Below are 471719 nucleotides of genomic sequence, written 5' to 3'. Positions count from 1 at the left end.
CAATTCATAGAGGGGGATTATTAGGAGGCCATGATTGGTGAGGGCCTATGGGAAATTTGTCCAGGACACTGGGGGTAACACCCCTACTCTTTTCGAGAAGCGCCCTGGGATTTTTAATGACCACAGAGTCAGGACCTCAGTTTATCCAAAGGACGGCACCTGTTTACAGAATAGTGTCCCCGTCACTATATTGGGGCATTAGAACCCACACAGACTGCAGGGTGAGCGCCCCCTGCTGGCCCCACTAACACGTCTTCCAGCAGCAGCCTTAGTTTTTCCCAGGAGGTCTCCCATCCCGGTACTGACCAGGCTCACACCTGCTGAGCTCCAGTGGGCTGCCAGCTGGGAGTTGCAGGGTGATATGGCTGCTGGCCGTATGTATTACCAAACTACTCTCCAAGCGATGGCCTGTGAAACATTCAATTCCTGACAGAGCGCTCCTACCTCAGCACTGTCGACACAGAACGCTGGCGAGAGCTACACGCGCCCCTGGGCGGGCAGTTCAGCGGTTGCCCCGCGCCTGTCCAGGACGGAGCCAGGCCCAGGCACCGGGGCAGGGAGCTCGGCCGAGGAGCCCAACGTGCGAAGCTGCCACCTGTCATCTGCCCCATGACGACCGAGCGCCTCCAAGTCAGACTCCGGTGCCCAAGCTCGGGTGAGCTCTGGGCCAGCCATTGCTTTTTAAAGGGATGGTTCCAGGGGTCTGCGGGTGTCCTACCCCGCTGTGTAGTGAGGACCGCCCGCCGGGACAGGAGTGCAGCCAGGTCAGCAGAGCTGCGCTCTCATTACCGAGAAGGAAAGAGTGACTCTCCTGTGCCCGTGGTATGACAGACCCGTACACACACACACACACACATTCCCAGAGCCTCCAATTCCTGCCCACTTACCTTTTATATTTCCACACCCAGGGCGGTAATTCTGCCTATTTAACCGCTGCATTAATTAGTCTTCACCTTGCAACACAGGTGTGAAAACTAGATTTACTCAGCTGCTATCCCAGGTTCCAGTTTAAGGAGCGGCTTCCAATACGGTGTCGCTCAGGAGAAATGACACAAGAGTTGCACTTAAAACGGGGTCTGGTGCCAGGAAACCTGGAGTGTGGAGAGTGCGATATCCCTGCAGCTTTGTGCTGAAGTCCTTCGACAGGTTCTTTCAGATAAGTTCCCCATAACCCTCACAGCAGCGGACCAGAGCCTGACCGCCATGAATGTGCCCCACAAGGGAATGATTTAAGAGGATTCAGGGCTCAGGGGGTGAAGTACAAACTGGTCTCGGGGTATCAGAACCTCAGTGTGGTGGAAGAAACCCACCCTCCGCACACTGAACCTCAGTCACTTCCCTGTATAAGCTGGGCAGCACTGGCGCTTCCTAACTGGGAGGAAAAAACACAGAAATGGGGCTGTGGGATGACGGAGTTCATACTTTATTAATCGGGATGAATTCATTAGCTGTTATTTGGGGCACAATGCCAGGGGCGACGCCAAAGCTGGGGGAGGGGGTAGCAAACGCCTCAGTAAAAGCCCACAAACAGAACCAGAACCCAGACAAGAACAGTGTCCCTGATCCACCCAGAGGTCCAACACATCCCTGCCCCTGCAGAAACAGCCGAGGACCCACAGCGGTGTTCTTCTCTTAAGTCATTTTTAATAACAATAATATTTTTCATACAGGTGCACTTTTTATTTTTTGTCATTTCTTTGCAAAAAAATCATTTTCAAACTCACATATTTACTTGTCTATTTTCATTTCACCTTTTGTTTTTCTTACCCCCCCAAGCTCAAAAATAGACGGGCTGCAAACCCAGGACAGAAGGCTGGAACCTAGTGACTCGCGCTGCTTCTCTGGAAACCCCCCGAGGAGGAGCCGCCGATCGAAATTCTTCATCATCTTCGTCTTCTTCATACCAGCGCACGAAGTACTCGCACCCCCGCGCCATATTCCCACCCTCCCCACCCGGCAAACAAAAAAAAATCTAATCAAAAGGGTTGAACTTCTTTTCTTAGTTTTGCCCTTTCAGTTGCTCAAGACACGTCAGCTAGGAAAAGTCTCTCTCCAGGCACAAAGCATCCCCATTAACATCCGGTAAAACCACAGGAAATAAAGTCTCGTTCCTCGTTATCCTCTGCGTCGCAGTCTCTCGATCTCTTCCTCTCTCGCCACCCCTCTCCGTCCCAGGCCGTGCAGAGAGAGAGAGAGAGGCTCTGCTGGGGTAGGGTGTCTGTGCACTCGTCCTTCTCGCCTGTCCATCAATGTCTCTGCCTGCTCGCCTGTCTGTCTTTCTGTCCACGTCGGTCGGTCTAGGCCAGTCCGAAGCCCTCGGAGCACTCCTGGATGGCCAGCAGCAGCATGTGTCTCAGTTTCTCGTAGCTCTCGTAAGCAGGCAGGTCCAGCTGGTTAAAACTGCAGATGGAGCCGGAAACAAAGAATCAGTACTGGAGTAAGAAGACGCAACCCAGCAAATATTTCAGTTCGCTACAGTTAAACTCATGGAGGTACACTGCGTAAACAGAGTGCATACAGGTGTGTCTGTCAGTGGAGTAGAGGGTATATACTGCTCAGGTCAGTGTATATTACCAGGTGTGTGCAGAAGGCAGTCTGTCAGTGGAGTAGAGGGTATATACTGCTCAGGTCAGTGTATATTACCAGGTGTGTGCATACAGGTGTGTCTTGTCAGTGGAGTAGAGGGTATATACTGCTCAGGTCAGTGTATATTACCAGGTGTGTGCAGAAGGCAGTCTGTCAGTGGAGTAGAGGGTATATACTGCTCAGGTCGGTGTATATTACCAGGTGTGTGCATACAGGTGTGTCTTGTCAGTGGAGTAGAGGGTATATACTGCTCAGGTCAGTGTATATTACCAGGTGTGTGCAGAAGGCAGTCTGTCAGTGGAGTAGAGGGTATATACTGCTCAGGTCGGTGTATATTACCAGGTGTGTGCAGAAGGCAGTCTGTCAGTGGAGCGGTCATCACGGTGGATCTGAAATTTCTGGATTCCGTTCATGCCTTCCAAGGCGGCAAAGCCCTGGAGCGGGACCTTAGAAGTGCCTGTAACAAACTGGAGGAACTTGGCCCGGTCCGCCTGGTCAAAAGAGCGCAGGGCCCTCCAGAACCACTGGATCTGAGCAAGAGAGAGACGGTATTAATGAATGCACTGTGCCGTATTCATAGAGGAGGGATGCACACAGCAAGCCAGGGTACCTGTATGGAGCTGGACTGGTACTTGTGGTACTCCGTGTTGGCCTTGAGGTCGTCGATGTCGATGGTGGGCAAGCCGGATATGAGCAGCTCCAGCTCCTGCTCCGTGAAGATCGAGATCAGGCGCTTCGGGATGATCTCGTAGAAACCTTCCAGGAACGCCGCCAGCTGCTTCCGGATAGCTCCTGCACAGAACAGAGGTGGGGAATGGGGGTGGGGGTGGAGAAAGGCATGTTCAGCCAGGCCAGAGTCAGCACAGGTGAAAGGTCAAAGGCCATGCTCCCCTCCCAAAAACACATCTAATCACCATTCCTTCAGTTTCCTCACTTTTTTGCACATCAAGTTTTCCAACCCTTCCCAAAGCACAGATAGCCATTTTGTAAAAATGGACGTCCATTTTTAACTCCACTACACAGGAAGTGCGCGTGCGCCTTTCCCTCACCTGTCATCTTCATCTGGCAGACCAGGTGGACGTACTCCTTCTTGTTCTCCTCCGTCACCAAGATATTGGCTCCGTTGGGCTTTAGATCCCTCACCTCGCACACGCCGAACTCCTGGACCTGAAGCAGGGACAGAACGGAGACTGAATAAGCACTGCCCTACACACACGAGGCGCTGAGAGAGGGCTGTGGGCGGCGCCTGGTACCTCAGTGCTGAAGGTGAGCTCGTAGCCCAGTGTGGACACGTCGTTCTCCAGCAGGTATACCAGGCCCTGGTAAAAATGGTAATCTTCACTCTCCATGTCCGTGTACCTGTCAGAGAGACAAGCATGGAGCCAAGAGCGACACACAAGTAGAGACAAGGCGGAAGATCTTGGAAGTCTAGCCTTAACTGTGTACAAACATTTTCTGGCATATTAGCCATGGATGACAGATTAGAAAGGCACCTCCTTCACTCTTTTAAGGGTCCTCTGGTTTCGGAAGAGTGTAGGGTGCCGTGTGGTTCAGGAGAGCCCGAGGGGTGTGCTCCAGGTACTGTACCTGACACTCTTGCCCAGGATGTGCTTGTAGAAGCTCCGGGTGAAGTAGCACTCCAGCAGGCGGTTGTCATACACGGCCTTGGCGACGACGCGGCCCACGAACTTGAAGTAGCTGAGGTGGTTGGGGTTGCAGTGCGAGGAGGGGTTGATGGTGTAGGTGACACGGTCTCCGGGAGACGTGCGGAACAGCGCGTACATGGGGTTGAACATCTCCCGGGAGATTATCATGTACCACTCCCGCAACAGGCCCCCCGCGTCCTGACCTTCTTCACCCTCGAACACGATGTAGCTGAGACGGGGAGAGAAATGAGGGCTGATTACAGTTACACCAACACAGGAATGGGCAAACAGGTACACCGAGTGTGTACAGCATGTTTATCTGCATTGTAGCATCTCAGTATTCTAGTGTTGCAGTGTCTCAGGGTGGGGAGACTCACAGCCTGTTCTTCATCTCTTCAGGGCTCTTGCGGTGCAGCTCACGGTACGAGTCCTCGAAGACATGGTCCCTGCGCACGTGTACCGCCATGTCCTCCTTCCTCAGCCCCTCGTCCAGGCGCTCCAGCTCTTGGCGGAAATACCTGGATGAAGAAAGGACGGGAGAAGGAGGGAAGAGTGTTCAGATCCGGCTGCCACACGGGCCGAGCCCTGAAGCTGACAAGCGAGGAGACGCGCAGGAACGGCCTGGGGGGGAAAGAGCGGGGAAAAAAAACAGGCAGAAAACATAAAAGGAGGTGTTCAGAAAAAGCAGAGAGCGAACTCAGCCCTACTTGCGCTTGACGTCGAAGTCGAGGATGCGGATGTAGTCGACCAGCACGGCGAAGGGGCCGTCGGCCAGGTGAGTGGTGGACTGGCGCAGGATCTGGTTCAGAACGGTCCGGTGGGTCTCTGCAGACAGAGGAGGAGGAGGAGGAGGAGGGCAGGGGAGTCAACAGATGTACTGCGTTGAGACTGGTGTAGAACGTAAGTCACTATCCCTGCAGCAGGGTCTCAGTGTTTCAGGATCTGGATGTGTGCACCGGTCTCAGTGCGTCTGCCTGCAGAATTCTTCCCACTATTCCCCGAGGTATTGGCCCCAGTTTTTGTCCCTTTAACTGCCCTGATTTCTGTCTGGCACGTGTGGCCAAATGCGCGTGCGCTCACCGGCGAAGCGGAGGAACTTCTGGGTGTCGGGCGGGAGGTTGGCCGAGATGTGCATGGAGGAGGGCTCCCGGGAGAAGAAGGGGTCGAGCGAGGAAGGCGTGGCAGGGGTGAGGGGCGCGGGCGACAGCGGGGGCGGCTCGTCCTTGATGTGCGCCAGCTGGCTCTCCCGCGTGTCGCGCACAGGCGGCTTGCTCTCCCGCTCCGTGGCGTGGACCAGGAAGAAGGCCTCCACGGCTGGCTGGAGGACTGAGGTCGCGGGAGGGAGGCGAGCAGAGAAAAAGACAGGTTAACACGCACATAGAAGTCGGTTAAGTTATCACGCACTTCAACAGAACCAAGTGTGATGGGAAAAAAAAGTGCATGATGTGCAGTATGCACAGCGTGTGCGCGTGTCTCACCCAGTACAGCATGCTGGTCATGTGACTCCTCCAGCTCCTTCAGACACTCTCCCAGCATGTCCCACAGCTCGTCCAATAGGAGCTGCTCACTCAGGAGGGGCAGGTCAGGCAGCTTCTCCTCGCGCTCCGATTGGGCACTGTTCTCTCCACCTACACGGCAACATCATCAACAACACAACCGTAAGGCACCGAAGATCACCACCCACACTGCAGTCTCAAAATACACTGGCATCTGTCCCAGCCACCTACACAACAACGCAAGAACTTGAGATATCTGGGTTTTCTAACCTAGACTGGAGGACTCCTGGCCCAGGGGGGACGGCTGGTCCACATCCATTGGCGAGTCATCTCTCTGGGCAGGAGGGGGCTCCGAGACGGCAGCCTCCGACTGGGAGAGAGAGAGAGTGGGAGGAGGCAGGAACAGGCAGTAAGGATGATTGGAAAAGCATTGGGAGAGAGAGACAGGGAAACAGGTTAATACAGAAAACCACATTCAGCCAGCTTGCAAATCTGCAACCAGTGACTGACTGCCATGCACAGCCACACAACAACAGACAGCCTGAGAACAATGTGCAGAGAAAGGAATCCACAAAGAGACAGATGAACAGATAGAGAGACACATGAAAAATGAGTATTCAAGGAAAAAGAATAGAGACAAGAGCAAGAGACAGGGGGACAGGAGGCAGTACTGCTTTGTTTGCGAGAAGGAAAATCAGGCTACGAATCACACTGTTCAGCCATTCAGTGAGCATGCGTCAGTCAGTGTGCAATCCCAGCCAGGGTCCGTCAGTGGTCATCTCGGGCAGCCAGTGCGTCAGTCGGTCAAGTCCGCCAGCACGTCAAGAAACGAGTGTGTATGCAGGTGTCTGCATGTCTTGCTTCTCTATCAAGATGAACTGAACGGAATATTTCCGTTTCACATGTGGTGCACAGGGTATGTGGACGTTCCAGTATTAATTTCTAACTCACTCCACTGTAAATCAAAGAGAAACTGACAAAAACTTAAATTAAGTCAAACCAAACAAGTCCCCGCTCAAGTTCAATCATAAACAGCTCCTCCCTTTCATAATGATGGCTCAGCCCAATGAGAACAGCCTCTCATAATTCGCCCGAGAGGGGCGTGCTGTGACAACACGAAGGGCCACTCGCACGGCCGTATTTATGGACGTCACTCCAGACTTCACCACTGGCCCTGCCCTGACAGCTGCATTCAGGCAAACACCTCACATTCCTGGAGGAAAGCAGACTGATCTAAACAGTGGCTCAACCACAGCGCGGAGGTCGCAGCTCACATACAAATTCTGGCACAGATTCAGTCATTTTCCACATTCTCAGACCTTGGTTCCCTGTTTGACAGGTGGTACAAGCGTTTTGGGGGTATCTGGCCCAAAACTATTATTGCAACACTCCTTTATTTTTACAGCCTTCCTGAAACCCTTGTCCGTCATCCCATGGTAGAGGATGAGTAGTAAATAACAGGCAGAGCCTATCGATAGAGCCTGCCTCATGTTTGTCCTTGACCTCTCCCTTCTGCTCGGGGACAGTAACCCTCGGGCAGCCCTCAGGGTCCTCTCACACGGGACCATTCAGCCACTCGGGACAGGCTGGCGACCTAGCCCTCCCCAAACCAGACTTGTGTTGGTGTAGCTTCCCCCTAGCCTCTCAAACGGTCACTTTGGCCTCAGAGGTCAACGGCGCGACCCAGGAGCCCGAGGGCCCGTCGAGAGGGCCAGCAGCGGCGGCGGCGATGGTGGTGGAGGCGTCGGCGGCGGAGGGAAGGGCTGGGGGGGGGCGCGGCTCATGCTAACCGTAGCGGAGCTGGCCGTGCCAGGGAGGGCGACGCTCGGAGCGCCGGCAGCGGCGGCGGCGGCAGCAGCAGCGGGGGGCGTGGAGCCCGCGGGGGAGGCAGCCGCGGGGGCCGTGCTGGGAGCGGTCGTGCCGGCAGGGGCGGGGCCCTGCTGCAGGCGGCGGGCACGCTGCCCTTCCCTCACCATCTGGATGATGGCGTCAGCCTCCGCTTCCAGCTGCCGGACCGCCGCCTGGATACTGCTGGCAGAGCCCAGGCTGGAGGAGCCTGACGGGGAGGAAGAGAGAGAGTTTATTATCCCCAGGGGAAAATTATAACGGATACACACTGTTCCTGAACATCTGAATACAAGACGGAGACATCACATCTACTGTACATGCATAACTCATTACAGGAAAGAAAACAAGTCATGACATTTTACACATCGTTTAACAGTCACAGCATAAATGGCTTATACTGACCCCCTGCCATGGACCCTTGCCATTTAACTGCTTTAATAGATAAGGGAACAGATGAATATTTGTATGGCTCTGATCTACGACAGAGGGAGTGAGTGAGCATGTAGGAAGGGGAAGGAAGCAAACGAAGGCTATTAATAAACTGTGGTTGGTGTGCGCAGAGAGGCAGGGACAGCTCCTAACAAGTTAGCATTGTCAGGAGTGCTTTCTCGCCAAATGAGTACAGAGTGCAATCAGCCTGGCCTGGCTGCGTGCGTCCCGCCAGCAGCACCGGGTCGACGAGGCAGGGTCGTGCCGCGGTAACGGAGGGGAAACCTCAGGAGAGCATCTTCTCAAGCCACAGGGAAACCTCAGAGAATGAGGGTGTTAGGTTCTGTTTTTATTTTTATTCCCTTCCTGTGCGAGGTGGGTGTGTCCCTAAACTGGGTCTCTTCTCTGGATTGGCTGAACAGAGCGGTCCGGTACGGGACATCCGGAGGGTGTGTGTGTGTGGAAGAGAGGCGGGAGAAGAAACAGCGAACACGCCAGGCGTATCGGATATGTTTTCTTAGCAGCGGCGTAGGGCTGGGATTGTTGTGGTATCCGCGTTTTTTTTACGTTTTCCGTTATAGCTTAGTTTAGATAGAGTAGAGAGCTTGCGCAAGACTTTGCTTTGGCTTTGCCACCCCTTTCTTGGGAGTCAGGTTTAGAGGGTATTGGGTTGTAGAACAGTGTAATTAGTGTTTTTTTGTTTGTGCATTTCCGTCCGTTAAACCCTGGCGCATATGTTAGTCCCCATTCGCCCCTAGACTGAGCTATGCTGGGGACGTAACGAGGGCAAAGCTGGTCTTCATAAAATCAGGCCCAACAATGACCCCCTGCCCCCCTTCTGATAAGACCAGCAAACTTTCACTTCTTGAAGAAAAACCCAGGCTACACAAACCCCATCGTACAACAACTTGGTCACGCGGGAATGTTCATTCAGCCTGACGCCTCTCAGGTGTGGGAGAGGGGAGCCTTCGCCCCCGAGACAGGAAATCTAGTGAAGCCGTAAAAGTCACTACACAAGAGTAACTGGACCGGGGCTCCGCAGGACCGGGCCTGGAGACCCCTGCTCTACAGGACCCCAGGGTTCCCCAAGCGGGACAGGCAGTGTAGTTACCCAGTCTGCCGGTCTGCTTGGCCTTCTTGTTGGCTCTGCGCGTGTCCTCCCTCAGTTGGATGATGACCTGCAGGACCCTCAGGAAGAACTTCTGCGTGGAGGTCTTGGAGGTCAGCGAGCTCATGGAGGGCAGCTGCAGCTCACGGCCGCCCAGCGTGCGCTTCTGCGTCGCCACGATCACCACGTTCTCCGCCGTGTCGAACCTACGCCCCCGCCCGCGCGCGCACACACAAACACACAGGTTAACACCACGGAGATGATAAAACAGCCATTACAGAACACTGCATGCGTCCAGGTTCCTATATGTGCAGTGTTAAGCAGCGTCTGAGTTTGTCTTGATCAATATCTCCGCGCATTGGTACTAGTGACTCTGCGGTTGTCTCTCTCTCAGTGTGCCAGTACTCGCTGTTTGTATCTCTCTTGGCGTGTCTGTATCCACACCTCTTTCTATATCAAGGCCTCTCTGGGTCAGTATAAATCTCTGTGTGTCCGTATCAGCTCCTGTGTTAGGATCTCTCTCCATGTGTCCGGATCAGAGCTTATCCTGTCGGCAGCCGCCTCCTTTTCTCCGTCTCGCTCTGAAGTCTTTCCCACTAGACCCATCCTCACCTGCTGGTCATCTTGCCCTTCAAAGGTGTGCTGTGTGGAGCGTCGTTTGGTGTGCCATCAGGGGAGTGGGCATCTGCCTGTGCTCTCCTCTGCTGCTCCAGGTTGTACTCTCTCAACTCTGCCAGGAGAGTGCCTGAGGAAGAGCAACAGGGAAGCATTACTCCAGGTAACCTGCTGTACGGCAGCACTGAAAAGGTGAACGAACGACCGCCGGGTTCACTGTGCCCGGGCACATCAGCAGTACGGACCGATCTGTTTACAGAGGGTGTAGCCCAGCTGTCGGGCTCCGCTGAGCAGCAGCCTCAACACCGTGTCTCGGGTCGCTGCGTCGCCCCGCGACAGCTGCAGCAGGATGTTGGCTGCATCCTCCAGACCCTCCTCTGAGCAGGAGTGTGACGTCAGGACCTGCACACACACAAAGCAACACTATAAGCACAGGAACCGAATCGGACACACGGCAACGATCTTTTGCTGCTGGAAGAGGTGTTAGTGGGGCCAGCAGGGGTCACTCACCCTGCGGTCCATGTGGGTCCTAATGCCCCAGTGTAGCGATGGGGACACTATACTGTAAACAGGCTCCGTCCTTCGGATGAGACGTAAAACCAAGGTCCTGACTCTCTGTGGTCATTAAAAATCCCAGGGTGCTTCTCGAAAAGAGTGTCCTGGCCAAAATTTCCCATTGGCCCTTACCAATCATGGCCTCCTAATAATCCCCCTCTATGAACTGGCTACATTACTCTGCTCTCCTCCCCACTGACAGCTGATGTGTGGGGAGCGTTCTGGCGCACTATGGCTGCCGTCGCATCATCCAGGTGGGGCTGCACATTGGTGGTGGTGGAGGGGATCCCCATTACCTGTAAAGCGCTTTGAGTGGAGTGTCCAGAAAAAGCGCTATATAAGTGTAAGCAATTATTATTATTATTATGAACAGAAAATCCTTAGTCACCCATCACCTCAAGATTCAGCAGAAATATTTTCATTAGCATAAATATATCTGAATACATGAATACATGAAAACTGGCTCTCCTGCAACAAGTCACTGTCCATGCAGATGTACTCCATCCACAATAAAATATCCAAGTCCTGCTCACAACAGCCTGCAGCTCACGATAATTCCCCAAACCGCAGTGAAACGGGTGTCTGATCGCCATGGCAGCGGGATGCATTTGCCCCCCGTCCTTGTGCATCATCGCCCACCTCGGGGTCCAACTGCCTCTCACCTCCACAGAGAGCTGGAGCTGCTTCTCCGTCAGCCCCGTGGAGGCCATCTTGCTGTCGCCCACGGGGTCCGAACTGCGCACTGGGGACCGAGACTTGACACCTGAGAGACAGAACAGGGCGAGCACGACAACATGAGGAGGACCACGGGCAAGAGGCGGCTTGTCGTTCGAGTCGCGAGCATCTAATCCCTGCGTGTCCTGGAGAGAAGCCAGGGTATATCGGCTTCAGCAGCGACACACGAAGGTCGGATAAAGACGTGGAAAAGAGAGGGAGACAAAAGGGCTAAAGAGAGGTACAGAGGAAGACCCGATATTAAGATGCCAATTATTAACAATGATACACACCGGACATTTAGCAAATCAATACACACTGACACCAACTGGGCATCGCTATGCACAATAAAGCTGGCATGAAATGCTGACACAAAAATCATACACAACCTAATCCGACCGTTTCCATTAGTCTACGTGCATCTCAGTGGCGCAGGACAGCAACAGATGCGCTAGAACGTTTGGCACAGAAAGCCCCGGCTGGGGCGCGCGTGACGTCAAGATACCGGTACCCACTGAGTGGCCTGCCACGGCAGTTTCTTACCAACAGGTGTCGCTGTAGCAGCAGGGGCGGCGGCGGCGGAGGGCGGCTGCGTGGGCGCGACGGCAGCAGCGGGCTGTGATGGAGCCAGGGGGACGGCGGCCGGTCCGGGGGCTCCAGCGGCCGCGGCGGGCGCCCCGGCGGCCGGGGTGGGGGCAGCAGCAGGAGTGGACGGGGCAGGGGCAGAGGCCGCGGGGGCCGCGGGGTGCCCAGGCCCGGGTGGCACTTCGGTGGCTTTGTTGTCAGGCAGAGCTATGGAAATGAGCGACAGCAGGCGCAGGAGTTTCTCGGTGAGCAGCGAGCTCCGGCGAATCACCGGATGGGAGAGCATGTTCATCAGCTGGCCCAGAGGGGAGGCCTCAAGACTGCCCTGCGCGCCTTCCGACTCCCCGGCGCCCCCCAGCGGCAGGGTCTTCATGGACGCCTTGCCCTTGCGGCTCACGTTCATGTTGTCAAGTTTGACCAGGAGATCCCAAAAGTCCGTGGAGATCCCGAGGGCCTGTAGGGTGCCGCCACAAGTCAGGGAGGTGGGCTGGGGGGAGGTAGGGGTGGGCGCGGGCGTGGCTGAGGACGGGGTCTGCAGAGGGGTGGGGAGGGAGCTGGGCTGGCAGGGGGCTCGACCACCCCCTCCCCCGCCCCCTCCTCCTCCTCCTCCTCCACCCCCACCGCACAGGCGATCCCGGGGGTCGGGGTCACAGGTCGAGGGCAGGTCTTTACAGCGCTGCTGGGTGAAGTGGCTGGGGAACACCTGGTGAGAGAGAGATCGAGAAACTGCTGAGGGGAGGCATCAGGTGTTTTCAGAGAGACAGAACTAAAAGACAAGACAGGAAAGTGAGCAAGAGAGAGAAAACTTGCTCAGAGACTTAGTCAAAAAGTAAGACTGGGCGTGATACAGTCAGAATCTTACAGTCAAAAAAAAAAGACTTTTCTAAGGAAACAGTTATTTCAAGGTAGACGGAACCATCCTAACAGTATTTGACTGAAAGTGTATTAACATGCTGTCTCACTCACGGTTTGGTAACATCAGGATTTTAATAGGCTGGAAAAACTAGTCAAATGAAGCAGCAAACCAAATCGCCTTTCATGTTCTCTACAAACGGGGGGTGGCAAAGAAAGCAATGTGTATTATGGATCGTCTCTCTCTGCCCCTCCGCTGCGAGTTCATACTCCTCCCCCTTCAGGAGACGCCTCTGCGTCCCCAGGTCTAATACTAACAGACCCAGAAAATCTTTCATCCCCACTGCAAACTCTTTTTCAAACAGTGGATCGTAACCCTCTTCTCCCTTATCTTACTGTAACGCTGTTTCACTGACTTCCTGGCTGGTGAGATTTTGTCTCTCGTTGCGTAGCGGTGTTGGGAGTATCACCCCAACGGGGCAATAAATCTTGAACCGAACCGAATGACAGCATGGCGGCGGGCAGGAACGGCGCTCACCTTGGCGAGCTGTATGAGCGTGTCGAGCACGTGCCGGCAGACCACGGGCGCCGCCTGCGGGTGGATGTGCACGGTGGACCCGCCCCCGGCGTGGCGCTCCGTGTGCTTGCGCCCGCCCGCCACCGAGCGCTGGATCTGGAAGATGTTCGTCCGGCAGCCCAGCGCCGCGTCCATGGAAACGGAGAGCCAGGAGAGCTGGCTGGAGCTGCGGGACTCCACGCGGTTCAGGAGGTCCAGAGAGGACGGCGCGGGCCCGGGGGCGGCGGCGGCGGACGATGAAGAGGAGGAAGAGGGCGGGTGGAGGCCGGCTGGGGCGGAGGATGCCGCCACCAGTTTCCCAGAAGCCCCCGTCAAACCCCTCTTGCCCCGCTCGTCCTGGGAGGAGGAAGGGGCGGGCAGGGTCGGCCGGGGCGTCTCGATGCACAGCTCGCTCTCGCTGCTGCGCTGCAGGATGGACAGCAGGCTGCGGATGACCCAGCCGCGCGTCTGCGAGTGGTAGCAGAGGTTGCGCAGGACGCGGTGCAGGCGGCTGGTGTTGAGCTTGGGCTCGTCCACGAAGAGCAGCACCAGCAGGCAGGACAGGGCCTCGTGGTCCAGGAGCAGCCGGCCGCGCAAACGGAGGAGGGAGTCCACACTGGAGCTGGAGGGGCTGGGGGTCAGAGAGAGAGAGAGAGAGGGACAAATACTCTGGGATTAGAGAAACATTCTTCCCCAGATTTACAAATGAATCCCGGAATTCCCACACCTGCCAGCATCACAACTCCCAATCCGACTGGGAGACGGAGGAGGGAACTCAGTTGAACTGGCAGCCCAGTATGTGATCTCCTGTCACAGCCTGAGGAACAGTGAGCATGTCTCCCAGTAATGCTCCATATGTTTATATGGAAATATTTTATGATGTCTCTGTATTACACATGTAGTTAAATGTCGATTTTTGTATTTGTTTTGCTTTGGCAACACTGATTTTACTCATTGGTCATGCCAGTAAAGCACCTTGAATTGAACTGAACTGAGAGGGAGGCAGAGAGAGAGAGGGAGAAATGGAAAGAAAAGCAGGGTTTGCAATTTCCTCAGAAACTACTGCAGGTGACACCCAGGTGAAAACAGTAACAGAAACAATGAAGACAAGCTCAACACTGCTCTGGCCACTACAGGGGAGAAAAGACGTGTCCAAGGCGTTACAGAGTGGAGGAAACAGCCGGGGGGCACGAGCGCAGGCACGTTTCCTTTCTCACCGCGTGTGGGTGCCCGAGCCGCCCATCTGGAAGGCGCCGCCCCTCTGCACGGCGAGCCGGGTGTACTGCACGCCGCGGTTGCCCCCGAGGCGGCTGGTGAAGGCGGGCGAGCGCAGGATGGCGGACAGCGCCGAGGAGCTGCTGTGGCCGAAGAGCCGCTCGTGCATGAGCTGCCGCTGCCGCGCCTCCTGCTCGCGCCGCAGGGCCTGGGCCTCGGCGGCGATGTCGGGCGGCATCACGGCCAGCACGCTGTCCTCCATGTCCTCCAGCACGCTCCGCCGCAGCTCCGACGGCAGGGTCTGGATGAAGGTGACGGGGTCCATGTGCTGGTCGCCGCCGGCGGGCGCCTGCGAGAGCTCCCGCCGCTGCTGCTCCGCCCGCTGCTGCGCCAGGACCTGGGGGGGGGGGGGGGGGGGAGGGAGAGGGGCGTCAGCGCACCGCGGAGAGAGGGAAGTCCCAAAATCCAGAGACGGGGAGGAAGAAGAAAGCGGGAAGGTGGTGTAAAAAAAAAAAAAGAGAGGGCTTGCGAGTGGGAAACGAGGGCAGGACTGACCTCTTCCTGGATGGCGGGAGGCAGGGCGGCCAGGAACTCGGGGCTGACCTCTGTCACCCCTGCACTTCCCACCAGCGGGGGTGTGGGAGTGGGCAGGGTTGTCGTAGCGACGGGGCGGGCAGGCGGCCGGATGCCCAGCTGGTTCTGCAGAACCTCTCGCCGGATATCCTCCGGGAGGGCTGCCAGGAAAGAGGGATCGACGCCCTCTGGGAGATTAATCCCTGGGACAGAGCGAGGAGCAGTGGGGTTAATGCAGAAGGGTTTACACTACTGAGACGGCAGCTCACAGCCCCAGGTCTGGGGTCTGCGCTTTCTTTTAGACTCCCGGTTTTACTGTTTCGGCCCTCAGTCCTGGGACTTCAAAGCCCTTTGTTTCCAACACCAGCACACAGGACGGTAACCAGCCTCTGCCTTCATCTGCCTGCTCCTCCCCGTCTATGACTCGGCAGCTCCTCACAGACGAAGAGTTTGATAAACTCTGGCAGGTGGGAAGAGAACCTATTGCATCAAACGTGCCCACCAGGAAATTTATTTCCTCCTCCACAGGCCCTGCAGGCTATTTCGGGCAACATGCCTGAATGGGGGCAGTTCTGAGAGCCGAACATTACAAATCCCAATCAGCTAAACGAGAGCCAAAAGCATTTTTAAAAAAGAGGCTGCAGATAGAAAACTGAAATCAATAAGCCTGTGAAGAAGAACTCGGCTAAAGCACAAATCAATAGACAAAGGGCTTAACACAGAAGCTGGGAAGGAAACCATTGTATAGTCAGAGAGTTTACAACTGATGGAAATAACCACTGTGACAACAGCAACAGGAAAGGAATAATTTGGACGGGAACAGTTTAATGCCCATCACATTGATGCTGTCTAAGTGTGCTCACCTGCCAGCGGGTCTTCATCCTCATTGCTGGTGGAGGGCAGGGGCTCTTCCTGGATGGCCTGTGATTGGCTGTCAACGGTCTCACCCTGAGGCAGGGTCTCTCCAGGGGAGGAGACAGGGGCGGAGCTGCAGGAAGGAGGGAGGAGAATGCAGGACAAGTTGCCTAAATGCATACATCATCTCGTATGGCAAAATTAGGCACTGCCACCTTTTTGTGTGTGCGTTTCAGGGTGAATCTGAGCACTGACCTAACGTCTCCCTCTCTCTGGCTGTCGGGCTCCACGCCTGCCCCACCCCCCGGCAGCTCCCTGGCTCCCTCATTGGCTGTTGCCGTGGCGGCAGGCTCCTCCAGGGTCCCGGCAGAGGCGGGGCTGCTGGTGTCCATCGGAGACCCTTCAAGCTGAGAACTGACGGCAGTCAGCGCGTCCGAGCCCTCGACGCGCTCCGGACTGAGAGAGGCTGGGAGAGAGAGACAGGGGGAGAAAGTCTCAGCTGACGACGGTCATTCAAAATCAGCAACGTTGTGTCTCAGCTCTTCAAGTGGCTCTCAAAACGGCACACTGTCGTCGGGCAGTCCGAGTAAGCCGGTCCCGCTCACCGATGGTGGGGGCGGGGGACATTTCCATCTGCGTCGCCTCGGCCTCGCTGCTTGGCCTATCAGACGCCGGCAGCTCTGGGAGCTCCGCCCCCGACAGAGCCGCCAGCGCATCGGATCGTGTCTCGGACAGCAGCCCTCCCTGCAGGAGCTCCGCGATGGGCTGGTGCTGCTGGGCGACTGCGGTCTCCAGGGTAACCAGGGCATCGGGGGCGGTGGGCGTGCCCTCGCCCGAGGGCGGCGCGGTCAAGAATCCCTCAGATCCCCTGGGGGCGTCGAGGCAGGACGACACACACTGGGCCTGGTCACCCTCTTAAAAGGCAGAGGGAGGAGGGAACAGAATGGGAAGGGAGGAATGGGAAAGAGAAATAGTAGTGAGGGAAACGGCAGAAACCGCAATAAAAGCAACATCTGGCAACGTCAGCATCTGAGTCTGAACGATTATTACCCCAGTTCCCAGTATCTCATCTCCTCCGTGTTCCTGTGGGATTTTGGGTGGGGGGGATGTGTGGAGCTGCTCCACTGGGGAAGGCAGTAAGTTGTATAGTTATCTCCGCAAGGGGGCACGCATCCCAAACCCCAACAACAACACAACTTACTACCTCACCCCAGCAGAGCCCTGGTCCTCCTCTCAAGAGCTACACCCAAAGGGGGGGGGGGGGGGAGAACAACAAAGACGCACAGACAGCGTACAACATGTGCGTAAACGAACCACACAACCATACAGAAAAAACAGACGCATTGTCATATACTGTAGCTGATATCAGGCCAGAGCTAGTATCTGGCGAGGCCACTGCTGTACACTCTCCATGCAGAGCTGATCTCAAGTTCTGACTGGATAGTAGTGATCGATCTTCTCCGCGATTGACTGTGGGGCTCTTTCCTTCTTTTACTCCTCCTGCCAGAAGCGATCTGCTGCTCTGCGGGTCGCCGTGGGAAAGACAGTAGGCTGTATAGTTATCTCCGAGATCGGGTATGATCCTAAAACTATACAAACTACTACCTCAGCCCACAGCGCCCAGACTGTCCGTCCCTCGGGTGTCTCCGCACTCCGTTTATTTTCCTGTAAACCTGCTCAGTTAAAAGCTTGCCAAGTCCCGTCACCCACTGTGGAAAGCCTGCAAAAGTGATGCACATGTTGCTTGCAAAAAGGAGAGAGACAAGTGTGTGAAATGCGAAGGCACGTACCAGCAGAGTTCTGTCCTGTAGCACCGACGGCACGCATGCCCGAGCCCTGTTGAGTTAAAAGGGCAGAGGTGAGACAGACTCAGGGCATTGCTGTGCAAACCCTTAACTAAAGCCCACACACAAAGAAACGGGTTTTGACTGGAAAACAGGGTGAAATGCGGGTGATCGTATGCAATCGCTTCTGCAAAGAAGCAAGGGTGCCAACTTGAACAGGAGGCTCGTAGGAATCTTGTCCTTTCTTCGCTAACCTGTAGGCTCTGCTCCCGCCCTTCCTCTCCTCCGCTGGGCGCTTTCTCGCTCTGCTTGGCCTCCTCCTCCTCGGCCAGCTGCCTCCTCCTCTTCTCCCTCCTCTCCTCCAGCTCCTCGTCCCTCAGGCTCTCCAGGTGCTGCATGATGGGCACCTTCACCACTGAGAGGGTAGTAGACGAGGAGAAAAAGGCACAGGGAGGGAGGAGAGGGACACAGAGGGGGATATAATAAGAAAGAGACCAGCCACAGAGAAAGAAGCGGTTATTCAAGAGTTTGAGGCTGCACTGTGAACACTGTAGTGGGAATTCTGAATGTTCAAGACTGTGTTCTCAAGAATCTAGTGGGCATATGGGTTATTAGAAAACTATTAGACAAAACAGATTCAGGGAACCATCTTCAGGGAAGTCGCCTACGATGGACAACAAGGCGAGTGTCCTACCTGCCACACAGTCGTGCATGCTTTCAGCATCCAGCACTTTGCACTCATCGGTCCAGCGGGTCAAGGCCGTGGGGATGCTGGACAGCGTGCCTGACAAGACAGACGGTATGAAAGATAAGACACAGACAAGGGAGCCATAGGAACACAGAGCTGTCCCTCCGAGCTGCTTCATAGTCTCGGCCTGATTCCTTGTCCGATTGTGGCTCTTCTCCCAACAAACACCCCCCACCCCCTCCACCAAATCCTCCCTCGTTATTCCATCCTCCCCCCCCCCCCCTTCCGCTCTCCCCACCCGCCTCACCAGCCTGTCCGCCGGTGCTGCTCTGCTCGTGGAAGAAGTCGTCCAGCAGCTCGTCGTCGGAACGGGCGATGATGTGCACGTCGTCGTTGCCGACCAGGAGCCGCGCCCTGCCCCGGGACTGCAGGGGCAGGCTGCTGGACAGCTGTAGGATGTCGGCCGCGGCGCTGGGGCCCAATAACCTGGGGGGCCGGCAGAGAGTGAGAGAGGTGCAGCAGAGCAGGTGGGGAGAGAGGAGGGACAGAGAGGGAAAAGGGGACCAGGCAGAGGAGGAGGCAGCAGAGGTTAGAGAAAAGGGAGGAAAAAAGAGGGGAGGGCAGGAACAGAGAGAAGGAAAAGGGAAACAGAAGAGAGCAGGTAAAAAGTTAACAAGACTGTACAGAAAGAAAACTGCAGAACACAAACACATGCACACCATATGGAGATATGGGGGGAGCAGGGTGCTCAGTAATTGCAGCCAAGTGACAAATACACCCCGACTGGGAGGGGTACCTCTGCAGGATGAGGGGGGGGTTGGGCTGTCGGTTGCCAGGGTAATGCACGTGGATGGTGTGCCCGGTGTTGGCGGTCAGCTGGCGTAGCGTGCGCTGGCTGCGGCCAATGCCCTGGGCCAGCCGACCTCCTCCGGCGCCGCCCCCGAGAGTCAGGGTGCTGTGGTCGGCGTGTCGCACCATCAGAGGATGGGTGCTCGGGATATTGCCGGGAGAGGGAGGGATGTCAGCTGGAGAGAGAGATAACAGAGACTATTTTTAAGCCAAATTAAATATACCAGATCTCTGCTCCAATCACATCATTATCAGTATCTACACTACTTTTCACCAAAACAGTTTTACATACAGCGTTATCTTTTACTGGTGGGGAAACTGCTATCCTTGCGATCCTGATGATTTCCGTGCAGTGTATCAGCAGCGGAAGGCAGTGCCATTATCAGGGAGTACTTCCCTGTGTTATAAACTTCGCTGCCGGTCAGGTAGCGCATTCTCACCTGTGGTGGAGAACATGTTGTCAAACTCGATGATGAGGTCGTCGTCGCGGTCGAACCTCTCGAACCGGATGTGCGGCGCAGTGTTGATGTCGGGATAGTCTTCATCCAGCTCCATCTCTGAGCCGTCGTCGTCATCATCCTCATCTCCCTCCTCGTCATCCTGGGAGGGAGGGGGGAAGAAGATAGAAAAATAAGGGGTTATGACACATTATAGCCATAGCCTGTATGATACAGAGAGAATTCTCTCCAGGGGCTGTCCGTTTTCCACCCTCAGTTTGCAATCTGTGTACAGGGGCTGACCTGGTCATCCTCCTCCTCTTCCTCCTCCTCCTCTTCTTCCTCATCCTGGCTGTCCTCGTCCTCATTGCTGCCGCTGCTGTCCTCCTCCTGTGTATGCTCCTCGTCCTCTGGCTCCAGGATGTTCATGGAGTCTGAGAGTCAGAGTGCGGACAACAGTGCTGTTACTGCAGTACTACAGCAAGGAATCAGCCTGAACACTGTAGAGGAGTCCTGCCGTAGCAGGTAATAAAGCCACCACATACAGAACAGAGGTGTTGTCATGTTGTACTTGTACAACCACTATATTACTTTTTGTTGCAATGCAACTCCAACAGGAGGAAGTGAGACTATTGGGCGACACTGGATTTTAAAGGGTCTATTACATTGTAATTACACTGGACATTCCAACACAACAAACAGATGACCCGGTAATTTCAGAGTTAGTACAGCGCTGCTGCACTGTGTTATGTTATTTCAGTTGGTGTTACGACGTGTTATCATACAGTCATTACCCTCTCGGTTGGCCTGCAGCGTGGAGGCCTGGCTCAGGTTGGAGGGAGCTTCATCCATCAGAACGTCCTCCTGAGACTCGTCCTCGCCGCTGCGGCCCACTGCGTGACAGGTCCAAGAGCCCATCAGTTAAGCTGCTCTTTTCAGATTCTCAAATGATGCACACATGCTCTCTCCTGTCCATCCTGCCCCCCCCCCTTCTCTCCCTCTCATTTTCGGCCTCAGTTGACAACAGTTCATTCTCCCTCGCCCCTTCGCACTCCTCTCCCTTGTCGACCTGCTTTCCTGCTCTCGGCAATAATACCATCACCGGATCTCTCCATTTTCCTTTTTTTCCTCCTCCCCAAATCCATCCCCTCCCTTCCCCACCCCTCTCCCTGCTTCTCACCAATGATTGCACTGTTCACAGTCCCAGCGTCTCTCTCCAACAGCTCGTCGATCAGGTCCACCAGCTCGTTCTCCACCTGGAGCACACGGAGTTTAGACTTGAAGCCGCGGGTTCCGTATTGTGTAGAAAAGCGAGTGCGGTGTTACGCACAGAGGTGTGGGCGTGTGGTGTGCAGGGCTGCACGGTGTTACACACTACACATTGTACGGTTGCGTGCCGGGCTGTTGTGTAATTTGCCGGGTGGGGCATAGCCTGCTGTGTACTGACCTGCATCTCCTGCGTGTTGAGGACCTCAGGCTGTCCGGCAATCACCACGGTGTCCCCCTCCGCCTCCCCATCCATGAGGTCGTTGTCCGTCCCCGCTGCCGGGGTGCTGTCCTCCTGCGGCTCAGCCTCTCCGGGTTCTCCTGAGACAGAAGGAGGAAGGAGAGGTAAGGAGTCTTTTAAATGTTCAGCAGTCTGAAATATCAACGACGTGAGACCTCGTGAACTCGGCTGGGTTAATTTAACCCTCCTGATCGGGGTTTTGGGTCAGTGCGCGTGACCCGTTGACAAGCGTGGTAGAGGTCAGTGTGGCCCGGCGTACGTTACCTGTGTCCTGCGTGTTGCTGTTGCTGTCCCTGGCCGTTCCGGCGGTGTCCTGCTCAGTCTTGCTCTTGCTGGAGGTGCTCTTGCTCCCAAACAGGCTGCTGGGCTGGTTCACGATCCGAGAGAGCGTCTCCAGAGGCTTTAGGGCCGCGTTCACTGTGTTGGCCATGTTAGGACTGAGGGAGAGACAGACAGGCAGGTGCTGTCAATGAACACATTAGCTGCATAACGCTGCTGACACTCACACCATCAATTAACAGCAAGGTACACACCAGAAAGGACAAGAGGCAGTCACACTGAGCACATATGCACCCAGTTCATGCAGAGATTACCATTGGCCCAATTCATCTCTCCGGTGACCTGCACAAAATTCCAATTGCTTTCGACAAATGACTGACTACTTCCTTCCCTGGAGGATGTTACCCTCGCAACTGTGCTTCAACGTCAACGTTAGCCTCTAGGACCAAGAATAAGGCAATCATCCCATCCATTACATTTTTAATGAGGTAAGGAATCAACCCCGAATTCCTTGAGGAGGTCTCCCGAAATCTACACAGAGACAGTGTGGAGCACGCCGTTTGCCGTGCGCGCCGGCGCCTGTACCTGGACAGGTCAAGGCTGTGGGGCACCCGGGCCAGGTCATTGACCAGCCCCTTCTTCAGGAACAGGCGGATGATGTTGTTCATGCCGTTGTGCTGGGTCTTGGCGGCGGCCGTGCTGTAGAAGCTGGAGGTGGAGGGGCAGGACTCCATGATGGTGCTGATAATGCACATCACCGCTTGCAGCCTGCGGCGAGGAGGAGGGGGAGATAGGATTAATATGATTAAGGGGAGGAGAGCGTGGAGAGAACAAACACACAAGAAGACAAGCAAGAGGAAGACGTGGGGGTGCGAAGCGCGCCGCTTACCGCGCGTGTTTCTCCGTGCTCTCGGCCATGGCGAGTGCGCGGCTCAGAGCCGCCTTCACCTCATTCACCAGGGCGACTTGGGCGTCCGTGCCGGTGCCCGCGGCTGCCAGGCTGGCCAGGAACAGCCGCGCCAGGGCGGGCGTGTCTTTGTCCTCCGAGTTCTGAGTGTGGGGGAGCAGGTGGTCCAGCACAAACGCCAGCACGCTGCAGTCCTGGAGGAAGAAAGGATGAGAGTGAGAGGTCGAGACGCTAGCAGACAACAGACAAACAAAAGGACAACAAAGAGGGAGGGAAAGCTGGAAACGGAGAGGGAGAAGGAAGGGACAGGAGCGGGAGAAACCCTGACCTCCTTGATGAGCTCGCTCTGGCCGGCCGTGTAGCAGTAGGAGGCGATGAGCGTGGCGATGCCCACATAGGAGCGCACCAGCTCGGCCAGCAGTCGCAGAATGGTGGAGGTGGGCATCAGCGGCTTGCTGGCCTTGGCCTTGACTCGGGGGTCCTCTGCTGCCCGCTCCCCCTCCCGGTCCTTCTTCCCATCGCGGGCCTCCTCCGGAGTGGAGGCTGCAGGAGCGAGGCGGACACAGAGGGGTGAGTAACATGTGAACATGTGCTCCCCACACGGTAACACGGCACTGAGAGAAGGCGCGCACGAGCGACGGCGCGGGGGCGTGACCCAGCATGGAGAGCGGGCGCAAGAGAGAGCCGCACAAAGAAACCCAGCTCTTACCACGCTGGGCGGGCCTCCCCATCCCAGCGTTTCGGCAACACCTGGGTACACGAAGCACAACAGAGTACTTTCAGAGCAGAGAGGGAGAGATGCTTCAAGCTGTCGCGGCAGTAAAGCCCGTGACAAACTGGAGAAGGGGCAGAAGGACGAGAACATACAGAGGGTACAGTGCCAACAGGGCCAGCAGACAGGCTTACCCTCTCCCTGTGGGGTGCCGGACTGGGAAGACTCCGCTGCACTGCTGTCAGCTGCAAACACCTGGGCCTGGAGAGACAGGGAAATATAAATTAGTCTTCGGAAAGACCGGCAACCGTACAGACACGCACTGTGAACCTCCCCAACCCCACCAAAACACTTAAGGCACTGTTCAAACACTCGCGTTGCGCGCGCACACACACACTGGACTCCCTCAGCACCACTACCCCCTAAATCTTCCCCTGCACCACTCCACAGGCAGAGGGTGGCTCTGTGGCTAAGGATCTGCGCCTGTGGCTGGAAGGTTGCCGGTTCAAATCCCGCAGCTGGCAGAGGAATCGTATTCCGTTGGGCCCCTGAGCAAGGCCCTTCACCCCAACTGCTCCAGGGGCGCCGTACAATGGCTGACCCTGCGCTCTGACCCCAGGCTCTCTCCCTGTCTGTGTGTCTGTGTATCTCATGGAGAGCAAGCTGGGGTATGCAAAAAGATAATTCTTAATGCAAGAAATTGTAAAGGGTTAATAAAGCGATGATATTATTATATTATTCCCCTCCCTCACTCCTCAATGCTCTCAGACCGACTGGGGGACGGCCACACACAGACCAACCCAAGGCGCACTCCACGTGAGAGAGAGACTGACATGCACACCACATGCGTGCACTCACACAGACAAATAGGAAAATGGGGCGGGGTGGGGGCGGGGTGCACAAAGGCAGACTGACATTGATATTGAAGGCCGTCTGTGCGTCGTAGTCGCTGCCCTGGCGGGTCAGTCTGTACTGCTGATAGACGTCATCTCCCACATCCTGCAGCATCTGACACAACTCCTGGCTGCCCGACGCTGCCACTCCTCGGGGCTCCCCGCGCTCCGCTGAGGGGGAGACGGGCACAGGGGGGGGAGGAGGAAGACAGAAAGCAGAGACGAGAGAGAGAGAGAGAGAAAGAGAAAGAGCATGGGAAAGACATGTTAATGCACATCTGCCACAGCAGGAAGACAGATTTCTGTACTTTTACAATCCGACAAGACGCCCGCCCCCTCCCCGCCTCTCTCACCCTCCTCCGGGGCGTGGTACGCGGCCAGGGCGTTGAGCATGTCGTAGATGACCTCTTTGATGGGCTCGGGGATGGGCGGCAGTGGGGACAGCTTGAGAGGCGTGGTCTTCACCAGCTGCACTGCATTGGGGCCCTTAATGCGCAGGTTCTCGAACTCGTCGTCGGAGGCTGGGGGGGGGGGCAGAGGGAGAGAGGGAGGGAGGGAGGAAAAACAAGAGAAGGAAAGATGAGGGAGCGATGGAGGGGAAGCAGAAAGAGGAGTGGGAAAGCGGTCTCGGCACAAACTGCCCGGGAAGGCCTGACCCACCTATGCAGTTATAATGAACACATCCGGGTCAATGCATTGCTGTATTTTGAACCCCGTCATTAACTCGCAGCAGACCAGCATGTTTGTTTACAGCTTTTTTTATAACGCCATTAGGTATTTTTTTTGTGTACGTCACACACTCCTGTCACCTTCGTCCACTCTCCCTTTACCCCCTCTGATTTTCTCTACCCTGCAAGAACTTTCCCTTTCCCCTTCGTCTTCCAGAACCCCTCTCCCCCCATTTCACTGCACACCGCAGCGCGCCAGCCTCTCGGCTCGCCCGGGGGGGGGGGCGTGTGAGGTGTCTCGGGCCGTCTTCCCTCTCACCCCTCTCACCGGTCCCTGTTCCTCGGGGTGCAGGCAGGGCAATGCGGATGCAGTTGGTGGCCACTTCGGTGAAGCACTCGGGGTTGCGGCAGGCGGCGGGCCCCAGCACCCGCAGAATGTAGTTGATCTCCCGAGAGCCGAGGCTCCCCGAAACCACGCCGGACGTGGTGCTGCCCGCCCCGCTCGTCACCGCTGACCGCACCACCTGCACGGGCACAGACCAGGCGGGGGAGGTTAATGATATGAAACTAGGTAGGCCCCAGGGAGTCAGGTGGGATGTTCTACCTCCACAGCCTAAATAAATCCCGTCCCTAAACCAAGGCTGCCTTTTTTTTATAGTATTTTCACTCCTTTTGGGTGAACAAATGAGGTGCAAATCTAAATAATTGGCTTTTTTCAAAGCTTAAAGGTTTTGGCCAATTTCTTAACTTGAAGAGCAGGAGATTAACTGCTTACATCCCAAGTCCATCCCACAAAAACCTTTTCCCCCCCTCATTCTCCCGACTGTACCCTACCACCCTGCCACTTTCTCCACAGTGTTCCCGAGCATGGCGGGGGTCCTCGACGATGTGCCAACTTAAAACATTGTTCAGAGGAACAAGAGGGGGAGGTCCTGTTAGAAATCTGCCTCTGGCCTGGCTTGAGTGCACTGTAGCCTCAGTTTAAGCCCTGAACCAGGCCTCTGCTGTCTATATTTACAAAGTCATGACAACACGGGTAAGGAAACTACCTCTGGAGGTCTGTGGCACACAGGAGAACTCAAAGGTTAAAACAGACACCTGCTGCATGCAACTGTGTCAGAAATAACTGGTGTACGCGTCACCTCAGGAGTAACTGAAAGGCAGGGATGACGTTATCGGGAATAGCCACTGGGCCATAAGTGGAGGTGTTTTCTATGATTCCAATACGATTGGCAATGGTCACTCTTAAACCCCACCGACAGGTGTCAGTCTGTACCCCCACCACCCTGCCAGTGCACCCCCCCCGGAGGCAGTACCTTCTCCATGGTGTGCTTGAGCGTGGCGGGGTCCTCGATGATGTGCCGGAACAGCAGGGTGACCAGCGGGGTGAAGCCGTTGAAGCCCGAGCTCTGCGTGAGGCCGAGGATCATGCGCGTGCTCTTCAGCTCGGCGAACATCATGGCGAAGTGGTGCGTGCGCGTCAGCCGCAGGCACAGCCGCAGCGTGGCGTGGAGCGTGTCCGGGTCCACCGGCACGCTGATCATACTGACGCACGCGCGGATCAGGACCGTGGTCATGTCCTCGGAGAGGCCCTGGATCACCACGCCCGCCTGGGCCGGTTCCGGGGGGCTCTCCTGGGCAGGGGCCGAGGAACCGGGAGCAGGACCGGCGGGCCCGAGCTGCACCGGGGCTGGCGTGGGCGTGGCTGCTGGTGCCGAGGGTGGGAGCAAGCTGGCGGTGGTGTCTTTCTCCTGCTGCTGCTCCTTCTCTTTGGTGGCAGGGGTCATCTCTACTGCTGCAGGGGGCGGCACTAGTACAGAGAGAGAGGAGGAGTGAAGGAGACACATGGACAGGGCGGCCAGTGGGTCCACCTGTACTGAAAGTCCAGTGTCAGTACACGACCTTGGCCAGCTACCCTCTCTGCCTCCACCTCCGAAGTTCAGCTTATAAGTTTCTTCCATCGCGTCGCTAACTTTTAAGGTAACACTTTTCAACGTGCAATGACATTCTCCGTCACTAGAGATTGTAATAAAATCCTGACCCTTTATTCTAGTTTTGTTACTGCGATATTCAGATAAAATGTAGTTTGTTCGTGCACTGCAGAACATTAGTGAGAGATAATAAGGGGTCAGGAACATGTCCGTTTACATTTTACCCTTATAAAATAACAAGAGCTGCACACCCCGTGGGGAAAAAAAAAAAGATTCTGAACAGGTCCCTCTCTGGATTGCAATCGGAGGGACACCTGCTTGAGCCTGTGCCAGCCTTACCCGTGTCAGAGTGTGGGTTCTCAGCCTTGGCTCTCTCTCCAGCCTCCTTGCTCTCCTCCACTGCCCTCTCCAGCTCCTGCCCGTTGCCATTCTTGGAGGCCTTCCCGATGCGCGGCACACGCTGCACGGTCAGCATCACCGGCCGCCGGTTCCCCGTCTCCTCGTTCACCTGACGAGCGCAGGAGCGGGAACAGAGGGGAAAAGATTCTTTCAGCCATCTCGGCACTCATCACGCTCAAAAACAACAGGCCAGGATGTTAAGACCTCTGTTTTGACATGTACATCATACAGAACAAGAGCACAGGACTGAACAGCTTAACCTGAAGTCCAGTGCAGCACTGTGAATCCTGACATGGTGCATCAACACAACTTGGACATCATACCTTGTATGACAGGTAGCAGACAGCTTCATCTGGTGTAGCACTAATCTCACAGCAGCTTATAACAGTAAGCACAGCCATGTACAGCAACAACAGCATATAGCAGGTAGCAGACGGTTTTGTCTGGTGTAGCACTGGCCTATAGCATGCTACTGAAGTATGCATCACTGTGAATTCTGAGTACAATGTGCAGCACAGCAGCTTACAATAATATATTGCTGGTAATACATGGTTTTGTCTGGTGTAGCACTGGCCTATAGCATGGTACTGAAGTATGCATCACTGTGAATTCTGAGTACAATGTGCAGCACAGCAGCTTACAATAATATACTGCTGGTAATACATGGTTTTGTCTGGTGTAGCACTGGCCTATAGCATGCTACTGAAGTATGCATCACTGTGAATTCTGAGTACAATGTGCAGCACAGCAGCTTACAATAATATACTGCTGGTAATACATGGTTTTGTCTGGTGTAGCACTGGCCTATAGCATGCTACTGAAGTATGCATCACTGTGAATTGAGTACAACATGTAGCACAGCAGCTTACAGTAATGCCCAGCAGGCAGCAGACGGTTTTGTCTGGTGTAGCACTGACCTGCACCATGGTGTTGAACTGCACAGTATAGCGCCTCCTGCCTGCAGTGAAGCGCACGCTGCTCTCGCCTCCCCGCCAGGCAGTGTCGATCGTGCTGTTGTTGCTGGCGCTGTAGCTGCACCAGCGGCCCGACCGGTCGTCAAACCAGCGCCAGTTATTACCGTTGGGCTGCAGGTACTGGTGGCGCAGCAGGGCGGGGGTGGTGGGGGGAGAAAGGGATGTCAGATCGAGCGGCGCCAACGTTATCGCCCTCATCGGCATACCCGGGGTCATGATCGCAGTCTGCCTTCACTGTCTAGCTGTCCTCTCATTACTTAATCTGAATGCTTCTGCATCCATTTTCAGCTCTCCTGTGCCTTGAGATGGCCAAGTCACTCATCTTTTATTTCACTAATTTTCAGTTTCTGGAATAAAGCTCTTATAAAGCAAATTATTAGAATGCTCCTGTTCCAAAGACTAGCGGAGCCCTGGTCTTTTAACACCCTTATAAACCCAGGGTTCAGCCTCAGTATCCTCCCTTCTCCTGCACACACCTGCTCTGGAAGGACACCTCCACAGGAGATATCAAACCTGGAAATGAGCCTCTGTTTTTGACTAAAAGTCTCTTTTGCTGTCTATCAGTAAAAGTTAAAAATGTAACAAAGAAAAATTAACATAACCCATCAAACAAAGCATGGTTTAGGAAGAATAGAATACGCAGGACTCAAAGTTCTTCCAGTTGTTCACAACAATTTCTTTGTTTCCAGCCTTTCAGATTTTCTTTTTACAATTATGTTACCATGACACAAAGCCCTGAGCAAACTCTCAAAAACGCAAATTATTGCTGAATTTGCATAGATAAAGCAACTTCAATTAGAGTCTGCACTTCACGATGCGATTATACTCTCGCCTCGTTACACCTGTGCCAGGCAGCTGTGTTTCTCCGCTTTGCCCACCTTATTCATCTGAGCCCTGCGCTTGGAGGACACGGCTGTCTTCTCGTAGAAATCGATCAGCAGCAACACTGGGGTGATCCACCTGGGTGAGGGCAACAAGAGACGGGACACTTTAAAATCTGCAAAGGTATTGAAGGCAATGAAACACCGTGGCACGAGCCTACAGAGTTTCCTTTCTCTTTAGGGATCAGGGAAAACGGTGATGCCCTCCCTCTAGGACCGGACTGTCCAGGCAGCTGTGTCGTCACTAGACATCCACGGAAACAAACCGATGGCCTGCACGAGAGCTGAAACACACCGCAGACTAAGATACGTTGCCGAGCGCAGAGAGGAACCACGTCTCCACTTGGATTAACCCTGCCACAGCGGGACACAGCAAAACCACCTGCCACATGCACTTGCCTGTCCAGGTCAATCCCCAGACATCAGATGGAGTGGTCTGTTTGTGTGGATGTTGTGGGTTGCATATGCATGGATACCATTCAGTGAACACACTGGCAATGCCTGGACAGCATGCTCAGTGCAGGGTTCCCACCCGCCCACAAATCTATGTCTGTAAATAAAGGTGAGTGTTTACATTTATAAAAAAGGGTTTAGTGGTGTTAAGTCCATTAAAAAATAAATTGCAAGGCTGTCCGTCTTACTTGGGTGTCTGAACCTCCTTCTGCTCCTTGGCGGCCTGAAGGCAGGGCTGCACCACCTCCAGAAGCTTAATCAGGACATTGAGGATCCCACTGGTTTCCACCACCCGCGCACATGACAGCTTCAGCTCCTACACCGAGAGAGGGAGGGAGAGGGAGTCAGCCCACAGTGCCGGACAGACAGCGGGAGAGGGAGGGAGAGGGAGTCAGCCCACAGTGCCGGACAGACAGCGGGAGAGGGAGGGAGAGGGAGTCAGCCCACAGTGCCGGACAGACAGCGGGAGAGGGAGGGAGAGGGAGTCAGCCCACAGTGCCGGACAGACAGCGGGAGAGGGAGGGAGAGGGAGTCAGCCCACAGTGCCGGACAGACAGCGGGAGAGGGAGGGAGAGGGAGTCAGCCCACAGTGCCGGACAGACAGCGGGAGAGGGAGGGAGAGGGAGTCAGCCCACAGTGCCGGACAGACAGCGGGAGAGGGAGGGAGAGGGAGTCAGCCCACAGTGCCGGACAGACAGCGGGAGAGGGAGGGAGAGGGAGTCAGCCCACAGTGCCGGACAGACAGCGGGAGAGGGAGGGAGAGGGAGTCAGCCCACAGTGCCGGACAGACAGCGGGAGAGGGAGGGAGAGGGAGTCAGCCCACAGTGCCGGACAGACAGCGGGAGAGGGAGTCAGCCCACAGTGCCGGACAGACAGCGGCAGAGGGAATAAGCGCACAGTGCCGGACACCGGGAGAGGGAGCAGGTGTTAGTGTACAGTGCCGGACACCGAGGGAGAAACAGAAATGGGCAAGACGAGGATATCACTGGACACAGATGCTGCACTGAGACTTGAAAAAGCAAAAGAGTTAGGCTGATTCTCCACTGGACACCGACACTGCAGACATACGAACAGAGAAATAATTAAATACATGCTGTTGGGCACAAGCACTGAACTTGGGGAGGAAAACGGTGTGTGTGTGTGTGTCTCTCGGTACCTCAAAGAGCAGAGTGAGCAGCAGGATGCGCGTGGCCAGGTTAGAGGCCTGTGGCAGAGTCGCCATTTGGCTGGTCCACTCCGATACGGTCTTGGTGTCGCTGGTGGTAAGCGGAAGGGCTGCTTTGATCAGCACATCGGCAGCCTCCCACACCTGCAGAGAGCAGGAGACACAGGGTGAGCAGTCCTCGCAGACAGGAGCACATAACACTTGCATATTATGGGTTACAATTACCACAAGGCAAATCGTAGCCGTCTCAAACCGTATTAGTCAACACACAGCGTGAAGGTGAAAAGTCGGTGTATAACACAAATACAAATATACCAGTTTTATACCTGAACACTGTGTAAAACAAGTAATAGGTTTATTCCATGCTGGAATAAACCTTGAATTCTGGAATATTCCATATTCAGCATGGAATAAACCTATTACTTGTTCCTTTGCAGCCTACACATGCTGACGCAGCTGCCCACCTGAACTACTACTGTGTAAAACAGGCACACGTCAGACACTTTTAAAGCGTTTCATCGCACTTGTGCACAAGACAAATACGCTGAACAACTAGAGCGTTGCGGTTAGGATGCGTGTATCACAGGTGCACCCCCGTGGCCTCACCTGGTTGACCACCTGGCGCAGGATCATGTCGCGGTACTCGGGCCCGTTCCTCTTGATGGCGGTCATGATGAGGTCGCACACGCGGTACACCGTGTCCGGCAGCTCGTCCAGCAGGTGGAAGCAGCCGGGCAGCATGGTGTCGGTGAAGTTGTGGAGCTCCGTGGAGTCCAGCGGCTCGGCCTCCAGGAAGCGCTCCAGGCACCGCCCCTCTTCCTCCTCCGCCCGCTCCCGCGCTCGCCGCTCCTCCTCCTCGCGGCGACGGGCCGCCTCCTGGCGGGGGGGGGGGGAGCGGGAGCGATGCGCCGTGGAGAGACAGGCAAGCAAGGGCAGAGAGGAAACGTTATTGGAGAAATATTGAGAGAGAGAAGGGAAAGGGGAAGGCGAGAAAGAAGAAGATGGAGGAGAAGAGAAGGAGAGTCAAAAGAGTAACAGACAAGGGACAACAGAGAGAGGGGGAAAAAGGTTTATTGACAAACGCATGCAATAGGCGCCGGTGTGTGTGGTAGTGTGCGACCACGTGCAGCTGACCCTGTGTGTGGCCCTGTCTGTGGGTGTGCGTAGCAGGTGCCGGCGAGTGTGGCCCTGCGCGTGCGGTGTGTGTGCGGGTGCGTGTGGCCCTGCGCGTGCGGTGTGTGTGCGGGTGCGTGCGGCCCTGCGCGTGCGGTGTGTGTGCGGGTGCGTGCGGCCCTGCGCGTGCGGTGTGTGTGCGGGTGCGTGCGGCCCTGCGCGTGCGGTGTGTGTGGCCCTGTGTGTGCGGTGTGTGTGGCCCTGTGTGCGGCTGTGTGTGGCCCTGAGTGTGCGGTAGGTGCCGGTGCGTGGCCCTGAGTGTGTGGTAGGTGCCGGTGCGTGGCCCTGTGTGTGCGGCTGTGTGTGGCCCTGTGTGTGCGGTGTGTGTGGCCCTGTGTGTGCGGCTGTGCGTGGCCCTGTGTGTGCGGCTGTGCGTGGCCCTGAGTGTGTGGTAGGTGCCGGTGCGTGGCCCTGTGTGTGCGGCTGTGTGTGGCCCTGTGTGTGCGGTGTGTGTGGCCCTGTGTGTGCGGTGTGTGTGGCCCTGTGTGTGCGGCTGTGTGTGGCCCTGTGTGTGCGGTAGGTGCCGGTGCGTGGCCCTGAGTGTGTGGTAGGTGCCGGTGCGTGGCCCTGTGTGTGCGGTGTGTGTGGCCCTGTGTGTGCGGCTGTGTGTGGCCCTGTGTGTGCGGTGTGTGTGGCCCTGTGTGTGCGGTAGGTGCCGGTGCGTGGCCTGGCCCTGTGTGTGCGGTAGGTGCCGGTGCGTGGCCCTGTGTGTGCGGTGTGCGTGGCCCTGTGTGTGCGGTGTGTGTGGCCCTGTGTGTGCGGTGTGCGTGGCCCTGTGTGTGCGGTGTGTGTGGCCCTGTGTGTGCGGTAGGTGCCGGTGCGTGGCCTGGCCCTGTGTGTGCGGTAGGTGCCGGTGCGTGGCCCTGTGTGTGCGGTGTGCGTGGCCCTGTGTGTGCGGTAGGTGCCGGTGCGTGGCCCTGTGTGTGCGGTGTGCGTGGCCCTGTGTGTGCGGTAGGTGCCGGTGCGTGGCCTGGCCCTGTGTGTGCGGTAGGTGCCGGTGCGTGGCCTGGCCCTGTGTGTGCGGTAGGTGCCGGTGCGTGGCCCTGTGTGTGCGGTGTGTGTGGCCCTGTGTGTGCGGCTGTGTGTGGCCCTGTGTGTGCGGTAGGTGCCGGTGCGTGGCCCTGTGTGTGCGGTGTGCGTGGCCCTGTGTGTGCGGTGTGCGTGGCCCTGTGTGTGCGGTAGGTGCCGGTGCGTGGCCTGGCCCTGTGTGTGCGGTAGGTGCCGGTGCGTGGCCTGGCCCTGTGTGTGCGGTAGGTGCCGGTGCGTGGCCTGGCCCTGTGTGTGCGGTGTGCGTGGCCTGGCCCTGTGTGTGCGGTGTGCGTGGCCCTGTGTGTGCGGTGTGCGTGGCCCTGTGTGTGCGGTGTGCGTGGCCCTGAGTGTGCGGTAGGTGCCGGTGCGTGGCCTGGCCCTGTGTGTGCGGTGTGCGTGGCCTGGCCCTGTGTGTGCGGTGTGCGTGGCCCTGAGTGTGCGGTAGGTGCCGGTGCGTGGCCTGGCCCTGTGTGTGCGGTAGGTGCCGGTGCGTGGCCTGGCCCTGAGTGTGTGGTAGGTGCCGGTGCGTGGCCCTGTGTGTGCGGTGTGCGTGGCCCTGTGTGTGCGGTGTGCGTGGCCCTGTGTGTGCGGTGTGCGTGGCCCTGAGTGTGCGGTAGGTGCCGGTGCGTGGCCCTGTGTGTGCGGTAGGTGCCGGTGCGTGGCCCTGAGTGTGCGGTGTGTGTGGCCCTGTGTGCGGCTGTGTGTGGCCCTGAGTGTGCGGTAGGTGCCGGTGCGTGGCCCTGAGTGTGTGGTAGGTGCCGGTGCGTGGCCCTGTGTGTGCGGCTGTGTGTGGCCCTGTGTGTGCGGTGTGTGTGGCCCTGTGTGTGCGGTGTGTGTGGCCCTGTGTGTGCGGCTGTGTGTGGCCCTGTGTGTGCGGTAGGTGCCGGTGCGTGGCCCTGAGTGTGTGGTAGGTGCCGGTGCGTGGCCCTGTGTGTGCGGTGTGTGTGGCCCTGTGTGTGCGGCTGTGTGTGGCCCTGTGTGTGCGGTGTGTGTGGCCCTGTGTGTGCGGTAGGTGCCGGTGCGTGGCCTGGCCCTGTGTGTGCGGTAGGTGCCGGTGCGTGGCCCTGTGTGTGCGGTGTGTGTGGCCCTGTGTGTGCGGCTGTGTGTGGCCCTGTGTGTGCAGTAGGTGCCGGTGCGTGGCCCTGTGTGTGCGGCTGTGTGTGGCCCTGTGTGTGCGGCTGTGTGTGGCCCTGTGTGTGCGGTAGGTGCCGGTGCGTGGGGATGTATTACCTCTGGAGAGTCGGAGCGCTGCTCCATGGAGACCTCCTGGCCCAGAGACATGGCAATGGCCCTCATCATCTGGTCTTCCTCTGACATGCTCAAGTCCTGCGCAACACATGCACACACATCGCAATCACCACACAGCACATGCGAGACACCACAGCATGTGTGTACAGTGACGGTGGGTGAGTGTGCATGTGTGTATGGTGTCTGCAGATAAACGTTATATATACTGTCGATGTATGTAAATACATGTGCACAGCCTTCACAAAGACGCATGTAATGCCAAAAATGAGGTGTTTCTGCGCAGGTCAGATGCAGGCTTTGTATTATATTCCCTGTATGCAAAAATGTTTTAATGAAGCTCTTCATATTGTGTCAGTCCAACCCCTTCAGTTGAAGATCTGTTCATCCCAGCAAGCGGTCAAGTGAAACACAGGGTGAAGATACAACTCACTACGTTGTATGTAGCATCTGCAGCATCTCATCGATTCTTCAGGTGTGAATAACAGCGTGTATACAACATGCCCTGGCACGGTGTGAAACAGCGTACCGCAATGCAGTGCGTGACAATATTGTTGTGGTAGTGTGCAGGTGTGGGTGTGAATGGCAGGTGTCTTACCCTGACCACCCCTCCAAGCAGTGGGGGAGGGTGTGTTAGCAGGTACTCGGTGGCCTGCTCCATGGTGCTGGTGTTGAGGAGGGCCTCCATCGCATGCTCCCGGGTAAATCCCATATCCATCAGCTGAGAGAAGGGAAAAGGGGAAGGGATGGAAAAGAAACTCAATCACTGTAACAAACCACCCACCCTTACCCCCTTGCAACCTAAACACTCCAAAACCGCAGGCTGTCATAGCAACGCCCCCTCCCGCCCTCCCCTCTTGCCTCGTACCTGCTGCAGCTGTTGCTGGTTGACCTGGGGCTCCCTCCTTGGGGCGCTGCCCTCTTCGGGTGGGGCGCTGCCCTCCTCCTCAGCGGCGCGGCCCCCCTCCCTCTCCTTGGCCAGCCTCTCGCGGATCGCCGGCTCCCCCCGCAGGATGTGACACAGGATGGCCAGCATGGACTCCGCCATGCGCCCGCCATACACCTTCAGGGGCTTCCTGTTCCACAGGCTCTGGATGCAGCTGAAGGCCGCCTGGAGAGAGGGAGAGAAGCGAAGGAGGTCATGGAAAGAGGTCACACAAAGCGGCACTTCAGCATCACAGTGAGAACACAGTCCCTTGGGGTGCACAGTAATAGGACTGCGCTCTCAGTCAGAGGACCAGACAGACGTGGGTAATTATTCTCTTGTTTAACACCTCCACACACGCACGCACACACTGACCTTCTGGGTGACGATGAGGAAGCGGAGCGCGCTGAACTGTGGCGTGTTGGGGGCGGCCCCGGGCAGTTTGGCGGGCAGCGCGTGGGGCGAGTCCAGCACCGTCGTGGGGTTCACCATCTTCTCCACCAGCATCAGCCAGGCGTCCAGGAACTCGCCCGTCCCGTCCGGCAGCTCGGTGTGCTCCAGGCCTTCCGATATCGGGACCTTGCCGCCCATAGAGAGCGCCCAATTAAAGGTCCTGCACGGAAATGACGGAGGGGGTTTGGGGAGAGAGAAATATACAAAGAGGTTAGGGAACGCGGCTCTGGCTCATTCCATTGTTGGAAACTAAGGAATTTCCAGAATCCAGTCAGAAGTCACATCCCTCCCAGGATTCAGCACCAACACAATGGCTAGGCAGTATGTTTCACACATCCCCAGCACCTCTGAGCTCAGCTGCACTGAATTTCCATCACTGACGTAATGTGCCAAGAGGCTGACGCGCTCGATCAAAGCGGTCCTACGCCGTGGCGCCCTTGCAGGGTGAGACGAGAGCGAGGGCCTAGTGTGCCTTCATGAACAGGAGCATGATGGGAAAGCGGGAATGAGGACAGGAGTGGGGGAATGGCAAGGCACAATGTCTCAGTGTCTCAATGGCGGGGAGAAACCAAGAGATGCACGCTTTCTGCTGCACTGTGAGAAATACTCTGGGATGAGGATTGTGAATTTGGGGATGAATTTTTGCCTAATCCTAGAATTCCCACACCTGCCAGAACCAGAACAGCTTCCAGTCCTACTGGGGGAGGAAACTCAATAGAGCTTCAACGCAGTGTGTGACAACCTGTCCCAACCTGCAATTCAGCCAATAAAGTTCCAGCTGTCAATACAGTCAAAGGAGTGCTCACTCGAACAGCGCGTCGTGTCCCCCGGAGCAGAAGAACTTCTGCAGCATGAGGTGATAGGGGTACTTCCTCTCGTCAAACAACATGGGGGACGTGAACCCCACTGAGCAGATAAAGAACGTCAATCTGAAACGAGGGGGTGAAACAAAGCAGGACAGGGAGATGGGGAAAAAAACTTAAGCTTTTTTTTTTTAAATCAAGACATTTTAACTTGTTACATTGAATGTGTTCTCTCCCTAGTACCAACACTACCAACATAGAAGCACCACTTCTTCAAGTAAATAAGCCAGAAACACCTAAACAGCCCACCCTTTAAGTCTTCCAGTTTAACAGCAACATCAAATGATAAATTTAGATTTAATGCTGCAGTAATGCTGGCCTTGCTAATCAGCTGAAGAGAGTGTACCCATCTACGTAAAAAGGGCTGATCTCCGAACCAGTGCACTGGAAACAGTACTGTTATAGGTCCTTAATCCTGGCTTTCAGGGTCTTCATCTCAAAGCTGGGGTACACAAACTCTATATGTGGCATCTGAGGGTACCCCTTTCGCTCGCTTCCTCGGCTTGTCTGCACTCAGAGCCTCTGTCCCCCTGGCTCTGGCGCTTTTGTCACGCAGGGGCCCCAGACTGGCCCCCCTTCCTCCTCACCTGAAGCGCGGGGTGGGGGTGTAAGGCGGCGGCTGCCAGGACAGGCCCTTGGTGAGCAGCCGGGTGAGGGAGGAGGCGGTGGCCCGGGCGGCGGGCGTGGGCGCCGTGCTGGCGCTGGCGGCGTGGTGACTGCGGCGCTGCCTCACGGGGGAGCCCACGCACAGCTTCACCAGCAGCCCAAACAGCTCCGCCAAGGCCCGGCCCAGGCGGGAGGAGGCTGGAGGAAAACAGACCAAGACAGCAGGGAGGGGTAAAGGGCTTCGTCCGGACTCTGGTACTCCGCCACGGTGTTGAAACAGAGAGAGGAAAGTCTCTACGCTAAGTGCGCTCAGATGGGAGTGGAGAGAGAAAAGGTGAGACGGAGACCCTCAGAGAGCCAGAGAGAGAGAAGCAGGGAGACAGAAAAAGAGGGGTGGCTGGAAAAGAAAGAAGGGGGGGGCAGAGAGTCTTACCAGAGAGCAGGGGCTTAATCTGTTTGATGCGGGCGGCCATGGCAGGGGTCAGTTTGGACTTGCCCTTGGCATCGGCCACACTGGGCTCGTCCGTCTCCATGGGGGCCAGGGCATCGCCGTCCAGGCCCATCCCCTCCAGCAGGCCCTGCGCTGAGGGGTCCGCGGTGCCCACTGCCGCTCCTGGCTCGGGGTCCCCTTCTGCCGAGAGAGAACGTGGGGGGGGGGGGGGGGGGGGAGATTAATATCCACACTTCTTTACCACATCTACACCATGATCACTCAATAAGAGTGAAGAGAGAAAGACAATGAAAGACAGGGGAGAAGCTGAATGGAGTGACAGAGATGGAAAGAGGGATCGTGCGGCTCTCAGAACAGCTCCTGGGTGCCTTGGGTGTCCACTCGCGTGTTGTGGGTACCCGTGCCAGCTCCTCCTCACCTGTCCTCCGTGCCCCAGCGGTAGTCGTGGTGGCGGTCCCCGGCGCCCGGTCCTCTTTGGGAACCAGCTTCTGCATGTCCGCCTGGCCAAACTCGCAGCCCGGGGGCAGGCTGGGGGAGACAGTATGGAGGAACAGTATGGGAGAGTGAGAAAGAGTCAGGACTGTATCCTCCACCCCCCTGAAATGCCACACTCTGAACTTCATGGAAAAGGAAGAAAGTGAAACATCTTGTTTGAGTTGCAGCAAAATGCATCTCCTTCAGCTTTGCAAGGACAGTTGTACCAGAGATGGGAGTACAGGTTTAAGGACAGACAACAGCAGCTACAGACGCTGCCCTCACCTGTTGGGCGTGCAGAGGGACAGCAGCACAGTGCTCTCCCACACCAGGGAGCAGTAGAGCTGGCTCAGCTTGTTGAGCACACTGAGGCCCAGCTGGGAGCCCCACTGGTTCACCGAGATAGCCCTGATCTCACTCTGCAGGGGAGGGAGAGAGAGAGGGGAGACGGTCACATACTGCGCAAAGGCAAAGAGAAAGATGGGGGTAATATTGTCCAGAAAAGGGGTTTTAGAAACACAGCAAAGAAAACTTGTCAGGAATGCTACAGTATATTTACACACAAACTGAGGTCTTAATAACCGTTTGTCTCTCTGACCCCCCCCGAGTCAAACGCCATGCGTCACCATAACCCATGGCCTCCTGCTCACCTGGCCGACGCGGCAGGTGTGGACGAACATCATGATGTAGGCGTGCGCGGCCGTGAGCGCGTGCAGCAGCGGCGTGGCGTGGGCGGAGAGCGTGGGGTCGGGCAGCGGCGCCGCGGCCGCCAGCTCCCGCAGCAGGACGGAGCCCCCGGGGGACTCGATGGGCCGGTGCAGGGGCTCCAGGGACGACAGGATCCCCTCCAGCTGGCACAGCCCCTCCTGCAGCACCTTCGGCTCGTGGGACAGGGTCTGGGCAGGGAGGCGAGAGCGGAAAATTAAAAAACGGGAGCAAGGAGAGGCAGAACAACAGAGGGGAGGATGGGGGTGAAGGAGAAGAGAGGGAGTCCCGATTACATAACCCCCAGTGCCTCGCTCCCCGTCTATCCCCACCGCGCCCCAGTCTCTCACCAGTATGCTCTTGCAAACTCCAGCCACAGCCTGGCAGGCGGCGGAGGTGGGGAAGTCAATTGGCAGGTTGGGAAGGCCCAGGATGGACACCAGCGGCAGGAGCCCCTTCTGGCTTACAAACTCCTGGCAGTGATCGTCCGTCGTGTTGTTGCTCAGGATCGACTCCACAAACTTCATCTGTCGGGGGAGAGCAGCCATGCACACAGAGGGGTATTACTGCTCTGGCACTACTGCAGAGAATCGTTTCCACACACAGCACACACACAAGCTGCTTCTTCACCTCACCAAACACATACACACCAGCCAGGAGGCTAAAAAGACAGCACTTCCTATCAATGGGCTCGTTCTGGGATATTACATTTCCATCTCCCTGGAAGATAGCGATCTAGCAGGATGTCTGTTAATTAATCCCTATATGTGTGAGAACGCCTGGAACAACAGCCCTGCGTTTACAGGAACTCACAACACCGGCATGCTTTAGGGGAGAGTGTAGATGAGGAGTGACCCCACAAGCACCACACACAGAGACAGATCTGTCTCCCCGCTGACGCAGTGTCAGCGTGCTCAGTGATGCCTTTCCACTTACCACGTTCAGGATGTAGTCCATTAGTGGGATGGGTATCCGCTCCTCTGTGCCCACGACCCTACAACAACACAGTTTAGTCTGTTAAAGGCAAACCCCACGTAGAGACTGAACCTCATGGTCACAATCAGTCTGTTGAAGATCTGCCACCCGTTCTGCTCTCTCTCTTTTCCTTGTCTTCTTTCTCTCCTTCTTCGTGCTCAGTCTTATGCGTTTGGTCCTCTGTTCTCTCTCATCAGTTAAGACTTCAGGTTTCACAGGTTTACATCGACACTGAAGTCTTGTAACGTCTTTTTACATTATTCAGGTTCTCTGTTCTTTTTGGCCATTCATTCATTCCCCTGCTCTGCTCTGTGGATACTGCATTTACCTCTATACTGTCTATTATACCAGAAAACAAAAAACCCTTTGGTGGAATAAGGAGTTCTGACCTTTCTCCTGTGTGCTTAATCTCCTTCCCTCTTATTTGCCATTGCTCTCAACATCATACTCCTCCACAGTCAGAAAACTAATTCTCTTCTACCTTCTTGTTTCTCTCCTCTCTCCCCATGTTGTGTGAAAGTAAACTGTTCCTCTTTTTCTCTCTCTCAGGTTAGCCTTACTGGCGCAGCAGAGGAGTACTCTGCTGACCTGGCAACCGTTTTACCAAGACGTATGAACACAATGACCTCCCACTCTCTCTCGTCTCTCTCTCTCTTACTGTCGGCTGCTCTCCGTCTCCCCGGGCTGGGCGAAGGTGTGCAGCTGCTCCTCCTCTTCCTCATCCTCGCTGGACGCCTCCTCCGCGGCGTGGCTGGAGCGTGGGGGCGGGGCCGACACCGACCCATCGGCTTTCTGGATGGACGGCTTCTGGCAGATGTACTCCGGGGCGCGACCCAGGTTACAGATCTCTTCCAGGAGCTAAGACGCATGAAGAGAGAAAGCAACATAAGCCCCATGGGCTAAAAGTGACCGATCTCTACCGCCAATTTCTTTCCTCACTTCCCCCTTGTTTCCATGTAGCGCATAAGATTTTTGCCATCTGTGTGCACAGCATCCTGCGGCACAGTTCCCTCAACATGTCAGTACTGATACCCAAGAACCCCCGCACCTGGGAATTGCACTCCAGGACAATTCCAGGTCTTTTTCCTCCCACTCTCCCACCCTCCGCCCTCTCCATCTTGCTCCAACCTTGATGATTGCAGTGGTGGCGTCAGTCTTAAGCGTGGGCTGGTGTCTCATCAGCTCGTCTACAGCGCTGCCAAGGTTGGACGCCGTGTCTCCTGGACGAGACGGAGCAAGAGAGTCAGACAGACGGAGGGAGGGAGGCGAGATAGGAGATGGAGAGAGAGTGGCAGAGGGGTGAGAGGGAGGAAAAGGGGATGGCCGGCACACGGCTGTGCACTAACACGGAGAGAGAGAGGGAGAGCAGCTGGCAGAGCCACGGCTGGCAAGGAGGGCTCACCCAGGGGGTCGGAGCTGCGCCGCCGGCGCATGGCAGGCAGGTAGTCGGGCGACAGCAGCACCTTGAAGAGCCGCTCGAAGGGCTGGCACTGCACGAAGGACTGCAGCCCTCGCGCGTTCAGGCACAGCGCGCTGAACACGTTGGGCAGGGAGCCCAGCACCTCCCGTGTCGCCGGCACCTGCCGAGACAGAGACTGTGAGAGACAGGGAGAGAGGGAAACGGAGTGAAGGGGGAGGGGGGGGGGGGGGGAGGGAAGGGAAGGGAGGGGAGGGAGCAGGGAAAGGGAAGAGTGAGCGAGACAGACGAGGCGAGAGGGGAGAGGGAAGGGGAAAGAGAAAGGGACAGAGGGAGCAAGGGAGGGGAGTCTGCGCCTGTGTGGACTCACGTCTTTGATGAGCAGTGCGTGCAGCATGACGTCGGTCAGCCCGTTGTCCTGCAGGGAGGACAGGAGAGAGGGCTCCTGGAACACAAATACCGTCACCACCTCCGTCGCTGGGAGAGAGAGAGAGAAAGAATGGGAGGGACATTTACAGACCGACAACTGCTTTTTAATTCAGGTTTTAAGACCGTGACTGTTTGAGAGTGAAACCGTGAATCTTCCATCACTGCGCAATCCCCTGCTCAGAGTCAGCACTCACCCAGAAGGAAGAGAGAGGGGCCGTAGTACTCCGCATTGCTGATGATGTGTTTCAGTGAGGTAGGCAGGGACCCATCCATTACTGCACAGACAGGGAGAGAAGGGGGATGATGAGAGTGATAAGACCAGGGTAGTAACTCACCAGGGTAAACTTCTTAATTAGAACTATCTTGCCCGCAGGCATCCAACAGAGAGGAACACAGTACCGTGCCGGATCCCATCGGAGAAGGCGGGGTCCTGGATGGCTTTCTTCAGGAAATTCAACATGGACTTAAGCAGGGCAGCTCTCTGAGGGATACACTGTACACCTGGGGAGGACACACAAGCCATGTACAGATCGCTGTTGATTATGCACGTGACAGACAGGTGAGAGGCAGCTGTACTCTTGGGTTACATCTGCACAACTGATTTAGGTGTTGCTGCCACAGTAATCCTGCTCAGCACGAGAGGAATCACAGGTTCGGAAATTTGTTGATGGCGCTTGGCTGAGGAGCCAAAGGTGCAGAACAACCAGCTGAGGGATCATGACTGAATGCCCACAGGTCAGAATACCCCTTAAAAGGGCAAGAGCTAACCTAGCCATTGCCACAGAAGTTCAGTGCACTGCTGTAGCCCGGGCGAACGAAGCACTTCAGTACAGAGCATCACGCATCATTATTTTCTTTAGGAACACGAGAAGCGTTTGGCCAGATGTAAGAGGCACAATATAATCGTAAAACAAAAGATGAAAGCAGTAAATTATTTTCTTTGTATACGTTGTATTTTTGAATCCTTTCATCATTAAATAAGCTATAAAAAAATCAAAAGACAATTCTACACTCACGACAGCAAAATGTGCTAATGCAACGAACTGAAATGGGCAGCACAGCTCAGTGGAGAGCAAGAAGCCCACAGTAGTAAGTGAAGCAAGTCCGCCCGCCACAGGCACCTGTGTTAAGCATGAGTTGGTGGCGTGCTTACCTGCTCTGGGCGTGTAGGCAGTGCTGCTCTGAGCTCGGGCCTCGGTCTCGGCTCTCTGCTCCACAGAGGTGGAGGGTCCAGGGGAGCTACTCTCCATTGCTACATCAGCAACTGGGGAAAAAAAACAGCAAGGCAAGAAAGAGTGAGAGAGAGGAGGAGAAGAGGAGGTGGAGTGAGAGGGGAAAGCAGAGCCAGAAACATGGAGAGGGATGGGAGAGGTTAGGACAGGAAGAGACGGGTGTAAGAACCAAAGAAGGCAGGCAGGCAGTAAGAGCTGCAAGATGGAAAGACTAAAAGGAGGAGGAGGCAGGACTAGAAAGATAGAAAGATGGGAGAATGGGGCACACTGAGTGATGAAGACCTCAAAGAAGAGAGCAGGAAGGCAAAGAGAAAGGGGCACTGAGAAGAACAGGAAGGAGGAGGAGGAGGACAGACCAAGTGGGTTGGCAGAAAGAGACTGACCTTCCATATCGGTCTCCATCTCCTCTGTCTCCGTGGCCGTGCTGGGCCGCTGGATCTTTGGCTTAATGACGAAAGGACACTCCTTCCGGCACAGGTCCACCTCATGCTATTGGGCATCAGAGGACACGGTCAGACATGCTCCCAGCACTGTTCAGACACACCCCACAGCACAGAGGGAGCCACACACAGCTATGTGCAGGTCAGGCCTGCATCTCATCCGACCACATACAGGAGACTGAAGGAACCTATATATATATCTCATGAGTTAGCAACTAAGCCCTCAAGAACTGCTTAACCACTTTGTGCATTCCGAGCAGACCTACGTTTCTTCCTGGTGGTGTAACGTGGCTTAGCAACATGAAAGGGAACAGGGGTCTTAGCTAATTGCACAAAGGGTGACCCCACCCCCTAACCCTCTGACCTTGTTCCCACCTTATATGGTAACAACCCGCTATGTTTTTGAAATGGCAATTTTGCACATCTTCAAGAATAAAAGCCTGTCGACATCATTAGGAAAGGGGGAGAGAGAGACCAGGTTGACCTATTAATGTTGTCTGTCCTCCTTTCTGTATTACAATAAAGAAGTCTCCAGGCTGATTAACCAGTGTTGTGCGGTTCCCGAGGAAAAGTGTCTAACAAGATGCAGTGCAAACTGAAGCTCACGGTTGAAAACGTTGCAGGCCATCTGCCGGGGACAGTGAACAAATGAACTAACAGACCCGGGGCGCGAGGCTGGACGGACACTGACCTCCAGCCTGCAGATGAAGATGGACAGCCCGCTGTGGGACTGGAAGGCCGCCATGTCCAGGTTGGTGATGAGGTCCACCACCCTGACCGCCCGCGTCACGAAGGTGATCTGGTCCTGCTCGTCCCCCAGGAACTTTATCACCTGGAACAGACGGGGAGATGCCGAGACACTGAGAGGCGGACACACCAAGCCGGAGAGGCACCGACGAGCACCAGGACGCCGAGGCGGGACACAGAAAAAACCGAGAGGGGTGCTCGTTTGCTGACCTTCAGCAGGGCCTCCATCATGCCGCAGGAGACCAGTGCCTCCCCCCCAGCATCGTAGCTGGCCAGGTGGTACAGGAAGGAGAAAAGGGCCGTGGCAAACTGATGAGGATAGGGTTCCATCATGGGGTCTGGGCAAGAGAGAGAGAGGGAGAAGGCCACATGATTGGAACAGGCCAGGACCCGACTGATCCATCAGCTAGCTCCAGCTCCTCCAGTTAAACCCCATTCTCGGTAACCAGGGTTCTGCACCTGTACGGTAAACCTACCAATCATGGCCTGTATGCAGTTCCTGACCAGCACGGGCAGGAACCCGTGGTAGGAGGCCGTTCCTGTGCAGTCGATGATGTTGCTGAGTTTGGGCGTCCTTTCCAGATGCACGATGGACGTCAGGGTGCGCAGCGAGGCCGCCTTGATGTCCTGGAAACACGGGCGGGCAGGTGAGGAGAAAATAACTCAAGACACACAGAGAAGGACAGGCAGAGATTCGTAGAGGAGGCAGAAACACAAAGCCCAGGACGAGAGAGACGCGGGTCTACTCAATGCAGAAAGGTTGCCAAGCGAGAGGAGGCCCGAGACCAAGAAAAGGAAAGAAGGCTCTTCTCACCACCAGCTGCTTGTCTGTGATCTGCAGGACGTCCACCAGCTCCTCAATCAGCCCGTTGTACAGGATACTGTTGGCGGACTCCTGCAGAGCGTTGGAGTATACTGCAACACACACACACAAAAGGTATGACTGAAGCGGAATCAAACACTTTTAAAAAAAATCACAACTTATCACTACTATGGTGAAGGCAAAGTTTGTGGGCGACGGGGCCTTCTCTCGCTACGCCCCCAAAACTCTGGAATTCCATCCCCAAGGATCAGAGACTAACCTTCCCTCAAATCTGACAAATCTCAACTCAAAACCTTCCCTTTCAGTGGGGCTTTTATTTAATTGATTTGCATCTTGCACCACACCCAAAACCCTTGTTTTCTTTATCGCCCATCATTGTTTTTGTCATGGAGTACAGCGCTTTAAGAGGCTACATTAAAAGGCGCTATCTAAAATAAAGTTTCTCTCTAGTACAGTTGTAGATTGGTTGCAGCTGTGAGCACCACAGGCAGAATCCGAATCACAGCTCATGACACTGAACAGTATTTAACACCACAGCTCGCGTCCGTGCCTCACCCAGTATGGAGATGGCATGCAGCCTCGCTTGCACTGCCTGCAGCCTCTTCTTATGGTTGGAGAAGCCATGAGCCAGTCTAATGTGTGTGAAGAGCAGGATCTGAGAGAGAGAGAGGGGGTGGCAGGGTTAGTGCACCTGACACTTCTGTTTTTGCACCGAAGCAGCTGCGCGGGTGAGAGTCTCTGGCCCGGCCCACCTGTTTGTCCTTGGGGATGCTGTACATCATGGTCAGGGACTCCATGATTTCCGAAGGGCTCTCCGAAATCTGGAACGGGCAGAATAGCCGGGGTCAATGAGAAACGTGGGTAGAAACGAAGCACAACAATAATGACCACACCTATGAGGTGGCCTTACCTTGTCCAGCTGTTCAATGTGAATGTAGTGTAGTGTGTTACTGGTTGACTGGGGGAGAGAGAACAACAGAGGACACAGGGTTAATGCGGGTGTCTGGCAAGCTGACAAACGGTCACTCACTCATTCTTACTCCTCCACCTTTTGATCATCCCCTCCCTCCGGCCTCTGCCACCCTGCCTCTGACTTCTCCTCTCTCCTCCTTCCTCCCCTGTCTCCTCCTCCTCCCACTTCTCCTTTCCCAACACTCTCCTCTCCCACATCTCTCTCTCCCCAACACTCATCTGCCTACCTTCCTGTCCACCTTGACCTCTGTGCTGGGCTCGGCATAGAACTCGAAGTGGAGCGTCGTCGCGCTGGGCGGGTACTTCTGTTAACACAGAGAACGAAAGGGAGAGATTAGCAGCATCACACGACAAGAGAAGCCTCGTTTCTCCCTCGCGAGCGGTTTACCACACATGGACCCCATGTTTGACCGCTGGACACTCCCATCCATATGAACAGTCTTTACAAGCTGTCTTTGCACACCGGCCTTCTGTGCCACACCCCTACGCAACTGTCTCAATACAAACCTCGCAACAGCCCTACCCACATTCTCCCCAAACTTCCTGCGTTTTCATTTCCCTCTCTTTTAACTTTTCCTCTCTGCACACCTCAGCCTTTTCAGGCCTGGGAACGTGGTTTTTCCCCAGAGGTAGGGGAAGGCTGCGGGAAGACCCTGCAGGAACTCACCGACATAGGCAGGTCCCGGCAGCATTCCGCCAGGCCGAATCCGTTCTCCTTGCCTCCCCAGCTCTGTGGACAGACACACAGGTGTGTGTGTGTGTGTGTGGGGGGGGGGGGGGGGGGAGAGGGTTTGAAGAGAGAGAGAAAACAGGATAAGAAAAGCAGCAGGCTGACGAGCACACCCGAACCCAGGCAGAAAGTCACGCACACTAACCTCGGCGAGGTGCTGCAGTCTGGCCAGTAGAGGCGCCCTCTTGTCCGAGCCAAGCCGGGTGATGTAGTTGGACCTCTTGCTGAAGACGTACAGCAGGTTGAGCACAGCCAGCACCACCTGCATGTCACACGACGCCAGGAGGGTGGTCAGGTGCTGCAGAGGCCCATGGGAAAGAGGGGGTGGCAGCAGAAAAGAAAGGAAAAGGGAGAGGTAACAGGATAGAGACGAGAATGAGAAAGGAGAGAGAGAAAAAAACGTCAGTTTATTTCACAGTATTACAGCGTATTAAAAGTGTGTGAACAACACCTCTACAAAAATGTTGGACATTCTCTAAGACACTAATAGCAGCAACTCCCACGCAGCACCAGAACTAACGAAAATACAATCACAATGTGATAGTCTAAGACCTGGATAGGCAACTCCATGACTGTCTTTGTTGCCAGTTAGAGAACAAGAATCATTACATACAAGAAGATGCCATTTGGCTCATCTAGCCCGTTCTGTGGTTAGCAGCTCTGAACAACTCAGCTGGCTATTTCCTGAATAATATCATGGCTGGGGAGCTTCTTCCAAACCGTCCGCCAAACACCTGGTTTTCATTCCATCTCATACCTTAATGACTTCTCCGAATTAAGTGAACAAATTAGTTGACTAAACCACAAGTAAAACTGGCTGCTTGATCAAGGCCTTAATCAAGCTCTACATGAGAGGAACGTCTAGACCAGAGGGCCACGGTTTCGGGCTCCCTTTCGTTTCGAGCCCTTAGCCTCAATGGACAAGTGGAAGCCTTCTTTTGCTCCCAATAAATAAGCTGGAGGTTTAAAGAGACCTATTAAAATCTCTTCCGCGCAGCAGCCACTGAGGACCAGAGCTGGACACCCCTGCTCTAAAGGAAGGGGCGCAGCACTCAAGGCCTGGAGGTTCCTACATCAATGGAGGACCCCTGTGAGATAACAGTGGAATTCAATCCCCCCGTGCCGACGGCGCAGTACCTCTATGGAGCTGTAGAGGTGGCGGGAGAAGCTGTACTCGATGAGCAGCGCGGTGAAGTTGAGCACACCCAGCAGCAGGCTCTTGAGCTGGCCGTTCTCCGGCCGGTCGCACACCAGCATCCAGGACATGTTCTCCACCGTCTGCCCCGCGTCGCACAGGATTCCATCGAACCGGTCCAGCAAGTCCACCCAGTGGTACAGCTCACACTGGAGAGGGGCGGGGGGGGATGGACAGAGGATGGGCAGAGGGAGGGGGGGATAAGGAGCAGGAGGAGGGGGACGGAGGCAGAGAGGAAGGGAGAGGATGACACAGCGAGAGCAGGGAGGAGGAGACCAGGAGAGATGGAGAGAGAAGGAACAAACCACAACAAGAGAACAGGTCAGAGGGAGGGAGATCGGAGAGGAGATTGGGACAGAGGAGAAAAGACCAAGGAGTAAGTGAGGAGTTTGCTTGGGCTGCAAGTACTTGAGCTTTCAAAGTCGTCTCAGTCTCCTACCTTTCCAATGTTCCATGTCTTTATCTGTTGCAGTTCCAGCAGAAGCTGCTCGTCGCTGCATGCTTTCAGCTTGTCTATCAGCGTCCTGCAGTCCGCAGGCTGCGGGCAAACAGACAGGGCAGGTCACTCGCATCACATTGATCATCCCGAGCCCGTGTCAACACTAAATTAACACAGCTAGGGGCGCCCAGCTCCTCAGAAGTCTCAAATAAATCAAACCACCTTTGATTCCGAGAGAGAAAGCGAACTGGACGGAGACAAAGAGCGAGGGACAGTAAAAGGGGCTGTAGAAGAGGTGGAGAGAAAGAGGTGCAAAGGGAAAGTGAAAGACATCAAAGACTCACCGCCTCTGTGGGGGTCTTCTTTAACTTGCTTCTGTCTACTTTCATTGTCACTAGTTTCTACTTTCTGCTCCTGCGGGGGAGAAGAGAAGGAGTTGAGAGGGCCAGAGAAACTCTCCATGCTGCTGCCCCTGTGAGAGGGCTCCCTCCTGCCAGCCTCAGTATTTCAGCCCCAAACAGCAATCCTCTAGAACTCCACCCAGGGGAAGGAATAATACAGGGACAGCTGTGCTGCTTTCTCTCACCCCCAACATTTGATGTAGTAAAAAAAAAAAATCTCAAATATCCCTGTTATTTAGCTGATGGGAGTCACCACCGCAGATTCTGGCCCCCATTAAAAACTGACAGCTGACATTATCTCCAAGCAGCCCCTGTGAGCCTGATTTATGAACTACATTATGAACAGGAAGTCCCTCAGCACATCAATATTGCTACTTGCTCCACAGCACGCAGCCCAGGTCCAAGAACCCTATTCCAGCAGGTCACGCGCTTAAATCGGGCATTTCTAAAGGTTCGGAGCAACCAGGCTAATTAATTTAGCAAGCTCACTCCAGTCAAGGGAGTCCAGGTTTCCAGGACGTGCAGGTTTTTAATTACACAACCTCTAAATGGCTGCACTGAACATTAACCACTTAAGTCACCACAGTGCAGCTGTTCGGTCTCCAGAAGTCGTCAATTTAAAGGTGACCTGTGAACCCAGCTGGATTGGGCCTCTCCAGGACCAGGACTAGCCACCACTGAAACAGAGCCTCGGTCTGTGCCACCGTCTCTCCAATCACTCGAAACAACCGAGCAAACGGATGCTGGTACTCGCAGTTAGCAGGTGCCATCTCATTCCCAGTCTCCCAGCGACAGAGGACTCATTCAGCCCTTTCGGTTCATCACCAGTGCTCACATTTATCGTGGGTCTGCAATATGACAAACGGCCCAAGCAGAAACAGCCACGCGGAAACATGCGGTAGACTCAGAGACACGCTGACGTACACAGACAGCCCCGGACCCAGCGGGACAGCGCAGCACCACACAGATCTGCAGAGCGCAGCCACTTAATGAAATTAAACTGCCGGCACTGAGAGGAGATTGATGGGAGGAGAGCACCCTGCCAGATCAATACAGCCGGCCCTGCCAGGAGCGGCACCCCGCCCCCCCATCTCGATCTGCCTCGTTCACCCTCCCTCTTCCTCTCCTTAACTCTTCCTTCCTCGCCTTTTTGCTGAAGCTGCCTCTCCTACCTTCTCTGTCTCGGCCTTGCTCCCCCTCCCCAACACTGTTTCAGTCCTTCCTTTGCCCTGCAACAGACGGGCTGTCCTGCAAACCTCGACAAAATGCATGCAAAATATCCAAAAACCATAGGTGCCGAGATGAACGTGCTGTAGGGTGTGGTAGCACAGTACAGCACCCTTCACTCTTAAGATGTGCTGCTCAGTGCTGCAATGTACCGCAAGAAGAAATCTACTTTGCTGCTTGCAGGTTCCAGCATTGATCTGTAGACATCATACTCTGAACACGGTACTGCTCCAGCATTACTCCGCTGTCTTCATTACTGTTACACACTCTATTGCTTTATAGCACTGTACAGACAACACTGTACTGTACTGGACTCGACCAATGCGTTCCAGACAGCACCGAACTTTATTTGCACTGTACTGAAGCATGCTACTTTACTGTAGCGTACTGCGCCGATTTCCACTGCACGGACAGTGTGCAGATACGTGAATTTATCATGGGTTGCCACGAATGATTCACCAATCTTTTATGAAACACGAGGCGATACGACCCAATGACGGCTGCCAAACCCCCAGGAGCACCACGACAGCGAGACCAGCCGGCCGCCAATGAATCAGGAGGCCAGCTTCCGCTGCCACAGTGCACTGTGGGAAGACGCGGCTGCCACAAGTTTAACACCATCGGCGGTTCAGAAACAAGAGACGACAACCAACTCAAGGAACCAATTATTAAAAGGGAACCGAGGGAATTTCAGTTAAAGGCTAAGGCCAGTGGGCAGTTATCCAGTTTCCTGCCCACTAAAGTGAGTGGTGCCACACGAGGAAAACAGACCAGACTCCCACTGCACAGCAGCTTGGACTGGTTTTGCGTTTATTTATGGGTTGAAGACCCCTCTATATATAAGACAACAGCAGTTACACATTTCATGAAAATTACCTAAATTTAAGTAAATCTGTATGGACAGACACGTAGAGTTACTTTTCTTCTTCATTCAACACAGAACCAGAACCAGAGCCTGTACCTCCTACGAAAGCTGGAAATGAACCCACCTGCTACGTAAAGGGAACCCGAAAGCCAAGGACAGTCAGTGATAGAGGACGAGGACAAACGTGCGTGAATTAAGCGCCGGGCAGCTCGTGAAGTTCATTTAAATAGACTGCTTCATCAGGCACGTCATCAGCATGCACAAGATCCTACGGCTCGCCGGAAGACCCGGAATGGATCACGACAGAGTGAACAGAAAGCGAGCTCAGTTCGTTGCGAACTGTGGTCATCGAGCAGGGGAGGAACCTTCTTTAGACTAGGCTCACTAGATTCGGCACTGACAACTTATTTTTTTACACAGAGAAGATCATGACAGCATGGAAATAAACTGATGCACCCAGGCTGTCAGAATACAGAGCAGGAGAGCTCCACTTGGCCGAAAGAGTCCGCGCCTACTGTGAAATTCGCCCTGTATTCTCAGAAACCGGGCTCCCATAGGGCAACTCTCCCTGACAAGCTCCCAGTCTGGGCTCCACTGGTGGCGCAGTGGTCAGCACTGCTACTTTGCAGCGCTGGGGCTGGAGCTGGGGTGTTATCCGTGTGGAGTCCGCACGTTCTCTCTGGGCTCACATACGTTTCCTCCCACAGTCCAAACACATAACGAGGGGATATGAACTGGCTTCTGATAAAACCGGCCCTGGTGTGAGCGTGTGCCCTGCGATGGACTGGCGTCCCGTCTCGGGCGTACCCAGCCCTGCTCCTGTTGCCTGCTGGCCCCGGCTCCCCTTTGACCCAGCACTGGAAGAAGCTGCTAGAAAATGGATGGGGAGATGGAAGTTCCTCTTAAAGATGAAACTGCCACCTCACTGCTCTTCATCAACAGGCGTCACTCATCAAGCTGAAGGTCCGAGTGCTTCGGCCCTCCCTCTGGCCCTCGGGCTCAACACCCCGAGACACCGAGCGGAGCACCGGAGATGTGCGGAAGAGGACGGGCAGCTCGGACGGCGAAGCCAGTAACCCGCCGTCCGCTCCTCGCGGACACGCTCGGCAGCGGCGAGCGACCCGAACGCGCGCGGAGCGCACACACGGACACGCCGCTACACCCACCGCGCCGGCGGACAAGACGGAGCAGCTGTGGCAGCAGCCCGCAAAAAAAAAAAAAACAAGGAAAGAATCTCTCCCGCAGCACCCCGAAACCAAAAACGTTAATCACCCCCAGAAAGAAGACCGAGATGAAAATGGGGCCGACAATCAGGATTCCAGGTTCCGCTGGTCCAGCCGGGACCCCAAGGGCACAGGAAGGGGCGCTGCGTTTCCTGCTGCACGTGTGCCCTAGGAAACCGGCTTCTTCGGGGACTGCCCACGGCTTTGACCTCGATACCCTCAGAGGTCCCGTCTGCCTTCGGATTCCATCCAAAATGTCCAATTCTGAGCCCGTTTGGTGGCCGGAGCGGTCCGGTCCAGCTCCATTTGGGCGCGCCCTCCTGGTGGCGTCTCCAGAAGAACATGCCAGCAGCCATATCACCCTGCAACTCACAACTGGCAACCCACTGAAGCTAAGCAGGTGTGAGCCTGGTCAGTACTTGGATGGGAGACCTCCTGGGAAAAACTAAGGTTGCTGCTGGAAGAGGTGTTAGTGGGGCCAGCAGGGGGCGCTCACCCTGTGGTCCATGTGGGTCCTAATGCCCCAGTATAGTGATGGGGACACTATACTGTAAACAGGCGCCGTCCTTCGGATGAGACGTAAAACCGAGGTCCTGACTCTCTGAGAGGTCATTAAAAATCCCAGGGTGCTTCTCGAAAAGAGTAGGGGTGTAACCCCGGTGTCCTGGCCAAATTTCCACTTGGCCCTTACCAATCATGGCCTCCTAATAATCCCCTTCTATGAATTGGCTACATTACTCTGCTGTCCTCCCCACTGATAGCTGATGTGTGGTGAGCGTTCTGGCGCACTATGGCTGCCGTCGCATCATCCAGGTGGATGCTGCACATTGGTGGTGGTGGAGGGGAGTCCCCATTACCTGTAAAGCGCTTTGAGTGGAGTGTCCAGAAAAGCGCTATATAAGTGTAAGCAATTAATTATTATTATTATTAACACACAAACTCCACACGGACAGAACCCAGGGCCCCCGCGCCACCGTCCAGCACGACAGCAGGAAACAAATCCTTGGAAACGAGTGCCCCCACACACCTTCCAGCGAAGGGCCCGTTCCAGCGGCGTCACCGAAAGCCTTACGGGTTCGAGAGGGGGGGGGGGGCGTTCAAGCGACAGTCCAGCACTCGGACACGTGCAGACACGCCAAAGGCCGACTGTGCTCGTTCAGGTCAGGAAGACACTGCCGCGGCTCCACACACAGCGTTTGGAAAGCGCAGCTGCCGTCTGGACACCCAGAGCACCAGCACAACACCGGGGAACATCCAGCCACTTTCAAAACGTTTCCTCCTACGCGGGGGAGCCAGAGCCTGTCCCAGCAAGCAACGGGCGCAAGCCAGGGCACACCCCTGGACGGGACGCCAGTCCATCGCAGGGCGCACACACTGACACACACCCTCACACCAGGGCCAGTTTTCACAGTTATCACACCAGTATGTTTTCGGACTTTCAGAGGAAACCAGAGCATCCGGAGAAAACCGAAGAACCCGTGAACCCAGGGGGAACATGCAAACTCCACATAGAGAGCCCCCCACGTACAGAAATGAACCCAAGGCCACAGTAGCAATTCTGATGACTCGGCCATTGTGCCAGACAACACCAAGAAACGCATCTTTCCAAGCTGGACACGCAGCAGAGAGAGAGACACACGGACAGACAGTCACAGCCTTGCCGTTTTTAAAAGGAACGGCACTGATACGTCCACCGGAGGCCAAATGGATCAGACTCTGGCAGAGCTGCGGGGCTGGCCAGCTGCAGGCCGCTGTACATCAACCAGCGCCAGGAAACGCGCCACCCCTGCCAACCTTCCTACGAGCGAACCCGAGCCGACGCCACTGCACGTACTGTTACACGCGTCTGGGACGCCCTGCTTCTTCGGTCCGATCCGTACCAAGACAGGAAGAGCTTGACCGGCTGTCCAACGAGTGGCCGGTCAGCCTCAGCCTGGAGCATGGAGCATCAAAACACTGACAGTCACAACAGCAACACGCCCAGCACAGCTCAGCCTCACACACCGCGCAGGGCCTGACTCAGACGCTCGCGTACGAGCTGGAGAAGCTGGGTCCAGCTGCTCAGCCACACAACACGCAGAGCAGGCGATAGGGCCCGCGATGATCAGACTACACTGCGAGCAAGGTATTACTGCGCTCAGACACTCTTCAGCAGCAGCAGCAGCAGCAGCAAGTGTGTATAGCGAGATTTTCAGCCTTCTTTTGAGACCAACGTGTATATATTATTCGTTGCCATAGTGATCGGTGAGCACAGGCACATACAACACAAGCGGACTAAAAGGGTTAAAAATACAGCTGCGGACCGGGCTTCTATCCTTTATGGCTGCTTATTCCTATTCAGGGACGTCTCCAGCCCGGCGCTGCAACGGTCTGGGCTTTTGGCGGCGCGGCTTTGTAACCCGATAGCCGCCTGTGTTTTCCCCGCACTCAACAGAAATCAAGCGCCCGGCTCCGACTGAGGCCTACGGGGAAGCTGGTTTCCCACAGCCGGGTCCCCGTTTCACGCACCTCGCCCGGCCTCTGCGTGCACACACACACGCGCGTACCCACGAACCGAGCCGCGCTAGCTCTCCAGGTCCCCCCACCACCACCCCGGGGCTGGGGCACAGCCGCCGTGCGGGCGGCGTTAGGCCCCGGGCTGCGGTGCTGCAGGCAGACCGCTGAATCATCGCGCACACGGGCCTGCGGAGAGCGCCTGTGCGGTCAGGGCGGTCGAGCTGCGCTGGTCAGCAGCGCTCCGGGGGGGACTTCCTGCAGCGGGGCCCCGCTCCGCTACTCGTCTTGCGTTTAACAAATAAATAAAAAAAAAAAACCGATCAGGGTGCCGCACCGCTCGTCTCTTCTCTCTCTGTGGCTCAGCCCGTGTGAGGAGCCGCCAGCGGCGACTGAAGACCATGTCTGCGCCCTCAGTGCGGTATTTAACTAGCACACTGCCCCTGACACCGACACTCAGCTGCGCGTTTTACTGGAGCAAGGAAGCGCCCGGCTCAGGGGCGCAACGGGCTGTGCCACACCTGGGATTTGAACCCGCAACCCTCCAGGTGCCAGTCCCGAAACCCCCGACCCCCCCTGCTCCACGCCGCTGCCCGGCTCTCCCTGTGGACTCCACCACCCCGCGCCGGGCCCGGAGCCACGCTCTTTCACACAGAACCAGGCCGTTTCAGCACCGAAACGGTTTCGGCGCCCCACTCGCGCCAGGCAAACCACGACTTCACCGCCCTGCCCGGCTCTCAAACAGCAGCGCTCCTGTCAGAGTAACTCTGGGGATGGCTGAGGGTTCAAACAGCCAAACAGAACCATAGGGCTCCAGGACAGGGACCCCCAGAGTCCTGCTGCTGCGGGCTTCCATCCCAGATGGAAACTGAAGCTCGTTTGCTTCATCGAATCAAATAAAAAATAGTTGCTCGACCTGCACACCTGCGAGATGCATTTTCTGCTCGGGAGTCTAGAATTGTGCATCACTCACGAAACGCAACAGTTAAAACATCCAACGACCAGCCTGCTTAAGAGCTGAAAACAATCACGCAAAACACAGCAAATCCACCTCACAAAAATGGCACAAATTCAAATCAACCCTGACGTTTCGGGTTCAGCTGTGGAACAGATCTCGGCTGTTTGGGATCCCCTGAAGAACGCCCCAGATCCACACACCCAAGCCAAGGCCCGCAACTAAAAATTAAAACACCAAGACCGGACCAGTCTTGACTCTCCCCGTCGGCGTCTCCGAAGGCCGGCAACAGCAACACAGCTTCATCATCATCATCACTGCACCGTTGATGAAACAGCTGATCTAGAGCCGTTTCTGAAAGGAGGAAGGCGAGGAGACTCTTCACAGACGCTGCGCTACCCGCGCAAAACAGGGCTTCCTGTCACAACAGGAAAATTGTGAAACTGACTATCGGAAACATTTTCTGGCCCAGCGACGCTAGGCTGGGAGAAGCGCTGGGCCAGACGAGGTCACGGCAGCCCTTGATGTTAACCAAAACAAGAGAGATCCTGGGACGGAGAGAGAGCAGGATGCTTTAAGGGCAGGAGAGCCTCACAGAGGGCAGAAACCGCCCGCCCAGTGCTTTGGAAATAAACACACACTGGCATTTATGCCACTCCTGCTTCTTCTTTTCAAGCCGGGAGCCTTGTTCGCATCCGAAAACCGGCCGTCAGCAACCGGACAGAACTCTCCTGTCCACCACAGCTGACACGGCCGTCCGTGGAGCAGGTCCCCGGAGGATCGCACCCGTCTCCACGCTGCGACTCCAGCTCACACAACACACACGCTTGAAGGACAGGTGTCAGCGCGTCGCAACATGTCGCACCAGCGAAAAGGGGGGCGGGGAAGGCTGGTCCGTTACACCAGCCGGCCTCCCTGTAGGTATATATATATATTTATTTTTTTTTTATCAAACGCCTCTTTCCCAGAGCCATGACGAGCCCTGTCGGCAGAAGACGCCGGCGAAGGAGCCGGAGCCGCTGCTGCAGCTCAGCTCAGCTCGGTTCGGTTCGACCCGGCCCGGCCCGGCCCGGCGCGAGGGGGCTCGCCCCCCCACCCCCCCGCCGTACTGCAGCAGCTCGAGCCCTCCCCCGGCACACGCGCGCGCTCCCCTCGCGGGCGGCGAGGCCCCCCAAGCCGGCGGCTCTCGCGCGCGCGGCCCCGTGCCCCCCTCGCTCCGCTCCGCCGACGAACGACGAACCGTCCGGCCTTCCCGCCGCCCCCCCCTCCTCACCAACCCCTCTCTCTCTCTCTCCCCCCCGACAGCACACCGTCACCGCCGGTACCGTATCTGAGTCACGGCGGCCCGGGCCGGGCCAGTCCTGTCCAGTCCGCCACTGAAAACACGGCCGGCCGCAGCGCAGAAACACATTCAAAAACAAAAAAAAAAAATCAACAACAACAAAAATGTCGCCTCGGCCGGGCTCGAAACGGGAGAAGCCGGCGCACCGGCCGGCCGATGACTGGCCGGTTTGCGCCCGGTGTGGAGAGGACAGGTACTTGGGATTTTTTTTTTCTGTTCTAAAAAAAAAACACATGAAACAGCGTGCGGACAGACGCCAGAGCTCAACCCAACACGGCCCACCGAAACCTCACCTCCTCCTCCCCCTCTCTCCTCGTCTTTTCTCCTAGGTGTGACTCCCCAATATTTTAATCTCTCCTGTACCCCTCCTCCTCCTCCTCCTCTTCCTCCACCGCCATTCGCACTCGCAGCAGCGTCCCGACCTGAAGGGGTACCCCCTCTCTCTCCTCCTGTACCCCCCAAACCCGCCGCCCCCCTGCGCTGCTGCCATTGTCACTGACCTGTCATCCTCCTCGCACACCCGCAATCTCTCCCTCTGCCGCTGCCTCTCCCCGGTCCCCCGGCTCGGCCCTCCGGTATAACCCCGTTTAACCCTAACACCCCCCCACACACACACATACACACACAGCGCTCGACCCAACCTCCCCCCTCCGCCTCCTCAGCCCCCCTCCGATTCTAAACTACTTTTCACTCAGAGATTGCAAATTAAAAATGGCGGTTCACACAGCAGTCTGCCCGGACCCAGAGAGGGAAAAACCTCTGCTTTCCGCGGTCACCGTCCAACACAGACCCCCGGCGCCCCTCACCCTGCGTTCCCGGGATTTCTGGGTCCCACTTCCCCCGCTCCCGAAACCTTCAGCCCCCCGTCCGCCGACACAAGAGCAAATCTAATCGGTTACCTGGGGCTGCGGCTTAATTCGCCTCCGCCATCTTACACCAGCGAGCAGGAGAGACACAGGGCTCGCGAGAGTGCGCGGGGCTTCCTAAACTGTCAGCGGGGCGCTCCCACAACGCCCGCCATCTTGAAATCAGAACGAGGCTCCGCCAGCACGCCTATCTGGCCGCCATGAAGCAGCTGAAATCCTTTTCCCCCCTACACGCCTGCGTTGTCTGAAGACGCTATTATGTTATAGCACGGAACAATGCAGCCTTTCTCCTGCTTCGGTACTGAGGAATGTATATATCTACGCCTATACCCTGAACTGTACATACACAAGGTAAAAACAGTGGGTCTCTGAGGAACTTAATGTTGTCAGTGTTCTTGTCCAGCGAAGTCCCACTCTTTGCAAACAGTGACCCCGTAACTGCAGTTTGTCAGCTGAGACAGAGACATGAAGAGGCCGTAAAGACTGATGTCTGTGATGTCTGCTTTCAGACACCACAGGAAGAGCGAGGAATGTTTAATAGAATATGAACTATTATTAACTTCTTCAGCTGATACTTTTGCCCACTTTTGTATTGAGACAGAGGAGGTGGGGCAGTGAGAGTGAATGACATTGTACATCGTGATAAAGAAGAAGACATAAATACAATACATTCACTTCCAAATGAGAACAACCAGGATGAACTGTAGGGCAATCAGACATAGGCCCCCAGCAGAAAGGCGGTGTGGTGGGTCTATGGCTCAGGATCTGCGCCTGTGGCTGGAAGGTTGCCGGTTCAAATCCCGCAGTCGGCAGAAGAATCCTACACCGTTGGGCCCCTGAGCAAAGCCCTTAACCCCAACTGCTCCCGGGGTGCTGTATAAATGGCTGACCCTGCGCCCTGACCCCCAGGCTTCTCTCCTTGTCTGTCTCATGGAGAGCAAGCTGGGGTCTGCGAAAAGACAAATTCCTAATGCAAGAAATTATATAGGGCTACTAAAGTGAAGTGATGTGATGTGTGAAAGGTGAGCTTTGATTTCTGATTTGAAGTGCGCTGGGGGAAGGGGTTGTATTGTAAGTAGTGTTGGTGGCCAGTAGGTGGCGCTTCTCCTCCTGGGGACCATAGTTTCAAAACCAGTGGCGACCACACGCACCGTGCTGCAGGAGGTGCTGTATCTTCTGAAGAGATTTTAAAATGAGGTTCTGGCTGCTCCGTAGGTCAATTCAACTCTGGGTTTTTACCATCAGGCCTCTCTCAAGTTCTCCTTGATTCAACCAGGAAGCAGTTCCTCTCTCCTTCCCGACATGCTGGGGCAGAATGGCCGCTGTGTGTCTCTCAGGTGGGGGGTAGTCTTTGAGACTGAAATAAACAGGTCCCATTGGGATCCTCTGGGATGACAGATGCTATCCAGAAGGATTCCTTATCAGAATTCATTATCTGTGGGTCAGAGTCACAGGAGAGACAATCTGTGGGTCAGACTCACAGGAGAGTCAGTTAGTGTGTCAGATTCACGGGAGAGTCTGTGGGTCAGACTCACAGGAGAGACAGTCAGTCCGTGTGTCAGTCACAGGACAGTCAGTGGGTCAGACTCACAGGAGAGACAGTCAGTGGGTCAGAGTCACAGGAGAGACAGTCTGTGGGAGAGTCTGTGTGTCAGAGTCATGGGAGAAACAGTCAGTCCGTGTGTCAGTCACAGGAGAGGCAGTCTGTGGGTCAGAGTCAAAGGAGAGACAGTCAATCTGTGTGTCAGACTCACAGGAGAGACAGTCTGTGTGTCAGACTCACAGGAGAGACAGTCTGTGGGTCAGTCACGGGAGAGACAGTCTGTGGGTCAGACTCACGGGAGAAACAGTCAGTCCGTGTGTCAGTCACAGGCGTTAGTCAGATCATCAGACAGTGCCTGACTTTATCAGTGTGCCAGTCCGTTTATCCAGCTGAGTCTCATTCACTCACTACTGTGCGTCTGTCAACATGATGTCATTTTCACAGTGCGTCGGCTGGTCTGTGGATCAGTCCTACCAGAGGACAGTAACACAGAAACCACACAAGAGCTCAGGACTCAAACACACACAGCACTGAGACTCACACCAAGCACCTGGTTTTAAAAATATTCTTTAATTAACTAAGAGTCCATTCAGTTTGTATGAAAAGCAGGTCTAGCAGGGGTGGAGTACAAGGCTGGGTCCAGTACACAGCTAGAAACCCTTTTTGGTACTTCATCATTCTGATTCTGATTTTTAAAGGAAGGTTTAAGAGTTATTACAGCAACACTCATGTGCTGGAGATAACAGAATTGTGGCAGACACCGGACAAGAATGGACTTTTCTAGACAGATGACCAGACGTGTGGAATAAAGGAAAGGATTAAGTGAAGGAGGTAGTTCAAGAGAGAACAAGAGAAACAGGTGTCTGAGAAAATGAAGGAAAAAGAGACACAGGGACAGAGGCAGGAGTTTCTGCAGAGACACAGGGACAGTGGTAGGAGTTTCTGCAGAGACACAGGGACAGTGGCAGGAGTTTGTACAGAGACACACACAGGGACAGTGGCAGGAGTTTCTGCAGAGAGACACGGGGACAGTGACGGGAGTTTCTGCAGAGAGACACAGGGACAGTGGCAGAAGTTTGTACAGAGAGAGAGACACGGAGACAGTGGCAGGAGTTTGTACAGAGAGACAGACACAGGGACAGTGACAGGAGTTTGTACAGAGAGACAGACACAAGGACAGTGGCAGGTGTTTGTGTAGATTGGAGTCTGGACTGAGGAGTTATGCTGTGACTCCTTTAACTCCTTACTGCTGTCAGCACACTACCATGGCCGTGCTTCACAGCGGGGTAAAAATGAGCTCACTCTTATCTAAACAAAGACAGGCCTTCTCTCCAAAAGATGAGCGCTTTAGAAAAATAATAATTTCCCTCTTTAACCACTGCTATGTCTCTCACACGATGACAATATATTTTTTAAGAAACGTGAAGGAAACAGAACAGCCCCTTGGGCTTAGCCCCAGCATATCCCTCCCTCTCCGGGCTTAGCCCCAGCATATCCCTCCCTCTCCGATCGGATCTCCTGTGCTGCCCAGCCAGGACAGGGAAGCCCAATCTCAGTGGCGCAGGAGGAACAGGCCTGAGACTGTCACCAGACTGAAACAGCAGCCTGCGTGGAGTGATACTGAGCTCCACTCAAAAAAGAAAACTTTCCCTATACATCTGCATCCTTGTAAGACACGACTTTAGCACTGGATGGTGGTGAGACTCAAGTCTCGCTCTCCACTGTGCACAGTGTGTGTACAGCGAGTGGGGTCCTCAGTCTCCACCCATGAGCTCGGCTGAGCACTGTGATTGGCTGAGCCCGGCTCCAGCTGTCCGTGTACTGAGCTTGTGCAGGCACTGGGGTCCTCAGACTCCAACCCATGAGCTTGCCTGAGCACTGTGATTGGCTGAGCGTGTGCAGGCAGTGGGGTCCTCAGGCTCCACCCATGAGCTTGGCTGAGCACTGTGATTGGCTGAGCCCGGCTCCAGCTGTCTGTGTATTGAGCATGTGCAGCAGTGGGGTCCTCAGTCTTCAGTCTCATGAGAGTTTTCAGCAACCAGTCCACTTCTCAGCTGCACCTCCAGACACGATCAATTTTTATCCTGCACTAAAAATTATTTTTATCTGAAATTCCCATGAGTCCGTGCTTTATTCAATGAGTAAGGCACACATTGAACTCTATAATCCAGAGTTCATATCTGGATTACATCCCTAGATGACTGAAATGGGAATTTCCTAGGCAGTGGTGCACAACTGGCTCAACGCCACCAGGAATCTCTCAGCTCTCAGCAACACAGTGACCCCTGTGGTCTCCCTGGTGCCTGCAGGCACGTGGTACATTCAGTGATAGAGGCAGCTCTCCTCCTATCACAGCTGATTCTCAATTAGGGAGGGGGTGCTGTCAGTGAGATACGCCGGTCTCCTCCAATCAGAGATGATTCTCCATTAGGAAGGCAGTAGAGGGGCGGAGTTGCCAGTGTGGGACGCTCCTCTTCTGCAATCAGAGCTGATGCTACAGGAGAGGGGCGGGGCTGTAAGTTAGTAACAAGCCTCTCCTCCAATCAGAGCTGACCGTCCAGTAGGGGGCGGGGCTGTCTGTGACATGCTGAAAGATAAGTGGCCAGAAGGTGGGCAGGTCCAAGGAGTCTGCCCTCATTTCCTCACTCTCCTCTGTGATAGCCTATTTTGTTTTTAAAGCTGAACTGGGGCAACGTGGGCAAAATACAGGAGCCTGCCAGCACTTTCTCATCCCCATGGTGCAGTGCGCATCGTGGGGATATCATGACAACTATTTACCAGTTCTAATACTTAAAAATATATTGTTGTTTTTTTTTTTCAAATGCACTATTTGACCCAGATCTCTCAGCTCGGGGAGCTCTGGCTCTGACTCCTAGCACGCAGGCATCTGATGGCTGGAGACTGGACCAGCCCAGAGACCTTGGTAGGCAGCACTGTACACGCACACACAAACACATCAATAAATGTATGACCAACAGTTCCAATCGACGCTGAAGGAGCTGCCATGCACAGAGTAAGAGAGACAGAAGGGGAAAGTGGGAGAAACATGTAAGGCGATCTGCCCAGGCCTCTCTCTTCCCAGCGTCCTCGTCTCCCCCCCGCCCCGCGTCCTCAGCTAGTGCACTTCCGGACGTTCAACGTTTCAAGAACCGGATCATTGACTTAAAAAAGGAGCAAGCAGAGTTTTAAACTAGTAACCGAGTTATTAATCATCATAATGACAGCAATTAAACCAACACACACAACAGAGATGTATAGAGGTATGGAGAGGGTGATGCTAAGGTAAGGAGCACAGAAGGATCAGCTTCGTGGTGGAAGCAGCCCCCCAGACCAGGGAGTGCCAGGCTGCACACAGCTTCTCACAGTGTGTGGGAAAACGCAGGACCGGAGCAAACTCCTTTCTTTGCCTAAATTTAGAGTAGTCAGTTACATTTGTTGTGTCCACCCGAACTGGAAACTCTACCCGTGTGCTGTTCGTGGCTGGACTCTCAGCCACGACCCCTGTGACCTCACGCAGGGGAGAACGAGGAAGCCCGACTCCTCCCACTCTCCCACCGTCCGGCCAATCGTCTGTTAACATGTCACAGGAAACACGCCCCCCCCGGCTGGACCATCAGCTCTGATTGGTTGAGAGGAGTGTCTGCCACTAATAGCTCCGCCCACATGGAGGCCCCAGGGGTCGCAGTGTCACTGAGAGAGGCATGCCGATCAATCCCACCCCGCCCTCTGACTGAGCGCCTCTGCTCGGAGAGCCCTGGTCAGACACTCGAACCCGTGACCTGTGTGGTGGGCACTGCAGCGTGGCACTGGGTATCTCGCCACTGGTACAGCTGGGCTACCGAACCCTGGCTCTGAGGGCCCGCTGAGCCTGCAGGTTTAACTCCAGCTCAGCTCCTCTAATTACACTCTACTCTGCTCAGGAGCGAACGTCAGAAGACAGGTCCCCACTTTTCTATTAAACCAACAGGACAGCGAGACTAGAGGTGAAAATGCTGTTTTTCTGACGCACAAGGCTGGCCTCTCCTTTAAGGCAAGGGGGGTGCCCTGTGGTCACAGGAAATGACCAGCCCCTGTCCCCAGCTGTGCCAGTTTTAACGGACCGCAGGCTTTAACGAGGCAAAAAGCTCCAGGATTTCGGCAGTAACGCACAGCTGGTCTGGACGGGCAGTCTGGACCAGGGCTCTGGAGGTTGTAGGTGCTGGTGATCCGAAGAGCCAACTAAAAACCTTCAGAACCATTGCTGACAGGACAGCAATGCCCACTCATAGTGCACCAGCTACAGTCCAGTCTTCCCACACACTACAACAGCAATGACTGCAAAATGAACGACAGAACCAGTCTTAACAGCATTAACAATTTCCTCACATCATACCGAAAGAAAAACAAAACACTTTTCACATCTACAGGCTGCTTGCTGCTTCTAGAATCAGCTCTGATCATTTATAGATTTCATTTTTTTGTTAGTTTATTCCTATACTTAACTTTTTAACTTATTTTTTTCATTATTCTGTAAAAAATAGGTAACTAATTAAAACAAAAACAACAAAAAACATTTTTTTAACTTGTTTTCTTAAACCTATCAAAAGAAATTACACAAAACTATATACAAGCCTCCCTACCCCCCACCCCCCCCCCCAAACTAAACTCTCCCTCTCCCCTCACCCAAAGCAATACTGGGAAATGACCGGCCACTGTCCCCAGTGTTGGGAAACGACCGGCCACTGTCCCCAGCTGTGAACTGCAGCTCCCCGCAGTGTGAGGAGACTCGGGACTGGCCCTCCATCACTGTACACTAACACTGTCCCCCCCCGCAGCCTGAATCAGCAACGATCACTCTCTCTCTCTCTCACATCGTTCGCACCCCATTCACACACCTCACAAGATCGCGTGGAGGTTATAAAAGTTATCCGATAAAAACTTAAACCAGTAAAAAACAAAACTATATATATAAATACATATATAACAGACTGTGACAGACGTACAGTACAATGCAATATATGTACTGCAGGTACACAATCTAAAATGCATGAAAGCAATCAGAGCAGACGAGAGAAACTGTGCAAGATATGAAGAAAGTGCCTTCACTCGTGTGTCCAGAGCCCAGAGAGGTACAGAGAGAGCTGGGGGGGAGAGGGGAGAGAGAAGGGGTGCGTCAGTGTGCCGCACTCCACCTTTAAGAACATGGCTGCACATGCACTGGTCCTGCCTTAACAGTGTCTACAGAGCATGGACCATGTGTCATTTTCTACTGGGCCATGTCCTGTTAGCTAAAAACCAGCTGTGTGTATACTGGGGCTCCAGTAAGAGTCTGTACTCCAGGTGTGTGTGTGTATACTGGGGCTCCAGTAAGAGTCTGTACTCCAGGTGTGTGTGTGTATACTGGGGCTCCAGTAAGAGTCTGTACTCCAGGTGTGTGTGTGTACAGTGACTCCAGTAAGGGTCTGTACTCCAGGTGTGTGTGTGTACAGTGACTCCAGTAAGAGTCTGTACTCCAGGTGTGTGTGTGTATACTGGGGCTCCAGTAAGTGTCTGTACTCCAGGTGTGTGTGTGTACAGTGACTCCAGTAAGAGTCTGTACTCCAGGTGTGTGTGTGTACAGTAACTCCAGTAAGGGTCTGTACTCCAGGTGTGTGTGTGTACAGTGACTCCAGTAAGGGTCTGTACTCCAGGTGTGTGTGTGTACAGTGACTCCAGTAAGAGTCTGTACTCCAGGTGTGTGTGTGTATACTGGGGCTCCAGTAAGAGTCTGTACTCCAGGTGCGTGTGTGTATACTGGGGCTCCAGTAAGAGTCTGTACTCCAGGTGTGTGTGTGTACAGTGACTCCAGTAAGAGTCTGTACTCCAGGTGTGTGTGTACAGTGACTCCAGTAAGGGTCTGTACTCCAGGTGTGTGTGTGTACAGTGACTCCAGTAAGAGTCTGTACTCCAGGTGTGTGTGTGTATACTGGGGCTCCAGTAAGAGTCTGTACTCCAGGTGTGTGTGTGTACAGTGACTCCAGTAAGGGTCTGTACTCCAGGTGTGTGTGTGTACAGTGACTCCAGTAAGAGTCTGTACTCCAGGTGTGTGTGTGTACAGTGACTCCAGTAAGGGTCTGTACTCCAGGTGTGTGTGTGTACAGTGACTCCAGTAAGAGTCTGTACTCCAGGTGTGTGTGTGTATACTGGGGCTCCAGTAAGTGTCTGTACTCCAGGTGTGTGTGTGTACAGTGACTCCAGTAAGAGTCTGTACTCCAGGTGTGTGTGTGTACAGTGACTCCAGTAAGAGTCTGTACTCCAGGTGTGTGTGTGTACAGTGACTCCAGTAAGGGTCTGTACTCCAGGTGTGTGTGTGTATACTGGGGCTCCAGTAAGTGTCTGTACTCCAGGTGTGTGTGTGTACAGTGACTCCAGTAAGAGTCTGTACTCCAGGTGTGTGTGTGTACAGTGACTCCAGTAAGAGTCTGTACTCCAGGTGTGTGTGTGTACAGTGACTCCAGTAAGAGTCTGTACTCCAGGTGTGTGTGTGTGTACAGTGACTCCAGTAAGAGTCTGTACTCCAGGTGGGTAAATATTTTTTACATGAATATGTCAAAATATTTTTAAAAGGACTATTCTCTTCCCTTTCCTCTCTTTAATTTCCTCTCTGTTTTCATCATAATTTCCTTCATTGTTTGCTTCAATCTTAGCATCCCTCTCCCCCCCTCAGCTCTCCTGTCCCATCAGCCTCTTGCCTTCTTGTGCAGTTTCTCTCCCCCCTCCCTCTCTCACAGAAGCAGTTTTCCGTTCCGATGGATTTTCAGGATCTTTCCCAGTCTCTGCTTAGCTGTTGCCAGGCCTTTTTTTGGACGTTTTCCTGCCAGAGACAGAGAGGCAGAGAAGGAGATGCATCAGAACCAAACTGTCCTGTAACAGTGTAAGGAGAAGAGGAAAGAGGAAGCAGACTACAGTAGGGAGAACAAGAATTTAATCACAGCAAACCAACTGGCTAAAAAAGTCTGCTCGCTAATGAGCAGGTCAACCAGCTAAAGAACTAGTCTATTCACTAACAAGCAGGTCAACCAGCTAAAGAACTAGTCCACTTGTTAACAAGCAAAGCTAAGGAACTAGTCTATTCACTAACGAGCAGGTCAACCAGCTACCAAACGACTTTGCTTGCTAATGATTGTGTAAACCAGCTAAAGAACTAGTCTGTTTGCTAACGACCATGTCAACCAGATAAAGAATTAGTTAATTAATTAACAAGCAGGTCAACCAGGCAAATACCTAGTCCACTTGTTTAGAAGCAAGACCAACAGCTAAATAACTAGTCTATTCACTAATGAGTAGGTCAACCAGCTAAAGAACTAGTCCATTCACTAACGAAAACGTCAGTCCATTGCTAAAGAAAGCATCAACCAGCAAAAGAACTAGTCCACTTGCTAACGAGCAATTAGTAAGAACTAGTTCACTCACTAAAGAACGGGTTACCCAAGAACTAGTCCACTCACTAACTAAGTCAACCAGCTAAAGGAATAGTCCATCGCTAAAGAAAGCATCAACCAGCTTAGGAACTAGTCCACTTGTTAACAAGTGGGTCAAGCAGCTAAAAAACTAGCCTGCTCCCTAACGAGGGGGTCAACTAAGAACTAATCCACCAGCTAAGGAACTAGTATGTTCCAGCTAAAGAATTAGCTCACTCGTTAATGAGCAATTAACAGATGAAACAGCCAACAGAGAATACAGTAAAACCACAGGTCAAAACTCCTGCGGCTTTTTGGCACAGTAATGCAGTGACAGAGACAGGGAGCAAAAGAGAGAGACAATGGCACATCGAGACAGGGAGACAGGAAGCAAGAGAGAAGGACGATGGCACATTGAGAAAGGGAGACAGACGACGGCACAGTAAGACAGGGAGACAGGGAGAAGGGTAGTGAGACAGTCAGATGATGGTTCAGGGAGATGGAGAGTTAGTTAGACCACGGCACAGTCAGATATGGAGACAAGGAGAGAAGAAGACCACGACCAGCGAGCCTGTTACCCTGGGCGGAACTGGCGGGGGCAGGCGTGGGGGTGCTGCTGCTGCTCTGGGGGGACAGCGAGGGCCGACGCGGCGTCAGGAACACTCCGGGGGCCATGGCAGCTGTCCCCCTGGAGCCCCCTGGGCTGAAGGGTCCCGGGCCGGCCGTGTACTCGTGGTCCAGGAGACTGGCGGGGTACATCTCCACCCTGCGCCCCTCTGCAATCTCCCCCAGCCCCCCGGCTTCCACAGCGCTCTCTGCTGCTGGGGGCAGGGAACTGGCCGGCGGAGACGAGGGGGCTGCAGGGTCCCGGCTAGCCTGGGGGGGGCGTTTTTTCACGTACTTCCTCTTGGTTGATTTCTGCTGTTCCTGAGAGGCCGAGAGGGAGAGAGGGATAAGAGAGGGGTGGCATAAATATAATGTATGCATTTACCTGATTTATCAGTGCAGACCCCTCTCTCTGTGACCCCCAGTTAAACCCCATCACCCCACTCTCTCTCTGTGACCCCCAGTCAAACCCCCTAACCCCACTCTCTCTCTGTGAGACTGACAGCTGTGTGTGAATGTGTGCGTGTCCGTGTGTGTAGGTGTGTGTGTGTGAATGTGTGCGTGTCCGTGTGTGTAGGTGTGTGTATGAATGTGTGCGTGTCCGTGTGTGTAGGTGTGTGTGTGAATGTGTGCGTGTCCGTGTGTGTAGGTGTGTGTGTGTGAATGTGTGCGTGTCCGTGTGTGTAGGTGTGTGTGTGTGAATGTGTGCGTGTCCGTGTGTGTAGGTGTGTGTGTAAATGTGTGCGTGTCCGTGTGTGTAGGTGTGTGTGTGAATGTGTGTGTGTCCGTGTGTGTAGGTGTGTGTGTGAATGTGTGCGTGTCCGTGTGTGTAGGTATAAAGTGCTACAGTGCTACACCCCTCCCCTCACCACTGTGGTACCTGCTGTGCTAGTTTGGCGGCGGCGGCGGCCAGCCCGGTCTCCACTGAGGCCACCCGTGCCCCCTCCCTCACTGGGCGCTCCTGTCGGGGCAGCGTGGGGGTCACCCGGGCTGGGGGGACAGGAGACAGCGGCGCCATGGAGACGTTACACAAGGTTAAACACTTCACTTTTGTGAGAAGAATGATCCTGACATCTGCCAGCTTGGATGGCAACATGTCAGTCAGAGAGGGGGTCAGTCACACAGAGGGCCAGTCAGAGAGGGGGTCAGTCACACAGAGGGCCAGTCAGAGAGGGGGTCAGTCACACAGAGGGCCAGTCAGTAAGGCAGTGTGTCAGTCAGACAGAGGGTCAGTCGGAAAGGCAGTGTGTCAGTCAGACAGGGGGTCAGTCATCAAGGCAGTGTGTCAGTCACACAGGGGGTCAGTCATCAAGGCAGTGTGTCAGTCAGACAGGGGGTCAGTCATCAAGGCAGTGTGTCAGTCACACAGGGGGTCAGTCATCAAGGCAGTGTGTCAGTCAGACAGGGGGTCAGTCGGAAAGGCAGTGTGTCAGTCAGACAGGGGGTCAGTCGGAAAGGCAGTGTGTCAGTCACACAGGGGGTCAATCAGTAAGGCAGTGTGTCAGTCAGACAGGGGGTCAGTCATCAAGGCAGTGTGTCAGTCAGACAGAGGGTCAGTCGGAAAGGCAGTGTGTCAGTCAGACAGAGGGTCAGTCGGAAAGGCAGTGTGTCAGTCAGACAGGGGGTCAGTCGGAAAGGCAGTGTGTCAGTCAGACAGAGGGTCAGTCATCAAGGCAGTGTGTCAGTCACACAGGGGGTCAGTCATGAAGGCAGTGTGTCAGTCAGACAGGGGGTCAGTCGGAAAGGCAGTGTGTCAGTCAGACAGGGGGTCAGTCGGAAAGGCAGTGTGTCAGTCAGACAGGGGGTCAGTCAGTAAGGCAGTGTGTCAGTCAGACAGGGGGTCAGTCGGAAAGGCAGTGTGTCAGTCAGACAGGGGTCAGTCAGTAAGGCAGTGTGTCAGTCAGACAGGGGGTCAGTCCATCAGCATGCCAGGGGTCCAAAACCACCTCACATGACTTCACAACAGAAGCTGGTTTTAGACTGTCACTCCAATACCTTTGGGGTTCCAGGGTGTGTCATCTGAGTTCTTCTTCCTCTTGGCCTTCGATTTGAGAGCGTGGTCTTCCTCATCAGACTCCAGAGAGGGGTAGACTATGGGAGGGACACAGGCGCTTAACGTATTCAGACAAGTCGACGGGGAACAAACTCTTGTTTACAGCATGGAACCGGAGAGCTTCCCAATAATGCCGAGGCTCCTGCTGGAGACCGGACCCCAGACCACAGAGCCCTGACCACTGCTCCACTCGGCTGCCCACAAAGTCATCACCTCATCAGCCCTGCGTCTGGGACAGTCAGGAAACGGGATGCCACCCCCTGCTGCCAACCTCCTCCTGCCCGTGAAGCCTTAAAGAGGGTTTCTGCTGTCTCCTCAAAAGCCTACTGCATCCCATGCACACCGAGAAGCCGGGCTCGTCACCGCGGACTTACTGTACTCCGAGTCCTTGAAACACGTGCCCAGCGTCTCCTGCTCGTCCAGGCTCTCCTCCGCGTCGCTCTGGTGGCGAGCCGGCCGCTTGATTGGCCGCTTCCCAGGCCTCTGGACGAGCCCCGCCTTCGGCTGGGAGGAGCCCGGGCCGGCGGCCCCGCCCCGCTCCCCGCCGCCCCCCCACCAGGCGGTCCCACCCCCCGAGGAGGAGGAGGAGGAGGGGGGGTTGGCCATGGACAGCATGCCCTGGATGGCGTCGCGCGTGCTGGGGGAGGCCGGGGCCTCCTCGCTGGGGGGCGCGCGGGGGGAGGGGGGAGGAGCGGGGAGGGAGAGAAGCAGAACGAGAGGTCAGAGGTTAAGACACACTGGACCTCCATGCAGCACCAGGACTGGAGGTTCGGTTTTATTCTTTTTTCCCCAGAAATGTTTTTTGCTTTTCCTTCGGCTTGCCCGGCTGTCGGGAGGGGTACGGACACACTGGGGACTTTCACTCGAACGACAGCTCAAGTGGAAATGAAGTGTGGGAGCATTCTTAACCACAGTAATAAGCCTTACACTTCTCTGGACACTCCGCTCACAGCGCTTCTACAGGTCATGGGGGTCCCCTCCACCCCCACCAGTGTGCAGCCCCTCCTGGATGATGCACCAGTCCTCTCCCCACACAGCAGCTCTCAGTGGGGAGGAGAGCAGAGTGATGAAGCCAGTTCAGAGAGGGGGGTTATTAGGAAGGCTTGATTGGTAAAGGCCAGGGGGGGGAATTTGGCCAGGACACCGGGTTAACACCCCCTACTCTTTTCGAGTAACACCCTGGGATTTTTAAGGACCACGGAGATTCAGGACCTCTGTTTCATGGCTCATCCGAAGGACAGGACAAACGGGAGACTTGTCGGTGCATCAGAAAAAACGGAGGATAGAGAGGATCTGGAACGCCCTCCCTCCCTTTGAAGGAAAGGCCTAACGGGATTTTTGGATGAATAATTATCGATTATTAAGGAACGGGCAAGGCGGGCCGTGGGTCAGGGGTCACAGAGGGGGCGGGTCCGGGGGGCCATCCACCCTGCAGTACCTCAGAGCCGCGCAGTCCAGGCCCGCCACCTGCTTGCTGGCCTTCAGCAGGTCCAGGATACCCCCGGCGCCCCCAGCCTTCACGTCCTCCAGCGTCAGGGCCTCTTCGTCGGTGGTGTAGTCCTCCTGAGGACAGGAACGCAAACGTCAGGCATCGCAGAGGGCTGAGGGACAGAGCCAGGGCGCGTACCGAGTGCAGAGGTCCTGCACTTCCAACCACTGTCTGAACTCTGTTACAGAGGAATCAACCTACTGAGAATCCAAAACCTTATTCAGCTCTCTACATAGTGTCCCTGTGCTGCCCTCTGGTGGCTCTGTGGCTAAGGATCTGTGGCTGGAAGGTTGCTGGTTCGAATCCCGCGGCCAGCAGAGGAATCCTACTCCGTTGGGCCCCTGAGCAAGGCCCTTCACCCCGACTGCTCCAGGGGCACCGTATAAATGGCTGACCCTGCGCTCTGACCCACAGCTTCTCTCCCTGTCTGTGTGTCTCCTGGAGAGCAAGCTGGGGTCTGTGAAAAGACAAATTCCTAATGCAAGAAACTGTATAGGGCCAATAAAGTGATCTGATCTTAAACCAGTCTTAACACTTCAGACCCAAGCTGGTGGGAGAATAAGCACAACACCAAATACTGTTAAGTAAGCAGAGAGAATGTAAAAACTAGGTAAGGGAGACTCCGGAACTGGCTTCCAGGAAAATGGGCCCTGGTGTGGACGTGTTTCTCTGTCTCTCTCCGTCCTGTGCCTGTCTCTCTCCCTCCTGCCTTGCGCCTGTTGTTTGTTGGGATAGGCTCAGGTGACCCTGTCACCCTGAACTGGACAAAGCAGTTAGAAAACCGATGCGTGGATGCGTGGATGGGCGGACTATGAGCAATAGCAGCAAATAAACAGAGAGGAAGTGAGAACGTTTCTGACCTCGATGTCGAAGTCCACCTCGCCCGGCTCTCTCACTCTGTTGGGGTCGGAGCAGGGCTTGGCCCGTGGCAGCTTCCTGGGCAGACCTGCAGGGGGCGAACAGACATGTTGAGCCTGGCGGCGCAGGGAGGATCCATACAGTGAATCGGCATTAACCTAGGACTTCCTGCTGACTCATCGCTTTGCTTAACTGAACAACTGCGGGGAAAGAATGAAAGAGGTCGTAACAGGACCAGGGAAGGCTAGAGAAGGTCTGTGCTGCCTATGGAGGAGCACAAGAACAACAATCTCAGAAATATCACTCTCAGGTGGACCAGGAGAACTGAATCTTTTTATTCTGGATCCTGGGAGATGACATGAGGACATGGTTATCAGGCATTCAAAATCCAAGGTTCCAGGAAGCCTGGAACCTAAGTTCCCAAATCACACGGACGAAGCTCACGCCTCTGGGAAAAGGACAGGGTGAATTCTTGCATCACTGGGATACGAGACAGGACGTGGGCATGGAGCTCAGGTGTAACCTTTCTCCTGTCCTTTTGACCACTGTGCGCAGTGAATCTTAACCAGAGGACACAAGGGGAAAGTAAGGGACGGTGCACTTAAAAGCGAGAACAGGAGGCATTTCTTTACACAAAGGGTTGCGGGGGTCTGGGACAAGCATGTGGTTGAAACCAGCCGATTCTGGTTAACATGAACTGCTTCACTTTCTCTACAGGGAATAGGACCTCTCCAGCGAAGCGCAGTGTTCAGTCTAAAGTCAGCTTACCGCATTCACAACACACAATCAGATGGCTTCCCTCAGTGGTTATCTCAACTCCCTAGCCCTAAAAACCAATCAAATTCATGGTGGGTCTCTTAACGTTAAACCGCAGTGGAATCAGTCCTGCCTCCTCTCCCTGCGGCAGTGTAGCAGGAGGGCAGAAAAACTCTCACTGCAGCCCACTGAAACCCACGGGCACTGCCTGCCGCAGGCGACGTGACCTGTCACCTGGCGACAGCAGATCGGACCACTTACTGTGCAGGTCTGCCTGATTCAGGCTGAATGAGGGAGCAGTCAAGCACGGTTTCTGCATGCAGCACTTGGCTTGCAGTCTGGACTCTGGTGAAGTTTGTGGGTGTGTCTGCTAGCTAATATTTAGAGAATTCAAGAAGCCAGTTTAGGGCCGAGACAGATCTAGTCTTTTATTTTTTAACTTTTCTGTGGCCACTCATTTCTAAATGTAGAGTGTAAATAAACACTATATTTTGCTGTCTGTGTGTGCCTGTTCACCAGGCACTGTGTCCCGACACCACACTGTCCCATCTGGGAAGGGTTATATGGTGGAGAATGCGAGCAGTGGGCTGTTCGCTGCTGGGAAACAGCACACCCTGCTGGGAAAAGGAGGCAGGTGCACTTGACACCTGAATCACCTGATTCCCAGCCTTGTCGCGCTCTCTCCATCTCTCATCCATGGGTTGCACCAGTTAAGGGTCTGGTCATGCAGCTGACTGCTGAAGCTGCCTGGAACCCTTTACTCTCTGGCCTGACCAACAACTGCCCTGATCCTATGATAGAACGCAGCTGGTCATCCTTACAGACGTCTGGGGGATGTAGTGGGAGCAAAATCTGTCCTCTTGCTCCCCTCCTGCTGCACAGCTAGATCATTATTTGAAAGCAATGAATTGGTCTGTGCAAGGCAGTTTGCTGATGGATCATTCTGAATCAGCGTAACTTGGGGATGCTGGATGTTACTATCTGTTTTATTTTCTGTCAGTGCAGTGTCAATGTGTAACAGTCAGCACTCTGTCTCAGTGCAGTGTGTGTGTACAGCAGTGTGTGTATTAACCCCTCTGTCTCAGTGCAGTGTGTGTGTACAGCAGTGTGTGTATTAACCCCTCTGTCTCAGTGCAGTGTGTGTGTACAGCAGTGTGTGTATTAACCCCTCTGTCTCAGTGCAGTGTGTGTGTTAACCCCTCTGTCTCAGTGCAGTGTGTGTGTACAGCAGTGTGTGTATTAACCCCCTCTGTCTCAGTGCAGTGTGTGTGTACAGCAGTGTGTGTATTAACCCCTCTGTCTCAGTGCAGTGTGTGTGTACAGCAGTGTGTGTATTAACCCCTCTGTCTCAGTGCAGTGTGTGTGTACAGCAGTGTGTGTATTAACCCCTCTGTCTCAGTGCAGTGTGTGTACAGCAGTGTGTGTATTAACCCCTCTGTCTCAGTGCAGTGTGTGTGTACAGCAGTGTGTGTATTAACCCCTCTGTCTCAGTGCAGTGTGTGTGTACAGCAGTGTGTGTATTAACCCCTCTGTCTCAGTGCAGTGTGTGTGTACAGCAGTGTGTGTATTAACCCCTCTGTCTCAGTGTGTGTGTGTACAGCAGTGTGTGTATTAACCCCTCTGTCTCAGTGCAGGGTCAGTGTATTAACCCCTCTGTCTCAGTGCAGGGTCAGTGTATTAACCCCTCTGTCTCAGTGCAGGGTCAGTGTATTAACCCCTCTGTCTCAGTGCAGGGTCAGTGTATTAACCCCTCTGTCTCAGTGCAGGGTCAGTGTATTAACCCCACCACCCTGCTTGTTACCTGCCAGTTTCCTCTTTGTCAGGGTGGGGGCACGCTGCCTTCGAGGGGGGGTCTCATCAATCTGAAGCTCATCCTCTGAGTCGCTCGCTCCTCCCCCCACATCCTCCAGCTGGCCAATGAGGGGCTGAAACTTGGCTGGGCTCATGCCTGACCGCGCCCCCTTCTTTCTGCGAGATGGAGGAGGAAAATATATCATAGAAAAAAAGCTTTTAAAAACCTTATATATATATACTCTGTGAGCAACAGAACTTTATAATATGAATGGAATGAGCGAGGCCTCAGGGTGCCCGTCTGCTGTGTGCCATGGAGACCTGTGGTGTGGCGACACCATGCCCAGTTTCTGCAGTTTCAGGCCGTCCAAGGAGGCGAGGAGATTAACCATGAACTCGAAAATCGGGAGGACACAGCGCTTCGCAGCTGTAACGCACACTGATGGCTTCGGGCCTCATTCACAGCCCAATAACACGCAAGACCCTGCCAGAGGTCGAAGACGTCGATTCCGCTCGTGCGCTGCCCTGAGCAGGGCAGAGCAGGGCTGCTGTGACAGCAGGCAGGACAGGAGAATGGCTGGCTGTACTGCAACAGGGGATCCTGCACTAGCGGGGCTATATCCCTGCCTCCCCACAGCCCCTCTCTCACCCCACGATCTTGCCGTTGGTCAGAACCAGGTGCAGTTTGCTTTTGTTCAGCTTCCCTTCCAGGTCATCCAGACAGGCGGCCGGGATCTCCAGCTGAGAAAGAGAGGGAGAGAGGAAGGGAGAGGAGGAGAGCTTTCATGAGGCTTTTCTGATGCTATTGCACTCCGTATCAAACCATTTTTTCAATTTCTCTTTTTTTGGGGTAGTTTTTTTAATTTGGCTCGTTTTAGCTTTGACTTTGATGCTAGTTTGTGAAATAGGAGATGTAGTTTTTATGTGGCCAAATTTCTGCCTGTTTTGTTGGTTTGATATAGGGAGTTTAGGAATGTGTTCAATAGTGTCTGAATTTGTTCACCACCCAGTGCAGTGTTGTGCAGTTTGTGTTGCAGCACAGTGAACGCTATGTAGTTTGGCACCGGGTCCTGTCCATGGTCACAGTTGTGTTGTGCAGTTTGTGTTACCTTGCCCTTGGTCTTCTTCAGTGTGTGCTTGGTGTGGATCTCCAACAGGTCCAGCTCTCCAGCGCCCCCTACAGTCCCGGCAGCTGCCTGGCTCTCCTTGCTCTTGCGGCCCCTCTTTTTCCCCGTGGCCCCTGGGGGCGCCCCCTCTTTTGGCTTGGGTCCCCTCTTCCTGCCAGGGGGGCGGCTTGGCGGGGCAGGTGGGGGGTGCTGGGCGGGCAAAGCCCTTGGTGCCCCGAAGGGGGCGCCGGTCTTCCCCAGGTTCTGCTGGAAGATGTCCTGAGGAGGAGGGATGAGAGACGAGCACAGGCAGACGCAGAGTCAGACACGCGTGCAGGTGTGCACCCCCCCCCCAACCTTGCAAAGTCACTCACGTCAAGTGCTACTAAATTATTCAATCCCACAGTGCCTCACAGCAGAGAACCGCCACAAACAGACAAATTCACACATAATCAACTCCACCCCTGTACTCTCACACGAATCCCTCCAGTGTATATGGTTATGTGACCTTCCCATATATGATAATGAATGCAGTAATGTATCAGCTTTAAAGGGGAACTCCAACTCTATTTCGGGGTTAGAAAGAATTGGTACTGATGCCTGCATTTCGAATGATGATGAAAGCAAAATCTACAAGTTCCAGGTCTGCGCAGCGCCACACTGCAGTCATTGTCTGCGATTCAGAACGAGGCCACAAAACTTCTGGCGACGCGAAGCTGCTCTGTTTCATTGTAAGAAGATGCCTGTAAATACAGTACTGTATATCTCTTTTAATCAAATAGAAATACTGCTCTCGACTTCGAGACGGTTTCGCTGACAAATACTGCTGACTTGTCAACGCTGCCTGCAGATCACGCTGGAACATTTCTGCGGCGAGATGCCTGCTGCACAACCTGAACTTATTCGCTCGTCCGTCACATCACATCAGACGTTACGGTGCCTAGTGAGCAGGAAGGGCCCCTTCGCGTCACGATTCGTGGGAATTCTTGCTCTCACCCGTGAGGAGACCAGGGGGTTTGCGCCAGTATCGCGACTTTCACAAAGTTCCCGATTCTGTGCTTGATTCAGAACGTGTCAAAATGTTCCATACCGCGAAGCGCGAACAGGCCAACTCGCCAGTGTTAAATCTGCAGGTGTCGAGACCCTGCTGGCGTCAGACCGCAGACGAAACGTCTCATCACGCCAGAAAGTATTGTAAGAAATTATCCTGAACTAGATCACAGATTTGAAAGGCCTTTTCCTGGTCTGCACGTGTGTCAGGCGCTATTTTGCGGCTTAGTGTTCCTCCGCGCATATCCCTTCGCACCTCCACCAGCCGGATCTCCTTGGCCAGGTCCTTGACCAGCTGCTGGGTCTTGATGGTCTCGGGAATCTCCTCCTCGTGCTCTGGGAGGGCCTGGGAGGGTCACAGGGTCGCAGATACAGGGGGTCACAACACAGCGCAGGCCACCAGGCAACACACTGCTGTGGAGCTTGTGTTGCTGTGCAGTGGGCAGATACAGAGTGTTGTGTAGATTATTTTGCTGTGTAGTGAACAGTTACAGTGTGTTGTGCAGTTTGTGTTACAGTACAGGGGGAGCTGTGTAGCTGGTGTTGCAGTGCTGTAGGTAGATATACTGTGTTGTGCAGTTTGTGTTGTGTAGCTGGTGTTACTGTGCAGCAGGTAGATACACTGTGTTGTGCAGTTTGTGTTACAGTACAGGGGGAGCTGTGTAGCTGGTGTTGCTGTGCAGTAGATAGATACACTGTGTTGTGCAGTTTGTGTTGTGTAGCTGGTGTTGCTGTGCAGCAGGTAGATACACTTGTGTTGTGCAGTTTGTGTTACAGTACAGGGGGAGCTGTGTAGCTGGTGTTGCAGTGCAGTAGGTAGATACACTGTAATGTGCAGTTTGTGTTGTGTAGCTGGTGTGGCTGTGCAGCAGGTAGATACACTTGTGTTGTGCAGTTTGTGTTACAATACAGGGGGAGCTGTGTAGCTGTTATTGCAGTGCTGTAGGTAGATATACTGTGTTGTGCAGTTTGTGTTGTGTAGCTGGTGTTACTGTGCAGCAGGTAGATACACTGTGTTGTGCAGTTTGTGTTACAGTACAGGGGGAGCTGTGTAGCTGGTGTTGCTGTGCAGTAGATAGATACACTGTGTTGTGCAGTTTGTGTTGTGTAGCTGGTGTTGCTGTGCAGCAGGTAGATACACTTGTGTTGTGCAGTTTGTGTTACAGTACAGGGGGAGCTGTGTAGCTGGTGTTGCAGTGCAGTAGGTAGATACACTGTAATGTGCAGTTTGTGTTGTGTAGCTGGTGTGGCTGTGCAGCAGGTAGATACACTTGTGTTGTGCAGTTTGTGTTACAATACAGGGGGAGCTGTGTAGCTGTTATTGCAGTGCTGTAGGTAGATATACTGTGTTGTGCAGTTTGTGTTGTGTAGCTGGTGTTACTGTGCAGCAGGTAGATACACTGTGTTGTGCAGTTTGTGTTACAATACAGGGGGAGCGGTGTAGCTGTTGTTGCAGTGCAGCAGGTAGATACACTGTGTTGTGCAGTTTGTGTTGTGTAGCTGGTGTTGCTGTGCAGTAGATAGATACACTGTGTTGTGTAGCTGGTGTGGCTGTGCGGCGGGCGCGGTCACCTCTTTGCGCGTCCAGCCGCGGAAGGCGTTGTTCAGGGCCTTGGCTCCGTGCACCAGGTAGGCAGCAGGGTGCCTGCGGTTCTCCCTGAGACCTGCAGGGGGCGACAGAGAGGGAGAGAGTCAACGTTACTTTCCTGTAAAAGACGTTCACCTTCTTCCTCTGCTTCAGCATTAGTCTGCCAGCTGCACGGCGGGCTATTTTTACCGGTGCGTCTCTGTACGCCCATTACATGACCACGAGTCCACATCACACCGTGCACCAATGTGACAGCTGCTAAATCGCACGACCGCAGTGCCCCCAGCAGACGAGGGCACCTCCGCCTCTCTCACCTCTGAACGTGTCCAGCAGGTGCTTGCCCACGTACCAGCACACGGTCTCGAAGTTGGGGAACTTGAACAGATCGGCGGTGCTCAAGCGCTTCTCAATCTCATACGCCCTGGGAGGAGGAGAGAGCAGGAGGGAGGCCAGATTAAAAAGAGACGGCAGACCATTCCGCGTTTCCAGATCTCACACGGACTTGGCTGATGTGTTTATCCAAGGCAACTCACAGTGGGATTGGACCCCACGATTTCCGAGCTGGGCCACACTGCTGCCCTCCAGATGACACAGGGTAGGATTCTGGCTGGACAGTGGCCATGGCCTAGCTCAGGGCTCCTTGATGAGCCTGTACAGAGGCAGGCACTAGGTACGGCAGGACCACCCTGCAGCTGAAGCAAGGTGTTCCCCTCATCCGTTAATCGCCGATTCTTACTCTTTTGCCCCCACTGAGTCCACAGCACACTTCCTCGAACCCGGCAAGAGGCGGGAAGATACAGGGAGCCAGAGAGCCTCACCTGAGCTGCATGTCGATGTTCAGGCTGTGCAGGAAGTTCCCGCCGAACGCCAGGCAGTCCACTGGAGTCAGGACAGCGTGGATCCAACCTGAGAGAGAGAGAGACGGAGGGACAGGAGGGGAAAGAAGAAGAGAGGAATACGAAGAAGGAGAGAGACGGGAGAGAGGGGGGACAGAGAGACAGGAGAGAGGGGGGACAGAGAGACAGGAGAGAGGAGGATCGGGGAGACAGGAAGAGAGGAGGATCAGAGAGATGAAGGGAGAGAGCACAAGAGTTAGAAAATGGAGAGAAAAAAAGATTGAGCAGTAAGAGCGAGAGGGTGAGGGACAAAGAGGAAAAAACAAAAGAAAAGAAGAGAGAGATGAGCACAAAACCTGACCGTTACAATTCCTCTTTAAAGTTAGTTACACTCTTCTTAACAAGTCAGTTAAAGTTACACTCCCGCCCCAGATCCACACCCTGCTGCTCAGGGCATTACCTGTGGGGATGAAGAGGGTGTTGCCCTGCTTCACTGCACACCTGTAGCACCGATCCACCTGGTCACCGAAGAACAGCTCGTTCTGACTGGAGGAGGAGCTCCAGCGCTCGAACAGCGCCAGGTTGGCAGGGGTGGGCTGGATCAGGTAGAAGATCTTCTCTCCCTGGAGCCCCGAAACACAATCCCAAGAGTAAGCGTGTGTGAGATACCGCACGCGCAAGACAACACGCAGGACCGAGCGAGGCACAGCACACGCGAGACAACACGCAGGACCGCACACGCAAGACAGCAGGTGGCAACACACAATCCTGATGTAGCAGCCTCACGGACAACAACACGCAAACCTGACTCAGGTGCTACACAGGACGAAACAAGACTGCGGACGTGACAGTGCGGAGTGGGAGGCGGGCGCCGGTAAAAAGTCAACGTCCAGGGCGAGGGGACAGACGCACCGGTGCGAGGTGGCACGGACCAAAAATAATACAAACAAACAAAGCAAAAAGAAAGTGCAGCGCTGTGCCCCCTGACCTCCAGGCTGGGCTTACCCTGTATAACGGGGTCCAGCCTGGGAAAAAGAGAACCGCTAGCCCAGCGGTGACCGGACTGGACTGACCCGGTCTAGCGGGGTCCAGTCTGGGAGAGCCGGGCGCGCCAGGCCACAACAGAACCAGCACTCAGTGTGTGACACAGGTGTGCCTGCCCCGCTGCGGACACGTGATGGGACAGGCCCAAGAGGAAAAGACCGCCTCTCGCGGGCGCAGTCCTCTCTGCGGCTGTGGGTGTCAAACCCCCCCTTCCGGGGGTGTCCCTGCTCGTCCCCTCGGGGGGTGGCCAGTGTGCCTCTACAGGACCTGCCCAGCTGGGACTCATCAACTGGGACTACGAAGGAGAGGCTCCGCCCTTCTACCAGGGCTCCGCCTCCACAGTGGGCACGCCCCCCCCCGCACAATACCACAATTACAATAAATTGGCACAACAGCGTCAGCGACGACACAAAAACACAAACCAGTGCCCCCCCCCCCCCCCCCCGTCTTCCACAGCCCCGCCCCCTCTCGTACCTTGAGCACGTGGTACCAGACGGAGGTGCCCCCGAAGTCGATGTGGAAGTCCGTGTAGCTGTCCTTCACCCCCATCAGGCAGTACTTCTGCACGTTGGGCCTCTCAAACACAGACTCCTCCGGCCACAGGTTCTCCACCCAGGACAACTTCCGCACAATCTTCGGAGTCTCCACCAGGTTTGAAAGCCTGAAGGGCGAGCAGGAGAGAGGGAAAGAGAAGGAGGTGGGATTAATACACACACTGCTGTACACACACTGCACTGAGACAGAGGGGTTAATACACACACTGCTGTACACACACACACTGCACTGAGACAGAGGGGTTTACACACACACTGCACTGAGACAGAGGGGTTAACACACACACTGCTGTACACACACACTGCACTGAGACAGAGGGGTTAATACACACACTGCTGTACACACACACACTGCACTGAGACAGAGGGGTTTACACACACACTGCACTGAGACAGAGGGGTTAACACACACACTGCTGTACACACACACTGCACTGAGACAGAGGGGTTAATACACACACTGCTGTACACACACACTGCACTGAGACAGAGGGGTTAATACACACTGCTGTACACACACACTGCACTGAGACAGAGGGGTTAATACACACACTGCTGTACACACACACTGCACTGAGACAGAGGGGTTAACACACACACTGCACTGAGACAGAGGGGTTAATACACACACTGCACTGAGACAGAGGGGTTAACACACACACTGCACTGAGACAGAGGGGTTAACACACACACTGCACTGAGACAGAGGGGTTAACACACACATGAGAAAGAACATGACAGAGATTGAGTGCCCAAAAGAACAAGTCCAACATTCCCAAAGGAAGCAGAGTCCAGTTAGAGCCCTGTATAATCTCATCAACCCAATGTAACACACCGCAGCCCAGTCCACCCCCAGTTCAACACAATCCATCCCACACAGTCTAGATCGATCAAATTTGTCCAGTCTTGTCCAACAGAGGTGTACCAGAGGCCAGTGCAGGCCGAGTGATACCTGGTCTCGGAGAACTCCAGGCTGATGACGTTCAGGACGCGGTCCCGGTTGGGGCTGTTGTAGTACTGGACAAATTCCCCCAGTCGCATTTTCAGATCCGCCTGCCGGCCCACATCGATCACGTCAATCTCCTTGTCAGATCCTGCAGTGGCGCCAGCACACAGAGTCAGTTAGTACACTGTCAAGTGAGCACACAGGGTCAACACAGCACAGTGACCACAGCACAACCTCAACACTACAGCACACACAGGGTCAACACAGCACAGTGACCACAGCACAACCTCAACACTACAGCACACACAGGGTCAACACAGCACAGTGACCACAGCACAACCTCAACACTACAGCACACACAGGGTCAACACAGCACAGTGACCACAGCACAACCTCAACACTACAGCACACACAGGTTCAATATAGCACAGTGCCCACAGCACAATCTCAACACTACAGCACACACAGGGTCAACACAGCACAGTGACCACAGCACAACCTCAACACTACAGCACACACAGGGTCAACACAGCACAGAGTGACCACAGCGCACACTCAACAACACACAGAGAGGAAACACACACTATCCCTATGGCAAACAGATCCAGGCCACACAAACTGTTGGCAACAGTGCCATCACAACAACAGTAAATTATCCCAGTGCTGCAGGTAAACGGTTATATCCTGTGTTCATAAGACACTGGAATTTCTAACTGTAAACCCGGTTAAGCTGCCTTTGATAATGATATCAACATACACTAGACTAATCCTAGCAATATGCGCCGGGCACTGCACACAGACTTTCTCCCACAACACAGCACACACTCTGAGCTGCGCGGGGACACACACACTACCACACACGCGCGGGTGCTGACCGATGTAGTGCTCGACGTCGCCGACGGTGAAGCTCGGCGGCGGCAGGCTCATGCCCAGCCCGTCCTTCCTCAGCACCAGCACCGGCACGCTGAACGAGCGCTCCTCCAGGAACTCCACCGTCAGCTGGGCCCCCGTGGGCTTCAGCAGCACCTCGTCCGCGCTGGGGGAGAGAGGGAGGTCAACACAGCCTGCCTCAGGGCCTGTACAGCACAGGGTCAGTAAGGCACACAGCCTCTGCACTGAGACTGACAGGGCCAGGACAGCACAGGGTCAGTAAGGCACACAGTCTCTGCACTGAGACTGACAGGGCCAGGACAGCACAGGGTCAGTAAGGCACAGTCTCAGCAGTGAGACTGCACAGCACAGGGTCAGTAAGGCACACAGTCTCTGCACTGAGACTGCACAGCACAGGGTCAGTAAGGCACACAGTCTCTGCACTGAGACTGCACAGCACAGGGTCAGTAAGGCACACAGTCTCTGCACTGAGACTGACAGGGCCAGGACAGCACAGGGTCAGTAAGGCACACAGTCTCTGCACTGAGACTGCACAGCACAGGGTCAGTAAGGCACACAGTCTCTGCACTGAGACTGCACAGCACAGGGTCAGTAAGGCACACAGTCTCTGCACTGAGACTGCACAGCACAGGGTCAGTAAGGCACACAGTCTCTGCACTGAGACTGCACAGCACAGGGTCAGTAAGGCACACTGTCTCTGCACTGAGACTGCACAGCACAGGGTCAGTAAGGCACACAGTCTCTGCACTGAGACTGCACAGCACAGGGTCAGTAAGGCACACAGTCTCTGCACTGAGACTGCACAGCACAGGGTCAGTAAGGCACACAGTCTCTGCACTGAGACTGCACAGCACAGGGTCAGTAAGGCACACAGTCTCTGCACTGAGACTGCACAGCACAGGGTCAGTAAGGCACACAGTCTCTGCACTGAGACTGCACAGCACAGGGTCAGTAAGGCACACAGTCTCTGCACTGAGACTGCACAGCACAGGGTCAGTAAGGCACACAGTCTCTGCACTGAGACTGACAGGGCCAGGACAGCACAGGGTCAGTAAGGCACACAGTCTCTGCACTGAGACTGCACAGCACAGGGTCAGTAAGGCACACAGTCTCTGCACTGAGACTGCACAGCACAGGGTCAGTAAGGCACACAGTCTCTGCACTGAGACTGCACAGCACAGGGTCAGTAAGGCACACAGTCTCTGCACTGAGACTGCACAGCACAGGGTCAGTAAGGCACAGTCTCAGCAGTGAGACTGCACAGCACAGGGTCAGTAAGGCACAGTCTCAGCAGTGAGACAAGCCATGATTTAGCATGAAGCTGTCTTACCTGGGAAAGGTCCGGCCCCGGAGCTCCCGGATAAACTGTGGACTGCCTGTCTTCACAGGCCGACCTGGATCTCTCACTCCACCCACAGGCTCCTGTTTGTGAGATCCCCGGCGCTTCCTCACTGAAACACACAGAGGGGTTAATACACACACTGCTGTACGCACACACTGCACTGAGACAGAGGGGTTAATACACACACTGCACTGAGACAGAGGGGTTAATACACACACTGCTGTACACACACACTGCACTGAGACAGAGGGGTTAATACACACACTGCTGCACACACACACTGCACTGAGACAGAGGGGTTAATACACACACTGCTGTACACACACACTGCACTGAGACAGAGGGGTTAATACACACACTGCACTGAGACAGAGGGGTTAAGACACACACTGCTGTACACACTGCACTGAGACAGAGGGGTTAATACACACACTGCACTGAGACAGAGGGGTTAATACACACCGCACTGAGACAGAGGGGTTAATACACACACTGCTGTACACACACACTTCACTGAGACAGAGGGGTTAGTACACACACTGCACCGAGACAGAGGGGTTAATACACACACTGCTGTACACAGCACTGCACTGAGACAGAGGGGTTAATACACACACTGCACTGAGACAGAGGGGTTAATACACACACTGCTGTACACACACACTGCACTGAGACAGAGGGGTTAATACACACACACTACACTGAGACAGAGGGGTTAATACACACACACTGCACTGAGACAGAGGGGTTAATACACACACACTGCACTGAGACAGAGGGGTTAATAGACACACTGCACTGAGACAGAGGGGTTAATACACACACACACTGCACTGAGACAGAGAGACTGGGAGAGAGAAGCTCTAAACAGAGCACTCACTGACGGAGGGTCCGTGTGTGACCTGGCAGTTGGGACAGTGGTAGAGGTCAATCTCTGTGGCTTTCTCCTCCTCCACCCCGACACAGCTGCACACACAAGAACAGCAACACCGCCGTTACAGGGAGTCGCGCCGCCCCCGCTGGCACCCAGCCCGCGATCTGAGCGCCGGCCCGCTTCACGGTTCGACCCAGGGGCACGCTCGTGAACTCTGGAAAAGTTCTAGAAACACCCGTTCCAGAAAGGAGCACCCCACTGCAAACCAGCAGACACTGCATGAATCTCCCCATGAGGGCCACTGACCGTGCAGGAGGAGGGTTCCGCCCCAGTAACACGGCCTGCTCTCTCAGAGGGGTACTGTGGTATTGTGGGACGTGTATCCCTGTCCTTACAGGGGCACGCTTTCCTAGTATTTTCCGTAAATGAGGAAACCGTGAAGAAGTCTATCCATGCAGTCTAAGACAACGAAATGAAGCGCAGACTAATCTCACTGCTTCTGGGCTCTGCTGGGCTGGGCTGTACGCTCGTGCTGCGACTCTCTTGGATTGGCTCTGGACACTTCTTTCCATCGCCTTTTGTGTGTTTTCTTTTTTTTTGGGGGGGGGGGGTGTTTGTATTTGTTGCCTGACCCCCCTACCTCCATCTTTAATGGCGCATGAAGCGCATCACCCCAGCACACTGTACGCAGCGGAGGCATGGCGCTGTGTTAGCGAAGCGACTGTGCCGGCGGCGAGTGCAGGCGGCGTGGCGGCGTGGCGGCGTGTTTGCGCGCGGCCTGCGGGCCGTGGATACCCGCCGCAGCGTCACGGCGGAGACCGCGGCCCACCTCGCCCCCTTACCTGCCGTGAAACCAGTCCTGGCAGACGTCGCACTCGATCATGAAGCGCGTGACGTCGTACGGCAGCCGGCACAGGCAGTACACTGGCACCGACGCCATGGCGACAGGGCCGGGCGGGACCGAGGGAGAGGAGTGCTGGGCGTGAGGACTGGCTGTCTGGCTCAGGCAGCGCCGTCAGACACACACTGTCTGGGCCATGACTGGACACCTGGAGGAGACACAGAGACGGGAGAGAGAGAGAGTGAGACAGGAGAGAGAGAGAGCAAGAGGGAGGGGGCAAGAGGGAGAGACAGGGGAGCGAGAGACAGACAGGAGAAAGAGAGGGAGAGAGTGACAGGGGTGAGAGAGAGACAGGAGAGTGAGAGAGTGAGACGGTGAAAGAGAGTGACAGGAGAGCAGGAGAGTGACAGGGGGTGAGAGAGAGAAAGGAGAGTGACAGGGGGCGAGAGAGAGAAAGGAGAGTGACAGGGGGCGAGAGAGAGACAGGAGAGTGACAGGGGGCGAGAGAGAGAAAGGAGAGTGACAGGGGGCGAGAGAGAGACAGGAGAGTGACAGGGGGCGAGAGAGAGACAGGAGAGTGAGAGAGTGAGGCAGAGAGAGACAGCAGAGCAAGAGAAACAAATCCAGTGCTACAGGGGGAGGAAACTCAACAGAGCTGCAGCGCAGTGGGTGATCTCCTGTCAGCCTGAGGGAGGGGGAGAGAGCCTCTCAAATAATAATGTTGTACATTTCTTGCCGATTGTTTTTGCTTTGGCGAGACTAATTCATCTGTCTCGCCAATAAAGCTATTTGAATTAAAGTAAATTAACTTCCACATTAAGCTAATTAACGAATAAATTAAGTCCCATTTACTTAAATCGGGCTGGCTGGCATTCTCGAACCGGGTTCCCTCCGTGAAAACGAAACCCCAAATTCATCATTTTATAGTGACTGTAGTAAATTACAATAACGGTAACAGTAAATAAACTCGAAAACAAAAAAAAAAGGAGGGAAAGAAAAAGCTGTATTACAGTAACAACTTCGAAAATAACGGAGTTTTATTATTTTAAAATTACTTTAACCACAGCAGGCTCATCAACAAGTCCGCAACAGCACTGTCGGGTAAGTTAGTGACTGTCCCGATGCGACCCCGGCTCGCAGCGCTACATTAACAGAGTCCTCGCCGATAATTAACAATTAACAGCCGCTCTGTCCACCGGCTCTGGTTGTGTTTTTTTTCCCCTAATAATTAAACGCTGACGAGCCGCCCGCAACGAGTCCCCAACGAGTCCCCAGCTTCCCCAGCTTGCGTCGGAGCGCGTCTCTCCGGGCTCAGGAAGCGGTTCGCGGAAAACAACACCTAAATAACTCGGTCTTCACCCCTAGAGGGAACCTGGATAACATACACATGTGTGCGAAAAGATATCAGCCCCTTCGAAAAGAAGAAAAAAACTATTTTATTTAATGTTTTCATCTCTTACCCCCTCTACATCGGAGATCCCAGATCTATTGTTGGGAGCTGGTAGTGGGCACAATGGAAAACACTTTTTTTTAATTACTCGTGTAATTAAATTTGTTTTATGCGTCTATGTACAACTTAACAGCTTCCTCTCGGAGTTTTTCATCTGCATGGTTGGCTCAAACAGCACTGGCACGGCCAGTGAGCTACTTACATACATCAAAACCAGCCGGCTCCCGAGTAGTCCCCCGCGGCGGGGCGCCCAGCACTCGAAGTCGGACTGACTTCCAACTAGGTGCCGAGGACTCACCGCGGCCCAGCCTGCGAAGGGCAATTTATTCCACAAAGACGCCGAGGAGGTCTTTTCTGACCACTGGTGCCGTTTAAGGGGGTCGAGAAGCTGCCGAGTCGGCGGGTCCCGGGGCCGGAGGCCAAGAAAGTCCGCTTATCAGGCACGAACAATCGGAACAATTTTGAACAACTGCGAGAATCGCGCTAAAGCGACGCCATTGCTCCTCCGAGCGGGCCTGCTGTAACCCCGTCTGTCCGCTGGGGGGCGGAACGAAGAAGTTCGAGCGAGAGGAATTGGGGTCGTGGCCGCTTACCCTGGAACAGAAGGTGTCTATGTTCTGGCTGAGCCGTGCCGCAGAGCAGACCGGGCAGGGGGCAGTTCTAGTGTCTCTGTCAGGAGCGGAGTGGCTGGACAGGCTTACTGTAAGAGTCACTGCAGACCGGACATCTTTGTAGACACCCTCATGGGCATGCTGATGAAGAACAGACACTTTGCTGCAAGCCAAGGATATCGGTGGGGGTGGAAATGTGGACAGAGATCCGAGTGGCTCTCTGCTCGTTTGTGTAAGGTTGCGTGCTTGAACGCTGTAGCCCCGTCGAGTGTTGTTAATATGGGCAGCCAGACATTATAGAGCGAGATTTACTGGCATGGTCAATGGGTTCGAGTGTTTCAGCAAAACGACCAATCAGCAGCAATTTGCGGTCAAGCACCAATATATTTAGGACGATAAATATTATTTTAATTTATAAAAATGATTAAAATATAAATAACTTATTTTTTTCCTAAGGAGAAGGTTGAGTCCCTGTGCCTCAGGCTGTGACAGGAGATCACCCGCTGGGCTGCAGCTCTTTTGAGTTTCCTCTCGCAGTAGGATCAGTAACTGTTTTGATTCAGGCAGGTTTGGAAATTCTGGGATTCAATTGCTCATTTTAGGAAAGAATGTTCGTCTAATCTCAGAATGGTTCAAACAGTGCAGCAGAAAGTGTGTCTCTGTCTCTTCTTCTTCCTTGCTGGCAGTGGGGGGGCACAGCCTGTCCTCTCCGGACAGCCAGGGCTGCCTGTGTCCAGCCTCTATGGCCAGGTGTGGTCACTGAGCCTGTCCTCTCTGGACAGCCAGGGCTGCCTGTGTCCAGCCTCTATGGCCAGGTGTGGTCACTGAGTCTGTCCTCTCTGGACAGCCAGGGCTGCCTGTGTCCAGCCTCTATGGCCAGGTGTGGTCACTGAGCCTGTCCTCTCTGGACAGCCAGGGCTGCCTGTGTCCAGCCTCTATGGCCAGGTGTGGTCACTGAGTCTGTCCTCTCTGGACAGGTAGGGCTGCCTGTGTCCAGTCTCTACGGCCAGGCTGTGGTCACTGAGTCTGTCCTCTCTGGACAGGCAGGGCTGCCTGTGTCCAGTCTCTATGGCCAGGCTGTGGTCACTGAGCCTGAGCTGCATCAGGGTCTGTTTCCTCTTGCTTTCTGACACTGGTCAGATACTTGTTCAGAGTTTGTCTCCTTATTGGTCACAGTTAGAAAACACCCGCCAGCATTCAACGGACACGAGCAGTCCTGAGCAACGGGTCAGCCTGGCCTTGTGCCCCCTGTGGAGTCAGGCTGGCCTCTGTCACCAAGGAGATGGACAATGTCTTCAGAAAGCCTTCCCAGTATCCTTAGAGGTGTGCTCATTTTATAGTGGCAGTCCATAGTACATCAATATAAAAGTATCTGCCTATAGCATTAAAGACCAAAATAATAAAACTTTATGTAGATGGATATGCAGTATATGTGGACACATGAGACAGACCACCAAGAGCTTTTGAAAAGTGCTGGTGCACAAACAGCGCCTCTAGCTGGGCTGCCCTGCTTCCCAGCATCTTGTGGCCTCTGGTTTCCCCATCTGCAGAGCTCTCGGTTCATCAGTCGGGGAATCATGAATGAAAGACATGAAGTTTTAATAGTTCAGGTGGGCAGCTGTGGCAGCACGCGCAGGCTGCAAAGGAACAAGTCAAAGTTTTTTCCAGGCTGAAAAGAGAAGAGAGGAAACACAACATTTTGGCCGTGGAGCCTTCTTCAGGTGTGAGAAAGACAGGACAGTAAGCAAAGGGAATGTGGCAGGAGAACAAAGGCTGGAGAGAGGAGGAGCGAGAGGCGGGAGCAGGGGACAGACAGGCCAATCACGATAGGTTTAGAGAGGTGTGAAATGAAACCTTCAATGAGCAGAGAATCTAGAAGAAAAGTAGTCTGTCGTTAAGAGAAGGGGGAAGGTGTGATCCTAGCTGCAGGATAATTTTGGTTTCTGTAGTCTCCGGGACTCGGAGACCGCTTCAGAGAACGTCAGGGCTGTGCAGATTAAAGATCTCTCCAAGCCCACTGTTTCTCATTTCACCTCTCTGATTAGACGGCCACGACCACTCTAATCTCTCCGTCTGTGTTCTCAAGGACGGTTTTCCGAACTCATACATCAGAAAGACTACCGAAACCAAACTTATCCTGCAACTAGGATCACACCTTCCCCCTTCTCTTAACGACAGACTACTCTTTTAAATAATTTTCTCCATTCATTGGAAGTTTCATTTCACACCTCTCTACACCTCTCCTGACTTCACACCTCTTGATTTCTGTCCCCTGCTCCCGCCCCTCGCTCCTCCTCTCTCCCAGCCTTTAGTCTCCCGCTACATTAACTTTGCTTACTGCCTTGTCTCTCTCACACCCGAAGAAGGCTCCACGGCTGAAACGTTGTTTTTCTTCTTTTTTCAGCCTGGAATAAACCTATTACTTGTTCCATTAATGAAAGACATTAACCACGTACAGTATACTGCACTTGTGGCGGCTGACGTTCCTCTAGGAACTTTTCACAGTCTATAGGGGGAAAGTTGAAGTCTCCCAGAAACACTATCATGGTTTCGGAATGTTTTGCGACCAGCCAGATCCATACAGATTCAAAGACGCGACTCCTCCAGCTTTATTTCCGGAGCCCGAGTACCCTTTTGGATGTGTAGCTGTGCACCTCCTCCTCTTCTGTATTTTCTGTGTCTCGGGAGCACCGTTTTCACCAGCATTCATCTCCATCATTTACAGCAGTGGTTCCCCAGTCCCGGTCCCCATGCCCCCCCACACCTGCGCCCCCTAGTGGGGGAATCGGGAGGACCCTCCTCTTCCAGGCACTTGTGGACAGCAGGGTTCTGGTACCGAACCGCCCGCGGGGCTCTGGGGAGCATGTCTCTGTAGGCGCCATTACCCACCAGGGGGCGCGGTCTTGGCAAGGGCACCGGAGACTTCCCACCCCAGGAGTGAGCCTTGAGCAGCGTGTCCTGTGCCGCTGCTGTCCGGTGGGGACGTTCTTGTCTGCGTGTGAACGGCGCTGTTCTGCGTCGCGCAGATAATACCCCTGTTTAAGCAGCGAGAGCCCTCTCACTCTATAAACATCCCAGAGTACAGCAGCACAAGAAAGGCGAATTAGATGGGCCAGTGGGGTCAGTGTGCAGAGCAGGCACGGCCTGTCTGATCTTTCCCATGATCCCAAGCAGCACGATGTCCTCGATCTGAGCAGCTGGCTTCCGGTGGGGTAAAACCGAGCGCAAGAGCTCAGACTGACCCCACAGCCCTACCCCCTGGACCAATGATGGAGGTCCAGTGGGAACCTGCCATCTCTGGGACCAGGGTCCCCCCCCCCATAAACCATCAAAGAGCTGCAGTTCACAGAGAGGCCAGAGAAAGACGATAATGGGTAGAGAGCAAGAGACAGACAGCGCGTTCAGCCTCTGGATACAGAGAGAGAGAGACAGACAGCGCGTTCAGCCTCTGGATACAGAGAGAGAGAGACAGCGCGTTCAGTCTCTGGCTACAGAGAGAGAGAGACAGACAGCTCATTCAGTCTTTGGCTACAGACGGGCACAGAGAGAGAGACAGGGAGAGAAAGACAGACACAGAGCAGCCCAGCCTGCTCCTGCAGAACCACAGTCCAGCAGGTCAGCCGCCGATTCCATCACACTGAGTCACATAAGTCAGGAACAGCCAGCCATTGTACTAGAGCTCAAGAGCACCAGGATTCCAATTCCAGGAACCCCTCACCTCGCCACTCCATCACACACATGACCTCCTAGCGGGGTCAAGACAAAACCTCTTCTCAGAGATGCGTCAAGGGTGATCTGTAAGACCCGCTGGACTGCGGATCTCCTGGCCATACTGGATGGACACTAACAGCGAAAGAAGAGCACAGGTGGGAACTCCAGTCCTGGAGCACCACAATCCAGTCCCGGTTTTCCAGGTCTCTTTAGATCACCATCACCTGGAAGCCCTTGAAAAGTGTTAAATGGGTCCAGTGAAGTCGGAGCAAGAGAGAGCAAAAACCTGGAGACAGAGCAGCCCCCCAGGACTGGAGCTGTGTCCCCCTAATGCAGACAGGGACAGAAAGAGAGAAACATGGGTTTTACTAAAAGAATAGATTTTATTTTAAGCACTGTAAGTTACTTTCCAACAGTAGAAACAAAACGGCAAAACTCTGGCTTTGTTTTAAAATCTTGGGTTTTTTTTTCCATTTTTTGTTCCAATAAAACAGACAAATAAAACCATTCTTTAGACAATCCGATTCCCTCCTTTTTTTTTTTAAGAACAATAAAATAAGAAATAAAACTAATTCCAGAATACAATCGATCACATCTCTTTATTCACCAAGAGACACACAAGAAAAACAAGAATTGTTTTTCCCAAAAAACCTTTCCAAACTTACATCGATAAAAGGTCTAGATGGAGTCTGTGCTGATGCTGTGATTGTGTGTTTAGGTAGAAGGATTTTTGCCAGGGGAAACGAGCCTGGAATAGTTTTTATACCACTATAGGGAGGGGAAAGTTACTGACGGCATTAAACAAGGGCAACCATTATAATAACACGACCAAGAACTTCAGAGAAACTTGTCAATGGATATATACTTAATTTTTTTGTCTTTACTATATATATATACTTCTGTGGATTACAAGCAGGGCTCAATTCTAAGCTACAGTTCAAAAACTTATTGTTTCAGATAAAACTGTGAAAAATTAGTAGTAGTAGCAGAAGTAGCAACAATTTAAAAAATTAAAACGCGGCTTGTGTCAAGATAGTAATTGAAACTAAAGTTTCCGATTTTATTCATTACTGTCTTTTCATTAACCTCACTAGGAAATACCTGACAGCTAAACGGATTAATAAAAGAGTTAGCTTAAAAATATCATCATCAATATGGTTTGAGGAGAGGCGCTGGTTGGGAAGAGTCGGGGATCTAGGAAGGACGAACTGGGGAAAGAGGAAACGGGGTGTCGGTAAGATTATTCGAAAATATTACAAACTTGTTTTTAATTTTTATTTTATTTTATTTTTTGCGACGTCTTTTTGTTAAACTGGATTCCTACGATCACAAAACAACGTGAACAAAAAGCGAAAAACACTGATAAACGGGAAAGCGGCGCAGAGTGAGAGTGGAGGTGGGGAGAGGGACGCGTCTCTGGAGGGAACGGCGAGTGATTCAGGGGGGCAGGGCGGAAATCGGGGCTCTTCCGACCGGCTTCCAGCAGGTGAGACGGCCAGAAGATGCGTTCGGAAAGAGCGAAGGAGAAAAACGGGAAGAAGACATTTAAAATCGTTTTACGACGACTTGGGGGGGAGTATGAGTTGAAAAATGGAAATGTCCCTAAAGAACACCAGGGGGTGCTGAGCGTGTTGCTCCGTGTGGGACAGCTGGAGACGGTCTGTGAGTCAGTCTTCCAGGGAATTGGTGAGTCAGTGAGTCAATCGGCTAACGAGCGTGTGTGTGTGTGTGTCAGTCTGTAAGTGTGTCTATCAGTCCGAATGTGAGTCAACCTGTCACAGTGTCAATCAGCTTACGAGTCTGTCACGGTGTCTGTCAGTCCGAGTGTGAGTCAGCCTGTCACAGTGTCGACCAGTTTACGAGTGTGTGTGTCAGTCTGTTACAGTGCGTCAGTTTACGATTGTGTCCATTAATTCTGAGTGTGTGTGTGTGTCAGTCTGTTACAGTCAGTCGGAATGAGCGTGCGTCACTGTCATGGTGGCAGTCCATGAGTGTGAATCAGGTTGTCCGTGAACGTGTCCGCATGCTAGTGTCAGTCTACGAGTGTGTCACTGAGTGTGAGCCCTCGGACCCGGGGCCAGCAGCCGGGAGGCCTGTGTGGAGACGGGGGACAGGAGGAGAGATGACAGGCATGCTCACGTGGAGCAGAAGCGTCCTCTGTGTGCATGACGTGCCAGGCGCACACAGAGACAAGAGAGGTCTTCCCAGGCGCCCTGGCGCTGTCCCGTGCGAGTGCTGGGGAGCCGGGGGCCGCAGGCGGGGGGGCCGCGGCTGTGCCCGCCCGGCAGGTGCGGCCGCGTTCACATCACGGGAACGGTGCAGCGGACATCAAACTACCTCTATACAGTGTGCCTGCGGTAAGACGTTCACTACAACGCAAAAACAAATATACATTACATACGACTCCGTGCTGGCGGTAACGCCGCAGGAGTCTTCACAATGCGAAGGATCTACACGTTGTGCCTGGCGACACCAGTAGACGGGTCATGTGGAACAACATGAAGGCTGGCTTACTGCCACCTCCTTCCTGCTGGGAAACCCCATACCAGCTCCCAGAGAGCACCTCAGGGATTTGCATAACCCCACCCCCACTCTGCATGCAGCCACAGCCTCTTGGAGGACAGCTGCCATCTTGATTGAAGTAATGGTGCCAAACATTAAGACACCATTTTTCAAGCCAAACTATAACATCGTGGCACCTAAAGTCCGATTCGGATGCCATCCTGCCCCTTGGTACCACATCACATTTGGGCCTTTCCTTGTGAATGAAGTATCTATTCAGCCGATGCTCTCCAGGAACTGGCATGTGTTGGAAAGAGCTAGCTTGTGTCCATTAACCGTTCTGGAAAAAAAAAAAAAAATCCATGATAAAAAATAATCAACCAATCTGATCGGCTGACCATGCAACAAATCTCTAATCGAGTTCGCCCGTCCGGAGAGTCGGGCGGGGGGAGCCAGGAGAAGAATCCGATTGGCTCTCGCCCGATCGGTCAAAGGTCACGCAGCTGTTGCGTCCGGGCAGCGACAGCTGTTCTGTTTCGGTCGCTGGAGAATCAAGTCTCTTCTTCGCGAGCGCGGTAGGATAGAGAGCCAGCGCAGCAGTCTCGTCAATGCAGGATAAAGGTTTGGCTATGGTCACGGTTCGGGTCAAACGCGTGCCGGAGGGCTTACAGGAGCTACAGGTCTGTGAATTTGGCGACGTGATCAAAAATCGCACAATTAAACCTGGGCCAGGATAAAAAGGAAAATATTAAAATATTAACATACGCATACAAAGGATTCGGACTAAATTTTATAAAGATCATCTGGCACGTAAATTCATATATATTTTTAAATAATATATTTTATCTGAACATCTCAGGACATTCGAATAAGGTGCTTGGAAAAAGGGTGAATTTTCTAAACTTTTTTTTTTTGTTTCCCCCTCTGCTCATTAGTATCCCGGGTGCGGATCGCTCCAGGGAGGGAAGCGCAGGGAGAGTGGGATCTCCCCGTCGGAGAGGGACAGGGACAGGGACAGGGGAGGAGGGGACCGAGGCCGAGGGAGAGTGGGATCTCCCCGTCGGAGAGGGACAGGGACAGGGGAGGAGGGGACCGAGGCCGAGGGAGAGTGGGATCTCCCCGTCGGACAGGGACGGGGACAGGGACGGGGGAGGAGGGGACCGAGGCCGAGGGAGAGTGGGATCTCCCCGTCGGACAGGGACGGGGACGGGGACAGGGGAGGAGGGGACCGAGGCCGAGGGAGAGTGGGATCTCCCCGTCGGAGAGGGACGGGGACAGGGACAGGGGAGGAGGGGACCGAGGCCGAGGCAGAGTGTGATGGAAGGCGTCCGAAACGCAGCGAGAGCTGGATGAAGGCCCGAGCTGGACCCTCGGCCAGCCCCACCCCAGACTCCGTGGCGGATTTCTGATGCGCGGTGGGGGAGGGCCACCTCACCCCGAGGGTGTAAGAGGAGATTACTCATTTAGTCCCAATTCCCTGTCATGGCCTGGCCAGAGGATCCCTGGATGATCACCCCGACAGGGGGCAGGACTCGCCTTTCAACCCAGACACTGCTCGTATCTCTCCAGGCGTACCAGTTCAGCTGCGCGCTGTGGAGCCGCGGCGCTCTGCTCCCACAAGGGAGGAGCCATGCTCAACAGGGGGCGCCATCGTCCCTGCTGCCCTCCAGGAGGCGCGCGCGGCCTCGGAGAGTCTCCGAGACCCAGAGGGCCAGTCCTGCCGCAGCACAGCGCAACAGCCCTCTGGCAGCCGGTCCCGCCCTCTCTCCGTGAGGATGACCTCACTTCCTGTACGTACCGCCGGTGCGCACACTGGTCAGGCCGAGCCGAAGCGGCGCCTCCTACTGGGCACCAGTGACGTTGGCGACAGGAAAATGATACAAATGGTCCCACTTAAGATACCTCACAAAATTCACTGCTCCACGAAGCACAGTTTGAACGGTACACCCGGATAATTAGAAGCAACCAGTACACCCCTATTTCACTGGGACGGCCTGAGCCTTAGTTCTGCTATTTTGCTTGTGCGTGTGTTGCCACAGTTTTTATTCTGACTGGTTCACTGTGTTTCGTACCGCATCTAGTCTGTAGAAACATGGACGCAACTTTCAAGACGCTTCAAATCTGCTGCACTGCTGAGTGGGGAGGGAGCCTGCATTTCCATTTTCCCAGCTGAAGTGGGAATGATTACAGACTCTTGCTAAACTCTAACCGGATCCCTTTTGCGAAAAAATATTCCCGGTCGAGACATGCACGTCCAGATACATCCTCCCCCTCTTCAGCAGTGCCTAGAGAACGAGTCTCTTTCTTTTTGCTCTCAAAAAGTTGAATGAAGGATAAAAATGAAGTGTTCTCTCCAATTTTTCAGAGGAGGGAACTGCGTGTTGGAAACGGTGGCGTTTCGAATCTAAAATTGTCGTGCGCCTCTGCACACATTACGTCGTCTCGGTGAAACGGGGATTTTGCCATGCGCTGCAGGAGCTGTCCTCAGCCACCAGGGCGGCGCTATAGTCACTGCGCAGTCAGCTGCGACACATGACTGTCTGATTGTCAGTCCTTTCTATATACGGAAAGGTCAGGGTGCACCCATGTGGGCAGAACCGTGCTGAAGCACTGGGAAACAGCTGACCAGAGGCTCTTCAGGGAGGGGAGGCATAGCGGTCTGTGCTACAGCCCACCTGATCTAACGCGGGCTGGACCCCCTCTGCTGCTGGTGTGACTGCCCAGCCAGGGTAACAGGTCACCCTTAAATCAGACGCTTGTGACGATTCAACAGTATTCCCCAATTCGGGACCATCCCGTCGGGAATGCCCTGCCCTGGCCCTGGAAGTCAGCAGGGAGGGACTTTGCTATGCACATCCGCTTGAGGGATGCATGTGGAGGAGCGCCACCTAGTGGCACAGCAGAGTTAGTCCTCCACCCTGCACACTGAACTCCTCTCTTCAAGAAGAAGTATCGGAGACAGTGTGAATAACAGCAGTTGTAGAAAGACCTGGTTTGAGGGTGACCTGTACAACCACTGACTGGAGAGAGGGTCTCTGGGACTGACCCCTGCCCCCACGAGCAGGAAGCTGGGGCCCAGACGAACCCGAGGGGCACACCAGTCCCTTGAGGTTGCTTCTGCTCAACCGATCTCGCTGCCGGATGACCTGGACCAGTGGCTGCTGGTTCTCGGGGGGGCTGGTGATTTAGGGAGGCCTGCTGGGAGGCTGTAGGGCTGTGGGTGACCCATTACCCCAGGCCGGGCAGTCACACCACACTCCGACTGCCCCCGGGAGGCCTCCCTTGGTCTCTATTCCACTGGCCAGTCCCCACAGATCTGTGCGTTTTTGGCCTTTACCCCTGACCCAACGGCCCCACTTAGTGTATCTGAAACTCAACAGCGCTACGCCCCCCCTTCCCCAATACCACCAACCACTCCGTCCAGAATCCACTCCCAAGCGACCCAGGATCACTAACCGTTTGCTGGCTGCTCTGGGTTTTGTTTTCTAGCGTCACGTTAAAAAGAGCCCAGCACAGCGCTCTCGGCCGGTGCAGGGAGGGAAAACGCACAGATCGAAGGAGACTGCCTACTCTCATCGTGACCCCTAATCGCCACAAGCAGACTGGGGGGAGGAACAGCAACCTCAGCTCCCATAAGGCTATGCAGCGTGCCCCGGAAGTGAATGACATGGCGCCCAGGAAGAAGGGGAGGCAGGGGGGTGCAGGACAGCCCCCGTCAGGGCTGCCCACCGAACACTCGCCCACACCGACCAGCTCGCTTCTTGGCAGAAACACGCCGGGAGGCGGCGCGACGCGGCACAGAGCGATCCCAGGGTGCACTGCTGTAGTGTCGCCCACAAAGACACAGACAGATGGGAGATCTACAAGGACGAGTGCAACCTGGACTTCGACACCGCGGCTCAGCGGGCAGAAAGCAAAGCCATCGCTCCCGAGTGGAACGGGGTTCGATTTTCACGCGCGCTGCGGTCGCAAACCACAATTCTGGCAGGGCGGGTGCGTTACAGTGAAGCCTCCTCCATTCTGTGTGAACACGCACGCGTACACAAGTCCGTACCCACACAGCTGAAAACAACTCCTCTGAACACGCCCGCGGACAGCTGAGGTGTTTCAGTATTGAGTCTCCCAAAATCAGAAATACTTACAGAGCCCTGCCATGCCAAACTAAGCGATCTTGCCCTTTCTGCGAACACCTCACCCAGCTTTCCTGCACAAACACGTGCGTGACAGACAAATCGGCACTAAGCACAAGAGCATCTGCAACAGACTCTACATGGAGCACAAGGTCTAGGTGTACCAGATTCGGTACTGCTGTGTTAGGGTGTGCTCTGTTTTGAGCTGGGCATTGTGTTGCCACTGCACTGTCTTTGTCTCAGGTGTTGCTCACTTCAGTATGGCTGGGCTCTGCAGTAAGCAGTAGGACACTGGATAGCGTTAGGTCCTCCATAAAACATATCTAAGGATTTTCTAACTGTTGTACAAAAACACAGTTCTGAAATAGAATAAAAGTTCCTTCTCTATAAAAAGCAGAAATCCTCTTTGCTTTCCACCCCAAGCTTGAGGAGAGAGAACTGAAGCAGAGGAGGGGGGTTTAAGCTGAGCTGATGTGCTTGGTCAGAGATGCTGGACTGAGATGAACAAAGGGGACTTCAGCTCTTCGAGGTCTAGAAAAAGAGAGAGCCAAGATTTGAGAAAAGTCCCCTCCTATTTGAATGATCAATCCACTCATCAGTGATCTGTTCTGTCTTTAAAAAAAGCCATGGGTGATTTACCACTCTGTTAAGGAACTAGTCGCTTTCAGATAACACGGGTGCTTGTCTTTTTCAAGGCCTTTAGTCCGTTTCTTCTGTGCGTGCGACCCTAGAGCCTGGAGAAGACTGGAACGGGGGACGCTGTGCGTGTGTGTGTCTGGTGTCTTCTGGGGGCAGGGGAGGGTCTGTGCGTCTGTCTACCACAGCAACGTCTCCACTGTCCACCCAGCTAGTGCTTGTGTGTGGGCCTGTCTGTGCTGGGGGGGAGGGGTGAACAGGGAGTCAGTGGTGGGTCTCTGGTGTTGGGGTTCACATTCTGGGTCAGTCTGCTCCATTCAGCCTCTTCAACAGGGGGGAGTGAAAGCGAGAGGGAGAGAGAGAGAGAGGAGGGGGGGGGGAAGGCAGAGACAGAAAGCGCTCAGCTACTGGGGTCCAGCACTGTGCTGTGGGTCAGGAAGAGCGAGGACAGGGGAAACCAGGAGAGAAACTCCTTCCCCTGTCTCCCCTCTGACAGCCTGCTCACCTCCCAGCTCTGCGTCTTCTCAGTAATACATCATCCCTGTTGCCCTTGCTCCTCCCATCTCTCGCCTCCCTCTGCCCCCACCCATCACACCCTCTACCCCCCCCCCAGTGCAATGTGGGATGGTTACTCCTCTTTCTGCAGAGCAGCCGCGGCTCCGTCCGTGCAGTCGTCAGGGCAACAGGGGTCGTCGGCTTCACTACCGGAGGGGACCCTGGCCCCCGACTGGCTGTCTCTGCTGGGTAAGGCACACTGGACAGGCTGGGCCTGAGTGGGGGCAGGCTGCGGATCCGGCGCCTGGCCGCTAGCGGGAGCCGGGGAGCTGCCATTCAGGTGTGGGGCGCCCCCCCCGATGAGGGCCCGCACCTTGGAATCTTCAGCCTGCTTGGGGGCTCCGTTGGAGGAGGGGCTTGTGGAACCCACCTGGGGGGGGGGAGAGGTGTGAGATTCATTACATTATGAGATGCCGCACCCATGAAGGAATGAAAGTTCTCGTCTATTTTCAACTTCAGCTGTGATCTGAGATGTTACTTAAGTCCCACATCTCCTCCGAGTGAGCAGCACACAGACCCAAGAAAGGGGTACAGAGTCCAGTCCATTACAATCTTCTCCTACCCTGAGCAATACTGACCAGGCCAATCTACTCTAACCCTGAGCAGGACTGACCAGTCCAGTCCATTACAATCTACTCTAACGCTGAGCAGGACTGACCAGTCCAGTCCATTACAATCTACTCTAACCCTGATCAGGACTGACCAGTCCAGTCCATTACAATCTACTCCTACCCTGATCAGGACTGACCAGTCCAGTCCATTACAATCTACTCCTACCCTGATCAGGACTGACCAGTCCAGTCCATTACAATCTTCTCCTACCCTGATCAGGACTGACCAGTCCAGTCCATTACAATCTACTCCTACCCTGAGCAGGACTGACCAGTCCAGTCCATTACAATCTTCTCCTACCCTGATCAGGACTGACCAGTCCAGTCCATTACAATCTACTCTAACCCTGAGCAGGACTGACCAGTCCAGTCCATTACAATCTACTCCTACCCTGATCAGGACTGACCAGTCCAGTCCATTACAATCTACTCCTACCCTGAGCAGGACTGACCAGTCCAGTCCATTACAATCTTCTACCCTGAGCAGGACTGACCAGTCCAGTCCATTACAATCTACTCCTACCCTGAGCAGAACTGACCAGTCCAGTCCATTACAATCTTCTACCCTTATCAGGACTGACCAGTCCAGTCCATTACAATCTACTCCTACCCTGATCAGAACTGACCAGTCCAGTCCATTACAATCTACTCCTACCCTGATCAGGACTGACCAGTCCAGTCCATTACAATCTACTCCTACCCTGATCAGAACTGACCAGTCCAGTCCATTACAATCTACTCTAACGCTGAGCAGGACTGATCAGTCCAGTCCATTACAATCTACCCCTACCCTGATCAGAACTGACCAGTCCAATCTACTCTAACCCTGAGCAGGACTGACCAGTCCAGTCCAACGTACTCTAACCCTGAGCAGGACTGACCAGTCCAGTCCATTACAATCTACTCATACCCTGAGCAGGACGGGCCAGTAGCCCAGTAGTTCAAACCACTCAAATCCATTCCTTAACGGCCTGTTCCAGATTAACATAACTGAAGCCCGGTCCCCTGACAACAATAAATCAATACCTGCGGTCTGCTTGTCATCGGTTTTTTTCCTCCTCTTCCTCTTATCGACAGATCTCTCCCCCTCCTGTGAAACGCACAAGGACAGAGAGAGGGAGAGGGAGGTAGGAGGCAGAGGAGAAAGAGAGGAAGAATGACTCAAGGATTTGTAAACAGATCAGACAACAGCAGAGTAAACTGCACCAACGGATGTGCAACACAGACACGTGGAGCTCCCACTGGAAAGTCTCGTGTCATCCTAAAATCACCACACACTCTCTCCCACCATCTTCTCTGACCGCCTCTTCCAATTCGGGGTCGCCAAGCAGTAGGAGCCTATCCCAGCAAGCAATGGGCTGAAGGCAGGGTACGTCCTGGACGGGACGCCAGCCCATCACAGGACACACACACACACACTCCCACTTGGCCTGATTTTTCCTGAAGCCAATTCACCTACAAGTATGTAGGGGGGGGTTGAACATGCAAACTCCACACAGACAGCACCCCAGGTCCGGAATCGAACCCGGGGTCGCTGTGCCGCCCCGCTCCAGAAGAAAACTTGACGGGATGGTCGGTGCCCCGCGGCGCAAGAGAGCCTTTCCGACGGCGGCATCTACGTCAGGCCCTGCGCGATGCCTACCCTCTTCCTCCGCCGCCCACCGACACCACCTGCACGTTGAAGCCCCCCCGGCCGCGGACCGGCTTGTTCCCGGCCCACTGGCCCACCACCATGCCCGCGATCTCCAGCTTCCCTCCGTGGGACGGGATGGCCTGGATTCCTGAGAGAGAGAGAGAGAGAGACACACCCCGTGAGTCCCCGGACTTCCCTGCTGCCTCCCGAGGCTCCGTCCTCTCGCCGTGCGGCTGTGGCTCACCTGGGAAGGCCCGAGCCCGGTGCTGGCCGTGGGGGGGCAGGGCCCCCAGGGGGCGCGGGTACAGGGGCACCGGGTAAAAGGGAGGCACCATGGGGGGCATGAAGGGTGGGGGGGGCAGCGGGGGCGGAGGAGGGGGTTGGCGGTTCAGGCTGATGCCCTCCAGGATGGCCTGTCTCATCTTCTCCACACGGGACACCTGCTCCTCCTGTGGACAGAGGGAGTTCACCTGTTACACCTGTCTGACAGGCTTCTTTAACCCTCTTTAACCTGTCCAGCTGGGTTACCTGTCCAGCACTCTCTCTCACCTGTCCAGCACAGATCCCCTTTCTCTAATCCTCTCTCCCACACCTGTCTAGCAAGGATCTCCTCACACATGTCCAGCAGGGCTCCCCTCTCTCTCACCTGCCCCTCACACCTGTCCAGGAGGGCTCCCCTCTCTCACCTGCCCTTCACACCTGTCCAGGAGGGCTCCCCTCTCTCACCTGCCCCTCACACATGTCCAGGAGGGCTCCCCTCTCTCACCTGCCCTTCACACCTGTCCAGGAGGGCTCCCCTCTCTCACCTGCCCCTAACACATGTCCAGGAGGGCTCCCCTCTCTCACCTGCCCTTCACACCTGTCCAGGAGGGCTCCCCTCTCTCTCACCTGCCCCTCACACATGTCCAGGAGGGCTCCCCTCTCTCTCACCTGCCCTTCACACATGTCCAGGAGTGTTCCCCTCTCTCACCTGCCCCTAACACATGTCCAGGAGTGTTCCCCTCTCTCACCTGCCCCTCACACATGTCCAGGAGTGTTCCCCTCTCTCACCTGCCCCTAACATGTCCAGGAGTGTTCCCCTCTCTCACCTGCCCCTAACACATGTCCAGGAGTGTTCCCCTCTCTCACCTGCCCCTAACATGTCCAGGAGTGTTCCCCTCTCTCACCTGCCCCTAACACATGTCCAGGAGTGTTCCCCTCTCTCACCTGCCCCTAACATGTCCAGGAGTGTTCCCCTCTCTCACCTGCCCCTCACACATGTCCAGGAGTGTTCCCCTCTCTCACCTGCCCCTAACATGTCCAGGAGTGTTCCCCTCTCTCACCTGCCCCTAACACATGTCCAGGAGTGTTCCCCTCTCTCACCTGCCCCTCACACATGTCCAGGAGGGCTCCTCTCTCCCTGGTTGCCCGGGCCAGCTTGCTCTGGAAGAGCTTGCCATCGAAGTAGCCCCAGGGGCAGCAGTGGTCCCAGGGGATGGGCTGTCCGCAGGCGTCATTCACAAACAGCGCCGTGTCCACCCCACACATGAACAGAGCAGCCAGCTGGATGCCGCGGGAGTCCAGCTTGTCCACCTGAGGAAGACGGACAGTTGGTACTCAGTGCCGTGGGCTCACCACAGAGCTAGCGAGCGAGAGGCATGGGCGAGGAGGAGAGTCTTTCCTCCCTGACCTTGAGCTCCTGCAGCTGGTCGGGCTCGTACAGCTGACTGGACACAGATTGGGCCAGGAAGGCATCCAGCTCGTGGCGCTGCAGAATGCGGCCGCCCGGCCACTGCATCATATACCTGCACACAGACACGCAGCCGGCTCAGACAGCAATCCACCTGTCCCTGCTCTATCTCCTGTCTGAAACGCCCCCCTCACATGCCCCTCTCCCCTCTGATATACCCCTGCTCCCCCCCCCCACACACAGCCCTGCTCTCTCCTCCCCCCACATACCACTAGTCCCCCCCGATACCCCCACATACCATTGCTTTCTCCTTCTAACTTCCCCCCCATATACCCCTCACCCCCCCAATATACCCCTGCTCCCTACCCCTCATCTCCCCCCCACATACCCCTGCTCCCTCCCCCCACATACCCCTCATCTCCCCCCCCCCACATACCCCTGATCCCCCCAATATACCCCTGCTCCCTACCCCTCATCTCCCCCCCACATACCCCTGCTCCCTCCCCCCACATACCCCTCATCTCCCCCCCCCCACATACCCCTGATCCCCCCAATATACCCCTGCTCCCTACCCCTCATCTCCCCCCCACATACCCCTGCTCCCTCCCCCCACCACATACCCCTCATCTCCCCCCCACATACCCCTCACCCCCCCAATATACCCCTGCTCCCTACCCCTCATCTCCCCCCCACATACCCCTGCTCCCTCCCCCCACCACATACCCCTCATCTCCCCCCCACATACCCCTCACCCCCCCAATATACCCCTGCTCCCTACCCCTCATCTCCCCCCCACATACCCCTGCTCCCTCCCCCCACCACATACCCCTCATCTCCCCCCCACATACCCCTGATCCCCCCAATATACCCCTGCTCCCTACCCCTCATCTCCCCCCCACATACCCCTCACCCCCCCAATATACCCCTCATCTCCCCCCCCACATACCCCTGCTCCCTCCCCCCACATACCCGATTCCCCCGCACACACATCCCCCTCATCTCCCTCCCTCCACCCCCCCCGCTGTACCTCAGCACGCAGCACATCAGCAGCAGGTGGGTGGGCACGTTGGCTGGGTTCAGCATGCCGGGGGTGTCGGAGCGCATGCAGGCCAGGAAGGCCCGCATGCGCCGGTTCTTGTCCTCCACGGCGCGGCCCAGCCACAGGCGGCGCAGGTTGGGGCAGGTCCACTCCCGGAACGCCAGCGCCGGAACCAGCTCTGGGGTCAGGGCCGACTTCACCTTACTAGCAGACCACTCCTTCACAATCACAGGGGGCACTGAGGGGCAGAGACAGAGAGAGACAGGGGTCATCACACTGCACAGAGACAGAGAGAGACAGGGGTCATCACACTGCACAGAGAGAGTGAGACAGGGGTCATCACACTGCACAGAGAGAGTGAGACAGGGGTCATCACACTGCACAGAGAGAGTGAGACAGGGGTCATCACACTGCACAGAGAGAGTGAGACAGGGGTCATCACACTGCACAGAGAGAGTGAGACAGGGGTCATCACACTGCACAGAGAGAGTGAGACAGGGGTCATCACACTGCACAGAGAGAGTGAGACGGGGGTCATCACACTGCACAGAGAGAGAGACGGGGGTCATCACACTGCACAGAGAGAGTGAGACAGGGGTCATCACACTGCACAGAGAGAGTGAGACAGGGGTCATCACACTGCACAGAGAGAGTGAGACAGGGGTCATCACACTGCACAGAGAGAGTGAGACAGGGGTCATCACACTGCACAGAGAGAGTGAGACAGGGGTCATCACACTGCACAGAGAGAGTGAGACAGGGGTCATCACACTGCACAGAGAGAGTGAGACAGGGGTCATCACACTGCACAGAGAGAGAGACAGGGGTCATCACACTGCACAGAGAGAGAGACGAGGGTCATCACACTGCACAGAGAGAGTGAGACAGGGGTCATCACACTGCACAGAGAGAGTGAGACAGGGGTCATCACACTGCACAGAGAGAGTGAGACAGGGGTCATCACACTGCACAGAGAGAGAGACAGGGGTCATCACACTGCACAGAGAGAGTGAGACAGGGGTCATCACACTGCACAGAGAGAGTGAGACAGGGGTCATCACACTGCACAGAGAGAGTGAGACAGGGGTCATCACACTGCACAGAGAGAGTGAGACAGGGGTCATCACAATGCACAGAGAGAGAGACAGGGGTAATCACACTGCACAGAGAGAGAGACAGGGGTAATCACACTGCACAGAGAGAGAGACAGGGGTAATCAAACTGCACAGAGAGAGTGAGACAGGGGTCATCACACTGCACAGAGAGTGAGACAGGGGTCATCACACTGCACAGAGAGTGAGACAGGGGTCATCACACTGCACAGAGAGAGTGAGACAGGGGTCATCACACTGCACAGAGAGAGTGAGACAGGGGTCATCACACTGCACAGAGAGAGAGACGGGGGTCATCACACTGCACAGAGAGAGAGACGGGGGTCATCACACTGCACAGAGAGAGAGACGGGGGTCATCACACTGCACAGAGAGAGACGGGGGTCATCACACTGCACAGAGAGAGAGACAGGGGTAATCACACTGCACAGAGAGAGAGAGACAGGGGTAATCACACTGCTCAGAGAGAGAGACAGGGGTAATCACACTGCACAGAGAGAGAGACAGGGGTAATCACACTGCACAGAGAGAGTGAGACAGGGGTCATCACACTGCACAGAGAGAGTGAGACAGGGGTCATCACACTGCACAGAGAGTGAGACAGGGGTAATCACACTGCACAGAGAGAGTGAGACAGGGGTCATCACACTGCACAGAGAGTGAGACAGGGGTAATCACACTGCACAGAGACAGAGAGAGACAGGGGTCATCACACTGCACAAAGAGAGAGACAGGGGTAATCACACTGCACAGAGAGAGAGACAGGGGTAATCACACTGCTCAGAGAGAGAGACAGGGGTAATCACACTGCTCAGAGAGAGAGACAGGGGTAATCACACTGCACAGAGAGAGAGACAGGGGTAATCACACTGCACAGAGAGAGTGAGACAGGGGTAATCACACTGCACAGAGACAGAGAGAGACAGGGGTCATCACACTGCACAAAGAGAGAGACAGGGGTAATCACACTGCACAGAGAGAGAGACAGGGGTAATCACACTGCTCAGAGAGAGAGACAGGGGTAATCACACTGCTCAGAGAGAGAGACAGGGGTAATCACACTGCACAGAGAGAGAGACAGGGGTAATCACACTGCACAGAGTGAGTGAGACAGGGGTCATCACACTGCACAAAGAGAGAGACAGGGGTAATCACACTGCACAGAGAGAGAGACAGGGGTAATCACACTGCTCAGAGAGAGAGACAGGGGTAATCACACTGCTCAGAGAGAGAGACAGGGGTAATCACACTGCACAGAGAGAGAGACAGGGGTAATCACACTGCACAGAGTGAGTGAGACAGGGGTCATCACACTGCACAGAGAGAGTGAGACAGGGGTCATCACACTGCACAGAGAGAGTGAGACAGGGGTCATCACACTGCACAGAGAGAGAGAGACGGGGGTAATCACACTGCACAGAGAGAGAGAGACGGGGGTAATCACACTGCACAGAGACAGAGAGACGGGGGTAATCACACTGCACAGAGAGAGAGACGGGGGTAATCACACTGCACAGAGAGAGAGACGGGGGTAATCACACTGGACAGAGAGAGAGACGGGGGTAATCACACTGCACAGAGAGAGAGACGGGGGTCATCACACTGCACAGAGAGAGTGAGACGGGGGTCATCACACTGCACAGAGAGAGTGAGACGGGGGTCATCACACTGCACAGAGAGAGACAGGGGTCATCACACTGCACAGAGAGAGTGAGACAGGGGTCATCACACTGCACAGAGAGAGTGAGACAGGGGTCATCACACTGCACAGAGAGAGTGAGACAGGGGTCATCACACTGCACAGAGAGAGAGACAGGGGTCATCACACTGCACAGAGAGAGAGACAGGGGTCATCACACTGCACAGAGAGAGTGAGACAGGGGTCATCACACTGCACAGAGAGAGTGAGACAGGGGTCATCACACTGCACAGAGAGAGTGAGACAGGGGTCATCACACTGCACAGAGAGTGAGACAGGGGTCATCACACTGCACAGAGAGAGTGAGACAGGGGTCATCACACTGCACAGAGAGAGTGAGACAGGGGTCATCACACTGCACAGAGAGAGAGACGGGGGTAATCACACTGCACAGAGAGAGTGAGACAGGGGTAATCACACTGCACAGAGAGAGAGAGACGGGGGTCATCACACTGCACAGAGAGAGTGAGACAGGGGTCATCACACTGCACAGAGAGAGAGAGACGGGGGTAATCACACTGCACAGAGACAGAGAGAGACGGGGGTAATCACACTGCACAGAGAGAGAGACAGGGGTAATCACACTGCACAGAGAGAGAGACGGGGGTAATCACACTGGACAGAGAGAGAGACAGGGGTCATCACACTGCACAGAGAGAGTGAGACAGGGGTCATCACACTGCACAGAGAGAGTGAGACAGGGGTCATCACACTGCACAGAGAGAGTGAGACAGGGGTCATCACACTGCACAGAGAGAGTGAGACAGGGGTCATCACACTGCACAGAGAGAGTGAGACAGGGGTCATCACACTGCACAGAGAGAGTGAGACAGGGGTCATCACACTGCACAGAGAGAGACAGGGGTAATCACACTGCACAGAGAGAGACAGGGGTAATCACACTGCACAGAGAGAGAGACAGGGGTAATCACACTGCACAGAGAGAGTGAGACAGGGGTCATCACACTGCACAGAGAGAGTGAGACAGGGGTCATCACACTGCACAGAGAGAGAGAGACGGGGGTCATCACACTGCACAGAGAGAGAGAGACGGGGGTAATCACACTGCACAGAGAGAGACGAGGGTAATCACACTGCTCAGAGACAGAGAGAGACAGGGGTCATCACACTGCACAGAGAGAGAGACAGGGGTAATCACACTGCACAGAGAGAGTGAGACAGGGGTAATCACACTGCACAGAGAGAGTGAGACAGGGGTAATCACACTGCACAGAGAGAGAGACAGGGGTAATCACACTGCACAGAGAGAGAGACGGGGGTAATCACACTGCACAGAGAGAGAGACGAGGGTAATCACACTGCACAGAGAGAGACGAGGGTAATCACACTGCACAGAGAGAGACGAGGGTAATCACACTGCACAGAGAGAGTGAGACAGGGGTAATCACACTGCACAGAGAGAGAGACGGGGGTAATCACACTGCACAGAGAGAGAGACGAGGGTAATCACACTGCACAGAGAGAGAGACGAGGGTAATCACACTGCACAGAGAGAGTGAGACAGGGGTAATCACATTGCACAGAGAGAGAGACGGGGGTAATCACACTGCACAGAGAGAGTGAGACAGGGGTAATCACACTGCACAGAGAGAGTGAGACAGGGGTAATCACACTGCACAGAGAGAGACGCAGGTAATCACACTGGACAGAGAGAGTTATCATTACTTTCATTTGCTTTGGCAACACTGATTGTACCCATCGGTCATGATAATAAAGCACCTTGAACTGAATTGAGAGAGAGAGGGGGGTAATCACACCTTGCACAGAAACAGGGGGAGGGTGGGGTAATCACACCGTGCACAGAAACAGGGGGAGGGTGGGGTAATCACACCGTGCACAGAAACAGGGGGAGGGTGGGGTAATCAATTCAATTCAATTAATCAATTCAAGGTGCTTTATTAGCATGACCGATGGGTACGATGTGTGCAGGGCGGACCGTACCCTCCAGGGGGACCCTCTTCCGCAGGGCCAGCCTCTCCAGCCGGCGCTGGGTCTCGGCCAGACTGAAGAGCACGCCGTAGGCGTACTGGCGCGCCGAGCGGAACAGCAGTGCGGCGGGCGGCAGGTCGGGGTTGCACTCGTCCTCGATGCACACCGGGATCTTCATCTCCCCCTGAGAGAGGCAGAGGGCAGGGGCGCGGGGCGTCACTGGAGCACGGGCACACCTCAGGGCGTCTCAGCGATTCGGGAGGACTTGGGGTACAGTCAGTCCCCGGGTCAGTGTGGGGTAGACGTAGGGGTACAGTCAGTCGCTGGGTCAGTGTGGGGTAGACGTAGGGGTACAGTCAGTCGCTGGGTCAGTGTGTGGTAGATGTAGGGGTACAGTACCTTGGTCAGTATGTGGTAGATGTAGGGGTACAGTCAGTCGCTGGGTCAGTGTGTGGTAGATGTAGGGGTACAGTACCTTGGTCAGTATGTGGTAGATGTAGGGGTACAGTCACTCACTGGGTCAGTGTGTGGTAGATGTAGGGGTACAGTACCTTGGTCAGTGTGTGGTAGATGTAGGGGTACAGTACCTTGGTCAGTGTGTGGTAGATGTAGGGGTACAGTCACTCACTGGGTCAGTGTGTGGTAGATGTTGGGGTACAGTACCTTGGTCAGTGTGTGGTAGATGTAGGGGTACAGTCGCTGGGTCAGTGTGTGGTAGATGTAGGGGTACAGTCGCTGGGTCAGTGTGTGGTAGATGTAGGGGTACAGTCGCTGGGTCAGTATGTGGTAGATGTAGGGGTACAGTCGCTGGGTCAGTGTGTGGTAGATGTAGGGGTACAGTACCTTGGTCAGTGTGTGGTAGATGTAGGGGTACAGTCAGTCGCTGGGTCAGTGTGTGGTAGATGTAGGGGTACAGTACCTTGGTCAGTATGTGGTAGATGTAGGGGTACAGTCACTCACTGGGTCAGTGTGTGGTAGATGTAGGGGTACAGTACCTTGGTCAGTGTGTGGTAGATGTAGGGGTACAGTCAGTCGCTGGGTCAGTGTGTGGTAGATGTAGGGTACAGTACCTTGGTCAGTATGTGGTAGGTGTAGGGGTACAGTCAGTCGCTGGGTCAGTGTGTGGTAGATGTAGGGGTACAGTACCTTGGTCAGTATGTGGTAGATGTAGGGGTACAGTCGCTGGGTCAGTGTGTGGTAGATGTAGGGGTACAGTACCTTGGTCAGTGTGTGGTAGATGTAGGGGTACAGTCAGTCCCCGGGTCAATATGTGGTAGATGTAGGGGTACAGTACCTTGGTCAGTGTGTGGTAGATGTAGGGGTACAGTACCTTGGTCAGTGTGTGGTAGATGTAGGGGTACAGTACCTTGGTCAGTGTGTGGTAGATGTAGGGGTACAGTACCTTGGTCAGTATGTGGTAGATGTAGGGGTACATCAGACCCCGGCGGTGTCGGTGTTCTGCAACCCGAAGCACCTCAGCGACAACCTGGGGCAGAGGGGGCGTGGTGATGTCCATGTGAGTCCGCGTTGCCATGGAGAGGAGGGACGGGATATGTGAGCTTCCGTTTCCCTGGAGACCGTCGCCAACTCCGCCCCCTCCTCCGTCCCCTTTCCCCCCCTCCTCCCATCCTCCCTTGGGGCGCGACTTGTCCGGAACGTGGCTGAGAGAGGGAAACGGGAAAACGGGAGACCACAGGTCAGCGGTGCGGCTCGGCCACGGCGGTCCCGCGGTCCGGGAAGGAAGGAGACGGGAGAAGGGAGGACTCTTACTTGGCGCTGGCTTCGTTCTGCTCCTCCCCGTCGGAGGAGGAGGAGGGAGAGGAGCCGGGGGCAGAGGGGGGGCCGGGAGGAGCCGGCACGTGGTGGTTGGGATGTCGGGGGCCGTGGCCCTGGGGGCCGCCCCCGGAGGAGCCGTCGTAGGGAGCTGACCAATCGGAGAAGGCGGCCTTCGCCAGCGAGTCGTTGCAGTCCTGCATGGGGGGCGGGGCCTGGAACAGGAGGGCGGGGCCGGGGCCGGAGCCGCCAGGGTAAGAGCCGCTGGGATAGGCTGGCTTCCCTGTCACCTGAGGGGGATACTGAGGGGAAGGGACGGACAACAGAGAGCAGCCAGGAAGAGATGGAGAGACATTAACACATTTTAAATATGCACAGCACACTACAATACTTCTGAGCCCCTTACTGTAACAGACTGTTCTACTGTACTGGGACTGTAGCTCCTACTGTAACAGAACTGTTCTACTGTACTGGGACTGTAGCCCCTATTGTAACAGGACTGGTCTACTGTACTGGGACTGTAGCCCCTATTGTAACAGGACTGTTCCACTGTACTGGGACTGTAGCTCCTATTGTAACAGACTGTTCTACTGTACTGGGACTGTAGCTCCTGTTGTAACAGGACTGTTCTACTGTACTGGGACTGTAGCCCCTATTGTAACAGACTGTTCTACTGTACTGGGACTGTAGCTCCTATTGTAACAGACTGTTCTACTGTACTGGGACTGTAGCTCCTATTGTAACAGACTGTTCTACTGTACTGGGACTGTAGCTCCTATTGTAACAGACTGTTCTACTGTACTGGGACTGTAGCTCCTATTGTAACAGACTGTTCTACTGTACTGGGACTGTAGCTCCTGTTGTAACAGGACTGTTCTACTGTACTGGGACTGTAGCCCCTATTGTAACAGACTGTTCTACTGTACTGGGACTGTAGCTCCTATTGTAACAGACTGTTCTACTGTACTGGGACTGTAGTTCCTATTGTAACAGGACTGTTCTACTGTACTGGGACTGTAGTCTCTGTTGTAACAGGCCTATGTGATTATGTGGACTTACCAGTGGTTTGCCTGGCTGCAGCGCCCCCATGTGGCTGTGTGGGCCTGGAGGACCTCCATACTGCCCTGGCCCAAAGCTTGGAACTGGAGGGAGATAGGCAAGGGGAGGCAGGTGATATTTCACCAGTGTATAACGAGGTCCTCTCCAGAGAAAGAAATAGGGAGAATGAGGGAGGAGAGAGAGAGAAAGGAGGGGGAGTGAGAGGAGAGAGATGAGGAAGGAGGGAGGAGTGAGGAAGAAGGGGGAGTGAGAGGAGAGAGATGAGGAAGGAGGGAGGAGAGAGATGAGGAAGGAGGGAGGAGAGAGATGAGGAAGGAGGGAGGAGAGAGAGGAGAGAGAAGAGGAACGAAGGAGGAGAGAGAAGAGGAACGAGGGAGGAGAGAGAGAGAAAGGAGGGAGGAGAGAGAGAAGAGGAAGGAGGGAGGAGAGAGAGAAAGGAGGGGGAGTGAGAGGAGAGAGAAGAGGAAGGAGGGAGGAGAGAGAGAAAGGAGGGGGAGTGAGAGGAGAGAGAAGAGGAAGGAGGGAGGAGAGAGAGAGAGAGATCAGAGGACTGCTGCTGCACTCACTGAGATAGGGCGACGGTCCCATGGCCAGGGCTCGGGGCTTACTGGCTGCGGAGAAATACTCCACTGCTTTCTTGAAGCGCTCCACCTTGTCCTCCATCCGAGACTGCGAGAGAGAGAGCGAGGGGTTAATACAGCCGACACCCCGCAGGTCAGGGGGTCGAACCGGCGGCCCCAGACCGCCACACCCCGCGGCCCCGCCGGTGACACCGGCTCGCTCCTCCGAACTCACCAGGCACAGGCACCCGGGCTCTCGGCAGCCCGTTAGGAAGAGTTTCATTCATCTGTGCCAGCGCTGTGCTGAAACTCGCGTGTCATCGCAGCCCCCATCTACCCCCCCAGCGTCCTTGGGTAAAAACCCCTTCAGGCCCTGTAGCTCATGGGGCAGCTGGACCCCCCCCGGAGAGACAGGAGGACAAAAGACACTGCGATCTGCACGATCTGGGAGACGTCACCTGCGACTGCTTGAAGACGTCTCTAGCCACAGCGTCCAGGTTGCTGAGGTCCTTGATGGAGCTGACGTACTCGGACACGGCCTTGATGACCACCTCGCAGGGGGGCAGCACCAGCTGGTGAGCGCGCACCTGGGGGGCAGGGAGAACCGCTCGGGTTTATTCCTGGAGGTTACAGCACACTGGAGCCTCCCCAGCCTTCCCGGCGCGCGCGGCACAACGACCGGGTCTAAAACAAACAGCACAAACTCCGCGCAGAACACCGCTTGTTGTCAAGCAGAACGCAGAGGGCCTCTTCAACCACTTCCCCTCCTTGACTGGGAATTCAATGTGAAACCGAGGCTCGTCTGCTCAGACAGAACCGTTTGATATCTGGTGGAACGCTGCGAGGAGCTCCAGAAGACTCCGGAGCCACGGTGCTCAAACACGACCTGCCCCAATTCCCGCCGCAAGCAGAGCTGATCTCCCTACTGCCAGAGGGGAGACGCAGAGACAGAGGTGCACCTTCTGCTGCTCTGGAACACATACTCTGGGATTAGACCAGCAGTTCCTAACTTGGGGTGCGAGACATAAGCCAGACGTTTTGAACAGCTGAAACACTGAGAACACAGACTAAGCATGTGCATGTGAGTACAACTACTTTGGGTCATCAGACTTTGTTGTTTTAAGCTACACATCAAAAATGAAGTATTTTTTCACGTGTTCTTAATTTTACCGTGAAATGCTAATAAATAATTCTCTCTCTCTCATTCTAAAGTTATGATGTGTCTTAGGTTTAGGTTTCATCAACGGGTCTTGATAAGACGTCTGAGAAGACATTTTCAGACCCAAAGGGGTGCAGCTGCTGTACAGGTTAAGAACCCCTGGATTAGACAAACTTCCCTAAAATAACACATCTTAATTCCAGAATTCCCACACCTGCCAGAATCAGAGCTGCTCCCAATCCTAATGGGGGAGGAAAGAAGGGGAGAGAGCAGAGAGGCACCGGGACCCAGAATTGACGAGCCTGAGGCAGCGCACACGCCTGCTCGAGGCAGGATTCCCCACATGGCAGCGTGTGATTGGCTGAGTGCGCCTTGGTGGCAGCAGTGGGATCATTCCGGGCCAATGAGAGATGCGAGCCGCGACTTGTCGGGAGACTTCAAGTATGCAGTGACGTCAGCGGAGCGGCCGTGAGAGAGGGGGGGGCGCAGGTCCGTACCTTGAGGGAGGCCAGTGGGTGCTCTGGGCCCAGCAGGCTCCAGTGAAAGGCAGCCAGGTCCTCGTCAGGCAGAATGTGGTTCCCTGACAGACAGGAAGGCACCGCAGGGAGACAGAAGCACAGTCAGGTGTGTGTGAGACTCATCCCTGTCTCCCACTCGCCACTATCCCCTACCATCCTCCACCTTCCCGCTGCTCGTACCCGCATCACGATTTCTCCAGCCCTGCCTGCCCCCACCTTGCTACTCCTTCACCTCTCCCAACCCCTGCCCACACCCCCTCCACCCCCACCTACCACCTGCTCAAAATACACCCCCCACACCACCTGCTCAAAATACACCCCCCCACCTACCACCTGCTCAAAATACACCCCCCACCAACCACCTGCTCAAAATACACCCCCCCACCTATCACCTGCTCAAAATACACCCCCCACCTATCACCTGCTCAAAATACACCCCCCACCTACCACCTGCTCAAAATACACCCCCCACCTACCACCTGCTCAAAATACACCCCCCCACCTATCACCTGCTCAAAATACACCCCCCACCTACCACCTGCTCAAAATACACCCCCCCACCTACCACCTGCTCAAAATACACCCCCCCACCTACCACCTGCTCAAAATACACCCCCCACCTACCACCTGCTCAAAATACACCCCCCCACCTACCACCTGCTCAAAATACACCCCCCCACCTACCACCTGCTCAAAATACACCCCCCACCTACCACCTGCTCAAAATACACCCCCCCACCTACCACCTGCTCAAAATACACCCCCCCACCTACCACCTGCTCAAAATACACCCCCCCACCTACCACCTGCTCAAAATACACCCCCCACCTACCACCTGCTCAAAATACACCCCCCCACCTACCACCTGCTCAAAATACACCCCCCACACCTATCACCTGCTCAAAATACACCCCCCCACCTATCACCTGCTCAAAATACACCCCCCACCTACCACCTGCTCAAAATACACCCCCCCACCTACCACCTGCTCAAAATACACCCCCCACCAACCACCTGCTCAAAATACACCCCCCACACCTATCACCTGCTCAAAATACAGCCCCCACCTACCACCTGCTCAAAATACACCCCCCCACCTATCACCTGCTCAAAATACACCCCCCCCACCTATCACCTGCTCAAAATACACCCCCCACCTACCACCTGCTCAAAATACACCCCCCACCTATCACCTGCTCAAAATACACCCCCCACACCTATCACCTGCTGAAAATACACCCCCCCACACCTATCACCTGCTGAAAATACACCCCCCCACCTATCACCTGCTCAAAATACACCCCCCCACACACACCCCCACCTGTCACCTCATCAAAACAGCCCCCCCGCCTCACACGCCCCCCCTCACCCAGCAGGGCGGCGAAGGCAGGGAAGTGCACGGGCTTCAGGCCCAGCTGCCGGGCCACCTCGGGCAGCAGGTACTGGTTAGTGGTCAGGTTCTTGCCATTCCAGCTGAGCTTGAGGGCGTGGGAGCTGAAGTAGGCCGGGATGTTGCAGAGGGCGTACTCCGAGTCGTGGGCAATCAGGCCCTGGAAGCCGCAGTCGCGGTACAGGCTGATCACCTCCTGGTGGTGATCCTCCAGTGTCTGCACCACCTGGGAACAACAGGGTGGGAGAGAGAACGGCCCTGTTACAGTAGGGGCTACAGTCCCAGTACAGTGGAACAGTCCTGTTACAATAGGGGCTACAGTCCCAGTACAGTAGAACAGTCCTGTTACAATAGGGGCTACAGTCCCAGTACAGTAGAACATCCTGTTACAATAGGGGCTACAGTCCCAGTACAGTAGAACAGTCCCGTTACAATAGGGGCTACAGTCCCAGTACAGTAGAACAGTCCCGTTACAATAGGAGCTACAGTCCCAGTACAGTAGAACAGTCCCGTTACACTAGGAGCTACAGTCCCAGTACAGTAGAACAGTCCCGTTACACTAGGAGCTACAGTCCCAGTACAGTAGAACAGTCCCGTTACAATAGGAGCTACAGTCCCAGTACAGTAGAACAGTCCCGTTACAATAGGAGCTACAGTCCCAGTACAGTAGAACAGTCCTGTTACAGTAGGAGCTACAGTCCCAGTACAGTACAACAGTCCTGTTACAATAGGAGCTACAGTCCCAGTACAGTAGAACAGTCCTGTTACAATAGGGGCTACAGTCCCAGTACAGTAGAACAGTCTGTTACAATAGGAGCTACAGTCCCAGTACAGTAGAACAGTCCTGTTACAGTAGGAGCTACAGTCCCAGTACAGTAGAACAGTCTGTTACAATAGGAGCTACAGTCCCAGTACAGTAGAACAGTCCTGTTACAGTAGGAGCAAGAGTCAGAGTATTATAATATATTATTAATAAAGCACCGTTTCAAACCCTAGGATGCCAAAAATAAAGAAGAAATGAAACATACAAAACAATAAATAAAGCTAAAACATGGACATAAAGGACAAACTGCAGGGCAAAGAGAAATAAACCCTAGTAAAAAGTTAAGTTTACAGAAGAGTCAAAGAACTCTGGTCTTGAGAAGTTGGAGAAAGGGGCGTTTCACAACGCAGGAGCAGGGAGGCCACCGGTCGTCCGAGATTTAGCCCCGGGTACGATGCGCAGACGCCAACCTCGGCTGACCAGCGCCTCCAGGGCAGACTGTAAACACGCAGGAGCCCAGAGCTGTGTGACAAAGCCCAATCTACTCAAAGAGTCTTCAAAGTCAGGGACAGGATCTTGTATGGAGTACGTGACTCCACAGGCAAGCAGTGAAGACGTTCGAGTGCAGGGGTGATAGGCAGCCGGGGTCTGGCGTGACCCAGCAGTCTGGCTGCAGAGTTTCAGACATATAGCAACTTCTGGAGGAGGGTTTTGAGGAGCCCATAGAGCTCAGAGCTGCAGAAACCAAGCCATGGTGATCCTGATGTCATAAATGCACGAGTCGGGCACTCAGCGTCGGACATTGGAGGAAACCGCCTCATGCGGGCGACATTTCCACAGCGGGGAAAAAAAAAAACCCCAACACGTCTCAGTCGCATTTTTCCACCTGGGGCTCAGAGGACGGGACGGATCAAGTGTGGCTCCCAGATCCCTCGGTGTGAAGCTCCCCGTTACAGGCAGGGCTGGGGGGAGCTGTACGATTACCCCCCGAGCCGATCAACTACCCCTCCAGCACAGAAACCCGCCCCGCCAGACGCTCCTCGGACTTGCTCTCGTCCACTCCTGACGACCGACACGGATAAAACCGCGCAGCCGCTCGACAGCTCCTCCCACCGCAAGCAAACCCGAGGCCGAATATGGGAGGAGGAGGAGGAGGAGGGAGCGAACCGACTAATCGATTCATCGACCGGTCGATTATCGGGAGGGCGGGTGTCGACTGCTTTTAAAAGCCCATTACCGCGACCCCCGACTCGGGCGGTCCACACCTGAATCTGTCGGGCCGGGCCGGTTCGGTTCGTAACAACAAAAACGGGAAACCCGAGTGGATCCAAAGCAGCAAAGTCGGGCACCGTGTCGGGTGCGAGTCCCTCCTACGGAACAGATGCCATTAACGCCACCGGCGATGTCACTCGCTTAACGACACGAATTACCTCCCGCGCCCCCCCCAGCCAAGAGACGATCGCCAACGCCCCCCCCCCCAAGAACCAGCACGACTGTCGGGACTCCCGGGGCCGCCAGCAGGCCGGTCCCCTCCCGCCGCTCCTCCCGGTACCGTCACGCCGGCGTCAGTCCGACCCCGCGGCCCGGCCCGGCCCGGCCCCGGCACTCACCCGCACTCGGTAGCGCAGCATGGCCAGGCGGATGCAGTGGCTGAGGCAGGCCGGCGGCAGGAACCAGGCGCGGGGCGGCGGGGTTCCCTTGCTGGCGACGTGGTTGACGATGAGCTGGGCGGTCTGGCGCTGCCCCTGGGCCCGGCGCGCCCACTCCGGCCAGCGGTCCTTGCCCAGGGTGCCGTTGAAGATGACCACCAGCTCCAGGCCGCCCTGGTAGAGGCAGGCCTGGGACAGGGCCGCCAGGTAGCCCAGCATGGCGTTCCACTCGCCGCCGCACACCCAGTCCGTCTGGTAGCCGCCGTACAGGCGCTGAAGCCCGGAGTCCGCGTCGATCAGGATGCGGGCCGGCGGAGGCGGGTGAGCGGCCGGCGCGCCCAGCGAGGCCGGGTGCGGGTAGTGTAGGGGCTGCTGCCGGGCGGCGGTGCGGGCGAGTTTCAGCAAATCCACGGGCACCGCCGCCCCCGGGCACCTCTTCTCCAAGTACTCCTGAAACCCCTGGACTCCCATCGCGGTCGTGGAGCCGCCGGATCTGCCCCCCTCCCTCGCCCCCGTGCCCCCCTCCTTCCTCGCCCGGGACGTCGACGCTACAACCAGGCGCTGCTCCCCCCGACCAGCGGCCGGCGTCAACCCTCGGGTCCCGGAGACGAGAAGACCCCGCTGCCCAAGTCCTCGGTCCTCAAATAAAAGTCCGCGTTTCAGACGTGCACATGAGAGGAAAAAAGACAGTTAACCGTCGTGGCTGTTGTTTTCGTGGAAAAATTACAGTTAAAACCCTTGTTTGGCTTGATCCAGCTGTCCATTTAGTTGTTGTTTTTTTCTTCAATGCAGGACTAGTTAGGGGCTTTGCTAAATATTTTTTAAACCAACCCCCCCACCCCCCCCAAAAAAAAAACCCAGCGATCCTGTCGATAACGACGGTGTGATTAATATTGGTAACTGGGTCAGCGCCGGAGATACGCGGTCGGAGAGGAGTACAGGATCTGGAATGAATGGTTCCCCCCCTTCCCACCCCCGGGAAAAAAAATAAAAATAAAAAATAAACAAAATAAAATAAAAAACGGCTTCTTCCCCCCCCCTCTTTTCTCCCCCTTTCAGAAATTCATGTTGTTAAATTCTTCATGCAACGTCCGCCATGTTGTGGTTCCCAGGCGCTAGGGGGAGGGGAAGGGACTTCCGCTCTGGGCCTGCTGGGAAATGGAGTTCTTTCGCACCGCGCCGCTCTGCTCTGGAAGCATTGCTGCTCACGGGGAAAAAACGACATATCCCAAAGACACGTAAGGCGCATCTGCGCTTAAAACCAAAAAGAATCCCCCCAACACGCACGCACAGTTTCTTTTTCATTACGGTGTGACTTCGACTGGGGGGGCTGTTTCTTTTTAGAGACACGGATGTTATAAAAAGGACATACCCAAGGTTATTTTTTTTTAAAGGCATTCATTTTTTAAGCTTTTTAAGTTTTATAGTTGGTAAACTACATATACCATAATCCCCTACTTCTGCTTAGCTGATCAAATGATCCGAGTCACAATAAAAAAAAACATTACGCAAAACGGAAAATATATCATTTAAACGCATAAATATGATTTATTAAATTTATGTACTGATGCACCGGGCTAACATACTAATCTTAAAGTGAAACTGCTAACTTGTGATACAGTCACAAAAACAGCTACTCCCCTGCTGTAGTGGAGGTTTTGGTACGATCCTTGGAGATTAAAGTTCAATTATTTTATTCCACGTGATTCGTAGAACAATATAGATTTACATGGACACGTCTGCACGAAGCAATGTGTTATAGGTTCTGCAGAACTTGTACTGGTAGCTGGACAATTCTGCTGTACCTTTACTGTAGCCCCTATTGTAACAGGACTGTTGTACTGTACTGGGACTGTAGCTCCTAGTGTAACAGGACTGTTCTACTGTACTGGGACTGTAGCCCCTATTGTAACAGGACTGTTGTACTGTACTGGGACTGTAGCTCCTAGTGTAACAGGATTGTTCTACTGTACTGGGACTGTAGCCCCTATTGTAACAGGACTGTTGTACTGTACTGGGACTGTAGCTCCTAGTGTAACAGGACTGTTCTACTGTACTGGGACTGTAGCCCCTATTGTAACAGGACTGTTGTACTGTACTGGGACTGTAGCTCCTATTGTAACAGGACTGTTCTACTGTACTGGGACTGTAGCTCCTATTGTTACAGGACTGTTCTACTGTACTGGGACTGTAGCTCCTATTGTAACAGACTGTTCTACTGTACTGGGACTGTAGCCCCTATTGTAACAGGACTGTTCTACTGCACTGGGACTGTAGCCCCTATTGTAACAGGACTGTTGTACTGTACTGGGACTGTAGCTCCTATTGAAACAGGACTGTTCTACTGTACTGGGACTGTAGCCCCTATTGTAACAGGACTGTTCTACTGTACTGGGACTGTAGCCCCTATTGTAACAGGACTGTTCTACTGCACTGGGACTGTAGCCCCTATTGTAACAGGATGTTCTACTGTACTGGGACTGTAGCTCCTATTGTAACAGGACTGTTCCACTGTACTGGGACTGTAGCTCCTACTGTAACAGGATGTTCTACTGTACTGGGACTGTAGCCCCTATTATAACAGGACTGTTCTACTGTACTGGGACTGTAGCCCCTATTGTAACAGGACTGTTCTACTGTACTGGGACTGTAGCTCCTATTGTAACAGGACTGTTCTACTGTACTGGGACTGCAGAACCTGTTGTAACAGGACTGTTCTACTGTACTAGGACTGTAGCCCCTGTTGTAATAACACTGGTATTGTGTACTTGTAGCACTTTCTTTGCTGATCAGGTATTAGCATTGTGAGCCACAATCCCACTTTCCTAAAACACTTCTTGCCATTGAGTTCAGAGGCCTTTAAAAAGGATTTTAAAAATCTGTCAAGACCGAGCAGCACCTGGAAACTTGCTGAGCAACGGGAAAGATTGTCTCAAGGTATGTTGTAAAGAGTTGTACTCCACCAGCTCAGCCCTCCAATACTATGACCATTTCCAAGACCCCACTGGCTGCCCACCCATCACTGACCCTGGGGCTGTGGGAGACGGGCTGGGGACCGGAAGGCACTGCTTGAGAAGATGATGGATCAACACAGGATGCAGAGGATATAACTGCCGGAGATCCAGTTCTCTTGAAGGAGTCCCGAGGACGCAGATGGTTTTAAGACGGTCCTCTTTCCACAGAACTTGTGTAAATTGGAAAACGAAAAAGTCTGGATCTGCTGTTGAAGACAGCTGTTGAAATGTTAAACACTGATTTTTTGTGTGAAAACAAGAAAGCTACTGTAATTAAATAAGATGACTGTGAAGTTGTTTGCCACCTGGAACCTTTTTTTTCCCCAAAAAAACCCGATACCTATTTTGTCGTTTGGTGAAACGCCACTGCTCTGTGGCAGCAGCCTGTATGCAGCAGGCAGGTAATGTCTAATACTATACCTCTCAAGTCTGTCTCTACAATTAGACAGCTCTACAACCAAGAGCTTGTAATCCAGCTGTGGCCAGTCGATCCTTCTGTTCAGCCCTTCTACAGATGCAAGGTGCTGTCCTGTAGAACCAGCTGTTAACCTGAAACCCAGGATAGCGAAGCCTGGTTGGCACTAGGACAACTTTCCACAGGCCAGAAGACTTGTCATACAGTACATCTCAGAGCAGAGCAGAGACAAGCGGACTGCCCTCTACACTGCGATTGGAGAGACGCATATTGTCGTCCAGAACGTCAAAATCCAGCCTTTGTGGCTGTAGATCCGACTGGAGGCCGGTCTTCCCAGATAATTCCCAGTCTGCCTTACAGTTAACCAGGCCTCTTGCCCCCTTCAGAAGCTTCTTCCTCTCGTCAGTGGAGGGGAGGACAGAAAGAGGCAAGAGGACCCCACCTTCAAACACCAAGCCTACTCACCCCTGTGAAACTCATACAGACTTCAAGTCCAGGAAAGGAGAAGAAATGCAACACACACAGCATCCGAAACCCTACGCAGCAGAGAACAGTTTTGTAATGGTAATCGAAATAGGAATTTTCAGATACTAAGATTTCATACTTTAGCACTTTTTGTGTTTAAACACCCAAATTCTCTTCATAGTGCGCCTCCTCACCTTCTGCCTCTTGTAAACGTCCTCTAAGCTTACTGAACTTGCCAGCCATTTTGAGAAGGACACTTTGACCCACTCCCAGCAGTTAAGGGCATAGTTTCTGATATTTACTGAACGTCATTTTGAGAGAGCCAAGCAAAACCTTTTGTTAACATTTCTAGGGTGGCATATCCAGGCAGACATGGCTTCCCTATCATTTATCCTCCCTCAGGAGTCCAGGATAAGACATGATGAAAACAGCAGCCATGTTGTGAAGGTCAGATGAGCAGACTGCCTTACTGCACTTGCGATGATGTCATGCGCACCCTTACGATATCTTTACAGGTCAAAGTGAGAATCGTGTCTCTGATTGCAAACCCCTCCGCTCTTCCAGCAGTGCCCCACTCTTGCCCTCTCTGTGAAGTTTTAGGGGTACCCCTAAATCCTAGTAGAGCACCACCACCTTACAACACGATGCGTGTCCCACAATGCCCACACTTGAGACACAGATGAGGCTGGCTGCAAGGCGAGGGCTGACGTCCACTGTGCTGAACCTCGACAGGTGTCTCACAGAGAGCTGCTGTCCGTGGACGAGAGCTCACTCTGGGCAAGGAGGAAGGGCGAGGAGGACTACACAGGAAGCAGAGATAGGATGCAGCAGCATTCGATTACAGTCGGCTTCAGAGCAATTCAGCCAGTCAAAGCACAACACAGCTCAAGAGAACGTGACAACACTGGCTTCTTTTAAACATTATATCCATGAAACCCCAGAGCGGCGCAAGATCATCAAAAATAACAAACAGCACATATGAAATTCACATTTTTACTGCCTTAGGGTGCCATTTTAGTCTGTTACAAAAAAATAAAATAAATTACAATACAGTGGTTATTAAAAACACCTGTGAAATCTTTTAATTCTCAAAATGATTTTTAAACCCTCTAAAAACCCACCACTCGTATGCTGAATTAATTCACAAGTTTTTCTGGTGTCCAAAAGAAGGTTTAACGAAACGTTAAACTTCCCCTCTGGCTCATTCGGGTCCCTCGCTCTCCCTTCTTCACTCCCGTCTGCCCTTCAGTTTCCTCCTCGCGCTCCGGCGACGCAGGCCCGAGTTCGCCCCCCACACTCGCGATCGAGCGTCCGGGGAAAAAACATCTGCCGGCACAAGGTGTCGGGGTCGGTCTGGTTCTCTTCTCCTCCTTGTAAATGTCTCATCGGAAAACGACACCCGGAGCGTGTCGGGACTATACACGTTATTAAAGTGGAAATGTAGGAACCGTGCAAAGCCTCGGGAGCTGGACTAGAGCAGTGCAAGCTCACATGCTCGGCCTGAAGAAAAACGCTGCCGCGTAGCCCTGCCGGCACAGCAGGAAGCAACTCCCGGCCAAAGCTGTGTTTTCTGCACAGACTGTTTCACCGTCACATTGCACAAACGAGGCAGGCAACTCCAGTCACACGCCCCCACTGCACAGCAAAGCACCCTATGTCCCAAATGCTGGCTCGATTCGTGAATCACCAGTACCGGGGTCTGTGGCAATACTGCATCGTAATGAGTCTCCCAGTCTTTCAGCTCCATCGCGTGTGGAGTGGGGTTTGGCAGAAGCTGTGCTTGAACAGACTCTCACATCCTCAGCAGGGCGCCCCTCCTGGGGCCCAGGTAATCACAGTGCAGCAGAAACAGACTGGAGTTACAGCAGCTAGCAGAGTCCCGGGTGTGAAAAGCCAAGAACTGTAATCTCTCCTTGCTGAGCAGAAAGATTATCCAAATGTGCAGAGAGACTCAGAGATGCTCTCAGGTCTTCCAAGGGCTTAATTGCGAAGCAAATCCTACTACAAAAGTAAATTATTAATTATTATTATTATTATTATTAAATACACGCAGGGATAAAAAGCGTTACTATATGTCTTCTGTTGGTGTTTAGCGCCACCATTTTTAATCTGTTTCATGAAGATTCCCTACAGATAAAAGCTTTATACACAGAAAACATGGGACATGTTACACAGCTTTAATACTGATCGAATACGGATCACACTGTATTTATTAATTCCCTAAGTAACTGCATTCTTAATAATAATAATGATAATAATAAATTCTCTTTTCCTTCATGTCTCTGTTTTAAGAGGTCAGGCGGAGTCTTTTAATTCTCATGAATACTGACATGGCTTAGCATTTTCACAAACCCATCCTCACACACACTGACAATCACTGTGGCTGCAGAAATAAACCATTTCATTCCATAACTAGCAAAGAAAACAGGAAAACTGAAAGTGTGGGCATGCCCCGTCTCTCTCTTTTGCTCTACCTTCTCTTCCCTACCTGTCCGCGTGCCTGTATATCTGACCGAGACTGTCTGTCTGTGTGCCTGTATGTCTCAGCCTGCCTGTCTGTGTGCCTGTATATCTGACCGAGTCTGCCTATGTGCCTGTCTATCTCAGTCTGTCTGTCCATGTGCCTGTATATCTGACTGAGTCTGCCTATCTATCTCAGCCTGCCTGTCTGTGTGCCTGTATATCTGAACGAGTCTATGTGCCTGTATGTCTCAGTCTGCCTGTCTGTGTGCCTGTATGTCTCAGTCTGCCTGTCTGTGTGCCTGTATATCTGAACGAGTCTGCCTGTCTATCTCAGTCTGTCTGTCCATGTGCCTGTATCTCTGAACGAATCTATGTGCCTGTATGTCTCAGTCAGCCTGTCCATGTGCCTGTATATCTGACCGAGTCTGCCTGTCTGTGGACCTGTCTATCTGACCGAGTCTGCCTGTCTATGTGCCTGTATGTCTCAGTCTGCCTGTGTGTGGACTTGTTTATCTGAGTGAGTCTGACTGTCTGTGTGCCTGTATATCGCTCTGTCTATGTGTCTATTTCAGTCTGCCCAAGTCTGTCTGTGTGCCCATAAATCTGACTGATTCTGTATTTCTGTGTCTGTTGTGTCTCTCTGTGTCTTCTACGTCTAACTGGTGCCCGATTCCCTTGTCTCTCTGTATTTTGCCTTGCGTAAGCAGTTCAGGGGAAACAATCCAGTGAGAATAGAGGGGTACTGAGGGGTTGGCATAGCACTTTGCTCCAGTGTCCTTTACAATCTGCAGGTTTCAAGGGTGTATTTTATAAGTAGCTACTGGATCAAACCTGAGAGATTCTTTTTTGACCCATTAACAAGACTCCCATTATAATGCAGTTTTATGCATTATGTGCTTTAGGAGCTGCAGTCTCCAACGAAGTACCAACGAAGCAGAAAAGCACACATATACATGTATACACGCATACATATACACACACAAGTATATCGAAATACTGTAACTTCACAGGTAACTCCAGGCGAATTTACTTTAAATAAGGGAAAAAGCAGAACATATCCAGCATCTGATGTTAGCTCACACACGAGAGCCTGCAGCCCGGACTTCCAATGGAAATGCATCAAACTGTAGTGCAATGGGAGCGAAGCCGGGAAAGGACCAAGTCATTGAAAATCAGGTTGGGATGAAATGCAGATGTGGCTCCAGCCCATCAGGCTTAGATGGACCCTTCCTGCACAAACACACGCCCACTCTCATTCGCTTTCTCTGTCTGCCAAAGTCCTGAAATATTTACTGTCACACTAAGCTTACACAGGGTTTTTTTTTTAAAACAGGATAACAACGCAGTGAACTTGGAAACCATCAGTAATGCATTCAGAATTTAGAAGCCCCCACTCCAGGAGTTTGTTTTTCTTTATTTTTTTGTACAAGTGCAGTAAAATAAGGCTGCAGACGTTTCATGAATATGGCCCTCTTTCCCTCGGTGTCTCTCATTCCCTCTCTCACTCTTTCATTCCCTCTCACTCTCTCGCTCGCTCTCTCCCTCACACACTACTGGGGTCCCAGGGGTACAGCAGCGGCTTTGTGGAGGCCAGCGGACGGGGAAATGCTAGCGGGCAAATTCACGGAGGCAGCCAGAGACGAAGAACACGAAGAAGAGGAGGAGGAGGAGGAGGAGGAGGAGGAAGAGCAGGACGAGGGGGAGCAGGAGCGGGGCGCCCCCACGATCAGGCTGGGGGCGCCGACGGCCCCCGGCGGGGCAGGCACGGGGCCCATGACGGGCTGGATGCCGTTTCCCGGCGGGATGAAGGGGGGGAGGGTCTGGGGCGGGGGGACAGGCGCGGCCTGATGCGGCGCATGCACGGCCTGCGTCTGCGCGGGCGGCGGCGTCGGGGCCACCAGTCCGGTCCACTGCATCGCGTAGGCCGCCCCCCCGCCGCCCCCGCCGAACTGGCACAGGTGTGCGGGGGGGGGCCCGAACCCAGGGGCTGCCGGGAAGGGGGCGGCCAGAGGGGGCAACGGCGTCACGGCAGGAGGAACAGGCGCTGCTGGGATACCCATGCCGCAGCTGTGACCCGCGGGCCCAGCGGGGAACCACCCGGAACCAGAACTCTGAAACACGGAGGGCAAATCAGGTGTCAGGGACCGAAGCAGAATGAGGAAGAGAAAAGCAACATCAGGGCTCCCCGCCAGTAATTGTGCTTTTAAATTTAATTTTAATTCTCTCAAGCCGAGGTATCTGAAGATACCAGAGCCTGGGCTGAGATTTATTTTAAACAGCTTTTAAACAGTGTCATGCAAAGCTGTATGTCTGTAATTTTGCATATTTACAAAATTAGTACCACGTGTAAATGCACATAGATAGTGTTAATATTTTTCGTACTTTTAAAAATTATGAAAAATAAAGGGTAAGAGGAAGACACTGTTGTATTGTGATGTGCTGTACCAAATGTTTAATTGCATTAGGAGGCCTTCTGTACGATGTATCATCACCTAATCTGTGAATCTGTGTGCGAGTGCAGTATTGCAGTATTGGACAGGACCCGAGGCTGTGTACTGTACCTCAGACGGCTGGTTCCAGACACCAATCTCCTGCTTCTGCTGGATCTGTTTGATCTGATTGAGGCTGGGCTTTGTGAGGGCGTTGCCCACAGTCTCTTTCGTCCAATCATCCACCAGCTTGTGCAGCTCATCTGTGAACATGCCTTTCTTATTGGCTGATGCAGCGGGGAGGGCGTGGGCATTGGAGCAGGTCAAAGGTCCTTCACAGAAAACACATGAGCAGTTTACAGTAGGTGCTGAGGCAGAGAGCTCTTAAAAATACAGGAGCCACAGACTTCCGGACACACTGATGTCTATTCAGTACCTCAGAAGAAGCCCCACTAAGGAAGCAGTACAGTACTAAGTATGGTAGTGTCATATCAGTAAAACAAATGTGTGTATCGATATTTCAGCATTGGATAAGTAGAGTAAGGATGTAAACAGAGATGTTACGCAAGAGGAAGAAAGACGCCCTTGTGACGTTCCTCATTTGCTCTTCGAAAAACAGAAGGGGGTGAGAAGTTACACTGCATATTGACTGACTACAGCACCAGCAAGAACGGGAGCTTCAGTCAATCAGGTCCACGGCTCCTATCGAGCCTTCGGCCACTTCTGCTCCAGTCTCCTCTTTCAGGAGGCCCACTGGGACACTCTCTCACAAAGCCAGTCCCTCTGAGACACTGGCACTTCTAAAAACAATCATTCCCAAAACCACACTGGGACCCAGTGACAGGTTTATAAGATAAGATCACTTTATTGGCCATATACAATTTCTTGCATTAGGAATTTGTCTTTTCACAGACCCCAGCTTGTTCTCCAGGAGACACACAGACAGGGAGAGAAGCTGGGGGTCAGAGCGCAGGGTCGGCCATTTATACGGCGCCCCTGGAGCAGCTGGGGTGAAGGGCCTTGCTCAGGGGCCCAGCAGAGTAGGATTCCTCTGCCGGCCACAGGATACGAACCGGCAACCTTCCAGCCACAGGCACAGATCCTTAGCCACAGTGCCACCACTCCGCCCTTTTTTAAAAAGTTTATACTAAACTGTATACATCTGTAGGGCCTTTCAGAACACAAGAATATAAAAACATAAAGGTTTTCAGCAAGAAGAGGCCATTTGGCCCATCTGGTGCCTGTGTAGTTTGTAGTTACCAGTGTACTGGCTTCAAAACATGGCTGGGTGGCTCCTCCAGACTTACACAGCCATTTGAGTAAAAATGCACCTCCTGTTCTCGATTGTAAATGCAAATTTCACATATTTAGGAGATGTATACTCTCAGCCCAGGGACATTTGAAAACAGTGATGTGTCTCACCGTGCTGGGAGAAGCCCTGGGGGCAGCTGTGGCTGTGCAGGCCGCCCAGCGCCCCCACATGGCCATCCACCTCCGAGGGGGTGGGGTTCGAGAGACGGCACTCCTCCCCAGAGAGACAGCAGGATGGCTGGACTCCTGTGGACAAACGGACAGGCAGAAGTAGAGTCAGCTCATTGTGCTACGATTGCATGGCACTCACTTGAGGCCACAGCCCGTGCAAAAGGTCATCACTTTTTGGTCCTTTGCCCAGCATGAGGTGCATCCAACATCCTGGGATGACAAATGAAAATATTCAAATGATGACCCGTGGACCTGGGTAAGTTTACCCCATTATTAATATAATATAGATTATTAATATAATATAGACCTGTTTTATTGAAACAGCAGCTCCTGCTCACGACAGTATGAAAGGCTGGTCCGCCAGTCATGATGCACAACCACAACCACGTGCAAGGAGTCCTCTCAAGTTTACTGTCGCTTCACAACACGGTCACTTCATCTCATGAAAAACGTTCTCAGACATAAAGTCAGTCCTCGGATGAAGCTGCACCCATGTAAATTCTCCTGCAAACCCGCGGTTCCTTGGACCTGTGCGCAAGAACCGGAGTGAAGGCTACAAGGGATTAGAGCTGGGGCTGAGCGAGTGTCAGGTTACAATACGAGTCGCAGCTGCAGGTAGAGAGAGGAGGGCTTTCCGAACAGGCGGATGTACACAAAGCCCACTTCTCATCCTCCTTACCCAGGTGCGCCAGCCCGTTGTCCGTCTGCGAAAACGACTGCGGGCGGCTGCGCAGCTTGGCTTTGGCAGAGCGCGGTCGCCGCGGAGACAGGCACTGCGAGGGGGGGGGAGTGGAGGGGGCGTTTTTGTGTTCCTTCAGCAGACGCAGCTGGCGGTACAGCTCCTGCAGCTCCTGGTTCTGCTGCGCCTGGAGGGACACCACCTCCTGGATGTGCCTGCAGACAGAGAGGCAGACGGGGTGAGTACACAGAGAGTCAGGTAGGCAGAGGGAGAGGCAGATGGGTATGGCAGACAGAGTCAGATGAACAGAAACAGACAGACAGGGCAGGCAGAAAGAGTCAGGGGAACAAAGATACAGTCAGCTGAACAGAGACAGACAGGCAACACAGGCAGATACACAAGTATCATATCTATTAGTACACATATGTACCTGTGCACAAACAGGTGCCATAGCTACAGGTACATAAAAACACCTGTACACACGCAGGTGCCATAAGTACAGGTATTCATGTACACCTGTACACATGCAGGTGACATAGCTACAGGTACACATACAGTACACATCTGTACACGCAGGTGTTTTTTCTACAGGTATACACATACACCTGTTCACACAAAGGTGCCACAGCTACAGGTACATATATACACCTGTACACACACAAGTGCCATGGCTACAGGTACACATATACACCTGTATACACAGGTGTCATATCTACAGGCACACATATACTGTACACCTTTACACACAGGTGCCATAGCTACAGGAACACACTCTCACAATCCTCCTCCTCCCTTCTCTCACTTCTCCCGAAGTTTCTGCAGCTCCTTCCTCAAGTCCTCGTCCTCCAGCTCCGACTCCTCGTCATCGCTGCTCATGGGGGGCGAGGGGGAGTACCCTCGGGGAGGGCAGGCAGGTGCGCACTCGTCTTCCTCCAAATCCTCCTCCTCCTCCTCCTCCTCCTCCTCCCCCTCAGCCTTGCCCCCCGGCTCTGCACGGGGCCTGTGCCCCCGGGACGCCGGGGCGCCAGCCTGGAGGGGGGTGCCTCCTCCAGCAGGGCTTCCAGACTGGCCGCCACTGCTGCTGCTGCCCCCAGCCTCACGCTCGGGGGTGAGAGGCGAGCTGTCCGCGTCCCACGTCTGCGCCCGCATCACGGAGAAGCGCCCCACTGTCTTGTGGGTGTCCGCCAGGTTTGGATGGGGTGGGCGCTGGGGCTCGGCTGTCCGCTGAGAGGAAGCTCTGGGGCGCCCACTCCCCTTCGTCTCCTTCTCTTCCTCCAGTTGGTCCGGGGGCGTCAGGGGGACCGTGGTGACCTGGAAAAGAAAACACACGGTGCATTGTCACCCTCGATCCTCGATGAACAGCACACCTGTGTCTACCTGTGCGGGCAGCGGTTCGGACAACTCAACACGGGCCTGATGGGGCTTGGCTACAGGTGCCGGGTTTGCGCCGGGTCAGGTGTGATTTGCAATACTTAAGAAAAGCTGGGGTTTAGTTTTATTTTGGAAAAAATATTTTGTTTCTTTCTTTTGGCGTGCACACGTTCCATTTCCTTAAAATCATCCCGCGAGAGTGAAGCGCTGGTCACTGAAACCCCGAGGTGGACAAGGCTCAAGATCCTCTCGCTGAAGCTGAGAAACTGTTGCTGGAGAATGAGATCGGGTATCATTCTCATCGTTATGGGAGAACATTGCAGCTGTGGTAAAACAGGTCTTTATTTCATTTTCATTATTACAATAGAAGCATCATATTTCATTTTCACATGAGGAAGTACTGCTTGGATTTTATTAAATTAGCATGTTAATTGCTGTTAAAGGTCCTTCTCTATCAGTGTCTGTCTAAAGGTTCTTCTCTATCTGTCCAACAGTCCGTCTGTCCAAAGGTCCTTCTCAATCTGTCTGTCTAACAGTCGTGGTCTCGCTGTCCGTCTGTCCAAAGGTCCTTCTCAATCTATCTGCCCAACAGTCCTTGTCTACCTGTCTATCCGTCCAAAGGTTCTTCTCTATCAGTCCAACAGTCCTTGTCTTCCTGTCCGTCTTATGGTTCTTGCCTAGTCTGTGTACCAGTCTGCATATTTGTCCCTTTCCCCCTTTATCTGTGTACCTCTCTCTGTCTGCAATACAGTACCTGGAACCGGCCGGTGGTGAGGGACTGGGAGCGGAGGCGGGGCTCTCCCTGCTCTGACAAACACAGACGCTGTGCGCAGGAGTCTAAGACACACAGACAGAGAGGCTGTTAACACAGGACAGGGCACCTACATCGCTCAGAGCACACAGCAACACACTGTCATCGAGGGGAAGCACATCAGGCACCAGCCATACAGCAGTCTGATCCATTTCAGGTTTAACCAGCTACAGGCTGAACGGTATTTTTAATATGATTAAAATCCATGTTTCTCTATTACCCCAAGCAAGGCCAAAAGCCTTAACATTTTTCTGTCTTTCCGCACGTCAACAGACTCCTTACTCAAGGGGTGGGAAGGCTGGAAGGACTTCACTGCACGTCTTCTGTTTTCTCATGTGGTTACAGAGGCGTCCAAGTGAGACAAGACACACGCACAATTGGGCGATAAATATCCAGATTGGGTGGGGATATAACAACACAACCAGTGATTCTCAATTTACATGAAAGAAGAGAACAGTGTTCAGAACAAAACCTGGCCTGGATTAAACCGCAATGCACAGCCAGTCCGATCTGCTTCCCTCTATTATTGCTAATGATGCTGATGTACTGGAAGAGATGTCAGTTCTTCTGCGTCACATTTCTCAAAGGTTTTTACTGCATGTTGGTTTTGTTTCATTACAATTTTGCACAATGTATTTAATAGATATCTCGATACATATTTGACATTTTCTGTGGTGTCTTGCTAGGTTTGTAAAACTTGATTTTGACAACTTTGTTTTTGGGAGAGAAAAAAAAACTGAAAATCATCCGGCTACTATCATAATCATTATTGTTCCTGTCACCACCAGCAGTATTGCTAACAGAATGGCTTTAATGCTAAACTGTTCTTAGTGCAACTCACTGACATCAACCAATACATCATAAAGATCACACTCAAAACAACAACAAAAAAACTAAAAAACAATAAGAAAGAAATGCAGACAAGCCATGAACTAAAACTATGGAAGGCAGTGTCAATCACTTTTTTCAAGTAAAAAATTAAGGAACAAAAACTGTAGGAAAAAAAGAGAACTGCCTACATTCAGTATAACTATCTGTATCCAGGAACATAGGAGCAGAAACTGCTGACAGCTGTAGAGAAACTGAGAGAGCTCGGTCTCGGTGGTACAGAGTGAGTTGAAGATTGCCAAATAAAAAACAGGCTGTACAATTTTTACATCAGATATAAGATATGAGGGGGCCGTGTGCAAAGGATTTTAAAAACACTGCACGATGCTGGGTTCAGTAAGAAACAGGAAGTATATCTTCCAGTTAGTTCCAACTTCATCTGACCACAAACACATATACAGTACATATAAAACACCCCCCTCCCTCATGCAGTGAGAGAGTCAATGTCAGAACAACGTCTCAGTCTCCCCCAGTGTTTTTCCTTTGACATCTCAAGGCTGTCCAGGTGCCAGATTGAACGGAAACCTGCCCCATGCAACCCCCCCCAGCAGTGGATTCTGGATCTGCCGGACCTGGCCAGAGTGGCCAGAGGCAGGTGAGACAGGTGAGGCAGGTGAGGCAGGTGACAAGCAGCCTTCCGCGGTCGGGCACCAGGAGTTTACAGTTGAGGGATCACCGGCTTGGACCACACTGGCTCAGAGCCATGGTGAAATGTTCAGTGGGCAGGATGCCTTACTGCACTGGCACCCACTCCCCTTAGAAAGGCTCAACGGACCGCTCACATACAGTACACACCACCCGGGTGAATGTCAGTTTCTTGTTTCCTGGCTACGGGTGTACTACGAAACTACAAAACAAAGTCATCTCGGAAAACAGGAATTGATAAAAATGTTATTTAGGTTTGGCACAAATTTTGAAATGATGCACAAGGCTCATTCTATTTAATTTCCTGCTTTGAAGCAGTCAGGGCAAGCAGTGAGTATCCTGTGAATACTGCCACCTGCCACTGGGTGGCCACCAGGTTTCACAGCTCATTAGATCACCAGTTTTTAAACACCTGGAACAATTTCTTTTTCACCAGCTAGGAGGAAAATAAATGAGGAGTTCAGAGTTCAGATTTGTTGCACAATAGACCAATATATCACTGGTTTTGAAAATCTATAGAAGCAGGTGACTGTGAGTGACCTACTGTATAAAAATAACTGGATCAGGGCAGGAGACCCCTGGACTAAACCAGGACCAGGACCACGTGGCCTATCGGCATCATGTCCATTACTTTAAAAGCATTGGGGTTGTTTTCAAAAACATATAATGTATGTAACTTATACTACACAACACACCTAATGGCTGTACAGTACACAAGGTATTAAGTATTTGACAATGCTCGAACTAAACAAATTCCTGTATTTATATACTGGGATTCAGAATTTTTCGATACATATCCTCTCCTACAGCACAAAGTTATTAAATAAATGCACCACTCTTTCTTAGTTTGTAGTGCTTTGTCTATGGCCTTTGTCTCCTCGTGTCTACTGCTGGCCCGACTGAAGAGGTGTCCCGAGATGCACTGCTTCTCTCCCTCTGTAGAGGGCGCTAGCTCTCCAGCGAGGTGTGCTGGCAGCGTCTGCTCATGGCATGCTCAGACTCCAACAATTACCATATTGATTAAATAGGAGGAGATACAACAAAATAGCTATTTTCGTTACCTCTGACACTTAAGAAAACCCTTCCTCCGCATCCCAAGTGCTGGCCTGCATGAAGAGGTGTACTGCAACCTCATGCGGAGCTACTGTTCTACACAGCAGGCAGTCTAAGCCGTGAGGGGAGTTGTAGTAATCCACCTGTCTCGTCACGCCTCACTCTAATAAAGAACTAACACTTGAAAGACAGGAGTTGGCTCGACGTCAATTATCACTTGTCTAGCTCACTCCCATTTCCAAGAGGAGACATGGACAGAGACGGTAATGACCAATACACAGGACCCTCCACATTAAATCATAACCCCCCATGAATGAGGAATAAAAACATCACATAGCAGAAGAAGTTATGCACTGGATAGAGTGCCTGGATTATTTTCTTTACGTGTCATTCTGCAATTCTAATAGCATCGCACAGAGGCAATTCATATTTGTCAGCAAAAATGAATGGATATCCAGAAATCACAAGGGTCACTGTCATTTACCCCTCTACGCATTCCTTTGAATAAAATCCCAAACAAATCTACAACAACACTGTGCTCTTTCAAGTGCAATGGAAGCCTATATAGAGGAATTCCTGCGCAAGGTGCCTTGTTTCTGTTAAACCCTGCCTGAGGAGGATCTACAAAATATTAACTAAAGGAGTGGAAATACATGTAACCCTCATGCTTTCTGGATTTTAGTTGTTCGTTTACGATAAATAAGGATTTGCTATGCTTAATGCTCTTTATTATTATTACTGGGACTTTTATGCACGATGTATTATCCAATCCATCGATCTGTTGTCTGGGGTGTCGCGTTCCTATTTTGCTGGGGGTACGAATAAATCTGGAGGGCACTGCACAGAGAGGAACATGCAGCTCTGCACCTCGACTGCAGCATCGACAGAGCTCAGCGGCAGGTTTTGTTTGAGCTCGTCCCCGATGAAAGGTTACAGCGGTAACTTCGGACGCTTTGCTATTTTTCCGTGGCTGTACCTGGTTCTGCTGTGGGTTCCCTAGTATGTCACACGGATCGTCAGATGTCTCTGCTTTGCAGTCTAACTGTGCTACTGCACTGCACTGATCAGGGTATGTGGCAGTAAGCTTTTTAAATTGGTTTAAAACAATTCATATTACAAGGCCTTAAAATAACCTCCTTTTAGCTGTTATCTTCGGTTCAAGGCACAACCCCATAGTTTCAAGTTCAATTTTTTACGGAGCGTGGTGCAGGTTGCGAAGTGTGTCCTGATCTCACCTCCTCCTCTGCACACCCGAGGGGTATACAGGTGTATACAGTATATGTATGTGCCTCCGTACAGCACAGGTGCCACACTGGGAGAGCTGAGGCGACGCCACCTTCACCGACTCCCTCCGAGAGAGCTGTAACACAGTCGCCCTTCACAACTAGAGCTCACGGCATTTCCACAGCACTGCGCTGTCACATAATCGATCAGCCGTCGGAGAATCAATAACAAGCTGGCAGCACACCCCCTCGGTCCAAGCGGCCCAAGAATGAACGAAGCAAGTGTAGAGATATGTCCAACTCAAATTAAAGTACTGCATGAATGCATTTAGCAAAAAATCAGGAGCTAATGCTGAAACTGTATAATGTTCTGGGAGGGTCTAGGACACAACTGTACTGCGGGGGATTTCATTAAGGTGTTCAAAAGCTGGTTTAAAATGTTGCAGAAAACCCAGATGCTAAAATCAAACTCTTTAAGCATTCGTCTGGCCACCTCGTCTCCCGGTGAGGCTGTGGAACGAGGCTCACTTCAGTTGTGAAGGTCAATCTCCCATGTCACAGAATAAAATAAAAAGAAAAACCGTTAAGCCGGTCATCTAGAGACAAATCTGTCATGCTCGCCACCACGGATGAGCGGTGGGGCTGAGCTAGTACAAACGCAGTAGCCAGCCCCACCTAACACCTCCCGTCATTCAGAGCTGGTTACTGTGGTAATTACCGTGGTAATTAAGGGCCGTGAATGACAGGACAATTTAGGTGTGGCCGGCTACTGCATAGATACAAGCTCGCCCCTTTGCCACTCACCTGCAGCGACGCGCAAGGCAAAATCATCGCCGTCATCACCATCACCACCATCACCACAACAGTTACACCAACGACAGAAATGAGCTAAAACAAAGGAAGAGATCAACGGGGACTCCAGAGGGACAGACGGACAGAGGGGAGGGGGTTAACGCAGCCGAAACAAAAAATAAAAGCACACAACAGGGATGTGCAAGGAACAGCAGGATGGGTGTGATGCTCAAGATATATATACTCAAAAAGGGTATATTTCATATGATCGTATTTCATATTATCATTGAAATATATATATACAGTACACAGTACGTATATATATATTTTTTTCTAGGAGCAGCTAGAGGCGGCTGGAAAGCAGAAAGAAAGAAGAGACAACGTGATCCAGTGACGCAGCACCTTCAGGTGCCTCATAGGAAAAAATGAGCCTGAAAAAATGCCCTTTTCTTCTTTCTTTTTGCTCTTCAGCGTGGAATTAACCTCCACCTGCTCCTGGTCTGTTCCCCACTCTCACCTATATATTGCGTTTCGTATTCTCAGAGGTAAATATTGGCACCCTGCGTCAGGCACGTCACTTGTTACGATGAATGGTTAGTAAAAAAAAAACTTAGAGCCAGTGTTGGGAGTTCAAAATACAATATTCATTCTAATCAATAAATTAGTGAATAATATTGTTTCAGGTACATTGTTGCCAATACTTGCATCTGCAAATACACATGTACCCTCTCAAAACCAGGCTCTATAGAGTGAATTATCAAAATTATACTACTGATCTTGGCAAGAAGCTCTGAACTACAGTATTAACAAAGCCCGAGTCGACTTTTCATTCCACTGTTACTTATGCAGAAACAGCACTATAAACTCAAAATATCCAACACGCAACTTTAAGAATTCAGCTCCAAGAGCACAGGTTTGAGATCAGGTCACATCTATGCATTTATAAAATAAATACTAAGAGAATTGAAAGAAGATTTTTGTCTCATAGGCCTCCATATACACAGTACATATTGCCCTGAAGTGTTTTCTAATTCAGATATTTACTGAACGTGTATATATATCCTAAACGTTTAAAAAAGGGGGTGAAAAATCAATAAGCTGACAAAATGCATTAAAAAAAGTTAAAAGGGGGATAATCAACATAATAAATGTAGCCTACATCTACACATGCAAAAACATGGGAAAAATTAAAAAGCTAAATAAAAGGGAAAGGTGTTGCAGAGCCCTAATGCTGTGGACGCTACCTTGCTGGACTCTTGTTCTCTTGAATAAGCTGGTAGAGTGCCGGAGCTTGTGAGCCCAGCTTTTCAATTTGCGAGTCCAGGATTTCTTGCTAACAGGGTTTTTGAGACTAGGACAAGTAAAGGTTAGGCCAAAATATCCACCTCCTGCCTGCAGCTTCTGTGCTCCGGCTCTGAGGGTGGGTGGCGCGCTGTCTCCCGGGGAAGAGGCTTCGGAGCAAGGGGGGATCGCCTGGGGAGGAACCACACAGTTACACACACCTGCACGCAGACAGAGACACCGAGAGGGCGACACACTCATGACGCCACACTGCACACAGGCAGAGACCCTGAGAGAGCAACACAGACTGAGGCACAGTCACGACACCACACTGCACACAGGCAGAGACCCTGAGAGAGCAACACAGACTGAGGCACAGTCACGACACCACACTGCACACAGGCAGAGACCCTGAGAGAGCAACACAGACTGAGGCACAGTCACGACACCCCACTGCACACAGGCAGAGACCCTGAGAGAGCAACACAGACTGAGGCACAGTCACAACACCCCACTGCACACAGGCAGAGGTACAGTCATGACACCACACTGCACACACGAACACTGAGAGAGCGACACAAACTGAGGTACAGTCATGAAACCACACTGCACACAGACACTGAGAGAGCGACACAAACTGAGGTACAGTCATGAAACCACACTGCACACAGAGACACTGCGAAAGTTGAAGAGTGCAATAGGCAGCAGAGAAGATGACAGAGTCTGACGAACACACAGTAATTTATTCCATGCTGAACAGCCGAAACGTGTTTTTCTTCTCTTTTCAGCCTTTACTTGTTCCTTTGCAGCCTGTGCCTGCTGACATATCTCCCTTCTTGAACTACTTCAAACACAGTAATGGCAAAGTGATACATAAACAGGTAAGTGAGTTTCCCATGATGCTATGACACTTACATCTTAAATTTGCCTTACCATGGGTTATCGTATTTAGGCTGGTGCTTTACAAGACCTTTCTGAGCTTTCACCATGATTCAAATTCACTTTTCTACACTCTGAATCCACAATCATTCTGCTGTCTTATACCCTCACTCCTCAGAGATACCAACTGTCTGCAAGTTTGGCTTGTCACCGCAACCCCTGTCGCAGGGGACTGGGGAGAATGAGGCCCTGTGATTGCACCTTTCTGCACTGCCCAGCGCCTGTGCACTGGACCCCTTTTGAGTGTGACTGGTGCAGCTCTGCTCTGCCCCTGCCTGATGTGATCGGTGGCTCGCAGGTCCAAAGTGACCACAGTGCTGCTCTGCAGACTGAGGCGAGCTCCACTCTGCCACAGGACAAGGGTTCCTGCTGTGGGAGCACTCTTCACTGTGTCCACTGTCTGGGGGTGACAGCACTTCTGCGACGGGCTCAGTGTCACCTGTCACCCTGTGTGTGACAGGTGCAACTCTGCTATACCCCGTTGCAATTTAATTATGATCGCTTTTGGGCTAAGAGGGACCACAGCAGTGTTCCCCAGAAACTGGAGAACTCCACTATGCCAGGGGACCAGGTTTCCCTCTGCAGAAGCATTCCATACCGTTTAGGCAAGTTACATGTAACATGAGCCTGAGCCCTATTACTGGAGCTGCACTGTGCCTCACAGTGTATTGAGAACCACCTGAAGGAGCAGCACTTCTCACACAGAGAGCGCTGCTTGCTCATTGCACCAGGTCTCCTGGCTGACACTAAGCCATCCAGCGCAAGCAGTGCTCAGACACTTGAAGAATTGCAGCCACACCAGCTAACAACACACCCCAGGCCTGAATCAGTGACATCTGGAGTACAGGGCTCAAGTCTGTGGTTTGAGTCAGTGTCATTCTTGGTCACGCCACTCTGAAACTCCATCTTTTGCTTTAACAACACAGCATATGGACAGAAAGAGACCCAAGTGTGAGATACAAACACACACACCAAGTGTTGATACACACTGAGACAAAACACAGGGAGGGGGACACCCAGAAACATCCACGTTGAGAGTGACAGAGAACGGCGCTGACAGTCACTGACTTAACACTCATACTACAAGATGAGATCAGCGACACAGATCGAGACAAACTGACGAAGCTCCACACAGCAACAGTGATGCAGACCGATGATGCACACGGGGAGAATTTTTGGAAGACACAACAAGAAGGCACAACGACAATGTACCCAGGGGACACTTACAAACACAGCCGGCTCGATGGGCAGGGGGTCAGTGCCTTTGTGAGCTGGGGGAGGCGGGTGGACAGTTGGGGAGGGGGAAGAGGAAGGGGACGAGGAAGAGGGGGCTGGCTGGCGCTGCACAGCCCCAGCGTCTGAGGAGGGTGGAGCTGGGGGGGCAAGGGGGGGCACCTCGGCGTCCAGGACCTTCCCCACCGTGGCTTCGGATCCCTCCATGACCCCAGCGAGGTCAGGGCAGGATGAGGAACGAGAGCAGGAAGTAGAGGAGGAAGTGGAAGATGTAGACGAGTGGGGAGATGTGTCAGAGGAGGAAGGGGTGGGAAGGGCAGCAGGGGTGGGAGGCGGAGGCAGGGCGTCCTCCCCTGCAGGGGCAGCAGCAGCAGAGGCTGTCGTCACTCCGGCAGTCACAGAGGTGGAGGAGTGAGGGGGGGAGGTAGAAAAGGTGGGAGGGGTAGCTGCTGGGGAGGTCCCAGAGGCACTGTACTCCTGGTACAGCAGCGTCCTCAGTTTCTCATCCAGGGTCTTCATGCGGTTGTCTACAAACTCCACCTTGGGCGGCCCCTCGCTGTCGGACTCAGCCACGGACGATGGCTGGGCAGGACTGGGTATGGAAGCAGGCGTCAGGCCTGACTGGCTGCCTTGGGGCAGCACGCCCCCCAGTGGCTCCACAGGGGACATGGCAACTGGAGCACCAGGGAGGCCAGGAAGGAGGCCCTGTAGGGGTGGCAGAAAGGGCTCTGAGGCACGAAGTTTCTCCTGAGCCAGTATGGACCCACTGTCCTCGCGGTCTGCGTCCCCCGATGCACATACTGACTCCTGGCGGGGCAGCTGCTGGGGCAGGAGGTCACAAGGCTTTTGCTGTAGCGACTGCAGCTCCCCTGGCTGCTGCTGGGGTTGTGTCTGCTGCGGCTGCTGGATTCCCAGCCTCTGCCGTAGCTCCAGTTCCTGCTGCTGCTGCTGAAACTGATGCTGCAGCTGCAGCTGCCCTTGTCCTTGTTCTTGTTGTTGCAGAGGCGGCTCTGGGTGCACTTGCTGCTGTAGCTGAAGTGGCGGCCGATGCTCCAGAGGCTGTGGATTCAGTAGCTGTTGCTCTATTAGGTGCCGCTGCTGTGTTTGCAGCTCTGCTTGTTGTTGCTGAGCCTGTTGCGCACAATGCTGCTGTTGCAGCTGTAATTCCTGTGCCTGCGCCTCTGCTTGTTGTTGCTGAGACTGCAGCGTAAGCAGCTGCAGTGGTTGTTGCTGCTGCAGCTCTACCTGTTGCTGAGGCTGTGTCACTTGCTGCAGCTGTTCTAAATGTAGCTGAAGCTGCTGTTGCTGCAGTGGCGATGATTGCTGCTGAAGTAACTGCTCTGGCCGTGATAACTGCGGCTGCTGGGTTTGCTGTGCCAACTGCTCTTGTTGTGCTTGCTGTTGCAGCTCTAGCTGTTGTTGATTCTGTAATTTTTGTTGTTGGTCTAGTTGTAGTTGCTGCTCAATGTGTTGCTGTTGTAATTGCTGAAGCTCTATATGTTGAAATTTCTTTAGCTGTTCTACTTGAAACTGCTGCTGCAGCTCTGCTTGCAGCTGTCCAGGTGTCTGTGTCTGTTGTAGCTGTCTAAGAGGCTGGGTCTGCTGCAGCTGTGCAGGAGGCTGCGTCTGCTGCAGCTGTCCGGGTGTCTGCGTCTGCTGCAGCTGTCCGGGTGTCTGCGTCTGCTGCAGCTGTCCGGGTGTCTGCGTCTGCTGCAGCTGTCCGGGTGTCTGCGTCTGCTGCAGCTGTCCGGGTGTCTGCGTCTGCTGCAGCTGTCCGGGTGTCTGCGTCTGCTGCAGCTGTCCGGGTGTCTGCGTCTGCTGCAGCTGTGCAGGAGGCTGGGTCTGCTGCAGCTGTGCAGGAGGCTGGGTCTGCTGCAGCTGTGCAGGAGGCTGAGTCTGCTGCAGCTGTGCAGGAGGCTGAGTCTGCTGCAGCTGTGCAGGAGGCTGGGTCTGCTGCAGTTGTCCAGGTTGCTGTGTCTGTTGCAGCTGTTCAAGAGGCGTGGTCTGTTGCAGCTGTCCAATAGGCTGTGTCTGTTGCAGCTGTCCAATAGGCTGCGTCTGCTGCAGTTGTCCAGGTGTCTGCGTCTGCGTCTGTGTCTGTGTCTGCTGCAGCTGTCCAATAGGCTGTGTCTGTTGTAGCTGTCTAGGAGGCTGTATCTGCTGCAGCTGTCCAAGAGGCTGTGTCTGCTGCAGTTGTCCAGGTGTCTGCGTCTGCGTCTGTGTCTGCTGCAGCTGTCCAAGAGGCTGTGTCTGCTGCAGCTGTCCAGGTGCCTGCGTCTGCTGCAGCTGTCCAGGTGCCTGCGTCTGCTGCAGCTGTCCAGGTGCCTGCGTCTGCTGCAGCTGTCCAGGTGCCTGCGTCTGCTGCAGCTGTCCAGGTGCCTGCGTCTGCTGCAGCTGTCCAGGTGCCTGCGTCTGCTGCAGCTGTCCAATAGGCTGGGTCTGTTGTAGCTGTCCAATAGGCTGGGTCTGCTGCAGCTGCCCAAGAGGCTGGGTCTGCTGTAGCTGTCCAGGTGTCTGTGTCTGCTGCAGCTGCCCAAGAGGCTGTGTCTGCTGCAGCTGTCCAATAGGCTGGGTCTGTTGTAGCTGTCCAATAGGCTGGGTCTGTTGTAGCTGTCCAATAGGCTGGGTCTGCTGCAGCTGCCCAGGTGCCTGCGTCTGCTGCAGCTGTCCAATAGGCTGGGTCTGTTGTAGCTGTCCAATAGGCTGGGTCTGTTGTAGCTGTCCAATAGGCTGGGTCTGCTGCAGCTGCCCAAGAGGCTGGGTCTGCTGTAGCTGTCCAGGTGTCTGTGTCTGCTGCAGCTGCCCAAGAGGCTGTGTCTGCTGCAGCTGTCCAATAGGCTGGGTCTGTTGTAGCTGTCCAATAGGCTGGGTCTGTTGTAGCTGTCCAATAGGCTGGGTCTGCTGCAGCTGCCCAGGTGCCTGCGTCTGCTGCAGCTGTCCAATAGGCTGGGTCTGTTGTAGCTGTCCAATAGGCTGGGTCTGTTGTAGCTGTCCAATAGGCTGGGTCTGCTGCAGCTGCCCAAGAGGCTGGGTCTGCTGTAGCTGTCCAGGTGTCTGTGTCTGCTGCAGCTGCCCAAGAGGCTGTGTCTGCTGTAGCTGTCCAATAGGCTGTGTCTGCTGCAGCTGTCCAGGTGTCTGTGCCTGTTGTTGCTGTCCAAGAGGCTGTGTCTGCTGCAGCTGTCCAATAGGCTGTGTCTGCTGCAGCTGTCCAGGTGTCTGTGTCTGCTGCAGCTGCCCAATAGGCTGTGTCTGCTGCAGCTGCCCAATAGGCTGTGTCTGCTGCAGCTGCCCAATAGGCTGTGTCTGCTGCAGCTGCCCAATAGGCTGTGTCTGTGTCTGCTGCAGCTGCCCAATAGGCTGTGTCTGTGTCTGCTGCAGCTGTCCAAGAGGCTGTGTCTGCTGCAGCTGTCCAAGAGGCTGTGTCTGTGTCTGCTCCAGCTGTCCAAGATATTGCGTCTGTTGTAGCTGTCCAAGATATTGCGTCTGTTGTAGCTGTCCAATAGGCTGTGTCTGCTGCAGCTGTCCAGGAGGCTGTGTCTGCTGCAGCTGTCCAAGAGGCTGTGTCTGCTGCAGCTGTCCAGGAGGCTGTGTCTGTGTCTGCTGCAGCTGTCCAAGATATTGTGTCTGTTGTAGCTGTCCAATAGGCTGTGTCTGTTGTAGCTGTCCAATAGGCTGTGTCTGTTGTAGCTGTTCAAGAGGCTGCGTCTGCTGCAGCTGTCCAAGAGGCTGCGTCTGCTGCAGCTGTGCAGGAGGCTGTGTCTGCTGCAGCTGTCCAATAGGCTGTGTCTGCTGCAGCTGTGCAGGAGGCTGTGTCTGTTGTAGCTGTTCAAGAGGCTGTGTCTGCTGCAGCTGTCCAAGAGGCTGCGTCTGCTGCAGCTGTCCAAGAGGCTGCGTCTGCTGCAGCTGTCCAAGAGGCTGCGTCTGCTGCAGCTGTGCAGGAGGCTGGGTCTGCTGCAGCTGTGCAGGAGGCTGGGTCTGCTGCAGCTGTGCAGGAGGCTGGGTCTGCTGCAGCTGTGCAGGAGGCTGGGTCTGCTGCAGCTGTCCAAGAGGCTGCGTCTGCTGCAGCTGTCCAATAGGCTGTGTCTGCTGCAGCTGTCCAGGAGGCTGTGCCTGTCCAGGCAGCTGTAGATCCTGTTGTAGCTCAATTTGTTGCTGTTGCTGTGGCTGCAGCTGGTCCTCAGATGAAGGGTGAGGTATCAACTCTCCTGCTACTCCAGCGCCTCCCTCTTCTGAACCCAGATCCACAGTGGATGCAGGAGCACAGGGGAATGTGGGCAAGGCTGCAGCAGAGGCAGACAGGGAGGCCGGAGCAGAGGCTGAAAGTGAGGGCAAGAGGGAGGCACCTGTCCCAGCTGCACTGAAAGACCCTGACCGCTGACTTCCCTCACCATCTGGGAGAGAACAAAATATTATTATGGTAGTACTTAGAATTAATATTCTCATTACATTTAAGCAAACTACTCACTGATCGCTCACCCACTATAACGTGAAATAACCCATAAAAACATTAATGACATTGTGTTTTTAAACTCTTATGTTTTCAGGTTAAATAAAAAATAAAAAAAAGTAAGAAGGAAATTTTCCTCTGGCTGCGCACTTGTACTGGATAACAAAGGAATGGGAGGTTGAGTCAATCAAAGCAAACCTGGAAAATCTGCATCTTTCAATTCTGACTGCTCTGGGAATAGCCACAGATTTCTGAAATCCTGGTCTTCCAGATGGCAGCTGTGCTCTAAGTTACCCTAGCCCCTTTTGTTATTAACAAATAAACCATCATAATTATTATTCACAGACAACACCCATTCTTCCCTCCAATACGATTTGAAAACAATGGGAGAAAAAGCACAGCAGTGAAGTATTACAGACGGTGGCACGAGGCACCTCACACATCCCAGCTTTGCTTACCGTTTCTCCTCAAATCCGATACCACCTGGCAGCTCTGGGCACTGCTGAGGATTCGCAGGTGAAAACGATTTTCTCTGCTCAGAAATGACACTTTTTGTGGCTCACATTGCAGCCAACGGGAAAGATCAGCCCACGCCTTTTAAGGGATACCGTGAAGCTATGGGAGCTGTGGGTATTCTGGGAGAAAACACGACCTCTCCAAGGGAAGGGCCAGGCGAGACGGTCGTTAACTTGAGCTGACCGTGACGTTTTGAGAGCAGGGCTGAAAACGCACGTGGAAACGGCAGCGGAGTTGCCTTACCTTTGTCCGTTGCCGTGGTTCCGGGAGCATCTTGCCCCGCTGGCTGTGACGTTGCGGAGGAACCAGCAGGGGGCGTGGGGGCACCCTGGGCCGACTGGGAGTCTCTGTGTTTAATCGTCTGGTTGATGAAGAACCTCCACCGGCCGACGGGAGAGGACTGAGGGGCAGCGTCCACTGAGAGGGAGTGGGCGGGGAGAGCGAGGGTGGTCGGGGGCAGAGAGGAAAGGGGAGAGATAAAAGGGGGCAAAAGGAGATGGTGAGAACAGGAAAAAGTGTTCAAGAGAGAAAGAGAAGCAGAGACAAGTGAAGAGGGACAGTGGGAACAGAGAGAGGAGAGACAATCCGCCTACTGAGCGTCTTTTAACAAACGGGTATCTCTCAACATTCTTCGTGAGTAACAAAAGGCTTCCCTCTCCATGTTCCTCACGCTCTCTTGTGACCTGAAAGGAAATGCTGATAGCGCAGTGCACAGCTCACTCACCACTGGGCGGGGCAGGTGGGTTGATGTGGAGCTGCTCCATCGATCCAGTCTGCAAGGCAAAGGAAGATGGAAAGGTCAGGCTGCTTATGTCTACAAGAATGGTCCTTTCTGCATGAGAGGTTTCGTCAGACAAACAAGAGCTCTGTTCAGCTCCCAAAAGTGGTCCAGCAGCAGATGAACTCCAGGACGTTACCTCACCGCCCCCCGTAGGATCTAGGACCCAGAGGATCAGTTTCAGCAATAGCACTGGGTGTTTTGCTCCAGACACCCACAGCTCTTTGTGTAAATGATCACCTCCTAACATCAAACAACCACCTGCTCCTGATCCCCTAGTAATGTGTAGTAAGCGTTGTGTAGGAATTCTAGTAAGCGGTGCTGACAGTGTTTGGGGAAAAAAGCTTAGATGTAAATGTCTTTAGATGACTGTTTTAAGCTTGAATGATGGGTTACGTGACAGGACTCCTCTGCTTTAGAACAACAGTCTACCCCTGTTTTGAAAATTATTTTTCTTGTTGTCTTTAGGTTAAAACAACAGTGAATTCTGCTACACATGCGAGTTGAGTACATTTAAATATCAGGGAAGCTGCTGCTGAGCTGACAGTACACAAATGCTGCCTTCTAGACTCTACTTCTACCACTTTTAACAATTACAGTATTAACAAGCAGACAGAATCTCCTCAACCACACAGCTCCTTCGAATAAGAGTGGTAAAATATAAGTAAATAGATGTAACGAAATCCATCTATCCCTCATCAGAAAGCCACTTCTTTCTGGTACGGGTCATGGAAACCTGTAGCTGAGCCTGGACACACAGGGCAACCACATCACTGCAGGGCACACTCCCTGGCACTGGGGCAACTTAGAGACACCAATTAGCCATAGAGCATCAGTGAGGAACAAAACTGTCCACCTGGAAGAAACCAATGTGAACATGGGGAACATGCAAACTCCACACAGAAGGATCCAGTTCCAGATTCAAACCCTGGACCCAGGAGCTGTGAGTCAACAGCACTAACTGCCTCATGCCAATGGGTTTCCTTAAATAGAAAACACTTTCATTATCAGCTACACAGCTTTTCATTATCTCAACACATATGTAATAAAGGCCACTGCCAGTGAAGATCTGTTTTTCTTGTGAGAGTTTCCGACTAACAAGAGTGCACACTCTGGTGAGGTGTGGGTGGTGTTCAATGCCTTCTCCCTTCGGTCTAACCTGGCTGCTGCTGTCCCCCTCTCCCACCAGAGGGCAGCGTGAGCGCAGGATCTCCAGTGCTTTGCTCACAATGGCCCTGAGCTCCTCCACAAACTTCTCCCTCTCCAGGTCCAGCACAAAGTCTTCCTCCACCTGGAAACACAGCACTCAGCATTGATAACACATATGCACCGACATGCTGTATACTGTTACTTCAAGCGGAGTCTACATGAATGAATAACATACAGAGAAGCATAGACAGAATAGAGAGCAGTCAACAAACCCTTTTCCTCTAGAGGGATTTAAAATCTGAAGTAAAATATATCGTATGGCATACAGGACACATACGGTGCAAAAGACATGAGGCAAGATTTTTCAGCAGCAAAGAGATGTGTTCTTGATTTAGTGTGGGTTTATTCTGAAAAGTGTGTCACCAACTGTAGTTTTGGTAGGGCTGGTTCAAGCAGCACACTAAAAACAAATCACAATACTAACTTCTCCACATGTTAATGGTATAGCTAAAAGTTGTGACTGAAGCCTGATCTTCTCCTTAATCTTGGGTGTGAATTTGGCAGGGCTCAGATTGGGGCGAGCCATCGATGCAATGACAAATCAAGCAAGGAGCAGGCACCCTCAGCACCCTCTGCTGGTAAGAGGTGGGAACACACAGTAAACAGAACCTATAATGCAGTACTGTCCTCGAACACCAGCACAGAGCTTAATAATAATAATAATTGCTTACACTTATATAGCGCTTTTCTGGACACTCCACTCAAAGCGCTTTACAGGTAATGGGGATCCCCTCCACCACCACCAATGAGCTTAGTTGACGCACAAATCGAGCTACTCTTAAAAACATATTTGCGGTGTTTAATCAAAGATGGAATACCCTAAAAGTGAAAGAAGCTGAATCAACTCAAAACTGTGCCCTTTAGCATCATTAAATTAGAATTCAAAGGCACAATTTCATATCTTGAAAGTCAGAAGAAGTCAGGAAAAGAAACACTAATCCCATCTCATTCACACCTGCCATATTGATGAGAACCTGCCTGGAAATCCCTGACAAATTTCTGCAGCAAGCAAGCACCCTGTGAATCATGCACAGCTCATTAAGAGGCCAATCTTCAGATGCTCTGATAAGACTGCGCTCCGCCGTGTGGCGGCCGTCCGCGCTGCCCCTCACCATGTAGTCTGCGATGTCTTCAGGCGCATCGCCCTCTGTGTCAAACTTGAACGTCACCATCTTGTTGTTGTGAGTCTCCAGCTGACACTCCACCATGTTGTCTCCACTGGAGGACACCTGAGAGTGAGAGTGTGTGGTCCAGTGAGAGGGAGGAGCAGATACAGAGAGAACGGGGTACAGAGAGAGGAACAGATACAGAGAGAACGGGGTACAGAGAGAGGAACAGATACAGAGACAGGGGTCCAGAGAGAGGGAGGAGGAGATACAGAGAACAGAGATACAGTGAGAGGAACAGATACAGAGAGAAAGTGGTACAGAGACAATGGGGTACAGGGAGGGAGTTGATATAGAGATACAAAATGTGGGCAGAGAGGAAGAGAGAGAGAGGAAAAGGGAGAGATATTGTTGAAACACCACTCTTGTTGCCAGGTGTTGTCGGTCTTGGCGATTTAATTTCAGCCTTCGAGAAGGCAGTAGGTTTGAAGCCTTGTAGCATACACACCCTGCTTTGTGTCTTTTCAGTGAAAGCACAGAACAAGCCTTAACACAATACACACGCATCCGCCCAGGAGGCCGAAAACACTACGAATCCAGGCAACGCCAAGGACAAAGCTGGGGCCGGGCCTGGAGAGCCGCGGGGGCCTGACCTGCAGCATGAACAGCTGGAAGCGGGTGGCTTTTTCTGTCCGCTGGCAGGACGAGCGTCGCTGGGATTTCAGTTTCTCAAGCTTCCCATTGGTTGCCAAGCTCCCCTCCTCCCCATTTCCTGGAGCAGCACTGGGACACACAGAAAGAGGAATCGGAACTGGGCTGCTATTCGTCCACTCTCCCCCCCCCAGCATAAAAAATGGAGGTGCAGGCAGGACCACCACTGTTCTTTACGGCTTTGCACCTGTGTGCTACAACCTGAGATTAAACAATTTCAATACTTAACAAAATGGGTTTCACAGTTTTCCACTACCCATCTAACTCATTTACTCGGATTCGGATTAAGATTCTGAGATATTTCATTCCAATTCCGGCTGTGGCCACACATCCTCCCTGCCCGGACCAGTGGTGGTACAGCCAAGCAGGTTCTGCCCCTGGGGTCTGAGAGGAAGGTGCTTCCTTTGTGCTTTGTGCTTTACTCTTACAGTTTTACAGTGACTCCCTTGCTCTTTCACTCCAACAGGGCTGTGTGACAACAATAGTTCTACACCACCTCTCGTCTACGGACTGTGGTGTGCTCATGAAGGCTACGGAAGAGCTCATCGGCCAACGACATCAGCAGTTTTTTTTGCTAACGTGGATGAAACAACAGTACAGGCAAGGCCTCCCGTTCACGGTCCAAAACTTTTCATTTGCTCAAACAACACATTTGCAAAACTACAATTTAGTCAAATCGAAACATGTTTCATGTTAAACCTGCTTAATAGCTCATTGATTTTTTTTCCTTTGCTTTTGAAAGAGAACACACTATGTTAAAAAACCTCAAAAGACAGAAACCTCAGAATCGCCTCCTCCCTGGGCATGGGGTTTTGCAGTCCCCGTAAACTCTCAAGTCTCTATGTTGCTTTAGGCATTCGGTCGGTCTTTATTTCAGCTTTGCAGAGCACATGTAAAACCAACTCCTAGTTATGTTTCTTTACCTCTCTTTTCGGAGTGAGTGGTACCCTCAGGAGGTTAAAGGATAGTAGAAGGCGTTAAGTTACCTGGGCGTGGTCTCTGGTTTCACTGGCTGGGCTGGCTGGACCGGCTCACCACCCAGGATGCCAGGGGCGTCCTGCTGGCCCTACAGGACCAACACAAACAGAAATCAGCGCCGGAATACAGCAGAGGTCTTCAGGGTTTTTAAAGACACTGCAGTCTAGTGTTCTCCTGTTACCCCATGCAATCCCTAAGGTGTACTGAAAGGTGTTGCCCCCTCCCACACTAAAAACACCCCGACAGGGAAGGCGTTTATTCGACACTTGTCTATCTCCTGTTTCTGACATGCTGATGTGACTGAGAGTGCAGAGCCACCGTGTCAGAAGGGGGGGAGGGCTTGTCCCTTCCTGCCCCGTTCTGTGCGTGCGTGCCTGACCGACCAGGGGTCGCGTGCGCTGTACCTGGGGCGGGATCAGTGGGTCAGCGGCCGGCGCTGGGGGAGGGAGCGGCGGCTGGCTGTTAGCAGTCGAAGCAGGGTGAGGCGCTGAGCACTGGGGCAGGGTCTCTGCGGCGGCTGCATTCTCCGCGGGCACCGGCTCCGCGGCGGCGGCCTGAGCAGGAGCACCCGGGGAATGCCCAGGGGCCGGCAGGAGGACGCTGCCCCCTACAGGCTGCAGGAGGCCGGAGGAGGAAGAGGAGGAGGGAGGGTAGCTGGGGTAGGACTGCGAGGGGCCGGGAGGTGGCTTTTGGTGACTGAGGAGAGCAGGCTGCGGCTGCGGAGGCCCGCCAGTCGTTGCTCCCTGGGTCTCGGGGAGGTGGTGCTGGTCTAGGGACGCCCAGGCGGCCGGGCCCGAGGTCTGAGCCACGGCCTGGGCCTGGGCTTGTGCTGGCAGACCAGGCTGCTGGTGCTGAAAGTCTAAGAAACCGTGCGACTGCTGCAGTGAAGATGGGGGAGGGGCTGCCAACACCTGGCTGTACAGTAAAGGCGGCACGGCCTGCTGCTGCACCGGGGCCTGCTGCTGGGGTATCTGAGCTTGCGGTGCTTGCAGGGTGGATGCTTGAGGCTGCTTCACTATTTGACTGTGCTCTTGGGGGGTCAGTCCCACCTGTGGAGGTATCTGAGTGTGCTGCACAGCCGCTTGGCCCTGTAGATGGTGCTGCTGAGCAAGGAGCTCCTGTTGTCTTAACAAGTCCAGTTTCTGTTGGTGCTGCTGTAGCTGCGAGAGCTCGTGTTGCTGTGGGAGGTGACATACTGCCTCTGGCGGAGCTGACTGCTGTTGTGGTGGTTGCCATAGATGCTGTACGGACTGCTGCTGCTGCTGCTGCTGCTGCTGCAACAGCTGCTGCTGGGCTAGCTGCTGCATTGGCTGCGCTAACTGCTGGGTGGCTTGTTGCTGCTGTGGAACCTGTTGTTCCTGGGCAACAGGTTGATGTTGCTGGGCAAAAGGCTGATGCTGCTGTGCTGCTGGCGGTGGTCCCTGCTGCTCTGGAATGTGCGGTTGTGCAGGTTGTCGCGGCTGTAAGGCCTCTGGCTTGTTGAAAGCCGCCTGGGGGTGTGGCAGCTGTGGCTCACTCTGGATCTGGGAGTGCTGCTGGAACGGCGCAGCTGGGTGAGCATGGGGTTCAGCTATGCATGGGGCGTGGGGTGCCGGCTGCGCAACGTGGGCAAGAGGCTGAGATGGTCGTCTCTGTTGTTGCAAGTGCGCCTGAGCCTGCGCGGCAATTTGGCCTGACTGTACAACTGGCGGGGGTGGCGTTTCGTGTTGCGTCGCCACCTGGGTTCCAGCCGGGGCTTGGGGGAGCCTCTGTGGCAGCTGGGGCAGAGGCTGTGCTTGCTGGACCGCCGCCTGCACGTGTCCTTGTGTCTGAACCCCTGCCAGCTGCTGCTGCGCCTGCGCCTGCGCCTGCCCCAGCAGTGTCGCCCCCTGCTGCCCGGGCTGCACCCCTGGGGCCGGGGACGGGGGGGGCTGCACCCCCTGTTGGACCTGCCCCTGCAGTAAAGCCTGCTGCTGCATCTGCATCTGAACCTGGAGAGGCGGCTGCTGCTGCTGCGATGCCTGGGGCGCCGGGCCCTGCGTCTGAATCTGGTAGTGCTGGGCCAGCTGCTGATGTTGCGAGACAGCCTGCGAAGGCTCGGGTGGCGCCTTCTGCGGTGGCAACTGGACTGGCTGCGGCCCTGGATGAGCCACGCCGGGGGGCTGAGATTGCTGCTGAGGGACGGGGGGGGGATACACCGTCTGTTGGCCCTGCAGCTGCGGACAGAGCTGGGGCGGCTGGGGTTGCGCCGAGGGGGCCAGGGAAGGGGGCAGGTAGAACTGCTGCTGCAAAGCCTGCTGGCTGGCCTGTGCCGGGTGAGAGGGGGCCGGCTGCTGCTCAGGCAGCTGCAGGGGGAGCTGCGGCTGCTGGGGCTGAGGCTGGAAGGCGAGCTGCTGGTTCTGCTGCTGGATAAGATAGAGCTGCTCCGACCGGAACTGGGCCTGCATCTGAGCCTGGGCCTGGGGCTGAAGCTGCGGGTACTGAGCGTCCACACCGGAAGGCGCCGGAAACGCTCTCTGCTGCTGCAGCAGAGCCTGCTGCTGCAGGAAGGCGTCCTGGAGGGAGCGCCCCTGCGTCTCGGTGGAGCCCTGGGCCTGAAGGGAGGCCCGGTGCTTCTCCGCCTGGAGGGCCGGAGCCCGGGGCTCGGCCGGCGCGTGGGTCTGCAGCAGGGCCTGGGGAGCCGGCGGCGCGGCGAGCTGCGGGTGCTGCCCCAGGAAGGCCCCGGGCTGCTGCTCCGCCTGCGCGGGCTGCTGCTCGTGGAGTAAACCTGCCTGCTGCTGCTCCATGAAGAACTGGCCCTGCGCCGGTGGAGGGCGCGGCTGCGTGTGTCCAGGATCCGGCACAACGGACAGAGACTCCGCGGCAGCCACCGCTACCCCTCCCCGGCCCTGCAGGGGGAGCTGCTGCGCTGGCTGGGAAAGAAACGCTGGGTGGACGACCGAGGAAGGCGGGGGCTGGGATTCGGACAGGCCCGCCTGCGCCGGAGGGGGCTGGGGGGGAGGGAAGGCCTGGGCTGGCCTCAGCGCGGCCTGCTGGGGCTGCGGAGGGTGTTGGTGCAGCGAGTCTTGCTTCTGCAAGGGGGCGGCGGTGAGCTGGGGCGGGACCTGGGGCTGCGGCAGGGAGGATAGCACCTGCTGGCCGACCCCGCCTCCTCCTACCCCCCCAGCCTGGGGCAGGTAGGGCCCCCCGGGGTGGGAGTCTCGGGGCTCGCCCACTGAGAGCGGCGCGGCCAGGGGGGCGTTTGGGGCAGAAGCCTGCGGCGACACCGGGGGCTGGAAAGGCTGGGCGACAGGGAGGGACAGAGAGGGGGCAGTGGAGGTAGAGGCAGAGGAAGAGGAGGAGGAGGAGGATGAGGAGGAGGAGGGAGGGAGCGAGGCAACGATGCATGACTCCGAGACGCTTGACCCCCCTCCCACTGGCAGCTGGGTCAGGAGCTGTCCCTCTGCGCCATGAGACGGCCGCGTGGCATCGAGCTGCTGGAGGGGCTGATTAGAGAGGAGCGGATGGAGGGAGGGAGACAAGGAGCGGAAGAGAAAGAAAGAGCGAAGCATTGTTAGCGTGGGAGGAGTAGACTGAGTTGCCAGAGAGCGTCTGTGACAGTACAGGATGAATCATTCGCAAAACTAACATTCGTTTAGCCGAAATGAAAGGATTGACTTTCAACAGCTTTTTACACGAGCAAAACACCCTCAGTCCTCATTTTATGGCCATCGCTACAGACATTTAAAAATAATTTAAAATATAATGTTTTAAATAACGTTTACACCCCCCTATGTCCATTGTGCATAACTCAGACAGTCATCCTTTCCCAAGTATGAAATCTCACTGTTCCTGCTCATTAATATTTACATTTAGGCTTACCATATTCCCCCACTTAAACTTAATTTGGTTCATTCATTTATTTTATGTATTCTGCCACATATTAAATTCCTATTACCTGCATTTTAATGGTGTGGAGGAAATAATATGTAATATTCTTTTCAGTGAGTTTCAGACTTCTAATGCATGAGTCAGACTAATGTATTAGTCTGACAGACTGGACCTCAGCATCAGCTGGACAGACAGACAACTTCAGACGCACATAAGCAGTAGGCAAAACAGGCACAGAAACCCCGATACTTAAGACACTTTCAATAAAACAAACATACAGACAGAGAAGACACAGACAGGGACAGAGAGTGAGTCGTTGTTTGTTTTGCTATTGATAATTTTATTGCGTTTTACACCGATCTACAAACATGGAAAACAACGGACAGGATGAAACATAATACAAGGACAAAAGCAGAGAAACAACAACGTAACCGCACACTTAAACAATTATCCCCTACTTCAGGGGTAACGTGACAAGACTGTGCTCCAGGAGCTGTCAGACTGAGCGACAGGGAGAGACAGGTGTTGAAGAAGCAGAGAGAGACACAGCGGCAGACAGCAGTGGACTTTCAGACACACAGGAAAAGAGACCAGAAGATGAACAGTTTTGGAGAAAGGCAATCGGTGAGATGGAGTAAAGAGGTACAGAGATTCAGAGAGGTAAAGACAGGGAAAAGGCAGGCAGGGAAAGAGGAAGAGGGAGCCATCAGTGAAGGGGTTTACCTGTGAGAAGTGCTGCCCAGCTCCAGCTGAAACCTGGGGTCCTGCGACAGCCGGCTGAGGCAAACTCTGCACGGGGACAACCGTGGGCATCGCGCTCGGCACAGTGGGCATGCTCTGCACGGCCGGGCTCTGACCCGCTGGCAGACCCACAGCTGGGCTCTGACCCGCCGGCAGCATCTGAGGGTGGGACATGCCTCCTGTTCTCTGTAAAGCCCAGGAGGACAGGAACATCAGAGAGGGCGCAGAGAGGAAGGGCTGTGTCACATTGCCCGGTCGTGACGGGTTGATGCTAACATGACATTACTGTTGCTAAACAGATCGCAGGCAGGTACCTGAAGTGGCAGCTTGATTGAAACTCCTGAATTCCCCTCACAAATCTGGAGACAAGCTGCATTTACCTGTCATTCTCCTCATCTTTTTACAATTGGGAGTTAGCCCTTATGAGGAACGGGACACTTCTGGGCCATGTGGCGAACCATATCTCCATGAGCAACTGTTATCTCCTCCCGAGCCCACCCAGCAGGCCAGCAGAAACGCGCGATGACACTGTCATGACAACTGAAGATCTGCGATGACGCGCGTCAAAAGCTGTCACACCTCCTCGCGTTAAGCTCAAATGAGCTCTTCTGCTAATGGGAAATACCCATCGGAGTCTCTGACCGGGCAGAGCCCTGCCAACTTCATTCACCAGTAAAACAACCACAGAAGTGACACTGACAGGGAGTTTCACTGTCACTGTAAAATTTAAAAAAGTGTTTCTTTCCAGATTCATACTTTAAGAGTTTGAAGGAAACACCCAGGGTTCCCCAAGAGCCGAAATGCAAAGGCTTCCCGTTATCCTGTCATGCTGTTCTCACTGCTGGAGTGTGTCCCTGCCTGCTGCCCAGGAGGATGAGGGCCGTACCTGTGGCTGGGCTCCGGCCTGTATGGGCTGGTAGGACTGGGCAGGGAGCTGGGCTGCCAGTGGTGAAGCACTGGGCAAGGACTGCTGCTGAGGATGGTGCTGGGGGTATACTGGTCCAGGGGGGATCTGAGTAAAAAGGGACAGGAGAGACAGGGATGAGCCAGGGTACTCCTCAAGAACACTGGGACGAGCAGCACTTACCCACATTATCCTCCTGGGACCAGGCTGGTTAAGATTAGGGGTTAACCCATAGGAGACGCAGGATGCCTCTGAGTTACGTGCAGAAGACACTGCAGCAGCACAGCTGGTTTCAGGACCAGCTGGGGAGGATGTGCACGTTTAAATAGCCCCCGCACATGCCTGCCATCTGTGTCTCCAGCTAACAGGGAGGGAGTGACAGAGCTGCGTACAGCGCCTTCCCCACCGGACATAATACACAACTAACAAAGCGCAGCCCAGAAGCATCCTGGAGCCTGGACATGGTTAAACCTCAGTAGGACACAATACAACAGTTTGTGGGACAGGCTACATGTATGAACACGTAACATGTAACTTCATATATGAACATGTAACAGTGTGGTACATACAGAGGGCAGTTACTAAACAGAAAACTTGGAAGACACCAGAGAGCTCCCCAGCGGACAGGAGCACTGGGAAAGGCCAAGACCAGCTATTCACATACGAAAGGAATGAAGGGGGGCACCACGTCTGAAAGCAACCACCACTGAAGAATGAGTTCTTTTCATACAAACACCTGAAAAATAGACTGAAGACTAGATTTTGTTTGGGGGACTATTCTGAGCTGGGCTTTGGGCCACATCCAGCGACAAGGCTAATTTGACATAACTGGAGCCCTTTGTGTTATTTTGAGTGCATTAAAAAGGAATTAACCCTCACAATGAAGAGCGAACCAAGTGCCTGGTGTAGCACTGCTCCAAAGTACTGTGCCTGAACTCAGTGCAAGCCTTGTTTGTTCTCCATTAAGCATTTTCTAGCATTGCTTAAATGTTTTTTCTTTCCCCTCATGTATTTTTAATTCAGTGGGACAGAGAGGCTCCAGCCCAGTTCCATTAATGTGGCATTGTTCTCTACCTAAGAGTCTGACAAAACCCCGAGATTAAAACAAGAACCCGCGCCACCAACCCAACAGGAGGCTGTCCAGGTTTGTGCCTACCACACTTCCAGCACTCTGCGACGCCTGTGTGCCTGCATTTTTACAGCCTGGTTCGGTGGTGCACAAACCTATCCAGACACGGGACTGCTACGTTTTTTTGCATCCACATTGCTTTGCATCTGGTGCTGTTTTGGAAGACTAGGGTGAAGAGGCAAGAGACGAGCCAACTGAGGTCTGTCAGGCTAAAAGCCAAGTTAAGGAACTTGCTGAGGCGCAGTGCAATTGGGATAAAAGCATGGCAGCGTGTTGGGAGGCATCGTGAACTGTGAGACAACGGCAAAGCGAACTCATGGTTCAGGCATTATTAACTGCAGAAAAACCTTGCATACTGACAGTGGTTACACTCTGTAAGAAGGAGCCTGCTGGTTTTAACAAGGCAGAGCTCTGTATCTTGTCCCCGCTGAGCTCATCTCTGATTCATGGCTCCTTATCCGTCGTCTTTTGCCTGATTCAGACGCTGTCAGCAGCGTAGGCAGCGGTAACAAACATTGCACGCACTTGAGTGCTCTTTATGTACAAAAAAGTGGTAAAACTGAAAAAATGCATGAGAAAAAATAATAAAGGCAAGACCAGGTACACACATGTACAGTCTGCCCTTTGCTTTCCTTATCAGTGTAAATAATGGCTTTTCTCACACGCCATGAATTAAAAAGTGCAAAGCAAACAGCGGCTTGGTCTCCTCACAGTCAATGCGATGTACACTTTCTCATCAAATACCTTTGTATATGGGTTATTAGTTTCTTATTTAAACAAAATAATAATAGTTAAATAAATATGGAAATATACCTGTGCAAATATATATCAGGCTACTATCAGTTCAATATTACCTAATGCAGATGTCTGATATCTGAACAGAGAAGGTGGAAGGCAGAGGGTAGGCAGACAGCTGTGGAGAAGACTGGGAAGGTACAGAGGCAAATAGTGAGAGAGAGGAAAGCAGAGGTGCAGAGACAGCTCAAGAGCCTTGAGATGTACATAGAGGTACAAAGTAACACAGCTATAGGGAGCTTTACCTGAGGCCTGCAAAGGTACAAGCAGTATGGTATAGAAATGTATTGGGAACTACAGAAGTACAGAAAGATAGAGAGATTCCCTGCTGAGGTGTCTGGGACCTTGGCGTCCACAGGTTGCAGCTGATCTATCAGTAAATTTAAACAAGCCATTACCTGAAGAAATAATTTGCAAGTTTAACCTAATCAACTGTCTTCATTGTTGAGAGGAGAGGCTAGGAGGTTATAATAATAATTCCTTACACTTATATAGCGTTTTCTGGACACTCCACTCAAAGCGTTTTACAGTAATGGGGATCCCCTCCACCCCCACCACCATGTGTGCAACATCCATCCACCTGATGACAAAATCTTTACTGGAGCTCTGGAAGCTTGTCGGAGAGAGTCTAATAGGTCAGTGTCTCCTGAGCTTCAGACAGTTAATGGCTCAGTAACGTAACAGCTCAGAGAAAGCCAACTGCAAGACACGTGGCTCCTGGGGAGCAGGGCAGGAGGAGAGGCACGAGGGATGTAGTGTGCGACAAAGAAGGAGGGCTGACTCACGGAGGTGGCGTTCTGGTAGGCTGCAGCGTGCGCCTGCTGGTACTGCAGGTGCTGTTGGTGCAGTCCAGACTCCCCCTGCGACGGGGGCACTTGGTGCTGTCCACTGACCAGCGGTTCAGAACTCACGGCATAGCTCCTAGCCAGGGGGTCAGAGGTCGCGGCGGCTCCCCCACAGCTCTCCCCCGGTATCCCCTCCCCTAGGAAGCAAAAAAACACCAAGGCCTTTGTTTACACTGCAGGTTATTTATTACTCTCCCAAGTGTGGCGAAAGGTCATTTCCGAGGCCAGATGAAGACATCATGGAAAGAGAAGCTAATGTCCCCGTATCGTATCCCCATTCCCGATCGGGCCTGCTCTCAGTTCAGTATCCTAAAGGATAAGAAGGCATTGTCCTACAGAACTCTTTTATGCTGTTTTTTTAGAGAGTACAGTCAATGACACATATGACCTGAACTGCTTCGATTTATCAGTGCTTTCATTGCTTCTGTGTTATTTTGTTATGTCTTTTATTTTCTCCCTCTTCTTTTTGTTCAGTTCACTTATTTTTTCGGGTTTGAGATCTTTTTCCATGTGGCTGGCCGAACTTTGCTTTGACTGAACCTTCTGTGAAAGATGCTATAGAAAAATATTGATTGATAACTCAGTGCAACTCAGAAGCGATAAGCATGACTATTTGGCGGTGCGGTGGCTCTGTGGCTATGGATCTGTGGCTGGGAGGTTGCCGGTTCGTATAACGCGGCCGGCAGAGGAATCCTACTCTGTTGGGCCCCCGAGCAAGGCTCTTAACCCCAACTGCTCCAGGGGCGCCGTATAAACGGCTGACCCTGCACTCTGACCCCCAGCTTCTCTCCCTGTCTGTGTGTCTCCTGGAGAGCAAGCTGGGGTCTGTGAAAAGACATATTCGTAATACAAGAAATTGTATATGGCCAATAAAGTGATCTTATTATTCTATATTCATAATAGTTTGATTCTCTGTGGTGAATAAGGTGGCGAAAAGACTGGAGATTATATTAATAAAATAGCACTTTTCACTGGTGGGTTGTCACACATTTTCTCTGACTGAACATGCCACCTTATTTTGGGAGGGCATCTCCATTGTTAGCTATGTCTGTCGGCCTCCAGGCTGCAGCACAATTAGATTTAGCCTGAAATGGCTGAAAATCATTCAGACACAACCCGGGACTCTGCTTTAAACCAGTACTGGTAGTGCAACATTACAGACGAGAACAGGGAAGAGTCTGATTACATCACCACTTTGACGTAAGTGAATTCATGCAGCTTCCTTTGTCTCCAAATTACTTTAACATTCTTAGTATTTTATAGCTTTGCATTTCACAGATGCGAAATTTAAATTAAAAAGCAAACCAACACGTAATAAGAAAACAAACACGACAAACACCATAGATTGGCGCACACAAAGTTACATTGGACTTTGCAACTACGTTTGCACATCTCCCTGGCAACAGAAGAGCTCAGCCTGCCTGGGTTTACTGCAGAGCAGAGGGACAGCATAATTAGAGCAATTTTGATGTCGCAAACAATGACATCATTGTGGACTTTAGCTCCAGTGGAGACTGTTGCCCTCGCTTTCCGAATGGAAAGTACATGCTTCAGTCACCTCTCACACACTAAGTAAAAGGATCTTTTTAACTACAGCTCTGCGCAGCGCACACACTGACTTTTATTCCCACTTCCCTTTTGATCTTTCCAGGAGTTTTTACAGTTTCCGAGTACATCTGGGAGACGATGCCAAGACCCTCGCGATTATCCTAGAGAACCGGCCCGCCGATTTTTTAAAAGCCTTTGCTCCACAGAACAGTCTGCTCCGGGGGCTGCTTGCAAGCGTTAACACTGCTGCCAAAAACAGTTTATGTTTGACTAGGAATGGGCACTGCACTGTAACTAGGCAGTGTTTCAAACAAACACCCCATCGGTAAAGTAGCTGTAGGACCTTTAAGGCAGTGCAGGCCAGCAGGGTGCCCTCGCGGCGGTGCTGTTTGTGGGCTGTACCTGCAGGGGGAGCTGCGGCTGGTAGGGAGGCCTGCTGGAGCTGCAGCTGGAGTTGCTGCAGCCTGACGTGCTGGTCCACCTCCGGCAGCTCCTCGGGCTCGGGGCCGCCCGGCACCCCTGCCAGCAGGCCGGCGGAGGAGAGGCCGCCGGGCTGGGAGGAGGAGGAGGAGGGCACGGCGCCCCCCAGGGACAGGGGCTGGGAGTCGCGCCTCTCCTCGTAGCCCCGCAGCAGCTGCCGCCGCTCGCGGGACTTCTTGATGAGCGTGACCCGGTCGCGGATGGACTTGCCCACCACCTTGGCGTCGCTCTCGTGAAAGAAGCCTGACTTCACCTGCCGGGAGAGAGAGAGAGAGAGAAGAACGTTTGAGTTAAAACCCAACAGCATTACAGCGCTGCTCTTACTGCTGCTACTAATAATAATTACTCATTTATTCCTTTTTCCCTTATTCATTTGTTCTTTTTTTTAATTGTATAATGTTAGCTAGAGTGTTTTTATTCCTCCTTACTTCTGGTCTTTTCTGTTCTGTATTCACAACATGTATGGTCACTTGCTTTGTTAAGCGCCTATATAAAAATGAACTGAATTGAATAATGATGCAGTGGTTGCAGTTGTTGTGATCTCTGTTATTGGCACTGTTACACAGCTATTAAAGGACACGGCACTGCTGCTGCTATCAACACCACTACCACAGCTTTTACTTCTGCCCCCTTCAAACCTCCCCACAGGGTGCATTAACCCCATTCTCTCTCTCTCTCTCATCTGCTCTTTCTCTCACCCCACCCATCCATCCCTTTCCTAACCCGCTTGTCCAGCCCAGAGCGGAGGGGCAGCCAGAGCCTTTCCTGGCAAGCAACCGGCTTACTGGTCGGGACGCCAGTCCATCACAGGGAACACCCAGACACACACGCTCACACCAGAGCCACTTTTCCCAGAAGCCATCAAGTATGTCTGTGGACTGTGGGACGAAACCTCTCAGAGCGTTCCCAGAGGAAGCCCACGCTAACACGGGAAGAACATACGATCTCCACACGGGGAGCACCACAGCAATCGAACCCAGGGCCCCCAGCACTGCGAGGAAGCGATGCGCCGCCCTTCTCTCGCTCCGTCAGTCACAGTGAGGTACAGCACTGTTCACTCCCTCTCTCACCATCTCCAGGGCCACCTCCTCAGCCACGTCGTTCTCCAGGTCGTAGCTGAACTCAATGGCCTCGTTGTCCTTGTGCTTGCCCTTCAGTTTCTTGGGGTCCTCCACCCAGATCCTGAGGGCCAGGGACTCCTTCACCCCGTCGTCGTCCTCCGCCAGCTCCACCCGCACGCCCGTGTCCTCCCCAAAGAAGGCATGGGTCAGCAGGTCCTTTATAGACAGCCTGAGAGGAAAAGAGGCCGGGAGCGAGATGACTTCCCCAGAATAACAAATCAAATCCATCCCAGAATTCCTACACCTGCCCCAACCAGAACAGCTTCAGGTTATTCTGGGGGGAGGAAAACGCAACAGAGCTGTAGCCCCTGTATGTGATCTCCTGCCACGGCCTGAGGGACAGAGATCTCAGATGACAACAACTATAAGAGGAATGTTTTTGTTGTAATAGTCTGTACTTGCCCTGTAACTGCTATTGCTCAGGCAACACTCGTCATTAGCCACAGCAATGAAGCTCATTGGATTTGAGTTTGAGAGACAGAGAGGTAGAAATGGTGATAAGCAAGGCGAGAAAGAGAAAGAGGAACTTTGTTGTTATTCACATCAACTTTATTTGGTATTTAATGAAAATGCTTAGGGACTGGATTTAAGGGGGGTGAAAGAGTGGAACCGTAGACAGAGGAGACACTAATCACAGGAGCTGGAGAAGAGGGAAGAGTGAGAGAGAGGAGACATTTAACACAGTTACACAGAGAGGGAGACAGTAAGATAAACAGAGGAAGGGTTGCTGGGATTGTGGGGGAGTTATTAGCAGATGTCCTGTAGGTAACGTGGTGAAACTGAGCACAAGCGAGGGGGAGGAAGGAGAACCAGAGACTCAGAAGAGAAATAGAAAGAAAGTGAAGAGAAGAAGCAGCAGAAGGGAGAGGAATATATACGAGGGACAGAAACGGAGCAAGAGGCCCTGCATCGCAGCCTCTCTGTCTCTGAGACACACCCACCTCTGGCTCTTGTTCTGGCGGATGCAGCCCTCGATGATCTCCTTGATCTCGGGGTCGCTCACCTTGTCAAAGCTGGCGGGCTTAATGCCCTGAAGAGGCAGGAAGGGCGAGAGAAGGAGTGAGTGGGGAAAATCACACAACCAACCCCCACCGCCACCAAAAAAAACCCCAAAAAACAGCAGTGATTTACAAACTAATGTTGGGACGATGGCTTTTCACTATGCAGAAATCAAACACTTGAATCTGTACCTTTCATCATGACCCCCTTACTGTGAAACTCACATACTCCTTAAGTGTAGAAACTATATTAACCAACACGGCAGTTAAGATCTTCCATCAATTTGTTTTCTATCCGCCTCATCCAATTCAGGGCGGCAGGGGAGACAGAGCTTATCCCAGAAAGGAAAGGGCGCAAGGGAGGGTACACCCCTGGACAAGACGCCAGTCCGTCACAGGGCTGACAGACACAGACACACACACACTCATGCCAGGGTCAATTTTCCCAGAAGCCAATTAACCCACCAGCATGTCTTTGGACTGTGGGAGGACACCAGAGCACCCGGAGGAAACCCACACGAGCTTGGGGAGAACATGCAATCTCCACATAGACAGCACCCCAGGTCCGGAATTGAACCCGGGACCCCAGCGCTGCAAGGTGGCAATGCTGATCACGCCTCCAGTTTGGTCTTTTTGCAGGTAAAAGATGATCAATACATGTACATGTAAGGACGGAGCGGTGGCTCTGTGGCTCAGGATCTGTGCCTGTGACTGGAAGGTTGCCGGTTCAAATCCTGCGGCCGGCAGAGGAATCCTACTCTGCTGGGCCCCTGAGCAAGGCCCTTCACCCCAACTGCTCCAGGGGCACCATACAATGGCAGACCCTGCGCTCTGACCCCAAGCTTCTCTCCCTGTCTGTGTGTCTGTGTCTCCATGGAGAAAAAGCTGGGGTATGCGAAAAGATGAATTCCTAATGCAAGAAATTGTACAGGGCTAATAAAGAAACCTTATTATTATTACATTACATGAACAAAATCCGTGCCTGCAGATTCATGATCTTTATACTTTGTGAGGGGAGAGGAAGTGGGGAAACGCAGGGAAAGAGAGACTCACGCTAGTGACTTTGCGGTAGATCTGAGCGGCGTTCTGGCACTCGGAGTAGGGATACTCTGACGTGGCCATCTCCAGCATGCACATCCCAAACGCATAAACATCCACAGACTCATCATAGTGCTCCTCGTACATCTCCGGGGCCATGAACTCTGGGGTACCTGAGAGAGACAGGGGAGAGAATGCTGCACTGTGAGAAATACTCTGGGATTAGACAATCACTGTTCCCTAAAATAGCAAATCGAATCCCAGAATTCCCACCCCTGACAGAATCAGAACAGCTCCCGCTCCTACTGGGGGAGGAAACTCAATAGAGCTGCAGCCCAGTATATCACCTCCTGTCACAGCCCGAGGGACCCTGAGCCTGTCTCCCAGTGATGATTTATGTGATGTATAAAAATGTCCAATAATATGTCTGCAATGTAACAGTCAGTATTAATTGTACCTGCGTGGGAAAGAAGGGAAAGAAGAGAAGGAAGCTTGAGAAGGAGGGGTCAGAGGCAGAACAAAAGCCGAAATAATGGAGCCATAAAACAGGAGGGACAAGGAGGGACAAGGGGGAACAAGGGGGGACAAGGTGTTCAGAGGGGCAGGGGGCACAGAGAAGAAGACTGTCCAGAGAGAAAGTGGGGTACCCAGGAATGCAGACAAACATAGAAGAGAGGGGATACCAGTGGCAGGAGACAGAGACAGAGGCAGAGAAGAAAAAAATGTCTATGTGATTACTTAATTCACGTATATTAATTATTAATAACATTAATACTGTCCTCATCATGAGTAATACATTTCTTTATTACTCTGTGCAATTTATAGTTATTGTTGGACATGACTGTATGACTGCTTCTGCGTCAGAGCAATATAAATCCTTTCACTACAAAGGGCAAAGGGTGAAACAGCCACTTCACTATTCTCTTTCATACTCTGCAGACACCGATGACATTCACTCAGTTTGATACTGCTGGTTTCAGGCAATTCGGGGTAATGCCTGCAAAGTGTCTCATAAACACGTTCGCCCAAGAGCTCAGATTAAAAAAGACGCCCAAAGGTGTATCAGAAGGGAATGCAATCTTCCGGCACGTGATATCACTCCCTGCATGTGATATTGTTACTCGTGTGTGACATCACTGCGCGCGTGTGACATCATCGACTGCAGTGCCGGTGTCCGCTGCTGCTCTGACGGTGGCCATACCGATGACGCTCTTGGCGAAGGAGGTGCGCATGAGCGTGGCAAGGCCGAGGTCGCCGATCTTCACCGAGCCCGTGGGGCCCGTGATGAAGATGTTGTCGCACTTCAGGTCGCGGTGGATGATGGGAGGGGTCCTGGTGTGCAGGAAGTGGAGGCCCTTCAGGATCTGACGGCACCAGCTGCGCAGCACCTTGGGCTTCATCACCTTGAAGCGCTTCAGGTACCTGGACAGGCAGGGGGAAGGGCTGGTTCGGTCAGCCAGCCGGGCACTGACCCCCCTACAGTCCCACACACGCGCACACAGGTCCCACTCCAGTCCAGCACGGCTCCCTCAGGACAGGGACAGACACCTTCCGCTGCTGTGTCATCGCAAGCGCGCGGGCAACAGCACGGCCCCCTGCAGCTGTCAAAGCCACCTGCTTCCTTTCTTTCATACCGCACACTTCCTACCAAACTCTCACCGCCGACAAAGTTCCCATCCTGTGAGATACAGGATTTAATGGTCATGTTTAAATATGAAAACCTGCAGCTCATGGTTCCGCCTGAGGCACGCTGACAGAGCAGTGCAGACAATGCAGATAAGGCAGCAGAGACAATGTTAGGGTCAAACATGGAGTCCCCATTACTTGTAAAGCACTTTGAGTGGAGTGTCCAGAAAAGCGCTATATAAGTGTAAGAAGTTATTATTAATAATAATAATAATAATAATATTATTATTATTATTATTATTATTATTATTATTAAATCCTTCATCCACATGAGAGCCAAACCACACCAACAGCTAATTCAGGGAAAAATGTTCTTATTTCATACTTGGGATTCTACATGGGACTGGGTCCAGGGATGCGGACCACCGCCATTGCAGATATTTAAACTGAGAAAACACTGCAGTAAACAGCTGAGAAGAGCTACTTTCCCATTGCGTTGAGAGATGATTTCACTTGTCAAAGGCAGAGACATGGATTTCACACATGCACCCTTCCCTAAACTTTGACTTTCACGTGCGCAGTGCTTGCAAGACAGCCTTGCTCATTTGCGTAACACTGCGCGTGTTCAGCCTGTGTTTGCCACTGGCCGATGCTGAAAGGTTAGTTCATGCACTCGTCACCTTCAGACTAGATTAGTAGAATGCAGTACCTTGCAGCCTGCCCAGCAGCACTTTAAGAAGGCACCAAAGCATTCAGGGTGCAGTCCTTTGTGTTTAAGAATAAAAATCTTGCTCTCACATTTCAGCCATATTATCCTGGCTATTTATACAATTTCGAGGCAACTTTACAATTGTATAACTCACTTAAAGGAACATTAAGGGTCACGTCTCATTAAATTACTGACATGCTGAAGTAACCCACCAAACTCCACCCTGCGAACTCACGAATACACCCAGCTAGACTTTAAAATTCCCTGCCAAAATGCTATTGCAAATTATAGGCCACTGGAGATGCTCAAACTCTCTTTAAAAACACCATTTTCCCCCTACATAGTCTTGTATTTTTATCAATTAGTAAGATCAAGTCGGTTAAACTTGGTTTGGTGTTTTGTTGTTTTTTAAATTTGCTGGTGAGAGGTGTTATATAAATAAAAGATGTTGAGGTGCTATTAAGACTACTGCACAAACGGCCAATTCCACGGACAGTGTGACTGCTGGGTGAGTTCACGGTGACAGAGGGGAGCACTGACGTTTTGAGGGTGCCAGAGGTCATGAGTTCGGTGACAAGGACAATGCACTTCTTGCCCTTGAGTGCGGACTCCCAGGAGTCGTAGAAGCGCACGATGTTGGGGTGCTGCAGCCCCTTCAGCATCTCCGCCTCCTCCTTAAACCGCTGCTGCTCTGCCTTGGTCAGCTTCCGGTCCTGAGGGGGGAAGAGAGAAAGAGAGAGAACGCTGAATCTACACTGGGAATGTGCTCCACAGAGTCTCCACAGAGAAACACAGGACACTGAATCTACACTGGGAATGTGCTCCACAGAGTCTCCACAGACACTGACACTGAATCGACCCTGTGAATGTGCTCCACAGAGAGACACAGGACACTGAATCGACACTGGGAATGTGCTCCACAGAGTCTCCACAGAGAGACACAGGACACTGAATCTACACTGGGAATGTGGTCCACAGAGTCTCCACAGAGAGACACAGGACACTGAATCTACACTGGGAATGTGCTCCACAGAGAGACACAGGACACTGAATCTACACTGGGAATGTGCTCCACAGAGTCTCCACAGAGAGACACAGGACACTGAATCTACACTGGGAATGTGCTCCACAGAGTCTCCACAGAGAGACACAGGACACTGAATCTACACTGGGAATGTGCTCCACAGAGAGACACAGGACACTGAATCTACACTGGGAATGTGCTCCACAGAGTCTCCACAGAGAGACACAGGACACTGAATCTACACTGTGAATGTGCTCCACAGAGTCTCCACAGACACAGGACACTGAATCTACACTGGGAATGTGCTCCACAGAGAGACACAGGACACTGAATCTACACTGGGAATGTGCTCCACAGAGTCTCCACAGACACTGACACTGAATCTACACTGGGAATGTGCTCCACAGAGAGACACAGGACACTGAATCTACACTGGGAATGTGCTCCACAGAGAGACACAGGACACTGAATCTACACTGGGAATGTGCTCCACAGAGTCTCCACAGAGAGACACAGGACACTGAATCTACACTGTGAATGTGCTCCACAGAGAGACACAGGACACTGAATCTACACTGGGAATGTGCTCCACAGAGTCTCCACAGAGAGACACAGGACACTGAATCTACACTGGGAATGTGCTCCACAGAGAGACACAGGACACTGAATCTACACTGGGAATGTGCTCCACAGAGAGACACAGGACACTGAATCTACACTGGGAATGTGCTCCACAGAGTCTCCACAGAGAGACACAGGACACTGAATCTACACTGTGAATGTGCTCCACAGAGAAACACAGGAGACTGAATCTACACTGGGAATGTGCTCCACAGAGTCTCCACAGAGAGACACAGGACACTGAATCTACACTGTGAATGTGCTCCACAGAGAGACACAGGACACTGAATCTACACTGTGAATTGCTCCACAGAGTCTCCACAGAGAGACACAGGACACTGAATCTACACCATCACTGGGCTGCGCAGATTCTTCACAGACAAACACAGAACACTGAATCTACTCTGTCTCTGTATCATTGTCACTGCGCTATACACACCATACATGCCGAAGAAATACAGCACTGAATATAAACTGCCACAGGCATAAATAGGGGTGAGTTTGCCCTGACCTGACACTAAGTGGTTTAGAAATTGCCAAGTGATCAGAAGTGATGTTCATGCTCACACTCAGTAATGTGTCTAATTGTGTGTCTGTCATGCTGCAGTGAGGACTCAGGAACTGCACTTTGGGAATGAATGACCTTCACCACTGTTTCCACTTTTCCTAAATAAATGTCTAATGGAATAGATCGCTGAGATTATGGGATTGTAGTCTTACTTTTACAGTCCGAATTTTTTTAATTCTATGGATATGGATATGGATCTACAAATCGCTCCTTTTCATCTCGGCTCACGCCAGCGGCTCTCACGAGGAGGGGCACACTGGGTGCCCTGACCTGCGCTCCCGTTGAGCCACGTGTGTTTTCACTCGCTGAAAGATCTGCGGGAACGTCCAGGACGGCGGTTGCTGACCGGAGGGAAGGCTCATCCCTGGTTTACATAGTACATCACTGCAAGTCCGGAGGCTCCCAGGAAGTTGAGAGAGGGAGCTGGGAACGCCTTGGTGAAGGGATACCAGCCCCACCCTCGGTGAAGCCTGGGGCACCCCAGTCACGGTCAGCTCATCACGTGACTCAGGGTCAATTTCGCAAGCTCTTCCTTTGCTCTTGCGAACAGCTTTACTCACGGAGTCAACCGCAGGCCAGTTTCTCCTGGTCACACAGCGTATGACAGTTGTTGTGCTCAAGCCCTGCCATTTTGAAATTAACTACCTCCCTACAACGCCACCATAAAAACACAGGAACTGTACAGTGTTTCCCCACAAGTCTGCACCACAAAGTATGATAAGAGCGCATGTCCTGCATGACGCTCAGGAGCAAGCTGTGTTAGTCTGCTTTGTTCAGTGAGGACTCCAGGCAAAAAAATACCCAGGGCCTTTACGGATGCTCGAAAACAAAAACAAAAAAATGAAACTTTTTTTTTGTTTTGACCTTCTTCCAAAATTCCATTTCGTATATTGCATCTGGTCTTTTTAATTTCAGGGTTTTTCCTGAAAAGCAGGAACTGAAACAATCTAGCTCTGCAAGCACAGTGGAATAATGAAACGTCAGCCACTTCTCTCTCGAAAGAACTCCAGCCCGAGCCTGAACTCCCCTCCTCATGCAGACAGTGGAGCTCTGCTGCAGAACACTGAATCTACTGGGCTCCAGCCCCCTCTGGCTCTCACTTTCCCTGTCTCGTCTCTCTTTGCTCTTTCTGAACATCTTAGAGCCCACGCAGGCCTGACCCTATCTGTCAGATTGCCATCGGAGCTGTGTCTCGGTGTCAACTCCAGGGCAAGAGGCTCGCCGAGGAGCAGTTGCATGTGCAGACTGACACACACTAGCTGTCTCCCAGCATTAAATTTACAAAAGGTGTTAAGTTCAGGGGTTTTGTAGAACAATTCTGAGTGCCAAATTAATGAATGACGACGGTTAAAACAACAACAGCAGAGTTCACAGGGATAAACAGTAATAGCAACTGTACAGCAATATGGTCATTGCTCGCTCTCTCTTCAGCAGCCCTGACGCCTGCTGCCTGACTCCCAGGCACCGTCTCTTCACCGAACTGCTCCACACTAACTCTCTGCCTCCACATGGGTTTGATTTCTACAGACAGAAAACTCCTGGGCAAGCTCCTAAACCCCAAACTGCAACACAAACACTGAAAACTGAAGCTGAACCAACAACACAAGAGGGGGTGGTAGTGCAATACTCCTACATTATACAAGAATCATTTTTATAAATAAAGGGGGAAAAATAGTCTACATTGGGTAATCATTTGCATATCTATCTCGCACTTCTCTGCCGAAACAAAAGCAATGCTCTCTACAGTCCTAATAACTGCGTGCCATGACACCGATTTCGAGTGGATATTTCTCCTGACTGACGCGCTTTGCAGGTTTTAAATTACTGCCGCAGTTTTACAGCTATGACTCACATTATCAAGCACAGCAACACATGTACACCATAAAAAAAAAACAAAAAAACTTTGGCCTGTATTCTGAAAGACAAACACAAACATTTTGATGATTTCTAATCCACCACATCTGAGGATGCAGATTCTGTTTCAACTGTTTCAACGGAGGTAGGAGGAGCAAGAATTTAGTCGAGCTAAACAAAAAAAGAACCACAATCAAAATGCCCTAGCTTTGATTCGAACTAGGCACCCTGTGGCCTGTAAAGACAAGATGAGATGGTCTCTTGTCAGCCTACCAAGAGAAGGCTAATCAATGGTTACATAACTGTGCAGCCACGAAAACAATGATAAAGCTGGCTAGCTCAGACTGCCTTCAGAGGAACCGTTACATATATTTGGGAACAAAAAGATGTGTCTGACAAGGTTTAGGGAATCAAGAAGGACAAAAGCATCCAGGAAAGAATGAATTTGACATCTGTAACCGTGGCAACGCTATGGTAACAGCAACATAGGAGCTCCAGCTGGTGGCACACAGTACAAATATGGGCGTCCTTTCTTTCCTGTGAAAAGGACATAGTCCTTCCCCTGCTGAACCTCATCCAATTTATTTCAGGTTTGGCACTGTAGCAGAGATACTCGAGACAGGGATGGAGGGCCCACTCCTGGCTCCTACAGCGACACACAGTTCAGGCAACCAGCCTACCGGTGTGTGTTTGAGAGACGGGAGGAAAACTAAAGAACCCAGAGAGAACCCACTGACACAGGAGCTCCACACAGAAAGGTGCCACATCCCAGAAAAGGATCCCAGGTCACCAGAGCTGCGAGGCACCAGCACTAACAGTCGCGATGCCACGCAGCCCTGTATGAAACATACTGCAACCAACTCCTCGCTGCATGGAGGGCAACTTCCTTTACCCCTTCTCTGCAGCTGGGTGGTCACCAACAGTGCCGTTTCGCCTGCTGTTGACACCGAGAAGTACCATCCTGTAGGGTTTCTACTCCTGCAAATACTGTAATAACTTGAATGAGTCCTCTCTGTAGAAATCTGACCCCTGGCCTGGGGTCTTTACTCCTGACCCGGCTTGTGTGAGTTTTAAACAGACACCCGGTGCTGTACGTGACCCCTCAGGAACAGCTGAAAGGATCAGGAATAGCCCTGGGGCAGAAGTGGAAGCACTGTGGTAATGGTCACTCCAACACCCATTCATGGTCAGAACGTAGGGTGACCAGAGCCGAACTCGGACTATAAAACACTCTGTAATATTTGTTTTTCAGTGCACAGGGAGAGATACACCTTGTGTGCTTCTCCTTCTGCGTTCTCTGGAAATGGCCATTTTCGTCACAATTAAACTCATCTCAAACCTTCACAGAACTGCGCCGTGTCTCCTTTTATCCTTACACCTCCATAAGGGCAGTTACTGAACACAACACCGCATTGAAATGAAGAAAATGCAACCAACCTGCAAAGTTGTATTACTCAGAACTTTCAAGCGATAAATTCATTATACTGGGAACAGAAAGGAAAACAAGGCACTGTGAGAGTCACAGCTGTAATCCTTTGCTCCCCTGCATACCTGCTAACGCACGATGCAAACAGCACAGCTGCCTGACACGGTCTGCTGTGTCTGCTCTGTTTTGTGCCCGGTGCTATGTCTCAGCATTACGGCTGAACGTTTTGATGTGATGGTGTTATGTAACAACAGCAATTACTTTATAACAATGGGAAGGAGAAATAAATTATATTTTCATGCTTATGCAGTAATCTTCGCTTGAGAGCTCTAGGCCGAGACTCCAGTTGAAACTTCATACGACCTTATTATTCAAACAGACACTTCCTGTCTGATGCTACCTCATGTATTTCGATTTCCTGTCTGCAAGCGAGTCACGATAACAAAAAGAAAGCTGCCTCAGATGAAAAACCTGTTTCAAACCTCTTACAAGAGGGGGGAAACCCTTTGTTTCCTCCTGAAAGTCGTGTTCGCAGCCGCCTCTCCAGTCTCTAATTGACTGGACTGAAGGTCTCAATTTGACATGTGTAAGTTTTCTGTGATGAGTGTACAACTGTGCTTCTCATTTTGATGCTGGAGAAGAAGATTTTAAATGAAGACAGTTTTCATACTGTACAATTAAGAGTCTGTTGTGTTAATATAGTATCTATCCTGTGGAATCCCATTCACCACACACTGAATGTTAGTGAGTTCATTCATTAGACTAGTAGTTCTGGTGCCTGTAGCAGTTCGGCATTTTGTTTCAAAAAGATTTAATTCATATTTAAATCTAGATTGCTTTCCACTGAAGTCTACAAAATACATATTTGTGTTTTACTGTTTAAATTTGCAGTTACCGTGTCCAAGTAAAGATGACTGTTATTTTTCCAAAAGGTTCAGAGAACCTTGGCAACACCACATACAGTACCTGCAGAAACCCCGACTTGGACTGTAAGGAGAACAGAAAGTTCATGGGGCTCTTTTAAAAATCCCCCTCCAGCTTGGAGCAAGTAAATGTCAGGGTGTATGAGACCTGACCCGTGTCACATGTTGCGTGGGATCTACAGTGGAGTCACATGGAGGAGGCAGGCAGGCTCAACCATCTGTCCCACACAGCTGGGGTCTCTGCAGTTTGCTACACTGTTATTAAGGACAATTAAAAATGCACAGAACACAGAAGAGAGCAGAAGCTGTACTGAAGCTTTACTACAGGTGTATCTGTTATGAAACACCAAGGAACTGGTGCTGACACCTGCTGAGAAAAAAGACTGAGGTGGAAAAGTGTGGTCCTTTTGACTGAGTCTATTTTGCTTCACCATATTAAGCTCAGGATGGACACCTGACTTCAAGGGCAGAAAAATAAGACTTTTCATAAGTATACTATTCACAAACATATAAGACAATGCAAATGTGTGGTATGAATATATAGGATATGCGCATATTTATGCATGCCCTCAGTATGAAGAATGCAAAACTCAATCCTGAACATTCTTTCCATTTCTTCCAAAGGTCATCAAAAGTTTATATCTTCCAGGACAGAAAACTCTCCCTGACCTTCAGCCTGCTGCAGATTAATTTCAAGTTCAAACACCGCCTTGGGAAGAAAATACAGAACAGCAAAGGTATTTCTTGGAAACAAAAGTGCAATAAATTAATAGGAAGAATTTCTTGTCCTTAAAAGCTGTTCATGTTTAGACACTGCAGCTCAAGGACACGACTTTATGCTGTAGGTTAACAATGGCTGTCCAGCAGCAAAAAAAAAAAACTTCTGTGGTCTTTTATTTCACCTCCCAAGTGCACTTTTACATTCAAGCACTGCTTGCAAAACAGCCTGTTCTAATGGAAACTTTGAAGGCTTTATAGATATGCAAATGCCCATATCTTGAGAAGCACAGGCCTCACTGAGTGCTTTGCTTATCTGCTGCAGGAGGTCAGAGGCAGGGGGCTGGAGGGACAGCAGTGACCGCCAGTTCCTCTGCACCGAAATACTTCTCTGTGCGTTTGCCTCTAAACCATTTCTTCTTGCACCAGTTAGCGATAACGGGTTTTTTTTACATTTAAGCCATTTCTGCAGACAGCTGACCAATGCCAGGTCAGATGGGGTCCGACGTGCACGTGCTGTGAGGTGGGAGACAGGGAAGTTCTCAAAGGGAATTTCACAGGCCACCGAAATTCTGCCCCCTTGTATCTTAAGAAAGTGAGTGAAAAACTTTCAAGGCTAGAAATCCAGAGAGAGAATGTAGGATTCGGGGAAAAAAGGGAATGACTTTTGTTCAGTACAATAACTGTTTTGTACAGTAGCAATGATTTGCTTATCTTACATCCTCTATGTACCTCCAATCAGGGGAAAACATAACTGATGACCACGAAATTCCTAGTCATTCAAGCATGTACCTGCAAGAAACCTTTGCCTTGCTCCTTGGGAGCAATGAGAATGCAGATCTTTCTTTCTCTGTGAGACTGTAGGAGTGCCTGTTGTGGTTGTGTCTGTGAACTTAAAGAGGCAAAACTCTAGCTCAACTGTTGTTCCATAGAGCATGTGTAACTCACTCCCGATCAGCTGGCATGCTTTTATTTAATCTTGGCTTCACTCAATTCACTCTCCCCAGAGTCTCCCTCTACAGCCCAACACCGACGCTCTCACAGAGGCAGCAGGGAGCACTTAACAGTGCTCACTGCAACCCCTAATTTAATAATCCACCAGCATCGATCATGCACAAAGAGGGGAGGGAGTTGGGTTGTAATGAACTAGACAATGTAAGGAATCATTTCATTTCAGAAGGGGAGGGAGGGAGCAAGGGAAAAGGGAGAAAGGGGGTATTTGCTTTGATTTGTTCTGCAAAACAAGACCACAATTGGTTTTCAAAGCATTTTCCTCCAGAGGAAAATTAGCGCCCCATTTGCTGAAAATTACTCTCAGGATGAAAGGTGTAATTTCAGCTGCAATGTTCCACAGACGATTCTAGAAGATTCTATAAGATCATTAAGCACAGAGCCCTGCTCCAGGAAAATACAAACATCCCTCATTATAGTGTAAATGTCCTGTTTTGTACAGCCCATCTGTCCACAGCCAATGGCTTGACTGTCAGACTTGTATATGAATGCCTGTCAGGCCCTCCATGATATACAAAGTCAAGCTGTTCCAGATACTGCACCACTGTGTGCATGTGTGCTCTGGTTTGTGCTCCAGGTCAGTATAATATAAATCACCTCGGTGCAGGGTGATGTTGCAATGAAAGTCTCAGCAGCCAAAACATGTTTCTTCTTTCACCATTCTAGAACAAAATTAAGCTTTACTTGCTCCGTTGCAGCCAAAATACGGTGAGACAGCTCTCCACTCAAACAAAACATGCTCTTCTTATAGCAGCGTCGATAGGATATATGTATAGTATTACATCTATAAATATAGGACAGATTATAAATATTATATATACTTTCATTTTCTTTATGTTAGTTTACCCCAATACTTTTTTCTCATCTGAAGTGGTGAAATTGAACTCAGAAAGTTCTATAAGTACAACATATAAGCACAGAAATACCCAGAAATAAAAGATGACACTCTATGGTACTGCCTCAAATTCATCTTTTCATCACAAATCCTATCTGCTTGATTAAAAAGCAAAAATAGCAATTGTGACTTCACTGTCCTAATACTTATGGAGGACACTTTAAATGTCTATGGGATTCATACTCATATCCACCCCCGAGCTCACAGGAGTTTGACAACAGGTCGCCATAGTGCAACATGCTGAAGACAGACCATCTTTTCCAACCATTTTTAGCAGTTCTGGGTCACCACTGGACCACTAGTGTTTATCACCACTAGAAGAACCCTGGTCAAAAACAAACTCACAACATCTGGATCACAGGGCTCAACCTGAACTGCAAGTAAGTGCTTCTAGTAGGTGAGTCACACTGGAGTGCAGCGGCGTCAACGTTAGTTACTCTGCAAGTCGCTGGTCGGGTGAAGAGCTTACTCTAATCTAATGAGCTCAAAGTAACGAGATGTAGGCAATGCTGCAAAAGGGCATCCCAGTCGACCAGTCTCCTAAATACCCTTCTTAACCAACTGTTGGCACAGCATTCGGCAAAAGCAGCAACAGCGATGAAACGGGAGTCGGCTTTCAGGCAAGAATGGGAGAGCATGAATGAGAGGTTGGGAGAAGATAAGGCAGCTGGAGAACTGAGAGAGAGCAGGCAAGTGAGAGACAAGATGAGAAAAGAAGAGAGGGGGTGATAGGGGGAGTAAATAATGAACTGCTGAAACTCGTCACCTAGATGGGGGGTTACCAATTTACCCGTGCCAAAACCTGCAGAACAGAACTGTCCGTTTTTTCACAAAACATTTCTTCCCGCAGTGGTATAAATGTCAGCTTTCTGCACGAGAACCTGCAACCAACCCTACTGTATAAAGCCACACTACAACACATATACTGTAGCAATATTGGTCACTGTTCTGTGCTTGATGTTGTCACATAGATATTATCTCAATTTCAATGGGCAAGACCTCTACACGGACTAAAGTACAGTCTCAACAATCTAAAATTCACATGAACACCTCACTGGGCACATGCATAATTTGATGTCCATTTTAAATAGAGAGCAGATTGGTTTGTTGTTTCTAATGTATCGTTCCACGGGATAACAAAATATAAAGCTCAACTTGTGCAATTCCCCCAAAACGCCAGATGCTCAGTGCCTGTTCCAAGAGCGGAGTTAAAACAGCCAAAATGAGCTGACTTATTAAGATTAAGTCTTTATTATTAACCATTCAGAAGGAGAAATGCCATGAACAGGAGACAACTTCTGACCATGTGGCTGGAGCAGCACAGGAAGTATCAGAACATCCCACAACAGGATATCCAAAACCTGGAGAGGTTAATGCTGACTGGAGTGTTTATAGAAAGGATTTAAAGAGAAAATGTCTAGTCAGAGCTGAAAAGGAGAGGTAGGTTTTGTTTTGTTTTTTTTGTGATTTTGGATTATTTCTCGTACAGTGCAAATAAAAGAGCACTATCTTTCTACCTGGCGGCTGCATCTGGGAGTCTGATTCTCGAGACCCGCCTAATAAAAGATCCCTGCAACGGCACCCAGCCCCTGGGGGTGTCACAGTGACTATTCCTCCTGGACCATCATGTCCAAACCAAAGCCCCAGTCTGGTGACTGTGGACACTGGGCTACACAGGAGGTGCCATTATTCAAATAAGACATGAAACCAATGTCCTGATTTTGGTTACTAATGATCCTTTGGCACAGTTCAAAACCGGGGTTAACCTCAGGGCCCCAGCTTTATTAATGCTGGCCAAACTCCAATCCTCCAGTTCGGCTGTTGCTCTTACTCCTCGCCCTGACCTACTGTGCGATGGCTGTGCTTTGTCACCACGGAGTTGCTGAATGTCAGTGGTGCACTGAACCCTCTGTAGGTAACTGTAAAGCTCTTTGGCATCCTTTGGGATATAATTTCTCCCGTTTATCTCATCCGAAGGACAGAGCACAAGAAGGTAAACTAATTTCCTGAGGGTAGTGAGTGACTGGAACAACTGGGACTCCCATTAATCACTGAGAGCTGTTTCCTAAAAACAGGATGCTAGAGAGCAGGCTCAAGCAGCATGTTCTGGGATGAATCGGCAAAGCCGTCGTCCAAGTCAACTCTGCTGCCCTATAGAGGGCAGGAAAAAAACAAATCAAGGCAAACTAAAAGCTAAGAACATATGTGGGGTTTATTTTTCCAAAAACTTAACACAAACTTAAACCGGACCAATCATTTCGGATACATCCGACCTTTCCCAACCCAAGGAAGGTGCCGCAACTTGGCTTTTTGTACATTAATGAATGTGTTGCTCAGGAAACCCCTCGGCTGTCGTCTTCAGACCAGGGACAGGAATTTGGCTCGGTCCACGGTGCATAATCCACCCAGTAATAAACAAAGCCCTCTTTTATGTGTTGTGTGCCGCGTGAGTGTGTGTGAACAGTGGGCAGGGGACGTCTGGCCCATCAGCACACTGGAACTGTGTTCTGTGGTCCAGCCCCGGGATCGCAATGCCGATATGCTTCAGTACCCCGGGAACATGTTCCCAAGTGAGTGCGTGAGTTTGTGTCAGGAGACTGCGGAATCCCCCCCCCCACTCTTTGGTTTTCCGTGCTCACCCCTGATTTGTCAACGGATACAGGATGCCTGAAATGATAAATGTCACTTTGTTTCCAAGAATGGAAAAATATGCAAAAGTGCTTAAGCAACATGCCATCTGATAAAGCAGGATACCGCACTTCCTGCATGCAGGCCATGTCCCAGAAGACACAGCAGAGCGAACACGGGGACATGGGGCTCGTGCAATTTCCTGAAACATGCCAGCGAACGTGAAGACAGCACTCCGGTTTCCAGGGTAACAGGAGTGACAGCTATACCAACAGTAAGAAAGAGAGGCATGGCCGATTTCTTTCACCTCTTCGCAGCAACAGTGGGCACTTCAAAACCAACACTAACATGAGTATTTCAGGGGGGTTGGGGTTCGTATACATCATGGAGCCCTGCCTGGATTATTGCCGGAGAGTTATAATTCAGTTTATCCAATGCATCCTTTAATCTGAAATCTCTGATTGCATGTCCTTGTGTGCACATGAAACCCTGCTCAACACATATGGGATGTCAGGTTTGTGCACACATCTACTGATCGACCAGATTGTGCCTTCTATATGTTAGGGAGGCCTCTCCTGAAACATGAGCCGCTGTGAAAATGCCTTGAGACGGAGATCTCTGCCCTTAAAAGGCCTCTGTATGGAAAAGTGTCTGAATTACAGCCTCAAAATTTCCCAGGAAAAATAACACCGCCCCTGTGGTAACGGCACCTCACCTGCCTGCCTCAGCAGAGAAAGACATCTGCACGAAGCGACTGCAGCATTACCCAGAATAATCGGGCTTTCTGAGAAGGTGCAGGATGACCGCGACAGAAGCAATTCACCCTTAAAAATGACGTACTGTACCAGGGTGCCATGGTGGCCCACTGCTGAGCAGTGCAGCCTCGCAGGGCAGGGGCTCTGGGTTCAGTTCTGGAACTGGGGTGCTATCTGTGTGGGCCTGGGGCGCTCAGGGGTCCTCCCACAGTCCAAAGACATGCTGTGAGGTTCACTGACTTCTGGGAAAATCGGCCCTGGCGTGCGCGTGCGCGTCTGTACCTGCCCTGCGATGGCCTTGTGTCCGTCCAGGGTGCAAGAACGTATCCGACATCTTTTTAAAAGTTAAACAATTGAATTTAAAACAACTGCAGGGTTTTTTTATTGTTTAATCTGCACTCTGAGGAGAGAAGTTAAAACTGATTCACCTAGAGAGGAAAATAAAGTAGTGACTTGTCAATCTCTTATAAAAAACATAGAAATGTGCTACCCTTAGATGGAACTATACTATTAATTCACAGACACTTACACTATACCTTATAAAACCTGCTTGACTAGCCCCCTGGTTTCCCAGGGGTGTGATTGTGAGGTCCGCTGTGCCCTTTATGTTGTAGTGTGTAAAATAAATAATAAAAATAAATGCCAGAAAAAAGAAAAAGTCGTATGTTGAAAAATATTACAAATTCACAGAACAGTCAGTCTAGGATTCTAATATTGCATATATTACATATACCTGATCATAGTACACTGGAAAGTTAGCACACTTCAAGTTACAAAACTCTGTCCTTTTTTCACCCTGCCTTTCAACCTGTAGAGTCTGCACTTATAAAAGTGGCACACCCTTCAATTTGATTTCGTTCTGCATCTAAAACATTAGTCAATTTAAATGTGAACCTATTGTGTTTTATCACTGAAGCTCCAGACTACTTATGTGATAACAACACTACATGTTGAAACAGCTAGACATTACAGCATTTGCATAAGCTACAATTATACAGTAGGTTTGCAACAAAAAAAACGCAGTATTTGCCTATTTTTGACATCTACCTTTAATATCAATGTGAACAGATTTAGGGCCGTTTTACACCACGGTGTTGCGGCAGCGCCTGTGGTCTCACTGTGTCCGCTGACTCTTATTGGGCAAATCGAAACGGATCCGTTCAATAGTAATGTATTGTACAGAAAGGTATCAGGGTTTCCATACTGCTGAAGTTAAATATGATGCGAACATATCTAAAAAATTGCTTTTAAATTTTAAATATATCATTTCTTATTTAAGAAATTACTTAAATAAAATGACACCTTGTAAACATAACCATATTCCAGCTGCTCACAGGTGGACACGTTCATAGCTCGAAGGTAAACAAAACTTATGCAAACTCACCATTTCACATTTTTACATTAACGTGTAAAGACAGATGCCAGAACTTAAGGCAAAATTGTGTGTTTCTTTGTCGTCTGCAGTCAGGCTTGTAGCCAGGTTTTTGAATAACTTCTCGAATGTTAACTTAAAGAAAGAAACACGAGCTAAAATTTTTACTTCACTTGCACGGTACGGTACTTGTTTTTACAGTCGCAAAACCCCCCCCCCACAAAACGCGATGGAAACAACTGTCCAGAGCCACATCTAAGAGAGTCGCACCACAGGACAGCACAGCAGAGCCCACAAACAGGAAGATTAGCCCGTGCATTATTCCTTTTTCTTATAGAGCACGAATAGATGTCCTAAGAGCTATTTTCTTTCAAGTGGGGCGCTGTCACTGTGTTACAGAACATAATGGGTGTTTCTCTCTTGTGAGGAGGCTGTAGTGCGTAGAAACAGAACTGAGTGAGCCTCTCGTACATCACCCCTGGACCCCACTCGTGCACACTAGCCCTTATGGGGAAATGTCCTTGTACACAAGGCCTCACGTGACTTGTACACAGGAAGGAAGAGCAGGTCTGGGGCTGCTTTTATGCTGAACAACAGTGTTGTTGTTTCACAACTGCCTCTCTCAGGTCTGCTGCCGCGGGGACGCTGACCCGCGGTGTAACCCACAGCCTGCTGTTGGCCCCAGCTGGTCGATACCGGAGGCGCTGTCATACAGTGCAGCGCAAGTCTAACTTCGATGGTCGCTGTGCATGTGCAGGAAACATGAAGCCAATGTTACTGGAAAATCTTGGAAAACTGACAGAATAAACCCATGTGGCTGACCTTCGTGCACTTCCAAGAAATTTCAGATTGCTGGTTATATTCATGGGACACGTGTGTCTGCAAAACACAAATCTGCAGTAGATCAGCAAAGGGCAAATCTTTGAGGTATTCTGAAAAACGCACTCCAGGGTAAAGACCAGAACAACAGGCAAGAACCTCTGTAAATAGAGAAGTAGAGAAGTATTTTCTTTTTAGCGCATTTTTTAATTTTATTTACAGAGAGCTAAAACACTGGGACCACTCAGGGAGCATTTAAGCTCTGTCCTGAGTGCACTGACACATGATATTGCAAAGGCTACAGGAGGAAGAAGGACATGTCATCCATACTGCAGACCTGTGTGCTGATATCTTACTCTCCTTCAGCACAATTTAGTCTTCTCTGAGCGTTCTGCAGACTGCTCGAGGTGGCCAAGTGGTTAAGGCACAGTTCGCACTCTGTGGCCTACCCACTTTCTCGCTGCATGAAGACAGCTTTCAGATGCGAAGCAAGTGAGAGGTCCTGCTGTCAATTTAACCTGAAGTGGCTGATGCCACAGTTAAGCTCCTGAATATCTATAAGAGACTCCAAATAAAAGCGTTAGATGATGAACATACCCTGAAATGGCTTGGGTCTGGAAGCAGCAAATTGTTTTAGAAAGAAGTGGGGTGGGCAGGGGCAGCATTGCTCACTTCCCTCCACTCAAACCCCTGGCTCTTACCAAGTATCAGAGCCGGATCTCTCTCAGGAAAAAACACCTCATTTGTGAAGGTACCTGGGAAAGTAATGATGAAGCCACCAATTCTACTGGGACTGGAGCCTCCATTTTGTTACAGGTTTGTTCTACTGTACTGGGACTGTAGCTCCTACTGTAACAGGACTGTTCTACTGTACTGGGACTGTAGCTCCTGTTGTAACAGGACTGTTCTACTGTACTGGGACTGTAGCTCCTACTGTAACAGGACTGTTCTACTGTACTGGGACTGTAGCTCCTATTGTAACAGGACTGTTCTACTGTACTGGGACTGAAGCTCCTATTGTAACAGGACTGTTCAACTGTACTGGGACTGAAGCTCCTACTGTAACAGGACTGTTCTACTGTACTGGGAATGTAGCCCCTGTTGTAACAGGACTGGTCTGCTGTACTGGGACTGTACCCCCTATTGTAACAGGACTGTTCTACTGTACTGGGACTGCAGACCCTATTGTAACAGGACTGTTCTACTGTACTGGGACTGTAGCTCCTATTGTAACAGGACTGTTCTACTGTACTGGGACTGTAGCCCCTGTTGTAACGGGACTGTTCTACTGTACTGGGACTGTACCCCCTACTGTAACAGGACTGTTCTACTGTACTGGGACTGTAGCTCCTATTGTAACAGGACTGTTCTACTGTACTGGGACTGTAGCCCCTGTTGTAACAGGCCTGTTCTACTGTACTGGGACTATAGTCCTTACTGTCACAGAACTGTTCTAATGTAGTGTTCCTGCAGACACATGTGACACATCCTAAGAGTGTAGTACACCCAAATATGTGTTAGTCACGTAAAAATCAAAACAAACTTATTGATTGTTTATCACTTAGAACATTAACAACATCATAAATTGTGCATTTAGATGTCTGTAGAATCCGGGCAATTCTTGTACTTAGTGGTAAATTGAGAAATGGTGATGAATACAAACGTAATCAGTAATACACTAACTGACTGAAAGACAGTTCTACAGTACAGTGGTGTAAAATGGTGTGTGGGTATTTACTATCTCCAGATACCAAAGAGTGAGCAGCATTAACAAAGAGCCACTCTCAAAAGACTTTAGCTTCTCTGGAGGTATTCAATGCCAAATAAAAGCAGCATCTCTTTTCTCTATACATGATAGTCTTGATGGGTTTTCAATGTAGAACGTCTACAAATGGCGGAGAAAATTTTGCATACAAGCAACAATCTCAGGCAGAGCATTCAGGCAGAACTGCCTCTGGTTCCCATTCGCTGAGGCTTCACTAATCTCATTAATCTTGTCCCTTTTGTCTCCCTCACTTCTGTCTGTCTGTCATTCTGACAATCAGACCGCAAATGTATTAAACAGTGCCCCGGCTGACAGACTGAGCACAACCCTTGCTTCCAAATTGGCTGAAATGCCACACTTTTTTTTTTATTTAAGCCATAACAGTAGCTCTGGAGAGTAATATTTTTGTTTTTTACACTGAGACTGTGGATCAGGAGCCTTCCTGGAGCAAAAACAGCTTTCTGTGCTGTTCTGTCGCCGCTAAGACGTGGGCCTGTGAACCCCACTATTCTGTTACGCTCCTGGGGGACCTCAATGTTATTACTTCAGGGAACAGGCTACCCAGGGGACTCCTCCCTCTGGGGCTTCTCGCCACACACTTCAAACATCACAGCAATCACTCTGTCTGACAACAATACAGAAGAGAAAAAAACTGGGGGGAAAAAGACGACAGCTCCACGGATTTTCACGTTACATTTCTCCAGCTAAGCCGACTTGCTTAAGCCCGGCATTCAGGAGTAAGACCGTGGCACACCTCATTTCATGGGTCTGTGTTCAGCGACTGTCCCGTTCCCCAGGCTGATGCCAGTGGGTCTGCCTGGCGGATTCACAAGCCCTGATCCAGTCATGTGACCTGCCACATTTCCCAGCTTGCTTTGTTTGAGCGCTTGTGTTCGTCAAGGAGCCCCGCGCCAACCCGGCCACCTTCTCAAACACCCCCGGATAATCCATTCCCCCGCTGCGTGGAGCGGTGCCTGACCCCATCGTCGTCCCCGCACGCACATCCCAGCGCCAGGCGATTTAGGATGGCACGAGTCCCGGCCAGCACGCCCATGAAAGGGCGAGCTGTAAACACACTCGCTCTCTCACATGCCGGGACTCACAGACAGCAGCCCGACTCAGCATTTGTTTAAATCTGCTGAGAGCATTTTTTTCTCACCCTTCAACCTCTCCCTCTGCCCTTTCATTCCATTGTGCTCAACAGGCTGATTAAATCAGCGGGTGACAGTGTAAAAACATTCAGCACTGCCCACTGACAAGAGGGAATGAGCCTGTGAGCAAGTGTGTGTGAGTGTGTGTGAGAGAGAGACAGAGAGAAAATAGGTACATTTGCTTTCATGCTTCGGACAGATTTGTGTTTCAACTGCTCTCAACAATCACCTTAACGGGAAAACCTTTGAGTCTCCTTCACTGCAAACTCCAAAGTCAAGAGTCACCATAATGTCTCTTACATAGAAATTATCTGTAGAAAATTCAGATATTGGCAAAACCAAAATAGCTCAACTGCACTGGAATAATGAAAAGTTCAAACACACAGTAACATTTGCTTTCGTGTGGCTTTTATAAGATATGCAGAACGTTACAAGAAAATCTGCATGAGTTGGGGCTTCTGCATTCTCAACAATCCCGAAAACCCGAGCAATTAAAAGACAAGCAGTTCCAATTATTGAACGGGAATGGATAAGTGGGAAGAAATCAATTCTTCGGGCAGGAAGCTGAGTCAGCATGTGTTGGCTGCAAAGAAATGAACCTTCACCTGTTCCTTAGAAATCTGTTCTTTTTTAATACTCTCACTAATCGACAGAATATTCACCCACAAGCCCATGTTTATTCCAAGGCCATTTGTAACTCATGTAAAGTTTTACGCCTGAATACCCCGTCCTTTGAACCAGAAGCTGTGCACAAAGAGGACCATGTAGCCTGACAGCACACACTGTGGAGGCCAAATCACTGCCATTCCTAAAGAAGCAGCCTGCTGAGCTTCTGACCATTCGATCAAGCACAGGTGTGCCTAAAGGGATCGACTTCCAACCACCTCTGACTATCCTGCAGCAGGGTTGAAGCTGCAGTCCAAGACACGTCAACGTTGCTTTCACCTACAATCCATCATAAAGCATAAAAAATGACTAAATGCATTCCTTCCCAGGAATTCCTCTGAACAGTTTCTGAACCTTTCAGATATCAGGGATTGGCTGTCTTGTCTTCCTAAACTGCTGCGGAACGTGAAGTCCAAGCCATTTTCACCGGTCTTTAAAGGTTTGCAGGGGTTTTTGCACATACTGTAGGCCTCACCTACATGCTCATGTCCACAAAATGAAAGCGCACACTCTGGAGCACCAGAACAAACAAAGCAGAACAGACGGTCCTGCTTTGGACGGATGAGGTCTGGTGACCCAGGTGGCTTGTAGGCAGAGCTCAGAACAGTCTCAGGAGTGCAGGACACACAAAAAACTCTCTCGTTTTACAAACCGGATCATTTCATGGACTAAAAATGTTAAAAACTGTTTGACAATTGTAGTACACAAACGTAATAGGCACGTAATAGGCACGCCGTCGCACGCTGCAATGGGAACTAAGGGAATCACTAATGTATGTTGGAAAAAAATAATTATGTTATGGAAACATAACAGAATAAAAAAAACAGAGGCGTAAACTGTCGCTCTACAGACACACTATGCTTGTTCAGCGACAAGAACTTGAGATATACGGAAAACAACCGGACTGTGGTGGTCTGAAATGCCTTTTCTTATTCGATGTGGCTCTTTAAATAAAATGTATCTATAACAGGGTCATGGGACTGAATGTTTGACAGTGGTGGCTGAGTAGGGATAACAGTAAGGACTGCAAGAAATGGTGACAAAGCAGTTTTTTCCCTTCATTTTTCTCCAATTTCATGTACAGAATCGCAGGCACCGTCACGAATACCAATGACAACAAGATGAGACAACACAGTTCATAGCTGCTGCCTCTGGGCAACAGCTCTGTCACTGACAGTTCAGGTCCTCTTGTACATATTTATAAGACCCACATTGTCATAATAAGGCAGACCTGATACAGTGATGAAGCAATTAACACATAAGAACGCAGGAAAGGCAAATAGGAGGAGGGCGATTGGACTACCTAGGCTGTTAGATACAGTAGTTAGCAGTTAACTGTCCCCAGGATCCAGGTGGTCATCCTGCCATTTCTTGAAAGAAACCATGGGCTTCAACACCACGTCTGGGCAGCTTGTTCTCCACTCCCACCACCCTCAATTACAAAGTACTGCACTACCGAGCAAAACAGTTTTCATTGAATGAGCATTCATTTTAATGTGGCAGATCACTGTCCATTTATTACTTGTGAAAGATGTAGGATTAAAACACAGACAGAATCCTGAAGCTTTGCATCCACCAACAAAATAAAGTTAAACAAAGGCAAAGGAATCTCTGTGTACCTATTTATCAACTTACCTAGATATTGTAAGCATAACTGTATTTACTGTTTATCTCTGATTTCTCATTGTATCATTGTATCTGCCTGACACATTAAGGGCCTATCAAGCTGTCTATCTATGACCCGTGGAGATACAGCAGAGGAAATTAGATTTCTCTTTCTGCAGCAGAGATATACTGTATGAACACCATTGCTATGAACTGACTGGTCAGCTGCACCCATCACTCGAAACTGAAAGTTACAAACATGCTGCAGTGACAGAAAAAGGGACAGCAAAGCTTAAATCGAGATACTGTTTTGCTATGAGGTCCAGTAAAGTTTGCAACATTTTTATTTAAGGTGTGTTGTACAACCAAAACTTATATATTTCAAACAGAAGATGAAAAAAAATTGTATATCTTTATTTAAATTATATTGTTACATCCTTAGGTGACTGAGAAGCTCTCTATTTTAGATAACATTTGTGACACTTAGTAGAGATGTTTGAAGTTAATGTTTGCCGAGATCTGGGGGGTCCCTTGAGCAGAAGCAATTGTAAAGTTTACTTTAGTATACCTAGTTAAGTTGTGGATTAATGATTGTCAAGGAGCAGTACACACACACAGACAAAATAAGATCATCTTAAGAGCACAGAAAAAAAGGAAGAAACAAGCAGCAGGGAAGAAGCAGAGAAGAGGAAGGAGTCCGGAGGAGTTGGGACTTGAAGCTTGCGCCAGGCGAGAGCCCCGACTTCATGATCATGCAAATCAAAACCTGACTGGAGCTGAGTATCTGAACCTTGTTTGAGAGAGCGTGCTTGTCTGCGTTTTTAGTTTCCTGGATAAAAGATACCTCAGTTAGAAATGTCTTTCTTGCTTTTTTATGGATAGGGATATAGGCTCCCATTTATTTTGTGGCATCCAGGGTGCATAGAGAGGGATTTAACTGCAGGCTGCTTTGCATTTAGTTAGAAGGCAGCTCATCTCTTATGTGGCCTCGGTAGGTATTATGAGTTTAATGCTTAGTAGTAGTCTAGGGTTCTCTGGAAGACCAGAATGTTGGGCCTCCGAAACACCTTGTTTGTAAATACTGTATATTGAGTAACAACTTGTGTGTTGTACGTGTTGTCATCGTAATAAATATTTGTTTAACCAAGTGTGCCTGGATTATTACTCCTCTCAACAAAGCTGTGCCAGAGAGCAAAGAATTAATGTGCCTCTAATTATACCAGCCACTCGGGTGTTTTGCTAGAAATCACTTACAAGCTGATAATAATTATTTCACTTATTGCCTAAACTGCTCGGCGAATTCCTGATTTTCTTAACCCCCCATTGGTAACAATATGTAAATTGCCCCGGCACCATTCCTACCATTCTGACAGGTGTCCCAGCTCGGATCAGACCGGGAAGAGGCTTGATTCACGCAGGTCACAAAAAATGACAGCCCCAAAAACCACGCCATTTTTTGACTGGGGTGAAAGCTCCATCTTTCGCATTACGCATTTCGCATTTCTAAATGGCTAATTATTAGGCGTTCACTAAGACAGAAGTCAATGACATCCCCCAGGCTGTGGCACAACGCAGCTCATTATTAAACAGTATTGGCACAGAAGAAGCAGGACTTGATGGTATCTTGCCAATTTGCACTAATCTGTTATAATTCTTTGAACAAAAACCAACAGTAATCTCACACAGATCAATATGTAGAGCACAAATAACTGAGATATTTAGAATTCCTTTGAAGAAGTTTCTCAAAAAAGATCAAGTCTCATATTTCAGGAGGTCAACATCTTGGGAAATGTTTGAACTGAGAACTGATTAATAGACAGGAAACAAAGCCCAGATAAGGGATGAATACTGAGATTGGGGTGAGAGCACCACGGGAATCTCTGCTGGGACCACAGCTGTTTCGAACCTAGATCAACAATTTAGATTCAAGTACAGCTGAAACAGTAGTCAGGCTTGCAGATAACACCAAACTAGGAGGATTAGAAAAAAAACTATAGAAACAGCAAATCAAATTTTAAAAGATTTAGATAAATTCATGACTAGGAGTAGACAACTGCAGACAACTGCATGCAGGTAGCAAAACCAAACTGTAGATATATAGCTGCTACTTATGAAAAAGACTTAAGTGTTTATGTTGCCACATCATTTATATCTTCTAATTAATGTGGGGAAGCCATTAAAAGGCAAACAAAATACTAGGATATAGGGTTACAGGTGTAATATTTAAATCCAGGGATGTTAAAATTGTACAAGGCACTAATAAGAGCTCATTGAGAATATTTTATATATAATTCTGGTCACAACATTATAATATCTATATTTCATCCAGAGAAGGACAACGAGGTACTTCTGGGAGTTAAAGAGAATTTCTTACACAGTCTTGGAACAGGGAAGAATACGAGTAGACCTGATCCAAGTATTCAAAATCCTCAAAGCCATCCACAGAGTCGGCTCTGTGGACTTCTTCAGAGCGAAGAGTCTAAAGAGAAGCGTTTTTAAAGCCTAGAGCTGGAGTCTCTTCTCTACCCAAAGGACTGTGGGAGTCTGGAACGAGCGGCCCAGCCTTGTCACTAACGCCGATACCCTGGCCTCTTTCACTACGCATGCGGATGAGACCCACAAAACAATTAGCAACTAAATACCAGAAGGGCCAGATGAGTTTGATGGCCGCCTCTCGTTTTTAACCCTTCTCAGTTTCGTTCACCAAGTGCCATTATCAGTGGGGAGTTTGGCTAGCTAGAGCACAGAGGAAGAAGCCAAGACCAATGGCATTCCTGTATCCGTGAACCTCTTCACGACTCACGACCCACTCAGAACTAAATCCCTGCAGCAGTGAAGAGAACAGCTAGTCATCATCAGACGTCAGAGCAACGTCTGATCCTTAACCTCACCTGGACCAGAGCCAAGGGTTATATTACAATATCACGGCCTTAGTATTTCACCTAGAGCAGCAACTTGGAGTTCATACAAGTCAATACAGGCTGCCGCCACAGGACTGTTTGTTTTCTCGTGAACACTGACACAAGACAGCCACAGAGCCTGAAATCCACACAGCTGTGCCACAGACAAGCAGACCGACACACAGACTGAAGTAAACAAGGCGGACAGACAGAAAGACGAGCAGGCAGAGGAAGACGGACCAGGATGGCCACGGGGGAGAAGAGCAAGTCAAGGAGAGAAACGGTCAGAGGCAGGTGGTCAAGAGCTCGGTCAACAAAGAGAGAAAGACGAGGACAGAGGGGCAGGCGAATACAGACAGAACCGCACGAAGAGAGACAGGAAAAAGGACGAGAGAGACACGCACACAGGCTGGCGGGCCCCCTCCCCCCTCAGCCCCCTTCCCCGTCTCACCTGCAGCTCACACCAGGCCACTTCCACCCAGGTCTCGGTGTCCAGGCCCTTGTAGACGGTCTTGAAGGCCCCCCGGCCCAGCTCGATGTCGAACTTGAGGAACCGCCCGCCGGGGGAGGTCGCCACGGCCTTCATTTCCGCCTCCTCCTCCTGCTCCTTCTCCGTGCGCCCTCTGGGGGGGGCAGCCGGGGCCGGGGGGGTCTCCCTCCCGCCGGGGGCCGGGGAGGCGGAGGAGGGGTCGGCGGCGGGGCCGGCGGTGGAGGGGGCCGCGCCGGCGAGGGGGGCGGCGGGGGGGGCGGCGTCGGTGGAGAAGACGCTGTCCGAGTCCTGGCCCTGCGGGGCCGTGCCGTTCGCCCCAGCGGCGCCCCCTTCCCCGCCCCCCTTGGGAGACGGCCTCTGCCCGGCCAGCTCCTCCTCGTCCTCTTCCTCGCAGATCTCCACGCTCTTCCGGAAGAAGCGCTTGTTCTCCCTCCTGCCACCGGAGGGGTTGGCCGGAGGGGAGGAGGAGGAAGCCCCTCCCACCCCTCCGCTCTGCATCCCGCCTTGGCCGGGCGTCTCAGCGGAGGCGGGAGGAAGAGCAGGCGCGCGACGGGCCGCCACGCCCCTCTCCGGGTCCGCCTCTCTCCCCCGGTCCCTTTCTTTCTCTGCTCCGCTCACTCCATCGGGCTTCTCGGAGGAGTCCTCCGTGCCCGTGGGCTCTCCGGGGTCGGTGGCCATGGATGATGTCGTGGGAGTGTGGACCCCCCCCTCCCCCCTCCTCCTCCTCTCTCCTCCCGGACTGCCTCCGTCCTCCCTCGCGGTCCCGCGCTCCCCGTCCTGTCGGCGGCTCCCGTCGGGAAACGTCCGCTGCGCCGACCCGGCCCTCTCGGTCTCCCCTTCCTAGCGGCCTTCCCTCGCCCGCTGTGGCACCATCCCGTCCCAGAATCCGATCCGGAAAAGCCTTCTCCACGCAGTACCCCGCAGCCTCGGGCCGGAAGACGGGGAGCAGGGGAGGGATTTTAAGAATGGAAAATCCGGAACGATGACATAAACGAGCCAAAGCAGGCAGAGCGGTTGGTGGTCAGGTCAGGATTTTTTTTCGGTGTGTGTTGTGACGATCCACAGGAGAATAGTGGGGTATCTTCAAGCGTACCCTAAAATAAAAAAGAATAAAGAAAGGGTTGATTAGCACTTTGCAATATCCTGGATTGTTATTATTTTGCGCTGAGCTTCACTGCTTTCCTGCATCACTGTACGTGGCAATATTTTAACTCCCTGTAATTAGGCAGCAACGTTTCATGACTCATGTTTCACACAGGTCGGAGACATTCCTGGGATGAACAGGAGCTTAAATTAAACTCGCCCAAGGCAGCAGCCAAGCAGCTTTCCCAACTGTGCAGGCCAAGAGCAAGCATTCAAAACAAAAAATGCAACGTAATTGACAGCCTGGGTAGGGAGACCAAAGATTTCAACATTTATCAAACACCAGAAATGACTTCCTTGAGTTTTATTGGGAATCTGAGCAAATTATGCACCGTAAAGTAAAAAGCTTTGAAGGATGTCTCTGTACATTTTCTGCTATTAAACCGTAGTTCTGTAGGGCCACAGAGATTCTGATCCTTTTTTCAGCTGGAATAGAAACCTACTGTACGTAAATTATTATTAATTTATTTGCTCTGTCCAGATCAACTTACATTCACACAGCCAGGTATTTCACCAGAGCTGTGTGGGTGAGGTGCTTCACTCAGGCCACAACAGCAGTGTCTCTCTTGGGATTCAAACCTTGTAACCTTCCAGTTACAAGACCAGAACCCTTGAATACTGTGCCACACTGCTCCCTATGATGGAACAGGGAGTTAAAGCCAAACCCATAATTCTGTGTTTTTAATCCCTTTTGTCTGATACCACTGTATGAATGCGTTAAAGTTATTATAAAATGACTTCATAAAAAGTCTTCTTATAAATTGCTGGGAGAGGTCCTGTTTAAAAAGGTTTTATTTTTAATATGTTTACATATGAAACTCCCTGATGGATTGTGACCTGCTCTACCAAAACCAGGCTTCTCACAGATAATTCTCCAAGTTCTGTAATTAAGTTTACTCACAAACTCAAAGAAGATGAGCTTTCAAGAAGTCAGGGACAATACTTTTTACTGCCCTTATCATTTCAGGCCAGTTTCCAAGAACAAACTTGTCAGAGCCCCTAGCTTCAGCCTGACAGCCCTCCCTGAAGACCCCGGATCTGACAGCGCTGATCTTAACGTTTGGCTTTGTTCCTGAAAACCAGCGGCACCGGCACCGCAGGGCAAGGAGCTCAGAGCGAACCTACGAAACAGGCTTTTGACACGCCTTCCTAGAAAAGCATCCCCTCGCCCCCAGGACAGCAAACAGCAAAACTTGTTTCTCCACAATCTCCGAGAGGGGAAGCAGAGCTGCTGAGCCCCGGCCAGGATTATAACAGCGCCTCCGCAGTGAGGAACCAGCAGCCGACACCCCCACTGCCGAACAGGAAACATTCCAAATCAGCAAGTCAGCAGGGCCTGGCCGACACCAAAGGTCATGTCGTTTGACAGGACTTGAGGAACTTCCCCGGCTAGGAGCCTCTCACGTGACCGAACAGTTTCAGAAAGTGAGATCTGAAAGGGTCTACAGACTGGTCTGCCCGCCAGGGGAGACAAGGGTCGCCCCGGACTCCATGAACTCATCATCCAATCCTTCTTTTTCTGGAGCCTGCGGACCCAGGACCTCTCCAGCTCTCCAGCTACCCAGCGCCACGTGAGTCACAGCTGCAGACTGGGCCTGGGAGGCGTTTGGGATTCATTAGCTTCCAGTTTTCCATCCGTCCTGCCATCTTTTGAATTGGCTACACTACTCTGCTCTCCTCCCCACTGATATCTGATGTGTGGTGAGCGTTCTGGCGCACTATGGCTGCCGTCGCATCATCCAGGTGGGGCTGCACATTGGTGGGTGTGGAGGGGATCCCCATTACCTGAAAAGCGCTTTGAGTGGAGTGTCCAGAAAAGCGCTATATAAGTGTAAGCAATTATTATTATTATTATCATCTTTTAACCACTTCTTCCAGTTCGGGGTAGTGGGGCAGCCGGAGCCTACCCCTGCAAGCAACGGGGCGCCAGGCAGGGTAGAACATGGACAGGACACCATTGCTTCACAGGGCAAGACACACAGACACGCACAAGACCATCAGGCCAGGGCCACTTTTCCCAGTAGCCAATTAACATATTAGTATGCTTTTGCACTGTTAGAGGAAACCAGAGCACCCAGAGGACACCCACAGAAACGCGGGGAGAACATGCAATCTCCACACAGACAGCACCCCAGGGCTCCAGAACTGCCAGACAGCAATGCTAACCACTGCGCTATCACGGCCCCTGCTTAACACTTTCCAATTGTCCATGTCTCAAAGAAGGAGGCAGCGATTCCTACAGAACTCTACCTTTTCACAGCAGTTAAAGTATGGAGCTGCGTCAGCATGCGTGGGCTGCAAAGGAAAGGTTAATTCGATGCTGAAAAGAGGAAGAAAAGAAACACAACCTGGAAAAATGGAAGAAGGCTGTGGAGCCTTCGAGTCTCCCGGAGAAGTCTCCACACAAACGTCTTCTCTTTTCAGCCTGGAATCAACCTTTACTAGTTCCTTTAATAACAGGCACTCAAAAACGCTTTCACCTTGGACAAGATGGACCTGGCTTGAAGACAGGTACCTCCAAAAGACAGGTTACTGATCTGTCAAAGACCAGGGCTAAAAAAATAAAGATAAAGGCACAATAGTACTGTGCTAATTATATTATTTGTATTGCTTGGCAGGAGCTGAAATGACCTGGAATGATCTAGTGATCAGCACTTACAATTAAGGAGCTGCTATCACACTGTACAAGGTAGTGATAATCGAGAGGAAACGAAATCAGACGATTTCAGATTTTCAGCCTCATGCATGGTTAAAAACTTGTTGGCCCAAATCAAAGAAATATAGGAATTACATTAATTAAAACGTATCGTCTTCACTGGATGGTTAAACTGGAATAAACTGACAATACACTGTGAAAATGATGCACAAACACTCCACCACAGAGACTTATGTTGTAACTCCACCCGGTAAATTCGATTTTGAAATACTGAAAACCCATTTCATGAACTGTAGCTCCAGTGAACTGACAGATCACTTTCAGAGTCTCTCACTCTCAAAACATAATGTAACTCACTGGCTTAGTGAGCTAGTGAGCTGTCCACACAGATTATTACAAACACAAGCCCCTCAGAAGTCACCCCCCATGTGGAATATGACTCAGACTCCAAATGTGTCTCTGCTTCAGACGAAACCTCTGAAATATTGATATGAAAGAGTCTGAAAATTCACATCATAGAATCTAGCAACAACCATGTCTAATGTCACCCTCTGTCTTGCTGCCTGGGATCACACCATCCTAGAATCACATTTACAAAACAAAAATGATGTACGGTGTGCATATATGAAAAAATACACTAAAAGTAAAGAAATTACAGTAAACCCTCAGTTTAATGGATAAATATGAGAGAAGGGCTGACATTTACTGCCAAATGTTTGTGAAATCACGAATGACATTCTCAGCTCCAAAGTATAAATAATGTATATACTTATATACTGTATATATTTCAAATGCATCTGCATGTATACATATGCTTCCTGGATATTCTGACTTATCTTTTAACAATTAAATTATAAGAAACACAAACAACACCCATCTTAAGCAATCGGCCTAACTATATATTGGGTACCACTGATATTTGTGAATTTTAAACTTAAGTAGTATTTATTTTTACCTTATTTTATTGTTTGTGCATTTCCTGGTTATTGCTGGGAAAGATACGGTAGATATTTCTGATTTTACAAAGTTCCTGTTAAATCCAATGTTCGGTAAAGGAAAGTCAGTTAAAATAGGGTTTTACTGCCCAGCAGTTAAAACTGCGAGCACACTGGGAATATCTTCTATTTTATTGTGGAGACTGGGGTGTTTTCTCTGTTTCTCTGTCGTGAATCTCCACAATACTTTGCTTTTCGGAAAAAAAAGTAGTAAGTGTGTCACCTTACATTTTCCGTCTTTGGAGACAAGGGGAGAGGAAGAGCAAAAGAAAGCTGGTGAATCCTGACATTCACGTTTGCCGACATTTCTTCCAGAGGTACAGTACAGTACCCCTGGCCTGAGCTCAGCTGCAAGACAACATCCTGGATTCTGGGAGAAAGTGCAGACGGTTACTCTCGGGCCAGATGGAGCACACACAGGCGGACTGCACTAACAAACTAACAAATTACAGGGGAAAAAAAAAACAACTTAAAAAGGTTCAGCCGCTAACCGGAAGATTCTGAATCTGTGTGAAGAGATCTCGCTGAGCAGAGAGATATCGGCATGGGTTAAAAACGGACTGTCCTGAACACGAAAAACAAATATTGCAATAACAGATGACTATGTGTGGGGAAACAAAGACCTTCTGTACAGACTCCGCTGCTCATCATTCTAGAAGAGCACCTTCTAACAGCTTTGGCCATACCAGAACCCAATTAACAGACGCACAATAATACACTGCTCGCCCAGCAATGCACCAGCAGCAGAACAGGTTACACTCTGTAAATAACACAGCCCTCATACCGCTGGTCTGACGTTGAGCTCAGGGTTATGTCTAGATGCGTTTCATAATCACGTTAAGCTAAAAATTGTCAGCTTCAGCCACTTAAGCGCAAACAGCTTTCGCCACATTACAGATACGATCGGCCTGCCTTCGAAGTCAGCAGTCTTGCGTTCGGGAGCTGAAGCGGTGCGGAAGGGCAGGGACTCTGGCCGAGAGGGGAGCGCCACAGACGCGCTGTGCAAACGCACTCTCACAGGGTACAAGAGTGAAGCTCTGAAACAGGCAGAAACCATTCAAACCTGAACGCGCGAATCCAGCTAAACGACAGCCCTAGAAACATGCTACACAGACCTCCTGCCCTCCGCGGTGTTTAAATATAGCCCAGTCGATGGATACTGCCGGCGTCTGTAATGGCGTGAGCTACAGTAAGTGACGATGAAGACACAGGCGCACTCCAGAGCAAAACACATGGAGGCTCTTCTATGAAGTGTGTATTTTACTCCCCTCTTTCTGAATTTCCAAAACAGAAAGCTTTGACAGCTTTTTAGACCAAACTCCAGACAAGTTTTTAAATCACTCTATGTAAACAAGTCTCCTCCTCAGCTATGTGGCGTCCTGCGGGATAGCGAGCAGAGCGGGCCCTGGAGAACGTCACCTCGTCGGGACATCGGGAGAATAAAGGCGGGCGTGCACGCCATGAAAGTCTCCATCAAAATGTCTTTTTTTCCGCAGCATCATAAAGGTCTTAGGCCATTGTTATTTATTTTTTAACCTATTTATTACATAAGAACGTAAGGAGGGTTAAAAAACAAGAGGAAGCCAGTTGGCCCGTGTTAGCTTGTCATAGCTAATCGATCCACGGGCCTCATGCACTGGTTTCATGAAGGCAGCCAGGGTTATCAGTTTCAACCACATTGGCCAGGCAGCTTGTTCCACACCCCCACTACCCTTTGAGTAAAGAGGTGCCCCCTGCCGTGCCTTGAGGATCTCATCCACCGGTTTCCTGAAGGAAGCCAGGGTATCGGCTCCAACCACTTGGCTGGGCCACTTGTTCCACACCCCCACAATACTTTGTGTAAAGGATCGCCTTCTTGGTTTTGAAGGCATTTGCACGTAGTTTCCACGTGTTGAGTGGCACATTTCAACAAGTTTAAATTAGAAGTGACTGACTGGTACTGATTTACCTTCCCCCTGCGTTTTCCAACAGGTCTGCAGCGGGATGTTTACGTTGGCGCGGCCGGTTCACGAGCACTCGGTGAACACACACGTGTTCGTGATCACACGCCCAGCCCTCCAGCCGAGCAGCGTTTGGGGGGACAAGCGGATATCAAGTCTGACTTGAGCTCCGAGGAAGAGGACAGACGGAAAGCCTCCACGCGCGGGACTCCCTGCAGGGCTGCTGCAGGACACGGACCCAGGCCAGGCTCGCGGGAGCAGGCGGGATGAGAGCAGCGACTGATGCCGTGAGGAGAACCCGAGAGCAGGGGCGAGGGAAACAGGCTGGCGCGGCGACGACAAGCAGGCAAATGGAGTCGAGCGCAAAAGAAAGGCATCCGAAAGGCGAGCTCAGCGCGAAGCAAGAGTCGAGCATCCAGGAGGCACAGAAAAGCAGGGAATGCAGGGCTGGAGACAGCCAGTCTGAGGGCTCGAATACAACTATACAACAGAGCCCAGAGTACTGCCAAGGTAACCAGGAATAGTCTGTTTCTTAGCGAGACAGGCCTGGTCGATAATTAAGTACAGGTGGAACAGACTTCCTGCCTGGGAGCGTAGTCATGACAACCGGCTGAAAGACAGGTGAGGAGCAGCTTCACCGGTTGCCGTGGTGATGATAGAATATTCTACAGAGCTCCAGCGGGGGCAAGCTTGCAAAACTATATATTTTGTCATCATTATACGTGTTTCGAAATAACATGCATACGCAGACTGTAAGGGAAGTGTCACCCCTCCGCTGATCTAAATGACTTAATGATGGTGATTATTTGGATAAAATTCAAATCCTTTGTTTTTTTTTGTCTTAATCGGATGCTGTTTGAAACCTCTTTGTAAATCCTGCAGGGCTACAGGAGTTTCCAATTATCAACAGACAGACACATATTCCCAGTGTTCATCAGCTCTGATTCTCCAAGGCCACAATCCAGCAGGTTTTATACTTTTCTCTTTCACCCAATGAGTGCTTCAGACCTACGGGAAGGGTTAGGTTGGTCCAACTCATCTCAATCAGTTAGTCAGTAATGACTAATTAAGCATTCAGGCATTAAGAAAAGGATTAAATGGGCCACTTTCACCATCCTCCACCGACTTCAAGCTCCTGCGTTTTGTATGCTGCATCAAGCCTGCTGGATTGTGATCAGGACTCACAAGGGCCAATTTTTTTCAGAGCACTCAGTGATGTAAATTACATGCAACGATACCATAAGATTAAAAAATAAAGAGGGTAATTTTAACGCATTCTTAAAAAAAGAGGGTTTGTGATGTCAGCAATGGGGAGTAATTGGTGTTTCTGACCAGGCGTGTCCTCTGTTCAGGCCTGCTGTCTGTGCACAGACGGCAGAGACTCCTCAGCACAGTCTGCAGTTTAACCATCAGCCGCCTCTGTTGGGCTGCTCTCAGGCCAGTGGGTCACTCTTTCACCCTTTCAACGTCCTTAAGAAATAAACACTGACTGCAGAGGAGCTCGGTGGAAAAGAAGAGGTCACGGTATCAAATTATTTTCGCAGTTGCGTCTGAAGACAACGCAGGCGTTGCTGGCTGTGCCTCTCAGCTGTCAGTTCGTGTCTTTAAAAGGGAAGGTCTGAGGCTTGAACTCGTTCCCTCCATTAGCATGGCACACCTCAAGGTGAGTCAGGCTCAAGAGGGGCCTTTTAGCTCAACTGTAATTCAAATTTAAGGCAAAGCACCGCAGTCTGAGGTCTGAACACAGGAAACAGACAGGCCCACAGCACTGAGTTCCCGCCGTGAAATTAAATGATTGGCCGAACCCTCAGAAATAATTGTTTTTGTATTTGTTTTGTTGCAGCTTGTTTTATGGACTCGTCCTGGATATCTGGTTTGATCATCTCAAGTAGGGCATGAATTAAATATGAAGAAATACCCCCAATCTGCTTTATAAATTGTTTATAATGCATTCCTGAAGACTGTAGTGCACTGCTGTAATGTTGATTCCACATGAGCACTGACAGAGTGGAATAATTGACTGCTTTTAAACTCTCACATCTGATTTCCACTGACTAGGTATTTAGGGGGGGACTGGCAGTAAATGTCAGGGGTAACGGATAACACCCCGACGTTATCAATAATCGTTTAATCTTCTTTATTTAGTGCCTTCTCATGGAGATCCACCTCCCCGAGTGCTTTGATGGCTCTGGTCACGATGGGGTACGGTACAGGGAAAGAGGAAAGCACAGCTGGTCCACAGACGAAAAGAAAATTAAAAACAGTGTCTGCAATGAGGATGAGAGCATTGGCCAAAGACAAAAGCATAAAAATATCTTACATTTTCCAACACAATCATCGTTACGATTGGAAACCAAAAATGAAAGTTCAAGCATACTGAGAAAACATCCCAGTTGTAGAGGTTAGGTAATTAAAAACTCAGATAAGTGATTAGACATAATTAATAGATGAATTTCAAAGTAATGAAAATACAAGGCCTGTTGTACGTGCTGTGGTTGGTTCTCTATTTCTCCTTCAGTAGAAGAATATACACCTTACAGGTTTAAGACCAGTGACAAATAAGCCCAATAGCACCCTAAACCACACTGATCGTTGAGTAGGACAATTTTTAAATAAGGGAAAAAAAAAAAACATTCAACTTACAATAGACAGTACAATATGAATGATCAGTTTACATATTAGAACACACTGTGCATAAACAAAAACAAAAATGAAAATGCAGTGGGGTGCGTCTGCTTTAAAGAGTAACTCCAAAAATGGCTATCAATAAACTGGAACACAGGAGACTGCAAAAGGAAAAATTGGGCCAACGTCTTTAGCTCGGAGAAGGAAAGTCCTGAATTCCCCCCTTGGCTCTATCCCTAACTCTCCACACGCTCACTGGCCCTCCTCTCTCTCTCTTAATTCAATTCAAATCAATTCAAGGTGCTTTATTGGCATGACCGATGAGAACAATCAGTGTCGCCAAAGCAAAACAAATGCAATTAACATTAAACAAAAGAAAATCTACAGACATTTACAATAAAGACACATCATAAAATAGACAGATGGAGCATTATTGGGAGACAGGCTCACTGTTCCTCAGGTTGTGACAGGAGATCACATACTGGGCTGCCAGTTCAACTGAGTTCCCTCCTCCCTCTCCCAGTAGGACTGGGACCTGTTGTGATTCTAGCAGGTGTGGGAACTCTGGGACTAGATTTCTGAATTTAGGGAAGAATGTTTCTCTAATCCCAGAGTATTTCTCACAGTGCAGTAGGAAGTGCACCTCTGTCTCTATTTCTCCCTGCTGGCAGTGGGGGCACAGCCTGTCCTCGCTGGGCAGCCAGGTCTGCCTGTGTCACCCAGTTTCTATGGTAAGGCTGTGGTCACTGAGCCTGTACTTCGTCAGGATCTTTTTCTGTATGCTGTTATTTAGCTTGGTTAGATATTCGGCTAGTGTGTATTGTCTGTTTAGGGTTCGGTAGCATTCCAGTTTGTGTTGTGTGTGTGTCCCAGTGTGTGAGATATTGCTGTTTGATCTGTGCTCTCTCTCACTCCCTCGCGCCTTCTCTCTCCTTCGCTCGCTCGCCCTGCCTGCGTGTCTCTCTCAGGCAGTGACAGGGGAGCAACTGACGCCCCCCACCCAGATGGTCTCAGAATCACGAACCCCCTCTTCCTCCCTCCGCCCTCCAGGGGGAGGCCCCGCCCAGCTCTACAACTCCAAAGAACATCCAGCGAATTCCCCAGACCCGCGTCTCCACGCCGGAACCACAACAACCTCCTCACCCCCTCCTCTCTACACGCGTTGTTGCTAATGCTCCTCACTTCACTTGCACAACGTCTAGAGCAGGCCGCTCTCCGGCTGCAGCCAGCACTTGAAGAAGGAGAACTGAGGTTCATTCTCTCACCGTGTACAGAGAAGCACTTCGAGATACACGCCGATACGGAGAATATTAAAATTCCACGTCGCTAAAAAAAAAAAAAAAAAAAAAAAAAACGAGATGCTTTCAGAAAACAGCAAGAGATCACAGATCTCAGAGCACAGATCACAGATCACAGATCTCAGATCACAGAGCGCTCTCTCACTCTTCTTTTAACGAGAATGTCTCTGCATGCTCTTCCATAAAAGCATTCATCTCATCAGTGGTCTCCCGCCGTACCTGACAAAGAAGAAGTTAATGTTGCCTTGTCTCAAAACCGCCTGACGTCCATCAGCCGTCAGACTGTCCCTTCCAATAGGAATAAAATCCCTTTTCCCCAGGCAGGGACATGCTGAGCAAGATGAAGATGTGTCTGAAAACCATGACACTGCATACCACAGCTATTGCATGATGCACATACTGTACAGCATGTATCCATAACGTACGCAATAGCAGGCCCAACTACTGCATACATCTGTTCTCCCCATCTATCTGATCACCACAGTGGGCACATCGGAGAAACGGGGCGACCGAGCCCTAAGTCTAACAAACCTTCCGGACACAAAGCCCATTGTGTAGCGTCTCAGTGCATTCGCACGTGTGAGTTAGTGTGTCGATGCACCTCCATCACTCCAGCATGTCTCAGTGCCCCATACCGGAACAGGAATAAAAGCGGTTTCTCCAGAGTATCGGTTCTAACAGCATGGCCAGGCAACTCAGACCCTCACAACCCTTGGTGCCAGCTGTCGGCTTTAAATACATTTCCACGCCGTTTTCAACTGTGCACTGACTTTGCCAGCGGCCTTAAGGATTCTGAACGGTTGAATCAGGTTTCCCCCCGAGTCTTCTCCGATGAAGACTAAAAAGGCTGTGTTCTGTCAGGCTGGCAGTGGATGCGGGACGTTCCTCCAAGTCCTGGAATGCAACTGGTTTCTCATCTCTGAGCTATCAGGCATTCATCTGTATAAGGTTGACAGATTTCCTTTGAATATAATAATGAAAATGAAAAAAAAAACTCATACCTCATAGCCCTTACTTGTGTAACACTAAATTCTATTGTATTTTTACAAATTATTCACCGCATGACCCTAAACGGGCTCACTTAGTATTTTGTGAAAGACAAAACAACAAGGGTCATCCTCTAATAATTGTGATGTCATTCAATATACAAATATACTGTAACTCCTGCACCAGCGACTTTAATGTACAAGTTATTTTCCCACCCTGGCATTAATATACGCAGGCCTATACATAGCAAATAAAAGGTGAACAAAGAGAAAATCCCGAGTGTTACGTTTGGCTAACTTTCGTTTTCAGCAATCTAAAAACTGGATAAATGTAATGAATATGAACGCAACTTCCAGAAGTGGTAAAGGAATGCTGCTGGTTGATGGAGCCGGCACCCTGCAGTCTTTCAGGAAACAGCCTGACGAAAACCTACCTCCAGTCAGGACAGGAGGCAAGTAGACAGAGGGGTGTGAACGTGTTTGAAGCTGATATCCTGGATTCTTTCAAGAGAGGTGTGAGCGAGATTCTGGGGTCAACTGACTACTAACAAACAGGAACAAGTAATAGGTTTATTCCCTGCTGAAAAAAAAAGAAAGAAAGCACAACGTTTTGGCCGTGGAGCTTTCTTGACACCTGAAGAAGGCTCCACGGCCGAAAAGTTGTTTTCTTTCTTCTTTTCTTACAGCATGGAATAAACCTATTACTTGTTCCTTTGCAGCCGACGCCTGCTGACGCAGCTCCCTACCTGAACTACTAACAAACAGGTCAGACAGGCCAAAAGGCCCCCTCTTGCTTTTAATTTTACTATCTGTTTTGTCCCGCTTATCCTGAAAAGAAGCGTCTCAAACACGTGTGCCTAGAAACAGACTTTCCCGTGTGGCGCGAGGCCCCAGCCAAAACGGGCGATATAAATTTAGCTGTTGCTTTCTAGGCCGGCGCTCGACAGTGGCAACTTGATTAATTCACCCGCAGCCCACTCTCTCCTCCCCGGCACATACTTCACAAGGGACAGCCCCCTGCTCCCATTGTCTGCCTCTCGGCATCTAGAGGGCCCATGTGAGAGTGGAGGATTAATCTGTGGATGGACGGCTATCTGGGCATGAAAGAACCCAGAGCCATGATTTCAGCAGCGTGCCGAAGGGGGTTTTTATATCGTAAAGTCTGGGAGAACAATGGGCAGCGGCCGGCGGACAGGAATCTCTCTCACGGCCGCAAAACAACAACAACAACAACGTCCAAACAAACACAAACGAGCGCCAACAGCTGCGATTGTTTGGAGGCCCGAGAGGCCTCAGACAGAAAACATGACCGGGGTGGGGGTGGTGGGGGGGGGGGAGGGGGGTTGCAGAACAAACACTATAATTTGCTTGCAAGTCTGTTTTCGTTTTGTTTTGTTTCTCCCCTCCCTTCCCATTCCTCCCGTATAGGAAGCACATCAGGCCAGTGGCGGGGGGGTCGACGTGACTTTTAAAACTAACCTTTAACCTTGCGCTCTGCCCTGTCTTTCCAGATAACGCAAACGCTCGCCATGTGTCGCGCAGTTCAGATATTTCTGGCTACCCAGGCGACAACGGACAGATGCAGCGGACAGTGACATAAACGTAGAGTGAAATAAAAGCAGTGCAGTTCAGGAAGGAACCCACAGACGCTCACAGTGAGGACTGGGTAGGCTGTAGTAAACATGAAACTGGCCCTTGTGATCTGTCATGTGAGCGAGCACTTTGAGTTCCGAGTCAAACTTTGACAAGACTGCCTGTTCAACAATTAGCCCTGTAAGGCACCCAAGCCAGCTTCAGCCACCAAGCTGAAGTTCCGTACGCTGGCTGAAATACCCCTGACCCTGAGACAGAGAGATACTTTATTGTCCACTGCGGTGGAAATTTGTCTTCGGCTTCCCCCACACGAGTACAAAACACACAAGGAAAAGACACGTGACATGAGAGACACCTAAAATCACAACAACAGTATGTGATACATAAATAGGTGAATAAATAAATAGGAAGAGGGGGGAATTCCTTCACATACCTTCTTTGAGTAGTTTTATTGCAGAGGGGACAAAGGACTTCTTCTAAATGTGTGTATTTGAATTTGGTACCCTGTACCGTCTCCCAGATGGGAGTGTTATGAATTGAGAATGAAGTGGGTGTGTGGTGATGTTCCTTGCCACTCTGAGAACTGTTTAATGATGTACGCTATACACTTTAAGAATTACACTTGAGGTTATTTAACTTAATAGGGTTAAAATAAACTATTTAGGATGAGATCTTTCACCTTTTATAATGGGCAGCTCACCCACAACGTCAGCTCTTCAGCCTCCAAAAAAACGTACCAGTTATTTCCTGAGGGCTGAAGAAAATACATCTTAAATAACTAAAAATAACACTTTGGTGTAAAAAACCATCCCTTTCTTTGTTCTGTTTACAATGTAAAGCTATAAACTGGGTAATTATTCAAACACATGCATACCCCCAGGAACTCAACTCTCCTTTGTAAAATAAAATTCAGATTGTAAAGCTCAAACTAGCCTCAATTTCAACAGGGAATGTTAAGTTCAGTCTTACAGTTAGTGAATAACTAAGGTTACATTTTAATCAATGACGTGGGATCTGCACTGATCCTCATGCATTGTGGTGGCAGATCCATCCACTCAGAAACTTTCCGACTGCCCTGTCCAATTCACGGTCACAGGGGAGACGGAGCCGGTCACGGCTACCCACCTGCACAAGGTGGGGTACAGCAGTTTGGGGGTGCAGCGTTACCTCAGAACAGCTCAGATCCGCACACAAAAATGAGCAAGATCAATGCAGCAATACATTCTGGTCCACTGCTGTATCATAACCCCCAAGCAGGGCTGCACAGCCTTGCACCCAACGTTTCAATACCTCCTAAAACCTCTACAGCCAACTCAAAACACTCACTGGACTGTACTGGTGTTTAACTCCAGGATCTGCACATCTATGGGGTAGGGCTGCTTCCCTGTGTGGAATTGAACTGGAAATGTAATGCACTCCACTGTCTTCATGTAATCCTTCTGTGCATCAGTCAAGCACACAATAATACTATGGGAAAAGCTTATCTGATGCGGGACTTTTCATCACAGTGGCTGTCATGTCCTCGGGATTATTGTCAAGATTAAAGTGTCGCGCGTTGCCCTTTGTTTTATGAGAGAGAAAGAAAAACAGCCCCATCTACCAAATGTTTTGTGTCTTACTGGCAGGGAAGAGCTGAAGAACAGGGGTTTCAGGAAAAACAAAACAAACACTGACAGCAGTGCTGCCTGGACACCAAGAGAAAGGACCAGAGGAGACAGTTTTTGTCCTCACTCGAGTAGTCAATTAAACAACTAACCTAATTATCTTCTACATCTGAGATATATATATATATTTACAGTAGTAATTTTAAGGTATATTACAGTTGGTGACACAAGACAGCCACTTCATTAAAGGAGCAGTTATCCATAAATCACCTCAGTGCCTGGTTAGAATAATTCACAATTACGCAGCTAATTAAATAATTAGACCGACTGTGTAATGAAGAACGTGGGTGGAAGAGTAACGAGAAGACGCCAGGCCCTTTAGGAGCTGGGCCTGAGATCCCTCGTGTACAAGAGGGATTCAGAGAGCAGAACTCAGCCCTGGTACAGGCTGAACACTCTCTTCCACCTGCTGCTACAACCCTTTAATGTACTGCTTTCTGCACTCAGTCCTGGGCATTATATACACTGCCTGAAAACGTTAGGGTATAGTCACCAGGAATGTAGGAAAAAGCTGTCTGTTCAGCTTGCTTACGACATTTATTGTGTTAGCAGGCGATCCTCTTTAGATGTGTTGATGCTGCTGGGAATTGTCCCGGTCAAATTTCCTCATGGCCACCCAATAATCCCCGTCTTTAAACTGGCTTCATCACTCTGCCCTCCTCCCCACTTCAGTGGTGTGTGGGGGAGAGTACTGGTGCACTCTGGCTGCTGTCGCATCATCCAGGTGGGGCTGCACACTGGTGGTGGTGGTGGAGGGGATCCCCATTACCTGTAAAGCGCTGTGAGTGGAGTGTCCAGAAAAGCGCTATATAAGTGTAGGGAATTATTATTATTATTAATTATCATCATCCAGGTGAGGGTTACACATGAGTAGTGGTGGAGGGGAGCCAACATTGTCCGTAAAGTGCTTTGCATCGAGTGTCCAGAAGTGTGTTGTTCCGCCATGAATCCAGAGAAGATCAAGATGGTTCTGAATCCTAGAAACTGCTACAAAGCTGATCTGAGAACTTAGAAAGGTTCAGTTCGGCTGGCAGGTTTAATGAGACTAAGTTGTGTGGAATCCATCCCTCCATTAACTTTTTAACTGCTTTTTTTACAAGTCAGGGTCACAGGAGAGCTGGCACCTATCTCTGCAAGCAACAGGCTCAAGGCAGGGTACACCCTGGACGGGACACCAGTCTTTCGCAGGACACACACAGACACAGACAATCAGCACACACTCACGCCAGGGCCGGTCTTCCCAGAAGCCACTGAAACCAGCCCTGTGGGAGGAAACCAGAGCACCCGGGGGGAACCCACACAAACACAGGGAGAACGTGCAAACTCCACACGGACGGCACCCCTGGTCCAGAACTGAACCCAGGGCCCCAGTGCTGCGAGGCACCAATGCTGGCCCTCGCACCACCCTGCCACCCTTGTTCAGGATCTATTAATCAAAATATTTTATTTTAAAATATTCTAACCCTGAATTAAGCCCGTGAACTCAACCCAGACCCTGAAACTAGCTGTGCTCTTACACACCAAAGTACCTAACCGGATACTACAATTCTGTTTCATGTGGGCACAACAGCCACTATTACTCATTGTGAAGCACACAGAACAACACTTCCTTCAAACTAGGCCAAGCATGAGGAAGGTATGGTAGCTGGAAAGCCCGAGATGTGTTTGTCAGAGGAAACCTGAGCCCACAGGACCTCACTGCACTTCTTAACTACTGAGAGAGCTCACAGCTACGAGGAAACAATGCCAAATTCACTGAAAAAGCCAAACTGCTGGCGGGGTAGGACAAACCACATCACCTTTCAGAATGCAGCCCGATTCGGTCACAGAAGCACGTAGCGACTGAGTGAATGGCTTCTCGTCTCCTGGCAGAAGTAAGGTGTGTTATGAAACATATTTCCAGAGTTCCACAGGATAAGGCCTCTCATACTGGGAATAATACCAGTCCTATACAATCCTACCGCCTGGAGATGATGCAAAAGAAGAATTCCTGTTATGTTTGGAATTGAAATCGCAGCAGCCCTCACCAGGAAGAGTAGACCGAAAATGGATGGATAACCTTTGACACCCAGTTCCAGATCTGCCTGGTGCTTTCTATTTGTACCAGCAGTGTCCAGCGCAGGTCCTGGACAGCCTAGAGTCTTCCAGCTTGTGTTGCCACCTGAGCTGTCAATTGAACAATTAACCTCTTTACTTTATTCAATTTGTAGGAGTTTTCATAAGATTGTTTACACATGACTGCTCAAATTATTGAGTATGAGACCGCTGGACTGGGGATCCCTGGGACCAGGGCTGGTGACCCCTGGACAGACTGGACTGGGGCTCCCCTGGGACCAGGGCTGGTGACCCTTGGACTGACTGGACTGGGGCTCCCCGGGACCAGGGCTGGTGACCCCTGGACTGACTGGACTGGGGCTCCCTGGGACCAGGGCTGGTGACCCCTGGACTGACTGGACTGGGGCTCCCCAGGACCAGGGCTGGTGACCCCTGGACTGACTGGACTGGGGCTCTCTGTGAACTGACTCTGAGGCCCCCTGTTTTACACAAAACAAAAACTAGCAGTGAAAGTCCAGTTTATTGCTAAATCTTGTTGTTTCTTTGACCAGAATCTCATTCAAGATCCCTATCCATCCGTTTAAATCATACTTGTTCGCAGACACACGGAGGAAAACAGAGGCAGACACATAGACGTCTATCCACTTACTTGTAGTGTAACTGTTTTAAAGCAAATCCGGTCAGGGATAAACCAATTATATCTACACACATACAAACATAACCGAGCCCGGTTCTCAGCAGTTAAGACGCGACAGTAGTGAAACCTCATTTTAACCTCGAATGATGCTGAGTTTTGACAGATTATCGTACCATATCGCAGCTACTGTTCCTGTTGCTCAGTTCCTGTTTCAGCCGAGTGACAGGTAACGACCTGAAGCGACAGACATCCGTCAAGCGCGTCCATTCCCTCCCCTTATCAAACAGGCGAAATCACCCCGTTTGAAGTCGGCTGCGCGGAGTACTTCCGGGGTGCACGATAAAACAATGCGATCACAGCCTGCAGCCCCTTTCAAAGAACACGCGTCTCCCGACGTACACACATGCATGTACACATACACAAACACATGCTCTGCTCGGCTCCTCAACAACCACCGCCTCGCCGAGGGCGTCCTGCGGACCCGCAAGGCGGCCGCGGCGAATACAGCCGTGTGAGAGATCGTATCCTGCGGATCGCGAAGCTGATGAACTCCCCCATTGACAGGCAGGATAAGGGGGAGAAAAAAAAGAAGCTCTGTACATTGGCATTCACCACCGCGAACACGCCAGCACACACACACACAGCCCACATCGCGCAAACACACACACACGCACCGAGTTAAGACGGCGTATGATTCATAGTAATCTCATGTCGGCTTTTCGGACTTAAAACCTACCGCCGTGCAAGTGCCTAAACCACCCCGACAGCGGTTGGGGCGCCGAGCCCCTCTTCGCCAGCCCCACCACGACTCGCATTTTCCACAGCAATGCCGCAGTCGCCTCAGCCCGCCGCCGCGTCTGAAATGCACTGGGCGCACACACACCAACACAACACACACGGCCCCCGCCGCCCGTCCGCCTCCGTGGACGCAGGAAGCGGAGCCCCGGGTCCACCTGCTCCCGCCAGCCCCGGCTCTCCGTGACGGGGGACCGAGCGCTCCGGTCGGCACCCCCAGAACGGCACTCCTGGCTCCCCGCAGAGGGAGGTTATTATCCGAAAGGGACTCAAAAGGCGGACGGAGCCGTGTAATTACCTCTGTACCGCAGCGGTCTGCCGCTCGCTGCCGCCGCTCTCAGATACCGGAGTACAAACGGTCCATCTCTCTTTTCTTCACACCGTCTAGAGAAAGCGTACGTCTCTTAAATCCGAAGCCGGCGCTTTTGATCCGAAGAAGCATCTCTCGGAGCGGGGAAGTGGGGGAGGCTGGTGTGTACTTTCCGCTGTACCCGATATTTACATTAAAAAAAAAACTCGATATTTCGGACAGAACCGCGTCCGTATTGTTGGCCCGGAGCTGCAGCTCGAGCGCCCCTCGCTCTCTCAGTGACAGCGGGCGACCAGGCGGCTCGCGCAGCTCAGCCTCGAGCTCCCTCCCCGACCGCGCGCTCCACCTGCTTCGCCATTCAACGTCACTGACTCCCCCCCCTTCCTCCCCCCGCAGCGGCGGCGCGCACGCAACCTCCTCCCCTGCGCCCTGTCGCTGCGTGTGCATCGCTGAGCACAGGCGCCCTGATACAGGTGCTTCACTGCAGTCCCTGGGTAGGAGGCAGCGTCCCTGTAGCGGCTCCGGGATCTGGGAGGGGCGGTGTGTGTCAGTCATGCTCACTCCCTGACTCCCAGCAGGGCTTTGGGCAGGGGGGGGCACCTCAAATTCTCCAACAGCAACACAGGAGTGACCCCCTGCGCTGGCCTCACGGGACGGGGCAGGCTCTAGGAGTAATAATAATAATAATAATAATAATAATAATAATAATTGCTAACACTTATATAGCGCTTTTCTGGACACTCCACTCAAAGCGCTGTACAGGTAATGGGGACTCCCCTCCACCACCACCAGTGTGCAGCCCCACCTGGATGATGGGACGGCAGCCATAGTGCGCCAGAACGCTCCCCACACATCAGCTCTCAGTGGGGAGGAGAGCAGAGTGATGAAGCCAGTTCAGAGAGGGGGGGTATTAGGAGGCCATGATTAGTAAGGGCCAATTGGAAATTTGGCCAGGACGCCGGGGTTACACCCCTACTCTTTTCGAGAAACACCCTGGGATTTTTAATGACCACAGAGAGTCAGGACCTCGGTTTTACATCTTATCCGAAGGAGGCGCCTGTTTACAGTATAGTCTCCCCGTCACTACACTGGGGCATTAGCACCCACGTGGACCACAGGGTGAGCGCCCCCTACTGGCCCCACTAACACCTCTTCCAGCAGCAGCCTTAGTTTTTCCCAGGAGTCTCCCATCCAGGTACTGACCAGGCTCCCACCTGCTGAGCTCCAGTGGGCGGCCAGCTGTGAGTTGCAAGGTGATCTGGCTGCCGGCTGGAGTGAGCTGGAGCGTCCCACAAGCTGGGGCCTCGACATCGATCGGGCCCCGAATGTCAACACGACAGGGGAGATCCCCGTGGCCGGCAGGTCACCCCCGGGGAGTCAGCTCCGTAGACAGCGGCCCCACTAGGCCTCACTGTGTGGGCCGGCAGTGCCACCGGGCGTGACAGAGGATCATGGGATGTGATTGCCCACCGGTCAGTGAGATCCACACCATCCGCTGTCGCACTGAAGCCCCATCCCTCATTCAGGATCCCAGCCGTCCCGGACACTCGCTGTTCTCCCCCTGCGCTCCGGCACCATGAGAGCACAGAGCACCAGGCTTGAGGGCAGCCCCCCCTGCGCTCCTGACACCAGCTACCACCTGTTTCCCGCTCTGGTTGGGCGCTGACTGGAGCCCCCTGCTGTAACGGACTGTCCACTCCGTGTGCTGCTGTCTGTCGGGCTGTGTCCTCTGCGGTCCTCTGCTGTCCTGAGAGACGGTCGCGGACGGGAAGTCCAGCGCACACGCACATGTTCAGCTCCTCTGCTAACCCAGCACCGGGGGGGCTCTGTGGAAAGAGACCGGGAGCCGGAGCAATTCGCCCGCAGGAGGACCGGGAATGGGAGGGGCTGTGCTCCTGGTGGAACAGCGGTCTCTGTGGGATCATCCCGGAGCCCGGCGGGGTCGCGCACATCCCTCAGGTACAGAGAGGGGGCGCCCAGACACGCGTGTGTGGAGCTGACACCCGGGCCTCACACTGGAGTTTATGGCTCGCTGGTGGGCGTTCACTCCCCCCCCCCCCCCAGCTGAAATACCGCGCGGCTACTCCGTGTGCGGAAACAACAAGCGCGTGTGCCCGCGCACAGTACAGCGCGCGTCTCTCCTCTCTGGACGCGCGGCGCGCTCCCGTTTCTCTTTCTCCTTCCGTGCGGACGAGCCGGATCGCGTCGCTCGACGCCGAGAAAATGGTCACCGCGCGTTACCGACGGCGTCGACCGGCCTAAAACCGTCCTGGACGACCCCCCAAGAAAACAAAAAACGACCCAACCGTTTTTCAGGTCACCGCCGAAGGAAGGAGCGGCTGGGGTTAAAAGAGACTTCTTCTGCAGTGCAGGGGTGAAACCTGACGCATCTCAAAGCGCTTTGCAGTGCGCCGCGTCCAAACAGGGCTGCGATTCGCCCGGGGAAGAGTGACGAGAGGCACAGGAGGCAAAACCGGTCGGCAGGCACATGCAGAAGCGCTGCAAGGCGTGAGTCGGTGCTCGATACGTGTCAAGTCTGTGAGCTAGCGAGCACCCAGGAGATCTACTCAGCTCGATGCCTGAAGAAGGCCAGGTCCATTCTCAAGGACCCCAGTCATCCCAGTCACAAACTGTGTTCTCTCCTACCGCCCGGTGAACGGTACCGAAGCGTTCGGTCCAAGTCCAACAGATCACGGAACAGCTTCCACCTCCAGGCTATAAGACTGCTAAACAGCCAACCTGCAGCTCCTTCAGCAGATCACCTGTAATGGCTACACGGACACACAGCTGTCACTGTGTTGGGCACACTGCACCGCCTGGACAGAATGTACTGCACACACCCTGGACACATCGCAGCTCGGTTGATATTGAGCTCCGCCCGAGTTTATTTTGTTCAATTCCTATTGCACTCTTATCTATAATTATCTCACCTTATGTTGTAACTTTAATTTTGTGATTTTTATCCCCCGTAGAAAAGACAGTTCACTGCCAGCAACTGCTGCTGCACGCGGTATCGTCGTGCATTTGATCAATAAACTTTGATTGATTGATTGAAGACAGCTCAAACGTGTCAGAGCCGTCATCCTTTACACGTTACACGATAGTAAACCCCTCCTGATCGCGGTCACTGCGCCGCACTGCGAGGGGGCAAGTGATTTAAACACGACATTAAAACGACACAGGAGCGAGTAAGAGGTTTATTCCGTGCTGAAAAAGAGAAGAAAAACACAACGTTTCGGCTGTGGAGCCTTCTTCGGGTGCACCCTTCTTCTTCTTCGGCACACCCGAAACGTTGTGTTTTCTTCCTTCTCTTTTCAGCCTGGAATAAACCTTTACTTGTTCCTTTGCAGCCTCCTGACGCAGTTGTCCACCTGGGCGATTATAATAGAAGTTCAGGTGGGGAGCTGCGTCAGCAGGCGTAGGCTGCAAAGGAACAAGTAAAGGTTTATTCCAGGCTGAAAAAAAACAACAAAAAGAAAACACAACGTTTCGGCCGGTGGGGCCTTCTTCAGGTGGTGTGAGACGTCTCAAACACGCGGTGTCGATCGGTGCGCTCGCTTGCGCTGGAGATCAACCGGGCGTCAGGCTCCCCCTGGCGGCCGCGCTGCGGAACTACAACCCGCAGCACCGCCCGGTGCCGTCCTGCAGGCGGCGCGTTGGGAACTCGCACAGCCTGAAGCAGAGCAGAGCACCGACCGGCACAAACAGAATATGACCAGGAAGGCCCGTCACCGTGATTTCCGTGCCAGCGCGGCGATACGAACGAGGACCGGCTGAGAGGCAGCGTCACCGCGAGATGGGCGGTAAATGAACAAGTGACGCGTCAATTCCACGCTGAGAGCGGAGAAAAAAGAGAGAGAAAGAGACAGACTCTTTATTATCCCCAAGGGGGCAATGTGTTTCACAGCAGACCAGTCCAGAGAGAGCTCCAGGTGTGATGGACACCAGTGAGACTGACAGAACAGGACACTGGGCACAGCAGCCCAGTCCAGAGGGAGCTCCAGCTGTGGTGGACACCAGTGAGACTGACAGAACAGGACACTGGGGACAGCAGCCCAGTCCAGAGGGAGCTCCAGGTGTGGTGGACAGGCAGCAGTTGCTGGTGGCTACAGATCTCTACCTGTAGGGACTGATGGGGTCCTTAGTGCTGGTGCTGCAGTGCTCAGGGACTGTGGGCTCCTCCTGCCCGTCCGCTCTGCTGCAGGACCACACTCATCCTCGTGCCCCTCGAGCAGCAGCAGCAGCTGTCCCAGCGGGCGACAGTGTGCTCTCAGGGCACATACCCAGCAAAAACATGCAGAACGCAGGGCCTGACACAGACGCTCCAGCAGAAGCCAGGGTTCCACGACTAGGATTCTGTACCAGATTCTGTACCAGGAGCCCTGGCGCTGTTCGAAAAAAAGCAGCAGACACATTTTAAATAGTTACCTTCGCCGAACACGAAGAGCAGGTTTAAAAACGGAATGTGCCTGGTAATCATTTTAAAAAATAAAGCGACCAGCAATGCACATGACGCACAGAGGCGCCGGGCACACAGCATCCCAAAGAACAAATGTGCTGAAGTCGTTGATCTAGAACTCCCCGCGCCTGTGCTGCTCTGCACCTGTCCATGGTGTCCCGAGACCCACATGCAGCTCTCCGTCCCCAACACCAGGGGGCAGTGTGCACGCCGGCTGCGGTACTGTATCTCAGTCACATGCAGCTCTCCGTCCCCGACACCAGGGGGCAGTGTGTACGCCGGCTGCGGTACTGTATCTCAGTCACATGCAGCTCTCCGTCCCCGACACCAGGGGGCAGTGTGCACGCCGGCTGCGGTACTGTATCTCAGTCACATGCAGACCCCAAGTTAGAGCGCCACACGAAATCCTGCTTCCGTGAAAATGACTACTCGGAACACACTACGGTTTTTTTTTTAAAAAAAAGTTTTATTTAGAATAATTGTGTGGAAGAGTGAAACATTTCCAGCTGGACTTGCATGTAAACGGAATGACTTTCAGACAGGGGTAGTGTGGAAACTGTGCAAATTCACAACTCTCCCAGTCACATTTCTTAGAAGCTGGTTATGATCTGACAGGGCAGGGTGCTAATTGAGGTATGAAGGTCCTGGACTAATACGCAAGGCGTTCAAACCTCCAGACTTTCCTGCTTTTACAGCTCTGTAAGTACTGGGCTCTGTGAATACTCTGGGGTATCGCGGTGTGGAGGGATTCAGGAAACACGCCAACGCGTCCGGAGCAACAACCGTGCCGCTACGGGCTCATGGGAGACCCCCAGCAGAACTCCCAGAATGCCCTGCGCCTTGGCCTGCAGCGTCTGCGTAGGGCCCCTCAGTTGTGTGCACTCGCAGCGCTAGCCAGAGAGGAAGAGACTTGATCACATTCCCGGACAACATCCGCACGTCCAGAAACTCCCTGCTAAGCACTCCATGGCAAATAAGACGCATCTGACAGTCACGAACGCCAAGAGCAGGTATCCCATCAGCCCGGGCCCCGGCCCACTGAGCAGGCGTAGTGCCGGCTGCAGCACACCCCCAGTATCCCATCACCCTCCTGTCAGGCCCCTCGGAGAGAGAGGGAGAGGGTCGCCGGGCAGGCGATGAGGTCGGGCCGGAAGAGAGGTCAGGGGGTCAGCTGCGCGGGTTACGGTGCCGTTCAAGGCTGTCCTGCCCCGCTGCGCCTCGGTACGCGGCGGTACTGTGGCGGGGAGGGCGGTGGCCGGGGGTTCTAATATTTTGGCCTCCGTGTGTGACAGCGGGTGTGGAAATAGGCACTGAAGCCCTTCGAGGGCTCCTTTGTGTAGTGTGGGGGGGTGGTGACGTCTTAAGTGGATCGAGAACAGAAAGATGACATCGCCCGAGTTAAATGTCTGCCCTGTTTCTCCAAGTCATGCCAGGAGCTCGGGGGGAGCAAACCCTCAGCCCCAGAGACGAGGCGGGTGGGCGGGCGAAGGGGAAATTCACCCGGAGGGAGGAACAAGGGAGAGCAGAGCCCTTCCTCCACATTATTCAGAGAGCTGCAGGCCGGGGGAGAAGCTGTCCAAGACGAGCGCGGTTTAACGAGCACGTCACCTGCAGGACCGACGGGCAGTGCCTGCCATTCACCTTCAAGACCGGGCTTTATCGAGCTCAGGAACGCATTCCGCGAAAGCTTAGGAACCGGTATCGCACCAGCTCCTGGCCGCCTTCGCTCTCGCGCACAAACACACACAGAACGGCCTTTCTGCTTCATCGCCGGCGGGAGCCGTGCCAGTCTCTGCCTCCAGCTCACAGTAAAACATGAGGTGGATCACACTGCTAGGCCAACAGGACTCGGACTGCCCTCCAGCAGCACTGTAACCCAGGGGTCCCCGAACCCGGTCCAGCAGCGCCCCAGTTCAGCCAGGGTACTGCCCGAGATAGTGCAACGGAAACAAACGCCTTCATTTCGAGACGGAACAAAGCCGGGGTCTCCCAGCTCCCGGGGGGTCTTTTCCACACCTAAGGTACCATCTCCGTGCTTCCGATTCAGTCAAAGACTAACGGACAAACGGAATACAAACAAGTATTACATTCTGACCACCACAAAACCCCACAATCATGAGATCAAGGAAACCCCCAAGGCAAGTTCTGGAAAGTCACTTAGGATCCAGCGCACTGTGATTCTACCGTACTCGAGACTGTTTTGAGCTAAAAAAAAATATTTTACTGTCTAAAAGCTACAAGCAACACAGTTTATTAGATGTGTTGAACTATAATATCACGACTGTCCTGTTTCTCCTGCCGCCTTTAAAATGCAAACCAAGCTACTGAAAGACCTTCATTTGAGCAGACGGACTGCACTACAATAAATAATGGCATTCCACTGAGGTTTCCTCAACCTCAACAACCTCAACAGAGAACAGGGGTCTCGCCGAGAGGCTCAGTCACAGACGGGGGGCTCAGTCACAGACAGGGGGGCTCAGTCACAGACAGGGGGGCTCAGTCACAGACAGGGGGGCAACACTAGCAGGGGGGCTCAGTCAAGACAGGGGGCGACACTCACAGGGGGCTCAGTCACAGACAGGGGGCGACACTCACAGGGGGCTCAGTCACAGACAGGGGGCGGCACCGGCAGGGGGGCTCAGGCACAGACAGGGGGCGACACACGAGAGACACTGTACCACCTGAGCTTCTCTTTAAGAGTTACTGCAGCAAAGTTGTGCGTAGTGAAAAACAACACCCCAGTAGGGGGCAGTGTACCCAACTCGTCGCCTCAACCCAGGAGACACGACCAGCGAGAGGTCCGTTTAAAAACGATCCCTTAGTCCCGGAGCCGAAAACGTCCGTTTTCCCCACAGTCTTAATATCTCTGGATATTTCTCCTCTGCAAGAATACGTGACTGCCCGAGCACCGTGACCAGCTCATGAAAGTGTCCGAAGCCCGGAGACGGGTCAGAGACCAGCGGGGGGGGGGGGGAGGTCAGTCCCCCTCTCCTGCCTCGGCCCGTCTCAACAACCTGTGCCCCCCCAGCAGGGTCTTTCATCTTCCACGGCCTTTTAGTTAGGGGCTGCGAACATCCCCGGCGCTCGGAGACGCCCCCCCCCCCCCCGCGGTCTCCCCCAGGACGAGCAGTGGGCAGGGAGAGGAGAGCTGGCGCTGCCCGGGGGGGCTCTGCTTCAGGTCAAGGCCACCCGAGCAGACTGTGACAGCGCCCCCCGCAGGAACCCGGTGGCAGTGCGGTCTGCACGCGCTGCACCACCCCAGACGGGGTGAAAGACACAGCACAGGCTGCAGGCAGGCTCCGGCGGAGAGCGCAGTCCGGGGGCCGAGGCCCCGAAACGAGGATTTTAGACAACCAGGGGGGCCCAGGTGCCACCACCCCACCCCACCGCTGTGAACCACCACCTCCAGCATTCTGATCGTTAAAGTGTGAATATGGATTTTAAAAAGGAAACTCCAGTTTGTGCTGGTGTCGCAGTCCTCCTCTCGATCGCGTGTGTGTGTGTGTGTGTGTGTGTGTGTGTGTGTGTGTGTGTGTGTGTGTGAAACACGACAGCCGGGCCTCCCCGCTGGCGCTCAGGGTCAGAACCGTCACACAGACCGCCTGCTCCCTGTCGGCGTGTCCGGCAGTCCCCCTGTCCACCGCCGGGCAGCAGTCTGGGGGGCAGGGGGGTCCGGTGACCAGTCCCAGCCCGGTCTGGAGTCCGTCAATAACATCGCCGGGGCGGTCACCAGCCGGAGAGGCAGACCGGCAAGCCGCACGGCTGCTAGTGTTGTCCAGAGGTCAGGCCGGGGTCGGGGGTCGGGGGTCGAGGGTCAAGGGCTCTAGTGGTCCTCAGTGGGGCGCTGAGGTATGCAGCCCTCCATCTCCAGCGCCTCGGGCCAGCCCTCGTACTTGTTGCTGTTCTTGTTGTTCTTCATGCGCTGGGGGCCAGAGAGAGCCGAGTGAGTGAGCGGGTCAGGGGGCGACACAGCGCACCTCGCCCCGCTGCTGCCCAGCTGCCGGTCAGTCAAAGCCACTGCACAAATGGCCAGGCCTCAGGGCTGCCAGGCGTGTCTGTGAAATATCATGGGGTGCGTGCGTGCGTGCGTGCGTGCGTGCGTGCGTGCGTGCGTGCGTGCTGTACCTCTCCACCTGCGTGCGTGCGTGTGTGCAGGTGTGTGCTGTAGCTGTCTGCCTGTGTGTGTGCGTGTGTGTGTGTGTGCTGTAGCTCACCGCCTGCGTGTGTGTGTGCACGCGCATGTGCTGTAGCTCTCTGCCTGTGTGCGTGCGTGTGCTGTAGCTCTTTGCCTGTATGTGTGTGTGTGTGTGTGTTCACGCGCGTGTGCTGTAGCTCTCTGCCTGTGTGTGTGTGTGTGTGTGTGTGTGTGTGTGTGTGTGTGTGTGTGTGTGTGTGTGTGTGTGTGTGTTCACGCGCGTGTGCTGTAGCTCTCTGCCTGTGTGTGTGCGCGTGTGCGTGTGCGTGTGCGCGTGTGCGTGTGCGTGTGCGCGTGTGTGCGTGTGCGCGTGCGTGCGTGTGCGTGTGCGCTGGAGCCCTCCGCCTGCGTGTGCACACGGTCTGCTCCGTACGAATGCCCACCTGTTCAAAGGGACTCTTGTTCTCGATGCCCTTGGCCCCCACAAACACCCAGCTGTCCCGGAACCCCACCTCCTTCACCACACTGCTGCCCAGCTCCTCGAAGATCTTCCGCGCCTCGCCGTTCATCCTGAGAGAGGGCAGCACGGGGAGAGAGGGGGAGACAGGTGAAGAGGGGTACCTGCTGGCAGCGATGTGAGGGAGAGAGAGAGGCTAGCAGGGGCGCAGGCAGAGGGAGAGCTCACTCAGCAGGGCTGCTGTAGGCGAGGCGAGGGGGACAGGAAAGACGAGAGGAGCTGAGAGGGATGGAGGGGATGGAGAGTGTGAAGCAGGCAGAGCTTGGGTGAAAGGATCTTTGCTGTTAGTTCTTTAGCTCACTACCAAACAGGCTAGGATGCCTGCTTGAAGCTTTTCTTATGTGCCTATTTGTGTAACAAAGACCGTGATAGGGAGAGCTCTCACTTAGTAGCCGGATCATCATAAGATGCCACAAACACCAATGTCCCTTCATGCAGTGGCCTCAGGTACTTCAGCAGATCATTGACATCTAAGAGACAGAGGGAGAGAGGGGTTAATACACACACTGCACTGAGACAGAGGGGTTAATACACACACTGCACTGAGACAGAGGGGTTAGTACACACACTGCTGTACACACACACTGCACTGAGACAGAGGGGTTAATACACACACTGCTGCACACACACACTGCACTGAGACAGAGGGGTTAGTACACACACTGCACTGAGACAGAGGGGTTAGTACACACACTGCACTGAGACAGAGGGGTTAGTACACACACTGCTGTACACACACACACTGCACTGAGACAGAGGGGTTAATACACACACTGCACTGAGACAGAGGGGTTAATACACACACTGCACTGAGACAGAGGGGTTAACACACACACTGCTGTACACACACACTGCACTGAGACAGAGGGGTTAATACACACACTGCTGTACACACACACTGTATTGAGACAGAGGGGTTAATACACACACTGCTGTACACACACACACTGCACTGAGACAGAGGGGTTAACACACACACTGCACTGAGACGGAGGGGTTAATACACACACTACACTGAGACAGAGGGGTTAATACACACACTACACTGAGACAGAGGGGTTAATACACACACTGCTGTACATACACACTGCACTGAGACAGAGGGGTTAATACACACACTGCTGTACACACACACTGCACTGAGACAGAGGGGTTAATACACACACTGCTGTACACACACACTGCACTGAGACAGAGGGGTTAATACACACACTGCACTGAGTGCCCTGAGAAAAATCAGTGGCAGAAAATGTAAACAGGAAAAAGAAGACAAGCAGCAAAATCATTTGATTCAATACTATTAATGACATTTAAATACTCCAAAGCAAACTTCACTGACGGACCCTACTGCCAATCCTCTCACCTCCAGCCCACATGTCAAAAGCTTTTGCATCCAGCAACTCCCCGGTCACACCTAATAAAGAAGAGAGGTAGTTGGGTTACACTGCAAACAGACGCACCCCAAGACTGCATCAACACCTTGCATAAAGACACACCCACACACTGCACCCCCACTGCACACAGACACACCCCCACTCTGTGCACACACACCTCCAGACTCCAACCCCACTGTACACAGACACACCCCCACTCTGCACCCCCACTCCACACAGACACACCCCCACTCCGCACACACACACCTCCAGACTCCAACCCCACTGTACACAGACACACACCCCACTCCGCACACAGACACACCCCCACTCCGCACACAAACCCCCACTCTGCACACAGACACACCCCCACACTGCACACAGACACACCCCCACACTGCACACAGACTGACTGACACCCCCCGGACTGCAGACACTGCACACTGTATCCCAGGAAGCACTGCAGCGCACACTCTGTTCCGACACGGGCATGCAGTCCTCACCGTTGACCAGCGCGATGTTCAGCCCCCTGCCGACATTGTTCTTCACACTGCTGACCAGACTGGTGGAGAGAGACAGACGGGTTCATGACACATACTGGTTCCATACCAGGTCCGAAAAGAGACAGACGAGATAGAGAAAGAAAAAACCAAAGGCTCACATTTTGTCCTCTAGACAGATTTTGGGCCCGATGACATTCGCCGCCCCACTGACAATTCGGAAGGCAAAATGTCGATCAGGACAGGGTGAGGGCAGACCACACTTATACCTGCGTGGCCTGGGCTCTGAGAATAGAGACAGAGGGGTTAATACACACACTGCACTGAGACAGAGGGGTAAGTACACACACACTGCACTGAGACAGAGGGGTTAATACACACACACTGCACTGAGACAGAGGGGTTAATACACACACACTGCACTGAGACAGAGGGGTTAATACACACACACTGCACTGAGACAGAGGGGTTAATACACACACACTGCACTGAGACAGAGGGGTTAATACACACACACTGCACTGAGACAGAGGGGTTAATACACACACACTGCACTGAGACAGAGGGGTTAATACACACACACTGCACTGAGACAGAGGGGTTAATACACACACTGCACTGAGACAGAGGGGTTAATACAGACACTGCACTGAGACAGGGGGGTTAATACACACGCTGCACTGAGACAGGGGGGTTAGACACCATCACCACCCCGAGACATGAGGACAAACTTTGAATCTGAGCTCTGAGATGTTTAAAGCAGCAAAGCGAGACCACCCCTGGCAAACTGGTCCTGTGCAACAGTGTAGGGGGGCGAGAGAGACGCCCAGAGCCAATGCGAAATGTGACCGAAACCTGGGTGAGTTCTCATTACAACTGACAGTTACAGCTACACAGCGGGGGAGAGTCGAACCCAAGTCCTGCGTGCTGTCAGGACCAGCGGGTCTCTCTCATGCAGGCCCTGGAGGAATTCTGCAGAACCAGTAATGAAATCAGTTACACTGATGTGCAGAAATCTGCCTCTGGCCTGGCTCGAGTGCACTGTAGCCTCAGTTTAAGCCCTGAACCAGGCCTCTGCTGTCTATATTTACAAAGTCATGACAACACGGGTAAGGAAACTGCCTCTGGAGGTCTGTGACACAGAGGAGAACTCAAAGGTTAAACGGCCACCTGCTGCATGCAACTGTGTCAGAAATAACCAGTGGACGTGACGCCTCAGGAGTAACTGAAAGGCAGGGATAACGCTTTCAGGAATAGCCACTGGGCTATAAGTGGAATGGTCACTCCTAAACACCTATTTATGGTAATAAAATTGGGCGACCATGCCTGGACTCTGACTATAATACCCTCTGTAACACTGCTCGACTTTAGGACACTGTAGGAGATCCACTGTGGGTGTTTTTTCTTCCAGTGTTCCCTGGAAATGACTGTTTCTGTCACAAATCAAACTCGTCTCAAACCTTCACAGGGCTGTGCTATGACTCTGTGCATCCCTACATGTGAGATGTGACAAGCCCCACTTGCACCACACCTCTCTAGGAGCCCCTCTGGACCAGACCACCATCACAGATAGGAGTGCGACCCTTACCTGGAGTGATCACCTCGCTGGGAGCTGGGCCACAGGGGAGGAGGGAAGGTCAAAGAGAGAGAAGGAGAGAGAGTGCAAAATTAAAGCCAGCCAGGACAACCCCAGTCATGAAGAACCAGCACCCTGACCAAGCTACAGACAGGCCAGAAAGATCCAGTTCCAGAAACCAAACACATGCACCCTCAGTATCCGAGAGACCCCTTAAAGGACAAACCGGGACTCCCAGGCCAGAATTACTTGATCTATCGCGGGTTTTACCAGCTTCAGGGCCTTGACACCAACTGCACTGCAAGGCTATATAACTGGACACTGGACCAGAGTCAACAAACACTGACTACCCTGGCAGGTGGTGTGTAATACTGTAGCCCATGGGTCAGGAAACCTCTCGTCGTCTTCCCTGACACTGAAACAGCAGTGATCCCCTTGCGTCTGTATGGAACAAGCTGTCTTGATCGCTTCTGGCAAATCAGTAACTCACAAGGCACTCAACAATGGACTGTCCAGACCCCACTAACGCACAGACTGGGATCACAGTTATATTTTTTTACTGATCTTCTTCGTGGTGAGAAGGTATGGCCAAATCCCGACTGCATGATCATGTGACCCCGACCGTGTGACCACGAGAGGTGGAGAGGCAGTGCTCTGGCTACCAGCACAAGCTGACTGACCAGGGAGTCACACCTCCTCCTCACCCGCCTCTACCTCCACCAGGGAGTCACACCTCCTCCTCGCCAGCCTCTACCTCCACCAGGGAGTCACACCTCCTCCTCGCCCGCCTCTACCTCCACCAGGGAGTCACACCTCCTCAGCACCAGCCTCTACCTCCACCAGGGAGTCACACCTCCTCCTCACCCGCCTCTACCTCCACCAGGGAGTCACACCTCCTCCTCGCCAGCCTCTACCTCCACCAGGGAGTCACACCTCCTCCTCGCCAGCCTCTACCTCCACCAGGGAGTCACACCTCCTCCTCACCCGCCTCTACCTCCACCAGGGAGTCACACCTCCTCCTCACCAGCCTCTGCCTCCACCAGGGAGTCACACCTCCTCCTCGCCAGCCTCTACCTCCACCAGGGAGTCACACCTCCTCAGCACCAGCCTCTACCTCCACCAGGGAGTCACACCTCCTCCTCACCCGCCTCTACCTCCACCAGGGAGTCACACCTCCTCCTCACCAGCCTCTGCCTCCACCAGGGAGTCACACCTCCTCCTCGCCAGCCTCTACCTCCACCAGGGAGTCACACCTCCTCAGCACCAGCCTCTACCTCCACCAGGGAGACACACCTCCTCCTCACCCGCCTCTACCTCCACCAGGGAGTCACACCTCCTCCTCGCCAGCCTCTACCTCCACCAGGGAGTCACACCTCCTCCTCGCCAGCCTCTACCTCCACCAGGGAGTCACACCTCCTCCTCACCCGCCTCTACCTCCACCAGGGAGTCACACCTCCTCAGCACCAGGCTCTACCTCCACCAGGAAGTCACACCTCCGCAGCACCAGGCTCTATCTCCACCAGAGAGTCACACCTCCTCAGCACCAGCCTCTAACTCCACCAGGGAGTCACACCTCCTCCTCACCCGCCTCTACCTCCACCAGGGAGTCACACCTCCTCAGCACCAGCCTCTACCTCCACCAGGGAGTCACACCTCCTCACCGCCAGCCTCTACCACACACAATTCCCTGGAGCCCCCAGCACAAACCCCCCTCAGTCCCAGCTGAGGACAAGCAGCTACGATCCGTCCCGTCCCAAACGCTCCCCTCTGATTTCCCTCATCACACCGTGCAAAAAGCGCCATCGAGAATTTCCTGCTTCCGGAGGGGGGAGGGTGTGTGGGGGGGGGTTCTCCACCACACAACCAGGAGCCGCTGGATCAAGGGGGGGCCATTCACAAAACAGCACCCCCTGCAGCCCCGCGGGCACGTCAGCCAGAGATGCACCTCTCCTAAATTAAGGCAAAAGCATTTAAACAGAAAAAGAAACTGCAGATTCCCACAATCGGAAACGCTCGTCAAATCACCAAGGCAGAGCAGAGCTCCAGCGCAGAGTGTAGTGGCGGGAGACGCAGGCAACCCACAATGCACAGGTTAGTCTCAACTCTTACGTCAGGGGGGCTTGAAAAGCAGGGTCAAGCTGAAAGAGGTTATGGCCGCCCACCACTGACAGGGAGACCCCACGCACACACTCTGCGCTGACCGGGGTCAGTCATGCCTGCCCCTGTTAGTGCAGACAAGCAGAGGCAGGGCAAGGCCGAGGGGCGAGAGTGGTTTGAACGCCCTCTCCGCCCGGCCAGCGTCGCCATGCTGGCACCGCGCTCCGGACAGGGGAGAGGGAGGGGGTGGGGGGTGGGAAAGGGCAGGGGCCATGCTGACCGCCACCATACGGAACGCCGTGGTGCATCCATACTGTGCCGAGAGCGAGGGAGGAGCGGGGGGGGAGTCCCGCTGCTGCCGGAAATCTGCGCTGGGCTCTCGGTCCCGGCCGCAGCCCCCCGCGGGCCCTGGCGCGACGGGCCCCGCTGGATCAGGAACAGAATCGACAGGGGTGGCTCAGGGAGCTTGACCCGCGCTCCTGGGGGAGGGAGAGGGAGCGAGAGAGATCCCAGCGGCTCCGATCCTCACCGCTCAGCAGCTGGCGGACCAGGATGATCCCCCTGTCCGGCCCGAAGATGGCGCTACCCAGGATCCAGGTCATACCCACGGTCAGTACAACCACCAGGGCACGCAGAGGCCCTGCAGGGAGACAGGGAGACAGGGCATGGGCGAGGGGGTCAGGACGGCCAAGAGACAGAGGAAGGGGAGCTTAATACACTCTCACTGCACTGAGACTGAGGAAGGGGGGTTAGTATACTCTCTCACTGCACTGAGACTGAGGAAGGGGGGTTAGTATACTCTCACACTGCACTGAGACTGAGGAAGGGGAGGTTAGTATACTCTCACACTGCACTGAGACTGAGGAAGGGGGGTTAGTATACTCTCACTGCACTGAGACTGAGGAAGGGGGATTAGTATACTCTCACACTGCACTGAGACTGAGGAAGGGGAGGTTAGTATACTCTCACACTGCACTGAGGCTGAGGAAGGGGAGGTTAGTATACTCTCACACTGCACTGAGACTGAGGAAGGGGAGGTTAGTATACTCTCACACTGCACTGAGACTGAGGAAGGGGGGTTAGTATACTCTCACACTGCACTGAGGCTGAGGAAGGGGAGGTTAGTATACTCTCACACTGCACTGAGGCTGAGGAAGGGGAGGTTAGTATACTCTCACACTGCACTGAGGCTGAGGAAGGGGGGTTAGTATACTCTCACACTGCACCGAGACTGAGGAAGGGGAGGTAAGTATACTCTCACACTGCACTGAGACTGAGGAAGGGGAGGTAAGTATACTCTCACACTGCACTGAGACTGAGGAAGGGGGGTTAGTATACTCTCACACTGCACTGAGGCTGAGGAAGGGGAGGTTAGTATACTCTCAAACTGCACTGAGGCTGAGGAAGGGGAGGTTAGTATACTCTCACACTGCACTGAGGCTGAGGAAGGGGGGTTAGTATACTCTCACACTGCACTGAGACTGAGGAAGGGGAGGTTAGTATACTCTCACACTGCACTGAGACTGAGGAAGGGGAGGTTAGTATACTCTCACACTGCACTGAGACTGAGGAAGGGGAGGTTAGTATACTCTCACACCGCACTGAGGCTGAGGAAGGGGAGGTTAGTATACTCTCACACTGCACTGAGGCTGAGGAAGGGGAGGTTAGTATACTCTCACACTGCACTGAGGCTGAGGAAGGGGAGGTTAGTATACTCTCACACTGCACTGAGGCTGAGGAAGGGGAGGTTAGTATACTCTCACACTGCACTGAGGCTGAGGAAGGGGGGTTAGTATACTCTCACACTGCACCGAGACTGAGGAAGGGGAGGTAAGTATACTCTCACACTGCACTGAGACTGAGGAAGGGGGATTAGTATACTCTCACACTGCACTGAGACTGAGGAAGGGGAGGTTAGTATACTCTCACACTGCACTGAGACTGAGGAAGGGGAGGTTAGTATACTCTCACTGCACTGAGACTGAGGAAGGGGGATTAGTATACTCTCACTGCACTGAGACTGAGGAAGGGGGGTTAGTATACTCTCACACTGCACTGAGACTGAGGAAGGGGGATTAGTATACTCTCACACTGCACTGAGACTGAGGAAGGGGGATTAGTATACTCTCACACTGCACTGAGACTGAGGAAGGGGGATTAGTATACTCTCACACTGCACTGAGACTGAGGAAGGGGGATTAGTATACTCTCACACTGCACCGAGACTGAGGAGGGGGGGTTAGTATACTCTCACACTGCACTGAGACTGAGGAAGGGAGGTTAGTATACTCTCACACTGCACTGAGACTGAGGAAGGGAGCAGGACAGGAGTATGAGAGGCAGCTCAGCCATACTGCAGTGGCCTGCCTGGGGTGGGCAGGACACCAGGAGTACCCAAAAGCTGCCCCCAGCCCCCAAGTACTTCGGTGGTCCCACGCATACCAGCCAGCCTCATCTTGGGTCCTCGGTGCACCGGGATGCGCTGGACTCCGGACAGGCAGACAGCTCCTACGGACGGACACACACAGGGGTCAGGCCGCAGGCCACCATGACAGCCTGGAGTCCTGTCCCTCACCGGTTTGTTCTTCTCTCTGGACACAGTGCGGCCGGCCACCAAGAAGACCCTCAGAAGCTCCTTTCACCCCCTCGCTAAAGGGCAACTGCACCACCATTTTCATCTCTTTTGAGTCTTTCCGGGGGTTGGAAAGACTCGGCATCAGCGAGTGTATTTCCAGACCACAATAAAAATGACATGTGCACGGTAACTTAACCTAAAAACCTAAATGTCCAGGTCTGCAGAGTGCCATGTTCTGAGTTTCAGAACGAGGCAAGAAAATGTCCGACGAGGTGCGGTGACCCTATTACACTGCAAACCAGCAGGCTTGCCAAAACAGCTCTTTTAATCCAGTAGAAACATTTTCTGTCAATTTTGAGACTTTTGCCGACAAATGCTACTTACTTATTAACCCTGCCTACAGATCACGTTCGAACGTTTCTGCAGTGAAACGTCTGCTGCACAACCTGTCCTTAATCCCCATTGTCCAAATTTCCCATTGGCCCTTACCCATCATGCCATCCTAATAACCCCCCTCTCTGAACTGGCTTCATCACTCTGCTCTCCTCCCCACTGAGAGCTGGTGTGTGGGGAGAGGACTGGAGCATCATCCAGGTGGGGGTGGAACGATTATTCACCTCTCGGGACCGAGCTGTCCGAGGGTCAGAGGGACAAAGACTTCAAAGCCACAACAAGAGATACCGGACTCCGTTTCGATTGATCTGCTCTTTGTGCGGGCCATGATAAAAGAAACTGGTCACCTGTCAGGAGGGAGAGGAGGGGCCATCGGCACCGAGCTTTCACAAAAGCCATCAGCTAAAAAAAAAAAAAACTCCCTTTCAACTGGAATTTTAATCCGCACTTGATCACAAGAAAGTGAAGGGAAGGCCTGCTGGGCCCTTCTCCCCACTGAAACCTGGTGCCACTGTAGCTACAAATTTAGAGACAGAAAAAAAAACAGACAAATGACATCCATCCATTCTCTGACCTCTTACCACGTCATCCAATTCAGGGTAACGGGGGCAAGGCAGGATACACCCTGGACGGGACACCACAGCCTTCTCGAATTTGAATGCAAAGGCTCAAGATTACCATGAGCCTCGTTTTCATCCAGACCAACGGACACAAATGCCCTATTTACATAACACGGGCATTTTACTGGAGGACTCTCGTTTTGTACCTTGCTCAAAGGTACAACAGCAGTACCCCCCCGGATTTGAACCCAGAGCCCTGACCGTCTAAATAATTATTATTCGTGTTTTTTTTTCCCAGACAACTCACAAGCGCCGCACAACAGCGCATGCGCGATACACAAAGCGATACATAGCGCTGAACAGACCTCCCGACTCTCCTTAAGAAAAAACAAAACAACTAAATCAAAGGTTAGAAGTTGCAGGTAAAATTCGGATCTATACAAGCGAGTCATCTAGTGAGTCTCAACGAGAAGCGGTTCAGTTTCTTAAAGATTAATGCCATCACCATTTAGAGGAACATCGACACCTTAAGACTGACATAAAAAGAAGTGTAAATTGTGAACTAGATCGCTTCCTAATTTTTAAACACACACGTCCGTCATTTGAGCATCATGCTTCCAACTAAAGCCTCCGTGTTAGTTATGACAATAAAGCAATTCTGAAATTGAGTTCGCCATGAACTCGTGTGCTCAGACGTTTCATTTACAGAAACCTCAATTAACCCGTTCAACATCTGCAAGCATTTTCTAAAGAGGATGATTCATACCGCATCTCCACAGACTTCTTTTTTTTTTCCACCGGTCGGCACTTTCGGCCTTTACAGTTCCCGCATCCCCGAGTTTTCCTGTCGACTCACTGCCTTCTCACACCCCCTCGAAGCTCGGGCCGAGACTCGGGACCTAACCGCTAAGACAAACCAACCACCGGGGGGGGACAACCAGCCAACAAATTAACGATATTAAAAAGATAAAACCTGAATTCTCGATACCAACCCTTTTTCAGCTCACTGAGGTAGGTTTGGAGAATTATACAGACTTTTAAGCTCCAGAACTACACGGGTCAGCCAGTTTCGGATCTTGTCAAACGCATACTCGCAGGTATGGGGGCAAAATGCGAAATTCAGGTTTTAACCAAATGCCTGTCTGTCCCAGGGAACTAAGAGTCCTTACTTAAATCGAAGAAGGACGACCGAGTCGTGACTGTTAAAGTCGCAAACTCTGATCAGAATATTGCAACATTTGCACACAGTATGAAGTTCTGCATGTTATCAGCGTAGTAATTTAGAAAGCCCGTGTGCGATACTTAAGATACAGCTATCTAAATGCCTGAAGAATTTAATATTTGCTCATGTTTATACCTGAACTGATGTAATTGTGCAAATATGGTGGCGTTTACCTTTTATTTGCAGCCGCTCTGCGATCTTAAATCCACATCAGCTTTTCTTAAAGTAATGGCACCGAAAACCGAGGCGTGCGCCCTCGCCTGGCTACCTGCCGCTGAATTTTCCCCGTCCTCGGCCACAGACGGGATTTACTGTACTGAAAACCTGGATGAAACTACGACATGAGCGCATACTCCGATTAACGGTCTTGTCACCAAAATTATGCTGCTCCGTTGGGCCCCTGAGCAAGGCCCTTCACCCCAACTGCTCCAGGGGCGCCGTATAAATGGGTGACCCTGCGCTCTGACCCCCAGGCCTCTCTCCCTGTCTGTGTGTTTCCTGGAGAGCAAGCTGGGGTCTGTGAAAAGACAAATTCCTAATGCAAGAAATTGTATATGGCTAATTAAGTGATCTGATCTATCTTATTTGAACTTATAAAGTTAAACAGCGTGTCATGAAGACAGTATAACGTCGAAATCATTTTTAACTTCTAGCTATCTGAAAATGAATACAGACCCAATCTCATGAGCTAAAAGAAAACAGATATTTAAAACACTTATTTCTATTTTATTTTTACCCTTTTACTAGTAGTAATGATTTAAATCAAACCATGGTTAAATCTGGTACAGATTTTCTATGCTTCCTTCACTTGACTGTAATAGCTTAATGCTATTATATTGTTCTCACTGATCAGCACACACTTTTCTCCTGTAACACACTGATCAGCACACACACCTCCTGTAACACTGTAGTACAGTAAGACACTGATCAGCACACATAACGGTGTGATCAACACGCACACGTGTTACACAACACATGTAACGCTGTACTGTGTCAGGAGCCGAAGTAACACCGGGATTCGGCCATTTCCGCCACAGAGGATGCGGCACACAACACAAACCATCATCCTGGTAATCCAGCCCGAAACTGCGTCCTGTCTGCTACCGGCGCCTGCTTTACATTTCTCTCACCTTTTCGATCTCCTCTGTCCCCCGTCTTCGTTAAATTCCGCGATGATCTCTAAGCGAAAAATACTTTAAAAAAAAAACTGATGATGGCGATAGGCGTGGCGGAATATTGTGACTGACGTTAACCGCACTCGGGAGTAACGTTTCCCGAGCGAAATCACTAGTTGTATTTAGTGCACTTGTCCAACCGTTTTACTAATTAATAAAATCTTAACTCTTTACCGAATTCACACGGTAAACCGTGGGCAACGGGAGAACTGTAACCAGGCAGCGTCCGCAAACACAGCGGCCCCGACTGCTCAGGGCGTCCCTACCTGTGGCCCCCGGTGGGCGTGACGCGGCGTGACGTGCACCTCGCACCTGCCCAGGTGAGATCCGGGAGCTACGGGCGAGGCATGCTGGTTCTCTTCACCCCTCCCCTCCCTACCTGTTGCGCTGCCCTCCGCGCGATTTGTCGCGTTGAACGTTGAGGCGAATGTGAAGAAAGTTAAGAAGGTGAAGTTTTTTTTTTGGTCTTTTTTCTTCACGCCGAGGAGAGCTCAGTCGTGGTGCTTTGAATCGCGGCGTGAGATTTTCTTTCGCCCTGCAGCTACTAGAGAGCAGGTGAATATGATCATCATAATAATAATCCTTACACTTTCTGGACACTCCACTCAAAGCGCTGTACAGGTAATGGGGATCCCCTCCACCCCCACCAGTGTGACGCCCCACCTGGATAACACATGATACACATTGCCCCCTCAGGGATAATATAGACTCTCTCTCTCAGTGCTCAGTTTTGTTGAGGTCCTGGGAAGAGCTCACCATGAGCGAGAACTCTGTGGCTCTTGAACCCAGATGTTGTGCCAGGACTTCCAGATGTGAACCCTCCTGCGTCTCGCCCTCCTGAGGAGTTCCACTGGGCGCCTGCCCTGGGTCTGCCCGCAGAGGGCACTGCTGGGGCGATTTAGTCTGGTTCGGATCCCGATTTACTGTGTTTCGCTTAACCTGTACCATGCTTTTACCCCCAGTTAGGTCCATGAGGGTGCTCACAATGCCAAGTCCGATGTGATGTGCTGGAAGAGCTCCGTCCTTTGGATGAGACGTAAAACCGGGGTCCTGACTCTCTGTGGTCCTTAAAAATCCCAGGGCGTTTCTTGAAAAGAGTAGGGGTGTCACCCCAGTGTCCTGGCCAAATTCCCATTGGCCCTTACCAATCATGGCCTCCTACTAACCCCCCTCTCTGAACTGGCTTCATCACTCTGCTCTCCTCCCCACTGAGAGCTGGTGTGTGGGGAGAGGACTGGAGCATCATCCAGGTGGGGCTGCACACTGGTGGTGCTGGAGGGGATCCCCATTACCCGTACAGCGCTTTGAGTGGAGTGTCCAGAAAAGCGCTATATAGGTGTAAGGAATTATTAATTAGAATTATAATTGAACGCGTTGTCTCTCCGTTTTCCCCTTCAGCGTGCCTGACTGCAACCACAGCGCAGAGAAACTGGGCTCCAGCGGTTTTAGAAAACAGCTTGTTTATTGTTTTAAAACATTTCCTAGGACCAGAACAATCAACTGTCAACGTTACAATGAACAAACAGGAATGCATTTTATTTATTTTTGTTCTTTTTTTTTAAATATCTTATCCCCCAATCTAAAACAAACAAGAAAATGACCGGGACACAGAAACACCTAGAAAGTTCACAAAACACTTGGCCGCGCGCCGCACAGTTGGCGGCAGTTCACGAGGATTTTTTTCACCTTTTTTTTTTTTGTTCTTTATATAATTCATAACTGTTTGACACCATGCAATGAATTTACAAAAGAAATGGCAGCCTTTCAAGACGCAGTCTTCCAGGAAACCAGCGGATCAGTCGGTGAAAAGGAATCGATAAAGTATGACGGCCGGACAGAGCCAGCAGAGAAGTGAAACAGATCGGCGTCTGTTCGTCCTGCACCTCTCTAGAGAGGCGAGCGGTCCTGCAGCAAATGAGAATGTACTGTGTCTGGTCATCCTGAAACCATGTGCTCTGTCCTAACCCCCCCTCTCCTACCCTGCTGTGCTTGTCTCTAATGTGTGTGTACTGCCCTCCTGTGCTTGCAAAGAACATGTGCAATGAGGAAAAAGATTTCGTCCATGTTTAGATCTTTTGCCAGCAGACTGCACCCCCCAGTCTCTGCAGAGTTTGAGGGGAACCTGACTGGTCACACTCTCTCCACACATGCAGACCCACGTATACACAGACCGCCTGCTCGCTACCCCCCCCTTTTTTTAATACAAAAAGCAAACAGTTCATTTTGGTAAACATCTTTGTGCCCACGCTCTCTAACCCCACACCCCTGCAGCAAACAACTGGGCCTTTTAGATCAACGTGTGCTGTCCTTTCCGTTTCTTTTTGTATGTGAAAACAAAAATGTCCTCTTATAGAACAGTGTTGGCACTACAGTCGGTACGAGCCTCCCTCGGGAGTCTCGCTGCAGTGTTGCTCGGCCTGCTGTTTGTGCTCTCGCAGTATTTACGGACCTGTCAAAGCGCAGATCCTCAGCATGCTTGCAGGCCTCTCTGTGGGGGCTGCACCTGACGCAATGCTGATGATCTCTGCTGGGCTTGTGAGCTCTCTACAGGGCTGATGCACAAAGTCGGTGCTCAGCAAAGGCAGGTATACAATGTCCCAGTGCTCATGACGTCTGTGTTCTTCAATGTCAGGGCGATTTGAACTTTAGCGACAGGTTTTGTCTACACTGTTTGATGTCACAGACGCGCGCTCATGCGTCACCTGCGATTTTCTTCAAGCCTCGGAACAAGGTCTGCCAGCCCACCACTTGCAGAAGTCACTGCAATATCCAGTCCTCCCTGGAGAAGCAGCAGCAGAAGATTGTGTCGCCTGGAAACGCCGGGGCATCCTTCCTGCCTGGCGTGCTCCCTGCTTGCCCTGTTTCCAGGAATGTCAATGGCTTCGTTCCCAAGGAGTATCAGGCAATCATCCCCCTAAAACGGGACGTATCGAGATAGCTGCGCAACGTCTCCTATCACCCAGGCGCGTCTGTGTTGGCGCAGAAGTGCCCCTGGGGTCCGGCGGAGGGACAGGAGAGCTCTCCGTGAAGCCCGTGTCCGTCCCTGGAGAGCTGGACGCAGGGAGAGGGCTCCCCCTGCAGGCTGGGTCAGGGAAGGGACACCTGACCCCTCTGGCAAGGCCCGCAAGGATGAGAGGGGAGGGAGAGAAGAGGGGGTCGGGTGAAAGAGAGGGAGCCGCGCCCTTCCCTCAGAAACCAGGGCAGCGTTTCTAACAGCGCCAGCCCTCGTCGGAGCCAGCCACTCTGCTGCCTTGGTCTGGCTGTGCCGCTAGCCCTCTGCGTGGGAGAGTAGGAGTGCCAGGCACGGCTCACTAGGCACTGGCCGGAGACACAGGCGGTGGCAGCTACCTGCGAGGAACAGAGACGCCACCCGGAGAGATCGAGGAGCAGAAAGGTCAGACGAGGCCCGTGTTGGGCCGTCCTGGCTGGCTCGATCCACCCGTAGCGTACAGGTGCCAGAGCAGCGTCAGGGTCCCAGGACTCGATCCCTGAACGGGCCTCCCCTGGGCCCGCGCCAGCCTCTCCCTCCCTCCCCCACGGACCACTCCAGGCTTCTGGGCGGGCAGTCCCAATCCCCAGTCAGCATCCTCTCCGAAGATTTCCAAAATCCGAATCGCAGCGCGCCGTCCCACAGTTTATATGTTACAGTTTATAAATGCACGTTGTAGAAAGGCAAGGAAATTATTTAAGGAAATAGTCAGCTAAAAAAGTTGGCAGTGGGATCGAATCCCTGACGCACCAGCGGGTCCAAGAGCGTCTGCGAGGGTGGGGGTCAGTAAAGAGGGGCCAGTGTCCTGGTGAGGTCAGTCTGTCAGCGTCCAGCCTCCTATGCCCAGCGGGTGTCCAGAGCAGGGCTGCAGGGCAGGAGGGCAGGAGCGGGCAGTCAGTTCCTTGTGCTCCTGGTGAAAGTGACCAACGCCTCTGCCCCCACAGCAGCACGTCCTGCTGGGCGTGAGGTGACCAGTTCCTGCTGGGACAAAGCTGAACTCCCCATTGTACCCCCCACGCTTGATCTCTTCCTCCTCTGTAAATTCCCTTTATTCCTCTTCCTCCCCCCCCCCCCACTCCACTCCACTCCACTCCAGTCTCCTCAATCCACTCCAATACACCCCCCCAGTCCACACCACTCCACTCCAGTCTCCTCAATCCACTCCAATACACCCCCCCAGTCCACTACAGTCTCCTCAATCCACTCCAATACACCCCCCCACTCCACTCCACTACAGTCTCCTCAATCCACTCCAATACACCCCCCCAGTCCACTACAGTCTCCTCAATCCACTCCAATACACCCCCCCACTCCACTCCACTACAGTCTCCTCAATCCACTCCAATACACCCCCCCAGTCCACTCCACTCCACTACAGTCTCCTCAATCCACTCCAATACACCCCCCCACTCCACTCCACTACAGTCTCCTCAATCCACTCCAATACACCCCCCCACTCCACACCACTCCACTACAGTCTCCTCAATCCACTCCAATACACCCCCCCACTCCACACCACTCCACTACTGTCTCCTCAATCCACTCCAATACACCCCCCCAGTCCACTCCACTACAGTCTCCTCAATCCACTCCAATACACCCCCCCAGTCCACTCCACTACAGTCTCCTCAATCCACTCCAATACACCCCCCCACTCCACACCACTCCACTACAGTCTCCTCAATCCACTCCAATACACCCCCCCACTCCACACCACTCCACTACTGTCTCCTCAATCCACTCCAGTCCACTCCACTCCAGTCTCCTCAATCCACTCCAATACACCCCCCCACTCCACACCACTACAGTCTCCTCAATCCACTCCAATACACCCCCCCAGTCCACTACAGTCTCCTCAATCCACTCCAATACACCCCCCCACTCCACTCCACTACAGTCTCCTCAATCCACTCCAATACACCCCCCCAGTCCACTCCACTCCACTACAGTCTCCTCAATCCACTCCAATACACCCCCCCACTCCACTCCACTACAGTCTCCTCAATCCACTCCAATACACCCCCCCACTCCACACCACTCCACTACAGTCTCCTCAATCCACTCCAATACACCCCCCCACTCCACACCACTCCACTACTGTCTCCTCAATCCACTCCAATACACCCCCCCAGTCCACTCCACTACAGTCTCCTCAATCCACTCCAATACACCCCCCCAGTCCACTCCACTACAGTCTCCTCAATCCACTCCAATACACCCCCCCACTCCACACCACTCCACTACAGTCTCCTCAATCCACTCCAATACACCCCCCCACTCCACACCACTCCACTACTGTCTCCTCAATCCACTCCAGTCCACTCCACTCCAGTCTCCTCAATCCACTCCAATACACCCCCCCACTCCACACCACTACAGTCTCCTCAATCCACTCCAATACACCCCCCCAGTCCACTACAGTCTCCTCAATCCACTCCAATACACCCCCCCACTCCACTCCACTACAGTCTCCTCAATCCACTCCAATACACCCCCCCAGTCCACTCCACTCCACTACAGTCTCCTCAATCCACTCCAATACACCCCCCCACTCCACTCCACTACAGTCTCCTCAATCCACTCCAATACACCCCCCCACTCCACACCACTCCACTACTGTCTCCTCAATCCACTCCAGTCCACTCCACTCCAGTCTCCTCAATCCACTCCAATACACCCCCCCACTCCACACCACTACAGTCTCCTCAATCCACTCCAATACACCCCCCCAGTCCACTACAGTCTCCTCAATCCACTCCAATACACCCCCCCACTCCACTCCACTACAGTCTCCTCAATCCACTCCAATACACCCCCCCAGTCCACTCCACTCCACTACAGTCTCCTCAATCCACTCCAATACACCCCCCCACTCCACTCCACTACAGTCTCCTCAATCCACTCCAATACACCCCCCCACTCCACACCACTCCACTACAGTCTCCTCAATCCACTCCAATACACCCCCCCACTCCACACCACTCCACTACTGTCTCCTCAATCCACTCCAATACACCCCCCCAGTCCACTCCACTACAGTCTCCTCAATCCACTCCAATACACCCCCCCAGTCCACTCCACTACAGTCTCCTCAATCCACTCCAATACACCCCCCCACTCCACACCACTCCACTACAGTCTCCTCAATCCACTCCAATACACCCCCCCACTCCACACCACTCCACTACAGTCTCCTCAATCCACTCCAATACACCCCCCCACTCCACACCACTCCACTACAGTCTCCTCAATCCACTCCACTCCCCCTCACTCCACTCCGCTCCACCCTGCCCTCTCTGGCCCGGGCCCTCAGACGGTGGTGACGGACAGCAGGGGGTTGTAGACCCTCTTGCCGTCGGCGGAGCGGGTGCCGTGGGCCAGCATCTCCTGGATGGTGATCCAGTTGTCCAGGATGCGCCGGTTCCTCTTCTTCATGGTCTTGCGGTGGCTGAGCTCCAGGATGCTGGCCTCGGCGCGGCCCCCCTCGGCCCCGGGCCCCGCGCCGGCGCCCTGCTGCTGCTGCTGCTGCTGCTCGCGCAGGCAGTCCAGCCGGCTCTGCATCATGAGCTCGCGGCGCCGGCGCTGCTCCCGGGCCCGCATCAGCTGCTGCTTGCGCTCCTCCTTGCTCCAGTAGCGGCCCATCTTCATCTCGCTCACGGCGTCGTCGTCCGTCGTCATACCGCTGCGCTCCTCGCGGATCTTCAGCGCCCGCGCCTTCAGCAGCCGGTCCCTCACGGGCCGCTTGGCCACGTACCGCGAGCCGTCGCTGCGCACCTTCACCTTCCACTCCATGCGCGGGGCCTGGGGGGCGGACAGGGGCAGGGGCAGGGGCAGGGGGCCGTGGGGGGGGGGCGAGGGCAAGGCCGGGGGCTCCTCGGGCGCCGGGGGGTCCTTGCAGGCGCCGGCCAGGCTCGAGGGGCTGAGCCGGCCGCCGTCCCCCGCCCCCGCGGACTCGTCCGCCGGCCCGCGCAGCTGCATGCAGCTCTGGTAGCGCTCGGGCAGCCGGGCCCCGCGCTGGCGGCGGGAGAAGTAGGGGCTGTTCTCGGCGCTGCGCCCCCCGGCGCGGTCCAGCGTGCCGCCCCCGCCCGCCCGGGGGCCGCGCCGGGCCCGCTCGCCCTCCGCCGACCCCCTCCTCCCGCCGTCCCGGGACAGCGAGCGGAACTTGGCCGGGCCGGGCCCTCCCTCCGGGGCCCGGTTGAGGTTGTGGGCCGGCCGCTCGCGGGGCGGGGCCGCGGGCCGGGGCAGCGGGGAGGGCGGCCCCCCCTCCTCCTCCTCGGCGGCGGGCGGCAGCTCCGACGCCAGCGGCGTGCTGCGGCAGCTCTCCCCGCCCGTGTTGTAGGCGCTGGTGCTGTCCTTGTCGGAGCGCTCGGGCAGCTCGTTGATGTCCGAGAGCTCGTGCGGGGGCAGGTCGCCGTGGGCCGCCTCCTCCAGCAGCCAGGCCTTCATGCAGCGCTCCCGCAGCTGCTGCATCTTCTGCGCCCGCAGGATGTTGCGGCACTTGAACTCCAGGTGGCGCAGCTCCTCCTCCAGCAGCGCCATCTCGTGCTGCAGCAGGCTCTCGTTGCGGTTGACGTCCAGGGGCGCCGCCCGCCCCCCCAGCGGCAGCGCGGCCAGGCCGTTGCCGTTCTTCTCGTAGTGGCACCTGATCTCCAGCAGCTCGCGGTAGCGCTCGCACTCCTCCTCCGTCAGGCCGGGCATCATGGCGCCCGCGGGGTCGCCGCCGCCGTGCTCCAGGCCCAGCAGGGAGTCGGAGCTCAGGTGCAGCTCGCGGCCGTGCAGCAGGGGCGGCGTGTCGCCGCGGGCGCAGCGGAACTTGCGCAGGCTGCCCGGCGTGTTGGTGGCGCTGGTCTGCTCGTCGCCCAGCAGGTCGTGCTCCGAGGACTCCTCGTTGCGCGTGCTCTCGTCCGTGCGCCCCACGCCGCTGTCCAGGTCCTGGCTGTTGCTCAGCACCGTGGGGCGCAGGCCGGCGCCGGGGCGGCCCCCCGCGACCCCGACCCCGCCCCGGCCGGCCCCGCGGTGCTCGGGCGGCAGGTGGGCGGCGTTGTCCAGGGAGTCCACGCCCAGCCCGGCCAGGTCGGCGTCCAGGTCGGCGGCGTCCAGTTGGTTGTCGTTCTGGGGGGGGGCGGCGTGCCGGTCCGGCGGTTTTATGGGTGCAGGCCACGAAGGGGCACGGGGAGGAGGAAGAGGAAGGCGTGTCAGAGGCGTGTGTGACTGCAGGTGTGCCTGTCCGTGTGTCTGTGCACGTCTCTGAAACGCGTTGCGAACGAGAGAGCTCGGCAACAGCCAGATCACATTAGTAAGTGACCCATCTATCTATTCTGAGGCTTCACATGAAAAACAGTGCAATTTTAAGCCTCTTTGCATCATAACATTTCCCTCCACTTTTCCAAAAGTGAACCAGGTTTAGTCAATTAGACACAGTGAACACTAGGTGGCAGTGCGACTCCACGTAAGTACGTACGTTTGCAGCTTTAAGGCAAACGCGAAAGGATAGAATGTAAATATGCACACATACATTTACTGTTCAAGTACAGTTTGCTTCCTATGGGCCCCCCATCACACCGGGTGTGTCAGTGACCTGGGCTGGCGGCTGCAGCCCTGGCCCCAGCGTGGCGATCGCACACAGCCCACAGCCGAGACCAGGGAGTGTCGGAGGACTGCAGGAGCTCCCACAGGAGGGGCAGACTCGGGACAGACCTCTGGGCAGGGCTCTGAGCCCAGGCCCACCCCTGCAGCTCTCAGTGAACACAGAGGGACAGGAGAGACACTGCACACAGTGTCTGTACAGTGATCACCACTGGCCACCCGCAGAGCAGGTTTCACAGAGCTATAGAGCTGCACTCTGTCTCAGTCCTAATTTCATTAAGACTGCTATCGATTGCACACTAATTGGAATAATTCCCCAGTTTACAGGGCATACTGATTGCCCTTTTTTATCTCTAGCTGATTTTGAAGGCTCGGTTTTTCTCTCTTGATGGTTTTACAGCTCTAAATCTGCCTTCTCTTTCCTCCCAGTGCTGGTGTGTGTGGAGTGTATGGTGCAGGAGACACAGTGCTGGTGTGTGTGGAGTGTATGGTGCAGGAGACACAGTGCTGGTGTGTGTGGAGTGTATGGTGCAGGAGACACAGTGCTGGTGTGTGTGGAGTGTATGGTGTAGGAGACACAGTGTTGGTGTGTGTGGAGTGTATGGTGCAGGAGACACAGTGCTGGTGTGTGTGGAGTGTATGGTGCAGGAGACACAGTGCTGGTGTGTGTGGAGTGTGTTGTGTAGGAGACACAGTGTTGGTGTGTGTGGAGTGTATGGTGCAGGAGACACAGTGCTGGTGTGTGTGGAGTGTATGGTGCAGGAGACACAGTGTTGGTGTGTGTGGAGTGTATGGTGCAGGAGACACAGTGCTGGTGTGTGTGGAGTGTATGGTGCAGGAGACACAGTGTTGGTGTGTGTGGAGTGTATGGTGCAGGAGACACAGTGTTGGTGTGTGTGGAGTGTGTTGTGTAGGAGACACAGTGCTGGTGTGTGTGGAGTGTATGGTGCAGGAGACACAGTGCTGGTGTGTGTGGAGTGTATGGTGTAGGAGACACAGTGTTGGTGTGTGTGGAGTGTATGGTGCAGGAGACACAGTGCTGGTGTGTGTGGAGTGTATGGTGCAGGAGACACAGTGTTGGTGTGTGTGGAGTGTATGGTGCAGGAGACACAGTGTTGGTGTGTGGAGTGTGTTGTGTAGGAGACACAGTGCTGGTGTGTGTGGAGTGTATGGTGCAGGAGACACAGTGCTGGTGTGTGTGGAGTGTATGGTGCAGGAGACACAGTGTTGGTGTGTGTGGAGTGTATGGTGTAGGAGACACAGTGCTGGTGTGTGTGGAGTGTATGGTGCAGGAGACACAGTGTTGGTGTGTGTGGAGTGTATGGTGCAGGAGACACAGTGTTGGTGTGTGTGGAGTGTGTTGTGTAGGAGACACAGTGCTGGTGTGTGTGGAGTGTATGGTGCAGGAGACACAGTGCTGGTGTGTGTGGAGTGTATGGTGTAGGAGACACAGTGTTGGTGTGTGTGGAGTGTATGGTGCAGGAGACACAGTGCTGGTGTGTGTGGAGTGTATGGTGCAGGAGACACAGTGTTGGTGTGTGTGGAGTGTATGGTGCAGGAGACAGTGTTGGTGTGTGGAGTGTGTTGTGTAGGAGACACAGTGCTGGTGTGTGTGGAGTGTATGGTGCAGGAGACACAGTGCTGGTGTGTGTGGAGTGTATGGTGCAGGAGACACAGTGTTGGTGTGTGTGGAGTGTATGGTGCAGGAGACACAGTGCTGGTGTGTGTGGAGTGTGTTGTGTAGGAGACACAGTGCTGGTGTGTGTGGAGTGTATGGTGCAGGAGACACAGTGCTGGTGTGTGTGGAGTGTATGGTGTAGGAGACACAGTGCTGGTGTGTGTGGAGTGTATGGTGCAGGAGACACAGTGTTGGTGTGTGTGGAGTGTATGGTGTAGGAGACACAGTGTTGGTGTGTGTGGAGTGTATGGTGCAGGAGACACAGTGTTGGTGTGTGTGGAGTGTATGGTGCAGGAGACACAGTGCTTGTGTGTGTGGAGTGTATGGTGCAGGAGACACAGTGCTGGTGTGTGTGGAGTGTATGGTGTAGGAGACACAGTGCTGGTGTGTGTGGAGTGTATGGTGCAGGAGACACAGTGTTGGTGTGTGTGGAGTGTATGGTGTAGGAGACACAGTGTTTGTGTGTGTGGTGTGTATGGTGCAGGAGACACAGTGTTGGTGTGTGTGGAGTGTGTTGTGTAGGAGACACAGTGCTGGTGTGTGTGGAGTGTATGGTGCAGGAGACACAGTGTTGGTGTGTGTGGAGTGTATGGTGCAGGAGACACAGTGTTGGTGTGTGTGGAGTGTATGGTGTAGGAGACACAGTGTTGGTGTGTGTGCAGTGTGTTTTGTAGGAGACAGTGTACAGTAGGTGTGTGGAGTGTGTTGTGGAGTGTGTTGTGGAGTAGGTGTGTGTGGAGTGTGTTGTGCAGTAGGTGTGTGGAGTGTGTTGTGGAGTGTGTTGTGCAGTAGGTGTGTGTGGAGTGTGTTGTGCAGTAGGTGTGTGGAGTGTGTTGTGCAGTAGGTGTGTGTGGAGTGTGTTGTGCAGTAGGTGTGTGTGGAGTGTGTTGTACAGTAGGTGTGTGGAGTGTGTTGTGGAGTGTGTTGTGCAGTAGGTGTGTGTGGAGTGTGTTGTGGAGTGTGTTGTGCAGTAGGTGTGTTGTGTGGAGTGTTGTGCAGTAGGTGTGTGTGGAGTGTGTTGTGCAGTAGGTGTGTGGAGTGTGTTGTGCAGTAGGTGTGTGTGGAGTGTGTTGTGGAGTGTTGTGCAGTAGGTGTGTGGAGTGTGTTGTGCAGTAGGTGTGTGTGGAGTGTGTTGTGGAGTGTGTTGTGCAGTAGGTGTGTGTGGAGTGTGTTGTGCAGTAGGTGTGTGTGGAGTGTGTTGTCCAGTAGGTGTGTGGAGTGTGTTGTGCAGTAGGTGTGTTGTGGAGTGTGTTGTGCAGTAGGTGTGTTGTGGAGTGTGTTGTGCAGTAGGTGTGTGTGGAGTGTGTTGTGTGGAGTGTGTTGTGCAGTAGGTGTGTGGAGTGTGTGTGGAGTGTGTTGTGCAGTAGGTGTGTGTGGAGTGTGTTGTGCAGTAGGTGTGTGTGGAGTGTGTTGTGGAGTGTGTTGTGCAGTAGGTGTGTGTGGAGTGTGTTGTGCAGTAGGTATGTGTTGTGTGGAGTGTTGTGCAGTAGGTGTGTTGTGTGGAGTGTTGTGCAGTAGGTGTGTGGAGTGTGTTGTGCAGTAGGTGTGTGTGGAGTGTGTTGTGGAGTGTGTTGTGCAGTAGGTGTGTTGTGGAGTGTGTTGTGCAGTAGGTGTGTGTGGAGTGTTGTGCAGTAGGTGTGTGTGGAGTGTTGTGCAGTAGGTGTGTTGTGGAGTGTTGTGCAGTAGGTGTGTGTGGAGTGTTGTGCAGTAGGTGTGTTGTGGAGTGTTGTGCAGTAGGTGTGTGTGGAGTGTGTTGTGCAGTAGGTGTGTGTGGAGTGTGTGTGGAGTGTGTTGTGCAGTAGGTGTGTGGAGTGTGTTGTGCAGTAGGTGTGTTGTGGAGTGTGTTGTGCAGTAGGTGTGTGTGGAGTGTGTTGTGCAGTAGGTGTGTGTGGAGTGTGTTGTGGAGTGTGTTGTGCAGTAGGTGTGTGTGGAGTGTGTGTGGAGTGTGTTGTGCAGTAGGTGTGTGGAGTGTGTTGTGCAGTAGGTGTGTGGAGTGTGTGTGGAGTGTGTTGTGCAGTAGGTGTGTGTGGAGTGTGTTGTGCAGTAGGTGTGTGTTGTGCAGTAGGTGTGTGTGGAGTGTGTTGTGCAGTAGGTGTGTGGAGTGTGTTGTGCAGTAGGTGTGTGTGGAGTGTGTTGTGCAGTAGGTGTGTGTGGAGTGTGTGTGGAGTGTGTTGTGCAGTAGGTGTGTGTGGAGTGTGTTGTGCAGTAGGTGTGTGGAGTGTGTTGTGCAGTAGGTGTGTGTGGAGTGTGTTGTGCAGTAGGTGTGTGGAGTGTGTTGTGCAGTAGGTGTGTGTGGAGTGTGTTGTGGAGTGTGTTGTGCAGTAGGTGTGTGTGGAGTGTGTTGTGGAGTGTGTTGTGCAGTAGGTGTGTGGAGTGTGTTGTGCAGTAGGTGTGTGTGGAGTGTGTGTGGAGTGTGTTGTGCAGTAGGTGTGTGTGGAGTGTGTTGTGCAGTAGGTGTGTGTGGAGTGTGTGTGGAGTGTGTTGTGCAGTAGGTGTGTGTGGAGTGTGTTGTGCAGTAGGTGTGTGTGGAGTGTGTGTGGAGTGTGTTGTGCAGTAGGTGTGTGTGGAGTGTGTTGTGCAGTAGGTGTGTGTGGAGTGTGGTGGAGTGTGTTGTGCAGTAGGTGTGTGTGGAGTGTGTTGTGCAGTAGGTGTGTGTGGAGTGTGTTGTGGAGTGTGTTGTGCAGTAGGTGTGTGTGGAGTGTGTTGTGCAGTAGGTGTGTGTGGAGTGTGTTGTGGAGTGTGTTGTGCAGTAGGTGTGTGTGGAGTGTGTGTGGAGTGTGTTGTGCAGTAGGTGTGTGTGGAGTGTGTTGTGGAGTGTGTTGTGGAGTGTGTTGTGCAGTAGGTGTGTGTGGAGTGTGTGTGGAGTGTTGTGCAGTAGGTGTGTGGAGTGTGTTGTGCAGTAGGTGTGTGGAGTGTGTTGTGCAGTAGGTGTGTGTGGAGTGTGTTGAGCAGTAGGTGTGTGGAGTGTGTTGTGGAGTGTGTTGTGGAGTGTGTTGTGCAGTAGGTGTGTGTGGAGTGTGTTGTGGAGTGTGTTGTGCAGTAGGTGTGTGGAGTGTGTTGTGCAGTAGGTGTGTGTGGAGTGTGTGTGGAGTGTGTTGTGCAGTAGGTGTGTGTGGAGTGTGTTGTGGAGTGTGTTGTGCAGTAGGTGTGTGTGGAGTGTGTTGTGCAGTAGGTGTGTTGTGGAGTGTTGTGTAGTAGGTGTGTGGAGTGTGTTGTGCAGTAGGTGTGTGTGGAGTGTGTTGTGGAGTGTTGTGCAGTAGGTGTGTGGAGTGTGTTGTGGAGTGTTGTGCAGTAGGTGTGTGTGGAGTGTTGTGCAGTAGGTGTGTGTGGAGTGTGTTGTGCAGTAGGTGTGTGTGGAGTGTGTTGTGGAGTGTGTTGTGCAGTAGGTGTGTGTGGAGTGTGTGTGGAGTGTGTTGTACAGTAGGTGTGTGTGGAGTGTTGTGCAGTAGGTGTATGTTTACCTGCGCTGGTCTCTTGTGCAGTAGGTGTGTGGAGTGTTGTGCAGTAGGTGTGTGTGGAGTGTGTTGTGCAGTAGGTATGTGGAGTGTGTTGTGCAGTAGGTGTGTGTGGAGTGTGTTGTGGAGTGTTGTGCAGTAGGTGTGTGGAGTGTGTTGTGCAGTAGGTGTGTGTGGAGTGTGTTGTGCAGTAGGTGTGTGTGGAGTGTGTTGTGGAGTGTGTTGTGCAGTAGGTGTGTGTGGAGTGTGTTGTGGAGTGTGTTGTGCAGTAGGTGTGTGGAGTGTGTTGTGCAGTAGGTGTGTGTGGAGTGTGTTGTGGAGTGTGTTGTGGAGTGTGTTGTGCAGTAGGTGTGTGGAGTGGGTTGTGCAGTAGGTGTGTGTGGAGTGTGTGTGGAGTGTGTTGTGCAGTAGGTGTGTGTGGAGTGTGTTGTGCAGTAGGTGTGTGTGGAGTGTGTGTGGAGTGTGTTGTGCAGTAGGTGTGTGTGGAGTGTGTTGTGCAGTAGGTGTGTGTGGAGTGTGTGTGGAGTGTGTTGTGCAGTAGGTGTGTGGAGTGTGTTGTGCAGTAGGTGTGTGTGGAGTGTGTTGTGGAGTGTGTTGTGCAGTAGGTGTGTGTGGAGTGTGTTGTGGAGTGTGTTGTGCAGTAGGTGTGTGGAGTGTGTTGTGCAGTAGGTGTGTGTGGAGTGTGTTGTGCAGTAGGTGTGTGTGGAGTGTGTGTGGAGTGTGTTGTGCAGTAGGTGTGTGTGGAGTGTGTTGTGGAGTGTGTTGTGCAGTAGGTGTGTGTGGAGTGTGTTGTGCAGTAGGTGTGTTGTGGAGTGTTGTGTAGTAGGTGTGTGGAGTGTGTTGTGCAGTAGGTGTGTGTGGAGTGTGTTGTGGAGTGTTGTGCAGTAGGTGTGTGGAGTGTGTTGTACAGTAGGTGTGTGTGGAGTGTGTTGTGGAGTGTTGTGCAGTAGGTGTGTTGTGCAGTAGGTGTGTGTGGAGTGTTGTGCAGTAGGTGTGTGTGGAGTGTGTTGTGCAGTAGGTGTGTGTGGAGTGTGTTGTGGAGTGTGTTGTGCAGTAGGTGTGTGTGGAGTGTGTGTGGAGTGTGTTGTGCAGTAGGTGTGTGTGGAGTGTGTGTGGAGTGTGTTGTACAGTAGGTGTGTGTGGAGTGTTGTGCAGTAGGTGTATGTTTACCTGCGCTGGTCTCTTGCTGTCAGTGTCAGAGCCAGGCTCGTCCAGCAGTGGAGTGTTGTGCAGTAGGTGTGTGTGGAGTGTTGTGCAGTAGGTGTGTGTGGAGTGTTGTGCAGTAGGTGTGTTGTGTGGAGTGTGTTGTGCAGTAGGTGTGTGTTTACCTGCGCTGGTCTCTTGCTGTCAGTGTCAGAGCCAGGCTCGTCCAGCAGTGGAGTGTTGTGCAGTAGGTGTGTGTGGAGTGTTGCGCAGTAGGTGTGTGTGGAGTGTTGTGCAGTAGGTGTGTTGTGTGGAGTGTTGTGCAGTAGGTGTGTTGTGTGGAGTGTGTTGTGCAGTAGGTGTGTGTGGAGTGTGTTGTGGAGTGTGTTGTGCAGTAGGTGTGTGTGGAGTGTTGTGCAGTAGGTGTGTGGAGTGTGTTGTGCAGTAGGTGTGTTGTGGAGTGTGTTGTGCAGTAGGTGTGTGTGGAGTGTTGTGCAGTAGGTGTGTGTTTACCTGCGCTGGTCTCTTGCTGTCAGTGTCAGAGCCAGGCTCGTCCAGCAGGTCATCGCGGTCACTGTCCTGCCAGCGCCTCCCCAGCTGAAACACACACAGCATCACTGCCTGTGTGTGCGCGTGTGATTGTCTGTGCGTGTGTCTCTGTGTAGTGTGTTTGTGTGTGTCTGTGTAGTGTGTTTGTGCCTGTGATTGTCTGTGCGTGTGTCTCTGTATAGTGTGTTTGTGTGTGTCTGTGTAGTGTGTTTGTGCCTGTGATTGTGCGTTTGTCTCTGTGTAGTGTGTTTGTGTGTGTGTCTCTGTGTAGTGTGTTTGTGCCTGTGATTGTCTGTGCGTGTGTCTCTGTGTAGTGTGTTTGTGTGTGTGATTGTCTGTGTGTGACACGCCTCTGTGTGCGAGTGTGTGTTTGTGCCTGTGATTGTCCATGTGTGTGTGCATCTGTGTGTATGTATTTGTGAGTCTGTGTGTGTGTGTGTGTGTGTGTGTGTGTGTGTAATTGTGTGTAATTGTGTGTGTGATTCAGGACATGCCTCTGTCTGAGAGCAGTAGCCCTGAGGCAACCTAAACAACACCAGACCTCTCCCTCCCTCTCCACTGCAGAGATAAAACTGTCAGCTTCTCTCTCAGAAAGCATGTTCTCTTGACGGTCGACCCTAATCCCACATTAGGCCCCCATACAGGCCATCGCAGTGTTGACCCGTTCAAGCAAGGCTTATAGAAATGAGCTACCAGCAGGCTCTGCTGGTGATGTAGGTAAGACACTTGTTCCAGTAACTCAGGGATCATGCACATCATGAAACCCTCAATGGCCAGTCTACAGCCTACCAGGACCACAGCAATGAACAGAGGCTCTGTCCATTCTGCATGGCTGGACAGAAACTCACACACAACCAACAATTCTAGATCCTGTTTTTAAGCGGGCTGCAAGAATCACATTGAATTCCGGTAAAGATCTACAGCACTGCACTCCCTCAGACTTCAAGGGAGTGTCCAGGTAACAGGAATTGAGTACCGCCACCAGCTGCCCAGATGTCCAAGGCAGTAGGAACTCAGAAGGGCTGGCACAGGACAGGCATGATTCTGTCCCAGTGATTGATTACTGATTATTGATTAGTGCTGCTGTCTACAACATACCGATAGCTGAAATAGTGTCCACTCCATCATGCTGCCTCACCTCTGAACTTCTCAAAGAGAGTTTCTTTGTTTCTTACAGTACCTTGTTGTAAGTATTATAGTGTATTGTTACTATAGATCCTTATTGTTACGTAGCTATTATTGTACTTATAATACTGTTATTCTCTTATACAGTATATAATAATACAATTCTACTGTACTGGGACTGTAGCCCCTATTGTAACAGGACTGTTCTCCTGTACTGGGACTGTAGCCCCTATTGTAACAGGACTGTTCTCCTGTACTGGGACTGTAGCCCCTATTGTAACAGGACTGTTCTACTGTACTGGGACTGTAGCTCCTATTGTAACAGGACTGTTCTACTGTACTGGGACTGTAGCTCCTATTGTAACAGGACTGTTCTACTGTACTGGGACTGTAGCTCCTATTGTAACAGGACTGTTCTACTGTACTGGGACTGTAGCCCCTATTGTAACAGGACTGTTCTACTGCACTGGGACTGTAGCTCCTATTGTAACAGGACTGTTCTACTGTACTGGGACTGTAGCTCCTATTGTAACAGGACTGTTCTACTGTACTGGGACTGTAGCTCCTACTGTAACAGGACTGTTCTACTGTACTGGGACTGTAGCTCCTACTGTAACAGGACTGTTCTACTGTACTGGGACTGTAGCCCCTATTGTAACAGGACTGTTCTATAGCCTGTTGGAAAATGACTCTTGGGGAGCTGCTTTAATATGAGTGCTCCTCCAGGAAAACGTGTTTCCATGAAATATAATCAGAATCCCTGAGAGAGTGATTGATTGATAGATTGATAGATCTGGGCAGACAGGGAGCGTGTGCATTACAATATGGTAATTGCCAGTGTCAAAACACACAACACAAACAGCAAGGGATGTGGGTGAGAGACAGGGAGGCTCACTGTCACGGGGCTGCTAACTGCTGGCTGGGGCTGTCTGAGGGGGATGCCTGCAGGGTAAGAGAGCTGAGACACACACTCGGGGGTAATGATGTGTGTCTGTGTGTGTGCCGCGCGTCTGTGTGTATATTTGTATGTGTGAGTGTGTCTCCCCACTAAGCTATGCTGTCAATGTCAGTTTACGGCATTAATTAACATAATCAGACAATTTCCCTATAAATTAGATTTAATTAACATTAATAACTCTCTAATTCTTTGCGGATGCCTCTTCACCTCCAAAACACTTGGGAGCACACTTGGGAGAATTTTTTAAAGGCAAGAACTCAGGGCTGCGCACTGCAGGGGGCTCCTCAGCCATTCAGAAAGAAACACAGACACACAGGCGAGGTCAGGTGAGAACAGGTGAGGTCAGGTGAGGTCAGATGAGGTCAGGCGAGGTCAGGTGAGAACAGGCAAGGTCAGGTGAGGTCAGATGAGGTCAGGCGAGGACAGGTGAGGTCTGGTGAGGCCAGGTGAGGTCAGGTGAGGTCAGGAGAGGTCGAGTGAGGCCAGGTGAGGTCACTTGTGTCTCCCAGGTGGGGCTGCTGGTGCAGAATGAACACTGTGTGTCTCCCAGGTGGGGCTGGTAGTGGAGTATGGCTGCTAGATGTCAAACCAGGTGGGGGCAATAATTTAGGACTGGGGTGAAGTGGGTCCCCTCTTACATGGGACGTACTTTGGAATCCTGTAGAATTAACCATCTACTGCCATTCCTCCAGTGCTGTATGGAACTCTTGCCCTGCAGTGCAACATATTGTATGAATTTGTGAATGTTTTTGTGTTATTTAACTTTTTGCCCTTGTGAGTACAGCAGTCCTGAACTAATTAATTAAAATAAGAATGTTGTAATGTATTTTAATAAGAATGTGAATGAGAATGAATAAAATAAGAATGCTGTAATGTATCTAAGCCACAGAGAATCAGAGACGCGAACAGACAGAGACACACTACGTGTGCAGAGGGCTGACCTCGATGTCCGGCCGGGCCAGCAGGAGGGAGATGTTCGTGCTGTCTTCTCTGGTCAGGATGGCCACAGCCTCCTCCCGATTCTGGACATCCATGCCATTGATCTGAGAGAGAGGACAGTGCTGAATATTTCCACGGCGTGAGCAGGCCCGATAGCACAGCTCTGTCACCCTGCGGCTCCCAGCTGGCAGCCCACTGAAACTCAGCAGGAGTGAGCCTGGCCAGTACCTGGATGGGAGACCTCCTGGGAGAAACTAAGACTGATGCTGGAACCAGTAGGGGGTGCTCACCTTCTTTGGGTAGATCTTGATGCCACAGTACAGGGATGGGGCTTTTTTTTTACTGGAAAAAAAGACACTGTCCTTTGGATGAGACGGAAAACAGAAGTCCCAACTCTCCTTTGTCATTAATAATCAAGGGCCGTTTCTCAGAAAGAGCATGGGCAATAATGAAGGCCAGGGGGAAATCTGGCCACAGTCGATCAAGCGGTACCTGCAGTATCCTGTCACCCTCTCGGATTCGCCCGTCTTTGGCCGCGATGCTGTTGGGGTTCACCTGGGGAGAGGCGCAGGAGAGAGTGTCAGGCCACCGAGCACACTGCCGCGGCCGTCTCTCCTCCACTAGGGGGCGCTCCTACCTTTTTCGCTGTGTCCCTGCCATTATTAGTTTCACCTGAATCGTATTCCCTTTTAACTATTTAAGCCCGGTGCCTCCGCAGCTCAGGGCTCAGCACTGGGAGCAGCAGGAGTGGCCCGAGGGCACAGGCTTCGTCACGGCGTCCTGACCCCTGTGCCCGGGGCTCGGAGCGCCTGGCTCCGTGATGGTTTTAACCCTCTACGTTTCTGGATTCCTGTTCCCTGTGTTCGCCTGGATGGATCTCCCGGTACCGGGACCCCGGGCTGCGCCTGATCTCCCCCCTTTCGGACTTCCCCTTCTGGACTAGTTCGCTCTCGTTTCCCCCCGCGCACCGGATCACTGTCTATAACCGTCCCCTGTCCGTGTCTCCCCCATGGTCCTTCTCCAGTCCCTTCCGGATCATACCGCCACGCACGGGGTCTTTGCTACGCACTACCTGGGGGTCAGGAGCGGTTCCCGTGACAACGCTGGACATGCGAGAGGAAAACAGAGGGAAGATTTGAAGTGGGGATCAGCCCATCTGGCCCGTTTGGTAGCCGGTGGTGTAGCTCGTTCCACACCCCCACAGCCTGTCACGATTGTCATCCCTCCTCCAGAGGGCGCTCCGACCCTTTTGTGTTTGAGTTTCAGCATCACGTTCACCTGTCCCCCTGTCCCGTCTATTATTTAAACCTCTTGCCTCTGAAGCTCGGGGCTCTGCACTGGAAGACGGACGCCCGAAGGCCCGCCCAGCATCAAGTCGCCCTACGTCCGCGGATTGAAGGCATAGGCCTCCGATCGGCGTCCTGACCCAGCTGAGTCCGGGGCCCGGAGCGCCTGGCCTCGTCACTCCATTTTTAGTTTCCTAGTTCCATGTCCCCATTCCTGTTTTTAATCTTCTTGTCTTGCTTGAATCCCCTGGTTCTGGATTTTGGACTGCGCCCGGATTTCCTGCTTGGACTGTTTTGGACTTGTTTGCCTGCGCTCCCCATCGCTCATGGATCACTGTCGGCGCCGCCCCCCGGTTCGCCATCCCTTCCATTCCTCACCGCGTTTTCCCTGGAGCCCTTCTCCAGTCTCTTCCGGATTATACCGTCTGCACAGGGTCCTAAACTACGCACTTCACGGGAGTCGGGACCGGCTCCCGTTACACAACCCTTTGTGTAACGAAGTGTTTCCTGGTCTCGGTCTTAGATGCACTTCCACACACTCTTTCCACCTGTGCTGTCTGGTTGGCGTTTCACCGTTGGATCTGAAGAAATCCACTGGGTTGGTTCCGTTGATGCCTTTCAGGATCCCTTCATGGTTTTCTCCCCCAATGAGACCTTGTTGGTGTGTTGTTGATACCCTAACATTTTGTTTGCCTTCATTGTCTAGAAGTTGTAAATGATGGGTCAAGATAAACATGAGTCTTAAGTGTACACTTTAGTTACTGTTTTGTAATGTGCATTGCGTGTAAATGTTGTTTATTGTACACGTCCAGAGATAACAGCACGAATATGAATCCCAACGTACATGTACATATGCCAAAATAGACTCCTCTCTCTTCGCACACACAGTGTAGACGCACTCTTACAAATATACATTCAGAAAGAGAGACTGACCTCCCCCACGTAGATTCCCAGGTCCTCCTCGTCATCCGTGCGGTAACACACGGTCAGCCCCAGCTTGTCCTGCTGGCTCGATTTGTACAGCTCCACCTCCTGGAAGGAGGACCACATTACAGCAAGAGCGTGAGGGCGAGGAGTGAGTGTGAGGGAGCGCGGCAGAGAGGCGAGATGGCGAAGGTCGCGCGCGGGGGGGAGAGAGATGGATAGGGAGGGAGGGAGGGAGAGAGAAAAAGAGACCGCCCCCCGCCCCTGACCTCATACTCCAGCTCGTCCTGCCTGTCCACTTCGTGGTGGGAGCTGTCCAGGTAGTCGTTGGGGTCGTAATACTCGTGCTCTAAGGCGGGCCTGTGGGCAGACACACAGACAGGGCTCAGGCGCGGGGGTACCCGGGCCCGCCCCGACACACCACAGACAGAACGGCGCACGGGGACTCACAGCTCGGACAGCACGTAGGGCTCCAGCAGGGGTGGCAGAGGTGGGGAGGGAGGCTGCAGCTTGCCCAGGGCCAGGATGTGCTGAAAGCTGATGTCAGTCTGGGTGCCATTGTCCACAAAGTCCAGGGCTGGAGCGGGACCCCCTTGACCCCCTGTGCCCCCCGCGGGCCCCCCCTTCACCCGCGGGCTCTTCCTCAGGACCTGGATGACCAGGGGGTCCCGGGACGCTCGCAGTGCCTCCAGAGTCTGCTCCTGGGACAGGCGCGACAGCTCCTTCCCATTCACCTGGGGCAGGGGGAGAAGGAGCCATTAACGCACGCTGCCTGAGGTCGGAGGGAGCAGAGGGGTTAAAGCACACGGCGGCATAAAAGCATAAAGTGATCACATGTACTGTAGAAAAGGAAAGGCGTAACTACTGGACAGTCCAGTGAGCATATCTCCCGAGTGCTGGGGACACCCTGACTCTGTGCGATGCTCCCCTTCAGCAGACTGACAATCTGCCAACCTGAGTGAAGACTGAGTTTTCTTCGACACAAAGAAACAGAGAGGGACTAGTACACGCGTAGTGCCCCCACAGTGCACATCTGCAGCACTGAACACCAGAGTGCCAGGTTTTAATGGCCCTCTGTTCTGGCTGTGATTGGCAGAGTAAGCCCTGGCTGATTGTTAACCTAAGGCGGTTTAGTGTCCTATTCAGACAAAGACCTGTAAATGGAGCCCATGTCCTTGTTAACAGGTCCCACTCTCAAAATCCTCTGCACCACGGTCTGGCACAGGGGGGGCATGTGAATTCGGGAAGAGCCGAGGGCTATCTGCAAATGGCCACTGGCGCCAGCTACAGTCTAGCATCTGTGGACTGGTGTGTGCTGCACCAACAAAAGAATTAGTGCAGGTGAAGAAGATTATTTAAATGAATCCTGTTAGGAATGTTTGTGTCCTCCCACTGTGCGCTCGCTGCCTAGTCTATCGGGACGCTATACCCGCTCGCTGTCCCACAGAGCACATCAAGGGCTTTGAGCTCTGTGGCTCCTGTCGTTTAACCTGGCCTCGGCTAATCCCGTTCATTCCATCAGAGCGGCTTTCTCTTTGTTCCAGGCCCTGTCGCTCCAATTATCACTGCCTGCCTGCCAGGAGGAAGAGCAGGAAAGGGGGGATTATAATTAGGGATTAGCGAGCATTAATCTCCCAGCTCAATCAGATTACACTGACAGGGGGCTCATGTTGGTTCACACACTCTCAAACTCTCACACACACTCTCATACTCACTCACTGTCAGTGTCTCACACACACTCATACTCTCACACACACACTCATACTCACACACACACTCTCATACTCACACACACTGTCAGACCCACACACACTGTCAGACCCACACACAGTCTCTGACACACACACACTCAGACTCACAAACACACTCTCTGACACACACACAATGTCATTCTCACACACACTATCAGACTCTCACACACTCTCAGACTTGCACACACACTCATATGGCACACACAGTCTCAGACACACACACACTCTCAGACTCACACACACACTCATACTCTCACACACACACTCATACTCACACACACTCTCAGTCTCTCACACACTCATACTCACACACACTCTCAGACTCTCACACACTCTCAGACTCTCACACACACTCATACTCTCACACACACACTCTCAGACTCACACACACTCTCAGACTTGCACACACTCTCAGATGGCACACATAGTCTCAGACACACACACACTCTCAGACTCACACACACACTCATACTCTCACACTCTCTCACACACTCATACTCTCATACTCACACACACTCTCAGACTCACACACACAGTGACAAGGTCCTGCTGCAGCCTGTTAAATGTGCAGTTAATAGGTGTCGCTTGTAAATTAAATTTGTCGATGATGTCTCTTCTTATTTCATTGAACACTCAACCTAGCAACTAGCTAAGATGCTGCAGTGACCTGTGTTCTGACAGGGCATTCCTCTCACAAGCCGAGGTGACTAAAGGAATACAAATACCTCCCATCCTACCCCACTCCCTGCCCTTTTTAACACGGTTTAACTGTCTCAGATATAACGTGAGGAGAAAGCTGTTGACAGGAGAGGTTTTCTCCTTAGCTCCAGTCTGCTCGGCACCTGTCAGCTGTAGAGAAGGACCAGGACCAGGAATTCTGCACTTCTCCTGGGCTGGGACATCCTGGTTGGGCAGTGTGGGTGTGGTGCAAGAGTCCGAACAGAGCCTCTCCTGGGCCTGACGGATCCGTGACAGTCCACCGACACCAGTGCTCAAGTGTGAACAGGTACAGATCCAACAGGGCACGTGCATGATGGGCACACGGGCACATGGACGATGACCACACTGGGCACATGCATGATGGCCACACTGAGCACTGGGCACGTACATGAGGGGCACACTGGGCACATGGACGATGACCACACTGGGCACATACATAAGGGGCACACGGACGATGACCACACTGGGCACATAATGAGGGGCACACTGGGCACTGGGCACATACATGATGAACTGTGCCATGTTGGCACTCAGCAAAGAGACTCAGCTATGAGGACACACTGCCAGATTCCTTCAGGACACTCCTCCTGGAGCCAGAGGAACTGGTTGGGACAACGAGCGTGTTGAAAGCGAAGGAAAATTCAGGGGACGTCTCCCTGACATGAAGATGGTGCTTTTGGAGTGTCGCTTGCGGTTTTAAATGACATCTGACATGTTAAAACACATAAGAGAGAGCCGCCCACGCCATTCACACAGGGGTCTGTCTCTGGAACGCTGCACTATCACCCCGCTTGGCTGTGACACCTGCCTGTCTGTCCCTCAGCTCCGACAGAGCAGAGGTTTTTTCTAAGTACATTAATTAAATCTGCAAGCTATCCCCAGGAGGACACCTGGGCCAGAGAGCCCTCCTCTCCTCCCTGTAAGACAATCGCTCACTCCGACACTGCAATTCATTACACGGGCTGATGGCATTTTAATAGAGAGCCGGACAGAGAGAGCAAACACAGGGAGGGGGAGGGAGGGGGAGAGACGCAGAGAGCAGGGGAGGAGGAGAGAGAGGTGGACGTAGCATGGAATAGGCCCATCTCAGGCTGTCTATCCCAAAGCCTCTTCCCATATCTCTCTGCCTCTCTTTCTCTTTCTCAGTCCCTCCCACACGCCCTCTTTCAACATCTTACTCGCCTTGCTAGTCTCAGTGTATCTAACAGTGTTTCTGACCCTGTCTCTCTATACTGACCCCCTCTCTCTGTACTGACCCCCTGTCTCTCTGTACTGACCCCCTCTGTCTGTACTGACCCCTTCTGTCTGTACTGACCCCCTCTCTCTGTACTGACCCCCTCTGTCTGTACTGACCCCCTCTCTCTGTACTGACCCCCTGTCAGATAAGCTGCAGTGCCCAGGTGTGACAGTACTGCTCCAGCAGTGCCAGGCTCTGCTGCAGCCCCTGTTCTGGGTCAAGACGAGCTGTCAGTGCCCAGGTGTGACAGTACTGCTCCAGCAGTGCCAGGCTCTGCTGCAGCCCCTGTTCTGGGTCAAGACGAGCTGTCAGTGCCCAGGTGTGACAGTACTGCTCCAGCAGTGCCAGGCTCTGCTGCCGCCCCTGTTCTGGGTCAAGACGAGCTGTCAGTGCCCAGGTGTGACAGTACTGCTCCAGCAGTGCCAGGCTCTGCTGCAGCCCCTGTTCTGGGTCAAGACGAGCTGTCAGTGCCCAGGTGTGACAGTACTGCTCCAGCAGTGCCGGGCTCTGTTCTGTGGGCAACAGCAGGACCAGGTCATCCAAACAGAGCAGGAACTGGATCTCTGTGTCATGTAGTGTAAGACCAGGAGCTGCAGACTGTTCCAACACCTCTGTCTGCTCATTGATATAGATATTGATATTGGGCTCAGGCACCCCTGTCTCACTCCACAGCCGCAAGAAAAGAGCTCTCTTCTTTTGCCTCTAATTAACTATGCGCCTGTTCTCTGAGTATATTGATTCAATTACATTAAATGACTTCACCTTATGCATCACTTTGAAGACGTTTATAAAACAGTCCTTCCTGCCAAATTAAATCAAACGCTTTGTTGAAATCAATAAAGCAGACACTTTTTTTGCCTGTCATGTTTGTTTATAAGTGTGTGTAGGGTGTAAATGTGATTGGATGTGTGGCAGTTTGGTAGGAAGCCGATCTGACTTTGACTCAGGACGTTGTGCTCTGTAAGGAAGGTCAGTACAGGTACACTGCAGGTGACGTGCTCACACAGGTGCCCCGGTAGTTACTGGGGATGAGTGTTTGCACTTTGAAAAATGGCACAAATTAATCCTTGATTCCAAAACTCAGTCTCAGTTCTTCTGTCTGTCTGAGTCCCTCTGCCTCTCTCAGTCTGCCACTGTCTCATGTTCTTCTGTCTGTCTGAGTCCCTCTGCCTCCCTCAGTCTGTCACTGTCTCATGTTCTTCTGTCTGTCTGAGTCCCTCTGCCTCCCTCAGTCTGTCACTGTCTCATGTTCTTCTGCCACAGTGGCCTCAGTGTTGTCTACAGCAGTGTCCACAGTGTTGTCTACAGCAGTGCCACAGTGGCCTCAGTGTTGTCTACAGCAGTGCCACAGTGCTCTCAGTGTTGTCTACAGCAGTGCCACAGTGCTCTCAGTGTTGTCTACAGCAGTGCCACAGTGTCCTCAGTGTTGTCTACAGCAGTGCCACAGTGTCCTCAGTGTTGTCTACAGCAGTGCCACAGTGTCCTCAGTGTTGTCTACAGCAGTGCCCTCAGTGTCCTCAGTGTTGTCTACAGCAGTGCCACAGTGCTCTCAGTGTTGTCTACAGCAGTGCCACAGTGCCACAGTGTTGTCTACAGCAGTGCCACAGTGTCCTCAGTGTTGTCTACAGCAGTGCCACAGTGTCCTCAGTGTTGTCTACAGCAGTGCCACAGTGTCCTCAGTGTTGTCTACAGCAGTGCCACAGTGCCCTCAGTGTTGTCTACAGCAGTGCCCTCAGTGTTGTCTACAGCAGTGCCACAGTGTCCTCAGTGTTGTCTACAGCAGTGCCACAGTGTCCTCAGTGTTGTCTACAGCAGTGCCACAGTGCTCTCAGTGTTGTCTACAGCAGTGCCACAGTGCCCTCAGTGTTGTCTACAGCAGTGCCACAGTGTCCTCAGTGTTGTCTACAGCAGTGCCACAGTGTCCTCAGTGTTGTCTACAGCAGTGCCACAGTGTCCTCAGTGTTGTCTATAGCAGTGTCCTCAGTGTTGTCTACAGCAGTGCCACAGTGTCCTCAGTGTTGTCTACAGCAGTGCCACAGTGTCCTCAGTGTTGTCTATAGCAGTGCCACAGTGTCCTCAGTGTTGTCTACAGCAGTGCCACAGTGTCCTCAGTGTTGTCTACAGCAGTGTCCTCAGTGTTGTCTACAGCAGTGCCACAGTGTCCTCAGTGTTGTCTACAGCAGTGCCACAGTGTCCTCAGTGTTGTCTACAGCAGTGCCACAGTGCTCTCAGTGTTGTCTACAGCAGTGCCACAGTGCTCTCAGTGTTGTCTACAGCAGTGCCACAGTGGCCTCAGTGTTGTCTACAGCAGTGCCACAGTGCCCTCAGTGTTGTCTACAGCAGTGCCACAGTGGCCTCAGTGTTGTCTACAGCAGTGCCACAGTGCTCTCAGTGTTGTCTACAGCAGTGCCACAGTGCTCTCAGTGTTGTCTACAGCAGTGCCACAGTGTCCTCAGTGTTGTCTACAGCAGTGCCACAGTGTCCTCAGTGTTGTCTACAGCAGTGTCCTCAGTGTTGTCTACAGCAGTGCCACAGTGTCCTCAGTGTTGTCTACAGCAGTGCCACAGTGCTCTCAGTGTTGTCAATAGCAGTGCCACAGTGTCCTCAGTGTTGTCTACAGCAGTGCCACAGTGTCCTCAGTGTTGTCTACAGCAGTGTCCTCAGTGTTGTCTACAGCAGTGCCACAGTGTCCTCAGTGTTGTCTACAGCAGTGCCACAGTGTCCTCAGTGTTGTCTACAGCAGTGCCACAGTGCCCTCAGTGTTGTCTACAGCAGTGCCTCAGTGTTGTCTACAGCAGTGCCACAGTGTCCTCAGTGTTGTCTACAGCAGTGCCACAGTGCTCTCAGTGTTGTCTACAGCAGTGCCACAGTGTCCTCAGTGTTGTCTATAGCAGTGCCACAGTGCCCTCAGTGTTGTCTACAGCAGTGCCACAGTGCTCTCAGTGTTGTCTACAGCAGTGCCACAGTGTCCTCAGTGTTGTCTACAGCAGTGCCACAGTGTTGTCTACAGCAGTGCCACAGTGCCCTCAGTGTTGTCTACAGCAGTGCCACAGTGCTCTCAGTGTTGTCTACAGCAGTGCCACAGTGTCCTCAGTGTTGTCTACAGCAGTGCCACAGTGCTCTCAGTGTTGTCTACAGCAGTGCCACAGTGTCCTCAGTGTTGTCTACAGCAGTGCCACAGTGTCCTCAGTGTTGTCTACAGCAGTGCCCTCAGTGTCCTCAGTGTTGTCTACAGCAGTGCCACAGTGCTCTCAGTGTTGTCTACAGCAGTGCCACAGTGTCCTCAGTGTTGTCTACAGCAGTGCCACAGTGTCCTCAGTGTTGTCTACAGCAGTGCCACAGTGTCCTCAGTGTTGTCTACAGCAGTGCCACAGTGTCCTCAGTGTTGTCTACAGCAGTGCCTCAGTGTCCTCAGTGTTGTCTACAGCAGTGCCACAGTGCCACAGTGTTGTCTACAGCAGTGCCACAGTGTCCTCAGTGTTGTCTACAGCAGTGCCACAGTGTCCTCAGTGTTGTCTACAGCAGTGCCACAGTGTCCTCAGTGTTGTCTACAGCAGTGCCCTCAGTGTTGTCTACAGCAGTGCCACAGTGTCCTCAGTGTTGTCTACAGCAGTGCCACAGTGTTGTCTACAGCAGTGCCACAGTGCCCTCAGTGTTGTCTACAGCAGTGCCCTCAGTGTTGTCTACAGCAGTGCCACAGTGTCCTCAGTGTTGTCTACAGCAGTGCCACAGTGTCCTCAGTGTTGTCTACAGCAGTGCCACAGTGTCCTCAGTGTTGTCTATAGCAGTGCCACAGTGCTCTCAGTGTTGTCTACAGCAGTGCCACAGTGCTCTCAGTGTTGTCTACAGCAGTGCCCTCAGTGTTGTCTACAGCAGTGCCACAGTGTCCTCAGTGTTGTCTACAGCAGTGTCCTCAGTGTTGTCTACAGCAGTGCCACAGTGTCCTCAGTGTTGTCTACAGCAGTGCCACAGTGTCCTCAGTGTTGTCTACAGCAGTGCCTCAGTGTTGTCTACAGCAGTGCCACAGTGTCCTCAGTGTTGTCTACAGCAGTGCCACAGTGTCCTCAGTGTTGTCTACAGCAGTGCCACAGTGTCCTCAGTGTTGTCTACAGCAGTGCCACAGTGCCCTCAGTGTTGTCTACAGCAGTGCCACAGTGTCCTCAGTGTTGTCTACAGCAGTGCCACAGTGTCCTCAGTGTTGTCTACAGCAGTGCCACAGTGTCCTCAGTGTTGTCTATAGCAGTGCCACAGTGTCCTCAGTGTTGTCTACAGCAGTGCCACAGTGTCCTCAGTGTTGTCTACAGCAGTGTCCTCAGTGTTGTCTACAGCAGTGCCACAGTGTCCTCAGTGTTGTCTACAGCAGTGCCACAGTGTCCTCAGTGTTGTCTACAGCAGTGCCACAGTGCCCTCAGTGTTGTCTACAGCAGTGCCTCAGTGTTGTCTACAGCAGTGCCACAGTGTCCTCAGTGTTGTCTACAGCAGTGCCACAGTGTCCTCAGTGTTGTCTACAGCAGTGCCACAGTGCCCTCAGTGTTGTCTACAGCAGTGCCCTCAGTGTTGTCTACAGCAGTGCCACAGTGTCCTCAGTGTTGTCTACAGCAGTGCCACAGTGTCCTCAGTGTTGTCTACAGCAGTGCCACAGTGTCCTCAGTGTTGTCTATAGCAGTGCCACAGTGTCCTCAGTGTTGTCTATAGCAGTGCCACAGTGCTCTCAGTGTTGTCTACAGCAGTGCCACAGTGTCCTCAGTGTTGTCTACAGCAGTGCCACAGTGTCCTCAGTGTTGTCTACAGCAGTGCCACAGTGTCCCCAGTGTTGTCTACAGCAGTGCCACAGTGTCCTCAGTGTTGTCTACAGCAGTGCCACAGTGCTCTCAGTGTTGTCTACAGCAGTGCCACAGTGTCCTCAGTGTTGTCTACAGCAGTGCCCTCAGTGTTGTCTACAGCAGTGCCACAGTGCTCTCAGTGTTGTCTACAGCAGTGCCACAGTGCTCTCAGTGTTGTCTACAGCAGTGTCCTCAGTGTTGTCTACAGCAGTGCCTCAGTGTTGTCTACAGCAGTGCCACAGTGTCCTCAGTGTTGTCTACAGCAGTGTCCTCAGTGTTGTCTACAGCAGTGCCACAGTGTCCTCAGTGTTGTCTACAGCAGTGCCACAGTGTCCTCAGTGTTGTCTACAGCAGTGCCACAGTGCCCTCAGTGTTGTCTACAGCAGTGCCACAGTGCCCTCAGTGTTGTCTACAGCAGTGCCACAGTGTCCTCAGTGTTGTCTACAGCAGTGCCACAGTGTCCTCAGTGTTGTCTACAGCAGTGCCACAGTGCCCTCAGTGTTGTCTACAGCAGTGCCTCAGTGGCCTCAGTGTTGTCTACAGCAGTGCCACAGTGTCCTCAGTGTTGTCTACAGCAGTGCCCTCAGTGTTGTCTACAGCAGTGCCACAGTGGCCTCAGTGTTGTCTACAGCAGTGCCACAGTGTCCTCAGTGTTGTCTACAGCAGTGCCACAGTGCCCTCAGTGTTGTCTACAGCAGTGCCACAGTGGCCTCAGTGTTGTCTACAGCAGTGCCACAGTGTCCTCAGTGTTGTCTACAGCAGTGCCACAGTGTCCTCAGTGTTGTCTACAGCAGTGTCCTCAGTGTTGTCTACAGCAGTGCCACAGTGTCCTCAGTGTTGTCTACAGCAGTGCCACAGTGTCCTCAGTGTTGTCTACAGCAGTGCCACAGTGTCCTCAGTGTTGTCTACAGCAGTGCCACAGTGCCCTCAGTGTTGTCTACAGCAGTGCCACAGTGCTCTCAGTGTTGTCTACAGCAGTGCCACAGTGCCCTCAGTGTTGTCTACAGCAGTGTCCTCAGTGTTGTCTACAGCAGTGCCACAGTGGCCTCAGTGTTGTCTACAGCAGTGCCACAGTGTCCTCAGTGTTGTCTACAGCAGTGCCACAGTGTCCTCAGTGTTGTCTACAGCAGTGCCACAGTGCCCTCAGTGTTGTCTACAGCAGTGCCACAGTGCCCTCAGTGTTGTCTACAGCAGTGCCACAGTGCCCTCAGTGTTGTCTACAGCAGTGCCACAGTGGCCTCAGTGTTGTCTACAGCAGTGCCACAGTGTCCTCAGTGTTGTCTACAGCAGTGCCACAGTGTCCTCAGTGTTGTCTACAGCAGTGTCCTCAGTGTTGTCTACAGCAGTGCCACAGTGTCCTCAGTGTTGTCTACAGCAGTGCCACAGTGCTCTCAGTGTTGTCTACAGCAGTGCCACAGTGTCCTCAGTGTTGTCTACAGCAGTGCCACAGTGTCCTCAGTGTTGTCTACAGCAGTGCCACAGTGTCCTCAGTGTTGTCTACAGCAGTGCCACAGTGCCCTCAGTGTTGTCTACAGCAGTGCCACAGTGCTCTCAGTGTTGTCTACAGCAGTGCCACAGTGCTCTCAGTGTTGTCTACAGCAGTGCCACAGTGTCCTCAGTGTTGTCTACAGCAGTGCCACAGTGTCCTCAGTGTTGTCTACAGCAGTGCCACAGTGCCCTCAGTGTTGTCTACAGCAGTGCCACAGTGTCCTCAGTGTTGTCTACAGCAGTGCCACAGTGCTCTCAGTGTTGTCTACAGCAGTGCCACAGTGTCCTCAGTGTTGTCTACAGCAGTGCCACAGTGTCCTCAGTGTTGTCTACAGCAGTGCCACAGTGTCCTCAGTGTTGTCTACAGCAGTGCCACAGTGTTGTCTACAGCAGTGCCACAGTGTCCTCAGTGTTGTCTACAGCAGTGCCACAGTGTCCTCAGTGTTGTCAATAGCAGTGCCACAGTGCTCTCAGTGTTGTCTACAGCAGTGCCACAGTGTCCTCAGTGTTGTCTACAGCAGTGCCACAGTGTTGTCTACAGCAGTGCCACAGTGTCCTCAGTGTTGTCTACAGCAGTGCCACAGTGTCCTCAGTGTTGTCTACAGCAGTGCCACAGTGTCCTCAGTGTTGTCTACAGCAGTGCCACAGTGGCCTCAGTGTTGTCTACAGCAGTGCCCTCAGTGCTCTCAGTGTTGTCTACAGCAGTGCCACAGTGCTCTCAGTGTTGTCTACAGCAGTGCCACAGTGTCCTCAGTGTTGTCTACAGCAGTGCCACAGTGTCCTCAGTGTTGTCTACAGCAGTGCCACAGTGTCCTCAGTGTTGTCTACAGCAGTGCCACAGTGTCCACAGTGTTGTCTACAGCAGTGCCACAGTGCCCTCAGTATAGTCTGTTATATTTTCTATGCGGCTACAGTGCCCAGATGCCCCTCACAGCTGTGTGTTAAGCTGGTGACAGTGCAGGTGTCTGAGCGCCAGGCTGCTGCCGGGGCGGTGAGCAGTGTTGCTAACGTAGTTCTCGGTCTCAGACAGCCGGCAGAGAACACAGCGGTGTTTTAACGAGCTGCAAACAGACGACAGAGCAGTTTTATTCTTTTTCCCTCTGTCTCCCTTTCTACCTGCTCTCTCTGTATTCACAAGTCTCCTTCACAGCCCCCTCCCCCCTCCCCGACTTTCTCCCACGCGTCCTCCCGAGCAGACCGGCACCGCGACCCGCCACGCGCCCCCTCGCTCAATCACACATCTCACTGCCGTGCCCCGGCAGCAGACACGCCGCCACCCGCAGGCATGCTGGGGCAGCAGGGGTCAAGTGGAGCGTGACCAGCAGGGGAGATCACAATCTGAGGAGGAGAGGGGGAGAGGGGATTGTCACAGGCGGGGAGAGAGAGAGAGAGAGAGAGAGACGGGAGCTGGGATGGAGGGAGAGAGAGGGACGGAGGGTGGAAGAGAGCAGACTCTCCAGTCTCCCGAAGGGAAGCACTGGCATCATGTCCCACTGGCTGGCAGAGCGCTGGAATGTGCAGCACCGAGCACCACATGGAGCAGGCCCAGACACGGCAGAGTGTGGTATAACCTGCCCACGGCCGCCTGGACCCCACAGGTCCCGCAGATGGTCACGGAGAAGGGCGCTGAGGCACTGCACGGGGGTGTGGTTGCAGAAAGGGACAATTTGCCATGTTTTCCAGCGGCCATATCACCCTGCAGCTCCCAGCTGGCCGCCCACTGGAGCTTGCCCAGTACCTGGATGGGAGACCTCCTGGGAGAAACTAAGACTGCTGCTGGGAGAGGTGTTAGAGGGACCAGTAGGGGGCGCTCACCCTGCGGTGTGTGTGGGTCCTAATGCCCCAGTATAGTGATGGGGACACTGCACTATAAAATATAAAATAGCCATCCTTTGGACATTAAAAATCCCAGGGTGTTTCTCAAAAAGAGTAGGGGTGTTACCGGTGCACCTGGCTAAATTTCCCCCCTGGCCTTTACCAATCATGGCCTCCTAATACCCCCCCTCTCTGAACTGGCTTCATCACTCTGCTCTCCTCCCCACTCAGAGCTGGTGTGTGGGGAGAGGACTGGAGCATCATCCAGGTGGGGCTGCACACTGGTGGGGATGGAGGGGATCCCCATTTCCTGTAAAGCACTGTGAGTGGAGTGTCCAGAAAAGTGCTATATATGTGTAAGGAATGATCATTATTATTTATGGGACATTTTGCAGTGTTTTCTCCAGGTCTCCAGAACACTGGCAGGCCTAAAGAGTGAGCGAATGCTCTGTCCTTATGGTGTGTGTACGCGTGCACACAGGAGCAGAGCTGGGGGAGCCTGACAAATACGAGACCAATTGATTCGTAGCAGGTGCCTCTCCAGCAGGCTCACAACAAGAAGCGTGACCGAGGAGTGAAAAGAAAAGAGAAAGGAAGAAGGGAGGGATGATCACAGAAGGAGGAGGTCTAGGAGAGAAGGAGAAAAGGACATTAAGACAGAATAGGAGAAATGGGCTGTAAAGAGGTTTAGGGACGGTAATCACTAATTAGGAACATTTTTAAGGTGGTATTTTCAACAAATCGTACACGATGCATGCTCAGCACAGAATGGGAATGGAGAAAATCCCATTCCGGAGAGCAGGATTACAGGGAAGCGTGACAGAACAGCACAGGGCAGTCTGGGTGAAGAGACGGATTGATTCTGTTCCGCAGGTGCCGAGACGCACTCGAACATTCCCGAGAATATTCCTTTAATAATCAGAGCCGCGCGGCGGGGGGGGAGAGGGGGAGGCAGAGAGCGGGGAGCGAGAGAGGGGGGGAGGGGGGGATGAAAGCGATGAGGAAGGGGGTTCAAAGAAGAGGGGAGAGAGGAGGAGATGACAGAGGCAGAGTGAGGGGAGGTGGGCAGGAGGCGAGGGGGAGGGAGGAGAATGGGGGAGGTCGCACAGCGAAGGGAGGAGGGCGAGCAGACAGAGCAGGCGAGAGGGTTTGACTGGAGGGTCTGTTTGAAGTTGGGCAGTTTCTCGATAACGAGCGAGTTAGCTCCCTGCCAGCACCGCGGACACACTTCAAAGTTGGGGCGCCCAGAGACGGGCAGGGGTGTGTGTTTCTTTCACTGATGTGCCCCGACAGCGCCGGCGTGATGGGATGATGTGTTCTTCACAATCGGGGCCCATCGGGACTGCAGCGCGCCGGGCCCCTGCTCTCCCCGCCGCCACTGGGGCAGAGGGGGGTTCAGGGCACACAGCCAGCCGGCCCGTTTCCACTCCAGCGGCACAAGAGGAAAAATAAAACAGCTGCAGGTCAAAGCCTGGAGAGGCCCAGCCTCGCTCCCCGCCGGCGGAAGACTTCTGGAAACATCACGTCTCCGATCAGCACCGCACGCGGCTCAGGTGCTGTACGGAGGTCGGAGACGCGTCTCCTGCTCCCTCTGCCCTCTCACTCACTCCCAGCAGCCCCCTCTCTCTCCTTCCTGCTCAGGCGGGAGATTGATGGCTTTGTGACCCCAAGTTCATTCAATAACCACACAGCCGCCCTCCTCCTTCCCTCTCCCCCTCTCTCTCTCGCCTCCTCCATCTATCGCTCATTCTGTCTCACCCCGTCTCCACTCCACCTCCATCCTGCGTTCAGCTCTTCCCTCCCTCCCTCCCGTTCCCCCAGCTCTCCCTGATCCCTGTCTCCATCACTCACCCCTTCTCCTCCCTCCCTCTCCCCCAGCCCCCCCAGCCCCTCCTGTCCCCCCCGGTTTCCCCCCCTCGCTCCCCCAGATTAATGGGCACGCGACAGGAACTCAATTCAATGCTCATCAACACCCCCTCTCGCCTCAGCACTTCCATGCCGTTTGACCCTTGACCTCTCATCAATCACATGACTGAGAGACGCGTGTAATGGTTTTGCAATGGGTGTTGCGTGCCCGGCCTTGGTGGAGCGCCAGGCCCTCTCGTCCTGCGGGCTGACAGGACATATTTCCAGCCGCCCTCTTTCTGCTTCTCTCCTCTCTCGTTTCAGCTCCTGCCCCTGCAGTGCCGGCTTTGTCCCTGAAGCCGACCAGCTGGAGCGCCACCTTCTCTCGCAGACAAGCACTCCGGTTTCCACAGTGAGCTTCCAGACGTTCCTTCGGATTTTTCTTCACTGGACGCAGCTTTATTTGACTCCAGCAAACCCCCAGGCCTGAAGACGTCTCTGTATTCACAGTTCACACATTTACAGCCGAGTCCGTCCCGAACACGTGAAAAACCTCCCGCCTTCCCCCACGCGTCCTCGGACTGCGCTGGTTACGCCGTGCTGAGACTTCCAGAGCAGCGCTCTACCTACCATCCCACTGAGACCCTTTCTCCAGACCCACCCGTCACCTCAAACCGCCAACCTCTTGATCTGCACAGCCCGACGGCTTTTTAGATTTCCGGATTTTCGGCCTTTCGCACTCCCCCTGGAAAAGGGCTCCCAGATCTCCTTGTCTTCCGACACCCCCCACTCCCACTCTCTCCTTTGCCGCACGTTCCTGCCCCCTCCCTGATTCCACATCCGAAACGCTGGGTTTGTTTTTCCTCCCCTTATGCTTTTCAGCGCGGAATTAACCTGGACTCCTGTGCCCCTGTATCCACACCCTCTCCCCGGATCTGACAGCCGGCGAGCTGCTACAGCACAGCCCCACTGGCACGCAAGACCACACTCCTCCTCACAGCACAGCCGATCCAGCCCACATGGCCACAGCCCAGGCCTCACGCTGAAAGCAAGTTCCCCGAAAAAAGCATTCTCAGTCAGATGAAGTTTTGGGTTCTGGCAAGTGCACGTGGCTTCTTTTGCTAAGGATTTAAAAAAGGTGGCGATTTCAGAGCCTGTCAGCAAGATGAATGACTTCGTTCTGAGGTGCATCCTCACAGCGCGTGCTTTGGAGAATTCAGGTGACCAGGTCTTTCCAGCACGTGGCTGAGTGCTGTGTCTGCTGCTCTTGCCAGCTCAGCAGTCTGCTGTACCACTCCAGCCCTGGAGGCTGTGCTCTGCCCTCCTGCCGCAGCTGTGGGAACGGGGAAATATCTCTTGTTTAATAAAGTGTTGAAGGTCAGACTCGCGCATAAGGGGCGGAGCTGCGTTTTGGCCCTGGCTTTTCACCAAGAAGGGAGAAGCTCTGCTCTCGCAATCCTGTCACGATCGTAGACCCCACCTCTTCAGGGCGCTCCAGCCCTTCCTTGTTTTTCACTCGTCTCTCTGGAAGCGCCCGGCCCCGTTTAGGTTTCAGTTCCTGTTCCCGTTCCCGTTCTGTGCCGGTCCCGACCCGGTTCCTGTTTTTATCCCGTTCGTCTTGGATGGACCGCCGGACTTTGGATTCCCCTTTTGGACCCCTCTCTGGACTGTTTGCCTCGGCCACACCTCCCCCGAACACCAGCGCACCAAGGACACGCCCCCTGTCTCCATTCCCGTCTCCCGCATGCTTTCCTCACTCTACCCCGGATTGTGTCGTCTTCTTAGGGTCTGGAAAGAACGCCCTCCTGACAAATTCGGCACCCTTGGGTGTGTGCAGATTCCACAGCTCCACAGCAGCACAGCAGAAGGAAGCCTTTGAAATAAATAATCTAGGCCACGCAATTTACCTTCTCTCTTTTGGCATGAACTATAACATCATGAGTAGCCCCTTTAGAAAGATATGTAGGCCAGTTTTCATCAATGTTGTGCGTTTATGTGATAACATGATTCTGGGATTCTCTGGGGAGAGCAGCCTGCAGTGTCTGTTTCTACGTACACTTAGACAGCGTGGATTACAGAGGAGCTGGATCCCCGCTCTCTCTCCTGTGAGGCTCACCACTGTTGTCTGTTATCTGTGCACTGCTATGACTGTACAGGGCTCTCAGCCAGCAGCCATATCCCTCTGCAGCTCAGCAGGAGTGAGCCTGGCCAGTGCTCATGGGAAGCTCAGGCTGCTGCTGGAAGAGGTCTTAGTGGGGCCAGTAGGGGGCGCTCACCCTGCGGTCTGTGTGGGTCCTAATGCCCCAGTATAGTGACAGGGACACTAGACTGTTGCAACGCCCCGTGGTAAGCAAAGGGCATGACAAGGCACAGAAATGCGTCATGGCCATGCACTGCAACCAAGGAAGTCTCCAGTCGTGACGAGTACTGGGTCGCTGGACCCAGGCTTCTGAGGTCGAGAGAGTGGGACTGCCCCAGTCAAACGGCTTTCCCACTTAAAAAAAAACAGCTCTTCCGCAGAGGTTTCCCTGTGCAGTTCACCTTCCGTCGGACACGATAGACATCCATCATCATCACAGGACCTCCTGCACGTTTGTCTCATCTACCACATCAACACGCTGCGCAGAGACCCAGCTGCTGCAGGTTTCCTCATGGCTGGGCAATGGCACTGGTGCTATCGGGGCTCCCTATCATCCAGAGTGACCCCCTGAGCTGTACCCCTGGCATTCGGAGCTCCCCAGGCTGTAAAATACAAGAGCGGGGCTCGGCAGTGCATTCTGGAGCGCGCGTGCCTGTCTCTCCTGTCCCAGTAGAGGGGCTACAGGCATCAATAACTGGCAAAGGTGGGGATGAGGAGGAGGACGAGGGGTGCAGTAATTAGTGATCCCAAAGAATTACAGCAAAATAAATCCATAATGCCTATTTAGAAAAAAAACAACTTTTGAAAAATCTAAATTTTGAGGCTGGAGAACAGTGGGGGAAAAAAAGCTGAACAGCACATATCAGCAGATGGCTCTGCAGAGCCAAGAAGCTGATGGATGGGAACAAAACGTCCTGCACAGGCAGGGAGAGGAGAGTGCCTGGGCTGCGCTGCGCCTGGGCTGTTTGAGCTCAGGACGCTGCAGTTCGGGCCGGCTCTGCTGTTTCCTCCTGTCTTCCACACGGGGATCAGGACATCTCCAGCCCCACAGGCCTGTCTGTGTGATCGCCCGCCAGCGTGTTTCACCGCGCTGACGAGACCTCACAGGGAGACACTGAGTCCTCCCCGGACACTGCTATCTCTGCAGCTCGGGGCCTGTCTCTGACAAGACACACACACAGGCACACAGCTCCTCTCACACTCTCGCAGTCCTCTGAACCGCTCCGCCGCAGAGAATCACACCGCTCCCGACAGAGGGAGAGGAGAAGGGAGCACCGAGGGGAGGAAGAGGAGGGGAGATTGAGGCAGGACAGAAATGAGGAGGGAGAGAGCAAGAGGAATGGAGGGAGGCACTGAGGAAGAGAGACGGAAACAGAGCAGGGGAGGCAGAGAGGCGGTGACGCCACAGAGAGAGAGAGGGGGAGGGAGAAAGGGAGAGCAAGAGAGAGGAAAAGGGAGGAAAGACAGAAAAGGTATAGAAGTACATATTTCAAGAACAAAATCAAGAACAAGAGTTTCCAAATTTAAAGATATGTGTTTATGCCTTTGAAATGCAAATTGTTCTTTATCACTTCCCCCAAAAAGAAAATGAAATGTAAAGGTATTATTTAATCTAACAGCACAGAAGGCTAGGTATCTAACAAAGACAAACCCCTGAAACTACAAAAGCAGCACCTATAAACAACACAACACTGCACAGGAGCACTGCAGAGCAACACCTATAAACAACACAACACTGCACAGGAGCACTGCAGAGCAACACCTATAAACAACACAACACTGCACAGGAGCACTGCAGAGCAACACCTATAAACAGCACAACACTCTGCACAGGAGCATTGCAGAGCAACACCTATAAACAACACAACACTCTGCACAGGAGCACTGCAGAGCAACACCTATAAACAGCACAACACTCTGCACAGGAGCACTGCAGAGCATCACCTATAAACAACACAACACTGCACAGGAGCACCGCAGAGCATCACCTATAAACAACACAACACTGCACAGGAGCACTGCAGAGCAACACCTATAAACAACACAACACTCTGTACAAGTACAGCACATCTATAAACAACACGGAACTGGGCCAGGCCTTGTCTGTAACATGGAGCCTAACACTGATGATCATATGCACTGATGTGCTGAGAAAAAAAACCTGTTTTATTTGGGGAGGGGGTTATTTTAACATGGCATTGCTTGTGTACAGTGACTATATTGTTCACTTTGGTACCTTAAGTACCTGCTGGATGAAATCTGTGTTCAATCCACAGACAGCTGAAAGCATGAACGAGCTATTGGAACAGATTTAATTTCACACCAGATGCCACTCTCCCTGTCCGTCTCACTCACACACACATTCTCTGTCCCTCTCTTACCTCTGTCGTCTCTCTCTGCTGCCTGTCTCTCCTCCTCTGTCTCTCCCTTACTCGTTCTCTCTATCTTGCTCACGTCCCTCTCCCGGCTTCTGAGTTGAACGCAGCCGACTCATGACTACGTGTCCCCGAGTTCATTTAACAACACGCCCTTCTCCGCCCTGCCTGTCTGTCTCTCTCACCTCTCCAGTTTCTCCCCCCCCGTTGTGCAGCTCGTTTTCTTCCCCGAGTCTGTTGCTCTGCTCTCTGGACAGACAGTCTTTAATATGTTTAACAGTCTTGTCTTGTGGAAGTTGTGGAACAACAGCCCTAAAAAATTAGCCTCAGGTCAAAAGACACACTGTCGTTCAGGATATAAGATATGAGATAAGTAAATAGACCCCTGAACTGGAACTGAAGCAAGTCCTGTTCATACACGTTTCCAGTTTGTGCACCAACACATGGTGTTAATGAGATCATTAGTACTGCACTGTGGGACTGAAGCCCAATACTGGCATGAAGAAATTATACTGCTCAGGCAGAACCTTCACTGACAACCTGACATCTGTTTACCTGTCAAATCCCTACAGATGAGACACATCACATACATACAGTGCGATATATAACACTCTGCAGTACATTCCCACTAACTCTACAGCACATACTGTATACCTCTATTGCGTCAGCAGCCATATCACCCTGCAACTCCCAGCTGGCCGCCCACTGAAGCTCAGCAGTGTGAGCCTAGCCAGTGCCTGGATGGGAGACCTCCTGGGAAAGACAAAGGTTGCTGCTGGAAGAGGTGTTAGTGGGGCCAGCAGGGGCCCTATATGATGGAGACACTATACTGTAAAAAAGGTCCTGTCCTTCAGATGAGACGTGAAACTGAGGTCCTGACTCTCTGTGGTCATTAAAAATCCCAGGGTGTTTCTCAAAAAGAGTAGGGGTGTTATCCCTTGTGTCCTGGCCAAATTTCCCATTTGCCCTTACCAATCATGGCCTCCTAATAACCCCCCTCTCTGAATGGGCTTCATCACTCTGCTCTCCTCCCCACTGAGAGCTGCTGTGTGGGGAGAGGACTGGTGCATCATCCAGGTGGGGTCATATCTAAAGTACTTACTTTAACACATCATCATCTTAATTGCTCACGATTCATAAAATTGTTCTAAACCTTCAGAAACTTTAATGGTGTTTAATGGCGACATTGGTTTTCAGGACCAAAGCTGGAAACTGCTGATCTACAGAATAGGCACTCAGCGTTACAGTATAGATATTCAGCTCAGCTGTACAGACACACGGCTCTGCACTGAATACACTCAGCTCTATACTGTATACACTCAGCTCTGTACTGTATACACAAAGCTCTATAATACAGGCATCCAGCTTTACAGTATAGATACACGGCTCTGTAGTATAGACACTCATCTCTACAGTATAAACTCTCAGCTCTGTACTGCATATACACTCAGTTCTATAATATAGGCAATATAGGTCCATGGTCTATATAGGACAGGCACTCAGCTTTACAGTATACTGTATACACTCAAGTCTATAGTATAGGTTTTACAGTACATGTGCTCAGCTCTATAGTATATAAACATGGCTCTACAGCACAAACAGCTCTACAGTATAAACAAGTGGCTCTTCAGTATAGACACAGAGCCATACAGTATAAGTAACGGATAAACATGTACCTTTACAGTATAAAAAGCTATATAGCACACATTATACAGTATGTACACTCAGACATATAAAATTAAAAACTGTATAGTGTATACATAGCTCTGTTGTATAAACAGCTCTATAATATATGGACACATTTTTACAGTATAAACATGCAGTATACTGTACAGTAAACAGACTCCTGATATACTCCCAAACTCTTGGGCCTTTATTCTTAATCTGGTGGTCTCCTTTTAACTCACAGTCATACCCCTGTGCATGTACCACTGATGTTCTGCACGCCTTAACAATTTCTGTAATTCCACTTGATTGCATTTGATGGTAAGAGTCTTAAATTTCCTTATTTTGTGTTGCCATCCATTTACCCCCAATCTATTCACCCATATACCCATTCATCCATTCATCCACCCATCTACCCATTCATTCATTCATCCATCTATTCACCCATCTACCCATTCATCCATTCATCCACCCATCTACCCATTCATTCATTCATCCATCTATTCACCCATCTACCCATTCATCCACCCATCTACCCATTCATTCATTCATCCATCTATCCACCCATCTATTCACCCATCTACCCATTCATTCATTCATCCACCCATCTACCCATTCATTCATTTACCCATCTATTCACCCATCTCACCATTCATCCTTTCACCCATCTACCCATCAGTTCCACCATTCATCCTTTCACCTATTCCACCATTCATCCTTTCACCCATCCAAACCTTCATCCTTTCACCCATCCCGCCATTCACCCTTTCACCCATCCCGCCATTCACCCACCCATCCATCTATCTGTGCATCCAAGTATCCGTCCATCGTGTCGCCCACGCCCGCGCTGTTGAGAGCGAGGGACTGTCAGGGACACGTGTGTGTCAGAGGGAGTGGATCTGTCTGCGTGTGGGGGAGTGTGTGTTCATGCGTGTGGTTTCTGTGCCCTCCGAGCATGTGAGCGGCAGGTGTGTGCGTGTGGAAGCAAGTGGGTGTTCGTGCGAGGGAGTGTGTGTGCGCAGTTTTGGCTCCTTGTGTACGTGTATGTGAAGGGACAGCAGGGATAGCAGGGAGTGTGTGTGTGTGTGTGTGTGTGTGTGTGTGTGTGTGTGGGTGTTGTCTGTCTGCAGAGTCAGTAATTAAAAGACTCTCCCTCTGCTCAGCAACCTCCTCCCAGACGAACTGCAATTGAACACACCTGGTGCGCGTGTGTCCGTGTGTCTGCGTGTGTGTGTGTGTGTGTGTGTGTGTGTGTGTGTGTGTGTGTGTGTGTGTGTGTCAGAGAGGGAAAGAGAGGAACAGCCCGTGTGAGGGGGGGGAGAGAGCAGGGGGAGTGTGTGTCTGTATGTGTGAAAAAAAAGACACATTAGTCTTGCCTAATGTCTGCCGTTGCCACAGAAACGGCATCCCATTGAGACATAAATTCGGCAGCACGCAGAACTGCTTAGGCTGCCGTGAGCCGGTGTCTGCAAACCCCGGCTGAGACACCGGGAGAGCGAGAGCGTGTCCGTGTGTCCGTGTGTCCGTGTGTCCGCGCTGGGCCAGCCCCTGAGCCTGGTGGACTCTGGGATTGCGAGGCGGCCGAACAACACAAAATGAAAGCTCTGATATTTCTGAGGTTTTAGGAAACGTTTTGTGGAGTTAATCTGTTTTGCAATTAAGCCCTTAATGAATATTTAATCCCAGCAGTTCCCTAAAGAAGAGCCCAAAAATCAGGTGAAGAATCAGGTGGAGGTTGTGCAAAACACGGATATCAAAATCGGCATGTCGTGTTTTAATGCCGCCGGAAGCGCTGGGCAGCACGTCTTTAACTACGAGGAAAGATACGAGCTCTGTCCCCAAGAGGGAGGGACTTTGTCCCTGGGAGCGCCGAGCCAGCCGCAGGGTGGGGAGGACAGGCTAGCCGAGCCCATGATAGTGAGGACCAGAGCCCGGGCGATGTCCGGTACACCGCGCCCCGGAGCTTCCCTCTCCCAGCCCCTGCTGTCACGATCCTCATCCCTCCTCCCAAGGCGCTCCGACCCTTTCGGATTTGAGTTGGTAACGTGCCCCTGCCCCCTGTTTTGGCTGTTTTTAGTTAAGCCTGGTGCTCCTGCTGTTCCTGGCCCAGCAGTGAAGGTGGACGCCCGAGGGCAGGCCTTATTCCCTGGCGTCCTGACCGTCTGGGTCCGGGGCTCAGTTTTAACTCCTTGTCCCCGTTCCGGATTTTAACTTGGTCTGGTCTCGGATGGATCCCCCGGTTCCTGGACCCTGGACTGCTCCCCGGATTTCCCCCTTGGACTGTTCGTTTGCCTTCGCCACGCCCCCCCGAGCACCCGATCACCGCCTTCACGCCCCCCCGTCTGTCAACCCGTCCTGATCCTCTACGTCTCTTCCCTGTTGTCCTTCTCCACTTACTTCCGGATTATACCGTCTGCACAGGGTCCTGAACTACGCTTGCACCTGCGTGCTCCTGTGCACTGTGGCAGTGTCCCAGCTCCACCTCAACACACGACCCAGGAACACCAGATGGGGAACGCTGAGCTGGAAAGGACTACTTCAGAAAGGGAGCTGCACTGCAGGGAGCTGATTGGCTGTTTATGTCGACACATCACTGGCACACTTGGGAGGTGAGAAGAGTAGAATTTACACCCAAGAACATTATGTTAAAACTGCACAACACTCCAGCAAGGCCTCGTGCACAATTGTGGTCAACACTGTAAGAAGAATCCTGTATATTGGTGCTCTGGAAGAAATGTCGAGAAACGTTCTGGGACTTGAGTCCTACAGTGACAGCCTGAAGGAACTGAACCTCTTTTGTCTTGAGGAAAGAAGACTGCGAGGTGCCCTGAGTATTCAAAATCCTCAAAGGCGCTGACAAAGTCAACGCAGAGGACGTCTCCAGAGCCAACAGGTAAAACACAGACTGGGGGACTCAAGTGGAGACAACAGGGAGGTGCATTTAAAACTCTTCCATACCCAAGAAGTTTTTAAGAACATACATGTAGGAACAGTTACAAAAAAGCTAGCCCACTTGACTCCTCGGTCCTGTTTGGTCATCAGTAGCTAATTAATCTCAGGACCCCATCCACAGGGCTGTCTCAAGGGGGGGCAAGGTCCCCCCCCCTTCCCCAATCCCACTTCACACACACATAAAAAATATCAATATATACATATACGTGTTCAAATATGTTTATAAAGCGACACACAAAACTCTTATTTTAACCCCAGATGAAATCTAAAGCTAGTGGGAGAGCAGATGCTTCATTCAGAGCTGGAGGCCTGTCCCACACTCACTCCGTCATCAGCTGCCGGCTGGAAGTGACTGCGGCCCAGCTAAACGGGCCGGGAAAAAGGGGTTAGCCGGTGGGAAAATGGCGAGCACAAGCAGAGACGGGGACACCTTTCGAAAACACTACAGCGGGGGCGAGAGAAGGAAAAGGCCGCAGAAGAGGGAGGACGCACGTGTCTGTGGGAGGGTTCGTGGTCAAACCCAGGAGCGGAGATCTCGATGACGACAGGGACGCCGGCAGTGAGACACCTGAAGGTACTGACAGCAGGAGCAACAACGGCGGTGGGAAGTTGTGTTCGGTTCTGCGTGTCTGTTTGCGCAGGCCGGTCAGAGAGGTGTTGCATCACCTCAAAGCGGCTCCCTACTGACACCACCACACACAAGACCCCCCTACCCTGGGCCCCACGACTCCCCCCCCCGGGTCCCGTGACACCAGCCCCGCCCCTGGCCCCGCCCCTGGCCCCGCCCAGCTCTTGAGACAGCCCCGCCCATCCAGCTGCTTCTTGAGAGAAGCCAGGGTGTGTTGGCTTCAGCAACATGACCTGGCGGCTCTCTTCACACTCAGTCCACGGCCTTTTAGGTGAAGAAGGGCCACTCGTTCCCAGATTGAAATGCACTTGTACGTGATATATTGGAGCTCTCCTCACTAATGTTGACACCGGTACACAGGATGCCGTGTTTGCTCAGCGAGCCGTTGTCATACAGCTGCGGCGTGTTTGTACTGCGACTTCCCTCTGCGGCGAGGCCTGTGGGTCAATACGCGCTGAGAGACATTTGAGAGGGCCGTTTTAAAAGGCTGATTAAATCCCGTTTCTATGTGAACAAGCGCTTAGCTGAGCTTATTAACTCTGGGAAGGCGCCATCGGGAGTCAGGCTGAGAGGAGGGCTGTGGTGCCTAGGCAGCCGGGTGTGTCTGCCCACGGCAAGGGACGAGCCAGAAACGAGACAAGAGCCCGGTGTGCGGAGTAAGGAAGCAGGAGAGGGGATGCTCATGTGTTTTTCCCTGTTTCTGTGCTTTCCCTCCATCTCCGATTCTACTTTCCGACATTTTCGGTAACAGAGAGGACCCACGAGCAGATCCACTCATTCCATGGGCGTGTCTGCTTGTGCGAATTCGTAGCGGGACGCTGTCTTCAGTCCAAAATGACCACAACCATGTTTGTCTGGACGCGTTAGCGGGTCTCTTTTTGGTTCCCCTCGCACTCTACATTTGGAATCGTTCCTTTCTGCAATCGATGTGATGTCCACTGTGGAGGGGGAGAACAAGCATCCTTCTGGTATATTTTAAATGACATCGATCTGCGTTCAAGGCCCTCACCACCCGAGATCCAGACGCCCTGCGATAATAGCGCTCGGGCGAAACCTGAACGTCACGGGCGTTGCTAGCCACTCGTGTGGCGTCTGTAGTCCGTCGTGTTTTCCAATGCGCTGCCTGTGAACACGTTGGGCCCTCTTGCACACAGCCTGCCAGTTCCTGTTACTGCCACCCCCCGCCAGCCCCCACTCCCTGGATTCTGTGCCTGTTTCAAAACCACGACGCCGATTAATTGCTCTCTGCTCTCTGCTCGCTGTACACCGGCGCCTGTTTCCTGTCGGCAGATCAGTGCTTAGAATAACATCACTTTGAGCCAGGCACAGCCTGCACCCCCCCCGTCAGCGCGCACTCATCCACAGAGGAGAGGGAGAGGAGTGGGGTGCGGGGCCCCCGCCGCAGGAGCAGGAGCGAGGTGAGCTCGCCGCGCTGGCGAGGGCCTGCGTTAGCACAGGAGCCAGCGGCACCCCAGCAGAGGGAAGACCGTCTGGTTGAGATCTGGGTGAGAGACCCCCACGGCGACAGCCCCGGGCCGCTCCGCAGGAACGAGACACAGCGAGGAAGGCAGAGATGGAAAGAGGGACAGCTAGGGACGGGAAAGCAATAAAACGAATATAAAACAAACGAAACCCGCTCGCCCAAAACCAGGCTCTTCGAGGAATGCTCTTCACATTACCTTAGAAATCTCAGTGGCAGGCAGCAGAAGGAGCCCCTGTCGGCACTGGTTTATCTACTGGGTTATGCTTTTTCAGGTGTGGCCTTAAAGGGTCTGTTCTGGGCCTGGTGCCTGGAGGAGCAGGTCGGAAAGGCAAGGCAGAGGCCCAGCAGAAGGAAGACGTGTTGGAGTGTGCTCTGTTTGGTGCCCAGAGTTAAGTCTCTGAGGTTGCTGAACATCGGGGGGGCAGGATGAAGTGACTCTCTTCTTTCTTGGAAAAGGCTGTCCATACTCAAGATAGGGGTTCCATGGAGCACATGTTGCATACAAGTACTAACACACAGATATAACAGTTCACATCCATCTTACAATTTGCACAGGGGAGACCCTGTGGGCGCTGCAGGTCCATGTGTGAGCTGATATCCCCAGCTCCGCCTCTACGAATTCTCAAGACTGGGCTTTTGCTTCTGTGACATCTGCATGGATAAAAAAGGTCTTGGCTGTGGTTCTCTGAAAGCTCTTTTGCAGCCGGACAGAATCATTACCGGCTCAATGGGGAGGCAGGTTTGGGGAGACCATGTCTCTACCACGTGTTTGTGTCAGAGACCAGCAGCAACTGGGGGGGGGCAGGTGCCTCACAGATGGCCGCCAATCCCACAGTGCCCTAGGGCTGAGGGAAGTATGCGGAGCAGCGTACGCACAAGGAGGGGGCAGAGGAAGGGGAGAAGGTATGAAGACCAAGACCCTGGCCGCAGGAATTAACTGCTCATGATGCACTGCACTGCTCCCAAAGAGACAGGGCTTTGACAAATTCTCTTTTCGGGCTGTATGGAATGGGTATACAAGTATCAGCACTGCGAGGGGATCAGCCTGCGGTGGACTATAGAAGCCTTGGTCTTTGCTGAACGCAAAAGGAAGGCAGGGGAAGCTCACTGACACGTTTGACTCATTGTGCTGCAGACCTCCTGCCACTGTGTGTGAGAGCCTGGCCGGTCAGGGTGGGGCCCCGGCGCTGGACACTGGCAGGGGCCCAGTCACACTCTGTCACGTCTGCTGGCCAGCTGGGAGAGAGGTTAAGGAGGTACGCTGGCCCGCAGTGTAAGACTGCAGCTGTTCTGGCATGTTCCTCGACACAACCGAGTGTATACTGCAGGAAGGGCCTTGGTGTGGAGTATATTGGCTGTACTTTGTTCCTGTCTGAAGGGACTCCTGATTGGTTCAAGTGCTGACATACAGTGTGCACTCGGATCTATCCCACCTCCTGGCGACCGGCCTGATCAGAGGATTGATCTCTGGGGTTTTTTCGGAGCGAGGTGCTTCTGGATGCATAATGAGCCGCAAGCCCACAGCAAGGGTGGACCTTCCGCAGGGAATGCTGAGAGAGACAGTGAATTACAAGCAGCCGGCTGCTTCCGTCCTCCAGCTGGGGGTCTGTTTCCGAAGTGCCGAGCTCCCCAGGGGTCCCGCGATGTGTTCCGACGTGTCTGCAGCTCCTCCACGGAGGAGGAGGCTCAGCTCCCCTGGCAGACAGACAGTCCTTTCTCTCAGACAGCGGGCACAGTCGCCTCGTGACCACGCACAGCTCCTCCACCGGAGCGGAAACGTGGGGTGACCTCCACAATACAACAATGAGGCGATCTCCGTTCTTCTTTCTCTCCCACTCTCTCTCTCTCACTTATTTTTCACAGCCACTCATCCTTCACCATTCAGCCTGGCTCTCCTGCTCCGCGAACCGCTAAAATCAATTACTCCCGTCATCAAAAGGCAAACAGCAGAAAAACGCACAACCCACCCCCCACCTGTCTGTAATCCTGGGGCTGTCTCTATATAAAATCCCAATTACAGCTCTGACACGCGGCCCCCCTCTCTCCCCTCGCCGCTGCACGGCTAACCTGTAGCCATGGCAACCCCCTGTGGCCCGCACCCCACCGTGGGGTCGGGGGTCGTCGAAATGATGAAGTGAGAGATAAGGTCAGCCCCCCCAGCCCCCTGCGGCCCGGGTCCCTGGGCACACGGCACATTCCTGCACACAGGGGCCCCTCCAAGCCCGCGCTGTCCGCGCTGGAGGGGCGCTGGGCTGTGCCCGGTACACAGCTCCCTTATCGCCAGTAGCAGCCCCCTCCCCCATGCTAAGGCAGTGCATAAAATTGAATAGCAACATCGAATATACAACTCAGTCTGCATTTTAAGGTGGGAGTTGGGGGGGGCTGTGTTGTGTCGTGTTGTGTTGTGGTTTGAGCTATTGCACAGCAGCCTACTCCGTCCGGGTGCAGTCACTTGGTCCAGGTGTGTCCGTGCCCCCCCCGACACCAGCCCCGCGCTCCCCAGCGTGAACATCGCCTCCTGCAGGAGCTTCTGCAGCTGCAGTGGGAGCGTTGCCCTGCCCGACACACGGAGCACAAGTATATAATTCAAATGATACTAAATACAATAGAGAAAATCAATTCTTATTCACGTTCTTCTTATGAGAATTATAATTCTTAGTCTTAGTCTCTTAGTCTCTTAGTCTCTTAGTCTCTTAGTCTCTTAGTCTCTTAGTCTCTCAGTCTCTCATTCTCTCATTCTCTCATTGTCTTAGTCTCTCATTCTCTTAGTCTCTTAGTCTCTCAGTCTCTCAGTCTCTCAGTCTCTCATTCTCTCATTCTCTCATTCTCTCAGTCTCTCAGTCTCTTAGTCTCATTCCACTAAGGGCCGTTGGCTGTTGTGTTAGCCTGACGCTACATTCTCGCCCTGCGTCCGAAGCGTGTGAGAGGTGGGGGGGCGCGGGGACCTACACAGGGACAGACCCCCCAGGCCTGTCCGACAGCAGTGCCTGTGGATCCTGTCCCAGCCTGCCTGCCTCTGCTCCCTCTCTGTACACCTGACCCACCCCCACTCCACACACAATAAAATAATTACGAGTGATCTCAGGCCACCAGCTCCCCCCCAGCCGGGTCGAAAGGTCAGTCTGCACACGCCACCAAGGGGACGATTGCCATGGAAACACAGTGTGTGTGTACCTGTCACTGTGCCCCAAACTGTGACGATTCAATTACTGCTATACTATATACTAAGGTTCCCTTAGTCAGTCTTCACCGCCCTGAGAAGCTGACATCCCCCAGAGGGCAGCACAGTGGGCCTGTTCATCTGGGGCAGTGGACCAGTGCAGCCACGCACAAGGGGAGAACCTTAAACCCAGTAGGCATACAGGTACAGCGTGCTGCACACACACCGACGAGGGCAACAGGACACAAAAGACACGTGAGAATCCAGGGCAGATCGCGGCTATAAGGAGACAGGAAAGGGGGAGGGACAGGCACCAACGTCCTGGAGACAGACACAGACAGGAAGACTGGGAACATGCAAAGTCACACAGACAGAGACACGGGCCCGTGCAGGCCGGGACAAGGCAGAGAGAAGCCGCACTGACCTGGAACATGACCCGGTACTGTTCCTCTGGCTTCTGGACCACACACATGTTACAACCCATGGTGGTAGAGCTGCACAGTCAGCCCCAGCAGCCCGTCGCAGCCCGGCTCGGCTCGGCTCGGCTCGGTTCAACCCGGACCCACTGTAATCCCACAGTCTCCGTCCCGCCTTGGCCTTTAGATGAGGTCGAAGCAGGAATCCAAGATAGAATAGAATCCACTATAAATCCTCTCCAGCCGGGATCCTGGATCAGAACCAGAACTCGATTCCTGGAGCGAGGTGTGCAGGGGGAATGTTTAATCCAGGAGCCCGAAGAATTGTTTCAATAATCCAGAGCAAAGAGCCGTCTCTCACTTGTCCCAGCTCCCGATCGCTCTTGCTTAGCTTTTCAAACTGGGACAGTTTCCGATGCTCCAGGGAGCCACCCCCGAACTGTAATGGCAGGGTTCAAGATTTGCTGGGTTTTTCCAGCTCTAGAGCAGTTTTGTATGAAAAACGATGCTGGCGATATATGTATATGTATATATATGCACTATATATACATATACATATATATTCAAACAAGTCTGAAGTGAACTTCTCCTAGCTGTTAGGTGTTGGGGAGCTCCATGGCTGGCGAGGTGGGGCCTGGCAGAGAACGACTGGGAAGAAGGATCCGAAGGGAGAGCAGAGGGAGTCAAGCTGTCCCTGCAGTGCCGATGGATTCACCCAGGGGGACAGGAGAGGACCGGACACTCCATCGACACGCCCCCCTCCCCCCCAGCTCAGTCCTGGACCGCCTCGGGCTTGAAGCTCTACCTGTGAGCACTCTCTGGCTCAGGATCTGTCCTGGCCTCCGCCTTTCTCTCTCTCTCTCTCTACAGGGCCTCTCTCTTGAGCCTCTTCAACTCATTTAACATGAAACTGCCAGGCTCATCGATGGACTTGTTTAAGCCACGCAGCATTTTCCACGGGGGTGTCTCTCCGCCGGGTCCCAGGCCTTGACTGCTGGACAGGTGGGCAGACAGGCCGGGAGAGTAAACCAGGAGACCACAGCAGGTAGTGCAGCCGGTGCAGACTGACCAGCTCGCCGACCGGCAGGCTCTGAGCGGGCCCGAGAGGACAGTTCCTCGGAGGTCTCACCCCAGCCCCGAGCGCCGGTCCTCCCCTGGGCTGTGGGAGCCAGTCGCTTAGCTGTGCAGGACGTTCTGAAGCTCTGCGGTGCACAGAGGGATCACAGCCCTCAGCCCAACCTCCCCTGGGGTGCTGAAGCCACAGCTACAAGCCTGGAGCATCCACGGCTCTCAGAGCTGCACAGGCCACAGCAGGCCTTCAACGGGCTTAAACGCACATCAGTAGAAGATACACATCAGTGCCTGGGGAGGCCTGGAACTGTCTGTGCAATTGTCTGCGGCTCTTGTAGTGGCTCCCTGAGCTGAGAAATCAGTCCTGTCCCCTTCCAGAGAGGAAGCACAAGAGACAACGCTGGTGGCCAGTCCTCATGGCCCCTCCCAGCCACCGTGTGCCAGATGGCCACAGGGCATGTCCTGTAACACTGCGATGCTCCTTCTCCTAGTCTTCTCTCTCGGGTCGTTGTTTTAAACGTTGTCTCCCCCTAAATCTACTCCCCTCTGTCTCTTTTTCCTGGTTACCTACTGAAATGTCAAGGTATTTATTGTCTGTAATTGAATTTAATTGTATTACCTCCCGCAGGCTAATGTCTTAATAAAAGATCCTGACACAGATACCACCTGGGATTGTTCTTTCTGATCAATGGCAAAATCAATAAGGGATCAATATTTCATAGCAAAGTGGCCAGGCAGGACTGGATTTAAATGCTGTGTCTATGCCGACGAAAGGTGAAAGCCATCTTCACTCCAGTCTCTCCAGTTCAATCAGAACTGCTGAGCTGTTGACAAAGAGCAGGCTCTTACAGTCCTAATGAACAGGTGAGAGCAAATACTGAAACACTTAAGGAAAAATAAGTTAATAGATAAAATTACGTGTATAATTACATTTGTTCATTGCAACACCTATCTTACAGTGTTGCTGTATTATCCTGTCTCTCTCTTTCAATGCATTTCTTGAAAAAAGGCATTCAACAAGTAACTGACCATCAAAGCAACTTACTCAAGCTGACTGTGTCTCTGCCTGACAGCCGGATCTCCCTGTCTGTGTGTGTGTGTGTCTTTATCGGTCAAAGCTGGTGAATATAAGCCTTTAATATTAATCTAATATTCATCTCATAATCCCAGTGCTCCAACAAGGTGGTGCTCTCTCTCTCTCTCTTGCTGCAGTATCAGAGAGCCCCAGATTACAGCAACTTCAGCATCTGTTCGTCCTGGAGGAAAAAAAAAACGCAGGATTTCTGTTTCTTTTCAAATCTGCTGCTTTATGCCTTATCTGTCAGCTGAGCATGAAATAAAAACGCCAGACCGGTAGAGGAGGAAACCAATGTAAGCACTTTCCCGCTGGAAGCCGCGTTTCACCACAGGGCTGTGTGATGATTCTCTCTAATCCTTTTTTAAACGCCTGCCAAGAGGTTACCTAATTCTATTTTAAAGCAAGAGGAGCCTTCAGACAATATGACACGAAATGCACGAAGGATAACAAAATGGCCTGGTTGCAGCTGAATTCAACCACGCGCTTAAGGCAGCCCGGACATCTCGACCAAATCACAAATGCTCTTTACTCACCGAGCACAGGAGCCTGGCACGAGCCCTAGGACCCCTGTCTGTGTGTCAGACGGTCAGATGGCCACACAGCTTCCCGGTAAACACAGACCTGTGCAGCACGAACCTGGAGCAGACTGTGAGCTCGGCTGCACCTCTCCCTGTGTCTCCCCCCTCGGCTTACAGATAAATCACAGCCTCTTTCATTTTCAACACAGCGCGTGCACACACACACACACACACACACACACACACACACACACACACACACACACACACACACACACAGAGGCAGGAGGCAGGAGGCAGGAGGCAGGAGGCAGGTGGGCTTGCTCACGACCTGGCCTGAACACGCCACACAATGACACGAGGAGCAGTTCGCTAACGGGACCCGACCGGGCTCCGAGGGCGACCAGGCCAGCAGCTGGAACAAGCGGAGGGATCCGGGGATGGAAGTGGGGGAATAAATCAGGCTTGCTTTTCCGGGTCCTCCACGCTGCTCCCAGAGAGAAGAGCCGCCGAGTCCAGAAAGCAGGTCCCTGCAGAACAGCTGGACCTGGGCGGGATCGGGCTGCGCTGTGCAGTGGCCTCTCCGATCCCGATAGAAGCGTTGCCGACGGGAATGGGAAGCCCACCTTCTCTCGCTTAATTAGTCCTCAGCAATCTCGGCATAGCAATCTCCCTCCTGCTGCCTCTGCTTGTCGTTAAAAAAAAAAACTTTCAGATCTCCAGCCAGGTGGGTGTCTCAGGAAGGCAGCCCGGGTACCAGCGACACGAGATACCCCATCATTAACAGCAGCAAAATATGGGTTAATCTTCAAATCGGCAGAGCAAGAGGAGAACAAGGCTGAAAAGAGAGACCCAGCACCTCCTGAAGCTGTGTTTCAATTACTAACGACAGTGGTGCCGCCAGCAGACGCCTGTGTGCTGTAAGTGCACCGTGTCTTCAATCCGAGCAGTCCGGAAGGCAAGGTGCCGGAGCAGGTAGTGGGATCAGCTGTGTCCGTGTGGAGAGGAATTCAGGACGCTGAGGCTGAAGCAACAGAGACCAAATTTCCACCAGCCTCAATTTCTCCTGCTGTTCCGGACAGCGTATCTCTCTCTCTCTTTTCATCTGCTCGCTTGCTCAAACCCCCCTCCCTCCTCCTCCTCCTCCTCTCTCTCTCTCCCTCTCCCTCTCCCTCTCTCGCTCTGTGGATACAGAATTACCTTGCAGTTCTGCCTGTCTTTTCTGTTTCTGTATTTGTGTGTGTGTGTGCTGGCAGGGCTCTCCGACACTGCAGCAAACCCTGGGAACGCACAACTCCAGTGAACAGCACACACTGTCCGGAGACTGCCAAGAGGAAGAGCACAGGAGGGAGAGAGGGACAGGGAGGAGAGGAGAGAGGGACAGGGAGAGGAGGAGACAGAGAGAGGAGAGAGGGACAGGGAGAGGAGGAGACAGAGAGAGGAGAGAGGGACAGGGAGAGGAGGAGACAGAGAGAGGAGAGAGGGACAGGGAGAGGAGGAGACAGAGAGAGGAGAGAGGGACAGGGAGAAGGAGGGACAGAGAGAAGAGAGAGGGACAGGGAGAAGGAGGGACAGAGAGAGGAGAGAGGGACAGGGAGAGGTGGAGACAGAGAGAGGAGAGAGGGACAGGGAGAGGAGGAGACAGAGAGAGGAGAGAGGGACAGGGAGAGGAGGAAGGTGTGGAGGGATTCGGGAGAGAGGAAACTGGGAGTCCAGGTGAGTGGAAGGAAGTGGGGAGAAGGAGGAAGTGGGACCGCGTGGGGGACACAGGGGGGCAGAGGAGATGGGGGAGAGGGGGGTGAAAGAGGGGGGGGGCGCGCTGAGGGGAGCAGGAAGAAACGGGAGGGCTGGCGAGCCGGGGGAGGGAGAGGGAGAGCCGGTGGCGGCCCCGTGTTGCTATGAGACTGCTCCAGTGTGAAGCCACTGATGCCGACCTCACTGCGCTGAGACGCGAGTGCTTGTCGTGTTTGTGGCACTAATCTGAAGCAGTCAACAAGCGCGCCAGCAAACCAACTGGAACCTCGTCTGCGCGGAGGAGGAAGTGTGTGTGTGTGTGGTTAGGGAGAGGGGAGCCAGGGAGACAGCTGAAACACTAAGCAGGCCTGGAGAAGAGGGAGACAGCTGAGCGCTGAAAGACAGGTAGAGGCAGGGAAGGCAGCTGAGCGAGAGAGACGTTCAGGAGGCGCCTGAATGTTACATGAGTACGAACGAGCAGCTTGGACGGCTCGTTTAGGCGTCACTCAAGCCGGGCACACGGGAACAAACAAGCGCCGAGTTCAGGGCTGTAGGTGTGTCAGTGCAGCTCTTCTCACAAAAGCGCCGCCCGTTCCGGCCCGGAGACTGGCGCTGGTGAGCTCCTTCCTGAGGGAGATGTCATTGAAGAGACGCTGGAAAAGTACTACCCAGTTCCCCGAGGCTGTGGGCCACAGCTCCTAGCGCCCAGCTGGAGCGCGCAGACCGTACAGCAGGCCTGTCCACCCAGCAGGCTGGGGGGGGGGGTGGTTCGCGCCTTTGCTCGTGTCCTCTCCGTCCTCCCCACACCTGGGCGGCTCTCGCGGGGCAGGAGGATGGGCTCTGCTCCAGCTGCCGTCAGCAGTGTGTGTGTGTGTGTGTGTGTGTGTGTGTGTGTGTGTGTGTGTGTGTGTGTGTGTGCTGTAGGCGTGCTGATGGCTGCTCTCGCGTTCTCGGTGCCCCTCGATCTCTCTATCTCCACGGCCCTTCTCAGCTCTCCTGGTGCCTCTGTTCCAGCCTCTCTCCATGTACTGCATTCCTCTCTCTGGCCTTGTCCTTCCTCCTGTCCCACTGCTCTTTCTTGACTCCTCTATCCCACCCTTCTCCTGTCTCCCCTCTGCTCCTGCCTCCCTGCTGATACCTTTATTTCCACACCTTCCTCTCTCCCTCCACCCCTTCCTCTCTCTCGCTAAGTGCCCTCACTCCGTCTCTAATTATTATTTCCTAATTGACAACTAGGGAGGAACGCCATTGGCCGGGTGCCATCAGCTCAGGGGGCTCAGAAATGTACAGAACGTTTCTACATTTCCCCTCTCTCCCTCCCCTTCCCCATCCTCAAAAATCTTCAGCGCTCATGTTCCCTCTCTCCCTATATCTCCCCTGCCTGTCTCTTGCTCCCAGATATTCAAGCAGTATTGATCATTTCCTCTTCCTCTTTCTGTTCCTGCAACTCTCACAGAATTAACTACATTATTCAACACTCTCCCTCCAGTTCTCTGTCTCTCTGCTTCTCCTCTGTCTCTCTCCCTCTGTTCCTCCAGCTCTCTGCCTATCCTGTCTCTCACTCTGTTCCTCCAGCTCTCTGTCTCTGTTCCTCCAGCTCTCTGTCTCTGTTCCTCCAGCTCTCTGTCTCCCTCCCTCTGTTCCTCCAGCTCTCTCTGCCTCTGCCAGCTGTCTTTCTGTCTTTCTGTTTGAATCTCTCTGCCCCTCTGTTCAGCGGTGCTATGACATGTCCTTTACGATGCTCCACTGCTAATGCACCAGCGACTTGTGTGAACGAAATCACATTGCTGTTACTCACAATGCTGGAAAGAGTAAGCACATGGACGGGTGTCTAGTGTCATAGAATCAGGTAAAGGTTTATTCCATGCTGAAGGGAAAGGAAGAAAGACAAGCCAAAACATTGTCTCTCTTTTTCAGCCTGGAATAAACCTTTACCTGTTCCTTTGCGTCTTACGCATGCTGACGCAGCTGCCTACTCAAACTTCTTCATCTAATGTCTTCGATGACCTTCATATACTGAAGACACAATGCATTTTTAATAATGGGACAAATAGGAATGCAGACATGACATGCAAAATAAAGGAGGACTGCTTAAACATTTGGGGTTTGTTACAGTATGTCGTATTCACACAGCACGCAACAGAGGCTGTAGGACAGTATTTTTTCTCCACCATGCTGTTTCACCAGGAAAGAAGTGGCTTGCGCTTAATTTAACATGCCAAAAGATGATAAAGATCTCAAGCACATTTCTGAGAAATGTCGAACTGCTAATGTTTTGCTCGGCTGAAATTTCCACTCATCTCTATGGCCCAATAAGAGATTGTGTGTGCACAAAGCTCACAGTGGACCCCGAGGTGCTCAAAGATATTTGCTCTCCATGGCGTATCCCCACCTCTCTCTCTCTCTCCCGAGTCTCCCTGCCCCCTCCCTCTCTGCCCCTCATTCATTCACACACATTTCCCTGTCTGGAGGAACGAATGCGGTATGAGCCGTTAATAACCGTAATAAAAACAAAGCTGACACTGATTGCAGAGCAGGGTCGCCCTGTGTCACAGCGCTGTCACTTCTCTCTCTCTGGTTCTCTTACACACACGCACCCTCCATCGCTCCCATACACACTCAGACACGGATACTGGGAGAGCCGATGGATCACAGAGGTGTGCTGACCCACAGGCGCCGCGTGCTCAGAGACTCAGATTGACACAAGCCTGCACACACTCACAGCCCACAGCCCGCTGCCGGCTGAGGAGGGACGGTAGTTCTGTAACAGGATTACAAGTGCTCCTCTCCCAGGCTGGCTGCACTAAATGGGATCACAGGCAGATTTCTCCCATGTTAATAGCATTGCATTGAGCAGCCATTCCTATGCACATGCAAGTGTGTGCGTGAGAGAGAAGGCACAGCCTCCCGGCCCTGAGCCACACTGACTCCAGCCAGGCCTCAGGACAGCTCCAAAACCACATCACAGCACAACCCAAATAATACTACCTCCCCCACTGGGACGCGCACAAGCCGGAAAGAGTACTGGGACCTAAAAAGACAATACATACCACTGACCGGGACACTTATGAAGTACAGGCCTGGCTGCCCAGAGAGCACAGGCTCAGTGATCAGAGAAAGAAACTAGGAGACACAAGCAGACCTGGCTGTCCAGAGAGGACAGGCTCAGTGATCAGAGAAAGAAACTAGGAGACACAAGCAGACCTGGCTGTCCAGAGAGGACAGGCTCAGTGATCAGAGAAAGAAACTAGGAGACACAGGCAGACCTGGCTGTCCAGAGAGGACAGGCTCAGTGATCAGAGAAAGAAACTAGGAGACACAGGCAGACCTGGCTGTCCAGAGAGGACAGGCTCAGTGATCAGAGAAAGAAACTAGGAGACACAGGCAGACCTGGCTGTCCAGAGAGGACAGGCTCAGTGATCAGAGAAAGAAACTAGGAGACACAGGCAGACCTGGCTGTCCAGAGAGGACAGGCTCAGTGATCAGAGAAAGAAACTAGGGGACACAGGCAGACCTGGCTGTCCAGAGAGGACAGGCTCAGTGATCAGAGAAAGAAACTAGGGGACACAGGCAGACCTGGCTGTCCAGAGAGGACAGGCTCAGTGATCAGAGAAAGAAACTAGGAGACACAGGCAGACCTGGCTGTCCAGAGAGGACAGGCTCAGTGATCAGAGAAAGAAACTAGGAGACACAGGCAGACCTGGCTGTCCAGAGAGGACAGGCTCAGTGATCAGAGAAAGAAACTAGGAGACACAGGCAGACCTGGCTGTCCAGAGAGGACAGGCTCAGTGATCAGAGAAAGAAACTAGGAGACACAGGCAGACCTGGCTGTCCAGGGAGGACAGGCTCAGTGATCAGAGAAAGAAACTAGGAGACACAGGCAGACCTGGCTGTCCAGAGAGGACAGGCTCAGTGATCAGAGAAAGAAACTAGGAGACACAGGCAGACCTGGCTGTCCAGAGAGGACAGGCTCAGTGATCAGAGAAAGAAACTAGGAGACACAGACAGACCTGGCTGCCCTGAGAGGACAGCTGGGAGAAGCAGAGACAGAGACGCACTTTCCGCTGCACTGTAAGAAATACTCGGGGGATTAGACAAACAGTCTTCCCCAAGATAACAAATCTAATCCCAGAATTCCCACCCCTGACAGAATCGGAACAGCTCCCCATCCTACTGGGGGAGGAAACTCAATAGAGCTGCAGCCCAGTGTATCACCTCCTGTCACAGCCCGAGGGACGGAGAGCGAGCCTCTAAGAAAATAGTATCTTATTGTTATAAATGTTTAGAAATATCTTTATAATTGTCATTGCTCTGGAAACATTCAACAAACCGATCCGTCACGCTAATAAACCCTTTAAATTTGCGCACATGCGTACTGTGTAATTGCAGATGGGAGCGGTGCAGTCTACGAGTCTGGGCGATTGTGTGTGTGTCTTCGCACGGGCATGCATGAGCGTGTGAGAGAGGAGAGCACGGGGACGTCTGAAAAAAATCTGACCTTGGCACGCACGTGCCAGGGGATTTCAGTAAACCGAGAGAGAAGGAACAAAAGAGAGAGAAACAGCAAAATGGGCTGGAGCTTTTGAAAAGCGGCCTGAGGTGATGAGAGAGAGAAGCCAGAGGAAGGTGGCGGTGGAGGAGGGGAGGAACACGGAGAAGGAGATGGGGATGAGATCTCTCCGTCCTTGCTATCCAAAATAATGAGTGAAAAAATAATGCATGAAGAGGCGGAGAATTGGAGGAGTGGATTCAGGGGGCTAGAGAGAAATAGAATCACAGGAAGAGAAATGTGTAGGAAATGGAGCCCGGGTTCTCACAATATAACCAGTGACGCTCATTATTTATTTACAGCTCAGAAGAGAAGGAGAGCATAAATATCTGCAACTTGCGAGCATGTGGTGGCCGTGAGCTCTGCAATATCTGAACTGCTCCTACTGCACACCACACAGAGCGCAATACGACTCTGACACACCTGGCCAGAAGCTCAAGCGCGAGGCCTTCGACAGGGGGCATGTCTAAATCTCAGGTGTGCAGTCCAGAAGACGTATAAATACTGTATGTCACGTAGGCAGCTGCATCAGCGTGCGCAGGCTGCAAAGGAACAGGTAAAGGTTTATTCCCTGCTGAAAAGAGAAGAAAGGAAAGACAACGTTTCGGCTTTTTAGGCTTCTTCGGGGTCATACCCCATATGTAAAACAGTACAGACACATAAATATGTCTCAGGTATACAGTACAGACACATACTGTATAAATATGTCTCAGGTATAGAGCACAGACACATACTGTATAAATATGTCTCAGGTATACAGTACAGACACATATATAAATATGTCTCAGGTATACAATACAGTCATATCTAAATATGTCTCAGGTAACAGTACAGACACATACTGTATAAATATGTCTCAGGTATACAATACAGACACGTACAGTATAAATATGTCTCAGGTATACAGTACAGACACATACTGTATAAATATGTCTCAGGTATACAGTACAGACACGTATAAATATGTCTCAGGTATACAGTACAGACACATACTGTATAAATATGTCTCAGGTATACAGTACAGACACATATAAATATGTCTCAGGTATACAGTACAGACATACTGTATATAAATATGTCTCAGGTGCCAGTGCAGACACTGTAGAGACTACTGCCACAAACAGAATCTTTATGTGGGTTTAGACACTGTATACAGGTCACACACTGCACGCCCCTGCAGAAGCCCTGGTTATTCATACGAGCCCTTCTGAGAACTTTTGAAACCATATACTGGCCTTATCGAGAAGCCCTGACCCTGTATAAAGCTCCGTGGGGAACCCTGTGTCAAAACAGGGGCTTGAGAAAACACACATTCTAAACACCGGAGGGAGGGGGGTGCACTGTAGCTCATGCAGCCGAACCCTCGTGCAATTCCGTACCGGTGCTGTATCTCGCACGGTATCGATTCTTAATCTGAACAGATCCTTATTGCAGAGTGGATCAATAGGAGCAGTAATGACAGCCTAGGGATAACCCTTTCCACTCAATAAAGCAATGAAAGAAAACTGCACTGCCTCATTATCAGCCACTGCGGCAGGGGAACTAGTGTGCTATCGGCTCTGCATCAGAGAGCCCTTGATGGGGAGGATGTCTGGGGGAAAAGAGCAGAGCTCATCTGGGCAGCTTGCTCCTGACTCCATAGGCCAGGGCAGACAGGAGAGCAGGGATGTCCGGCTCGTCTGGTGAAACGGAGCCAGTCAGCCGTGTTCCCTCCTGTGGCTGTAAGAGCCTGGCCATGAGGACCAGCAAGGATGTTGGGACAGAAAAAAAGGAGGAGATGTTGTTCATGAACACTCTTCCAAAAATCCATAGAGCTGAACCACAGGACATCAGTGATGCACGTACCCAGGAGGAGAAAGGAAGAAAGAGAAATACCCAGATCAGCAACCCAGCTGAAACTGCAGTAAATAAAATGCAATCTTGCATTAAAAGCTACAGTGAAAAGATCTTAAGACAGAATTACAAATGCCAAGTCTCTAATGGTCTTGGGCGACAGGTTCCACAGGTGTGGTGCTGCACATGAGATGACTAACAAAATTGTGTGGAGTCTGGTCTTCAGCAGAGTGAGAAGACTCTGTCACACTGTGTGGAGTCTGGTCTTCAGCAGAGTGAGAAGACTCTGTCACACTGTGTGGAGTCTGGTCTTCAGCACAGTGAAGAGGCTCTGTCACACTGTGTGGAGTCTGGTCTTCAGCAGAGTGAGAAGACTCTGTCACACTGTGTGGAGTCTGGTCTTCAGCAGAGTGAGAAGACTCTGTCACACTGTGTGGAGTCTGGTCTTCAGCAGAGTGAGAAGACTCTGTCACACTGTGTGGAGTCTGGTCTTCAGCAGAGTGAGAAGACTCTGTCACACTGTGTGGAGTCTGGTCTTCAGCAGAGTGAGAAGACTCTGTCACACTGTGTGGAGCCTGGTCTTCAGCAGAGTGAGAAGACTCTGTCACACTGTGTGGAGCCTGGTCTTCAGCAGAGTGAGAAGACTCTGTCACACTGTGTGGAGCCTGGTCTTCAGCAGAGTGAGAAGACTCTGTCACACTGTGTGGAGTCTGGTCTTCAGCACAGTGAGAAAACTCTGTCACACTGTATGGAGTCTGGTCTTCAGCACAGTGAGAAGACTCTGTCACACTGTGTGGAGTCTGGTCTTCACCACAGTGAAGAGGCTCTGTCACACTGTGTGGAGCCTGGTGTACAGTCCCAGTCATCATGTACATTGTGAAGTTTGTCAGGTGGAACTTCAGGATGAATAAACTCAGCAATTTTAATATCTGTAGGTGATCTTTCTCCCGTTGAGGGGAAGAGGGGGAGAGAGAGAAAGAGCTGTAAATCTCTTTGTCCAGTCCACAGTCTGTGCCAGTCTCCTCACCACTGCGAACAGCAGCTGTCAGGTCCTGAATTCAGGGAATGAGGGCGAGCCCATTTACTCCCACTGAGAAGCCGTCTTCATTAGCAGCTGGCTGCTCACACCAGTGTAATTGGGTCTAACAGGAGCAGTGGAAAACGGTGGAGAATTAAACTCTCTGTCAGACAGAGCAGGAAAGAGAATCTTCAGCACGTCAGCCGGGAGAGAGAGAAAGAGAGTGGGAGGAAGGCAGGAGAGAGGGAGACAGAGGTCCCTTCCACACTCTACAGGGTCCAGCTGCACAGAAGACATCTCTCACTCCCAGAGGTGTCGCACAGAGCAGCTCAGCACGCACTCCAGAGAGCAGGGATTCATGCGTCATGTTTAACGCAGGTGTGTTCTGCAGCCAGTCCCAGCAGGCACTGCTGTAGGAGGGAGGCACACTCAACACTGGGCTGTAAGTGCAGACACTCCTTCACACACCTGAACAGGGAGAGAGCAGAGAGAGAGGGAGGCACACTCAACACTGGGCTGTAAGTGCAGACACTCCTTCACACACCTGAACATGGAGAGAGCAGAGAGAGAGAGGGAGGCACACTCAACACTGGCCTGTAAGTGCAGACACTCCTTCACACACCTGAACAGTGAGAGAGCAGAGAGAAAGGGAGGCACACTCAACACTGGGCTGTAAGTGCAGACACTCCTTCACACACCTGAACAGGGAGAGAGCAGAGAGAGAGGGAGGCACACTCAACACTGGCCTGTAGGTGCAGACACTCCTTCACACACCTGAACATGGAGAGAGCAGAAAGAGAGAGGGAGGCACACTCAACACTGGGCTGTAAGTGCAGACACTCCTTCACACACCTGAACAGGGAGAGAGCAGAGAGAAAGGGAGGCACACTCAACACTGGCCTGTAGGTGCAGACACTCCTTCACACACCTGAACAGGGAGAGAGCAGAGAGAAAGGGAGGCACACTCAACACTGGCCTGTAGGTGCAGACACTCCTTCACACACCTGAACAGGGAGAGAGCAGAGAGAAAGGGAGGCACACTCAACACTGGCCTGTAGGTGTAGACACTCCTTCACACACCTGAACAGGGAGAGAGCAGAGAGAAAGGGAGGCACACTCAACACTGGGCTGTAAGTGCAGACACTCCTTCACACACCTGAACAGGGAGAGAGCAGAGAGAAAGGGAGGCACACTCAACACTGGCCTGTAGGTGCAGACACTCCTTCACACACCTGAACAGGGAGAGAGCAGAGAGAAAGGGAGGCACACTCAACACTGGCCTGTAGGTGCAGACACTCCTTCACACACCTGAACAGGGAGAGAGCAGAGAGAAAGGGAGGCACACTCAACACTGGCCTGTAGGTGCAGACACTCCTTCACACACCTGAACAGGGAGAGAGCAGAGAGAGAGGGAGGCACACTAAACACTGGCCTGTAGGTGCAGACACTCCTTCACACACCTGAACATGGAGAGAGCAGAGAGAGAGAGGGAGGCACACTCAACACTGGCCTGTAAGTGCAGACACTCCTTCACACACCTGAACAGTGAGAGAGCAGAGAGAAAGGGAGGCACACTCAACACTGGGCTGTAAGTGCAGACACTCCTTCACACACCTGAACAGGGAGAGAGCAGAGAGAGAGGGAGGCACACTCAACACTGGCCTGTAGGTGCAGACACTCCTTCACACACCTGAACATGGAGAGAGCAGAAAGAGAGAGGGAGGCACACTCAACACTGGGCTGTAAGTGCAGACACTCCTTCACACACCTGAACAGGGAGAGAGCAGAGAGAAAGGGAGGCACACTCAACACTGGCCTGTAGGTGCAGACACTCCTTCACACACCTGAACAGGGAGAGAGCAGAGAGAAAGGGAGGCACACTCAACACTGGCCTGTAGGTGCAGACACTCCTTCACACACCTGAACAGGGAGAGAGCAGAGAGAAAGGGAGGCACACTCAACACTGGCCTGTAGGTGCAGACACTCCTTCACACACCTGAACAGGGAGAGAGCAGAGAGAGAGGGAGGCACACTCAACACTGGCCTGTAGGTGCAGACACTCCTTCACACACCTGAACATGGAGAGAGCAGAGAGAGAGAGGGAGGCACACTCAACACTGGCCTGTAGGTGCAGACACTCCTTCACACACCTGAACAGGGAGAGAGCAGAGAGAGAGGGAGGCACACTCAACACTGGCCTGTAGGTGCAGACACTCCTTCACACACCTGAACATGGAGAGAGCAGAGAGAGCGAGGGAGGCACACTCAACACTGGGCTGTAAGTGCAGACACTCCTTCACACACCTGAACAGGGAGAGAGCAGAGAGAGAGAGGGAGGCACACTCAACACTGGGCTGTAAGTGCAGACACTCCTACCGCTGGATTATCAATCTTATTTAAGTGGTTGGTGCCACAAGCCAAGGACACTTCTACGGGGCTGCAAGGGGCAGAATGCGGTGGTTTGTGTAGAAGCGGGTCGTTACAGACACACACACCAGACTGTAGACTCTAACAAGCAGACACAGAGATGCCTACACTGCCTCCCACACACACACGCTCACACACAGGGGGTGCAGCAGGGCCTGTTTGTGTTGGAGGTGCTGTGCCCCCAGGCAGTCGGAGATCAATACCTCATTAGACAGCCCTCATTTCCACACTGGCACCAAGCCCAGCTCAGCTGCAGTTAACCCCTTCCCTCCCTCCCTCTCTCTCTTCCTCTGTCCCCATCCCTCCTTCTCTCCATCTCCCTCCCTCTCTCCAGGAGGAAGTGAGAACAATCAGCAGGAAAGGGGGTCACTGCAGTCAAGGGAAGGAGAAAGATTGAGATCATAAAAGAGGAGGAGGGAGACAGAGAGACGGAGAAGGACAGAGGGGGGAAAGGAGAAAAGGGAGACGGAGAGAGGGGAAGAGAGCTGGGGGATGGGAGATGTGGTGAAATTAATTTGTAAGCCTGCTGTAGTGGCACAGCCCAGTGTTGCACAGAGCTGACAAACTAATGGAGCATCAAACAGCCCAGATCTCTCCCCACAACACACACTGTACACAGACCCCACATGTAATACAAACAGGACATTTCAGCAGAGTGCTGCAGACAGAGGGGGCTCCCACGTGGCTCAACCAGTAAGTACAGAACACAGCTGTGGGCTCTATAAGTCCAAAGTTCACTGGCCTACATGTGGACTGCGCTGCTTGCTCTCTGCTCTCCAGGTGACGCAGGTGAGTGTGAAGCTGTAGGTGCAGACTTAAACAGATACTGATGGGCTGACAGTGTTTGTTTTAGAGAACATCTGTGGTTCATCTGTACAATGTGTGGAACATTAAGGGTAGCGTGCAGGCACACTCAACGCTGTCCTCGAATGGAGGGGTTTCCTTGGCAACTGCAGCCAGCTGCCAAAATGACACTTCTAGACTCTCCCACACTCCTCACTGTTACCCCACACTACAGTACCGCTCTCCCACACTCCTCACTGTTACCCCACACTACAGTACCGCTCTCCCAGACTCCTCACTGTTACCCCACACTACAGTACCGCTCTCCCACACTCCTCACTGTTACCCCAGACTACAGTACCGCTCTCCCACACTCCTCACTGTTACCCCACACTACAGTACCGCTCTCCCACACTCCTCACTGTTACCCCACACTACAGTACCGCTCTCCCAGACTCCTCACTGTTACCCCAGACTACAGTACCGCTCTCCCAGACTCCTCACTGTTACCCCAGACTACAGTACCGCTCTCCCACACTCCTCACTGTTACCCCAGACTACAGTACCGCTCTCCCACACTCCTCACTGTTACCCCAGACTACAGTACCGCTCTCCCACACTCCTCACTGTTACCCCACACTACAGTACCGCTCTCCCACACTCCTCACTGTTACCCCACACTACAGTACCGCTCTCCCACACTCCTCACTGTTACCCCACACTACAGTACCGCTCTCCCACACTCCTCACTGTTACCCCACACTACAGTACCGCTCTCCCACACTCCTCACTGTTACCCCACACTACAGTACCGCTCTCCCACACTCCTCACTGTTACCCCACACTACAGTACCGCTCTCCCACACTCCTCACTGTTACCCCAGACTACAGTACCGCTCTCCCACACTCCTCACTGTTACCCCACACTACAGTACCGCTCTCCCACACTCCTCACTGTTACCCCACACTACAGTACCGCTCTCCCACACTCCTCACTGTTACCCCACACTACAGTACCGCTCTCCCAGACTCCTCACTGTTACCCCACACTACAGTACCGCTCTCCCACACTCCTCACTGTTACCCCAGACTATAATACTTATCTCAAACACTCTTACCCCAGACTACTACAGTGCTTTAATGTTATCCCCACAATATCTAACAATATAGTGTACACTATAATGTTTTGCCATTAATGGGGTTCTATCTGCAGTTGTGGTCAACAATGTAATACAAAGATGTAACATAAAGCAGGATCATATCCGTAATAAAGTGCACTGCCAGATGATATTCATTCCTAAGAGTCTGAGCAGCTCAAATTGTCCGCCGGCCTTCTTCATGCGAGATCGGAAGTGTGGCGTATCCACTGTGCGCCTGCACATCACAGCCGGCTTGCATGACCCCTCAGGAGGCCCGGCCGCAGCGTGCTCTGCATGCTAATGAGCTGCGGCCCGCCCTGCAGATGCCTCCACACCACTGCATTCCTGAGCTCCGGCGGCAGCTGCCATCGCCCGCCACGACACCGCCAGCTGGCGCCGCGATCTCAGCGCCTTTCCGCAGGCTTTAACAGGGGGGAGCACCTACAGGGCCCGGTCTGCACCCCCATACCTTCCAAAAACTGTATTCGTTTAGAAAACGGAACAGAACCCCAAACAGCAGGAGCCCACAGTGGAAAACGAGAGGGGTGTGGGGGGGGTGGTTTGGTTGGTGCTCCGGTGCAGGAGGCTCTGCGAAGGTCTTGTACTCTCCCATCTGGTCGCTGTGTCACGGCAGGGCAGCCGTTGCTGTGACACTGATGTAATGAGTCTGTCATCATGCTGTCAACACACTGCGGTGACAGCTCTCTCACTCCGGCAGGATCAATTATTCACTGCGCAGGGGGGCAGAGGCAGGCCAGCGCGGGTTCAGAAGGGTATCTGTCTCACTCAGACAGGCAGGGGAGGCAGGGATGGAGAGAGAGAGAGAGAGAAGAAGAGAGAAGAGAGAAGAGAGAAGAGAGAGAGGGTAGAGTCAGAGCACGACCTCCTATTTCGCCCCTTTTAAGGTCTGTGCAGAATGAAACAGGTCTCTTCTCCCGGTCACTGGCTGGTGACCTGCGGGGCCAGCCTCACTGTCTCACTGTGCATCAGCGAGTCACTATCAGCTCGCCTGCGTTTTGTAAATCTGTTTGACTGTCTGCCTCTGTCTTTCAGAATGAATTGCTATTGATCCTCCAACCCCACAGAAACCGGCACTGTTGAGGGGTGACTGCACAGCCTTCAGCAGTGATAGCTGGAGCATGGCAGACTTCCTGCTTCCTATATTTCGAGGTTGTGTGTTAGTGCTTTAGATGGGCGGGTGAAAAATTACTTTTAACTTTTAACAGACTGTAGAGGAAATACCATTCATTACCTAACAAAGACCACAGCAAACACACCAACGTTACAGTACTGGCTATAGCTCACCATGCATTATGTGGGGCCTGACACAGATGCTGTCTTCTATGCCAGAGATGCAGAAGTATTAATAGGCAGACTGGACAATTACATTAAGTCTTATCTTGAGAGTAACTAAGTTACTCTGCTTTTTGCTCCAGTTCTGAACCATGAAACAGGGTTACTTCGCATTTTTTTTGGTTAAAGACAATTCTAAATTTCCCGCGCCGAGTTCTGCTGCAGACATCGCTGGCGGCGCCTTTCAGACTGGCACGGTATTAACGCGCGTGCCTCAGAGACAGCAGGGAGTGAGCCTCGCACCTTCAGCACATCGCGGTGAATCTGAAGCAATATTTAAAAGGGACGCGTCTTCAGGAGGAAAAAAAAAAAGAAGTTCTAAACCGATGTGTCATTTGTGGTACAAAAACCCTGCAAACACAAACTGATGAAACGATTGTAGGTAGATAGGCGCAGGGGGGTCTGTTCTATATTTAGAGACTGGCTCATGCAGGAGAGTGAAACCAGCTCCTCTCTCTCTCTCGATCCTCCTCTGAGAGATGCAGTAATTAAAGGAGGGAAGCTGTGGACAGAGAATGAACACCTGTCTCCAGCAGAAAGACAAGAGGGAGATGGGGAGAAAGAGGAGAGGACAGAAGGAGGGCAAGAGGGGGGAGATCTATTATTGCCAGAGTGAGGTTCACCTCCAGCAGACAGAGTACAGGACCCGCAGACAGAGGAAGGTGGATCTGAACGGGGAGAGAGAGAGATTCGGGGGTCACGGGGAAGAGCTGCCACACCCTGACCGCCAGAGGAGCGCCAGACAGGGAAGCAGCCGGCGCGAGGGGAGGGAGAGGAGGGGCGAGAGAAGGGAAGGAGACAAAGGGTCACCTTGAAGCCTGGAGAATGAAAAGTAAAACAGAAGGAAAAGGCCATATGGAGGAGTGTCACCTTGGATACCGAGAGATGTTGGGAGAAGATGAAAGGGCCGACAGGAAACTGGGTGAGGGAGAATCTCGCTAGTCACAGCAACAACAACAGCGACAGAAGCGTTCGCACTGCCATTACATCAGTGCGCCGGTTTTTAAAATTCCTCATTTCTTTTTTTTTTTAGCACGCACATTTTGCATGGATCAGTCGGTTTTATTCCTCTTTGCTTTCTCGTGCTGTGCAACGTCTCGCACGAGGCTGCTTCCTGGGAGCCCAGCGGGTGGGTTTAGAGTGAAGCACCGCACTCGCACAGCAGGTCCACCATCCACAGCCACGAGCGCGGAGACGAGGTGAACTGTGGCAGCACGGCCCGTTCCTACGGGGACGGGGACAGAGGGGCTCACGCGGGGCGATGCCCACCAGACACACGGGCAGATGTGGGCCTTGAGCTGGAAACTGCTTTTCATAAGCCCCTTACCTGGCCAGAACAAGGCCACACCCTCTCATGCCCTTGTCTAGACGGCTGAATTTTATTCCCCAAGCTTGGGTACGGCTGAGCCATTCCTCGGCTTAAATCCTAATCAGTTTTGTAACCCAGTAGGGGAAAATGAAATGGCTTCAAACCGAACTCCTGCTGCACTTGTGTGCCTTGCATGATGATTTCTGATCGGCCCTTGAACAGCCACACAATCGCTGCAGGAATATTGGCAGAAGTACTGTAAGCAGTGAAAGCTGCTCGATTAGAAAAACATGGTGGCAATTAACAGAAAGTATCGCCGGTGATAACTGCCAACGCAGATCTGCCTTGGGTGGGCAAGGGGCAGTTACTAGTGCAATCCTCGCCCTTGGAAACTGCTGCTCATTCCCTGCCAAACAGCTGCCTCAACTGCATTTGCACATTAATTGCTGACAATATGGCTGTAGGAATTTCAGGGCAATTCTGTTGGGTTTTTTTTAACTGAGAAAATCAGTAAATTGGCTGATTTTTCTCCCCTTACCCTTCCCAATTCAACAACAACAAAAAAAAAAAGTACGGCCTGGACATCTCACAAACGTCCACGGCCACTCCGGGTTATTGGGCGGTGTGGCCAACGTCACCGCCCGCTGTCTGCACCCAGAGAGCGGGCCTGCAGGCGGAATGTGCTGGAAAAAGAAGGAAAAAAACTGTCGTGAGCCAACCTCCCGACCAGCTCGGAAAGGGGGCCCGTGGCTTCTGCCGGAGGAGCAGGCCGACAGCAGAAGGCCTCTGCTGCCCGCGGGCGCCGGCCGTGCCCGAGGAGACGCACACACAGGCGAAGCAAAGAGCTCGCCCCAGCGGCACGTACTTCTGACTGCAGACGTGAGGAGGGAGCAAACCACAGCCCCCCCCCCCCCCACTCTCCCCCTCTGCCCACGGACGTGAGCTGCAGTGTCAATAATGAATGTAAAACTCTGCAGCCCAAGCTTCTTAAATCTGAGTCCCCCAAGACACCACCTCCTCCCCTCTCCTCCCCGGACTCCCCCCTCCTTCCAGCAAGACGTTAGGGAGACATTTCTCTCTAAATCAAAGCAGGCAGGCTCAGGAGTCAGGACGGGATTTTTGTACAACGTGGTTGAAATTACAAATCGGATGGAAAAAAAAAAACCTCAGCAGAAGGTGAGGCAGTGAAATTCAATCCAGGCAGATACAGGTTTGAGTCACAGGCGGGGAGCCGAACTGCCCAGGAGCTGTGCTCTTTCAGAGAGTAAGCATGGCTCTTGATTTTGGAGCAGCCCCATTCCTGAAGCCCGTCCCCTTGTCACTGGTCACATTTCTCAGAAACACGACTCTTGGGAGATCCCCAGAGCTCGGCCGAACACCAACACATCCACTCCGCAGGCGCTGTAAAGACACCAGCCTGTGCACAAAGTCTTCCCATCGCGTCTCTGAACGTCTGGAAGATTAAAATTGGAAGAAAGGTCTTACGATGAGAGCAGGCCACTCCGCCCATCACAGCTTTCCCACACTGCTCACTCTGACGGGGCCCAGTCAGGCTCCATCAGCTTCCACAGTCTCCCTGATCACTCTCGGTGCAGTACACTCCTCTCCCCCGGTTCGCCTGCACCTCGACTTATCTCAAGTGCAACAGAAAAGCAGGTAAACATGAGACACCATTGCTCCAAGGCAGTCTAATTCTTTTCAGCTCCATTTAGGGGGAAAAAAAAACAGCAGGGACTTCGTATTCCCAACCCTTCTCCGTGTTTTGCGGTCTTTTCCCTTATCGATGGACCGAGTTAAATGAACTTGAAACATTTCTGCTATGCTTTGCCCAAGAACATGCATCTCACGGTATTGAACAGGGCAATGGGACAGGGTGGGAGCCCGAGGCGTTTCCCTGGAAAGAAGTGAGCAAAACGCAGCACAGCACCCACCACTCTCTGCGTAAAGAAGCGCGTCCAGTTCATCGAGACATGCCAGTATGCCTGCAGTCAAACTCCACCCCTGGTTGTGGGGTCTCTGGCTTTCAACCCAACCAGGCTCCCAGCTCCTTGACCGACTTAACTGATCTAGTTATTGTCTCAGTTGCACACATTGGAAAAACAAATCTAACAATTACAAGGTCCTGTGCACGGTAGCGAATACAAAAAAAACTAAGATGCTCCTTTTTTTCGGGGATTTCCAGCTAGGAACCCAGTGTAAGGCCAGGAGAGTGAGGGGCGTGAAGTCTGAACAGTGGATGTATCTCCGCTCCTTCAGTGCCAGGCTGGACAGACCTGCAGTCCGGTCACTCAATGCACCTGGAGGAGCGTCAGTGTCCACTGGGGCTCAGCCCGCCCACTGACCTTGGCGGGCCGATTGCGGTATTTAACCTCTCTGGACGACCGGACTAACCTGAAGGCGCAGGCGCCCGCCGTGGTAAAGAAGCCCCCCGCACAGCTGCAGTGTCTCGCATCGAGCGCGGAAAGTCTGAAAAACTTGTCAGACCTATCCTCCCAGCTGGAGGGACCCCCGAGGGCCCGGCCGGTCTCCTAGCTGTAGGCGAGGTGGTACACACTGTGACCCAGTTCTTACCCAGGGGGGCCTCAGTCCAGGCTTCACCTTTATTCCTTCCCAAGACCTCAGACACAAACCAGGAGCTGGCCGCAGACGGGCGAGAGGAAGGCCGCCCCACCTCCGGGTCTTACTGATCCGCTCTCCCCAAGGGGTTTCTCCAGGAATCCCCAAGATCCGGCTCCTCCTGAAATGCCCCCCCCGCCGGCTGCAAAACCCTCTCCCGTCTGCAGTCTCCCGCCTCAGCGTGCAGCCCGAACCCTGATCGTGCATTCTGAGAGCGAGCAAGAGCTTCCCCGTCCTGACCCGCGTGCGTCTACGTCCACACCACAGGTCCTCATCAGTCCTCTGTATCCCCCCGCAAATGTTCAATTAAAACAAAATATAATGGGATTATTTTCCCCCCCATTTACCGCCGTGCAGCTTGACATTTGTTTGGGTAACGATTGGATATTTGACATTTAATTTCCCGGACTCGGCCGTTCAAGGCTGGAGATGTACAGTCATGTAAGCCCTGCCAAGGAGCCGTCTTCTCTGGGCGGGGGGGGTTAACAGGAAGGAAATGAAGCCTCCTGTCACAGCCGATTGAAAACCGGGCCGCTGACGAACCGGGCTGCGTCCTCGGAGCCGGCGCTGGGCGGCCAGAGCTCGCGCAGATAAGGACCCCGCTGCCCGGCCGCGGCATACTCGCGCGCAAACGTCCCGGCAAGAATGCGTCATCTTTTAAACTGTACGTCTGTCCATTATTTAAGAATGTTAACTAAACCAACGAGCTTGAAAGATCAAGTTCCTGGTGATTTATAAGAATACAGATCTGGATCTTACTGCTTTCCCATGAAGGCCTCATCCAGTTCTCCGCGCCGTCTTCCCTCAAGCGGAATATATTTACACAGCAATGAGGCGCCCAGCGTAGAAAAGTCCAGCAGCTTGGGCCGGCCTGTGGCTTCCTGCTCACGATAGAGCCCAGAACGCGCCGAGCTGTTGTGCATCGCAAGCCTTTCTTCTAGACCCGCGTGCCAGACAGCTGGGGAAAGAAATGGCACTTATTGACGATTGAGGGGCAGGCCAGTGGTATCGTAAGCTAATCCAAAGGTGTGGATACATGATTCAGTCATCCCCAGAACTAGGTGGGCTAGAACCCATTGGGGCTCAGTGCAGGAGACAGGCCTCTGAGCAGCGCTCGCGGTGGCCGCAGAGAGTTCGGGCTTCGGGAGGGCCCCCCCCGGACAGCAGCCTGAGCCCCCCAAGCCGCGGACGGAGCGGAGCAGACAGCAGACAACAGGCCGCACTGCCCACAGCCAGCCCCCCCCCATGCCTCACGCAAGCCCCCCAGCCCCGCTGACGGCCTGACACACGCAGCAGCGGCGCTTGATCACTCACTCCCTCCTAACGACAGCCAGGAGCTGTTCCTCCCACCAGGAGATCTCGGAGCACGGTATGTCACTTTACAAGCACTGAAGCAGACATGCACACGCACGAGTGATACAGGTGCGCTGGGAGGGTGGAGCATTGTTTTTCTGTCATAATTTTATGTATTTATTCCATTTTTATTTCCAAGATCCTGGGGCACTCAAAATTCACTTCCCCTTCATTACAGGGATAGCACAGTTCCCGCTGGCTTTGCCTCAGTGTGAGCAGACAGCGGTGAAGTGCCGTGTCCCTGGGCTAGACTTCATTAGCTGCGGGCAACAGCACAGTGCAGTGCCTATCAGCTAGAGCCAGGTGTCTGCAAGCAGCATGTGTCGGCTGGGCCTTTATAGCTACAACGAAAAAGACAAAGAACATCTGTTGATAGCAGCTCGAGACCAGTACAGTACCCACAGGCTATGTCACAGTAAATAGAAATTGGTACAGTACCATTGGCAATATTGCCGCACCTATAGACATCAGGATAAAGGACATTAATATCTTAGTTCCTATAGCAACAGCACACTACAGTAATTTCTGCTTACATCTCAGTGCCTGCAGATGATAAAACAGTACCAGCTGGTTATACCTCAGCAGCTATGGATAACCGAGTGAAATAATTATTTCATGTGCCTCATGATAAGAGCTACTGGATACCTTAGTGCCTATAGGTAACAAAGGCAGCAAAGTATGATAGGAGAGATTAAAAACACGTCTGTCAGTATTTAATAACCAGGAGGATTGCAAAAGAATAATTCGGTTCTAATTTACCTTCATTTAAACGAACAAAATGGATCAGTTATAGGGGTCAAGATTGAACACGACTGTGAAACCTGGACTGAGTCTGTCCAGGGTTGGAGACTGTAGCTGTTGATAAAAGCACAGTAACACATTACCACTATAACACAGTACTTCTAGACAGTAACACACTACTGCAGCAGCTCTTCACTAGGATATGGCCTTCCAGGTTTTCAAGGTTAGTCCGCACCAGAACTGCTTGCTTTCAAGTGTCTCCTTCTCTCTAAAAGGAACCGATCCACTAGAGAGATTGTCTCTGAAGAGCCTCTTCATTCTGTACAGAAGAAAGAGGAGTGACGGGCTCATTATTTTCTTGCAGAGTCCCTGCTATGCGTCGCCCGCTTGCCAGTGGAACACCAGCATTTTAAATCAGACACAATTAACACATCTGATTGTTCCTTGTCCATTCCAGCCATTTCCATCTGCCTACCCCAACAATGGGCGCGTCTCAGGAGAGAGGGTCTTTATCTTATTAGGAGCATTGTGTCGAGTGGGGCAGCACACTGATTACACCCTCCTAACAGCCAGCGTAACGCCATCTCTCCCCTTTGAAGAACGCAGAGCAGATTTCAACACATTTCATCACCAGGTATCTGTAATTAAATTACGGAACGGAGGCATTTTAACAAGGCTAATTAAACCTTTGAAGGGAGAGAGAAGGGGGTAGGAATAAACAGACACAGCCAGCTCTCGGCACTCCTCGGTACACCAGGCAGAAGAGAACTGATACACACAGTAAAATGCAGGGCAGACAGTAGTGGGGCTCCAAACACCTACAGTACATCGCAGGACACTCATTCAAGATTACCTTAAACTTGTGCCAGCAGCCTCCCCAGCTGGCAGCCCACTGGAGCTCAGCAGGAGCGAGCCTGGCCAGTAGATCTCCTGGGAAAGCTGAGGCTGCTGCTGGGAGGTGTTAGTGGGGCCAGTAGGGGGCACTGTGGTCTGTATGGGTCCTCATGCCCCAGTACGGTGACAGGGACACTGCACTGTAAAAAGGCGCTGTCCTTCAGATGAGACATAAAACCAAGGTCCTGACTCGGTGGTTATAAAAAATGGCCTACACATAAAGAGAACAGCACCTTAATGTCACTGGCGCGTTGGAGCCCAGTTCACTTCTGTGGTGACCATCCTGATGGACTCCAGTGAGACAGTGTGGCACAGACTGGCAGAACAGGACACTGGGGACAGCAGCCCAGTCCAGAGGGAGCTCCAGGTGTGATGGACACCAGTGAGACTGACAGAACAGGACACTGGGGACAGCAGCCCAGTCCAGAGGGAGCTCCAGCTGTGGTGGACACCAGTGAGACTGACAGAACAGGACACTGGACACAGCAGCCCAGTCCAGAGGGAGCTCCAGCTGTGGTGGACAGGCAGCAGTTGCTGGTGGCTACAGATCTCTGCCTGTAGGGACTGATGGGGTCCTTAGTGCTGGTGCTGCAGTGCTCAGGGACTGTGGGCTCCTCCTGCCCGTCCGCTCTGCTGCAGGACCACACTCATCCTCGTGCCGCTCGAGCAGCAGCAGCAGCTGTCCCGGCGGGCGATGGGCTGTCCTTGCCAGGCTCGAGCCCCTGTGAGCGCGTGTGGGCTGAGCCAGGGCCGTGAACAGGCACAGGCTGGTCCCGGCGGGGGGAGAGGAAGGGGACAGAACCCCACCAGCCAGCGGTCGGACCCCCGCTGCGGAGCAGGAACCCCAGACGTGCGGCGTCACTGCGTCCGGCCGTGTCCACACCTGTGACTGACCCGGGACTCACAGCAGAGCCCCCGTAGACGAATATGAATCAGCGCGGTCCGCCCGCGTCAGGACTGCTCCTCAGCATGTCAGTTCGCCTGCGACACAAACAGTGTGAAATTCTGAGGAGGTTATGAATCTTTTATTTTTAATAAGACGTCTCGGTGTGTCATCCCCAGCTGCGCCTGATCCGATTTTTACCAGTTTCTCCCGGGTCTCCCGCAGTAGCCGAGCGAAAACGAACCCCCGGTTTCGGAACACGGACGCGAAACCAGAACCTGGCTGACAGGCGGGACAGCGGGGCAGGTCCCGGCGCTCTCCGCCCCTCTCCGCCTCATCCACTGCGGCACTTCGGTACCGCGGCTTTAATTATTGGACCGAGTCAATTCATCATCAATTGGATAATTGGGGAGTGGGTTGGCGTGAAACTGCGCAATGGGGTATATGGGAGGGCCTGCAGGTTGTTATAATACAGCCCCCCCATGCTACGCGCAGTCCACAGTATCGGATGATGTGTTTGTGTGCCTTTATTCAATTTCCCCTCTGTTTTACAAGACTGTGGTGTACCGTACTGAGGCATAATCGCATTTCAACCTGCTCTGCTGACGACTATTTTTTTTTTCCCCGTGCGCCGCTGTTTAATTACTGCCGATGCGTACTGTAGGAGTCTGTTGATAATCTCATCACGCGCCGCGGCGGGAGGGTACGGATTCCCGAGCTCGGGCCGGGCTCCCCGGCTCCCCGGCGCGCGAACGCCACAGCTGTGTCAGCAAACTGCACGCCTGCAACCCAATCCGATTGCACTGCCATACCGCGCATCGGCTCCTGCAGGCGCTCAGATCGTGCAGTGCGTTTGTGCTCAGCTACGCAACATATTGATTAGATTGTATGCCGCCGTTCCTCAGACCGGTCCCAATCAATATCATACTCTATAAACTTCCTTACACGTTTAGGTGAGAAATGACTTGCAGATAATGCAATTATCCTGGGCAAAGACATCAGCTGAATTAATTCGTTTCAACCCCGAAGTGCAAACGGTTTAATTCCAGACGCCCCGGGTCAGACTCGCAGGGCACTCCCGGGTGCCAGCGAGCTAAATTCACTTTCATTGCAGCTCCGTTGGAAAAAAAAAAACGGACACTTCACCTTAAAACAACTGAGCTGGTTTCTAAAAAAAAAAAATATGCATCTACCTTGTCATGAGCTAGCTTTGTGAGAAGAGCAGGAACAGAGCCAGCGATCTGTGCGTGACTGTTACCCCAGGAAGGCTCGGAGAAAAGCACAGACCTTTCTCCGGCTCCGGCGGAGGGGAGCTGCAGCTGGGCTCGACAGCGGGTCCCGGGCGGTGTTCGTTGTGAATGGACCGGCCCGTTCACTGGCCCGTACAGACCCAGGCTGTTCCTTACAGCTCTAGCGATGCCGGTTCAAGTTCACGAGGAATGACAAACACCCAAGATGAAAGCGTCGTGGAGCGAAATTGTGGCTTAACCCGCTTGGCATAGGGCTGACGTCCTGACCAGAGGGACAAGGAGACCAGGACCCCCATGCAGGGTGACCAAGGGGCAGCTGCAGAGGTGGAGGTAGGATACACGAGACGTGCAAGAGAGAGAGGTGGGGATCTCCTATTATTTATAGAGTTTGGGAGAGGAATGGATTGTCAGGAGCGATTGCTCATTACTGACAGCTGAGTCTGATTGAGCTGGGCTGTTGTCATGCCTCCAGAACATTTGTTAAAAAACGCAATTTAATTGTTACTGTTAAAAGCCCTTAGCTGCTGGAATCTTTGTGCTTGAGCCCGCAGGCCTTGGAAAAGTCCACCACACACAGTATCACCTGAAGACAAGGGCCAATCGTTCGTGTCAGGATAATTTTTTCGTGTCGCTTCTCATATCAGGTGAACGGTCCTCAACATAAATAGCAAAACGGGTGGGTAGTGGGGTCAGCAGGGGTAGGCTGCAAAGGAACAAGTAACAGGTTTATCTCAGGCTGAAAAGAGAAGAAAGACAACACAACGTTTCGGCTGTGGAGTCTTCTTCGGGTGTTGTCTTTCTCTTTACAGCCCTGAATAAACCTCTTGTTCCATAAACAGCAATTCCACGCCGAGACAGACCCCAGAAGAAGGCTCTACAGTAAACATGCTGTTTCTCCTTTATTGTTCGGTGTGGAATGAACCTATACTTGTTTCTTTGTAGCCAACGCATGCTCACACAGCTCCCTACTCGAACGTCGTCAATAGAAATGCCCTTGTCTGTGTTAAAACAGGATCTGTTAACCCTGAGCAAACCTGTGTTTCATTTTAACACCGACACTAGGGTGACACTTAAAGACAGTGTTGACAAGTGCGAAAGGAGGGATATTTCTGCCAGGAGAATGTGAGAAATGCCGAACAAATAGAGGGAGGACATCTTGGTCACTTGGGATGAGACGCCTTCGCTCACCTGCAGGTTTAGTACCAAAAAAGAGGAAAAAAATAAGAAGAATGGGAAAACATGTGTTACAGTGACACCTTGTGGCTGCAGCGAGTTTATCACCCTTTGGATGAAATCAAACCTGTGCATAGGAGAGCCTGGTTGTTTCGAGAGATCCCTTTATTGGCCATATACAATTTCTTGTATTAGGAATTCATCTTTTTCACAGACCCCAACTTGCTCTCCATGAGACACACAGACAGGGAGGGAAGCTTGGGGTCAGAGTGCAGGGTCACCCATTTATACGGCGCCCCTGGAGCAGTTGGGGTGAAGGGTCTTGCTCAGGGGCCCAACGGAGTAGGATTCCTATGCCAGCCAGCCGCGGGATTCAAACTGGCAACCTCCCAGCCACAGGTGCAGATCCTCAGCCACAGAGCTGCTGCTCTACCCATGCGGTGTTTGTTTGTGTTTGTTTGTGTTTGTTTGCTTTTATCACAAAGACAGATAAGCAGGCAGGAGCAACTGTCAGCAGCTTACACCTCATTGGCGACACCTTGTCTCCCAAGGTAACGACTCAGAAAGCTCCAAAGCTCGGACAGGGAGGCCCGGCACTAACCCAGCAGCCTGGTCAGTACCTGGTTGGAGACCTCCTGGGAGAAACTAAGGTTGCTGCTGGAAGAGGTGTTAGTGGGGCCAGTAGGGGGTATTCACCCTGCGGTCTGTGTGGGTCCTAATGCCCCAGTGTAGTGACGGGGACACTAGACTGTTAACAGGCGCCGTCCTTCGGATGAGACGTAAAACTGAGGTCCTGACTCTCTGTGGTCATTAAAAATCCCAGGGCGTTTCTCAAAGAGTAGGGGTGTTACCCCAGTGTCCTGGCCAAATTCCCCCCCTGGCCTTTACCAATCATGGCCTCCTAATAACCCCCCTCTCTGAACTGGCTTCATCACTCTGCTCTCCTCCCCACTGAGAGCTGGTGTGTGGGGAGAGGACTGGAGCATCATCCAGGTGGGGCTGCACACTGGTGGGGGTGGAGGGGATCCCCATTACCTGTACAGCGTTTTGAGTGGAGTGTCCAGCAAAAGTGCTATATAAGTGTAAGGAATTGTTAATATTATTATTAACCCAGAACAGCGCCGCTGACCTCTGCAGGTCTGTGGTAAAGGAGCCCCAGCTGAAGTCTGAATGACAGGGGTGAAGCTGTCACAGCACAGGTGGGGTACAAGGGCAGGGCTGGCACCCCTCACCCCTACAGTGAGAAGACTCTGTCACCCTGTGTGGAGTCTGGTCTTCAGCAGAGTGAGAAGACTCTGTCACACACTGTGTGGAGTCTGGTCTTCAGCAGAGTGAGAAGACTCTGTCACACTGTGTGGAGTCTGGTCTTCAGCAGAGTAAGAAGACTCTGTCACCCTGTGTGGAGTCTGGTCTTCAGCACAGTGAGAAGACTCTGTCACACTGTGTGGAGTCTGGTCTTCAGCAGAGTGAGAAGACTCTGTCACACTGTGTGGAGTCTGGTCTTCAGCAGAGTGAGAAGACTCTGTCACACTGTGTGGAGTCTGGTCTTCAGCAGAGTTAGAAGACTCTGTCACACTGTGTGGAGTCTGGTCTTCAGCACAGTGAGAAGACTCTGTCACACTGTGTGGAGTCTGGTCTTCAGCACAGTGAGAAGACTCTGTCACACTGTGTGGAGTCTGGTCTTCAGCACAGTGAGAAGACTCTGTCACACTGTGTGGAGTCTGGTCTTCAGCACAGTGAGAAGACTCTGTCACACTGTGTGGAGTCTGGTCTTCAGCAGAGTTAGAAGACTCTGTCACACACTGTGTGGAGTCTGGTCTTCAGCACATAGGACTATACTGATGCATTAAGTCCTTAAAATAATGCAGAGTTTTATCTTTTAGGTGTTATACATTAGAAGATGTCCTTAAAACCCTCTCTAATAAAAGCAAAAAAAATAACATAACAAGGAGAGGAGTGAGAGAAGAGTCATTCAGGAAACTTTCGCATTTTATTTGCCTTTCAAGAAAAATGCCATTCCTCAGCACACAGCTCCGGGCGTCACAACGAGCTATGTCACCGTCGTCCATGCAAACCGCTGCTGTCCAGGTGTACAAAAATAATCCCCCGTGCCCCACCCACCTCCCTCCTGGATCTGTCTTCGTTATTCTGCGTTTAAAATTCCCCACGAGTCATTCAAAACAAAAACAAAAAAAATCTTCAGAATCAAAACTGTACATGTGTATTTAGAACTATATACATGCACCGCACAGCCAGACAAATCCCATGTCACCTGTGCACTGCGCTCCGGGCCTTCAGGAGCCCGGCCCACACGGGCCACAGGCACAGCTGGCGAGCACAGCGCTCCGCTGAGAGGAGGGGAAGCACGTTCTGGCAGTCAGGGAGCCAGAGACAAGGGACAGGGTCACCTCACACACAGCCTGAGCTCCGGCTGCACTGTCAGGGTGGTGAACCGAGCACCTCCCCATAACCAGACACTGAACAGCTGAAGTCTGCATTGCCCCTCCCAGCTGTACACCAAGTATAAATTCTTTAATATATTAAACTTGTCGACCTCTTCATTTATCTATATATATACACACACGGACAGGTGTAAAAGAGACTACATGGGTGCCTGAAGGAATCCAGTTGCTCCAGGCACTCCTCCTGCTTGAGCGAAAGAAGACGGATCAATCCTGAAACGTTCACGGGCCGGGGCTCCCAGCCCTGGGCTCGGACACGGCGGGGGGCAGGGCGGGCAGGTGATGGACAGGTGAGGCAGGTGTGCCCGGCGGGTAGCCGCGGACACGGGGGGCACCTGGAGCACGCTGCCCGACCAGCGGGAATCGGACAGGCCTCCTCTGGCCAGCTGGGCAACGCGGACGTGCCTGGAGCCCGCTGGCCTCGCGCGCGAGCTCAGGTGCGAGAGCCTCACGCCACGCCGCCCCCTCCAGGCCCCTGACTGGAGTCCAGGGCCAGCAGGAGCTTCTCCTTGCTGGGCCTGAGCCAGGGCCCTGGCAGCAGGGTGCCCCTGGGCTTGAACCTGCCCTCCGACGGCCTGGCACCCTCCTCCCCCCACGCCCTCGCCCCGTCCGGCTCTGGAGCCTCCGGGGCCCGGGGCAGGAGGAAGGAGAAAGGCTCTCTCTCCGGGGCCTGGGGGCCGGTCTGCGCTGGGGCCGGAGACGGGGGGGAGCCCCTCCGCTCGGGCTCCGGCGGGGCCTGCGCGCTGGGCAGTCCCTCGGCGGGGATGGGGAGGCTGTGGCCTCCCCGCTTGCCCCTCTCCTCCCCCTCCCTCTTCCTCCCCCGCTCCTCTTCGCCCCTCTGTCCCCTCCTGCCCTCCCTGCCCTCGCTCCAGCTGCGCCCCCCTGCCCTCTCCCCCCTGCTCTCTCTCCCCCTGCCCCTCTCTGGCTCTGCACCCTCCTCATCCCGGGCCGGGATCCGAGCGCTGTCCCTAGATGGTGACCTCTGACCCCTGCGCCCTCCCTTCCCTTGGAGTGCGCCGTCCAGGGAGTCCGTCTCGGGGCACAGGGACCCCTCTTCCCGCCGCCTCCCGCCTCCCCTGTTCCCTCTCCGCCCGTGGCCCCCCGATGTCTTCTCCCCGTCCTCCTCCTGCTCCCCCTGCTCCTCCTTGACCTTCGACCTCCTGCTGGACCGGGGGCGGTCGGCGTCCCTTACTGCAGCCAGACCCTGCTCCTTGTGCAGCACTGCGGGGGAGGGCGACTGACCTCTGAACTCAGGGCCTGCGACAAGAGACAGAGGGGGAAAGGGGGAGTGGGGGGGGAGACAGTTAGGGTTCACACAAGGCCGCACATCCCTGCGCCTGCCTGTAGGAGGCGCTGAACGCGCTCTCGCCTGGAGATCTGTGACGATGAGGCTCATGGGAAGGATCTGAGGTGACTGCGTGCGGCCTGCTCTCGGCGCGCTGCGGTTGAAGGCTGCGTGTGTGTGTGTGAGTGTGAGAGAGTGTGTGTGTGTGTGTGCTGGGGGGGAGGCAGCTCAGTAAAGATGGGGCTCACTCCTCCAGCTCCAGGCCGGCCCTGAAGACACCGAGACAGATCACCCAGCCGGCGGCGGCATCCTCAGGGGCATAGCACAGGCAAGAACAACAGTTCCATGCTGTCAGGAATGCACGTGTCGTGCCTGCAGGCTCTCGCTGTGTCGGACAGCAAGTCCCTCTTCTCAAGCGCCTGGGCTCAGAGCTGCCCCGAGGGTGGGTCTGCCGCCGGGCCGCAGGGGCACAGGGGTGAGAGACCCCCCGAGGACCTAACAGGGCAGGGGACTCCTGCAGGGAGGACAAGAGCGGTCTGAGGGGCGCACACCGGCCTCTCCGGCAAGGCGCCAAGTGCATTATTCTACAGTAGGTGTCTTTCAAACCACTTTCTCAAAATACAAACGAATAAATGGAGGTACACCTGGAGCCCGGAGGAGGACGTGTGAGGTGGACAGTCAGCTGCCATCGGGGCTACAGGAGGCCTGGGGGTGTCAGACAGGTACAGCTCACATCACTGGCAGGGAGATCAGGAGCTGTGCAGCCACTCTCGCCGAGGGCAACAAGCCTATACTGGGCTATAGGCTATATTTCCCATTTACTAATATTTCTAAAGAAAGAAACCTTGCATATCTCCTCAATTTCTAAATAAATTTAAGTATTGTTCTGTGACTATGGTGGCATATTGTAACAGGACTGTTCCACTGTACTGGGACTGTAGCCCCTATTGTAACAGGACTGTTCTCCTGTACTGGGACTGTAGCTCCTATTGTAACAGGACTGTTCTACTGTACTGGGACTGTAGCTCCTGTTGTAACAGGACTGTTCTACTGTACTGGGACTGTAGCTCCTGTTGTAACAGGACTGTTCTACTGTACTGGGACTGTAGCTCCTGTTGTAACAGGACTGTTCTACTGTACTGGGACTGTAGCTCCTATTGTAACAGGACTGTTCCACTGTACTGGGACTGTAGCCCCTATTGTAACAGGACTGTTCTACTGTACTGGGACTGTAGCCCCTATTGTAACAGGACTGTTCTACTGTACTGGGACTGTAGCTCCTATTGTAACAGGACTGTTCTACTGTACTGGGACTATAGCTCCTATTGTAACAGGACTGTTCTACTGTACTGGGACTGTAGCCCCTATTGTAACAGGACTGTTCTACTGTACTGGGACTGTAGCCCCTATTGTAACAGGACTGTTCTACTGTACTGGGACTGTAGCTCCTATTGTAACAGGACTGTTCTACTGTACTGGGACTATAGCCCCTATTGTAACAGGACTGTTCTACAGTACTGGGACTGTAGCTCCTATTGTAACAGGACTGTTCTACTGTACTGGGACTGTAGCCCCTGTTGTAACAGACTGTTCTACTGTACTGGGACTGTAGCTCCTATTGTAACAGGACTGTTCTACTGTACTGGGACTGTAGCCCCTATTGTAACAGGACTGTTCCACTGTACTGGGACTGTAGCCCCTGTTGTAACAGGACTGTTCTACTGTACTGGGACTGTAGCCCCTATTGTAACAGGACTGTTCTACTGTACTGGGACTGTAGCCCCTATTGTAACAGGACTGTTCTACTGTACTGGGACTGTAGCTCCTATTGTAACAGGACTGTTCCACTGTACTGGGACTGTAGCCCCTGTTGTAACAGGAATGTTCTACTGTACTGGGACTGTAGCCCCTATTGTAACAGGACTGTTCTACTGTACTGGGACTGTAGCCCCTATTGTAACAGGACTGTTCTACAGTACTGGGACTGTAGCTCCTATTGTAACAGGACTGTTCTACTGTACTGGGATTGTAGCCCCTATTGTAACAGGACTGTTCTACTGTACTGGGACTGTAATTCCTATTGTAACAGGACTGTTCCACTGTACTGGGACTGTAGCTCCTATTATAACTGGGCTGTTCTACTGTACTGGGACTGTAGCCCCTATTGTTACAGGACTGTTACACTACGGCCCATTGTGAAGCGTGTTTGCAGTCGGTGCACCACCAGGTAGCGGCGTTTCGATACAGTAATTCCTGAGGGGCTGATATGAAGGTGGTGCTGTGAGAAGAAAAAAGCAAAAGGAGAGCAATGAAAAGAGATGAAGAAAAAACAAAAAACAAACTAACAGGAACTATTACCAACCGCGTATTCTCAGTACGTCCAATCACATAGAAGCATGGCTCTCCCAGCTTAGAGTTGGTCATGCAGAGAGAGAGACTGGAGAGCTCCACTGCACACCACACAGAGAGGGAGAGAGGAGGAGAGAGAGGGAGAGAGGAGGAGAGAGAGGGAGAGAGAGAGGGAGGAGGAGAGATGAGGAGAGAGGAGGAGAGAGGGAGAGAGGAGGAGGAGAGAGGGAAGAGAGAGGGAAGAGAGAGGAGGAGAGAGGAGGAGAGAGGGAGAGAGAGGGAGAGAGAGGAGGAGGAGAGAGGGAGAGAGAGGGAGAGAGAGGGAGAGAGAGGAGGAGGAGAGAGAGAGAGAGAGGGGGCAGTGAGGACGGGAGAAGAGGGGGGAGCAGTGGGGAACAGTGGGGACAGGAGGGAGAGAGAGAGGGGGCAGTGGGGAGAGAGAGGACAGTGAGGACAGGGGGATGGGACGCAGAAGAGAGAGGGCACACAGACAGAGTGAGAGAGCAGCAAGGGTAGGGTGGGAGGAGAAAGGGATTACAGGAACAAAAAAAAGAAAGAGAAAACGAATAAAGAAGCAGAGAGGTTAGTGCACCAGCCGGAAGGAAAAACAAAAACAATCTACAGCACAAAAAGAGCCAGAGAACAACTGAACAGTGCACAGGACCGGGCAGCCCCAGGGAGAGAGAGGCTGCTGGACAGACCAGCCAGCTCTCACTGGGCCAAGGCCACGCGAAAAGGCACATGCCTTGGACAGGCTCGCCTCCCTGACTAAGCAGAACAGTATTCAGAACAGGAGGCACCTCTTTACACAAAGAGTTGTGAGGTCTGGAGCACGTTGCCCAGCCAGGATTAATCAACTACAGAAGGAACCAGACAGGCTCTATCAGCCGAGCGACCTTCAGTTTCTCACAAGCAGTGCCACTGCTGCAGTGCCAGTCCCGTAAGCAGACAGCAGCAGACTGGCTGTGAGGCCCGCTGGATTGAATCCAGTATGCACAAAATTTCCCCCAGTTTCTGGGGAGCCCCTGGGCTGCCTCTGGGGACCCGGGGGTCTCGCACGGCTGGCTGAAGTGCCTCCCGGGCCGGACGGCTCCTCTCTGTAACTGCTCCCGCGTTCCTCCCGAGTGGAGGAGGGATATAGGAGAGCCTGGGCTGAGGACGGGACACCAGTCCAACACACACACACACACACAAGGGCCGATTTTCCCAGAAGCCAATTAACCTTCCAGTATGTTTTTAGACGGTGGGAGAAAGCTGTCACACCTGGAGGAAACTCACACAAATACAGGGAGAACATGACAACTCCACACACACAGAGAGCATCCCAGGTCCGGAACCGAACCCAGCGCCCCAGAACTGCGCCACCGTGCATCCGCTTCTGCACTCAGAGATGCCCAATATAATATTCCAACAGAGGAGGCATAATACTGCGGCTGTTGTCCTACTTTACCCAGAACCCCTCAGGCACGACGACAGTAACTCAGAACCCAGTCCGGCGCGCTCACCGTAATCGGGCACGTAGCCGTTGCCCCTCTTCAGCACCAGGTGGATGCGGCTGCCGCCCTGGCGGATCTGGTCCACCGCCTGGCTGTGGGTCATGCCCCCCGTGCTGTCGCCGTTGATCTCCACCAGCTGGTCGCTCACCTGCGGGAGGCACACAGGAGGGGTGAAACCCTGGCAGCCTGGGCAGGGCGGGGCAGGGCAGGGGGAGGGGCAGGCACACGGTCGCCCAGACTCTGCAGGACCCCCACACTCAGACAGACGGCCGCCCAGACTCTGCAGGACCCCCACGCGCAGGCACACAGCTGCCAGGACCCTGCAGGACCCCAACACTCAGACACACGGTCGCCCAGACTCTGCAGGACCCCCACACGCAGACACACGGCCGCCCAGACTCTGCAGGACCCCCACACGCAGGCACACGGTCGCCCAGACTCTGCAGGACCCCCACACTCAGACACACGGCCGCCCAGACTCTGCAGGACCCCCACACGCAGGCACACGGCCGCCAGGACCCTGCAGGACCCCCACACTCAGACACACGGCCGCCCAGACTCTGCAGGACCCCCACACGCAGGCACACGGTCGCCCAGACTCTGCAGGACCCCCACGCGCAGGCACACGGTCGCCCAGACTCTGCAGGACCCCCACGCGCAGGCACACGGTCGCCCAGACTCTGCAGGACCCCCACGCGCAGGCACACGGTCGCCCAGACTCTGCAGGACCCCCACGCGCAGGCACACGGCCGCGCAGGCACACGGCCGCCCAGACTCTGCAGGACCCCCACACTCAGACACACGGTCGCCCAGACTCTGCAAGACCCCCACGCGCAGGCACACGGCCGCCAGGACCCTGCAGGACCCCCACAGACAGGCACACTGAGGGCCTGGCATCCAGCCACAGGGGAGAAAGGGACAGGAGGGAGGGGGGCCGGAGAAATCGTGGGGTGCCTTGCCTGTATCTTGTGGCTGCGTGAGGCGGGGCCCCCTTCCATCAGGCCCAGCACGTACAGGCCCATGTTGTACTCGCTGCCCCCTCGCAGGCTGAACCCGAAGCCGGTGGGACCCCTCTCCAGATCCACACTGTAGTACCGCGCGTCCTGCAGGGTCACAGAGGCCCCAGTTAGTGGGCTTTCGGGGAACATGTGTGCGTTAGGGCTGAGTTCCTACGTTCCTGAGCCTCCTGAGTTCTTCCTATTTTTACAGTGTAGTATAAAGGGTTTCAATATGTACAGAGCCAAACACCTACAGTTACCCTATGCGTGCATTAAAGAAACGATTTGATGTGTTTATAATGTACTTAAATTACTATATTATCTAATACAGCACTATATTATTATCAGTTGCACTTTATAGGGAGTTAGTAACATGTGTAGCAATACAGTATGTAACTGAATAACCACCTGCACACATAAAGTACACACAAACTGAGGTGCTGTAATTAGCGGAGTACCCCAGGGGTCTGTACTAGGACCTCTCTTCTTAATTTAAATCAATGATCTAGACTCAGGCATAGTTTGCAGCATGAAGTGAGAGAAAAGGGAGGGAGCAGAGAAAGAGGGAGAGAGTGAAGAACAACGGGATCAAAATCTTTGCTGAAGAGACAGATGTACAGAAAAACTTGCGTACCTTGTGCCGTGACCTTTGACCCTTCCTTACTCGGGACTCAGTGTCCACCTCTGTAGGCTCTGATAGGTTGGAGTCTGCAAAAGAAAGCCATGCTCTCAGATTCCTCTAGGTTCACAAACACTGCTGTAGGCTCAAGAACTCTCCTGTTTGCTCATGAACACTCCTGTAGGTTCATGAACACTGCTGTTGATGACTGAACACTCCTGTAGGTTCATGAACATTCATGAGGCTGAGAGGAGAGTGAGGGAGAGTCGAGGCTGTGAGGACAGTGGGGGGGGGGAGTGTCGAGGCTGTGAGGACAGTGGGGGGGGGGAGAGTCGAGGCTGTGAGGACAGTGGGGGGAGAGTCGAGGCTGAGAGGAGAGTGAGAGGAGGAGGAGTCGAGGCTGCGAGGACAGTGGGGGGAGAGTCGAGGCTGAGAGGAGAGTGGGGGGGGGGAGAGTCGAGGCTGTGAGGACAGTGGGGGGGGGGAGAGTCGAGGCTGTGAGGACAGTGGGGGGAGAGTCGAGGCTGAGAGGAGAGTGGGGGAGAGTCGAGGCTGCGAGGACAGTGGTGGGAGAGTCGAGGCTGAGAGGAGAGTGAGAGGAGGAGGAGTCGAGGCTGCGAGGACAGTGGGGGGAGAGTCGAGGCTGAGAGGAGAGTGGGGGGGGAGAGTCGAGGCTGCGAGGACAGTGAGAAGAGGAAGAGTCGAGGCTGCGAGGACAGTGGGGGGAGAGTCGAGGCTGAGAGGAGAGTGAGAGGAGGAGGAGTCGAGGCTGCGAGGACAGTGGGGGGAGAGTCGAGGCTGAGAGGAGAGTGGGGGAGGAGTCGAGGCTGTGAGGACAGTGGGGGGGGGAGTCGAGGCTGTGAGGACAGTGGGGGGGGGAGTCGAGGCTGCGAGGACAGTGAGACGAGGAGGAGTCGAGGCTGCGAGGACAGTGAGACGAGGAGGAGTCGAGGCTGCGAGGACAGTGAGACGAGGAGGAGTCGAGGCTGTGAGGACAGTGAGAGGAGGAGGAGTCGAGGCTGTGAGGACAGTGAGAGGAGGAGGAATCGAGGCTGTGAGGACAGTGAGAGGAGGAGGAGTCGAGGCTGTGAGGACAGTGAGAGGAGGAGGAATCGAGGCTGTGAGGACAGTGAGAGGAGGAGGAGTCGAGGCTGTGAGGACAGTGGGGGGAGGAGGAGTCGAGGCTGTGAGGACAGTGAGAGGAGGAGGAGTCGAGGCTGTGAGGACAGTGAGAGGAGGAGGAGTCGAGGCTGTGAGGACAGTGGGGGGAGGAGGAGTCGAGGCTGTGAGGACAGTGAGAGGAGGAGGAGTCGAGGCTGCGAGGACAGTGGGGGGAGGAGGAGTCGAGGCTGCGAGGACAGTGAGGGGAGGAGGAGTCGAGGCTGCGAGGACAGTGAGTGGAGGAGGAGTCGAGGCTGCGAGGACAGTGAGAGGAGGAGGAGTCGAGGCTGTGAGGACAGTGGGGGGAGGAGGAGTCGAGGCTGTGAGGACAGTGAGAGGAGGAGGAGTCGAGGCTGTGAGGACAGTGGGGGGAGGAGGAGTCGAGGCTGTGAGGACAGTGGGGGGGGAGAGTCGAGGCTGTGAGGACAGTGAGAGGAGGAGGAGTCGAGGCTGTGAGGACAGTGAGAAGAGGAGGAGTCGAGGCTGTGAGGACAGTGAGAGGAGGAGGAGTCGAGGCTGTGAGGACAGTGGGGGGGGAGAGTCGAGGCTGTGAGGACAGTGAGAGGAGGAGGAGTCGAGACTGCGAGGACAGTGAGAGGAGGAGGAGTCGAGGCTGTGAGGACAGTGGGGGAGAGTCGAGGCTGCGAGGACAGTGAGAGGAGGAGGAGTCGAGGCTGCGAGGACAGTGAGAGGAGGAGGAGTCGAGGCTGTGAGGACAGTGGGGGAGAGTCGAGGCTGTGAGGACAGTGGGGGGGTAGAGTCGAGGCTGTGAGGACAGTGAGAGGAGGAGGAGTCGAGACTGTGAGGACAGTGGGGGGAGGAGGAGTCGAGGCTGCGAGGACAGTGAGAGGAGGAGGAGTCGAGGCTGCGAGGACAGTGAGAGGAGGAGGAGTCGAGGCTGAGAGGACAGTGAGAGGAGGAGTCGAGGCTGTGAGGACAGTGGGGGGGGGGAGTTGAGACTGCGAGGACAGTGAGAGGAGGAGGAGTCGAGGCTTCGAGGACAGTGAGAGGAGGAGGAGTCGAGGCTGCGAGGACAGTGAGAGGAGGAGGAGTCGAGGCTGAGAGGACAGTGAGAGGAGGAGGAGTCGAGGCTGTGAGGACAGTGAGAGGAGGAGGAGTCGAGGCTGCGAGGACAGTGGGGGAAGGAGAGTCGAGGCTGCGAGGACAGTGAGGGGGGAGAGTCGAGGCTGTGAGGACAGTGGGGGGGGAGAGTCGAGGCTGCGAGGACAGTGAGAAGAGGAGGAGTCGAGGCTGAAAGGAGAGTGGGGGGAGAGTCGAGGCTGTGAGGACAGTGGGGGGGGGAGAGTCGAGGCTGCGAGGACAGTGAGAAGAGGAGGAGTCGAGGCTGCGAGGACAGTGGGGGGAGGAGGAGTCGAGGCTGTGAGGACAGTGGGGGGAGGAGGAGTCGAGGCTGAGAGGAGAGTGGGGGGAGAGTCGAGGCTGAGAGGACAGTGGGGGGAGAGTCGAGGCTGTGAGGACAGTGAGAAAAGGAGGAGTCGAGGCTGTGAGGACAGTGAGAAGAGGAGGAGTCGAGGCTGCGAGGACAGTGAGAGGAGAAGGAGTCGAGGCTGTGAGGACAGTGGGGGGAGGAGGAGTCGAGAGTGCGAGGACAGTGGGGGAGAGTCGAGGCTGCGAGGACAGTGAGGGGGGAGAGTCGAGGCTGCAAGGACAGTGAGAAGAGGAGGAGTCGAGGCTGCGAGGACAGTGGGGGGGGGAGTCGAGGCTGTGAGGACAGTGAGAGGAGGAGGAGTCGAGGCTGTGAGGACAGTGAGAGGAGGAGCAGTCGAGGCTGTGAGGACAGTGAGAGGAGGAGGAGTCGAGAGTGCGAGGACAGTGGGGGAGAGGAGGAGTCGAGGCTGCGAGGACAGTGGGGGAGAGTCGAGGCTGTGAGGACAGTGAGACGAGGAGGAGTCGAGGCTGCGAGGACAGTGGGGGAGAGGAGGAGTCGAGGCTGCGAGGACAGTGAGAGGAGGAGGAGTCGAGGCTGCGAGGACAGTGGAGGGCGCGAGCGGGCTGTCTCTCACTGGTGCTGCTGCGCGGGACGATCCGCAGCCGGATGGTGTTCCCGGCGCGGCGGAAGATCTCGGCCAGCTCGCGGTGCGGCAGGGAGAGCACAGACTGCCCGTTGATCCCCTCCAGCCGGTCTCCAGGGTGGATCCGCTCGCTGCGGTCCGCGGGGCTGCCTCGCCGGATCTGGATGAACTTGTGAGGCAGCAGGGAGGCGGCTAGTGTGAGGCAGGGAGAGGGAGGGGGACAGAGGAGGGGAGAAGGGGGAGAGGGATGCAGACAGAAAAGTAAGAGGGAGGAAACAAGTGAGTACAGTCTCACTAGCTGTCTGACAGCATGGCTTAAATGGGACAGACAGTGCTGCTCCTGTGAGGAGTCCGGAGGAGCAGCTGCTGTCTCTGACGGCGCCGCGTCCAGAGAGGGGAAGATTACAGAGAGATTTTATCTTTGTTCTTCTTTTCAATTTGTCTTACTCTGAGAGATAAACGCACAGCGACACAGGGAACGACATGAAGTCATCAGAGTGAAGAGGCAGTTCAGAACAGCAGCTTCTGACACCAATCCCCCAGTGTGTTTGCACACTGATGCACACACACTCATCCACACACACCGATCCCTACACACACTCATCCACACACACACCGATCCCTACACACACCGATCCCTACACACACTCATCCACACATACTGATCCCTACACACACCCATCCACACACACACTCATCCACACACACCGATCCCTACACACACACTGATGTACACACACACTGATCCCCCCACACACACACCAATCCCAACACACACTCTGATGTACACACACACAGATCCCTACACACACAGATCTACACACACATAGGGTCAGGGATGTCAGAAGGAACAAGCCGTGGAATGGCAGGAGTGCGAAAAAAGACCCTATGCGTAGCGGCGTGATGGGGGTTAGCCCGGGTTTCTAAATGCCGTATAGAAACCTGTGTCCTCAGGCCACGGACAGGAGCGACCTGGTGCTAGACAGGACTCTGGACATCCAAACAACAAGCGAGGGGCAGAGCAGACACAGGAAGTAAATAGGCTACACAACAAGACATGAATAATCACAGGGAACTAGGAACAGGGCAGAGGAGCAGTGCCCTCTAGGTGTACTGGGCGTGACACACAGATCCCTACACACACCCCAATTCACCGCCCAGCCCCCTCCTCTATCCCCTCCTCTCCCCCTTTCTCTCCTCTTTTCCTCTTTCTCTCCCCCCTTTTCTCCTCCTCTACTCCTCTTTCTCTCCTCCTCCTCTCCCCAGTTTTCTCCCCCTTTCTCTCCTCCACTCCTTTCTCTCCTCCTCTTTCTCTCCCCCTCTTTTTCTCTTCCTCTACTCCTCTTTTTCTCCTCTTCTCCCTCTCTTTTTCTCCTCCTCTCCCCCTCTTTCTCCCCCCCTTCTCTCCCCTCACTCCCCCTTGTCTCCTCCTCTCCTGGTGTGTCCTTGTGTTCCCCGATGTGCATCCCAGCAGCAGGATCAATATTAGCAGTTCCATTAGACCCCAGGGTTCAGCAGTACACTGGCCTGCTGTGACCTATTTACAGAGAGTGCGCACCAGTCAGGTATGTGTGGCTCTGTGTGCGCAAGCACACACACGCACACACACGGTCCATTTTCCCACTACCCTCCCTCCCCCGTGGTGTAAACATCATGTTTGCCCTCTACATGTGCATACCTGTGCCTATTCTGTATACCCATGTGTGCACAGATGTGTATCTGTGTATATATACTGTATGCACGTGCACACGTGTGTAACTGCAGAATGTCACAGTGAAATTAAATGAAAGATAAACCTCATTGATTCACATTATCCACGGCTGACTGTGCCCCAGAGCCCCAGTGTGCACGAGGCCTGGAACAGTTAGAATATTCTAACCACCTTTCAATTTATTTTCTTCTTTCTTTATTAGGGTGTAGACCTATGAAACCTTTAGGTTTATGAGGGTGTGGGCTCCAGGCTGACCAGATTCTGTGATGACTGACCTCTGCAACACAAGCACACCCACAGCACACCTGGATCTGTGAGCCACAGCTGGGGTCGTCCAATCACAGCGGCCTCCTCGCAGGTCTATTATCTCTTGAGTTGAGCGTGCTCATTTTAATATGGCAGGGGCCCTGACAGAATCAACCAGTGCCATAGGTGAATGAGGTCTAGAAACAGCGTCTACCTGTCTGCCCGCCTACCTAATAACCTGTCTACAGGGAGAGTCGCGCAGGGTCATGGCGATTTCAAGAGGAAGCAGATGTTTACGTGATGTCAGAGGCTGAAGGTCAGTGGGGAATGACCTGCCATCCCCAGACACATGACCAGCTGCAGGAACACTATTGGTCAGGTGACGTTTAAGACCAGGAAGCAGAGGGAGATAGGAAAGAAAGGAGGGAACACTGGAAGGATGGACAAATGGACAGACAAGCTCAGGGACGTAAAGCACGAGTTTTTGGAAGAGCCTCTGAGGATTGTTCGGAGACGAGTGTCCAGGAGAGCCTTCATTATGAAAAGGACAAGCTGTTACGCAGCCTGGCGGTGTTGCTTGAGTAGGAGTCAAGAAAGTGCAGTCACTGCTCAGACGAGCTAGGCTTCCTTTTGGTTTACTGTGCTGATTTTTTACTTTGCTGGGTACTGGGCACTGAATTTGTTACCGTATGGTGTGTTTGTTTCGATACATCCAGCTCCACACATTTCATAGCTGGTTGATCAGCGAAATCAATATGGCAATTAGCTGGCTGTATCAACATCCTGGAATGGAGCGGACTGGAAGGCCTGCAAGTTGAGTAGCACAGCACAACAGGTTAACTCCCCTCCACCAGTGAATTCTTTTTGGCTGACTGGAAGGACTGGGGTAAAGTATCTTGGTCAAGGATACTACAGGAACGTCCACACTGAGCACTTGAACCCACAACCACCTGCCACCAGGTAGAGGTTATCCCAGGATAAATCCCACACAGCATTCCCAGGGAGTCCCTCAGAAGGACAACCCTCTCAATAAGACCACAAGAGACTGGGACAGAGTTGGTCCAGGCTAGACAAAACCATTTACTCATTGTCCTTTACCCCGGGTTAGAGCTGGACTCCTGATGCACAGCAGTTAGATCCATGTGGATTAACTGTGCTGTAACATCACATTTATGAGTACTTCTGTTTGGGATAAAAGTAAGGAGCCTGTGGCTCATAGTAAAATACTGAATGGATCAAAACGCTGCGCAGCGGGAGCCTGATCGCTCTTTTCCTGTCACCATCTCTTGCTTTTCCCCCGTAAACAAAGGATCAGAAGCACCTCGTCAACCCCAGGAAGCACATGAGAAACATCCCGCCAGTCCAAGCACACACAAAGTCTCCTTGCCGCAGTGCTGAACGGAGGTGGCCTGACTTGATCCGCTAACAGGCTAAATAGAAGGGGTGTTACCCTGGCGTCCTGGCCAAATTTCTCCCTGGTCTTTACCAGTCATGGCCTCCTAATAGCCCCCCTCTCTGAACTGGCTTCATCACTCTGCTCTCCTCCCCACTGAGGGCTGCTGTGTGTGAGAGGACTGGAGCATCGTCCAGGTGGGGCTGCACACTGGTGGGGGTGGAGGGGACCCCCATGACCTGTAGAAGCGCTGGGAGTGGGGTCATTACGGTGACCAGTGAGCAGGAAGGGCTGCATCACGTCTCAGTTCATGGGAACTTCAATGTGAGTTTGCGGCAATATGGAGACTCATGGTACTTTCACAAAGCTCACGATTTTGTACTTAATTTGAAATTTGTAATTTGCTTCTGTAACGTCGATGAATTAATTTGCTACTGAGATTTCAATTGGGACTGCAGTTTCCCTTTAAAATCTCACCTCTCCCACATTCCTGCTCTGAACTCTGTTAGCCATTAACCACTGAACAAACCCACTGCAAATTCCACTACTGCAGATACTCTCAGACTACAGCACAACCCCACACTCCTCTCATCTGTCCCACACACACCTGCCCAAACCAAGGGGGCTGACTGAGTGTCTGCACTCACTGCTGTCCCAGTACAGACCCCATAAACCAGTCTGCACTCACTGCTGTCCCAGTACAGACTCTACAAACCAGTCTGCACTCACTGCTGTCCCAGTACAGACCCTGTAAGCCAGTCTGCACTCACTGCTGTCCCAGTACACTGTACACTAGACCTGCACACCACACCAGACTGCACATAACTCAGTCAACCAGAGAATTAAACACAACAGTAATTCCTGTGCTGCTACTGATTCACAGCACAAGACTGTCTGTAACAGTTACGGTTACAAAATGACAATAGTATATTCAGAAGAATATTACACAACCAAAACATGTATTGTAATATTCATAAAAACATTGTAATCACAGCGATACTAGTAAAAAGATGACAATAAACATATTGACAGTAATGATGATCTACTGAGGGGTAGTCAGGGCAAAGTCAACACACACAGACATTACACAACCGCAGGGACTCCAGGTGCTAGCTGTTCAGACACTGAACAAACTTCCCAACAAGCACAGACCCCCAACACCAACACGAGCTGCAAGAGAGCAGTAAAATATACTTTCTCATCCTTTTTCTCCACAAGAGGACTGCGGCCCCCACAAAAACAGTTCACTGAACGCTCCACATTACAGGTGTCACAATGTAGCCCGCCATTAGGTACAAGATTTGTGGATTATCGACTGAACTCCTTAGTTTTGGCGATAATCACAAAGCAGAGCGCCCAACAGACATCCTTTCACAGGAGCTACTTGAAAAGAGAGAAAATCACACAAAGGTTTATGTAACTGGCACCAGCATGCAGAAGTGCAGCGTCGAGGGGAGAGAGAGAGACGAGGAGGTCAGCCTCACGACATGGGCAGCGGTAATCCGCACACACACACACGCAGACAGGCTGACTCCGACACGCAACGCTCCATCACTTCACTGACCGACCGTCCTAACAGTGAGGCGCACGGCTGCCACAACACAGACTGAGCACTGAGCTCCGAGCGCGGAGAAGCGGTACGATAATTACGTCTGGAGTCCTTCACGGTCTTCAGGGCAGACTGCAGTTTCTCCAGCATGGCTCGGTGTGTGCGTTGTCCTGCGGGCTTGTGCGCGTGTGTGCAGTGTCCGGTTCCCCTCCCGTGCGGTCACTTTCAACCCCGAGTATCGCGGAGATGACGAAGGGCTGGACTGGACTCTCTCTCAGACTCCCCCCCCCTCTCTCTCTCTCTCTCTCTCAATCGCCAGGATAGCAGGGCTCGGCGCCAGACCCGCTCCAGTGGCTGATGGGCTGAGAGAGCGCTGCCGGCACGTTAATCCACCCGCTGAGCCTGGGCGGCAGCGAGGGAGGGGAGAGAGAGAGGGGAGGGGGCTGAGCCCAGCTGAGAGAGAAAGATGGAGAGGGTATTGGGCAGGAGAGGGTGGGAGTCCGAGATGGTGATTGACCAGCACTGTGCTGGGATGTACAACAGGCCAGTGTGTGAAAGCAGGCCAGTTAAGGGAGGTGTTTTCCGTGCTTGTATTCGTTTTCTAAACCGCTTCTCCCAGTTCAGGGTCGCGGGGGAGCGGGAGCCTGTCCTGGCAAGCAGCGGGCGCAAGGCGGGGTACACCCTGTACGGGCCGTCAGTCCATCACAGGGCGCCCACACAGACACACAGATTCACACACACACACACCTCCCTGCATGTCCCTGCGGAGCACCTGGAGAGAACCCACGCAAACTCCTCGCAGACAGCACCCCAGGAACTGAGCCCAGGGCCCCAGTGCTCAGAAGCAGCAAGGCCAACTACTGCGCCGCTGTGCCGCCCAGGCAATATTTTAGGATGAATTATTGCTTCCTTGCTTAGAAGACCAATCCCCTTCCGTCTAGGGTATGACCCGTGCCAGGTGTCTAATGGTATTGCATTATTCTCATGAAATGTGAGGACAAGGAACAGTTGTGCAGGTATGGTGAGGTAAATCACTGAATAAAATCACAATAAGGTCAGCAACACTTTAACACAGGGGACAGAATGAGCCTGGAAAGTGACCTTTCTGTGTCTCGAGCTGCGCGCTATCCAGCCACACGTGAGCTGTCCCACCGCACACAGGGGCAATAAGACAGTGTCCTGCTGTTTTAGGAAGACTAATTAAGAGATCTGTTTTCAGTCTCACACTGCAGGTGTTTTGTATATCCAGAGTTTAACATAACTACCCCCCTTCCCACAACGGTGCATCAACTACAGAGACCTGGTGTGAGCAATCGAGACATCAGACTCTCGCTCCTGGTTTGGAAACAAACACCTGTAGCCCAGCGCAGAAGCTGGAAGGGGTGAATCTGCTGTTGAATGGGAGACTGATTTTATGTCTTCCTTGCAGCAAAAAACGCTATTAATACTAGAGGCAGAGGGAGCCGGGTGAGGCTGGGCCGGAGCGCACAGGTCTGTGAGAATGTAGTTCAGGCGGGTGGCCGCGTCGGCACGCGTAGGCTGCAAAAGAACAAGTAAAGGTTTATTCCGTGCTGGAAAGAGAAGAAAGAAAACGCAACGTTTCGGCTGCGGAGCCTTCTTCAGGTGTCGCCACCTGAAACGTGGTGTTTTCTTTCTTCTCTTTTCAGCCTGGAATGAACCTTTACTTGGTCTGTGAGGACGCCTGCATAAATATTTCAGGAGGAGAGAGCGTGCGTGTCTGGGGCTGTCTGTGTGCAGCAAAGCGGAGAACAGCGTCTGACGGCTCGTTACTCCCTCTCTCTCTCTCTCTCCTCGTCTCTGCGGTCGCCCTGCCCCGTGCGGCTTCGCCCTCCACCCTCCTCCTCCTCTTCCCCCTACCTCGGCCGCTCTCCGCGTCCTGCGAGGCGATGACGAAGCCGAAGCCCTCGCCCGCCCTCCGGCGCAGCTCCACCTCCACGGTGCGGGACACCAGGGCGCCGTGCCAGTCCCCCTGCCCGCCCGCCGCCCCCCGGCCCCCCTCCTCGGGGCTCAGCCAGTCGCGGGGCTCCAGGGTGAGGGTGACGGGCACCGAGTCCAGGAAGCTGGTGCTCTGCACCAGGGAGGTCGGCGAGGGGATGAGGTCGGGTGTCGCGGCGGGGGCGAGGTCGGGGGCCCCACCCGTCGTGCCCGGCTGGGGGGCAGAGCCCTCGGGGGAGGGCAGCAACGCCGCGCCACCACCAGGGGGGGCACCGTTCTGGGGGGCGAGCGGCTGTAAGAGATGGGGGGTCCTTTTAGGTATCCCGGGAGACAGCGGGGATCGCAGGGACCCTAGGGTGGGGGGTGGGGGGAGGGGAGAGAGAGAGAAAAGCTGGTAGATGATAACCAGTAGCTCTCACAGACCGAAGGACCCCATCGCGCAGATGTGAGGACGGAGCTCACCTCCCCTGTAGACCAGCAGGACCACCTCCCCCTGATGCGTGTGCTCCTGCAGGACCCTCTGCACCTGGGCGAAGCTCAGGCTCTGCACGTCGGCCCCGTTGATCTTCAGTATGGCGTCCCCCGGCTGCAGGGAGGGGCACTGCCGCCGGTCCCAGACCCTCTTCACCACCGCCAGCCGGCCCCCCTGGCCCCCCGCGGTCACGCTGAAGCCCATCCCCTGCTCGCTGCGCCCCACGGCCACCGGGACCAGCTCCCCCCCACCTCCTCCTCCTCCTCCTCCCGCGGCCCCCGGAGAGAGGCCGCCGCCAGTCCCCGCGCCCCCGCCGGGGCTGACGCCGTTGGTGCTGATGCTGTTGCCGGGGCAACCGTCGAAGCCACACTGGGGCTGTGCCTGCTGCTGCTGCTGCTGGTCTCTGTAGCTCACTGCAGCCGGAGGGGGCAATAAGAGAGGGTTCGGGGGCTTCGCCAGCCTCGTGTTCGCCCCCCCCGCACCCCCTGCCCCCGTGGCGGCTGCTGCCCCTGACCCCCCCAGGTCAGCAGGCTTGGGCACAGGGTGTTTGCCCGCAGTGGGGGGTACGGCTGCCGACTGGGCTCCCCCCTCTAAGCCCTGACGGGGGGGCCCTCGCAGGGAGTTGTTGTTCTGGTTGTGGATCATGGCCGCCCTGCGGAGAAGAGAGAGAGAGAGAGCGAGGGTGAGGGTGAGGGTGAGGAAGGGCTCTTGCCTCGCTCTTCCTCCCAACGCGCGCCCCCAGGCCCTGACCTCTGCTGGCCGTCGCTCTGCGAGGACGTGGTCCGCTCCGGGGGGGCGGGGGGGGGCTGACGGCCCGCGGCGGGGGGGGCGGCGGCGGCGGCAGGGGCGGGGGGGGCGGCGGCGTTCCCGTTGGCGTCCAGGCCCGGGCCGGGCGCGCCGCAGTAGGCGTTCCCGTTGAGGTGCGGCGGGATGCCGTGGTGGGGCAGGAGCGCGTCGGGGTCCTCGTCGGGGGGGGGCGGGGGGCCCGGCTGGGCGGGGAGGGGCGGGTCCACGCGCAGCTTGGGGCAGCCGTCTGGGTTGTACAGCATGGGGTACCCCCTGCGCAGGACCACGTCGACGCTCTGGCCCACCGGCACCGACTTCAGCATCTCCACCGCCTCCTTGTGGGACAGCCCCAGGACGCAGGCGTCGTTGATGAACACCAGGATGTCGGCTACGGACAGAGAGAGGGAGTCAGCAGCGGGAAAGGGGAAAGAGCAGAGGGAGGAAGAGGGGATCGTGGGAAAGGCAGACAGAGAGAGTGGAGGGAGAGAAGGAGAGAGGCAGAGAGACACATTACGCTGATTGCCATCAATACGGCCGCTTACAGAAGTACAGGACCGCCGATACTTACAGCCCTGCTGCTACAGCCATGGCCATCCATCAGGCCGCTGGGACTGCAGCTATTATTCCGAACGACCTGACTGGGGGAGGCGGGGACACGCGCCGTCCCGCTGGAAAGGATTCTGACATTCATGACGTCGGCGGCCATCTTCAAAACCAGGACCCCAGCTCACGGGAGCACAGGAAAGGTCAGGGAGAGGTCAGATGCTGAAAAAGGTTGGGGGGGCCCAGCTGGGCGGGTCCACGCACAGGTACCCCATGCTGTACAAGCCGGTACAACCCAGAGCACGAGCCCTCAGGCTTGCGGGGGGGGCCCGCGTGCCACCGATACCCAGATTACACCGCAAAGCCGCCAGGATCAGAGGGATTGGGAGATCCGCTTAATGGGGGATGGAGGCGGATTACTCCCGCCGGCTCCGCGGCCTCCGTGGGAGCGCGCAGGGGGAGAGGGCAGACGGAGCGAGCGAGACAGAGGGAGCGGGAGAGGAGGCCGGGGCGGACAGTCGCACCCCAGTACCCCGTGGCGCAGGAAGAGCCGAGTCCAGCTCATTGAAGCACAGAGAGGAAACGGCCAGCGGCTGTGTCCCCCTGCAGCTCCCAGTACCCAGTACCTGGCCAGTACCTGGATGGGAGACCTCCTGGGAAAAACTAAGGTTGCTGGGGGGGCCAACAGGGAGCGCTCACCCTGTGGTCTGTGTGGGTCCTAATGCCCCAGTATAGTGACGGGGACACTACAATGTAAAAAGCCGCCCTCCTTCTGATGAGACGTAAAACTGAGGTCCTGACTCTCTGTGGTAATTAAAAATCCCAGGGTGTTTCTCAAAAAGAGTAGGGGTGTTACCCCAGTGTCCTGGCCAAATTCCCCCCCCTGGCCTTTACCAATCATGGCCTCCTAATAACCCCCCTCTCTGAACTGGCTTCATCACTCTGCTCTCCTCCCCACTGAGAGCTGCTGTGTGGGGAGAGGACTGGTGCATCATCCAGGTGGGGCTGCACACTGGTGGGGGTGGAGGGGACCCCCATTACCTGTACAGCACTTTGAGTAGAGTGTCCAGAAATGCAATATATAAGTGTTAGCAATTTTTATTATAATTATTATAACAGCATCTTGAAATGGCATGTTTAAAACCGCCAATTGCTGAAAACTACAGCAGAAGCACAGAAACACCCTGGCAAAGCTACACAAACACTCTGCCAGTACAGTGTGCTCTCCTGCACAGTGGTGAGAGGTCTTGGGTTCGAATCCCAGGTGGGGCACAGCTGCTGGACTCTAGAGACTGTCCCAGGGAAGGGAAGGGCCCAGCTGAGCCAGCGGGTTTCCAGGGCGTGCCTGCAGATCAGCGGCTGCTCTGCTTTGGCCCACCTGGGCAAATACAGGGTCAGGTGACTGGATTACTGAACAGCCCCGGGTATCAGCTGCTCAGAGAGGGGCAGAGAAAAGCTCTCTGCATCGAAGAAACATCTTCCTCTCAGAACAGCCGTATGAAAGTCAGCCCCTCTCATCACAAAACTCCACACCGGTTTTCGGAGACTGCTTCACTGCAGGGTCACCTGAGTGTGGGAGGCTTGCGCCCCCTGGTGGTGATGGTAGACAGAGCGCTGGAGACTTTTGATGTGCATTAAAAAAAACTTTCAGAAAAGTTTTTGATGTATTCTGTTTTAACCCTTTTTTTTTAATAGCTTATAAAAAAACACTGTATACACAATTTCTCTGAGAACATAAGACTCTGTGACTCTACTGTAACGGGACTGTTCTACTGTACTGGGACTGTAGCTCCTATTGTAACAGGACTGTTCTACTGTACTGGGACTGTAGCCCCTATTGTAACAGGACTGTTCTACTGTACTGGGACTGTAGCTCCTATTGTAACAGGACTGTTCTACTGTACTGGGACTGTAGCTCCTATTGTAACAGGACTGTTCTACTGTACTGGGACTGTAGCTCCTATAGTAACAGGACTGTTCTACTGTACTGGGACTGTAGCCCCTTTTGTAACAGGACGGTTCTACTGTACTGGGACTGTAGCCCCTATTGTTACAGGACTGTTCTACTGTACTGGGACTGTAGCCCCTATTGTAACAGGACTGTTCTACTGTACTGGGACTGTAGCCCCTATTGTAACAGGACTGGTCTACTGTACTGGGACTGTAGCTCCTAGTGTAAGAGGTACAGTGACTGTACCCCTTATTGTAAAGGGGTTGTTTTACCACAGCAGCACCCTGTTCAAACTGGGTGGGCTCTAAGTATAGATGAACCCCTCCCCAGCGCTGTGGTACCTGTGCGCAGTGCAGCTGGGCCCCCAGGGGTGACGCTGTACACTTGCAGGAACTCCCGCGGCCGGCTGCCCCCCACGATGTTGAAGCCGAATCCCCGCGGACCCTTGGAGAGGCGGGTGTGGATGGAGTAGCCCTTCAGCTGGCTGGGCTGGTCTGTGAACACCGGCGTCTCTGACAGGGGAGGGCAGGGAGGGACAGGGGGGGACGGGGAGGGACGGGGGGGGGCAGGGAGGACAGAGAGAGGGACAGGGAGGGACGGGGGGGACGGGGGGAGGCAGGGAGGACAGGGAGGGACAGGGAGGGACGGGGGGGACGGGGGGGGGCAGGGAGGACAGAGAGAGGGACAGGGAGGGACGGGGGGGACGGGGGGAGGCAGGGAGGACAGGGAGGGACAGGGAGGAGAGAGTGAGTGAGGAGAGGAGAGATGGAGGGGGAAGAGGATAGAGGGAGGAGAGGAGAGAAGAGATGGAGGGAGGAGAGGAGAGATGGGAGAGGAGAGATGGGAGAAAGGCAGGAAAAGTGGGAGGAAAAGAATAATGATGAGGGTTGAGGGAAAGAGGGGAGAAGGAAGAGAGTTAGAGCCACGTTGAGACACACAGACTCATGTGACAGACAGACAAGTCAGTCTCAGAATAGCCCAGAGACAAAATACAAAACACAGACCAGCGGGGCACAACAGGCCTGCAGACACACCGCCTGAGGGAGGAGAGGGAGAAAGAGAGAGGGATATTACATTAACAGTGTCAGGGCAGAACAGAGAGTTGTGTGGGGATCTTGAATTGAATGAAGTGTCAGACTTGAACAATCCCTAGTGCTGCTGATCAATCAATACTAATCAATTCCACAGAGAGGAAGGACCCCCAGTGAAACCATCCCTAGTGATGCTCAGTCGGAAGCCAGTGCCCACACAGGGAGAATCCGGGACTGGGCCTGCCCCTGTCCCAGTGCTGTACGGGAAAGTGTGAGCCCTTCTCCCTGGAGACAGGAGGACTGAGGCCCCTGTCCCGAGAGACAGGAGGACTGACGCTCCACTTCTGCACTCATCAGCCCATCCTCAGTCCCTGCTCGCTTCCAAATTCCAGGCTGCCCCTATCGTTTTAGTGTGGGAAAACTGAGATCTGGTGGGCATCGAGGCCCGGCTCCATGGTTTGTAGGACAGTGCCTTCCGGAGTCGCCGTCTCTCTCCTCTGAGGGAGGAGAGGCGCGGGGAGCTCATGCATCTGAGTCCAGAATGTCATTAATCCCCAGAGACAGAGATGACAGGCCAGCAGCAGAGAGAGGAGAGAGAGAGACACAGATGTGCAGGCAGGACAGGCTGTGCTCCCGTGGCCGGCAGGGAGAAGCAAAGACGGAAATGCACTTTCTGCCGCGCTGTGAGAAATACTCTGGGGTTAGAGAAAGCTTCTTCCCTAGAATAACAAACCTCGTCCCAGAATTCCCACACCTACTAGAACGGCTCCCAGTCCTAGAGGGGGGGGGGAAACTCAACAGAGCTGCTGCCTGGTGTGTTATCTCCTGTCCCAGCCTGAGGAACAGGGACTGGGACTCTCAAATACTTCATTCTGTAAGCGGGGCACCATGGGGAGACAGTGGTCAGCACTGCTGACTGGTCTGTTGTGGCCCTGGGGTGCTGTCTGTTTGGAGACTGTATGTTCTACATGTGTTCGCAATGGATTCCTCCAGGTGCTCTGGTTTCCACACACTTTCCAAAGACATGCTGGCGGGTGAATTGGCTTCTGGGAAAACTGGCCCTGGTGTGAGTGTGTGTGTTTGTGTCTGTGTGTGCCCTGTGATGGAGAGGGGCACCCTGCCTTGCACCCATTGCTTTCTGGGATAGTCTCTGACTCCTCTGTGACCCTGAACTGTAAGAAGTAGTTAGAGAAGGGATGGATGTCTATCAACCTTGTGTTAACTGTATCTGCTTTGGCGAGGCTGTAATCCGTCTGTCACGCCAATAAAGTTCTTGGATTCTGACGGGCAGAGAGGAGAGAGGAAGAGACAGCAGAGAGGGGCCTTCACATTTCAGCGGAGAGCACTGCATGTGCCTGTGTTTCACACTTCAGCACACAGGAGCAGGAGAGAGGGAGGGTGAGAGATGAAAGAGGACAGCAAGTCTTCCTGCTGAGCAAACTTCCAGAAAAAAACAGAGGGAGGAGAAGTAACTTAATAAAGAGAGAGAACAGAGCATTGGCTGAAACAGGGAGGGGAGAGAGGCACATTCTCGAGACATGACAGTGTTTCTCAGTCAGTGTGACTGCACCTTCTTCACAGATCTTACAGACATGTAAACGTACGTTACAGGTTATACGCAGGGCTTGTAAGAGTGAGTCAGAAAAGTGGACAATGTAAGGGGGAAGAGTCTGTGAGCAATGCAGGTAAGCGTTTTGCTCTTGCTCTGCAGCGGTTGTGAAGGCAGTGAGCGGTGCAGGCGCGCGGGTCAGAGGTCAGCGAGTCACACAGCCGGCGGCGGCCTCCCTTACTCTCAGGCTTGGGCACAGACTCCCTGTTCTGCGTTCGCGGATCCAGCCAGCTGGTCGTCTTGGAGGTGTGACTGCAGTGGAACGATAAGAAAGTCAGCTGGCGAGACGGTTCTCAAGAAGCTGCGTGCAGAGACCTGCAGGTACCTGCTGCTGCAGACCCAGCAGGACCTCAGTAAGACACTTCAAGCGTTCAAAGCTCAGGACCAGACACACTGGCTAAGTGCAGAGCCAAAACGTCCTGGGTAACAAGTTCTTTATCTTAACGCTAAATGACCTTTGAACAGTTATATCTATAGTATCTCAGTTTACTATAGTGCGCTGTACTGTGTGGAGCTGTACTCTGCTATAGTGTACCATATCTCAGTTTACTATAGTGCACTGTACTGTATGGAACTATACTCCACTGTACTGTACTATATCTCAGTTTACTATAGTATGCTGTACTGTGTGGAGCTATAGTCCGCTGTACTGTACTATATCTCAGTTTACTATACTGCGCTGTACTGTGTGGAGCTGTACTCTGCTGTACTGTACCATATCTCAGTTTACTATAGTGCACTGTACTGTATGGAGCTATACTCCGCTGTACTTTACTATATCTCAGTTTACTATAGTGCACTGTACTGTATGGAGCTATACTCCACTGTACTGTACTATATCACAGTTTACTACAGTGCGCAGTACTGTGTGGAGCTATACTCCGCTGTACTGTACCGTATGGTAAGGTAACATACTGCACTGCAGTGCAGACAGCAAGGCCACACTCACTCAATGTAATAGGGTTCCCCACTGTCGCTGAAGGCCATCTCCCAGTTTTCGGGGAGACCTGCCCCCCCATTCTCCATGGTGCTGCCGTCGCCCCCGCTGGAGTCGCGCGACTGGCTGGGCGAGAGGCCGGGAGGAGCCCCGCTGCTCACCCCGAGAGAGCCTCCTGCGCAGACACAGGGAGCAGGCACGCGAGTCACTGGGATCGCATCTCCTCCCTCCCCCTGCTCTTCCTCACCCCCCTCTCCCTCTACATCCTCTACTCCTCTTCCTCACTCCCCTCTCCCCCTACTTCCTCCTCTTCCTCTCCCTCCTCTTCCTCACTCCCCTCTCCCTCCTCTTCCTCAATATCCCCCTCCCTCCTCTTTCTCCCTTACCTCTCTCCTCTTCCTCCCTATCTCTCCCCCTCTCCCCTTCATCCTCCTTCCCTCCCCCCTCTTCCTCACTATCCCTCTCCCTCCTTTTCCTCCCTATCCCTCTCCCTCCTCTTCCTCCCTATCCCTCCCCCTCTCTCCTTCATCCTCCTTCCCTCCCTCCTCTTCCTCCCTATCCCTCCCTCCTCTTCCTCACTATCCCTCCCTCCCTCCTCTTCCTCACTATCCCTCTAATTCTTCCTCCCTATCCCTCCCCCTCTCCCCTTCATCCTTCCCTCCCTCCTCTTCCTCCCTGTCCCTCTTCCTCACTCCCCTCTCCCTCCTCTTCCTCCCTGTCCTACCTGACAGTCCCGAGTCCTCCTCGCTGTTCTCCCCCTCCTCTCCGGTCTTCTCCAGGTTGCTCAGTGACTTGCTCCGGGTGCGGAAGTTCCTCAGCAGGTTGCGGTGCTCCTGGTAGGTGATGGGGGGGCTCTCGGGGCCGATGTGCACAGGGCGGGGGGTCCCGTAATAATTCCCTGAGTGACACAGGGGAGACACAGACACGAGCCTGTCGGTTTGAGGACTGGACTGGACTGGACTGGGTTACTCTGGACTGGACTGGAGTTGACTGGAGAGGGCTGATCCAGACACGCAGGACACATGTGGTGACCAGGATTCTCCCGGCAACAGTCGGATTTCCTCGCCTGCTGGGGCACACTGGGGCAGCAGGGGGAGGGGGGGTTCATCGGTCAGCCCGAGTGATTAAAACTCTCCGACTGCAGGCGGCCGCGCGGACATGAGGGGTGTGTGGCGGGGAGCACGCTCGAGGGGACAGGTGCAGCCCTCCAGCTGTCCGTACATCTGTCTGAAACACCAGCAACGCGACTCACGGGGCTTCGCAGGCTTAGCAACGGCCAGAGATGAGGGTTCAGTCCCTGCTGACAGAAACTCCACTGCAATAGGGCTGAGGGACAAGGCTGAGCTACACAGGCCCTGCGGTTGTGTCAGCCATCGGCACACACACACCTGCACTTTCACACACACTCACACACATTCACAAACACACACACACACCTGCACTTTCACACACATTCACACACACCTGTACTTACACACACACACCTGCACTTTCACACACACACACCTGCACTTTCACACACACCCACCCTTTCACACACATTCACACACACCTGCACTTACACACACACACCTGCACTTTCACACACACTCACACACACCTACACTTTCACACAAACACATTCAAACACTCACACACACACTTTCACACACTCACAAACACCTGCACTTTCACAAACACTCACACACATTCACACTCACATACACCTGCACTTTCACACTCACACACATTCACACTCACATACACCTGCACTTTCACACTCACACACATTCACACTCACATACACCTGCACTTTCACGCACACCTGCACTTTCACAAACACTCACACATACCTGCACTTTCACACACATTCACACACTCGCACACACACTTGCATACACATTCACACACGTTCACACACGTGAACACACGTGCACATACACTCACATGCTCACACACAGTAGGTGTGGGCAGAAAAGCCCCTGTGGGGATTCTGGTTTTCATCTATTTTCGTGTTCCTTTCTGTAATTCCTGCTGTCGAACAAGAGACTCTAACCCCTGATCTCCAGGAGGACACAGGAGATTACTGAGAAAAGCAGCTTTTCTCCAGGAAATGAACCCAACAAGTAAAACACAAACAAGCACAACACACACAAGCACAACACAAGTAAAGCACAAACAAGCACAACACACACAATTACAACACAAGTAAAGCACAAACAAGCACAAAACCCACCACAAAGCACAACACAAGTAAAGAACAAACAAGCACAACACAACAAGCAGAACAAGCGCAAGCACAACACTAACAAGCACAGCGCCACAAGCACAACACTAACAAGCACAGCACGAACAAGCACAACACTAACAAGCACAGCACGAACAAGCACAGCACGAACAAGCACAGCACAAACAAGAACATGCAAACTCTCCCTGGGGGGCTCCCCGACACAGATTTCCTGTGTCACATCTTTCACAAAAACAGGCCTTATGGATGCTGATCTGCAGTGTCAGTATTCGGCCGTATGTAGGAGCGTCTGCATCAGGCCCTACAGAGTATGTCCACTGGAGGAACAAGATGGGAAGGCCACTCACATGCACTTGTGGAGCAAATGTCTTTACACCAACCTGAAATGTCAAGATTCCCAGGATGGGCTCTGGGCTACCGTGACACTGAACTGGATAAGAGGTTAATGAAAGTGATGTGATAATGTGAAGATTTCTTTTCACATTTCTTTGTGTGTCTTTGTGTGTCTCTCTCACACACACACACACATTTGTTTTCCAAACTGTGTGAACGGGCTCTGTTCCCCGCCGTGGCTCTCACACCAGCGCAAGGGCACTGCGACAACACGCACTGTCCACGCCATGTGTCTCCTACAGGACAGGGGAGGAGAGCAGCAGCTCTCAACACCGACACCGAGAGGCTGCCGGCCCCCAGCCGGCCACCAGGGGTCACTGCTGCCCAGCGCTCCGACCAGCCGACCCGACAGGCCGGCCCCTCCCTCGGCACACACGCGCTCTGTCCTCTAGGGGGAGTCCTGCTCCCCTCCGGGTAGGCACACTGGCCAGACCGAAACCCAGCAGTGAGGTCCAGCTCCGCCCTGCGCCCACCTTTGAACTTGCCGCTCTCCAGCAGGGCTCCGGACTCCTCCAGGGAGAAGAACTCCTCGACGGAGACGAAGTTGTAGTCCACGCCCGAGATCTCCCCATCCCGCGGCAGCCGGGTCGTGCCTGCGGCCAGGAGAGGAGGAAACTTCAGCGCCGAGGCCGGCGGGGACACAGGCGCTCATCGGTGCGTGGGAGAGTGAGCACTGATTCGGCTCAGACCTGTCCTTGTAGAGCTCCTGGCTTCCCAGAGCCGTTAGTGAAAACAAAGAACACTCCACCCGGAGACATACCCAGAGGACATTTGACTGAGAGGACAGGACTGTCCACACCTGGACTGCGGCTCCAGAGAGGACAGGACTGCCCACACCTGGACTGCGGCTCCAGAGAGGACAGGACTGTCCACACCTGGGAGGGGGCTCCAGAGCAGACAGGACTGTCCACACCTGGACTAACTCCAGAGAGGACAGGACTGTCCACACCTGGGCAGTGGCTCCAGAGCAGACTGGACTGTCCACACCTGGACTGCGACTCCAGAGGGTCGGGGGAAACACAAACGACACAGTGGTGACATGGGATGTGATGTCACAAACAGGATATGATGTCACAAGCATCCCTACAGTATGTCAGAATGGCCACTGTGTGCCTCCCAGGTGGGGCTGCTGGTGCAGAATGACCGCTGTTTGTCTCCGAGGTGAGTCTGCTGGTGCAGAATGACTGCTGTGTGTCTCCCAGGTGGGGCTGCTGGTGCAAAATGGCCACTGTGTGCCTCCCAGGTGGGTCTGCACTTCAGTAAGGAATATCTACTGTTTGTGGAAAGCTCTTTAGATCCTTGAGGATAAAAAGCTTCATATAAATCCACAAAAGTTAACACTAGTTCTTCATTTCTTTTTTGCCTGTGTATTTCACTTGTTTACTTACTGTATTATTTATTTATCTCTGAAAATCAAAAACATGCCCACCAACTGCTTATTACATAATGTACTGCTTGGTTTTCAGCTCTGAAACTACTTTGGCAACAATGCAAATGTGAGGTTGTGCCAAAGAAGCAGATTTGAACAGGACTGACTTGGGTGAGACAGACTAAGAGTTACAGTCAACTAAACAACAGAACAGTTACAAAATTCCTGAGGCAGAATCAAATCCCAGAATAAAAATGAACGGCTCTCTTCAGTCTATTGCACTGTTTTTAAGCTTGATGGCCACACAGTGACCACTCTGACCAGTCTGTAGTCTCATACCCCAGTCTAAGAGCATCACAGTGACCACTCTGTACAGTCTGTAGTCTCCTGCTTCAGTCTGAGGGCCTCACAGTGACCACTCTGTCCTGTCTGTGGCTGCTGTCCTAGCCTGAGGGCCACACAGTGACAAAACTTTCTCCAGTTTGTAGTCTGCTCCAGTCTGGGGCCCTCACATTGTCCACACTGACCAGTCTGTAGTCTCCTGCTCTAGTCTGAGGGCATCACAGCGACCACTCTGTCCAGTCTGTGGCTGCTCTCCCAGTCTGAGGGCCTCACAGTGACCACTCTGTCCAGTCTGTGGCTGCTGTCCTAGTCTGAGGGCTCCATAGGAGCTGAGCTGTGTTCTATAATTTACGTACTGTATTAATTACATATGCTCAACATGTATTATTTTCCTGATTTTTATTATCGTATACTGCTGTTATTTTACCTTATTCATAATGTGTGATTTCAACTTTTGATTCTACCATGGTGCTGCTTTTCAGTCTGCCTTTAATGTATTTCTTTGATCACTTTGCAAGGAGCTACTCAGCGTGCTTGCTGGTCTGAAGAAACGGTCACGATGTTAACATGGAATGTGCTGTTGAGAGTATTGCATAACCACTCTGGCAACACAACTACAGCACATTATCCTGCCAGTAAAGGAGCGTTCGGGGAGAGTGGAGGGGAAGAGAGACTGGGGCCGAGGCAGTGAGAGAGCTGGAGAGAGAGGGGAGGAGGAGAAAGAGAGAGAGGCAGAGAGGCAGAGAGGTCGAGGGAGGTAGAGGGTGAGAGAGAGGAAGAGGGAGGGAGAGACAGCGGGATAAAGGGAGAGAGGGAGAGACAGTGAGGGAGAGAGAGAAGGATAGGGAGAAAGAGATGGGGAGAAGGAAAGACAGAGGGAGGGATGGAGGGAGAGAGAGACAGAGGGAGAGGGAGGGATGGAAAGAGAAAGGGAGAAGGAGAGACAGAGGGAGGGATAGAGGGAGAGATAGAGGGAGAGAAGAGGCAGGAGAGATAGAAGGAGAGAGGGAGGGATGGAGGGAGAAAGGGATGGGGAGAAGCAGAGATGGAGGGATAGAGGGAGAGATGAGGCAGGAGAGATAGAAGGAGAGAGGGAGGGTGGAGGGAGAGAGTGATAGAAGGAGAGGGAGAGATGGAGGGAGAAAGGGATGGGGAGAAGCAGAGATGGAGGGATAGAAGGAGAGATGAGGCAGGAGAGACAGAAGGAGAGAGGGAGGGTGGAGGGAGAGAGTGATAGAGGGAGAGGGAGAGATGGAGGGAGAAAGGGATGGGGAGAAGCAGAGATGGAGGGATAGAAGGAGAGATGAGGCAGGAGAGACAGAAGGAGAGAGGGAGGGTGGAGGGAGAGAGTGATAGAGGGAGAGGGAGAGATGGAGGGAGAAAGCTGCCACTCTCATTAAAAGAACAGCATGGTACACTAGTAGGTTGCTATGGAAACGGTCCAATGCATCCAGCCAAGAGCAGCTCCCTCTTCCAGCTGAACTTTCGACTTGTGAAGAGATCTGGTTTGGCTTACAGGCCAGGATGACGGATTGCTCTGTTTATGACCTCCCCTGTAACTCTGCTCACACCTTCAGCAAACAGACACACTCAGACACGCAGCTTCTCACAGGGCTGCACCTGACACAGAGCAGATCGCCAGAGCACTTAACTTTCCAGCCAACTGCACCTACAACCCCCTTCACTCTGCTAACAGCAGACGGTGCTGCACCCCCGCACAGGGTGACAGTATGTTCAGTGCCGATGGCTCTGTGGTACAGTTGGTCACTCACTGCCCTGCGCTGTCCACTCACATGGCACGGCCCGCAGGTACAGGTTCTCCCGGATGACTTGCTGGAGCTGGCTGTCCATGGACCCAGGGGTGAAGCACTTACTGAGGTACAGCCGCAGGTCCTTGCATAGGGTGGAGCCTGTAGGACACACGGACACAGGCAGGTATTACTTACACAGCACTGAGCACAGGGCAGAGAGAGTCTGGAGTCCAGCAACAGACATTACACACAGCACTGAGCACAGGGCAGAGAGAGTCTGGAGTCCAGCAACAGACATTACACACAGCACTGAGCACAGGGCAGAGAGAGTCTGGAGTCCAGCAACAGACATTACACACAGCACTGAGCACAGGGCAGAGAGAGTCTGGAGTCCAGCAACAGACATTACACACAGCACTGAGCACAGGGCAGAGAGAGTCTGGAGTCCAGCAACAGACATTACACACAGCACTGAGCACAGGGCAGAGAGAGTCTGGAGTCCAGCAACAGACATTACACACAGCACTGAGCACAGGGCAGAGAGAGTCTGGAGTCCAGCAACAGACATTACACACAGCACTGAGCACAGGGCAGAGAGAGTCTGGAGTCCAGCAACAGACATTACACACAGCACTGAGCACAGGGCAGAGAGAGTCTGGAGTCCAGCAACAGACATTACACACAGCACTGAGCACAGGGCAGAGAGAGTCTGGAGTCCAGCAACAGACATTACACACAGCACTGAGCACAGGGCAGAGAGAGTCTGGAGTCCAGCAACAGACATTACACACAGCACTGAGCACAGGGCAGAGAGAGTCTGGAGTCCAGCAACAGACATTACACACAGCACTGAGCACAGGGCAGAGAGAGTCTGGAGTCCAGCAACAGACATTACACACAGCACTGAGCACAGGGCAGAGAGAGAGGGCAGGGCTACAATACACACAGAATGTCTGCTGCTGAATACACCTGGGCAGGTAGCTGTACCAGAGTGCAGTATCTTGGGCTACTTCAGCACAGACAGAGCTAGCAAGATCTTCTGTTAGATAGAGAGGACAACCATACAACTTCACAAGTCTAAAGAATAAACAACGAGGATGCTTAATCTGAACCAGCCTGTGAATAAAGAGCAATACAGATTGTGAGTAAAGTGAAAAAGAGAAGGAAGCACCGAAAAATGTGAAAACACTCCTAAGCCTAGATAAAGCACAAGACCCTACAATAAACAAACTGAAGCTCTCATAGTTTTTCACAGACCTGGAAATAAACCTAGCCTCCCATCTGCCCACCTCCTTCTCAAGAAGACTGACACACACGCTCTTTCTCTGAAGAGTAAAGTCCGTCACACCACTGCCTGGCACAGACACCTGCGTCTCGCCAGCTCCACACCTCTGCAGGGCCCGGTCTGCACAGTGAGGCCCACTTCCACCCGGTCCGGTCCTCCTTTTACCCAGCATGCCTCCCTGCTCCTCTGCCACCCTGTCTGTTGCTCCTTTTACCCAGCATGCCTCTCTGTTCCTCCGGCCATCCCTCTGCCACCCTGTCAGGTAACTCCTTTTACCCAGCATGCCTCCCTGTTCCTCTGCCACCCTGTCCGGTCCTCATTTTACCCAGCATGCCTCCCTGTTCCTCTGCCACCCTGTCTGTTGCTCCTTTTACCCAGCATGCCTCCCTGTTCTTCTGCCACCCTGTCTGGTAACTCCTTTTACCCAGCATGCACCTGACTGCTCCCTGTTCCTCTGCCGTGCCACCTCCGCCTGGTACCCGCAGGCTCTGGCATAGCGATGACGCCAATGCTGCCCGTTAGCTGTCCCACAGAGCTCGGGACACAGCTGTCCTAGTGAGGGAATCCCACTGCAGCACAGTACAGAGTGCAGCGTGCGCACACACATGAGTAAAGTTGTGCGAGGGCTCCACTGTAGGCCTAGGATCCTGCACTGCTTTTACCCAGCAGAATATTCTGAGCTTGAACTGCATTTCTTTTCCTGTTGCTGTTAACTGAAGTTACTTGGGGGAGCCCAAAGTTAATTGAATCCACGTGCAGCTTGTTAATGAACAGAGCACAAGCCCCGTTAATTAAGCCTCAACGTCAAGCACGCGAGGTTGGTGCTGGGAAGGCTGTCTGTGTTTGGAGACCAAAGAGTGCTGGTGAGTTTACAGCAGAGGGTTTCCAAGTTTTCTTTAGGTTTAATACTTGTCGTTTTTTAACGGGCAGGCGACTCGGAATTCACAGTGAAGACAGAGGCCTCAGAACCTGACATTTTGGTGAAAAATTCACCTTTGCTTAAAGGCACCCGTGTTGTTAGAGGGACAAGAGGGGATTTTCTTTTTTCCATAGCTGGGGGACAAGTCTCAGAAAGCCTGACGACTGTGGTGACCAGGCCTCCGAGGTGCCACGACACACAGTCATGTACACGCACCTGGGAGCTCTGGGCTCTGTGCAGCTGTTTCATCAGGATCATACTGACTGCTTCAACGTCCGATGCTGAGTGCCTGATTCATGCACTTATAACATCCAGGACAGCCTGCTCCTGGCCCCTCATGCCATCTGTATAAACTTGTCTGCTCTTGTTTGTTTTTTTTTCACTTGTCCTTTTTTGGGTCTTTTTCTTTAATGCTACTGTATGTATAGTGTCCCTGGGTTTGAAAAGGTGCTTTATAAATATGTCATCATTATGTGCACCGGGGTACTGGAGTACCGGGGCTCCCCAGCAGTTCCTCTTCTGCTCGGAGCTCCCAGAGAAAAAGGAGGTAGAGAAAGAGAGCTGATGTCTCTCTTTCTCCACCTGCTTCTGCTGAGCACTGCAAACACCGAGCTGTCAGCCAGCTGCCAGACATGAGGTCATTCTGCAGAATGGACAACTGGACAGGCACACAACCAGACAATACAATACAAAATCGAATTAATTCACTTTTCTGTACCATTTCAGTGTTTTTGGAACCCATCGGATTAGCTTCCCTAGGTCTGTGTGCGGCACATTGCTGCCTTGCAGCACTGGGGGCCTGGGTTCAATTCCTGAGGTGCTGTCTGTGTAGAGTTTGCATGGTCTCCCTGTGTTTGTGTGGGTTTCCTCCCACAGTCCAAAGACATGCCTGTGTACCTATCAAATATCCCTCTCAGATGCTGCTGGTTAACCGAACTGTGTGAACTGCTGAAGCACTGCCTGGTTGTCTTCACAGGAGGTGACAGAATTACCTGGAGAGACAGTCTTGATGCGGATGGGGTGCGGACAGCTGTTAAGGACTCCTCGAACATCGCCCAACGTCATCCCCAGCACAGGCGTCCCCCCAATCTCTAGGATTACGTCGCCCACGTTGGTCCCGCCTCCCTGCACGGACGTGACGAACGGGAACTCTCCGTAGTCAGCCCCTCCTCCTATGGACACGCCCAGCTCCCCCGAGGCCCCGCCCAGAGGAACGAAGCTCTCCTGCACCTTGGAGCGCCAGTGCAGCTTCTTCACCGCTGCCTTAGACATCGTCAGCAGGCTGGGAGACACGGGGGGAGAGAGAGGGAGGGGGCGACTCACACCACTGCACAGCCGCTCCGCACGGATGCGGAGAGACACAGAAAAGTGTGAGCAAGTGACTTCACAAATCTGCCTTACCATGACAGAGCTGACAGAGAGATCACTGCTCAGGCAGTATGGGGCAGGCTTTTTTTCTTTACAGTCATGTTTTGTGCTGCTCTGCGAAAAGCTCGGGTGATACTCAAGTCACAGAAATGAAGCAGCAGTAATAATTCCCTACACTTATATAGCACTTTTCTGGACACTCCACTCAATGCGCTGTACGGGTAATGGGGATCCCCTCCACCCCCACCAATGTGCAGCCCACACCTGGATGATGTGACAGCAGTCAGATTGCACCAGTCCTCTCCCCACACAGCAGCTCTCAGTGGGGAGGAGAGCAGAGTGATGAAGCCAGTTCAGAGAGGGGGATTCCGGCAGCTCTGTGGCTGAGGATCTGTGGCTGGAAGGTTGCTTGTTCGTATCCCGTGGCTGACAGAGGAATCCTACTCCGTTGGGCCCTCGAGCAAGGCCTTTCACCCCAACTGCTCCAGGGGTGCTGTATAAATGGCCGACCCCGTGCTCTGACCCCCAGCTTCTCTCTCCCTTGTCTGTGTGTCTCATGGAGAGAAAGTTGGGGTCTGTGAAAAGACAAATTCCTAATACAAGAAATTGTATATGGCCAATAAAGTGATCTTATTAGGAGGCCATGATTGGTAAAGACCAGGGTAAGACCAGCCATTTGGCCAGGACACCAGGGGTATCACTTCTTCTTTTTAAGAAACACCCTTGGATTTTTAATGACCACGGAGAGTCAAGACCTCGGTATTACGTCTCATCCAAAGGACGGAGCCTTTATTACAGTACAGTGTCCTCATCCCTATGCTGAGGCATTAGGACTCACACAGACCACAAGGTGAGCACCCCCTACTGGTCCCACTAACACCTCTTCCAGCAGCAACCTTAGTTGTTCCCAGGAGGTCTCCCATCCAGGTACTGGCCAGGCTCACTCCTGCTGAGCTCCAGTGGGCGGCCGAAGTGACAAAGCAGCAGAAGAGGGGGAGTCGCACTGAATTTGGCCCCAGGCAGCTGGATGCCGGCCTCTTTCCCTACCTCCTTCTGCTGCAGCCTGTGCCTGTCTCTGTCCCTCTCTCTTCTTGTCCACCTCTCTCACCATCCATCCTCTAACCAATTCATCCAACTCAGGGTGGCGGGGGAGCCGGGCAACGAGTGCAAGGCAGGATACACCCTGGATGGGACGCCAGTCCACTGCAGAACCTCTCTCACCCCTTGTACTGTTTGTCTTCTCCTCCTTGGCCACTGCAGTCCCTGGCAGAGGGAGAAATGCACAGGGGCCCTTGGGCACTTCAACATAAGGAGAGGAAGGGACTGGCAGCACTGTACTGCACACTGAAAGCCAACAGGAAGAGTGAACCCCTCCCTCCCTTCCAACATGCGCACGCTTGTCTAAATCAGACTGATGACAGGATTCAAATTCTAAACGCCTCCCGGTTTTCAGAACAAAAGTTTCGCTGCAGCTGTAAATGAGGTGAGAAAACCTTGCACGGTCCAGGATACAAACCTCTATATTTCTTCTTCCCAGCGTGTTTCAAACTCCCTGCGTTATAAGCACGTCGTCCGACGCTCACCCAGAAACCTAATCATCTCTCCGGCTGCTGACGGGAGCCTCCTCAGGCCAGCTCACGCCTGGAACACACACACAGATTAGAGTTAGCCCCCTCAGCACAAACACCAGGCACGCAAAGGAGCAGACTCCAACACCACTGTGGGCCCCACATGGACATTCCTCAGAAACAGAAACACAGTTAACTGTGTGTGTGTGTGGAGGCAAGTTATTAGCATGTGACAAGTGCTCTTTAATTAGAGTGAATCTTGTTTCTCATTTAAAAACTGTTTATAATTAGGATTTTTAATTAAACGTTTGCTATGGTGTGTCCTTTGGGGTTTTCTGTCAAGAGAGAACCCAGACTCCTGAAAGAAGTCCTGTTTAAACAGGTACAATGTGAGCCAGGAAAACAAAGAGGAGTCAAAATAAAATAGCTGTCTCTGTCTCTGGACCTGTCTGTCCAGAGAGGACACGTTGTGCTCCCATTGCCAGCGGAGAGCAACACAGTCGGAGATGCACCTTCTGCGGCACTGTGAGAAATACTCTGGGATTAGACAAACTTTTTTTTCCCCACAATAAGAAATCTAATCCCCAAATCCCCACACCTGTCGGAATGCAGCCCAGTATCCTGTCTCACAGTCGAGCTGTCTGTTTGATGTGATGTCTGTAAGTGTCTGTAAATGTTCATGTAAGAGTTGCCTGTATCTGCTTTGGCAACACTGTCATTCACCAATTATGCCAATAAAGCTCTTTGAAGCTGAATTTCAATACTGGAGACAGTGAGGGTGAAAGTGGGAGACAGAGGGAAAGTTAGAGAATGAAAGCAAGAGACAGGGAGTGAAAGTGGGAGATAGAGAGTGAAAGTGGGAGACAGAGAGTGAAAGTGGGAGACAGAAAGAGTGAAAGTGGGAGAGTGAAAGTGGGAGAGTGAAAGTGGGAGATAGAGAGTGAAAGTGGGAGACAAAGAGAGTGAAAGTGGGAGACAGAGAGAGTGAAAGTGTGAGATAGAGAGTGAAAGTGTGAGATAGAGAGTGAAAGTGGGAGACAGAGAGAGTGAAAGTGGGAGACAGAATGAAAGTTAGAGAGTGAGAGTGAAAGTTAGGGAGAGATTGAGAGTGAAAGTGAGAGAGTGAAAGTGAGAGAGTGAAAGTTAGGGAGAGGGTGAGAGTGAAAGTGGAGAGTGAAAGTTAGGGAGAGGGTGAGTGTGAAAGTGGAGAGTGAAAGTTAGGGAGAGGGTGAGTGTGAAAGTGGGGAACAGTGATTGAAAGAGGGAAAGAGAGAGAGAACAAGGAGGCCGAGGGAGAAAGTGTGTGAGAGACAGAGGGAGAGAAGCAGAGGAACACGTTTCACACAAGAGTACTAAACACCAGCCTAGCGTATGGGACTTTTCAGAACATGAGGAAAGCACACACACACACACACACACACACACACACACACACACACACACACACACACACAGCCCTCATCTCTGCTCCCTCTCTCATCCCTGTTCACCCTGGGGCTTTTCCACACCAGGGCGTGTCGGGCTGACACAGTACACTCCTGACACCCCCTGCTGAGCAGCGCTTGAGCACAAGACACACGGGTTCTGGTCGGGAAGAATATCCAGTAGGGGTGCAGCTGAGACATCAGGCGGCACCAGGTCTGCGCACAGCTCCGTCACACTGGAGCACGGATTCATTTAACACGTACTCACATACTCACGCTGGAATCTACTGTCCCAGCCCCAGGGATGCTGGAAGCAAATAAAATGGCACAGCCTGACACCTGTAACACCAGGAATAGGAATCTTGAACGATCCTGCCTTGTGAATCTCTGTCACGGCCTACAGCACGGTGAATCCCTATCACACTGCAGCTTGCCGTCCCGCGGGCTCACAGGAACGTAGGTAAGACAGTAAGATGACTTTATTGGCCCTATACAATTTCTTTTATTAGGCATTTGTCTTTTCACAGACCCTAGCTTACTCTCCAGGAGACACACAGGCAGGGAGAGAAGCTCAGGGTCAGCCATTTATACAGCACCCCTGGAGCAGCAGGGGTGAATGGCCTTGCTCAGGGGCCCAACAGAGTAGGATTCCTCTGCCGGCCGCGGGATTCGAACCGGCAACCTTCCAGCCACAGAGCCACCGCTCCGCCCAGGAAGCTCTGAACTTCCTGGCCCGTCTCCCCCCCCTCCAGGCCAGCGGTGCTTCAGCCGCGGGGTGAAACGGGCGGGGTGGGGAACTCGGTGTGGGAGCGCGCGGCCGTGCCAGTCTGTGCCATGAAAAGAGCTGAGGGTGCAGTCTCCAGCCGGCTGCGGTTTCCCGTTTTCATGGATCAGCCCTTGTTTCCCACTTCTCCTCCTTCTGTAATTTCACACTGGGAGACGTGGGCAGAGGAGCACACTGTGGAGAGTGGGTATTTTTGCAGAGGTCAGTCCGATTAGAGGTCAGTTTCTACTGCCTCTGGTGACTGGAAATAGATCTGGGCTGCAAGGTCACTTTAAAAGTAGGATTACTTGGGCATCTTATTACCCCCTTCCTCCAAAAAAAAGGAACAACGCTGAAATTTCTGATCGGGTGGATTTCTATGGGACAGTCAAAGAGCTGCTGGGTGAGAATTCAAGGCCCTGACAAAAAGAGAATGCATAAGTGACACAACACCAGGCACAAAACACAGCAGACCCCAACACTGCGGTGCCTCTCACAGCTCGGTCTGACACATACCTGCATGCACAGGGAGCAGAATTCTCAGTGTGGGAAAACTGGAAAATCCTGTTTAGGTGCTACGGTCTACGCAGTGGGGTCAGATTTTCCCGGTGTACTAACTGTACACAAACCACTGTTCTAATTCATTGACCATGGGAAGGGGCAGTTAGCCCAGAGGGAAAATAAGGGCCCTTATCTCCAGAGCACACAGCGTGAGCACTTCTGTTTTCAGGTATCCAGAGAAGAGGTGGCACTCGGAACAGCACTGGACTGAGGTAATGTGGGCAACAGACACAGCCAGAGGAGAGGACACAGCCGTAGAGCAGCAACGCAGGATATGTAGGATTTGTAATATTGCACAAATAGGGAAATGTGTTAAGCACTGAGAACAGGAGCGGCCCCTTTACACAAAGGGTTGGCGGAGAATGGAACAAGCTTTCTTTCAGGAAGCAGCTGGATGAGATTAGCCTTGCCACCTTTCCAAGATGAAAGGGGGAAACAAAAAAGAGCTTTTCGCCACCCGCAGACGGGGTGTGCGCCCCGCCACGGTGTTGGGGTACCCGTGCCAGATGGCCGAGGCTCGGCTGGAACTGCTGCGGAGATGAGGGACCCCTCGCCGGCGTCGGGGCCTGCGCCCCACTTCTTTTAACAGTCGTTTTAGCACCTGCAACCAGCGGAGGCACGAAGCCAGCAGGCCGAGCAGCAACCCAGGACAAGCTCCTCGGGCCCATCGCCACCCAAGACTTCTCCTGCTCAGAACCCGTCTCGTGTTCTGACGGAGCCCGGCTGGGCCCGGTGTGGGTGAGCTGCCTCTTCGCCTGCAGGCTTTCAGCAGCGGGTTGGCTGGAGAGCAAGGCGAGAGTGCTCTCGCTAAATCTTCACACGACACAACAGACACGTGGGGCTCCGGCTGGGGGCTCGTATTTCAGATATTTCAGTCTGGTACCCCCACTCTGAATGGGCGTGAGCAGACGGAGCTGTGCTGAAGTTGGACCGGCCCTTCCTTCCAATCGGCACAAAAGCCTGGGGTGGTCGGTTGTGTTTCTTTTCACAACGGACGCCGCAAGTTGTTTATAGGCCGAAACCTATAAAAATCGATTGTTTCATTCGCTGGGAATGGCAGCCCGTAGTCATTCACCACACGAGCGCGAAACGAACAGAGCTGCAAGACGAGAGGGATTCTCAGTCACTTGAATTCATTCAGCCTCAAGTTCCTGCCACAGTGGATCTGCTTTCATTATTTTTTCATTGATTGATGAATCTTGCAACGGCATTTCTGAACAGCTGGCTCTGTCTTCACAAAGGCCTGTAGTGAAACAGATCTGTATGTTCGGTACTCTGGAGCCCCTCCAAAACAACAGTAGAAACCTTCTAGTGAGAGAGCGGTACGACCATCCAATCACTCCATCATCACTGGTGGTTCAAATTCAATGTTTGATGGCCAGATCTTTCCAGGTTCAAGTAGGCTGGTCACTTTGCAAACGGCTAAGGCTCATTCAAGATTCGGGGTTCAGTCTGTAACCTCTGGACTGCAGGGATTCATCCTGGACTGGTACCCCCTGTGACCTCCAGTCTGCAGGAGCTCATTCTGGACTGGTACCCCCTGTGACCTCCAGTCTGCAGGGGATCATCCTGGACTTGTACCCCCTGTGACCTCCAGTCTGCAGGGGCTCATCCTGGACTGGTACCCCCTGTGACCTCCAGTCTGCAGGGGCTCATCCTGGACTGGTACCCCCTGTGATCTCCAGTCTGCAGGGGATCGTCCTGGACTGGACTGGAAACCAGTCCTGTAATGGATGAGGAGTCAGGCAGGGCCCCCTCTTCCCACTTCGCAGGAGAGACTCAGTGGAGCCAGGCTGTAATCTGAGCGTGCCGTATCCGGGGCTGTGCTGACACAGACAGGACGGGACAGCAAGGTGACCCGAACAGTGCAGAGTCCCGGTCTACACCCGATATCCCCCGATCCCATCCCCACCTTCAGGTTGATTCTGTGTCAAACACTGCCCACCTTCCAGATCCACGCTTTTTCTTCTTCTTCTTCTTCTTCTTCGTCTTATTATTATTATTATTATTATTATTATTATTATTATAGTGCAACACTGTACAAGCCTGGACACAGAAGCGACTATCTTCTTAACGGAGTTTTAAAGCAGCACAGCCAATGTTTCGAGCCAGTGTCCTCTTTGGTGTGAAAGGCACAGCGAGTGGCACCAGTGTGACATCCCGCTGAGACAATCGGATCGCTGTGAAGCCATCTGGAGGATAAAAACTTTCTCAGAGTCTTGTCTCCAGCAGCACCCCTGACAACACGGGTCTGCCACGAGCTCTGAGAGCTGACCAGCCCGAAGAGGCGAATCTCGCGCTCAACAAAAACCTTTTTTTGAAAAATATACAGTATATACTGTATATAAAAATAAAACAGACACATATAAACACAGAGGGGAAAAAAAAGTTCCTCTGATGATGATGATGATTTTACACAAGTATATGTATGAAATTAAAAAATAAATGAATTGGTTTTGATTTCCGGTCCGGTCTGGCTAATGCAATGAGGCCCGGCTGAATTAAAATCAGATCCGTCTATTTTCTGACCACGTCTATTAATTCAGGGTCGCAGGGGAGCTGGGGCACAAGGCAGGGTACACCCTGGATGGGACGCCAGTCCATCACAGGGAAGACAGACATAGACACACACGCACTCTTACCAGCACCCATCAGCCAACCAGCATGTGTTTGGACTGTTGGAGGAAACCCACACAAACACGGGGAGAACATGCAGACTCCACACAGACAGCACCCCAGGTCTGAAATTGGACTCAGGGCCCGAGTGCTATAATGTGGCAAAGCTGACCCCTGCGCCACCGAATTAAAATTATTTTAAAGAAATACAATGAAATACTCTAGTACTGTTTCTAGTGCTACTGCCCGTGCAGAACCAATAAGAACACTGCCTTATGAACACAACAGAGTCCCCCAAAACAGGACAATTTAACCAGCTTTTCATAAATCACTTCCGCACCTCAGTGGTACAAATACAGCATCAGACATCTGCACGAGATCCTGCCAAACCTGCACAAGCCCAAGGTGCCCCAGGCAGCCCTGTGTCTGTGTCAGCTCCTCGTTGAGGCGGGTGCTGTGTATCGGTGGTACTGTCTCGGTATCAGGGCTGCGTGTTTAATGAAGGGGAGGACTCTGGGCGGTCTCCGATGATCCTGATGGAAGTGACAAGAGCTCAAAAAAGACAAACGTCAAGCGCCTGCCCCCCTTAAACCAGCAATAGCAGAGTCCCCCAGAGATCCGAGTCAAACCAATGTGGGTGCACCGCACCACACACATGTCCAGGAGACGCTACCCAATGGGCACAGCGAGCAGGCCATGGGTCTGGGATCAGGCGACCGCTGTCTGTCCTCATCACGCACAGCCTCATTAGGGATCTGTGGGAGGCAGCGGGGCTGAGCTGGGGACAGTCAAAAAGAAAGGCTAGCAGCCAGTCCAGTTTTTTTTTTTCCCCATCAGGAAGAACACCACCATGTCGGGCGGTCATGAGTCAACCTGTATAAAGGGGGACACATGGGTTCCAATCTCCATATAAGTTTAGATCCCTGTCAGGAAAACACCGGGAACACCTCTGATCGACCCATCACTTGTCTGGAAGAACGACCTGCTTTCTCTTGGAAATCCTACTAGGCAACCCACTGAGCTAGAAACACGCTGAGCCTACCCCATGAGCACCTCGAAAAAGGTCATTTTCAATGCTTAATAAACGTCACTTTCAGTTTTTCAGACTAGAGGATCGCTCTTCATTTACGCAGGTTTCTGTCCGTGGCAGTTAATGATTCAACATCCACCGTGTTGTAAAACCACCTCATAAAACACGGTATGGCTCTGGGTAATCGGTAATCGCAGATGCAACACTGTGTCTCCCTGTACTGTCAGGCAAACGGGCTCAGCTGTGGCTCGTTTAAATAGCTTTCAGGGTGGCCCGGCGGAAACAAAAGCATTATCCGGTCACCACGGACGGTAAATTAAAAACATATCGCGGTATAGGAGGTACCACACCTTGGTGTACCCCGATAAATACCGTTTTACTGACAGATGTGTACAGAGCTACACTCCCCTTTTCGTTAATGTGACAAACCCTAGTGCTGGTCTGTCTCCTTACTAGTAAATGAGCCGGGAAATCTGCGGAGTTAATTACAGTGTAGCTACCCCGTCCTTTTCCACGGTTTATTACGGCTAAATTGTGTTGTTGTTGTTGTTTTTTTCAACGCGGCATTGGTAACGAGCCCGGGTCCTCAGTTAAGGGAAGCAGTGAGATTTGACACACAGAAATACACCAATCGTCTTGACAGTAGAGGGTAGAAAAAAAAACGCCGAATGCTAATGACTTGGGATGTTTTTATTTTTTATTAGAGAATTTGAGATACGACGAATCTCCTCACAACCTCACACAGATCAGACGCCACACACACCAGATTGCGAAAAAAAAACATAATCGCTGCGTTCGTGAAAAAAAAAATGAAACTGAACACGGTATTATTCTTCCAAACTGACTATTTCACACACTCCAACGGACACACCGCATTACGTTATTAGCAGACATCCTCGTAGACGTATACATGACAGATCCGTGTAGGAAATTTACTCATCCTTACGACACAGGCGTGTGAAATGCACGACCACATCGTGTATGTTGTATACGGCAAGCCGACAAAATCAAACACTTGCGTTAAAAAACCACTCCGCCTCAGCAACTGTCCTGGCCCGTCTCACACGTCGGACAGGCTTGTATAAGCGGTTTGGGCGCCCAAACGAAAGGCAGTTTATCCAAATAAATAAATAACACGTCCATATATTAATATTCTACTGTACATCGACCTGACCCGAGCGGTTGACCCCGATCAGTAACGCAGCGGGTCCCTATCGGGGATGAGACTAAATGGATTATTTTTACAGCCCCCCCGTCCCTCTCTCCCTCTGTTTGTGTGTGTTGATTTATTAAAAAAAAAACACAGGCCGTGTATATAACAGTGGATTATTACTATATAATATTAATTTCACACTTGGAAGTCGCGGACAGCCGACGACCCGCTCTTTTCCCAACGGCGGAGCGCGAGACGCGTGACTGAACTTGGGGGGGGGGGAACGGTCGAAACAAACGCGTCCGTTTGACATAATTCGTTTAAAAAATTGGTCCCCGTCCCCGTATAAAAAAAAACAAAACATCTTTATCGTCACCCCGCTATGAGAAAATGACAACAAATAATGTCGGTAAGAAGAAATCAAAAAATATCTTTAACAAAAAAAAAACCTTACCTTCATCGTTCCTCCACCTTCACAACCTATTTCCCTCGTCTCGGTTCCGTACTTCTCCAGATATTACTTAAATATTCACATTCACATGCGGCTGTGATGCTCCTTAGCGCCGTTTTTGTATCATAATGATCATGCTCGGATTAGACACGGGCGGCGGTGCTACTGTTTTGAGAGAAAGGTGTTCACTCTCCTGCTCCTGCGGTAGGTCGCCATGCCTGAGACGGGCGATAGGACACAGGTCAGAAATTGCATTACATTTCATTACAGTCTACAATAAACAGCGGCGGCGATAATGAGAGAAACAGAAGAAGAGGAAAAAACGGAGACCCGCCTGTACGGGCAAGGGATTGGACGAGGCTGGTGTACTGTATGTGTGCTGGCTCTGTGTGTGTGTGTACAGATCTACAACCGCACCGCTTCGCTTTAAAATCTCTTGCCTCCAAACACGTCCAATTAATCCCCGTCCAGTGATAACGGTGGGCAGCGGGAGAGGGAACCAAGGAGCTCGGCTTTTAAATGAACACACACACACAAAAAACCAAAACTTTTATTTTTTACAGTACAGAACAGCGATAAAACCGACACAATGAATGCGAGGGGGGGAACTGAAGGTCAAACGCGCTTGTAACGAAGAATAAATTCATACATTCAAGACAAACGACGCCAGTACGCGTTCTTGACCTGACCTACATAAAGCGATAATAAAAATATTATCCTCATTTGTATACCTACTAATTTCCGCCGCATGCCTTAGTGAAAATTGTTTCGTACTCTGGCAAATTGGGGCCTGTTTTCTCCTTTAATTCATTAAATCAAACCTTCAAAATATAATAATGTGGGCATAGTTGAATTATTTCGGGTATTTCGCTTGTTATTCTATAAGCAGATGCGTTAAGCGACAGATAAAAAAAACTGTGCTTCAAAAAGGCAACATGACTATGGAGCTGTGCGTTTATTTTCTAAATACAATATATGACAAAAAAAAATATAATGACTGTAACTGTAATCGTTTTAAACTGAAACGATTCTGTTTCCAGTAGACTGGAAATAGTCAGCGCTAAGAAAAATCCAACAACCTGGTTAGTCTCCATAGTGATAGTCTGCTGTGACCTTGCGTGACCCGAAAAACTAAGGCTGCATTGTAGGAGTTGTAGTCCCTGGTGTCGATAACGTTCATTACCGTGCACGCCCGAGCAGGATGAAAAGGACTACATTCGCCAGGGGCACCCGCGAGCTGGCTGCCGGCTTGTCGCGGCTCGGGACCCGAGGAGGAAGAAATGGCGGACCCCGACAAACTACGAAGTGATGCCGGCGAGAAACACGGGGAAGTCGGAAATGGGAGCAAAAAAAGGGAGGCCGCCGCCGGCCCCGTGTCTTTTGGCTTCAGCAAAACCGTCAGCAAGTTCAGAGTTCAGAGCTCCGCCGAAAAAGTGGAGGAGAAAGACTACCTGACCGGTGTAGAAGGAAAGGAGTTAAAGAGGTATGGCCGAGAGTAGCGCTCTACATAGGGTACCGGGGTCTCAAAGACTTTCAAAACTTAACCTCGGGGTGCAAAATTTATTGTAGTGTTGAAGTGTAGTAATTTCGCTTTTTGTTTCTTTCTGGTTGTATGTCTTGCCTCTCTTGTGTTGACTTGATTCGGGGTGTTCTGGTGTCTTTTCCTGCCTGCTTTTGACTCTGCATCTCGGTGCGCTTGGGTTCGGGCGTGTCGTCTGCGCTTCTGCGTCCAGCACCAGACCAGCGGAGAAGCCCAAGGAGCTGGTCATCCCGCTGATCCACAAGAACCGGTGGTACAAGGGCGAAGGGGCCAGCAGGACGGCCAGCGAGACCTGTCCGCAGCCGCCCAGGGAGGAGGATGCTGTGGAGTCGCAGGCCGTCAAGGAGCTGATTGAGGGTACGTGCGTCAGGCTCTCCCGGCGTAGCCCACTGGACCGTTTCGGGTTTCACCAGCTTCAAGGCTGTTGCGCGCGTAAACACAGCTGGGCGGCACGGTAGCAGTTCCGGGGTCCTGGGTTAATTCCTGCAGGCTGTCTGTGTGGAGTTCGCACGTTCTTCCACGTTCATGTGGGCTTCCTCTGGGTGCTCCTGTTTTTGGAGTCCAGTTTTCTGGGAAAATTGGTCCTGGTGTGGGTGTGTGTGTACGGCAGTGTTTTTGTGCCCTGCCATGGACTGGCATGCCGTCCAGGGTGTAACCCACCGTGCGCCTGTTGCTTCCTGGGATGATACCCACCTCCCCCGGACTTGAATCGGACGAAACAGTTGGAAAATGGATTGATGGGTGAATGCTCTAGTTTGTGTTTCGGTGTTCATCCTGTTGAAGTCCACTGGGTTGACTCTGTCAATGCCTTTGAAGATTTTGAATACTTTAATCGGGTCCCCTGGTAGTCTCTGTTCAAGACTACAAGAAAAACTGCACTTCCTTTAACCTCTCAGTGTAGAAAGTTGGTACACCAGTAACCAGCCAGTGCACAAGAACCCACTGCTTGTTCGAAGCCTGAAGTTGCTCCGTCAGCTGAGCACCAATCTTGTTTCTGTCCCCTGCTGTTCTTCGTGTTATTCTCCTCCCAGTTCTCCTGTTACACCCTGATCTTCTTCTTCCCTGACTGCTGCTAGAACTCCTCATTCGATGTTATCATTAAAGTGCTTTCTTTCCAAGGGGCATTGCTGGGAACTTAAAATGCATGGTAAACTGTCAGCCTAATTTTAATAGTCTGTTAATATATAAATGCGTGCATCTGGTAGCATTAACAGAAACCTGTTTAGAAGAGATTCAAAGAGGTTTCTTACAACCATTGTTTTAGTTTATTTAATTACTCCTGTTGAATGGAAAAGCATTATGTGTTACTGTCTCATGGACACCATGTTTGTGAAGGGATGTGCTCTTCTTTAAATAAAATGACGCATCCAGGCTGTTATTGGAATCATTCACTAAAATGTTTTTTTTTTTATGGTGATTTATAAAAGCACTTTAATCCTGTAGCTGCCTGGGTCTCTCCAGAGTTACACCATTTTGCAGTTAGTGTAGGAATGGAAAGATTTCCACTGCACTTACGTTGGTCTGAGTTGCTAATCTGAGTTTTACGAGCTCCAGGCTCTGCGATGTAAACCAACACCAGCCAGCCTGGCCTGCACCTCCCCGGTCCTGAAACGAACGAGGCTCCTGTCCAGTGGGAGAGTCTTATTGTCTTATTTCCACCCCGTCTTATTGTCTCTCTCTCTCTCCCCAGAGTCCCAGCGGCAGCAGGAGTTGTGGAAAAATGGCGGAGCGGCTGACCTGAACCTGTCCATCCCGCTGCTGATGCAGAACAAGGCTCCCGAGGGCTACGAGGACGGAGACAAGATCCAAGTGGACCTGCGGCCCGAGTCTGTGAGTCGCCGCCCCAGCCCCTGCTTCACAGAGCAGAACCAACTAACTCAGCATTTGATAACCATTAAAAATATTGTCATTCCTGGGGACTGTCATTCTCTGAGTTTCCCACAAATTGATTTATCCTCTCCTGCGGCTGTAACAGTTAAATGCTTTCACTGTGCACTAGTGCAGTTTAATTTTCTGACCTTTTTTTTTTTGGTATTGATTAATTATTTTCCCCAGTGCCATTTTAATTAAGAGTTGGAAGGGACCGCCATTGTTAATGTAGGATTTTAGGGGCAATTAGGAGATTAAATGTGCTTTTCAGATCCTCTGGTGATTACGTGGCTGTATATGTTGCACCTAGTGCGTTTATATATATATACAGTAGGTAGAGGGAGATAATTGGGTAACTGGACAGGCATCTATTGCCTGTGCTCTTCATACTGTCTAAATGGCTGCACAGTTCATTAGCAGAATAAAAGAGCTGCCAGTTCTTCAGTGTCTTACGAGCACAGGCTCCTTGCTGCTGGAAAACTGTCCACTCTGTTCCTCGGTCTGTACAGAACATGGGTGCGCAGGCATGTGTGCGTCCATGATACGTGTGTGAATGTGTACTACATGTATTAATCTAGGGTTTGTTTCCCCTTTTTGTCCTCTTGTCTTGCCTGACGGGGTTCAGGATGAGATTCTCTGGCGCGGGGAGCACGCGTCTGGACAGGAGGGTGCAGAGATAGAGAGCTCACCCCACTGCTTGCGCTCGCCCTACTGTGTGAGTGGAGGTAGATGGACTGGTTGTCGAAGAGCCCCTTGCCCATGTTGTCCTGTTGTTCTGGCCCTGGGGGTGCAAGGGTTCTCACTGCCCTCACAGACCGATATCAGGCACCTTTGGGTGCTGCTTTTGTTCCGTCTGCCACCAAACCGAGACGAAAAAAAACATGAAAATCCGGAAAACATCACACAGAGCAGGAAGGCAGTGAGCCTGAGGGTGCCCGAGCGCAGCGCAGCGGGGCGGTGCCGTGTGAACTCCTGCACCCCCCAGCCGGGCGGACCTGTTCGCTCCGGGGCGGGGGAGGGGGGGCTGCTGACATCGGCACGCGCTGGCAGCCAGGCAGGACTGCAGGGCTGCAGGCTGCTGCGGCTCTGGGCTCGGCCGAGCCATGGGGAGCCGGCGCACGTCCGCTCCCAGGATCCGCAGCACCGACAAGAGTTCTGCTCTGTTCTCGAGGTCGGAGAGCTACGGCCCTCATGCAGCGTCACAGAAACTCCTGAAGTTAACATCCCTCCTCCGTTCTGCCCTAAAGTGTTCCTTGGGTTTCTGGGTTTTGCCCACACCGAGCTGCTGTGCACATGGCCAACGCCCACTCTAAGAGATAAGAGACTTTTAACCCTCAAACTGTGAAATACCCAAGGCAGCTCCTGGGGCCATCCCCCGCCCTTCTCACTTTCTCTCCCAGCTGTTGTGCGAGTGCTGTAGCCTCTTAGACACAGATGCTGGCTCTTTCTGGGCAGAAGGGAACATGGCATTAGTTTTACGTCAGAGTTCCCTGTTCCACCAGACATTCAGTGTGCTGCTAAATCCCAGTCTTGCGCTGGTACACGAAACAGCTCCGAGAGACAAACAGCTGGTGTGCAGCAGGGTAAGCCACGTCAGGTTTTCTGCAGGTGATGCTCACTTTATTTGGAGCGAAAGTCTTGAAAAACCTGGAGCTGCAGGAATATTAAACGTGTTCACTGTTCGGCTGCACCACTGCTGGGACGGTGATGCGTCGGCCGGATACAATGTTTTATTTTTTGGGTAGCTGCAGGAGCCTTCAGCGCACAGTAAATCCCGAAATGGCTGAGCAGCGGGAGTCCTGACTTCTATTCCTGCATTATACACGCACATCCTTATGTAGAGAAGCAGGACTCTTCAGCTGAAGATTTGATCAGTCCGGCACTAGTGCGGCAGGAGAATAATTTCCAGCTCGGTTGTGTGAATATGAACCGCGTTTGGGGGGCTTTCGCCTCAGAACTTTAGGGGGAGCTTCTGCAGCCAGTCATACTCTTCAAGCTACAGCTGGATAGTGACATGAAAGTGGTTTGAGGTAAGAGGCGATAACAAGCCTGTTCTTGGGAAGTCGGCTTTAGGTTTTGGGAATTTGCTGCTGGCAAAACATTAATTGTAGCTTGTTTGTCTCGCCACTGAGGTGGCTCAGCTGAGGGTATATGTTTTTGCTTATTATGTAAAGGAGGGCTGTTGCAACTTAAAAATGACTCGGCACTTCAGTTGTGATTATTCGTGAGGGTGATGCCCAGGAAGCAGGATACTTCATTCATCTGATAAAAGAGCAATTGCCACAACAAAGGTACCAGGGACAGGGGTGTTGTAGGTGGAAATCCCCTGGAGGTGTAGCCCTCCAGAAGCTGCTCAGGCCTCATTGTGCGGTGCCGATGGAGTCACAAGGAGCCCTGTGTGTGCTTTAGTCCACAGAGGCGGACTATGACAACGTCCCAGTGGAGGCCTATGGGATGGCCATGCTGAAAGGAATGGGCTGGAAGCAGGGACAAGGAATCGGCCGGACCTTCAAACAGTGAGTGTTGCCCACATCAGCTGGATTTTATGTTTCATGTTTGTGGTATTTCACGGACGTTCAGCCTCGTGCAGTTAGGATAATATTCGCATGCCTGGGTTGGTAGTTTCAACGTGAACTTGAATGACTGGGTCGTCCCTTGCTCTGGCTGGGAGCTTCTCTGCTGTCCACTCATCGACGCCTCACGAATTCAGTTCTTTTACATCGACGCCCTTATATAGAGCAACTTACATTTGTACCCTTTCATACAGCCGGGTCATTTTACTAAACCGATTCGAGAGAAGCAAGGTGATTGAGGGCTCGAAGCAGGAGTGCTCCAAACAGAATCTGAACCCGCAACCTTCCCAGTCACGAGTCCGCTGCCCTGACGTCACCGCACAAGCTGCAGTGTGAGCTTCTAATAACGAGGTCTGCAGCCGGACAGACTCATTTTTGGCGTGACCGGGCCCCAGGCTGGCCTACGGTCCTGCCTCTCCTCCCAGCTCCACCTGGGAGAATTTCGAGCCCGGATCAGCCTCAGGCGTGATGACGCGTGCCTGTGGCTTCTGCCCAGTGTGGTCCCTCTTGCCTGTGACTTCACGCCCCACTTCCCTGCTTGGAGGTACGGGCGCACAAGTCCGAACCGTCCACATCCATTAAGAACACGAGACACGCTAGCTGCCTGTGACCGGGGTCCTCTGAGTGGTGGCTGTGACTGGTACCTCACTGCCAAGGCAGTGTGGGTGCCAGGCGACCAGGGTCCCATCAGCGGCTGGCAAAACAGGGACTCCTGTGTCAAGCTGGCCTCCTGGAGGCCTGCAGTGCCGCTGGCGAGAGATGCGTGGTCCTGCTGTGCTAACCCCATAGCATAGGGCACACTGGGCATGTCGGGGAACCTGTCCTCCGGCCCTCTTTCTCTCCTGTGCTGTCCCGCAATCGCAGATTCAAACAATTGGCGTCACCGCATTTGGTGGGCACATAATAAAAGATCACATAAGTCTGTGAATGTGATGTCGTTCTCTGTACCAGTGTACACCTAGTATAAACCCGTACTGTCACCAGATTGTACTGAGAGCTTTGGGATGGTGCTGGGTAAAGGCATTACAACGAATTAGAGTGCTGATTGATAGATGATTATCGATTGAGTGATGGGCTGCAGTCTTGTTACAGGTGAGTCAGCACAGATGTTTGTAACTGGATGTGTACGATAAGGTCCCACCATATTAAAGTGTGTAGTTTCCCCAAAACACACTAGATTACTGTGTTAATGTGCCCCCGTCTGGACGTCACAGAGATCTCTCTGTCGATTAAACAAGCCCTTGTCTCTCTCGTCTCTCCCCTGCCTGCGTCAGAGATGTGAAGCCTATCGAGCACCAGCTGCGCCCCAAGGGCCTGGGGCTGGGGGCAGACCGCTCGGCCATCAGCGACCTAGACCCCAGCCGCCCCGCCCGGCCCCCGAAACCGGGCGAGGAGCGTGCCGACGAGGAGCCGCGGGAGCTGGTGACGGGGGCCTGTGTGCTGGTGGAGACGGGGCCCCACAAGGACCTTTATGGCAAGGTAGGCCGGTTGGGGGGGGGAATAGGGCTGCTATTGCCTAGTGGTACGATCCATGTCATACTCCATCCAGGCCAGGTTTTACCACTTACCGCCCACCCATGTACGTGTTCATTTACTTTCAAGAGAGTGTAACTGCCAAGCTCAACGATCGCTAGACGGGAGGAGGTTTCTTTGGTGTCTTACTTGGTGCGATTGCAGGTGGTGGTGGTCTCTCTGGCTGCCCGGGGAAAAGGAAAACAAACAACCGTTGATTTTAAATGATAAAGCGTGTCCCGTGTCTGTGCGCTTGAACTCGCGTTTCACGTCTCGTACAAGTTTCAGACGTCAAGCGTGAAATATCCAGCAGCAGATGCACGAGAGCCTGCAGCCCGAAAAGACTGGGAGTGGCTCAAAGTGCTGTGCAGTGGGGGACTAACTGGGGGGCAGGACACGGCGAGAGAGTAGCGATTCTTCCTGTGTGCCCCATGCTGTGGCTCTCTCTGCTTCAGGTCGAGGGGGTGGACCCCGACAATGCACGGGTCATGGTGAAGCTCGCCATCGGTGGGAAGACCGTGACAATCAGCCAGTACTCCCTGCACCTGGTCGGCCGGAAAGAGTACGACAAGTACAGCAGGGACCTCAGTAAGTCTCGGCAGTTGGGTCCGCTCCGGTTTTCTTGTGAACGTAGTCACTGCGTCGGTCTGGCGGTGTTTGCACTGGAAGGTTGATTCTTAGATTCCTTCCCTCATACCAACCAGTATGTCTTTGGACTGTGGGAGGAAACCAGAGCACCCAGTGGAAACCCACACAAACATACACGCTCCACACAGACAGCACCCCAAGAACTGAACCCCATTGCCTGTAAAGCACTTTGAGTGGAGTGTCCAGAAATGGGCAATGTAAGTATAAGGATTATTTTATAAATATAGTAATACCTAAACAGCTGCGAATAGTAGATGTCATTTACAAAGCTGTGAAGACTCCATGCTCTTCTTCATGCTGTAGAAGCTGTACAAGAGGGAGCCTCCCTTACAGGTGATTATGCAGTTACAACTTGCAAGCGCAGTTTGAGCATCAGTCCAGTACTGAACTGGAAGCCAATACACAGGGTGTGGAGGACAGGAGTGATCCTGCGTCCTGTGAGCAGTGTGTTCCCACGAGCACTCCGGCCAGTGGTCTCGGGTCCTAAGGAAGGAGCGGGGCCCCAAAAGGTTGGGTTCGTCAGATCCGATGTGAGCGATCGAGTACTTAGTGTAACAGAGTAACAGGATCTGGCGTGTCAGTACAGGGGTTAAACCACAGCGGCCTCCGGAGCAGCACGGGGGCACGCGCAGCCATCTCTCTGTAACGGCCTGCTCCCTCTAACCCAGGCCGCCTCGGCAAAGCCCACAAGGAGAAGGAGAGAGCGGAGGAGGCGGCCAGGCGGAGTAACGGGCAGGATGGCGCCGAGGGCAGGGGCACGGACAGGGAGAGCCGGGAACCGGAGACCCGCGCGGGCAGGGAGCACGACCGCGGCAAAGACCGGGAGAAGGAGCAGCGCAAGAGGAAGCACCGCGACTCCAGCCGTGACAGGTGGGTCAGAGCCCGGGCTGCCCGGTTGGCTATTCCGATTGGCTCGCGAGCGGGAGCTCAGCGTGGTCGCCGGGGGGCCGGTGCGCGCATGGATGTTTCCTGCGCGTTGTTTGCCGTTATGATGGTGGATGGTAGGGGCTTTGTGTGAACCTCCCCTGCTGGCATGAAAATGAGACACACCTGGCCTCATGGGTTAATTCAGTGAGAAGATAATTCCACAACTGGGGGAAAAAATGTGTTTGATTGGCCCTGTGGGTAATTCACCACTCCTGTGGGTTCATGTAGTTAGTATTACTAATAAATATAGTACTTATTAGGATCTTTGCCATGATCTTCTCCACTCCTGTGGGTTAAAAATGTAGTTAATATTGACGTGCAGCTGGCTGCCTGACTAGCCGAGGTCGAACCACAAACTACTCCCGAGCCACCTGAACACGTGTCCGTTTGAGTGTGTTCCGTCTTGCGGACAGCAACCCTCTGGGCTTCTGCTAAATATATTATGTATTATTAACTCCAAGACTCCATGTATTTTATAAGGACCCCAAAACAGCAGCTGGGCCCACCTCGTTCCTTCCTGAAGCCAGCGCACTGCTGCTCTGGCCCAGAGCCCACAGCTGGTTTCTGAGACTAATCCCCTCATGGGAAATACAGTCCCGAGTAAGGGGAAACTGAAGCTCGCCTGCCTTGAGTTTGCATGTAGCTCCGCTTGAAAGAAACAGCGGCCTCTTTTGTTTGGTAGCGCTTGACTTTTTTTTTTTTCTGCAAGACGATTTAGATTCTGGAAGGCATCTCGGAGCAGGAAAAGAAAACTACATGTTTACATGTCAAATTAGAATCCAGCAAGTAAATCAGAGATTCAAATTAAAAGCAGAAATGAAACAATCCACAAGATGGTTTGAGGCGTTCGAACAGTGCTAGAAGCAGGCGCTGTTTCATGGGATGCAGGACAGAGCGTGTGGTGCTGTCCCTGATCGAGTCCTTTCCTCCCACAGAGAGAAGCCCCACCCGCCGCCCCCTGGTGCCCTCTCCTGGCTGCAGAGGGACCTGCGCGTCCGCTTCATCGACAAGAAGTTCAAGGAAGGGAAATACTATAACTCCAAGGTACACATGCCACCCCACCAGTCAGCACGGCCGTGTCATGGACTGGACTGGGGCTCCACATCAGTGTTTCCTAACCTTTTCTGCACCAGGGACTCGTTCCCTCAGCTGCACCTCGTACCAGGACTCCTTGGGCAGAGTGGCTGTAAGGGGGTGAGGGTGCAGTTCGGCCAGTAGAGGCACTAGGCCATAGACAGCACCGGGTCACCTCAGCAGTGCCCTGGACCGCCCGGACCGGCGCTTCCGTTACAGCTGATTGGCTCTTTCTCCTCCAGATGATCATCGAGGACGTCCTGACCCCCGAGTCCTGTGTGTGCCGGACGGACGAGGGCAGGCTGCTGGAGGGTGAGTCTTCGCAGGTCCCGCTCGTCCTGCTGGGGGCGCTGTGCGGCACGGCGACACCCAGACCCGCCGAGACTGACGCCCGGTCCGCTCTGTCCATCTGTCCCTGTGCTCGGCACCTCTGACTCCAGCATGGGATTGGACGTCCTGCTAGAAAAGTGCCTCCTACCGACGCCCATTTTAATATTGCAGTAGACTGAGCTGTCGGTGTTGGTGGTTGACCTAAAAGCATGTGAGGTGCAGAGACTCGTTTTGTAACGAGTTCGGTTTGCTGTGGAAAGGGAGTCTTTTTTTTTTCCCCAGCGGTACACTAAATTACATCCCCAGTCGAACCCTGGGCTGCCTGCCCAACCCCGTGCAGAAGGGACAGTGGTGCTCAGACAGATGTCCCCGTGGTTGGCCGCCGCGTGATTTATATTTTATAACTTCCAGATGTGAAGCAGACGATGCTGGAGACCATCGTCCCGAAGTCGGAGTCGGACTCCATCATGGTGGTGCTGGGGAAACACAGGGGACAGGTAAGGAGGAGGAGAGCAGCCGGCAGCAGGAGAGCGTGTATGTGAGGTGCAGAGACTCGTTTTGTAACGAGTTCGGTTTGCTGTGGAAAGGGAGTCGGTTTAAAGCCCAGCGGCGTGCACGTGGCGCGGGTGTGCAGATGGAGCACTGGGAAGCTGCAGGTGTTGGTGTCCGGGCACGAGCGAGCAGGTCTGCTCTCCTGCTCCCAGCTTTGATTGCTGCCACCAGCTGGACCGTTCCTGAAACGTTCCTGGCATCGTTCGCCACACCCCAGCAGCTCTCATCCTGGGGGGCAGGGGGGCCTGGCTGTCCCCCTCCCTTTCTCATTGCAGCAGTCTCACTCTGTCTCACTCCGTCTCCAGGGGCACTCTGCAACACCCCCAGCTCCCGAGCAGAGGGCACCCGAGTCGTGGGCTACCTTGGCCATGTTGCCTTCTGCTAATAAACAGCTGGTTGAAATCAGTCAGATACTAGCAACCCAGTGAGCAACATGAGCAGAAGAGCCTCTTCTCGATTGTAACCCTTTCATGTTCTTGCTGCGGTGGTTTTGAGTGTTATTTGTAGAGTCAGCATACAAACCGTTAATGGTATTTTGAGTCTGGTTTATGTACGTTCCTACTTGGAGCGCTGTGCTCCGAAGGGGGATCCCGAGGAGCGTGCTGGCCCGTTGTAATCTGTGGGGGGGGGGGGTGTGTCACAGGTGGGCCATATTCTCCAGCGGGACAAGGAGAAGTGCAGGGCGCTGGTTCAGCTGGAGAGGTACGAGGAGCAGGTCTTCAAGCTGGACTACGATGCCATCTGCCATTACGTGGGAGGAACGGATGTGTGACCTTGACATGACCAACCCCCTGCCCGCACTTCCTCCGCCACCTCCTTCGCACCAGGGACCAGCGGGGTAGGGAGAGAGCAGGCAGGGGGGGGCGGAGCTGAGACTCTGCAAGAGTGAACTGACAGCAGACCTGCCATGTGGAGGAAGACTGGGGTGAGGCAGTGCTCACAGTGTGTTCCCCTGGTGGGTGTGCCGCTGGTGTAAAAGCCAGGCAGGCAGGCTCTGCAGGGAGACAGAGCACAGATCCTCGTGTACATAAAGTAGTCCAAGCCGCTCTGGACCTCACTGACTGGCCGGAACTGTTACGTTCACACTCACAGAGCTGAAAACTCTGCCCCAGGCTGCGTCATCACCTACGAGGGAGACGGATCACCCCACTGTGGGTGAGCTGCCCGAGTCTCTGGTAACTGACTGCAGGGTTACATCTGACACTCCCGGATTGCACCAGAAAGCCCTGGAACGTCGTTGGAGAGCTTACTGTGCAAGAGGACCTCGGGGAAGTGTCAGGTTTCAGGAGGGCGTACAAGGTGGATATAATGTACAGTTTGTTTTTAAAAGTTTTTTTTTTTAATGGTAACTTGTGAAAGTACATGTATAATACATATATAAACGATGTCTTCAAGAATTAATCAAGCTTCCTGCGATTTTCCCTGACTATTGTGTTAACCCACCTGAGTAGTGGAGTGGGGGGGGGGGGATTTTCTAAAACAGGCAAAAGCTGGGAGAAAGAGGAGAGATGGACAGCATGACCGGCCGGCAACTTTAACATGGTGTTTTATTGGAAATCACGCAGAGCTGTGTTCCAGGGCAGAGTAAGACAGCTGGTAAGGTTTACAGTCACTATAAGAACTGTGAGAAGATAACGCCACACTCCTGAACCAATGATGTAGCCAGGGCTGCCCCCTTCCCCACAGCTGGGCTCTTCACAACCCCAACTACTGATTGGCTACAGCGGAGGAGCTCTTGGGGTGCTGCCGATTTAAGGGGACGTGGAAACCCGGGGGCCTGTGGCTCTTCAGAACTGGAGCGGGGCTACGGGTGATGTAGACACTGTAGAAAAACAAATTCTCCCTCCTGCTGCAGGGAGTCTGGGTGACAGACTGAGCAGCTGTGTACAGGAGAGGACCCAGTGTCTTAACCTAGATGCAAGTTCTGCCCACAGGACGGGTACAGGATCTGGGATCAGAACTGAGCCTTCTTACTCATGTGTTGTTTTACACCTTCTCTTCAGACTGCAGGTGACCCTCTAGGAATGCAGAAGATATTAACCCTCCTGTAGGCATTAGTGATGCATTTTATAGAAAAGATCAGTCTGCAGTTCGTTCTCAGTAAAAGAGGCTCTGTTAATATATTTATATATTACTGGTTGAAGAAATGGATTTTGCAGCTCCTGAGTATCCAATGTTTTAAAATAAAAAGTGTAATGTTTTAAACTTTTTAATTTGGACTTGTCCAATACTTTTTTTTTACTCCTTAATTTCGAATGGCCACATAGAATTACCAATCTGTTTTTTCAGTAGATAATGGAAGCACTTATCTTGTGTATTTTACTGTAACCCTGTGTTCAAAGTGTTGTCTTCTGTGCGTGAGATGTGCTCATTACGCACCTTGAGGTGAGAGCTTTGCTGTTAAACGTTAGGAGAGCTTCTCCCTTTTCTGAAACGCACAAATTAAAGACACTGAGCATAAAAAATGTATAATTTAATCACATGTGCCCAATCAATGTCTCATTTAGTGGCTTTGCATATAGACACTGGCTATATCAGTCATGAATAATCATTTAATTAATAGGACACCAAAAATATTTAATCCGTATCCAAAATCTGAATACTTTATTTTTCTACAAAACAAACATAAATAAGCGATGTGTCTTCTGAAGTGTATATTCAACACACCTAACTCAGAGATTTGATCACTCTTTAAAAATTATCAAAATAGAAAAGAATATACAGCAAACAGTACAGGGTTTGTATCTTAAGCCGAGCCAATTGCATCCAAGTAATATTTGCGGATCACATTAAATTGCTAGACACGCATTTGGTTAGGGGGTGTTTAGCGTAAATCCTAGATTACCAGCCTGCTAACCAAGGGTGTCTCCTGGGACACAGATTCCCAGATCCTGCTTCTCATTTCTTCTTCCTAAATGAATCTTGCTCTAAGCAGGACTCATGTAGGGCGCAGACAGGATTCAGCTGCCCCCTTGATGAAGGTCCAGGGCCCAGCGGGGCAGTAGGACTGGGGAGCAAGCGGGGAACCCCTCACACAGACGCAGACAAACCCGAGAGCATGCAGAGTACCCCAGCGGGACACTCGCTCCTGACGGGCTGTGTGGCAAAGCTCTCCTGCAGGCAGGCGGGCTCCTGGATGCAGGGAGGCTCTGAAGGGGAGCTTTACCAGAGGCACCGTCCCGATTATCATCTTTGTTGTTACGACGGTATGGATGGGGTATTTTCAAAAACACACCGCCGAGAAAACGGTGGAGAGAATGACCAGCGGAGAGCCTGCATTCTGCAGAGCAGTGACAGCTGATCCAACGCCGTGTGGAATTAGTTCAGTTAACCAATAAAAAACCAGGTAGCAGAAACCCGGGCAGACGCGCTCCCCGCGGGGTTGTCGCGGTGCGAGGCGGCTCACTCCTTGGCCCGGGTGGCCTCGGCGTTGGCGCGGAGCACGGCGCCCGGGCTGGGGTACGGCCTCTGCTGGAACAGGGGGCCGGCGGCCGTGGTGTCGGCCCCCGTCTTCGCCTCGTTCCGCTTGGGCAGGCCGGTCGACCACGTGCCCCTGCAGGAGAGAGACGGGGGGAGTCCTGGTGAACGGGCAGTGAGGGAGGTGCAGAGGGGGGTCCTTGGAACGGGCAGTGAGGGAGGTGCAGAGGGGGGTCCTGGGAACGGGCAGTGAGGGAGGTACGGGGGGGGGGGGAGGGGTCCTGGTGAACGGGCAGTGAGGGAGGTGCAGGGGAGGAGGGAGGCGGGGTCACTCACCTGGGGGCATCTGAGTAAGCACTGGGGTCCATGGGGTCCATCTCCTCGTCCTTCCGCTCTCTCCCTGCAGACACAGGAGAAACATCCTCTCAGATACAGTGGGAGGTGGGAAAGCTCCCCACTCCTACTCAACAGGTGCAGCTCTGGACTGTTACTCTCCACACTCCACACTCTCCCCACTGCCTGTGTGTCCGTACCTCTCTTCAACTTGCTGTAGGGGGCGATGTCCTCCCTGCGGTGCTGCCTCTTCTCTCTAACCTCCTCCCATTCCACCCTCTCCTCGACCTCTGCAGGGAACAACAGAACAGGATTTGGAGACACAGCGAGAGGCACCTGGCTCTCCACAGCCCCGCCCTCCAGCCCAGGCCCTGCCCCTGGGGCCATGAGTGACACCTGGCTCTCCACAGCCCCGCCCTCCAGCCCAAGCCCCGCCCCTGGGGCCATGAGTGACATCTGGCTCTCCACAGCCCCGCCCTCCAGCCCAAGCCCCGCCCCTGGGGCCATGAGTGACACCTGGCTCTCCACAGCCCCGCCCTCCAGCCCAAGCCCCGCCCCTGGGGCCATGAGTGACACCTGGCTCTCCACAGCCCCACCCTCCAGCCCAAGCCCCGCCCCTGGGACCATGAGAGACAGCTGTCTCTCCACAGCCCCACCCTCCAGCCCAAGCCCCGCCCCTGGGGCCATGAGAGACAGCTGTCTCTCCACAGCCCCGCCCTCCAGCCCAAGCCCCGCCCCTGGAGCCATGAGAGACTGCTGGCTCGCCACAGCCTCGCCCTCCAGCAGGGGGCGACCCACTGGCGCTCCAGGCCAGCACCCGATCGATTCCTTTCACAGCTCTGCTGGTTTGTGGACACTAGCAAGGAAAAGTAGCCACACTCCCATCTCTGGATTGGCTGCTACAAAGAGGAACGTGTACTGTACAAAGACAAGGCGGGGTGAGTTTACTGTGTGTGAACTCATGTCTACTATAACCCAAGTGACAGACTCCCCAGACAAAGTGCATCCTCAAGGACTTGTGACGGAGAAGCATCTTCAGAGTAAAGCACGACAGCAAACCCAACCCCCTCCCCCGGCGCGTGTGCGATGGGAGAGCAGGCCTGCGACTTGCTGTCTGACTGCAGCTCTGCGGCGGTACCTTTGAGCTTCTTGGCCGCTTTGGAGATGACGGCATTGGGGTCGTTGGGGGACAGCCAGGACACCAGGTCAGTTTCCACATTCCAGTAATACGGCAGACCGCTGCGGGGCGGCAGAGAAAGCGTTTCAAGAGATAATTACTACTGCTTGGGCTGACACTCTCATCCAAGGTGGCCCACATGTGTACCCATGAGTCTTTGACCAGAGCAGTGTGGGTGAAGAGCCTTGCTCAAGGGCACAGCAGCCTGGGATTTGAACCCAGGACCCCACCCCCGAACCCCAGGCTGAAGGCCCGACAGCGGCGGAGGAGAGGGAAGCAGAGGACTCTGGGAAGGACTGAGAGGCAGTAGGAGATGGAGACTGCTGGCTGGGGCAGGCAATTCCACTCCCTCCGGTTTTCACCCCAGGCCTGAACGTCCTTGCTTTACTGACTGAACTAAGTATTTGGCCTGTTTTGTTTTCCTTCAGTTAGCCGATTAACAGAGCCTCTAAATCCCACAGAAGCCCAGATCCTCGAGGACTGGGATCGCGTATCCCCGCTGCGGGGGGTCCGGAAGAGAGAAGGTGACGGAGAAGAGGTTTCTCCATCAGAAGGGATGTTGTGTTTTTACGTCTAGCCAGCCCAATCCGCAGCTGGGCTGGGCGAGGGCGGTGAACTGGTGACGAGGGGCGGACTCCTCACCAGGCAGGGTCGAACACCTTGTACCAGCTGGGCGGCAGGTTCTCCACGCGGGTGGCCTCGTAATCCACGTTGTTGTCGTCGTAGTCCTCGGCGATGATCTCCTCCTCGGCCTCTGGAGGGAAGACGACAGAGGACCGTGAGAAAGCAGGGAAACACCTGGCCGCACACCTGGCCGCACACCTGTCCACCTGGAATGTCAGCTCCTAGACAGCGCGCTTGTCCCGGCAGCATGTTCTTGGAGTGGGCTCGCCTACACAGGCTCTGCTTTCAATCTTTAACGATTAAAATATTAGCATCTGATTATTATACATCCGTGCCTGGACTAGCCAGTAGCACTGTAAAGCAGACTGTGCTGTATCGTACAAAGAACTGTGTGCTGGGCTGCGCTTTACTGTATAGCCATGTTCATATTCAGATATGCGATAAGATCCAAAATTTGCAGCGCTGTGTTAATATCCAGGCTGGGCTGGGCTGTGTTAATATCCAGGCTGGGCTGGGCTGTGTTGTGTTGGGCTGCGCTGGTCTGTGCTGTGTTGTATTGTGTTAATATCAATGCTGGGCTGGGCTGTGTTGTGTTAATATCCAGGCAGGCTGGGCTGCGCCAGGCTGTGTTAATATCTAGGCTGGGCTGTGTTGTGTTAATATCTAGGCTGGGCTGTGTTGGGTTGTGTTAATATCCAGGCAGGTTGTGCTGCGCTGGGCTGTGTTGGGTTTTGTTAATATCCAGGCAGGTTGTGCTGCGCTGGGCTGTGTTGTATTAATATCCAGGCAGGTTGGGCTGCGCTGGGCTGTGTTGTATTAATATCCAGGCTGGGCTGGGAGACTCACCATGCTCCGTCTGTTTAAGAATTCCTCTCTTGGCCAGACGAGCCAGTAAGGCAGGAGGGAGGGGCATCCTTGATCCTGGGACATACAGGACACAATCAGCACACAGCACTGTACTGTATAATACTGTACCCAGAACTACACAGCCCTGTACTGTATAATACTGTACCCAGAACTACACAGCCCTGTACTGTATAATACTGTACTGAGAGAACTACACAGCCCTGTACTGTATAATACTGTACCCAGAACTACACATCCCTGTACTGTATAATACTGTACCGAGAGAACTACACAGCCCTGTACTGTATAATACTGTACTGAGAGAACTACACAGCCCTGTACTGTATAATACTGTATTGAGAGAACTACACAGCCCTGTACTGTATAATACTGTACCGAGAGAACTACACATCCCTGTACCGTATAATACTGTACTGAGAGAACTACACAGCCCTGTACTGTATAATACTGTACCCAGAACTACACAGCCCTGTACTGTATAATACTGTACCCAGAACTACACAGCCCTGTACTGTATAATACTGTATTGAGAGAACTACACAGCCCTGTACTGTATAATACTGTATTGAGAGAACTACACAGCCCTGTACTGTATAATACTGTACCGAGAGAACTACACATCCCTGTACCGTATAATACTGTATTGAGAGAACTACACAGCCCTGTACTGTATAATACTGTATTGAGAGAACTACACAGCCCTGTACTGTATAATACTGTACCGAGAGAACTACACATCCCTGTACCGTATAATACTGTACCGAGAGAACTACACAGCCCTGTACTGTATAATACTGTACCGAGAGAACTACACAGCCCTGTACTGTATAATACTGTACCCAGAACTACACATCCCTGTACTGTATAATACTGTACCGAGAGAACTACACAGCCCTGTACTGTATAATACTGTACTGAGAGAACTACACAGCCCTGTACTGTATAATACTGTACCGAGAGAACTACACAGCCCTGTACTGTATAATACTGTACTGAGAGAACTACACAGCCCTGTACTGTATAATACTGTACTGAGAGAACTACACAGCCCTGTACCGTATAATACTGTATTGAGAGAACTACACAGCCCTGTACCGTATAATACTGTATTGAGAACTACACAGCCCTGTACTGTATAATACTGTATTGAGAGAACTACACAGCCCTGTACCGTATAATACTGTATTGAGAGAACTACACAGCACTGCACTATATAATACTGTACTGAGAGAACTACACAGCCCTGTACTGTATAATACTGTACCGAGAGAACTACACAGCCCTGTACCGTATAATACTGTATTGAGAGAACTACAGCACTGCACTATATAATACTGTACTGAGAGAACTACACAGCCCTGTACTGTATAATACTGTACCGAAAGAACTACACATCCCTGTACTGTATAATACTGTACCGAGAGAACTACACAGCCCTGTACTGTATAATACTGTACTGAGAGAACTACACAGCCCTGTACCGTATAATACTGTATTGAGAGAACTACACAGCCCTGTACCGTATAATACTGTATTGAGAACTACACAGCCCTGTACTGTATAATACTGTATTGAGAGAACTACACAGCCCTGTACCGTATAATACTGTATTGAGAACTACACAGCCCTGTACTGTATAATACTGTATTGAGAGAACTACACAGCACTGCACTATATAATACTGTACTGAGAGAACACAGCCCTTTACCATATAATACTGTATTGAGAGAACTACACAGCACTGCACTATATAATACTGTACTGAGAGAACTACACAGCCCTGTACTGTATAATACTGTACCGAGAGAACTACACAGCCCTGTACCGTATAATACTGTATTGAGAGAACTACAGCACTGCACTATATAATACTGTACTGAGAGAACTACACAGCCCTGTACTGTATAATACTGTACCGAGAGAACTACACATCCCTGTACTGTATAATACTGTACTGAGAGAACTACACAGCCCTGTACTGTATAATACTGTACCGAGAGAACTACACATCCCTGTACTGTATAATACTGTACCCAGAACTACACAGCCCTGTACTGTATAATACTGTACCGAGAGAACTACACAGCCCTGTACTGTATAATACTGTACTGAGAGAACTACACAGCACTGCACTATATAACACTGTACTGAGAGAACTACAGTCTGCACACAGCACTGTACACCTCTACACAGAGAGAAAGACACTGTGCGCAGGAGCTGCCTAATTTCATCAAGGGTTACTCTGCTATAAGGCCTCAGAGGTGGTTTTCCCACTTTGAACACTGAAAGCACTTCTGCATCGTGTGCACAGAGAGCGGGTCGTGGGAGAGTGACTGCACAGCCATATTGCCGGACCCCAGCGCCGCGGCTCTTTCCGAGAGGCGGCTGGAGCGGTTAGCTGCTAGCCCCTGGAAGAGCTACAGGAGACGACCGCGTCCGCCCGTCACCTATCTGGCGCGTCTGTCTAACAATCTGGATGTGCCGCTCACGACAGCAGCCTGCTTACCTTTGAGTACCGCGCACAAACCAGTCAGGCGGACCAGCGACACCACTGCCTCTGAATCCCCAAACCCCTTTTTATCTCAAATATACAGCACACCTCCGTTTTCCGACTCGCGGTGCCCTCTTATCCAACACATGCGCTTTTAACCCGCACTGATGTTCACACAGGCTTGATTTTAATAATGTAATCTCCAATTTCTCGCCGCAAATTAAGACACCGGCCACAGGCAAGCGACGACAATGTCGCGTAAGTGACGTGTCACACAGACGCGCGCGCATACGCATTCACGTGACGAACGTTCAGTCGCCAAGGTGATAAAAAGGCACGAGAAGATTACGTCATTGAGGTTGTGTAGTCGGATCGCCATCTTAGTGGAGTGCAGAGAATACTTGATAGCATAACGAGTCTTTTCTTGAAAACCGTTTAAATCTTAAGCAATCAGCTGGTGTAATAAGGTTAAAACATTTTCTGATAAACTTTCTCTTATTAAAGGAACAAATAACAGGTTTATTCCATGCTGAAAAGAGAAGAGAGAAAACAACGTTTCGGCTGTGAAGCCTTCTGCAGATGTTAGTGATATTTGGTTTCTTGTGCTCATTATCTGCATTTACATCATATAAAGCATATTGATAGATGTCCACTCAAACAGATCAACCACCTGTCATATTAACGACAGGTTCGTGCAGTCTCCTCGCATTGCTGCTATTGCATAGTGGGCTGTATCCGTTTTATAGATTTTGATGTGTCTACTAAATAACACAAAGACAAGTTGTATATATAATGCATCCATGTGGTACATTAATATTGTACATGTTTTATATCCCAGCTCCTGAAATTCAGTTTATAAAATTTCTACAGACCTATATTGTTTCCTATGGAGCGTCTAGAACACTGCGCTGCGATTTCTACTTGCCTAACGAGGACTGAATTTCAAGCTCTACTAATATGGCCGCCTGCTGCGCATACAACTGAGCCAGACGTGGAAACGTTCTATATTTTCAACAATGAGGGGTTGTGCACTCCTGTCACATGACACGTGCTTTCTTCGCTTGCCATTGCCGGCTTCGTACGTCATCAGCCCCCAGTGTTGTGTTTGTGTGGTTAAGATGGAGGAGTACGCTCGAGAGCCCTGGTAATGTACAGCCCAGTGGAGAGCTAGCTTTTAAAATGCTGCAGGAGATAATAAAAACGTTTTTAGCTTCGTGTTTTATGACCTTTTTAATACCGAGTCTATTTGGCTTTTAGCCACACGAAATGTTTGTTTTTGCTAATGTCAAGTTGAGCTTGTTTAGTTATGTAACTGAACGATAGTCCTAATCTATATAATGCCGATTTGGCTGCTTGGAAATATCAGGTCAAATCTCAGATAAACTTCAGTATTCTTCACGCAGGTTGTTTAAAAAATCGTTGACGTATTACGTGTTTCACGACCTTTTGTGAACAGTAATAGTTGCTGCGTTTCAAATGTTTTCCTTACAGTTTCTCTTCGACCTGTGTTTTGAATACGCGGATAGGCTGTATACGTTATTGATCTTAATTTTATTAACAATTGTGCGGTGCGTACGTTTGCAAAACACAGTGCAGGATTGACAGTAGTGTATTTCAGTGTGATTTGCTTTTGGTTATTTTTAAACACTTCGCTGATGTGTTCTTACTGTAAAATATGTTGATTTTGTCGGTTGTGGTTTTCTGTGATTGACTAGTATTCCTTCCAGGATTTGTGTGTGTGTCCTGTGTTGGACTGGTGTCCTGTCCGGGGTGGGTGTGTCTCCTGTGAGGGACTGGTGTCCTGTCCGGGGTGGGTGTGTCTCCTGTGAGGGACTGGTGTCCTGTCCAGGGTGTAGTGTAGCCGAGCCCTATAGTTCTGGAATAGGCTCTGAGTTTCCATGGCCCCTACTAGGATTACGAGACTTTGGGATACTGGTTGGATGGGTTGTTAATAGCTCTTTTTTATTTCTCCCCATATTTCTCTCATCCTTTTCTTTCCTCCATCTCTTAATCTGTCCTTCGACTCTGCCCTTCTCCCTCTCCATCTCCCTCTCCCTCTCCCTGCCCTTCTCCCTCTCGTTCCCCTGCCCCCCTCTCTTTCCGATCTCCCTTTTCCTTCCCAACGTTCCTCCTCTTCTCCCCTGGCCTTCCACTCCCTGTCCCTCTTCTTCCCTGTAACACTCCCTGATCCCCCCTCCGCCCCCTCTGTCTCCCTCTGCAGTCCGTGGAGGATAGTGGATGACTGTGGGGGGGCATTCACGATGGGGGCAATAGGAGGGGGCATCTTTCAGGCCGTCAAAGGCTTCCGCAACGCCCCTGTGGTGAGTAGAGGAAGACTCTCACCTGCTCTGCACGGTGGAGCTCATTTAACTGTTTAACAGCTGCTCCAGGAAAGAGCTTCAATTTAACTGTCTTCGGTTGTCAGGTAGGATTGCCGTTAACTCTCCAGGACCAGAGCAGCCTGTTCTGGCTTTTCTCTGAGCGCTGCTGTTCATACTGCGTGCCAGCCCTTGTCCAGCACCTCAGCAGATAACCGCTGGGCGAGGAGAAAGTGCTGTACGAGCACTGCACTGCCGTCAGAGCTTCCACTGTTCTTGCGGTGCATATACACAGTGTTTCTGAGATCATCATGGCCACGGGGGACTCCCAGTACGGTACCGTGTGGTCTTGTCTCTGAGGGGAAACCGCAGCTAACAGAGAGGCGTTTCTCTGTGCAGGGCATGCGACACAGGCTGAGGGGCAGCGCCAAAGCCGTCAGAATCCGGGCCCCCCAAATCGGAGGTGAGTGTCACCCCTCAGTCTGCTTTACGCAGCTGCGGTTAGGCTGTTTCTGGTTTCTGGTTTTTATAACACTCTGTTAGATGCAGAGATCTGGCACACTAAGAGCTGCAACACAGAGACATGATAAACACGCGCTGTCAACATTTGTGATGTATGCACCTTAAATTTCTAAATTCCTATTCATTAACTCCAATATATTAATACGTACCAAGCACGACAGTGCCCGTGTGTGTTGAGTAGCCTATCAAGATAGCTGGTGCTGTTTTGCAGACTTTAAAGACAGGACGTTTCTCACATCACGTGTCTACTATGACCTGTAGTAACATAACTGTCCACAAGGGGTCCTCAGACCACAAGTTGTGAACTGGTACATTCAGGACTTTAGATCATGGGGTTTCAGGTCTGTATAGTACTGTATTTAATATTAATTGATTTGTAAATTACAAGGTGAGATGTTCACCTTCAGATACCAGAATATCCTGGTAAGATATTCAGTTTTTTTCTAGATTTTGTGCACAATTGTACAAAGTACGTACTTTTCAGGTCACGCACAGTGTAATACACAGTATTAAAGTTACGCTATGGTACAAAAAGTAGGCCATTCTCACACAAGTCTATAATACAACACAAAGCAAAACATTATACAAAAAAGCGAAACAAATCACGATAAAGACAGTTCAAACAAATGAGATGCATTTTTGCAGTATAGCGAAGCAGGTTTATTGTGCTGTCTCTTTGCATGTGTGAAGCATGACAGAGCATATCAAACTCCAGTCTATCAGTGCACCTTTGCCCCCAGTTAAGGAAGACGTGCAGACTCCCCCGCCAGTGTCTGCTGTTGGCTTGCAATACGCTAGCCCCCTGTGAAACTTGAAGGTTTCCTGTGACCTGCTCAGTGAGCCGCTCCGGGGTGACGCCCTGCGGTGTGTGTGTGTGTGTCTTGCCAGGCAGCTTCGCGGTGTGGGGCGGGCTCTTCTCCACGATCGACTGCAGCCTGGTGAAGCTGCGGGGCAAGGAGGACCCCTGGAACTCCATCACCAGCGGAGCCATGACGGGGGCCGTGCTGGCCGCACGCAGTGAGTGACCGCGCCGCCGCGCCAGCAGCACGGGGACACCAGGCACCAGGCACCAGTCAGCTAGCTCGCCGGGAAAGGCAGTCGGCCAGCTCGCCGGGAAAAGTAGTCGGCTAGTTCACCCGGAAAAGCAGTCGGCTAGCTCGCCGGGAAAAGCAGTCGGCTAGCTCGCCGGGAAAAGCAGTCGGCTAGCTCGCCGGGAAAAGCAGTCGGCTAGCTCGCCGGGAAAAGCAGTCGGCTAGCTCGCCGGGAAAAGCAGTCGGCTAGCTCGCCGGGAAAAGCAGTCGGCTAGCTCGCCGGGAAAAGCAGTCGGCTAGCTCGCCGGGAAAAGCAGTCGGCTAGCTCGCCGGGAAAAGCAGTCGGCTAGTTCACCCGGAAAAGCAGTCGGCTAGCTCGCCGGGAAAAGCAGTCGGCTAGTTCACCCGGAAAAGCAGTCGGCTAGCTCGCCGGGAAGACACTCCCCGGAACAACTAGTCAACTAGCTCACCATAAAATGCAAAAAAACAGTGCAGCTGGTGAACTAGGTCACCTTAAAACATTCACCAGGAAAATTAGTAAATTAGCTCGCCATAAAACACTCAGCAGGAAAAACAAGTTAACTAGGTTTGAGATCTTTTAAGTCCTTAGGTTCTTGAGCAGAATGTGCTCCAGAGGTCGAATCAGTGGCCAGTTAACCAGACACGTCTGTCTGTTTCATAAGGGGACGAGTTTCAGATCCCCCCTGTCCCGCAGCCCGGTCACTATGCAGTGAGCCCCTGTGCCAGGAAGCAAGGCTGACATCTTTTTGTGTTTGTGTGTGTGTGTGTCCTCTCTCAGGCGGCCCGCTGGCCATGGTGGGCTCAGCCATGATGGGAGGGGTCCTTCTGGCTCTGATTGAGGGCTTCGGCATCCTGCTCACCAGATACACCGCCCAGCAGTTCCAGAACCGTGAGTACCCCCCCCCCCCCCGCCCAACTCCGCCTGCTCGCTCGCTCGCTCGCATCGAGAGTTTCCTGCTCATCGTGGGAGAGCCGGTGCCGTCTCACGCTCGGCGCTTGCCTGTGTGTCTCTCCTGCAGCGAGCCCGTTCGTCGAAGACCCAAGCCAGCTTCCCCCGAAGGACCCGAGCCAGCAGCAGGGGTACCGCGGGTTTGGACAGTACCAGTAGGGCCGAGAACCGGACCTTGGGCAGCAGGCACTCTCACTGTGACCCGGGTAGACAGACCAACAGGAGGAGAGAGGGAGAGACAGACGGCCAGGAAGCTGCTCTGGGACACTGGCAGGGCCTTCCCCCAGAGCACGCTGGGAGATTCCCTTTACAGGCCTGAAACAGTGTCGCACGCAGGGAGGGAATTTAGACTTGGAGCAGAACAAATCAGATTCGGATCGATCCCCGCTCTCTGAGAAACAAAAGACAAACTGTCAGGCTTCGCATCTCCATCGCTTAGATTCTGCGTTTCTATGCCTTTTGGATAAACTGCAAATTGAAGAGGCCTGTCAGAGGGCCTGGAAAAGCTCGTTTTGGACTCTGGGAGTAAGAAAAATAACCGGAGCAGAACTCGATCCCGTTTGCACGCCCGGAGTTCGCTCTTCTGAGCGTGAACGCACCACTCGCGCGTAGCGAGAGTGCGCTGGCGTTTCTCCCGGCTGGCGCTGTTCCTACGCAGCGCTTGTGCCCCGCCGCAGCCCGTGAAGCGGTCCGGTCTGGTCCTGCACCGGGTCACGGGCCGTGAGGGGGCAGGACCAGCCGAACAAGCGGTCGGAGTGCGGTTGGTGCTGCAGGCCCGGGCCTGGAGGTTGAGCAGCCCTGCTTTTCAGCCTGCAGCCCACAGGTCCAGGTGCGTCGAACCCAGGACAGTCATTAATATCTACATATGTATGAAGAAGCACGTGTTAAATTGGTGCTACTGGGGGTTAATGAGAACCCCATACTGAAAGCGCAGTTCCTACTGTCAGTACTGCAACTCAGGGGTCATCTCAGATTTGGGACTGTTGATCCTGCTTTATTTTTCATACCTGCATGCACTTGTCCCAGCAGGCTGTACTGTCTCGCTCCTGATGGGCTGTTCTGAAAGTCTGTGCTCTCTCTCCTGTCGATCTGTCCTGAGAGTCTCTGCTCTCTCTTTCTTCATGATCTGTCCCGACAGGCTCTGCTCTCTCTCTCTCTCTCTCTCGACAGGCTGTGCTCTCTCCCTCTCCCTCTCCCGATCCTGATCCCGACGGGCTGTCCCGACAGGCTCTGCTCTCTCTCTTTCTCTCTCTCTCTCCTGACGGGCTCTGCTCTCTCTCTCCCGACAGGCTGTGCTCTCTCTCTCCTGACGGGCTGTCCCAACAGGCTATGCTGTGTTCTCTCTCTGTCCTCCAGCTCTGCTGTTTACAGCCCACAGTGGACACAACACCAGTCACAAAGTGGCTGTGCCTCTGTGGCAGGAGGAGCAGTAGGGCTCTTTAACTGACAACCTTGAGACAGTAGCACTAACACATATGCAGCAGCAGAGGCTGTTTAAGCAGACAGTTTGGGAAACGGGATGAAAAATGGCATTTTTGCAGAATAAACAAAAATTGCAAATAGTTCACATGGGGTTTCAGGGGGATTTTTTTACCTTGTGGCGAAGTGATTCACAGCCCCATCTGCATCCTGGCACTGAGCTGCCTAGCAGGGAACTGATAAGGGTGGCGTTGACAGGCAGGCCCCTCGAGGCCCCGCGCTCCAGCTGAAACACTCGACACCCGCGTCATAGACAGGGACACGTCTGTCACTGCCTTCCCCACAGCTCCACAGAGAGGAGACGGTTTTTTATTTTTGCCTCTGCCGTGCAGCACCACGCGTACGAAGCTAGGCCGAGTGAGCCACCTCACGGTTGCAAGTGCTGGTCGGTGTTTTTTACAGGGATCAAAAGCCGTGTGTAAGCTAAGACCCGCCAGCAGGTGGAGCTGTAAGCCCCGATCTGCTTCCCTGGAGAGGATGGTGAGGATGGCGTTGCCCGGCCTGGTCCTCGGGAGGGCCTGGGTCTCTTCGTTTTCCGTTTTGAACCCAGCCCTTCAGCGGAGGGTCGAGACGGGAGACTGGAGGGGAAGTTCACATGGTGCATTTCTGAGGCACCACAGAGCTGGGGGTATCCTGGAGCACAGCTGGCCGTCTGGGACCTGCAGTTCACAGAACTGGTGCTGTTTGTCCCCAATTTCCTGTCCCCTCCTTTATCCCCAAGGCTAGCGTGTAGCTCAGTTACAGCTGCGACAGGCGTGGAAAGGGAAACGGCGTTGATTTCACAGGACTGTGCTGCATTATGAAGCCTCCATTTTGAAAAGAATGTAATAGCTGCCCTGAAATGAGAGAGCATGACGTTTTGATTGATTAATCAATCAACTAAATACAGTTACAGCACTTGCAAGAAAGGACGTCCAGCATTGATGTTTTTTAAGCTCATTTCAATTAGCCGTTTATTGAAAATGCTGTTCTTAGACCATCATTTGTCACTATAGAGACTTGTAGTGCTTTTTAATTATACTGTTTAAGTGTTACTGCAAGGAGCCTCATTTTTATTTATAGTTGGCATTGAGCAGTGACAATTGATACTACAATGTGATGCTAATTTGTCGATGTAATGTCTTCGGCTTGTATCAAGACGGTGAGGGGGATCGTGGAATAAATATCACGTTATGATGTGGGATTGTGCATTCATAAGCCAACCCAATATGTATTTTTTGTACTGCTCCCCAAAAATGGTATGAATCGTGCACCCTCAATTTAAATTCAGCACTGTTCTGTCGTACACCACCCCCCTCTCTCCCTCCTCATCTCCACCTTCTGTCTCTTGTAAAAAAGTGTTTGCATAAAAGGCGTTAGGGGGTTTGTAAACTTGTGTTTTTGTTTTTAGGGCTTAAAAATGGAAGCATAAAGACAATTCTTGTAGTTTTCTGAACAGATTTTATTTATAATGCTGAAAAAAGTTTTTAAATTTTTAAATAAAGTATTTTGTGGTTGAATCATATCGATGTTGCCTCACCTGTTGAAAAACATTTTTTTGGGGGGACGTCTTTGTCAGCATCAGCAAACTGTTTCCACAGGGCTCATCTCAGGGTCTTGTACTACAAATGTCACCCCTGTTGTCCCATGAACAGCTGTAGAAGTTAAGCCTGGTGGCCTGTGCCCACTGTTGACAGCATTGTCATCGTCCGTCAGCAAAGCTGTGCTTTTCTGTTTCAGTGGGGGCCCGGCCCAGCCCAGCCCAGTCCTGAGGCCCAGGATAAGTCTGATGTGTTAAGGCCTCCTGTGTCACTTGACCTGCCTGATCTTTCATCGTGCCAGTTCAGCAGGGAAGGAGGCTCTGGCGTGGAGTTCACCCTCCGACCCCCCGGCTGTCTTCCACAGTCCTCCCGAGAGCCCCGTCGCGTCTCCCAGATGATTTGTGCCAACATAACAGCCACCTTTATTTCATATAGCGCCTTTCACGGCACTGTACAGGAAAACAACAGTAAGAGCTACACACGTCCAAGCACGTAAATTAAACAGAATGAAAAGCCGCGGTCTGTGAGTGATTTTGAGACGGGTTTTGAAAGTGCGGACTGACCGGGAGATACGGGAGATCACTCCACAGTCCTGGAGCGACAGAACAGGAAGCCTGGTGTCGCAGGGTCTCCCAGGGTCCGGAGCCTCGTACTGGGAACTGAAAACAGAAAGCCTGTTGTACCAGGGTCTCCACAGTCTCCCAGGGTCCGGAGCCTCATACTGGGAACTGAAAACGGGAAGCCTGGTGTCCCAGTTGCAGACGCCTTTGCTTTCCCTGTTCTTCGTGCTGCAGGAGCCTCGGGGACACCGATTGAGTCATTCGGATTGAGGGCTTGACTGTCAGAGACCAGGCCAGGGCCGGATCGGAACCAGCAGTCCAGCTGGCTCTCTCGCCGGAGGCTGGCACCTTGAGTGCTGCCTGGCTCCTCTCTGCCGGTGGTGTGGCTCACCCGCCTCCTGCTGCTCCCCTGCTGACTGTATCGATCCGATAATCCAGAGAGCAGCACAGGGCTCTGGATCCATATCCCACCTGAGACCTCTGCTGGTGTACTGCTGAGAGTGCTGTTTCCGACAAACTGGTCCAGTAACGTGGCCCGGAGTATAAATGGGTGGAAATGCGAGTTGTGTTGGACAGAACGTCTGCCCAGTGGGTCAGGAATGGCCAGCTGTGCGGTCAGGAGCACCTCTGCGCTCTGCGGCAGCGACTCCTCTCCTGGGCCCGAAGGGCTATGTGTGTCCTGGTTTTCCACCAGGAAAGTTTCTAATCCTTCCAGATAATTGCTTTTAGAGAGATCGTTCAAACTGTCTTGGGCTGAATTGATTGGATCATCAGAAAGCGCTGTCTTGTCCAGGTCTCCAGGACCTCCTGCCTCCCACTTCTTCTGGCTACAGGTTCTGGTTTTTAGTCCCCTAAAATCTGTGGTGGCAGCAGATATGTCCTGGAGTCCTGGAGACTGGGGGCTCAGTGCCCCTGAAGCGCGACGATTATAACACTCCCCCGGGGCAATGCTGCCTCCACCTGCAGTTCCCCCTGCTCAGAGCACCCCACCCCCACCCCCCGTAGAGCCCCTCTCTGCCCTCTCGGTTCTGTCCGCGCTCCGGGAATCCCAGGCAATCTCCAAGGGTCTCGACCCTCACTCCCCCCCCCCGTGGCGGGGAGCCCCAGGAACGCGGGAGAGAGCGGACCGGGACCTACCGGAACCTTTCAGAGCTGTGGGTGGATCTGTGCAAAACAGACAAACAGAGGAGCGTTACGAGCTGTCTAAAGCGATGAACCAGTGTGGGATCTAGGTGTGGAGACCTCACAGCCGTGGCTCCAGTTCCCTTTCACTGCTCCGGAGCTCATCGGTTCCTGAACCCTTCCCTGCCGTTCCCTGAGGCAGCTGGGAAGGTTGTCCCGGACAGCTGCTCAGCAGTGGAATAAGGCGCCCCCTGTCTAAGCCCTCATTACGGCAGCATCCTCCTCTGCCTGCTGGGATCTGACACGAGGGCTTCCTCAGGCACCTGGAGCTTCCGAAATCAGTTTGCAGCCTCCGGATTCACCTGGTTCACCTCTCACGCCCCCTTTCCAGCTGGGAAAGCGGACGGCCAGCAGGAGCGTGCCGGATTGTCCCAGCGGGTGAGGGTGTTTCCGGAGGGCTGTGAAGCCTGCCGGGCGAAAGTATCCAGGCTCCGGTAATAAGGGGGGGAACTGGGATCGCTGGCGGCCCCCAGGCGCCAGGCTGGTCACGTGTGTGTGTGTGTGGGGGGGGGGAGGGCAAGCCCGGGTAGCCCAGTAGGAGGCACTAGACCTCCTGTATCTGGATGGCGCTGCAGGGCCCAGTGGGCTGGAGGAGCCTGTCTGATCTTCCTCGTTCTCACTGCCACGAGCCGGGAGGTACAGACGCTCCTGGTGGATCCATCTGGAGCGGGAATGTGATCCCGGTTGGTTTTTCGGGAGGATCACATGCCCGGCCGAAAGGGCGGGGCGGGGCGGAGGAGCTCGGTCTGTCGTGAGACCGTCTGGGGCTGGGTGTGCGCTAAAGGTAGACCCACCGCAGCAGGTGACGGCGGATGAGTCCGTGCACCGGGCTTGCAGGGAGAGGGAGGGCAGCTGTCACACGCGCAGGAGCGAAAGTGCCGTCTCCGACACCTCCGCAGCGGAAACGGGGAACGCGAACGAGCCCGATGACAACGACACGTCCTTGCCCTCAAGACGCAGCCCGAGCTGCAGGCGTTGGGAACCGGTGGCGGCGAGGAGCCAGTCGGCACGCAAGGTGCTAACGAGATTGCCAATGCAGCGCTCAGAGAGGAAGGTGGCTGGAACTGGAACTGGGTCTCTCTCTTCTTTTGAAAGAGGAGCAATAATGCAACCCCACTTGCAGGCCTGTACTGCCCCCCGTATCTGCTTAAAATGAGCACTGTGCACCGTCCATATGCGTCTGTGCTCTGCTTTCTGTGTTAAACCTCATGAACTAATGGGGGGTACTGGGTAGGAGGATCTGAAACGCCTCTGCTGTCACTAGCGCTGTGTTCTAAAGGTCTTGGCTGCGTCACAGCTGTAAGGACTGCAGTGGGACTGCCGTATTGATGTGGCAAGTGCAATACATCCAATACATCTGTGGGCGTGCAATTAAATACATCTCTTCCCCCCGTGGCTCACCAGCTGGGCTCAGACAAAAAAACACATTGTGCATTTAAAAATCGATATGTCAAAATTCTGTGGGAGTCCCCAGCGCTCTTCCTGCGTCTCGGCACGCTCGTACGGCTCAGGAGAGATATGGGGGAGCCGCGCAGTGGGGTGCAGGGGACTGGCTGGGGGGGTAGGACGCTGAGCGGTGGGGTGAGTGGGTTTGGGGTTTAAGGGAGCGCGTTACGAGATGAAGGGGAGCGGGGTAGGGGTGTAAGGGAGACGAATGGAGGGATTCAGCACTGGGGTGCAGGTTGGACAGAAATGGGATATGGGGTGTAGTTGAGTAGGAAGAGGGATAGGATAGTGGGGTACTGTGTGTAAGACAGTGGGGTACAGGGTGTAGCTGAGAGCAGTGGACAGCAGTGAGTAATGATGACAGTCAGACCTTGGTGGTTTTGATGCGATTGCCTGTGGAGCACATCCAGCCCGAATTATCAGGCAGGGTCTTGCACTCCTCGCCCTCCAGACACGGCTCCATCTCGCACCACCACTTCCCCGTCACGATGGAGGCTGGGGGAGAGAGAGAGAGAGGGGGGGTGAGGGGGTGAGGGGCTGGACTGGCCCGCCAGCTCCCACGTTCTCCTCCAGAACAGAGCGCATCCCAGCATGCCCACCCCTGCCAGGCCCAGGACCCCCTCCAGCCCCACGAGAACAGGGGCTCCGTACGCGATCCCCTGTCACAGCCTGAGGGGCTCTCCAATACCAACAGGGCTTTCTGCTGCAAGAGCCTCTGATTGCTTTGGCAACGCTGCCGCGGTCGGTCAGGGAGACAGCGTGTGTGAGAGTGTCTAATCAGATGTTTGTGTTGAGAACGTCTGTAAATGATTTTGCTCATTGTTATTACTTCGGGGACACTGTAATTCACTAATCACGGCAATAAAGCTCCTTGAATTTCAGTTTGGGAGAGAGTGAGGAATTTACAGAAAGGTGGGAGACTTCTCCCATAACATTTCCGTAGGCTGCTCCTTGTGCTAAAACGTGAGTATTATTTAGTATTTCTGTGCTCGCCAGCTCTGCCGGTTGCCGTGTTGTGTCTGTGTGTGTTGTCGCTGTGACAGCCGTTGCCCTCTGGAGTGGTGTGTGCCGGATACCGTCGACGCAGGAGGGCCGGTTCCGTGTGGTGCCGGCCACTTTCCCCGGCAGACAGGAGCACTTGATGGTCTGGGAGCGCTCCTCGATCCGATTCCTGTTACAGCAGCGGTGAGCAGCGATGACCTCACACTTCCCCCCACCTGCAGACCGGAGAGAGGAGGAGGAGGAAGATTATATGGCACAGGGGTATAGTGAATGTAGCGCATGGAGTATAGTTAATACAGTGGAGAGAACACAGTTAATATAGCACAGAGAGAGTATTGACAATTCTGTACGGAGAGCACTGTTAATATAGCACAGAGAGTATAGTTAATACAGTGGAGAGAACACTGTTAATAAAGCACCGTGAGAGTATTGACAATTCAGTACGGAGAGCACTGTTAATATAGCACAGAGAGTATCTTAATACAGTGGAGAGAACAGTTAATATACCATAGAGAGTATAGTGATTACAGTGCAGAGAACACTGTTAATATAGCACAGGGGTTATAGTTAACATTATACAGAAATTATTGTTAATACGGTGGATAGAACACTGTTAATATAGCACATAGTGTACAGTTAATACAGTGGAGAGAGCAATATTGCACAGTTAATATTGCACAGAAGGTATAGTTAATATAGTAGAGAGAAGACTGTTAATATTACACAGAGAGAGCATCGACAATACAGTGTGGAGAGCAATGTCAGTGTAGCAAAGGGTACAGTTAATATGGTAGAGAGAGCAGTGTTTCTACAGCAAAAAGAGTATTGATAATACAACAAAGAGAACAATAATACAGCACAGATGTCATAGTTAATACAGTGGAGAGAACACAGTTAATATATTACAGAGGACATATTTAATACACAGTAGTGGAGAGAACACAGTTAATATAGCGCAGATGGCATAGTTCATATAGTGGAGAGAGGACTATATTGCACAGAGAATATAGTTAATACAATGGAGAGAGAATTGTTAATATAGCTCTCTGTATGTTAAAATCTAAATGCACTTTATCCATTAGAGGCTCACAGGGGACCTGAGCCTATCCTGGCCAGCACTGGGCGTGAGTCCCCAGTCCACCGCAGGTCAGACACAGACTCAAACACACACGCCCTCACACCAGGGCCAATGAACCTACCAGCACATCTCCTGCTCACAGGAGGAAACCCACACAAACCCCAGGCCTACAGACCCCCAGGGCCGGAGCCCAAGGCCCCAGTGCAGATTGTCTGGTTGAGGGTGTGCCGATAATGGCAGCATGGGGAGAAAGGAGGGTGTGTTCTCAAGGCAGACTCCTGTGCTAGTGTGAGAGACCGTGCTCTGATCGGAGAGTGAGTCTGAAAGCTCAGGTATCCCCATGCTGAGCGCCTATTCTCTCATTGGGGGGGTTGGAAAGCCAGATAATGGACTGCAGTCTCCAGGGAAATCCACCCAGACACGGGGAGAGAACAAAAGCACTTTAAAAGAAAAGAAAATGCAAAAAAATTGTTCAACTACTAAGCTACTGTCTGAAGAGCTTTTACACTCCCCCTTATTCCTCATCCCTTCACTGGCACGGCCGTTTGATAACTGTGTTGCCAAAGCAGTAAAATCCATAACCATTTCCAAACATTCAGGACAATGACATACTATTATTGTTGTTATTATTATTATTTTAGGGACTGTGCCTCAGGCTGTGACAGGAGATCACCGGGCTGCAGCTCTATTGAGTTTCCTCCCCCAGCAGGATCAGTAAGTGTTCTGATTCTGACGGGTGTGGAAATTCTAGGATTAGATTTGTTATTTTAGGGAAGCATGTTTTTCTAATCCCCCGAGTATTTCTCACCGTGCAGTAGGAAGTGCACCTCTGTCTTTGCTTCTCCCTGCTGGCAGTGGGAGCACAGCCTGTCCTCTCTGGGCAGCCAGGTCTGCCTGTGTCCAGTTTCTATGGCCAGGCTGTGGTCACTGAGCCTGTCCTCTCTGGGCAGCCAGGTCTGCCTGTGACCAGTTTCTATGTCCAGGCTGTGGTCACTGAGCCTGTCCTCTCTGGGCAGCCAGGTCTGCCTGTGTCCAGTTTCTATGGCCAGGCTGTGGTCACTGAGCCTGTCCTCTCTGGACAGCCAGGTCTGCCTGTGTCCAGTTTCTATGTCCAGGCTGTGGTCACTGAGCCTGTCCTCTCTGGACAGCCAGGTCTGCCTGTGTCTCCTAGTTTCTTTCTCTGGTCACTGAGCCTGTCCTCTCTGGACAGCCAGGTCTGCCTGTGTTGCCCAGTTTCTATGGCCAGGCTGTGATCACAGGGTGTCTCTCACCCTGGTCAGATACTTTGCTAGTGTGTATTGTCTGTTTACAGTCCTCTAGCTTTCCAGTTTGTGTTGTGTTTGTGTTCCAGTGGGTGAGGTAGTGTTGTTTGGGTTGTGTTTGTGTGTTTGTGTTCCAGTGGGTGAGGTAGTGTTGGGTTGTGCTGTGATTTGGTTGACTTTATTTCGTGTTGTTTCTGCTGTCCTGAGGCTGGTTGATGTCAGCTGGTCTCTCCCTCTCCTCTCTCCTCCTTTCACACTCTTCTCTCAGTCTCACTCTCACTCCCCTCTTCTGCCTCTCCTAATAATTCCTTACACTTCTATAGCGCTTTTCCTGACATCCCACTCAAAGCGCTGTACAGGTAATGGGGATCCCCTCCACCCCCACCTGGATGATGCTCCAGTCCTCTCCCCACACACCAGCTCTCAGTGGGGAGGAGAGCAGAGTGATGAAGCCAGTTCAGAGAGGGGGGTTATTAGGAGGCCAAGACTGGACTCTGGACCCCTACACTTTTTGAGAAATGCCCTGGCATGTTTAATGACCACAGATTTTACATCTCATCCGAAGGATGGCGCCCTTTTACAGTACAATGTACTGGTCACAGTACTGGGGCATTAGAACCCCAGACTGTTGGGTGAGCGCCCCCTGCTGGTCACACTAACACCTCTTCCAGCAGCAGCCTTAGTTTTTCCCAGGAGGTCTCCCATCCAGGTACTGGCCAGGCTCCCACCTGCTGAGCTCCAGTGGGCTGCCAGCAGGGAGCTGCAGGGGGACACCGCTCGTCTGTCTCTCCTGCCTCTCCTGTCAGTGGGAGCCACACTGACAGCTGGAACAGCAGAGCACTCAGCTAGGCATTAAAAATCAATGAGCAGCACTGCGCTGTCATCCATTAGGGCTGCAGAGACAGGGGAGACAGAGAGATGGGGAGGGTATCCAGGGTAAGGAGACGAGCTGGGGAAGAGTGGGAGGGGGGCATCAGGGAGACAGAGGGGCCAGGAGAGAGGAAGAGATACAGAGAGAAGAGGGGTAACTCAGGCAGAGAGCCAAGACTCCTCCAAGGGACTTTAGTGTTACAGTCAGTTTAGACACCTGCTGATTGCCTTCTGACTGGGTCTAACCACAGTGGTGGGAAACTTCTCGGCGCAAAGAGCCGTTGATTAATGAGCTCTTGGTGAATTTGTACATCTGTGCACGTGTTTTGCCAGGGGGGGTAAAAGTAAAGTTAAATCTGCCTCAAGTCAATTTAGTCACAGCTGAAGGGATGTGTCTCTTTAACTGTTGGAAAAACCGTAATTCATCTTCACTCATCCTTTAATTAATTCAGATCCATTCAGGAAGTGTGACGGCTGTGACCTGCAGTGCACAAATGCACACATACACAGTCAGATGCACAATTACACACACACTAATGTACACACATACAGAGCTGCGTGCACAAATGCACAAACTTGCACACGCACATTTCATCCATGCACACACACAGTGACATACAAATACACACAGGCACGTACACACACACGCACACACGAGCACCCACGCACACACTCCGGCTCTTATTTCTAGCTGAGTCCTTCCTCTCGACCCGTTACTCTCGGCCTCTGTGTCTGGGCTGCGGTCTCAGGGCAGCCCCAGAGGTACCCCCAGCGCGGGCAGGCAGGTTGGCAATGCTGCCAGGATTTCAGGCAGCTCCCACTTGTCTCTGAGCTGAATAGACAGCCGGGAATATCTCTCTGTCCTCCAGAGTATGACATCATTTTCTATCAAGCTCTAAAAGACCTGTGCAACAGTAATAACAAACATCATTTTATTTCTGAAACAATCAAGAATACGGTGAATGTTGATGAGAGAAAACGGCTGATTGCTTTCTGGGTCTGGGTCTAAACCACAGTGGGGGCATGAGGGCCCTCAAGTTGTTGAGGGGTGACAGTCATCCACATGCTCACGGAGGAAGAAGTCAGCAACACGCCTCAGGATGAGGCAGACAGTTCATTATTAAGTAATAATAATAATAATAATAATAATAATAATAATAATAATAATAAGTAATAGGTTTATTCCCTGCTGAAAAGAGAAGAAAGAAAACAAAACGTTTCAGCTGTGGAGCGTTCTTCAGGTGTCAGGTCGAAACGTTGTGTTGTCTTTCTCCTCTTTTCAGCCTGGAATAAACCTTTACTTGTTCCTTTGCAGCCCACGCCTGGTGACGCAGCTCCCTACTTGAACTGCTATCATAATAATAGTACCAGCGTAGGAGAGGCAGCTGTGTTAGAGACACTGGAAACACTAGAAACAAATGCCCAGTGCCTGATGGAGCACGCGATTGCCCTTAAGAAAACACCTTATTCATGCACTGTGGACAAAACTCTTCCGAGACAGGAGGACTACCCACTGGGAGGCAGATTGCAAATGTTGCACCTATCCAGAAACAGGGTGACAAATCTGAGCCAAGCAGTTATAGAGCAGCAAGTCAGACTTCGATCTGTCTCATGGAAGACTAATTGGAACAGGGGGATCATCTGTACAGCAGCAGAACTCTAGGAGGCAAGGGTTCAGAACAGGCAGATCTTGCTTGTTTCTCCTGTTGCAATTCTTTAAACAAGCAGCAGCTGTCATGGACAGGAACGGAGCCTATGACCAAGTATATTTATATTTAGGGAGATGTTTGATAAAGATAAAAGAACTTTATCAACAATATTTGAGAAAGTTTTATTCTTTAGGCAATTTGCATAATAGTTAATTACTTCTTTATAATCAACAGTGAAAAGTACCAGAGGACAGGTGCTAAAACTATGGCAAAGTACAATTTAAACTGAAAACAGGAGGCACAGCTTTATACAAAGGGTGGTGGGAGTGGGGAACAAGCTGCCCAGCCTCATTGCTGAACCCGATACCCTATCTTCTTTCAAGAAACAGGTGGATGAGGTCGTCCTGTCGGGACAGGAGGCGCTTCTGTACACAAAGGGTGGTGGGGATGTGGAACAAGCTGTACAGATACGTTGTTGAAGCCGATCCCTGGCTTGTTTCAAGAAACAACGGGTTAAGATCCTGGGATCAACTACCTGCTGACGATCAAAGTCGCTAGACGGGCTGAGAGGCCTTGTCTCCTCTGGTGCTTCTGAGCCACTGGCCGGAGTGCTGTGTCTGTCGGGTCTGGCCATGCTCTGTAATTAAATTCTCACGGCCTCTGTGTTCAGCCTTCGCCTCCGACCCCCACAACAACGACATGCTCATCAGCTCACTCCGTTTTCCAGCTCCCTTTCCATGAAAACAAAGTGCTCTGGAATGACACATCCCTGGTGCTCCAGACAGGTCTGGGATCGTCGGCTCTCCATCGCCCCGGGGATTCCCTCCCTGCCAGCTGCCTCGGCTTCATGCCTCACACTGGAGGTATGGAGGAAACGTGGAGGCCGCCCTGCGGCCACCTCCGCGCCCTCGGCTCTCACAGCTGAGCCCAGGGCTCTCGTGCCCTCTGCCACAGGCTTGCAGGGACCTGGCTTCGCCATGGGGGGGCCCTGTTTGGCGGCTGTGCCAGGAAACCCTGGGCCAGCCACTCCAAGCAGACCCAAACCCAGCCTCGCTCGTCCCAGTAACCCGCTTAAAATTCACAGCGAATCCGGCTCGGGACCATGGACAGCGGGAGAGGGAGGGGGGGAGGAGACAGCCTCTTGCCCTCTGACTCTGGGGCCTGGGGGAGGAAGGCGGGTCTCAGGTGCTTTATTCCAGTGGCGTCTGTCTGTTTCTTTCTTCGCTGAGCTCTTCTGCTTGCGGTCCTCTCCTGGCCTGGCCTCAGGGCCAGGCGGAGACTCTGCTGCCACGACAGTCTGTTTCACACCTCCGCCTGCTTCTTCTCTCCATCCCAGCCATCCAGAAAAGCGCTATATAAGTGTGAGGAATTATCCCTCCTTCCTTCTCTGTCTGCTCCACTGCCTGTCCTTCAGCCGGCTGTCTGCCAGCTCCCCTCTCTCCCACGGCCCTGCTCCAGCGAGCTCACTCCACAGGGTGTTATTGATGTGGGTTCTGCTGCTCCTGTTAGTGCTGCTGCTGCTCTCTCGGGGCTGGGAGGGGTGTGATGTGAGACAGGGAGGCTGATGGGGGGGGGGGGTTGGGGATACAGAGAGAGGATTTGGGAATACAGGTGAGGGATTGGGGAGTACAGAGGGAGGGAGGGGTGAAAAACTATGTTCAAAGATTTTCCCTCGATGCTAATAGCATACCGCTCGTACGCAGGTCCCATCGCTACCCAGTGCACTCAGCCGGCGTGTCTTGGGGTCATCAGCCTGACCCCCCAGTAACCTCAACACCTGCATGTAAGACAGGCCTGTTTAAAGGGGACCTAAAGTCCTGCTCTGCAGTTCCATAGGTCACTTCAAGTCCAATGAATACATCCAGGGCTGAGGCTGGCTGAAATCCAGTGAGCACTGTGACTTCACCACTGTGTGCCCATGACACGAGAATCAGACCCCTGGCAGCCTTACTGCCATGAGTTAATGCCCAAGGTGCGAACTGCTCCTTCGCTCGGTCGATACCGAGGCCTGAGCTCAAACCCCAGTTCTGGCCCAGACTGGGGCGACCCCACGCTCAGTGTCAGAGGATGTTCCTCTGGTGTGGGTGCTGGGGGTGGGAGCCAGGTGGGTATTGTCGCCACGACTCCCTTCAGAAGAAGCCAGAGGACATGTTAGAGCTCTGCTCCATTTCTGCCCATTTCAAAGGCGGCAAGCCTGCAGGAAAAAGACTCTCGCTCTGCCCTGCAGACGTGCCCGGGGATGAGGAACATGTTGAGTACTGCAGAAGTGCATGGCAGAGGAAGGATCTCCTGAAGCCCACCCTGGGGTTTCCTGCACGGAGACTAGGAGCTCTCCTGTCCCGATCGCTGGAGCAAAGCAAGGCCAGACACAGCAGGCTCCAACAGCACCGGGGCACAAGGAAGGTCGCAGGCGAGAGAGGGGAGGACTTGATTCGCTCCTGGCCCAGCATGCACCTCGGCGGAGCCATAGCTCCAGGTGGAGCTGGGCTAAAGGCTCAGGAGCGCCACCTGCAGGACACCGCCAGCTGCATCCTGTTACACACTGGAATAACTCTGGATTCAACAAGCTGACCTCCTGGGGGTGCTCTTCAGCAGCAAGAGAGAGCTCCTCCCCTTCTCAGTGTACCCCTGGGGCAGCTCCTCCCCCCTCTCAGTGTACCCCTGGGGCAGCTCCTCCCCCCTCTCAGAGTACCCCTGGGGTATCTGTGGTATTGCATGATCGCAGTTCAGAGAGGTGTCCTGACAGGTGACCTCCAGTCCAAGTCCCAGAGAGCCAAAACGCTTCAGACTTTATAGGACAAGCATCTTAATTAGCTGCTAAAGATAATCTTGCTAATCTTGTCCATGAGGCCAACAACTGATCCAGTTACACTTCTCGGATCTTGGCAGGAATGAAGGCCAGAGGAGCCCGTGTCCGTGCAGGAGCGAGGCAGGAGATCTCTGGTCTGGAACATCGCTCTCATCTTCGGGATTAATCTCCCTGATGCTGGACTGCACCCCCTTTTCCACAGGCCCACTCATCTGTGACCCCGTCTCCCCTCTTCCTCTTTCTCGGTCCACCAGCCTCCTGTTCTTCAAGCTCCTCTCTTCATCGAACTGCTCTCTTCCTGTGACTCTCTCTCTCTCTCTCCGCTGGGCAGGTGGTCTCGCACATCTCAGACCCCTTGCAGGTCAGTTAAAGATGAGTAATACAGCCGCCCTCGTTCACTGCCTGCAATCCTGTGGCTGGGAGGGACGTCTCTTGGCTCTCAGAGAGGGGAAGCCCCACCTCAGAAAGTCTGAGCACTGATTCAGTCTTAAATAAGACTCCACTGGGATTGTCAAAAGTTGTCGTCTTGTTGTAGGCATCTGTTTGTGTGGGTTAACTACCTCTGTGAAGACTTTGTCTTTGATAGTAATAGAAATGCACACATCCTTACACACACGTACATTCACACAACAGATACACAAACATACATAGCCATACTGACAGACACACACTCACAGACTAACACACACTCACAGACTAACACACACACACATGAAAGCCTCCGGGAGGTTTGCTCCCAGTCGGGGAGGAAGACACCTGCAGCGTCTCAGCTGGGAGACAGGCCGGCTCTGCTGAAACAGAAGTACCTCCAGCGTGACCGGCTCGGGACGGGGGGGGGGGGCGAGGGAGACGGAGATCTGGGCCGAGGAGGCAGAGAGCGGTCTGGAACGCGCCGCGGGAGAAAGGTGCCCAAGGGCGCGGCCGGCAGGTCAGTGGCGGACTGGTGCCACGGGGGCCTAGGTCCTAGCCCGGCCGATCGGGCTCAGGCAGGGAGAGACGCCTTAGTGCGGCACAGCAGAGACAGCAGGGCAGTTACGGCACAGGGAAGCACAGATCACGAGCTTCTGCAGGGCAGGAGACGCAGCGCGGTTTCGTCTGTTTCTGCTACAGCATAACGCCAAACCCCTTCGCTCCACAGGACAGAGCCCAGCTCTCTTTCTCTCGCCAGAGTTCAGAACATAAGAAAGCTGAGAGGTGAGAGGAGCCGTTCAGCCAGATTAAGCTCTTCGGCTGCTACAAGCCAATCGGTCCAAGGATCTCATCCAGCTGGTTCATGAAGGAAGTCAGGCTTCCCAGCTGGGCTTCTCGTTCCACACTCCCACCACCCTGTGCGTAAATGCATGGCCCTTTAGTTTAACAGTGCAGTCTGGCTAGAAACAGAGAGCAAGAGAAATGATGGGTGTTTGTCTCACTTCTGAAATCTAAGTTTAAAGTAAAAAGGATATATAGCAGGTGCCACAGCGCCAACAGCCAAGCTCAGCCTTCCAACAGAAGGCCTGACGCAGCTCTCTCTGACTGTAACACTGCTCTCAGTCAGCCACTGAGGGGCGCTGTGTGTTTGCCTAGTCTGCTTTTAAAATAACAAAAAGACGCTTTGAAAGACGGTTTGAAAAGACAGGTGTGGACACGGACAAAATCAACCAGTTCTCAAACAGAACACGTCCCTTTCGAAGAAGAGGAGGGAGTTTTTTTTTTTTGCTGAAGACCGTAAAAGGAAAGAAACCCCACCTGTTCTGTGAGGTGTGATGTTTGTAGCTCACGGTGCGAACGTGCCCGGGTGTCTGTTCTCAGCTGCGTCATGCTTCAGGGGGGCTGTGTGTGTGAGAGAGTGTGTGTGCTGTCGGTGTAGCTCTCCTGTGCCAGGAGACAGAGTGCGAATCTCACTGCCTCGGGGTGACAGGTGATGCTGTGGTGTTAACGAGCCACCTTCCCCATCACACTGCCAAACAACAACTTCAGCTGCGACCCACTTATCCCATGAGCCCTCTGTACCCCCATTTTATTCCCTCTCGCCCCTGTTTCTGTATCTTTCTACCTCCAGTATTGCTGCTCACCCTGCCTCTCTCTGTGTGTCTGTCCCTGCCTGAAGAGCTTCAGAAAGGACAGGAATGACAGAAGGCCACTCGGCCCCGAGCTCGCTGACCTCAGGGTCTCTTCCAGCCGTTTCCCAAAAGACGTTGGCTGGGCAGCTCGTTCCAGACTCCCCCTCTGCCCAGAGAAGGGCACCCAGACACATCCTGGGGCTTCGGCTTCTGTCCTACAGTGACAGGCTGGAGGAGCCAAACCTCCGCGGTCAGGAGGGGAAAAGACTACGAGGAGACCTGATTCAAGGACAAACTGCTCAGAGGCATCAACAGACGAGCGTCTTCGGAGACACATACCAACGGACACAAGAGGAACCCACGCAGGAGTCCCCTTAAAACGGAGAACAGAAGGCAGGTCTTTGCACAAAGAGCTGTGGGGGGCTGGAACAAGCTGCCCTGCCATGTTGTTTACACCCTGGCATCCTTCGAGGAATGCTGGGAGAGCCCAGTCCCAGCCCCCTCATGGGTGCCGTCCTGTTGACCGTCCTCTAGCTCCTGACCTGACGGCGCAGGCTCATCCCAGCAGCACCAGCGCTCACACTGAGGCGGCTGCCTTCTCCCCCTTGGCCCTCCTTGCCAGGAGGTCTCGCCAGGGCTGCACCGGGCCCACTGGTGTCCGGTCTGCAAGCCCCCGCCCGAGGCCCACAGTGGGGCCCCACAGCTGGCAGACGGCGTGGGCCAGGCTTGAGCCGGCAGCGCCAGGGCCACAGAAACCAGCTGGCGCTCCTGGTCTGCGTGCCAGCTCCCGGGCTGCAGGTAAGCCGAGTCGCGGCGCAATCAGGAGGAAGAGGAAGAGGAAGAAGAGGGCAGACTCACTGATGACGGGCACCACCCTCTCCGGGTGCTGGTAGTGGTGCTGGTGGTGGTGCCAGTGGGGGTGCAGGTACAGCCGGCTGGTGCAGGACTGCTGGCACAGCAGGGAGACACACAGCGTCAGGTACAGAGGGCGCAGGCCGGGCATGGCGACAGCACTGCACAGAGACAGGCAGCATGAGAGGGGGGGCACAGGGGTGACTGAGACTTCAACCCTCCCCTCGCCCCGACACGCGCACACAGATCCCGAAACATCTGAAGGTGTAGTCCGACCCCTGGAAGTGTGGGGTTCACTCACGCGCAGATCAGGGTGAAGCTCAACTGTGACAGACACCCCACAGGAGCCCTGCACAGGGAGTTCTGTACAATATTGGCTGCACAGAGACCAGAGCTCCAACTACCACAAGGCCCTGCTGAGTAAAGCACAGCTACAACACACGAATCATAGTCAAACAAATCACAGCACAGACCAAGCAACTCTACCTCACCCACTGGAACACAAACACACAAACACAACACAAACTGGAATGCTAGAGGTCTCTAAACTGACAATGCACTCTAGCTGAATATCTGACCTGGGTGAGAGGCAGCAAAGAGGAGCAGACCCTGATGAAGGACAGGCTCAGTGACCACAGCCTGGCCATAGAGACTGGACACAGGCAGACCTGGCTGCCCAGAGAGGACAGGCTCAGTGACCACAGCCTGGCCATAGAGACTGGACACAGGCAGACCTGGCTGTCCAGAGAGGACAGGCTCAGTGTTAGGGTACTGATATGACGGGACAGGGAGGAAAATGGGTTCCCCAAGGACACACCTGAGAGAGAGTGCTCTTCTCTGACCGCCCTGCTGTCTCCTCCCAGGACAGGACACTAGTGCTGTCCCCAAGGACACACCTGAGAGAGAGTGCTCTTCTCTGCCCGTGCTGCTGTCTCCTCCCAGGACAGGACACTAGTGCTGTCCCCAAGGACACACCTGAGAGAGAGTGCTCTTCTCTGCCCGCGCTGCTGTCTCCTCCCAGGACAGGACACTAGTGCTGTCCCAAAGGACACACCCCACTCCCACTGGGGCAGGTGGACACCCAGGGGGTGTGTCACCTCTATGAGTAAGAAATGGCGCAACACTTCCCCAAGGTGCAGACCTATACACCGGCCACAGCCCTGCCACACAGAGAGACACATGCGTGCCTGGTGAGCCCCTCTGGGTGAAGTCACTCTGAACTAATAATCGGACCACAATCCTCTGGATGTGCCGTGGCAGGACGAGAACAAGAAAACACGCACCCTTTCATATCGCCCCCACGGGGAAATCGAATCAGAAAAACAGTTCTTTTTGGAAAACGTGCAGCTGCACTTCCCTATGTCAATCATTGCGGGCCGGTGCCAGGAACTGACAGAAATAAAGTCTGAAAAAATAACAATATCAAATTCTACCCACTTAGCGTAACAGAAGGGGAACGGGATGAATTACATCTCTGGGCTTAGTAATGAGACAGCATTATTCACTCACACACGAGCACACATACTGTACACACACTCCTCACGCACACAAGCCTACTCGTGCACACACACATTCACAGCACACACACGCACATACGTGAAAGGCATGCACACACACGTACACAAGCAGAAGTGCACAATCCCACACACGGGTATGCCTGCATCCATGTAGATATGCACACACTCATACTCGCACACTAACACACGTGTGCACAAGCGCACACTCACTCCCACACACACACACAGGCTCACACACACTCAGACAGCTGCACCAGCGCTGGGCGGGCCGGGGTGTAAATCACAGGTCCCAGTTGAATCTCGGAGGCTGGGACAGTGCCTCTATCTCGGAGGCTGGGACAGTGACTCTATCTCAGTTGAGGGACAGTGCCTCTATCTCGGAGGCTGGGACAGTGACTCTATCTCAGTTGAGGGACAGTGCCTCTAGCTCCGATGCTGGGACAGTGACTCTATCTCAGTTGAGGGACAGTGCCTCTATCTTGGAGGCTGGGACAGTGATTCTATGGTGGAGGCTGGGACAGGGACTCTATTTCAGAGGTGGGACGGTGCCTCTGGCTCGGAGACTGGGACAGTGACTCTATCGCGGAGCCTGGGACAGTGTCTCTAGCTCCGAGGCTGGGACAGTGTTCCTGGAAGACAGCCATTGGACGAGCCACCATATCCCATTGCCTGTCCCTGTGGATCCCAGAGACTGAGGGCAATAACTTCCTTTGAGTGCCTGTGACCAGGGATAGATATCTGTGGACAACGTAGTAAAAACTCCTCTCAGGGGATCCAGAATAGTCTACTCTTCTTAAGTTCTCCCTAATGGTCAGATCTGCAGAGGGAACCCTAACTGCACACGGACAGACTGAATTACGAGAGCAGAGGAGCTGAACATGTGCGTGTGCGCTGGACTTCCCGTCCGCGACCGTCCCTCAGGACAGCAGAGGACAGCAGAGGACACAGCCCGACAGACAGCAGCACACGGCGTGGACAGTCCGTTACAGCAGGGGGCTCCAGTCAGCGCCCAACCAGAGCGAGAAACAGGTGGTAGCTGGTGTCAGGAGCGCAGGGGGGCCGCACCCTGAGCTGTTATTAAGCCAAGTGGTCTGTGCTGTCGTAGTGATTCATTTAAGATAAGATCACTTTCTTGGCCATATACTGTACAATTGTATCAGGAATCTGTCTTTTCACAGACCCCAGCTTGCTCTCCAGGAGACACCCAGACAGGGAGAGAGAAGCTGGGGGTCAGAGCGCAGGGTCAGCCATTTATACAGCACCCCTGGAGCAGTTGGGGTGAAGGGCCTTGCTCAGTTTATCAATTTAGCAGTCGGGTTTAAAAAATACATTGAATACTTTTATACCTCTGGAGCAAAACCTTTGCTCGAGCTACAGCCCTGTCCTCACCGGGATGTGAGCCCCACAATCCTCCAGGCCTGGTGACCCCAGATGTCACTCATCCACACCCACGTCCCCGAGCGAGCGAGCGAGCGCGCACTCCAGGACGGCGGCGCGCTGTGAGCGCGAGATGGGCGTGGCGGAGGGGGGGGATCGGTCGCTGAGATCGCTGCCGTGCTGAACACCTCCCTCCCCGATCCCTCGCGCAGCACCCAGCGCCTCGAGGACAGGTAACCGCGACGGGCACGAGCCGCGCGCGGTTATCCTCTGCGTCCACATGGCCGCGCGGTAACAATATCAGGACGCAGACAGAGCTCGGCCCGTCTTTGTGAAACAGCAGCCCACACTAGGTGCTGAACCCTGAACGTTGCCGAGACCAGTAAGAAACGTTTCTTTTCTCCCCTGGTAGGTTGGCTCTAAAGTGATAACTGAGTCACATGTTTCTGCTCGCCGGATCTCCGAGACCCGGGCTGATCTTGGAGATCCAGTCCCAGAACCGACCCACTTATCATTTAACGTCTCGGGGAGATCGCAACTACGGGCACGGAAAAATTGGAAAGATTTGGAAGATCCTTCTAAAACAGAAAAGTTCAGCTGGGCCATTTGAACACGTCTTTCATTTATCAGTCCCGTTGCGACGTGCGGTTTGTATATGCGAGCGTCCCCGCCCCCCACCGCCCTCAGCGCTCCGAGCGGCGGGGAGAGTCGCCACTTACCTCCGGGGTAGGAACCGCCGACAGGGGGCTCCACTGTGTCGAAGCGTCGGAGTCCTGCTGTCCCGGGACGAGCGCGGGCTGGCCTTCTGCGCGCGGAGCGGAACGGTCCGGCCGGCTCGAGGACCGGAGCGAGAGAGCCCCCGTGCGCTCGGTCTGAAGCGGTCCAGCCGGCTCGAGGACCGGAGCGAGAGAGCCCCCGTGCGCTTCGGTGTGGAAGAGCCCAGCTGTCCCGAGCACAGGCACGAGCTAGCCTGCCCGTCCCCGCGCGCTGGAGAGCAGACCTGCCGCGCCTGTCACTTCACAGCCTTCACAATCAGTGGGCTTGCGGGTTTTTCGTTTCTCGTTGTCAGGGCAAGAGCAAAGCAAAGCGCGCTAAAGCACAATCCGTTTGCAGGAGGAACTGTGTTAACGTTTTATTTTTTGATGTCCAACACAAGAGAAATACAGCCCCTCAAGAAAGTATCCTGGTGCGGCGCATCGCTCATGAAATGTCTCTCTCTGGCGGGGGAACCGCGCGCAGTTGGTGAGAAAAAGTCCCGGAGTCCGGTCCCCCTGGCGCGGCCACAGTGCGCCGTACCGTCCGGAGAGACGCGTCCCCACGCCGGCCCCTCCGCAGCGGAGCCGCTCTCCCAGCTGAGCCGCAGCACCGGCCCGGCCGCCCCCGGCTCTGCGGGGAGGCGGGTCCGAGGGGCGGAGCCGGGAGGGATCTGGTGGCGCGGGTGCTGGGAGCGGTCCGTGCAGCCGCCCGCTCGTGCTCACGGCTGCCTCGCTGCCGCTCCAGGCGGCTCCCTCTCCGGCTGCCTCTCCCCCGTCATGTCGGAAACCCCTTCCAGCGCCTCCCGCCGGACTCCCTCTCCCTCCTCCCGCCGGCCCTTCTGCACCCTCGCCGTCAGGCTCTCGGCTCCAGGTGCGGTGCTGTTCTCCTGATGCAACGTGTTCAGGTGCGAATGACAGAACAAACAAGCGACGCGCGCTTCCCTGTCGGGGAGTTCACGAGCCCCCCCCCCTTCCTCACACAACCCTACAGTACCTGTGCTCCTCTCCTCTTCCTCCTCTCTCTCTCCTACTCCTCTCCCTCTCCCTGCTCCTCCTCTCTGTCCCTGTCTTCTCCTCTCAGATCCACATTGAGAGAGATCTGTCGGCCTGATCCATGAATCACAGTGTTGCCAAAGCAGGTGTAATTGCTGAAACACGGTAACATAGATTTACAATAAAAACATTATTCTTCGACATTTAGACCAAAAATCTAAGTCATTATCTGAGAGTCTCTCACGCTGCACCTCGGGCTGCGACAGGAGATCACCCACTGGGCTGCAGCTCTGCTGAGTTTCCTCCCCCAGTAGGACTGGGGGCTGTTCCGGTTTCTGGGATGAGATTCCTTATTTTATTCCTTGTTCTGCGTGTCTCTCTCTCTCTCTCTCTCCCTCTGCTCGGATAGCTCTCGTCTGAGGCTGGCTGAACTTGTGACGTCTGCTGCATTTTGACACGACCACCCCGGAGGAGCCCAGACCAGGCTGGATTCTCGAGACGGAGCGTGGGATCCTGTAGAAGTGGCTGTTGCTCCTATCCGTGTATCCACCAGAGCACAGCACCCCTGGCACGCTGGCCAGGACTCCCGGTCAGCTCCCTGCTGGGGCTTGCCTGTCCCGTCAGTGCAGGCCAGTGTCCAGTCCACTGCAGCCCGCTCCTTAAGTGCTCCGTTGACAATCGGCATGGGCAGGGAAGGACTGCCGGACCAGGCACGTCGAAGTACTGGAGCAGACTGGAAGGGCTCCAATCCCAGCAGCCCTGCACTGGAGATGTCCCCTGCCCCTCGCCCTCCCCCCCGGAGGAGCCCCAGCCCCTCCCCCTCGCCCTCCCCCCCGGAGGAGCCCCTGCCCCTCGCCCTCCCCCCCGGAGGAGCCCCTCGCCCTCCCCCCTGGAGGAGCAGTCGTCGAGCACAGGGAGTTCAGGGATCGCGATCTTTGCGTGGTTAATGAGTGCGTTTGAAGATGGTTTTCGCCTGCTGGGATGCGCTGCTTGTGTTGACAGGAGAGAGGCGGACTTTGTATTTTTTTCCTGTCCTGAATTTCTGCTCTACTTTTAGCCCCGCTGGTTAGAGTGGGGTGCCGGGTCGCTGGACTCGTCCGCGCGGTCAGGCGCGTGGAGGGAAGTGTAGACACTGAGGGAGAGGGAATTTTAATTGGCTCGGGACAACTGAGTTCTAGATCTGGGATTGACATTCACATTCCCATAGTCCATAGTGACTGCTTGCTCTGAAAAAGCACCATGACCCTAAAGGTGCTTCTGATTAGACAGAAATGCAGACAAGTGTCTAAAAAAGTGAAAACATGGACCTACGGACAGACAAATTAGACAGTCAGATTAGATAAGAAACAGACAGATTAGACAGTTAGGCAGATCACATAGGTAGACAGACAGAACTGCTGGTCTCTACCAGAGCAGTTCTGTGATTCCTTGGAACACTGGGATCTTGCGATCTGACAGTTCTCCAGAATCCCTGGACCGGGCTGCGGCCCGACAGCCCCTCCTCCTTCCACGAGCCGCAGTATTTTTATCCCTGATTACCTCCTTCCCAATTAGTGCGTCTTGTAACTGACACCCTTGCAGCTGTAGATTGCACAATTAACAGGGTCTCATACCTGAGAAGGCAGAAGAAGTGAACTGAGGCTCAGGGGGCTGAGGGGAAGTGTGTGTGTTACCTGTCATCACCTGCACTGCTCCGGTGGCACCGACTCAGCACAATCCACTCTGCTGGAGTTTGGGCAGGCTTGTCGGTTTGGAAACTCGGCTGTACTCGAGCAAACATCTCTTTAGAGACCCTCCGAGTGTGTCTGCTTTTGAAACGCCTTTGTATTAGAACCGAGCAGAAAGTTCTTTTAATCCAGAGTCACTCCCAGAACCCAGGGGCTGAACGCTGGCATCGTTGTGTCATCAAGAGCAGAGCCCTGGTCTGATGGCTCACCAGAAGGACAGAGCACAGGGTCAGTGTTTCTAGAACCCACAAGAGTGCACAGGCAGGCTCGGTCTCCCTGTGTTCTAGAACTCAAAGGAGTGCACAGGCTCTGTGCTCTAGAACCCACAAGAGCGCACAGGCAAGCTCAGCCCCCCGGTGTTCTAGAACCCACAAGAGTGCACAGGCAGGCTCGGTCTCCCTGTGTTCTAGAACTCAAAGGAGTGCACAGGCAGGCTCGGTCTCCCTTTGTTCTAGAACCCACAGGCGTGTACAGGTGCTGTGTTCTAGAACCCACAGACGTGCACATGCTCTGTTCTAGACCCCACAGGAGTGCACAGGCACTGTGTTCTAGAACCCACAAGAGCTCACAGACAGGCTCAGTCTCCCTGTGTTCTAGAACTCACAAGAGTGCACAGGCAGGCTCGGTCTCCCTGTGTCCTAGAACCCACAGGAGTGCACAGGCAGGCTCGGTCTCTCCCTGAGTTCTAGAGCTCACAGCAGGTCAGTGAAACAAATCAGAAAGCTCAGGAACAGAGAACAAGAACCGAGCCAGCAGCTCGCAACAGATTCCCACACTGCTCCCTGCTCAGCAGTGAAATAGCAGGGACAGTGCTGGCCTCACCAGAGCGTGCATGGTAGCACACAATCTGCACGTAGAAACTTACTGGCAGCGACAGAAGGACGAATTCGTGACAATCCCCCAGCTGCTTCCCTGTTTGCTGTATCTGAAAGCAGAGGAGGGGAAGAATCGCCTTCTCACATTAGCAAAGGAAACGTTGTTTATCCCCGGAAACATTAGCCAGGCAAGTATGATCGTGCCCAGGTGTGCCAGGAGAGTCCCCTCAAAGCAGTGCTGTGACCGCGGCCTGTCAGCTCCTGTCACGTGGAAGGAGTTGTGCTGATGAGGCAGGACCGTGCTGGTGGTGACAGCAATGACCTCCTCACATCGGGCTGCTACAGGGACCTGAGCTACAGGCCGGGCATGGCTGCCTGCACCCAGCGTGTGCGTCTGAGTCAGGCCCCCGCGTGCCTCACAGGGCGGAGCCGTGTTTGTGTCTGCTCTGCGTTGTGCCCGGTGCTGTGCCAGGGCTGCTGCTCTCGGGCGGGGCCAGCCGTCACCGGCCTCGGGGCTACGTGTCCAGAAACGCTGTGACCCCGTGGCGCCGTCGGCCGCAAAGCCGCAGGCCCGGTTCCAGCGAGGCCGGCCGGTGACACACCAGAGGACCAGGCCGCGAATCCCAAACCAGCTGAACGTTCGAAATCCTTTAATTCCTCTTGCTGGGGCTTGTCAGTGCTCCGCAGTTCCGCACATCATATTCTTATATTCTCAGCATGCGCAGGCAGGGTTACTGGTGTGTGTCTCCCAGGTGGGGTCGCTGGTGCAGAAAGGCCACTGTGTGTCTCCCAGGTGGGGTTACTGGTGCAGAATGGCCACTGTGTGTCTCCCAGGTGGGGCTGCTGGTGCAGAATGGCCACTGTGTGTCTCCCAGGTGGGGCTACTGGTGCAGAAAGGCCACTGTGTGTCTCCCAGGTGGGGTTACTGGTGCAGAATGACCACTGTGTGTCTCCCAGGTGGGGTTACTGGTGCAGAAAGGCCACTGTGTGTCTCCCAGGTGGGGTTACTGGTGCAGAATGTCCTCTGTACGTCTCCCAGGTGGGGTTGCTGTGGCAGTGTATTGTGTCAGTGTCGTGTGTGCTAGTGTGTGTGTCAGTGTAGTGTGTAAGTGTGAACCAGTGTGTGTGTCTGCTGTGATCAGTGCTCTCGGGGATGAAGCTGACTGGAAGAGATGGCCGGTGTCAGACTGAGAGTCTTTAACACAACAGACGCAGAGCTGCGCTTCCCAGCTGGCTGATAACATTAAACTCATTTAACTCCTCTCTCCCTCTCTCCCCTGCGCCTCTCTGTTTCTGTCTCTCATTTAAACTCTTAAACTCCCTTAACTCCTCTCTCCCCCCTCCCTCCTCCTCCTCCTCTCCGCGCTCTCTGCCTTCTCTCATCCCTCCTTCCCTCCTGCCCCCTTCTCCTCTGCCTGCCCCTCTCTCAGACGGCCGCGGAGCGAGACAGTCTCCGAGTCTTTCCGCGTCTTCCCTCTCGTGGTCGGATTTCCAGTCGCGACGGGGGGGGTGGCGTCCGTGTGGAGGAGGAAAAGTCGGTTTGACCGCCAGCCTGTTCACGGAAAAGCGCCTGATTAATAATGGAGTGTACAGGACTTTTCCCCCCTCGCAGGGCCGTAATGAGGTTCTGAGAGGAACAGCCCACAGAGGTGGCGCTGTGCTCGGCGGGGCTGCGGGTGACGCGCTCCTTTCATATGTAAGAGCTCCCCCTGGGACCAGCGTGAGGGCTTCAGCTCCGCCAAATTAAAAGGCTTTTAAGCGGAGCTGGAGAAGTCGGGGCTGCCCGAGCCCCGTCACGCGGCCTGCCTGCTATTGTTCAAGGCGGCTGGCTTTCTGGGGCTGCTCCTGCCCTGCCCTGCTTGGGGGCGCACGAACCAGCGCTCGGGGAGACAGCCCGGCAGACGTACCTGCAGCTCGGGGGGCTCGGCGAAGTCGGTAGCGCAGTGGTTAGGGGTACTGCCTCGCGGGGCTGGGGCCCTGTGTTCAGTCCCGGATGTGGGGTGCTCTCTCTGTGCAGTCTGTGTGTTCTCCCGGTGTCTGTGATTGGGGGGTCCACTGGGGGCTCTGGTTTCCTCCCACAGTCCAAAGACACGTTGGTTGGAGAATTAGCCTTTGGGAGAATCAGCCCTGGTGTGGGAGTGACTGCTGGTGGACTGGCCAGGGGCTGTCGCTTGCTGGGATAGGCACTGGTTCTGCCATGAGCCAGAACTGGAAGCCGCAGTTAGGGAGAGGAAGGGTGGATGGCGACACACTGGAAAGGTTCCGGAGGAGGGGAGGGCTCCCGGCTTCTTTTCTGGCGCACCCATTTGCTAAAAGCTGATTGATCCCAGGATCTCATCCAGCAGTTTCTCAGAACAAGCCTGAAAATTGGTTTCAACAAGAGCAAGGCTGATCCTCCTCCTGGAGCTGGATTTCACTGACGGTGCCTCCTCTCCCAGCCCTGCGCTGTGTGGTCAGTGTGTCATGTCCACCCTGTGTTTCTCAGGCTGTGTCCCTCTCTCAGCCCTGTGCTGTGTGGTCAGTGTGTCGTGTCCACCCTGTGTCTCTCAGGCTGTGTCCCTCTCTCAGTCCTGCGCTGTGGTCAGTGTGTCGTGTCCCTCTCTCAGCCCTGCGCTGTGTGGTCAGTGTGTCGTGTCCACCCTGTGTCTCTCAGGCTGTGTCCCTCTCTCAGCCCTGTGCTGTGGTCAGTGTGTCGTGTCCACCCTGTGTCTCTCAGGCTGTGTCCCTCTCTCAGCCCTGTGCTGTGGTCAGTGTGTCGTGTCCACCCTGTGTCTCTCAGGCTGTGTCCCTCTCTCAGTCCTGCGCTGTGGTCAGTGTCGTGTCCCTCTGTCGACCCTGTGCTGTGTGGTCAGTGTGTGGTGTCCACCCTCTGTCTCTCAGGCTGTGTCCCTCTCTCAGTCCTGCGCTGTGGTCAGTGTCGTGTCCCTCTCTCAGCCCTGTGCTGTGGTCAGTGTGTCGTGTCCACCCTGTGTCTCTCAGGCTGTGTCCCTCTCTCAGCCCTGTGCTGTGTGGTCAGTGTGACGTGTCCAACCCTTGTCTCTCAGGCTGTGTCCCTCTCTCAGCCCTGCGCTGTGGTCAGTGTGTTGTGTCTCAGCTCTGAGTATGTACTTCTCTCTCTCCCTCTCTGTTGGAGTGGAATTCTGTTCCCTGTCAGTAATACCTCTGCAGGTTTTCCATTAGCAGTTCTGTGACATGTTGCTGCATAGTAATTACTTTTTCATAATGTTTCATCAGGAGTGCCATTTAAAAAGTCTTCCATCTGCTCGTGATATTGATCAATGAGCCCTTTAACACAGGAAAAACAAAGCAAGCAAGCTCGATATCACAGCATGTCTCCACGGAGAGTCCTGGGGCCAAAATACATACAGCACCCTGAACATAATGTGGAATATGCTGTGTCTAAGATCACTTTGTTGGCCATATACAATTTCTTGCATTAGGAATTTGTCTTTTCACAGACCCCAGCTTGCTCTCCATGAGACACACAGACAAGGGAGAGAAGCTGGGGGTCAGAGCGCAGGGTCAGCCATTTATACAGCACCCCTGGCGTAGCTGAGGTGAAGGGCCTTGCTCAGGGGCCCAACAGAGTAGGATTCCTCTGCCAGCTGTGGGATTTGAACTGGCAACCATCCAGCCACAGGTGCAGATCCTGAGCCACAGAGCCACCACTCCACCCCTGCAGCACTACACAGCACTGGGGTATATTCTGTAGTATCCTATAGCACTACACAGCACTGGGGTATATTCTGTAGTGTCCTATAGCACTACACAGCACTGGGGTATATTCTGTAGTGTCCTATAGCACTACACAGCACTGGGGTATATTCTGTAGTATCCTATAGCACTACACAGCACTGGGGTATATTCTGTAGTGTCCTATAGCACTACACAGCACTGGGGTATATTCTGTAGTGTCCTATAGCACTACACTGTCCTGGGGTATATTCTGTAGTGTCCTACAGCACTACACTGTCCTGGGGTATATTCTGTAGTGTCCTACAGCACTACACAGCACTGGGGTATATTCTGTAGTGTCCTACAGCACTACACAGCACTGGGGTATATTCTGTAGTGTCCTATAGCACTACACAGCACTGGGGTATATTCTGTAGTGTCCTACAACACTACACAGCACTGGGGTATATTCTGTAGTGTCCTACAACACTACACAGCACTGGGGTATATTCTGTAGTATCCTATAGCACTACACAGCACTGGGGTATATTCTGTAGTGTCCTACAACACTACACAGCACTGGGGTATATTCTGTAGTGTCCTATAGCACTACACTGTCCTGGGGTATATTCTGTAGTGTCCTACAACACTACACAGCACTGGGGTATATTCTGTAGTATCCTATAGCACTACACAGCACTGGGGTATATTCTGTAGTGTCCTACAACACTACACAGCACTGGGGTATATTCTGTAGTATCCTATAGCACTACACAGCACTGGGGTATATTCTGTAGTGTCCTACAACACTACACAGCACTGGGGTATATTCTGTAGTGTCCTACAACACTACACAGCACTGGGGTATATTCTGTAGTGTCCTACAACACTACACAGCACTGGGGTATATTCTGTAGTATCCTATAGCACTACACAGCACTGGGGTATATTCTGTAGTGTCCTACAACACTACACAGCACTGGGGTATATTCTGTAGTATCCTATAGCACTACACAGCACTGGGGTATATTCTGTAGTGTCCTACAACACTACACAGCACTGGGGTATATTCTGTAGTGTCCGACAACACTACACAGCACTGGGGTATATTCTGTAGTGTCCTATAGCACTACACAGCACTGGGGTATATTCTGTAGTGTCCTACAACACTACACAGCACTGGGGTATATTCTGTAGTGTCCTATAGCACTACACTGTCCTGGGGTATATTCTGTAGTGTCCTACAACACTACACAGCACTGGGGTATATTCTGTAGTATCCTATAGCACTACACAGCACTGGGGTATATTCTGTAGTGTCCTACAACACTACACAGCACTGGGGTATATTCTGTAGAATCCTATAGCACTACACAGCACTGGGGTATATTCTGTAGTGTCCTACAACACTACACAGCACTGGGGTATATTCTGTAGTGTCCTACAACACTACACAGCACTGGGGTATATTCTGTAGTGTCCTACAACACTACACAGCACTGGGGTATATTCTGTAGTATCCTATAGCACTACACAGCACTGGGGTATATTCTGTAGTGTCCTACAACACTACACAGCACTGGGGTATATTCTGTAGTATCCTATAGCACTACACAGCACTGGGGTATATTCTGTAGTGTCCTACAACACTACACAGCACTGGGGTATATTCTGTAGTGTCCGACAACACTACACAGCACTGGGGTATATTCTGTAGTGTCCTACAACACTACACAGCACTGGGGTATATTCTGTAGTGTCCTATAGCACTACACAGCACTGGGGTATATTCTGTAGTGTCCTACAACACTACAGAGTACTGGGGTATATTCTGTAGTGTCCTATAGCACTACACAGCACTGGGGTATATTCTGTAGTGTCCTATAGCACTACACAGCACTGGGGTATATTCTGTAGTGTCCTACAACACTACACAGCACTGGGGTATATTCTGTAGTGTCCTATAGCACTACACTGTCCTGGGGTATATTCTGTAGTGTCCTACAGCACTACACTGTCCTGGGGTATATTCTGTAGTGTCCTACAGCACTACACAGCACTGGGGTATATTCTGTAGTGTCCTACAGCACTACACAGCACTGGGGTATATTCTGTAGTGTCCTACAGCACTACACAGCACTGGGGTATATTCTGTAGTGTCCTATAGCACTACACAGCACTGGGGTATATTCTGTAGTGTCCTACAACACTACACAGTACTGGGGTATATTCTGTAGTGTCCTACAACACTACACAGCACTGGGGTATATTCTGTAGTGTCCTACAGCACTACACAGCACTGGGGTATATTCTGTAGTGTCCTACAGCACTACACTGACTACCACAATGCTGTAGCCTCAGTCGCTCCCCCAGTGCCCACAGCTCAGAGAGCAGTGACTGGAGGAGCGATGCAGCTCTCTCTGACAGCACTGACGGCTCACAGGGGCCTCAGTCACAGTCGCTCCCCCAGTGCCCACAGCACAGACAGCAGTGACTGGAGGAGCGATGCAGCTCTCTCTGACAGCACTGACACCAGTAGGTGGCGCTCTTGGCACAGTTTGGTGACTGGGGACAATGTTCTGTAGGAGGCTCTGTGATTTGGGTGAGGTGCTAATCTGAGCTCCGGACTAGATCGTAATCACAGATCCCAGGGCACTATCCGTATGAGTACTTCGGTGTCCTGGCACAAACCCTCTTTATGCTTGAGTGATCTTGTCTGCCTGAGGTCTCCCCTAATTTAACTGAGCGAGGGGAACTGCTCAGTGCTCTCCTTGACCTGCTGTGCCAGGGGGTTTTGTGTCAAACAGAGGGGGCTACACCCTCCTGTTTGGGAAGGCCTTTGCCTTTACTTAGGGATGAAATGTTTTAAATTTAAAAGACAAGGACTAACTGTTAGAATTTGCTGCCAGTTGATTCCGTGTCCCTCTTCCAGTCACGTGTCGTCGGCATGCTTGAAGATCTGGGCTTGAAGGTGAAGCGAGTATGTTTTACTCCACTGCAAAACCAAAACAGGTTTGGGCTCGACGTGCTGCAGGAACTTCGCAGCATGCGGCCGCACTAGTAAACTCATTGCGATTTCCTCCCAGCCCTGGGCTCTCTCTCTCTCGCTCTCTCTCTCTCTCTGGTGTCTGTCGTGTTAGTAGCACGCCTGCATTTGTGTTAAAAGAGCCCAGAGAACTTCAGCTCCACATGAATGAGCACAGTGCAGCTAAATGCCATTCCTGTTTTCACCACGCATCTGCTCTCAGTGATTTCATAAGGGATAACAGCTGAGTTTACATCAGCTTCCATTAGATTATTCAATTAGTCCCTGGGACTGCTGGAGTGTGTCTGCACACCCCCCACTGTTCTCTCCCTCCCTCTCCCAGTGCCTCAGCTCTCACCACTAGCCCGCACTGCCTCCCACCCTCTCTCTCCCAGTGCCTCAGCTCTCACCACTAGCCCACACTGCCTCCCTCTCTCTCTCCCAGTGCCTCAGCTCTCACCACTAGCCCACACTGCCTCCCTCTCTCTCTCCCAGTGCCTCAGCTCTCACCACTAGCCCACACTGCCTCCCTCTCTCTCTCCCAGTGCCTCAGCTCTCACCACTAGCCCACACTGCCTCCCTCTCTCTCTCCCAGTGCCTCAGCTCTCACCACTAGCCCGCACTGCCTCCCTCTCTCTCTCCCAGTGCCCCAGCTCTCACCACTAGCCCACACTGCCTCCCTCTCTCTCTCCCAGTGCCTCAGCTCTCACCACTAGCCCACACTGCCTCCCTCTCTCTCTCCCAGTGCCTCAGCTCTCACCACTAGCCTGCACTGCCTCCCACCCTCTCTCTCCCAGTGCCTCAGCTCTCACCACTAGCCCACACTGCCTCCCTCTCTCTCTCCCAGTGCCTCAGCTCTCACCACTAGCCTGCACTGCCTCCCACCCTCTCTCTCCCAGTGCCTCAGCTCTCACCACTAGCCCACACTGCCTCCCTCTCTCTCTCCCAGTGCCTCAGCTCTGACCACTAGCCCACACTGCCTCCTTCTCTCTCTCCCAGTGCCTCAGCTCTCACCACTAGCCCACACTGCCTCCCTCTCTCTCTCCCAGTGCCTCAACTCTAACCACTAGCCCACACTGCCTCCATCTCTCCCACCCAGTGCCTCAGCTCTCACCACTAGCCCACACTGCCTCCCACCCTCTCTCCCAGTGCAGCTCTCACTGCTAGCCCGCGGGGGCATTAAGTGGTGTACTGTCAGTGATGCAAGTTCAGGGTCCTTCTGGTGCATCTTCAAGACTCCCGCCAGCGCCCAGTGAAAAAAAACAGGGAGAATTGACTAATTACCGATTCATTTGTCTTACACTTTTTTCCAAAGCTTCTTGCATTTGCATGCATTTGTAGAGCTGGGCACACGCGGACACACTGTGGGAGTGCACTTAAGACAGGACAGAAATGGAACTGATGTGAAAGAGAGTCCTTGCAGAACAAAAATCAGTTCAGTGAAGTGAGCCTTGGACTCAATAACGTGTCTCACAGAGGGACATTTCATTCATCTTGAACAAAAGATCTTAGATGACCCCCCTCGTCCACGCTTTTAAGAATATACTCCCCTGCCCTCTGAGAGGAGGTACCAGTCCCCTGTATAAGAGAGAATTTGCTTCCTTTCCACCTGAAAGCCCTCAACTGTTGAACAAGGACAAACATTGTTTGCAGCTGAGGATCTTATATTGTTGATTTAGACTCCTCACAAGCTAATTGTCTGTTTTCTTTGAGTCTTACTGAGAGAGCTCTGATTGAGCGATGTTGTTGAATGTTTCTGTGCATTACGGTATTGTACTGTTGTATTGTACTATCGTCGTGTATGTTACATGTTTCTGGGCTCTTGATGTGCAAGACAAGTTCCCTTCAGGGCAATAAAGGTTATTTCCAACGGGAGTGTGGGACAAGCTGCCCAGCCGCGTAGCTGAAGCTGGTACCCTGGCCTCTGTCAGAAGCAGCTGGGTGAGATCCTGGGATCAGTAAGCTTCCAAGCGCCAGAAGGTCTGTAACCTTTTCTTCGGTTCTTATGTTCTCTCGTTCTTATTCCAGCCCCTCTCCTGCTGCTTTCCTCTCCTCTCCTCTCCCTCTCTCTGCCTCTCTCCCCCGCCTGGGCCAACACCAGGCACACAGCAGAGCAGACACGGCGCGTGCGTCATGCAGGGCCTGATGCAGACGCTCACGCACGGAGGGAGCCGATATACCTGTCGCTGGCCTCACAGAGGCAGACGGGGCTGCTGTGACGATGGCATCTCCTGAAGATCCCCACAGGGCTGCTGGAGCTCATTGGCACGCTTGAGATCTTGTTGGGGACGATTTTAGCACACAGCTGTGGCAGTGTTGGAAAAGCAGGACAATCCAATTATATTTAAAAACATTTATTTTAATATATATATATTTCAAGCAGGCTTTTGTCTGGATGCCCTGGACTGTCTCCCTCTCTTGCTCTCTCTCTCCCTGTTTCTCTTTCATCTCTCCCAGTGTTAATCGCTGCTCTATAATTATAAAATGATCAACTTTTTTTCAGAATGACAATTTATTAACCAGGACTCATGCAAATGCATTCCAGCCCCCTCGTTCGCTTGGTCAGTGGTGATTAATTAAGCTCATTGAATTACTCTGGCTTCTAATTAAATGTGTGGGTCCTGGGTTCCTCGCAGTCAGACTTCATTACAGATAAGAGCACAGAGATGGAGGGATGAGAGAGAGCTGGGCGAGAGACAGGAGGAGGAGAGGGAATAGAGGAGGAGAGATGGAGGGAGGAGAAGAGCGAGGAAAAAGGAGTGACAGAAGGAGGGACTTGGAGAGAGAGAGGTGGATGGTGGGAGGGAGAAGGATGAGGAGTGAAGGAAGAAGAAAATGATGGAGAGATTGAAATAAGGTGGGAGAGAGAGAGAAAGAGCTCCCTTCTTCATCTGTTTAACACCAGGTTGACCACAGAACAAATCACACACACAGGCACATACATATACATACACAGGGATACACACACAGGGAAACACAAATACACAGACACAGACATACAATGGCAAACACATACCTCACACAAGTATATACACAGGCTTGCACACACAGACATACACAAGCACATACACAGGGATACACACACCTACATGCAAATATATACACAGGCATGCACACGCATAACTACACACGCAGATACATACACAGGCATGCACAAACACCTACACACACATACACAGGCAGGCACACCTAAACATGCACAGATAACTACACACACATACACACACCCACACCTACAGTACACACATGCACACACACCCACACATGCAGTGTGGCCTGTTGAGTACAGGCTGTATTAGGGGTGTCTTGGAGGAGCCTGCGTTGGGCCAGTCTGATCTAAACCAACTGGAGCCATCCCACACCTCGCTGAGCTCCTCAGACACAGAGCCCTTCCCTCCCTGTCCAGTTCAGGCACTGTGGACCCCTCAGCACACACTCTGCAGAACACACAGTGGTACTCTGACAGGGTACACTGCTGGGGAGTGATTCCTGTCACCAGGAATACACTGCTTGTGAACGGTGTGTGAGTGTGGTAACAGAGAACAAGCTTGACAAAGGTGGATTAAGAGGACTGGAGAGTCATCTGAGCAATGAGCACACCCGTAACAGTTCACTGCATGGTTGAAACAGGTCAGAGCACAGGGAGACACAGGGCAGTCATTTTCCAGGACACTCAGTTCCAGCAATTTCATTTCAGAAGCGAAAGCGATTAGGTTCTGTGACGCCTGTGTGGTACTGTTACAATTCCATTTTAAAGGGCTGTAACATGATATAACAGCATTCACAGCCATTCTGTCAAAAGACATAACAAGACATTTTCACACATAAACACAGAGTCCCAGACCCAGACACACACACAAACACAGCCATACACAGACACCAAGACATACACACACATAGAGACCCAGACACCCAGACTGGACAGAGAGACAGATGCAGTAGAAACACTTTTATTTTCTGTGTCTGGTGTGCGTGATGGCAGCCCTGTCTCCCAGCCCCCCACACACAGCTCTTCTGACTTAACGCCGGCCAGGTCACCTCTCTCCCCGGTCCAGCCGGGCCAGGGCTGCGGTCCGGAGCAGGACCAGAATCCTCCTGCAGCCCTGGAGGGCTCTGAGTGATGCTGGCGCCTGCTGAGGGGCAGATGCAGGTGTGACACGCAGGTAACAGAAACACCAGCTATAAATACGACACGAGAAGCACGCAGCTTGAAGAGGCTGCTTCTGAGGTGTCTACGCTGACACGTCTTCACTTCCAGGCGCTGCGAGGAAGCAGCACAGAGAATGTCAGGATACAGAGCATGAAAAATCAACGCCAATCAGGGGGTGTGATATCAAAACTGTTTAACACGCTTAAACAATGCTGAAACAGTTTAGAATAGTGTGTATTATTCTGGTCACCACCTTATAGAAAAAGCAGTTGCTGCTCTGGAATCAGACCAGAGAAGAGAATCTAGAGACATTTGAGAGGGAAAGGGAATATCCTTCACCGACAGCCTGAAGGAGCTGAGCCTTCTCAGCCTTGAACAGAGAAACTGTCATATTCACAATCCTCCCAGGCACTGACAGAGTCAGTGGAACACAGATCAGGGGACACCAGTGCGCACTACATCAAAGTGCATCTGAAACTGAGCACAGGCGGCCTTTCTTTACACAAAGGGGTGTGGGAGTGTGGAACAAGCTGCTCAGCCATGCTGTTGGACCAGGTTTCTTTGAGGAAGCAGCTGGGTGAGATCCGGAGATCCGTTCCTGCAGCGGCTAGCTATTAAGCAGGCCAGATGGGCCGATGGGCTCCTCTTGCCTGTCTCTGTTGTAGCATTTTATGACTCCAGCTACAGGGAGAAGTGCAACAGGGCTCGTGCACGGAGCCACTCACAGGAGTGATGTCACCCCCTCTGAAAGCCACACAGTGTGAAACCGTGCCAGAGCCCTGGTGTTGCGGCTCAGCGGAATTCCCCATGGGCTAGAGTGGCACTGTGTGGCTCTGGGACCACCAGTGACTCTGATAAAATCCTGGCAGGAACAGGACCACCCTAGTTACTGGTGTCCAGCTGATTTCTCCTGTGGTGGACAAGTTGAGCCTGTCTAAGCAGCGGTGCTGGGTCACCTATCATATGGCCAGCAGCCATATCACCCTGCAGCTCCCAGCTGGCTGTCCACTGGAGCTCAGCAGGAGTGAGCCTGGCCAGTACCTGGAGGGGAGACCTCCTGGGAGAAACTAAGACTGCTGCTGGAAGAGGTGTTAGTGGGGCCAGTAGGGGGTGCTCACCCTGCGGTCTGTGTGGATCCTAATGCCCCAGTATAGTGATGTGGATGCTATACTGTAAAAAAGGTGCTGTCCTTTGGATTAAATTTAAAACTGACGTCCTGACTCTCTGTGATTAAAAATTGTTATCAAAAAGAGTACAGGTGTTACCCTGGTGTCCTGTCCAGATTTTATAATTATAATAATAATTGCTTACACTTATATAGCGCTTTTCTGGACACTCCACTCAAAGCGCTGTACAGGTAATGGGGATCCCCTCCACCCCCACCAGTGTGCAGCCCCACCTGGATGATGCGACGGCAGCCATAGTGCGCCAGAACGCTCACCACACATCAGCTATCAGTGGGGAGGAGAGCAGAGTAATGTAGCCAATTCATAGAGGGGGAGTATTAGGAGCAATCATGATTGGTAAGGGCCAATTGGAAATTTGGCCAGGACACCGGGTTCTCTTTTCGAGAAGCGCCCTGGGACTTTTAATGACCACAGAGAGTCAGGACCTCGGTTTTACGTCTCATCCGAAGGACGGCGCCTGTTTACAGTATAGTGTCCCCATCACTATACTGGGGCATTAGGACCCACATGGACCACAGGGTGAGCGCCCCCTGCTGGCCCCACTAACACCTCTTCCAGCAGCAACCTAGTTTTTCCCAGGAGGTCTCCCATCCAGGTACTGACCAGGCTCACACCTGCTTAGCTTCAGTGGGTTGCCAGTTGTGAGTTGCAGGGTGATATGGCTGCTGGCTTTTTTGCATTGGCCTTTACCCATCATGACCTCCTAATAACCCCCCTCTCTGAAGTGGCTTCATCACTCTCCTCCCCACTGAGAGCTGGTGTGTGGGGTGAGCGTACTTGTGCACTCTGGCTGCTGTCACATCATCCAGGTGGGTGTGGAGGGGGAGTCCCCATTACCTGTGAAGTGCTTTGAGTGGAGTGTCCAGAAAGGCGCCATATATGTTTAAGCAATTATTATTATCATTATTATTAAATAAATCAGAGCGCGACCAGGATCGAATCCAGGCAGGAGCAGGGAGCACGAGCGCCATCCGAGGCTGAAATCCTTCTCTGTTAATTCTCTGCCGCCCCCTTGTGGACATAAGCGGTAATGTTATTTATGTTATGTTATTACATGTTACTGTTATTGCTATTGTGTAACTGTCTATTGTCTTATCTTCTGTCCTATTTATATACTGCACCTGAGTGACTAATGAGAAACACTTTTCATTATACTATGCACCTGTGTAAGTTTAATGACAATAAAGTTGAATTGAATTGAATTGCACAGAACCCAATGTCTACAACTGGATCCGGAGAATCGCCACGGAGATTGAAAATATGGTGTTGAAGCCGATACCTTGGCTTCTTTCAAGAAACAGCTGGATGAGACTCAATTACCAGACTGGTCAGATGGACTGAAAGGCCTCCTCTCGATTGCACTTTTATTTCACGTTCTCAGGTAGGTGTTTCATGAGAGAAACATTTCCTCCTTTCGGAACACCATTTATACTAAAACTCAGTCTCTCTCAGGTATATAATCGTGAGGCTTGTGCGGTGGTTCATTTAACATACTATAAAATACTACTGCTATGATGACAACAATAGATCGTTCTTAATTCTTTCCGTCATCTTTTGCACTACGGAGACGTACCACCATCACCGGCAACCTGCATCCTCCGCTGAGTTCATCTTTTGTTAAGCAGCAGGAACCGTTGTGGACTCTGGGAAATGTAGTCCCGCAGGACGCCACTCTGCCCCTCCCTCGGGGTGCGCTCTGGGAGCTGTAGTCATTTCCTCCCGACAGTCTCGCTGATCCAAGATGGCCGACGTTCAGCCTCCTCCTCTGCGGAGCCTGGATGATTTCATTTTGGGCTCGGCTCGGTTCGCGGTGCCGGATGTTAGGGACCTGCAGCGATGGAACAACCGCATCATCAACAACCTGCTATACTACCAGTCCAACTATTTCGTCTCTGCGTTGGTGGTTCTGTTCATCGTTGGGTAAGGAAACTGCATTCGTATACAGAATTTTGTACAGGGGTAGATTGCATCTACATGACAGCTCATATTAACCGCTAGACAAACACTGGTTCGCTGCCGTCATGCACGGGAAAACATACTTTCTGAAACCCCGTTAGAGGTCACGTTAAACGCTTGCTTGCTCCGATGCTGTAGGAATGCAGCTCGCTTGATCTCCCCTGTTCTCTCGCTGTTTCTAATGGCAGAAGCCTCGCCTCTGGTGCGTTCTGTCCGTGGGCCGGACAGCCCTGGGCGTGGGCGTGTGCGACGCATAAATAAGGCCAAGAGGCAGACCCTGCCTGGCGGTGCATCAGCACAAACCTTCCCCCTCTTCCCGTGCGATGGCGGCATCACAATGTCCACCCCACCCCACCCAAAAAAAAAACAATGCAAAATGCGAAATATTGGGATTGTCCCGTTAACCCACATCCTGTGCTATAAATATGGACCCGCTGCACAATGGCTGATTTTCAGCCGCACCAGACGACGCAGTGTTGGGGTGTGCTCCGTTCTGTGCCTGGCATTGTGTTGCTGACCACGTTGGCGGTTCTTTCCTGTGTAACTGTTAACACCGTGTGGCGAGTCAGCGGTGCAGGTCTGTGTGGGAGGGTGATTGTCATCGTACGTCACTCTGCTCCTGCTCTGCAGACAGTCCGCGACTCGTCTGTCTCCTCTGTTTTGCCTGTAGTTATTTCCAACCCCTGCAGCTGCTGCTAGGGGGCGCTGTAGTGACCCTGGTTTTCCTGGGCTTCGTGTGGGCAGCTGAGAACCAGAGTGCCGTGCGGCGTTTCCGTAGGAACCACCCCTCGGTGGCTGTGATGGCCATCATGGGGGCCAGCTACTTCCTGCTGAGTGTGCTGGGTGGGGTTGCGGTGTTCCTCCTCGGCATCACCCTCCCCATCCTGGGTGAGGATCTCTCTCGCTGCGTCCCTCTGTCTCCGTCTCGCTGTCTCTCCCCCCCCATCTCTCTCTCTCCCCCATCTGTCTCTGTCTCGCTGTCTCTCCCCCCCGTCTCTCTCTCCCCCCTCTGTCTCTGTCTCGCTGTCTCTCTCCCCCCCGTCTCTCTCTCCCCCCTCTGTCTCTGTCTCGCTGTCTCAGTCTCTCCCCCCTCTGTCTCTGTCTCAAATTCAAACAGCTTTACTGGCATGACCAATGAATTGCAGTCTTGACGAAGCACATACAATCAACACAATGTCTACAGACACACCACTGGACTGTTACATACAACATATAACACATGGAGCATGATTGGGAGACAGGCTCACTGTTCCTCAGGCTGGGACAGGCGATCACATACTGGGCTGCCAGTTCAACTGAGCTCCCTCCTCCTTCCTCCCTCTCCCAGTAGGATTGGGACCTTTTGTGATTCTGGCAGGTGTGGGAATTCTGGGGTTAGGTTTGTACATTTGGGGAAGAATGTTTCTCTAATCCCAGTGCAGCCTGTCCTCTCTGAACAGCCAGGTCTGCCTGTGTCCAGTCTCTATGGCCAGACTGTGGTCACTGAGCCTGTCCTCTCTGAACAGCCAGGTCTGCCTGTGTCCAGTGTCTATGGCCAGACTGTGGTCACTGAGTCTGTCCTTTCTGGACAGCCAGGTCTGCCCGTGTCCAGTGTCTATGGCCAGGCTGTGGTCACTGAGCCTGTCCTCTCTGGACAGCCAGGTCTGCCCGTGTCCAGTGTCTATGGCCAGGCTGTGGTCACTGAGCCTGTCCTCTCTGGACAGCCAGGTCTGCCCGTGTCCAGTGTCTATGGCCAGGCTGTGGTCACTGAGCCTGTACGCTGTGTCTCTCTGCCTCTGTCAGTCTGGCTGAAACCAGACCCCTCTGTGTCCCCTTGCTCTGTCCCACAGTGGTCCTGATCCACGCCTCCCTGCGCCTGAGGAACCTCAAGAACAAGCTGGAGAACAAGATCGAGAGCATCGGGCTCAAGAGGACCCCCATGGGGCTGCTGCTGGAGGCACTGGGGCAGGAGCAGGAGGCAGGCTCCTAGACAGGGGGCAGGACGGAGGGGGGGAGGATGAAGAGGGCAGGATGGAGGGGGATGAAAACAGGGGGGAGGATGAAGAGGGCAGGAGCAGGAGGCAGGCTCCTGGACAGGGGGCAGGACAGAGTGGGGGGAGGATGAAGAGGGCAGGATGGAGGGGGATGAAGGCAGGACGGAGGGGGAGGAAAGGGGGGAGCAGAGGGGGGTGTATGTGGCTCAGAGCAGGAGAGGAGATTTTCGCCCGACAGGCGGATGGGGAAAACTTCAAACTGACTGAATGGCATTCCAGTTCTCACCTGGCCAGTCCGTTTCCACACACCTGTGTTTGTCGTAGGCGTGTTTGCTGTTTCCCCACTATTATGTGCTGCTCCAAGCACGGAGGGCTGGTACCTCTTGTTTAGAGGTAAATGTCTGGGGGGCTGAGGGGGTGGGACACGATACTTCTGACATTTCGACACCCTAACAGACACAGCTGCAGGTGGCAGAACCGTCACAGCATCTAAAACAAGGCTGTTTTGTGCAATAAATATTGTTTATTAACCTCAGCTTTAGCCGCCCCTGGGATGATCGAACACTCCTTTGTTCAGGCAAATTGTCCTGTTGAGTTCATCCTTTGACGCCCCAGAATGCTAATACCTATTTCAGCGCCTGCATGTGGGGCCGGTTAAGGCCCGGACGCTTGTAAATTAAACAGCTAGCTGCAATTAAAAGGCCTGAAGAACGACCCTCAAAGCTTTTTCGCGCCAGGGCAGTGCTTTACAAAACATTGCAGAGCCGTGCATCAGTCATGTTCAGACTGCCACTCTTTGAAAACCTCCCCGCTGTCACCAGTAAGGAGATACCCCTTTAAGAAGAGTGGGACAGAACAATTACTCTGCCGGCCTGGGGCCTGCAGCCAGTTTTATTTTGCAAAGGGCCGTAATTGGAAAATAAATTGTTACCTGTGAGAGTTACTGGACCTGTTCAAACAGCCACCGTGTGAAACCCGTGTCCTGCGGAGAGGGGAGCTTTGAGGAACTGGTTCTCACTGACCGATTTCCTTGTTTCGGGAACTAAGGTTAGGTTTAAGTGCATTCCAAAATCCTCAGAGAGCTTTAAACCAGACCAGACAGGGGAGGTGGGGGGGGTCGGGAGAGACCACACAGCGCAGGGTTAACGGTGCCGGACAGCGTCTGAGTTTGCTCTCTGTCCTCCTTGACTTGCACAACAGCTGCAGGCGCGTGTGGGTGACACAAACTGCGCCTACGCCTCCCTGTCTGCGGTCCTGTGTCCAGCGTGACTTTCCCCCCCGCCTCTTGTGTTGTGGGCGAAGCTGGGGCTCTCTCCCATCATGCTCCGCTCCCGAGCGCCGGCTGCTCCGGGCCGGGAAGCCCGCGTACGGTGCCCTCTCCCTGAATTATGAGGACTCTGCCGTTTTGTTTTATTTTTATACCTTTGTTACTATTTTGTTCCTTGTTGCTGCGCGGTGCTGTACTGATGGAACGGGAGGGGGATCAGAACTCGGGGCGCCGTGGAGCTCCCCGCGGTTCCGGGCTGGGACCTCACTGTGCCGACGTTCCGAGCGGAGGAGCCCGGGACGCCTGGGGATCGACGAGGCGCTGCGGCCTTTGTGTTTAGCGGCCCTGTCGTCGGATCCGAGAGGCACACGCCGAGAGCTTGACGGACACTGCGCTCATATCCACGGGCACGTTGGAGAAACGTTCCCGTTTTCCCGTCCGAAGTCCGTCGCCGAAGTTAAAAGAAGTTTTCGTTTCGAGCGCAGGCACAGAGATGTACGTTTTCCTCAGCTTGATTAAACTGGAACAGTCCTTTTCCATCGCGCTTCCCTGTGCTAAACCGGCTGGCAGCATTCCAAGATCACGCTCATCTTCCTCCCCCCTATCTGCCTCTTAACACAACTTGTTCCTTTCGTAGTGTGTAATTCTATACCGTTCTACAGGAATGCACAGGAGCCCTTGTGTCCAGCATTCTCCCAATCCAGTGCTGCACATCCACCTTATAAAATACCGCAGCTTCAGCGGGAAAGGTCTGTACACGGTTCACAGAGACCCTCTCGACAGACCTTACCGCGCCCGTCCGCCGCGGTCCACACGCTGAAGCGGTGATGCGGACGTCACATCGTGCGCAGCTGAGTTGGAACGACTCTTCCTCCTGTGATTCCGCAGCAGGCAGCCGATCTGTCCGACCTCTTCCCTCTGACAGGGCGCCCCGAGCAGCAGCGCCGCGAGTCTGCCCCAGGCCCACGGTGGAGGGCTGAAGGGGGATCTGCCCGCGGGCCCCACTCACTGCTGGAGCCTCGCGATCAGCTCATTTCAAAACCGCACCGTGCGTCACTGCAGAACGAACCAGAGGACTCGGGTGCAGGCTGTGCGGAAGTGCATTTCAGGCCGGGACAGGAGGCAACTCAACGCCAAGGGTGGTAGGAGTAGGGAACAGTCCGCCCAGCCGTGTCATTGAAGCCGATACCCTGCTTTCTGTCAAGAAACGCGTGGATGAGGTCCTGGGGTCAGTGCCGTACTCACGACCAAATGGGCTGAATGCCTCCTCTCGTTGGCAAACGTTTGGTGTGGTCTTGTCAAATCCTTCCTGCGCTGCTGGACGAAGTAGTGTTGGGAGCACTCTGCCGCCACCTGGTGGACATGCTGGTACAGGAAGTGGAAGAACAGCTGGCGTCGCTCTGTAGGGAGCGGAGAGCGCCGCTGCAATGCCGCGGACGACCAGAGGAGGGCGCCGCTGGAAGGTGGTCGGCGTATCAAAGGCGAAAGCGGACGGTCAAGCCAGCCCCTCCCGTTTCCTCTCGCTCGTGTTCGGAGTCTGGTGTTCGAGCAAACCCCAGCAGGACTGGGTCCGGGGCACACCAGCCCAGATTAACCTGGAGCCCGTCTTCGTCCAGTGTTGGCGGAGCCATCGGCACAGTGAGGGCACCAGAACCGGGACCTGATCGGGCAGTCACACCGGGCCACCCCCTCCCGGAGAGGGTGGGCAGAGAGTGAAATTGCTGAATTAAAAGCATGCGTTTCAGACATCAATAAAACTGCCGTCCTGAAAATCAGAAGTGTCTGTCATCAGTTACCTGTCTGGTAGTCTTACTATCCAGCTGTCTGTCTTTCTGTCCATCACTACTAATATTCACATGTTCATCATAGGGCAGTACGTGGAGTTTTAGGTGTAGTTACACACGTCTACCACTAGATGGGAGAGAAACGTCTGACTTATCAGCTCCTCAGGGTGTTTTGACCTGGCAGTGAAGGCACTGAGGAAGAGGGCACTACGCAATACGAAAGAGGCTATTCAGCATCAAGCCTCCCACAGGAAACTGAATATTTGCAAGATATGTGCAAATATCCATAAGAAAGTGAATATTTGCAAGTGTAATCCAACCCTTTGCCCTATACAGCAGTGAAAAACAATGTATGCAGGGCTGAATTAGACCAATATTCACTGCTGTTCAACATATGTCTGAAACATACAGAAAACAGTAATATAGAATTGGTTACATGTAAAAAGCAACGAGCAAAACTCCTATCAACATAAGACCCTGCTTAGCCCAGAGAAGAGCCCTCTGTGCCAGCTGGTCCTGAGGCTCACTGGCCTGAGCCACACTGATACCAGCCAGCCTCTGGACAGCACTGCTAGAGCACCACAACACAGTCATAGAAATCATATTCTGCACTGGGCTTGTGTGTCACCATTAATCGGATCAGTTAAATAGTTTCTCTCAGCTCTTCTTAAAGATGCTTAACCTGGAGACACACTGATTCTCCTGGACCAGATTGGACCCCCTGCAGACACACACTGACCCTGCGGGACCAGACTGGACCCCCTGCAGACACACACTGACCGATTTCCTGGACCAGACTGGACCCCCTGCAGACACACACTGACCCTGCGGGACCAGACTGGACCCCCTGCAGACACACACTGACCCTACAGAACTAGACTGAACCCCCTGCAGACACACACTGACCCTACAGAACTAGACTGGACCTCCTGCAGACACACACTGACCCTGCAGGACCAGACTGGACCCCCTGCAGACACACACTGACCCTGGGGGACCAGACTGGACCCCCTGCAGACACACACTGACCCTGGGGGACCAGACTGGACCCCCTGCAGACACACACTGACCCTACAGAACTAGACTGGACCTCCTGCAGACACACACTGACCCTGCAGGACCAGACTGGACCCCCTGCAGACACACACTGACCCTGGGGGACCAGACTGGACACCCCTGCAAACACACCGACCCTACCGAACTAGAAAACTGAAGACTGCTTAACGTATCTGTGTATGACCGCTGGAATGAGCGACAGAAACGACACCTTTGACGCTTCTGCTACAAACTGTGTCCGAGTCGGTGCCAGGGTGTGCCCTGCCTCGCGCCTGTGGCTTGCTGGGAAAGGCCCCGGCTGCCATGCGACCCCGTGCTGGATACAGAGGTTGGAAAAACAGACGGAGGGATATCTCCAGCCAGAAGTGACTGCCGATGGGTGCATCGCACGTCAAAGTCAAAGGTTAAGAGTCGCTTTTGAGAGATTATCGCAATAATATTCAGGGGGGCGTTCTTGTAGCATAATTCCCGTTAATCATCGGGTAGGTCAGGTGTGCAGGACTGCACTGAGCCTCTCCAGAAAATTCCGTCGAAGGAATATCTCCTTTAATGCCTCTCTGCCCCTTTAATAAAGTCCCGGGTTGACATCCCCTTTAAGCGAATCAATTTGTCTCTAATCCCGAGTTGAGTGTTTAGCGGCCGAGGCGCACTGACGGCGTTACAGAGAAAGAGGGAAGGAAAGGTTGTTTCATTTAAAAGGGGGGAAAACACATATCTGCGTGATGCTCTGCTAACAAGGAACTCTCGATTATTATTATTTAGATTTAATTGAAAGCAATTATGTTAATGAAGCAAGTAATAACTACCCCTTAAGTTCAACGAGAGATCGCCAACGCTCACGGCCGCTCTGAAAACGCCATCGGGAACAGGTTTAACGTTCTGGACTGAAACGACGATGAGCGTCCGGGAAGGATGGTCTAACTCTGCTCGGAGCCTCGGGTGACAGGACTCGAGTTTTAAAAATACCCGGGGCGACACGAGCAAAACAAAAATGTCTTCGTGAGGGAGAGCCGTCGGACCGAACTGCGACATGCACCAGGAGAACGGCGGAGGTAAGCGACCCGCTTGCGCCGGGGCTGGTGCCGACGGGGGTGCCAGCCGGGGGGGACTGGCGCCCTCCCCGGGGTCACCTGCCCTGCACGCGAGAGAGCGCTGGCCGTCTCACCTGCCGTCGGACCCGGCTCCGCGGGAGCGCAGTCCGGCAGTGACCTGCTTTCAATTATTTGTCTTTTATTCCCCTTTATTCCAGCGGCCTCGGACAGATGTTGTTTCACGAGTCCCTGCGTAATTTCCCTCCCCCCTAATTAGCTGATTTAATTAAGGAGTTAACGAGATAAGGCAGCCGGCTTGCGCCGAAATGTGCAAAGTATTTTAATTTGACCGGAAGCGAGCTCGTCGCGGCGCTGGTCTTTCAAGTTTCAAGGTTTTAGTTCAATTCATCACTAATACTCGAGGAACGCGAGTGCCGATAACGTTTCTAATTAAATCGAAGAAATGAACTGTGAAAATGTGCTTTACTGTGGCGTGGAACTACAGTTCGTACATCCGACTTCTTTGAACTGTGCTTTTATGTCTTATAAGCATGTCATGGGGGGGGCAGGTTCCGGGGGGTCTGGGATGGAGCCGCGCACTTTCACCTCAGCCTCGTGCGCTCTTGCGTCTGGGCAGGGGTCGCAGGTGACGGGGGGGCGCCATTCACCCCAAACAGCGGCGTGGCAGGGGCTGATAGCTGGAGCCCCGCTTTTAGTGCCCAATCGCCTCTGTTCCAGTCGGAGGGTGACTTTTCAGCGAGGCGCTGTCCTGCCTGAGCAGCGAGCCTCTGTAATGAAGGAGCTCCCGTGTCTCCGGGTGTAGAGTGGCGGGGGGTGGTCGGAGACTGATCATATAGCCAGTGGTCTGCAGCTCCGAGCCGCTAAGGGGGTTTAGTACAGTTTTCTCGCTGACTCTTACCGGTCACCCCAAGACCCCGCAAGTAACCAGGGAGATTCTGGCCCGGAGAGAAGAAGTTCTGTCGAGCCCAGATGCGAAAAACGTTACCGTGGAAATCGACCCGGAGGTTTAAACGAGTATTTTCCACCGTGGAAAGTAGTGTCATCCAGCCTGTCGCACCCCCACTCCACGCGCGGTCGACGCGCATTCGTGGCCAAGTCACGACCCGCGCGGCTTTTCACACGTGTCGCTCCTCCGTGGGGCGCTTGACTCGCATCGTCATCGCGCGAAAGACTTCACCGGTTACCGGGATCATTCACTCGCAAGCGCTGGGATACTAGAGGACTGAGGATAACGGCATCTGAGCGACATCCCATTGTGCTCATTTAACTCTTACTGTCTTGGTGTTCATGTGCACTTTAAATGCAGCAGACTGCCTTTGTCTTGTATTTTTGTAAGGAATATTTTTTTGTTAAATGTAAAGTGGCTGTAAGTACGGACTCTGTGCTCTGACCTCTGACCTCTGAACTCAGCCTCTCCCAAGCTGCCTGCCCGGGCTGCATGTGCACGTGGGGGCGGGGGCTGGGGTACAGTACAAACACGCCCACACCCCCAAAAACAAGCCCCAGAGACATGCCTATACACTACACACCCACACTACGCACCCCACAAACATGCCCCAGACACACGACTACACACCCCACACCCCCGTGTGCTTCTAGCCAGGCTGCAGCGATGGAGCGCACCCCAAACCCCAAACCCCACCCTCCCTCTACCCCCTCTTCCTGGAAAACCCGGTTGGAGCCTCCTGGGCCGGCGCTGTCCGGAGTCAGGACCGCTGCCGTAGGCCGGCCACACAGAGCCCCGTCCCAGAGATTCCTGAGCGGACGGGGGTTTTTCTTCACCCCGTGTCCTTGACCCCCTCGGCCCGGGCTGGGGGGTCACCTGGGCTCGTTGTCTCCCCCCCGCAGGCGAGGGGCCGGAGCAGTTCCCGGCGGGCGGCGAGGACGGGCCGCCCTGGCAGGACCCGGAGGGGCCGGGCGGCGGGGGGCCGAGGAGCGGCACGGACACGCTGAACTCCACCGCCAGCTCCGCGGGCGCGCACCGCAAGAAGCCGCAGTACGGCAAGAACAAGGCCCAGGGCAGCACCGCCGCCAATCGCGCCCCTCGCGCCCTCTTCTGCCTGCGCCTCAACAACCCCATCCGCCGCGCCGCCGTCTCCATCGTCGAGTGGAAGTATCCTTCTGGTCGCCGGACTGGGGGACCCCCCCCAGCGGATTGAAGGGGACCCCCTGTCTCGGCTGGCGTTGAGATTTCCCTCCCCAGGGCTCACTGCTGTCTCTCTCTGGACTCTGGGACTGGAGCCCCTTGTCTGTGCTGTCAGCACACAGGCCTGTACCCCGCCTCTGCGCCCCCCGTTTCTGACCCGGCAGCCCCCCCCAGCGGGGCGTCGGTCAGGCCCTGCAGGTGAGATTTCGGGGCAACACGCCTGAGTGAGACTCAGACAGGGTTCATACCCATCGCAACTCCCAGTGGGCTTTTCAGGAGCTGCACGCCAGTTTAAAACTGAAATCACTCGGCCTGTGATGAGGAACTCAGGTGGGGTACAACCCAGCTGTGACAGGGGTCCCCCAGGGACCAGGGCTGGGAACCCCTATGCTGTAGGACGGGTGGCCCTGCGCCTGAGGGTTTCAGCACCTGGTTCTGGATCCTCTGCACAGGGAGACACACACAGTTCCCTGTGGGGTGGTGTACAGTGTTGGGGCTCCCTGTAGCTTTGGGGTTTGGTGTCTTTTCTGGCAGGCTTGGAGTTTTGAGCGTGTGGCGTCGTCAGACGCGCAGTAGAGGAGACTGGCCGTGAGCTGTGACCCCCTCTTCTGGAAACACGGGGGAAGTATTTCTGTGGGTTAGGGGAAGGTGTGTGTGTGTGTGTGTGTGTGTGTGTGTGTGTGTGTGTGTGTGTGTGTGTGTGTGGTGGCGGGGGGGAACGCCATCCCGCTGCTTTTCCTTCACCCCGCCGCCCGCAGGCCCTTCGACGTGTTCATCCTGCTGGCCATCTTCGCCAACTGCGTGGCCCTGGGGGTCTCCATCCCCTTCCCGGAGGACGACTCCAACTCCACCAACCACGACCTGGTGAGTGTGTCCACCCACGCCCCCACCCCCTCCCCTGTGCCTCGCGCTTCCTCTCCTGCCCTGGAGCCTCCCTCCAGCAGGGGGCGCTGTGCACGCACCCAAGCCCCTTGGCCCCCGCTGGTCATGTCTCCCAGTTGCACTGTGGGAAGGAAAAGCAAAAAGCCCAAATCTGATAACACCTGACTGAACAGGCTTCTGATCTGCAGGGCCAGTGTATTATTATTATTATTATTATTATTATTATTGTCCTTGATTGTCAGCCAATGGTTTCTCCCTGGCAAAGGTATTTACAAAAAATGCAGCGTATTGTAATTCCAGTTATAATATTGACCATCTTTGCTTCATTGAACCTTTGAAGATTAGCAGTTGAAACGCAGAAAGTTTTATTTTCAGGCCTCTCTGCTAGGCCCATGGTCTTATGCCTGCACCCAGAACGTGAAACAGAGCCCGGTTAATGAGAAACATGAACCCGGTAAGGTTTTCGTATTCGCTGCGTTCAAGAGTCTGATGTGAATTGCACTGCACAGCCAAAGGGCCTGTTTTCTAGCCCTGTGGTCAGTGCCCAGTTCATCTTTGGTCAAGGCAGTGTGCAGAGGGCGGACACTCAGTGCAGGTCTGGTTCTGTCCACTTCATTTTTCCAATTCTCAGCCTTGTGCAAACTACTTGGTGAATAGCGCAGAAGAAAAAGCAGTTATTTTTAACATCTTGCAGGGAATTGCATTTAAACAGTGAGAATAGGAGAAACCTCTTTTACACGAAGAGTGGTTGGAGTCTGCAACAATTCGCACAGTCGCTTTGTTGAAGCCGTTACCCCTCCTTCCTTCAAGAAAGAGCAGGATGAGATCCTCGGATTCATGGCCTCCTCTTGATTTGTAACTGTATTTACATTTCTTATATTGTCAAATATTTGGTAGCTCTTTTCAGAATGTGGCTTTCATGTCAAACTCATGGGGGACAGAAGTTCATGTGAATAGCTTGTGGATGTGAGCCTGGCCAGTACCTGGATGGGAGACCTCCTGGGGAAAAACTAAGGCTGCTGCTGGGAGAGGTGTTAGTGGGGCCAGCAGGGGGCGCTCACCCTGGGGTCCATGTGGGTCCTAATGCCCCAGTATAGTGACAGTTTGTTTGCCTGAGAACTAAAACCAAGGTCCTGACTCTCCGTGGTCATTAAAATTTCCAGGGTGTCTCTCGAAAAGAGTAAGAGATCACTATTAGCCATATATGATTTCTTGCATTAGGAATTCGGGTGTTATCCTGGCGTCCAGGCCAAATTTCCTCCTGTCCTTTACCAATCATGGCCTCCTAATAACCCCCCTCTCTGAACTGGCTTCATCAGTCTGCTCTCCTCCCCACTGAGAGCTGGTGTGTGGGGAGAGGACTGGTGCATCATCCAGGTGGGGCTGCACACTGGTGGGGGTGGAGGGGATCCCCATTACCTGTACAGAGCTTTGAGGAGAGGGTCCAGCAAAAGTGCTATATAAGTGTAAGGAATGATATTCCTTTACTCCATTAAAATATGGACTTGGACTGTCAAGCGCTGCCAGTGCTGGAGGTCGAAGGTCAGAGTTCAGAGGTCAGGGTAAAGGAACCCGCAGCGGGCTGCCCTGTGCGGGGAGCCCAGTAGGCCGACCTGGCAGGAAGCGCACAGCGGCTCCCTGCTCCGGGTTGGGAACTTACGGAAGCCGGCGGGAAGAGTCTCTTCATATCCGAAGAGGTGTTGGCAAACAAGCGCTTTGAGGACCCCCCCTCTGGTCCCCCAGGTCTTCCTGCATCCCAGTTTGCAATCTTGTCCACTTGTTCGTCTCTGGACCGTGTAACCCGTCTTTGGAAAAGATGGAGGGAGGGAGGGAGTAGGTGGCAGAGAGAGGGAGAAGATGCACGTCTGTGTTTTCCCCCCGATGCTCTTCCAAGTTGCTGTCCCGGAGAGAATAGGATGGAGGGAGCGGTCCAGCCCGGCTCAGTCCAGACACCGGGTAACAGCAGCAGGCCTGCCGGGCTCAGCTGTGCTGTAAGGGGCTTATTCCACATCCCCTGATTAGCACTAATCCCCCGCTTGGCCGGCCGCTCCAGGTGAAGTGAACTCCGCTCGGGCCTGTGCACGGCGGAAAGGGCCGGGTTCCCATCGCACAGCGCTTTCAATCCGTTTCGGGTTCCATCGGTGAATAGCACTGGGAGAAAAGTGTGCTAGAAACGCAAGGAATTATCAGTACACTACACAGGCCTCTTTATTTGACCCCATGATTCCTTAATTTGGTCATTTTGCTCATTCCGAACTCACCTGAATGACCAGCGAACAGCTGTGGCCTGAGGGTCCCAGCCGATCGTGTCCACACCCCCGGGGGAGAGCGGAGAGAGTTCTTTCGGCAGCCGTGTCTGCTGCTGTGGTTACGGAGTGTGGACGGTGGACGCTGGTGGACGGCCTTCGTGGTTTTCAGCTTCGCAGGCCGTCAGCCGAGTTGCCTTTCTCCAGACCTGCTCCTTCAGGTCAGCGGGTCCTGAGTCTGTCCCTCTGCTCTCCTGCTGTATTCTAAACCCTTATTGTAACTGTGTCCTTCTGCTCTCTCCCTTCATTATGTGCTTTTTTGTATTCTTTTTAAGGTGCTGTAAAGCGCCCTGAGAAGCCACTTTTAATGGTGCTATGTAAAAAAAAAATGTAAACATTCTCATGCCCCTCCCCAGTCACCTTGAATCTTCTAACTTAACGTCTCCAGTCCTGATTCTAGATGCTCTCCCCTCTGCCCCTCGTATCTCCCAAGTGTCTTCTCCGACTTACACCACCAGAGCCAAATCGGGGAGCTGTAGCTGTAGGGTCCATAGGGGTGACCCCACATGCACTCCCTGGGGGGTCCATGCCCACTGATGGCCCCGCCCCTGTTCCGTCTCCCATCGCGCCAGTGGGAGCCCTGGACCGATCTGCATCGGGATTCTCCCGGAGGAATCCCGTCTGTGCCAGTGGGCAGCTGCCCAAGGAGGGCAGGGGCTTGGTACGGGATGGGGCCCATGGCTGCACTGATCACGCAGGGGGGGGGAGGGCCTCTCTCGGCTCAGCCCCGGCGTGGCTGTGGCGTGTGTGCTGGCTCGCGTGCTGGGGTCAGCAACGGACGGGCTCCCCTTGAGCCTGTGTCGAAGGCAGGGCACCTGTGCTGCAGCTCGTCTTCAATGACCAGAGTCGCGTGCAGCACCTGGGCTCATCAAGCAATTAAGGTCTAGTCCAGGGCCCGGGGATTGACCAGTCCTGGTCTGAGAGGCTCCCCAGTGCCCGGTTGTGAAGCACCAGCAGTGGCTTCTGCTGGGTTGGGGGCCAGTTAGCGCTTGATTAACAAAGCGTGGTGGCTCAGAGGGCGAGGGCGCCTAGCTCCTGACGGGAAGGTCCCGGGTTCAATCCCAGGTAGGGGACAGCGATGGGGCTTCCTCTTATTCCCTCTGGACGGCTCTCGGGTCCACTCAGCCTGAGCTCTAAGTGAGTACCAGGGTTAATCCTTCTGGGGGTGATAGACCACATCACCTCCACCTCCGATGTTGGATGGTCAAGAAAAATGGTGTCCCTTTCCCCCCTTTCCCCATGGGCCTTGATGGCCTGAGAAGGGACCTCCCTACCTTTCCAGCATGTCCCCCCGCGCCTATGGGCAGTTTGAAGGTATTCCTGTGCTCGTCTTGGTGTGCTTTTTGGGTCGAGACGTGGAGAGGAGGCCTGGGAGCTGGGGGGGGGACTTAGAGTCCTGTTGATGTTCTTGCGGAAACAAGAATGAAGGAGCGTCTCTGCTGCTGGTGCTTTATGAATACGGCCGTGCAGGTAGGGGGGGCAGGGAAGGGACAGGCGGAGAGAGGGGTACAGGAGCAGTGGGGGGTTGGAGTGCATAGGTTGTAGCTGTTGGATCATTCTTCTGCTGTAAAAGCTCTGTCCTTGATAAGCGGCTTATCTCCTCCTCTCTCTCTCACACACACACGCTCTAACCCGGAGAGAGTGTCTGTGTGTGTCGGGGGGGGCAGGGGGGAGGGGAGGCAGCTGGGGCGTCTGTGCCGATCTGGAGGGACAGACAGCGGAGAGAAAGGGATGATTCCAGACGCGTAATCCTGTGAAAGGCTGGCGAATTCCCTTTGCCGGTTTGAACTCTGCGGTGTCCTGCTAATGGAGGGGAGGGGGTGTTGTTGGTGGGGGCCGCAGAGCAGTCGCAGCACTGACCCCACCCCCCCCCCAGGGCTGTGCTGCTTTGCTGGGCAAACTTGGGGTGCCAGGGGTCCCCACTGTGAGAGACGAACCCGGCTCTCGTGGCCCGTACCCATGTCCGGAGTTTTCTTCCTAATGAGTGTCTGTCCTGGGCCGGACCCACCCGGCCACCCCTCCCTCTGCCCGCAGGAGCAAGTGGAGTACGTGTTCCTCATCATCTTCACCATCGAGACCTTCCTCAAGATCCTGGCCTACGGGCTGGTGATGCACCCGAGCTCCTACATCCGCAACGGCTGGAACCTGCTGGACTTCGTCATCGTCATCGTGGGGTAGATCTCTCCGCGCCTCCTGCAATCCCGCTGCCGTGTCTCCGGAGCGATCCGCTGCTTCCCCTGGGGGGTCTTGTCAGGAGAGCTGGACTGAGTCTGGATACAGTATGGGCTCTAGGTGTAAAATAAAAAGAGGGATTTGAAAGGTTCAGGAGGGGAAAGCTGGGATATTCCAGAATTTTTTTAGTTATTCTGGGAGTTCTGCGTGGTTTCCTCCCTCTTGCACTGCGGTGGCTCTGCTCACTGGCTCCTCCTGTCTTGGTGCTGAAGTATCCTGAGGATCTGCGGCACAGGCTCTGCTCCGTCTCCACTCCCTCCTCCCTTCTGTGACCAGCAGCTGTATCACCCTGCAGCTCCCAGCTGGCAGCCCATTAAAACAAAGCAGGAGTGAGCCTGGCCAGTACCTGGATGGGAGACCTCCTGGGAAAGCTCAGGCTGCTGCTGGAAGAGGTGTTAGTGGGGCCAGTAGGGGGTGCTCACCCCGCGGTCTGTGTGGGTCCCAATGCCCCAGTATAGGGACGGGGACACTAGACTGTAAAAAGGCGCCGTCCTAAAAATCCAGGGCGTTTCTCGAAAAGAGTAGGGGTGTTACCCCAGTGTCCTGGCCAAATTTCCCCCCTGGCCTTTACCAATCATGGCCTCCTGATAACTCCCCTCTCTGAACTGGCTTCATCACTCTGCTCTCCTCCCCACTGAGAGCTGGAGTGTGGGGAGAGGACTGGTGCATCATCCAGGTGGGGCTGCACACTGGTGGGGGTGGAGGGGAGTTAATAGTGTGAGGATATTATTGTTAATTTTTATTCCCTTGGCATAAATCTGGCTCTGGTGCTGCTGGCCCTCTGGCTGCCTGACCCGGAACCCCTGGCTCGGTCTCGCTCTCCTCCCCCCTGCTGCCCCGAGACTCCCGGGCCCAGTGGAGGAGAAGCCCGGCTCTCCCCTGTCCTCTGCACAGAGCGGCCCGGCCCGCTTCCCCAGGTGCTGGGAGAGGGGGCAGTGTTCCCCTGTTCCTGGCGGGGGTACCCGTAGGGGGGCTGTAGTGAGAGTTACAGCCGGGCAGCAGCAGATGATGAGGAGGAGGATGATGATGAGGAGGCAGATGTGGCGCTGCACACCTGGAGGCTGGGCTTCCTGCAGAGCCCTGCCATATTAAAATGAGCACCACACCACCCCCCTGACGTGCATTACAGCAGCCCAGTCCACACACGGAGCCTGCCCCAGTCTGGTTCAGGGTTTTGTAGTTCACTTTAGGGTTGGGGGTAGACAGTGTTGAGTCTGTTAGAGGTTTCCTGTTTAAGTGCGTCTGAAGAACCTCCAGTCGTTCAGCATGGGGGCCGGGGGGCTGCTGGTGTGTGTCCCAGCGCGGCTCTTGACTTAATGGATCGCTTAATTGAGCTCACAGATTTTTTTTTCCTGTGTGAAAGTTGGAGATTTTAAGCCTCTTACGAAACACAATACATAAAAGGCAGCGTGATTAAGAGCTGGAAACACTGAGAGAGCTCGCATTAATCCTTTTATTAGGTCCGCTGAGGGTGGGGGGGTGTAACCGAGAGCTCTGCAGGAACGATGCCCCCCCAACAGGTGTGCGATGACCACGGAGATCGGCAGGACGATGACCACGTCGCTGTCCTGCTCCAAAGTTGCTGCGCTCTTGTCCCCTGGTCCTGGTCCCCCTGGTGGGGAGGGAGGGAGGGAGTTTGGGGGGGGGTCCAGTGGTGTTTTGGGGGAGAAGCTGGGGCTCGGGCCCTGACCCCCGTGTCTGTGTCCCCCCCGCAGGCTGTTCAGTGTGGTCCTGGAGCAGGTGACCCACAAGCCCGGCGAGGTCCACCACATGGGCGGCAAGCCGGGAGGCCTGGACGTCAAGGCCCTGCGAGCCTTCAGGGTGCTGCGGCCCCTGCGGCTGGTGTCCGGAGTGCCCAGTGAGTCCGCAGGCCCCCCCGTTATCGGACTCTGACTGTCCTGAGTGCGCCCGTCCCTCTGACCCTGTCCCTCTGACCCTGTCCCTCTGACTCTGGCCTGAGTGCGCCTGTCCCTCTGACCCTGTCCCTCTGACTCTGTCCCTCTGACTCTGGCCTGAGTGCGCCTGTCCCTCTGACTCTGTCCCTCTGACTCTGGCCTGAGTGCGCCTGTCCCTCTGACCCTGTCCCTCTGACTCTGGCCTGAGTGCGCCTGTCCCTCTGACTCTGTCCCTCTGACTCTGGCCTGAGTGCGCCTGTCTCTCTGACCCTGTCCCTCTGACTCTGGCCTGAGTGTGCCTGTCCTTCTGACCCTGTCCCTCTGACTCTGGCCTGAGTGCGCCCGTCCCTCTGACTCTGGCCTGAGTGCGCCTGTCTCTCTGACTCTGTCCCAAATATGCCTGTCTCTCCGATTCTCTCTCTGACTCTGTCCTGAGCATGCCTGTCTCTCCGAATCTGCCCCTCTGACTCTGTCCTGAGCATGCCTGTCTCTCCGAATCTGTCCCTCTGACTCTGTCCTGAGCATGCCTGTCTCTCTGAATCTGCCCCTCTGACTCTGTCCTGAGCATGCCTGTCTCTCCGAATCTTCCCTCTGACTCTGTCCTGAGCATGCCTGTCTCTCCGAATCTGTCCCTCTGACTCTGTCCTGAGCATGCCTGTCTCTCCGAATCTGTCCCTCTGACTCTGTCCTGAGCATGCCTGTCTCTCCGAATCTGCCCCTCTGACTCTGTCCTGAGCATGCCTGTCTCTCCGAATCTGTCCCTCTGACTCTGTCCTGAGCATGCCTGTCTCTCTGAATCTGCCCCTCTGACTCTGTCCTGAGCATGCCTGTCTCTCCGAATCTGTCCCTCTGACTCTGTCCTGAGCATGCCTGTCTCTCTGAATCTGCCCCTCTGACTCTGTCCTGAGCATGCCTGTCTCTCTGAATCTGCCCCTCTGACTCTGTCCTGAGCATGCCTGTCTCTCCGAATCTGTCCCTCTGACTCTGTCCTGAGCATGCCTGTCTCTCTGAATCTGCCCCTCTGACTCTGTCCTGAGCATGCCTGTCTCTCTGACTGTCCCGAGTGTGGGTCTGTGTGCCAGACTCTGCCCTGTTGTGTGTGTCTGACTCTGCTCTCTGTGTCCAGGCCTACAGATTGTGCTGAACTCCATTATGAAGGCCATGGTGCCCCTCCTCCACATTGCCCTGCTGGTCCTCTTCGTCATCATCATCTACGCCATCATCGGCCTGGAGCTCTTTATCGGCAAGATGCACAAAACCTGTTTCTACGTTGGCACCGGTCAGCACTAAGCCTCCTCACTCCCCCTTGTCAGGGTTTACTGTGGTGGATTATAGTATTACCACGGTATAGTATAGTACAGCACGTCGGGGACATGGAAGGCAGAATCAGGCCTCCTGATTGAGTGTGTCTGTTGTTTGGAGCTTGAGCCCTGCCCCTGCAGGTTAGACAGCTGGGTCTCCTTAGAGAAACAGATATGGGGAGTGGCTGCAGGACGGAGGAGAATCGGTTATCTGTGTGCCCCTGCGTCTGTGTGTGGTTGGCCGTGTTGCATGGCTGTGTGCCCCCTTATATTCAGTTTCTGTATTCAGGTTCCCACCTCTGGAGCAAGGCCATTCTGTTTTTCTGTGCTCATCTGGGTGGCTTTGTGTGTGTGTGTGCGTGCGCGTGCCAGCGCGTGTGTGCACATGGCTGTGCATGTCGGTGTCTGTGTGTGTCTGCCCACATCGGTGTCTGTGTGTGTCTGCCCACATCGGTGTCTGTGTGTGTCTGCGCACGTCGGTGTCTGCATGTGTCTGCACGTGTCTGCACATCGGTGTCTGCGCACGTCGGTGTCTGCACATTGCTGCGCACGTCGGTGTCTGCGCATTGCTGCGCACGTCGGTGTCTGCGCATTGCTGCGCACATCGGTGTCTGCGCACGTCGGTGTCTGCGCATTGCTGCGCACATCGGTGTCTGCGCGCATTGCTGCGCACATCGGTGTCTGCGCACGTCGGTGTCTGCGCATTGCTGCGCACATCGGTGTCTGCGCGCATTGCTGCGCACATCGGTGTCTGCGCACGTCGGTGTCTGCGCATTGCTGCGCACATCGGTGTCTGCGCATTGCTGCGCACATCGGTGTCTGCGCGCATTGCTGCGCACATCGGTGTCTGCGCGCATCGGTGTCTGCGCATTGCTGCGCACATCGGTGTCTGCGCGCATCGGTGTCTGCGCATTGCTGCACATGTCGGTGTCTGCGCATTGCTGCACGTGTCGGTGTCTGCGTGTGTCTGCGCACATCGGTGTCTGCGCATTGCTGCACGTGTCGGTGTCTGCGTGTGTCTGTGCACATCGGTGTCTGCGTGTGTCTGTGCACATCGGTGTCTGCGTGTGTCTGTGCACATCGGTGTCTGCGTGTGTCTGTGCACATCGTTGTCTGCGTGTGTCTGCGCATTGCTGCACCTGTCGGTGTCTGCTTTTGTCTGCGCATTGCTGCACGTGTCTGCATGTGTCTGCGCACATCAGTGTCTGCGTGTGTCTGCGGATTGCTGCACCTGTCGGTGTCTGCGTGTGTCTGCGCATTGCTGCGCACGTCGGTGTCTGTGCACATCAGTGTCTGCGCAGCAGTGTGCGTGCGTGTGCGTGACGCGGTCTCGCCCGGTGCTCACGCCCTGCCCCGCTCCCTCCCGCTGGCCAGACATCAACGTGGAGGACGACCCCGCCCCCTGCGCCTTCGCGGGCCACGGCCGGCAGTGCCTGCTCAACGGGACCGAGTGCCGCGGCAGGTGGGACGGGCCCAACGGCGGCATCACCAACTTCGACAACTTCTTCTTCGCCATGCTGACGGTGTTCCAGTGCATCACCATGGAGGGCTGGACCGACGTGCTGTACTGGGTGAGGCTCCGACCGCGCCGGGTCTGCAGACGGCGCGTTCGGGTTTGTGAATCCCAGGACCTCGCCCGGCTGTTTCGTGAAAGAGACCGGGGTCTCGGCTGCAGCGGGCTGGCGGGCTGGCTCGTCCCCCCCCCCTCACGGCCCCTCGGTGAAGAAGCGCCTCCGCTTGCCGGTGTTCAGCGGCACCGTGACCTTCCCTCGGCTCCCTCTTCCCCTGCCTCTCTGCGCTGCTGGCCCAGTTTTTAAAATAAGCCCGCCGCGGCGCAGGGTGGACTCCGCCAAGGGCGGCGTGCAGAATGTGGGACAGTGCCGCGTTCCAGAAAGCTGCGGCAGGAACGTGGCTCCTTGCACCTGCGGCGTGAGGCGTGTGGGGGTTTTAAACGGGGGAAGGATGCTCCCGAGGAGAGAGGAGCACAGAGGAGGCACTGGGGTGGCTTGTGGTTTCCCTGGCAACAAGAGAGGGTGCTCCATTGCCAGGGAAACCTCCAGCCTGAAGCCCGGCCTCGTCCCTCCTCCCTGCTGTGGCACGGGGCCGGGAGAGCCCTGGATCGGCAGGGTTCGTGGCTCACCTCTGTGCCCTTTAAGTGGCCCTTTAAGCTTTTCGGCGAGTGAAATTTCAGACGGGGGGGGGGAGTGGGCAAGCTAATCAGTCAAGGTGATTTTCGAGATGACTTGGAAGTAAAATCTGACTGCCTCACTCTCACACCCCCGCTCCCCTCGCTGCCTCCCTGCCTCGCTCTGACTGCCTCACTCTCACACCCCCGCTCCCCTCGCTGCCTCCCTGCCTCGCTCTCACTGCCTCACTCTCACACCCCCGCTCCCCTCGCTGCCTCCCTGCCTCGCTCTCACTGCCTCACTCTCACACCCCCGCTCCCCTCGCTGCCTCCCTGCCTCGCTCTGACTGCCTCACTCTCACACCCCCGCTCCCCTCGCTGCCTCCCTGCCTCGCTCTCACTGCCTCACTCTCACACCCCCGCTCCCCTCGCTGCCTCCCTGCCTCGCTCTCACTGCCTCACTCTCACACCCCCGCTCCCCTCGCTGCCTCCCTGCCTCGCTCTCACTGCCTCACTCTCACACCCCCGCTCCCCTCGCTGCCTCCCTGCCTCGCTCTGACTGCCTCACTCTCACACCCCCGCTCCCCTCGCTGCCTCCCTGCCTCGCTCTCACTGCCTCACTCTCACACCCCCGCTCCCCTCGCTGCCTCCCTGCCTCGCTCTGACTGCCTCACTCTCACACCCCCGCTCCCCTCGCTGCCTCCCTGCCTCGCTCTGACTGCCTCACTCTCACACCCCCGCTCCCCTCGCTGCCTCCCTGCCTCGCTCTGACTGCCTCACTCTCACACCCCCGCTCCCCTCGCTGCCTCCCTGCCTCGCTCTGACTGCCTCACTCTCACACCCCCGCTCCCCACGCTGCCTCCCTGCCTCGCTCTGACTGCCTCGCTCTCACACCCCCGCTCCCCTCGCTGCCTCCCTGCCTCGCTCTGACTGCCTCACTCTCACCCCCCCGCTCCCCTCGCTGCCTCCCTGCCTCGCTCTGACTGCCTCACTCTCACCCCCCCGCTCCCCACGCTGCCTCCCTGCCTCGCTCTGACTGCCTCACTCTCACACCCCCGCTCCCCTCGCTGCCTCCCTGCCTCGCTCTGACTGCCTCTCTCTGTGTGTCCCTGTCTGTGCAGATGAACGATGCCATGGGCTACGAGCTGCCCTGGGTTTACTTCGTCAGCCTCGTCATCTTCGGGTCCTTCTTCGTCCTCAACCTCGTCTTGGGTGTCCTGAGTGGGTCGGTGTCCCCCCTTCTCAGTGCTTCCTGTGTGTCTGAGAGACTGAGCCTCAGAGTTTCTGGGTCTTTCAGGCCATTTGCTTGAGTTTGTTTGATGTTTTCCTGCTTTATCCTGCCCTCTTCGTCTCTCACCTTTCCCTGTCTCTCTGATCTCCTATCGCCATCTCTGTCTCTCTGATCTCCTCTCTCTCACATCTTTCCCTGTCTCTCTCTCTGATCTCCTCTCTCACCTTTCCCTGTCTCTCTCTCTGATCTCCTATCCCCATCTCTCTCTCACCGATCTCCTCTCTCTCTCCCTTTTCCCCTTCTGTCTCTCACCTCTCCCTGTCTCTCTCTCCAATCTCCTCTCCCTGTCTGGCCTCGTGTGGGTGTGCCCCTGCACCCTAACCCCCTGCCCTCTCCCCTCTGCCCCCAGAGAGTTCTCCAAGGAGCGAGAGAAGGCCAAGGCCCGGGGCGACTTCCAGAAGCTCCGGGAGAAGCAGCAGATGGAGGAGGACCTGACGGGCTACATGGACTGGATCACGCAGGCCGAGGACATCGACCCGGAGGACGAGGAGGACGGGGACGGCCACAGGCGTGAGCGCGGCTTCTTCGTCCTCGCCTCCCCCTCCGGGCTGGTCCGGAAGGGGAAACTCCATCATGCCGGTTTTTCGTAAACGCCCAGAGGCGCCAGTCTCTCCCTGCGCTCTCTGGTGCGCTGAGAGAAGCACACCAGACAGGGCTGACGGGACTCTCTCCAGTCAGCCTCCTTGGGCAGGACCCATGTTTTATATTCCCAGCATGCATCAGCCACCTACAGTTAGCAGCTTGAGGTGGAGAGGAGGACACAGCTGGGGTGAGCATTGAGGTGTGTGGAGCGAGGTTTTGATTTTGAGCCCCGGCTCTGCTGCCTGAGTGCAGGCAGATCGCAGTGACATCAGCAGCCAGTGACCACACCAAGCTCCAGGCTCAGCAGGAAGAGGCACAGGTGTAGCCTGGCAGTGTGCCACTTGCAGGGCCTGATGCAGACGCTCACGCAGGAGCCTAGGCACATGTGGAGGTAAAGTGGGCAATGGCACGGCATCTGACCACAGTCCGGGTGTGCGTTTGTACAAGGCAAAGCTGGGTTTAAAAACTGTAGCCTTTCCGTTGTTTTAAGGAAGCTGGGTGTCCTGTCAGGGGAGTTGACTGTGGTCATTCTTCATGAATTTGACCTCCTTCTCTCTCTCTCTCTGTCCGTGCTCTGCGGGGGCGAGCAGGCGTCACGCTGGCCGATCTCTCGGACAAGAAGAGAGGGAAGCACGGCTGGTTCAGTCACTCCAACGAGACTCACGGTACCGCTGCGCGTCCGCTGTTCTCCCTGTCCATCGCACCGCGCGGCTCTGTGTCTCTGTGTCTCTGCTGCACAGCTGGGCTTTCCGCAAACAAATTAAAACTCAGTTCAAACCTTTGCTGAACCGCTGTCCTGCACGCAAGTGTCTGGTCATTACGGTCCGTGCCCTTCCAAAAACAAACTCTCCCCCCCCTCTCCCTCCCTCGTCCATCGCCTGTCCTGGTCCAGGAGGGGCTGGCGTGTCTCTGAGTTTTCCTTCCAGCTCGGCTCCTGGCTGTTTTAAAGAGGTCTAGAAAACCTCACCGAACTCACAGACCCTCTATGACCACGACTGAGCACACGTGACTTATATGGAACTCAAAACAAAATGCCTTTCTGTCAGGATCGAGATTTCATCTCGCTTTTGTGCCAGTTCCCAGCCGCTATGACGGTGCTGTGGCCTGTACAGTACTTACGCGCACGGACACTTGGGGCACGGCCAGGGCATGAAGCACTTCCGGGTCACGAGCGGTCTGCCCGGTCCAGGAGTGTTTAATCTCTTCCAGAGCGCTGGGTGACCTCTGCACAGCACAGTAAATGTCAATCACAACTAACCCGGAGCACACGTGGGTTCTGCTTCCAAAAGATTCGGATTCGGCCGATTCATCGTTTCTTGGCCTAGCCTCTTCACATTTCCCCACAGTAGTTTTTGTGTCCAGTTGGCATTACTGCGTGTTTTTTTGCGCCCAGCTGGTGAGCGGGTGGCAAAGCGCAGTAAAGTCATGGTGAAACGGCGCAGGGCCACGCAGTGGTGGAGGACAGCCGCAGTCTCGCAGAGCTGTGCACTGTGTGTGTGGTGTTAGTGTGGCAGGACTGCGGGAAGAGTCCTGTGGAGCTTCAGGGTGTGTCTTCTCTGTCCCAGCGAGCCTCCCGGCCAGCGAGACGGCCTCTGAGAACACGGAGAACATCGAGGAGGAGCACGCGGACTGCTGCGCTCTGTGCATGTAAGTCTGAGGCCACTGCTAGGGCTCACTGTCAGAGACACTATCAGATTTCACTACCAGGGCTCGCTGCAGGAGACACTGCCTGGGCTCAATGTCAGAGCACACTGCCAGAGCTTACTGCCAGGGCTCAATATCAGAGCACACTGCCAGAGTTTACTGCCAGGGCTCAATGTCAGAGCACACTGTCAGAGCACACTGCCAGGGCTCTCTGTCAGAGCACACTGCCAGGGCTCTCTGTCAGAGCACACTGCCAGGGCTCTCTGTCAGAGCACACTGCCAGGGCTCAATATCAGAGCACACTGCCAGAGCTTACTGCCAGGGCTCAATGTCAGAGCACACTGTCAGAGCACACTCCCAGGGCTCTCTGTCAGAGCGCACTCCCAGGGCTCTCTGTCAGAGCGCACTGCCAGGGCTCTCTGTCAGAGCGCACTGCCAGGGCTCTCTGTCAGAGCGCACTGCCAGGGCTCTCTGTCAGAGCGCACTGCCAGGGCTCGCTGTCTGACACTGCCAGGGCTCAGTGTCAGAGCACTCTTGTCAGTGACACTGCCAGGGCTCACTGTCAGAGCACACTGCCAGAGCACACTATCAAAGACACTGCCAGGGGTCACTTCTGCACTTCTGTCTATTTTAGATAAAGATTTTTGCGAACTGCTTATAGCCTGATTCCTGTGAATATCCCTGCAATCCTCCCTCCCAGGACTCGGGGCCAGGGAAGGACTGCAGGCTGCTCTCTGCCTGCGGCGTGTGTAGAGCAGCCAGACTGCAGACACCTGACTGAGCTCCCGACCTTTGAACTGTCTGCCTTCTTTTCTTTTCCGACAGGGCTCAGATGATGAAGAACAAAACCTGGTAAGGCCACTACGGCTCCTCTCGTCTTTCACTTAGCATGGCATCGCCTGGCACTGCCCAGTATTTGCAGTTTCTGTAGGCGCGGTCTGCCGGCATTTTATTCCTGCTGCCCTACTCGGAGTGAAGCCTCTCCTACATTGTGTTTCTCACCCCCCCCAACCCCCCGCCGCCAGCCGGGCCTTTCGGCGCTGGAACCGGGCTTGCCGCCGGAGGTGCCGTGTGGCGGTGAAGTCGGTGACGTTCTATTGGCTGGTGCTGCTCCTGGTCTTCCTGAACACCCTGACCATCGCCTCCGAGCACTACAACCAGCCCGACTGGCTCACCCAGGTGCAGGGTACGAGGCCCCGTTCGTGGGGTGAGGGGGGGGGTGTTTCTGTGAGGGGCATGCTGGCGCTGGTCTTGTAGCTCTGTCCAGCTGTGTGTGTCCGTCCGCCTGTCCTTGTGCCCCTGTGTGTTAGGGGGAGGGAAGAGCTTGTTGTGAGGGTGTGCTGGTGCTGCTCTTGTAGCTCTGTCCAGCTGTGTGTGTCCGTCAGCCTGTCCTTGTGTGCCTGTGTGTTGGGGGGAGGGGGTGGAGATTGTTGTGAGAGTGTGCTGGTGCTGCTCTTGTACTGTAGCTCTGTTGAGCTCTGTCGGTCCGTCAGCCTGTCCCATCAGCGGCTGTGTGTTTGTCCGCTGTGTGTTGGTCCAAAGTTGAATCAGGCCTCATCAGGCCCTGTGCCCCATATTCTGTCTATCATTTGTTTTTGCTACATGCATGTCAGATTAATCAACATTAAACATCATCTGCCAGGAGTTTGCCCAATCTTGAATTTATCTAAATCTTTTTGAATTTTATTTGCTGTTTTTGCTCATGCTCCTATTTAGTTATTATTTGCAGACATAACTAGTTTATTAGCTGTACTAGAATCTAGATGGCTGACCTAAATGAAGAAGTGCAGTGTCCTCATCTTGGAAGTAGAGGTCTGGGAAAGGGGAAAGTAACGGCCTCGTTCTCTCGATCTTTTTAACCCCTCTTTCCCCAGACATCGCGAACAAGGTCCTCCTGTCCCTGTTCACCCTGGAGATGCTGCTCAAGATGTACAGCCTGGGCCTGCAGGGCTACTTCGTGGCGTTCTTCAACCGCTTCGACTGCTTCGTGGTGTGTGGGGGCATCATGGAGACCATCCTGGTGGAGTTCGGCATCATGCCGCCCCTGGGCATCTCCGTGCTGCGCTGTGTCCGCCTGCTCCGCATCTTCAAGGTCACCCGGTACCCCCTCCTCTTCTTGTCCACCGAGCTGGCGCTGCGGCCCCCGGTCTGTGGGATTACCCCCCTGGCACTGACGCCGGGCACGCTGCGCTGCCGGCCTCAGTCAGGCTGATCTCTCTCCCGCAGGCACTGGACAGCCCTGTCCAACCTGGTGGCGTCTCTGCTGAACTCCATGAAGTCCATCGCCTCCCTGCTGCTGCTGCTCTTCCTCTTCATCATCATCTTCGCCCTGCTGGGGATGCAGCTGTTCGGCGGGAAGTTCAACTTCGACGAAACGCAGACGAAGAGGAGCACCTTCGACACCTTCCCCCAGGCCCTGCTCACTGTCTTCCAGGTCTCTCACCCTTTCACTCCTTCACTCCTTCACTCCTTCACTCCTTCACTCCCTCACGCCCTCACTCCCTTTACTCTCTCACTCTCTCACTCTCTCACTCTCTCACCCCCTCCCTGCTGCCCTCCAGCACTCATGGACTTGCTTCCTCGTGCGATGCTGCAGTAACGGTGCTCTCTCTCTCTCTCTCTCTACCGGGCTCAGATCCTGACGGGAGAGGACTGGAATGCGGTAATGTACGACGGGATCATGGCGTTCGGAGGACCCTACTTCCCTGGCATGATTGTCTGCATCTACTTCATCATCCTCTTCATCTGCGGAAACTGTATCCTGCCCGTCTCTGCTTGGCTCTGGCTGTGTTCTGGGGGAAGGGGGTGACACGGTGTGTTTGCTTCTTAACCTCCCTCCTCCCTCAGACATCCTGCTGAACGTGTTCTTGGCCATCGCCGTGGACAACCTGGCCGACGCCGACACTGTCAACTCCGACAAGAAGGGCAAAGGGTGACGGTCCCTGTTTCTTCTTCTGACCCCTCTGGTCGAACCCCGACAGCTCAGCTGACCCCTCTGTTCTCTCTCTCGAACCCCGACAGCTCACCTGACCCCTCTGTTTTCTCTCTCTCGAACCCCGACAGCTCACCTGACCCCTCTGTTCTCTCTCTCGAACCCCGACAGCTCACCTGACCCCTCTGTTTTCTCTCTCTCGAACCCCGACAGCTCACCTGACCCCTCTGTTTTCTCTCTCTCGAACCCCGACAGCTCACCTGACCCCTCTGTTTTCTCTCTCTCGAACCCCGACAGCTCACCTGACCCCTCTGCTCTCTCTCTCGAACCCTGACAGCTCACCTGACCCCTCTGTTTTCTCTCTCTCGAACCCCGACAGCTCACCTGACCCCTCTGTTCTCTCTCTCGAACCCCGACAGCTCACCTGACCCCTCTGCTCTCTCTCTCGAACCCCGACAGCTCACCTGACCCCTCTGTTCTCTCTCTCTCGAACCCCGACAGCTCACCTGACCCCTCTGTTCTCTCTCTCTCGAACCCCGACAGCTCACCTGACCCCTCTGTTCTCTCTCTTGAACCCCGACAGCTCACCTGACCCCTCTGCTCTCTCTCTCGAACCCCGACAGCTCACCTGACCCCTCTGTTCTCTCTCTCTCGAACCCCGACAGCTCACCTGACCCCTCTGTTCTCTCTCTCGAACCCCGACAGCTCACCTGACCCCTCTGTTCTCTCTCTCGAACCCCGACAGCTCACCTGACCCCTCTGTTCTCTCTCTCGAACCCCGACAGCTCACCTGACCCCTCTGTTCGAACCCCGACAGCTCACCTGACCCCTCTGTTCTCTCTCTCGAACCCTGACAGCTCACCTGACCCCTCTGTCCTCTCTCTCGAACCCCGACAGCTCACCTGACCCCTCTGTTCTCTCTCTCGAACCCTGACAGCTCAGCTGGTTGCTGTGTGGTCAATGGAGCAGCACAGGGAGGTCAATGAGACTCTTGATGCTGTTGCACTCCTATTGAATAGCTGTTCGGCCCGTGCCAGGTTTTGCTGCGAGCTGTACCTGCCCAGAATATTTAACTTGCAGCGAGTCCGATGTGCAGTCGTGGGGAGGGCCGATCGAGTGGTCTTAAGAATCTGTTCCGGTGCCGTGCTCCGGCACTGAGACGGAGGGGTGCAGGATGTGTGCTGCTGCAGTTGCTAACCAGCGCTTCCTCCTCCTGTCTCTTCCAGAGAAGGGAAGGAAGAGGCGAAACAGGCAGGAGAGAACGGAGATGTGAAGGTGAGACCATCCGGAGGAATGCTTCCTGTTAAGGGAGAAACTGCTGCATCTCCTTGTCTGTCCCTCTCTCTTCCTGTCTCTCTGGGCTTCTGTTTCTCTTGCTCTCCCTGCTTTCTGTTCTTACCCCCGTTCTCTCCCCCTTCATCCTTCTGTATTCCTGTCTCTCGCAGTAAAGTCCAGTGTACGTCCGGCTCCTATTCTGACCCTCCCCTGCCTCTCTCTGTCGCCCCCTGCAGGTCAACATGGATGACTATGGGGAGGAGGAGGAAGGGAGCGATGGAGGTGGTGAGCAAGGCCCCCTCGTTGAGAAAAGCACACAAGCTTTGTCTAAAAAGAGACAGGGTTGACGTATGCGCTGTCAATGGAGCTCAGAAGCCTCGCTGGAGGGTAGTGTGGTCATTTCCAGGATTTTGTTCATTCTGTGCTTCTTCGCTCGAGTTCCGTTCATTTCAGATTTGCTATGAAACTTGGCAGCGTATTTCTGCCATCGTTATCGACTCATGATGCAGCGTGCTGTGGGTTGATGACGTCAGAATGTCTTGTCGTTCGTGAGGGGTGACGTCAAGATCGTCAAGTTAGAGCTCTGACCTTCACACAGCTAAAACAGACCTGCTGTGTGGCAGCTCTTCGCACTGGGTGGTTAACATGGCCTGGGGCTCCTCTGTCTTAGTTCGTTGGCTGTATTTCTTGTTGTGTGTAATGGTTCCCATCCCTGATTCCTTTGAGAAAATATAAGAGGGTTTAGCAAGTGCATAAAATGAAATCCGGAGTGGAATTAATCCCTCCTCCCTTCCTCTCCCCCTGTACTGCTCCATGTCCCCGTCGCTGGTGAAGAGGACGCAGTTTCGGAGACCCAGTCCAGCTCCAACATCGACAAGCTGGCCGACTTCACCCCCAAGGAGAAAGTGGTCCCCATTCCCGAGGGCAGCGCCTTCTTCTGCCTGAGCAGCACCAACCCGTGAGCTGGGCGTTCTCTGCCTGCGCCCCCCGTCCCTGACTGCCTGCGCCCCCCGTCCCTGGCTGACTGGTCCCCCGTCCCTGGCTGCCTGCGCCCCTGTCTCTGTCTGAGCCCCCGTCTCTGGCCGACTGGCCTGCCACAGAACGCTCCCCCTGTCTCTTCCTGTCTGCCTGCAGGTTGAGAGTGGCCTGCCACAAGCTGATCCACCATCACATCTTCACCAACCTCATCCTCGTCTTCATCATCCTCAGCAGCATTTCCCTGGCCGCCGAGGACCCGATCAGGGCGCACTCCTTCAGGAACACCGTGAGTGTCGATCGCTGTGAAGGGCCGATTCCGGAGTGCTTCCTGACTGGGAATGGCCTGGCCGCGCACCCAGTGTGTGTGGTATACATCACTCCGTGGGTGGGCGTGGTCGTCCCATCCGGAGCCTTTGTTTGGTATCGTATGTGTGTCAGTCACCGGGAGGCGGGCCTATCTCAAGCTAATGACCTATCAGATTGCACAGAGCAGGTGTGTTAGCCGCTGGAGGGGGAGGGGTTATCATGGGAAAGCAGCAAATCGCAGTGAGAGCTGCAGGGTGAATTCTGTCTCTGGCCTTCAGGTCCTGGGGTACGCTGACTACGCCTTCACCTCCATCTTCACCGTGGAAATCCTGCTCAAGGTATTTCTCCACCTGTCGTGTGTACGTGTGTGTGTCTGTCTGCCTGGCTCTGTGTGTAGAGATGCGTCTGTGTAGTCATCCCTCTCTGCACACTGGGAATTCAGTCGCTTCCAGCCCCTGTTCCTGACCCTGTGCTGTCCAGCCCCTTTCTAGTGTGAAATCCCAGCTCTCATTCATTTGTCCATGCTGTGCTCCTGTCCCCGCTGTCTCGCTCAGGTGTCTGTGCTGTGCTCCTGTCCCCGCTGTCTCGTTCGGGTGTCTGCGCTGTGCCCCTGTCCCCGCTGTCTCGCTCAGGTGTCCATGCTGTGCTCCTGTCCCCGCTGTCTCGCTCAGGTGTCCGTGCTGTGCCCCTGTCCCCGCTGTCTCGCTCGGGTGTCTGTGCTGTGCTCCTGTCCCCGCTGTCTCGCTCAGGTGTCCGTGCTGTGCTCCTGTCCCCGCTGTCTCGCTCGGGTGTCCGTGCTGTGCTCCTGTCCCCGCTGTCTCGCTCAGGTGTCCGTGCTGTGCTCCTGTCCCCGCTGTCTCGCTCGGGTGTCTGCGCTGTGCTCCTGTCCCCGCTGTCTCGCTCAGGTGTCTGTGCTGTGCTCCTGTCCCCGCTGTCTCGCTCGGGTGTCTGTGCTGTGCTCCTGTCCCCGCTGTCTCGCTCAGGTGTCCGTGCTGTGCCCCTGTCCCCGCTGTCTCGCTCGGGTGTCTGTGCTGTGCCCCTGTCCCCGCTGTCTCGCTCAGGTGTCCGTGCTGTGCCCCTGTCCCCGCTGTCTCGCTCGGGTGTCTGTGCTGTGCTCCTGTCCCCGCTGTCTCGCTCGGGTGTCTGTGCTGTGCTCCTGTCCCCGCTGTCTCGCTCAGGTGTCTGTGCTGTGCTCCTGTCCCCGCTGTCTCGCTCAGGTGTCTGTGCTGTGCCCCTGTCCCCGCTGTCTCGCTCAGGTGTCTGTGCTGTGCTCCTGTCCCCGCTGTCTCGCTCAGGTGTCTGTGCTGTGCCCCTGTCCCCGCTGTCTCGCTCAGGTGTCTGTGCTGTGCTCCTGTCCCCGCTGTCTCGCTCAGGTGTCTGTGCTGTGCTCCTGTCCCCGCTGTCTCGCTCAGGTGTCTGTGCTGTGCCCCTGTCCCCGCTGTCTCGCTCAGGTGTCTGTGCTGTGCTCCTGTCCCAGCTGTCTCGCTCAGGTGTCTGTGCTGTGCTCCTGTCCCCGCTGTCTCGCTCAGGTGTCTGTGCTGTGCTCCTGTCCCCGCTGTCTCGCTCAGGTGTCTGTGCTGTGCCCCTGTCCCCGCTGTCTCGCTCAGGTGTCTGTGCTGTGCCCCTGTCCCCGCTGTCTCGCTCAGGTGTCCGTGCTGTGCTCCTGTCCCCGCTGTCTCGCTCAGGTGTCCGTGCTGTGCTCCTGTCCCCGCTGTCTCGCTCAGGTGTCTGCGCTGTGCTCCTGTCCCTGCTGTCTCGCTCAGGTGTCTGTGCTGTGCTCCTGTCCCCGCTGTCTCGCTCAGGTGTCTGTGCTGTGTTCCAGATGACGGTTCACGGCGCTTTCCTCCACAAGGGCTCCTTCTGCCGCAACTGGTTCAACCTGCTGGACCTGCTGGTGGTCAGCGTGTCGCTCATCTCCTTTGGGATCCAGTGAGTTGGGGTCCTCTGCTTCCCCCCTGAGCAGCAGTGCTGTTCCCAGATTGGGAAGGCCGGATGTTGTCTTTTTTTCCATCTGGTGGTCAAACACGTAGTGGCTGAACAGTGCTCCAAAGACCGGTCCGTGCTTTTGTGTCGGGTCCAGCAGGGAAAAGGTGATTCCAGTGGTGGAACTATGTCTGCAGATAAGATCTCTCATACAGAGCCCCTGGAGTTCTGTCTTTAAATAATCTCTCCCAGGCAGGACAATAGAGTAGGGCGTTAGGAAAAGATGTACAGTATATCGTGCCCTTCGTGCTCAGCTGTCCCTGAACAGCATGTGACTGAACTCAAACCAGCTGAGCCCCAGGCATGAGACGCCAGCCGCGTGGAAGTGCGTTCAGCAGGATCGGCTTCCCGCGGACCTGAAGGGTTAATGCCGCCGCTGGCAGGGGGGGGTGGCACCGCGCCCTGCGACCCAGGGACACGCTCGGGCTGATCCGGGGCGACGCTGCCCTGCCCGCTGGGAGCGAAGCCTCCCTGTAGCGCTCTCGCAGAGTCTGCCTGCCCGCCCGTCTGTCCGATCTGGCCATTGATCGGCGTCCGTCCAGAGCGGACGTGCTCCTGGCTGAGATCGTCCCCGTCGGTCACACAGAGGAGGACGACGGACCTTTCAGCCCATCGGAAGTGCCTCTGCTCCTGCGTGCTGAGGGAGCCTCTGCAGAAATAATCCAGGTTGCCCTCGGCAGGACCCTGGGTTAACGTTCCCGAAGCCCCCTGCAGCTGGGAAGGCAGTGGATCTGTGGGAAGCTGGGGGGAAGGGGAGGAGTTTCATAAGCGCATGCTCCACTCTTCGGTGGCAGGTCTCTTAGGCCCAAGCACACAGGTGGATTGCAGTATACAAAAGCCATCAAATAGGTTGCAATTAAATCATCGCAGCACAAACGACAGAATAGGAGTATGATCACAGAATATAGAGAAGAGCGCACATAAGAGAGGGCTGAGGTCCCGCGCGCGTGCTCCTGTGGACGCAGGCGTGAGAGGGGAGACGCTGTGGCGCGGGAGGTAGACGAGACGACAACGCGGAGGCGTGAGGTGGTGGGGAGGCCGGGGAGGGGGTTAAAAGTCTCTGAGGGCAGGAGCGTGTATGAGCAAGGGCGTCCCACAGCAGGGAGGGCAGTGGGCCTTTCACAGCTTGAGCGACGGGCAGGGACTGGAGCAGAGGCACACAGGGATATACTGCCCTCTGCTGGGCTGACTGGAGCAGAGGCACACAGGGATATACTGCCCTCTGCTGGGCTGACTGGAGCAGAGGCACACAGGGATATACTGCCCTCTGCTGGGCTGACTGGAGCAGAGGCACACAGGGATATACTGCCCTCTGCTGGGCTGACTGGAGCAGAGGCACACAGGGATATACTGCCCTCTGCTGGGCTGACTGGAGCAGAGGCTCACAGGGATATACTGCCCTCTGCTGGGCTGACTGGAGCAGAGGCACACAGGGATATACTGCCCTCTGCTGGGCTGACTGGAGCAGAGGCTCACAGGGATATACTGCCCTCTGCTGGGCTGACTGGAGCAGAGGCACACAGGGATATACTGCCCTCTGCTGGGCTGACTGGAGCAGAGGCACACAGGGATATACTGCCCTCTGCTGGGCTGACTGGAGCAGAGGCACACAGGGATATACTGCCCTCTGCTGGGCTGACTGGAGCAGAGGCACACAGGGATATACTGCCCTCTGCTGGGCTGACTGGAGCAGAGGCACACAGGGATATACTGCCCTCTGCTGGGCTGACTGGAGCAGAGGCTCACAGGGATATACTGCCCTCTGCTGGGCTGACTGGAGCAGAGGCACACAGGGATATACTGCCCTCTGCTGGGCTGACTGGAGCAGAGGCTCACAAAGGGATATACTGCCCTCTGCTGGGCTGACTGGAGCAGAGGCTCACAAAGGGATATACTGCCCTCTGCTGGGCTGACAGGCAGGGACTGGATTAGAGGTGCACACTGGGATATACTGCCCTCTGCTGGGCTGAGGAGAACAGTGCAGTGCCCCACAGGCCAGATCAGTGGTCCCCAATCCTGGTTCCAGTGACCCCCACACCTGCTGGTTTTCACTCCAGCCCCCCTTTAATTAGACAGCTGAGGCCTTAATGGATGTAAGCGGTTTGAGATTTAATTTATTATGTAAAGCAAAATGATTTAAAAGAGCTGGGAGCAAACAGTTCAAATAAATCTTAGTATTCTTATTAAGTCCCTGAAGGGTTTGAGGGTTTAACTGAGGGCCTGGCTGCAACACAAACCAGCAGGTGTGTGTGGGCCCCCAGGGCCAGCGCTGGGAACCACTGCGGTAGGCAGGACTGTGAACAAGCGCACTGCAGCTGTGTCATGGGCCTACAGCCCACTGGGGGACAGGGCTGCAGTGTCAGTGTAGGTGCTGGGGTTGTGTCTGACTGTGCAGCCCCTGTGACTGTGTGTGTGACTCCCCACAGCTCCAGCGCCATCTCCGTGGTGAAGATCCTCAGGGTGCTCCGTGTGCTGAGACCCCTCAGGGCCATCAACAGAGCCAAGGGGCTCAAGGTACACGCAGGTCCTCTGTCTCCATGTCTCGCTTTCTGTGTCTCTGTACTCTCTCTCTCTCTCTCTCTCACTCTCTGTCCCCACGTCTCTCTCTCTCTGTCCTTGTTTGTCTGTTCTCTCTAACTGTCTCCATGTCTCTCTCTGTCCCATTGTCTCTGTCCTCTTTGTCTCTGTCCCTGGTCTCTGTGTCCTCTGTCTCTCTCTCTGGGCCCGTGTCCCTGCGCTCCCCTGACGCTGCGTGTCTCTGTCCGTGTGCACCGGCAGCACGTGGTCCAGTGTGTGTTCGTGGCCATCAGGACCATCGGGAACATCATGATCGTCACCACGCTGCTGCAGTTCATGTTCGCCTGCATCGGGGTGCAGCTCTTCAAGGTACCTGCGCCGCTGGGGGCTCGCTCCGGCTCCTTCCGACACGATGGATCCCGTGATCCGGGTGGGCTCCAGGCTGGCTAGCAGCGCTGCGCTCAGTGCGTGGCAGTGACCAGCCCCCGCGGCCTGGGGCCATCCCGTCTCCTGCTCCTGCTCCTGTCTGGAGACTGTGGCTAACCCCTCATTCTGTTACCACTCAGGGCAAGTTCTACAGCTGCACGGACGAGGCCAAGCACACGCCAGAGCAGTGCAAGTGAGTGCCCCTCCCTGTGTGGTCTGCAGAGCTGCGCGAGAGTCAGTGCTGTGTGTAAAAATACCCTGGTGGCAGCGTGGTATTATCCCGGTGCTGTTCAGTAACGTTCAGTACAGTCTATGTGTGACAAAGCTGTGGGAGGCGCAGCTGTGCTGTGCTTTTACCCAGATCTCACTGGCTTTTACTGCAGTGTACTGTGATTTATTTAATCGTGACGTTGCTGAACTTTACTGAGCTGTACTGTGATTTTAGTCTGATTTTTCTGAAGTTAACTGTGCTTTTACCCTGATCCCTATGGGCTTTAGTGCACTGTACTGTGGTTTCGTACTATGTACTGTGCTGTGACCCCTGATCTCGCTGGGCTTTACTGGGCTGTACTGTGATTTACTGCTCTGTTCTGTGCTTTTACCCTGATCCCCCTGGGCTTTAGTGCACTGTTCTGTGATTTTGTACGCCGTACTGTGCTGTGACCCCTGATCTCGCTGGGCTTTACTGGGCTGTACTGTGATTTACTGCTCTGTTCTGTGCTTTTACCCTGATCCCCCCTGGCTTTAGTGCACTGTTCTGTGATTTTGTACGCCATACTGTGCTGTGACCCCTGATCTCGCTGGGCTCTATTGTGCCTCTTGCCCTGCTGTACTGCAGCGGGCTCTGATTAGGGGTGCTGTTGCTGTGTGGCAGGGGCACCTTCATCGTGTACAAGGACGGAGACGTGAGTCACCCCATGGTGAGGGAGAGGATCTGGCACAACAGCGACTTTAACTTCGACAACGTGCTGGGCGGCATGATGGCCCTCTTCACTGTGTCCACCTTCGAGGGCTGGCCTGCGTACGTCCGCCCCCTGTCCGCCCCCTGTCCTCCCGTGTCTGTACATGTATCTAAGTTCAATTCAAATTTAAAGAACTTTATTGGCATGGATGATTAATTCCAGTGCTGCTTAAGCTGATGCACAGCGCGTCTGTATCTGAGTCTCTCTCTCTCCGGCCATTTCCCTGTCCCCCTCTCTCCCCATTTCCTCCTCCGTTGCTCTGTCCTTCCCTCAGGCTGCTGTACAAGGCTATAGACGCCAACGCGGAGAACGAGGGCCCCATCTACAACTACCGCGTGGAGATCTCCATCTTCTTCATCGTCTACATCATCATCATTGCCTTCTTCATGATGAACATCTTCGTCGGCTTTGTCATCATCACCTTCCGTGAGCAGGGGGAGCAGGAGTACAAGAACTGCGAGCTGGACAAGAACCAGGTATCTGTGCACGACACAGTGTGGACACCCTCCCTGAGGCAGCAGCCTGTGGCTCTGTCTCAGAAACACCGCGTGTTGATGAGGAACTGAACCCTCCCTGAGGCAGCAGCCTGGGGCTCTGTCTCAGAAACACCGCATGTTGATAAGGAACTGAATCTCCCTTTCTCACCCCATCTCCACCTCCATCTCCTGCTCCTCCAACCCTCCTTTCCTTCTCCCATCTCCCTCCTTCTCCTTCTGTCTCCCTCCCTCTCTCTCTGTCCTCCCCCTGATCAGAGGCAGTGTGTGGAGTACGCCCTGAAGGCACAGCCCTTACGCCTCTACATCCCCAAGAACAAGCTGCAGTACAAGTTCTGGGCCACGGTGAACTCCACAGCTTTCGAGTACATCATGTTCGTGCTCATCTTGCTCAACACCATCACCCTGGCCATGCAGGTGAGGGCTCTGATGCTCAGTAACATCACCCTGGCCTACAGGTGAGGGCTCTGATGCTCAGTGACATCACCCTGGCCATGCAGGTGAGGGCTCTGATGCTCAGTGACATCACCCTGGCCATTCAGGTGAGGGTGAAGGCTCTGGTATTCAGTGATGTCACCCTGGCCTACAGGTGGGGGCTCTGATACTCAGTGACATCACCCTGGCCATGCAGGTGAGGGTGAAGGCTCCGGTATTCAGTAATGTCACCCTGGCCTACAGGTGGGGGCTCTGATACTCAGTGACATCACCCTGGCCATGCAGGTGAGGGTGAAGGCTCCGGTATTCAGTGATGTCACCCTGGCCTACAGGTGGGGGCTCTGATACTCATTGACTCTGATGCTGATGGCCATGTAGATGAGGGCCCCGACAGTCAATTATATCACAATGGTTGTGTAGGTGAGGGCACTGCTACTCGATATCACCTCCACTCAAAGCGCTTTACAGATAATGGGGATGTGACAGCAGCCAGAGTACGCCAGTACGCCCCCCACACAACAGCTCTCAGTGGGGAGGAGAGCAGAGTGATGAAGCCAGTTCAGAGAGGGGGGTTATTAGGAGGCCATGAGGGGTAAAGCGGAAATTTGGCCTGGATGTTTCAAGAAACGCCCTGGGATTTTTAAAATGAATGGTCCTGAGTCAGGACCTCAATTTTACGTCACATCCGAAGGACGGTGCCTTTTTTACAGTATTGTGTCCCCGTCACTATACTGGAGCAGTAGGACCCACACAGACCACAGGGTGAGCGCCCCCTACTGGCCCCACTAACACCTCTTCCAGCAGCAGCCTTAGCTTTCCCAGGAGGTCTCCCATCCAGGTACTGACCAGGCTCACACCTGCTGAGCTTCAGTGGGGCTGCCAGCTGGGAGTTGCAGGGTGATATAGCTGCTGGCATTTCTCGACAAAGCTGTGCAAGAGAGCAAAGAATTAACGTGCCCCTAACTATACGCTCAGATACATTCTTGCAGAGGTCACTGTCAAATTGGGAGGTTATGAATATTTATTTTATTATTGACTTATCCACTCGGTCAATTCCTGCTTATTTAATATTATATCAAACCGCTCTGTTTTCGTACCCCCCCACCCCCATTTGTAACAATCCGCAGGTCAGTAAGTCTCATTCTTTGCTGTGCAACAGAAGGTGAAAAATAGCCTTTGATGTTAATTACATTTCAGTCAAATTAATTGGATTCCGTCTCTGTCCCCCACCACTCTGCTTGCCTGCAGCACTACGAGCAGTCGAAGCCCTTTAACTACGCCATGGACATCCTCAACATGGTGTTCACTGGGCTCTTCACCGTGGAGATGGTGCTCAAGATCCTGGCCTTCAAGCCCAAGGTGAGACTGGCCTCGCTCCGCCCTGAGCTCCGAAGCCACGTGATTATCCCCGATGTCTGGAGGTTTCACTCCAGATGAGTACTGCGTTCGAGAACTGGGCCCTGCAGTGAGTTATCAGGCTTAGTGATCACTTTTGCCATAGCTTTCAGATTGTGCAAAGCAGAAACCTTCGTGTTTCTTACCAGGTTTTTAAAGGTAACTTGGGAGTGTGCAACACATCAAGAGCAGAAGGCAGTTAGAAGGGTTGAAGGAGAAATGGAGCCGTTTAATTCGTTAGTGGTTTCAAGTGAGCGAGGTCGCAGCTGGTAGGTAACCCAGCAGGGACGAGGAGATGCTCAGCCAGCTGGAGCGCGGCTCTGCGCAGAACACTCCACCATCACGCCTGCAGGGGGCGCTCTCGCGCGTAGCCCCCGCTCTGCTCCGCCCGTCGTGCTGACATCGCTGATGGGCGCGCAGCTCGGCAGTGCAGGACCCCTGTGGTCCATGATCGTTAATGCCAGTTAATACAGCCCGTGTGCTTTTTCTCCTGAACGCTTCTAACCGATGCAGCACTACTTCTGCGACGCCTGGAACTCCTTTGATGCCCTGATCGTGGTGGGCAGCGTGGTGGACATCGTGGTGACGGAGTTTAACGTGAGTGTTGCCCTTCACGCTCCAGCAGAGAGTGTCTGGTCAGTCTTGTCAGACCTCCCCAGTGCCTTGCGCTGCACCATACCAAGGGCTGTGCACCAGCAGCTTTAGCTTGAGGAGGCTGGCAGACAGCCTTGTAGCTCGGACCATGTTGGCGCTGCCATGGCTGAGCTCTGGGGTGGTCGCTGCCCGGTGCATTGTGGGAATTATTCCCAGGGCAGACAGAGAGGAGAGGACGTGCACGACAGTGGGGCACTGCTCAAGGGGTTGTGCTTTTTGAGAGTTTTATTCTTCCTATTGGTTTGAAAACTCATAGCTAAAGTAACAGCTTGGACCGTGCATCAGTCAGATTGATTGACAGCCCACGAAGGTTGTGTGTGTTGGTATTCTGACCAGGTTACAGCACTGAATCTCCCAGAGGCAAACACCCCCAAATTATTAAAGACGCATCCAGAATTTAAGAAGGTTGAAAGTGTTGATTTGTAAGGCACAAAGCAATTATCAGCATTGATCATCAGGATCCAAGTGATCAAGTCACCTACAGTATGTAGATTGCCTCGTTACGACCCCTGATTGATCACTTTGCGAGCGGATTGATTGACGGTGTGATGGAAAAGCTATTTAGGAAAGTCCATGAGGGATTATGGGAACGCTGACGTCAGAAATGAACACATGCTGTAGATTTGGTGCGGTGCAAGGTTAATTGTGTCGTGTCAATATTAATAATAAACTACTTTGTTTCCCTGCTCCTTGACCATGTGTGCGCTGGTGTCACTCTCTGATCGTTTCATCTGCTCACGCTTCAACCCTCCATCATCGCCATCGCCATCATCATCATCATCGTCGTCTTCTTTTCACCTTGTCAGAACGGAGGTCATGTAGGAGAGGTAAAGACAAGTGCCCGCGTTTCCCCAACTCTCTTTACTCTTCCTGTGAGTAGTGGAAACCAGTCGGAGCTGGCTGTGTCTTGCTGCTGAGCCGTAACAAGGACGCAGTTCCAGGGCCGGGACAGGGAGAAAGGGCACGGACAACAGCCAGGAGGAGGGCTTGGGCATCCTCTTTCAGTGTGCAAATCATGCCCCAGCGTCCCCTTGCTCAGACTGATCAGAGACAATCACCCTGAACGTCTGTAATATAGTAGAGATCGCGTGGCTTTTGAATGTGTGTGTTCTTATCGTAAGATGTTTATTGTGGGGAAAAAATGTTATTGTGATAGAAACAAACAAGGACAAAACAGCTGTGCCTGGCTTCCGGTTTTGACTGTGTACCCACAGTGAGTGGAATTAGAAGGTTTTTAGGTGGTAGAAAAGGGGGAAAGAAATATTTATGCTTAATACTCATGACAGATGCCTTGGTCTGCAGTTTCCTTTGCATGTGTGGGAAGTGAGCTGTCTCCGCCCTTGTCCCCTCCCTCTCCCAGAGCTCAGAGGACAGCTCCAGGATCTCCATCACCTTCTTCCGCCTCTTCCGGGTGATGCGGCTGGTCAAGCTGCTCAGCAAGGGGGAGGGCATCCGGACGCTGCTCTGGACCTTCATCAAGTCCTTCCAGGTCGGAATGGGAGGTCAGGGGGTCGCGCGCGGGGGTCGTGCCGGAGGCTGGTTGAGAAGACCTCGGCTGAGGCCAGCATGAAGACCAGTGGCTGGGGTTGTGGTTCTCCCTGCTTCTCCCTGAAGGGGGGCTGCTGGGAATACCTTCGGCTCGGCACGCGACAGCATGGCGAAACCGGCTTTCTTGACACTCTCTCTCTCTGTCTCTCTCTCTGTCTCTCTCTCTGTCTCTCTCTCCTCTCTCCTCTCTCTCTCTCCAGGCTCTGCCGTATGTCGCCCTGCTCATCGCCATGATCTTCTTCATCTACGCCGTCATCGGCATGCAGGTGACTGCCTCTCTCTCTCTCTCTCTCTCTCTCAATTCAATTCAATTCAAGCTGCTTTATTAGCATGACCGATGGGTACAATCAGTGTTGCCAAAGCAAATAAAAATTCACATGAAACAAAACAGAAAATAAAAGTAAAATAAAACCTACAGACATATTACAGACATTTACAACAAAGACATATCATCAAATATTTGCATATACTGTAGACATATGGAGCATTACTGGGAGACAGACTCACTGTTCCTCAGGCTGTGACAGGAGATCACATACTGGGCTGCCAGTTCAACTGAGTTCCCTGCTCCCTCTCCCAGTCGGATTGGGACCCGCTGTGACTCTGGCAGGTGTGGGAACTCTCTCTCAATCTCTCCTTCCAGCCACTTAACCGATTTAACCCGAGGGGCTCCCAGGAGGCAGCAGTCCCAGTTCGCGTGTTCTAGGAGGAGGGAAAATCAGGACATGGCGTATCGTTAGCAAATCTCTTTTATCAGCTGAGCTTATTCGTTGCGCTCCGTACTGGGCATCAGTGAATAGCACTCATGGCAGGAGACCGAGGAGGCCAGCAGTGACTGTCTCGTCTCTGCACGTGGTCTTCCAGTTTGACGACTGTGAATACACAGGTCTTATACAGGCTTATACTGGGATTGTCCAGCGGTGGTGTGTGTCGCCGGGCCTGCCGCCTGGCCCGGCCACCCTGACCCGTGCTCCTGTGCGTCCCCTGTGTGTCTCAGACCTTCGGCAAGATCGCCATGAAGGACCACACTCAGATCAACCGGAACAACAACTTCCAGACCTTCCCTCAGGCCGTGCTGCTGCTCTTCAGGTGAGAGGCGCCCGGGAGGCGGCGGGCGAGCGGGGAGGGGAACGCAGACGCGTGGACTAACGCCCCCCCCCCCACCCCCCAGGTGCGCGACGGGGGAGGCGTGGCAGGAGATCATGCTGGCCAGTCTCCCCGGGAAGCGCTGTGACCCCGAGTCGGACTACGAGCCTGGGGAGGAGTTCTCCTGCGGAAGCAACTTCGCCATCGTCTACTTCATCAGCTTCTTCATGCTCTGTGCCTTCCTGGTGAGAGGGCAGTGCCCGGGCGCTGTTGGACAGGGGTCAGGAGGGCATTGCAGTTGTATACACCCCCACAGGGCTGGTACAGGGACACGTGTACCCCCACAGGGCTGGTACAGTGACGCGTGTACCCCCACAGGGCTGGTACAGTGACGCGTGTACCCCCACAGGCTGGTACAGTGACGCGTGTACCCCCACAGGGCTGGTACAGGGACGCGTGCACCCCCACAGGGCTGGTACAGTGACGCGTGCACCCCCACAGGGCTGGTACAGTGACACGTGCACCCCCACAGGGCTGGTACAGTGACAGGTGCACCCCCACAGGGCTGGTACAGTGACATGTGTACCCCTGGTACAGTGACGTGTACCCCCCCACATAGGGCTGGTACAGTGACACGTGCACCCCCAGTATAGTGCCGCGTGTACCCCCACAGGGCTGGTACAGTGCCGCGTGTACCCCCACAGGACTGGTACAGTGACGCGTGCACCCCCACATAGGACTGGTACAGTGACGCGTGCACCCCCACAGGGCTGGTACAGTGACGCGTGCACCCCCACAGGACTGGTACAGTGACGCGTGTACCCCCACAGGGCTGGTACAGTGACACTCACCCTGGCCTTGTTCGTTACAGGTCCTGTAGCTGTGTAGCCGTGTGCAGATGAACACATTCCCAGGGGAGCCCTTGTTCCCTGACCAAGCTGGGGATCGGGGGGACAGGCGGGGGTGCGGACACACGGTGGGGGGGTCTGTGTTGGTGAGACTGTGTGACAGGCGCTGTAGCGCGAGGAGGGCTGGCAGCTGAGAGAGAGAGTCGTGGTGTTCAGTAAGACATCATGAGGATCAGGAGAGAGTCAGGGGCAGGGTCCCATTTAATGAAAAGATTCATCTCTAGGACAAATGTGAGGACATGAAGAAGGGAAGTAGATTTGCAGTGGATCACTTAAACGTGGTCACTGGAAGAGACTCACGTTTGGTCCGTCCTCGTCTCAGATCATCAACTTGTTTGTGGCCGTCATCATGGACAACTTCGACTACCTGACTCGCGACTGGTCCATCCTGGGGCCTCATCACCTGGACGAGTTCAAGAGGATCTGGTCTGAGTACGACCCCGAGGCCAAGTGAGAGAGGCGCTCAGTCGCATCAGCGGGAGGCCATCACGTCCTGCCCCGCTGTCCATCTCCCTGTCCTGCCCCGCTGTCCGTCCTGCCCGTCCTGGCCCGCTGTCCGTCTCCCCGTCGTGCCCCACTGTCCGTCTCCCGGTCCTGCCCCACTGTCTGTCCTGCCCGTCCTGCCCCACTGCCCGTCCTGCCCGTCCTGCCCCGCTGTCCATCCTGTCCGTCCTGCCCCACTGTCCGTCCTGTCCGTCCTGCCCCACTGTCCGTCCTGTCCGTCCTGCCCCACTGTCCGTCCTGTCCGTCCTGCCCCACTGCCCGTCCTGCCCGTCCTGCCCCACTGTCCGTCTCCCTGTCCTGTCTGTCTGCCCGTCCTGCCCCACTGCCCGTCCTGCCCGTCCTGCCCCACTGTCTGTCTGCCCGTCCTGTCCCGCTGTCCGTCCTGTCCGTCCTGCCCCACTGTCCGTCTCCCCGTCCTGTTCGTCTGCCCGTCCTGCCAGACTGTCCGTCTCCCCGTCCTGTCCGTCTCCCCGTCCTGCCCCACTGTCCGTCCTGCCCCACTGTCCGTCTCCCCGTCCTGCCCTACTGTCCGTCCTGCCCGTCCTGTCCCACTGTCTGTTTGCCCGTCCTGCCCCACTGTGTCCTATGTCTTGCTGCCTCTGTCTGTCTGTCTTACATTTGGTGTTGAGAGAGATGAGTTGTCCAGCTTGTTGAGAGTCGTATTGTATTTCAGGGGTCGAATTAAACACCTGGATGTGGTGGCTCTGCTGCGCAGGATCCAGCCCCCTCTGGGCTTCGGGAAACTGTGTCCACACCGTGTGGCCTGCAAGGTACCTGTCTCCCCAGCCTCACTGCCCCTCCCCCAGCCTCTCTGCAGCCTCACTGAGCCTCTCTGCCCCTCCCCCAGCCTCTCTGTAATAATAATAATAATAATAATAATAATAATAATTCCTTACACTTATATAGCGCTTTTCTGGACACTCCACTCAAAGCGCTGTACAGGTAATGGGGATCCCCTCCACCACCAGTGTGCAGCCCCACCTGGATGATGCGACGGCAGCCATAGTGCGCCAGAACGCTCCCCACACATCAGCTCTCAGTGGGGAGGAGAGCAGAGTAATGAAGCCAATTCATAGAGGGGGATTATTAGGAGGCCATGATTGGTAAGGGCCAATGGGAAATTTGGCCAGGACACCGGGGTTACACCCCTACTCTTTTCGAGAAACACCCTGGGATTTTTAATGACCACAGAGAGTCAGGACCTCGGTTTTACGTCTCATCCAAAGGACAGCACCTGTTTACAGTCTAGTGTCCCCGTCACTACACTGGGGCATTAGCACCCACGTGGACCACAGGGTGAGCGCCCCCTGCTGGCCCCACTAACACCTCTTCCAGCAGCAGCCTTAGTTTTCCCCAGGAGGTCTCCCATCCGGGTACTGACCAGGCTCACACCTGCTGAGCTTCAGTGGGCGGCCAGTTGTGAGTTGCAGGGTGATATGGCTGCTGTACCGCCCCCAGCCTCTCTGCTTCCTCACTGCAGCTTCACTGCACCTGCTGCCAGCTGAATTCTGAAGACTTTGTCTGTTGATCTTGGCTCTCTAACTCTCCCTCTCTGTGTCTCTCTGTCCCCGTGCCCTTGGTCCCCCTGTGTGCCAGAGGCTGGTGGCGATGAACATGCCCCTGAACAGCGACGGCACGGTCACCTTCAACGCCACGCTCTTCGCGCTGGTCAGGACGGCTCTGAAGATCAAGACTGAAGGTCCGGGCTTGGAGCGGTGCCACGCTGCTTTCGCCCGACTCCTTTCGCGATCGCGTTCCCAAACGAGCGCGGGGCAGCCGGTCCGTTTCGATCGCGCGCCCGCGCGACGCGGAGTCGGGGGGCGTTTCGGCCTTGGCCTTGCGGCTGCCTGTCCTCTTCCCTCATGTGCTGTGCACCTCAGCGCCCGGGCGGGGAGCTCCACTGCGCAGCGCAGGAGCCTGGGCCCAGGCTGGAGGCCCTGACCTGGTCGTTCTCCTGCCCGTAGGGTACTGCCTCTTGGGGTGCTGGCAGCTAGCAAGGGGACCCAGGCTCGAACCCGCATCGAGAAACCGGGCCGCACTGGCTCAGCTGTGTCATGACTGGTCATTGGCAGGGTCCTGGGCATCTCTGACTGCTGGTCATGCAGGTCGTAGCTCCTGCGGTGCTCCGTCTTGCAAGAGCTCAGTGTGAAAGTTCGTTCAGCGCTGTGCAGGCCGTGCAAACTACCCCCCCCCCCACCACCACCACACCCCCGTCAGTTAGACGAAGAGCTCAATCCGAAGAACCGCCAGGCGCCGCGAGAGAGTCACGTGCACGTTTCGCTCTCTCTCACCTGCCCAGGTAACCCTGACCAGGCCAACGAGGAGCTGAGGATTGTCATCAGGAAGATCTGGAAGAGAATGAAGCCCAAAATCCTCGATGAGGTCATCCCTCCCCCCGAGGGTAAGAGATGGGGGGCAGCTGTTGTTCTAGAAGGAGGGGCGAGGGACAGATGGGGCTGGACGAGGGGCTGATTGCCAGTACTTTTAATATGGGTGACTGTGATGGGCCACACATGCGATTGTTTTAAAATGACAGCGGGACGGGATCTGTTCAAGCCTGGTCTCAGTCGTCTTCATACAGCAGAGGGAACTCCGGATCAGCAAGAGCTAGCAGTGCGTTTTAGCAGACAGTAGAGTATTTCAGTTGGTTGTTATTATTTATTATTATCTATCTTATTTATTATGCTATTATGATTTCTATTTAGTATTTGCTATTTGTTGTGTACTGTTCTGTTATGCCCTCTCTACGTTGTGTGGGACAGCGTCGTCTGTTGTACGTTGTACGCCCTGAGAGATGGGCGCCCATAAGAATTCCAGCGTGCACGTTGCTGTGGCAATTCACTCCTCTTCCTCCCTCTGTAAACCGCCAGGCCCTGAGCTCTGCTGCGTGTTGGGCCTGCAGGTTGAGTGTCAGTATTCACCCTCTGCCTCGTGCTCTCTCTCAGAGGAGGAGGTGACAGTGGGGAAGTTCTACGCCACCTTCCTGATCCAGGACTACTTCAGGAAGTTCCGGAAGAGGAAGGAGAAGGGCATGCTTGGAGAGCCGGAGTCCAATAACTCCTCAGCCCTGCAGGTGAGCGATGGCTGGAGGGGGTTGGGGGGGTCTGTTCCAAGCTCCTCCAGGCGGCGCTGCCACCGTCCTGTCAATGTTGGGGGGCTCGCGGGGTTAAAGGTCGACTGGCACCTTTTACGGGGCGCAGCTCGTGGACATGGACAAGCGCCGTCTGCATAGACAGTCGTCACCCCCTCTGTGCTGGTAAATCCAGACTGGGAGGAAATAGTTCTTAGTGATTTTTTTTTTAAAAAAGGCAAAAGTAAATCCTAAAACCTTTATGGGAAGGAGGAGTCCGGGCTTTATACTGAGGATACTTATCCTGGGGTTTGTACGGTTTCCTGAATTAGCCTCCTGAGAATCTGAGCTGGTGTTGACACTCCCTGCGACTTCTCTCTAAGAGCCATTGCTGTAAACGTAGAGCTGTTGAATGTGTTCTGTGTAACACACCAGTTACAGGTTCTGTCCAAGCTGTGGGGACACTGGGGTCTGACACAGGGCGGCTGTGCTGGGGCTGAGGTCTGTCTGACATGAAATAATAATAATAATAATTCCTTACACTTATATAGTGCTTTTCTGGACACTCCACTCAAAGCGCTTTACAGGTAATGGGGATCCCCTCCACCACCACCAATGTGCAGCCCCACCTGGATGATGCGACGGCAGCCATAGTGCACCAGAACGCTCACCACAAATCAGCTCTCAGTGGGGAGGAGAGCAGAGTGATGTAGCCAATTCATAGAGGGGGATTATTAGGAGGCCATGATTGGTAAGGGCCAATGGGGAAATTTGGCCAGGACACCGGGGTTACACCCCTACTCTTTACGAGAAACGCCCTGGGATTTTTAATGACCACAGAGAGTCAGGACCTCGGTTTTACATCTCATCCGAAGGACGGCGCCTGTTTACAGTATAGTGTCCCCGTCACTATACTGGGGCATTAGGACCCACATGGACCGCAGGGTGAGCGCCCCCTGCTGGCCCCACTAACACCTCTTCCAGCAGCAACCTTAGTTTTTCCCAGGAGGTCTCCCATCCAGGTACTGACCAGGCTCACACCTGCTTAGCTTCAGTGGGCTGCCAGTTGTGAGTTGCAGGGTGATATGGCTGCTGGCCTAATGTACCCTGTACCCTCTCTCTCAGAGGAGGAGGTGACAGTGGGGACAGTGGGGTCTGACACAGGGCAGCTGTGCTGGGGCTGAGGTCCGTGTGCTTGTCTGTGTGTCAGGCTGGCCTGCGGACCCTGCAGGACCTGGGTCCCGAGATTCGCTTGGCCATGTCGTGTGACCTGGAGGAAGAGGAGGAGGAGGAGGAGGAGGAGGAGGAGGAAGAGGATGGCCTGGAGGAGGAGCCGGAGGAGGGCGATGCCGGTTACAAGGTCAGCGGTGAAGTCGTGAGCTGGGGGTTTCTGTGGGTTCTCTGGGTACCCCGGTCCGAGCCGCCAGCGTGCCCTTTTAAATTCCCGAGGGCAGGGCACCGCGTCGGCACCACCTGGCCAGCGTGGACTCATTGTCCTTCCCTCGTCTCTGCTCTGAAACGCCAGACGAGATCAGGGCTGCTGAGGGGCGTGAGAGTCGTTCCCCTGGCGCACTGGACAGGTTCCAGTGACAGCGCACTGGTGCCCAGTCATAGGACATGTTTTTACTGCTCTTCACTGGTCCCAGTCTGTTGCCCTGTCGTTTCATCTTCTGTGTCGAAGAGAAAGATTGTACTTCTGCCACTTGTAGACTTACTGTGAGTTCCATTGTGCAAACACAGCGTCTACAGTTAGACATACATACAGTATGATTGATCCTGATGTTGTGTTGGAAGTTGTACTACAAAACACAACTTACCAAGTTACGACTGTAGCTCATATACTTTTCACCTTAACAGCTTTTCTTCTATTGATTGATTTCTGACCTCAGTCTATTCATCGTTCCTGTTTCCCCAGAATGAGGGCGTGTTCTCGGCGCATGGTGACCACGCCCCCTCAGGCCGGCGTGCCTCGGTGGCCCACTCGACTCACTCCGCCCACTCGGCGGGCAGTGCCAGCGGCCCCTCGGCCCCGGGGGGATCGGGAGAGACCATCTCCAACGGCGGGGTGGGGCACCGGCGCGTGTCGATCGCCAGCCTCTCCAAATCGCAGCTGCCCAATGGGGGGGCCGCCACCGAGCAGAGCGACACGGGCGGGGCTGAGGATGAAGCTCCCTCCCACCATCACCCTCACCCCCACCATCTTAGCCACCCCTCGGCCAAGAGTGCAGTGGAACGGCCCCCCAAGGCCATCTCCAATAGGTCAGTGCAGTTCTGCCATCCAGTGCTGCAGCGCAGGGCCTACCTGCTGGGGTTTCCTGCTCAAATAATTTAAGAGTTTTACGCTGAGTGGATTCATGTCCTCCCATTCATGTCCTTTAAAACATTTTGATTGGTCCGCGTGTCAGGATTGCGGTTTTCCTCGTGAAAGGATGTCTCAGTGGACAAGAGCGCTGCTCTCACTCGTTCGTAAAAAACGTACATTTGTTGCAATTGGCCGCGTCTTCAAGCGTCTTTAAAGCAGAGTTTCGGAAGGGGCCTGTGAAAAGGTGCCACGTGTTTTTTTTCAAGTGTTATTTTTGAGTTTCTGACTCGCTCTTCTCTCTCCCTTGCTTGCAATGCAGTAGATCGCGCTGCTATGATCGTTACCTCAGGTAAGGGCGTGGCGGCAGCGTTGGTGGGCTCATCGTCCTGTTCTCATGTGCGCCACGTCCCCGTGGGTGGGCTCGTTCCATTCACAGGGACTCTTTCTCCCGTCTTCGCTCCTCGCATGCCCATCCCGGAATGCTGGGGTCTCGCCACCCCCCGCCACCACCCCCCACCCCCCCACAGCGCTGCATTGTGATGTGCTGCCCCGCTCGTGACACGGGACACGAGGTCCAGCGGTCATCCCACGTGCTCCGGTGCTCATCTCACCCCGCCTGTCGTTGCACGAGCTCCACTGGTCTGCAGAGCCTGGCTCCGGTGGAGATACGCGGAGCCTGGCTCCGGTCGAGATACGCGGAGCCTGGCTCCGGTTGAGATACGCGGAGCCTGGCTCCGGTTGAGATACGCGGAGCCTGGCTCCGGTTGAGATACGCAGAGCCTGGCTCCGGTGGAGATACGCGGAGCCTGGCTCCAGTTGAGATACGCGGAGCCTGGCTCCAGTTGAGATACGCGGAGCCTGGCTCCGGTTGAGATACTCGATGAGTGCCGAGGCAGCCTGAGCTGAGCTCCAACGCCGCTCATTTAAAACAAATCAGTTGCAAATGTTTTTTGCGGTCGCGAGGCAGGTCTGGACGGTCACAGCCTGGCCTGCAGGCGTACGTTGGCGTGAGGGGCGTTTGCTCTCGGCTCAGGAGTCGTCCTGTTTTCCTTGTTTGCTCTCACTCATCCCTCTTTATTTCCTTCTCTACCCCCCCGAACGACCCCCCTTTCTCCTCCCGCCCCTCTCCGGCCCTCCTCCGTTCCCCCGGCTCTCGCTTCCTGTTCTTCCACCTTTCTCTCTCCCTCTCTTCTCACTTTTCCACTCCCCCCGCTTCCCGGCCTTCTTCGGGCCCCTTCACCCCCTCCAGGAGGGACTCCGGCGAGGGGTACCCCCCTTCCGGTCGCAGGGAGGAGGGGGTGCTGGAGGAGGTGGGGGAGGAGACCTACTCTGGGGAGCAGGGTTACTACAGCCGAGAGGAGGACACGGAGAGCACAGCCTCCAGAGACAGGTACTCTGACAGAGGAGAGAGAGAGACAGGTACTCTGACAGAGGAGAGAGAGAGAGACAGGTACTCTGACAGAGGAGAGAGAAAGAGAGACAGGTACTCTGACAGAGGAGAGATACAGGTACGCTGATAGAGGGGAGAGAGAGAGACCGATAGAGGAGTGAGAGAGAGAACGATAGAGGAGTGAGAGAGAGACAGGTATGCTGGCAGGAGAGAGAGATACAGGTACGCTGATAGAGGAGTGAGAGAGACGGGTACGCTGATAGAGGGGAGAAAGAGACAGGTATGCTGACAGGAGAGAGAGAGATACACGTACGCTGATAGAAGAGAGAGAGAGAGATACGCTGATAGAGGAGAGATACAGGTACGCTGATAGAGGAGTGAGAGAGACAGGTACACTAACAAAGGAGAGAGACGGGTACGCTGACAGAGGACAGAAAGAGATAGGTGCACTCACAGGGGACAGAGAGACGGGTATGCTGACAGAGGAGTGAGAGAGAAGTGAAGAGGCACACTTGACGTCAGTGATGAATGTGCTGTCTTTGTCATTGAGATTCAATCAATTAAGCATCCTGTCCCTCAACCTTATTTCCTTCTCTTGCCTTAGTGCTGGCATTCGAGATCTTATTCTGCCTCACTGTACGTACTCTGTCTGTCCCAGGGCACCGTACCCCGACGACCCCCCGGTGTACCCCGGACACAGGGAGCACATGTACGATGGCCACCCCCCCGGCCACGCCCCCTACGGCCCTCACTATGGCAACGGCTACAGAGAGGGATGCCGCACGGCTCGGAGACGCCTGCTTCCGGCCACGCCCACTGGTGAGGATGCATCTCCATGGCAACCGTTGTTGGGCTGGTGGGAGGCGTGACTTTGTCTGGACTGACACCAGTACTGTTGTAACAGCCAGCAGAGGATCTAAGAGAATCTTTTTTCCCCCTTCGTTTTCTCTCTGCCTCCTCGCCGTCCTCTCTGCTCTCCTCTCCTTCCTCACTTGCTCGGTCTCCCCCTCTCTCTCAGGTCGGAAGCCGGCTTTCAATATCCAGTGTCTGCGACGGCAGGGCAGCAGTGATGACATCCCCATCCCGGGCACCTACCACCAGAACTCCCCGCCCTGCAGGGCGCGCACTCAGGTATCACAGCAGCACTCAGACTCACACTCACACACACCTGGGCACACTCACACAGGAACACTCAGACTCACACACCTGGGCACACCCACACAGGAACACTCAGACTCACACTCACACACAGGAACACTCAGACTCACACACCTGGGCACATCCACACAGGAACACTCAGACTCACACTCACACACAGGAACACTCAGACTCACACTCACACACAGGAACACTCAGACTCACACACCTGGGCACACCCACACAGCAGCACTCAGACTCACACTCACACACAGGAACACTCAGACTCACACACCTGAGCACACCCACACAGGAACACTCAGACTCACACACCTGGGCACACCCACACAGGAACACTCAGACTCACACACCTGGGCACACCCACACAGGAACACTCAGACTCACACACCTGGGCACACTCACACAGGAACACTCAGACTCACACTCACACACAGGAACACTCAGACTCACACACCTGGGCACACCCACACAGCAGCACTCAGACTCACACACCTGGGCACACCCACACAGGAACACTCAGACTCACACACCTGGGCACACTCACACAGGAACACTCAGACTCACACACCTGGGCACACCCACACAGGAGCACTCAGACTCACACACCTGGGCACACCCACACAGGAACACTCAGACTCACACACCTGGGCACACCACACAGGAACACTCAGACTCACACACCTGGGCACACCCACACAGGAACACTCAGACTCACACACCTGGGCACACCCACACAGGAACACTCAGACTCACACTCACACACAGGAACACTCAGACTCACACACCTGGGCACACCCACACAGCAGCACTCAGACTCACACACCTGGGCACACCCACACAGGAGCACTCAGACTCACACACCTGGGCACACTCACACAGGAACACTCAGACTCACACACCTGGGCACACCCACACAGGAACACTCAGACTCACACACCTGAGCACACTCACACAGGAACACTCAGACTCACACACCTGGGCACACTCACACAGGAACACTCAGACTCACACACCTGGGCACACTCACACAGGAACACTCAGACTCACACTCACACACAGGAACACTCAGACTCACACACCTGGGCACACTCACACAGGAACACTCAGACTCGCACACCTGAGCACACCCACACAGGAGCACTCAGACTCACACCCACACAGGAGCACTCAGACTCACACCCTCACAGGATCACTCAGACTCACACACCTGGGCACACCCACACAGGAACACTCAGACTCACACTCACACACAGGAACACTCAGACTCACACACCTGGGCACACCCACACAGGAACACTCAGACTCACACTCACACACAGGAACACTCAGACTCACACACCTGGGCACACCCACACAGGAGCACTCAGACTCACACACCTGGGCACACCCACACAGGAACACTCAGACTCACACACCTGGGCACACCCACACAGGAACACTCAGACTCACACACCTGGGCACACCCACACAGGAACACTCAGACTCACACACCTGGGCACACCCACACAGGAACACTCAGACTCACACTCACACACAGGAACACTCAGACTCACACACCTGGGCACACCCACACATGAGCACTCAGACTCACACACCTGGGCACACCCACACAGGAACACTCAGACTCACACACCTGGGCACACCCACACAGGAACACTCAGACTCACACACCTGGGCACACTCACACAGGAACACTCAGACTCACACACCTGGGCACACCCACACAGGAACACTCAGACTCACACACCTGGGCACACCCACACAGGAGCACTCAGACTCACACACCTGGGCACACCCACACAGGAGCACTCAGACTCACACACCTGGGCACACTCACACAGGAACACTCAGACTCACACACCTGGGCACACCCACACAGGAACACTCAGACTCACACACCTGGGCACACCCACACAGGAACACTCAGACTCACACTCACACACAGGAACACTCAGACTCACACACCTGGGCACACCCACACAGGAACACTCAGACTCACACTCACACACAGGAACACTCAGACTCACACACCTGGGCACACCCACACAGGAACACTCAGACTCACACTCACACACAGGAACACTCAGACTCACACACCTGGGCACACCCACACAGGAACACTCAGACTCACACTCACACACAGGAACACTCAGACTCACACACCTGGGCACACCCACACATGAGCACTCAGACTCACACACCTGGGCACACCCACACAGGAACACTCAGACTCACACACCTGGGCACACCCACACAGGAACACTCAGACTCACACACCTGGGCACACTCACACAGGAACACTCAGACTCACACACCTGGGCACACCCACACAGGAACACTCAGACTCACACACCTGGGCACACCCACACAGGAGCACTCAGACTCACACACCTGGGCACACCCACACAGGAGCACTCAGACTCACACACCTGGGCACACTCACACAGGAACACTCAGACTCACACACCTGGGCACACCCACACAGGAACACTCAGACTCACACTCACACACAGGAACACTCAGACTCACACACCTGGGCACACCCTCACAGGAACACTCAGACTCACACACCTGGGCACACCCACACAGGAACACTCAGACTCACACTCACACACAGGAACACTCAGACTCACACACCTGGGCACACCCACACAGGAACACTCAGACTCACACACCTGGGCACACCCACACAGGAACACTCAGACTCACACTCACACACAGGAACACTCAGACTCACACACCTGGGCACACTCACACAGGAACACTCAGACTCACACACCTTGGCACACCCACACAGGAACACTCAGACTCACACACCTGGGCACACTCACACAGGAACACTCAGACTCACACTCACACACAGGAACACTCAGACTCACACACCTGGGCACACCCACACAGGAACACTCAGACTCACACACCTGGGCACACCCACACAGGAACACTCAGACTCACACTCACACACAGGAACACTCAGACTCACACACCTGGGCACACTCACACAGGAACACTCAGACTCACACACCTGGGCACACCCACACAGGAACACTCAGACTCACACACCTGGGCACACTCACACAGGAACACTCAGACTCACACTCACACACAGGAACACTCAGACTCACACACCTGGGCACACCCACACAGGAACACTCAGACTCACACACCTGGGCACACCCACACAGGAACACTCAGACTCACACTCACACACAGGAACACTCAGACTCACACACCTGGGCACACTCACACAGGAACACTCAGACTCACACACCTGGGCACACTCACACAGGAACACTCAGACTCACACTCACACACAGGAACACTCAGACTCACACACCTGGGCACACCCAGACACACCTGGGCACACTCACACAGGGACACTCACACGAGCACTCGGACACACACTGACACACACCCGGGCACACACACGCACACATGGAGAGAACAGTCCCGAGTCGAGTTACAGTGGCCTATTTAAAGCAGATGTTGTTGGGCTCATGAGTGCGCGGTGTCCGTCCTGTCAGAACCGGGGGTCCAGGCCCGCGGGGCCTCACTGCTGTGGGCAGGTGGCAGTGCGGGGAACAGTGGCGCCCCCTGTCTCCAGTCCTGCTGCTCGTGACTACGGCTCTGGTCTCTGGACCCTCTGGCAAGGCCCCGGATGCTAGCAGCGCGATGACAGGCGATTCACGGTGTCCTCGTCTTCCTCCTCCTCCTCCTCCTCTTCCTCGCGCAGACCTACGGCAGCTACGACTCCCGGCGCAGCAGCAGCCGCTCCTCTACGGGCTCCTCGGCCTCGTGGGCGACGCCGGGCCCCCGCCGGGGCCGCCTGCTGTACGCCCCGCTCATCCTGGTGGAGGAGGACGGGGGGGCCCTGTGGGGCGACAAGAAGGGGGGCAGCGCCAGCCTGCCGGCCTCCTCGCGGCCGGGCTGGTACGCGGGCGGCGCGGGCGGCGCGGGCGGCGCCGGGCACCAGCCCTGCAGGGCCTACGCCACGCTGAGGGTGCCCGGCCTCCAGCCGCGCTACAGCGACAAGAGGGGCAGCGCGGACAGCCTGGTGGAGGCGGTGAGGCTCTGGGCCCCTCCTGCTGCCGGAGGACATCGTGTCTCAGCACGGCGCTCCTGCCCTGCTCTGCTGTCTCTCTCTGCCTCCTCCTCTCACTCTCACACTCTATACTCTCTCTCTCCCTCCTCCTCTCTCTCCCTCCTCCTCTCTCTCTCCCTCCTCCTCTCACTCCCTCTGTACTCTCTCTCTCCCTCCTCCTCTCTCTCCCTCCCTCCCTCTGTACTCTCTCTCTCCCTCCTCCTCTCACTCCCTCCCTCTGTACTCTCTCTCTCCCTCCTCCTCTCTCTCTGCCTCCTCCTCTCACTCTCACACTCTATACTCTCTCTCTCCCTCCTCCTCTCTCTCCCTCCTCCTCTCTCTCTCCCTCCTCCTCTCACTCCCTCTGTACTCTCTCTCCCTCCCTCCTCCTCTCACTCCCTCCCTCCCTCTGTACTCTCTCTCTCCCTCCTCCTCTCACTCCCTCCCTCTGTACTCTCTCTCTCCCTCCTCCTCTCTCTCTGCCTCCTCCTCTCACTCTCACACTCTATACTCTCTCTCTCCCTCCTCCTCTCTCTCCCTCCTCCTCTCTCTCTCCCTCCTCCTCTCACTCCCTCTGTACTCTCTCTCCCTCCCTCCTCCTCTCACTCCCTCCCTCCCTCTGTACTCTCTCTCTCCCTCCTCCTCTCACTCCCTCCCTCTGTACTCTCTCTCTCTCCCTCCTCCTCTCACTCCCTCCCTCCCTCTGTACTCTCTCTCTCTCCCTCCTCCTCTCACTCCCTCCCTCTGTGCTCTCTCCCTGCCTCCTCCTCTCACTCCCTCCCTCTGTACTCTCTCTCTCCCTCCTCCTCTCACTCTCACACTCTGTACTCTCTCTCTCCCTCCTCCTCTCACTCTCACACTCTGTACTCTCTCTCTCCCTCCTCCTCTCACTCTCACACTCTCACTCCCTCTCTCTCTCTGTACTCTCACTCTCACACTCTCACTCCCCCTCCCTCTGTACTCTCTCTCTGTACTCTCACTCTCACACTCTCCCTCCTCGTCTCACTCTCACACTCTCACTCCCCCTCCCTCTGTAGTCTCACTCTCACACTCTCACTCCCTCCCTCTCTCACTCTCACACTCACTCCCCCTCCCTCTGTGCTCTCTCTCTCCCTCCTCCTCTCACTCTCACACTCTCCCTCCCTCTCTCTCTCTGTACTCTCACTCCGTCTCTCCCTCTCCCTCTCTCTCTCTTCAATTCTTTATTGGCATGGCCAGTCTTGCCAAAGCATAAACAATTAACATAAAATCTACAGACATTTACAATACAGACACATCATAAGAAATTTATAGCACATGGAGTGTTATTGAGAGACAGGCTCACTGTTCCTCAGGCTGGGACAGGAGATCACACACTGTATTATTATTGAGAGACAGGCTCACTGTTCCTCAGGCTGGGACAGGAGATCACACACTGTATTATTATTATTGAGAGACAGGCTCACTGTTCCTCAGGCTGGGACAGGAGATCACACACTGGATTATTATTATTGAGAGACAGGCTCACTGTTCCTCAGGCTGGGACAGGAGATCACACACTGTATTATTATTATTGAGAGACAGGCTCACTGTCTGTTCCTCAGGCTGGGACAGGAGATCACACACTGGATTATTATTATTGAGAGACAGGCTCACTGTCTGTTCCTCAGGCTGGGACAGGAGATCGCACACTGTATTATTATTATTGAGAGACAGGCTCACTGTCTGTTCCTCAGGCTGGGACAGGAGATCACACACTGTATTATTATTATTGAGAGACAGGCTCACTGTCTGTTCCTCAGGCTGGGACAGGAGATCACACACTGTATTATTATTATTGAGAGACAGGCTCACTGTCTGTTCCTCAGGCTGGGACAGGAGATCACACACTGTATTATTATTATTGAGAGACAGGCTCACTGTCTGTTCCTCAGGCTGGGACAGGAGATCACACACTTTATTATTATTATTGAGAGACAGGCTCACTGTTCCTCAGGCTGGGACAGGAGATCACACACTGGATTATTATTATTGAGAGACAGGCTCACTGTCTGTTCCTCAGGCTGGGACAGGAGATCACACACTGGGCACACTCTCTCACTCTCTCACTCTCTCACCCAGGTGCTGATCTCAGAGGGCCTGGGCCTGTATGCCAAGGACCCGAAATTCGTCGCGTTTGCAAAGCGGGAGATTGCGGACGCGTGTCACATGACCATCGACGAGATGGAAAGTGCCGCCAGCGACCTGCTGAGCCGCGGCGTGCCGGGCGGGGGCCCCGGCGGAGGCGGCGCCGGGGGCAGCTTCCTGTCGCACGGGGACGTGGGGCCGCTCTACAGCGACGAGGAGCCAATCAGGAGCCGGGATGAGGAGGACCTGGCCGACGAGATGACCTGTGTCACCTCCTTCTGAGCGTCCCATTGGCGGGAGCGAGGGGGGAGGGAGGGACAGAGTGAGAAGACGTGGGGGGCAGAGGATCAGGTGGCAGGAGGGGAGGAAGAGAGAAGGAGAGGGAGGGGGAGTACGGGACAGAGAGCGAAGTAGGACGATGGACAATCATCCATGGGAACACAAGGGACATCCCTGTGGGACCAGGACAGGACTGGCGAGTCCTCAATCGGACGGTGTGCCCGCGGTGCCCTGCTCCTCCCAGGACCTGCAGGAGGCACAGGGGCTGCGGCCACCAGGGCGGCAGCAGAGACAAGCCGGAGCTTTTGTCCAGGGTGCCAGCGGCCCAGAAGCTTTGCCAGAGGGGGCTGGCGGCCTCACGGTGGGCCGGTGATCGTCGGACACACTCCTCCAGGAAGCACACACAGAAATCGGGGGGGCGTCGGAACATGCTGGAGGTCTGGAGGTCCATCATGCGGACACCTGTCACCCCCTGAGGGCGGGACATGGGCACTGGGCTTTCAGCGCTGTGCTAGTCCCATGTGGATGTACAGTGTGGGCTGTGGGGATAGCGTCCCTCCTAATGAAACAGAAAGCATTTTTCAGTTTTTGCAATCAGCGCAGTCTGGAATTGAACAGCAGAGGAGTCTGATATCCTGTCAGTCTGAGAGCGTTCAGCTGGCAGCGGGGGGGAGGGCAGTAGGGGTGTCTGCTACGTGTTGTAGCAGAGTATTCGGACCCATTATGGTGTCCTATTTTGTGAAATTGCACACTGATGCAAACCCGTTCCTTTAAATGTAATATTTCAGTCAGCACCTGAATATCCAAGCTGCAGTCTTCTCAGAATGTAATAAGTAAATGTCAGGAAAATCTCCAGAGAAAAACGGTGAAGTGTGTTGATTGTGTCAGTGTTCAGACCCGAGAGTTTCCACCAGCTCTGCACACCCATTCTTCGTGACAGGTGTGCTGAGGAGTGCTCAGGCTTGCTTGGGGACCTCCACATTACTCTGAATTCACGTGAACCACTCTTGCTGCACCCAGACAGAGGGCACTCTGCTGATTGTCTCATTAAGGTAATTCCGTGTACCTCGATGAAGGTACAAAAAACATAATTTTGCCACGGCAAAAGGTTTAAATTCTTAGATGCTTTATTGTCCACTACTGTGGAAAGTTGTCTCTGGTTTCTCCCATCCAAGTACAAAATACAGAAGCAAAACATAGAAGTCACATAAAATCACATAAAGTACGTGAAACTACAGCAACAGCATAAAATACATAAAAAATGGATAGATAAATAAATAGGTTACATACCTTCATTGTGCAGTTTATACAGTGCTATTTTTCTTTTTCTTTCACATTATCTCTTTCCTTCTTTGTTTTTGCCTCATGCTTTGAATGGGCGGAGAGGGCTGTGTGTACAGTATGACAAACATTACCTGCCGTTTCAAACTGTCGTGACGGCAAAATTGAAAGCAACAAAATGTGAAAACTGTGCATGGGTCTGGATACGTTTTGCGTGTGCAGTCCAAAAAGCCAGGACGAATCCACACGTGGATGAAGAAAATAATCGGAAATCAAGCCGGAAAACAACCACTGCTACAGCTTGACAACAGTGAGGCCTCAGGATGCAGCACTGCTGGAGGGAATTGGCGTCTCGTCAGCTGAAAGGACAGGCGGAGGTCTGTAGTGGACACAGATCGCAGTGTTGAGCTCTTACTGAAATGATGAAGTGGATTTATTGTCTATAAATGTATTTTTATCTACAGTGCGGATAGTGGTAATGACAGCACCCAGGGCAGTAAGAACAGCAGCAAAGACTTTTCTAGAACGAAAAGATGTGTGGTCGTTTCATTTCAGGCTTCATCTGCGCTAAAACTCCAGGTGGGGTCGCCCCCCGGAGGCGAAATCGTTCCGGACAACGAGACGGGCCGGTCCGAACCTGCAGCCGAGCTGTGCGGGCCCTTCGGGTTCCTGTTCGGGGGGGCGCAGCTGGAGAGGTGGTGGTTGTGGGCAGTGTGGGAGCAGGATGGGGGCTGGGAACAGGGGTCAGGAGAGAGGCAGGAGCGGTCAGTCGTTCTCGGAGCCGATTGGAGGACGGCCCGGGCTGGAGATGAACTCTGACCCTTGGTGAGCGACTCGTACAGTCCGCCCAGTATCTCCTTTTCTCTTGAACTGTATCTCTAATGAAACACGTCATGCCTGAATTTAGACTCACAGGAATTGTATCGCAGTCAGAGGAAGATTCACACAGGAGCCTGCCAAGTGCTGGAGATGTTTTCAGGGCTCACCATTAAGAGCTGACCTTGATGAGGACTTTTACTACATCACCTAGCAGACAGGCTGCTCAGAGACAAGAGCCCCTCGGGCATTGCAGTGCAGCCAAGCTTTGTGCAATGCTCTCCTGTGCCCTTGCAATGGCCAGGGATAGGAACAAGTCCAGGTTTATTCCAGGCTGAAAAGAGAAGAAAAGAAACAACTTCTCAGCTGTGGAGCTGTTTTCAGGCTCCACAGGCGAAATGTTGTTTCTTCTTGTCTCTTTTCCGCCTGGAATAAACCTGGACTTGTTCCTTTGCAGCCCACGCCTGCTGACACGGCTCCCTACTTGAACAGGATCCCACTTTGCCAGTTCGCACAATCCTGGGGCTTTTCCTGCCTGGGTCACTGCGCGATACCCACCGGTGAACAGCCGATAACGGATTAATAGAATTGAGCAGGACCCTCTCTTTCTTCATGAAAGGTTTAAACAAACGTGTTTGGGGTGCGGATGGCACTGCCCTTTGACAGACGGTGAGGTGTGGAGTGTTGAGCAGTACACAGTCTTCATTTGGGACGTGCCCAGGGAACTATGGGAGTGGCTGAGCGCTCTTCTGAGCTGTGCCTCTTCCGGGCAGCAGTGGGCGCTGTAGAGCCGAGTCCGGGAGCTCAGGCCCCTCCCACTGCCTCCTGACAGGAAGCTCCATGACATGTGTCTGCAGGGGCTCGGATTCCTTTGGCTTACTCCAGCCCGTTGGTGTCTGTTCCTTGGGTTGGCGCCTGTGTCTTTTCTGACTTGTATTCTCTGACTGTCGGGAAGAGAGGGAGGTTGATCCTGCAAAGAGCTGTTTAATTGCAATAAAGGTATCGAGGTGCTCTCTATCCAATAGCGTTGCTGGGGTTTTTTTGGGAGGCGGAGCTGGGGAGACCTGCTCCTGGATCGGGAACGCTGTTGTTTCTGATCCGATGCCCTTGTCTGTGTCAGTGGGGGGTACGGAGG

At 53.4% G+C, this 471719-nt stretch overlaps 13 protein-coding genes and 4 long non-coding RNA genes across 64 annotated transcripts; 6 read left to right on the top strand and 11 right to left on the bottom strand.

The window, feature by feature from the left end:
* Window positions 1–1622: 1622 nt before the first annotated feature.
* On the bottom strand, window positions 1623–56993 carry huwe1 (HECT, UBA and WWE domain containing E3 ubiquitin protein ligase 1). Of its 12 annotated transcripts, none has more exons than XM_088623975.1 (82): window positions 56889–56993; window positions 47828–47897; window positions 47484–47582; window positions 46987–47193; window positions 45995–46147; window positions 45787–45849; window positions 45347–45424; window positions 45058–45105; window positions 44900–44968; window positions 44703–44802; window positions 44139–44239; window positions 43801–43951; window positions 43535–43662; window positions 43269–43409; window positions 42521–42626; window positions 42059–42169; window positions 41305–41406; window positions 41100–41180; window positions 40847–40953; window positions 40462–40654; window positions 40188–40279; window positions 39718–39917; window positions 39021–39078; window positions 38435–38611; window positions 38030–38275; window positions 37665–37798; window positions 37324–37433; window positions 36888–37085; window positions 36436–36652; window positions 35792–35914; window positions 34908–35145; window positions 34476–34718; window positions 34206–34328; window positions 33593–33688; window positions 30767–31036; window positions 30152–30304; window positions 29184–29311; window positions 28540–28621; window positions 27605–27781; window positions 26628–26796; window positions 25674–26167; window positions 24677–24881; window positions 24043–24210; window positions 23712–23860; window positions 22991–23057; window positions 22413–22627; window positions 22067–22278; window positions 21763–21945; window positions 21163–21335; window positions 20839–20978; window positions 20572–20647; window positions 20186–20284; window positions 19695–19825; window positions 19395–19554; window positions 18902–19130; window positions 18413–18591; window positions 18112–18201; window positions 17672–17832; window positions 17424–17469; window positions 16239–16547; window positions 15889–16099; window positions 15642–15766; window positions 14761–14981; window positions 14208–14602; window positions 12973–13621; window positions 11541–12285; window positions 10946–11046; window positions 9974–10130; window positions 9726–9858; window positions 9117–9319; window positions 7519–7784; window positions 5999–6098; window positions 5711–5860; window positions 5313–5558; window positions 4940–5057; window positions 4610–4750; window positions 4174–4461; window positions 3840–3945; window positions 3636–3753; window positions 3197–3378; window positions 2926–3116; window positions 1623–2400 (listed from the first exon to the last, which is right to left on the bottom strand). In XM_088623975.1, the coding sequence occupies exons 2-82, from the start codon at window positions 47870–47872 to the stop codon at window positions 2298–2300; spliced, it is 13752 nt and encodes a 4583-aa protein (XP_088480101.1). In that variant the 5' UTR covers window positions 47873–47897; window positions 56889–56993; the 3' UTR covers window positions 1623–2297. The 12 variants fall into 12 exon arrangements, with proteins under 12 accessions (XP_088480101.1, XP_088480105.1, XP_088480097.1 ...); XM_088623979.1 differs by having other exon boundaries at window positions 7702–7784; XM_088623971.1 differs by having other exon boundaries at window positions 9117–9332; window positions 9727–9858.
* Window positions 56994–58949: 1956 nt separating this feature from the next.
* phf8 (PHD finger protein 8) lies at window positions 58950–86413 on the bottom strand. 5 transcript variants are annotated; one of them, XR_015934752.1, is made up of 23 exons: window positions 86094–86413; window positions 84443–84649; window positions 83607–83692; window positions 82715–82835; window positions 81369–81529; window positions 80500–80641; window positions 79468–79654; window positions 78410–78572; window positions 77932–78019; window positions 77428–77534; window positions 77098–77189; window positions 75782–75871; window positions 74479–74754; window positions 74019–74110; window positions 73380–73546; window positions 70825–70910; window positions 69914–70038; window positions 68850–69136; window positions 68418–68513; window positions 67303–67412; window positions 66395–66743; window positions 60270–65230; window positions 58950–60175 (listed from the first exon to the last, which is right to left on the bottom strand). XR_015934752.1 is itself a non-coding variant. In XM_088623965.1 (23 exons), the coding sequence occupies exons 2-22, from the start codon at window positions 84538–84540 to the stop codon at window positions 65142–65144; spliced, it is 3012 nt and encodes a 1003-aa protein (XP_088480091.1). In that variant the 5' UTR covers window positions 84541–84649; window positions 86094–86413; the 3' UTR covers window positions 58950–63518; window positions 65109–65141. The 5 variants fall into 5 exon arrangements, 4 of the variants coding, with proteins under 4 accessions (XP_088480091.1, XP_088480088.1, XP_088480090.1 ...); XM_088623965.1 differs by having other exon boundaries at window positions 58950–63518; window positions 65109–65230; XM_088623962.1 differs by having other exon boundaries at window positions 58950–65230.
* Window positions 86414–86578: 165 nt separating this feature from the next.
* On the top strand, window positions 86579–90781 carry LOC148674135 (uncharacterized). The gene is made up of 2 exons (XR_015934772.1): window positions 86579–86739; window positions 88907–90781. It is a non-coding gene; the product is annotated as an uncharacterized LOC148674135 (long non-coding RNA).
* Window positions 90577–117747, bottom strand: fam120c (family with sequence similarity 120 member C). The gene is made up of 16 exons (XM_088623960.1): window positions 116582–117747; window positions 114188–114434; window positions 112798–112880; window positions 111600–111728; window positions 111148–111250; window positions 110582–110664; window positions 109520–109824; window positions 109152–109410; window positions 107762–107933; window positions 102977–103226; window positions 101950–102064; window positions 101643–101852; window positions 100525–100729; window positions 100290–100428; window positions 99674–99737; window positions 90577–98406 (listed from the first exon to the last, which is right to left on the bottom strand). Exons 1-16 carry the CDS (start codon window positions 117089–117091, stop codon window positions 98110–98112), a joined length of 3171 nt encoding a protein of 1056 aa, XP_088480086.1. The 5' UTR covers window positions 117092–117747; the 3' UTR covers window positions 90577–98109.
* A 3746-nt stretch (window positions 117748–121493) lies between these two features.
* wnk3 (WNK lysine deficient protein kinase 3) lies at window positions 121494–205567 on the bottom strand. Of its 16 annotated transcripts, XR_015934699.1 has the most exons (29): window positions 205207–205567; window positions 186483–187615; window positions 163872–164044; window positions 162198–162418; window positions 161012–161169; window positions 159902–159990; window positions 158910–159129; window positions 157762–158092; window positions 155752–155948; window positions 153025–153150; window positions 152121–152324; window positions 147953–151012; window positions 147557–147636; window positions 146513–146642; window positions 145866–145982; window positions 144704–144835; window positions 143491–143539; window positions 143010–143183; window positions 137798–142194; window positions 135736–135823; window positions 134363–134446; window positions 129693–129775; window positions 128370–128878; window positions 127568–127782; window positions 126829–126963; window positions 125539–125738; window positions 123343–125088; window positions 123235–123298; window positions 121494–123032 (listed from the first exon to the last, which is right to left on the bottom strand). XR_015934699.1 is itself a non-coding variant. In XM_088623958.1 (28 exons), exons 2-28 carry the CDS (start codon window positions 187197–187199, stop codon window positions 124528–124530), a joined length of 11964 nt encoding a protein of 3987 aa, XP_088480084.1. In that variant the 5' UTR covers window positions 187200–187615; window positions 205207–205567; the 3' UTR covers window positions 121494–124527. The 16 variants fall into 16 exon arrangements, 6 of the variants coding, with proteins under 6 accessions (XP_088480084.1, XP_088480079.1, XP_088480080.1 ...); XR_015934658.1 differs by having other exon boundaries at window positions 121494–123100; window positions 123161–125088; XR_015934676.1 differs by having other exon boundaries at window positions 121494–123100; window positions 123235–125088.
* Window positions 205568–210122: 4555 nt separating this feature from the next.
* fam3a (FAM3 metabolism regulating signaling molecule A) lies at window positions 210123–226022 on the bottom strand. Of its 8 annotated transcripts, none has more exons than XR_015934769.1 (11): window positions 224799–225057; window positions 222318–222383; window positions 220405–220515; window positions 217791–217814; window positions 216364–216487; window positions 216206–216264; window positions 215693–215743; window positions 214715–214799; window positions 214256–214382; window positions 212232–213599; window positions 210123–212197 (listed from the first exon to the last, which is right to left on the bottom strand). XR_015934769.1 is itself a non-coding variant. In XM_088623967.1 (11 exons), the coding sequence occupies exons 3-11, from the start codon at window positions 222328–222330 to the stop codon at window positions 213501–213503; spliced, it is 693 nt and encodes a 230-aa protein (XP_088480093.1). In that variant the 5' UTR covers window positions 222331–222383; window positions 224799–224959; window positions 225756–226021; the 3' UTR covers window positions 210123–213500. The 8 variants fall into 8 exon arrangements, 5 of the variants coding, with proteins under 5 accessions (XP_088480093.1, XP_088480094.1, XP_088480092.1 ...); XR_015934770.1 differs by having other exon boundaries at window positions 210123–212232; window positions 212304–213599; XR_015934771.1 differs by having other exon boundaries at window positions 212304–213599.
* A 167-nt stretch (window positions 226023–226189) lies between these two features.
* Window positions 226190–228034, top strand: LOC148674131 (uncharacterized). Its single transcript, XR_015934782.1, has 2 exons — window positions 226190–226355; window positions 227199–228034. It is a non-coding gene; the product is annotated as an uncharacterized LOC148674131 (long non-coding RNA).
* Window positions 228035–231918: 3884 nt separating this feature from the next.
* LOC148674130 (PDZ domain-containing protein 4-like) lies at window positions 231919–278903 on the bottom strand. 3 transcript variants are annotated; one of them, XM_088623951.1, is made up of 9 exons: window positions 277613–278903; window positions 274939–277257; window positions 246883–247166; window positions 246702–246792; window positions 246442–246540; window positions 244715–244777; window positions 244225–244326; window positions 241165–241248; window positions 231919–233901 (listed from the first exon to the last, which is right to left on the bottom strand). In XM_088623951.1, the coding sequence occupies exons 2-9, from the start codon at window positions 274996–274998 to the stop codon at window positions 232099–232101; spliced, it is 2586 nt and encodes an 861-aa protein (XP_088480077.1). In that variant the 5' UTR covers window positions 274999–277257; window positions 277613–278903; the 3' UTR covers window positions 231919–232098. The 3 variants fall into 3 exon arrangements, with proteins under 3 accessions (XP_088480077.1, XP_088480076.1, XP_088480078.1); XM_088623950.1 differs by having other exon boundaries at window positions 274939–278903; XM_088623952.1 differs by lacking the exon at window positions 241165–241248 and having other exon boundaries at window positions 274939–278903.
* An 18750-nt stretch (window positions 278904–297653) lies between these two features.
* Window positions 297654–301817, bottom strand: LOC148674129 (uncharacterized). The gene is made up of 3 exons (XR_015935573.1): window positions 301423–301817; window positions 298471–298566; window positions 297654–298052 (listed from the first exon to the last, which is right to left on the bottom strand). It is a non-coding gene; the product is annotated as an uncharacterized LOC148674129 (long non-coding RNA).
* A 2806-nt stretch (window positions 301818–304623) lies between these two features.
* magixb (MAGI family member, X-linked b) lies at window positions 304624–348921 on the bottom strand. 6 transcript variants are annotated; one of them, XM_088623943.1, is made up of 19 exons: window positions 348463–348921; window positions 340410–340534; window positions 339941–340156; window positions 338518–338807; window positions 335364–335480; window positions 332333–332452; window positions 329964–330137; window positions 329252–329414; window positions 328484–328554; window positions 326004–326174; window positions 323133–323556; window positions 322373–323034; window positions 321833–322261; window positions 315047–315247; window positions 311877–311950; window positions 311204–311347; window positions 310254–310392; window positions 308746–308849; window positions 306159–306371 (listed from the first exon to the last, which is right to left on the bottom strand). In XM_088623943.1, the coding sequence occupies exons 3-19, from the start codon at window positions 340006–340008 to the stop codon at window positions 306303–306305; spliced, it is 3420 nt and encodes a 1139-aa protein (XP_088480069.1). In that variant the 5' UTR covers window positions 340009–340156; window positions 340410–340534; window positions 348463–348921; the 3' UTR covers window positions 306159–306302. The 6 variants fall into 6 exon arrangements, with proteins under 6 accessions (XP_088480065.1, XP_088480067.1, XP_088480069.1 ...); XM_088623944.1 differs by having other exon boundaries at window positions 308758–308849; XM_088623945.1 differs by having other exon boundaries at window positions 306229–306371; window positions 308762–308849; window positions 348463–348920.
* Window positions 348922–349672: 751 nt separating this feature from the next.
* On the top strand, window positions 349673–361697 carry gpkow (G patch domain and KOW motifs). Of its 2 annotated transcripts, XM_088623947.1 has the most exons (12): window positions 349673–349942; window positions 350193–350356; window positions 351690–351829; window positions 352494–352583; window positions 354278–354384; window positions 355716–355920; window positions 356409–356541; window positions 357270–357471; window positions 358464–358572; window positions 358845–358914; window positions 359344–359429; window positions 360128–361697. In XM_088623947.1, exons 1-12 carry the CDS (start codon window positions 349740–349742, stop codon window positions 360254–360256), a joined length of 1638 nt encoding a protein of 545 aa, XP_088480073.1. In that variant the 5' UTR covers window positions 349673–349739; the 3' UTR covers window positions 360257–361697. The 2 variants fall into 2 exon arrangements, with proteins under 2 accessions (XP_088480073.1, XP_088480074.1); XM_088623948.1 differs by lacking the exon at window positions 352494–352583 and having other exon boundaries at window positions 349686–349942.
* Window positions 361698–362060: 363 nt separating this feature from the next.
* Window positions 362061–368670, bottom strand: pqbp1 (polyglutamine binding protein 1). The gene is made up of 7 exons (XM_088623949.1): window positions 368409–368670; window positions 365882–365956; window positions 365054–365165; window positions 364373–364473; window positions 363435–363524; window positions 363238–363301; window positions 362061–363037 (listed from the first exon to the last, which is right to left on the bottom strand). Exons 2-7 carry the CDS (start codon window positions 365946–365948, stop codon window positions 362887–362889), a joined length of 585 nt encoding a protein of 194 aa, XP_088480075.1. The 5' UTR covers window positions 365949–365956; window positions 368409–368670; the 3' UTR covers window positions 362061–362886.
* A 787-nt stretch (window positions 368671–369457) lies between these two features.
* Window positions 369458–376217, top strand: timm17b (translocase of inner mitochondrial membrane 17 homolog B (yeast)). The gene is made up of 6 exons (XM_088623937.1): window positions 369458–369537; window positions 370615–370714; window positions 371111–371174; window positions 372122–372250; window positions 373064–373174; window positions 373305–376217. The coding sequence occupies exons 1-6, from the start codon at window positions 369512–369514 to the stop codon at window positions 373391–373393; spliced, it is 519 nt and encodes a 172-aa protein (XP_088480063.1). The 5' UTR covers window positions 369458–369511; the 3' UTR covers window positions 373394–376217.
* tafa1a (TAFA chemokine like family member 1a) lies at window positions 376131–396313 on the bottom strand. Its single transcript, XM_088623938.1, has 5 exons — window positions 394599–396313; window positions 390992–391146; window positions 380498–380638; window positions 379792–379916; window positions 376131–377957 (listed from the first exon to the last, which is right to left on the bottom strand). Exons 2-5 carry the CDS (start codon window positions 391134–391136, stop codon window positions 377940–377942), a joined length of 429 nt encoding a protein of 142 aa, XP_088480064.1. The 5' UTR covers window positions 391137–391146; window positions 394599–396313; the 3' UTR covers window positions 376131–377939.
* Window positions 396314–411544: 15231 nt separating this feature from the next.
* LOC148674123 (uncharacterized) lies at window positions 411545–412395 on the bottom strand. Its single transcript, XR_015934581.1, has 2 exons — window positions 412246–412395; window positions 411545–412034 (listed from the first exon to the last, which is right to left on the bottom strand). It is a non-coding gene; the product is annotated as an uncharacterized LOC148674123 (long non-coding RNA).
* praf2 (PRA1 domain family, member 2) lies at window positions 411948–417174 on the top strand. The gene is made up of 3 exons (XM_088623934.1): window positions 411948–412126; window positions 412833–413050; window positions 413992–417174. The coding sequence occupies exons 1-3, from the start codon at window positions 411948–411950 to the stop codon at window positions 414129–414131; spliced, it is 537 nt and encodes a 178-aa protein (XP_088480060.1). The 3' UTR covers window positions 414132–417174.
* Window positions 417175–418852: 1678 nt separating this feature from the next.
* LOC148674121 (voltage-dependent L-type calcium channel subunit alpha-1D-like) lies at window positions 418853–469350 on the top strand. 3 transcript variants are annotated; one of them, XM_088623881.1, is made up of 49 exons: window positions 418853–419294; window positions 421143–421407; window positions 422199–422304; window positions 426663–426802; window positions 428576–428718; window positions 429882–430034; window positions 431431–431627; window positions 433303–433406; window positions 433822–433982; window positions 434645–434719; window positions 435620–435701; window positions 436524–436550; window positions 436724–436884; window positions 437573–437798; window positions 437925–438132; window positions 438334–438454; window positions 438546–438630; window positions 439857–439905; window positions 440142–440190; window positions 440740–440863; window positions 441040–441169; window positions 441468–441527; window positions 443012–443118; window positions 445599–445686; window positions 445951–446058; window positions 446256–446308; window positions 446990–447136; window positions 447352–447553; window positions 447830–447988; window positions 449255–449365; window positions 449915–449998; window positions 450862–450882; window positions 451416–451544; window positions 451804–451869; window positions 452601–452692; window positions 452775–452934; window positions 453920–454047; window positions 454775–454871; window positions 455698–455800; window positions 456401–456502; window positions 457047–457174; window positions 458382–458531; window positions 459087–459430; window positions 459793–459822; window positions 460723–460863; window positions 461522–461682; window positions 461882–461994; window positions 465755–466084; window positions 468203–469350. In XM_088623881.1, the coding sequence occupies exons 1-49, from the start codon at window positions 419273–419275 to the stop codon at window positions 468488–468490; spliced, it is 6330 nt and encodes a 2109-aa protein (XP_088480007.1). In that variant the 5' UTR covers window positions 418853–419272; the 3' UTR covers window positions 468491–469350. The 3 variants fall into 3 exon arrangements, with proteins under 3 accessions (XP_088480007.1, XP_088480008.1, XP_088480009.1); XM_088623882.1 differs by lacking the exon at window positions 450862–450882; XM_088623883.1 differs by lacking the exon at window positions 459793–459822.
* Window positions 469351–471719: the final 2369 nt, after the last annotated feature.

Source organism: Lepisosteus platostomus, chromosome 3 (assembly GCF_059453375.1).
Source record: "Lepisosteus platostomus isolate fLepPlt1 chromosome 3, fLepPlt1.hap1, whole genome shotgun sequence".
Taxonomy (NCBI): domain Eukaryota; kingdom Metazoa; phylum Chordata; class Actinopteri; order Semionotiformes; family Lepisosteidae; genus Lepisosteus; species Lepisosteus platostomus.
Note: the sequence above shows the minus strand (reverse complement) of the source record. Positions and strands in the feature narration are given on the sequence as shown.

Excerpts from the sequence above, each read along its gene's own strand:
- tafa1a (XM_088623938.1), bottom strand. The coding sequence starts at position 391,136 with ATGCCCGGCCTGCGCCCTCTGTACCTGACGCTGTGTGTCTCCCTGCTG. Across the intron at positions 380,639-390,991 it reads GAGGGTGGTGCCCGTCATCA|GTGGGGGGAAGTGTGAGGTC; the intron begins GTGAGTCTGCCC and ends TCCGGTCTGCAG. Across the intron at positions 379,917-380,497 it reads CCGGCCCTCCTGCGTCGACG|CCTCCATCGTGACGGGGAAG; the intron begins GTATCCGGCACA and ends TCTCTCCCCCAG.
- gpkow (XM_088623947.1), top strand. The coding sequence starts at position 349,740 with ATGGCGGACCCCGACAAACTACGAAGTGATGCCGGCGAGAAACACGGG. Across the intron at positions 358,573-358,844 it reads GGAAATACTATAACTCCAAG|ATGATCATCGAGGACGTCCT; the intron begins GTACACATGCCA and ends TTTCTCCTCCAG. Across the intron at positions 359,430-360,127 it reads TGGGGAAACACAGGGGACAG|GTGGGCCATATTCTCCAGCG; the intron begins GTAAGGAGGAGG and ends GGTGTGTCACAG.
- timm17b (XM_088623937.1), top strand. The coding sequence starts at position 369,512 with ATGGAGGAGTACGCTCGAGAGCCCTG. Across the intron at positions 372,251-373,063 it reads GGCCGTGCTGGCCGCACGCA|GCGGCCCGCTGGCCATGGTG; the intron begins GTGAGTGACCGC and ends GTCCTCTCTCAG. Across the intron at positions 373,175-373,304 it reads CGCCCAGCAGTTCCAGAACC|CGAGCCCGTTCGTCGAAGAC; the intron begins GTGAGTACCCCC and ends TCTCTCCTGCAG.
- phf8 (XM_088623962.1), bottom strand. The coding sequence starts at position 84,540 with ATGGCGTCGGTGCCAGTGTACTGCCTGTGCCGGCTGCCGTACGACGTC. Across the intron at positions 80,642-81,368 it reads CGACGTCGAGCACTACATCG|GATCTGACAAGGAGATTGAC; the intron begins GTCAGCACCCGC and ends GCGCCACTGCAG. Across the intron at positions 70,039-70,824 it reads AGGTGGACTTCGACATCGAG|GAGGACTACACCACCGACGA; the intron begins GTCAGAAACGTT and ends TCCTGTCCTCAG.
- huwe1 (XM_088623971.1), bottom strand. The coding sequence starts at position 47,872 with ATGAAAGTAGACAGAAGCAAGTTAAAGAAGACCCCCACAGAGGCG. Across the intron at positions 43,663-43,800 it reads CTGCATACAGGCCATGATTG|ACCCCATGATGGAACCCTAT; the intron begins GTAGGTTTACCG and ends TCTCTTGCCCAG. Across the intron at positions 40,954-41,099 it reads CCCCTCTCTCTTCCTTCTGG|CGACGGAGGTGGTGACGGTA; the intron begins GTGAGTGCTGAC and ends TCTCTCTCCCAG.
- LOC148674130 (XM_088623950.1), bottom strand. The coding sequence starts at position 274,998 with ATGGGTTGTAACATGTGTGTGGTCCAGAAGCCAGAGGAACAGTACCGG. Across the intron at positions 244,327-244,714 it reads AGGGTGACAGGATACTGCAG|ATCAATGGCATGGATGTCCA; the intron begins GTACCGCTTGAT and ends CCTCTCTCTCAG. Across the intron at positions 233,902-241,164 it reads ACAGCAAGAGACCAGCGCAG|AACGACAACCAACTGGACGC; the intron begins GTAAACACACAC and ends GCCCCCCCCCAG.
- LOC148674121 (XM_088623881.1), top strand. The coding sequence starts at position 419,273 with ATGCACCAGGAGAACGGCGGAG. Across the intron at positions 454,048-454,774 it reads GAGTACGACCCCGAGGCCAA|GGGTCGAATTAAACACCTGG; the intron begins GTGAGAGAGGCG and ends ATTGTATTTCAG. Across the intron at positions 458,532-459,086 it reads AGGGCGATGCCGGTTACAAG|AATGAGGGCGTGTTCTCGGC; the intron begins GTCAGCGGTGAA and ends CTGTTTCCCCAG.
- fam120c (XM_088623960.1), bottom strand. The coding sequence starts at position 117,091 with ATGGGAGTCCAGGGGTTTCAGGAGTACTTGGAGAAGAGGTGCCCGGGG. Across the intron at positions 114,435-116,581 it reads TGCTGCGCTACCGAGTGCGG|GTGGTGCAGACACTGGAGGA; the intron begins GTGAGTGCCGGG and ends TGTTGTTCCCAG. Across the intron at positions 109,825-110,581 it reads TGCAGCCAGGCAAACCACTG|TATCCCCCTCAGGTGACAGG; the intron begins GTAAGTCCACAT and ends CCTTCCCCTCAG.
- wnk3 (XM_088623953.1), bottom strand. The coding sequence starts at position 187,199 with ATGGCCACCGACCCCGGAGAGCCCACGGGCACGGAGGACTCCTCCGAG. Across the intron at positions 147,637-147,952 it reads ACCCACTGATCCCGCCCCAG|GGCCAGCAGGACGCCCCTGG; the intron begins GTACAGCGCACG and ends TTGGTCCTGTAG. Across the intron at positions 125,089-125,538 it reads TCTGGAACCAGCCGTCTGAG|AGTTCTGGTTCCGGGTGGTT; the intron begins GTACAGTACACA and ends TCCGTGTTTCAG.
- pqbp1 (XM_088623949.1), bottom strand. The coding sequence starts at position 365,948 with ATGCCCCTCCCTCCTGCCTTACTGGCTCGTCTGGCCAAGAGAGGAATT. Across the intron at positions 365,166-365,881 it reads TCTTAAACAGACGGAGCATG|AGGCCGAGGAGGAGATCATC; the intron begins GTGAGTCTCCCA and ends TCTTCCCTCCAG. Across the intron at positions 363,302-363,434 it reads CTACAGCAAGTTGAAGAGAG|GGAGAGAGCGGAAGGACGAG; the intron begins GTACGGACACAC and ends CTGTGTCTGCAG.
- fam3a (XM_088623968.1), bottom strand. Across the intron at positions 216,488-217,790 it reads CAGCGAGGTGATCACTCCAG|AGCCCAGGCCACGCAGGTAT; the intron begins GTAAGGGTCGCA and ends CTCTATTCTCAG. Across the intron at positions 214,800-215,692 it reads TTTTGACATGTGGGCTGGAG|ATGTCAATGATCTGCTGAAG; the intron begins GTGAGAGGATTG and ends TCTGTCTCTTAG.
- praf2 (XM_088623934.1), top strand. The coding sequence starts at position 411,948 with ATGGCCGACGTTCAGCCTCCTCCTCTGCGGAGCCTGGATGATTTCATT. Across the intron at positions 412,127-412,832 it reads GTGGTTCTGTTCATCGTTGG|TTATTTCCAACCCCTGCAGC; the intron begins GTAAGGAAACTG and ends TTTTGCCTGTAG. Across the intron at positions 413,051-413,991 it reads CATCACCCTCCCCATCCTGG|TGGTCCTGATCCACGCCTCC; the intron begins GTGAGGATCTCT and ends TCTGTCCCACAG.
- magixb (XM_088623939.1), bottom strand. The coding sequence starts at position 340,008 with ATGGATGGTGAGAGAGGTGGACAAGAAGAGAGAGGGACAGAGACAGGC. Across the intron at positions 338,808-339,940 it reads ACAGGCTGCAGCAGAAGGAG|CCTGCTGACGATGTCTAAGG; the intron begins GTAGGGAAAGAG and ends CGTGTCTCCCAG. Across the intron at positions 306,372-310,253 it reads CGGCTACGTGCCCGATTACG|GCCCTGAGTTCAGAGGTCAG; the intron begins GTGAGCGCGCCG and ends CTCTTGTCGCAG.